We start from the raw sequence: 576,716 nt of genomic DNA, 5'->3' as shown, positions 1-576,716 counted from the left end.
ATTTATGATGTAAGAATGGTAAAATAATATAGTTCTATCAATGAATGCTGAGTTTTTTTTAAATGAAATCCAGTGTCAGTTTCTATTGGAAAAAATATAACTAGAAAATATGAGACTTAAATAACCTTTTCCTAATACGATAAGTAGCATTTAAAACCAAGAATCAGCATCTTGTGTACTGGAGGCCTTTCCAGTAAGATCCGGGGCAAAACAATGATTGTCCAGTGTCACTACTGTTAATATAGTGCTAGAAATGTTAGCTACAGAAATAATACAAGAATAAGAAATAAAGGGAATAAGGATAAACAAAGAGGAAATAAAATGATCCTTTTATGGATTATATGGTTTAATTAGATAATCCTAGAAAGTCAGATACAAATAAATTTGAAAAATTAATAACCTTAACAAAGTGTCACAGTATTAAATAAATCAACATAAACCATTAGCAATCCTCTTTATTATCAACAAAAACCCTGCAGGAAGCAATGAAGTAAGTGACTTCTACTTAAAATACTATAAGATATATAAAATACTTGAGAGTTTATCTATCAGAGTCACTAAGTAACTATGTGAATATAACTATGAAACACTATTTAAAGAAATAAAGACAGACATAAGTAATTGGAGAAATCACTCATGGGTACTACATGGCAATTTCATGAAAATGATAATATTACATTAATTTACTTGTTCAGAGCCCTGTCAATCAAGCTATTAAGGATTACTTATTAGAGGTAGAAAAATAATAATGTAATTAATCTGGAAAAAAAAAATTTCAAAGGAAATTGTTTCAAAGATGGAGGCCTAGTAATGCTACTTCTCAAACTATTCTACAAAAATAATCATCAAAATAATATGCTATTGATTAAGAAATATAGAGGTCAATTAGTGAAACAGTTCTATTATAAAACATACAGAAGCAAATAGACTTAGTGATATTCAATAAACCCTAAAACTCTAGTAAATGGAATTAGATACTTACTATTTGACAAAAAATTATTTGGAAAATTGGGCAGTGATCTAATAGGGGTTAAATTTAGACCAACACTCTACATCATATACCAAGACAGGTACCAAATGCATATATGACTTGAAATTTAAAGGTCACATCATAAATTAGAAGAAAAGGAAGACCTGGGAAGACTTATTTGAACTGATAAAGAATGAAGTTAAGCAGAATCTGGAGAAAAATATATATACTAACAACAGTATAAAGCTGAACAACTTTGAAAGATTTAAGAACTCTGATTAATGAAACAATAAAGCATGACTCCCATATATTGATGGAGCTTTTTATCCACCCCTGACAATGATGTTATAGAATCATGACTCAGAATAAGACATACATTTTTGGACATAATCAATGTGGGAATTTGTTTTTCCTTGACTATACATATTTTTTTACAAACGTTTCATTTTCCTTTTTTTTTTTCCAGTAGAGGAAGGTAGGAGGGAAATAAAATAAATTTTGTTAATTGAAATATTTTTAATTTAAAAATTGAATCTAAAAAAATTTAGGGGACCATTTTGGCACTAAATCCTAGAAATAAGAGTGTTTTTTAATAACATGGCTTTCAAATGTCATGAGTTAGTGAATATATTTCTGGTGAAAATACCTTCTTGAAGAAGCAACCTACTTAACTATGCACAATTACAATAAGAATATATCGTGCTGCTATTCATATCTGAAGCCATTATCTCTCACTGGTCAATAGTGTTCTGCAATATATTTACTACACAACAAGTTTGGTTTCATGCTGTTTTCAGACCACCAGCAAATCAAGAATGACTGAGAAGGAAGTTGATTTACCTTCTGGTGCAATATTTTATTAGAATAGTTTCAGTAGGAGCATTTGCCTTTTTTATTTATTGTTATCATTAAATACTACTGGCAATAAAAATGATAGCAAATAATATTGTTCCCCTAATTTTCCCGTGTGAAGTTCCCAGATCTCCAAAAAAAAACTGTAAAAATATTCTTTGGCCTCAATATGAAGGCCTCCTGGTGCATATTCATAAAATTTTCTCATTTTAAGTGTTTTGTTCATATTGAATATTGCACTGTAATTATCTATAGCATTACTACAGGCTAATTATAAAAATGTCATAATCATAGTATGCCTAGAGATACAGACTGCTCTTTTCTACAAAGAGATATACTGTGGCAAACCATTTTTTATTTATTAGTCATAAGTTATGTTATTCATAAAGTAACTTCAGGATTATATCTCTGCAAATCTTAGAATATACATGCAGTTTGAAAAACCCAGTCTATGATAGTGTTTTCATGGGATAAATCTGAAGAGTAATGCTTTCTGTATCTCTTTCTCAGAAATATAAAGTAAACTCTCCCAATGGGAATTCAATGAAAAGAAAGGGAGGAGCCACTTAATTACCAATCCAGACAAAAGAATTGTCAGGATGGCTGAGCTGGGGTTCTTCCTTAAAATGAAAGTTCCAGGAAGGACTCACCAATAGGAGAAGGAGCCTACAGGATCAGAGTCAGGAGGCAGCTAAGGCATGCTGGCTAAGCACAGAGAACCAGGAATGGCTGGTCTGGAGCTCATGAACAAGATATACAAGGAATCAGTTCATGTTTATATGAATAAGTCATTCTTCAGCTGATGGTTAAAGGATATGAAGAAGAACTTTCTAAAGGAAGATCTCCAAGCTATCAATGACTATATGGGGAGGGGGGAGAAGTTTCAAATTACTAATAATTAGATAAATTCAAATTAAAGAAACTTGAGGTTCTACTTCACCTCTATCAAATTGGCAAAACTGACAAAAAAAATTATAAATATTGGAGTAGCTTTGGGAAATAGACATATTAATGCACTGTTGGTGGAGCTGTGAATTGGTTCAGATGTTCTATAAAACAATTTGGAACTATGCCCCCAAAGTTACTAAACTAAGCATACCTTTTCATCCAGCAATTCCCCTGCTATGCATACACTCCAATCAGATATTTTTTAAAAGAGGGAAACCATAGAAACCCAAAGACCCCAGCTTCTGGGATAAGAACTCACTATTTGACAAAAACTGCTGGGAAAACTGAAAAAAAAGTATGGCAGAAATTAGGCATAGACCAACATCTTGCACCTTATATCAAAATAAAGTCAAAGTGGGTACACAATTTAGACATAAAGACTGATACTATAAGCAAACTGGGAGAGCAACATATAGTTTACCTGTCAGATTTATGAAGAACAGAAGAATTTATGACCAAAAAGAGATAAAGAACATTATGAAATGCAAAATGGATAATTCTGATTACATTAAATTGAAAAGTTTTTGCACAAACAAAGCCAATGCAATTAAGATTAGGAGGGAAGCAGAAAACTGGGAAAGAATTTTTATAACCAATATCTCTGATAAGGGCCTCATTTCTAAACTATATTGAGAACTAAGTCAAATTTATAAGAATATAGGTCATTCTCCAACTGATAAATGATAGAAGGATATGAACAGGCAGTTTTCAGATGAAGAAATTAAAACTGTGTATAGTCATATGAAAAAATGCTCTAAATCACTATTGATTAGAGAAATGCAAATCAAAACAACTCAGGGGTACCACATTTCACCTATAAGATTGACCAACATGACAAAACAGGAAAATGATAAATATTAGAGAAGATGTGGGAAAATTGGAACACTAACGCATTGTTGGTGGAGTTGTGAACTGATCCAACCATTGTGGAGAACAATTTGGACCTATGCCCAAAGGGCTATAAAAATGTGCATACCCTTTGACCCAGCAATAGCACTTCTAGAGCTGTATCCCAAAAGATCATAAAAATGGGGAAAGGACCCAAATGTACAAAAATATAGTATCTCTTTCTGTGGTGGCAAAGAATTAGAAGTTAAGGGGATGCCCATCAATTGGGGAATGGCTGAAGAAGTTGTGGTATATTAATGTAATGGAATACTACTGTGATATAAGAAATGATTAGCAAGTGGACTTTGGAAAAACCTGAAAAGACATGTGTAGACTGATGCTGAGTGAAGTGAGCAGAACCAGGAGAACATTGTACACAATAACAGCCACACTGTGTGATAACTGACTTTGATAGACTTAGCTCTTCTCAGCAATGCAAAGATCCAAGACATCTCCAAAAGTCTTATGATGGAACATGCTATCCACATCCAGAGAAATAACTATGGAGTTTGAATGCAGATTGAAGCATACTATTTGCTCTTTTTTTTCTGTTTGTTTTGTTTTGTTTCTTCTTTCTTGTGGCTCCTCCCCTTAGTTGTAATTCTTCTTTACAGCATGACTAATGTGAAAATATGTTTAATAGGAATGTATATGTAGAACCTATATCAGATTGCAAGCTGTCTTGGGGAGGGAGGATTGGAGGGAGGGGGAGAAAATTTAAAACTAAAAAGCTTATGGAAGTGATCGTTGAAAATTAAAAATAAATTAATATAAAAAAAGAAAAAAGAGGAAAGGGTTCATATTCTACATATACATAAAAATATCTGTAACAGCTTTTGTCTCTGTTGTGTATGTGTTTGTGTGTGTGTGTGATATCAAAGAACTAGAAACTAAGGACACTCCCATTAATTAGGGAATGGCTGAACACATTATGGTATGTGAATGAATGGAATACTGTTTTCTGTCAAGAAATTATAAAAGGGACAGGGGCAGCTAGGTGGCACAGTGGATAGAGCACCAGCCTTGGAGCCAGGAAGACCTGAGTTCAAATGTGGCCTCAGACACACAACACTCTCTACCCGTGTGACTCTGGGCAAGTCACTTAACCCCAATTGCCTCACAAAAAAAAAGAAATCATAAAAGGGACAATTAAAAAGAAATCTTGGAAGACTTTAATGAAGTGGTATGAATTAAAGTGAATGCACCAAAAACAATTCATATACAAACAATACAAAGATGAACAACTTAGAAAGACTTAAGAACCCTGATCCATGCAAATAATCATGACCCCTAGGGACTGACAATAAAACATGCTTTCCACCTGACAGAGAAGTGATAGACTCAAGATGTAGAATGGGACATAGATTTTTTTGGACATGGTCAATGTTGGTATTTGTTTTGCTTGGCTATACATATAAAGGTTTCATTTTTCTCTTTTTTGGGGGGGAGTTGTGATAATAGGGAAAGAAAATAAATGTTTAAGTGTTTATTTTTTTAAAGAGAAAAGAAGTTTCTTAATAAACGAACTCTTGTCTATTTAGATTGCCCTCATGCTGTACTTTGTGGTGGATATGTAAGAGCCAGAATTGTTGGTAAATGCTTTAAGTCAAAATTTCCCTGTTGAACTCTTAGCACAGTGCATCAGGCTCCCTATCTCTCAATCAAGTTGTACAGAGAAATGAATGGGGAAAGATAATATGCAAACACACATGATATATACAGGAAACACTGAAGATAGTCTCAGAAGGAAGACATTACATTAAGAAGGACTAGGAAAGGCTTCAGAAGAATTTTAGCTGAAACTTGAAGGAATCCAGGGAAACCAGGAGCTGAATTTGAGGAGGGAGAGACGTGGGGGACAGCCAGTGAAAATGCAGGGATTTCCTGTGAGAGAACACTGAGGTCAGAGTCACTGGATCACAGAGTATGTGGAGTATATAGAAGGTATACGAAGTCTGGAAGGTAGGCCAGGTTATACAGGGCTTTTAAATTCAGAGGATTCATCTCATAAGCATGTAAAATGCAACGCATATTACAAATCCAAAAAAAAAATATCATTTGTTTTGATGCAACACGCAGGTGTACACTTTTACTTCCTAAATGCACATTCACCTTTAGGGAAATTATTGAGTTAATTCCCCTATAATGAACTTTGGCAAGGGATTTAAATGATTCAGTAGTAGCTTGATAACTTCACTATCATCTTTATCCCAAAAGGAGGGAGCGGGGAAAGGGACAAGCATTTAAGTGCTACTATGTGCCAGGCACTCTGCTGAGAGCCTTATAGATATTATTTTATTTAATCAAAGACTATTCATCTCTCTCATATTAAATTAATATAAAACCTGATTTGCTTTTATAGATGAGGAAGCATCTTTGCTGTATTTTATTGTATATGTATTTATTTTATTTAATTTATATTTTTTTAATTCAGGGGTGGGGAACCTGTGGCCTCAAGGTCACATGTGCCCCTCTTGGTCCTTGAGTACAGCCTTTTGACTGAGTCCCAGTTTTACAGAACAAATCCTTTTATTAAGGGGATTTGTTCTGTGAAGTGTGGATTCAGTCAAAGGGCTGCACTTGAGGACCTAGAGGGCCACATGTGGCCTCCAGGCTGCAGGTTCATATAGTTAGACCTCACACCTGACTTTTACTGAACTATATTGCTACCTATCTTTATTGATGCTATTTTGTTACTCCCACCATTATCTGCCCAAAATTATCTCAATTCACAAATTAAATAATGTATAAAGCCTGAATTTTAAATGAGGGTATTTTTTCCCTCCTTATCTCAACCTTTCCTCTGGTGGAATATTCCAACACCACAGAACTGCCAAATGTGTAGCACCATGACAATCTTGGGAAAGGGAACTGATTTGGATAGAACTCATATTGTAAATAGTGAAGAAAAATAGATTTTGCATTAGACAGCATGCTCATCATTTTTAAGATAATCTATCAAGTTAATTCTTTTGTCTGACAAAGTTTAAAGGAAAGTGAGTATTTTAAGCCCCAGTAAACAAAGAGGTTGCTGAGGCACAGAAGGGTTCAGAGACTTACTGAAGGTCATTTGGGAAGCAGGCAATAATTTGGAATTCACAGGCCTAGACTCCAAAGCATTGGTTACCAAGTTACCCTGTCAGAAGAGTCTCATGGGGAAATCTCTACAGCAGTGTAGAGAAAGTACTTTATGTCTCTTGTTTAAAACAGGTTTATAGTTTCTTTAAAATGTGCTTTAAAACCATGTCCTGGCATGCTTTGGATTTATAATTCAGAGCTCTTAAACAAAAAGTAGTTTGTATTAGATACTTAATGGTGGTGGTGGTGGGAGTGTGTATGTATGTGGAGGAGCAGAGCTTCTCTCCATTACGTGAGAAAATTATCCCTTTCTGCTTGGAAAAACACAATCACAGATAATCATGTAGCCAGAATATTATCATTCCCCTGCCCTCCCATTCTCCGCCCTCAGCACCCCCACCACTCTCCCAACAAGCCTATACCAAGCCACATCTAATGTTAAAGTAGAGATTGTTAGGAAAGGGAGCTAATAGTTACTGGGGATGTAATCAGTGGAGAACCTGATATAGATGAAAACCATTCTAGGTGACATTCAAAACTGCAGAATGATGTCTTTAAGTAAACCTTGAGCTGAGCTATGGACAAGCCCAGGGGGTTTGACCCTGACTCAAGTATGTGACAAGAGAAGATAGAGAAAATAACAAGGCCGTCCCATCAATTATTAAAAATAGATCATCAAATCTGTGCTTGAGATTGTTGGCAAAAGACAATGGGATTTTGATTCCAAACTATCCTGGAGTTATGTCTCAAAGCTTTCAGGAGCCATGTACATGCCCCAGGAGAATTTCATTCTAATTTTAAATGTTCAATTTGAGTTAATTATTTTAAAGCTGGAAATAGCTGGGGTGAGATAAAGCCATCGCTGATCAAAGTTAAAGATTATTGATTGAAGTCCCTCGTTGTATCTGAGTTTTTATATTTCTCAGATGATAGAGTACTAGATCATAGATCAGCTGGAAGGGACGTCTAAGGCCAGCTTTTCTAACCCCTCATTTTACTCAGACCCAAAATCGTTTAGTTACTTGCTTGTAGTCAAAGATAGAAAGTTTTAGAGGCAGGATTTGAACTCAAATGCTCCCAAGTCCATAGCCAGTGTTCCTTCCATTGTACAATGATGCCTCTTATTCAAAATACTAGATTGTGTTCTAATGGATTGTCTTTAATTTTTATGCTCTATGGCTTCAGTAGTCATATTTTTCAGAAAAGAATAAAAGTTTAACTGCATGGGAAAGATGTTACATTCTTGAACTTAGTTAAGTATGCCTATGGACGCTGAGTCATTGGGGTGGGGAGAAGATGAAGGGGCACAGCAAATGAATCATTATCCGCCTGGTGGTAGCTTACATTAATTACAAGTCAAATACCATGAGCCTACTAGTTCTGAAAACCCCAAATATGAAAACCACACAACAATATTGCAAACAGAACAATCTAATAGATGTAACCCAAGCCTGTTGGTATGGAACTCTCTCTCTTCTCATTGGTAGAGATCAATCAATATCCTACACTTGTGTGAAAGGCTAGAGGCAGTTGGTGAGAGTAGCAGAGGGGAGACCTTCAGTCTCCAAGTCCCTGCGAGTTCAGCAATTGCTTCAGCAATTCTGACTTGCAGCTTTGAGAGAGCAGATGGGCAATGCTAATTCCACTCCAGGTTGCTGAAGGAAAAGACTAGGAGAAGAAGGCAACATGAGAGGAGCTGGTGATTTCTTCTCTCACCAACACTACCATACTCTTCATATTGACCTCCAACAATAAGGAAATAATCCCTTACAAATGGACTTTGATGTTGGGGGTATATAGACATTTGAGATTTTATATAAATTTTGTTTGTGGCATCTTGAATTACTGCTTGATGAGAAAACAATTCATTCCTCCCTAATTGTAACTTTTCAGATACCATCATGGAAGAATTCTACACAAGGGCCATTAATTATAAGAAAATTTTCCTTATGTTTTGGGAAAGACATATGTTTTCAGCAAATGTATTCATTGTGAATTTTCTCTTTGCTCCTTTTCCTCATCTATCACTCAAATACCTTCTGCTATTAACTTTTCCTTCATCCGTCTCACATGAAGAAGTAACCTTACTCCTTACCAAAGTTAATCCTTCTACTTGTTCAAGCATATCCATTCCATCCCATCTCTTTCAACAATTTGCCCTTTCTATTATCTCCACTCTATGACTTCTTTTCAATTTCTCCTGGTCTTCTGGCTCATTTCCTACTACCTAAAAGCATGCCCATATCTCCCACATCCTGAAAAAAACCCTCTCATTTGATCCTTCTATCCATGCTGGCTATCTCTTCTACCCTTTGCAGAGAAACTGAAAAGGCAGGCTATAAATTCCTCCACCCTCTCTCCTCTCACTCTTTTTTTAATCCCTTACAATCTGGCTTCTGACTTTAACTTTCTACTGAAACTATTCCTCCAAAATTATTATTAATAATTTAGTTGTGTCAGGGGGACCTGAGTTCAAATCTGACCTCAGACACTTGACATTTACCAGATGTGTGACTCTGGACAAGTCATTTAACCCCAATTGCCTCACAAAAAAATAGTTTAGTTGCCAAATCCAATGGCTTTTTTTCAATCCTCATTCTCCTTGACCTTTCTGCAGCTTTTGACACTGTTAATCAGCCTTTCCTCCTTGATATCTGTTCACTCTAGATTTTTAAGGCAACCCTCTTGCCTTCTGCTTCTCCTCCTACCTCTCTGACCACTCCTTCTAAATCTCCTTTGCTGGATCCTCATCCAGATCATACCCTCTAACCTTAAATGTCCCTTAGAGTTCTGTTTTGGGTCCTCTTCTCTTCTCCTTTTATATGGCTTCACTTCATGATGCCATTTGCTCCCTAATTTTATTATCATTTCTTTGCTAATGATTCTCAAATATTTCTATTCTGCCCCAACCTCTGTGCTGATTTCCAAACTTGCATTTCCCACAGCCTTTAAGACATCTGGACTGAATGTCCAGTAGATCTTAAACTAAATATATCCAAAATAGAACTCATCATCTTTCCCCCTAAATCCTTTCCCCCTTCCCTATTACTATAGAGTTCCTCCCATTTCATCAGGCTCACAACCTAAGAGTTATCCTCAACTTCTCACTGTTTCTCAACCCGGGTTCATTTTGTTACCAAGGCCTGTTGGTTTCATCTTTATAATATCTCTCAAATATGCCCCCTTCTCTTGTCTAACACTGCAAGTTCTCATCACCTCCTGCCTGGATTACTGCAATAGCCTGCTGCTGAGTTTGTCTGCCTCAAATGTCTCCCCACTACAACACATCTTCCATTGAGCCACCAAAGGAATTTTCCTAAAGCTCAGATCTGTCCATGTCACCCCCTACTCAATAAACTTCAGTGGCTCCCTTTTGCCTCCAGGGTTGAATATAAAATCCTCTGTTTGGCATTGAAAGCCCTTCGTAATCTAATCACCTCCTACCTTTCCCATCTTCTTATACCTTACTGCCCATCATGATATCTTTGATCCAGTGGTGTTGACCTCCTACTGTTCTATGAACATGACACTCCACCTCCCTGGCTTTAGCATCATCTCTAGCTGTCTTTCTATTCCAGCAAGGCTCTCCCTCTTCAATTCTGCCTGCTAACTTTCCTGGTTTCCTTTATTTCTTGACTAAAATTCCATCTTTTACAGGAAGCCTTTCCTAACCTTTCTTAATTCTAGCTCCTTCCCTTTGTTAATTTCCTATTCATACTGTAATATAGCTTGTTGTGTATACTTGTTTACATATTGTCTCATGTGAGCTCCTTCAGGGTGGGAACTCTCTTTTGAATCTTTTCGAATGCCCAGAATTTAGTATAGTGCCTAGCACATAGTAGATACTTAATAAATGTTTGTTTTTCTTTGATTGATTAAAGTTCTACAAAGTACTGCTCTATACAAAATCACTTACTATTTAAATCATGTATAACACATTTATGCTTTCTTTGTTCCACTGTACATATGCAGGCCATCTAAATTAACCAGATTAACTAACTTCAACAGGCTAATATACTTATTTCAGGATGATTAAAAGGATTTTATGGTTTCAGATCCCTATTGATATATGGTACATCATCACTATAAATGGACAACAAAAACCATGGAATCATATTAAACACCATTAGCAAATACAGTTTGTGGCTTAAAGATGGGTGTGGCATTACCATGACAAATCCCATATGTAGGTGGTGCATTTTCTTACCTTTTAGGACAGTTTTTACCTTTCACTTCCATACTGAAGCAACAATCATTTTTTGTTTTGAAATAATTAATACTAGGGTTGTGTTTTGAGCTTTGAAGGCAGCAGCACAGAATGCAAAGTTCATTACTAGGTATGAGAAGTTGCAAAAAGTCTATGCCTCTAAGGAGTAAATATCTTAAGATGGGCCACATGGAACAGGACATATCAAAAGAAGAAATGCTAACATTCTTCACGCATGCCTCCAAAGGAGAAAAACCCATAGAGAAATACATTTTATAATGTCTACAAATCCAAGGTTCATTCTTTCCATATAGAAATGTGGGACTTGATCAGTGGAATAATGTGGAAGGAGATTAAACCCAATAAATATTTGTTAAGCTGAATTAAAATTCCCTTTACCTTAATTGGTATGAATATGTTGTTATATTTAGGGCCTTTTTTTTTTTTTGGTTTTGGTCATTGACTTCCTAGGTTATACACCTAATAGTTGGATTATTGAGTCCTCAGGATGTGAAAAGAGTAACAGCTTCTTGCATAACTGAAAGCTTATTTTCCCCCCTAGAATGGTTCAATTCATATAACTTGGTGTACAAGTGACCCTTTCTTCCAAGTCTCTCAACATTTTATAGCTTCTGTTTTTAATATCTTTGTCAATTCTCAAATCTTTGTGTGGAAAAAAGTCTTCGTCAAGGATAAAGTAGTCTTTATGACAGAAATATGAAGATGTTTTGAAAATATATTGATAAAATAGGAATGAGGAGGAAAGGGGAGGAATTTGCTGGAGGGGAGCAGCCTAATGGATGTGAATAATTGAGACTGAGAAAGCTGTATAGGCTCTAATAACACGTTTAGACTAGTTACCAATCCAGACAATATGTGTATTTTCATTTCTGTTCTCTGCAATTTCCTCAGCAGCAAAATAGGGATGATAATATTTACACTACCTACCCCAGAGAGCTGTCATTGGGAAACTATTTTGTAAACAAACCTAAAAGCAATATTTAGATGTAATTTATCATTATTAGTTTTATGTCATCTTAATCAGATATCTCACCTTGGTATGAGGTTCTTGAAGGTCCTTGCCTTCAATTCTTTTTTTTTAAAAAAAAATTGACCAATTTTTTTGGTGAGTCATTTGAGGTTAAGTGACTTGCCCAGAGTCACACAGCTAGTGAACGGTATGTGTCCGAGTCCAGATTTGAACACAGGTCCTCCTGACTCCAGGACCGGTGATCTATCCATTACACCACTTTTGCCTTCAATTCTGTGATCTAGTAGAACCTAATAGGCTAGAAAGCCATCAAATATAGTCATAATGAAAGAATAATAGCTTATAGTAATACTTTATATGATACTTTCAATTTTGTAAACCATTTTACAAACATTTTCTCATTTAATTTTCACAACAAGCCTAGCAGGTAGGTGTTATTATTATTCCCATTTTACAGATATGGAAACTGAGGCAGATAGAGGTTAAGTGACCTGCTTTAGGGTCACACAACTTGTGTCTGAAGCTGGATTTGAACTGAGGTCCTTTTTAATCCAGACCCAGTACTCTATCCATTGTGCCATGTGGTTGCCAGGTGTAATTCCTGATAAGGCATGTACACCCCTTCTCTGAGGATCAGACTAGTTGGGTTCATTAATAAAATCATTAATGGAAGCTGGTAATTAGGCGGCAAATATTTGTAGTTACAATATGAGACTTTCTACTAAGGCATGGAGGGTGGCAGCCTTTGCTGGTAGCAGGAGCACAGAGAGGGATGAAATAATAAATCCTTGATGTATCAAAGCATTGTTCATCCAGCAAATAGTTATTAAGTAAGTGACTGTTATGTGTAAGGCACTGAATTAGGTGCTACGGATGAAATGACCAGAACAAGTGACAGTGGTGGCTACAACACCCACACAGATGAACACACAACCTGTGTTTAAAGATAACCATATATGAGAGGAGAATTATGGAGAAAAGAAGATATCCAGACAAAAGAAACTAGCAAATTTAAGAAGGGGAGAGCCCTTCCAGCTGGCAGGTATCAGTGAAGGTCCAATGACACTGTGGCACCAGGAGGCTTGCATGTTTCATGATCCTAAATGACTAAGACATTTTTTAAAAAGGCTGTCATTTTTACCATTCACACCTAAAGACTGGATTTTATCTGTTTTGAAAATGAACTTCTCTCACTACACAGAAGTAACAATATAATAGTCAGTTTTGTATTTAGAAATGTAATGGTAGCAGGGATGTTTTCATGATTTTCAGAGACTGGACATTCTTCACTGATACTTACTGCTTGAAAATATGCATTTCCAAACTTGGAATATAGGTGTGAACAGTGTGTACCTTTAAATTACCTAAAGCTTCCATTTCATTTCTGTTTTTTAATCAAGGATTTTAGATGTTCATGCATGCCTCCAAAGAAAAAAAGCCTATAGAGAAATACATTTAAGGGGCAGCTACGTGGATAGTGGATAGAGCACCGGCACTGGATTCAGGAGGACCTGAGTTCAAATGCGGCCTCAGACACATAACACTTACTAGCTGTGTGACCATGGGCAAGTCACTTAACCCCACTTAACCCAAGCCAAAAAAAAAATACATTTAAGGCTCCTGAAAGGTGGTGATTAGCAAGGGGCACATCCCTGGCATGGGGAGTGACTTCTTCAAAGTCATAGGGTTGGGAGATAACATTGAATTTAGAGAATAACCAGTAATCCAGAAAGGAAGTAATGTGAAAAGAGGATGGAAAGGTCAGTTAGAACTAGATTCCAGTTCATCTTAAATGCTAAACTAATGTGTTTTTTATCTTAAAGGTGATAAGGATTTTGAGCTAGAGAACTATATGATCTGACCTATCCTTTAAGAAGATTTTGGGTATTCGTATGAAGAATGGATCAGTGGGAGGAGAGACTAGAGAGAAGAGGAATAGTTGAAAGCATAATGGAGACTGGCCAGTGAGGGTACAGTCTCATTGTCCAGTCTCTCCGTTAGAGGAGGTTATTTCCTTTGTCCAGGATGGAGGTGATAAACTAGACTGTGATAGAGTACACTGGGGGCAGCATGAGTGGAGACAAAGGGACAGTTGAGAGACATGATGTATAGGCGTAATCAACAGTACTGGGATGTGGGAGTAAGAACAATAGTCAAAAAAGATTCTTTTTCCACTTCTTTGTGGAACCTCCTCCTCCAAATTAATGCTATCTTTACACTGCATTCATTGAGGCATAGTCCAAAATAAGGGATGTTACATTGTCAGTAATGCTAATGGTTAATATTCCTATAACACTTTAAAGTTCACAAAGTAAACCTTGATAAATTATTACATTTTATCCTTGATTTGCCTGTGAGGTAGGTGATATTATTATCCAGGGCTGAAAGAGAGTATGTGACTTGCCTGGGGTCACCAATCTAGTAAGCATCTGAAGAAGGATTACAAGGTAGGTCTTCCTGACTTGGAGTTCTACTCTCTAACCACCATGCCCCCTAGAAGCTCTGCCCAGACCAGGATATGTCTGGATGATTGTGTTTAGCGTGAGCACTACATTTGAGGATGAACAGACAAGCTACAGTGAATTCATAAAGGGTGACTAGGATAGTGAGAGGACTGGAGAACATGCCATGTGAGGGCTGGTTGAAGGAAATGCAGGTGTTTATCCTAGATAAAAGAAGTTAAAGAGGAGTCAGGGGATGTGGTAGTAATTTTTAAATCCTTCAAGGGTTCCATATGGCATTGTGTTTGGTTTCCATTGTAACTTTAAAGGGAAACTTTTACAATGTCTGGAGCCCTAAATGTCTTGTGATGAAGGAGGATGTCCTCAAATTCCTTGTTACAGGAATCCATTGGGGTGGCACCAACTTGAAGTTGAAAATGGAACAGCATATCTACTAAAAAATAATACAAAATTAAATGTAAATAAATGTGTAACAATAAAATTAATATAATAAAATATATCTAAAATATGTGTTTGTATATGTGTGTGGTGTGTGTGTGTGTGTGTGTGTGTGTGTGTGTGTGTGTATATACTACAGTATAGCTACTAAAAATAATGATGGCATCTGCTGGCATCTTGTGCCATTGTTGTCATTGGGGATCCAGCTAATGTGAGTGTTATTTCAGCTAGAAATATTGGGAGCAGGCTATTTTGAAATTTGCTGCTTCCACTGATGACAAACCTATCAGCTGATGCTTCATACCTGGCACCTTCATTAACTACATCCCAGAAGCTTTTGGGAAGCCATATCTTTTGATGGTCACTGAGTCTAGAGCTGATCACCAGCCTCTAACTGAAGCATTTTATGTTAATCTCCCAACCATTCCACTGTGCAACATAGATATTCCACATCAATATGTGGACTTGCCATTCTATGTAATAATAAAGGAGGTGACTCGGTGGGTCTGATATGGCAGATACTGGCCCCTGAAGTCCTGAGTATGCATTGTACCATCTCCTGGGAAGTTATACACGATCCAGAGAAGATGAAATGGAGGAGCAGGCAGCAGCAGAGAAGGAGTTGTTTCAGGAAGAATGGATTATATTTACTCCAAAATTCACTGTCACTCAGCTGGAGGCAATAGATTGGTCTGAGGAAATACAAGGGCAATCTTTATCCATCCAGTAGTTCTCTACTGAAATTGGAGCACTCATCTATCTACTGAAGACTGGTCTGCAGCAACCATTGTTCAGGCCACTAAACGGGTAGGAACTACAACATGGGGGTTATAAATTTTATCCCAGATGCTATAATAACATTGAAATATGTTGGAGGAAAATGCTACAAAAAGGTCAAGGAGACTGTATCCTGAATAAATATAATAAAATTTAATAATTAAAATGTCATTGAAAGAGCAGTTTCAGTTGAGTGATGGGGTCAGAAACCACAATACAAGAGACTGAGTAATAAGTGGGGAGGAAGTTGAGACACTGTTACTAAGACTTTCTAGGATTTTATCAGTGAAGGGGTAAAGTAAAGTAAGGTCACTAGCTTGGATATTTGGATGAACTGATTATTTTTTTTAAAGATAGAGAAACCAGGGCAAATGTATAGGCATCAGGAAAGGACCCAATGATAGGGAGAAGCTGAATAGTAGAGAGAAAGAAAGAGAGCTGGAAAAGATGGGAATAAGGTCACAAATAGAGGGGTCAACCTTGAAAATAAAAAGAACTAAGTTATTCTCTGAGAATAAAGAGGAAGGAATAGGTGAAAACGCAGAGGGGTCTTAAGATATAGAGGATAGAGATGCAAGAGCTTGTGACAGATGGTCTCAGTCTTCTCAGTGAAATAGCTAAGGTTATTGGCTGAGAAAGTGAGGTGGAGGTAACATTAAATATTTGATGAGAGAAGATAGGGGTTAGAAGAAAAACTTTGGGATGTATGATAGAAACTTCATCAGAGATACATGAAAGGATTGTTAAGCATCAATGAGAGCACAGTTTGAATGTAATAACTGGACTTTTAATTTGGTTTGTGTCATTTTGAATGTACATTTTTCTTTTTAGTATATAAATGTTATTCCATTCTACACACATTTATTAAATATTGATAATATTTTATTATTTATGGTTCCTTTAAATATTTTACATTTCATATTTTCTGTGATTTTCCTTTAATCACACGCAATATTACTGTTTCTTTCCTGAGACAATGACAGTCACCCCTGCTTTTTAAAATTTATTATGCCTCTCAATACAAAATGTATTTTGATTCAGCCTCTTAATTTAACTCTTTGTGAGTCTTTTATTTTCATTTAAATCCTGCTTAGTCATGTATGATTTCTTATATAAATTGTTGTAGCCTGAGGATTTTATTAAAATTTTTTGAAATGATGTCATTAATGTGCACGATCAATAGATTTATTTTTCTTTTTGTGGTGACAAAGAATTGGAAATTGAGGGGATGTCTATCAACTGGAGAATGGCTGAACAAGTTATGGTATATGATTGTGATGGAATACTATTACTACAAGAAATGATGGAACTCGATGATCAGAAAAAAATGAAATAATGAAGAGTGAAATGAGCAGAACCAAGAGAATGCTGTATACAATAATAGCAATACTGTTTTAAGAACAATTTTGAGAGACTAAGTCATTTTGACTATTATCAATGCCCAAATTAACTACAAAAGGCATATGAAGACACTATCCTTATCCACAGAAAGAACTGATAAATAGAAGTATGTATAGAATGATTTTACACACACACACACACACACACACACACACACACACACACACATATTTATATCTAATGGTAGCCATCTTAGGGAAAGGGGAAAAGGAAGAAAAAGAAATTTACATGACAATTTTATTAGATAGTTAAAGGAATAGCAAATTGTACATAATAATTCACAGTTTCATGTGCAATCATCTTTTTTCATTATGCTATATTATAGAAATGCTTGTTTTATTCCACAAATTAAAAATAAAAAATAAACAAATTTATAAAAGAAAAAAAGCACTAAAAATGAATGTTAAAAATTTTTTTTCATGTGTTAAGTGGAAAAAATAAAATGCTATTTAAAAATAGCTTTCATTCAAGCTTCATCCTTTCTTGGCTAAGGTATTAGGACTGTATTTGTTTCCTAAAAGGAATCTTTCAGTTTTTGAGAGTAGTTTGTGTAAAACTGCTATTAATGTTCTTTTGATAGAATTTTTTTGTGACTCCATTGGGACCAGTAGTTTCCCCTCTCCACCTTTTGGGAGTTCCTTTACACTAATTCTATTTCTTTTTCTGAGACTGAATTATGTAAGATCTTCATTTAGTATTCTGTTGGTTTGGACATTTTTATCTTTGAAGGAGTTCCTCTGTCTCTTTTGTGTAATCAATTTGGATGACATACAACTATGTATTGTAGGTTCTGATGATTCTTTTGAGTTCTTTTGGTTTTATTTTGATTTCATCTTGTTCATTTGCTTTTTTTTCTTTCATTTGATTTCTTCTCTGCATTTGGCTGAGGTTTTTAAACAGATTGGTTTGTCAATTTTATTACTTTTCAAAGGACTAACTTTTAGTTTTAGTTATCATCTCCAGTTATTTGGTTTTCAGGTTACTATTTCTATTCTAATTTTAATATCTCATCTTTTGTTCTTATTTTAGGTTTATTGGTTGGATTTCTAATTTTTAAATGTATTTATTTCATTAATACCGTTTTTATTTTATTAATGCATGTTTTAGAGGTTATGATTACCCCCCCACAACTGCTTTAGCTACCTCCCAGAAGTTTTGACATATTTTTTCATGATCATTTTCTTTCATGTAATTATTGTTTTTATGATTTGTTCTTTGATCTACTCATTATTTAGGCTTTCATTGTTAAATCTCCATTTGAGATTTCCGTGAGTCAAGATGGTGGAATAAACACTCACTCTCCCTTATTAACCTCTAAAAACCCAGAAAATAGTGCTTCAGGAAAAATCCTGGAACAGTGGAGCCAACAGAAAGATAGGGTACAGCAGTCTTTTAGCCCAAAAGGCTTGAGGGATTGATGTTATAGGTCTTTCTTGCTCTGATAGAAGGAGAACTCATGTTGGAAGGTGTCCCAGCAAGACCACCTAAGCCAACCAGTGTGAGATCCTGAGCCCTAGGGTGGTGGAGCAGGCAAGCACCAACACCAGGACCCCCTGCATGCCTTGGCACAGCCAAGGGAACCAGCAGACTCCAGCCTGGAGAACCACATGTGCGCCAGTGGGCAGGTGTCTTCCAGCAGCCAAACCCCCCACCTCACCCCAAGATCTTTAGTAGCCCTGGGAAAATGCTGGAGAAAACCCTTGGCCTTAGTACATGTAAGTCACCACCACTAGGACCCCAGCTCAGCACCAGTTAAGCTGCCAGACCCCTACAGCCTCCAGCTGCCAGCACTTGAAGCCCCAGCACACAAAGCCAGTGACCAGGCCCTGGCTTCCAGCACAAGAAGCTTGGGACAGTGTTCCCCGTGCTCCAGCAGAAAAGCTAAACTTCAAAAGCCAGGAAATAGGCAAACACCATGAGCAAAAAGTAGAAATGGACAATGACCATAGATTCCTTCTATGGGTACAGGGAAGATCAAAACACAAATTCAGAAGAGGAAAACCTTGTCAATATACCTACTCCTGAAACCTCAAAAGGGAATATGAACTGGTCTCAAACCAAAAAAAGCCTACTTAAAAGAACTCAAGAAGGATTTTAAAAGCCATATAAGAGAGGTAAAAGAAATATTGTGAAAAGAAATGAGAGGTATGCAAGAGAGAGTCAACAGCTTGGAAAAGGAAAGACGAAAATTGACTGTAAAAAATAATTCCTTAAAAAATACAATTGGCCAAAAAGAATTGGAAATTAAGGGGGTGCCCATCAATTGGGGAATGGCTGAACAAGTTGTGATATATGAACGTGATGGAATACTATTGTGCTATAAGAAATGATGAGCAGGCAGACTTTAGAAAAACCTGGAAAGACTTGTATGGACTGATGCTGAGTGAAGCGAGCAGAACTAATAGAACATTGTACACAGTAACAGTCATATTGTGCAATGACTAACATTGATAGACTTAGCCATTCTCAGCAATGCAAGGGTCTAAGACATCTCCAAAGGTCTCATGATGGAAAATGCCATCCATATCCTAAGAAAGAACTATGGAGTTTGGATGCAGATTGAAGCATATGCTATTTGCTCTTTTTTTTCCTTTGGTTTTGTTTTGGTTCATCTTTCTTGGGGTTCCTTCTATTGGTTCTAATTCCTCCTTACAACATGACTAATGTGAAAATATGTTTAATAGGAATTTATATGTATAGCCTGTATCAGATTGCAGAACATCTTGGAGAGGGAGGGGGAGAAAAATTTAAAACTCAAAAGCTTATGGAAAGGATTGTTGATAAATCAAAATAAATTAATAAAAAAAAATACAATTGGCCAAATGGAAAAAAAAAAGTCAACTGAAGAAAACAACTCCTTAAAAAGTAGAATTGGCCAAATGGAAAAGGAGGCACAAAAGCTAACAATTCATTAAAAATTAGAATTGGGTAAGTGGAAGCTAATGACTTTATGAGACATCACCCATCTTCCATTCTGTTAAAAACTGGTAAATTACAAAGTTGTAGAGGCACTTTTGCCAAACTGCTTTGGGGGAGGTACTTAGTAAAGTGGTTTGTGTAGATGTCTGCTGCTTGGTCTTCCTGCCACATCTCCCCTCTCTAATCCATCTTACACTCAGCTGTCAAAGTGATTTTCCTAGGCTGCAGTACCATGCTACCTGACCATGTTACCACCCTGCTCAATAAGCTCCAGTGGCTCCCTATTTGCTCCAGGATCAAATGTAAAATCCTATGTCAGGCCTTCAAAGTCCTTCATTATCTGTCCCCCTTACCTTTTTGGTCTTCTTAAACTTTACTCCTCCAAAAGTACTGTTCCACTTAGTGATATTGTCCTCCTTGTTCCAGGAATGAGACTGTCTATCTCCTGACTACCGGCATTTTTATTGGATGTCCTTTATTCATGGAATGGAATTCTCTCCCTCCTCATCACTTCCTGACTTCCCTGTCTTTCTTCAAGGCCCAGGTAAAACCTCATTTTCTACAGGAAGTTTTTTCTTGATCCATCTCAATCCAAGGACTTTCCCACAGTTGATTAGTTCCAATTTTTCCTGTACAGAACTTGTTTGTACATAACTGTTTAAACGTTGTCTCCCGGGCAGCTAGGTGAAGACAGTGGATAGAGCTCTGGCCTAGGAGTCAGGAGGACCTGAGTTTAAATCCAGCCTCAGACACATGATACTAGCTGTGTGACCCTGGGCAAGTCACTTAACCCCAATTGACTCATCACAGAATAAAAAAATAAAAAAGACTACATAAACATTGTCTCCCAAATTAGACTACAAGCCCCTTGAGAGCAAGGACTGTTTTGTTGTTGTTACTGTTTCTGCCTTGCTTTGTATCCCCTTGTGCTTAGCATGATGTCTGGCATATAGGAGACATTTAATAAATGTTTATTGATTGATTGATTAGATTTTTTTGGGAAGAGACTGTTGTGTCAAAACAAAATGTATCAAAGGTTTTTTTTTTAAGAAGGAAAGGAAGAAAGGCTAATATATAGACAGAAATAAGCATCTACATAGGGTGATATGGACAGATGGAATGAATCTCAAAGACAGCAAGGTGACAGAGTGATGGATGCAAGGAGCAAATCTGGATGTGACAATGAGGAATAAGCGGGCATCTGGCATTTCCTCTTGGCCAGGGTTGGTGGGGGTGCTATAAGGAAAAGAGCAAGCTATACTGGAGAAGCTGGCCAGGGATCAGGCATTCTTTGTCATCAGAGAGAGCCAGATTTCCAACCGAACAAAAAGTGGGGGAGAACAGGATGTAAAGGGATCTAGGATGCAGGGAAGCTTGTAGTAACTGTAACAAGCACTCCAGTCCTGTAGGAAAAATAATGCTGATAAGCCACTGAACAAAGTTGAACAGATTTTGTACTTAATGAGGGAGAGTTCTTCACAGTGTGGTTTCTTTTTGTTTTTTTTTGGCTAGGCAATGGGGTTAAGTGCCTTGCCCAGAGTCACACAGCTAGTAAGTGTTATGTGTCTGAGGCCGGATTTGAACTCAGGTCCTCCTGACTCCTAGGCCGGAGCTCTATCCACTGTGCCACCTAGCTGCCCCCTCATAGTGTAGTTTCTTGCAAGAAAATTCATATATGATTCTCCACAGTTATTTCACCCCATCCACACTCCAAATAAACAAAAGCATTGGCCTGGGAGTCAAGAAACCTGGATTCTAGGCCCAGCTCTGCTGCTAATTATGTATCTGACTTTAGGGGAAACACTTCCCCTCTGTGTGTCAGGTTCTTTATTTGTAAAGGGAAGGAATAGGACCCTCTGATCTCGAAAGGGCCCATCTAGCTTTCAGGAAGCTGGTTGTGGTTCTCCGATTAATGAGCATTCCTAAAGAAACTTCTGTCTGACACTAGAAGCTCTCTTTTCACTCATTCTTTCTGCAATTGTTTTCTCACACCATAACCCTCCAAAAAAAAGTGTGACAGGAGTGTTGGGGTCTGTACAGCATGATCCAAGGCCACCTGGGAACTTCAATAGAAGTCACCTGAAATCTAGCGCAAGGAATAGCATGAAGGTATTTTCTCTGGGCAGAGGGGCCAACTGTGCTGACAACTACAGAAAACAGACACAGTAGAGGTTTGGGCATGTAGTGAGCCCTTCATAAATGTTTGTTGACTGAGTGATTGATTGACTGAACCACGCTTGAGCAAAGGGAGATTGGAAAGAAGTACCCTTTTGAAGCTGCTGCTTTGTCTCCACATTTGGCTCCCATCATGAAGAAAAGGCCAAAATAAGCTCCCGAGGCTTCCAGATGAATGTAGCCTCAGGCAAGGAGGAACCAATTCTGTCGCCTGATATTGGTTTCCGCACTGGAAATGAAGGTTGCAAAATATTCTGCGAATGATCCTCTGACTAGCTGTGATTCTAGGTGAGCAAAAAACAAAGAAATGGTTGAGACATTTTCAGATTGCCTGAGCTAGAGAGGTGTCAATACAGTGGATGTTTAGGAGACTTCACCACCCAGTAGTAACAATTTTGCTTGACCTTAATTAGTGAGATGGTCTGTGCATTTAGTGTATTGGTGGATGGGGGGAAGAGAGGGGGAATCCTCTCTTTAGAGACAACAGCAGAGACCACACTTAGGTGACTGCAGGAAGAAATGACTAGAAATTTCATGGAGTCTCCCCTACTTCTATGTCCCAAGCTTTCCAATTAACGTAGTGAGGAAACTTAGCTTCCTTTTGTATTGCTTTGCTCATCCTGGTTGGCTTAGGGCCTAGAGGAAGAGAAATAATAAAAGAAAAAAAAATCTAATGAAGTATTTCCATATCCTAATCAGGTCAAATAATCCCTGTCAAGGGATTATAATGTGCTGAAGAGTCAAACATATTTCAAATGATTGGAAACACAGGTGCAGATCTTGCACATAAGTTGTCCCTACATGAGGACAATCATGAATGTCTGGGGTTAGGGTGAGAGGATGGGGGGATAAGGAGGGGGAGAAATCACTGAAGTCAATGTTGTGTAAGCTTCCCTATTGGTAGTGCTCCAACCTCCCTGCACTCCCCTCCTCCCCTGCCAATGTCCTTTGTATCTTGAAATGATATTGCTACCAAAATGGTTTGCTTTGTGTGTATCTGGGACCAAAGAGTCCTATGTAGGAATGAAATCCTTTTACAGAACTTTTCTCATTTAATATTATCTCATTACCGAACAGCAAATTATAATATGGAAATAAATCATTTTTTCTTGTTCTCTCTCTCTCTCTCTCTCTCTCTCTCTCTCTCTCTCTCTCTCTCTCTCTCTCTCTCTCTCTCTCCCTTCTCTACCCAAATCCCTCATCTGCATGCAATTCTACACAAAGTTTAATATTGTTTTCCCTTATATATTTTTCTCCCTTATAAGTTTTCAAATACTTCTATATCTCTTCTTTAAAAGACCCACAAAAACTTTTTTTTAATAAGATCTCAGACTGGAAGAAATCTTCACAATCATGTAGTCTATCATTCTACCTTTAGAAAATATCACTGTGATTCTGAAGTCAGGGGAATCTCTTCTGCTTTTATAACAATTTCTTGGCTAGATTTCAATCCCTTATTTGTTAACCCATTTTATTATCTAAAAACACATGTTCAGGAGGTTGTTCCTTATTTCTAAACCATGCTGTGAATTCTTTCCCTTGTAAAGAGTAAGAAGATCTGGATTTGAGACCCAGATGTATGGCCTAAGTCCATTCACAGAATTAAAGAATTTCAGAAATGGAAGGGACCTCATAGGTGACCTAGTGCAGCCACATGAATGGATAAAAATCTTTTATACAATCTATTCTTTATAACTTAACCTCCTTGTGATTTCCAGTTCCTTTCAATTCTACGTATATAGAACTATATTGCATTGTTATGGTCTACATTTAATAAAGAACAGTTATGGATTTTTTGATGTATCCTATTAACCATTCCTGGTATTATGAACTCTTGGGCATTCAATTCATTTGAATATTTAAAAAATTATCAAATATATGTGTGTGTGCATATATGTGTGTGTATAAAATATGCACATATACATAGATATGTATGTGTGTATATACATATACATGTATATATGTATACACCTACATATACATACAGACACACCCACATATACCCACACTCTCCCCATAGATGCATGTTGTCCAATATACTGTCCAGTGTGTTTGGAACTCAAAATCTTGAGGAAGTGAGTGTTGAAAACTAAAAATAAATAAATTACTGAATCTTAAAAAAAAAAAGATGTAAAACTACTCATAAGCCTTAAAGTACAACATTAAGCTCAGTTTTATAACAACAAAATATAATATAGATAAGCCTAATTCAAAGCAACAGCCACAAAATTTTGGATTTTTAATTAAAAAACAAGAATGAAGGACAATGTGAACGGGAGCTATTATCATACATCGTAATGACTTATGTAAGATAAAATTAAATTTTATTGATTTATATCCCTAGAGCACACAGCAACTACAGATGAAGCAATACCACAACATCCTATTTTGCCTCAGTTTTCTTATCTGCAAAATGAGCTGGAGAAGGAAATGGCAAATCACTCCAGTATCTTTGCCAAGAAAACCCTAAATGGAGTCATGAAGAGTTGGACATGATTGAACAACAATAACAACAACAATGACAATTGTGTGTGTATCTATATATGCAAGGCACTGTGCTAGAAACTGAAAATAAACTAAATAAAACTAAATAAACTAAATAAAAGGTAACTAATACACATTTATGTAGTGATTTAAAATTTTCAGGTAGGTTTATCAAATACTAGGCCATAGTACTCATTTGCTTCTGTATATTATATACCTAATCTGTTTCACTAGTCCTATACTCTCTCACCCAGTACCAAATTGTTTTGATGCTTATAGTATTGTAGTATATTTTGAGATCTGGTGTTTCTAGGCTTATTTCCTTCCCTTACCTGATTATCAGAGGGATATTAAATGGGGTTATGTCTGCTATCATATCTTCTAAGTAATCCTGAATGATCTAGGATTTTGAATGAGATACATTGATTTTATAAATGAGGAAAATGATGTTTTGAGAATTTAAGTGACTTACTTTCTTTGAAAGCTTCTTTTTTGCCAATCTCTTTCAAGAGGTGATTGATAGATTCTTTCCATTTCTATTTTACCCTCAGGTTCTAAAATATCAGGGCAATTCTCCTTGATAATTTCTTGAAAGATGATGTCTAGGCTTTTTTTTTTATCATGGCTTTCAGACAGTCTGATAATTTTTTAATTTTCTCTCCTGGATCTATTTTCCAGGTCAGTTGTTTTTCCAATGACATATTTCACATTTTTTTTATTTTTTCATTCTTTTTGGTTTTGTTTTACAATGTCTTGATTTCTCATAAAGTCACTAGCTTCCATTTGCTCCATTCTAATTTTTATGGAAGTATTTTCTTCAGTGAGCTTTTAGACTTCCTTTTCCATTTGGCCAATTCTGCTTTTTAAGGCATTCTTCTCCTCATTGGCTTTTTGACCTCTTTGCCATTTGGGTTAAGCTATTTTTTAAGGTGTTATTTTCTTCAATATTTTTTTGAGTCTCCTTTAGCAAGCTGTTGACTTGTTTTTCATGATTTTTTTGCATCAGTCTCATTTCTCTTCCCAGTTTTTCCTCTACTTTTCTTAATTGCTTCTCAAAATCCTTTTTGAGCTTTTCCATGTCCTAGGACTGATTCACATTTTTCTTGGAGGCTTTGGATGTAGGAGCTTTGACTTTGTTGTCTTCTTTTGGTTGTACGTTTTAATTTTTTTTTGCCACTAAAGAAAGTTTCTACGGTCTGACTTTTTTTGCACAGTTTGTTCATGATCCCAGACAATTACTTGAGTTATAAACTCTTTGCTAAGGTAGGGGTCTGTTTCCACTGTGGAGAATGTACTGTCCCAAGCTTTGGGGATTTTGTGCAGCTGTTTTCAGAGATACTTCTAGGGATCTGTAAGTCTTTGCCTGTGCGCGTGCTCACGTTGAACTACTTTCCTCTCCCAGCTGGGTGCAATAGACCTTTCTAATCAACCATCCAGGTTGTCTTGGGCTGGAAATGTGTTTCACTCTGTCTTTTTGTGGGTTCTGCTGCTCTAGAATTTGTTTAGAGCCATTTTTTACAGGTATTTGAAGGGATTTGGGGGAGAGCTCAAACAAGTCACTGCTTTCACACCACCATTTTGGCTCTGCCCCCTGTCCTTCATTCTTTTCAAAGTGCTTTTCTTACAATTCTGTTCAGTAATCTATACAATTATCCCTATTTTACAGATAGAGAAATTGCTGTAGAGAAAAGTTAAATGACCAGTAGAGGCACACAGCTAGTAAGGGTTAGAGCTGATATTTGAGTTCAGGTCTTCTGCAAATTTGATCTAAAATCATTTTGAAATAAAACAGAATCACTTTTATATTATGCACAATTTGGAGTTATCTATTTAGCTGCTCTTCTTTTCTATTAGTATGAATAATCAAAAGTTTATTGTGGGTGGCCTTCCTAGTTTTCAAGGGCACTTTTATATCTTCCCCTTTCTTTCTACTCTTTGTTCACTATTAAAATTATATTTTTTTCCCTATCATTTTTCTATATCTCCTAAATAGCCATTTCTGAGACTATCTCTGGCTTTCTCAGTTTCCCATTGTGTTAAATTTATTATACTTATCTTTAAAGAGATTTTCTAGTACATTTTTACATCCACTTCTACATATCATCATAGATTTAGAACTGGAAAGGACCTTAGAAGCCAATGAGTTTAATCTGTTTGGTTTTGTTTTGTTTTTTTTCCAAATGAGGAAACTAAGGCATAGAGCAGTTGAGTAACTTGCCTAGGATCACAAGTGATTAAGTGTCTGAGGCAGGATTTGATCCTAGATCTTCCTGACGCCAGATATTGTGCCTATCTATTAACTCATGCTGCCCACATGACCATCCTCTTTTAAAAAAAAATAAGTAATTTAAAAAAGGTTTCTATCCTAAGAAAACCCACAAAGCAGATTGTATATGAATTGCTTTAGAAAATCTAGAACTGGGAAAGAATTTTTACAACCAATATCTTTGATAAGGGCCTCATTTCTAAAACATATAGAGATGTAAGTCAAATTTATAAGAATACAAATCATTAGGAGAAGCTAGATGGCACAGCAGATAAAGCTCTGGCCTTGGAGTCAAGAGGACCTGAGTTCAAATCCAGCCTCAGACACTTGACACTTACTAGCTGTGTGACCCTGGGTAAGTCATTTAATCCCGATTGCCTCACCAAAAAACAAACAAACAAACAAACAAAAAGAATACAAATCATTCCTCAGTTGATAAATGGTCAAAGCATATGAAGAGGCAGTTTCCAGAGGAAAAAATTAAAGCCATCTATAGTCATATGAAAAAAATGCTCTAAATCACTATTGATTAGAGAAATGCAAATCAAAACAACTCTGAGGTACCACATCACACCTATCAGATTGGCCAACATGACAAAACAGGAAAATGATAAATGCTGGAGAAGATGTGGGAAAATTGGAACACTAAGGCATTATTGGTGGAGTTGTGAAATGATTCAACCATTTTGGAGAGTAATTTGGAATTATGTCCAAAGGGCTATAAAAACATGCATAGCCTTGGCTGTATCCCAAAGAGATCATACAAATGGAAAAAGGACCCACATATACAAAAAAAATTTATAGAAGCTCTTTCTGTGATGGCAAAGAATTGGAAATTGAGAGCGTGCCCATCAATTGCGGAGTTGCTGAACAAGCTGTGGCATATGAATGTAATGGAATACTATTGTGCTATAAGAAATGATGAGCAAGCAGACTTCAGAAAAACCTGGAAAGACTTGTATGGTCTGATGCTCAGTGAAGCGAGCAGAACCAGTAGAACATTATACACAGTAACAGCTACGTTGTGAAAGGTCTAACTTTGATAGCCCTTCTCAGCAATGCAAGGATGTAAGACATTTCCAAAAGTCTCATGATGGAAAAGCTATCCACATCCAGAGAAAGAACTGTGGAGTCTGAATGCAGATCGAAGCATACTATTTGCTCTTTTTTTCTTCTGTTTTGTTTTGTCTTGTGGTTCCTCCTATTGGTTCTAACTTGTCTTTACAACATGACTAATGTGAAAATATGTCAAGCCTATTTCAGATTGCATACCATCTTGTGGAGGAAGGCAGGGAGGGAGAGGGAGAAAAATTTTAAACTCAAAAGTATATGGAAGTGATTGTTGAAAACTAAAAATAAATTAATAAAAAAAGAAAAAGGTTCTATACCTAGAGCGTACAGTATGTGGAGGATATTAAAGTGCAAGATAAATGAAGAACTAGGAAGGGACTATGGGGAAAGACAGAGAATAAACATTTATATAAAGGTTACTATCTATCATGCACTATACTAAGCACCTTTTAAAAATATTATCACATGAATATGAGATCTCTACTGTAAAAATAAAGAAAATCTAGAATCAAAAGGGAAACCTTTTAAAATTAATAAGAAAAATATCTGTCCTATCTAAAGGGAGAAACAATGGAGTAGATTTAGTAGGCAGGAAATTTAGTAAAGCAAGGCGCTGACTACTGGTTAGAAACCACTCCGGTCTTTATCATGGGTAGAGCTCTCACTTTCATCATGTTCACTTTGGGTCTAGATTATTCATTAGATGTCAGGTAGTATAATCTGTGGGCTAGAGTCCCCAAGGCCATATAGTACATTGGAAAGAGTGCTGGATTTGGAATCAGAGGACTTGGGTTCAAATTATAATTCTGTTGCCCATTACTTGCACAGCCTTTGGCAGGATACTTAAAACTCTCTGTGTTTTGGTTTCCACATTTGTAAAATGTAAGGACAGTTACTACAAGAATTTTAAGATGTCTTTCAGCTCTAAATCTATGATTCTATGACCTTGGGATCATGCAGTTCCAACTCTGGGTAGCTGATGCAAAAAAGGGGGATTTCTCTCTTTGGCTTGCCCCTAATTGGAATACTTTAGGAAAAACTCAAAATATATTTGTAGTGTAGCTCATGTCTAAGTTTTCTCAGGTGCAAGTAAAATGATCCCCACTCACACATGGGCACTTAGTAAATGTGGTTTGTATGAATAGTGCTTCCATTTCCTAGGTTTACCATTAAAAAAAAGGATTCCTCATTAATGCTTTGTTCCATTGCACTTTGGAATAGCTTCTAGTGAAACAAAGGTGAAAATGTGTAGGAATCTTTGTGAAACTGCCATACAAGTCCATGTAATCCTAAAAAGCCAGAGGACATAGAGCCATTGAAAAAGAGCATTGCTAAGGGCTGATTTCAATTTAAAGTAAAAAATTCTAATTATTTTTTAGTATTATAGAATGAGCCAATACAGTCATCATTGTAAACCTTTTATATCACTTAATGTAAATGTCAGTTACTATGTCATTCTTTCCATAAATTCCTTCATTTCCACTTGTTGAAATCCTACTGAACCTTAAAATCTGAGCTCAAATGCTACCTTTTCTCTAAATCTTTTTTTTTCTATCCAACTGCAAATGATATATTTTAATGCTTATGTTCAAGTAGAAATTCTTGAAATTCTTCCCATCCAGCCAGGCCCCCAACAAAAATAAAAATCTTAAGATGGGGAAAATGTGCTTAATAAAATTTTCTTGGTCTATAAATTAATTTAGCATCAGTGTTTTCAGAGAGGTGGTGTACTGAAATGACAAAAATCGCTAGAGGTAAAATTAGAGGCCTCAGGTTTGAATCCTGATTTTACCACTTACTACCTGTGTTTGGGGGCAGCTAAGTGGCTCAGTTGACAGAGTGCTGGGACTGGGGTCAGGAAGACCAAAGTTTAACTCTGGTCTTAGACACTTACTAGCTGTGTAACCCTGGAGAAGTCATTTAACATCTGTCTTAATCCACTGGAGAAAAAAATAGCAAATCATTCCAGTATCTTTGCCAAGAAAACCCCATGGACAGTATTGGTGTGCTATGGTCCACAGGGTCACAAAAAGTTGGAAACCACTGAATGACTGAATAACATCACATGTTTTACAGTGTGCAAGTCACAACCTCCATGGACCTTAATTTCCTCATATGAAATATGAGATGTGACCTCTAAATTACTCGAGGTCAAAATTTATAATCCCAAGACCTATCTTCTTAAGTTTTTTTTTTAGTACTTTATGTATTTGACTCCTTTATGCCACTTAATTCTTTGACCTTATCTATGTCACATATCACTAGTAGATTGCAGGCTTCTTAAAGTCAGGGACTCTAACTCCATCTTCATATCCCACACATTGTCAAGCACACAGAGTACTTTGCACAGTAGGTACTTAAGATACTTGTTGAATGAATGAATGGAGATTCCCTGTGAAACTACAATATGATTTATCATATGACCATCTAAAATTTAAGCTAGTTTTGAAAACATCAGAAAACTGTTTTTAAATACTAGCTTTGTGACTTACTAACTTTGTAATCTTGAACAAGTCACTTTAAATTTGTGGGCTTCAGTTTCCTCATCTGCAAAATGATGGAGGAGAGATGGATTATATGGCCCTTCAGGTCCTTTCAACTCCAATCAATTCAATGAGACTGAATGATAAAAGCCCGATGCTCTTACTTGTAAGTTTGATAATGGCTAAAATTTGAAAGACCAAAATATTGCTTTTTCCTTCCAACTCTCTAAACTAATCATTACTCTTGGTACAGACCAGAGGAAGGAAATACAGAAGTACAACGACTAGCAAACTCTACACTTCGAAAATATGACAGGCTGAGGTGATAGTGACTTAAATACAAACACCTTCTTGTGCCATCTTTGGAAACTGAGTGCCAAACTCATGTGGGGCCAAGTGCATGAGTTTAGATCCTGGAGTTCCACTGACATAAATATTGGAATCTTAGGAATATAGGATTAAAGATGGAATAAACTTAAAGATCATTTAGTTCAACTCTCTCATTTATGCCTGAGGAAACTGAGTCCAGAGAGATAAAGAGATTTGCCAAAGGTCACGTGGGAGATTAGAAGCTGAGCTGGGATCTGAGCCCTGGGCTTCTGATCCCAAAGCCATTGTTCTTTCCACTATGCCACTTTTATCTATATCCTACACAGATCATTTCAGATAAAACTCTTTGGATAATATACATGAAAGGAAATATTTAAATCTACATTCTTATAGTGACATAATTCCTTGGGCAAAAAAAAAAGTATTTGAAAGTAAACTTAGACAGCACTTCTATCTAATGTTTTAACAGTCACAAGGCAATAACCTTTCTACTGTACTTATCCCTAGATTGACCTTAATTGGAATACTACATTGGCCTCAGGGGCCTACTGCTCAGGAACTTAGCATTCAGAAGAGTGGGGAATGGGATTTATTTTAAAGACTAAGGACAAGTAGCATTATTAATAAGGTCAAAGGAGTCAGTTTAATTGCAGGTGATAATATAGAAGTTCCAGATCACTTGTTTGAATATTCAGTGGTTATCCTAAGAGAAATCCTGAAAGTGAGAATGTTTTGGGCCCCAGAATGATCCTTAGGAAAATCTTTTAAAAAATAGACATTCAGCTATCTCAAATTATTAAAGTGCCTTTTTGAGGTCACATAGCTTCACTGGACATCGAATGAATACCATATTCCCCTGAAAAGATTTATTTCAGTTGCTGCAATGAGAATTACAATAAACTCCAACATGAAGTAATGGATTATATTTATTTGTAAGAGATTTCAAAAGTCATTATAATCAACAAAAGGTCAATCCAACCAATCAAAAAAGGCATTTATTAAATGACTACTATGTGTAGGACACTGTGTTAGATGCCAGAGATTGGAGATGGATCTGATTTCATTGGTACATGGGGTTCCTGGATAATGATGACATACCAACACAAAGTAACGCCTTCTCTGCTTGTAGTTTTTTGTTTGTTTGTTTGTTTGTTTGCTTATTTTTTTGGTGAAGCAATTGGAGTTAAGTGACTTACCCAAAGTCACACAGCTAGTCAGTATTATGTGTCTGAGGACGGATTTGAACTCAGGTCCTCCTGACTCCAGGGCTGGTACTCTATTCACTGTGCCAACTAGCTGACCCTATAGTTTTTTTTAAATAAATTTTATTGATACTTTTTGTTTTTACATCATCACTTCCTCTTGTATCATTGCCTTCCTCCTCTCAGAGAGGCATCTCCTATAATAAAATTTTTCAAAAAAGACAGAAAAAGAGAAAAAAATGAATAAAACTCATCAACATATAAAAAAAATCTAATGTCATGTGTAACATTACATACACATAGACCCTGATGTCTTACAAGGAAGAAAGCGGAAGTTCCTTCTCCTTTCTCTCATTTGGGGCCAAACTATTTATTATTGTTATTATTAAATGATTTTGCAATGTTCAATTGTAATTGTTTTATAGATATTGTTCTTTCTATTAATATGGCTATAATCATTATGTCCATTCCTGGAGCTGCTTACTTTATTTTGCATCAGTTCACATGAGATTTTCCAAGGTTTTCTGTGATTATTTTTTTGTAGGACACAGTACTGTTTCTATTATATTCATATGCTAAAATCTGTCTAGTCATTCTCCAAATAAAAGAAATCTACTTTGTTTCTAGTTCTTTGCTATCACAAAAAAAGTTTTATCATTAATATTTTGAGGGGTATGGGACTTTCTTTTTGTTAACTATCTCCTTGGAGTATAAGCTTAGCAGTGGAATCTGTGGGTTAAAGGGTATGGATATTTTAGTCATTTTATTTGCATCATTCCAAATTGCTTTCCAGACTTATGGTCCTTATTACAGCTCCTCCAACAACACATTCATGTCTAGTATGTCAGTATTTTTCCACAACCCTTCCAACACGGAATGTTTCCATTTTGGGGTCATCTTTTGTGTTTGTAGTATTATAGAGTAGCTTGAAACACTGAGAGGTCAAGTGTCATTCAAAGATAGTCTGCGTGTTAGAATCAGTTCTTGAACCCAAGTTTTTCAGGATCTGAACTCTCTCTCCATACACTGTACTGCGCCATTTCCTCACTAAGGATACAAAGAGAAAATGAAAAATATTCCCTGTTGATATTGCATTTTCACCACTGGCAGATCAATTTGTATTGATCTTCTATTACACCACTTTCCCCATGAATGGACCTGAGGTACCATGACTTCCTGCATTGTTCTGATTCAGTTTGATGAAACTCCTTCATCTAAAGTCAGGTCAAATATCATTAATTCTTCCTTCAGGGGAGCTCACCCATGTTGTGTCACCCTGTACTCTATCTGCGCTTCTTAGACTACATGCTTGTGACTCTCATGATTATGATTGGTTGGGCTTAAAATTGTTCTGACCTAACTAGTCAGCTGGAATGCTACTGGAACAAACCACTACTCTAGGGGATAAAGCTAACTGCTTATCCTTCATTAGGAGGTCACTATAGTTATTTTTTTTTAAATATAGCATGGATATAGCATGGAGGTGACATTGATTCTTGAACATGGGTCACAGTATAGGATATGTCACACTAAACACTCATAGATTAACATGAGAAAACATCTTGTATACAAAGATGTATTTTTAAAATAAAATTAAGTTTCTTTTATTTACTTGTAGTGATTAAAAAAATTAAAAGTAAACCCTCCCTTCTTTCCCCACACACATTGTGACATTGCAATTTTGAAGGCTGAATTTGGATAAAGTTAGAAAATAAGCAAGAAATCGATACTTTAGCAATATCTTTGCAGGTCGGCCAATAGATAAATTAATACTGATGTTATTCAGTTTGACATCTAAATTATTTTAACGTACAATAAAATGATTATCTATTGTCCATTTGAAAGCTTGAATGGCACTGCTATACTTATATTTCAGATTAAAGATGCATATAGGTGTCAGTAGGAAAACTAGATGAGAGTAAGGAAACTAGTCTTGACTCTGTCACTAACTAGGTATTTGCCCCTGAGCTAGTCACTTCATCTTTTGGGTACCCAGTTGCCTCTTTTGTAACAGAAGACCATTGGACTGGAACTTCTCTCTCTGAGATCTATTTCAGCTTAGATATTCCATGATTTATGATTCTATTGAAAAAAACCTCAGCATTGAGGACAAGGATTAGTCATTGGAATGGGCCCCTTCCTTTATAGTGTCACATTTTATTCTCCAGTCTCCTTCCTTCATTTCTTTTCTTTTCTCTTTTCTTTTCTCTTTTCTTTTCTTTTCTTTTCTTTTCTTTTCTTTTCTTTTCTTTTCTTTTCTTTTCTTTTCTTTTCTTTTCTTTATTTTACAACTTTGATTTACCACAAACCCCTTATAAATAGATCCACATAGGGTCAAAGGAGGCTCTGAACTACTTCAAAATGGATTTTATTTTCATTAATGGTCTTGATTACTAGCACGGAATAAAAAGTTAGTCCTGAAGTATAATTGTGTCATTACAAGTTCGGGTAAAAGCAAGGTGGTGGTTTTCAAGAGGAAGAAGTAATGACGATTTTCAATTTAGTGTGCTTTTTTGGGTGACCAGAACAATTAGTCTATATTCCAATTGTTCTCATCTTTTTTGCTAGGCAAATAATGGCTTTTCTTTCTTTCAAATTTTCAGCAAATATAGAGAATTAGGGGTTTGTGGTATTTGTTACTAGGTTTCTGCTGGTCTATTTGTTTTTCTTTTTTACATTTGGCAAAATGATATGTTTGCTAGGGCTCTTGAAAGAAAATAACCTTGAGACTTGTACCTAAGATGGTGGCAAGTTAGGACTTAGAGGAGCCCCGATTCCCACAAACACCCCAACAAAGCTCTAAAAATGCCCTAGAAGGAGCAATAATGGAAAAAATATGGAAAAAGAAACGCTGGGTATAGATTTCTCCAGCAAGAGCAGGAATACACAAGAAGATTTCTGGAAACCTCTGGAAGGCTCTGAGTGGACATAAACCACAGTGTGGAAATAGCCTTGACTTATAGAAGGAAATAGCACCAGGGCAGCACCCCTGCAGCACAGCCCCAAAGAAGTACATTGCCCAGGTAGCACCACCTAAGTCAGGGTAGAAGATAGAGACTGACTGGCAGCATTCACCCAGGCAGACTATGCTTTATCCAGAGCAAAACTGGCACACACTCAAACAATAGCAAAATACAGAATTGGAACAGTGTCAGAGCCAGCCAGCACTCAGGCAGCATATACATAAGCCACCACAGCAGCAACAGAAGGAAAAGGTGCAGGGAAGCTGCTAGAAAGCAAAGTGCTTGAAGTTTTTAAGAAAATAAATCACTAATGTAATTTATTATATCACATTGATATTTGTCATAGTCACAGCAAATAACAGAATGAACTCCTGGTTTGAGAACTGTGCAGAGAAGAAAACAGAAAAGCAACTGAAGCCAAAACCTACATTGAGTAATGAGGAAACTAAGGCAAAACCTATGAATTCTTATTTTTATAAGAGTTAGGGCTTAGTTTTAGCCACCATATCCAGGACCAAAAGAAGCCTACATTCACCATACAAAATTATAGAAAGGAGGAGTGTCCAACAAAACACGAAGTCCCAATCCAGAAACTGAGTTTAGAAATAGGAGCAAACAGAAGAAAATGCTGAACACAAGCCTTGAGGTTAATCCCCCAAAATTATACAATTCCACATGGTCAAGTGGATCATCAGAAAAAAGAATAGCCTAGCCAAAAGGACTGTGAATTCACCTGGAAAAATTAAGCAAGATATAAATAAAATATAATGTTAAATGGAATGAGAACTATGGAGGAAAGAATGGAAGGAAAATCAGTACCTGAGAGCAGAAAGTAGTAAACTTTACCCAAAAATTTGAGTCCATTATAATTAGAATGATCTAAACAGAAAGCAATGATTCCTTCAGATAAAAATAAAAAAATAAGACAAAATCAAAAGATTGAAAAGAAACCAGAAGAAAGTATAAGGTATATACTACAAAAAATACCTAACTTAGAAAGCAGGTAAAAGAGAAATAAGCTAAAAATCATCAGATTACATGAAAATGATGTTCCCCTCAACACTGCCACCCAAAGTCTGACACCATATTTTAAGAAACGATAAGCAAAAGCTGCTCAGATCTATTGAAACCAGAGAACAAAGTTAAACTATAATTATGTTTCCATCTTGTAAAGGAAACTCCAAAATGAGAAGCCCAAGGAATGTCAGAGCCCAAATCCAGAGCTTCCAGATCAAGATATACATACAAATGTGTGTGTGTGTGTGTGTGTGCGTGTGTGCGTGTGTGTGTGTGTGTGTGTGTGTGTGTGTGCGTGCGTGTGTGTGTGTAGCAGCTAGAAAGAGTTCCAGTGAAAAGGAACCAAAGGAACCATAGTCAGGAACACACTTGACTTGACAGTTACCACCTTAAAGCAGAGAAAATCTTGGAAAGCAATATCCTGAAAGACCAGAGAAGAAAACTGAGTACAGGGATATACTCAGATTATAGGAAGAAAATAATAGACTTTTAATAGAGGACTTCCAGGCATACCTGGTGAAGACTAGAGCTGAGTAGAAGCTTTGAAATAAAAACACAGAAGACAAGGGAAAACCAAAAAGGTAAATACATTTGGATATTTGGAAAGAGCTATACAATGGTTATGTGCTTACATTCTAATAGGGGAAAAAGCAAGTGTCCCCTCAAAACCTTAATATCTTCAAGATCATAGAGATAGTTAAATACAATAAACAAAAGACCTGGGATTTATTTCTTTATGTTTTAATTGTCACAAAAGAAGGGAAAAAAAAGAATTAGAAAAGAATATGCCAGGGAAGCAAGGAAGAAGGATTGATGAGAATTTCCTATTTCACATATTAGGGATGCAAGAGATGAAGTATATAAAAAAAAACCCCCAACAACTTGGAAATAGGCATGGTTGGGAGCTAGTTTCTATCTTATGGTCAGACTTTCTTTGAATGGCTGTAGTATTTTAATGCACTGTTCTGGTCAGGTAATTTGTGATTGTCTAAAAGACTTTTTTATTTGTTGAGGACCTTTGGAAGGAGTTTTTGCTTGAAGTTCTATCTACCTCCTCTTTTGCGTCCTGCAATACATTATACTAGGAATCATCTTACTGTCATGGCTACCTCTTTTATAATTTTTAATCAGTGTCTCGTATCACTGAGTTTGTTATATCTGCCCATTTTTTTAAAACTTTCAGCTCTGTCTCCTCTAGGGATTCAGGACAAAGTCTTAGGGGTACAATAGCTTCTATTTACAGACCTACATATATGCACCAAAGGACATCACACCTAAATATTTAAATAAAAAGTAAATTGAAATATAAGGAGAGCTAGATAATAAAAAAAAATAGTAGGAGTGGACCCTTTTCAGATCTAGACAAAATCTAAACAAAAAATAGACAAAAAAGAAGTTAAGGACAAATGGAATATTAGAAAAGTTAGATATCTTTGAGGATGATATCTTCACTGAGCAGAAATAGAAAGGAGTTTATATATTTCTCAGTTGGTGTGACATATTTACAAAAAATGACCATGTTTTAGGGAATAATTAACTGATAAAAACATTTAGAAGAGCTTCAGGAGTTTTGTGCAGCTGTTTTCAGAGATACTTCTAGGGACCTGTAAATTTTCAGTTCATCCAAGGCGCTATGATCAAGAAGAGCGAGGTGTTTACTCCTTTCCTGGCCTGTGCTCTGTTCTGTGAGTGACCACAAGTACTCTTTTCTGTCTTGGAACTATGAAGAGGATTCTAACTCCACAGCCACTACAAGCTCCACCTCGCCAGTGCTCCTCCTTGCCCCAGGGTCGCCACCCAGAGCTGTGACCCAGATCCAAGCATGGCAATGTAAGAGAATCCTGCTTCAGCATCAGCAAAGAAATCCCTGCAATCCTCCTCTGATCAGACACTGGATTCCCCCTCGGTCTGTGGGCCAGAAGCTCAGGAGGCAGCCGCCACCCCAGGGCCGTGCTCTGGGACTGGAGCTGGGACCCCTCACTTCTCTTTCACCGCGGACACAGACTTTTCCTACTGACCTTCTAAGTTGTTTTTGGCATTCATGGGTTGAGAAGTCTAGAAACTGCCACAGTTGCTCATGATTCAGCCCTTTGAGGACTACTCCAAGTTCACTGTGGCCTGCACACCCATGCTGAACTGAGTTCCTCTGCCAGCCACATGTGATAGACCTTTCTAATCACCCATCCAGGTTGTCTTGGGCTGGAAATTTACTTCACTCTGTCTTTTTGTGGGTTATGCTGCTTTAGAATTTGTTTAGTGCCATTTTGTATAGGTATTTGGAGGGATTTGGGGGAGAGCTCAAGCAAGTCACTACTTTTACTCCGCCATCTTGGCTCTGCCTCAGAAAAAAATTTCAAGAATCAAAATGATAAAAAAAAATACAAGTGAAAAAGAAGGGTTCTTAGAAGTAGATCTCAAAATGCATTACAAAGCAGTAATCAGCAAAAACAAGAAACAAACAAAGAAACCTACCTGACACTTGTTTAAAAATTAAGAGACTTATCAGTCAAATAGAATAGGTACACAATTGCTAAAAAAAAATTACTACCATAGCATAGTATTAAATTAAGTCAAAGATCCCAGTTACTGCAATAAAACTCAATATGTGAGAAAAAAAATTCTAGAAAAACTGGAAAGCATCCTGTCAGAAGTTAAGATTAAAACATCTCACTACATATACCAAGGTGAGCTACAAATGGATATATAACTTAGATATAAAAGGGCCACATAAACAAATTAAAGGAACATGAAAGGAATACCTTTCAAAACCATGGATATGGCAAGAGTTTATTAACAAAGGAGTAGAGAGAATCAAAAATAAAATGGACTATTTTGCCCACATACAATTTTTTAAAAAAAGATTTTGTACAAATTGTGCAGTTAAAATTAGGAGGGAAAGAGTTAACTGGATTTGAAGCAAGTTTCTCTGATAAAACCTTATATTTAAGCTACACAAGGAACAGATTCAAATACATAAGAACACATCAATTCCCAAATGGATAAATTGTCAAATAATCTGAATTTGCCACTTATCAAAGAAAGAGAAAAAAGACACATATGCCCCAAAATATTTACAGCAAGTCTTTTGAGAGCAGCAAAAAACTGGAAACTTAGGGGATGCCCATCACATTGGGGAATGGCTGAGAAAATTATGGTATATGGATTTAATACAATATTTTTTTCATCATAAATGAGGAAAAAGATAGTTTCAGAGAAACCTGGGAAGACTTATATGAACTGATATAAAGTGAAATGACCAGCACCAGGGGGACAATTTATATAACAACTGCCCCATAAAAATGGCTTTGGAAACCATAAGAACTCTGATCAATAAAAAGACTAATCATTATTTCGGAGTGTTAGTAAGGCAGCATATTACCCATCTCCTGACAAAATGGTGATGTACTGAAGATGCTAAATGAAACATATGTTTTTGAATATAGATATCATAGAAAATTGTCTTGCTTGGAAATGCATATTTGTTGTGAGAATTTTCTTACTCTTTCTATTAAAGGTGGAGGGAGACAGGTAGGAAAGAGAGGAAAACTGGTGATAAAACTGTAAAATAATGAAAGGAAGGGAGATGAGAGGAGACGAGATGAGGGGAGGGGAGACGAGGTGAGGGGAGGAGAGGAGAGGAGAGGGATTACTGCAGTATTTTTCAAATGCAAAGAAAAGAACAGAAAAATGGCCAAAAGGAAACACAGAAAAGCAGAATAAGTTTGAAAGTTGCCTGTTGAATTTATTATATCCGTTAAAGGAAAAGGAAAACTCTACATAATAGAGATGTACTATCTTCTTATTCTGTTCTACTTTGTAGGCAGAAATTCTCATTTGATTTGATGGCTCTGAGCTCATTATATACACTATACAAAATAAGAAAAAAGAGAATTATCATTCAAACGATGACTCCCCTCTGGAAAGATTTCAGTTCCTTGATATCTACCTGATTTAATGCATCTCTTATCCCTGTGTCCCACTCCCCCTACAACTCTCCTAAAAGTGCCTGACATTTAATTTTTTTAAAGAAAGCAATATTCTTTCAGAAATTTCAAGTAATTTTGCAATAACTCTTGAAATAATTGGAGAACTCATAATAAATAAATCAAGACAACAACAGATATTAGTTAAGTGGCTATTGTATACAAAAAAAAGGGTTACGTGTTTGAGAAGTATGTCAATAAATTAATTCAAGGGGCAGAGCCAAGATGGCAGAGTGAAAGCAGTGACTTGTTTGAGCTCTCCTCCAAATCCCTCCAAATACTCATAAAAAATGGCTCTAAACAAATTCTGAAGCAGCAGAACCCACAAAAAGACAGAGTGAAACAAATTTCCAGCCCAAGACAACCTGGATGATTGATCAGAAAGGTGTATTACGCTGGGCTGGGAGCGCACCATTGGTGCGCAGGTCGCAGGGAACCTGGAGCAGGCCTCAGAGGACTGAATCGCGGGCAGCTGTGGAGGTTTCCAGACTCCTCAATCCAGGAATGCCAAAGACAACTTAGAAGGTCAGTGGGAAAAGTCTGTTTCTGTCAGCGGTCAGAGAGAAAGTCGGGGTTTCAGCCCCATTCCCCAAGAGCATGCCGCTGGGGGCGGGGGGCAGCTGCTTCTTGAGCTTCTGGCCCACAGACTGAGGGGGAATCCAGTGGCTGATCAGACAGGGACTTCAAGGATCTCTTTGCCAGTGCTGAGGCAGGAATCGCTTGCTTTGCCCGTGTGTGGATCTGGGTCACAGTTCTGGGCAGCAGTGCTGGGGTGAGGAGCAGCACTGGCATGGTGGAGGTTGGAGTGGCTGTGGAGAGGAACTCCTCCTCACAGTTACAGGACAGAAAGGAATACTTGTGGTTACAGGCCAGGAAAGGAGTAAAAACCTCGCCCCTTATCATACCACCTTGTGAGAACCGAAAATTTACAGGTCCCTACAAGTATCTCTGAAAACAGCTACACAAACCCCTGAAGCTTGCGGACAGTACACTTTCCACATTGGAAGCAGACTCTTACCTTAACAAGGAGTTTAAAACTCAAGTAATTGGCCAGGATCATGAGCAAGCAGCGCAAAAAGAGTCAGATTATATTATCTTACTTTGGTGACAAAGAAGATCAAAATATACAACCAGAAGAAGACAACAAAGTCAAAGCTCCTACATCCAAAGCCTCCAAGAAAAATATGAATCAGTCCCAGGCCTTGGAAGAGCTCAAAAGGGATTTTGAGAAGCAAGTAAGGGAAGTAGAGGAAAAACTGGGAAGAGAAATGAGAGTGATGCAAGAAAATCATGAAAAACAAGTCAACAGCTTGCTAAAGGAGACCCAAAAAAATACTGAAGAAAATAACACCTTAAAAAAGCCTAACCCAAATGGCAAAAGAGGTCCAAAAAGCCAATGAGGAGAAAAATGCCCTAAAAAGAAAAATTGGCCAAATGGAAAAGGAAGTCCAAAAGATTACTGAAGAAAATACTTCCTTAAAAATTAGAATAGAGCAATTGGAAGACAGTGACTTTATGAGAAATCAAGACACTGTAAAACAAATCCAAAAGAATGAAAAATTAGAAAACAATGTGAAATATCTCATTGGAAAAACAACTGACCTGGAAAATAGATCCAGGAGAGAGAATTTAAAAATTATTGGACTATCTGAAAGCCATGATCAAAAAAAGAGCCTAGACATCATCTTTCAAGAAATTATCAAGGAAAACTGCCCTGATATATTAGAACCAGAGGGCAAAATAGAAATTGAAAGAATCCACAGATCTCCTCCTGAAAGAGATCCCCAAAGGAAAACTCCTAGGAATATTATAGCCAAATTCCAGAGTTCCCAGGTCAAGGAGAAAATATTACAAGCTGCCAGAAGGAAACAATTCAAGTACTGTGGAAACACAATCAGGATAACACAAGATTTAGCAGCTTCTACATTAAAGGACCGCAGGGCATGGAATATAATATTCCGGAGGGCAAAGGAGATAGGATTACAACCAAGAATCACCTACCCAGCAAAACTGAGTATAATCCTTCAGGGGAAAAAATGGTCATTCAGTGAAATAGAGGACTTTCAAGTATTCTGATGAAAACACCAGAGCCAAACAGAAAATTTGACTTTCAAATACAGGACTCCAGTGGAACATGAAGAGGTAAACAGGAAAGAGAAATCATAAGAGACTTATTAAGATTGAACTGTTTACATTCCTGCATGGAAAGATGATATTTGTAACTCATGAGACCTTTGTCAGTATTAGGGTAGTTGAAGGAAAAAATTGTATGTATGTATATAGATAGATAGAGGGCACAGGGTGAGTTGAAGATTAAGGGGTCATATCTGGAGAATAAAATTAAGGGATGAGAGAGGATGATACTCGGAGAAGAAAGGGAGAGGTAGAATGGGGTAAATTATCTCACAAAAAAAAACAGAAAAGAAAAGTCTCTCACAGTGGAGGGGAAACAGGGGAAGGTGAGAGGGAATGAGGAATCTTATTCTCATAGGATTTGGCTTAAGGAGAGGAATAACATACACATTCAATTGGGTATGGAAATCTGTCTTACCTACAGGAAAATAGGGGGAGAAGGGGACAAGAGAGCAGGGGGGTGATAGAGAGGAGCAGATTGGGAAAGAGGGTAATCAGAAGCAAATACTTCTGAGGAGGGACAGGGTCAAAAGAAAGAATAGAATAAATGGGAGGGCAGGATAGGATTAAGGGAAATAGAGTTAGTTTTTCACAACATGTCTACTAAGGAAGTGTTTTGCATAACTGCACATGTACAACCTATATTGAGTTGCTTGCCTTTTCAATGAGGGTGGGTGGGAGGGAGGAAGAGAGAAAATTTGGAACTCAAAGTTTTAAAAACACATGTTTTTAAAAAAATGTTTTCACATGCAACTGGGAAATAAGAAATACAGGAAATGTGGTACAGAAGTGTATCCTGCCCTACAGGGAAATAGAAGGGGAAGGGGATAAGAGAAGGGAGGGGGGAGTGATAGAAGAGAAGGCAGACGAGGGGAAGGGGTATTCAGAATGCATGCCATCTTGGGGTGGGGGGAGGGGTAAGAAATTTGGAACTCAAAAACTTGTGGAAGTGAATATTGAAAACTAAAAATAAATAAATTCATACTAAAAAATTAAATAAATAAATTGATTAATTCAATTGCTACTTATCAAGCCATATTTATCAAGCACCTACTGTGTGAAAAGCATGATTTTAATCTTGTGAAGCATCTCATCTGTGCAAGATTCTGTCCTAGGCACTGGGGGATACTAAGGTAGATATTACATAGATCTTGATCTTCAAGAATTTCAAATCAAAAGAGTAAAGAAGATATACACAAAAATAACTATGATGCAAGGGGAACAGTGTCAACAAGCGATATAGAGAAAAGTGCATGGAAATGTGGGGAGTGAAGGATCACTTTCAGCCCAGTGAATGCTCAAGTGAATATCTAACCTGAATTCTTCCAATTGGATTTGAGTTTTGTCCTTCAATTCTCTTTGGGAAGAGACTCATCACTTCCTATAGCCAGTGGTCATGGACTTCTCCATGTTTCACATAGCTACAGACATACAAAATATCTGGTTAACTATTTAAACAAAAAATATAATGACTATAACAATATAGATGGAAAGAATAACAATTAAAACAAATGCTATAAATTATAATGATCAAGCTGGCTCCAAATAGGAGATGTGTGAAGGTAGATCAACTGGATTCTTTGAAAAGATAGGGACCCATGGATATTGAATACTGAATATAATGGAATACTTTTTAAAAAATATCTTGTTTGGCTCAAATTCTTAAAATCTAGCCAAAGGCTCAGATTCTTAAGATCTGGCCTGCTTGCATTAGTGATACAAGTGCTTAAATTCCTTAAGAGTCTGCCCAATATGGTTGATCTTTAATAAACCTTGTCTTTGACTGAAAGAAGGCTTGGGTAAAATTCATTCGGGCAGGACCTGCATCTCTTGCCCTTGCTATTTTGGGGTCTCAGCACCCCTAAACCTCTAAACCTTAACATTTTGGTGGCCTATACAGGGAAGCTGCCTAACCCCAAGTTCTTCTCCATCAAAGACTGGAAGGTATGTAAGCCTCAGCAGTTGGGGTCACTCTCCAAGCACATAGCAAGGCTTGGAGGTGCTTTCTGGGCAGTTACCAGGCTGTCTGGCACTTGGCCTGATACTCTCAGGCTTTTGGTCCACTGGTCCATTTCAAGGCCGTGGATCTGGGTACACTTTCTGCAGCATAGAGGACAAGGACAGATGCCCTATATGAAAGTGTATGCCCAATTCTGTCAGTTCTCTCAGTGCTAGGGAATTGGGAAAACTGCAGGTGTTTTTGGTTCCCTGAGGCTTACTTACTCCCTTCCCTCCACACTCCTGAATCCTCCTTCATGGAGGTTACAGGGAAAAGTTAGAACAGCTAAAAACAACTTAGCAGATTCTAGAGGTTTTGTAATCAATCGTTAAGGAGTTTGAAACACCTTCTTGCAATCTTGGTTACTCCCTTCCCCCACTTCCTTCTCTTAAGTCAAGAGGGAATCTGTTAATCCCTCTCATAGGAGAACAGAATTTCCCTCTCCCTCCACAACTTCTGAATTCAACCCCTACTGCATGGGCCCCACTGGCAATGGCTTTGGGCTCTGGAGCAACCTTTGCCTGAAAGCATCACCCAGGCCCAGCACATCCTGCTCAAGGTAAAGAAGCTAGCCTCCGAACTTGAACTACAGACCATTCACCTACAGTTGGTAGCAAACAGCAAGTACCAGCCAATGTTCTGCCATTATCCCCTGGATGCAGCTTGTACTTGGTTCTACTCAACCTCCTCTTTGGGACCCCCTCATAGGCAGGGATAGTTCCATGACCCTTGCCTGTAGGAAGTAGTTTCAGAAGCCAAGACCCTTACCCTTTACCTCAAAATAATTTGTGTCCCATTTGTTTGAGGGGGGAATGATGGGGATGGGATCTGAACCCCTACAAGGAAAAGATTATGTCTTTGGGACGTAAACCCCTAAAAGGAAAAACCTTGGACTTTCCCAAATCCCTGGCATTTGCCTGGGGCTGTAATCCACTCAACTGGCCTTTCACTGTGGCTATGCCCAATCTCCCAATTCTATTCTGCTACCTCCTGATTTCCCCTGGATACTTTACTCTCTTAATCCTATCTAGACTCTATTCTCCCTTGGGCACGTGGTCCAGGTCCTTGGTGTTCTGTTCACTCCAGCTTACTGGCCACTCCCATCCAGCTCCTTTTTAGACCCCTCCTCCAGTCACCCCACACTGTTTGGCCACTCCTGGATCCCTCCCACAGTCTTTTTGTATATAAGATTCATCTTGTCTCCATTAAGGAGCTCAGATCCTTAAAATCAAGCCAAAGGCTCAGATTCTTAAGATCTGGCCCACTTGCATTAGCTATACAAATGCTTAGATTCCTTAAGAGTCTTCTCAGTATGGCTGATCTTTAATAAACCTTGTCTTTGGCTGAAAAAAAAAGAAAGAAAAAAAATCTTCAATTTTGCTGATCCCTGGGGCAGGGATAATTTGGGTAAGTCATGTAAAAATAAGACACGTATATGATTAGCTTCAACTGGGAATCCAAAACTTTTATCTTGAGACTTCTCCTTCTGCAGGACTAAGAGTACTGTATAGGACCCTTGGAGAGCAGTTATATATACATCCTTAGCAGTGCAGGTGATTCTAATGCAGAATTATACAGTCAAGTGACATATCATGAAGAGGTTCATTGAGTTGGTCTTTGTTAAGGGATAACAAGGTTCTTCTATACCTGATGGCAGGTGTGGCTAAATTGTCACAGTGATTTGGGGAAGAGGAGATTATATCCACTGGGACATAGAAAAGTAGGTCAATTGCTAGCAGAGCACAAGAAATAGGATTAGTGAAGGTAGGCTTGGAAAGAAGGAAGAATCCTAGAGTCATATCCAGTCATTCAAAGTGAAAGCCATGGGGAGGTTTTGAGGGAATACAGGGAACTTTATATTACTTCACTTGGCTGTCTCAACAACTCTTTTCTCTCCCTTGGTGAGTGCAGAACCAGTGGGGCAGGGACGCTGTTGGCTGTGGGTACTTACAGGACAGCTTGGTCTCAGTTCCAAGCTAGAGGGGAGAACTGAAGATCATAGCCATGGGAGGATCCTCAGGGAGCAAGAACATTTCCATCATAGTATGCCAGGGGACCTTAGCTGTGGCTCGGAGTGGAAAAGGAGTGCAGAGATTGGGCCCAAGACAAAACTCAAAAAACAACACTAAGAAGGACCTGAAGACAGAGGCACCATCACCCACACTCCAGGATTAGAGGTGATTGTAATAACAAGCTGCTAAAAAAAAAAAATAAGCAGGCAAAGGAGAAAGAACCCAACCATAGACAGCTACTATGGGAATAGATAAGACCAGGGTTCATCTTCACAGGAGGATACTGAAGCAAAAAGAAAGCCTCTCCTACCCCTAAGGAGTAATGTCAAATGGTCATCTGCCCAAAAAGAATTCATAGAACTCAAAAAAAGACTTCAAAAATCAAATAAGAGAGATTGAGGAAATTTTTTAAAAATTAAGAACAATCCAAGAAAAACAAGAAGATTATGAAAAGGAAATCAACTGGAAAAGAAGATTCAAAATCTTCAGGAAGAAAATGACTCTTTGAAAAATCAGAACTGGGCAAGGGGAAGCCAGTGAAATTATAAAAGACCATAAAAATAATAAAACAAAATATAAGGAATTCAAAATAGAAAGGAATGTGAAACATCTTATAAGAAAAAACAGCTGATCTGGAGAACATGTCAGGAAGAAAAACAAGAATAATTGGACTAACTGAAAGCTATGATGAAAAAAAATGTTGATACAATAACACAAGAAATAATTAAGAAAATTGTCCTAAAGTATTAAAACAAGAGGGGAAAGTTGAAATAGAAAAAATACACTGATCACCACATGAAAGAGATCCTAGGCAGAAAACCAACAGGAATAACATAGCCAAATTCTGAAACTCTGAGGTTAAGGAGAAAATGTTATAAGCAACAAGAAAAAAAATATAATTCAAATATGGAAGAGTCACAATTAAAATTACACAAAATCTAGCAGAGCTACACTAAAAGACTGCAGGTCCTAGAACACTATAGATTGGAGAGCAAAAGAATTGGGGTTACAGCCAAAAAATATCATACTCAGTGAAGTTATGTATAATCCTGAATGAAAAAAAATGGACATTCAATGAATTGACAGACTTTTAAGATTTTGTTGCAAAAAGACCGTAAGTTAATAGAAAATTTTGCATACAAGATCCAAAAGAAGTATAAGGTAAACATCAAAAACTAATTACAAGGGACCTAATAAGGACAAATTATTTACTTTTAATACATGGAAACGCAAACTTTACGTTTAAGATTGTCATCAATAATTGGATAGTTCAAAAGAAAAGGTAGGGTCGAACTGAGTATGATGTGATTCTAAAAAATGAAATGATGTAGGAAAAGGTAAAAAAGAGTAATCATCTCACAAATGAGGAGTGAGAGGAAGAACTAATATGGAGGAATTAGATGGAGAAGAAGGACTGGTAGTTCTGGAATCCTACTCTCATGTGGAAGGGGCTAAAAAGGGAATAATACATACATATTTAGAAGGGTATAAAAGTCTTTAAAATTCAGAAAGAAATAAGAGGGTAAGGGGACAGGGAGTAGGGAGAGAATAAGAAAGGGATAGGGAACAGGATAAGGGGATATAGAAGTGTGTTTAGATTAATAGGAATGGGATAAAGAGGGAACATATATATTTATAAGGGTATAAAAATATTCTAAATTCAGAATGAAATAAGAAGCTAAGGGGACAGGGAGGGGGAAGAGAATAAGGGAAGGATTCATGGAGAGGGAGTAGGTTAACAAATAAAAGGGCAAGGTAACAGGTAGAAGTAAAGTAGAGAGTGAGGAGGGATAGGAACAGGGTGAGGATAGGGAAGAAAATAGGAAAAAGGAAAACATATAAGTAATTATAGTTTAGAATGTGAATAGTATGAACTTAGCAATAAAATAGAAACTGATAGATTGAAAATTTGAATTCAACAATATGTTGCTTTCAGGAAATGCTATAAAATTGAGAGAGACACACAAACATAAAATAAAGGTCAGGAGTAGAGTTTATTATATAAAAAGGCAGGGATGGTAATCATGATCTCAGACAAAGTTAAAGCTAAACTAGATATAATCAAAAGAGAAAAATAGGGAAATGATACTATGTGTCAGCCATATTAATCAGTAGTTTTAGACCATATAAAATAACTAGACAGTATAAAAATATTAAAGTATACCTGCCAAAAGAGACACAGGAATTATACAAATATAAACACAAAACACCATTTATATAAACAAAGATCTAAAAAATTGAAGCAATATTTATTGCGCATGGGTAGGTAAAGCTAACATGATAAAAAATGATAATTTTATCTAATTAATCTACTTGTATAATGCCACTCCAATTAAGTTACTAAAAAAAAATCTTACTGAGTCAGAAAAAAATAATAACAGGGTTCATTTAGAAGAGAAAAGGGTCAGGAACTTCAAAGAAACCAGGGCAGGGGGAAAAGATGTGAAGGAACTAGATTAGTAGTATCAGACCTTAAATCACATTAAGGTGAGAATAGTGTTGAAGCATATAATGGATAATTTTGATTATTTCAAATTGAAATTTTCCTGTATAAATAAAACCTATGTAGCCAAGAATAGAGGAAATGCAGAAAATTGGGAAAAAACTCTCATAGATAATCTCTCAGATAGAATGAATTTGGCTCAGAATATTGTTGTGGTGTAGGAAATGATGAGCTGGTGGATTTAGAAAAATATGGAAAGATTTGAACCCATGAAGGGAGATGCTATCCATCTTAAGAGAAACAGATGACTTATGGAAATAAGCTTAATAGGCCTTACATATATATATTTGACTGCATATGTGTATATATATATGTTTATGGATTTCTATGTATATGTGTATACATGTGTACATATGCATGTGTATACAAATATACATACACACACACTGCATTTGTGCTTAATTGTAGCCTTCTTGGAGGGTGAGGAAGGAGAAAAATTAAAGTTAAAAGGGCACAGGAGAGGACAAAAGAAAACCTACAAGGAAGCAAAAATGGACAACTTTGAAAATAATATGTAGTATTTATCATATATGTTCTCATGAAATGTAAATTTATTGCTTTATATTGAATCCTCTCATGTTCTGCTGTGTACATGGCATTGTTTTTTTTCTTTTCTTATTTTACATTTGAGTTTAAAATAAATTTTCAAACTTGAAAAAAAAAACTGCAGTGTAAAAAAAAGCCTGAAGCTTGGAACAGTGACTCTCCACCCCAAGTTGAGCAGAGCCCAACTTTAACATAATGTTCAAAGTCAAGAAATAGGCTAGGAAAAAAATGAGCAAAAAAAAAAAACCCTACCAAGGAATGAGCTTGACTATGAAAAGCTACCAAAGTGACAGGGAAGATCAAGACACAAATTCAGAAGAAGACAATATGAAAATCACTATAATTAAAGCCACAAAGAAAATTACAAATTGGGCAAAATCTCAACAAATGCCCGGAAGAGTTAAAGCAAGAAATAAGAGCAGTAGAGGAAAAAAAAAATGAGAAAAGAAATTAAACTGAGGCAAGAAAATTATGAAAAGTGAATTAACAGCTTGGAATTAGAATTACTGGAGAAAACAATTCTGTAAATATTATATTTGCACAAGGGAAAACTAATGACTCCATGAGACATCAAGAAACAATAAAACAGAGTCAAAAGAATGAAAAAAGAGAAGAAAAGTGAAATATCTCATCAGAAAAACAACTGACCTGGAAAATAGATTAAGGACAGAGAATTTAAGAATTATTGGACTACCTGAAACCAGGATAAAAAAGGAGCCTAAACACCAAATTTTAAGACATTATGCAGGAAAATTGCCCAGACATCTTAGAATGAAGGCACAAAATAGAAATTGAAAGAATTTATGAACCACTTCCTGAAACAGATCCCAAAATGAATACTTACTGGAATACTATAACCAAATTATAGAGCTCCAAGGTCAAGGAGAAATAAATTTAAGGAACGGAAAGAAACCATTCAAATATCATGGAGCCATAGTCAGGATCACATAAGATTTAGCAGATTCCATATTAAAGGAATGGAGGACTTGGAAAATAATGTACAGGAAGGGAAAGGAACTAGTATTACAAACAAGAATAACCTATCCTCCAAAATTGAGTAGAAATCTTTAGGGGGAAAATGGATATTTTATCAAGTGGACTTTCAAGCATTCCTAATGAAAAGATCAGAGCTGAATAGAATATTTGAGATTCAAACACAAGGCTCAAGAGAAGCATAGAAAGGTAAATAGGAAAGAGTAATCATGAGGGACTCAATAAAGTTAAAATGTTTACATTCCCATTTGGGACTATGACACTTGTAACTCCTAAGAACTTTATCATTATTAAGGTATAGACAGAGGGCACATGTGTGAATCAATTATGTTGGAATGATCTCAAAAAAATGAAGTGTGAGAAAAAGATGCACTAGGAGAGGTAGAATTGGGAATTTTTTCTCGCATGAAAGAGGCATTCAAGAATAAGCTTGTACAATGAAGTGGAAAATGAGGAGGATGGCAGGCAATGCTTGAACCTCATTTTTATCTGAATTGATTCAAAAAAGGATGCCCACACAGATGCACACACACACAGTTGTGCATAGAAATATAACTTAACAGGGAAATAGGAGAGGAAGGAGATAAGAGAAAGGTAGAATGGATGATAAAGGGGAAGACCAATTAATGTAATAGATTAGGTACACAAAACACAATAGCAAACGACTATCATAATCTAGTGTTTCAGAAACCCAAAGATCCAAGCTTTTGGGGAGGAATTCATTATTTGACAAAAATTGCTGGGAAAATTGGAAAGGAGTTTGGTAGAAATGAGGCATAGACCAACACCTTATGCCATATACTAATGTAAGACCAAAATGGCTACACATGATTTAGACATTAAGGTTTATATTGTAAGCAAATTAGAGGAGCATGGAAAATGTTACCTGTCAGAGCTATGTATAAGGGACGAGTTTATAACCAAACAAGAAACAGAGAGAGCCACAGGAAATAAAATGGATAGTTTTAATTACATAAAACTAATAAGGTTTTGAACAAACAAAACCAAAGCAGCCAAAATTAGAAAGGAAGCAGGAAACTGGGGGAAGGGGAGAATTTTGAGCACATTCTCTGACAAAGGCCTTATTTCTCAAATAAATAGGGAAGTGAGTCAAATTTAGAAAAATAAGAGCCAGAGGGAGGGGGAGAAAATTTAAAACTCAATATCTTACAGAAGTGAATGTTGAAAACTAAAAATTAATAGTTTAAAAGAAAGAAAAAGAAGAGCCATTCCTTAAATGATAAATGGTCAAATGGTATGAACACACAAGTTTTTTTTAATTATTTATTTTTAGTTTTCAACATTCGCTTTTATAAGATTTTGAGTTCTAAATTTCCCCCCCTGCCTTTACTCCTCTTTCCCCAAAATGGCATGAAATTTGATATAGGATATACATGTAAAACCGTAGTAAATACATTTATACATTAGTCATGCCATAAAGAAGAATTAGAATCAAAGGGCAAAACCATGAGAAAAACAATAAAACAAAAAAAAAAGAGAAAATAATACGCTTCCATCCGCATTCAGACTCCATAATTCTTTCACTGAATGTGGATAGCATTTTCCATCATGAGTCTTTTGGAATTGTCTTATATCCTTGCATTGCTGAGAAGAGCTAAGTCTATCAAAGTTGGTCATCACACAATGTTGCTGTTACTATGTACAATGTTCTCCTGGTTCTGCCCACTTCACTCAGCATCAGTTAATGCAAGTCTTTCTAGGTTTTTCTGAAGTCTGCCTGTTCATCATTTCTTATGAAATGATAATATTCCAACATGTTCATGTACCACAATTTGTTCAGCTAGTCCTCAATTGATGGATATCCTCTCAATTTCCAATTCTTTGCCACCACAAAAAGAGCTGCTATAAATATTTTTGTATATGTGGTTCCTTTTCCCATTTTTATGATCTCTTTGGGATACAGTGGTATTGCTGGGTTAGAGGACATGCACAGTTTTATAGCTCTTTGATCCAGAATGGCTGGATCAGTTCACAACTCCACCAACAATGCATTAGGAAGACATGGTTTTTTTAGAAGAAGAAATGAAAAATATTTGCAATTACATGAAAAAATGCCCTAAATCACTATTGATTAGAGAAATGAACATTAAAACAACTCTAAGATACTACTTCATACCTATCATATTAGCTGAGATGACAGAAAAAGAAAATGACAAATGACAGAAGGGATATGTAAAACTAGAAATACTAATGCATTGTTGGAGTTATCAATTGGTTCAACCATTCTGGAGAACATTTTGGAGCCATACCCAAAGGGCTAAATAACTCTGCATGCCCTATGAGTCAGCAATACTCTTATTAGGTCTATACTGCAAAGAAATAAAAGAAAAAGAAAAAAAATCCATATGTTCAAATTTATTTACAGTAGTTTGTTTTGTGGTGGCAAAGAATTGGAAAATGACGGGATGCCCATAAATTGAGGAATAGCAGAAAAAATTGTGGTATATGATTGTGATGGAATACTATTGAAATGAGAAATGGAATGATTCCATAAAAAGCTGGGATAACTTATATGAATTGATTCAGAGTTAAGTGAGCAGAACCAGATCTTAGTACAGAGTAACATCAGTATTGTAACATTGATCAGCTGTGAAAGACTTAGCTACCCTGGTCAATACAATGATCCAAGACAATTGCAAAAAGACTGCTGATGAAAAATACTATCCACCTCCAGAGAGAGACCTGGCGAATTCTGAATGCAAAATTAAAGTATGTGTGTGTGTGTTTTTTACTTTCCTAATTTTCTTTCTTTCTTTTTTTTTTTTAACATAACTAATGTGGAAATATGTTTCACATGCTTTAACATGTATAATTGATATCATATTGTTTGCTTTCTCATTAGGTGCAGGAAGCACTGGAGGAAGGGAGAAATTTTGTAATTCAAATTTTTTTCAAGTGTCAGAAATAAGTAACATTTTTAAAAAGTAAAAGATGTTCTCTTCCTGTTTCCATGCCTTAGCACATCATTTGTCACTCCCTAGAATGCCTTCCTTCTTCCCTATCCTCCAACAACCAGTCCTCATCTTTCATCAATGAAAGCTTACCCATTGTTCAGGGCCTGGCTCTAATCCCACCTCCTCTATGAAGCTTCTCAGATAGAGTCAGCTGGAGGCTATTCCTCGTTTGTCTCAAAACAAACAGAACATTTTGTTCTTTTTTTGTATTTCTCATCTTTTAATTTGTATTGAGGCTATGCACATCTATCTTTTCTCTTCCATTATATTATAAGCATTTTCAAGGTAAGGATTATGTCTTATCCTTTGGATATCCCATAGCATCTGATACAAGACCTTGCATGAAGAGGACAATTTAAAAATATTGGCTCAGTTGAATGCACCAATGACATATGAAAGAAAGAAATCAAAACTTTTTTGTCAAGTTTCAGAGGAAACAATAGCAGCCTTATTTCAACAAGATGTATATGAACTATTAGTTGTTCAAGAATCAATTGAGGGCAATTAGGAGGCTCAGTGGATAGAGCATTGGCCCTGGAGTCAGGAGAACCTGAGTCTAAATCTGGTCTCAGACATTTGAAACTTACTAGCTATGTGACCCTCTGCAAGTCACTTAACCCCAAATGCCCCACGGAAAGCAACAACAACAACAACAATAACAAGAATCAATTGATAATCGTTTGATTTTAATTAAATGGCAGCCAGGTGACACAGTTGACACAGTTGAGATTGGAGTCAGGAAAATCTAAATTAAAATGTGATTTCAGAAAGTTACTAGCTGTGTGACGCTGGACAAATCACTTAACTTCTGTTTTCCTCTGTGAGAAATGATTATTTCTCTCTGGTATTAATAACCAACTATTGCATTAGGATCAAGGTTTTTCCCCTTCTATATTTCCTCATCCAGAAACTAACCAGTATGGAAAATATCTCTTAAAGATTTGCCCAGGCCAAGATCAGACTGTAAAAGAAATTCTAAGTTTAGGCTAATGAGGACATTCCTGCTCATTGTTTTTACTCAGGCAGGTCTGGGAAAATATGGATCTTCCCTTTTGTCAGACAAGTAATATGGAAATTTTTAAGTTTCTTTAACCAAGGCTTGGGTGATCCAAGTCATGTGTTCCAAGACCCTCATTGTAATTTAGCCCATCTTTTTCCACTGTAATATTCATTTTCTCATTAATTATTAACCAATCAAAGTTGTTTGCCACCCTGAGGAACACTTACTCTTCCAACAGCATATAAACTATGAGTGCATTGCCATGATGGGTCTTTAATCCTAGAAAGAGATGGCCAAATAACCATCCTTTTATTAATAAACATGCTGGCTTTATTAATAAAAAATAATTAAATTACCCAGAAATGATGTCTTTTGAACCCTTTCAAATGTCACATGTTGTTGTTGTTGTCCAGTAATTTTGGTTATGTCCTGTACTTCACAACCCTGTGGATCTTCCATTCTATTCCCTTCCATTAGGTTTTCTTGAAAAAGATACTGGAGTGGTTTGCCATTTCCTTCTTCAGTGGTAAACAGAGGTTAAGTGACTTGCCCAAAGTCACACCGGTAGGAGGTTACCCCATCTGCAAAATGGAGATAATAATAACACCTACCTACTGGGGTTGTAATAATTTTTACAATTGTTCTTTACATGGTATCTGGCATATAGTAAATACTATATAAATTTTTAGCCATTACTATTGATTATTATCATCATTATCATTATTATAAATAACATTTTATTGATAACTTTTATTTTCATATCACCCAAATTTCCTGTTTCCTTCTCTCATTTTCCTCACAGCAATCCATTCCTTATAACAAATAATTTGAAAGGAACAAAATAAAAAATAGAAAAAGAAAAAAGAAAATCAGGAAAATCTTTAAATATATTGAAAAACAATGGGCAATATGCACTATGTTCCATACCTGTAAATGTGCAGTCTCCATGTAGGGGCAGTGGGAAGTTCATTTTTATATCTCTTCTTTGGGACTGATATCATTCTTTGTAATTTTGTACTGTTAGGTTTTCCCCATTTATTTTCTTATTTTTTACCCATTCTTATAGTCAGTCTATATTTTGTTTTCATGTCTCTGCTTATTTTACTTTGTATTGGCTAATGCGGTTCTTTCCATGCTCCACTACCTTCATCATATTTATCATTTTTAAGGCACAGTAATAACCCATTATATTCACATATTACCATTTTGTTCAGCCATCTCCCAACCAATGGGCATTTATTTTGTTTTCAGTTCTTTGATACCACAAAAGGTGTAGCTATAATTTCGTATGTGCACCTTTTAGTTTTGTTGATGCCTCTTTGAAGGCATGTGCCTATTAGTGGAATTTTTGGATCAAAAGGTGTGGATATTTTAGCCACCAAATTTGCATTATTGCACATTGCTTTTCAAAATGTTTGTGGTAGTTCACAGTTCTATGAATAATTCATTAATGTGCCTGTCTTTCCACAACACCTCCAATATTGACTATATTTTGTCTTTTGCCAATTTTCTGAGTGTGAAATGAAACCTTAGGCTTTGTTGTCATATCCATTTCTTTTATTATTAGTGGCTTGCAGCATTCTTTCATGTGGTTGTTGTGTTAGCAATACTTTTTTATTGATAACTATTAATAACCATTTATTACTAAAAGCTAGCATGCATATAATGCTTCAAGATTTTCCAAGCACTTTATATTTTATCTCATTTGCTCTTCAGAATAGTATTATTACTATCCTCATATCACAGGTTGGGAAACTGAGGCTGAGAAGTTAAGTGACCTTTACAGTTAGTGAAAACACATGAGTTCAGATTTGAACTCAAGCTCTTCATTCAAAGATCAATCTACTGTTCCACCTACCTGCCTCCATTAAATCTGTTCTTTGAGCCAGGAACAATGCAAGGTTCTGGGGCTATGAAGACCAAAATGCAATAGTCTCTGACTTCAAGGAGCTTTTTGAAGGCAGATAAGCCAGAAAGAGTTTTGTTGAATGAGGGCATGCCAGGAGGGCAACCTCAGTGATGAAGGCCAGAACTCAGCACAGAATCCTGGAAGATCAAATAAAGAAGCCAGATACATCTTCTGAAAGCAGTATTTTCTAGCAACAGCAGAGTATAACTATCTGCAGTTGTATAGCTATCTGAATTCTCATGTACCCTCTGTGTTCCATTTTTTCTCTTCAGCATATGGGTTGTTATATTTGAAATACAACATTTAACCTACTTACAGGTCCTAAATAGTGGTGACCAGACTACTGAACTAGAAGGAAATAGCAGCCACATATTATGCACCTGGACATTCTAAGAAATACATTTCCTGAAGAGTCCATTCACAAGGAGAGGCATATGTAAGGACCAAAGGCTGCCCTTTTGCTATTATTGAAGCTGTTACAGAATGTTCTCCTGAGTATAATCAGCTAAAGAAGTACTTTTTTTTCCCTGAGGGGAAAGAACCAAAGAACCAGCACATTTAGCCAGATATTTATTTTTTTTCAGGAAAGTTGACAGAAAAGAAAACTTATGATACAAGTGAACATCCCAGATATACATTGAAGTCCCTTCCATCTCTTGGCCCACTATGATCTACTCCTCCCAAGGTAACCCAGAAGTACATCTTTAGAGTCCCTGCTTTTGTGGTACCAGGAGTACAATCACTGTGCATGAGTTAGTCAACGAACATTTAAAATCCTGCTATGTGACAGGAACTGTGCATCTCTGGGTTTCAGCTCTCAAGAGTCTTGCATTCCATATGGAAGACAATGTGGACATAATTGAGTACACACAAAATAAATACAAGAATGACAATAATAACACATTACTAGAGAACTTAGAAAAACAAACTTTAATACCGTCTTTCATTTTTATATTACCTTAATTTCACCCAGCATGACTTCTCTCAAAGACCCATCCTATATAAGAAAAAATTTTAATTAAAAAAAAAACCCAGCAAAAAAAAATAATTACATCAAAAAAATCTGAAAAAAAAAACTATGCCATGTTCCACAGCAGTGGATCCCCCATTTCAACAAAGGAGTAGAGAGAGATATCTTTTTCCCTCCTCTTTGGGAATCAACTTATTCTTTGCCATTTTCCAACATTTGTTTTCAATTGTCTTCTGATGTGTTTTACATTTATATTTTTGTGCTCAATGGTTATCTTGTTGCCCTGGTTCAGCTTCCTTCGCTTTCCATCAGTTCATCTAGGTCTTTTCACATTTCCTTATGTTCATCACATGCATCATTTGTACAGCTCAGACATATCCCACTATACCTATGTACTCCAATTTTGTTTAGTCATGGTAATATACTTTATTTTCACTTCTTTGCCATCACAAAAGTTTTGGCCTTAAGTTTCACTAATGATGTCTTTGTAGTGTATATCTAACATTGGAAATTGTAGGTCAAAGGGTATGAATATTTTAGATACTTTTTTGCATAACTCAAAATTGCTTTCAAAGATGTTTTTATTAAGTCATAGTTTCACATAAGATTAGTATGCCTATCTTTCCAAAACTCCTCCACTTTTGACTATATTTGTCTTTTCTCATCTTTGTAAATTTACTGCATTTTTTTATTATTAGTGACTTGTAGCATTATTTCATATCTTTGTTAGTCTTTTGAGAAGTTTGTCCATATCTTTTGATGACTTCTTTATTGAGGAATGTATTTTTGGCCTTATATTATTTCTGTTAGTTGTTCATGTACTAGAGACATCAACTGCTTATCTAACAATTCCAACAGAAAGTTTTTTCTCCATTCAACCACTTGCCTTTTTATCCTAGATGAAATAACTGCACAGATTTTCAATTTTATTTAATCAATTTTATCTATTTTGTCTTTTGTAAGTATCTATATCACCTGTTTATTTGAAAGTATAACTCCTATCCATAACCGGAAAGTCATATCATCCACATCTAATGATTTTTATGGAATGAGCTTTAATATTCCATTTTGAATTCATTATGCAATACAGTAGATGGTGTTGATTTAAGTCTACTTTTTGCCAGGCTGCTTTCTAGTTTTCTCAAAAGTTCATATCAAGTTGAAAGTTCTTTCCAAAACAATATGTTTCCCAGCTTGTCAAACAGTGGGTTATTGAGTTCCATGATTTCTGATTCTCTTTACTGTAGTATGTTACATTGATCTTTCTCTATATTTTTTGAGCAGTAACAAATGGTTTTTTAGTAATTGCTGCTTTATAATATAGCTTGAGGTCTGGAAGTACTCCTTTGAAATGTGATCTTTTGTTCCTCCAAATGACTGTTGTTACCTTACCAAATTCTGCAAAGTATCTCTTTGATAGTTTGATTCATGTGTCATTGAAACTGCAAAGTAACTTTGGAGTATTATAGGGTTTTTAAAAATTGTTATGGCATTGGCCAGTTATGAGCATTGAATATTCCTACAGCTACTTAAGATATTTTAAAATTTTCTTTAAGAAGCACTTTGCAATTGAATCTATACAAATATTTAAGTCTTTTGGTACATTAGCCCCAAAATATTTTATGTATTTTGTAATTATTTTGAATGGAATTTATTTTTCTATATCTGCCTTATCATTTGTTGTTATTATATAAAGACTGCATTTATACTTAGGGAATTATATTGTAGCTTGAACTTTGTATAGCTAGTAATTGATTTAATAAATATCTTTGCTGATTCTCTAGGATTTTGTAAGTAAATTAAACTATCATAACACCAGCAAATAAAAGTTTTAGCTCCTCTTTACTTATCTTTATACCTTTCAATTCCTTCTATTCTCTTATTGCTGTTGCTAACATTTTGAGGACTATATCAAATAATGCAGAGTAGAATGGATATCCTTACTTATCCTTATATTTATTGGGAAAGCATCTAATGTATCCCCATTACATAAAGCTTGATTTTTATTTTACATACATACCTTTTATATATTTTAAAAGATCCCTCCCTGCTTATTTTTTGTTTGCTTCTTTTTTATTTTTTTTAATTTCTTTTTTTAAAAATTTTAGGCAATTGGGGTTAAGTGACTTGCCAAGGGTCACACAGCTAGTAAATGTCAAGCATTTGGTCTGAGGCTGGATTTTAACTTAGGTCCTCCTGACTTCTTGGCCAGTGCTCTATCCTCTGCACCACCTAGCTGCCCTTGTTTGTTTTCTTTTTTAATCATATGTAAGTGTTATCCTTTGTCAAAGGCTTTTTTTTAATCTATTGAATAATCATTGCTTTTGGATATCTTTATCTTAATATGATAAATTATGTTAATTTTCCTCCTAATTTTAACCTTCTTCTTATCTTTTATATAAATCCAACTTGGTCATAATGAATGATTTCTTAGATAAATGGATGTAGTCTGTTTAACAGAATTTTGTTTAAATTTTTTGATTGATATTTTATGATATTGGCCCTTAGTTCTCCTTTTTCACTTAATCCTTCCCTGGCTTAAGTGCTAAGACTATGTTTGCTTCACAAAGGGAGCTTGGTAAAATGTTTTCCTTCACACTTTTGGAAAACACTGTGTAGTATTGGTATGAATTGTTCTTTTAAAGTTTCATAGAATTTTTCTGTAAATCTTTCAGGACCAGGAGTCCTGCCTTCTCCTCTCCTCACCTCTTCCCTCTACTTCTTGGTATTTTCTTTGCAAGTAGCTCTTTCTACTTTTATGAGATTGGAATATTTGCAATCTCTATTTGGTGTTCTACTAGTTTGAGTACACTATATTTTTTTGAAGCTAATCTATTTCTTTTGTGTTCTTGGTTTTGTTGTCATATAACCACATGTAGTTGGTTCTTATAATTCTTTTTGTTTTGTTGTGACTTTACTTTGTTCATTCGTTATTCGGGTTTTCTTCCATCTTCTTTATTTATTATTTCATTGATTTGATTTTGATTTGTTGTTGTTCATTACAAGAAATTTTTCTTACAATTTGGTGAAGCAGGTAGTCCAAGTATGAGTATACCCATTTTAAGAAAAAAAGATGAGGCACAGAACAGTGAAATAACTTGCCCAGAATCATACAGCTAATAGATGTGAGAGCCAAGATTTGAACTTGGACTTTCCAGATTCCGAGTCTTTGCCACTACTGCTTCTCATGATAGTTTCCTTAATTTATTCAAGGTGATCCTAAAATAAAGTTCTATGGTATATGCCAACTTGGCCAATAGAAAACCCCATATTTTGTTTCAGTCCTAGCCTATTGTAACTGCTTTGCAGGGGATGTAAAGATTTGCACAAAAAGAACAAATCATCCAGAAAATGCTGAAAGCAGTAGCTCCTCATTTTTTGCATTTTAATTTGCATGAGGGAAGACTAGTGGTATGACCTGAGGGATTCAGAAGTGAGAGGAAGTGACAAAGGAACAGGGGGTACAGCTACACCTGGAGCTAATTTTTGGATGACAGTTAAGATAAAGGTATAACCAGATTTCTGGAGAGAGAGGATACATCCAGGTACAGGATTTTGACAATAGGATCTTCAGGCTACCAGGAGTGGAGGAATGAGATTGAGAATCCAGATGATAAAAAGAGGCAGGCCTCTTGGCATAGTGTCCAGGTTTTCTCAGGCACTCATTCTCCAAGATAAGTTTCAGAACACTCAGGAAACTCTACACAGAAGGATCACTATGAAATTCTGAAAATGAACAGAGTTTTTTAGGAAAGGACAGAATCTTGTTTTGACATATACAATTGGTTTCCCATTGCTTGATATCACAAGCAAAGAGTTTCTAATTTACAAGATCAGAGGTTTTCTTTATAGAAAATTCTAGATATGGGGGGTGGAGGTAAGAAGTATCAGAAATTGGACTAGTTGGATACCATGATGTGAGGGGTTGGGTGGGAGGTGATGATGTATATATTATCTGTAGCAGAGATTTTGACTTTTGACTTCACTCCCAGATGGACACATTCTCTGAACTTCTCCACCTCCTTACTAGCCACTTTCCTCTCTGGAGAAACCTCTAGCCGGATGTACAATCTCATGCTTAATGAGTCCTAGCCTAAGTCACCATTTCATGAAGGTCCTCAGAAATGCATGCTTCACTTCTGACTAAACTCACTTTCATGGACTTCTTCAGCAATTCACAATCACCTTACCCCTGGCTGTGTACCTTTCTCCTCCTCCTCTTTTCTAGCTCTGCCTTATGTAGTCTTCCCCCATTAGAACAGGGAATGTCATCTTTCCTTGTATTTGTTTCCTCAGCACTTATCACAGTGTGTTGCAAATGTTCTTTATATTGTCTTACTATCTACCTTTGTTTTTTGAAAGAAAAAAAAAGCTCAACCCTGAAAATCAGGGGCACTTTATGCAGCCACAGGTTGCAAAGTTATAGCTAGAGTGCTCATTTAGCATTCTCAAGATGCTGGGAGAACTTGAGGAAAGTTTTCAGCATGTAGGGTGGATCTCTATGGCAGTGTTGGGAGAATATGGACAAGAGTCTCACAGGATGGGCAGGAATAAATAGGTTTTATCTACATCTTGGGATACAGGACAAAATTTTACAGGATGAACTACAGAAAACAAAGTGACCAGAGAAGTTAAAGGGGGAAAAATCTCTTCAATTAAGAATATTTTATTCTTCCCATATTCGCCATGATATTGCAATCCTGATGACAAAAACGTTGAATTCAGCCGGAGTCTGATAAAGCTTCTGATGACAGCTAAAGGACAGTAATGGTGTTAGGAACTTGAATTTCAATTCTTCTTTCCCAGATCACATTCAACTTCTTTTAACTTCTTCTGGACCCCTGGGCTAGGGAACTGTGCTAATTTAGTGTGGCTGGACTTGGTTTGGGGTTTGTGCAAAATCCATTTATTCCCAGTTTCCTTTTTGTTTATTTCTCTAAGTCTGTTAAACATTTGAAGTTTATTAAAATAATGTGTCACAAAGACACATTATTTGTCTCATAAGCTTCATGTTTCATTAAGGTTTTCTCCCAAGGAATATATTTTATTTGTTTAAAATGAAAATATTTATTATATGTTCATAAAGGATATTTATTTTATTGACCAAACTAAAGATGTTAAAACTAAATTAGATTTTAAATTGACAACTCAACTCTTTTACATGTTGAATTTTTAAATATATTTTAAAATCAAAGCAAGCTATTCAATATAGAGATTCACATTTTTATTTACAAACTTCTTTTCCTGTTCTGTTATGTATATGGAAATCCCCATTTTACTGAATTTATTGTAAGAGGGTTGAGTTCAGAATATTTTTTAAGTTTTAAAAAGCAACTAAATATGACTTTTTAACAAAATCCTTTCCAATATCAATAAAGACTTCCAGTGAGGAGATGGCCTTGCCTTTTGGAGTTCAGTTATTCAAGCATGTAACTGCCTTGATTATCAGAAATTTCTTATCTTTACTGTGGTGATTAGGAGGTGGGAGTGGGTGAGGAGAGGGAGTAAGCACTTCAGCACTTCTTTTAATGGTTTTAACTCTGCTCCCTGACTCTTGAGAAAGTGCAAATTGCCCTAAAGAGTGAAACTCACCTTTTCTCCCTTTCCGCTCCTGTTGCTTTTTTCTTTCTTAAGCTTGTGGAGAGGGTGGAAGTGTTATTAAAGTTAGTGGAAAGATCAAACTCATTATAGATGCTTTAAAAAAGTTTTATTGATATTTATTTTTTACATTATAATCACTTCCCAATATAGATTCTCCACATGGGACCTAGTAACAGTGGAGAGAAACTAGAATTTTTCCTTTGGCCAAAGTCAAGCTCTTTTTGAGCATAGATATGCACAATCAAGACTGGAATGGAGGCTAGGTGGGTAGAGAATACTTACTTTTCTTCAGTCTCCTTTTGAAAGAAAAAGTTGAGCAAAACTTGATGTCATATACAGTATTTCCTATTGACTCCCACCTCTCTGAAACAGGGTAAAAGTTTGTTTCTTCATTAGCAATAGCAGCAGCAGCAGCAGCAATAGTAGTAGCAGCAGCAGAAGCAGCAGTAGTAGTAACAGTAGCAGTAGTAGTAGCAGCAGCATCAACAGCAGTAGCAGCATCAGCAGTGGTGAAGAGAAAGTCACTTATGTAGCCACAGATTGGAGGTGGGAGTACTCACACAGCTTGGACCCTTAGGAGATGGAAGAGTGCTTGGGAGGAACAGGAGTTTGGGATTTCATTTTTATAGGGTTTTGGTGGGGGCAGACTAACTTTTATCCATGCCTCTTTGAGGTTAGTTCATTAACATCTCACAAGTTATCAGCAACATTTGGTGTCTGCTGGTCTTACTGCAGATGTCAGGAGCTTATCTAAAGTTTACAGATTACAGGACCAAAGGCTCAGACGTAGCACATAGTCTCAGGTTATTATTTTTAGTTAACATATGCTATAGCTTGCAAATTGTGTTCCTTTTATCTTTGGGACAGTCTGTGAGTGACTTCTAGGTTCCCCTTTGCAAGCTTACTTCCTGCTACTGCTATTTAATGCTTCTGATTGTTATTGTTACTTTAGGCTATTGATAAACTTATTTACTATACTAACTAGAAAGGAAATGGGTAGTCAGTGGGACCAAAATAAGATAGAATTTTAACATAGCTTTAAATAACAAATAGAAAATTTTCATATTTGATCTTTAAGGTAATAAGAAGCCAATGAAGTTTTTGAATAGGTATGGTCAGATCTGTGCTTTATGAAAATCATTTTAGTAGCTAAATGAAAGATAGCTTTTGAAAAAAAAAGATGAGTTCTGTTTTGCACATGTTGAGTTAGACATGCCTATGGTGCATTCAATATGACAAGTGCAAAAGGCAGTTGGTGATGTGGGATTTGAGTTTAGGAAATTAGGATTGGATATATAGATCTGAGAATCATCTGTATAGCAATGAGAGTTAAACCCATGGGAGCTGATGAGATCACCAGGAAAGACAGCATATAGAGAAAAGGACTGCAAACAAAGCCTTGGGAGACTCCAACAGTTAGTAGAAATGCACTAGATGAAAATCCAGCAAAGGAAACTGAGGACTGGTTAGGAATGGTTCAGACAACCAGGGCAGATACATCTTTGGACAACTGAACTCCTAGAGTTGAGGCCTCTCCCCCACTACAGGTCTTTACAAAGAGGTTATTGCTGTTATAAAAGAGATTTTTTCTGAAGGAGAATCAGGAAAGAATTGTGTCACAAAAACCTAGTCCTGTGTCCAGTGCTAGCACAGGGGTACTCCATAATCTTTTTCTGACCAGTTGCCAGGCCCCCTTACCATTTCTGGCTTGAGGGTTCCTAAAGCTGCTACTGCTTCTTTTGCCACTACCTAGTTCCACTATGGGTATTTCATCTATGTGGTCTCTGTGCCAAGCTTCTCCCCCATGTCACAGGTCTCTCTTTCCAACCTCCTACCTTATCTTGGACTGGAAAAATATCTCCAGATATTTCAAAATACTTAAATATTTTTATATTTTTTATTTTATATCATATAGAGAATATTTTATATTTATTAATGTATTTATGTATTAAATATATTTACATATTACACATAAATATTAATTTATTTAATTTAATTAATTTAACATTTTAAATGTTCTAGAATTTGGTTTGAGGCATTATTTTAATGCTGTTTGGAGGCGAATGTTGGGTGGATTCAGCTGAATGCTAGTTCTACTACACCATCTTGGCTCCATATCTGGTAGCTCCCCTCAAAATAGTCTTAAGAATAAAGAAGAAGGTTATAGAGATATAATAACTTTGCATCAGGAACTCATTCCTGGAATATAAAAAAATCTAAATACACTTAGGGGAACTTCTCTCTTTTTTGTTGTCCCAATGTAGATGATCTTAGAACACAACTATGGAATACCTCCACTTCCTCCCAAATAGTAGTCACCAGTTCTCCTTATAAGCTCATAAACTCACAAGGCTAAAAATACTAACATTGTTATTTACAAGTTAATAGAAACAGATAATTTTTGTACCTTCGCCCATTTAAAGTGACAATGTGTACCATTGTCTCCTTAGAGACTTGTGTAATCTTTGTCTTGTAATGCTGCCCTGGACAGTGATGGGTGAGCAAGATTTGCTTTTTCACATCTGTATTCCTCCCCACTAACCTTTTATTGGTCTATATGGCTTTGTCCATTTCCAGAAGCTTTCACCCCTAGTCTCTCTCAGCAGGTGTCACCAATCCCTCTTCCTCATAATTACTCCCTTTTTCCATCTTCTATAACCCCACTGGACGCAACTCTTCTCACTTCTGCACTTCTGCCTCTCCAGGTGAAATAGCACATAGAATGATAGCTATACTTGGAGTTAGGAAGACTTAAGTTCATTTAAATCCTGTCTCAGATATTTCCTGGCTAGGTGACTGGGCAAATCAAATAACCATTCTCAGCCTCATCTTTTTTCATCTGCAAAATGGGGATAATAATAGCACCTACCTTATGTAATTATTGTGAGGAGCAAATGAGATAACACTTAAAGTGCTTTGCAACCCTTAAAGTGCTATATAACTGCTAGTCATTGTTGTTGTGGTTTTCCTCTACCTCGAGCAGATGGTTGTTCCTCCCTTTTTCAGGGAATCAACTTTCTAACAAATGGTATCTAAAAGAACCGAACAGATAAGAGTTCTCTTCTTCCACTGAACCTTGATTTATTCAACCAGGCCCACTAACAACAACCGTGTAAAATGAAAAATGGATGTGAATAGACAGATAATCCTGGTGAAAACTTACAAAAGAGAAATTATGGCATTTTATATGATTAATTTCATTTATGTGTGTAAACAATTGCAAATGATGCTTAATTTGTCATATAACTACTTGGTATTATTTAAGAAAGAAATAGGAAGAGAACAGTAGCTTCTTCCTCTAAGTACCAACCATGAGCTACGGAAGCATTTCAAGTTCTCAAAGTACAGAGGTGTTTCAATTTTCCATTAGCATCTTCCTCTGACTTATACTTCCTCTTTCTCTCTCAAATTGTCCTGTCTTCCTGATATTTGCATGTACTTCAGTAGGTTCACCAAGACCTGAACATTTCCAATGAGAACTAAAAGCTTTTTCAGATTCTCTTCATCTTCCAAGGCAGCTATCCTTAAAAGGCTGTCCTTTTCTTATCCAATAAATTGTTGGTACTTTTCCTCAGCACCACTGTATTTGCATGGTGTCTAACTGCATTGAATGATTGAATGATTCTAAAGGCCGTTATCTGATAGTAAAGTTAGAAAAAATATTTACATAGGCTTAGACCCTAAAAGAGTAAATGAAATTATAGGGAGTGGCATTGCATTTGCCAAAATATCTCACATCTTCTATGGAGGAGAAATCTCACTTTACAGTAAAAGTGTAAGCTTTTATTTTGGTAGTATGTTTTTTAAGTGAAATAATTAGAAGTTGCATTGTCACATTTCCTGTTGAATTCACTTATGTTTTCATCTATTTTTCTTAAACAAAATAGTCATAAATATATGAGCAATGCTGGAAAGCACCACAATGCCAATCTCTAAAAGAAATGTCTTTCATTGTGGAAGATTTCCATTACTAAAATTCTGTTGTTAATTGTAAGGTCCCTGCATTAGCAACTTTCTGCTGGAACAGATTTCTTAAGGAAGTAAAATATGAAAGCAAGTGCATTCCCCTCTGTTTCACTTCCTCTAACATCAAGGAGAACTAGAAGGGACCTTGGAGATTCTGGGTTACTCTGCCACATTTCATTTTATAAATGAAGATACTTAGGGCAGAGAGGTGAAATGATTTATCCAACTTCTTGGGTTTCCCCTCCTACTTTGGGACATATCTAGTTGGTGTATGCACATTTGCTCATCTCTTAATCATTGATATTGGCTTTTTTTTCTTTGACCCTAAAAAATCAATGCTTAACCTGGGTATGCTATGTGCCTTATCTTAGTAGCCTATCTTATGGTCCTAGATGCAGTTCAGAATTTGTTTCCCAGCCAGACGTGGTCTGCTAGTTGTAATAATAATGATAATTAACTAACAGTATGGCACTTACTATGTGCCAACCATTGTATTTAGTACTTTACAAATAATATCACTTTTGATATTAATATTTCTTTTGCCCAAGGTTTCAGAAGTGCTAAGTGTCTGAGACCAGATTTAAACTCAGGTCTTCCTGGGTCCAAGATGGTACTGCACTACCTAATTTCCTTTTGTAATGAAAGGGAGGACCTTGGATGCCAGAGGGAAGAGTCCAAGAAAAAAGCTGTCCAAGTGAGTGGAAACTAAGCAGATGAGTTTTTTCTAACAAGGACAGCTCAGTTGGTCGAGGGAATTGCCTTTAATGTTGGACAGGGAGCCCTCCTCAAAGTTCCCTAAGCCATACAAAAAATCTGAGAGGAAATGTCATGAGTTGCTTCACAGAGCCATCTTCACCTCAACCCATCACTTTTCTGACCTCTTTTTATGTTCAAACTCAGAGAAATGGGTGTTTTGGTAGAGAATTGGATTATTAATCTAGAGCTCGAAGGGACCTCAGATGGCATCTAATTTAACCCTCTTCACTTCACAGAGGAGAAAGTTGAGGCCTGTGGAGGTTAAGTCACTTACCCTCAAATCATTGCCTTTAGTACTGTGTAATTTGGGGCAAGTCACTTAACCTTCTTGGGATGCAATGGCCAAGGAGAGAGATATGGTCTGGAAAGTCAATAATTTGATGACTAGAACAATGAGTCCATCAATTGCCCTTTCCAGGAGCAATTACAGTCTTGATTTAATTACTTTTCCCAGAGTAGAAATGGTAGAAAAGAAGGGGAGTATAATTTCCCAGTATAGGGTAGAAAATGGCTAGAATGAAGGTGAAGATGCATGGTAGTAGGGAGTTCACTATGTATTGGCCTAGCATTTGGTAGGAAAAGCATGGTCTCTAGTGGTGTCCTAGTCTGGAAGGTAGAAGCTTTCCCCACACCCTTCTCCTTTAAAGATGATAAGAATTTATTATTATTATTATTGTTATTATTTTTACATGCAATCTTCCCCATTAGAATGTAATCTCCTTGAGAGTAGGTGTCATTTCTTGCATTTCTTTGTATCTCTAGCATGTAGTTCAATACCTAGCACATTAGTACATGCTTATCACACTATGTTGATTGACCGACAATAGTAGCTGCAGGGTGGAAAATGACCAGTGTATGTTGTGATTCTGATTTTTGTTGTTGTTTTGTTCTTGTTCTGTTACTTCACATGCTTCTCTCTTTTACTCTGTGTCAATAATAAATGACACCTATGATGATGAGATATGCCAGAATTTGTTCCATTATCGCCAATTTTTGGACACATCCAGGGATATGCTGGTAAACATTTAACAATCAGATCTTGAGGGAGGAGATTGTACACATGAAAAACTTTAAACTTTAATGTGCATTATTAGCATTTTCTCCATCACTTTCTTAAGTCTAGATAATCAGCAAAGTAATCCATCATGCTCTAACTTGCAGTGTTTGCTGATTTACAAGGGGTACATGTTCACTCAGAAAATTTAACAATGACTTTTGTGTTCTGATACAAGTTGGCTCCAGCATACACCTGTGACATCAGTTGTTTTTCACTCTTTCTTATAGCTAAAAGAGCTAATCGATAAGATTACTGAGGCATTGTTAATGATCTTTGAAAGATCATGAAAAAAAGGAAAACCTAAGGCCCTTAATTATCCCCCCAGCAGCTAGTGCCTTCCTCCTAAGCTATAGATACACACACACACACACACACACACACACACACACACACACCACACATATATGTATATACACATATATGTATATGAATGTATGTATGTGTGTGTGTATATATGTATGTATATATGTATGCATGTGTATGTATGTGTATGTATATTTGCATATACATACGTTGTGATACTTTAGCCCTAGTCTTCCTTCCACTGTCTCCTCCCTCTCCCACCCCACCCCCATTCCCACCTAGCAGATAAGATTTACAAAGGTAGGCTGACTACTTTACCCTCCCAAGAGTCTAAGGTATCTCTGAAGAGGTGGGATGATTTTTTTCTCTGATGGTATTGGCCCAAGACCCAATTCCAGCATGTTCTAATCTCTGCTAAGTGCCAGTGATCAGCACCCTTCCCTCAGTTAACTAATCAAAATCAACCACCTTTTCCAAAGGGATATTTGCTAGTCAGATATAGCAAGAACAGAAGTTACAAAATATCCCCTCACCCTCAAGGATGTGCTTGTTCCATTAGACCGTAAGCATCTTGAGAGCAAGAACTCCCTTTTGCCTCTCTTTGTGTCCCCAGCCCTTGCCACCATACATAGGTACATAGAAAGCACTTAATAAAAACTTGTTGATTCACTGACTTCTGCGTACATACAACACCTGAGAGCACAATCTTCCCTATACCACCTTAATACGTGGGTAGAGTGAGCTCAAATCTATTGCAGTTTCTACAGAGCATTTGCCTCACCAAGTTCATTTCCAGTTCTTCATAAGCATAGCTGTAGAGGATGTCCTCAATCTGTGCTGAACCTCTTTGCTACACAATGTCTGGCTTACACCAAATACTGGCTTTCTGGTGGTGCATCACTCTGACCTTTTGTTGCTGATAAGGTTGTAGCCATCTTCAATGCTTTCTCCATCGGCTTTTTAAAGACTATCCATAACAGGTGGGCTTATCAGCAGTGATATGAATAATGGCTCACAATATCTAACACTTATTTAGTGCCTACTATGTGCCAAGCATTGTGCTAAGTGCTTTTAGATATTACCTTAGTTTATCCTCACAACAACCATTAGTAGGTGCCATTATTATCCTCATTTTACAGATGAGAAAACTAAAGCTGCTGTAGTTCAGTCGTGTCTGACTCTTTGTCACCTCATTTGGGCTTTTCTTGACAAAAATTCTGCAATGGCTTGTCATTTACTTCTCCAGCTCCTTTTACAAATGAGGAAACTGAGGCAAACAGGGTTAAGTCTCCCAGCTGGTAAGTGTCTGAGGCCAGATTTGAACTCAGGAAGATGATTCTTCCTGACTCTAGGCCCAGCACTCTATCTACTGCACCAAGTACTTCTAGGAACTTAAAAAAAAAACTGAGGTTAAGTGACTTGCTCAGGGCCACACAGCTAGTAAGCATGTGAGGCTGGATTTGAGCTCAAGTGTTGTTCAGTCCTGGCTCTCTATCCACTGCACCATCTAGCTGCCTGTAAAGTAGGAAGAATAGGCAGAAGAAAGAAACAACAGCAGCACCATGGACTCATTGGTCATATAGTCTTGGCTGAAGAATAAAGGCCTGGGGTCTTCCTGTTCCTTGAAGGCTTAGTCCTTTTCTCCTCACTTCAACATCCCCGTGTAAGAATGAGGATCAGCCTCATTTTGGCCAGGTAGTACCTTTGAATGAACTCTAGTTCTAGATCCACAGACAATCAAAAGGCTTCTTTTCACTAGAGGGTTGCAAACCTGAACCAGTTACAGAATGCTTGCACATGCTGGACTGTGCACGTTCATAAGGACTAGGTATATTGACCATCCCCCATTATATCTACATAAACATGTTTCCCCCAGCTAGACTAGAAGTTCCTTAAAGACAGATTCTCTTTGCTTTTATTTTTGTATTTCTTGCATCTAACAAGGTACTGGACACATAAGAGGCACTTAATAATAAGTGCTTGTTGATTGATAGATACAGGCAGGTTTGAGGAATGTCACGTGTTGAGAAATCTTCCCAACAATTAGAACCATCCAAAGGTGGAAGAGGTGGCTTTCTGAAGGTGCTGGGTTCCACTTCACTGGAGGACCACTTGTCGATGTTTTACCAAGTACTTTTGTTCAGGAATAAGTCAGACTGGATAGTCTCTGAGGTTCTTTTCAACTGTGAGCATTCTAGGTATTTCACTGTCCAGTTCTAAATTCTTGGGAATGACAAGCTCTTGATAAATTCCTAATTTATCTATTGCAAGAGACTCACATTTCACTTTTACTAAAGCATCAGTTGCTTTTCTTTGGACTAAATTGAATCAACTCCCCCTCTCCAACCCCCTTTCTGATATGATTAGTAGGACAGGAGCTTATGTATTTGCTTTTTTTTTTTCAGTTTGAGGTAACAAATATTGCTCTCATTTTCACTAAATGTTTGTTTTTCACAATAGGCCATGGGACTTACTTAAAGGGTAGAAATGTAGTGCCTCAACTAGCAAGACAACAACAGCTTATAAAATAGAGCACCTAGGGCAGAAGATGCAGAATACTACCTCCCCATTTCTCTTAAAAAATAGAAAAAAATACATACTGTGCATTCTGCTAAATAGCTGAATGGGCCTGATAATATAATTGAATACAGAGAGTTCCTATATGCATTTTTACCTTTATTGCTTGAGATCTAAACTGTTCTGATTTCCAAGGTATTCATATTGTATTGAGAATATGTTAGATTCAGCACAGAAGAAAGAAAATTCCCCAGAGCACCCAATGAAAGCCTTGCTGGTTTGGATTTTCTTTTTGCTTTTAACCATATTCTGTTGGTAGCACCATCATAAACAATACCATCATTCTCTGAAATGGGATCTTTTGTACAGCACTTGGACAATCTAACGTACAAAGTAAACATCTTTGGGGCTGATCAATAACAATAGAATACCATTTCATTGTCCAAAACCTTACTTCTTCAGTCTATATGGGAGAGAAAGAAAGAAAAAATAATCTGCGTAATAAACGCAGATTTAGATGCCTTAGGAAAGGGAAAAAAAAAAACCAAGTATGGCTGATGCCAGAAGATAAATTTTGTTATTTTTTTGGTTTAATTTTTTATATTTCTCTGAGGCAATTTTAGCCCTTTCATAATGTCTTTTTTTCCACAAGTGCAGTGTATATCCCGTAGAATATTTCAGATCATCAAGAAAAAAAGGCAATGGATCAAATTGGATCCTCTGTCCTACTTCTGCCTTTCCCTGTTGCCACTCATAAGACCAACCTGAAGGTTGCTGGAAGCAAAACTCTTTGAATGGCTGGCTTTATTTGTATGGGAAAATAAATCATCACTCTTCTTCAAAAGAAGGCTTCATTTGATATTTTCCATTCAACTGCTAGAATAAATTATATTTTAAAAAGTGACACTTTAAAAATATTTATTTATTTTTAACATTCATTTTTTAAAAAAAATGTTGAGTTGTAAATTCTCTCCCACTCCAATCCCTTCCACATCCATTAAGAAGGCAAGAAATGTGATATCAATTGTACTTATGAAATCATGCAAAACATATTTCCATGCAAAACATATTTCCATATTAGCCATGTTGCAAAAAAAGTAAGAAAAATGAAATGGACAAAAAAAACCCAAAACTATGCTTCAATCTGAACTCAGAGTCTATCAATTCTTTCTTTGAAAGTGGACAGCATTTTTCATCATGAGTCCTTCAGAATTGTCTTGGATTGTTGTATTGTTTAGAGTTCATTCGCAGATGATCATCACACAATATTGCTACTAATGTGTACAATGTCCTCCATGTTCTACTTCCTTCACTTTACAAATATGAATCTTCCCAGGTTTTTCTGAAGCCATCTTGATCATCATTTCTTAGAGCACAATATAATCCATCACAATCACATACCACAACTTGTGTAGCCACTGCCCAATTAATGAGAATCCTATCAATTTCCAATTTCTTGTCACCACAAAAAGAGCTGCTATAATTATTTTTGTACATATACATCCTTTCCCTTATTCTCTGATCTATTTGGGCTACACATCTACTAGAGGTATTGATGGGTTAAAGGATATGCAGTTTCATAGCCCTTTGGGTGTACTTCCAAACTGCTCTACAGAAGAACTCCTCCAACAGTGCATTAGTGTTCCCATTTTTTCACATCACCTGCCTCAACATTTTCCATTTTCCTTTTCTAATTTCAAAAGAGTAAGGTGGTACCTCAGAATTGTTTTAATTTGTATTTCTCTAATCAATAGTGATTTAGAAAATTTTTTCCTCTGACTAAAGATAACTTTGATTTTTTTCTTCTGAAAACTGCCTGTTTATATCCTTTGACTATTCTTCATTTGGGAAACAACTTGTATTCTTATAAATTTGACTCAGTTCTCCATATCCTTGAGAAATGACACCTTTATCAGAGAAACTTGCTGTAAACAAAAATTCCCCCCAGTTTCCTGCCTTCCTTGCAATCTTGGCTGCATTGGTTTTGCTTGTGCAAAACCTTTCTAATATAATGCGATCAAAATTATCCATTTGCTTCCTGTGATCCTCTCTAGATCTTGTTTGGTTTTGAACTCTCTCTTATCCATATATCTGATAGGGAAATTGTTCTGTGCTCATCTAATTTGCTTATGATATCACCCTTTATGTCTAAATCATGTACCCATTTTGACCTTATATTGGTGCACCATGTAAGATGTTGGTTCATGCTTAGTTTCTGTCAAATTCCTTTACAATTTCCCCAGCAATATTTGTCAAATGGTGAATTCTTCTCCCAAAATCTTATGTCTTTGGGTTTATTAAACAGCAGATTACTATGGACATTTATTACTGTGTGTTGTGACCTATTCCACTGATTAACCACTCTATTTCTTAGTCATTATCAGATTGTTTTGATGATTATTGCTTTGCAATATAGTGTGAAAGCTGGAAGTGCTAGGTCACCTTCCTTCAATTTTTTTCCCTTGATATTTTTTAACTTTTGTTTTTCAAGATTAATTTTGATATTATTTTTTCTAGCTCTAGAAAATATTTTTGGTAGTTTGGTTGGTATGGCACTGAATAAGTAAATTAACTTAGATAGAATTGCCATTTTTATTATATTGGTTTGATCTCCCCATGATCAATTAATATTTCTTCAATTGTTTAAATCTGTGTTTACTTATGTGAAAAGCGTTTTTTTAATGGTTTGTCTTGGCAAGTAGACTCCCGAGTTATTTCAAATGGAATTTCTCTTCCTATCTCTTCCTACTGGATTTTGTTAGTAGTGTATAGAAATGCTAATAATTTATGTGGGTTTATTTAAATACAGCAACTTTAATAAAATTGTTTCAACTAGTTTTTAAATTGACTCCCTAGGAGTCCCTAAGAATTACCATCATATATATCATCTTCAAAGAGCAATAATTTTGTTTTCTCATTGCCTATTCTAATTCCCTCAATTTCTGTCTCCTCTCTTATTACTATAGCTAACATTACTAGTACAACATTGAATAATAGTGGTAATATTAAGCATCTTTGATTCACCTTTGATTTTATTGGGAAAGCTTCTAGCTTATCCCCATTACAGATAATATTTGCTGATGGTTTTGGATGAACACTACTGATCATTTTTTAAAAAAGCTCCATTTATTCCTATGCTTTATAGTGTTTTTAATAGGAAGGTTGTATTTTGTTAAAAGCTCTTTTTCTGCATCTATTGAGATAATCATGATTTTTTAAAAATACAGTCAATTTTGCTGATAGTTTTTCTAATTTTGAACCAACTCTGGATTCCTGGTATAAATTTTACTTGGTCATAATATATGATCTTTGTGAAATATTGTTGTAATCTCCTTGCTGGAATTTTATTTACAATCTTTGCATCAATATTCATTAGGGAAATTGTTCTATAGTTTTCTTTTTTCTGATATTGCTCTTCCTGGTTTAGGTATCAATGTCATATTTGCATTTTAAAAGGAATTTGGTACGATTCCTTCTTTGCTTATTTTTCCAAATAGTTTATATGGTATTGGGATTAATTGTTCTTTAAATGTTTGGTAGGATTCACTTGTGAATCCATCTGGTCCTAAGGAATTTTTCTTTGGGAGTTCATTGATGGCTTTTTGAATTTCTCTTTCAAAGACAGGATTATTTATTTTATTTCTTCTTCTGTTAATCTGGACAATCAATATTTTTGTAAATATTCATCCATTTCACTTATATTTTCAGGGGGTTTTTTTGGCATATAATTGGGTCAAATAGTTCCTGACAATTATTTTAATTTCATCTTCATTGGTGGTAAATTCACTATTTTAATTTTTTGATACTGGTAATTTGGTTTTCTTGGGTTTTTTTAAAATCAAATTAAACAATGGTTTGTCTATTTTTATTATTTTTCATAAAATGAGATCCCAGTTTTGTTTATTCTTTCATTTTTTTAAACTTTGAATTTTATTAATCTCTTGTTTGATTTTCAGGATTTCCAAGTAGGTGTTTAATTGGAGTTATTAATTTGTCCTTTTTCTTGTTTTTTTTTTTATTGCATATCCAATTCATTGCTCTGCTCTTTTTCTATTTTATTAATGCATTTAGATATGTAAATTTTCCCTAAGTACTGATTTGGCCACATTCCACATTTTTTGGTATGTTGTCTCACTGATGTCATTTTCTTTAATGAACTAACTCATTATTTCTATGATTTGTTCTTTAACTCACTCATTCTTTAGGATCAGATTATTTAGCTTCCAATTAGTTTTTAATCTATGTTTCCATAGCCCTTTATTGAATATACATTTATTTGTATACTAGTCTGAAAAGGATTCATTTAATATTTTTGTTTTTCTGCATTTGTCTGTGAATTTTTTATATCCTAATACCTAGTCATTTTCCTGAAGGTGCCATGTACAGCTAAGAAAAAAAGGCATATTCTTTTCTATTCTAATTCAATTTTCTCCGGAAATCTATCACATCTAACTTTTCTAACGTTCTATCCATCTCAATGACTTTCTTATTTATTTTATGTCTAGATTTATCTAGTTCTAAGAGGAGAAACTTGAGGTTCCCCTACTATTTCCTCCTGCAAACTCATTTTACTTTAAGAATTTGGATGCTCTGTCATTTATTGTGTTTACTATTTGATTATTTGTTTACCTTTTGATTTACTATATATTTACTATTGATATTACATCATTATTTATAGCATCTTTTATTAAACTATGGTTTCCCTGATTATCTCTCCTAATTAGGCTTTGTCAGAAATCATGATTGCCACCTCTGCCTTTTTTTTCATCCTCAGCTGAAGCATAATAGATTCTGCTCCAGCTCCTTATTTTTACTGTGTATGTCTCTCTGTTTCAAGTGTGTTTCTTGTAAACATCATATTTTAGGGTTTTGATTTCTAATCCATTCTGCTCTCTGCTTCCATTTCGTGGGTGAGTTCATTTCATTCACCTTAACAGATGTGATTAGCAACTGTATATATCCTTCTATTCTATTTTTTCCTATTTACCCTTCTCTCTTTTCTCTTTTTACCATGTCCATCCTTAAATGTCTGTTTTGCTTATGACCACTGCCTTCCTTAATTTACTTTCCCTTTTATTACCACCCCTACCCTTACACACACTTCTTATTCTCTCCCCCATCTGTTGTTGTTTGTCCTTCATTCACAAAGAGGATCATGATATCAGGAAGGTGATGCCATGGCATGCAAGTGAATTGAATTTAAGTCAGAGAAGGCTATGCAAAGTCATGAGCCTCACTTTCTCCTCCAGAGCCCTCTGGATCCAGTGACAAGATATGGATCAGGATGACTAGAGATGGCCATGGATACAGTGGGAGACTTTGGTCTTTTTAAGCTAAGGTCTTTTCCAGGTCTCAGTTTGACTGAGGCAATGCCCATTCATTGATTAAAGCTAGCTAAGAAATGAGGCAGAGAATGGCTTCTTATTGTCCAGTTTAAAAAAAAAATCAATCTGGGAGGGGAAAACCCTCAGATTTTCTGGCCAAAAGAGAAACAATTGTTATTTACATTCACTCTGAGCCAATCAGGGACCAATGACCAAGTGGGACTTGGCATGGGGCGTATTGTTGGCCAATCAATGACAGTCAGAGTGATTTAGGGTTAAGGCAAGGTCTTTAAGCAAAAAAAAAAAATCTAGTTCATAAACCCCAAGATATCTTGTGAGGTTTAAGTGATCCTGTTTGGGTAAGACAGACTTCTATACCCAACTGATTATTTATGTTATTCCCTCTGTGAATCAATTCAAATGAGCGTGAGGCTCTAGTGTTGTCTACCACATCATTTTCCCCATCCATCATAAAAGCTCTTCCTTCTGTCTCTTTTATGTAGGATAATTTCCCCCCATTCTTCCTCTCCCTTCTTCCTTCTCCCAGTGCATCTTTCTTTCTCACCCCTTCATCTTTTTGAGATCGTCATATCACAGTCAACTCATACCTGTGCCCTATGTCTATGTATATTACCTTTAACTGCCTTTAATAATGAGAAAGTTCTTAGGAGTTTCAAGTATCATATTCTTATCTAGGAATGTAAACAAGTTTAACCTTATTGAATACCTTATGATTTCTCTTTCATGTTTACCTTTTTATGCTTCTCCTGTGTCTTGTATTTGAAAGTCAAATTTTCTATTCAGCTTTGGTCTTTTCATCAGGAATGTCTGAAAAATCTCTGGTTTGTTTTTACTTCTGAAAGATTACATTCAGTTTTGCTGGGTAGGTCACTCTTGCTTGTAATCCTAGCTCCTTTGACTTTTGGAATATCATATTCTAAGCTTTCCAGTCCTTTTAATGTGGAAGCTGCTAAGTCCTGTGTGATCCTGACTATGGGTCCATGACATTTAAAATCTTTCTGAGTGCTTACAATATTTTCTCCTTGATTTGTGAAGTTCTGGAACTTAGCTATAGCATTCCTGGGAATTTTTATTTGGGGATATCTTTTAGGAGGTGATCATTAGATTCTTTCAATTTCTATTTTACCCTCTAGTTCTAAGGTATCAGGGTAGTTTTCCTTGATAATTAATTGAAATGTGATGTGTACCTCTTTTCTGATCATGATTTTGAGGTAATCCAACAATTCTTAAATTATCTCTCCTCCATCTATTTTCCATATCAATTCTTTTTCCAATGAGATACTTCATTTTTTTCTATTTTTCTTTTCATTTTTTGACTTTATTTTATTATTTCTTGATATCTCATGGAGTCATTAGCTTCCACTTGCTTGGTTCTACTTTTTAAGGAGTTCTTTTCTTCAGTGGATTTTTTATTTTGTATTTAGCTAATTCTTGTTTTTAAGATGATGTTTTCAATGGATTTTTGTGCCTTTTTTACCATTTGGCTAATTCTGTTTTTTTAAGGTGTTATTTTCTTCAGTATTTTTTTTTGTGCTTCTTTTACCTTGCCATTGATTCTCTTTACATAATTTTCTTATATCACCCTTATTTCCTTTCCAAAATTTTCCTCTATCTCTCTTCTTTGATTTTTAAAATCTTTTTGACCATTTGCAGCAATTCTTGTTAGGCTTGTGTTCAATTCACAGATTTTTTTTTCTTTGAGGCATTACCTGTAGTTGTTTTGACTTTGATGTCGTCTCAATTTGTGTCTTGATCTCTCCTACCATATTAGCATTAAATAGGCAGATTCTTTTGTTGTTGCTTGCTTATGTTTCTAGCCTCTTTCTTGACCTTTGACTTTGTTTTAAAGTTGGGCTATGCTCCCAGGGTAGATGGGGCACTGACCTAAGCTTCAGGTTTGGGGGGCTGATGTTTTAAGAGCTAGTTCTGAAGGTCTTTAAATTTTCAGTGTTTCTACAGTGGCATTATGGAAAGAGAGTGTGTTCTGTATTGTGTTATGACTTTTACCCAGGAAGGAACCTTATTTCTCTGCAGCCATAAGTACTAGTATTCCTCTTGTCCAGATCCCCTGCTGTCCTATAGCTGTAAGAGCTAGTGATCCTTTTGGCCTTAGAACTGAGACCAGGGGCCATGCTCTCTTGTGAGTGACTACAAGCACTCTTTTCTACCCTGGAACTTTCACCAGTACCTGTACTTCCCTGAAGCCACATGTGCTAGTACTCTTCTTGGCCCTGGAACTATGACTAGTACCCCTTGTCTTCTGTGGCCACAAGCACTAGCAATCCTTTTTACCTTGGAACTAGGTCCAAGGCCCCTACTCCCTTATGAAATAGCACAAGCACTCCTCTCTTCCCTGGAACTGTGACCAGGGCTTCTGCACCCCTGTAGTGTTGTCATTATTATTATATTGGCAAAAAAAGTGAAAATATTATGCTCTGATCTGCATTCAGACACTATAGTTCTTTCTATGGTTGAGGGTAGGATTTTCTATCATGAGTCCCTTAGAATTGTCTTAGATCATTGCATTGCTGAGAAGAGCTTTCAAAGTAGGTCATCACACAATGTGGCTGTTGCTGTGTATATGATGTCCTCCTGGTTCTGCTCACTTCCCTCAGCATCAGTTCATGTAAGTCTTTCCAGGTTTTTCTGAAATCCATCTGTTCATTTTGCCTTATAGAACAATAGTATTGATGTTCTTTCCTTTACTTTCTTTTAATTTTTTCTTATGATGGCTCTGTTCCCCCTGGCTCTCTTCCCCTTTTTCAAGTATCCTATCTTCTCATTTGTTACCCCTTTTAATTTAATTTCATTTATTTTTTTTATTTTTTGGGTGAGGCAATCGGGGTTAAGTGACTTGCCCAAGGTCACACAGCTAGTACGTGTCAAGTGTTTGGTCTGAGGCTGGATTTGAACTCAGGTCCTCCTGACTTTGGAGCCGGTGCCATATCCACTGCACTGCCTAGCTGCCCCTGTTACTCCTTTTTTAAAAAATTTGTTCATAAATTTTTTCTCTCCTTGCTATTATTAATTATATATTTTCCCACTCTTTTTTCCTCTTAATTTGACAAGTAGATTCCCCCTTCCTTTTCTTATCCTTCGTTTAGTCCTGTTCATTACTTCTTTTTTGCCTTTTGCTGAGGCAGTTGGAGTTAAATGACTTGCCCACGGTCACACAGCTAGTAAGTGACAAGTGTCTGAGGCCACATTTGAACTTAGGTCCTCCTGACTCTAAAGCCAGAGCTCTACCCACTGAGTTACCTAGCTGCTACCTGTTCATTACTTTCTCAAATTTCATTTTTATGCCACTTTCCAAAAAGGATTTAGCTTTCTCTTCATTATCCATCTTCTCTTTCTGTTTATTCTAGACCCTCATTCAATGATGCACAACTCCTATAATTATTTTACTTCTATCTTTTCTTTGCTTTCTTCATGCAATCAAAGCTTCCAAGGTAACCATTCTAGGCTCTCGCCTCCAGGTTCTTTCTGCCACTGCCTCATAAGGCTTGCCCCACAGATTCCTCTTTTCCAGTATGCCTCACTCCCATGGCCAATGCCAATTACTGCAGATGTCAGAGAGGATGCTGGCCCATAGTAGGGTCCCTCCTCATCCATGTCCTTTATTATGCAGCCCAGCATTGATTTATATTTTTCCTATTTACTTATTTTTCCACATTTACCTTAAAATATCTTCCCTGTGTCCGTGCTTTCCCATTCCTCCAAATTCCAGTTGCCCCCAGGGGTTCAACTTCCCCCTCCCAGTAAAGGACAGATAGGCTTTTTCAAACATGTCCCAGACCTCATCCAATGTAAGATTATCATCTCCCTTTACCAATCATATCTTTTCACCCATAGGAGTATTCATCATTGGAATTCCCTCCCACCTCCAAAGTAAGGCCTCCTTCCTTTCCCTACCTTTTTTCAATCTTTCCCTCCTTTACCTTATTCTCCCATAGGATCTTCTCTTTCTGAGACCACAAAGGTCACTTTCCCCTTTTTGCTAGTCCTTGATTTGACCCCAGGGCATCACACACCCCTCCCTTGTCCTTTGCTGTTAACCTCCCTTTCATGTAACCTTCCATGTTGTAATACAGTCCCATAAAAAAGCATTGATTCACTTATGGGCAGAATGTCACTAGATTCTGTTCATAATGCCCTTCACTTGTCTGCACTGTTGCCTCTACTAGATTTCTGTCTCAACCTCCTATCCTTGTGTATTTTTAGAAAGAAGTTTTACTGATCTCTCTGTTGTCAATCTGTTGCCATTGCTGCTCTTGCTTCTGTATTTATTCATTTCTTTATTTCTATTATTTGGATTGTCAAGAAGTAAACAACATCTTCAGTTCTGGTTTTCAGACTCTTCTTATTGTTAGAAAATTTTTTTCCTAAAAACGTTTCAGACTCTTCCTCTTTTGTCCTGTGCAGGTAAGTTCTAACTTGCAGAGTAGATCCTGCTGGGATGCAACCCAAGCTCCAGTGCTCTTCCATTCTTTCCTACATTTTCTAGTGGGTGCAGAATAGTCTTAATTAGGGGCAGCTAGGTGGTGCAGTGGATATAGCCCCAGCCCTGGAGTCAGGAGGACCTGAGTTCAAATCTGGCCTCAGACACATAACACTCACTAGCTGTGTGACCCTGGGCAAATCACTTAACCCCATTGCCTAGCAAAACCAAAAACTAAATAAATAAAAGAATAGTCTTAATTATTCAAATGCCCTCTCCTTTGTATTTGAAACTCCTTCTCCTGAAGGCTTACAGAACTTGATGTTTCAGAATTAAATTGTTAAATTAAACACTTACGAGTCTTGGAATTTGTAGGCTTGGTTTGTTTGTTTATTTGTTTTTCTGAAGGTGATCTGTGAGTTCTTTCCATTGGAATATAATATTCTGTTTAGAAGTTCTTGGAAGATTTCTTCTATTATTTCTTTAATTTTGATATTTTTTTATTTTGAGAATTTTTTGACCTATCATGCTCTTTTGGGAGACCTATGATTCTTAGGTTGTCTGCACATCTGGCGTTTGACTTTGGTATGTTTTGCTTGTGTGGTGAGCATTTTTCATTTTAATGGTATTGTTTATTGCTTCTCTTCTAGATCACCCTTCACCTCTGAATTTACATTCCCACTCTATCGTTCTCTCTCTTTTTTTTTCTTTAGTAAGGCTTGCCATTGCAGATTTAAGGTGTTTTTTTTTTTTCTGCTTTGCTCATTATTTTTACCGGTCAGTCAGCAGTCATCAACATTGAAACAAGACTATCCCACCAGCAAACAACTTGCTGAAGGCTCAGATGATGGTTAGCAGTTTTTAGCAACAACATTTTTTGGTTTGCTTTTAGGAGGCCTACTAAATTTTATTTGTAAAAAAAACCAAAAACAACCCAGCTCAGCAAAACCTACCAACGTGACTGAATCTGAAAGAATAGACAATGTTCTGTTTCTGTAGCCCACAGCCTCTCTTTATCAATGGAGGCAACTATATGCCATTATCTGTTTCCCAGGCTAGGGACAGGATTTTTCCAAAACAGTTCATGACAGCATGGCAATCTTTTGGTATTGTTTTCATTTCCATTCATTTTCATTGTGGCAAATATTCTCCTTACCTCATTCTACATCAGTTCATCAGTGTTTATCTAGATTGCTCAGAAATCTCTGATTATGTCATTTCTTTCTTTCTTTCTTTTATTTTTTTTTTTAGGCAACTGGGGTTAAGTGCCTTGCCCAGGGTCACACAGCTAGTAAGTGTCAAGTGTTTGTTTTGAGGCCAAATCTGAACTCAGGTCCTCCTGACTTCAAGGCTGGTGCTCTATCCACTGTACCACCTAGCTGCCCCATTGATTATGCCATTTCTGGCACTAAGGTGTGCTCTCTGAAGTTACCCATGATGACTTCTGTCCAAATCAAAAGGCTTTCTCTCAGTTCTTAGCTTTCTTGATCTCTCACCAATTTTTGACAGCAGCAATCACCCTGTTCTCTTGGATAGGCTTAACTCTCTAAGTTTTTGTGACGCTGCTCCCACCTGGAGCTTCTCCCCTTTGTTTTGTCAGTCCACCTGAGTCTCCTGTTGTTGGATCTACATACAGGCTGTGCCCTACTCAACATGGGTGGGTGTATCCCTCAATGCTTTCTCCTTTTCCCTCTTAACTCCTCTTTCCACACTATCTTGCTTGGTAATCATAACAGTCCCATGAATTCAGTAAATCCTCAATCCATATAAATTATCTCTTGTCAAACCTTCTTCCACCTACACAAGATATCTCTTTTATATCCCCTTTTCTCTACTCATTCAGTCATCCCACTTCACCTCATCCCCAGTTGATTACAAGAACTTCTCTCTTCCTCATATCTCATGCCACTCCAATCCATTCCTGTTGAGGGCCAGAGCCGAAGAGTCTAATATGGGATAAGGAATTTAGATCAGAGCTTGACTCTTTCCTTTTCCTACCCTTGAGGGCTCACTTATTCAGAATATTTGGTTCACCGATATCCTGTGCCTAGGAGGTGTTAGAACACTCTGACCCATCCTTGAATCTTGATAACAAGCAGGTGTATACAATTAAAGTTGCACATAAGAGCTGGGATTAGTCACAAGACTTGTGGAAACGCCTTGGGGGTGATTGTTAGCTTTCAGTATTTAAACTGGACCCTCAGAATAACAAAAGGCTCAGTCTTTCAGTGACCTGCCTGGCCCATGTTTCTTCATTTCACTCTCCTCCATGAGGTGCATCACTTAGTTGCAGGCAATAAGTGGCACCCAAACAAGGACATGAAAGACGGTACAAGGGGAGTGGCTCTCTTGGGACTCCAGAGAAGAAAAAAGAAAAATAAAGCCTTGGCAAACAAGGTCCTTGGCGGCTTGATGCCATGGAAACAAGGTAAGAGAGTGAAGGTAACAAAACCCAATTTTTTGGCAGTTTTAGGGCTAAAATGACACCAGGCTAAAGTGGGGATATGGGGGAAAGGAAAGGAAAAAGGCTTGGTAATAGGAGCATAAGAAAAGAAAAGAAAAAGGGCTCGAGCATAAGAACAGTATCACTTTGGAACGGCCATGTGCACTTACTTTCGATTTTGGGAGGCACGCTTGAAGTTGAGAGTATGGGTCAAACACAAAGCGGAAGCAAGGGCAAAGAATATTAAACAAAGAGTGAGATGCATCAAAAGATTGTACAATAGTTACAAAAGTTAAAGACTTAACAGTTTTTACTGGGTTTCACAGGGAGAACCACTGCTGTAGAGGTACTGACTAATAAAGTGTAGAAACATTCAGCTGTTCTGTTTCTCACCTATTCATGTTCTAATCCAGCTTTCTTCACTAGTTAGTGATTGTTATATGTAGCATTCTATTGATATTCAACTTTCAGAAGAGGTTTTCAACAGCAAAAGTACTCAGGGTAGATGCGGGGGGCAGGAACTGAGAAAGAAGAAGAGATGAATAGAGTATTTGAGGAAAAGCTTAGAATTCTAGAAGATGTTATCTATGCAAAATCTATCACACCTTCAGCACCATTAAGTCCCCCACCTTCATATAGATCAGGCTCAAATAGAGAAGATAATGAGGAAACAAATAAAAATTTAAAAAGCCATAAAATACATTGTAAAGGGTTATTAGAAGAAGCAATCATAAAAGCAGAGGAAAAAGGAGAGGAGGTACTCATGAAATTAAAATTAGCTGTGCCAAAAAACATGTTATTTACAGTATATGAGGAAGAAGATGTAAATAACCCAGGCACAAACATTAGAGTTCATAGACAGTTTGAATTTAAATTGTTAAAGGAATTAAAACAGGTTTCGGTTAATTATGGACCTAATAGTCCCTATGTACAAACATTGTTGGACTCAGTATCCAATACAGCATTAGCCCCATATGACTGGTATTCTATAGTAAAGACATGTCTTGATCCTGAAGATTATTTCATATGGAAGTCAGAATATTTTGAGCAATGTCAAGAATAAGTAAAATATAACAGCGGAACAGGAGTTCCTATTTCTTTCGAACAATTAACAGGAACAGGGAGATATTCAGAATTACAGGAACAATTGCAATTTCATCTTTAAATTCCTGAGAATAATAATAATAATAGCCAATTCGTGTTAAGGGTTTTCTAACAAGCCTCTAATTCCCTCTCTCTGTGTCATTAATTGTTCGCTATGTCACTATGTATCGTATTTGTCCTGTCAGTTTGTGTGTTGGTGTGTGTCTCTGTATGTAACTGTATTTTAAATGCAGCCAGAGACTTCTGGGGGTGGCAGCTAGGGAAGCAACAAACTGTAAAACTCCTTTCCTTGTGGGTCTAGGCCTGGTCAGCCTGGACTTACAGTGAAAAGTTAGATATAGGTAGAAACATCTTAGCGGATTCTGGAGGTTTTGAGATTAATCATTAAGAAATTGGAAAATTGTTCATTTTGGGACTGTTGGAGAGAAATTCTGAGACTGGGGGCAATTCCAGAAAGCTTTACAGGGAGGCAAACTTAATATGACTAGAGGAGAAATGATCCAGAGATGTCAGGATATAGGAACCACACATTTTCAGGCACAAGTGAGGGCAGAATAACATTTCAAGGACTAACAAATATTAAAATGCTCTAATTGTGGGAAACCAGGTCACATAAAAAGAGAATGTAAGCATGTGGAAGGACCCAAAAAACAATCATTGGTTTGGGCCAGATAGGTTGTTGACCTGGGGAAGAGGGTATGCGTCTGTCTTTCCAAATGGTGCAGAAGGGACAATATGGGTCCCTGAACATAACATCAGGATCTGTGCCTGAAAGGACCCAGAGACTTTGGACACTCGAATTGCAGAGCAAGCGCAGAGACAAAAGAACAAGGAAGGAATCCTCGAGACAATGGAGCAAGACCCTGGAGTTTGATAAAAGCATTGATTCTCATTTTCTTCTGCAACCTTGAGGTGTCGTTTTTCTTCAGTGCCTGTACAATGTACTCTTTCATTTTACAAGGACAAGCTGGTCAAAATTGAGTCTCCTCCTCTCCTCCACCTTCCGATGTGACTTCTTAAGGGAAGAATCAACCCCAGGACATACTGCTAAAGTGACTGACATTGTACAAGAAGAGTCACATTTGCATTGCTTACCACCTTGCAGGGGGATTATACAATTTCAAAGGGAAAGCCAGTATGCTTCCTATGTGTTTCAGGATGGATGTAACTTCTGATTATTGTGTTAAGCTGGAAAATGTTGCCCATTCTGCTCTAGCATCTCCTATGGGGATGGTATGGAATATATCTACGTCTATTGAATCTATTGGAGATGAAGTTAGATCCATGTAATTCTGGTGTTGTTGGATGGAAAATTATTTGGAAGGTGCTCTTGCTTCTGATTTGACATGTTTACTCAACAGCTTCATTGTGTTATTTGGGGTATTGTAGCCTTTGTATCACTCATTGCATAGTGTTTAATTTACTGTATTCTGTTTTGTCTTTTGCTAACAGTCATTTTCCAGGGACTCAACCCTAGAACCTAACTGAAGAAATTTTGGAAAATTGGACGTAACCAATATATTTGAGAATGTACCTGCTTTATTGTTTCATCTGTTTTCATGGGCAGCATTGCTTGTTATATCTTATCATTCCTTGTACTGTGGCAATGGTTAAATCACGATTCAAGTCTTTGGGCATGGATGTTCATCACCTCAAGCTTATGGTAGAAACAAAAAAGGGGAATTGTTGAGGGCCAGAGCTGAAGAGTCTAATATGGGATAAGAATTTAGGTCAGAGCTTGACTCTTTCCTTTTCCTACCCTTAAGGGCTCACTTATTCAGAATATTTGGCTCACCAATATCCCATGCCTGGGAAGTGTTAGAACACTCTGACCAATCTTTGAACCTTGATAACAAACAGGTGTATACAATTGAAGTTGCATAAGGGCTGGGGTTAGTCACAAGACTTGTGGGAATGCCTTGGGGGTTATTGTTAGCTTTTACTATTTAAACTGGACCCTCAGAACAATAAATGACTCAGTCTTTCACTGATCTACCTGGCCCATGTTTCTTCATTTCACACTCCTCCGTGAGGTGCATCACTTAGTTGCAAGCGATACGTTCCACCCTCACCTACCACAGTAATCATAACAAAATATTTTAATTAAGGTATGTACATTTTTTTAGACATAAGACAAATGCACACTTAATAGACTCCAGTATAGTGTAAAAATGACTTAATTTTGTACTGGGAAACCAAAAAATTTGTGTGATTCGCTTCATCATGATGTACATTTTATTGCAGTGGTCTGGAACTGAATCCACAATTATTTCTAAGGCATGCCTGTACTGGTAAAATTCTAGAACATATTATTAAAGGGATTTTTTTTTTGCCATATGAAAATGAAGTAACTAAGACCCACAAATGTTACAGTCACTGGTGTTGTCAGAGGCAGGATTTGAAACCAGGTCATTAGCAGCTTCCTTCCTATCTCTCAACAAGGAGTCGCCCACCTTTGTGATTATCAGGAAATCTGAGGAGCATGATAAGCTGTTTCATTCTCAGAAGATGTCACATGGGAAGACTCTTCTATCTACTAGAGCACTGAAACTACTTAGTGAATCTTCTGCCAGTCTTTTGTAGCATTTTTTATACCTTCCAACCTTCAAGTTGCATAGAAAAAATCCAGGCACACTCATTAATTCCTATTCTTTGATTTCTATTCTCTTGGGAAGTTTTTCATTTATATAAAACATAACCTTTTCCTCCCTCTGATGAAAGATTTATTTTCTCCTTCTTGACAGATAATTTAAAAACAAAAAATGCTAATTTTATTGACTATAAAATAGGGGATAGGCATATTAATCATATTTTATAAGACATTTAAAAGAAGGGGGAAAAACTATGGTGGCATGAGATTGTTATTTGAATTGGATGTGGAACTGGAGAAAAATCACATAATATGAGGAGAACATCTTGTGTTATATTGCTTAAATTGATATTTCTAAATATACATCTCTTACTTTTATTCAAATATAGGTGTACTGATTTTGTCTGGGTCTGGGATTTCATTAATGTATAGGATTTCTGGAGCAGAACTTCCCTCTACAGATGCAGTTTATAGAATCACAGGTCTAGAAGCTTAAAGGTTTTCAAGATCAGTCTTCTTTTGGAGTTCCAGGGAGATTGTGACTAATTCACAATCATATAAGTAAGAAGCATCAGAGATATGATTTGAACCTACATCCTCCAGATCCAGAACTAGGGCTCCCTGTAACACTAACTCGGGCTTAGAGAGCTGCCTAAAGTACTTAGAAGTTAAGTTGCTTCATCTGGGTCCACAGCTAATATGTGTCAGAGGTAGAACTCTTTATACTACACTGCTTCATCTTAGCCATATTACAATTTAGAAGGAAACTTAGCTGTATTCACAAAATGCTTCTCAATTTCCTTCCCTCCTGTCTTAAACTTGGCATGACATTAACGTGAGTGCCACTAATTAGAAATGGACAGTATCTGTAAAGATTGTTGTAACAAACTATTTTGATCATTAAGAACAGGGACACCATCATAATTGGACCATTAAAACACAGTCCTGGATAAATGTTTGTGGAGTGGGTAGAAATGGCCCTGAAGAGAACCATGACTGGGAAAATAGCCAAGTAGGTACAGGGGCAAAACCCAAGCTTAGGGAGATACAAATGTGAGAGCAATGAGGGGTGAATGTGCAAGGTAGCTGAAGTATGATAAGTTTCCAAAGATATAGAAGAAAAACAAACACATAGGCTAGTTTAATTCTCTCTTCCTAAAAAATGAGTCTAGAAAATACTATTTACCAATGCTTCTATGTTTCTACTCTCCTACCTATACAAAATCTATGTAAGTCATTTATACATGGATTAGTATACAATAAGAAAGTTTTCACAAGTCATATTTTAAAATGGACTTAATCTTTTCCATTTTCCATTTGACTAAAAGAAATAGTAAGATATTTTTGGGGTAGAGCAAAACATTACTTTGAAGGCTCTTTTCCAACAAGATGGCCCCATTCACGTATCAAAATCATTAAAGATTTCTTGAAAGTTATAACTGAAATTTATTGTTCAGTCATGTCTGACTTTTTATGACTCCCATGGACCACACAGAACATAGGGTTTTCTTGCAAAGATACTGGAATCATTTCATTTCCTTCTGCAGTAGATTAAGACATACACAGGTTAAGTAACTTGCCCAGGTTCATATAACTAATAAGTATCTGAGGTCAGATTTCAAATCAAGTCTTCCTGATTCCAGGCCCAGCAGTCTATCCATTGAGCATAGCAAGAGGTAACCTCATTCAGTTATCCTCAGATCACAAAAATAAGGTGAGGCATAGAACAAGGAGGAATATGTTCACCAAAAGTGTTTGCTACTATGAAGATTGAGATCTAGCACAGGGTATAGGTTCAAGAGGGGTTCTCTGGGAAAGGTGAACTGCAGATAATCCTATTTGCAGATGACATTATGTTAGTTTGCCTCAAGACACATAATACTGCTCAGTTTCTTTAAAGAAATTTGTAACCATGCAGAAAGATTTGGTCTGATTATCTACACAGGAAAGATCAAGTGGATAAAAAATGTCTGTTTTCCAGATTATGACTTATATGTGAATTAATAGCCTCCAGTGCTTTTCATCAATACATATACATATACATATACATATATATATATAACACACACACACATATATACATACATATGTATATATATGTACATGCACATATAAATATATATAATACACATATATGCATACATATGTGTATATATATGTACATGCATATATATATGTACATGCATATATAAATATATAGATATACACATACATACATGCATATAGGACAGATTGCAACAAGTTGGGTCCAGAATTGACCAAGAGGAGAAGAACAAATTGGAGTGTCTTTTAGAAGTTGCAAAATTTCTTTAGTGGTCCAAAGATTCTCATGGAAACAAAGACTCATATTTTTATTACCAAAATGCTACTAGAATTTGTATATAGCAGCTAGATGTGGTATATAATAGTCTCAGAAGAACTAAAAAATTATTATCACACAGAGGCATATTGTAGATGTGAGCAGATAACTAAATGCAGCATATAACTAAAAAGGAACTTAAAAGGAGAATACTAGAGAAAGGTGTTAAGGAGATGTATGGTAAAAAAAAAAAGACAGGTGAACACCTGAGACAAATCTATGGAAGGTGTTGGACAAGACTCACACAGGTGGCAGGTAGGAATGTATTAAATCTACATTAAGATTATCAATGACAAGCATAGATTTAGTACCTCCTGTGGTCAGATACAAGAAAGAGAATAAGATTTCAGATTCAGAGCTGATGTGGAACAATAATTAATAACAATAATAAACAGCTTTCATTTATATAGGGACCACTTTGTGCTAGGAACATTGCTGAGCACTTCACAAATATTATCTCCTGTGATCCTCACAATAACCCTAAAAGGTAGGTGCTATTATTACCCTCTTTTTTAATTGAGGAAATTGAGGCAGATAAAGGTTAAGTGACTTGTCTATGGTCACATAGCTATTAAATGTCTCAGACTGGATTTAAACTCAAATCCTCCTGACACCAGTCCCAACTCTCCATCCACTGTGGTACCTAGCTTTGTATATTCATCCAGTAAAACATTTTATTTTAAACATCTAAAAAATGATGCCCAGAGAAATTGTGACTTTCCCTAGGGCACGGAGCAGAGTTTGGATTTGAATTTAGGTGTTTAGACTGTAAATCTAGCAATCTTTCCACTGCATCCTGATGATTCTTGGTGGACTGAAGTTTTCCAGTGCATTCTGTTTGGTGCAGGGGGGAAGTATTCCAATTAAATTTTTATTGTGGACTAGATTTTTTTGTTTTTGTTTTGCAAGGCCATGGGATGAAGTGATTTGCCCAGGGCCACACAACTAGTAAGTGTCAAGTGTCTGAGGCCATATTGTAGACTAGATTTTTAAAGTAATGTTTATCTAAACAACTTTGAAAGGATTTCTGCTTCAGTCTTAGCCTGTAGGCAATTGATAAATTGATTTAGAACTATTCTTTAAAGTAGATCCTTTAAGGATTTCTCTTTTTTCCATTAAATTTTATTTTTAGATCTGCATTGTCTCCCACCCACCTGCTCCCATCAACCATTGAGAAAGCAAGAAAAAACAAACAAACAAAAAATCCCACATTACAAACAAATATAGTCAAGCAAAATAAATCCCTATATTAGCCATGTCCAAAAAAAAGTCTCAACATGTACTCTGGGCCCATCATCTCTCTTTCCTCAACTTTAAAATGGGGATAGTAATATAACCTTTATCCCTCAGGGTTGCTGTGAGAATGAAATGAGATATTTGTAAAGCACTTAGCAAAGTGTCTGGTATATAATAGGACCTTATTAAGTCTTTATTTCCTTTTACATGTGAGCCCTTTTCTTCTTTCTTTGATTTCTTTATAGTAGAGGTATTTCTGGGCTAAAAGAATGGCTGGATCAGTTCACAGCTCCACCAAAAGTGTATTAATGCATCTGTTTTCCAATAACCCCTCTAGGATTTGTCTTTTTCCTTTTTTGTCACCTTCACCAATCTGATGGGTGGAAAGTTTTTATTTACATTCTCCAATTACTAGCTATTTAAAGCTTGTTATGGTTATGGATAACTTGGACTTCTTCCTTTGAAAATGGTTTATATTTTTAATAATTTATCAATTGAGGAATGGCTCTTAAACTTATAAATTTAACTCGGTTTCCTATACATAATCTTAGAAATGAGACCTTTGTCATAGAAACTTGCTGCAGAATTTTTTCTCCTTAAGGATTTCTATCAGATAACATGACTAGCTTTTCATAAAAATTAGGGTATTAGACATACTTTAAAGGAAAGACTTAGTCCACACCTTTCACTATTGTAATCTAGTTTTCCTGTTCAATTAGTATGAATTAACTAGACTATACTATGTTAGTAGTTATTCATGTGAATAAGAGAATCTCTTCAGTGGATTGGGTCTTTTTGATTATATAAAGCACAGGGAAAATTTTAATATGATTAGGTCAATCCTTTTTGTATTGTGGCTTCAATTATTTCAGTACATTATTACATTTACTTATCCACTCTATTCAATTTACAAAATATGCCATCTCTCTAATAATTCTCTATTTTAAAAATAAAAAACTGAAGCCTAGCTAATATTAATATTTTTAATACAAATTCAAACATTGCTTTGTACAGTGGTACTCCAAACAGAACATGAATTAAAATGTTCTTGAAGCACAATCCCTCACCCAGTATTTTGTTCCTTGATTAAAGCCTCTAACTCTTGTGCATTTTGATCATTTCTCATGAATATTCTTTCTTATGGGTGGCTCTGGGTTTCATTTATTTTTCTTTGCAAGATTTTTGCCTGGAATTTATGACTGAAATTGCAGTTCCCTTAGGAAGTAAAAACTGTTATTTAGTCCCACAAAATAGTAACTTTGTTCCCTTTTCTCCAAGGAACATATGACATAGTTTCAATTCCTTTCAAATTCCTAAAATGAATCCCAATTGTGTACGTGGAAATGTAACCTCCTTAGCCATTTCCTTCTTGAAATCAATTTTATTTAGTAGCCTATCACAGGTTAGTTGTTAAATTTCACTTGATGCACTGCTATCATCAGTAATGCTGACCTGGGCTTTGAAAAGGCCATGTATTCTACTTGTTAGGTATAAATATGGTGTTCATTGTTAAAACGTGTCTCCTTGTTGCTGTGGGTTCCATTAATTTTTGAGGTGGATGGTTCATGATAGTGTGTTGGCTTTTGGGAGATAAAGAAAACTCTTTAGCCTGTATTTCTGTCATTCAGAGTCATTCAGACCATAGCTTTCCATTTCCTTCTGTGTGAAACTTTGCTATAAAGCCAAGGCTTTCAAGACAGTGTGTCCTTTCAAATAGGGATTTTGCAAAATAGTTGAATGATTATGTTGGAGTTGCTGAATATAAGAGCATCAACTTTAGGCTATTCTAAATGGCCCTGCGTGGGTAGGTTCCTTAACAGATGCCAAGTAACCATTAAGTGACCATTAAAGCAGAGACTTTGTAAGCTCAAGTTCTAATGATGGTGCAGCCATGGACTTCTGGGAAATAAGAGGCACATACAAAGCCACCTGGTAAGAATGGGATGGGGGAAGGTGTCAAGGTGACCCAGAATCTAAGAGGCTGAATCTCAAAGAGCACAGTAAATAAAGAGGGCTACTTTTCCCTCCTGGTTCCCTTCCTTTCAAAGCTATTCTGAAACAAATATGAGTCATGTTTCCTGTAGTTGTATTCATTCTACTCTGCTTTACTCACTCCAGGTGCATCATGTCATACTAGCATTGCTTTCAAATAGCCCAATAACAGAGATGGAAGAAGCATGATCTAGTAGGAAGATTGCTAGATTTGGATTCGGAAGACCTGAGTTCAAAGACAGCCACTATCACTTCCTGCCTGTGTGATCCTGAGCAAATTATTTAACCTCAGTTTCCTCATCTGTAAAACAAAGGGTAGGGTGGGGATGGATGGCTTCTAAGGTCACTTCCTAGCACTTAATCTATTAATCTGTGATCCTAAGCTAAGAATAAATTATTTAATCCATCCAATAAATATTTTTTAAACTAAGTGCCAGGCACTGTGCTAAGTAATGAGGATACAAAAATAGACACAAAAAGCTCCTGCATTTAAGGAACTTACAATCTCACAGAAGAGACAACATATGTACCTGCCATTTTGAAAAGTACTAGTATGCAGTGTTTCAATACAATACATACATATATATATATATATATATATATATATATATATATATATATACACACACACACATATACATATATATACACACACACATATATACATATATATATACACAGTTTGCTTATTGATAATAAATTAGCACATACAGACAGATGTAAAAAATTTTATTATTGTATGTTCAGCTGAGGCAGCATAGTATCTATAAGTTTCATAAGAGTTGCTAATCTGCATTAATGAAGAGAATTTCCACCCTGGGAGTTCTTCACACTGATGAAATCACAGATCTAGGCTAAAAAACAAAACACTAATTAGTGTTAGTGATGTGTCACCACCAGCAGCACCATTACCATCATCATCCTCATTCATATGTACTTTGAATTCTAAAGCAGAAGTGTGTAACTATTTTTTGTATCATGGACCCTTTTGGCAGTTTTTATAGCCCCCTTCTTAGAATCAGTTTTTAAATACATAAGATTAAAAAAATAGGATCATAAATAAATTCCAGTGAGGTATTCAATATAATTCAATAAAATTATATAGAATTAAAATAATTTTTACCCATCCAAGTTCTCATATCCCCTGAAACCTATCCATGCACCCCTTGCTTTGCTTATCATCTTGTGACAGAAGTAGTAATGATAATAATAATAATTATGGCTAACTCTTACACAGCATTTAGTATGTACTGAGTACACACCAGTAACTCTATACTAGTAACCAGGCACTTCACTAAGTGCTTAGCACAGTTCCCGGCACAAAGTGAGCACGATGTAAATAATATTATCATTATTATTATTACTTTTGTCATGGGGTTATAAGGATATCAATTATTATCAACATTTTAAAGAGGAAACTGCAGTTCTCTCCACAGTTTCTCCAGCTGCCTGGACAGACATGTCACCCCTACAGGTTTACTCTTTTATTCCCACATGTGTATCTTCAGTTCTGGAACCACAAGGCCATAATCAAAACAAACTGTTCCTGGAGGGTATGCTTGTCTATTTCTATGTGGCTCACTAACTTTTTAGACTAACATACCCCTCCATGTTGTTTCTCCTAGAGAATAAAAGCTCCTTGAGGGCAAGCACTGTCTTTATTTTTGTATTTGTAGCTTCTGCTCTTAACCCCATTATTGTCACTTTCTTTTTCACTCATTCATTTTTGGGGAACCCACTGTTACTTGAAGTGGCCCATTCTGTTCTGTGATAGAAATAATCATTAGAAAATTTACCTTATGTTAAGCTGAAATTTGATTCTGTTTATTTTCTGTCTTTTATTTTTAGTTCAGTTCTCTGAGTTCAAGCAGAGTAAGACTAGGCTTTCTTCCACATGGCAGCTCTTCAAATAATTGAAAACAGCTACTATGTTCTCATTGTTTTGTCTTTTCCAGGATAATCATTTCTACTTCCTTCAGTAGGCTATCTTTATCCCATGCTCTTATCATCTTGGTCACAGCCTCTGGGTTTTGCTCCAGTGTGACTGTCCTTCCTCAAGTGTGGTCTCAAACCTTCCTGTCTTCCCCAGAAAGTAGTTGTTCTATCAATGACCCCCTCCCATTCTCAATCTTCACTTCTATATGGCTTCTTCTCCTCTTTCTGAAAACATACTCAAATTCTATCTTTAAATCTGCTTTGTTTTTCATCCCCTCCACCCCCACCCCGGCCACCATGCTCAACACAATACCTTATGCATAGGTAGTACACTTATTATTTTTTTTAATTAATCACAGGTGGGCATGATGGCACATGCCTATACTACCAAGCTACCAAGGAGGCTTAGGCAGGTAGATCTTTTGAGCTTAGGAATTCTGCAGTGGGGTAGGTTCATCAATTTTAGCATTATTAGTGGAGTTGAGCTACAGTAGCTTGCCAAAGGAGGCATGAACCAACCATGTTCAGAGACAAAGAAGGTTAAAGTTCCCATGCCAATTAAAAGTGAGATTGAGCCCATGATTAGTTTATGCATGCCAGCTTAAATGATATTGGAAGACCCAGTCAAATTTAATCACAAAAATTTATAGTTGAAATAGATTTCCAAGGCCAATGATTTTAATCTGTACCTGTAGGTACAGGCATTCTGCCCATCCAGTCTACTAAGAAAGGGAAAATTATTACCTTCTAAGGCAGCATACTACTTTAGGATTTTCCATTTTTGAAAGGTTGTAGTTTTGGATTAGGATTAGGGATTAAAAAAATACATCAAGCCCAAATCTGCTTCTGTCTCTTCCACCCATGGCTCCTACTTTAGATTTCTGAGGGCAAGAAGAAGATATCAAATCGTTCTTCTACCTGACTTCTTTATATACTTAAAGACTGCTGTCATATTCCTTTACTTTTCTCCCAAATAAATTCCTAGTTCAGTCAACTGGTCCTCATTGATCATGGCTTCCAATTCCCCTTACCATTCTGTTTACCGACAAGGAAGGTCTTCATACAGTCTGATAGAATTTCTAGAAATAATTTATGAAGAAATTTTTAAATGAATAAAAATGTTACAAGATGAGTGGCTATAAAATGGTCATGTGACCCATTAGTAGAAAGATTACTCATGCCAGTGAAATAATGGATCCACCAAGTATCAGTGTTCCAAGAAGCATCCTGAAATGATTGCTTCAGTGCCTAGAATTTCCAATTATGCCATTGAATTACAGGCAAGTGAAAGGTCCAATGTGATGACTGTTTAATAGTACCTCTCTATATCTTAGATTCCTCATCTGTAAAAGGCTAACAATAGCACCTACATGAATGGCTCTGAGCTGGGGTTTTAAATGAACCACAAACAGGTTAAAACCCAGGTTACAAGATGGCTAAGAATGAAAGAATGGAAGGAAATGGTGGTAATAACTGCACACTATATTTTGTCAAGAAGTTTGTCAGTGATGGGAATGAGAAATCTAGGCTAATAGTTGGGGGGAGTGGAGAGGGATAGTAATAGGATCAAGATAAGGTTTGCTTTGTAGGGTAAGGAAAATAAGTATGTTTATAGGCGAAAGAAGAAATATGTAACAGTGGAGAAGGGGAGACAGAAAAGGGGAGAACTAATGAAGCCAAGTCTTAAAATAAGCGAGAGAGGATGTTGATATTTAAGAGTAAAAACATGTAAGGCTTAGCTATCCAAAAAAGGAAGTTTAGTTCTTCCAAAAGAATTTCCTAGTTCTCACTATCCTTTATAAAACTTACTCCCCAATTACATACTTTAACTGGACCCCATGTAAAGTGGTCCAAGAAACAATGAGGAAACACTGGAAATGTGTCACACAGGGCTAAGCTCCAGGATTCTCAGAGACTCAATAGGAAAACCTGTGGGTACTGTGAAAGCTTTAGGGGGATTTGAGATGCCCATTCCTCAAAGAGGAAGGCTTGGGGTAGAGTACTAAAAACTTCAGATAAGTAAAAGAAAGTTGAAATCAAATCTAGGAACATGGATAGAGAGTTTGAATACATATAAAGTCCAGGATTATGTTTAACTCAATTCACGCTAAAGTTAATGGGGAGAACAGGAATACCTCCAGTGTTCTGAGAAGAAAGGTGCTGGTAGGGGCTGACACAGAGCAGATCCATGCACATACGGAGCATTTGAAAGGCGTCTGGAGGCTAGGGCACAAGAAAAAACAATGAAGGTTGGAGGGATGCCTAAGGAAGCTGAAAGAACACATGAAAAGGCCTTGGGGAACTTAGGACTTCACAGCACTGTTCATAATTTAAAACATTCATAATTTTCTGAGGCAAAAATATTGGGTTTGAGGGCTTCTGACCAGAATAACACATGGTGGGCTGGCATTTTTAATTATTTTTATTTTTAAATAATAGAACATGATAATTTAATTACAATGTGTAAATAGAATCAGAAGCACCACTTTACATGGAGTTCAGTTAAAGTATGTAATTGGGGAGTAACTCTTATTCAGGACAGTGAGAACTAGGAAATTCTTCTTTTGGAAGAACGAAACCTCCTTTTTTGGATAGTTAAGTCCTATATTTTTACTCTTAAATATCATTATTATCATCACTTACAGAGAGCTGACTTTATCAGTTATTCCCTTTTGTCTTTAATCTCCCCCTCTCCACTGGTAAATACTTTTTCCTTTACCCATAAACATATTCGTCTTCCTCATCCTACAAAACAAATTTATCTCAACCTTGTTATTGCTGTTCTCCACCACCACCGCCCCATTATTAGCCTACATGTCTCATTCCCATCACTGATAAACTTCTTTAAAAAATAGTGTACAGTTGTTGCCAAATTTCCTTTCATTACTTTATTCATCACTATCTTGTAACCTTGTTTTTAAAGGCCTCTAATGACCACCATGATTCCCTGTCATATTTTAAAAATGTATTTTTAAAAGAAAAACAAAAGAAAAAATTCAGCAAAATGATTTGTACATTGAAAAATTATAACATATTTATGTTCCACATTCCAAGCCATTCCTCCCACTTCTACATACAAAATATGGGGTGAGGAAATCACTGTTGCTTTAAAAAAAATTAATTGGCAAATTTTAACTTAGAAAGGAAGATTCACATGTTCCAATATATGAGTAAAGACAGTTTAAGCAAAGTCTTAAGCAAGTATACAAGAAACAAAATATCTAACTCCTAAACACAAATCATAGAATGATCAAAAACAAAACAAGAAACCCACCCAGATCAAAAAAGGTGGTAGCTACAACCTTGTGTTAATAACTAAAAAGAGAAATTAAGATTGTAAGATATCTCCCATGCCATCCTGAGCTTTGCTGCTGTTTCCTATCATCTTTTCAGTAGTTATAATCAGTGTTTATTTTGTACTTCTGAATCTTTTTCTAACTTTGCATTACTTTATCTAATTTTTGGTATATTTTATTCATCATTCCTCACAATCCAATAATACTGTATCACAGTCATATCCCACAGCAAATTTAACCATTACCCTGTCATTGGACACATAGTGTTCCCCCCCTCCCCCATGATTTTACCATGCATCATGCTTCCAGAAATATGTCTCTATAAATGGGTTTTTTCTTCTTGTTACTAACCTTTCAGGTAGTACTCTCAGAATGAGATTTATAAGTCATAGGGCAGGAACATTTTTGTAACTTTTAGATATGTTTCTTTTCAAAACAAGTGAATCAACTCACAGCTACACTGACGATGAATTACTACTGTTCCTGTTTCTCCAACAGAATTAGATTGTGTTATCTTTTACTATCTCTGGCCAAGTAGAATATAAACTCCTTGAAGGTGGGGGTTGTTGTAGCTTTATTTTTCTATAAATAATGTACCAAGTAGCTTCATAACTTTGTTGAGTTGAGCTGACTTCAAATGAATTTGATGCCAATAATGCAGTATGAGAGTTTTTTAAAAAAAATCATTCCCTTGATATTATTTGAAATATATATATACATACACATACACATACACATACACATACACATACACATACACATACACATACACATACACATACACACATACACATACACATACACACACATACATATATATGTATATATATATATATATATGTATATATATATATATATATATATATATATATATATATATATATATATATATATATATGTATGTATATGGGGGGGTTTTGTGTGTGCAAGGCAATTGGGGTTAAGTAATTTGCCCAGAGTTACACAGCTAGTAAGTGTTATGTGTCTGAGGACAGATTTGAACTCAGGTTCTCCTGATGACAGGGCCAGTGCTCTATCCACTGTGCCACCTAGCTGCCCCTGTGCTACTTAGCTGCCCCAAAATATTTTTCCCCAATACTTTTTGATAGTTTGACTTCCTTCTATTGAGAAATGACTGTTAATGTCCTTTGACTAGTAATTTGTTGCAGAATGGTACTTATTCTTACACACTTTTTTCAATTATTTATATATTTGGTGTGTTAGGCTTTTATGAGCCATGCTTAATGAATACTTCCCCCCTCCAGCTACATATGTGTGTGTGTGTATGTATGCTTCATATAATAACTATATATATGTGTGTGTGTGTGTGTGTGTGTGTGTATCCATATATGCGTGTGTGTAATACACACACATATATCTATATCGATATAGATATAGATATAGATATAGATATAGATATCGATATCGATATAGATATAGATATAGATATAGATATAGATATAGATAGATATAGATATAGATATAGATATAGATATAGATATAGATATGTATGCATGTATGTGTTTGCTTTTGTCCTATTTAGTCTGGAAACATTTAGGAAGAAGCATGTGAACCTCTGAGAACTGTCCTTGAAGATAAAAAGTCTAATTTCAAGCCTTGCGTCTGACATAAACTAGCTATATAATACCAGGCAAGTCATGAAACTTCTCAGAGCTCTAACAACTGTCTATGTTTGTGAGGTGCATAGAAGTGCCAATCTGCATGTGTAGAAAAAGTTGCCTCATCAAGGAATTCCCTCTATTATCACAGATGTAATCCCTGTTCTGAAATCATTGTTTGTATTTGTACAAACACTTCACATTTTTAGGTAATCAAAATAATCGCTTTTGTCTTTTATCATGTCCTCTATATCTGTATCATGGCTGGTTAAGAATTGTTGCTCTATCCATAGATATGAAAGACAAAACTGTTTATCCTCTGATTATTGTAGTGTGGTATTACTCTAATCTTATTTTCTACAGAACTGCTATCAACTTTTCTTATGTTTTATGAATAGTGTAATACTTATTAATTATATTCTTGAATTTATTTAGCACTAGACTGCTCTATGAATTGACTTTAAATCTTGCTTATTTAATCTATTTCACTGATTTTTTTCCTCTTATTTTTAATTCAGTACCAGGTGGTTTTGTGTAGTGCTTCTCTCGGAAACCAATGGAAATCAGAGGCCTAGGAATTAGGTAGAATTCTACCTAGTGGTTTTCATTTGGAGGTCTTTCAGTTTCTTATGGTTTGGGAAAGTATGCCAAAGTTCTTGCAGAGAAGAAAGACTGACATTCAAGATGGTGGGAAATGAAGGCAACGAAGGATTACCTGGTTGGGGTGCGGGTGGGGAGATGTCCTCAAGGAGTCCCTAGCTGGTATCCTTAATGCTAAACATTTTTAGCATGAGGTCAATCTGCAGGCTAAGCAACCATATTGTCTTTGACCATGGCCAGGTGAATCTTTAGGCTTTTTAATGCAGGAAAAACAAAAACAAAAACAGTCTAGAGACTGCTAAGAACCATGGTACAGGAAAAACAAATATTTATTTGATGAGACTAGCTAGGGATTTTCCTGGAAGAAAACAGAGACTCATCCCTCTTTTTTCTACCTTAATCTCCTTCTTGCTGTTACCTGTCTCAAAAGAGAATAGGACAAGAGGACAAGAACGCCCCTTCCATTAACAAATTGAACACAGTATTAAACCTATTATCCCTTCAAGCAGTATTTTGAGGTTTTCCTATGCATGTAAGACTACGCTAAGGAGAGATAATTAAATCTGTGCCAGACCTATTTAAATTAATGAAAGTGGATAAATTGCAAAGGAGAGTTAACATCCCAGAGAGGAAGAGATCTAATGTTTTCATTGTTTATAGATTCAATTTGAATTTTTCAGTGCAAACTTTCTCAGAGCTCAGAATCACATTTTTAATAGCAATGAAAGTTTATTCAAAAGAAAGAAAGAATGATCAGGACAAGGTGCTCCCGAGCAACCCAAGCCAGTAAAACTCAAAGGTGAGGGAATCTGTATCATCAGGCAGTGATTTTCCTCTTTTTTTTTCCTGGAAGACAGGATGGAAGCTTGATAAGCTTCAAAAGAAAGTTATGCCCACCAGAAGAGAGTGGAAATGAGTTTTGGGAAAAGGAAATCTATGCTCCAGAAGGTGATGAACTTCTAGGGAAGCTCAACACATGATCAGGTTGCATAGTCAAGACTTCAGGCTCAGAGGGGATTGACAGAAAAAATTCATACCTTGTTCGCTGAAATGTTGTTAGAAATGACCACCTAGCAATTACGACTATTCCGAAGTGGAATAATCTGCTGGTTCTCTTATTCAGAATTCTTTAAACAGATATTGGATGATCACTTAACCAGCAGGTTGTAGGGATTTCCTTCATGTCTAAATTTGACTAGGTGACTTCTAAAGTCCTTGTTGTTGTTACTGTTGTTGTTCAGCTGTTTCAGTCATGTCTGACTCTCCATGACCCCATTTGGGGTTTTCTTGGCAAAGATACTGGACTGGTTTGCCATGTCCTTCTCCACATCATTTTACAGATGAGGAAATTGAGGCAAACAAAGTAAAGAGACTTGACCAGGGTCACACAGCTAGTAAGTATCTGAGGCCAGATTTGGACTCAGGAAGATGAGTCCTTAACTCTAGGCCCAGTAGTCTATCCACTGTGCCACCTAGCTGTCCTTCTGAGGTCCTAATTAACTATCAAATGCTGGAATTCTATAATTCATGATTCTATAACATAATTCTGCCTGTCTTGCTCACCAGTGAAAGTTTGGAGTTGGATATATTGAAAATTATTGCTTTATATTTAACTTCTGTTATTATCATTCCCCTTCCACTTTTTTCATTATTTCCATTGATGTTTTTTATTTAGTTCAATCAGCATGTTAAGTACCTATGAAGTACTAAGCACTGTGTAGGGTTCTGAGGATAAAAAAAGCAAAACAACATCATCAAAAACAGCAATAACAGTTTCTGCCCTCAGGAGGGGTTTACTTCTACTGAGCTTTTTATTCTTCTTTATGAAATATTATTATGTTTCCAACTCTATAGAGTAACCCATTGGTATTTTAATTGACAAGGTATTAAATTTGTAGATTAATCTGAATATTATTATGTATGATAATATTGGATAATGAATGATGTTGAATATATTGGAATTTTTCCTATATTAGTAATTGTTTTTCTGTGAGTATTGTGTCTTGGTAGATTAGTTCCCAGAAATTTATTTTGTTATCTGTATTGATATCTCTCTTTCTATCACCTTTTCTTGGTGTAAAGCCTCCTGTGGGAACTACTCTTCAAACTCAGCATTAAAAAATATGCAGGTTAGCTCCCTGAGAGATGGGAGTGCAATGACTTCTCTTGCATTGCTCATACCTCTGATAGTTTGTACTCCTAAAATTATAATTCAAAAGCCACCAATAGTGTGCCTACCAGTAACAGTCAGCCAGTTGATATAAGTAAGTCATACCAAAGTTATTTACTGAGAAGTCTCAGTAAAATGGCAGCTACAAAACATTTCACCAACATACTCAGAGCACACTCCTCCACAAATACAGCGCCCATTAGAAAACTGGGCACAAACATAGTATGATCCACATGTAGGGAACACATGTGGCCAAAGCATCTAATATTTTCAGAACTGCAGGGCTTTGATAATGTTTTTCTCCAGACGGAGTCCTCATGTTGCCTCCCTCTTGATTTCCAAGGTAGTTAGTCCTTCTTCAGATTCATAGTTGGCTCACTTCTGCTGCCAGAGATCACAATCACCGAAATTGCTTCCTCCCTTAAATGATTGTCTATCTGTCTGTTTCTGGCTGGGGATTATGGATATGCTCCCTCAACTAGGCATTGAAATCTCTCAAACTGATGAACTCTCAAACTTATCTGGGATGCTTTCTACTGGACAAGTAGCTTTCCTGCTAGAATAACTTAGCCTCTTCTTTGTCAGTATTTAGGATCATGCATCATAGATTGAGATAGAGAAGGGATCCATGTAGTCATCTAAATGCCCCACTTGACAGATGAGGCAACTGAGATGTCCATTCCTTATAATTCTTTTTTTTCCCTTGTATTGCTATGGCTATATTTCTATAACAATATTAAATAATGTGATAATGGGCATCTTTATTTCTCCTCTGTGGTGAAGTGTTTACAGTTGCTACTTTACAAATAATTCTGGATCTTGGATTCAAATAATTGTTATTTACCATGGTTAAGGAAAAATCATATTCTTGTGATTTTTAGGTTTTTCTTTAAAAAACATTGAATATTACATTTTATCAAAAGCTTTTCTTGCATCTACTCGTATAATCATACATTGTTTTTGTTATTCATGTGCTAGTAGTCTTCCTAATGTTGAAATGCACTTGGATTCTTGGTATAAATCCAATTTAGCTACAATGAACAATTTTTTAAATATATTGCTCTATTTTAATATATTGACTCTAATTTTTAAAAAATGTCAATATTCATTAGTGAAAGCAGCTTAGATTTTCTTGTACTTATCTTTACCTGCTTTGGGTATCAGAACTACATTTGTTTCATAGACAGAATTGTATAGAGCATTTTCCTTCTCTGTTTTTGAAAGCACTTTATATAGCATGGGTAACATTCATTCATTAAATTACTATTAGAATTCACTTATGAACTTGTCTGGTCCTGGTGCTTTATTAAGTGGCATTTCATTTAGAACCTCTTCCATTGTTCTTTCTGAGACTGAGTTACTTACAGTAACTTTTTATGCTTTCTCATTTGTAGTATTTTTATGTTTTTGTAGCTCTTCATTAATTTCACTTAAATTTTCAGTTTTGTGCTACATAACTGTCTAAGATATTTGTTGTTATTTTGTTGTTTGCTTGTTTTTCTTCATTTGTTGTGCTTTTCCCCCTGTCTAATTTTGTTTTAAATTTTGACTGTCTTCATTGTCTTTAAAAGATAAATTGATCAATGCTTTATCAATTTCATTATCTTTTGAAGTTTTTAAAAATAGCTTTTTCATTTAATTTTTTGACATTCAATTCTATTTATCTCATTATTGATTTTAAAATTTCTTATTTATATTTTTTTGATTTGTTAGTTTGCTAATTTTTTAAAGTATGTTGTGTACATTTTTCTTCTTTGGCTAATTTGTGCAACCAGAGATGAAAAAGAAATTGCCTTTGAGAACTATTTTAGTTGAATACCATAAATATTGGTCATTTCTATTTTTATTTTAATTATCTTTAATGTACATTTGTCCCTATTGATTTGTCTAATGAACCATTCATTATTTGGTTCCCATTTAGTTTCATTTCTTTTACTCATATTTCCTTTCTTTCTCTTTGTCATTATTGTGTTATGGTTCATAGAAAAAGTGGTTAAGATTTCCATTTTTTCACATTTGTTTGTGAGTTCTTTTTGTCCTAGAGTATGATCAGTTTTTATAAAGTCCAGGGCGTATCAGTGAAAAAATGAATTACTAAAATCCCATTCCTCTCTCTATTAATTTCTATCAATCCTACTTTTGTCCACATTCTATCCAACCTCACAACTTCCTTCTTATTTACCTTTCTGTTGAATTGTTCTAGTTCTGAAAGATATATCCTACAAATAGTGCCTTGCTGTCTTAATGTTTTTATTTGATTTTCTTAACTTACTATTACTATAATTCTTAGAATTATATAAAATAAAAGCAAGGAAGTTGTGTGGAGGTGCATGTGGGGTGTTTCTTGCTTTGCTTCTATGTTTATTGAGAAAGCTTTTGGTCTTTCTCCATTACATAAAATGTAAGCTTTGCATTATATGTGTGTGCATATATATTTAGTCATTTTAATAAGTCCTGCTATATTTTAAATGATTTTGAGCAAAAATGAGTATTGTACTTTGTCAAAAGCTTTTTCTGCATATACCAACATAATTATGTGGGTTCGCATACTTTTGCTTTTAATATAATTAATCATATCATTTCTAGTTGAAACTCATAGTAAGGAATATTTTGAATATATGTCTATAGTTTTTTGCTGGTATTTTATTTAAAATTTTTAACAAATATTTGTTAATGACATTGGTTGATTGCTTCATTTCTTTATTATATCTTTCTCTTATTTAGGGCCATATTTGTTTCACTAAAGGGATAATATGGAGTGTTTTCACTTTCAATTTCTGTGAACATTTTGGAGTACAGGTATTAAAATTTGATAGAAGCCTCCTCTAAACATATCTGGAATAGGGTTCCCCCCCCCATTCGCCTTACAGCTATTTAATATTTCTGTTTTCTGAAACTGAAATTTTTTGAGTCCCATTTCATGTCCTCTTGGGCTATATATGTATACACATATATATGCATATTAGATAATCCTCTATTTCTTTCAAGTTATTGGTTTTGCTTACACCTAACTGAATATAGTATTTTCTGAAAATTCTTTTAACTTCTGGTTTTGCTGTAATTTCACGTATTTGTTTTACATTTTGTTAATTTGATTTTCAGCCCTTTTCTTTTGAGACTTATCGATTTTGTTAGTTCTTTCCAAGAACTAGCTTATATTTTTATCAATTCCAAAGTCTATTTTCCAATGCAATTCTTTCTTCTCAAATTTTCAGGGGTTCCTATTGTGTGCTTATATTGAACGCACTTATTTTTTTTTAATTTTAAATTGCATATATAGTTCATTAATTCTCTTTTTCAATTTTGTTCATGTAAGTTCTCAGGGATATGGTTTTTGCTCTGAGGTCTGCGTTAGCTGCATTCCAGAAATTTTAGTACATCATCCTCATCTTTTACAGAGTGATTGTTCCTATATTATCTTCTTTGAGCTACTCATATTCAGAATATCCTTATTAAGATTCCTTTTAGTGAGAGATGAGGGCCTCATCTGCATGTCTGGTGCAGACATAAGATTCTTGATTTCCTGCAAACACAGAATCTTAGAATCTTCATATTCAATCATTGTTTTAGATATGTTACCTTGCTGAGGTTGTGCTTAATATTCAGTTTACCTGTCAGAGGAATGCACCAAGTCTGGTCCCCTCAGGAATGTCTGAATGGCCTCCATGGAATTTTTTAGAAATCATTTTTTCGTGAACACATATTCTCATTTTTTCTTGTTAGGCAATTTGGGGGTATAGTCTATATCTCTTGCTTTTAATATTTACATTATGTTTCCTCCTTTCACGTCTTGATCAGAAAGTTAGAAAACAAGCATTTATTAAAAGCTTGTAATGTGCTAAGCACCAGATGAGACTGGCATAAGAAATCCTACATAATTCAAAGTATATATCTATCTATATCTATATCTGTACATATGTATATACACATATACATATATATTCACATATTCATATTATATATGTGACTTTATTCTTCTAACCAATAGTTACCCTCAGTTCCTCGCTTTCTGTCACTCCTCATATGCAAACACTCGAAACCTTCCTTGTCATAAGGCTACCCTCCCACTTAAAGTCCCCCTCACCTCTCAGCTGGCCTACAGAAATGTCCTTCTAATTTTTCTCTGACTCTCTAATTTCCCCTCCTTTCTAATCCAATCTTCACACAATCATTGAACTGACATTCCTAAAATTCAGATCTGACCGTGCTGAAGGAGTTTTATTGGCTTCCTCTTCATAGTAGGGTAAAATAAAAACTTTTCTGTCTGTCATTTAAAGCCTTTTCAATCTGGGTCTGAGCTACATTTTCAGGATTACTGTTGGTTGGTTGCTGTCCTTCATGCTCAGAGGGGACCACAATGACATCACCATGCCAGGGCCAAGGTACAGTGTGTGCCACTGTGGCTGATCAGACCAAGACCAACTTGGAAGGCTCTACCACAGGTCAGGCACAAGTAGTCCAGATGAACATTTGGAGTGGAGACATCTCTAAATTTGTGTATCTCATTTTTTTTTAAACTGCTGCAATTCTGTTTCACTCAGAGCACAACATCTTTGATACAGGCACGCCATGCTGGGCAGTCCCCATATCTCACAATCAATTCCAAAGTTCTTTAGAGAGATCTTGAGAGTGTCCTTGTGTTGCTTCTTCTGACCTCCATGTGAGCCCTTACCTTGTGTGAGTTCTCCATAAAATAGTCTTTTGGGCATATGCATGTTTGGCATTTGAACAATGTGGCCAACCCATTGGAGTTGCACTCTTTACAGAAGAGTTTGAATGCCTGGCAATTCAGCTCAAGAAAAGACCTCAGTGTCCAGTACCTTATCTTACCAGGTGATCTTCAAAATCTTCGTAAGACAATTCAAGTGGAAGAGATTTAGTTTCCTGGCATGGTAGTGATAGACTGTATAGGTATCACAGGCATACAACAGTGAGGTCACCACAATAGCTCTATAGACCTTTAGTTTGGTAGTCAGTCTAATACCTCTCCTCTTCCACACTTCTTCATACCCTCATCATCTATGTGGACATCCCTGGAAAGTATACTGCCAAGATAAATGAACTTATTCACAGCATTCAAAAGTTCTCCATTTGCTATATCCAGTGGTTCCACATATGGATGGTACAGTGTTGGCTGGTGGAGAACCTTTGTTTTTTTATGTTAAATGTCAGGCCAAAATTAGCACAAGTGATAGAGAATTGATCCATACTCTTATGCATCTCAGCCTCAGAGGCCACATTGAGTGTACAATTATCTGTGAACAAAAAGATGTGCACCAACTCTCCCTCCCCTTTAGTCTTGGCTTGTAGCCTTTTCAAGTTAAACACTAGGGTTGCCAGTAAATATTTAACAGCCAGGTTGGGGAGGGAGAGGAACTGTATGCACACACAGTTTTAAGGTTAATCTGCATCATTAACACTTTCTTAAATCTAGAGATCAACAGAATTTCTGAGATGTGTATTTATTCACACTGAAAATTTGACAAATGGTTCTCCAGCAATTAGAGGTGGCTCCTATACTTCCCTGAATGTGAGGCAACAACATCCATATTATCTTCATCTTTGTCTTTCTTGGTTGTTGAAAATAAGACAGAATTCCTGGCCCAGACCACAGAGAAGTATGCATAAGTACAAACTACATAAGGGGCAGCTAGGTGCACAGAGCTCTGGGCCTGGAATCAGAAAGACTCAACTTTCTGAGTCCAAATCTGGCCTCATACATTTATTAGTTATGTGACTCTGGGCAAATCACTTAACCCTGTTTGCCTCAGTTTCCTCATCTGTAAAGTGAGGTGGAGCAGGAAATGGCAAACCCCAAACAGGATCACAAAGAGTCAGACCCAACTGAAACAACTGAACAACACCACAATCTGGTCTGTTGTTTGTATCTATTACATGCCAAGTTATCTTAGTAGCTCAATAACATTAATTTTATCCCTATTGCTTTTTAAGACCAAACTTTTTAGCCTGGCATCTCCTCAGACTCCCTATCCCTCCATACCCACCCCTCCATAATTTATTACACCTGCCTAACATTTTGGCCCTTCCATTGAACTGTTTTTCTTATCCAGGAAATGTATTAAGTCTACTGAAAAGGAAATTAAGAAGGATTTTGAGTCATGGAAGGGGCATGGCCTAAAATATCTGACCATAACAAAGATCTAACATCTAACCATCCTAGGTCTGTTCTCTTGGACTCAAAGCAAGCCCCAGACTGGACAATATTGGCAGATCCACATTTGAGGGTTTTATTTATATGCCTAAGAGAGAAAAGCATCTCAGAGGATGGCCTTTGTATTTGAAGGTTATCTTCAAGAGTAGGAGAATCCCTTTAGTCTTCTTAATGAGTTAATATTGAACTATGGGATAGTCACCAGCACACTGGCTGATTTTTGACATTTCATGATCATCTCATTGATGACTTATTAAGAAGAGCCAGGTCATGAAGATTAGAATTTACCAATAAAGTTGTAGTATTCTTTCCCCAGAAATTCCAATGTGTTACTCAGAAACCATTCATCTTTCTGGAGTTTTTAGTTTGTGATTCTAGAATTTAGATATTCTAGGCACAATTTTTGGAATATGAGAGTCTTTGCTACTATTTGTTTAAAGTCAGGTATTAAGTAGTGACATCATTCCTGTTCTTTACACTCACTCAGCCATTCACCAAGGCACCAGGACCTTCCAAGTATGGGCATCTTGACATCAGCACTACCACAATTCATGAAAGCTCCACCCCTTACCTTTTCCCTCCTCTTTGCCATTTCAGACTATGACACCACAACCCCATATACATTTAACACCTCTTCCTCTGGGAAAAATCACCAACGGAGAGATGACATCATAATGCAATATGGCTCCACTCTCAGTGCCTTTGATTGCCCAGTCCAAAACTGCCTTTGCTGGTCATTAGTCCACTGTATGTGTTGTATCTGTACATTCTTAGAATTTTATTTTTAGTTAAGGAATACCTTTCATTGTGCTGAGGGAAGCATGAGCAAGCAATACTCCTCCCTCCTCTGACTTCTAGCCAGAGACAGAGTCTAAAACTTTTGTGGCTGCTTCTTTTGTTGCTCACAAGATGTTTTGCCTGCAATTAAATAGAGTCTAAATTCAAAACACTTGTTTACTTGGAGTTAGCAGTAAATGAGTTTCCTGATAAGTGTCATACCAGGACACTTTCTGTACACATATGTTTTATTATCTATATGATTTTGATTAGGTGGAAAATATATTGGATTGAGGGATCTGTATATATTTTATATATTCTTTTTTGTTTTTCTTATTTTTTAAAATGTGGTATGGATCAGTGGATCTTTGTTAATTATTGCCATTGAATTTCAGGATTCCACCTTCTCCTCCCCTACAGCTTTGCTCACCTTCTCTTTAATAAGCCCTATAAGTTCATCAAGTATGCACCCAACTAGAGGCTCCCCTTTCATACAGAAACATGTTTTCACGTATCTGAGCCCAAGCACTGCTAAGTTTGGTATCTGGCACATAGATCTTGGACCAGGGGAAAAATACAAGCAACTCACAGTTTATATGAGGAAGCAAGACTTTTTCCTGTATGAGATGGAAGACCAAAGCTCCATAGCCCCACTTTAGACTGGGGCAAACTTTGAGGCTCTAGACACTAACTGCTAATACTTACACCCATGGGATCAACAATGGAGCTGAACATACCCTCACTGGAAGAGCAGGTTGGAGGTGTTTTAAGTACATATATCATTTTATCATTTTTATTCTTTCTTCTAGCTTTATATTAATTTTGTTCTATGTTCTACTAAGGCAGTGAATGTAGTTGTACAGACAGCTAGGTGATTCAGGAATGACTCCAACATAATGAATGGTTCCTTTCTTGTCTGTTAAAATAAAATTCATTTTTTCCCCTCACCTCCTATATTATTCAGTGCTTACCACCTCCAGCACTGTCCATTTCTTTTCCTGAAGACAGTTTTCATGAGATCTTGGTGTAAAGTCAAAATGTGGCTTACAACTCTTTGGCTTGTTATTCATTATTCCTAATCCAAATTTCCCAACACATTTTTGCTACTCTCCTCTGTTCCCACATTTCTATTGAAGTATAAAAATGTATATGATTTATTTGGAGGGTTAGACTTTATTGAGTGATTCATGGGATTTCTCTGCCTCTTTACAACCTTAGCAACCCCTATTTGTTCTCAATGCCTGGTAGAAATTAGGTACTTAATAAAGAAATATTTCTGACTGATAAGCTGAAGTTGTTTTTAGTGATCGTTTAGCAAATACTGATATGTTACAATATGAGTTTAACAAATATCTCACAAAATAATATTTCTTTCTGCTTTTGGATTTCTGCTAAAATTATGCTACTAACTCCTTTCTTTTCCTGTTTGAGGAGTATTTGTGACTATATAATTCCATTTAGCTGCAACTTCTTTATTTATTCTAGTTTCACTTGTGGCAAGAAACTCAAGATTTATATTATTTGGGTCCCCGATTACAGAAGATCTGCCTGTCAATCATTGGACAAGGGACCAGGGATGTGCTGGTAAATGTCTAGCAACTGGCTGTCTCAGGAAAAAATGTACATACAGCATACTTTTCAGTTTAACCTGCATTATTAACATTTTCTCCATTACTTTCTTAAGTTTTTCTTAAGACAACTATTATAAATTAAGCCCTGATTTGTAGCCTTTCCCAATTTCTGAGGTGTAAATGCTGACCCTGAAAATTTAACAATTGCTTTTCATGGGCCATTTTGATTTGGCTCCAGCATACCCCTGCAAGTGCCTCACATTTAAAATATTGACAGTCAAATGCAATTTTTAGGTGTTCTTAAACTGTATTTTTTCCTTTGTTTCACTGATTGCTATAGCCGAGAAAAGCTGGATCACCAAGTGGTTGAACGATTAGTGATGAATTTCTCGGTCCATATTTAAAATCTTTTCAGCCCTCTAGAACTTCTTGGTGCTTGAACAACACTGGCATGCCCTTTGGGAATTCAGGTTCACATCATGCCATTGCTGATCAAAAATTCCAAATTGTGGCACTCACAGGAAAAGGTTTGTCACATTGAGTTCAGCATGAGAGGGGAGGAGATGGAGAACTAAATTTTGAAAGGAGTTAGACATTTTCCAATTTAATGAAGGAGAGTCAGAATTCTGAAATGGATGAACAGGCATGGGTTGAAGTCATGAAGACCTGAATTCAAATCCCACCTGCAACATATAGTACGTGTATGATGCGGAGCAATTAAAAGTCAATCTCTCAGTCCCCAACGTGATGCTAAAAGCTGCTGAGTTACAGATAAGCTACTGGGAAGAGGAAGCAGTGTCACCCAATAGAAAGGGCAGTGGTTCTAGATTCAGAAGACGGGTTCAAATCCAAACTCTAACAGTTGTCATTTGTGTGACCTTGGACAAATCATATAATTTCCTTGAACTTCAGTCTCTTCTTCTAAAACAAAGGCGTTGGACTTCAGCATCACTAAAGTCCTTTCTAGCTTTAGACCTGTAATCTTCATCCATGCAGGGAGCTTTTTCTCCCTAAATTCCCTACACTAATGAAATCCAAGGCCTCATCAAAATTGGCACATCTAGGTATGGAAAAAGGAACATTTGTATATCAAGGAATGTCTGTTTTAAGAAGTAAAAATATAAGATGTTTTCTCTTCACAGTTCTACTCTCAACTTTGACATCCCCCTTAATGAGCTTCCCCTCGTGTTTTTTTTCTTTTCAACGTTCCATGAAATGTGATGATTAACGTGTCCACAATTGACTACTTTATAGTCAATAAAACTACCACCTGACTGTTTTAAAAGACTTCTCTCAAATGAAAAAATAAATCTTTTAGCAGAGAAAAAAGTTACATTTTAATATAAGTAGAAAAGTTCTCAGGAGAGTAGAAGACAATGAATGAGAGCTGGTGAGATTTTTCCTGCCTAACTAGAAAATTGCTAAGTATAAAAATGTTCTATGGAGAAGGCAGAGTTGAAGACTTTATTTTCTAAATATAGTATGTAAAAGGAAAAGGAGGGAACACACATCTGTTAAGCAATTCTTATACACCAGGCACAATGTTAAGTACTTTTACAAATAATATTTCATTTGAGACTCACAACCCCCTGGGAAGTAGGTGCTATTATCCCCATTTTACAGTTGAGGAAGCTGAGGAAAGTAGATATTAAATGACTGGCTGAGGGTCCCACAGCAATAAGTGTAAGTAACTAAGGCTAAGTTTGAACTTATTGAATCTTCTTGACTTTAAGCCCAGTGCTCTATGAACTGAGCCATCCAACAGCCATGAAAGAGTCTTCTCACTGGACACCTTCTGAGGATGATGTAACTTTTTATGCTCCTCATAAAGCTAAGTGGGTATGGGATATTCCATGATGATCACCATGGTAGGCAACTCCTTGCAGAGAGGTAAGGAGGAAACCACAGAAGACTTGAGTTCAAATCCTGTCTCTGGCAATTACTATTCCTGTGACTGTGGCTTCATGTTTAAACATTTGTGTGTCTCTGTTTCCTCATCTTCAAAAAGAAGGTGAACTGGATAGCACTGGACACCCCCATCACCTCTGTGTCTGTGATCCTCTAATTATTCTTCATTGGTTTGAAAGGAACAGTTGGGAGGAATGTCATCTTCTCTGAGTCTTATATTTTTGGGAGAGAGAATCTCCTGATTGGTCAGATGTAAGGATTCCACATGAGGTAACACATATGGAATAAATGATACTGTAACTGGAAAGAACTTTGAGATGAGGGGTTGCTCTCTTCCAAATCTAAATCTATGACCCTAGGAGCTCAGAAAGAAGTCTCGTCCTTCTTTCACATGACAATATTTCAAATGCTTGAAGATAATTCTCCTTTCCCTCTTAAATCTTCTTCGCAGCTGTTAGCATTCTCTCCATCTCCTGAAGTTATTTTGTCTTTTATTGCTGTTCAATCATTTCAGTACAGTCGATACTTCATGATCTCATTTGGAGTTTTCTTGGCAAAAATAGCGAAGTGGTTTTCTACTTCTTATTTTACAGATGAGGAAACTAAGGCAAACAGGGTTAAGTGACTTGCCCAAGGTCACACAGTTAGTAAGTGTCTGAGGCCGGATTTGAACTCAGGTCTTCCTGACTCAAGGCCACAGTGCTCTATCCACTGCACCACCTAGCTGCCCCATTTTTTATTTACTTGGCATATATTTTAGAATCATTGATCTAGGTACATGTTTTTGCCAACAGACTCTAGGTCTTTTAAGGGCATAAACTACTTCATTCTTGTCTTTGTATCCCCGGTACGTTTTCAGTGCTTGACACACAGTAGGTATGTAATAAATGCCTACTGAACTGAATTGAGATTTCTTACATTCTCCTTATATATAAATCATAGAGTTTAAAGCTGGAATGTAGAGGTGGAATTTTCATGTACTGAAAAGAATACTGGCTTCAAATCCCAGCCCTGCCATTTATTACCTGTGTGGCCTTGTGCAAGTCCCTACACTGGTGTCTCTGGGCCCCCTTTCCTCATCTATAAAATAAGGGGTTGGACTAGGTGGCCTCTAAGGTTCCCCAGCACAGCTAGAGTGCTGAGCCTGGAGTCAGGAAAACTCACCTTCCTGAGTTCAAATTTGGCCTCAGACACTTACTAGCACGTTGACCATAGACAACCCATTCCATAAGTTCCCAAAGTGGGCAATACAGCTCCCCTGGGGGGCTCTGGTACAATCCGGGGAGGGGGACAGTATTTTTTTTTTGAAACGACACAAATTTTTTAAAAAAAGCTAAAGGGTTAAAAGAAGGAGATTTCCAGGGGGGCGCCAAGTAATTTTTTTTTTTGAAAAGTGGGCAGTAGCCAAATAAGTTTGGGAACCTCTGACTACCTGCCTCAGTTTCCTCAGCTATAAAATGATGATGATAATAGCAGCTGTCTCACAGAGTTTTAGTGAGGATAAAATGAGATATTTGTTAGAGTACTTTGTAAACTTTAACTTGCTATATGAAAGCTAGTTATTATATATATGCATACATGTATGTATATATAAACATATATATGTATATATATAAATATATACATATATTATGTTTATATATGCATACATGTATGTATATATAAACATATATATGTATATATATAAATATATACATATATTATACATATTATTTATATATATATATATATCTGTATATATCTTCTTTTTGTCATCCTGAAGATTCATTACTAGCCTTAATTCATTCGGATATTACTCCTTACAAGACAGTGATAAAGACCAGAAGAGGATGACAGGATTATAGGAGCATTCATCCTTACTCACTTACCTGACTTTGTTTCCATCTTCTATAGCCATCTTTTGGAAATTTAAAAAAAAATGAATGAGTTTGCTGTTTTGGGATACTCATCTCTTTGGAAAGCTCTCTTTTCAAGGTTTGTGTCTTCAAAGACTGCCAAAGAGCAGAGTCAAGATGGCAGAGCACAGGCAGCCAGCCAGCTGAACTCTCTCAACCTTCCCCTCCAAATAACTTTAAAATAATGCCTTAGATCTAATTTTAAAGCAGCAGAACCACCAAAATGTCAGAGGAAGCATTTTTTTTCTAGGTAAAACAGCTTAGGAGGTTGGCAAGAAAGGTCTTTCCATCTGGGTAGGGGCTGGACCAGAGGCCATGCCGTGACAGTGCATGACAGCACTGATGTCAGGCTTTGGAGGCAGCAGCAATAGCAGCAGTTTCAGGAGCTCTCGGTCGGAAAGAGAATACAGGGGATCCTTTGCTGGTTCTGGGAGCAGCTGGGGCTGATTGGCTATTCTATTGTGCATATACACTTCTAGGTGACAGCTGCAGGGCAGAGAGGAGCACTAACACAGTTCCAGAGTCAAGGAGTGCCTGTGGCTGCAGGAAACCAGGGGCCCTTCCTGAGTAAAGACCAGAGGGTAGATAGGAAAGCAGGGACCATTTCTTTCCTTAGATCACACCATGTTGGAAGCACTAAAAACTTTCAGACCTCCAGAACTAGTTCTAAAAACAGCAGTGTGAAAAAGCCTGAAGCTTGGGACAATCCATCCCCACTCCCAAGGGAGCAGAGCCCAACAGAAAGTTCAAAGTCAAGAAAAAAAAAGTCGGGAAAAATGGGCAAAAACAAACAACAAAAAAAGAACTTAACCATAAAAATCTGCTATGGTGGCAGAATAAAACATAAACTTAGAAGGAGACAATGATGTCAAAACAGCTATAAGCTAAACCTTGAGGAAAAATACTAATTGGATCCAATCCCAGATGAGTGATAGAGGAAAAACCGGGAAAATAAATGAGAGTGATGCAAGAAAATTATGAAAAGAGACCTAAAAGCTTGATAAAAGAGGCACAAAAAGTGAAGAAAACAACTTTAAAAAAACAAACAGAATTGCTTTAATCATAAAAGAGGCACGAAAATTCACTGAGGAAAAGAACTCCTTAGAAAGCAGAATAAGCCAAGTGGAAAAGGAAGTACAAAGATTTACTGAAGAAAAGAACTCCTTAAAAAGTAGAAATGGCCAAATAGAAAAGGAGGTACAAAAGATCCCTGAAGAATAATTTCTTGAAAATTAGAATGGGACAAATGGAAGCTAATAGCTCCATGAGACATCAAGAAACAATAAAATCAAATCAAAAGCATAAAAAAAAGAAGAAAACCTGAACTATATCATTAGAAAAAGAATTTGCTGGAAAATATATTTAGGAGAGATAATTCCAGAATTATTGCACTATCTGAAAGCCATGATCAAAAATAAATAAATACATAAAAGAGCCTAGACATCACATTTCAAGAAATTAGCAAGGAAAATTGCCCTGATATTTTAGAATCAAATTGCAATTTGGTCCATGAAAATGAATGGCAGAAGAAAATCTGAAGTGAATCATGTTGTGCCCTGGGATCAACTTCATTTCTTCTGTTCATCTTTTCTTTTCAAAAAATAATAAGTTTTTAATGATGTCTTTTGTTTTTTACATCACTATAGTTTCCTTCCAGTATCCCTCCCCCTCCTCCCAGAGAGCCATCCTATAAAACAAATAGTGTTTTTTTAAATTTGGCTTCAGAAACTTACTAGCTGTGTGACCCTTGGCAAATCACTTAGACTCTACCTGTCTCAGTTTTCTCATATATAAAGTGGGGATAATATCAGTACCTACCTAGAAAGGTTTTGGTGAGGATAAAATGAGATGTATTTGTAAAAGAGGGCCTGAGGCTCAGTAGCAGGTGGAAAGTGCTTCATTTACTGTGAAAGGTCCTCATCCTTATATTTCATTATATCCATCTTTATTTCTTATGATCCTCAGCTTTGTTGAAGTCTAAAGTGGCACTTCTTTATACAAGTAAGTCACATTTAATCTATATTAACTTGCTCAGGTTATTTCAGGCTCTTGATAGCCACTATTATCCAGGAATAGTCATAATATCTTTGTGTAATCCCTATTCCCATTTAGTATAAAATAGTTTCACTTCAATTTTAGTTTTTTTCAGGGACCCAAACAACATTGCTTGCATGCTGCTTTGGGATACCATTTCTAAATACAATAAAATAAGCTGGTACAAAAGAAAAAAAATATTTCAGTTTAAATGTTTATTCTGACTTTCTACCTATTTTGTCACTTATGTCTCTTTCTATGATATCTTCTAGTGATGGTGAGGTCCTCAAGATTTTCTGGAGTGTAGTTTATATTGTGCTGGTTACATCAAGCCTGAGAACACGGTAGCCCATGCTAAATGAGGTCAATCCATAGTCACTTAAAAGTTCAGCCTAACTATACACCTTGGAACATAGTGGAAGAAATCAATCAATATACATTTATTAAGTACCTTTCACATACCAGACAATATGTCAGGTGCTAGAGGATAAAAGGATAAAAATAAAACAACTGCCTTCGAGGAGCTTGTATTTTATGAGGAAAAACAACAGGTACATCTAGGTCAATACAGAGCACATACAAAGTAAATACAGTTAAATACAAAAATCATTGAAAGCATAGGGGGAAATGTAGTGGGGAGGCTGGAAAGGCCTTATGTAGAAAACGGCCCTTGAATGGAACTTTGAAGGAAGTTAGGACTTCTTCGAGAAGGGGATGAGGAAGGAGTGAATTCCATAGAGAAAAAAGTCTGTAAAAAGACAGAGAGATAAGGGATGGAATATTGTACATGAGTAATAGTGTGTAGGTTCATTGCCTCTGGTTCATGAAGGGGAGGCAGTTTGGAGCCAGAAACAGAGGGCTTTCAACTCTAAGAGCTGTTGGTCTTTTATCCTATGTAGACAACAGGGATCAACTGGAGCTTTGTGTCTGAGGAATGGCATCTTCAATCCTGTGCTTTAGGACAATGATTCTCAAACTTTTTTTATCTCAGCACCATTTTATTTTTTTCCAAAACACTTCATTTATTTTATTGTTTTTTACTTTTCAACATTCACTTTTATAAGATTTGGGTTCCAAATTTTTTTTTCTCCCATCTACCCACTGCTTCCCCTTTCCCAAGATGGCAATCTATGTAGGTTATAAATGTACAATCATGTTAGTCATATTTCCACATTAGTCATATTATGAAAGAAGAATTAGAACAATAGACAAAAACCATGAGAAAGAAAAAAAGAGAAAATAGTATGCTTTGATTGGCATTCAGACTCCATAGTTCTTTCTCTAACTGTGGACAGCATTTTTCAGGACCCTTTTATACTATTAAAAATCATGAAGACTCCAAAGAGCTATTGTTTATCTGGATTATATCTATTGATATTTACCATATTAGAAATTAAAATTGTAACTTCAAAAATATTTTTTGTTAATTTAAAAATGACAGTAGTAAAAACAATGCATATTAATATAAGTAATATCTTTTCTATGAAAAATAATTACATTTTCCAGAAAAAGAAAAATGGTAAGAAGATTGGTATTGTTTTACACATTTTTGCAAATCTCTTTAATGTCTGGCTTAATGGAAGAAGACAGCTGGATTCTCATATCTGTTTCTGCATTCAATCTGTTTCAATATGTTGTTTTTGTTGAAGTATATCAAGAAATCTGGCCTCACACAAATATACAGCTGGAAAAGGGAGAATATTTTAATAGGCAAATAACATCTTAGTTTTATTATGAAAATAATTTTTTTTTCCCTCACAGATGCCTTGAAAGGGTTTCAGGGATCCCCAGGGTTCTCAGACAACACTTTGAGAATATCAAAGTGCTTTAAGAATATCACTCGGGCAGCTATGTGGAGAATCAACGGGGTTGGGAGAGATGAAGCAGGGGGACCAATATGGAGGTCATTGCTACAGTCTAGGTTAGAGGTGATGAAGAAAGCTGTGTGAATAGAAGTGGATAACTATGAGAGAGATTGTCAGCCAAACAGCCAACAAGCATTTATTAAGAGCCAGGCACTGTGCCAAGCCTGGGAATACAAATAAAGGCAAAAGAAAAACATACAAACAAAGACGAAAGAAGGAATCTATTCTCAAAGAGGAAACAATACATAAAAGATGCAAAAGACAGTCCCTGCCCTCAAGGAGCTTACAATCTAATAGTGAAGACAATGTACTAACTACTATGTGCAAATAAGACATATACAGGATAAATTGGAGATAATCACAGAGGGAAGGCTCTAGCATTAGGGGATGAATTGGGAAAAGCTTCTTTCAGAAGGTAGAATTTTAGTTTGGATTTGAATGAAATTAGCATAGTGTCTAGTCCCTAGTAGGAGCTTAATAAATGTTTATTGAATAAATGGATAAATTAACGCACTATTACTCAAATGGTTTGGACTAACTATCCATACAGAGACAACAAAAACAGTAACAATAAAAATAGCAGCAGCATTAATAATGAGGAGATGAAGAATGTCTATTGTCCAACTGCTACACAGTTGGATGGACCATCCATAGGGCTGGTCCATGAGTATATGTATCACTGAAGAATGACTGTGAACTAGATTGACTATGGGAAAAGTAGAGTAGATTGCCTTTGGGAAATTACTCCAAACTTTTAATGACTCCAAGTTCCTCCCTAAAATAAAGGCCCACCTTTATCATATCAATATTCTTCCTGTGGTGCTGTATAACTCCAAGGCATTCAATGCTTCTGTCTACTGAGAATTAAAATTTAAAGTTATCCACAGGACAATGGCAAAGAAGATGAGGGGTAAAAAATAAATTGTCAACATATTTACTAATGAAGACTTATGTGGGAAAAATAGCACTAAGATAATCTAATATGGTAACAAAAACCTAAAATATATCACAGATGTAAAGTACAAAGCATATATTAAATAATATAATAGATAATAATATGTTACTTTTTATTTATTTTAATGCCAAGTACACTTCCCTTTTACAAGAGGATTCTTTTGCCTATGATTGATTATTAAGCTGACACTACTGCCCCTGGGGGAGAAAAATAACAAATAAAAAACCTCCTTTGTTATGTTCAACTTTAAATGCTTACGGAGAGACATTGTAAATGGCCTATAAATCAAAGGAACCAGAAGAGAGACCGACAGACAGTCAGAGAAAGAAAGAGAGAGAAAGAGAGAGAGACAGAGAGACAGAGGTTGCTTGGCTCTGGCAAATTTTTGTTCATAGAGGAATCCGTCATTGGAGCTTTGGAGGAAAGTTCCCAATTAGATAATGGACTGCACAAAAATCCTGAAGCACAGTTCAGTGACTCAGCATCATTAATGATGTCTCCGGAGATCAGTTAAAGAAGGACTGGATTACAAGAATACAATCACCCAAGGGAGGAAGAAAACAAAACCGAGCTCATCATGGACTTGGAACCTTAAAGAACTTGGAAAAAAACATTTCTGTGAGAGCATGTTTTTCTGGAACAATTAGTTGAGTTACAAAAAAAAGCAGAGAAAAGTGAAAAGTCAAAATAATAATCAATTACTTCTAGTAGTTGATCTAAAAATCTAACTTCTAATAGCTTAAAACTGTCAGGACTTTTTGTCCACTCTTTCAGTCTCTCATTTGATAGTCACAACAACCCAGAGAAGCAAATGCTTCAAGTGTTATTATCCCTGTTTTATAGATGAGGAGATTGAGGCTTAGAGACATTAGGTAACTTGTTCATGATCAAAGAGCAAATAAATGCCATCAGCAGGATTTAAACCTAGCTGTCTCCTAATACCATTAGCATGCTTTCCTTTCCATCACCCTGCTGAGAGAGTAGGAAATAATAAGAATGAAAATTAGCATCAGAAGAAATCAAATCAAATAATTTCAAAAAGGGTATTTTCCCAAAAATTTAAGTTTATAATGTTTCTTTTTCTTTTGTTATTGTGTATTGTTTTATATTTAAGTTCAAAATAAATTAATTTTTAAAGATATTTTTCTAATCACATGCAATTTTTCACCTCTGAGAGTCTTTCCTTTTTTTGTCTTTTATTCTATCCCTTACCCTTTTCTAGTTCCCTTATTTCTTTTTTCTCCTGTGCTTTATGATGTCAGAAACCTTAGGATGAGCATCACGTGGTGCCACAGAAAGAACTCCCACTATGTGCCAGGCACTGTGCGAAGCCCTGGAAATATGTAGGTAAAACTAGACAAACAGAAAAGAAAGTATTTGCTCTAGGGGCAGCTAGGTGGTGCAATGGATTGGAGTCTTGGAGGACCCGAGTTCAAATCCAACCTCAGACACTTGATACTAGCTGTGTGACCCTGGGCAAGTCTCAGTCACTTAACCTCGATTGCCTCACCAAAAAAGCAAAAAGAAAAAAAGAAAAAAAGAAAAAAGAAAAAAGTGTTTGTTCTTAAGGAGTTCACAGTCTAATGGAGGGGACGATATACAAAAGACGCAAAAACTGTTCCTACCCTCATGGCCTCCCTGCCCAGGAGGAGCATGCAGTAGCTGTGGGACCCTGAACAAAAATCACTTAACCTCTTGGGTCTCAGTACCTTCAAAAAAGGAAGGAAGGAAGTATTTATTCAGTGCCTGCCAGGTGGTTAATACTATCTGCCAGGCACATTAGTTAATACTATCTGCTGGACCATTATCTCATTGAATCCTCACAACAACTTTGGAGGGTAGGTGCTATTATTATTCCCCTCTTACAGTAGAGCAAACTGAGGTGGGTCCGACATACCCGGGGTCATATAGGTAACAAGTGACTAAGACTGGATTTGATATCAAGGCTTCCTGACTCCAGGTCCAGCCAGCCATCAATCTCCTCTACATCAACATTTGCAAAGTGCTTTCACCTCTATGTTCTCATTTGATCATCACAACCATCCTGGGAGGTAGGCAGAATTAACTCTTTACAGATCCTCATCTCTTTCCAGACATAGGAGCTGAAACTCGGGAAATGCAGGTACCTTGTATAGCTCAAGTTGGTTTTTTGTGACTGCCTGGTTTCCTATTCTCCCATCATATGCATCCTTTGTCCTTATTCTCAAAGCACAATTTACCTTTTTGGTGTACACACAGAAATAATTCAAGTTCTCTCTGACATCTTGGATACAACATTGTATTCTAAAATGCAAAATATTCAGAGAGGTTTCAGAACAAAATTAATGCAAAGGTTCTTATTTTCATCATGCAATCATTTTACTCAAATAGAATAATTTTTTTGGCCACAACTCTTCAATTGATTGTGGATTCTGAAAATCCTGGATTACTATATATAGAGAAATGTAACCCCAAAGAACAACATGCATTTCCTAAATTATGATCTGATTAATTGCTTTGTATGCAAGCCATGCAACCTCTCCTGGATGTATGTTCCTCATGTGTAAAATGAAAGAATGAGGGAACTGAACTCTATGACCTGTATGGTCTCTTCCTGCTCTGTATCTATGATTCTGCATCAATTTGGGATGTTTTTGTGTGTTTCGAACAACTGAATACATTTTGTCAGGTAGGAAGGAAGAAACATGAGATCAGGATCAGGCGGGAGTTCTGATTAGCTGTGTAACCTTTAGCAAATCACTTCATTTCTCTGGGTATTTCCTCATCTAGAAAATGAGGTAGTTGGATTAGATGTACTCCAGGGTACCTTTCACTTTAAAATTCTCTGATAATTTTTTCTTGTATATCCCTTCTTTGTTTGACTTTTAATTTTTTGGGGGGGATTCTTCCCCTGACATGTATGTTTTCTACACCCAGGTCATTAAAAAGGCCATTATTGAGCTTATGAAATTATATCCATACATGTAAAAAAAAAGTTTTTCAAAAATCTGCAGAGATGCTTTCTCAAACATTTTCAATTAATTTGCAGATATATTTTTGGTCCAATAAAGTTTTAAATGTACTTTGCCTCAACATATTTTTTCATTTAATATTTAAACGCAAGTACAATCGATGGAGTCCTTCATACATATGTTTCTGATCATTTGCAGTTAACACATCAAAAAAATCGTGTGAGAATTGAAGTCTTCAGTTTGTTTCCAATCCCTTTAAAAATTTATTTTTAGAAATGGCAGCAATGATTTTCCAGGAATAAATCCCCTCATACCTCAAAATTCAGAAACTTTGTGTGCATGGTGAGGTTTAGGAGGGGGAGGTTGAATGAGTCCACTGTGTTTGTTTTCCTGACACATATTTTTGTTGTTGTTTTTTAATCATTTCAGTCAGGTCTGACTCTTTGTTATCCCATTTGGGGTTTACTTGGCAAAGATACTAGAATGGTTTGCCATTTCCTTCTCTACCTCGTTTTACAGATGAGGAAGCTGAGGCAAACAGTGTGAAGTGACTTGCCCAGAGTCACATATCTAGTAAGTGTCTGAGGCCAAATTTGAACTCAGGTCCTCCTGACTCCAAGCCTGGCACTCTATCCTCTGTGTCACCAACCTGCCCATTTTATTAGGCTGACATTTTTACTTAATGTTTTTGATGAGTCATAAAGATCCTACATGTCAGAGACCCTGAATTTGATTATGAACAAGAGACTTCATATGCATATAATGCAAAGAAAATAAATTCTCAACTTTTTTCTTTTAAAGCACATTCATTTTGAAATCTGCCTGAATATTTTAGTGTTCAAAAAAATTTGAAAAAGAAAGGAGAGATTCATTTAAAACTTGCTTCACAAAACAGTTAATTAAGTATGATGAAAATGAAATAGATTTATCCTTCTAAAAGAACTTAAGAAATCTATGTGATACAGGTTGAGCAGAGGGTGGGCAGAACTGATGGCTAGACCTACCAAACCAAAGTGGAACCGGAATGGTTCCACGTTAGCTTTTCATTGGGGTGAGACGTACAAAGAGGAGTGGGGAGAAAGGGAAGTCTGGGGATTTCTCTGATTGTTACTAGCCCCTTGCTCTATTTTAAATTTCTTTACATTGGGCTCTGCTCAACTAAGGGCTGGTAAGTGGCTCAGTGGATACAGCACCAGGCCTGGGGTCCAGAAGACTCATATTCCAGAGTTAAAATCTGCCCTCAGACACTTCCGACCACATGACCCTGAGCAAGTCAATTGACCCTGGTTACCTCAGTGTAAAATATGCTGTAAAAGGAAATGGCAAACCACTCTAATATATCTGCCAAGGAAACCCCAAATGGGGTGATAGAATGTTAGACATGACTGAAAAATGACTCTACAACAATAATACCTTCTCAACAACAGGATCCTTTTTGCAACTAGACATAGCCTAGAAATATGAGAACTGACATAAGTCTGAACAATCTTGTCTTCTCTGTGTTGAGAATGTGGAACCAAGGGACTTTTTTTAGGAATGTATGAATGCCTCCCAATGCTTCCCAAAGACTAGGGAAATACTTTAAATCATCTGTAATTACTCTTAATAACCTACCATGTATCTACTCTTCAAGAATTGCAATTACTTCTTCACTTATAGGCCCTCTTTAGATCATGAGTTCAACAGATTGGCACTTATCATGGTGAACAAATACCCATAATTATCATTTCTAGTATAAGGGTTCTATATTGTCATTCTTTTTTCCTTCCCAGCAGGACAGGTTGGCATCAAGGCACAGCAATGTAGGGGAAAGAGTAGGAGATTTGTGTCTCTGGGCACCAGTATTCAAATGTAAGCTCCAACATGACCATAGGCAAGTCTCTTACTCAGAGACACAGTCTCTATATCTATAAAATAGGAATTATCATACAGCTTGAAGTTAGGGAAATGTCTATAAACCTTAAAATGCTTGAGTACTGTGAATTGTTATTAGAAAATACATTCCTTACATCCACCATTCCTTTGCCTAATGATTTGAGTCTTAGAGATGACCCTGGTTATTCCTTTTCTGTCAACCTCCTCCAACAAGCAGCCTTTCTTCTCTTTGGCTTGAAATGTAGTTTACAGAAGCTAGAGCCAACTGCTGATTTTTTTCCCCACATATTGTAATAAGTATATGCCTACAAAGCCATCCAGCCTGACAAAACCCTCTAACTGTTCCAATCTCCTCAATACCATGGAAATTAAACACAATCTTAATGATGTTTCATAATTGCATGCAACTTAAGTATTTATCTGAACATAATGTTTCAAGTTTCTCTGGCATAAAACTAAATCTATTTAATTAAGGATTTACATCTTAATTAACTTTTCCCCTTTGACTATCAAGGCTACATTTGCTATTGACAGTGTTTCAAGGCTCATTATAAAGATTTAGAATCAGAATGAGGCAGCAGTGTGAACAGCCAGAAGATAGTAGTTAAGGGGGAAAAATGTCTTTTGATGGTTCATGGAAGAAAGCACAGTCAAAAAGTCTTTAGATATTACAGTAAGGGGAAACACATTTGTTTCCTGACATATTTATCTAACATTAGGTCTGGGTCTGGTACTTTCATAAATTTCAGAAGTGTGGAGGAGGAAGGCATTTGGAAATAAGGCATAGTAGAAAAGAAGACTGGAAAGTACCAAGGAAACTGAATGAGTTGGGAACTTCCAGATATCTGGAGCAAATAGAAAAGGGGCCAAGAAAGGGATAGAGAGTGGTATCTGACACTAATTTTGTTTTCTCTCTAGTATTAGTATCCCAGGCACCAGCACAGACCCCTCCCAAATGCAAAAAGGCAGAATGTTCTAGAAACTGTCAATGATAAGAGGTCAAGCAGCTTTTGTTCATGGTAGTTTTAATGATGAGAATGAAGAAAAGGATGACAGTAGTAGACCAAAAAATAAGACCAAAATAAGATGGGGGGAAAGGGAATAAGCATTTATAGAGAACGTTCTGGGCAACATGCTAAATACTTTACAAATGTTATTTCATTTGATCTTCAAAACAACTTGGGAAAATATTTTGATCCTCACTTTATAGTTAAGGAAACTGAGGCAAACAAAGTGAAGTGACTTGTCTGAAGTCACCCAGCTACCTGAAAAGCAAGAGAAGAAGCTACCGTCATTTAGATATTATACCTTTTTTCCATCTCCCCTTCCCCTCTCTGTCATTCCCTACCCCCTACCCATCCTTCCAGGACTTACTGGGTGGAATCCTAGAAACAACCTTACTATTGTCAAGTCTTTCCATGTGAAAGTTAAATTCTTCATTCTGCAATGTTTAAAGCCTGTTGAAATGAATAGTTTCCCTGCCTCACTTTCTTCCTTTAGCCACTCTCTTCCTTCTTCTTATAGATGATGAGCTCCTTGAGAGCAGAAACTGTTTTCCTGCCTTTCTCTGTATCGCAGGCAGTTCACACCATGCCTAGCCCACAGCCGGCACTTCATAAATACTCATTGATTGACTTATCATTGTCTCAATCATTATCAGACCATTTGTACTATTCTGATTTACAGAGACTAGAGATCTCTGAGTCGGAGGGGAAGTCAGAGATCATCTAATCTAATCTATACCTGAGAAAGAAGTCTCTGCAGCCAGTGGTCTCCAATCTTTGCTTGTACTGAGCAGGGACTTTTTGAGGAAGTCCATTCCTCTTTGGGGTAGCTCTAATTGTTAAAAAGCTTTCCAGTACCTTGGACCTAAATCTGTCTTTCTGCAACTTCTCACCAGTGATCCTGCTTCTGCCCTATAGGATTACACAGAAAAGTCTAATTCCAGTTGCACACAACAGCCCTTCAAATACCGGAAGACTACCAAAATACAGCCTTCTCGCCCCCACCCCCCCCACCGATCTCCTCTTCTCCAGTTTCTTCAACTGACCCTCACATGGCAAGACTGAAAATCCTCCCCATCTTATCATCCTCTTCTGGCCCCGTCCAGTTTCTCGGGGTCCTTTCTGAATGTTGGTACTCAGAACCAAGCACAATATTCTGGATGTGGCCTAAAAGTAGTGTCCAGTGGAGTGATCACTTCCCTCATTCACAGCAGTGTGCCTTCCGGGGCAGCGCAGGATCATATTTGTTTCTTTGACTGCCATGTCAAATTAGAATCATATTGAGATTGCAGCCCATTCAAAGCGCTGGATCTTTTTTTTTTTAATAAATTGCTATTTAGTCATACCTCTACAATCTTATATTTTCGAGGTTATTTTTTGAACTTCAGTAAAAGACCTTATACTCATCCCTATTAAACTTCATCTCATTATTTCTATTATTACATTTGTTAATATTTGCTTTGCAAGTATGTGTGTCTATGTATACATGTAAGTGTATGTGCGTGAATGTATATATATGTATATATACATGTATGCATTACTTATATACATACATATATGTTACTTACATACATATTGTAACACATATCTATTTTCCTCCCTATGTGCTATCCCCATGGAAATCAAAATCTTTTAAGAAGAGAGATTCCTTTCCTAGTTTCTTCATGCCACTTTCAGGGCTTATAGTACACTGCAAACAAAATGGGCTTAATAATCTCTGGGGTGAAGTGGATAGAGCACCAGGCTTGGAGTCAGAAAGACCTGAGTTTAAATTCAGCTTCAGACACTTACTAGGTGTGTGACTCTGGGTAAGTCAATTAACCCCTATTTGCCTCAGTTTTCTCATCCATAAAATGGGGATCATAATAGTATGTATCTCCCAGGCTCAAATGAGCTAATAATTATAAAGTGCTTGGCACAATTCTTGGCACATAATAAGTGCTATATGAATGTTAGCTATTATTGCTATTATTATTATTATTATTATTATTATTATTATTATTATTGCCATACAGGCTGAACAAAAGCAGTGGCAGCCCTTTGGAGCCTTGCTTGGGCTTCTGGAATTTTTGTAAGGTAGTTAAGTGACTTTCCCTAATAAAGTTCTCCATCAGAAGACAATTCAAGTTATTATCACTTATCTCTCTTTGGGACTGTAAAAAGGTTTTGTAACAAATGGGAAGGAAGGAGAAGAAGGTAAAGAAGGGGAAGGAGGAAGGGATGAGTTGAAGGATCCATTTTGTTTGGCCTTAGAGGATAGAATGATGTGAAAGAATGGAAATTTTAGGGAGACAGATTGATATATTGGTTCAATATACAAGAGAACTTTCTATTAATTAGAACCATCTGAAAATGGAATAGGCTTTCTATGAGGTCAAACATTCCTTGTCATAGCAGATCCTCAAATAAAATCTGGGTGGCTACTTGTTGGAAACATTGAAGAAGGGATCGTGTTTCCAGTAGTGGCTAGAGTAGATGATTTCTGAAGTCCTCTACTTCCAAGAGTCTATTATGTAAATTAGATCTGATTTTTTTGCAAAGGACTTTCAGTTTCTTAGAAAAAATGTCACTACATAAATACACAGCATGATTGCCATTTTATAGGCCATCTGGCCAAATTATATTCATAATACATTTTAAATAAATTGCATAAAGGAGTTATTAGTGCCTGAGCATTTCAATGTATCCTGAAAACAAAATCAGCTCCAGTAGTTTTGCATCTACTAAGAAACAGGTGAGCCTACTGAATAGCTGGCAGGGGGGTCCCTTTTCACAGTACCGAAAGGCATGGAAATAAAGCTGTCTAGTTTATTTCTCTTGTTTTAAAGTTCTCTCTCTCCAAGTAGGGGGTGTGTATGAACTGGTTGTTCAGTAAACCCTTCTTCCAAACAATTCTGAGAATCAGAGGTTTGTCAGCCAGTCCAAATCATGCTAACCTTGCTTCTACAAGCCCTGAAGATGTTTCTGAGTACAGGCAAAGGTATCTGGGAGTGATGAAGCCCTTCAAGTGAGATGGCTAAGAGATGAATTCAGGGATGGGGATAAGGGAGGGGAGAGGGAAGAATGTTGCTTTAATAGCCTGGGCCTGAGTATCACAGTGAAGTCAATCACCACTTGGCTAGAGGTGATTTACTACCATAGCAGTGACCATTATTAATTCCTGGAAGTTATGTGAAATGAGGACACTACAGGAAGCAGAATGAGTAAGCCTGTCAGAAATGTATCCACAAGAAGAAAGCACAAGGTAACAACCCCTTCAAGAACGTTTTATCCTTTTGCATATCTTTCTCCCTTTCTAAGGAGGGGCAAAGATAATGGAAGTAAAAGGAAAACTCAGAGGAGAGAAGGTGCCCCTGTAACTTATGGCAGCATCAAATTAAAAAAAAAAAAGGACAACTCACTCTCTGAGATGCTCTGTTATTCTATCTTCCCTCCTCCCTGACCTCAATGCCTTCCATCTATTTTATACACATACAGTTTCAGCACTAGAGCTGTTGAGCTGGCAATTAAATGAAAGCTTAATGTAAATGCCTTGGGTAAACAGTTTGTTCTTGGGTGACAGAGCCATGACATCTCTTTGGCCCCACACTCCATTCCTTTTATAACAACTCTCCCCCCACGGCCCTCATCGACCCTGGTCTTACTGAGAAGAAGGGCTAGTGACAAAAATGGAGAACTTTTCAGTTAATTCATTCTCTTGCCTCGATAGTTTTTTTGTTATTTTTGTTTGAGAATCAAAGTGTTGTTGCAGAGGTTGTAACTGTGCCCATCTGACGGCTAGAAAGCCCCCTCAAAAAGCTGAAATCAGAGTGAAAGAACCAAATGATGGGGTGGGGGAGAGAGTCAGGAGCAGTAGGAGTGCGCTTGTGTATGCTGAGATATTTCAGTGAAAAAAAGCAGATGCTATGGTTTTCAAGATCAGAGGAAAAGGAATAGAATGGCTTCAGGATGGGCAATTTTCCTTATCCAGACCTGCCCTTTTGTTCAATTCCATGAGTGTTGCTAGGTGAGAAGCAGTTAAAGATCCCTGCCAATGTTATACCATCAAATGGAATAACATCATGTTCAGGATACGAAAAGACCCAAATAACACCGAGATAACCCAGACCAGAACTGCAGGGGCATCAGCGGCTGAGTCCAGAATGTCATTGGCTTCAGATGCATGTTATATTCTCTATTAAATGTTGGCCCTTTCCTTTTATTGAAGTGTATGCAAAGGGTAAAGATACTACATACACTTAGGTTTATCTGTCTCACAAGCCAACAGCACAAAAAACCGATCTTCTTGACTTTTTTGGAAAATCAGGACATTGGCATATTAAGGGAGGCTATGGAACCTAATAGAGAGACTGTATGACTCAGAGTCAGTGTGACCTATGCTCAGATACAGGCTTTGACACTTACCAGCTGTGTGACCGTGGGCCAATATTTTTACCTCACTAAGCCTCAGGTTTACTCAGGTAATACTAAATGACATGCCTTTATCACAGTATTGTTGTGAGCCTAAAATAAGATCACTCATGAAAACTCAACGTGGCTGGTTTTTGTTGTTGCTCTTCTCATGGTGGTGCTATCATCCTTCCTATGGAATTTCTTCCATTCTGTAAGATTTGTCAATGTTCACCAATCCTTCTTGAGTGTGATTTGGTATTTCAAGTTGGAGTTTACTTGTGCCCAGTGACCTGAACCAATGAGCATAATTAGGAGTTTTATTACAATCTTTTGATTTTCCTGGAGATTCCATTTCCTGTTAATGATTTCCCTCCTAGTCAGAAGATCAGTGTCCATGGTAGAGAAATAGTTCTTGAGTATTTCAGTGGATCTGTGATTTTATCCATGTGGGCGCTCCTTCCTGTGGTACGGTGCACAGTCCCTTCTTGACTTTTAATCCTCTGTGAACCTCACCCATGTCATTCTGTAAAGCCTTAACGGGGTTCTGGACAATATGCTAGCGATCTTCATCTAGTCTTTTGACCTTTGGTGGGCAGCAATTCAGTCCAATTTAAAATCTTCCTCCTATTTCATTCTGAGACAAGGATCTTATCCATCAGTGGTATTTATCCTATACATACATATATATATATATATATATATATATATATATATATATATATATATATTGATGGAATGGGTATATCATTTATCCACCCAACTGTACTGCATAGTCTATAGAATATTCTTCAAGTGACTCATTTTGCCTGTGTTATTGTAAGGTTGAACTCTTTAAAGCAGAAGTTTTTAACTTAGTGTCTGCAAACTTATTTTTAAAAAATATTTTGATAACTATATTTCAATTATGCCTATTTTCTTTGTAATCCAATGTATTTTATTCTATATACTTAATTTTTTGAATATTTTATTATTTTTATAATTACATGGAAAAACAGTTTTAACGTACTTTTTTTATAATTTTGAGTTCCAAATTCTTATCATCCCTCCTTCCTCTCCCCTCTTCCCTGAGATGGTAAGCAATTTGATATAGGTTCTATATGCACAAACATGTAAAACATATTTACATATTAGTTACCTTGTGAAAGAAAACACAGATTCCCCCCCAAAAATCCACAAAAACAGAAAGCAAAAAATAGTATACTTTGATATGTGTTCAGACCTCATCAGTTTCCCCCACTCTGGAGGTGGATAGCATTTTTCATGAATCCTTTTTAATTGGTTTGAATCATATTGCTAAGAATATCTAAGTCATTCACTGTTGATTATCATACAATATTGCTGTTACTGTGTACAATGTTCTCCTGGTTCTGTTCACTTCACTCAGCAATGGTTTCATGTAAGTCTTTCCAGGTTTTTATGAATTCATCTTGTTCATAATTTCTTATAGCATAATAATATTCCATTACAATCATATGCAACTTGTTCAGCCATTCCCCAGTTGATAGACATCTTCTCAAAGTCCAAATCTTTACCACAAAAAGAGTTGCTATAAATATTTTTGTACAAATAGGTCCTCCCCCCATTGCCTTTTTTTTTTTTTACCTTTTTAGGATACAGATCTAGCAGTAGTATTGCTGGATCAAAGGGTATGAACAGTTTTATTGCCCATGGGGCATAGTTACAAATTGTTCTCCAAATGTTTAGATCATTTCACAGTTCCACCAATAGTGTACTAGTGTTCCAATTTTCCCACATTCTCTCCAATATTGATCATTTTCCTTTTCTGTCCTATTAGCCAATCTGATAGGTATGAGGTGGAACTGCATTTCTCTAATCAGTAATGATTTAAATAATTTTGTCATATGACTATAGATAACTTTGATTTCTTCACCTGAAAACTTCCTGTTCATATCCTTTAACCATTTGTCAATTGGGGAATGACTTGTATTCTTATAAACCTGATTCAGTTCTCTTAATCTATATATTTAAAAACATGATTTGGAGAAGGGCTCCATGGGCTTCACTAGATATCCAGAAGGTCCGCAGCACAAAAAGTGTAGGACCTCTGCTTTAGCCTTACTACAGCCTCTATTTATAAGGCTTGGTAGTTCCAGGACTTGAACAAATTAGCACTGTCACCTGCAACAGCCATATCAGGAGGACTTCACTTTCTCTAGGAAAAACACTCTTCCACTTGATCTCCAACTAGGCAACCTCCATGACAAGGGCAAATAAATAGTTATTAGGAAAATAGCAGCAAAATAAGAGTTCATTAGGTTGTTGAGTTGTTTTGTTTTATTTTGCTTGAGGCAGTTGGGGGCTAAGTGACTTGCCCAGGGTCACATAGCTAGTAAGTATCTGGGGCTGGATTTGAATTCAGGTCCCCCTGACTTTAGGGCTGGTGCTCTACCCACTGTGCAACCTAGCTGACCCCATAATTTTTTCCTTCTCTTTGTCATCTGTTCTTGATATTCTATTCACAATGAGCAGTGGTTCTAAACCTTTCTTTGATCTTCCTCCTTCCCCCTTCCCACAAAAAAATAGATTTTAAAAATGGTGCTGCTACAAGGCACAGTGCTAAGAGTATTGGATCTGGAGTAAGAAAGATCTGAATTTAATTCCTGCTTCCTCCTCACCATGACCTTCAAACCTTCTGCCTCTTAGTTCTTTTTCAGGTCATCATTCCTACCTGGATTGTTGCAAAACTTTCCTAATAGATCATCACACCTCTACTCTTTCTCGCTTCCTTTATACAACTTACAGAAATATTTTCCTTATGCCCAGATTTAACCATTTCACTTCTCAAAAATCTTGAATGATGCACTTACTTGCTTGTGGGAAAAAATTCAAACTCTCTTAACTCCATTCAATTCCCCCTGCTCCCACCATCTGTATCTACTTTTACCTTTATGGTTTTATTTCACATTTCTCTCTTCAGTGTTATTAGGACTCCACTTGCTCATCCATTCTTGGCACTATATTAATTTTCAAATGACACTGATTATCCTCTAGCTGCTTGGAACTGTTACTTCCAATCTAACTTCAGCTACAAAAAAGGGGTCTCGGGATAGTGGGACCCAATGGATCCTGTGGCTGGTTTGAAGAGTTAGCTTTCTGTTGCTAATGATTTATTCCATGAAAAGGGAAAAAAAAACCTTCACTGACTTTGAAAGCAGAAGGTGTGAAATTGTATCCAATCATCAAAGTATAATGGGGAGGAGGCCAAAGAATCTCTAGCAATTAAAAATGTGACTATAAATGATTAGAATGAAAATGCACATAAAGGTATGGAGAGCTTAAATATGCACTAGTCATTTAATACTGCTGCCTCTTCTCTTGGATCCTTTCATGGCAAACAGAAAATCAGAAACCAATGGCCTTCCACTATTTCCCAGCTTTTCCTTAGTGATTATGTGAAAAGTTCAGTTTTACCTAGGACACTGAATAATTTAGTTCCATCCTCTTTGCAGGTATGCTTATATACTTACACAACTTGTTGGTAAGTGTTAAAACAAATTCTTAATTTATAAAAGTCATTTTTGATGAATTTATATGCTTGTACCCTGCTAGATATTTAGCTGAAAGTTTGTGTTCTTGCTGATATCTTTCTCTTCATTTCAGGAAAATATTAGCTCAGACCACCAACCATCCTATTATGCACTGCTTAGAAGATACTGAGCTACTGGGTGGGAAGAGTTAAGGGTCAATTGTACCCCCAAATCCCTTTTCACTTCTCCAAGACATTTTTCTCCAGTCAGACTGGATCATTCTTTGTCCCTTGAACACATCCTGAGACTTCTCAACTTTCTTCCCTCCCTCTCCTTGTCTGCTGAATTCTTTTGTTGTACTAATTAATGTAAGTTTATGGTTCATCTGAACTTTTTATTTTGCGTAGTGTTCTGTAGGTAGTAGGTACATATTTAATTTTGCTGAACTGATTTTTTTGCAACCTCCTACTCACTATGCTTGGTATAGAGTCCTCCCTTTACCTCAAGAGAAAAAGAGATAGTTATAGGAACTGCTTTAAAAAAAAAAAAGCCCTGTTAGAAACATATGCCCTCCAGTTTTCCTAAGGAAGAAACCCAAGTTATCAATGACTATATTCTTAAATGTTCCAAATTGCCAATAATTAGTAAAATGCAAATTAAGGCAACTCAGCTATTTTCCCACCATCGTGAAATTGCCCAAGTCAATGAAAAAGGAAAGTGACAATGTTGCACTAGGGGATCATATCATAGCATCATAGGCTTAAAGCTAGAAGGGACTTCAGAGATCATCTGGTCCATTCAGCTTTGAATCTTAGGAGTCTAACCATTGCTGTCATCCCTGCTAGTCTTGGTTAGATTCTGACAGTAAATTCCACTGCTAAGGAATTAATGGGATAACACCACCCCTGGGAAACCTGTTAGCCAAAGGTCTACTCAGCCATTATGAAGTGAGCTGGTGGGCAAGAAGTGGGAGCTGTTTAAAGAGTCCTAAGCAACCTCTCTTTCCAGTTTGCTGGAATTGAGCCTTTCCAACCTCATCCTTTAAAACTCAGCCTCTTTCTTCTTAATTGTTTGTAACACTTTTATTCCTTTTCCACAGTGGCACAAATAAGTGGGAGACTAGTTAGAGAGGAGGAGCCTTTGACCCCATGCTACATGTCGTTTTGTACTAAGAGGCTCTCAAGTTATCAGTGAGGAGCTGCTAAGGCACTATGCATGGACTTTTCACCCAGCATGTGTTCACATTGCCCTAGGGCTCATCCTTTCATGAGGATTTAGGTGGATTGAGTTGGTAGGAAAGAATCTGAATCCAATCAACAGACTAGGGGGATTCTCAGCAGTTATTCTAACATGGCATTTGGAGCCTGGAAGGGGGAAAAATCAGTAAATTTGGTCAGTTTTTTGTTAGCCCCTCAGTTTTTAAGGATCCAAGCCCCCACAGAGACAATAAACTTGATACAAACTAGGCAAAAAATGATTTTTATGTTGACATTATGTAATTCATATATATAAATGTATATATGCACATATACATATGTGTCCATATGTGTATTTGTGTACATGGATGTGTGTGTACATTTGAAAGACACAGTATGTAGGAGTACAGTTTAAATATGCTTAATGACATAAAATTAATCATATGGTCATAGCTTCTGAATCTTTCTTCTAAAAAGTAGGGGTTTCACTGAACCAAAGAAATCTCACTTTTCAGAACTGAGTTAGGTTTTGTTATTGTTTAAGGATGGGGTCATCTTTAGTGGTCTATTCTCTATTTTATAGAATTTAAATATTCCCTTGAGACTCATTTCCTAGTAAGGTCATTTTATTTTTACTATCTTATTTTTAGTATTTGGAAACAAAGCTACCTTTAGATTATTAAAAGGAATGAAAGAAGCCTGTGACAGATGAGAGGAGATGGTTTATCTTCATGCATTAACATGTTGGTTTTGGAAGCCACGGTGCTTCTGGAAACATTGCAGAGTGAAGGCTTTCCAACAATGAAGTTAATTTATCCACTGATGATTTATCTGCTAACAAAGGTTAACTGTAATGGGAATGTCAGTAGGCACACTTCAGAGTGCTAAAATAAAGCCACTTTAAGTATGTCTGCAAATGGAAATAGATGAGGTATTCTTACTCTGAAGAAGAGCGATACAAGGGAAAGACTAGCAGTTTTGGAGACAGAGAGCCTCAGTTCAAATCCCAGCTCTGCTACTTACAGGAGTACTTCAGACAAGAATTTAAGCCATCTGAGCCTTAGTTTCCTCATCTGTAAAATGGGGGGACTAGATGACCTTTGGGGTCCCTTCCGACTTTAAATCTATTGTCTTAGGACAAGTAAGTTCTAGACAAATGGGAAATGGCTGAACAAATCGCAATACAAGAATGCAATGGAATATTATTGCATTTTAAGAAATTATGAAACAGATGGTTTCGGAGAAGTAATCAGACCCAGGAGAATGATTTATACAAAGACAGTAACATTATAAGGAAAAATAAGAACTCTGATGACCAATGGCTTAAGAGCAATGACCAACCATGTCTCTAGAAGACCTACAATGAAGTATACTATTCTATTCCCGACAGGTCAAAGTCATGAAGCATTTTTTAGCTGTTTAACATGTCATTGTATTAAGTGCTGACAGAGGCAATATACACAATGTGTGGGACAAGGCAAACATTTTTAGACAAGTCCACTGTATGGACTAATTTTGCTCAACCGTACTTATTTATTACAATTTCTTTCTTTCTTTCTCAATTTTTAATTGGGTGAGTAGAAAAGAGAGTTTTAGCAATAGTGATAAAATGCATTTTTTAAAATGCAATTAAAAGAACAGAAAGAGGTTCAAAAGGAAACACATAAACAGAACAGTATGTGTGTATGTGTGTATGTGTGTATCTAAAGCAAGTGGTATGAAATGGAGATTCAGTTTCATACTGAATGTTCTTTTTGTGTTTTCTTGTGTCTATGGAAATGCTCTTTTTAGTGTTAAGGTTAAGAATAAAAAGGAAAAATTAAAAAGGAAAAGTCTGATCATAAGGAATTCTAACAGGCTGAGCCCTAAACCCCACCTTTTACCAAATGCTACTTTAATGCCTCTTACATAAACACAAAAGAGACTTGCAGTTACTCAAGGGCTGGTCCTTGAATTTGGGTTACAGAACTTTGGGGAAATTTTCTAATTTTTAAAATAGCATCTAAATGGAGGCTTATTATCACATGGCATCTCCTAAAAACTTAGTATGAGAGACCTAAATGGTACTTACTCATATAGTACATCTAAATGGACCTTGTGAAACTTTAAAAAGAAAAGCCCATCAAAGTATATGCTTGAGTCCTTCACTGATCCATTTCCAATTACTAATAAAGGGTCATCTCTGTAATGATAGATAATAAAGTTACTTTGCGTCTTTTTTTCTGGGACCAATCTACTATGATTAAATTTATGGAGGAGTCCTCAGATTGCAAGGAAAACAGGCACTTTCTTTTTTATCCTCCATACCTTACAGATTGGAGGAACTCAATGAATACTTCATGGTGGAATAAATAAATAACTGAATGACTGTAAGAGGTTTAGTGATTCATTTGAATGATGTCAATTTAGCTAGGTAGTTAATATGCAATGTAAAAAAAAGGAGGGAGGAGGGATTGTGTGCTGGAGAAAATGTTGCAATTGTTCTTTTTTTTTTCCTTTCCAGAAACAAGAAGATTGCCCAGATTACATTTATCTAGGACTGCGACTACAATGTAGTGAGTGGGGTCACTGCCCTGTTTGTTGATGCCAGGACCCTACTAACGATCCAACCCAACCTCCCATCCCCCAGCAACCACCCTACTACACAAAAGTTATCAAGGGAGATATAAGTCATCACATCCATTGCTGCTGCACTTTCTATGAAGCAAAAAACTCTTTGTACTTCAATAGACAGACCACAACCCGCAGTGAAAACATAAATGATTGTGGAATCAGTGAAACCTGACTTGAATTCTGGCTCTGCTACTTCTTACAGGCTCACGGGTCTAGAGCTGGCATGGACATCAGAGGCCATCTAGTTCAATGCCCTCATTTTACTGAGAAGAAAACTAAGGCCATGAGGGGTTAAGTGATTTGCCCAAAGTCAGACAGATAAGTGTCAGAGGCAAGATTGGACCCCAGGCCCTCAGATTCCCTTCTACCTCTTCTGCTACTCGACCTTGGACAAGTCCTTTCACATCTCTAGATCTCACTTTCCTTATCTGCAATAGTAAGAGAATAGACTAGATATTTCCTCAGGTCTCTTCAAGCTTTAAATCCATGATGCCGTGTCTATTGCCCCAAGCGCTGCATCAGCAGAGGAAAGAGGAGGACCATTCTCCAGCATTCTTTCATCCACTGTCATTTCTTGGTTGAGCTGTCAGTCAGCATTAGGACACGCAGTGACAGGATAATTCTGAAATGTCGTTAGATGCTCTGACTCTGATTGACACATGGGCCAACCAGGAAAATGGGTAGACAGAGGGAATAGTCTTACATGCTGATGAACTCCCTTTACTATTTCTGGGACCCCACTACATATACTTGCATTTATCTAATATACAATACCTATACACTCTATCTTATTTTCCAGCTGATTAGGTTGACAGATGGAGACCCTGAAAAAGCTGAGACATGACAGAACAGGGAAACATCTGGCATAAAATAAAAATGAAGCAGGAGACAAGAGAAAGCAGGATTCTACCCATGTGGCGACAAGTTGTCAAAATGATCATCAGTCATTGTTTTACATAGAAAACTACCAAAGGCTAGATACATAGACAATGGTATAGAATGCAAAAAGAAAAAGCTGGCAGGCGTGATTTCTGGAGGCTCTTGTTCAAGATCATTTCTCTTCCAACCCTAGCTCAGAGTTGTCAAAGAAAATTCTTCTGTACAGCAGCAGGCTAAGAAGAAGGAGGTTAAGGAGGAGCGGAGGAGGAAGAACATAAACGAAGGTATATACCTAGAATGTAAGGCAAGGTATAATCAGGCAACTGGAAGAACGAAGGGGCTCAGGAGGCTGCAGGAGTGGGCATAGTAATCTTCTTGTATGTCAATCACTCATTTGCTGCCTCCCTTCCGTGAAAACCAATTACTTGTCAGGGAATAAAACTGGCAGGAGATGCAAATCTTCATTGGCAATTCTTAGGATCCAAGCTCCTCATTTTGATACCCTGGACAGGGTGTACTGCGTATATTTTGGGCAGTCTTCTTATTTGCTCTGAGTCTGGCAATGGAGTGAGACATTTCCCCTACCTGTCTGAGGTACTTGGGCATCATCTGGGTTTTGTGCTCCTTTGCTGTCCTAAGGTTGTCCAATGATCTGTCTGCCATAAGTATGGAAGTTCAGTCTGTTTGATGACAGCTCTCTTGTAGAGACCTGTCTAAAGTAAAAGGGAAAGAAAACAGACCAGCTGGAACTGAATCAGGTTGTTAAAAGGGTGAGATGATAATTAAAAACCTGACTCCTAAAGAGTGTGCGTCAGAGTTCCTGAGGCCTCCTCTGTAGTGTGAAACATTGCCCTATCTCATAGCTCCCCACTGCAAGTGTTGGAAAGGCAGCATGAGACAGTGAGAGAGAATGCCGGACTGAGATCCAGGCAAGCCTGAGCTCAAAATCTATCGGGGACTTTGCATGGAGAGCAGAGGAAAGCCATGTAACCTGTCACCTTTAATCGTTATCCTCTGTAAGGTGGAGGTGATACTTCCATCAGCTCACCTACCTCACAGACTGTTACATGGGCCAAATGAGATAATGTGTATCAAGAGCTCCATAAACCGTACAGTGCTATATATGAAATGAGCATTCTTACCCTTCGTCTAGGAACACAGTCATATACAGTTTCTCCACAGCATTTGCATAGAATTCTCAAGAGAATTGTGGGAGTTGGAGTGGGGGTGGGAGTGGGTGGGAGGAATAATTACGATCATGTGCAGCAGCTCACCCTTTCCTGATTCTTCTTATGCTATTTCAAGCCCCCTTGAATGGACTTGAAAAATAGACAATTGTGCTACCTCTTTATGGGGAAACCCAATGGCTTATGTTCCTAACCATAGGTAGCTAAGTGCCCAGGGTGCTGGGCTTTGAGTCAGAAAGACTTCAATTTAAATCTAACCTCAGACACATATTAGCTGTGTGACTTTGGTCAAGTCACTGTTTGCCTCAGTTTCCTCAACTATAAAATGGGGACAATAATAGCACTTACCACTCAGGGTTCTTGTGAGTATCGAAAGAGAATACTTGCAAAGTGCTCGGCACATAGTAAGTACTATATGTTGTTGTTGTTAAGTTGTTTTTCAATTGTGTCCAACTCTTCATGACCCCATTTGGGGTTTTCTTGGCAAAGGTGCTGGAGGGGTTTGCCATTTTCTTCTCCAGCTTATTTTACAGATGAGGAAACAGAGGCAAACAGGGTTAAATGACTTGTTCAGGGTCACACAGCTACTAAGTATGTGAGGCTAGATTTGAATTCATTAAGATGGGTCTTTTTGACTGCAGGCCCTCAGCACTCTACCTGTGCCACCTCCTTGTCCCACAAGTAGTATATAAATGCTAGTTATTATTATTACAGAAAATACATATAGGTCAAAAAACAATCTGAAGTGAAGAAGGTAAGATGCAACAGCACTATGATGCTTTGCAGCATCTGCATCTGGTCTGCATATGTAGGTGTGACCAAGACAGCAGGCTATTTCTACAGTCCTCTGAGCCAATTGTGAATTAACCACACGCATCCAAATTCACCTTGACTGGAACTATATCCCCACTATACCTTGACAGGGCACAGCAAAGGCAGCAGCAGCTAGGGATATGGATTTCATGTGAGAAAGAGTTTCTAGTTTTAGGAGAACATATATGATCTATACCTATGTTACAATCGGTGCTTCTGGTTTAATCTTGCTTTATCTACTCTGAATAAAGGGTTTCTAAATTAATGAACTGGGGAAATCAATTAGGCACACAGCCAATGACATAATAAATAGGAGTTGCTAGCGACCAGGGGCAAAGACCTGAGCAATCTGGTGGAGATACAAGCACACACCCCTATATTGTAGGCAAGAAACCCAAGAATCACTATACAGGTGGTGATTATCAACCAGTTCCCTGATATCCTAATAATTTTTTTTTAATGCCTTAAATCCAATCTCATGGATTGGCCAATAATACATCCCAGTACAGACCTCATTTGGTCATTGTTTGGGCCCTGATAGCTCAGAGTGAATGTAAATAGCAATTGTTTCTATTTTGGCCAGAAACCCTGAGGTCTTTCTCTCCCAGATTGATTTTTTTTTAAACTAGGTAAAAGAGGCCATTCTTTGCCTCGTTTCTTATCTAGCCTTAATCACTGAAAGAGTGTTGCCTCAGACAAACTGAGACCAGGGAAAGACCTTAGCACAAAAAGGCCAAGGCCCTCCCACTGCATCCAGGGCCATGCCCAGTCTTTCCAATGTATATTTTGCCACTGGACCTAGATGGCTCTGGAGGAGATAGTGAGGCTGATGACTTTGCCCAGCCCTCTCTCACATAAATCTCATTCACTTGCAAGCCATGACATCACCTTCCTGAAGTTATGGTCTAAGATCTTCTTTTAGAAAAAAAGAGATAGGCAAATTGGCTTATACCACTGGTCTTGGGTGGGTTGCATTTCAAACAGGAGCTTGTCTAGGGAAATATTTTTATAATTGTGAGTTTTTAAATTGTACTTAGTATAGGGTAAAACTATTGTTGACTTTATTTTTTTTTCTTTTTTGAGAAGTATTGACTATTGAAAATTCTGTCCTTCCTTTTTGAAACTTACTTTGGGGTTGCTTGCTTTTTCTATCTTTTTTAAATAAAGTAAATTAAAGTTTTGTTAATTTTGTTAGTGTTTTTCAAAACTCTTAGTTTTGTTTACCATTTCTGAAGGTTTTTTTTCTTTCCAATTTTGCCTGTTTCTAATTTTCAAGATTTCCTCATGTGTGCTTATTTTGGATTTATTGACTTTCAAATTTGTCTAAAATTGCATACTTAGTTCCTTAACCCTATCTTTTTTCTATTTTGTTAATATGTGCATTCAGAGTTGCAACTTTTCTCCTAAGGAGTTCTTTAACTCCATCAAAGAAATATGGCATATGGCCTCATTATCATTCTCAGTCACATAGCTAATAATTGTTTCTCCATTTATTCTCTGACATGCATTATTCAGGATGTAATTGTTAAGTCCACATTTAGCTCCTTATCTTTTGCTTATATTCCATAAATTAATTATTACTTTTATTGTGTTAGTCTATAAAGATGTGTTTAGTGTTCTGCTTTTTTTATGCATAAATTCTCTACGCCCTAGCACATTTCTGAAAATATGTATATTGTCTAATGTTACCATTCAAACTATAAGTTATGTTTTTCCCAACAGTTTGTTCATTTCTAAATTTTCTTCTTTGTTCAACTTTCTGTTAGATTTATCTATCTCTGAGAGAGAATTAATGAATCCTACCATTATTGTATTACTACCTATGACTTTTGGCACTTCAGTTAACTTTTCCTTTATTATTTTATGTGCTAAGCAATTGGATATATATTCAATATTGCTATTTTTCTTTATTTATGATATATTTATATATACTTTATTTCCCTCTCTTTAAAATTGTTTTATTCTTTTTTCTCTATCTTTAAAAAATTGTTTCATTCTGAACTTAACAAGCAGCAAGAAACACATGAGCATTTTCATATGCCAAGTAGAACGCAAAGTCAGGATTCTGTATCACACTGTGAATCTCTTTCCTGCACTGTTTACTTTTTTAAAAGTATATAATAAATTCAACCTGTTATTTTCAAAACCATCTTGCTAGTCAGTACTTCCTTCTGAACTTGTCCTAAACTCCTCTGAGTACTTTTAAACATATTCCAATGGCCCTCCTCTTTTTCATATATTTTTAACATCTTTACTATTCTATCTTGTTCTCTCAACTTTTTCCACAAATTAAAAACAAACAAAAAAAATCTTACAAAAAATAAGCACAAGGAGGCAAAATAGATCTTTTCCCCCCTTGTTCCTTTCTACTACTCGAATCCATCACTTCTCTGTCAGGAAGTAGATAACATGTTTCAGCAAAGATCCTCTGGAAATCTCATTGTTCATTGCTTTTGCAGCAAATGTGTCTCTCTGGACTTAACTATCTCTGAGTTAGGCTGGTTATTGTATTTTTTCCTCAGGGTTCTCGGACACCGGGAAAGATTGGGGTATCCCTACTCTAATGTTATCAGATGAAGTCCACATTAACTGTGTTTTTCAATTGTTAGCACCAGTGATTAGCACCCAAGTTCAATTTAACCACTTAACATTAAATAACTTTGACAAAGGAACATTAACTTTGAAGATGTAGCAATAGTGAAAGCATAAGCATTTCCTCCCAACATCTCTCCTCTCTAGATATATGAAGAGAGTGATCTCAAATTTAATATGGTTTCTACACTCAGATTCAATGTTGATGACTAGATGAGGTTTCATCTAAGATATTGCCTAGCTGGGCCCAAAAGGTCATTCCTTGATCCTTGGGCATAAATGCTGGTCTGGCTACAAAACTCAATATGGACTCTATTCCTGGACTAAGATTCCCAGGTGCCTAGATTCCTGAATGAATCACTCTCATAACACTCACAAGGTTGCAGCCTTTAATTCCTCAACTGAAAGTGAAAACAAATAAACAATGGAACACTGAAAAACTGAGGCCTGCATGTAGAAGGCCACATGTCAGGTGGTGTCAGAAAGAGAGAAGCTAAGGCTTCTCCCGTTGTAGAAGCGTGTCTCAACAGATGCCATCAGTGAGGGAGTCAAACTAAGATCAACTTGGGTTCCACAACTGCAGCCAATCCATAAAGCACCACTATGCATTTAGCAGACCAGAACTAGTTAAAGAACATCCACGTGTGCTACTAAGCTTTCCCAAGGCATTTCCATTGTTCTTTATCATGGATCCCTTTAACAAGTTTTCCAGCTTCCTCCACATAGAGAATTGCATCAGCATGCTCATCAGGATCAGACTCACTGGCCAGTCCTCATTAAACTTTGATCAGAATTCCTAAACATTCTAAATTATTTTTCTTTATAATGTTTTAGTCTTTGTATAAATTCTCTTGTTTCTGCATACTTCAATCAGTATCAGTTCTTACTTCCCAAGATTCTCTGTAGTTGTCTCTTTTATAATTTCTTCAAAAATAATAATATTCCTTTATATTCATGTCCCACAGTTTATCCAGCCATCGTTTGATACACAGTTGAGATTGATACACATTTGAATAATTTGGAGGGGTAGTTCTAAATTACTTTGCAGAATGGATGGACCAATTCACAACTACACCAACAATGCATCAATGCGCCTGTCTTTCCCCAAGCCCTGCAATATTTCTCCTTTTCCTTTTTTTTTTGTCAACTTTGCCAGTCTTATAAGTATGAAGTAGAAATGTTTAAATTTATAGTTCTCTAATTATTAGTGATTTGGGGAATTTTTTCATCTAAGCAGCTTGTATTTCTTCCTTTGAAAATTGCCTATACATATTATTTGATCATTTATTAGTTGATAAATGATTGCATTTTAATTAATTTGAACTAATTCCATATATATTGAAAATGATATCTTTGTCAGGGAAACTTGCCACAATGATTCTTTTCTCAGTTAATTGTTTCCATTCTAACCTTAGCTATATTGAACTTGTTTGCATAAAAATATTTTTTTTAATTTTAAAAACTTTATGTAATCAAAATTGTCCATTTAATCTTCTGGGATCCCCTACATTTACTGTTTAGTCATGAAGTTTTCGCCTATCCATAGATCTGAAAGGTAATTTCTTACTTGCTCCTCTAATTTGCTATTATTTTTGTTAGTATAGTATAATTGGAAGTAGAGTCACAAAGTAGAGATGTTTGATTTGTGGTCAGAGAATTGTGAACATAAATATGCATATTCCCATTTAGAAATCAACAAAAGTCCTTCAGACCTATTTTTCCAACAAGATGTTCACTTCTAGGTATATCTCCTTTCTTAGCTTTCTCTTAAATTCATCCAACTCTAAAGGAAAAATACTGTATCGCCTAAATTGTTGTGATACTACACATACATACATAATTGTGTGTATATATACACATATAAATAAATAAATAAATGTATATATATATATATGTGTGTGTGTGTGTGTGTGTGCATGTGTATGTCTATATTTTGCATTTTTATTTAAAAGCTGGGACAATTAACTGTCTTGCCCTATGTAGTTTCACGTATGATTTCTTGAAATGCAGGACTGGAAAATAAGGCTTTGATTAAAACCCATTGGGATTGAAATGGAGCTACTTGACAATGCCTTAAACCCAAATCTCTCTGGCTGTCACTGATTGGTTCCAGCCCGAAGCTCACTTGGACATTGTTTGGGTTTTGATGGCTCAAAGTGAGTGTAAATAGAAATTGTTTCTGTTCTGGCCAGAAACCCCTGAGGGTCTTCTTCTCCCAGTTTGAATTTTTTTTTCTAGCAGGCAAACTAGGCCATCTTTTCCCTCATTTCTTACCTAACCTTAAATCATTGAATGGGTGTTGCCTCAGACAAACTGAGACCTGAGAAAGACCTTAGCTTAAAAAGGCCAAGGTCTTCCACGGCATCTGGGGTCATCTCCAGGCATTCTGATCTATGTCTTGTCACTGGATTCAGATGACCCCAGAGAAGAGAGTGAGGCTGATGACTTTGCACAGCTCTGCTTCATTTAAATCCAATTCAGTTGCAAGTCTACATGATGAACAAAGGGCAAACAACAACAACATTAGATTCTGTTCCAGCCCTTTATTTTAATTTTCTCTGTGTGTTTCAGTTTCAACTGTGTATCTTGTAAGCAACATATTGTTGGATTTTGGTTTCTAATCCCTTCTGCCATCTTCTCCTATTTTATGGGTGAGCTCATCCTATTCACATTCACAGTTATGGTTATTAACTGTGTAGTTCCCTCCATTCCCATTTTCTTCTGTTTCTTCTTCTTCTCTCTCTTTTTATCTTTTCCCTCCTCAAAAGTCTATTTTGCTTCTGACCACTGCCTTCCTTAACTTACTTCCTCTTTTATCATCCCCTGCCCTTTCTCTTATCCTCTTTCCCTCCTATTTTTTCTTTTTTTAAAAAAAAATCTTATTTAAAATTTTATTTTTTCTGAATTACATGTAAAAATAATTTAACATTCTTTGTTTTTTCAAATTTTGAGTTCCAAATTCTCTCCTCCCTTCCTCTCCCCACCTCATTGAGACATTAGGTTATACATGTGCGATCATGCAAAACACATATCCATGCAAGTCATTCTGTGAAAAAAGACACAGACCAAAGGAAAACCAAGAAAAATAAAGAAAGTAAAGAAAAGGTATCTTTGATCTGCATTCAGGCTCTACCAGTTCTCTCTCTGAAGCTAGACAGCCCCTTTCATCATAAGTCCTTTAGGATTTTCTTGGATCATTGTATTGCTGAGAATAGCTAAATTCATAAATTCATAATACATCATCATGCAATATTGCTATTACTGTGTACAATGTTCTCCTCATTCTGCTTATTTCACTTTGCATCAGTTCATGTAAGTCTTTCCATATTTTTTAGAGAGCATCTTACTCAACATTTTTTAAAAATTTTAATTAATTTTGAATTATCAATAATCACTTCCATAAGTTTTTGAGTTTAAAATTTTTCTCCCTCTCCTTCCACACTTCTCTCCCCAAGACAGCATGCAATCTGATACAGGCCATACATATACATTCCTATTAACCATATTTTCACATTAGTGATGTTCTAGGTAAGAATTAGAACCAATAGAAGGAACCACCAGAAAGAGGAAACAAAACACAACAGAAGAAAAAAAGTAGCTAATAGTATGCTTCGATCTGCATTCAAACTCCATAGTTCTTTCTTTTGATGTGGATAGCATTTTCCAACATGAGGCCTTTGGAGATGTCTTAGATCTTTGTATTGGTGAGAAGGGTTAAATCTATCAATATTAGTCATTGAACAAAATGTCTGTTACTGTGTACAATGTTCTCCTGGTTCTGCTCATTTCACTCAGCATCAGACCCTACAAGTCTTTTCAGGTTTTTCTAAAGTCAGCCTGTTCATCATTTCTTATAGCACAATAGTATTCCATTACATTCATATACCATAGCCATTCCCCAGTTGATGGGCATCCTCTCAGTTTCCAATTCTTTGCCACCACAAAAAGAGATGCTGTAAATATTTTTATACATGTGTTTCCTTTTCCCATTTGTATGATCTCTCTGGGATATAGCCCTAGAAGTGCTATTACTGGGTCAAAGGGTATGCACATTTTCATCGACCTTTGTGCATAGTTCCAAATTGCTCTCCAAAATGGTTGGATCATTTCACAACTTCACCAACAATGTATTAGTGTTCCAATTTTCCCACATCTTTTCCAACATTTATCATTTTCCTGTTTTGTCATGTTGGCCAATCTGATAGGTGGGATGTGGTACCTCAGAGTTGTTTTGATTTGCATTTCTCTAATCAATAATGATTTAGAGCATTTTTTTCATATGACTATAGATGGCTTTAATTTCTTCATCTGAGAACTGCCTATTCATATACTTTCACCATCTATCAGCTGGGGAATTACTCCCCATTTCTTAAAGCACAATAGTACAACATCACAATCATATACAACAACTTGTTCAGAAATTCCCCAATTGATGGGCATCCCCTCAATTTCTAGTTCTTTGCCACCACTAAAAGAGCTGCTATAAATATTTTTGTATACTTAGGTCCTGTTCCTTTTTGGATTTTTTATCTCTCTGGGATACAGACCTAGTAGCGGTATTGCATGGTCAAAGGATATGCATGGTTTTATAGACCTTTGGGCATAGTTCCAAATTGCTCTCCAGAATGGTTGAATCAGTATACAACTTCACCAATAGTACATTAGTGTTTTAATTTTCCCACATCCCCTCTAACATTTGTCATTTTCCTTTTCTGTCATATTAGCCAATCTGACAGGTGTGAGGTAGTAGCTCAGAGTTGCTACAATTTGCATTTCTCTCATCAATAGTGATTTAGAGCATTTTTTCACATGACTATAGATAGCTTTGCTTACATTGCCTAAGAACTGCCTGTTTTATCAATTTATTTATCAATTGAGGCATAGCTCTTATTTCTGTAAATTTGACTCAGTTTTCTATATGTTTGAGAAATGAAGTCTTTCTCAGAGAAATTCACTGTAAAAATTTTTTCATAGTAATGATTACCAACTATGTATTTGCCTCCATTGTATTTTCCCCCCGTTAATCCTACTCTTTATCTCCTTTTATGCTGTCCATTCTCAAAAGTGTTTTGCTTCTGACTTTTACATTCCCCAAACTGCCCTCTGTTTTATTGGCTTCCTCTCCCTTCTCTTATCCCCCTCCTTTCCTACTTTCCTGTATGGTAAGACAGAATTTTACAGCCAACTGAGTGTGTGTTTTATTCCCTCTTTGAGCCAATTCCAATGAGAGTAAGGTTCACGTGCTCCCTTACCTACTTCCCTCATTTTCCCCTCCAATGTAAGATCTTTTTCAGGATTCTTTCATGTCAGATAATTTATCCCATTCTACCTCTATCTTTCCCTTCCTCCCAGTACATTCTTTTTTTTATCTCTTAATTTTATTTTTTTACATAATCATACCATCACATTTAACTCACACGTCTGCTTTCTGTCTATGTACACTTCTAACAGTCCTAATAATGAGAAAGATTTTGAGAGTTTCAAATATCATTTTCCCATGTAGGACTATAAATAGTTTAACTTTATAAAATTCCTTATGATTTCTCTTTCCTGTTTAGCTTTTTGTGCTTCTTTTGGATCTTGTATTTGAAAGCCAAATTTTCTTTTCAGCTCTAGTCTTTTCATCAGTAATTCTTGAAAGTCCTCCTATTCAGTGAATGTCAATTTTTTCCCCTGAAAGCTTATATTCAATTTTGCTGGGTAGGTGCTTCTTGGCTGTAATCCTAGTTTTTTGCCCTCCGGAATAACATATCCCGAGCCCTCCAATCCTTAAATGTAGAAGCTGCTAAATCTTGTGTTATCCTGACTGAGGAGCTTTTGTACCTCCTTTTCCATTTGGCCAATTCTACTTTTAAGGAGTTCTTCTGTTCAGTAAATTTTTGTATATTATTTTCTATTTGGCCAATTCTGCTTGTCATAGCATTCTTCTCTTCATTGGATTTGTATGCTTCTTTCACTATTTGGTCCATTCTGTTTTTTAAGGTGTACTTTTCTTCAGTATTTTTTGCCTCCTTTACCAAGCTGTTGACTCTTTTTTCATTCCTTTATCTCTCTTACTTGACTTTAAAATCCTTTTTGCACTCTTGCATGGCCTGGGACCAATTCATATTTTTCTTTCAGTCTTTGGACACAAGACTTTTGACTTTGTTGTCTCCTGAGTGTGTATTTTGATCTTCTTTGTCACCATAATAACTTTCTTTGGTCAGATTTTTTTTCTGTTGTTTGCTCATTTTCCAGCCTATTTCTTGACTTTTGACTCTATGCTAAAGTGGGGCTCAGTTTTTGAAGTGGAAGGGGCACAGTCCCAAGCTTTAGCTTTTTTGTGCAGCTCTTTTCAGAGGTAATTCTGGGGACCTGTAAGTTTTTGGCTCTTCCCAAGGTGGTATGATCTAGGGAGAGGTGCATTTTTTACTCTTCTGTACTGTGTACTGGTTTGTGAGTGACCACAAGCACTCTTTTCAGTCCTGAAACTGTGACCAAGGTCCTTATTCCACTGTGGCTGCACATTCTGCTGAACTAGAGCTCCTCCTGACAATGGGACTAAGACCCAGGACTGTAACCCAGATCCAAGTATAGGCAACGCAGCAGAATCCTGCTCCTGGTGTCAGCAATGGGACCCCTGTAAATGTACTTCTGACCTGTTGTCTGATCCCCTTACCATCTGTGGGCTGAGAGGTCTGGAAACTACCACTGCTGCCACTGATTGAGTCACTCCAAGGCCTGCTTCTGGTTTTCTAGGGCTTAGTCTGCACTGGTGTGGCCTGCACTGGACTGTGTTCCTCTCTCACCCTGCTGCAACAGACGTTTCCTGCCTGCCTTCTAAGTTGTCTTGGGCTAGAAAATTACATCACTCCATCTTTTTGTGAGTTCTTCCACTCTAGAATTTGTTTAGGTTCATTATTTAAAGGCATTTGAAAGTTTGGGGGAGAGCTCAGGTAAGTCCCTTGCCTTTACTCCATCATCTTGTCTCTGGTCCCCTCCTATTTCTTTATTGGGTAAATTGCATTTCTATACACAACTGAGTGTGTATATATATTCTTCTCTCTTTGAACCAATTCCAATGAAAATCAGATTCAAGCATTGCCTGCTCCCTCCTCTTTTTCCCCTTTATTGAAAAAGCTCCTCCTTGAGCACCTCTTTTAAGTGGGAAGATTTCTCCCATTCCACCTCTCTTTTCCCTTCTCCCAGTTCATCCTCTCTCACCCCTTCTTTTTTCTGAGATCATTCCAATATAATTCATTCATACATATGTCCTCTGTGCATACTCCTTTTAACTAATAATGATAAAGTTCTTATGACTTATGTGTATCAGCTTCCTATATTTGAATCTAAACAGTTTAACTTTATTGAATCCCTTATGATTATTTTTTCATAGCTTTTTATGCTTCTCTTGAGTCTTCTGTTTGAATGTCAGGTTTTCTATGCAGCTCTGATCTTTTAATCAGGAGTGCTTGGAAGTCATCTATTCATTAAATATCCATTTTTTCCCCTGAAGGATTATGTTTATTTCTGCTGAATAGGTTATTCTTGACTACAATCCTAGGTCCTTTGCCTTCTAGAATATCACAGTCCAAACCCTCCATTACTTTAACATGGAAGCTGCTAAATCTTGTGTGATCCTGACTGGAGTTCCATGATATTTGAATTATTTTTTTTTTCTGGCTGCTTGAAGTATTTTCTCTTTGACCTAGAAGCTCTGGAATTTGGCTTTTTAAGGCATTCTTCTCTTTAGTAGATTTTTATGCCTCTTTTACCAAGCTGTTAATTCTCTTTTCATAATTTTCTTGCATCATGTTCATTTCTTTTCCTAATTTTTCCTCTACCACTCTTACCTCTTTCTTTAACTCTTCCAGGAATTTTTGTTGGTTTGGAGTTTTTGAGGCTTTTTCGTAACTGTTTTTAACTTGTTGTCTTATTTTGAGTTAATGTCTTGGTCTTCCCTGCCAACCATAGTCGCTTTTTATACTCAAATTCCTTTTGTTGCTGTTGTTGTTGTTTGCTCATTTTCCAGTTTATTTCTTGTCCTTGAATTTTATGTTAAAGTTGGTCTCTGTTCATCTGGGGTCAGGTTGTTTTCAAAACTAGTTCTGAAGATCTTCAAGTTGTCAGTACTTTTAACGTGGTGTGATTCTGGGAGAGATGTGGCCACTGCTTTCCTGGTCTGCACTCTGGTCTTTACCCAGGAAGAGTCCCTGATCCCCTGCAGCCACAAGTGCTTACACTCCTCTTTGCTTTCAGTTGTGGCCAGGGCCTTTGGTCCCTTGTGACCCACCAGTAATGCTCCTCTGTACCCTGGAATGTTGACCCAGTACATCTCTGGGCTGAGAGCTCCTGAAGCTGCTGCTAGTTGCCACTGCCAAGCGGGTGGCCTTCAGATAAGTGTCTACCCTGGCGTCACTGACTTCTAACAACCTCTTAAATTTTCTTAAGCCAGAAAAATGTCTCACCCCAATCTTTTGTTGTCTCTGCCACTCCAAAATTTGGTTTGAGGTATTATTTTAAAGATTTTTTGGAAGAGAATGTTAGGAAAAATGAGCTGGGTGACTATCCATAATCTTCTCTCTTAGCTCTGCCAGTCAGCTGATTTTTAAACATTTTTTCAGATGATTAGTGATAGTTTGTATTTTCTCTCTCGAAAATTGTTTGTTCAGTCCTACCAAGATGTCAGAATCAAAGAAAATAATTCAGCCCTGCTCTCCCCAACAATTATTCCAACAAAGCTCTAAGAAAATAACCAGAACACAAATTATTGGGAAACAGAGGATATCACACATTGAATCAGTTTTCCAACCAGGGAGAAAGAATGAGAGCCAATTAGCAGCTATGTTTCTGACCTCAGACCTGGGTTGTGAATACAGTGTGGGCTTAAGAAGAGACCTTGGGCTATGTGCACTATGTCCCACCACTGTATTCCAAGGTAAGAAACAGCTAAAGATCCAGGCATGGATTTGAGACCAGGCATGACTGCAGGCCACAGATGCATAGCTCTGACCCCATAGATGAACTACATATGCAGTGTGGACTTTGAAAGTGACCTGGAAATGTTTTACACAATTACATATGTATAACCTGTATCTGGTTGTTTATCATCTCAGAGAGAAGAGAGGGGAGAGAGGGAGGGAGGGATAGAATTTGGAACTCAAAACTTTAAATAAAAGCTTAAAAAAAAGAGAAATGCACAAGCAGGACAATTTGTTAAAAGTTACAAGTTAAATTCATTATAAAATTTCAGGGAAAATCAATCAATACATCACAAAGATTCATAGTTTCACATACAAAAAGATTGAAAGAAGAAAGGAAGGAAAGAAGAAAGGAAGGAAGGAAGGAAGGAAGGAAGGAAGGAAAGAAGGAAGGAAGGAAGGAAGGAAGGAAGGAAGGAAGGAAGGAAGGAAGGAAGGAAGGAAGGAAGGAAGGAAGGAAGGAAGGAAGGAAGGAAGGAGGGAGGGAGGGAGGGAGGGAGGGAGGGAGGGAGGGGGAGGAGGAGGGAGGGAGGAAGGGAGGAAGGAAGGAAGGAAGGAAGGGAGGGAGGGAGGGAGGGAGGGAGGGAGGGAGGGAGGAAGAAAGGAAGGAAGGAAGGAAGGAAGGAAGGAAGGAAGGAAGGAAGGAAGGAAGGAAGGGAGGGAGGGAGGGAGGGAGGGAAGAAGGGAGGAAGGAAGGAGGAAGGAAGGGAGGGAGGAGGAGGAGGAAGGGAGGAAGGAAGGAAGGAAGGGATGGAGGGAGGGAGGGAGGAAGGGAGGGAGGGAGGGAGGGAGGGAGGGAGAAAGGAAGAAAAAGTGACTAGGGTTAGGCATGGAATTTTCCTGCAGTTGTATTCCAGGACAAAGAGTGATCCCAAATCCATGGGAACCTGCTCAGAACTTCCTTAATACTGTCTATTGGGCACAGAACAGCAATAGAAGCCATATGAGTCTGATCCCAGGATCTCAGATTCAAACTGTAGCCCACTTTGAGGCTTGCAAATGAGTGGGTCAAGAAAGGACTTAAGACCAAGGAGAAGGCTGTAGTTTTTTTGTTCTAAACTTGCAGAACTTCTTAATAAGTAATGGGGTTTAAGGCTAGTAGCAGTCTACCAGAACTCTAACCTAGAGCAAAACTACTTTTTTTTTTGTCACCTGGAGGACAGTGATCAGATTTTGCCCTAGATCAGACCACTTAGGGCTATTAGGACTTGAGGTAGCTCCCGAGATCTTTAAAGAAAACAGCATTCAGTACCTAGAGAAAACAGCAGCATTCTCCTAGAGAATACAAAACAGGAACAACAAAGAACTGGAAATTCCCCTTAGAAATACACAGATTACAACTCCAATGCAAAGCCCCAATTAAAGTTCCACATTAAAAAAAAATCACAGAAACAACAAATAATTCCATTAAAGAAAGTGACAGTGAGACAATATAGCAAAACTTGTGAGATTTAGCCATACAAATTCTTAGGGGGAAAGTTATATTTCTAAACATCTGCATCAACAAAGGAAAAAAAGAACAGATCAACAAATTAAGCAAGTAACTAAAAGAAAGTAGAAAATCAACAATTTTAAAATTCCAATGAAACATCAAAATAGAAATCTGAAAATAAGAAACATAAAATTGAAAGTAAAAACAATTGAATAAATAAAATTAAACCTTTTTGTATAAAACAATAAAATAGATAAGCCATTAGCTAATTTAGCTTTTTTTAAAGAACATAAACTTCTTAAAAACAGAGGAAAAACAAATTACCGATCTCAAAAGGGAAAAAAAGGGAAAATCATGACAAATAAAGAAAAATTTAAAAAATCATTAGAAATATTTTTGTCCAATTACATGCAAATAAAATTGAACACTCAATGAAATGAATGAATATTTACAAAAATATAAAAAGACAAGAATAATAGGACAACAAATAAAGAATTTAATAGCCCAATCTCCAAATACAAAGTGAACATGGGTACATAAACTAACTCTCAAAAGAAAAACTCAGGGATTGATTTACAAGAGAATTCTATCAAATGTTCAAAGAACAATTGATTCCAATATGGTACAAATTGTTTGCACAAACAGGAAAAGGGAATCCTACCAAATTCCTTCTGCAATGCAAATATGATTATGATAGCTAAAATGAGGGTAATCAAAACAGTGGAATAAACTCCACAGATAAATATCCCCAATGAATATTGACACAATATTTTTTAATATTAGAAAAGAGGCAATAGTAATGTATCAAAAAGATTTCACACTTGTGAAGGAAGGTGGCCTAGTCATACCAGATCACAAACTGTATTACAAAGCAATAATCATCAAAATTATCTAATATTGGCCAAGAAATAAAATGGTGGATCAGTGGAACAGATTAGGTTGACAATACACAGCAGTAAATGGCCATAGTGATATAGTGTTTGATGAACCCAAAGATCCAGGATTTTGGGAAAAGAATTCACTATTTGACAAAAATTCCTGGGAGAACTGGAAAGTATTTTGGCAGAAAATAGGTATAGAACAAAATCTCACAACATATAGTAAGATAAGGTCTAAATGAGTACATGATTTAGATACAAAGGGTGATATAAGCAAATTAGGAGAATGCTTACTTGTCAGATCTATGGATAAGGGAAGATAATTTCAAATGCATTAAATTAAAAAGTTTTGCACAAACAATGCAGCCAAGATTAGAAGGAAAGGAAGAAACAGGGAGGAAATTTTTACTGCAAGTTTCTCTGATAAGGCCTCATTTCTCAAATATATAGAGATATAACCAAATTTATAAAAATGTGAGTCATTCCCGAATTCATAGATGGTTAAAGGATATGAATAGATAGCTTAAAGAAGAAGAAATGTAGAAGGCAGCTAAGTGACTCGGTGGATAGAGCACTGGCCCTGAAGTCAGGAGGACCTGAGTTCAAATCCAGTCTCAGACCAAACACTTGACACTTACTAGCTGTGTGACCCTGGGCAAGTCACTTAACCCCAATTGCCTAAAAAAAAAAGGAAAAAAAAGAAAATAGTATGGCAGAAACTAGGCACAGAGCAACATCTTATACTGTAAAATAAAATAAAGTCAAAATGGGTTCATGATTTAGATATAAAGGCTGACACTATAAACAAATTGGGAAAGCAAGGAATAGTTTACCTGTCAGATTTATGGAGAACAGAAAAATTTATGACCAAATAAGAGATAGAGAACATTATGAAATGCAAAATGGACAATTTTGATCACATTAAATTGAAAAGTTTGATTCTTTAAATAAAGTTTAAATTTGAAAAAAAAAGCCAATGCAACCAAGATTAGGAGGGAAGCAGAAAACTGGGAAAGAATTTTTACAACCAATGTCTCTGATAAAGGCCTTATTTCTAAAATATATAGAGAACCAAGTCAAATTTATAAGAATACAAGTCATTCCCCAAATGGTAAATGGTCAAAGGATATGTACAGACAGTTTTCAGATGAAATTATCTATAGTCATATGAAAAAATTGCTCTAAATCACTCTTGATTAGAGAAATGCAAATTAAAATGATTTTGAGGTATGACAGCATACCTAACATGACAAAACAGGAAAATGATAAATGCTGGATAAGATATGAAACAATAGGAACATTAATGCATTGTTGGTAGAGTTGTGAACTGATCCAGCTATTCTGGGGAACAATTTGGAACTATGCCCAAAGGGCTATAAAACTGTGCATACTCCTTGACCCAGCAATACCACTTCTTGGTCTGTATCCCAAAAAGATCATAAAAATGGGAAAAGTACCCACCTGCACAAAAATATTTATAGCAGCTCTTTTTGTTGTGGCAAAGAACTGGAAATTTTGGGGGATGTCCATCAGTTGGGGAATGGCTGAACAAGTTGTGGTATATGAATAAAATGGAATACTATTGTGCTATAAGAAATGATGAGCAGGCAGACCTTAGGAAAACCTGGAAAGACTTGTATGGTCCAATGCTGAGTGAAGTGAGCAGAACCAGAACATTATACACAGTAACAGTCACATTGTGTTATGACTAACTTTGATAGACTTATCTCTTCTTAGCAATGCAAGGATCTAAGACAACTCCAAAAGACTCATGATGGAAAATGCTGTCCACATCCAGAAAAAGAACCATGTAGTCTGAATACAGATTGAAACCTATTATTTGCCTTCTCTCTCTTTTTTGTTTGTTCTTTTCTTCTTTCTCATGGTTTCTCCCATAGGTTGTAATTCTTCTTTACAACATGACTAATGTGAAAATATGTTTAATAGGAATGCATATGTAGAGCCTATATCAGATTTCATGCCTTCTTGGGATGGGGAAGGGGAAAGATGGGGAGAATTTGAAACTCAAAATCTTGTGGAAGTGAACATTGAAAACTAAAAATAAAAAAATAAATTTATAAAAACAACAACAATAAAAACATAGGAATAACTCAACCTTTCCTAAATGTAAGCAGTATTTTTCTAAAACCAAGCTAATTTTATATGTAATGGAAAATGGCTAGAGGCTTTTCAAAAGAATTAAGAATATAGCAAAGATGTCCATTATTGCCACTATTATTTATTATGAGCCTTTTAAAATGCTAACTATAGAAATAAGAGAAAAGGGGTTTCAGTGGAAAAGTATAAGCAAAGAAAAACAAAATCATTGCTTTTTGCTAAAGATGCGATAGTTTACTCAAGGAATACTAAATAGACAAATAAAAATTAATTGAAACAATTAAAACTTCAGTAAAGTTTTAGAATGCAAGACAAAGCCATATAAAGCATGAGCATTTCTGTACATAAAAAACAGAAATAAGAGATATAAAAAGTAATTCCATTTTTTAAAAAATATGTATATAAAATACTTGAGTGTTTACCCATAAAAAAATTATATGAATAAAAGTACAAATCTTTTTGTGTGTGGAAACACAGGCCTTAATAATTGGAAGAATTACTAATTACTCATCAGAAAACCTAGGCAATAAAATAAAAATAACAATACTATCTAAGTCAACATATTTATTTGGTGCCATACCAACTACTATCGAAGTAGAATAAATAGTAATGAAGTTTATCCAGAGGAACAAAAGATCAGATTCTCAGGGGAAATGATGACAAAAGTAAGAAGGAAGAGGACCTACCTAGCAGTTCCAGATCTCAAATTATCCTACAAAGCAGTAATCATCAAAATAATTTGGTAGATTGGTTGTTCAGCAGAGTAGGCTAGGTATTCCACACGAAGAAGAAAACAAGCCTAGTAGCTTAGGTCTGATAAACACAGCAATCTCAGCTACTTGGGTAAGGACTCAGTAATGAACAAAAATTGCTGGGAAAACTGTAATATATTTTGGCAAAATTAGGTTTAGACCAAAACACGCTATACCAATACAATAAGGGCATTTATTTCCTATATGCCAGGGATGTTACATTTCAGTACCCTTAAGAGGAAGGGAGTATCTAGTTTCTTTATGCTCAGTTACAGTCCCCACTGATTATATTCCTCTCATTGTAGGGGTCCCTTGCACCTGGTTCCAATCAATCCTCTAATAGTCAGATTACCTTTTACAAAGAAATATTTTCTTCAAGACTATAGTAAAAATAAACATACATCCCTCTAACTCTTGAGGTCAGGAGTCAAGAGTGGGACATAATCTTCCCCATATCCTGTAGGTATCCGGGAAGGGGAAGGATATTAGATTTACGGTTTAATTCAATTCCTTTGTAGCACAGTCCTGCCAAGTTCCAAACCCGAAGTTACACCTTGGGTTTGAGTCTTAAGCACCCTGGCTTCTGACGGCGTCTCTGTTGGGGTTGCGCTAAAACATCCAGCCTCGAATTCTGCCTCCAAAGTTGTCATGGTTTGATTATAGGTCTGGAAATTCCACCACCCATGTCTAGCACTTAAAAGGACAAACAGAAGAGACAAAAAACAATAACAAAAACAAAAACTGAAGCCTATTACTCAGGACCATGGTGCTTAAAGGAGAGGGCATAGGGGATGGAGGGTGGGGCATACTTCTTCTCCCTCACCCAGTCAGGTCATGGCACCAAGATTTTCTGAATGCGTGGGAAAGGGAAAGACTATGTTAGGAAATTTTAAAAATGCAGCCCATTCCAGTTACATAGCCAATGAAAAGGCTTTTCCCACTCACGTGATAGGAGAATGCAAAAGACCATTGATTGGAAATGGTAAATTATTTGTCTAGCTGTATCAGGCATTGCTGTCAGGGACATCGAGTCAATGAGACTGAGTGGAACCAAGGGATAAGTTTTGACACCCACGAATAGAAATTTAGTCTTGTGTGCTTCAACAGAAAAATGTGCGCAAACTGGTGAAATTTTCTGTGCACTGTTTTGTTTGCAACAGTTGGCAAGGTCATGTTAAACTATAATATGACCAGGAAAGAAGGCAGGTGAATCTTGCTGACCAAGTGAAAGGCAACTGCTTTTTAGAATTTGCAACAAGTCTTAATTAGTTGTGCTTTTAAGATCTTGGGAACGTGTTTTGCCTTGTGTTCAACCAGATCTAAAGTAAATAAGAAATCGAAAAAGAAAGACAGGGGGTAGGGAAGGAGAGGATGGCCTGCAAAAAACAAACAAGCAAACAAAAACCCCATTAAGTATCATCCTGGGAATGACCATAAAGCAATTAAGAAACAATACCATAGCTGAAAGAATCTGATGACAGGTAGAAATGCAAAACTCACTGCTAGATCCGAAACAGAACTGAATTTTTATTGAATACTTTCATGTGAATTTAGAAGGCTTTTTCCTCCTTTTATTCCTACAGAGTACAGTTTAAAATAGAAACAGAAGGTCCAGGATATTATTCCAGAAACATATGAGCATTATATTAATAGGACCTCATGAAGATAGCTTACAACAACTCAATAACCTTGTCCATTGAGAAGAAAGACCAAGCAACAGTCACAGTTTGTAAATTCAATAGAGAGGAAATAGTCTGCAGGCTATGGATCAGTATTTGCAGAACACATGGTACCAAGGAAACTGTCACAACTGCCCTGGTGAGTGTAGTCAATGGATTATCGCTGACAATGGAAGCCTTTCCCTCAAGAAGAGAAAATTGAATTATTGTGGTCTGGCAGGTCCTATCTGACTGAATGACTCCCAACCAAACTGCTGGAGCTATTTTTTAAATAGAATCCCCATCAAATGACATTGCAACCTAGCCTAATCGAGATCATCTGGAAATTTGGGAGTTTTATAAAACCAGTTGGAAAGGCAAAGAGACTTAGAAAATGAATCATGAGAATAGGAAGAAATCCCTCAGATTTCACAAGCATACTGTTCAGCTTGGCAGTTGAGTTTAGAGACACTACACATATGCTTACACAAATTGAATTGGCACCAGCCAAGTATTTGACAGAATATGCTAATTAGGTCCCAAGTCCTTGGACTCATTACAATTTCCCTCCAAACTGCTGGTGAAGTCCATATATTTGGAGTCATGAAAAAATAAGGGGCAGTGCAAACCCATTCAAAAATCCAATTACTCTAATTGGTTCGGTGTCTTTTTCCACAAGAGACTACATTATCACTTCTACCAAACCCAACTTATCCAGAAAATCTACTTAAATTAGGAAAAACTAAGTTGGACTTCCACAACGGGTATATTGTTTTCAAAGCTTTTTTTTTAATTTTGCAACTGATATATTTACCGATGATCCACATAATATTAAAAAATTCTCCTAAATTGATTTTTTTTTTAGAGCAAGTATAGTATCTAGAAAGAGGAAGGTGATAGTCCTACTGTATGCTGCCCTGGTCAAGCCATACCTGTAGTCTTATGCTCAGGTCTAAGTCCTACATAGTCATTGCCAAGATGGACTGTGTCCAAAAGAGAGTAGCCAAGAGGGTAAACCATAACCACATTTCCTCTCAGGTGTCTGTATAGGTGGAACCAAACTATATAATATGATCTGAACCCAGTAGAAAGAAACAGATATAAGAGATGTGGTAGTATTGAGTTGACAAGATGTGGCAACTGACCATATATGGTCAGAAAAGGTTACAGTTAGAAAGAGGGAAAACTCTATGGCCACTACAAGGTTGTGAAATTGGAAAGATCTTCAGCAGAAAAGAGAGTGTTTAAAGGAGGGATGTGTTTGGGAATAAATATGAACTCTGTTTTCAACATGGTGAGTTCAAGATGAACATAAGACATCCTAGAGGGTGTGACCAGTAAGCCGCTGGTATTTCAAAGTTCTGTTTTATTTTGTTCAGTGGATGAAATATAATTCATCTCTGACTGATGATTAAATTCATTCAAGGTAGCTAGGTGTTCTTTTTCTTTTCCCTTACGTATCTTGGGTTTCAATTCATTGTTAGTCATGTTTTTCTATTCTTTTGATTACAAATATAATTTTCCTTGGTAGGGAAATAAAAATCTAAATGAGATGAGTATTTATGCTTGTTTTTCCAGCATCTGTTAGTTTTTATCCCATACAAGCTGAGCAGTCGTACTGTCTCTTTTTTATCTTTTTGCCCCCAACATAGGTAAAACAAAATCAAAACTCTTTTTGTTGTTTTTCTTACTACAGGGCTAGCTTTTGGTTACTCTGAGAATTAACACTATTGACATTTTTATAAAAACTCTTTTCTGTATTTATTCTAATCAATACATCCTAGGAGGCACCTAAGTGATGCAGGAGGCAGCTAGGTGGCTAAGTGGATAGAGCACTGGGTTTGGAATCAGGAAGATTCATCTTCATGGGTTCAAATCTGGCCTCAAACACTTACTAGCAGTGTAACCTTGGATAAGTTACTTAACCTTGTTTGCCTCAGTTCCTCATTTGTAAAATGGGCTGGAGAAGGAAATGACAAAACAGTTCAGTACCCTTGCCAAGAGAACCCTAAAAGGGGTCCTGAAGAGATAGACACAACTGAAATGACTCAAGAACAACAAGCTTTGCACAGGGCAGCTCGGTGGCATGGTGGATGGAGTGCTGGGCCTGGAGTCACAAAGACTCATTTTGGGGGGGTTTAAACCTGGCCTTGGCACTTATTAGCTGTGTGACCCTGAGCAAGTCACTTAACCCTGTTTGCCTCAGTTCCTCATCTGTAAAATGAGCTGGAGGAAGAAATAGCAAACCAATTCAGCATCTTTGCCAAGAAAATCCCAAATGGGCCATAAAGAATCAGACACGACTAAACAACAATAATAATACATCTTAGCTTCTATCTTTTACATATCTGTTTTAAATAAATGTTTTATTTATTTTTAAACATAACTTTTCCAATATGAATGTTTTTTAAACATTTTTAAACATCACATCCCAATCTCCTTCCTTCCCAGTACCCTACTGCTAGCCCTCCTTTTTAACGAAGTGGCATAATTAAGCCAAAGAAACTAACATGATAGCTATGTCTGATAAACTATGTCTCGTTGTGCACCTATGGTCTACCACTCCTTTGAGAAGAGAATGGAAGTATGTCTTATCACCAGTCTTCTCTAGACAAGATGGGTCATTACATTGATCAGTAATCTGATGTGGTCAGTGTTGTTTTCCTTTACATTACTGTGGTCATTGTAGAATTTTTTTTCTTGGTTTTGCTTACCTCATTCTGCATCCACTTCATATGGTTTCTCTCCATTTTTTAAATTCATCATTTCTGATAGCACAATAACATTCCATTCCATTCATACACAACAACTTTTTCACTTACTCCCCCATTGATAATGTGAAGATACTTATGTTCTATTTCTGGCTGCCACAAAAAGTGCTTCTATAAATATTTTTTGTTCATAGGCACATTTCTCTCTCTATTTGACCTGAGATGCATGCCTAGTAGTGATAATGTTAGGTTGAAAGGTTGCATGTGTTTCTAAAACTTAGTTGATAAGTTATCCATGTAGACACAACTACCCTTTCTCTTCCTTATCGGAAATCTCTCTGGTATCAGAATTTCATTTCTCAGAGCACCTCATCCATGCTGATATTATGTTTCCTTATAATTAACTAATTAACCAATTCAACAAGAAATTGTTAAATGCCTACTATGTAGTATCATCCTTTCATTCCACAAACAATTATTAAGCAACAACTACGTATATAGTAGGCAGCTCAGTGGCACAGTGGATAGAATGCTGGGCCTGAAATCAGCAAGACCTGACTTCAAATTTGGCCCCAAATAGTTATTAGCTCTTCAGTTTCTTTATATGTAAAGTGAAGATAATAATAGAAATTACCTTCAAGCATTCTTTTGAAGATCAAATGAGACATCTGTAAAGTTCTTAGCACAGTGCCTGGCACATAGTAAGCACTATATAAATGTTATTATTATCACTTTTGTTGTTGTTGTTGTTGGCCAGGTCTTATACTAGGCTCTGGGAATGCAAAGACAATTTCTCAAGGAGTTTGCATTCTTCTTGAGGGAAACAGCACGATATAAATAAATATAAAACAAATAGGAAGTAATTTTAAGAAAAGATGAGAGTACCAATAACTGAGGGAAATTAGGAAAAGTTTTGTGTAGGAGGCAGCATTTAAACGAAGTTTTGAAGACAGCCAGGGATCATAAGAGGTGAAAGCAAGGAAGGAGGAAAGGGGACCAAGCCAGGAAATGGAACGTGATAACCAGGGAACATCAAATGGGCCAATCTGGCTAGAAAACAAAGTGAGACACAATTAGCCTGAAAAGGCCTGTACCAGTCTGTGAAGGGCTTCAAATGGCAAACAGAGGCTTTTGTAATTTGTCCTAGAGGTGATAAAGAGTATCTAGAGCAGAGCTTCTTAACTTCAGGTCCATAACTTTTAAATATATAAACCCTGGAATTATATGATCACAACTATAAAACACTTTTCACACAAATAAAATCAGATCTAAGCAATTGGAAAAATATTAATTGCTCAATGGTAGGCCAACCCAACATAATAAAAATGACAATTCTACTTAAATTAATCTATTTATTCAGTGTCATACCAAACTATCAAAAATTATTTTATAAAGCAGTAAAAAATAATGATGAAATTAATCTGGAAGAACTCAAGGATATCAAGGGAATCAATGAAAAAAATGTGAAAGGTAATGTAGCCATACCAGATCTCAAACTATGTTGTAAAGCAGTAATTATAAAAACAATCTGGTACTGGATAAGAAATAGAGTGGTGGATCAGTGGAACAGATTAGGTACAAACTAGTTCATAGAAAATGACCATAGTAATAGTAAATACATAGTAAGTAGGATAAATAAATAGCAAATATGATAAACCAAAAGTATGATATGAAATGATATGATATGACATGATAAACCCATAGTAAATATGATAAACCCAAAGATCCAAGCTTTTTGGAATAATAACTCATTAGTTGACAGAAACTGCTGGGAAAACTAGAAAGCAGTATGACAGAAACTAGGTATAGACCAACGTCTCACACCATATACCAAGATAAGGTCAAAATGGGTATATATTTTACACATGAAGTGTGATACCATAAACAAATTAAGAAAGCATTGAATAATTTATCTGTCAGATTTATGGATAAGGGAAGAATTTAGAACCAAAGAAGATACAGAGAGCATTACAAAATGTCAAATACATAATTTTAATTATATAAAATAATCTTTTTTGGCACAAAATAACCAATGCAACCAAAATTATAAGGAAAACAGAAAACTGGAGGGTGTGGGGATTTGCAACAAGTATCTCTGATAAAGCCCTCATTTCTCAAATATATAGAGAACTGAGTCAAGTTTATAAAAAATATAAGTCATTCCCCAGGTGATAAATGGTCAAAGGACATGAATAGGCAGTTTTCAGACAAAGAAATCAAAGCTATCTATAGTCATATAAAAATGCTCTAAATCACTATTGATTAGAGAAATGCAGATTAAAACAACTCTGAGGTACCACCCCACATCTATCAGAGTGACTAATACAACAAAAAAGGAAAATGTTGAATGTTGAAGGTGATATGGAAAAACTGTAAACTGATCCAACCATTCTGGAGAGCAATTTGGAACTATGCCCTATAAAACTGGGCATACCCTTTGATCCAGTAATATCACCGCTAATTCTATACCCCAAAGAAATATAAAAAAAGGGGAAAAGACCTATTTGTACAAAAATATTTATAGCAGCTCTTTTTGTAGAGGCTAAGAATTGGAAATCAAAGGGATATCCTTTAGTTAGATAATGGTTAAACATGCTGTGGCATATGATTGTAATGGAATAATATTGTGCTATAAGAAATAACAAGCAGAATGGTTTTAGAAAGACCTGGAAAGAGTTTGGATGAACTGATGCATATTGAAGTGAACAGAACCAGGAGAACATTGTTAATAGCAAGATTGTTTGATGAAGAATTGGGAATGACTTAGCTATTCTCAGCAATACAATCAATGATCTAAGACAATCCCAAAGGACTAATGATGAAGCATACTATCTGCCTCCAGAAAAAGAACTGATATTGATTAATACAGACTGAAGCATCTTATTTTTCATTTTCTTTCATTTTTTATCTTTTATTTTGAGTCTTCTTGTACAAAATGACTAATATGAAAATGTTTTACATAATTGCACATGAATAACCTATATCTGCTCAATATCTCAGAGAGGAGGGAGGGAGGGAGGATAGAATTTGGAACTCAAAACTTTAAACAAAACTGTTAAAAATTGGAGAAAAAAATAAAAGCACAAAAAGGAAGTCGGCACAGATTAAGTTGTAAACTTCCAGCTGTCAAAATATTGATGAAATTATTTTTTGGTGAGTAGCATATCTTTAATACTCCATGCTATTTGAGAGGTTCGTTGCTCCCAGCCCTCTTCCTATGGAACATTATTAGACTCATTAGAAGAACAAATCCAGAGATTCAAAAAACTCATAAAAATGTGAAGAGTATAAGCTGCAGAACTACACATTTTATTTTTATTAGGCAAGTTGACCCTGTCCTGGGGTTACATCATTATAAAACTGTTACATCTCCTTATTGGGGGAAAAAATATGTCACTTCAAAAAACAAAGAGTTGTTTTAGATAGCAAACTGATGACAAGGAATAAGTGGCCTGAATGATATGCATAAAAAACTGAAATTACCTGCTTCTGTTTGGACTACAAACACCTAACAAGAAGGTAAACCTCACCTTCCAGATTACCAGGTCTAATTTAATTGGCTATTGCTGGAGATGACTATCTGCCTGTGTCTTTAAAAAAAAAAGCCTTACATAGGACTTTCAGCTCTTATTTCAATTCAATAAGTATTTATGAAGGGGCAGCTAGGTGGTGAAGTGGATAGAGCACCAGACCTGAGTTCAAATGTGACTTCAGACACTTACTAGCTGTGTGAACCCAGGCAAGTCACCCCAATTGCCTAAAAAATTTTTTTTAAGTATTTATGAAGTGCATACTGTGTTCTAAGCACTCAAATAGTTGTTAAAAATACAGAGACAAAAAAAAGTTAATCCCTGAACCTCAAAGAGCTTCTTTTTTATCAGGGGAAGTAATATATACATGTTGTTTTTGTTCAGTCGTGTCCAACTCTTCATAACCTTATTTGGGTTTTTTTTTGGCAAAGATACTGGAGTGGTTTGCCATTTCCTTCTCCAGCTCATTTTACAGATGAGGAAACTGAAGCAAGAAGGGTTAAATGACTTTCCCAGGTTCATACAACTAGTAAGTAAGTGTCAGAGGCTGGATTTTAACTCAGACAGATGAGCTTCCCTTTAAAGAGCTATATACATAAACATACACATAAGTAAGTATATATAGAAAGTAATTGTGGGTACATATGGAAAGAGCACCACTTACCTTCTGTAAAACATTTTTATATAAGTTACTTCATTTTTATCCTTTCCTTCAACAATTCCAAGAAGGAATACTTAGAGCTAATTGCTGTCTTAGACTTCCTGTTTCCTGTTTCCAGAAAGCCACTGAATGCAGCAATCCACCTTCTTCCTGACTGAGTCTTTGGCCTAGATTGGTTGCCAGAACCCAAAACTCCTATTTTCAATAATGCAAAACCTGTCACACTCAAGTCATTCTTTGCTTTTGTATTATGCTTGGTCCTCTGTAATTTCTCCTGCCTTATGCTTCCCTAGTATCTGTGAAATCAAGGAATTTTAGAGCTGGAAAAGAACTCTGAGGTCAACTCTAATTTCTTTATTTTATAGATGAGGACAATGAAGCTCAGATTTTTTTATTTAAAATTTTTAAATTTTTAAATGTTTATTTTTAAATTTTTTTTGAAATTTTTTTAATTTGCATACAATTGGTAAAAAGTGCAATTCCCTTAAAAATGAGCACTGGCCTAATGTAATTCTACATGAAGAAGATATCAGTGCTCACATAAAATGCATCTTGTCTTCAACAACAACAACACAGATAGAACTCCTAGATTTATGCCTCATTGGGCATCAGAGTTTCACATCTATCAAAATGATTGACGTGTTTCTCGTTATCCATTCTCTCATTGATTATCTTGCCAGCCCTGTGTAGGAGACAGGGTCAATAACATTATCTCTGTTTTGGTGATTGGTAAGAGAGACAGAGAAAGGTTAGGTGAGTTTGCCTAATATCACACCACTGGGAAGCAGATTCCAGACTAGAATTCATGGCTCTTGACTCCTCCCCTAACACTTTAAGCCACAATGCCTTTCCTACTAAAACAAAAAAGTGATCTTAATAATTAAAAGAAAACAGGGACTTCACAGAATGTTTATGTTTAGCTGTTAATGTTCAAAAACTGTCTGATTAAGTAGTATGGGGTGATTAAAAACTAGAACTATTCCCCAAGTTATCTTCCCCATTCAGACTTGAGTTCTTAATGACAGAACTCGGTCGGGGTGGGAAGGAAGAATAAATATAATTTGTGAAAGGACAGTTCCATACTTTCAAATCCCTGCAGTGAATGATAGATAATAAGCTTAACTGACAAAAGACTCTGAGAAATCACAGGATTCAATAAACTGAAGCAAAATCCATCATGCAGCAAGCTAATAAGAGTCATAAGCCAACCCAGTCTCTGACTTGCTTTCAGCATTGGCTACTGTGCAGAAATTTCAGACAGTAGGGGAAAGAATAGGCAGGAGGACAGCGAAGGTACAGCCTCCAGAGGAGGTAAAAAGATAAGAGGGGTTTTTTTTAAGCATTATCTCTTCTTTGTGCACTAAATTGGCCCAGGCAACGTGCAGAAGACAGAGTGCTCATTCTTCTGCAAACATACAGCCTGAACAAGTAACCTCTGGTTGGCCCCCCTCTGCCTGAAGTCTCATCTTCCTCCAATCTATCCTCCACAAAGCTGCCAAAGTGATTTTCTCAAACACAATCCTACACATCACTTTCCTACTCAATAATTTCCAGTAGCTCCTGATGACTCATAGGAGAAATATAAGCTCCCCTGTTTGGCATTTAAAACCCTTTACACTTTGGATCCAACCTACGTTTCCAGCTTGATTACTTATTGCTCCCCTTTGAGCACTCTAACATCCAGCCAAATTGCACTTCTTTTTTCTTATAGAAGACACTTCACTCTCCATGATTTTTACCTCCATCTTTTGAAACCTCATTTCCTTCAAAACTTAGCTAAAGCACCACCTTGTACATCAAGCCTTTTCTGTAGCATCCCACACTACCTACATGGAGATACCAGTGCCCTATTCCACCCCCCTCAATCACCTTGAGTCTGGTTTTGTATATTATACAGGCAGCATGCTATAGCAAGTACATAGTACCCTGAGTCCAAGTAACATCTTGACTCATGCTGGGTGAGTGACCTTAGGTAAGGCACTTAAGCTCTGGGTGGTCTAAGCAACTCTCTGAGACTTGCAGAGAAGGTGCTGACTTGCTTTAGTAGAGTTTCCACACCTAGGTGTTCCCTATAACATCAAGTAACAGGTCTAGTCCTTATCTCTGCATTTGTTTGTAATAATAAAAATCATCCTTGGAACTAGGAGGCTGGGGAGAGTATTCTCCTTTACCTTCTCCACTAAGGGGAGCCTTTCAACTCTGAACTCAGGCACAGGGTTAGTCTGGGGGAGGCTGGACCTTAAATAGAGGAGTAAGACTCTTTCTTGAACTCTCTGGCTCTTTGCACTCCCACCCAGGAACTTCAGGTATAATCACTTAAAACTTAGGTTTGATTCATGTCTATGATCTTCTCAAAAGGATTAAGTAGAAAAATATTCAATATATAATGTAAATCAATTATAGGACAGCTATTTATTTTGCACACTCAAAAAAGAAAAGTTAACCCAGGGAATTCTCAAGCATGCATTAACAAACACTTAAAAAAACAACAGTAATAACTTCTAAGTCCTGTTATATTCTCTTGGCTGATTGATACTTAGAAAACCAAAATCAGAGAGGATTCTGGGAAGCTGGTGGAGTAAGTCAGAAAATTCCAAACTCTCAAGATTTTTCCCCCACAAAAGAGATGAAATAGCACTTCAGGGTGAATATTGAGCAGTAAAAATAAATAAGAGTAAGGGCAGAACAGGCACCCTCCTGGGACAATCTGAGAAGATCTGAAGGAAAGTACCAGGATGAAGTTTAGTTTGGGGAAGAGTAAACACCTCCAGGCTAGGTCCTAGGTTTGCTTAAACAACAAGGGATTAGCCCCGGGGTTGGCTGGGTTGGGAGGCTGCCTCAGCCCCAACTTCAGGAATTTTTACCCCCAGGACAGTGAGGAGCATGGGTGTCTGAGCCACGGAAGATCTAGGGAATCTCTGCTGACCAGGACTCCAGACTCAGCTGTGCTGTAGGGACATGGCCTGGGGCTAGAAGGAGGAAGTGACCAGCACACACCCAGTGAGTTCAGAAGCAATTAGGGCAGGGATGCTGCTGGGTGTGGGCACTTACTGGAGGTTGGAGGTCTTGGTTCCAGTTCCAAGTCAGAGGGGAGAACTGAAGGAGGATCTGAGGCCAGAGGCACTATCCCTTATGCCCTAGGACCAGAGGTGATTATAAAAACTGAGCTACTGCAAATTTTGAAAAAAATAATGCATAGGCAAAGGAGAAAAAAGTCAACCATAAAGAGTTATTATGGGAATAGAAAAGACCAGGGTTTGTCTTCAAAGGAGAATATTGAAGCAAAGAAACCATCTTCTACCCCAAAGAGTAACATCAAATGGTCACCTGTTCAAAAAGAAATCATAGAAGAACTTTAAAAAGACTTTAAAAATCGAATTAGAGAGATTGAGGAAAAAAGAACAATCCAAGAAAACACAAGAAGATTATGAAAAGAAAGCCAATCAATAAGAAAAGGAGATCCAGAATCTTAAGGAAGAAAATGACTCCTTGAAAATTAGAATTGGGCAAAAGGAAGCCAGTGAAGTTATAAGAGATCAAGAAATAATAAAACAAAATATAAAGAATGAAAAAGTAGAGGAGAATGTGAAACATTTCATAAGAAAACCAACTGATCTGAAGAATAGACCAAGAAGAGAAAACATAAGAATAATCAGACTAGCTGAAAGCTATGATAAAAAAAAAAGAATCTTTATACAAGAATAGAAGAAATAATTAAAGAAAATTGTCCTGAAGCATTAGAACAAGAGGGGAAAGTAGAAATAGAAAAAATCCACCAATCACCACCTAAAAGAGATCCTATGAGGAAAACACATAAGAATATTATAGTCAAATTCTGAAACCCTCAACTGAAGGATAAAATATTATGAGCAACAAGAAAAAAACAAATTTAAATAAGGTGGTGCCACAATTAGAATCACACAAAACCTCGCAGCAGTGACACTGAAAGACTGCAGGTCTTAGAACACTGGAACTGGGGTTCCAGCTGAAAACATTTTACCCAGCAAAGCTAAGCATAATCCTGAATGAAAAAAAAAAGGATATTTAATGAACTGTCAGTCTTTCTTTAAAAAAAAAAAAAAAAAGAAAAACCTGAACTTAATAGAAGATTTAACACACAAGAGTCAAGAGAAATATAAGGTACATACTAAAGACTAGTTACAAGGGACTTGATAAGGACAGATTGTTTACCTTTTACATATGTAAAATGTAAAACACATGTCCAAGATTCTTATTCGTGGTTGGGTAGTTCATAAGAAAGATTGGGGTATACCTGAGTATGATATGACTTTAAAAAGCAAAACTGTTTAGGAACAGCTGAAAAGAATCATTATTTTACATAAATGAGGTGCTAGAGGAAGAACCAACACAGAGGAATTAGATGGGGGAGGAGGGCTGATAGTTCTGGAAACCTGCTTTCATTGGAAGTGGGTTAAAGAGGGAACAATACATATATACACATATATATGTATGTATATGTATATGTATATGTATATGTATATGTATGTGTATATGTATATGTATGTATATGTATATGTATATGTATATGTATATGTATATGTATATGTATATGTATATGTATATGTATATGTATATGTATATGTATATGTATATGTATATGTATATGTATATGTGTATGTATATGTGTATGTATATGTGTATGTATGTATGTATAAAAGTCTTCTAAATTCAGAAGGAAATAAAACACTAAGGGGATAGGGAAGGGGTAGAGGATAAGGGAGGGGTCTTTAGAGAGGAGGGGGAGGGAATAGGTCAAAAGGGGGTATAGAAGGGTGTGTAGATTTAGGGGAAAGAGAGAAGGGAGGGATCCTTGGAGAGGGGCTGGATTAAGTAACAGGAGAGCAAGGTAGAGGGTAGAAATAAAGTAGAGGAGTTAGGAGGTATAGGAAATAAAAGATAGGCCTTTAAAATCGCCCTCAAGCTATAGTTTGCAGATCCCTTTGTCTGCTGTCAACTACAGGAGGTACTAAATAAATGTGGCTAGGCAGCTAGGTGGCGCAGTAGAAAGCGTGCCGGCCTAGGAGTCAGGAAGACTCATTTTCATGAGCTCAAATCTGACCTCAGACACTAACTAGGTGTGCTGCTTAACTGTATTTGCCCCAGTTTCCTCATCTATAAAACAAGCTGGAGAAAGAAATGACAAACTACTCCATATCTTTGCCAAGAAAACCCCCAGTGGAGACAGGAAGAGTCAGACACAGCTGAAAACAACTGAAGGACAACAAATGTCAGCTATAGCAATGGCCTCAACAACAGCCCAAAGCTCTGTACCATATGCTTGTCTGGAAAACAAAAGGTTTAGACGAGATAAACTTTCTGATTCCTTCCAACTCTAAACCACTTTCTTTGTCTTTGAAATGACTTTGGATTAGATAAATCCTAAAATCCCTTCTAACTGTACAGCCTGTGATGCTAGAAGTCTTACCTCACCACCCAGCAGGTCTTTACTACACCACCCCTTCATATGGAGCCACTGTCACCTTACCTAGAGGTCTGATAATGATTATAGAGTCATGAATTTAGTGCTGGAAGGGGCTATAAGTTCCTAATCCCTCATTTTGCCATTCTTCATTCGAGGTGAGGAAACTGAGGCCCAGAGAAATTCAACGACTTCCCCACAGTCACAAAGCTAGTGTTTGAGGTAGCATTTGAACTCAGGTCTGACCTTACTCTGAGTCTGGCATCCTATTCACTATTCAATCTAGCTGTCACTTACGATGAAATGCAAAGGATAGCAATAGCTTTTCTGCTAAAACTTAGATGAATCTGACTTGGGTCCTCTGTTTAATAAGACCCACAATTAATATCTTTGAATATCTTTAGCTTTTAATATAGAAAAAAAATCCAAAGGTTTAGGAGATTAATTAGGAAGAGGCAATGAAGAGTAATATTTTGACTCTCCATTTCCTTTTTTATTGTTGTTATTAAAAGAAATATATATACATTTTTCTTCCAATGACAAGTATATATGCACATTACATACATATGCATGTATACATGTGTACACACATACACACACACACACATACACACACACACATAACCTCCAACAAAACCTGGTTAAGGATTATTCCAGTTCATATCAGGGAATGAGAGAAAACTTTCCACTCAACAATTTGTGATGGCCATATGGCCATAGGAGGGAAAATAGGTTAGTCATTTCCTAGAATCTGAGGAAGCAAAGAAAGTGTTTGATCTGAGGGTCAGCTAGAATAGAGAGGACACCCAAGAGTTTATTTACATCAGCAAGCGATCTCCTAACCACCAAATTCCTCGGAGCTGCCCAACTCTCCATTATGCCAGCGCACAGCGTCAACTGTCCTTTCCATTCCTGGAATTTAGAATACTATATTCTATAACAATAGATGAGAATAAAGCATTCAGAATTATGTTCTATATTTGAATAGAATGAAGGAACAGGTAAGATCTTTTAACAGTGAGCCAGAAAGGCCAACATGGTTTATAGTCCTCAGGGTGTTTTCTCTTCCATCTATGTCACCATGTCCTAGAAAGGCAACCAGAAGGGTGTGGCTGCTATTTGCCTTACTTGGCTGTGGCTGTGGCAGCAGGCTACTCCAAGGTCTAGGCATGATTTTGTGCCTCAGGCATGGCAAAAGTTACACGCCTGATCATAATTTCTGAGGCCACTCCTTTTCCTAGGCAGTTAGATGGTGCAGTAGATTCAGTTTTGAACTTGGAGTCATAGAGACCCTAGTTAAAATCTCTCCTCAGACACCAGCTGGGTGACTCTTGGCAAATCATTTAGTCACTCTTAGCCTCAGTTTTCTTATCTGTAAAATAGGGATAATTATGGCATCTACCTCTCAGACTTGTTGTGAGGGCCAAATGAAATAACATTTATATAGTTCTTTGAAAACTTTAAAGTCTTATTTGTTGTTGTTGTTCCTTCAGGATATGTTTAGAAGGACAAAAAACCCTAAAGCTTAAGTCCTGAAACTGCAGCAACTCATGGTTGGAGGTGATTTCAAAAGTCACCCGATCCAAACCATATCTAAACAGGAATCCTCTCCACAACATTTTCGACAAGTTTTTATGTCACTTCTATTGGATGATCTTCAACTGAGGGGAACAGGCATTGTTTACAGAGGCAGCCTATTCCCCTCTTGGACAGCTCTAATTCTTGGGAAGTTTTTCCTTATATCAAGTTTAAATCTGATTTTCTGCCATTTTAATCCACTATTCCCAGTTCTACTTCCTAGGACCAAGTAGAATAAAACAAATCCCTCCTCCACAGGAATGCCCTTGCGAACGACTATGATGCCTCCTGTTCCCAGTCTTTTCTGCTCTGGTCTCCAGCCCTCTCACCATCATTGCCCTTTATCCTCCCACGGACATGCTCTAGTTCATCAATGTCCTTGCTAAAACATGGTGCACTGAGCTAAGCATAATACTCTTAAGTATGATCTAATCACATAAAGTACACAAAAGTTATCAAGACTACAGTCCTGGATAGCATATGGCTCTTAATACATTGTAAGATCACATTAACCTTTTTTGGGGGGTGCGGTGGGGGGGAGTGAGGCAACTGGGATTAAGCGACTTGTGCAGAGTCACACAGCTAGTGAGTGTTATATATCTGAGGCCAAATTTGAACTCGGGTCCTCCTGACTTTGTGGCCGGTGCTCTACCCACTGCTCCACCTAGCTGCCCCAAGATCATATTAACTTTCAACTATCAGGTCACACTGTGGGTTCATATGGAACTTCCAGAGCCCAAAGATATTCAGATCTTTTACACAGAAACTATTCCCTGGCCATCATCTATTTACGAAGTTGGTCTTTTTAACCCACAAGTCACATGCATTTAAAGACAGAGGTATTCTATGAATAGTAGCCACAGAATATCATTTGAAAAATGTTGTCAAAAGCATGGGTTTCTGTTTCAGGAAGAAACTTGAGGTCATTAAAAGCACAGGTTTCCCAAATGTAATCCTGCCATCATCCTAGGCCTACCTTATTATGCATGCACAGGGTCTAATTATACCAATGCTAAGTGCCCACTAATTGACCAACTCTACAGGTTGCACATCCAACTGCATATCACAGAGGCAGAGTGGTACAGGGGCGTGAACACTGGATTTGGAGTCACTGGGCATAGCTTCTAAGCTTGGCTCAGCTCCTCAGTTACTACTGTTACAGCTGCTTATCACTCAGTTACATAGCCAGTAGTTGATCCAGGATGCAAGGTTGGGCACATCATTTAACTTTCTCTGGGCAGGTTTTTTATGTATAAAATGAGGGATTTGGGGGCAGCTAGGTGGTGAAGTAGATAGAGCACCAGCCCTGAAGTCAGGAGGACCTGAGTTCAAATGTGACCTCAGACCAAACACTTGACACTTACTGGCTGTGTGACCCTGGGCAAGTCACTTAACCCCAATTGCCTAAAATAAATGAAATAAAATGAGGGATTTGGACAAGGTGACCTCTAAGATCACTTCCAGCTCAAAAGCTGTAATTCTGTGTGATGTTGTGATAGTTTAGCAATAGGTATTCTTCATACATTTTTTTCTTCCTGCGTGAACAGTTAGGCCAAATTCTTTGAGTAATCATGAATACCTTTCAGGAGGCTTCTTAGTAGGACTTGTCACAACCTATGTAACAATATCTGAAGACAGAAGTATCCAAAAGACAAAAATAGAACCTAAATTCTTCTTTTATTTGAATTCTACACTAGAAATCCTCTAAGATGGTACCTAATTTAAATAAGTCTAATTGAAGTTATCTCATTTTAGTGCAATATCTTATACTTTTTATTGTCCTAGTTTGAAATTGATTTTGATTGTTACTCTAACAAGTTGTTATTCTGACAGGACCCAGACAGCTGATTCAGAAATGATGCCAACCATTGCTTCTCTTGCCTTTTAAAATAGAATTCATCAGTTTTGTTATTATTTCATCAAGTTCTATAAAGTATTCCTTTGGTAATTTGATTAGTATAGCATTAAAAGGGTAAATTAACTTTGGAAGTATTGTCATTTTTGTTATATCAGCATGTGCTAGCCACGAGTGCTGAATATTCTTCCAGCTATTTTTTGTTTTGTTTTGATTTTTTTTTAATTTTCATTAAGAAGTACTTTGTAATTGAATCTATGCAAGTCTTTTGTGTACTTTGGTAGGTCCATTTCTAGACATTTTATGCATTTTGTAGTTATTTGGAATGATATTTCCCTGTTTTTGCTTCTTGCATTTTGTTGTTATTATGGAGAAATTTGGAGGGTTTATTTTGTAGCCTGCAACTTTGTTAATGTTATTCATTGCCTCAGTTAGTGTCTTTGCTGATTCTCTAAGATTTTCCAAGTATAACATTACATCATCAGCCACTAGGGATAGTTTTATCTCCTGTTTACTTATCTTTTTGCTTTTAATATTTTTCTTTTATCTTATTTCCAGAACAATATCGAATAATAACAGAAAGAATAAGCATCCTTGCTTTACTTCTTTCTTTATTGGGAAATGTTCTAGTTTATCCCCATTGAATATGATTCTTGCTTTTGTTTTTAGATAGATGCTTTACATGATTTTTTTTAAAAGGTCCCTCTGTGTCTATACTTCATAGGGTTTTTAAGCATAAAAGAGTGTGGTACTTTGTCAGAGGCTTTTTCTGTATCTGTTAAAGATGTTAAGATGTGAATCTCTACAGCAGATGTGTTAAGGGCTTTGTGTTAGGATTTCTAAATTGCTAGGACCTAAAAATTGACAGTGTCCTGCAGATTTCTACTGTTTACATTTTTGCCTAAGTCACAGAAACAAATTCTGTACATCAAAACACATGCAGAGCATATAACATTATTTCTCTCTGAAGTGGTATTAAATTCATAACATTTTTACATTTTAGCCAGAATAAGCACTATATCCATAACTTCATTATTAGTTTAAAAAATAGGTAAAAATAAAATCAGTGTTCTGTAATGTCTAGATTATGTATTTTTCAACCTGAATTCTAAATAAGTTTTTAAAAGTCTGTATTTTTCTAATGACTTCATCTTACATTATTATATTGTGTTGCATAAAGAGGCAAAGAACTGTATTTAAGTCTGTATGGGTCATACATAGCCATGAAATATGTCAAATTTATTGTATTTACATATTATTGCAGATGAGACTGTTCCTACTTAAAGGAAAACATGGCCAATGTAATATTTTGAAATGATGTTTTTAAGAAATGCATTTATAAACAGATTTTAAATACATTTTGTTCTCAGTTTCTTCATATTTTTATTTGTCATGCGTATAGTTTTTCACAAATGTAACACTGGACCATTAATGTTGAATATTTACCTTAAACTTCCTAAGTTGTTTAGACATTAACACAAAGATGAAACATTTTTAAGTTCTTTTTTTCCTTCAAAAAAATGATGTTCAGTGACTTTATCAATTAAACATGAAATCCAGAAATTTTTTAAAAAGATGTTAAGATGTGGTTTTAGATGGTCTTCTTTTGAATATGATTAATTATATTGTTTTCCTGTGTTAAACCATCCTTGCATCTCTGGTGCAAACCCTACTGGTATAAATCCTACTTGGTCATGATGAATGTTTTCTTGGATAAATCTCTGTAGCCTATTTAACAGGATTTTGTTTAAAACATTTAAGTCACTATTCATTAATGATAGTGGCCTATAGTTTTCTATGTTTTATCTTTCCCTGGTTTAGGTATTGGACTATATTTTTCTCATAAAAGGGTTCTCATAGGGTGCTTTCTTTGTCAATTTTTGAGAATTTGTCAAGTATGGATAGTGACTGCTCTTTAAAAGTTTGATAGCATTCTCGTCTCAATCTATCAAAACTAATAGTTTGGGGCAGCTAGGTGACATAGTAGATACAGCACTTGATGGGATACTTGGGTGCTTGTGTTGGGGTGCTTGTGCTTGGACTGCAATTTCTCCCTAGCCTCAGAAACACTATCTCTGGCAGCTTCTCCCCAGCCCAAAGACACTGTGCCTAGCAATTACTCATGAGCGGGCCCCAGCAAGACCCTTATCTCTTTCCCTGGTGCAGTTACAAACAGCACCTGAAGGAATTATTAGTTTGAACTGGCTTTGCACTGGGTCAAAAAGACATTCTTACCCACTGGACTACTTATACTACCACCCTACTTCATTATCTACATCCTGGACTCCTCATTATCTGTATTCTAGGCTTAAGACATATGTATACTCCCTACATCTATCTTGTCAAACAAGACATTGACTAGTGGCAGACTGGACAACTTCAGTTACCCCTGAACTCTAGTTAACTTAATGACATAGCGGGCCCTTGTGGGCTTTTCCTAGTACACTCTGGGTAAAATGTCTGCTCAGTAGGTACAAGAAGTGCATGTTCCTTTAAGAACTGACCACTCCTTAACCACTCCCTGATCCCACCCTGAATCACCTAGTTAGAATATTTGGCAAACATTTTATTGTATTTTATCCTATATAAACTTTAACTGTACCACTCTAAGGTTGCAGGTTCCTTAAGAATCCTTGCCCTCTGAAAAGCGTAACAGTAAACTTTTTACCAACTTGACTTAAAGAATGCTTGAGTCTGTGAATTCATTCCAGACGACCCCATCGTGTACTTCAGTCTTTGAGGGGTCACAGCCTCTCAGATCACAACACACTGGCCCTGGATTCAGGAGGACCTGAGTTCAAATATGACCTCAGACACAAAACACTAGCTGTGTGACCCTAGGCGAGTCACTTAACCCCATTGCCTAACCAAAACAAACAGACAAACAAACAAACCAAAAAAAAAAAACCCTAGTAGTTTGTTTTTCCCTTTGGTAGTTCCTTTAGAGCTAGATCTATTTTCTTTTCTGAGATTGGAATATTTAGAGCTCTATCTGGTCTTCTGACAGTTTGAGTATTTTATGTTTTTGAAGGTATTCTATTTCTTTTGTGTTCTCGGTTTTGTTAGCATATTACTTTATAACATGCTCTGACTATTCTTTTTATTTTTTCTAATTGTGTTGTTATTTCATCTTGCTGATACATTATTTTATTGATTTGATTTTCTGCTCTCTTCTTTTTAAATCAGATTTCTCAAAGGTTTGTCAATTTTATTAGTATCTTTGCTTTTACTCATCATGTCTATGGGTTTCTTCCCCCAATATTTCTATTTCCCCTTCAATTTTTAATACCTCTTCTTTTTTGCTTATTTTAGGTCTACTTGTTGACTTTCTAGTTTTTTTTAATGCATATTTAGTTCACTAATCTTCTTTTTCTACCTAGTTAATGTTTGTAGAGATGTGATTTTTTTTGATGACTGCATTAGCTGCACCACAGAAATTTTGGTATGTTGTTCCATCATTATCATTTCCTTTGATTTAATTATTGTTTCTGAACTCCTGAGCTCTGAGCAATCCATCAGCCTCAGCCTACCCTGGCAGCAGGGATTACAGTTGTGTGCCACCACACCCAGCTAGTGTTCTCTTTCTAAGTGGAAATATCTGAAATAATAAATACGATTTCCTAGCTATAGCAGAAATGTCCACCAATGCAGTGCATCTCATAAAATAACCATTTAAATATATTTACTTTTTGAGCTACAAAATAAAGGAAACGTACAAGAATTGCAAAACCATCACTCAGGCAGAGGTCCTAGCACTTAGATGAGTCTCTTAGTTCACAGCAAGTGGGCAGACTCTTGGCTTTCTAAGACAACAACAAGGAGGAAATAGCCATGTATCCTCTTCTAGAAACTCAGGATTCAAACTCCCCTCAAACTCCCCCATAAAAATGATCCTTCCCAGCTTTCTGATTGGATCTCTCCTATGTTCCTAAAGCGTTCAACTTTATAATTATTTGTTTTGTATTCATTCATTTCAGTCATGTCTGACTCTTCGGGGTTTTCTTGGCGAAGACACTGGAATGGTTTGTCATTCCTTCTCCAGCTCATTTGACAGATGAGCAAACAAAGGTAAACAGGGTTAAGTGACTTGCCCAGGGTCACACAGCTAGTAAGTATCTGAGGCTAGATTTGAACTCAGATCTTCCCGACTCCGGGACCAGTGCTCTATCCACTGAGCCACCTTTTTGGTACATATGGCATGTTCTCTTTACTAGATTGTTAGTTCTATTTGACTTAAAGTAAGGAGTGTGTCATTTTCATGTTGTTTCCCCATGGCCTACCATGATGCCTTGCACATAGGATTGCAAAATATTCTATTAGATTTCTGAGATATAGAGGTCAAGAGACTTTAAAAAATTATCTGATCTTACCTCTTGTTTCTCTCCAACCTTACTTGGATCTGCTAAGTCAGGTAAATCAATCTCAACTATCAATAGAGAGGCTATAGCTAGAGGCGACATAAGGAAAGAGACATGGAGATAGCAGAACTGCTTGTCACCCTAGGTTATGAACTAGGCTGTCAGATAAAATAAAGTAGGGCATACATAAATGCCAAGCATGACACAGAGGTTCCTAGTAGCAAATATTTTAAGAATCATTTATATGCTACAACCTCCCTAAGAAAAGGCTTATAGCTTGAATGTTTCTGTTTCCCGTGACAGCAGAGTGTGCTGGTAAATACTTAACAACTAACTGTGCAGAAAAAAAACATACACATGACCCACTTTTAAATTTATTTTGAATTATCAACATTTTCTCCATCACTTTGTTAAGTCTAGAAATCAACAAAGTAATAAATTAAAAACTGATTTGTGGCATTTGCTTAATTCTGAGGTGCAAATGCTCACACTGAAAATTTCACAGTCTGTTTCCAAGAACCAGTTTGCATGGGCTCCAGCATGCCCCTGGGTGACAATGGTAAACTTAAATTTACGATATCAAAAGGCAGCCCCTTACGTTATTGAACAGGAAGCCTGTAGGGTTTATTGGATAGAGCATTTACCTCTGTATGAGTAAGAAATAGGTGGTGCAGAGAATAGACCTCTAGGCCTAGAAGCAGGAAGACCTGAGTTCAAATGTGACCTCAAGTACTTACCAGCTACATGACCATGAGCAAGTCACTTAACCTTTGTTTGCCTTACTTTACTCATGTGTAAAATAATAATAGCACTGGGGGGTGGAGCCAAGATGGCAGAGTGAAAGCAGTGACTTGCTTGAGCTCTCCCCCAAACCCCTCCAAATACTCATAAAAAATGGCTCTAAACAAATTTTGAAGCAGCAGAACCCACAAAAAGACAGAGTGAAACAAATTTCCAGCCCAAGACAACCTGGATGATTGATCAGAAAGGTGTATCGTGCCGGGCTGGGAGCACAGCACAGTGCGGTGTGGGCACGCAGGCCACAGCAAACCTGGAGCAGGCCTCAGAGGACTGAATCGCGGGCAGCTGTGGCGGTTTCCAGACTTTTTAATCCATGAATGCCAAAGACAACTTAGAAGGTCAGTGGGAAAAGTCTGTTTCTGTGGTGCTCACAGAGGAAGGCGGGGTTTCAGCTCCATTCCCCAAGAGTGTGGCCCTGGGCAGAGCAGCTGCTTTTCGAGCTTTCGGCCCACTATGATTACTATCAAAGGAGCCAGAGGTATAGGATAATTATAGGACATCTAATGCATTTCCTTATACAGAGGCAACCCATTTGAACCCTGTAGCCAGCACCAATTTGCCAATCTGATAAGATTTTTCATTATGCTTTTTTTTTTTTCAAAATTTAATAACATATATACTTGAAATGGACTTCCAAGTCAATTTGAATGATCTCAAGAAAGTGTGAATAAATGGTCTACAATAATAGGAAAAGAAGTGACCCTTCCATCATCTTTCTATGACACAAATAAAGTTTTGATATCTAAATAAGGAAATAAAGCAGAGAAAGAAAAGTACAGATTAATATCCCTAATAAACATCAACACAAAAATTTAGAATTAAATATTAGCAAATAGGTTACAAAACATATTCAAAAGATTATATTCTATGACTAGATTGGATTTATACCAAGGATTTATACCAAGAAGGCATGGTTAATTCAATATAAGGAGATTATAAATATAATAAATCATGTTGGTAATATAAATAAAAATAAATATTGTTGTACTAACAAATGCTAATGCTAACATATGCATGCTGACAAGTAGAACATTCTCCCAATGTTGAGCCAGTCTATTTGCTTTATGATATCCATTCCAATTACAGTGTTGCTGGGGGTAAAGTGTCCATGAGATCAATATCAGTTAGATGTTTGCTTATTGCAATGTTATTTGGGCAGTCTCCAAAGGGCCCCTATGTGCTGTTTGTTCCAATGCTCACTCCATACTAGCTTTGTACAGCTATCCCAACACCAATAAAGAAATGAATTATTTCTTCCCTATTTCTTTCTGGGCAACTAGATAGTAACATAAATCAACAATTTTGTTATTACTAATTAACAGGATACAGATGCTATCTAAGAAAGGAAAGAAATGTATGTCATACCATCCTTCACTTCAAAGAGAGATCGCTAATTCCTTTGGAGGACTGGCATTAGTGCTCGTTAATCTCTCCCCACACAGAGGATGTAATTCATGTCTCCTCAGATATCAATGTAGGGTAGCACTAAAGGAAATCAACAAGGTACCAACTAGGGCTAAGTGACACAAGCTTGCTTTATCTCAGAAAAGGGAAAGAGGGAAGGAACAAGGGAAATTGGTACCTGGAAAATACAGCCCTAAACAGAAAAACAAAGCTTAATACATGCATTGATCAATATGTATTTATGAACACCTACTATGTGCCAGGCACTGTGCTAAGCACTGGGGATACAAAAAGAGGCCATAGATAATCCCTGCCCTCAAGGAGTTTACAATCTAATGATATACTGCATGTGGAATATTCAGTACAAGTGGAAAGCAAAGGTTGTCAGTACCGCATATTAGCCTTGCCAGCTGTTTCACAGGTCGATAATACAAGTGCTGTCCACAGATACTAAGGTAACTCTTACCTAGGTAATTTTTTTGTCGTTGTTTAATTGTTTTTCAGTCATGACCAACTCTTTGTGATCTTATTTGGGATTTTCTTAGCAGAGATAATGGAGTGGTTTGCCATTTCCTTCTCCAGCTCATTTTACAGATGAGGAAACTGAGGCAAAAACGGTTAAGTGACTTGCCCAGAGTCTCACAGCTAGTAAGTGTCTGAGGCTGGATTTGAACTGAGGAAGAAGAGTCCTCCTAACTCCAAACCCAGCACTTTACCCACTGTGCCACCTAGCTGCATGGCTTGCCCTAATACTACACTTTAAGAGAAGAACACAAGTCCTACAAATGACTACAGTCTCATAGTATAGCAGAAAGAATCCATAGGCCATTATGGTTATTCACCATTATCCTTTAGACAATCTATAAGGTCCCAGGAGGGGACCCTGGGTTTAAATTATGATTCTACCACTTACTCCTGTGAGTCTTTGAGCAAGTTACTTACTCTATTTTGGCCTCTGATGAGATACTTATCTGAAACATGAGGGAGTCAGACTAGGTAACTTCTGGGGTCTCTTCCAGATCTAAATTTATGCTATGATTTAGAAGCCGCATTTGTCATAGTCAGAGGGCTGGGATGATTGTCCAGAGAGCAAGGGTAGGTAATCACTAGGTCTATGCAGAAGAGTTCAAAAGCATCCAGTTAAGAAAGCCAGGGCTTGGTAAACACAACTTGATGGAGCCAGTAAATTGACACTAAGCTTGAAATGCCTAGCAATGGGTCAATTTAATTGGAATACCTGCTTTAGACCTGAGCCACTGGCCTCTGCATCAGCTTTTCCTCATTTGCATTCCTAAGGTATTCTTCATTTCCCATTTGGCTGTATTACTTTGGGACTTCTCTGACTGACTTCTCTGCTGTGCCCCAGGAAGCTTATTACTGGGAAAACCTCATCACTCTGAAAGATCTAGTCAGCCTTGGTACTCACGCTTTATCACAACCATATCTCTCTGACTGGAGGAAGGAGCCAGGAACTCCAAAACCACCATTTAAAGAGGAATATTAGAACAGACATCACTTCTTTCCTACCTGGCTGCGCTATTTTGGGACTTTGAGATCTCCACCATATCCTCACATTGGGTACCTTCCCCCAACCTTTTCGATTTCATTTTGTATGTTGTCTTACCCAATAGATCAGAAACTCCTTAAGAGAAGAATATTCATCCTCAGCACTTAGCACAGATGATCACTTAGGTGCTTAATAAATGTTTATTTACTATTGATCTTAAGTGCTAATGTCATGCAACACTGACTATAACTGTTAGAGTCAGATACACATATACCCATACACAGATACATAAGGGTTGCACATCAGTGAATTAAACCTAAAAAGGTTAAGTGGCAATGCTTCTTAATGCTTGACTTACCGGATTTGCAATGACACTATAATTTGCTTGATGTCCCAGAAACCTTCCTGAACCACCAGGTAGTGAATTCCCATCACCACAAATATGAAAGCCCTTCTCCATCCCCCTTTCACCCCTTCCTTAACTCAGGGCTTCCCTAACTCTATGCATCAGGCTGCTTGATCAAATGAGATGGGAGTCACCAGCCCTAGTGCTGTAAGTTGAAGGACCACCAGGTCTTACTCATCCCTGACCTCAGCACTACCACCAGACCTACTGATCTAACCACAGAAGGGCCCCTGTAACCTTGCTAAATGTCCTACAGCTGAACTTTCTTTCAGGTGTTTTCTCCCCAACTAGAGAGTGAGCTCCTAGAGAGACAAGGCTCTCTCCCCAAGAATCAAGACTGTCTTGATTTTTCTCTTTCTATCCCTAACACTTAGCACAGTGCCACTTAAATGCCTATTCATTCATTCATTCATTCATACAATTAAGTGTGGTGAGCTTATCACCTCACTGGGAGATTATAGAGAATAGGATCCCCCCCAAACAGTGTGAAACTGAGTGATAACCTTGAACAATAGAAACAATATGGCACAAAGTAATGGCAGTTTTTCAGTAAGCTCCCTACTCTCCAATCTCTGAAAGTTTCTTCACCTCTCAGCCTCAGTGCCCTCAGTAAAAAAAAAAAAAGGATAATAATAATTGCCCTACCTAACTCTTAGAGTTGTTGTGAAGAAAGTACTTTGTAAATATTAAAACCCTATATAAATATGAGTTATTGTGATCATCTCCATAGTAATAATTAATGTTAACCATACATGAAAGGAATTGAATATAAATGCTTGAGCATAACTACTCCTGCTTGGCCAGAAAAGCAAATATCTTTGTTACAGGAGCTCTTTAACTATTGTTAGGAAGACTGAAACATCTTAACATTAATAATTGAGTTAGTTGGGATCTCAATATTGCTTATAGAAAAATTGGTTTGACCTTTGTCCAAGTGCTGCTGAGTCAGACCTCTTAATGACTACACACTTACCTCATCTCCGAACATAGTACTACAACCAAGCAAAAATCTTAGCATTTCAAGAAGAATGAAAGAACTAAGGATTATTACAGAAAGAACTTTGAGATTTTTAAAGGGTTTGAAATTCAGTGCTCACCAGAGCATACTAAAAGTTTGTACATTAGGCAATGAACTTCATGACAGCAAGGACTATTTTTTCTGCCTTTCTTTGTATCCCCGATCTGTAGCCCCAGTACTACCTGGCACATAACAGGCATTTAATAAAGACTAGTTGATTGGCTAAATATGCCTGCTTCCTCTAGTTTGGTTGGGATAGTTTGGTCTCTATTCCCATTCCTTGCTCCCTATTCACACAAAACCAAATGGGAATATGGTTATTGTTTCAGGTGAAAGAGAACAGATTTTTATGATGTGTGATAGTATCACAGAGTCTCAGCCTGACAGATGATTGTTAGATTTATCACAGTCATCATACAAAATCTTGGGGGCCATCTTGTCCAATCCACACCTTAACAAGAATCCTACCTACAACATTCCCAGCAAACAGCTATCCTGAACACAAGCAGCTCAGCTTGAAGACCATCCTAACCCTCATAAAACTGCCCATCGAATACCTCAAAAAGCACTAGTTTATTGTCTTTACTTAAACTACAGAGCATTTTACAGAAATTCTTTCACTACATAATTTTTAACAATTGATTTGTATAAATATTTTCTAGATTGTATATCATTATAGTTTGGCTTCATAGAAACACAAAGTTTGGAGCTGGAATGAAATTTTGAGATTGTTGGTCTAACCCTTCTCACTTCAAAGAGTTCTTTATAGTGGACTGGTCTGGCAGCAGACAAGATTCTCCCTGTTATAGCTTTGGCCATGGAATACCAGCATGGCAACATCCTCTTCTGAAGCTTTTGCCCCTGGGCTACTCTCTTTATCAATTCTGGCCTCATAAAAACTTGCCAGGGGATAAGAACTCAAATCACCCTGTCTCAACAGAGTACAAGTCACTATCACTAAGTACAGATATCCGTTAAGTAAAAATCTTCATATGCTTTCTTTCTCTCCAATTTAGGACAGATTCATGCCTTTAAGGATCAGTTTTGTATTGAAAGCCCTTCACAATCTGTCTCTAATCTATCTTTCTAAACTGAGTTTTACATCACCCCTCCTTATGTACTTTACTCGCTATCCACATGGGCTTGTTTTTTGTTCCTTACTACAGGATATTCTATGCCTTTGCATGGGCTATCTACCTCTTGGAATCCTTCAATTCCTTCAAAGCCCAGATGAAATATCTTAACACAATATCACCACTCTGGTTGTTAGTGCCCCCTCACCCATTTCTTAGTAATATATACTTTCTATATATTTTGTATTTACTTACATGTGAATATAATCAAAGGCTCAATCCCAGTTGCACAAAAGTCTATTTGTTATTGAAGATCGATTACTTAATGCTCTGTGCCTGCATAAGAGGCAGAGTTGGTGAGAGCTTAGGAGAACAGATAGATTGGTCTTCTGGTTTCTAGCTTTAAGAGAAAAGATACTCAGTCCCAGAATCTCTTCAGGGAAAAATCCCTGAAGGGAAAGAAAATCTCTGGGAAGAAATCAACATATAGAGCATAAACTTTTTCTACTCACAACCTCTTTTCACCTGAGAAATTTTTACACGACCCCAGGTATATAGGTATATAAAATCGGTATACAAATCAAATATTTACTGGTAATAATTTATAAAGAAATTTATTTTAAAACAATTCTTCGGTATACATATAATTTTACCATTTATTGAAGATGAAAGCAAATTTGCATACTAATGAGATGGACATGCTTGTTTATTTTTACATAAAGAAATAAATATTGGCAGAATATTTGATACTGTAGGACGTAGAGCATCTTCCACATTTTTTAGAGTTAATCAATATTTTGATTTTATAATCGTCAATGCTGAGAACACCTCTTTGCATAAATACATAGCATAAAATGGCAGAGGTATGTTTAGGGCCATTTCAGAAATTGTTGGAAATTGTGTCCTAATCCCAATTTTTGGGAAACTTAAGTTTTAAACCTGTGTTGCTTGATAACTCGGCAAATTATTCTTGAACTCCTAATGGCATACAACTGATGCTTTTTATTTCAATTGAGTATGGTTTATAAACCCAACTTAGTTTTTTACAATCAAAATTTGAAGGGAAGTATTTCTGAAACTATGTCTCCAGGCCCTTCAGATGATTGGTTATAACTCTTACAATTAAATCTTTGGGAAGGTTATTTTCAATTATAAAATCATCTGTAGCTGTAATATTTCTAAAGAACCACTTTCCACTCTGTTCTTCTACATGTTAACTTTTTTAGTAAAACTTCACATTTTATCTTTTAACATAAATATGTTACAATTTTCCCCTTGAAGCTATACGTTTAAATCATTGAGTTTTTTTGAAAATACCTGACAAATAACAGTTTTGAAAGCATAAGTCACTATGAAAAAAATTAACAAAATTGGGTCTCTGCTCAGTCAAAAATATAACAGCTTCATCTTTCAGTTTCAATAATCTGTTTAAACATTGCCCTCTTGAGAACCATCTTACCTCTGCATATAGTAGGCTTTTGTTATCAGAGTCCACGTTTTTCCAAAGGTTTGAAAACAAACCACTGTTAAGGGCACAGCTTTTAATGAAGTTAATGATTTTGATAGTATCACGAAGCGCAACATCTAACTCTAGTGATTTTTTTTGGCTCTGAATACCTCCTGATGGATCATGAAGTGAGTAAAAGTGATGTTAATTGCCACCAGCTTTAACTTTTGCTACAAATCTAACATTCTAGCCCATCATTGCGCCAGCACCATTTGTACAGACTCCAATGCAATTCTTTCCACTGTAAATGTTCATTTGTGAAAAATTCATTGACTTTAAGATATGTATCTTCCCTTCACCCTTCCAAAGAGCAACAAAACAATAATTTCTTATGCATTCTTCCTTCATAAACACATCTCATATAAAATAAAAACTGTACCATATTAGAAATAAACTGAATCACAAACTTTGGGCTGCCCTTGAGCCTGGTAATAAGCTGCTAGAATTGGTCATTACTAATTTCAGAAATTCTTTTGAAAACAGTATCATTCAATAAAGGATTTTTATGAATTTCATCCCCATACTTTTTCCCATGAACTATTTCTGATAGCAGCTGGTAACACAAGATCTACTTCTATCGCATAGGGTTTCTTAGTTTTCAAAATTAAATAAGTTTCATAAGATGCAAGTAAATACTTTTTGTTGACAGTAACAAATTTCTCAAAACATTGTTTTTCTTTATTTGAAGATTTTAAAAGTCATTCAAAATATTCCTTTGATTTATTGCAGTACACTGCATGCTGGGTATTAAGATCATTTTAGTTTGGCTGGTTTCATGCTCTCCACAGTCAAAACTTCACTACAAATTAAGCAAAGAGGTTTTTACACACCATCACTATTATTAGAAGTAAATTCATATTGCAAAAATGATTCAACATATTTTCTTTTTCTTGTCAATTAAGGTATACTACAACCTGGTAGCAAAGACTCTGATGCATTGTCATCAGTATTTTTACCTCTTCTCTCTAAATTTAGCCACTTATTCTTAACCAAAAAACATTTTTGTCCTAAAATATAGATATTGCTAATAATTTCTCAAATAAATACTAGTTTCAATATATGAAATATTTGTTTGTGCTTAATTAAAAAAATGATGTTCACACACACATACAGTGGTGATAGTGGAGAAATATCAAAGGGCTTTTGTCTTTAGTTGCTACAATTAAACACTTTACTTTTTGTAAAAAAAAAGGTGATAACAGCAATTTTAAAAATCAAACATTCTAACACAATACAACCCAAAGATCTAATTTGATACATGCTGAGGAATGATGGTAGGAAAATATTAAAAGTCTTTATTTTCCATAATTAAGCTGTTATATTTCTGTAAGAGCAGAAAACTTTGCATGTACAGTAAAAACACTGAAATTCAAACATACAATAGTCTCCAATCTGAGCTGAGGTGTTTCTGGCAGCATTTGTAGGCATCGTGTGGCATGATGGCATGAGCAGGGCAAAGTGCGCATATTGTATGTTCAGAACCAAGGCTACAGTGAAGTCACATGGTGCAACACAGAAAAGTGATGCCAGAAACACTTTGGGTTCATTACACAGCTGACTTTGAATTAATTTTTGGTCATTGTACATTCAACATTCTTTTACTGTTGCCAAATTTTTCACGACCCCCACATTCAGTTATACAGCACCATATAGGGTCATGACCCACAGTTTAAGAAACAATGATACAGAGTAGCTGGTGCCTTGATTATGTCCTAATTTCAGCTTATCACAGTGGCAATGGTGGTCCAGGAGATAGAGCATTGGGTCTGGAGTTAGGAAGACCTGAATTGAAATCTCACTGTGTGAGCTGGGACTAGTCATTTAAGCACTGATTTCCTCATTTTCCTCAACTGTAAAATGGGGAAAATAACACCTACCTCACAGGTCGTTGTGAGGCTCAAGTGAGATAATATTTATAAAAAATGCTTAGCGTAAGGACTAGCATGTAATGAGTGCTAAATGGAAGCTTTTCTCCTTCTCTTTTCCCTACCATGCCAGAGACTTCAAACAATTTTCCTTTGACAGAGATCTGGAACTCTCTTTTGGTTGAGCTGAGATATCGTGTTTCCAATAGGAGAGCTCATTCATTCTGTGTATTGTCTGATATATTCTCATCTGCATAACTTCTCTGATTTCTGTTTGCTATCAGCTTGGATAAATGGTTTTATTTACTATTCACTATGCGTGGTCTTTGTATAAGTGACATTTTATGGGAGAGGAGTCAAGCCTTGAATATAAAGGTTGACCATTCCTTTCCCATTAAGGGAGAGTGATCAGGAGTATAGCTTGAATCTGAAAACATTTCCCCTAGACCAATGATATCCATGGAGGTAATCTATTCCTTTCTCTGAGGAGAGCCTAATGGTACCAATCTCCTGCTCCCCTCCTGGCTGGAATCAAAGTCACCCTTGAAAGAGAGCAGACAGAGAAGAATGCAGATCTCCATTTCCATTTCTTTATGAGTCACATCTAGATAGACCCATGTAGATACACAAAACCAACATAGGCAACACACATACCCTATATGTATGTCTTGTTTCTATTAGTAGAATATAAATTCCATCAGGGAGAGTTTCATTTCTTTATCTTTGTATCCAAACTGCTTAGTACAGTGTCTGACACATGATTGGTTTTTAATAAATGTTTTTAGTTTGATTTATTTGAAATGTGTTCCCTGCTGAAATAGGTCATCCTGCTGCTGTGGTTCAACCTTTGTACTTGAATAGGACTGATGACATCACGATGTTGGGGTCAAGGTACAGTATGTTTCACTAGTCCAATATGAAGTCGGGAAACACTCCCACTGATTGGGCACAAGTAGTCCATTTGAACATTTGGGATGAAGATATCTCTAGATTTGCACATCTCACATTTCTTTTGTGTTACTATGATTCTGCACGAGGCCTTCTTTGACGTGGGCACACCATGCTGGGTGGTCCTGTGTCGGTGTCTCCCATGTCTCACAGTCATAAGCTTACATTGGTAAAGAAATAACAAAATAATCCCAATTTGTCTCTAACTGAACCATGTAAATCCCAAAGAGTGTTTCTGAGACAAATAGATAACATTATTAAGAATACACCTTGGCTACTACATAGATTTACCTAGGTTAGGGTTGGGGTGGGGGTCAGGGTGAGACTGGGGATGAGAAAAGAGAAATAGTCTCCTAGATTGTCTGGAGTGTGTTGTCTTATCTTGTTCTCTACTTGAATCATCCCTAACTATTTCACAAATTCAGGTTTTGTACTATTCTCCCAATTCTTCCAACCATTATAAAAAAAATCATTTTAAGCTCCTTCAATGTAGTGACAATGCCATTCCCACTGACAATGCCATATCTCTTACATATCTTTCATAATTGAATTTAAAACAAAAATCAGAATCCAGCATTACTGTAAAGAGACTAAATATTGAACTGTAGGCTGAGTGTCAGGTTATGGAAATTTTAGGAAAGTAATACAGTAAAGAGCAAAAAAAAGACTTTATCTCCATTTCAATTCTCCTTTGTGGACAAGCAAACTAAAGCCAAGAGAAATGAAATTACTGTCCAAGGTCCCTAAGCCAGTTTACGGGCCATCCATGGAATTCAAACCCATGTCACCCTAAGTCACATTCAGTGATCTTGATACTGCACCAGTCTAAGCCAGTAGCTATTTTTAAAAAGGAAGACAAAGAAGTATGTTGGGATGGAAAGCAAAAGAACATATCTTGGAGAAGCATATCTCCATTCACTCCTAGAGAAGTATTTCTTTAAAAGTGTTCTTTAGCACAGCTTGTGTTGTGAAAGACAGTATAGCAAAAGTGGGCTCAGAGTCAACCAAAAATAGAATCAGGCTAGGGAAAGACAATGGGCAAAGCCCTGTCTGGAGAAGTCAATGAGGGCAGCTATTTTTGATGTTACTATAATCAGAAAATAAGCCAAGGGGAATCAGATTTCTTGTCTCCACTTCCCTCCTCCTAGTAGAATATTGATTTTTAATGAATTATTAATGTAGAGAATAATGTGTTTAACTAATTGTGCATGTGCTGTAATCATTGATGCACAACTATGCCAAAATTCTGGGTTATTGTGCTCATTAACTTTGCTTCACAGCTGCCTATAAATGACAGCTTAAAAAAAAAGGAAAGATGGAAGGAAATGAGCATTTATTAAGATACAAATACAGCAAAAAGAAAGACAGTCCTTGCCCTCAAGGAGCATACATTCTAATGGGGAAACACAAATTGGGGTGGAAGAGGAAGGTACCTAGTGCCAGAGCATGGTTTTGAAGTTCAGAAAGTCAGAACCTGTCCTGAGACAGGTTCCTGAGAGGCTCTGTAGTCCAATAGTGAATAAACATGCCCTCTACAACATAGCCAGTACCTGATCATCCATCCTTTGCTTGAAAACAGGGGGATCCTATTACTTCCTCAGACAGCCCATTTCACTATTATGTGCTTTTGATTTTTGGGAAACTTTTCCTTATATAACCCATAGCCCAAGGTCCTCCCAAGATCTGAACTTATTCAGAGCAAGCCCAAAGATCTGCCTGGACATTTCCACTAAAAAAGGAATTTGCCATTGGTAGAAGGAGAGAGGAATAGTCCAGAGTGAGTAAGCTGCAGATATGGTAAACTCTTCCAGGGCAAAAACAAATAAACAGTCAAACTGCATTTTGTTTGTATTTTATTTAACGTTAATTAATTTTGTGAACTATATCTTATTTTGAAAGTTTTAGTTATCATACTTACTACCTTTTTATCTCTAGGTTCTCTTCCATCCAATTTTGAGAAGAAAATCAGGAATAATTACATCTGTGTGTGTACATATGCATACATACATACATAATACATACATACATACATACATACATACATATACATACATATATACTCATATATACACATACATACATACATATATATACTCATATATACACATACATACATACATACATATATATATATACATACTATATATATGTATATACACTCTCCTTTTGCTAGGATATAGTGGAGGACAGAAGCTCAGTAAGGACACTAAGAACAATAATTTTCATAGATGAAGGTAAAAGTTTCTGGAAGCTAGGTGGTCCCCTAGGTAGAGCACTGGGCCTGGAGTCAGGAAGATATGAGTTCAAATTCAGCCTCAGACACTTACTAGCTGTGTGACACTGGACAAATTGCTTAACACTGTTTGCTTCAGTTTCCCCGTCTGTAAAATGAGCTGGAGAAGGAACTAGAGAACCATTCCAGTATCTGCCAAGAAAACCCCAAACGGGGTCACCAAGAGTCAGACAGACCGAAAGGACAACAACAACAACAACAATGGTTTCTAGATCTATGGTATCCAACTCAAATAGAAATGGATCACTGCAGGCATCCATTAACATCATCTCTGTTTTATTTTCTTTATGTGTTTTTTTTGTTTTGTTTTGTTTTGTGAGGCAGTCGGGGTTAAGTGACTTGCCCAGGGTCACACAGCTAGTTTGTTTTTTTTGTTAAACATTTCCCAATTACATTTTAATCTGGCTGCAAGGGAAGTGTTGGGGGCCATGTATTCTACCCTCTCAGAGCTGCTTCTTCCCGGATTCCCAATTATTTCCTACTGTCCCAGTGGGAGTTAATAACAAGATACATGGTACTGTTTTGTAGAAGTTGAAGATGATCTTCTCCAGTTCTCACCTCTACCACCACCCCCACCCACCATGCACCCAGCCCAGCAGCCTTCATTTCAAGTCCATTACTCCCACAATAACAGTTTGTTACTGCATCTTAAAGCAAGAAGAGGCTGACATAGCACAAGGAGAGTTAATAAAAGACTGAAGAAATAAGATGGGAGAGCAAAGGCAGATAGTTTGTTTATCACTACTAGGGTGGGCTATTTCACATAATCTATAAGGAGTTGCCTGTCCAGCAGTTCCAAAGTAGGTTTGCCTTCCAGGTGCAGTGCAAAAGCAGGGAAGAACTATGAGTCTGGGGGTGACTTTGCAGAACCCTGTGGGAGAACTAGAGATGTAGCAGAATGTCAGAATGTTGTCTCACAGGCACTCCCACTTTCAGATCTCTGATAATGGAACACCAAGAGAACTTTATGCCTTACTTGAATTTATCTATGAAGTGCTTTGAGTCTTTCAATTTGTTTGCATTTTCTTGAAGGTGAAATTAAAGCTGTCCTCTACCCCATATGCTTTTGCTACCTTGAGTAGTTGTATAAGAGCTAAGGATCCTGTTATCAAGAGTTATGGAAATCTAGGCAAAGTAGATTTGAATATTTCCAAGATAAGCAGGTGCAGCCCCTGAATTTGGACTTACTCTGAATAAGTTCAGATCTTGGAAGGACCTTGGGCTATGGGTTATATAAGGAAAAGTTTCCTAAAAATCAAAAGTGTCTAATAGTGAAATGGGCTCTCTGAGGAATAATTGGATCCCCCTGTTTTCAAGTAAAGGATGGATGATCAGTTGCTGGCTATGTTGTAGAGGGCATGTTTATTCACTATTGGACTACAGGGCCTCTCAGGTCCCTTATAACATTGCAATTCAGTGATTTTGTGATTTACCCAAAGCTAGCAAGCTAGGCAAGTTAAGCATGCAAATCCTTAGGCTCCCAGCATCTTGTACTTTCTTCTAGCCTCACTGCCTCCGGCAGTAAAATAACATCTATCATCATATTTTTTTTTATTTTCAAAATAAATTTTCCTACAACAGACTCACTTTGCTAGTCTAGACAACAAAGATTTAAAACATTATCCTCAGGGAATCTTTAAAAATTCAGTGTTGCAGTAAAGAATAGCGTTCCCAGACATCACCCTATTTTTCCTGCATGCTAAGCTTAAAAAAAATTTTTTTAAGCTACCCAAAGATTGTAAAAAGCTCAAAGATACAATTGGTTCTAGTCCCATATACTAGATGCTGACTACCCCTACCCCCTCCCCAGACTTACTTTCTGAAATACAAATATTATTACTGAAATATAAATTTTACTTCACTATAAAATAAGGTAGACGTCTAGTTTCTATCAGTAAAGGGTAAAATTCTAATTCTATCAACTAAATAACCTGCTCCTGAATCAATTTGTGTTAATCTCAAAAGACAGAATATGTAGGATGGTAGATTTATACAACTCCTTTTTCCAAATAGATAAAAATGCTTTTAATCATCTTTTCAATGAATTATTAAAGGTTAGTATGGGAAACAGATTTTTATCCTTATCTTACAAACTTGATACAATAAGATGTATGGATAGACAGAGAAATGTGATAGATATAGATAATAGACATTGAGATAGATGAAAGAAAGAAAGAAAAAAACAAAGAAAAAAGGAAGGAAGGAAGGAAGGAAGGAAGGAAGGAAGGAAGGAAGGAAGGAAGGAAGGAAGGAAGGAAGGAAGGAAGGAAGGAAAGAAGGAAAAGGAAAGAAGAGAGATAGCAGGAGGGAGAAAAAAGCAAGGAAGGAAGGAAAAAAAGGAAGAAAGAAAGAAAACATTTATTAAACATTTACTCTGTGCCAGACACAGTATTAAGCACTGGAAATACAAATACAAGCAAGCCATATGTGGCCTTGAGGCCCCAGGAGCCCCACCCCTGGTCTCTGCCCTCAAGGACTTTATGTTCTACTTGGGGAAGGCAATGCTGGACGAAGCTGTTGAGGGTTAGGAATCAGGGTGTTGAGATAGCTGGGGATTGGTTCTAGACAAGACAAGGTGAAAGCTTATTTATCAGAACCCAGGGGTGAAGTCTAAGGCTTTGGTAGAAGGAAGTAAGCCAGAAGTAGAGATAGGAATGAAGGTGATGGTTGAAGTGGCATGGCCTGGAGATGGTCAGAAAGCCAAAAAGACATGGACAATTCAGAGCAAATAAAAGCCTGTCAGCAGCAGAGATGACAAATGAATCCAGATCTTCAGGCTCTTAATTAATTCTTTTTATGCAGACAGCATGCTTTAGAGGAAAAACACTGACCAAGGTGACCACTGACCAAGCCTGGCCTAACAACCCTGGATCAGGGATTTCCTGAAAGCACTTTGCTGACATTTCCACAAATATTTCAATGATGGGGATTAAATTTAGGATTAAAATTAAGAAGAATTAAAGTGCTTTCTAGTTAACCTTTCCAGTTATCAATTAATAAACATTTACCAAGCACCTATTATGTTCCAGTCACTGTGCTGAGCACTGTGCTAACCCCTTGACAAAGACAAAAGAGGATTCTGTTTGTTTTTCCCTCTCTGAATGGAATCATAAGGATTTTGTATTTCGGATATGTTATTATTGTGTTTGTAAAACAATACTTATCAGCCACCTCATTTCAATCCCTGAAGACAATACAAGAAGCTGTGAATTTGTGAAGATTTCAGAGGAAAATGAGGTGTGTGACTCGTCCTAAATGTTTCTATAGCCATTTAGATTTGGGAAGGGAAGAAAGGATTCACTTCTATTTTTACTTTTCCAAATATGGTTAAAAACAACAAATGACTTACCAAACACATGGCTGAATTGTTCCCTGAACTATGAGCCATAGGGCTGGAAGAAGCCTCAAAGGTCATTTAGTTCACTCCTCAAGAAAATCCATAAATATTATTTAATGATGTTGATGGCAGAACATTTAAAAGAAGTCAATTTCAATATCCTATTAAAGTAGTTGCTATGTATTACATTATACAAATATGTGTATGCTGAAAGTAAGCAAATTCTTTATAATTATACTTGAAAAAAAACAGTACTTCATACTACCTTCTCTCCCCAAATCAGAACCCTTTAACTATTTTCATATATAACAATACTGGTTCTTCTGACTTGCAACTGTGGGATCATCTATAACTATTCTCTCACCTTGATCCTCTTCATATCCAATCCATAATCCAATCATGTCAATTATGGAATGTTCTTTCATTTTTTTTTGTCACAATGCTTTCTTCTTTATTCATATTTTCATATTATTCTTATTTGGACCTGATTCAGATCAGTCCCCTGGTAGTTTAGGTTCAACATCAGAACAAAATGAGATACTCTTAAGTCATTCTACAGTTAACAAAAGGACATTTACTTAGCCAGAGCAGGAGAAGGATATTCAACAATGATAGGTCTTTGAGAATGCTTTGAGTTTGCATTCATATTTTTAAGGAAAAGCTAGCCTAATCTGCATGGAGGAAAGGGTTAAGTTATTGCTCCAACCACACATGACCTGAGCCTGAGGCTTCATTTTATAACATTTGTACTGCAGCAACAGCCTCCTAAATGGGCTCCTTCCTTTCAATCCCTCCGCACTAAATCTGTTGCATACTCTGATACCAGATTAAAACCTTGATTTCTTTATATTATTTTGCCTAATACCTCCCAGCAGATTCCCATTGCTCAAACAAAAGGGTTTGATGACATAGCTTATACATGCCAAAGATGTGATATGGCACAATTTTCAATGGCAAGTAGGCTAGATCCCTACCCTTTGAATGAGTCAAAGCAGAGTGCCCCCTCATTGCTTGCAGGATGGCTGCTCATTACCACTGCATTATTTGTGAGAGTTACTGTGCATGACTCTTCCTGATCAATGCCACATGTATCATGATCATCAATGAACATCTCTCATCATAACCTATAAGAACAGATGCCAATTGACCATGCCATATTTGAAAAAAATCATCAACTTCTAGCCTTATGGAATAAATTCCAAGTTCTTCAGCTTGCTGGTCATAATATTTCCCAATTTGTTCCTCTCTTACTTATTTCCCACTTACTACATTATTTCCCACTACCCATCTGCATCATACCAACCACACTAGCTTCTAGATTTCCACTGAACTCATCACTTTCACTGCAGAGTTTGTCTTTGCTTTGGCTGTTTTTCTTGGTAAGAATTTTTCTTTTGTTCCACATGAATATCTAATCTCAAACAAACCATCCTTCAAGGTGAATTTCAAATTCCACCTACTCCCATAAGTCCCATGAGATCATTGCTAGAAGTGCCAGCCCATTCAAATATTTTCCTTCTCTCATTTCAACATTGATTCAGTGTGTTATATAGGATCACCCGAATTAGATTTGAGAGGACTTGGCACTTTGGTATGATAAAACAAATCCCAGGTGTCTTGGTCCTCCTCCTACCCTGGATAGAGTCAGTTAAAACTACGTCAGTTGAAAAAGGACAAATTAATTCTGACTCATTCCTTTCTTTAGACCTTCTAGGTAGCATCATATCGCCCTGGGACTTCCCATGAGGGAAGGGGAAAGATAAGTCTTTTCTACTCCTAGAATCCTGTCAGCTACTTCCATGTGGCAATTAGAGCAGGGAGACTCAACTAGATAAGCTCAACCTTAGACCCTTACTGCCTTTTCTGTTTTGAGCTTCCTTTCCTGAATAGGTGACCAAAAACTGATCTATAGGTAAAGGTGCCCAAGCTGGAAGGTAAGTTAATAAGGTTGAGGGGCCCAAAAGTCCTGGATCCATTGCTAACGTGATGTTTTTGTATCAAAGAAGATAATCACTGGTAAGAGGAGGAACCCAAGTCCTGGCTTGGTTGGCCAACAGACATTTTTGTTTTGTTTTCAGTTTTTATGATTTTAATTTTTTCCTTTATGCTGAAATTAATAAGCACCAAATAAAATAAGCATTACCACTTACAAAGTAGAACAGAAGATTGTGAAAAAAAACTGCAAATCTGTATTATGTACAGTTTGCTTTTTTAAGTATATAATAAATTTAGCATGTAACTTTCAAAGCTGACCTACTTGTCTGCATTTCCTTCTAGTCTACCTTCTGTTTTATTTTGTGCACTTTATATTATTTAAAATAAATCGTATTTTGTAATTACATGTGAATCTATTTTCTCTCCATTTCCTTACTAGCTGTGACATCTCTCTCTCTGTATATACATACATGTATGTGTGTGTGTGCGTGTGTGTATATATAATCTATTATGCATGTGTATTTATGTGTAGACATATATATGTATATATGAGATATATATATATATATATATCTCAGATTATCTATCTATCTATCTATCTATCTATCTATCTATCTATCTAGAAATGTCATAGCCAGTAATATATAAATTCAGTGTTAGGATATATCACATATATCTATAGATCTTTATACTTACAGGCATAGCTATCTATCTATACTTATATAGATATATCTAGATCTTTAGATAGATATATCACATATATGATATACATAGGTATATGTATTAGATAATATATTTGTATAGATATATTACAGATAGATATATATCACACATATATGTTTATAGCTAATATAAATATAGGTATATTTGTGTATTGTATTTTATAAAATTTATATCATATTATCCTATGTCAATTATATTGTATCATGTTATGTTTTCATACACACATATATACACTCATTTTATTCTGCACCTCAAATGCATCATCTCACTGTTGAGGTAGGTAGCATGCTTCATCATCAGTCCTCTGGAATCATGGATGGTCAAAGTTAATCAAAGTTCTTAGAGATTTCAAAGTTGTTCAACTTTACATTATTGTTGTACAAATTGCTCTAGTTCTGCTCATTTTGTACATCAGTTTATACAAATTTTCAAAATTCTTTGTTTTCATAATAGTGACATGATAGTATAAATAGTTCTGTTTCTGCTTTCTCCACTCTACATTAGTTCATACAAGTCTTTGCATGTCTCCTAAATAGTTTATTTCCTTTTTTCTTACAGTGTAATAGTATTCCATCACATTAATATATCACAATTTGTTCAGCCATTCCCTAGGTAGGTACTGGGCTTCTTCATTAGTTCTCTGGAATCATGGTTGATCACTGCATTAACCAGAGTTATTAAATCTTTCAAAATTGTTTGTTGTTACAATATTGTTATCATAACATAAATTGTTTGCCTGATCCTGCTTACTTCACTCTGCATCAGGTCATACTACTGTTTCCAGGTTCCTCTGAAACCATCTTCTTCACTATTTTTTATATCACATAATATTCCATTCCATTCATGTACCATAATTTGTTCAGCCATTCTCCAAGTGATGGGCAATACCTCAGATCTGCTATAATATAAATATATTTGTATATATAGAACCTTTCCCTCTTTCTTTCATCTCTTCTGAGTACAGATATAGTAGTGTTATTTACTGGGTCCAAGGGTATACACAGTTTAGCTGCTCTTTTGGATATAGTTCCAAATTGTTTTCCAAAACAATAAGATCAACTCACAGTTCCACAGATAGTGCATCAATGTGCTTGTTCTTTTACCCTTGTGAACTGCCCATTCATAAACTCAGGCCAATGGTTCTTTAACTTTTTGGTTTCAGTAATCTTTTACACTCTTAAAAATTATTGAGGACCCTTAAGAGCTTTTGTTTATAAGGGTCAAGCTTTTGTTTATAAGGGTCATAGTTATTGATGTTTACCATACTAGAAATTAAAACATACATGTTAAATATGTATTTATTCATTTACTTAAAATAACAATAATAAACCTATTGCATGCTAGCATACACGACATTTGCGAAAAATAACTATATTTTCTAAAGAAAAAGAAAATTTAGAGAGAAGAGTGGCATTACTCTATGTATTTTTGCAAAACTGTTTAATGTCCACTTTAATGTAAGATAGCTGGATTCTTATATTTGCTTCTAACAATGTGATAGTTTGGTTGAACTATATGAAGAAAATACAGCCTCACATAGATATGTAATTGGAAAAGAGAAGAATATTTTAATACTTCATTCATATTTAATTTAACATTTAATATTTTAATAAGCAATAACATATTAGTATTATTATGAAAATAGTTTTCACCTTATGGAACCCCTGCAAAAATCTGAGGGACTCCAGAGTCCTTGAACCACACTTTGAGAACCACTGCCTTAGAGTATTTATCAATTGAAGAATTAATCTTGTTCTTGTAAATTTAAATCAGTTCCTCATACATCTTAAAAATGAAAACATCAAAGAAATTTGAACTTTTAACATCCAAATGATCCATTTTATCATCTGTTAACTTCTCTCTTCCTTTTTTAATCATGAATTTTCCCATTGATCTGAGACTCATGAACTAATCCAGAAATCTGAAAGGTAATTTCTTCTTCGTTCCTCTAATTTGTTTGTGAGCTAGTAGAGATTGTTAAAAAATAAATAAATAAATCCTTTATACTGAATTTATAAATAACAAACCATTTCTGCAACATTGCATGGAAGGGAAAATGAAGGCCTGAATTTAGATTACACTGTCTTTCTCCAAAGAGTAAATTTCTCAGAGAGGTTATTTTTTTCTAAAATAAGACTATCAATTAACACAATTAACAATTTGCAGAAGAAAACTAGATGTAACGTAAATTGAAGAAAAGGAACATCACAGAAGAGGTATGTGATGACCTTGCTGATAAGCTATACTTCAAATAAGCAACTTAAACGAAGAATCACTCTGGGTTTAAAATAACATACCCAATTCTTGAAAGATTTCTGTTGTTTTGTTAATATGAGGCTTACTGTTTAATTTTAAAAAAAGCTTTTCTTTACTAATATGAGCTTTGAGGCATAGTGCAAATGTACCAAGGGCTAGTAAGCAGTCCCACAAACTGCTTCATGTTTTGAGGTTCAGGTAGCAAGCTACCAGGGAAGTATAACTATTGTTGTTTTTCAGTCGTTTCAGTCATGTCCAACTCTTCTTGTCCCCTCTTGGGTGTTTTCTTGGCAAAGATACGAGAGGTTTGCCATTTCCTTTTCCGGCTCATTTTACAGATGAGGAAATTGAAGCAAGCAGAGTTAAGTGACTTGCCTAAAGTCATACAACTAGTAAGTGTCTGAATCCAAATTTGAACTCAGATTTTCCTGACTCCAGGCCCAGCATGCTATCCACTGTACCACTAGCTGCCCCTGTATAACTATTAGTTAAACAAATATATATATATACACACATATATATAATTATATTTATGTTATACTTATTTAAGCTACTGAATTAATTTACTGAACCTTGTTTTTAGTCTTTCTGTCAATGTGCATGCAGATGTTTTGTGTTTAGCATTTCTTTTGTGTGTAGGGAATAAGTAACTGTCCCATACCTAATTCATATTGTACTACCTACTTCCTCCTTTGGGGAAACCCTAGACATGAGCCAAAACGTAAGTGTTAAATAATTTTCCTCAAGTTGCCACTCTAGGGGATGTATTGCACCAAATGGAGCCCAATCCTTCTCATTGTAGGCCATGCTTTCCCCAGAACCAAACCTAGATTGCATTTTTGGGTCTAGAGTAGAGGGATCCCTTGATGGAGAAAAGAGTGGGATGAATGCCCAATCCCTTGTGTCCGGTGATGGTTCTTAGTGTTAGACCTAAAACATCTGTTGCTCTCATTATTATTTTAATAACACTAATTAAAATTACTATTTTAACATAAATGTAGCAAAAACTAAATTCTGGAAGTTGTACCTTTTTCTTCATTCTTGTAATATCTTCTTATAAAATTTTTTATTCATTTTAAAATTAAATACAAAAGAAGAAAACAAAAAGAACATTTCCATGTACACAGCAGAACATAAGAGATGATTCAATATAAAACAAAAAAATTTCCATTTCACAAAAACCTATGTAATAAATCTTAGACACTGTTTTCAAACCAACCCAGCTTTTCTGTGCTTGCTTCTAGATTTTCTTTTGTTCTCTGCAATGTACCTTTTATTTTATTTTTTCTACTTCCCTCCCCCCTCCCCCCACCCTAGAGAAGGCTACAATTAAATGCTAACACACACATATGTATGTATATAGATAGATAGATAGATAGATATGTATATATCTATATATATATATGCACACACACATATCTATAAACATATACATATATGTGTACATATATACACATACATTTATATAAGACCATACTGTCCATATTTCTATTTATCAATTCTTTCTCTGGAAGGGGACATTCATGCAATATCTAATTCCATCCCATAACTTATCTTCCTGAGTTCAAATCTGGCCTTAGATATTTAACAGCTGTGAGACCCTGGGCAAGTTACTTAAACCCTGTTTGTCTCAGTTCCTCATCTGTAAAATGAGCTAGAGATGGAAATGGTAAACCACTCCAGTATCTTTGTCAAGAAAACCCTAAATAGAGTTGCAAACAGAGGAACATGATTAGAAATGACTCAACAGCAATTAATAGGGATACCTCAATTAGTACCTTATATGCACACCTTGTCATAGGATGATGGTAATCCTAAGTTTTCAAAAGCTGCATCAATGATTGCAAGCTTTAGCAGATTCTACCAAGTCCTGGTGACAAAGTGTCCCTATGTTTGAAATCCAAGGACCTAGCAGGCTTGGTTCAGGGTCTTCATGTCAGTAAGTTAGTCACCAGGAATTGAACAGTTTTGGCCATATAACTTATTATGGAGGGAAATGTCATTTCCCTTTCAGGAGCAAACGGATCGTGCCAATGAAATTAGTATGCATGGGAAAGTTCCTTGATAATATGTAAATAAAACATGGCAGCATTATGTGGTAGAATGAGCACCACACTGGACTCAGAATCAAGAGATGCGCATTAAGCTCCTAGTGCTGATACTTATAAGCCATCTGACCATGGGAACCTCCCTTAATCTTTTGACTCTCAGTTTCCTCTGGTCTCTCTGTCTCTGTCTCTCTGTCTGTCTGTGTCTGTCTCTATGTGTGTGTGTGTGTCTCTCTGTGTGTCTCTCTCTCCCTCTTACTCTTCACCCTCATTCTCTCTGTCTCTTTTTGTCTGTCTGTCTGTCTCTCTCTCCACCCCCATTTTCTATCTCTGTCTCTCTTTGTCTCTGTCTCTCTCTCAGTTGGAGAACAGATAATACAACATTGGATGAAATCCCAGATCCTATATAAAATTTCTCCTACTTATAATTGTGGCTCCTATGTTTTTGCCCAATAGTCCTAAAATCTATATAGGTACCTATGGTACCTATTTCATAGAACTATGGTAAACCTCAATTAAGATCATATGTAGAAAGTGTTTTTCAAACCTTAAAGTGTTATCTATATGTATAACGGATATCAAACTGCTTACTCTCTCAGGGTGGGGGTGGGGGTTCTGAGGGAGGGAGAGAGAAAATTTGGAACTCAAAAAACATTTAAATAAATGTTAAAATTATCTTTATATGTAACCAGGGGAAAATTTTTAAAAACATTTAAAAAAAAGAAAAAATAGACTAGCACATAGTAAGCACAATAAATACTTACTGAGTTGGAAAAAAGTGTTATCTAAATTTAAACTTTAAGCAATGTAAGATGATGATAATGATGACCATTATCATAATTTTCATTATAATTATTCCCATTTCTGATTCTTACTAACCCCATGATCTTGGACAAATCCCTTACCCCACCCGTGCTTTGATTTCTGAATCCGCAAAATGAGAATAAGACCTGGAGACCTACCTTATAAAGATGCTAAGAGGAAAGTGATGTGCAATCCTTAAAGCCCTACATAAATATAAGCTACTATGATTTCTCTGATAGGCTTTCTCATTTCACATACAATTTTTCCCCACTGTAAGTTTAATACCTGTTCATAAAAACAAAAAATTAAATAAGCATACAAAATGACATGCAAAATCTTTCCTCAATCCCTTAGACTTTAAAGACAAAACCAAACAAATAAATGAATTATGCCCCTGAACTGAGAGGCTGCTGAGTTGCTTGTCAGGTGTGTTGTGGAGAGAATTCTGTTTCAAGTACATGTTTACTCAGATGGTCCCCAAGGTCTGTTTCAGCTCTGAAATTCCTTGACTATAAAAAGCCTTTATTCTCTGTCTCCTTCCAGACGTGATGATTTTTCAGCTGCTTTTTAAAGACATGTGTCTCACCTGGAATTTTAAATTCTGTATACCCGTCTCTTTCCCAGACTTTACTGACTCATCAATCCTTTCTGTGTGGGACTTGCACTATGTTAAAGCTTCTCATAACTTTTCTTCTCTCTGTGTATGTTATCTCCTTTCATTCTTCTACCTGAGGAGGCATCATTGACATAGTGGATAGTGAGCTGACCTTGGAGGGAGGAAGCTATTTTTTAACTTGGCTGCTAGATGGTGCAGTGGATAGAGGGTCCAACAGAGTCAGGAAGAACTGAGTTCAAATCCTGTGGCAAACAATAAGTAACTGTGCAATCCTGGACAACTCCTGAATACTTAATCATCCTCATCCTCAATTTCTTCATCTATAAAATGAGGCTAATAATTTTGTTTTGTTGTTTCAGTCATGTCCAACTCTTCTTTACCATGTTTTGGGATTTTCTTGGCAAACATAATGGAGTGGTTTGCCATTTCCTTCTCCAGTTAATTTTACAGATGAAGAAACTAAGGCAAGAAGGGTTCAGTTACTTGCCCAAGATCACATAGATAGTAAGTGTCTGAGGCCAGATTTGAACTCAGAAAGATGGGTCTTTTTGACTTCAGGCCCGTCACTCTATCCACTGCACCACCTAGCTGCTCTGAAGATGATAATAGCACTTACTTAGTAGGGTTGTTGGCATAGCACATATTCTCAAATAAGATAGAATATATAACAGGCTTTGCAAAACTTAAAAAATATAACATACTTTTATATAACTTTTAGCTGTTATTATCTTAACTCTGATACATATGGGCTGTGAGGCTTGGGGCAAATCACTTAATCCTTCTGTATTTCAGGCTGCTCTCTAATAGTAAAAGTTGTACCATTTCTGGCACATAGAAAATGTTTAATAAATATACTCTCTTCTCTCCTTTCTCCTTCCTTTGTCTCTCCTTGTGTGTCTCTCTGGACTCTCTGTCTCCGTCTCTCTGTCTCTGTCTTTCTGTCTCTCTCTGTGTCTCTGTCTCTCTCTCTTACCTTTCACCCCCATTCTCTCTATCTCTTTTTGTCTGTCTGTCTGTCTCTCTCTCCACCCCCATTTTCTATCTCTGTCTCTCTTTGTCTCTGTCTCTGTTTCTCTCTCAGTTGGAGAACAGACAATACAACATTGGATGAAATCCCAGATCTATATAAAATTTCTCCTACTTATAATTGTGGCTCCTATGTTTTTGCCCAATAGTCCTAAAATCTAGTTGCTCACCGTTAGACCCTGAATCTCAAAACAAACAAACAATTAAAAAAAAAGTAATGGGACTGACTTTAAATGCCATGATATGCATAATGTGAGAGGCATTTATAAGATTGAAGACCCAACGCTATAGAAGTACCACGCAGTCAAGCAGCATTTCTTTTCAGTGATACACTTTTCTTCATTGGGAGGAAATAGACATTTTTAATGCCAAGACTTACATGACTCTATCAGAAGAGTGAAAAGGAGATTATATCACAGAAAGAAATTGTCACTGGGGTTCCACACTGGACTGGGGCATGTTGTATGCTGCTGCACATACAGAGATTCAGTAACTTAATTTACAGTGAATAGTTATACAAAGGCAGCTAGATGGCACAGACTCATCTTCCTGAATTCAAATCCAGTCTCAGACACTTACTAGTTCTGTGACCCTGGGCAAATTGCTCAACCCTGCTTGCCCCCATTTCCTCATTTGTAAAATGAACCGAAGAAAGAAATGGAAAACCACTTCAGTATATTTGCCAAGAAAACCCCAAAAAGCAGTCACGAAGAGTTGGACATGACTGAGATGACTAAAAAGCAGCAAGAGTTATACTTGCCTGGCAGCTTGCTACCTAAATCTCAGAGCATAAAGCAGTTTTGGGGATGGCTTACTAGCTACTGTTACATTTTACCATTGGTACATTTGCACTGTCCCCTCAAAGTCCATATTGGTAAAGAAAAGTTCTTATTCTTAATTAAACAGCAAGCCTTATCTTAACAGAGCAACAGAAGCCTTTCAAGAAACAGGTATGTTATTTTAGACTCAGAATACTTCTTGGTTTTAATTACTTATTTGGAGTATAGCTAACCAGCAAGGTTGTGTACCTCTTTTGTGATGGAGCAGCCAAAGCCGAGCATGATGCTGAGTCCTAGCAGTGACTGAGGAACTTAATGATTCGGTTGCATACTCTTGGAATGAGATACATGTGGTTCCAGGAAAACTATTTTGAACACTTGGAGAGAGAAACCACAGATGTGTGGGGGAAAATGGTTCTTCAAAATGCTTCTGTTTTCTAGCTTTTTTTCCCCCTAGAGCTTGCTAGAATGGGCAACCCTGGGTGAGCTTAGTTTGAACTGAGATATTATCTCATTCTTAGTTGATCACTGACGTATTTTTCTTTCCTTTTAAAAAAAAAACATTTGGGCAGAGCCAAGATGGCGGAGTGAAAGCAGACTTGCTTGAGCTCTCCCCCAAATCCGTCCAAATACTCATAAAAAATGGCTCTAAACAAATTCTGAAGCAGCAGAACCCACAAAAAGACAGAGTGAAACAAATTTCCAGCCCAAGACAACCTGGATGATTGATCAGAAAGGTGTGTCCTGCCGGGCTGGGAGCACAGCACAGCGCGGTGTGGGCACACAGGCCACAGCAAACCTGGAGCAGGCCTCAGAGGACTGAATCGTGAGCAGCTGTGGAGGTTTCCAGACTCCTCAATCCATGAATGCCAAAGACAACTTAGAAGGTCAGTGGGAAAAGTCTGTTTCTATCAGTGGTCAGAGAGGAAGGTGGAGTGTCAGCTCCATTCCCCAAGAGCGTGGCCTGGGGGGGGGGCAGCTGCTCCCTGAGCTTCCGGCCCACAGACTGAGGGGGAATCCAGTGGCTGATCAGAGAGGGATTGCAGGGATCTCTTTGCCAGTGCTGAGGCAGGAATCTCTTGCTTTGCCCGTGTGTGGATTTGGGTCACAGTTCTGGGTGGCAGTGCTGGGGTGAGGAGGAACGCTGGCATGGTGGAGCTTGGAGTGGCTGTGGAGAGGAACCCCTCCTCACAGTTACAGGACAGAAAGGAATACTAGTGGTCACAGGCCAGGAAAGGAGTAAACACCTTGCCCCTTATCATACCACCTTGGTAGAACTGAAAATTTACAGGTCTCTACAAGTATCTCTGGAAACAGCTGTACAAACCCCTGAAGCTTGGGACAGTACACTCTCCACATTGGAAGCAGACTCTTACCTTAACAAAGAGTTTAAAACTCAAGCAATTGGCTGGGATCATGAGCAAGCAGCGCAAAAAGAATCAGACTATATTATCTTACTTTGGTGAAAAAGAAGATCAAAATATACAACCAGAAGAAGGCAACAAAATCAAAGCTCCTACATCCAAAGCCTCCAAGAAAAATATGAATCAGTCCCAGGCCTTGGAAGAGTTCAAAGGGGATTTTGAGAAGCAAGTAAGGGAAGTAGAGGAAAAACTGGGAAGAGAAATGAGAGTGACGCAAGAAAATCATGAAAAACAAGTCAACAGCTTGCTAAAGAACACCCAAAAAAATACTGAAGAAATTAACACCTTAAAAAAAAGCCTAACCCAAATGGCAAAAGAGGTCCAAAAAGCCAATGAGGAGAAAAATGCCCTAAAAGAAAAATTGACCAAATGGAAAAGGAAGTCCAAAAGATTACTGAAGAAAATACTTTCTTAAAAATTAGAATAGAGCAATTGAAAGACAGTGACTTTATGAGAAATCAAGACACTGTAAAACAAATCCAAAAGAATGAACAATTAGAAAACAATGTGAAATATCTCATTGGAAAAACAACTGACCTGGAAAATAGATCCAGGAGAGAGAATTTAAAAATTATTGGACTAGCTGAAAGCCATGATCAAAAAAAGAGCCTAGATGTAGAAATTGAAAGAATCCACAGATCTCCTCCTGAAAGAGATCCCCAAAGGAAAACTCAGGAATATTGTAGCCAAATTCCAGAGTTCCCAGGTCAAGGAGGAAATATTACAAGCTGCCAGAAGGAAACAATTCAAGTACTGTGGAAACACAATCAGGATAACACAAGATTTAGCAGCTTCTACATTAAAGGACCAGGGCATGGAATATAATATTCCGGAGGGCAAAGGAGATAGGCTTACAACAAGAATCACCTACCCAGCAAAACTGAGTATATCCTTCAGGGGAAAAAATGGTCATTCAGTGAAATAGAGGACTTTCAAGCATTCCTGATGAAAAGACCAGAGCTAAAGAAAATTTGACTTTCAAATACAGGACTGAAGTGGAACATGAAGAGGTAAACAGGAAAGAAATCATGAGACTTATTAAGATTGAACTGTTTACATTCCTGCATGGAAAGATGATATTTGTAACTCATGAGAACTTTGTCAGTATGAGGGTAGTTGAAGGAAAAAAAATTGTATGTATGTATAGATAGATAGATAGAGGGCACAGGGTGAGTTGAAGATTAAGGGGTCATATCTGGAGAATAAAATTAAGGGAGAGAGGATGATACTCGAGAAGAAAGGGAGAGGTAGAATGGGGTAAATTATCTCACAAAAAAAAAAGAAAGAAAAGTCTCTCACACTGGAGGGGAAACAGGGGAAGGTGAGAGGCAATGAGGGAATCTTATTCTCATAGGATTAGCTTAAGGAGAGAATAACATGCAATTCATTGGGTATGGAAATCTGTCTTACCTACAGGAAAACGGGCGAGAAGGGGACAGAGAGCAGGGGGTGATAGAGAGCAGGGCAGATTGGGAAAGAGGGTAATCAAAAGCAAATACTTCTGAAGAGGGACAGGGTCAAAAGAAAGAACAGAATAAATGGGAGGGCAGGATAGGATTAAGGGAAATAGAGTTAGTTTTTCACAACACGACTACTATGGAAGTGTTTTGCATAACTGCACATGTATAACCTATATTGAGTTGCTTGCCTTTTCAATGAGGGTGGGTAGGGAGGGAGGAAGAGAGAAAATTTGGAACTCAAAGTTTTAAAAACACATGTTTTTAAAAAAATGTTTTCACATGCAACTGGGAAATAAGAAGTACAGGAAATGGGGTACGGAAGTCTATCCTGCTCTACAGGAAAATAGAAGGGGAAGAGGATAAGAGAAGGGAGGGGGGAGAGACAGAAGAGATGGCAGACCAGGGGAAGGGGTATTCAGATTGCATGCCACCTTGGGGTGGGGGGAGGGGTGAGAAATTTGGAACTCAAAAACTTGTGGAAGTGAATATTGAAAACTAAAAATAAATTTATGTTCAAATAAAAAAATAAATAACAAATTTTAAAAAAAGAAAGAAAAAAGAAAAAAACACATTTATTTATTTTTGCTTTTTAGTGAGGCAATCTAGGGTAAGTGACTTGCCCATGGTCACACAGATAGTAAGTGTTAAGTGTCTGAGGCTGGATTTGCACTCAGGTCCTCCTGATTCCAAGTCTGGACCTCTATCCACTGCGCCACCTAGCTGTCCCTTACTCATGTATTTTCTGACATGTTCTATTCTGCAGAAATTCTCCAATTTCTTTTTTCTATCTTTTGTGGATAAATGGATTTACTCACTACTCACTATTTGTGGTGGTCTTTTGTGTGTCCAGCATTGATGAGAAGGAGTAAGCTATGTACTTCCCTCCCCTTAAGCAGTGATCAGGGATGATGCTTCTTTGTCTTTAAACTTTGTAGCCTAGATCAGAGGTATCTGTGGGGACAATTTGGATATAATCCTAATCTGATACTACTGCCAAATACTGGAGAAAAAGAATGTCCAGCCTTGGCAACATGAGGACTTCCCTACCTTCCCCAACCCCTTCCTCTAGCTAACAGTTAATGAAAGGATTGATTAATTAATAATAATCCTTAATAAAAGGATTTGTTCTGTAAAACTTGGACTCAGTTAAAAGGCTGCACTCAAGGATCTAGAAGGCCACATGTGGCCTCAAGGCAGCAGGTTCCCCACCTCTGAGCTAACCCAATGACAGTACACAACTCTCTTGCTCTCTGTAGAGGTGGGCCAAGTTTCATATCATATCTATCCATGCTGCATATGATCCATGTCTTTACATTTAGTTTGTTTTTTGTTGTTTTTTGTTTGTTTGTTTGTTTGCTTTGCTAGGCAATAGGGTTAAGTGAGTAGCCCAGGATAAACAGCTAGTAAGTATTATGTGTCTGAGGCCAGATTTGAACTCAGGTCCTCCTTAATTCAGGGCCGGTGCTCTATCCACTGCGCCACCTAGCTGCCCCAAGGCACACCAATTTGGACACACTTATTGAACATGGGCCCGAATATCTTAAAAAAACTAATTTTGCATTATGTACTAACATTATGTCCCTAAATGAAAAAAAAACAAATTATTCTCCTTTATTGCATTATTTTTAAGGACAGAAAACAGGACTAGAGCAAAAAGAAAAAGTGGAAGTGATAAGTATGAATCACACTTTAAAATTAAGCTATAAAATAGTAAGGTTTAGGTTTTATTTGGGAGAGCTTTGAATTTTTATATTTCTTTATTTTTAATGATATAACCAATGTCTCTTCTCAATCTGTAATGCATTTACTTAATAAGGGTTAAGTACTTCCATGCAAATTTCAACTTTTTCTAAAATTTCTTTATACCATTTTCCCTCCTTTAATGGCTAATAAGGGAATTGTTTTGTTTTGGGGTTTTTTTGGGAGGGGATTTTTTTCAAGATTATTAGCCATAATTTTACAGGCAAAGGGAACAGCCATGATTCTTCTCTTTCCTGGCATATGAGGCTCTCCACCGTACAATGACACCCTGAAACAAAGCCCTTCCCTTTCTGTTCTTTAGCTTAAGTTTTAAGAAGTATGAATAATACTTCTCATTTTTACTTCTTTTTATTCTACTATTGTTTTCTGTACTTGAAAATAATGCAAACAATATGGGAGTCCAGGAAATTAAAGACAGGTTAGAAAAAACAAAAATTTAATTTAATTACTTGAGAAAATAAGCTTTTTGGGGCAGCTAGGTGGCACAGTAGATAGAGCTCTGGCCTTGGAGTCAGGACGATGTGAGTTCAAATCTGGCCTCAGACGCATAACACTTACTAGCTGTGTGACCCTGGGCAAGTCACTTAACCCCACTGCCTAGCCAAAAAAATAAAATAAAATAAAAAGCAGAATTATTCAAATGGCAAAAGGGGTACAAAAGCTCACTGAAGAAAATAATTCCTAAAAAATTAGAACCAGGCAGGTGAAAACTAATAACTGTATGAGATACCAAGAAACAATAAAATAAAATAAAAAGAATGCAAACAAATAGAAGAAAACATGAAATATCCCATTAGAAAAACAACTGAACTGGAAAGTAGATCCAGGAGAGATAATTTAAGAATTATTGGAATACCTGAGAGCCATGATCAAAAAAGAGTCTAGACATCATCTTTCAAGAAATTATCAAAAAAAAAACCAAACCTAAAACTGCCTTAATATCCTTGAACCAAAGGGTAAAATAGAAATTGAAAGAATCCATTGTTCACTGCCTGAAGGAAATCCCAAAGTGAAAACTCCCAGGAATATCACAGCCAACTTCCAGAACTCCCAGCACAAGCAGCCAGAAAAAAAAAAACATTCAAAAATCATGGCACCACAGTCAGGAACACACAAGATTTAGCAGCTTCCACATTAAGGGATTAAGGGACTTGGAATGTGATAATCTGGAAAGCAAAGGAACTAGGATTACAAGCAAGAATAATTTACCCAGCAAAATTGAGTATAATCTTTCAGGGGCAAAAATGGATACTTAATGAAATAGAGGGCTTTCAAGCATTCTTCTTGAAAAGACCAGTGCTGAACTGAAATTTTAACTTTCAAATACAAGACTTAAGAGAAAAATAAAAAGGTAAACATAAGGGAATCAATGAGGTTAAAATATTTACATTTCTATATGGGAATATGATAATTATGACTCCTAATATCTTTATCATTATTAGGGAAGTTAGAAGGAATGTACATACACAGAGAACACAGGTATGTGATAAATAAAATGGGATGATTTAAAAAAAAATAATTAAAGGATGAAATGGAGGGATATACTGGGAGAAGGGGGAAGGGAGAGTAAGAACAGGGGAAATTATGTCACATAAAATAGGTACACAAGGAAGAGTCTTTGCAGTGGAGAAGATGGCATGAGATGGCAGGAAATGCTTGAATCTTACTCTCATCAGAATTGGCTAAACAAGAGAATAACATGCACGCTCAGATAAGTATAGAAATCTATCTTACCCTACAAGAAAGTAGGAGTGGAAGGGGACAGAAAAAAGGAAGAGGGCCTGATTAGTGGTCAGAAATAAAAAAGACTTTTGAGGGTGGACAAAGTGAAAAAAGAAAGAGAGAGAGAAGGATAAACATGAAAAAGAATAGGATAGAGGAAAACACAAAGTTAATAATCTTAACTGTGAATAGGATAAAGTCATCCATAACATGGAAGCAGACAGCATAATAGATTAAAAACCAGAATCCAACAATATGTTGTTTACAAGAAACATACTTGAAGCAACTATAATACACAGAGTAAAAATAAGAGGCTGGAACAGAAACTGTTATGCTTTAGCTAAAGTAAAAAAATTATATATACAAAAGGAGGAGGTAGTAATTATGATCTCAGATAAAACAAAAAAGTCAGCCTAATTAAAAGAGATAAGCAGATGCCATAGACAATGAAGTAATATCACTGCTAAGCATATATGCACCACATGGCATAGTATCCAAATTCTTAAAGGAAAAGTAAAATACATTACAGGAATTACAGGAGGAAATAGACAATAAAACTATACTACTGGGGGACCTCAACTTTCCCCTTTCAGAACTAGATAAATTTGACCATAAAGTAAACAAGAAGAAAGTAAAGGAGATGAGAATGGTTGGATCAATTTGCAGTTCTACCAACACTGAATTTATAAGCCTGCCTTTATGGACCATTAGTTTTTCAAAACTGACTATTCCCATTATTCATCATCTTTGCCAATTTCCTGGGTATGAAGTGAAATTTCATTTGTTTCAATTTGTGTTTCTTTTATTAGTGATTTGGTGTATACTTTGATATGGTTGTTAATAGTGTATAATCCTTCTTTTTAGAATTGTTTGTTCATATCCTTTCACTATTTATCCATTAAGTAGTCATTTTTCATCTTATATATTTGTATCAGTTTCTTTCATATTGTAAGAGATTATATCCAGTTCCAGTCTCCCCCTGAACTTCAATCTAACATCATTAGACTGTGAGATGTTTCACTCCCAGAGATATCTCAAGCTCAATGTGTCTAAAACTGAACTATCTTTTGCATAAAACACATCTTCCTTCCTTCCCTCCTTCCTTCCTTCCTTTAATCACTCCTTCCTTCCTTTCTTTCTTTTTTTATTTTTATTTTTCCCAATTTCAGGAAGAGAAAATATTTTTCAACTCTCCCAGGTTCATCATGTTGGATTTACCCTTAACTGCTTAATCTCCTTCGCTCCACATATCCAACCAGGCATTAAATTATTGTATTTCTATCTCTATACTATATCTCTAAACTAAACCTCTGTTTTCTACTTATACAGCTAGCACCTCAGTTATCTTCATGGAGAGTCCTTTGCAAATACTTGTCCCAAATACTATAATCCGAGATGGCCACTGTGTCCTTTGAAATGTTTTTTTTGTTTGTTTTCCTTGGACAAATGAGAAAAAAATATTTCCTTTAACTTCTTTAAGGAGAATTTGTAAGCAATTATTTCATTTAGGTGCAAACTTCCCTCCATGAAAATAACTGCATCTTTTATTGTATAGGATGAAGAGATAGAGAGATTTGTGAAAAACTTAATAAAACTATCCAAATAAAATCGTTTTTGTTTGCATTTAAATCAATATATAGTTTAATACATGGAAGCTTAGGAGCAGTATAGACTTTTAAGATAGTAATAAGAAGGGGAAATACATTTTTACAAAAAGCTTGGTAAGAAAACTAACTAATCCATATCACCCTGAGGGTATTTAAGGATCAAACTGATAGGACAAAAAAACGATTAAAAAAAAATATTTTTCAAAATTTCTATAACAAAATCTTTTCTTTATCAGTAATGGCTAAGCCACCACATTTGGAATCTCACACCATTCTCAGAGATGAGGGTACAGAGGATACAGAAATGGTACTGAATGGTACAAATGGCACAAAGATGGGAAAAGCAACTGGGTAGATCAAACATGCACACAGGAGTCCTATGCTGGAGGCAACACAATTCTGAGAGCATTATATATCCAAGATACATAAGTCATGGGAAAAATCTTTGAAATTTTATTGAAAAAAAAAGGCAATGACAAAATCAGCAACTACTTATCCATATGCTTACTTTCCATATGTATATGTAATTAATTTAATATATGATAAAAATCTATATACGTGTTGAGGACATTCTAGATAACAGTTTTAGAAGAAAGCAGGTAGGCTTTTGTAGGAACAATTCTTCAGGAGACCATATCTTTACTTTCCCTGAAATGCTGCACAAGGAAATAGAATTGGTACTAAAGAAAATAAATATGAGATGAGCAGCTGACGCAGACCAAGTACACACAAAGGAGACCAATGCTGGAGACAGCGAGTTTTGAGGGAAATAAAAGAGCAATGGGGAGCAGGTGCAGTAGGAAATAGCAGGCTAGGGCTGAACTTATACCCAGATCCAACAACCAAAGCACTCTGCCAGTAGGGTTGATAACCACCCAGCATCTCTCAGCCATTCTGGAAGAGAGATAGAGGCAGCAGGTACCAGACTGAGACAACCTAGACCTGGCACCATCTTCAACTCCCCTTGACATTATGAAGTTCATTATTCATCTGCCACCCACTGTTACCCCTATGACTAATAATCTTCTACCTCTTGCTTCTTTCTGTATCCTTGTATTAATCAAACACTAACCATGTAAGCATAAGCCATCCCTGACTGCTCACCTCCTATTGTTTTATCCCCATCCTCCCCAACTCTTCCTCAACCATGCCCCACTCCACACCTGCCCACCCATTTTTCTGTGCCCTCTGGTATAGAATTTCTGTTCCAAAATGAACACACTTCCCTTCATCCTGGATCTCTTTTTCTCACGCTCCATCATCAAATACCCCTCATTAAGATCTGTCTCTTTTGATAACATATATCTTCACCCATTCTCCCTAACACTACCTATATCATTTTTCTCTAGTGAGTATTGTCTGACCCTCTATCCCAGAATCAAGGCTACTACGTCTTCCCCTCTGGGATCTAGGATACTAAAGATGTTTGGGAGTGATCTCTTCTACTTCCATTGTCTCAAGATCTCATTGGTTCTGTTTCCCTCATATTTTAGGGACCAGTTATTAGTGACCCAGTTCCATCTAACCATTTAACATTGATGAATCTTTACAAAAATATAGATTCTTCAAAGACATAGCCAGAATAATTATACAAATGTTTTCCTCCAGCAATTTAGTCTCTGAGGGGAGCAGGTTCACATTAGCTCCGTTCCCACATAGCATTGATCCAACCAAGTTCATATGCAGATGTGATCTGACTGCTAGATGAGTTCTCATCTTAGCTTTCATTAACCCAGAAGGTGACTCCTGAAGGCTATTCCTTTCACGTTGACTGGCCCTACATTACACTGACTGAAAATCTAGACACTGGAACACCTAGGATGCAGAGGTACCCTCTGGATCTTTTGAACTAACAAGGACAGAGACTATACTTCCTTCACCTGAAAGAAAAGTACAAATGAGGGACAAAGACTAAGGCATGTTTCCGAGGGCCACACGATGACATGGCATTGCTTCTCACCAATTGCTGTGAATGAAGGAATCACATCACCAGAGCCCAGATAAAGACAATGAGGGAAAGAAATCATGGTGTAAGCTGCTTAAGGACTTTTGGATGTCTCCGCAGTCAATAAAAGAGTCTTTCATTCTAAACAGACCAAAATCAGTGCAGAATGTCTACGTATGCTCCATAGACTCTCCAAGGCAATTCCCTTATATCTTATCATGACTATTCTATAAGCAAGCTGCAAGATTTCTCCTCACAGAAGGACATTTTCCCAAGCCTCTGTGTATCTGTCAGAGCCCTATTCCATTTCATACCCACCAACACACTGGTCTTGGGAGAAGAGTCAGAACACTCATAAATCCCCATTGACACTTCCAGAGTCTCCCTTTACTTCTTCAGGTTTTTAGAAGCTAGAGTATTTAACTAAACCCTGACTTCTGATTAAATCTGATCCCCAGAGCCGAAGCTAGCTACATCCTTCCCCTCCTCTTCCCTCAGGATTTTAAGGATATTTCTGAGTCACAGAAGGCTTTGTTTTCTCTAATGCCATTGGCTTTATAAAGCCCATATTCAGATTGTTTTCCAGAGTGTTAATTGCCAATGATTGGTGCTGCAGTACTATTTAACCAATTGACATCAATCAGCTTTTACAAAGAGATATTTACAAAAACCCAATATTGGAGACAAATGGAAGAAATTAGAAACCTAACTCTCATAACTTCAAATGTGAATGGATTAAACAATCTATAAAAAGGGGGTGGGGAAGAGTGACAGATTGGATAAGAAAACAAAACCCCACAATCTGTTACTTATAAAAAAAACACATTTAAACAAAGACATGTACAGAATAAAAAATGAGGGGCTTGAAAAAAATTTACTATGCATCAAGTGAATAAAAAAAGCAGGAGGTGAAATCATGTTATCAAACAAAACAAAAACATTCAAAATATTAAAAAGGATAAATAAGAAAACTATATTATGCTAAAAAAAAACACAGACAAAAAACAGTATCAATATCGAATGTGTATGTTTCAAATACATAAGCATTCAAATTCATAAAGTAAATGTTACCTGAGCTACAGGAATATAATAGTAGTAACATGATGGTGACAAGAGATGTCAATATTTCTTTCTCATTTTTGGCTAAGTCTATCAGAAAGATAAAAGAGGAAATATAGAACTGACTAAAATGCTGGAAAAATCAGAGGTAAAAGACTTATAGCATCTTCTAAATGGGACTGCAAAAGAATATACATTTATCTCAGCATGATACGGAACTTTTACAAAGATTGATCATTTATTAGGGCAGAGATATTTCACACAAATGTAAAAAGGCAGAAATAACAAATATATCTTTTACAAACCATAATTCCATTAACATGGTAATTGGTTCAGAGACCACAAACAAAAGAAAATGACAAAAGTGGAAAATAAACAATAAAATTTAAGTTACAAGTGGGTCAAAGGATGACATAATTAATTAATTATTAATTAATAATTACATGAAAGAAAGTGACAAAAATGAAAGAGCCTAAGAAAATTCCTGTGATATAGCTAAAACAGTTCTCAAGAGAAATATCTTATCCCTACAAATATGCAGTAACAAAACAGAAAGAGAGATTTAATAAGGAGATATTTTCTGAGAAGATACAGCAAAACCAGAAGTACAAATTATCTTCCCCATCACTGTGCAACTAGTGTGCATCTAAGGCAAGATTTGAACTAAGTTCATCCTGACTCTAAGTCTAGAACTCTATCCATTATACCACCTAGCTGATCAGAGATCTGAAAGATCACAGATCTGTCCAAGTAACAGTATTTTATTAAGGAGACAATTTAGACTCACAGAGTTTCAATGACTTACCTGGGGTCACACAGCTAGTGAGTGTCGGAATCAGGATACAAACTCAGATTTTCTCGATCAATTCCAAAGCTCTTATTATTAAACATACAGAAGACACATTCTGATACAATCATACAGAACTACAGCAAATAGCAAATTCTGAATTCTAAAGAATTGGAGAAATGCCCCCAAACCAGAAATGGGAATACATTATCTTGGTTTTTGCAAAGGAGAAAAAAAAACACAGGTGGTGGTGATTGCTCAAGCTAAATAATTAATCTCTTTGGACTTTATTCCCTCAGCTATAAAATAAAGGGTTTGAATACTTTACACTCTTCCAGAAAGTCCCTTCCAGATCTAAAATTTCATGATTCTGTGATTCTTTTATTGATGCTAACCTTGATAATCCCGAGGGTGGGACAGTGGGGAGGGGGATAAATCAGAACACATTATTAAACAGATGGTCTCAAAGCATTAAAAAATAATTTGGTGATTACTAAGTACAGATTATACCAAACTAATTGCATTTTCTTAATTTCCTTACTGTGCAAGTAGACAAAGGGGATGCTATGACTATGTAGTCAACATAAGCAATTAAGTATCTACTTTGCATCAGGTACTTTTCTAGGTGCTGGGGGTACACAGAAAAGCAGAAAGTAGTCCCTGCTCTGAAAGATCTCACGGTATAATGGGAATGATAACATGCAAACAACTGTGTATAAAAAGATATCTGCAGGATGAATTGGAGATAATAAACAGAGGGCAGGTCCCTAGAATTAGGATGAGGAAAGACTTCTTATAGATGGTAGGATTTTAGCTGAGATTTGAAGAAAGCCAGGAGGAGGTGAAAATAAGAGAGTGGATTACAGACATGAGGTGTGACCAATCAAAATACATGGAGTTGGGAGACTGAATGTTACAGATGAAGAACAACCAAGAGGTCAGTGTCACTGGATCGCAGAGCACACAGAGAGGAGTAAGGTGTGAGAGGCCTAGAAATGTAGAAGGGGACCAGCCTATTAAGGTCTTTTAATGCCAAAAAAAGAGGATTTCCTATTTGATCCTAGAGTTAATAAGAAGCGAATGGAATTTATCAAATAGGGAAAACCTGTACATTAGGAAAATCTTTTTGAATACTCAAGAAAGGATGGATTGGAAAAGGTTTTGCACAAACAAAGCCAATGCAACTAAGATTAGAAGGAAGGTAGAAAATTGGGAAAGAATTTTTACAACCAGTCTCTCTGATAAGGGCCTCATTTCTAAAATATATAGAGAATTAAGACAAATCTATAAGAACACAAGTCATTTCCTAATTGACAAACGGTCAAAGGATATGAACAGACAGTTCTCAGATGAATTAAAGCCATCTATAGTCATGTGAAAAAATGCTCTAAATCATTATTGATTAGAGAAATGCAAATCAAAACAACTCTGAGGCATGACATCACACCCATCAGATTGGCCAACATGACAAAACAGGAAAATGATAAGTGTTGGGGAAGATGTGGGAAAATTGGAACACTAATTCATTGTTGGTGGAGTTGTGAAATGATCCAACCATTTTGGAGAACAATTTGAAACTATGCCCAAAGGGCTATAAAAATGTGCATAACCTTTGATCCACTTCTAGGGCTGTATCCCAAAGAGATCATACAAATGGGAAAAAGACCCACATATACAAAAATATTCATAGCAGCTCTTTTTGTGGTGGCAAAGAATTAGAAATTAAGAGGATGCCCATCAATTGGGGGATAGCTGAGAAAGTTGTGGTATATGAATGTAATGGAATACTATTGTGCTATAAGAAATGATGAACAGGCTGACTTCAGAAAAACCTGGAAAGACTTGTATGGTCCAATGCTGAGTGAAGTGAGCAGAACCAAGAGAACATTGTACACAATAACAGCCACATTGTGTGAAGACTAATATTGATAAACTTAACCCTTCTCAGCAATACAAGAATCTAAGACATCTCTAGAGGCCTCGTGATGGAAAATGCTATCCACGTCCAAAGAAAGAACTATGAAAGTTGAATTGCTATCTTTTTTTCCCTCTTCTGTTGAGTTTTGTTTCCTCTTTCTGATGGTTCCTCCTATTGGTTTTAATTTTTACTTACAACATCACTAATGTGAAAATATGTTTAATAGGAATGTAAATGTATAGCCTATATCAGATTGTGCGTCATCTTGGGGAGGGTGGTGGGGAGGAAGGGGGAGAAAAATTTTAAACTCAAAAGCATATGGAAGTGATTGTTGATAAATCAAAATAAATTAATAAAACAAATTTTAAAAAAAGAAAAGAAAAGAAAGGATGGATTGGAACGGGAAGAGACTTGAAGCAAGGCCATCAACTAGCAGTCTATTGCTGTAGTCCAGGAGCGAGATGATGAGTGCCTGTACCAGGGTGGTAGAAATATCAGCAGAGAGAAAGTGGATTATGTGAGAAATGTTACAAAGGTAAAATCAACATGATTTGGCAACAAATTGGATATGAGAGGTGAGGGAGTGAGGAGCCGAGGATGACATCTCCCTGGCAAGCCTGAGTGACTGGGAAGATGGTGGTGCTCTCTACAGTAATGGGGAAATTTGGAAGGAGGTAGGATTTGATGGGGAAAATAATAAATTCAGTCCAATGGTTGTATTTAATAAACATTTATTAAGTGTCAGGAAATGTGTTTTTTTCCTCAGCTTTTAATATTTTTATAACGACTGCACTATTACTAAGTTGTGGGGATATAATTGATAAAAAGAGTCCCTACTCTTTAGAACAGCAAGTGGTTAATTGTGGGAATTGAATGAACCACACTGACTCCATCTTGTGACTCAATTCTGGAGTTAGCTCAGTGCCCTTTTTATTCAGTCATGGGTCTAGTCCAATTTCTGTCTTGTGAGAAAACTATTCAATTGCGGAAATTGTGAGAAAACCTTATTGCATTGTGTGAACCTGGCCCTGCATGGCTGGAAAGCTGGACCATCTCCACCTGCTGCTTAGAAACCCTTAACTAAGGACCTAGGTTAGGCTGACCAGAAACACAGTCAGAGCCAGAGATTGATGCAAAGAATTTTCTCACAATCATACATCTTAAGCAACCCATATGTCTTATCTGAAAACTGGCTCTATACTGGTCAAACATTCATTGTTTCCAAGTTTCTTTTGATTAAATACAGATAGTTGGGGAGAACAGGACACATCTTTTTCTGATTTCAGGGAATTGCACATGTTCATTTCCCCCCCCCCCCAACTTAGAAAATATCTAATCTTTTCTCCAATTAGAAATCAAATTATCTAATTTTGTATCCTGGTTAATTGTTTTCTGTTAATTAATTAGACTTATTGTTTTTAATGCAAAAAAAAAAAAACCCAGCCAAACCTCTGCCTCCTCTTGTATTTGGGATCCAGTGCCAAGCTGAGGAAGGCCACTGGTCCTGATTTGTTATGCAATTGGCATGCATTGCTTAGTAAATTGATACGCTCAGAAGCTTGAACCTTTGTTTCCTCAGTCATTTTACCTTTCACCTGCCATACTCTCAAAGAGCCCACAGTCTATTATTTATTTATTTTTAGTTTTCAACATTCACTTCCCAAGTCAGTGTGCATTCTGAATACCCCTTCCCCTAATCTGCCCTCCCTTCTGTCACCCCCCTTCTCTTATCTCCTTCCCCTTCTATTTTTCTGTAGGGCAGGATAGGAGCTCACAGTCTAAAGGGGGAGACAACATATAAAAAGAGGCAAGAAAGAGGGTTGGGAGGACATTAGAAGGCATCCAGCCTAGGGGGAATCTTTTTCTATGCAGTTGAAACCAGACAGAATGACAGATGCAAAGTGAAGTGAGCTAAGTCTAGTTTTTGCCCTCTATAAATGAAAGCATTGGGAGGAGTTTGGTATTTCACTCTCCAGCCCTTCAATCAAAGTGGAGAGAAGGCTGAAGGAGGTTGGTATCAGTTGAGGCTTGAGTTAGAAGTGTGGTGGTAAGTTTGGAAGTGATGAGCTTATCCTGGGAGGACATCTTGTTCTGTGGCATTGAAACCAGGCAGCTGATGCAAAGTGAAGTGAAACAGGATTATGGCCATGTTGAGTTTAACTTCTCTATGAGACAAACAGTTCAAGATATACAAGAGGCAGTTGGAGATGTGCTTATGAAGGTTAGAAAAGAGGTCTATGCTGGATAAGTTGATTTGAGAATCATCAGCAAAGAGATGATAATTGATTTAATGGGATTTGAAGAGAACACCAAGTGAAATGGCAGGCCAGGACAGAGCTGTTGGAGGCATCTACCATTATTGAGCATGGGCTGAATAAAATACAGCAAAGGAGACTGAGATGGAGCAGTGATATGGATAGGAGGAGAACAAAAAACAAACAAACAAACAAACAAAAAAGCAATGTCATGAAAACCTAGAGGAAAGAGAATATCAAGGAGAAGAAGGTGATTAACTGTGTCAAAGACTATTGAGAGGTGAAGAAGAATGAGAATTGAGAAAAGACCATTGGATTTGGTAATTAAGAGGTTATTGGTAACTTTAGAGAGAGCAAGTGTTCCTGACTATACTATGTAGTGTTTAAATGCAGTGTTTCCAATACACTATGCTGTCTCAGTAGTTTACTGGCAAGTGCCTCTGGTAAGAGAAATATATCTAGTAAGAGAGCCAAGATATACACAAACAATTACAAAATAGGGATGCAAAGGGGTATGGTAGTACAAAGGAGGAAGACCTTACTCAGGCTAAAGAATCAGGGAGGAGATAAGGTCTGAATTGAGCCTGAAAAAACTGTATAGGATTTAAAAATCCATGAAGAAGAATAGAGAATATCACAATTAATAGATGCTCAGATGACCAAAAACTTGGAATGATAGCTAGCATTATAGATGCCATAAACAAGATCTTGAAATTATCTCAGAGGCCTGGAATATTAGCAGAATCTAAGATTAAATTCAGCCAGGGAAAATGTACATTTCTTTATTTAGATTTTTAAAAAAGCAAATACAAATGAGGCTACAAGGCAGCTTATGTAAAATAGAGGAGTAATATGGCTGCTAAAAATGCTAATATAATCTTGGGCTGCAATAACAGTGATATTGTGTCAATATCATGGAAAATTATAATCACTCCATTCTTTCTAAAAGATCACATTTGGAGTAATATATTGAATATTGGACATCATACTTTCATAGGATCATTAACAAGATGGAAGTTATTCAGAGTGGCTGTTTGGGAGGATGAGGAGATAAAACATTATTGTAACCATTTGATGGTGCTGCCCTGGAAGATCTGGAGATTTGTGGTGGAAAGGGAAAAGGAAAGGAAAATGTACTGACCCTGTCCTGTGGCCCTCACCTTTGAAATGGGATTGTGGAATGTGATTTCCAACCCATATCTTTATCCCCACACTGGGCAGACCTTCTCCTCAGCCTCTGCCTTTGTGGAATGATTTTAATGGAAAGTCATTTGTGTATGCCTGGCCATTTCATTTGACTCTATGCCCTCCAAGAGTTTAAACCAGGAAGTCAATCCATAGCACCAGAGGCCTTCTTTGCTGTCACCCAACATCAGCAGAGTAGCAATGGAGCATTGTGATAGACTACCTGTAATCTCTTGCTCTCACCCTGTGACCAGCCCATCTTCTTTCTGCCATTCATTTCTTCAATGACATTCTTTACTTCTGTTCATCAGAATTCCTTGTCAGTTACCTGTTGAGACCTCCTCACACTTACCATAAACCTTTCTGTTACTCTCATTCATGCCCAGCTTTAGTTTGGGATACAGAGTAGGGAATGTTGTTCCAGAGCTCATTATCATATGGCAACACCAGTAGGTGAAGATAGTAGCTGGCAAGGAAACCAGCTTCCTATAACACAAAGTTTCTAGTCATTAGATTCACATTTTTTAAAAAGGCTATTAGATCCTATCTTTCTTTACTTTTGTCTCTATTCTGTTTTGTGTGTGTGTGTGTGTGTGTGTGTGTGTGTGTGTGAATAACTTTTAAGAACCAACTATGTGCCAGGCATCATACTAAGAGCAGGGGATTCAAAAAGAGCCAAAAGATAGTCCCTACCCTCAAGGACTTCACAATCTAATGGGGGAGAAAACAAGCAAACAAATGTGTATAAATAAGTTATAGAGAAGAAAAACAGGAAATAATTAAGAGAGAAGGCACTAGAATTGAAAGACTGGGAAAGGCTTCTTATACAAATTGGGGCTTTAGTTAGGACTTGAAGTAATCTAAGGAAGCCAATAGGTTGTTACAAACTTTTTTTTCTGTTGACTCCCAGGAATACTGTAGCCAAATTCCAGAGTTCCCAGGTCAAGGAGAAAATATTACAAGCAGCCAGAAAGAAACAATTCAAGTATTGTGGAAACACAATAAGGATAACACAAGATTTAGCAGCTTCTACATTAAAGGACTGCAGGGCATGGAATATAATATTCCAGAGGGCAAAGGAGATAGGATTACAACCAAGAATCACCTACCCAGCAAAACTGAGTATAATCCTTCAGGGGAAAAAATGGTCATTCAGTGAAATAGAGAACTTTCAAGCATTCTTGATGAAAAGAACAGAGCTGAATAGAAAATTTGACTTTCAAATACAAGAATCAAGTGGAACATGAAGAGGTAAATAGGAAAGAAAAATCGTAAGAGACTTATTAAGGTTGAACTGTTTACATTCCTGCATGTAAAGATGATATTTATAACTCATGAGACCTTTGTCAGTATTAGGGTAGTTGGAGGGGAAAAATTATATGTATGTATGTATGTATAGATAGATAGATAGATAGATAGATAGATAGATAGATAGACAGATAGATAGATAGATAGAGGGCACAGGGTGAATTGAAGATGTAGGGGTCATATCTGGAGAATAAAATTGAGGGATGAGAGAGGATTATACTAGGAGAAGGAGAAAGGGAGAGGTAGAATGGGGAAAATTATCTCACAAAAAAAACAGAAAAGAAAAGGCTCTTACAGTGGAGGGGAAATCTAGGAAGGTGAGAGGGAATGAGTAAATCTTATTCTCTTAGGATTTGGCTTAAGGAGGGAATAACATATACATTCAATGGGGTATGGAAATCTGTCTTAACCCACAGGAAAATAGGGGGAGGAAGGGGACAAGAGAGCAGGGGAATGATAAAGAGGAGGGCAGATTGGGAAAGGGGATAATCCAAAGCAAATACTTCCCAGGAGGGACAGGGTCAAAAGAAAGAATAGAATAAATGGGGGGGGGCAGGATAGAATTAAGGAAAATAGAGTTAGTATTTCACAACATGTCTACTATGGAAGTGTTTTGCATAACTGCGCATGTATAACCTATATTGAGTTGCTTGCCTTTTTATGAGGGTGGGTGAGGACAGAGGAAGGGAGAAAATTTGGAACCCAAAGTTTTAAGAACACATGTTCAAAAAAAATGTTTTCACATGCAACTGGGAAATAATAAATACAGGAAATGGAGTACAGAAATCTATCCTGTCCTACAGGAAAATAGAAGGGGAAGGGGATAAGAGAAGTGGGGGAGAGACAGAAGAGAGGGCAGACTAGGGGAAGGGGTATTCAGAATGCATGCCATCTTGGGGTGGGGGTAAGGGTGAGATGGGGTGAAAATTTGGAACTCAAAATCTTGTGGAAGTAAATGTTGAAAACTAAAAATAAATAAATTTATATTTAAAAAAAGACCTGTTGGTGGACTTGACTACTGATTGGTTATAATTTGCATTTTGTGTGTTTTTGGAAAATAATATAATCACTATGACTTTAACTCTGTTACACAACAGATGAAACATATACCAATGATTTTTCAATTTTTTCTTCTCTTCTCTCCTTGTGTTTCTACTACTGCCTCACTTTTATTTAACGCTCTCCAGTTGCACCCAAGGCTGCAACTCCCCTCCACCAGGTCATTCCAGTGCCTCCCAGGGGCAATATTGCTTACTTTGGGAACCTATGAATGGGGCATCTAAGTAGAACTACCTAGCAGGAGGTTGGAGAGCCAGGATGAAATCTCCCTAGAAATTCATCCCATTTCCTTCTCAGCTTATTTAAGTTGCTTTTTTTTAAGCATTGAGAATTATTGCTGTAGCAGCCTTCTTTCATAGCCTGATTCTAAAGTAACTTTCCAAAAATTTTAGCTCCCTTGTCTTTAGATAGCTTCCTCCCGCTTTCAAATGGGAGAAGCCAGGAAAGAAAAGCTACACAGTAGTACAGTTCGGTGGGTCTTCTTGAAATCTCCCCCTAATTATTGATATCTAATCAGAAATATCCCTGGTTGTGTCCTTTTTTGGGGGGGGAAGTGGAAGCCTGAACTAGAACCTGATCCCCACACTCTGCAAATTGCCTCATGATAACTGAAATTCGTTTGAAGTAAAATCTACATTCATTAGCTTCCTCAGTAATCACTGCTCTTGCAATTTCCATTCTGATCTAGGTTACCTGCTTAAATTGCTCAGAGTTATGAAATTTTAATTTAAGCAAACTAAAATTAATTGTTTTCTAAAAATTATTTCTGGCCAAAAATCTCAGTACTCAAGGGGAAAAAAGTTTAAACAGTATTTTGAAAAAAAAAAAGGGTTTTTTTTATAGGAGTTTTCTTTAACTGCAACTTAAATTATTTTCCTGTTTTCTTTTTCTTTCTTTTGGGTGAGGCAATCAGGGTTAAGTGACTTGCACAGGATCGCACAGCTAATGTCAAGTGTCTGAGGCCGGATTTAAACTCAGGTCCTCCTGACTTCATGGCTACTTCTCTATCCACTGTACCACCTAGCTGCCCCTATTTTCCAGTTTTATTAACCATGTTCTTAAGTACGTTCTGTTTAATGCTACTTTTTATGCCCTATTTGCTTCCTGGTGCCCAAGAAACGTTTCCAAAAAGAAAATAATAATAATAATTGAGCAATTAGAAAGAGAATTGAAATTCCCAATTCCCCCCTGTCACCAGAAAAATCTCCTTTCTCCAATCATTATTACTCATTCTAACCCTTAGTCACACTCCTGATAAGTGGGGCAAATAGAAGGGTAAGATCTTTTATTCCTTTTCTTGTCTTATTTTTAGTTTTCTTTTCTTCTGCTTTAGTTTCTTTAGTATTTCCTTTAGTTTTCTTCTCTTTGGCTTCCCCACTTATACTTCATCCCTTCAGTTCAAGAGCTGATGACATACTGAGACAGCTATAGAAGGACTAGCTTAAATATGAGAAGGCTCACTAATAGAAAGTTGGCCCTTAGATGATGATTTTTTTGGCCACGATACTCCAAATGTTTATTAGGTGTCAATGGTAGCAATTATTATGGATTCATGATTTTCATATGAAAAATGACACCAAGATCCAAAAATACATATAATTCAAATGACAATATAACTAAATAAGCAGGGGCAGAACGGCACAAGAAATTTAGAGAGGGAGGGAATCCCTTCGAGGCAAGTTGGGAACAGTGAGTAATTCAGTTTATTTGGAATATAGCATCTGTGAGAAGGGCTAGTATAACAAAAAGAGAAAAGTACATTACAGGCAGATGGCAGAGGATCTTACATATTAGGCCAAGAAGCTTATTATTTAGCAAGCAATAGGGAGCCATTGTAGTTTTTAGAATAGGGGAGTAATATGATCAGTTCAGTGCAATATATCAAGTGAAATCCCCCTTGCCCTTATTTCACCAATATGTTATACCATATCTGTCTTTCTCACCCATAATACACTAAATAAATTAACCATCAAAGTTGACGAGGAAAAAAAATTAATCAATGTGAAGTCATCGCTTTCACTGAAGTCAATACATATCAATGATCATGGGTGACTTATGAAATGGATAAAAATAAAAAAGTGGGGGTTAGTCCAGCTTGTCCTACTTCAGGGACCATATTGGCTAACAGAAAAGAAGGAAAAGAATGCTAAGCACTGCACAGTTTTTAGACTATCTACAAATGATGATTTTATTGGTTGCATATTTGTCCATGGATGGACAAGATAACTCGGACTTAGCTATATTCATACTAGCATTTTCACTGTGAATGAAAATGAAAGGCATGAAAAAGCTGTAGCTAAATGAAATTACATGCTTATCTTCCCCAGAAAGGTGAGTTAAAGAACCAGCAAGACATGTTGTATTATAATGCCCAAAGTAATAAAAATGATCATTTCATGGGACACTTGGATATCTTACAGTGTAGAACTCCTAATGAAGGTAAAAAAAAAAAAGACAGATAAGTGTAGCTTATGCACTAACATCCATTGCAGAGGATAAAGGAGAGAAACAGAAAACAGAAAAAACTTGGACACTCAATGATGTCAATGTGAGAATAAGGAAATATGAGAGATACCATGATAGAAAGGAGGTTTAAGAACAAGAAATGAAAGTAACCAAAGGTTTTAAGTGTCTGTTCATAAGCTTCAACCCTGTGCAATCATAAATATTTTCTTTAAAAAAGAAATGCATGGAGAGTAAAAGAAAAAACCATGAGAAAGAAAAAAATGCAAAAAAGTACATTAGTATGCTTCAATCTGCATTAAGATTCCACAGTTCTTTCTCTGGATGTGGATAGCATTTTCCAACATGAGTGTTTTGAAATCATCTTAGATCCTTCTATTGCTGAAAAGAGCTAAGTTTGTCAAAGATCATCATCACACAATGTTGCTGTTACTCTGTACAATGTTCTCCTCACTCAGCATCAGTTCATGTAAGTCTTTGCTAATTTTTCTGAAATCTGCCAGCTCATCATTTCTTATAGCACAGTAGTATTCCATTATATTCCTATACCACAACTTGTTCAGCCATTCCCCAGTTGATGGGCATTCTCTCAATTTCTAATTCTTTGCCCCCGCTAAAAAAGCTGCTATAAATATTTTTGTACATGTGGGTCCCTTTCCCTTTTTTAATGATCTGTTTGGGATAAAGACCTTGATGTAGTATTTTTGGATCAAAGGGTATGCAGAGTTGAATAGCCCTTTGGGCCTAGTCTCAAATTGCTCTCCAAAATGGTTGCATCATTTCACAACTCCACCAACAATGCATTAATGTTCCAATTTTCCCACATCTTCTCCAACATTTATAATTTTCCTGTTTTGTCATGTTGGCCAATCTGAGAGGCATGATGTGGTACCTCAGAGTTGTTTTAATTTGCATCTCTCCAATCAATAGTGATTTAGAGCATTTTTATATGACTATAAATAGTTTTAATTTCTTTATCTGAAAACTGCCTATTCATATTGAGTTTGACCATTTATCAATTGGGGAATGACTTGTATTCTTATAAATTCAACTCAGTCCCCTATATATTTTAGAAATGAGACCTTTATCAGAAACACTGTCTATAAAAACTGTTTCCCAGCTTTCTGCTTTCCTTCTAATCTTGGATGCATTATTTTTGTTTGTACAAAATCTTTTTAATTTAATGAAAACAAAATATCCATTTTGCATTTCATAATGCTCTCTATCTCATGTTTTGTCATAAATTCTTCCCTTCTCCATAGATCTGACACACAAAATATTCCTTGCTTTCCTAATTTGCTTATCATATCACCCTTTATGTCTAAATCATGTACCCATTTTGGCTTTATCTTGGCAAATGGTGTAAGCTATTGGTCTATACCAAGCTTCTGCCATACTATTTTCCAGTTTTCCCAGCAGTATAGACAATATAAACAGTTATTTTAAATGGAATTTCTTTTTCTATCTCTTTCTGCTGGGCTTTGTTGGTGATATGTAGAAATGCCAATGATTTATGTGGGTTTATTTTATATTCTTACACTTTGCTAAAATTGTTAATTATTTCAAGTAGTTTTTTTAGTTTATTCTCTAAGTATACCATCATATCATCTGCAAAGAATGATAGTTTTTTTGTCTCATTGTCTATTCTAATTCCTTCAATTTCTTTTTCTTCTCATTGCTAAAGTTAACATTTCTAGTACAATATTAAATAACAGTGGTGATAATGGACATCCTTACTTCACCCTTATTGGGTGAAGTATTGGGAAAGCGTCTAGCTTATGCCCATTACATAGGATGCTTGCTGATGGTTTTAGATAGATGTTACTTATCACTTTAAGGAAAATTTAATTTATTCCTATTATCTCTAGTGTTTTTAATAGGAATGGTTGCTGTTTTTTAGTCAAAAGCTTTTTCTGCATCTATTGAGATAATAATACGATTTCTGTTTAGGGTTGTTATTGATATGGTCAATTATATTGATAGTTTTCTTAATATTGAGCCAGCCCTGAATTCCTGGTATAAATCACCCCTGGTCATAGTGTATTATCCTGGTGGTAAATTGCTGTAATCTCTTTGCTAATACCACTAAAATTGTTTGCATCAATATTCATTAGGGAAATTGGTCTATAATTTTCTTTATTTTGGCTCTTCCTGGTTTAGGTATCAGCACCATATTCATATCATAAAAATAATTTGGTAGGGCTCCTTCTTTGTCTATTTTTTCAAATGCTTTATATAGCATTGGAATTAATTGTTCTTTAAATGTTTGATAGAATTCACTTGTAAATCCATCTGGCTCTGGAGATTTTTTTCTTAGGGAGTTCCTTAATGACTTATTTAATTTCTTTTTCTAAAATAGGGTTATTTAAATATTTTATTTCCTCTTCTGTTGATCTCAGCAATTTCTATTTTTTTAAATAATCATCCATTTCACTTAGATTGCTCCATTGCTTTTTGTCCCATATCACTACCTCCCCCTCAGCACTCATTAAGTATCCACTGCCATAATCATAGTGAAGAGATATACAATGCCTGCTCTCAAAGACTGTGCCAAAGAAAAATGTAAAATGCCTATTACTTAGATACTTAAGTTCCTGGGATAACAAAAGGACCTAGGTTGTGTAGTACCCTCCTAAACTGAAAACTCTCGATTTGAATGTGGGTTAACTATTTTGTGAACACTAGGAATCCCTCAGGTAACTGAGTAATGCTAGTGTGGGAGATATTTTTCCAAGTTGTCTGACTTCCAGGAGTTCTCAAACTCTAAGCCACAAGTGACTAAAGCAATTTGAGAAACTTGAATAGGAGAAAATTACTTCTTTGGGAGATGACTCCATAAAAGAATAAAACTGCATTTAATGATTTATACTGTACTGTGACACATAGTGAAACCAATAGAGAAAGCCTCATTTATTTGTTGAGCCTAACTGTGCTAAGAAAGCCTATAAAAATTTTACAACCAGTCTTGTCCTCAAACCAAAAGGTCAGAGAACTCACAAGTCAAACAGCCATACTCCAGTCTGAACAGCAACTTTAAAAGAAACAAATTTCTCTCTCCACTTATCCATGATGTCCCATGGTAAAAATGAGCTTTTTCTAGCCCTCTAGATTTACAGGAAAGATCAGAAGCTAAGGAAAGAGGGTGACAATCTGGAGGGACTTCTCCTCCTACGTCTTTACCTTGGCCCCCAGATTCCTTGCTCTATCACAATAGAACATTTCAAGGTCAATTTCCCATCTTCTCTGGTGAAATATAAACAATGACAATGATAGTAATATTTAAAACTCCATGGACAGTCATGGAAATCAAGTAGACCTAGTACTGATCATTCCACTATGTCATTCTGAGTGGTTTTTAATATACCTTCTCTAAGCTTTCTCATCCACAAAATCCAGATCCTTCTCTGTTGACTTCAGTGAGATAAGGTAATGATTAATGTGGCAAAATAAAAAGAGCTCTGAGCTTCTTGGAAGATGTACAAAGCATGGTCCAGTGCTGCTGTTGTTTGAATTATGTCCAACACTTTGTGTCCTCATTTGGGGTTTTCTTGGCAAAGATACTGGAGTGATTTACCATTTCCTTCTCTAGTTCATTTTACAGATGAGGAAACTGAGACAAACAAGATTGAGCAACTTGTCCAGGCTCACATAACTAGTATATGTCTGAGGCCAGATTTGAACTCAGGAAAGTGAGTCTTCTTGATTTCAAGCCCAGTGCTCTATCCACTGCTACATCTAGCTGCCCTACCGCCCAGTACTTTAGACATCTTTTTTTTTTTAATGTTTAAAATGTTACAGAGAAAAACTCTGTGCCAGCTCCGAACTTCAAAAGCACCTATGTTAGAGTAGATGAGGTACATGGTGTGGCAGGAAGAACACTGAGTACTCTATGGACGACCCTTTTAAAATATCATTGCCTTAATTTGTTTATTTGTAAAACTAGGAGACTGAACCAGTCTCTATGGTACTTTCTAGTTCTAAAATTCTCAAGGAGTGCTGCACTTGGGGTCAGAGGACCAGAGTTTGAAACACAGGTCTTCCACCTGTGTGACTTTGGGCAAGTCTTTTAACCTCTCTATGCCAAAGTTTGCTTCTCTGTAAATTGAAAGGGGATTTGGAGATTTCTCAGGTCTTTTCTGGCTCTGCTATGATTCTGTGATAATTTTGTGTACTCCTCTTTCACCCCTACCACTCTTCCCTCAAATAGGAAAAATCTCAAGCAAAGAAAGAATATCACCTTGAGAGGAATGGATCCTTTTTCCCTTTCTGAGTTTTTCCCACCACAATTTCCTATTTTACAAGTAAAAGGCCTGCCAGCCTTAGGAAACGTATAATCTTTCCTCTCAAATTCGCTATACCTTAGCAAGTATAATGATGATCATGATCATGATGATGATAGCTAGCACTTAAATCAAGATTTACGTTTTACAAAGCACCTTACAAATATTATCTCATTTGATCCTCACAACCACCAGGGGAGGTAAGGGCTATTATTATCCCCATTTTAAAGATGAATATTTTGAGAATAATTGAGGCTAAGTTACTTGTCCAGGGACACATAGGTAGTAGGTGTTTGAGGCAGAGTTCAAACTAAGGTTTCCCTGACTGTAAGTGAAGAGCATAAGCCACTGTATCACCAAGCTGCTTCAAAGAATATTAAAGAGCTGGATAATGCCAAAGTGATTATTTGGTTTTAGAGACAAGGAAAATAAGATCTGGAAAGAGAAATAACTTGTCTAGGGTCACAAAATTTGCACATGGATGGGTCAAGATTGGGACACAGGCATTCAGGCCCCATGTATAGTGTTTTATTTTGGTTTTGGTCCCCATGCTTCCTCCCATAACAGGCTACCAGGCAGATATTCTAGGTAATTATTGGTTTTTAAATAGTATTTTATTTTTCCCTTAGTTACATGTCAAGAAAATTTTTAGCATTCATTTTATAAGATTTTGATTTCCTAATTTTTCTCCCTCTTTCCCTCCCTCCCCTTCCCTCTTTTGAAAACAGTAGGCAGTTTTATTTAGTTTATACATGTGCTATCATGTAAAACTATTTCCAAATTCATTACAGTTATGGAAGAAGAAACAGATCAAAAGGAAAAAAAACACAAGAAAGAATAAACTAAGTGAAAAAATATGATTTCATCTGCATTTTGAGTTTATCAGTTCTTTATCTGTATAGGGATAGCATTTTCCTTCGAGTCCTTTGTACTCGTATTACATCATTGGCAGTTAAGAAGAGCTGAGTCATTCATAGTCGATCATCATACAATGTCACTGATATTGTGTACAGTTTTTCCTGGCTCTGCTCATTTCACTTTGCATCAGTTCATACAGCTCTTTCCAGGTTTTTCCGAAATCTGTCCATTCATCACTTCTTATTGCACTATAGTATTCCATTATATTCATATACCACAACTTGTTCAGGCATTCCCCAATTGATAGGCATCCCTTCAGTTTCCAATGCTTGCCACCACAAAAAGGGCAGCTATAAACACTTTTTCATATGTAGGTCCTTTTCCCTCCTTTATGATATCTTTGGGATACAGACATAGTAGTGGTATTTCTGGATCAAAGAATATGTAGAGTTTTATAACCCTTTGGACATACTTCCAACATTTATCATTTTCTCTTTTTGTCATATTAATCAATCTGATAGGTGTGAAGCAGCACCTTAGAGTTATTTAGTTTACATTTCTCTAATCAAAAATGTTTTGGAGCACTTCTTCATATGCCTATAGATAGCTTTGATTTCTTCCTCTGAAAACTGCCTGCTTATATCCTCTAACCATTTATCAATTGGGGAATGGCTTGTATTCTTGTAAATTTGACTCCATTCTCTATATATTTGAGAAATGATACCTTTATCAGAGACACTTGCTGTAAAGATTATTTCCCAGATTTCTGCTTTCCTTCTAATCTTGGTTGCAATGGTTTTGTTCGGTAAAAACAATGCCTTTTAATTTAACGTATTCAAAATTATCTATTTTACATTTTATATGTTCTCTATCTCTTGTTTTGTCATGAATTCTTCCCCTCCCCATAGATCTGACAGGTAGACTATTCCTTGCTCTTCTAATTTACTTATGGTGTCACCCTTCATGTCTACATCATGACAAAGGTCTGTCATATCTAACTTTTATAATATTCTATCTACTTAATTTCTTTCTCACTTATTTTTTGGTTGGATTTATCAAATTCTGAAAGAGGACAGTTGAGGTCTCCCACTAGTATAGTTTTGCTGTCTATTTCTTCCTGTAACTCACTTAACTTCTTCTTTAAGTATTTGGATGTTATACCACTTGGTGCATATATGATTAGTGATGATGTTGCTTCGTTGTCTATGGTACCTTTTAGCAAGATATAGTTTTCTTCCTTATCTTTTTAAGTTAGGCCTGTTTTTGTTTTTACCTTGTCTGAGATCAGGATTACTAGCCCTGCTTTTTTTACTTCAACTGAAGCATAATAGATTCTGCTCCAGTCCCTTACCTTTAGCTACGTGTGGCTCTCTGCTTCAAATGTGTGTAGGATTCTGTTTTTTGAACCATTCTGCTATTTGCTTCCATTTTCTGAGAGAGTTCATCCCATCCATATTTTATTCTCCTCCATCCTACTTTTTCTCCTGTCTATTCTCTCTCTCCTTTCACCCTTTCCCCTTCACCAGTGTTTTGCTTCTGGCTACCACCTCCCCTGATCTACTCTCCCTTCTGTCAGTCCCCACCACCCCCTTTACTTAATCTCCATCCCTCCTACTTCCCTGTCAGGTAAGATAGATTTCTATATTAAACTAATTGTGTATATCATTCCCTCTTTGAGCCAATACTGATGAAAGTAAGGTTCAAGTGATACTCATCACTCACCTTCCCATCTTTTGTTCCACTATAATAACTCTTTCATGCCTCTTCATGTAAAATAATTTATCCCATTCTACCTCTCCCTTCCTTATGTATCCATTATACTATTGTTTCTCATCCATTTTTTATATCATTTCCTCAAATTCACCTTATACCAGTACCCTCTGTTGAAGTATATTCCTTTTAGCTGTACTATTAGTGATACAATTTTTAAGAATTACAATTATCACTTTCCTGTGTAGGGATGTAATGAAGGCTTTAAATCCTTCTATTTCGTTGAATGAACATTTTTTCCATGATCATATTATGCTTAACCTTGCCGAGTAGATGATTCTTGGTTGTTGTCCTAGATCCTTTGCCTTCTGGAATATCATATTTCATGATCTCCAGTCCTTTAATGTTGCAGTTGCCATGTGAAATCCTGATTGTGAATCCCTGATATCTGAATTGTTTCTTTTTGGACACTTATAGTATTTTTCCCTTGACGTGATAGTTTTGAAATTTGGCTATAATGTTCCTTGGAGTGTTTATTTTGGGATCTCTTTCCTGAGGTGATTGATGGATTCTTTTAATGCCTATTTTTCCCTCTGGTTCCAATATATCAGAGCAGTTTCCCATGATAATTTCTTGAAAGATGCTGTCCAGGTCCTCCTTTTGATTATGGTTTTCAGGTAGTCCAATGATTCTGATATTATCTCTCCTGGATCTATTTTCCAAGTCAGTTGTTTTTCCCATGAAGTATTTTACATTCTTTTGCATTTTTTTCATTATTTTGAATTTGTTTGATTGATGCTTAATGTGTCATAGAGTCATTAGTTTCCACTTGCCCAGTTCTAACTTTTAAGGTGTTGTTTTCCTCAATTAGCTTCTGTACTTTCTTTCCCATTTGGCCAATTGTACTCTTTAAGGACTCATTTTCTTCAGTGGATTTTTCTATCTCCTTTATCGCTTGGCCAATTCTACTTTTTAAGCAGTTTTCTAAGCTGTTGACTTTTTTTCATAATTCTCTTGCATCACTCTCATTTTCCCATTTTTTTCTTCTACTTCTATGTTTTTTAAGCTCCTTTTTGAGCTTTGCAATGAGTTCTTTCTTTGGGATTTTGCCCATAGGTGTTTTGACATTGTTGTCCTCTTCTGAGGTTGTCTGTTCATCTTCTGTGTCATCATAACTTTCTATGGTCAGATTTTTTGTTGTTGGGTTTTTTTGCTCATTTTTTTTCTTGGCCTTTTTCTTTTCTTTTAAATTTGATCTCTGCTTTCAGGATGGAAGGGTCACTGTCTCTGGCTTCTTGTGCCAGTGGCTGCAGGTCCTGGCTGTTTACCTGGTATTGCAGTGATGTTGCCCAGAAACCCATGGGGGTTGCCATGCAACCTTCGTACCTGGTGCTGTGCTGAAAGGGGGGGTGGTGGCTGGTGCTGCTGGAGGCCATAGGGGCCTGGTAGCTTATCTGGAGCTGAGTTGTGGTCCTAGTGGTGGCATCTGGTGTGTCCTGATGCTCAGTGGGGTGTTTCTGCGTTTCCCTGGGGCTACTGAAGTATATGGAGGTCTGGCCTGCTTTCTTGTCAGGCTGGAGGATGCCTGTTTGCCTGAGGTTACACTGAAGCATGTGATGGGAGCTAGAGTCTACCAGTTCCCCCTAAGGCACATGGGGGGTACTAGTGTTGGCCTTTGCCTGCTCCACTACATGAGGGCTCAGGATCTCCTACTAGTTTGCTGAGGTGGGGCTTACTACTGGTTTGCAGGGACACTTCCTGTCCTGGAATGTGTTCCCCTTTTACCCAAATGAGATGGACCTTTATTGCCAATTTTCCAAGTTTCTTGGGCTATAAATATTGTTTTACTCTGTCTTTTTGTTGGTTCTGCTGTTACAGGATTTGTTTTGGGGCACTATTTTATGGTTGCTTGGAGATGAATATGGAAGAGTTATAGTGATTTACTGCTTACTCCTGCATCTCGGCTCCTGGAAGTCTGTTCTCTCTACATTTTCATATGAAGTCAGAAGCCTTATTCAAAATACTCTATTACAGATTCTGACTGAATCAAGCTTCTTCCAAGAAATCCATAGTATTTCTGTTTCTGGTTGGGCACGAGAGCAAAGACTTCTCTGTCGTTTCCCTTTTTCTTTCCTCTCTTTCTTCTGTACTCCTCCTTTGGTTAGAACCTCTATCCCTCTTCTCCATTTCTTCTAAAACTATTCTTTTTCTTCCTTTTGACCTCTAATCCCCTCACTCCTGCCCTGTAAATCCATTGCCTCTACTGTGGTATTGCCTCCTTTTACAGTATTAATTCCATTAATTCACTTGTTCAACTACACATTTCTCTACCTTTGAATTCTACTCACTCTTGGTTCTTCTACCTTTCTGACTGCTCTTTCTCACTTTCCATTTCTGGATCAACACCTGAGTTAATTATATCCAGAGTCTTCTCCTTTTCTTTTACTATACTTGTGCTCTTATTGATCCCAGTTTCCATGGGTTCAATAATCTCTCTAAGCAAATGAAAAAATCTACAAATCTAGCTCTAATCTCTCTCCTGATATCCAGTTCCATATCACCGACTGGCTGCTTGATTATTTCCATGTAGACATCTTATTGACATCCCAAACTTAACATGTCTAAAAATGGGAGTTCATCATCTTCCTACCCTCACTCCTCTAGCAACCCTTCCCTCAAACTTTATTCTTTCTTTTATGGGTCATACCATCCTTCCAATTACCTGCATTTAAAACCTGAGTCATCATTAACTCTCCCCTCCCTCTCGCTCATCCCCTATACCAATCACTTGTCAAGTCCTGTTTATTCTACCTAAAACATTCTTACATCCATCTTCTCTACATTTTCAAAATCACCTTTTATTTGGATTATTTTAGTAGCCTCACAATTGGTCTCTTTGCTTAAAATCTGTCCCTCTCCCATACACTCTCCAAATAGTTACCTATTCTTATGACACAAGTGTGGCCATTGCCAGTAGTTTTGACCTATGTTTTACCCCTGAGCTCCAATGACTCTGGAGGAGACAGAGGTTGATGACTTTGCACAGTTCTGCCTCACTTAAATCCTATTCCCTTGTAAGTCAAGACCCTTCTGATTGCATTGGTCCTCTTCAAGAATGAAGATGAACAACAACAATCTGTGACCATAACAGTCCTATTCAAGAATCTTCAGTGCCTTCCTCTTGCTTCTAGGATAAAATACAAACTTCTCATTTTGGCGTTTAAATCTTCCACAAACTGGCTCCCATCTACCTTTCCTGAATTCTTTGATTTTATTCCTCTTTATATTCTGTATTCTAGTCAAATTGGACTTTCAGCCATTCCATGAAGCTGATACTCTATCTCCCATCTAAGTGCTTTTACAAAAAAAGCTTTCTTGATTCCTTCTCTCATAGCTAGCGTCCTCTCATTCCTCAAATTACCTTGTGTTTTTATCAATGAATATATTGTTTCTGAGTCCCCACCATTTCCCAATAAAATATAACCTCCTTGAGGCACCTAGGTAGCAGAGTGGATAGAGCTCTGGCCTTGAAGTCAGGAGGACCTGAGTTCCAATTCAGTCTCAGACACACAGCACACAACTAGCTGGGTGATCCTGGGCAAGTCACTTAAACCCAATTGCCTAGCAAAAAGAAAAAAAAAAGAATATAACCTTCTTGAAGACAAATAATTTTCCATTTAATCTGTGATTCTCACACATAGCACAGTGTTTTCCTTTTACGTATTGGATGGAACTGAACATGTGGGCCAATTAGTATACTTAAATCAATGCTTATTATCTTTCAGGAATATAAATAATCTCTGTAATCCATGGAAATATATCTTATTGTAATGACGTTCATAGTTGCTTTAATTATTTGTACAAAAGAAGGCCAGAACGATTCAATAGGATGAAACCCTCAAAGATAAAATCAGCACTTAAAGGCAAAAGGAAAAGCCATCAGGGGGAGTTGTCTAGAAATAGACTTAAAAATATTCAGTGGGGGTCAAAGGGACCATTTAACCACAGAACCAGACAAATAAAGTTACCAAACCAGTTATCCTGATTTGGTAAAGAAGGGAAAACCTTGAGTAGTTTGGCAAGTAAAAAATAACACAAACACACACACACACACACACACACACACACACACACACACACACACACACACACACCATTTACCAAAACACCAGTATTCTGTCAGACAATAAAGGTTCTATGACCCTTTAAGAATTTGGTGTCATGCCATTTGGTGCAAATACGTTTAGTATTGATATTACTTCATTATCTATCAAAGTAATATTGTAGTTTCCCAGCTTCTTTTAATTAGGGTTTTTTTTTTGCTTTTGGTTTGTCTAAAATGATTGGTACCTTGCCTTTTTAACTTTAGCTAAAGCATGATAGATTCTGCTCCAGCCCCTTATTTTAACTCTGTGTGTGGATCTCTGTTGCAATTGTGTTTTGGGTTTTTTTTTTTTTTGTAAACAACATATTGTTGGATTCTAGTTTGTAATACATTCTGCTATCCACTTATAGGTTCATCCCATTTACATTCACAATTATGATTACTAATTATTCATTTCCCCCATCCTATTTTCTTCTGTTTATCTTTCTCTTTCTATTTTTATACTGTCCTTCCTCTAAAGTTTATTTTGCTTCTTATCACTACCTTCTTTTATCTGCCCTCCCTTTTTTCACCCCCTGCCTTTCTCTTGTCCCCTTTCCCACCAACTTCCCTGTTGGGCAAAATAGAATTCTATTGGTAATTAAGTATGTATATATTTGTGTGTGTATGTGTATATATATAGATATAAATACAACACAGACACACATATATTCATGTATTTTCTTTCTTTGAACCAATTTAAATGTGAGTACAGTTCAAATATTGCCTATTTTCCCCCAATTTTCTCCTGTACTGTAAAAACGCTTCATTGCATGCCTCTTTTATGTGAGATAATTTTCCCCATTATTTTTTTCCCGTTCCCTTTCTCCCAGGGCATTCTTCTTTCTTGTCTAATAATTTTTCATATCATCCATACATAATCAACTCACTCCTACTCCCTCATTCTATATAGAATCCTTCTAACTGCCCTCATAATGACAAAGTTCTTAAGAGTTACAATTATCATCTTCTCATATAGAAAGATAAACAATTTAAACTTGAGTCCCTTATAATTTCTTTTTTATGTTTACCTTTTTATGCTCCTCTTGAGTCTTATATTGAAATTCACATTTTCTACTCTACTCTGATCTTTTCATCAAGAACACTTAGAAGTCCTTTATTTAATTAAATATCCATTTTTTCCCTTGAAGTATTATACTCAGTTTTGATGGATAGGTTATTCTTGGTTGTAATTCCAGCTCTTTTGTTTTTCATCATATGATGTTTCAAGTCCTCCATTTCTTTAACATGGTGGCTGCTAGATTTTGTGTGATCCTGGCTGTGCCTCCATGGTATTTAAATGGTTTCTTTCTAGCCACTTGAATTATTTTCTCTCTGACCTGGGAGGTCTGGAATTTCACTATAATATTCCTGGGCTGTTTCATTTTGGGATCTCCTTCAGGTGGTAATCAGTGAATTCTTTCAATTTCTGTTTTACCCTCCAGTTTGAGAATATTAAGACAGTTTTCCTTGATAATTTCTTGAAAAATGATATCTAAGTTTTTTCTTTAATCGTGGCTTTCATGTAGTCCCATAATTTTTATATTATCTATCCTAGATCTATTTTTCAGATCAGTTGTTTTTCCAATGAGATATTTCACATTTTCCTCTATTTTTTTCTTTCTTTTGACTTTGTTTTATTGCTTCTTGATGTGTCATGGAGTTATTAGCTTGCACTTGCCCAGTTCTAATTTTTAAGGAATTGTTTTCTTCAGTTAGCTTTTGTACTTCTTTTTCCATTTGGCCACATGTGTTTTTTTAATGTGTTATTTTCTTCAGTATATTTATGTGCATCACCAAACTGCTAATTGTCTTTTCATAATTTTTTTCCTTTGCTTTTTTCTTTTTTTCTTCTGCCACTCTTATTTGATTTTGAAAATCATTTTTAGGGGGCAGCTATGTGGCACAGTGGATAGAGAATCGGCCCTGGAGTCAGGAGCACCTGAATTCAAATCTGGCCTCACACTCTTGATACTTACTAGCTGTGACCCTGGGCAAGTCACTTAACCCCACTGCCTAGTTAAACACAAGTTCATTTTTAGCTCTTCTCGTAATTCTTGTGGGCTTGTGTCCAATTCACATTTTCTTTGAGGCTTTGCTTGTAGCTGTTTTGACCTCATTGTCTTCTTTTGGATTTGTGTCTTGATCTTGCCTGGCATCATTGTAAGTTTTTGTGGTCAGCATTTGTTGTTGTTGTTGTTGTTGCTGTTGTTGTTTGCTCATTTTTCCATCTAATTTCTTGATTTGGAACTTTGTGTTAATGTTGGGCTCTATTCCCAATGTGGGGTTGAAAGGACGCTGTCTCAAGCTTCAGGCTTTTTTGTGCTGCTGTTTTCAGAGCTAGTTGTGGAGGTTTGGAAGTTTTCAGTGCTTCCAAGGTTCTGTGATCTGGAGAGAAATGTGGTTACTGTTCTCCTAGCCTGCACTCTGGTCCCTATCCAGGAAGGGCCTTTGGAAATGCAATTAATACTGCTTCTTAGAGATCCCCTGCTCCCTTGTGGCCAGAAATAATATTGTTCCTCAGGGTCCCTGATCTCTTGTGCCTGGAAGTGATTCTGCCCCTCAGGGCTTCCATTCCCTCTTTACTGAAAGTTCTCCTCTCTGCTCTTGAACTTTGACCCAGAAGTGGGTATAAGCAATGGAGTTGCCAAAAAGTCTCTGTTTCTGCATCCAGTGCTACCATAGGAGTTCACTGTAAACTCCTTTCTGACCAGTTGTTAGGTCCCCTTACTATTTCTGGCTTGATAGCTCACCACATAGTCCCACCCCTGGTGTTTCATCCATTTGGGTTCAGAGCCAGCCTCTTCCCTCATGTCTCTTTTTAACTTCCTATGCTATCCTGAGCTAGAAAAATGTCTCATTCTTATCTTTCTTTTTTGTTCTGCTACTCCAGAATTTGATTTGAGGCATTATTTTAAATTTGTTTGTAGGGGAATGTTCATCAGAGTGCTTTCTCTACTCTGCCATTTTGGCTTTGCCCACGGGAGCGATATATGCTCTTCTTAGCCAAAACCATATGAAGCAATGACAGTGCTTATCTGGTCCCTTCTTTCTGCAAAGTAAACCCACCCAATACTACTCCCTTCTTACTCGCAAGCTCAGGTGTTGGCCTTTCTATCAGTCAGGTTTACAAAATTTTCAAGAAAAAAATGAAATGTGGTGAATTGCGTGAGCAATTCTGGCTATCAGATTATTCATAACAAGACAGAGTCAAGGCTAACAGGGGTACTATTTACTCTGCCCATCAGTCAACATTTATGGGGTTCCCAATCTGTACAGAATACTGTTTTGAATGTCATAGGGAGGAAGATGAAATAAAAAAAAGATGATTATCTTAGCCCTCAATGATCTTCAGCATTCATAGAGGGTCAACTAAGTGGCATATGAAATAAAGTTCTGGATTTGGAATCAGAAAGACCTGAGTTTGATCCTGCTTGAATTTTGCTAGTGGTGTGACCCTGGACAAATCACAACTTCTCTCAACTTCAGTGTTCTCATCTATAAAATGGGGATACATAAGATTGTTGTAAGAATGAAGTCAGATAACATATGTAAAATGCTTTGCAAATCTTAGATCCCTATATCAATACTAGTTATTATTAGTAGTAATAGTAGTATTAGTATTATGCATGCTAGTTTCAAATTCCAGATACCAAGACTTTCACAGTATTTCCTTTCCAAGAAAGAAGTAACAATCAATGGAAGAGAGAATCTTTCTCATACATCCTTACTGTGAGCCACTCACCAATTACTCACAGTAAATTGTGTAATAAATTATATCTAGCAAATAGAAGAAGAAGACTGATTCATCCAAGATGCAGCTTTTACAGGCAAAGGCATCATGGTCAGAACATTAGCAGATGCTACTAAAGTTTAGTATTTATGAGGCTGGAAGAGACCATCACATGAAACTGAAGTTCACTTCTGAGAAGAAAATCATAAATGTTCCCTCTGAAGCTGGATGTATTGTACTCTGAAACCTCTTGAAAGAAATCCAAACTGATCAAAGTGTCATTTATCTAAAAATATTCATTGTTCAACTATTCACAAGGAAGGAAAATTCTAGTAAGGAACCAAACTTGACACAAAATATCTGTCAACATATAGAGCCATGTGTAGACCTGATTGTGTTGCAATTTCTTTTGTCAGGCTGACTTAGAAGGAACCCTACTACCTGATGAAAATACTTAGCTTTGACAGGTTTCTGCCATTTAATATGTGTGTTTGTTTGTGTGTGTGTGTGTGTGTGTGTGTGTGTGTGTGTTATGAGGGTAGATTTTATGTTTCTGCATATGTGTATATTTTTTGTGTTAATCTCCCAACAAGGAATCTTCCAGAAACACTTCCAATTCCGTGCTTCAGTTTGAAGTACATGGTGTCACCAGTTGCCATTTGAAGTCCGAGAAGAAAAAATAAAGCCAGAGGCCAAAAGAGCAGACACTTTTAATTACCTTACTCAGAGACAAAGTTACAGAGGTCTCTAATAAGAGAAAATCTGAAAAAAGGTATTCAGTCCCACATATTACAAAGGGACCATCATTTCTGTAGTTTAGCTTACATTAGGAACAAAGGATAGAAGAGGACAAATAGAGAAGAGAGAGACACAACTTCTATATATTCAGACAAACTTTCCTAGGTTCAGAAAAGCCATTTAGTTTATTTTTATTATTTTTTTTTAGAAATATCACCACTCACACACACATATTAAATGATGGATTCATTGATAGTCACACAAAAGAAATAAACCTTGTCTTGTAACAAATGCCTGATACAGGGACTTCATCCTAATGACAAACTATTCCAGTATCTTCCAGTAACTTTAGCAGCATCTGCTAATGTTTTGACCATGATGCCTTCGCCTATATTACTAGAAGTAATGTTCTAGTTGCCTCGCTCTTTCACTTTCCGGTGAGGTGAAGGAGGTTCATTTCATCATGTATTCTTTAGGACCGTTATTATTTTTTCAGTTATTCAGACTTGGGTTTCCTTTTAGCAACAAGACATTAAGATAGATGAATAGAAATTTTTAAAAACTGGAACAGGAAAGTCTGATGTTACAGTCATGGAGAAGGTGGATGAAAATGGATATATGTTGTTGCACATGTGACATCCTTCAAAGATGAGTGTTATTTCACAGACTCTCTTTAATGGAGAGTTGGTACAGGGTAGCCACACCTATCCCAAATTTTTAATGGAAACACCACAGCTATATCAAGAGTCCTGACATCAACCACTTACTTATATCTCTGCCTATGGCTTACCACTATACTTTTGGGTGACCTAAACTGCTCAGTTTTTCCTTTAGAATTCTCTGATGGACCTATCTTATCTCCAGGTTCTAGTCAGTCCCAGTTTGACCTGTCCTACTCACAGGGGCCAGAAAGAATCCTTGTCACTCCTTTGTTTGGATAATCACTGCTGATTTCTTTCCAATAGGTCAACCAATTATTCAAAGGTACCAACAACTAGGTGGTGCAATGGATAGAATGCTGGGCCTGGAGTGAGGAAGACCTGAGTTCAAATCCAGCCTCAGACAAGGCCCTGGAAAAGTCACTTAACCCTGTTTGTCTCAGTTTCCTCATCCATAAAATGAGTTTGGAGAAGGAAATGGCAAGCTATTCCAGTATCTTTGCCAAGAAAACCTCATGACTGAAACAACTGAACAAAGCAAAAGCTTGAAATTAGAAGATTCTCCATCTCAAAATTGCAGGGTTACCTTAGGACTCAACATCAGGCCCAGTCAGTTTTGGCCATACAGATCTGTTTTTTTTTCTTCTCCAGAGGCTAGGGAGCCATTCTGTTTTAATTTTATTATATCCATCTGTGAAGTTTAGTAATCCCCATCCTACCCAAGGGGCATACCAACTATTGTAAGTGGTAAGGGCAGGGGAGGGTACCTTGGGAAGAGAGGAAGAGGGGAATATTCTCCTCTGATGTATTTCTGGTTTCTAAACAGTTCATTCAAGGATATTAACACTGAAAGACATAACATTACATAATTCAGTAAAGAACATAGATAATTGCAATAAGACAATTGCAATTGTAGTTTCTTTGTCTTCAGGATCACTAAAAATTTCAGAACGCACATTAAATTCCACATATTTAATTCTGGGTCATAGGATCACAGATTCATAGCTCGAAGGGATCAAAGTAGTTCATTGTGTTCAACCCCATCATCTACATGGGAAAACTGAGTCCTATTGGGGTTCAGTGCCCAAAGTGATTCATTGACTCATTGACTCATTTATTCTTTCCTTGATTCACTCATTCACTACCTCTCCCATCTCTGAAATTCGTGTTGTAGAAAGGATTCCTTCAGTAAAGGAGTTGGTCTGGAGAGCCTTTGAGGGCCCTCCCAACATATTGTGATTAGTTTGGCTCTCTTCTTACTCTTAGATTCCTGAGGGTTATACATGACAGGGATTTATATACCTTCCAAATAGTCCAGAAGAGTCAAGTCAAGTATTATACTCAGTATTAAGTATTATCTCTTTCCTCTCTGTTGCCCCATTATTTATTAGTAAATGCCCTCTAATGGATGAATCTACCTGCATATCAGAGATTAAAAAAACAACACTCTATGAGCCAATCTTGTATATATCTTAGCAACATTTATTGAAAGCCTGGCCGGAAATATAATGAAGAAATGAAGCATAAAGATATGAGCACTTCACATTTGTTGAAGGTACTTCTAGAATGGGAAGGAGCTGGAAGCATGTCTTGTTCTGGGCCTGTAGGTCAAGTCTCATGCAGAGGCCAGGATCTTCAGATCAGTTTGTGAGCTATTATAGAGAAAAAGGGACCTCCTAGATTTCTCCTTAAGTCACAGAATAAGTTCCTTCTCGGAATGTGTTGATAATAATTCACCAGTTACTTGACTTGCCAAGGGTTCTAGGACAATGATCAGTGAGGAAAATGTGGTATGATCTGCTGTCTCTGCATCCATCTTTGAAAGGAGAGAAAAAAGAAGGATGAATAGGGTTAGAAGGTAGAGTCAAATTCACTCAGTGATGGACTTTGTTAAAGTCACTGAGGATTTAAGAGAACATTGTAGTATAATTAGCCATGAGGCAAGAGCAAAAAAAATTTGCATTAAAGAGATAGAAAATATAAAAGTGAGCGGGACTTTACACTTCTAACCACAGAGGAAATTCCCCTATAGCACTCCCGATGATGACAATGGATCTTCCCAGAAACCTGGATTTGATCTGGGTGGAAACCACACTAAGCTAGGCCATGGACATACCTTTTATGTGAAATTGAGTCCTTTGTCTGGAAATGAGTCCTGAATGGATCTTGCATCAAAGGTCCCATCCAGTGGTTTAGTATTCTGGTGTTGTACAATACATAAGCACAAAAGAGAGGATTCTAGTACCTGGGTTCAGGCAGAGGTCATTCTATGTCTGAAACCAAAAGAGAACTTTCATTCACTCTGTCTTTACCATAATTAAACTCTTCTGCAAAATTCCTTGTCAGCTACATCTTAACAAATTTATTATTTACTGCATAGAAATGGTGGGTCTGCCCTCATGGCCCTGGCTGGAGTCTGTGAGACAGTCCTTATCTATGCGATCTCAGAGCAGAAGATATCAAAAAGCAACAAAAAGAAGAAAAAAAGATACCATTGTTGATCTAAGGCCCTGAATTTCTTAATTCTTAATTCTTCTGAGCCAATCTCCAAATCTGAAAGCACACTATTTCTATAGGTGAGAGGCTGCCTGATTCAGTGACTTTTGAATCTTGAAAGCTTGAGTTCAAGTTTCATCTCTGTCTCCTTCTGGTTACTGGATGCCCAAAAAATCACTTAATCTCAGTGCTCCAGACAACTCACTAAGACTACGAATTACAGAGTAATTGCTGAGTTCTGTTGGTTTAGGTTCTCACCTAAAGTTCCTTAAATCACCTAAATCAAAGGTCTAGTCCCAAATACAAACTCCAACTTGTAACACTACCCATAAGACTTTTATATATAAGGGTATCACATTTATGATTATGACTGGCAAGCAAATGTAAGAGTATTGGAAAATGCTTCCACTCTACCTGGTAAGCCATCATCTAGCCTTGGGTTAAAGATCACAAGTGAAGGAGAGCCCACTGCCTCCAAAAGAAGTTCATTTCTCCTCTGGTCAGAGCCAGTGGTTGGGAATCTTTTTTATTACATCAAGCCTAAATTTGCCCATCTGAAACTTCCAACTGTTACTTCCAAGTTCTGTCAACTAGGGGGAAAAAAAAAGCCCAATGCTATGACTAATTCCTTCTCTTTTAATTTATTTCCTTCATAATAAGTCACTGATGCCAGATTTCAGTTTTGCTTCAGAAAGGAGATATGAAGCAACTGTAATGGTGGAGGCAAGGGCCATGATTCTCCTCTTTTACGTGTATAGATACTTGAGGTTTCTCACCTGCTACAGTATAACAAAAACTGGCATTTTTAATAATAGGTTTTTTATTTTTTCCAATTACTTACGTTAACAGAATTTTATATTAGTCCAGACAGGACCAATCTCTAACCTGTGAAGAGTCAGAGCCACACAAAACAGGCCACACACAGGAGTGCCAGGAAACAAACAGCAGTTTAATTCATTATTTTTAAAGTGGGGAATGTGGTCTGCAGACCTTTTGAAATCCTTCTGAGGAGAGCTCCACATGCTGGAGTGAAGGCACAGTTTATATACATAAAGCACAAGTGGAAAAAGGTGGGGAAGGTGGATTACAACATAATCATTTCCAGGGCCTGAGTGGTTTCCCCACAAGCACACGAATGTAGGACAACACAAGTGTTCTTGAGTCTTGTGGGAACAGTTCTCAAGTTGATTGTTTCCAGTCTTGGGGGTCATTATGTGGTCGGGCACAGGACCAGCATTCTGTGATAGGAACAGGTTCTACAATCTTTGATTTGCTTCACATAAGGTATATAGGCACAGGAATGCAATGATTGTGAGAGCATTGTCAAAGCTTTGACTGATCATTTCAAGCTACATTGTGAGTTTCTGACCCCCAAGCCAGAAAAGGCAGCTCTGAGAGATCTAAATTATTAGTATATTCATTATACATATCATATCAATTAATATGAAATCATAATTCCATTCACACATATAAAGACAATTTTAATATTCATTTTTAAAATTTTTTGAGTTCTTCCTTCCTTTCTTTCTTTGATCCCACCCTAAAACAGTAAGCAATTTGATATAGATCATATGTGTGTAATCACATAAACATTATTTCCATATTAGTCATGTTGTGAGAGAAGAAACAGAACAAAAGGAAACACACACACACACACACAAAAGTAAAAATAGTATGCTTTAATCTGCATTCAGACTCCATCAGTTCTTTCTCTGGATGTGGATAGCACTTTCCATCATGAGTTCTTTGGAATTGTCTTGGATCATTGTTGCTGAGAAAGCTAAGTCTATCATAGTTGATCATCTCACAATATTGCTGTTGCTCTGTACAATGTTCTGCTCACTTCACTCAGCAGCAGTTCATGTAAGTCTTCCCAGGTTTTTCTGAATCCTCCTGCTCATCATTTCTTATAGCACCATTGTATGCTATTACATTCATATACCACAACTTGTTCAGCCATTCCCCAATTGATGGACAGCCACTCAATTTCCAATTCTTTGCCACCACAAAAAGAGCTACTATAAATATTTTTGTATATGTGGGTTCTTTTCCCTTTTTATGATCTCTTTGGGATACAGACCTAGTAGTGGTATTGCTGGATAGTTTGATTGCCCTTTGGGCATAAAAAACTGGTATTTATTTAAGAACAACATCAGAAACAAATATGATCTTATCAGTGGAAATGACATTGAAGAAGAAGCATTCACATCTGTTTGAATGTTGTACTCTAAGGACCACGGGACTTTTCCATCTCACAAGTGAAATCTTCCATATGTGTTGTCTTTCCCCTTTGGAATGTGAACTCCCTGAACCCAAGGGCTGTCTTACTTTTCTATCTGATCCCCAATAAAGTACTCTGCACATGGTAAGTATTTAATAAATGCTTTATTCATTCATTCATTTACTCATTCATATAGCATCACAAGATTTGCAAGTTGCTTTATATAAAACACCCTATTTAATCTTTACTGTTAAGTATAACAGACATTATTACTGCCCTTTTAAAGAAAAAAAGTGATATGACCAAGAGATAGCTTAACCTTTTAAAAACCTATTTGAATAACAAATAATATTAATAATAATAATGCAAGGCAATTTATAGTGCTTTAAAGTTTTCAGTGTGTATATATAGGTGTATATGTATATATATGTGTGTGTGCATGTGTGTGTGTGTGTGTGTGTGTGTGTAGCAATACTGTGCGATAGAACTTACATGTATTATTACTCCTATTTTACAGACATGGAAACTAAAGCTCAGTTAAATGACTTACCCATGGTCACACATCTTAATCTCTCCTTATTCTAAGTTCAGTATATTTTCCATGACCTCATGTTGCTTAAGTAGCCACTCAAAAAAAAAGTTTCATAGTCTTAGGATATTTTCTTAATAAACAAGGCTTATTTGAAAGGTACATTATAGATAGAATAGTGTAATATTTATCACCAATGTCCTGACATTGTAAAACGGTTCAACATCAAAACCCAGTATCACTTGATCAGTGAAAATGGCATGAAAGAAGAAGCATCACCACCTGTTTTGCACCCATACCCAGAGGACAATAAAGCCCCTCAATCTACTTGAAGCTGATCCTTCTCTAAGTGATATCTCCACCATTAAAATGTGAGCTACTGGAGAGCAAAGATTGTCTTGCTCTTCTGTTTGAAACCTCAACATTTAGCACAGTGCTTTGTATATAGTAAATGCTTGATAAATGCTTTGTTAATTCATTTCTGTAAATTTAGATAATGTTGTAGATTTGGGGGATTAAGGAGGAGAAAGTAAGGCTGGTGATTTTGCATAGGCCTCCCTCACTTAAATCCAATTCATTTGCAAGTCATAGCATCATCTTCCTGAGGTCACGGTTCTCTTTGAAAGGAAGGACAAAAAACAACGTGTGAGCAGTATGAGCTGCCCCAGTGGGGACACAACTGGCCAGTTCCAGTTGGATGAAACAGCTCTTTCCTTCCCCTTTCCCCCTTCTCTTCCCTTCCCTTCCCCTTCTTCCTTCCTCCCCCTCAGTCCACATAGGATATCATATCCTTACCTCTGGGTGCTCTGTCCAAAGGAATGTAAATTTTGATCACTGAAACCTCTCAAGACATCTTGGGGTTTATGGGCTAGATTTCTTTCTTAAGGACCAGGCTCTAAATCCAATTCACTCTGGGTCTCACTGATTGGCCAACAATAGGTCCCAGGCCAAACCTCACTTGGTCATTGTTTGGGCCCTGATAGCTCAGAGTGAATGTAAATAGCAATTGTTTCTGTTTTGGCCAGAAATCCTAAGGGTCTTCCCCTCCCAGATTGATTTTTTTTTTTTGACTAGGTAAAAGAGGCCATTCTTTGCCTCATTTCTTACTTAGTCTTAATCACTGAATGGGCATTGCCTCAGTCAAACTGAGACCTGGGAAAGACTTTAGCTTTAAAAGGCCAAGGTCTCCCACTGTATCAGGGGCATTTCCAGTCATCCTGATCTATATCTGGCCACTGGATCCAGATGGCTCCAGTGGAGAAAGTGAAACTGGTGACTTGCATAGCCCTCTCTCACTTAAATCCAATTCACTTATAAGTCATGGCATCACCTTCCTGATTACAAACCAATATACTCCTTCCTTCCTTCCTTCCTTCCTTCCTTCCTTCCTTCCTTCCTTCCTTCCTTCCCTTCCTTCTCTTTCTTTCTTTCTTCCTTTCTTTCTTCCTTTCCTCCTTTCCTCCTTCCCTCCTTCCTTCCTTCCTTCCTCCCTTTCTTTCTTTCTTCCTTCCTTTCTTCCTTTCTTCCTTTCTTCCTTCCCTCCTTCCCTCCTTCCTTCCTTCCTTCCTTCCTTCCTTCCTTCCTTCCTTCCTTCCTTCCTTCCTTCCTTCCTTCCTTCCTTCCTTCTTTCCTTCCTTCCTTCCTTCTTTCCTTTCTCCTGTGAATTTCTGCTTGGACTTACATAAGCATCCCCAAAGACTTCCATCACTGAATGGTTCCATACAGTGCAATCTTCTTGATGACTAAAGAACATCTTAGCAATTTTTTCTCCTTTGTGGCCTCTATTTTTTTTTCCATTCCACCCCCAGGCAAGTGAATTCAGCATCCATATTCACTTTACTCAGCTTGTGAAATAACTCAAATTTATGCAAAAGCAAAATAGATATTCATCCTAGGCCATCCAGGTTGGTGGTAGTTAGCATATAAATCTTTATTAAAAAATTACTGAATGCTATAATTTTCACTGCTACTCCACAGAGAAGAAGGTCATGAAATTTGTCTCAAACTAACCATTTCGAAACTCTAGCTTACAAGCCAGACAGCTTCGTTTTCATTAGTCTCCTGGCACATGCTATGACACAAAGCTTTGTTCTTTTAATTTGACATAAACATAGACTGCATAACATTGCCCCAAATGATGTTGTTTAGCAATGATATTGTGAATATATTATGCCCAAACCCCATCATAACATTATAAAATCTACCTATAAAATCATTAAGCCCATTGTTTGATGATAAGAAATGTTTTGAGGTCTAGTGCCATTAGATCCTCCTAAACCTCGGTTAATATTGTTTCATTTAGTGTTGCGGGTTTGGTTTTTTGGTTGGTTTTGTTTGTTGGTTGGTTTTGTTTTGTTTTTACAAAATTTTGCAAAAAAATTCTTGTATATGACAGCTGCTAAGCTAGTAAATAAGCTAAATGTAGTCTCCTCCAAATTACTATTTCTACTAGAGTTTTACACTTAATAAAATCTTGGTATCCACATTACCATTATTCATCTTTAAAACCAAAGAAAATATGTTTAGAAGTCAACTTCCTAAGAAAAATCTAACAGGAAGCTTATCAAGAGACAACACAGTATCATGAATAGAGCATTGGACGTGAAATCAGCAAGATCTAGGCTCAAATCCTGACAGACATTTATTTGTGGGTTGATTCTGGGCAAATCATTTGACCACTCTGGGCCTCATTTTCCTCATCTATGTAATGGGGAGGATAACAGAGGGTTGGATTTGTTGACCTCCCTTCCAGCTATATAAATCTATAATCCCATGATCTATTATCTCCTCACCCTTGGATCTCCTGGTCACTCCTCTACTTTGAAGTTGGCTATTAAATGGCTCCAAAACAGAATACAGATCCAAGCAGCAAGATTCTTTTGTCATAGAACTTTGTAATTGAAAACTCTCGGAAACTCTCCCATTGTGAAGACTGCTACAACTCAATTATTTTAACATTGCATTAATAGGCTCTCCAGATATAGTTAATTAAAGTCAATCTATCTGGATAGGCTTTCCTTGCTCACTGACATCATGTACTCAGTTGCTTGCAACAGTTCATCCTCTTGCGTATTTTCATTTATTATATATCTCATTCATTATGTACACTTTTTCCCTTGTTTCCTTTAATTCAATTAAAAGCATTGATTAAGTATCTATTTATGTCAACACTTGGACACATAAAGATTAAAAACTAGACAGTCTCCACCCTCAAGGAGCTTACATTGTCTAATTCTAAAAGTCTCTCCCATTTCAGTTAATTATTATTTACATTTTCACCCCTTTCTCCAATAAATCCATACCAGATGCATTTCAACCTATTGCTAGACATCATGTTTTTATTTTGAAGTCGAAAAATATCACACCTACATCTTACGAAGATAAATTTTTTTTCACATATTGACTAAACCATCATTTATGCCTTTAATAATATATCTGATTATGTGATTATCTAAAATGTTTTTTTGCTTCCAAAAAGCTATTTAGCTTCTGAAGTCTCCAATAAGTAAGTTCATTTTTTCTTAATCATATTCAAGCAACTCAGTTTACAAAAAGAGCTTCTTTGGCAAACTGATTCACTCCATAAAACTTTACTTTTAACTCAGGCAGTTGTAGTATTTTGTCATATGCAATCTCCAAGGGCTGTAAAAAACTCTTCTGTTGTTGCCCTGCTACCATCTCCCCAAGCTACAAGCAGTGCAATCAGAAGCAAAGTATCCATTATTTCTCCTCTTTTCATATTGGCAGAAGCATTACCCTCCTCATTATTAGCTTCTTTGCCAGAATTCTATATGCCAGTAGCATATGTTCTGTTCCTTGGCTGGCAGCCCCTGAGGGCTAGGAGTTCTTTCTTGTGGCAATTAGTCTAGCTGTAGCCTAGCCCAACTTTTACTCCCCACATTCCATTTCATAGTTAATCCTTATAACAGCAACCAATTCTGAGCCAAATTTAGACTGTAATAAAAACTATTTTAACAACAGGCAGTAAAAGTTTTATGTATCAGGTGCAATCTACACATGAGGCAGCAATTATGGGTAGAAAGTGAATTCAAAGTCTAGCTTTCTGTAGCTTTTTGGGATCAAATCTTACAAAATCCTGTTAGCTCTAGATATGTCTGTCCCAAAATCCAAATTCATCCTATTTCCAGTCTTCTTGGATCCCTGGGAGTTATGCAATACTTTAGAGATCTTCCAATTCAATTCCTTCACTTTATAGAGAGCTGAACCCCAGGAAAGTTAAATACCTAAGGTCTTATGGCTAGTTAATGACAGAGGGCTTGAACCTCCTGATTTCTAATTGGCCTTCCCTTCACTCTGTTTCCTCTGTTTTCCATTAATATGTAACCCTTAATCTCACTTGGGAACAGAGCATTAAATTGTTCACATTCGGTTTTTCCAGTTTTTGAGGTCTACAAATACAAATGGACAAAGTTACAGTTATCAAAACTTTGAATATTATTTTTCGTTCATCAGACTCTACAGTTATGATGGAGGACGGAGGAGGGTATTTTCAGAAGATCTAAAAGAGAGACACAGTCTTTGCTGATCCTTTTGTATGAACTCATCACAAGGTACTCTCCAGGGGTACATGGTGTGCTAATGTCTCAGCAAAAAGAGCAGCCCCACTAAAGTACTCATAGGACAAAGGAACCAGAGTCATTTGTAGGCATAATGTGGGGTGAGTATACCAGCACATTCTAAAAGACTTTCCCTTTGACTCTTTCCCTGAAGGAAGGCTACTCATGCCTTCTGCATGCACGCGACCATGGTCCTAACCACAAAAGAGAAAGTCACCCACCCAGGAACAAGAAGCCAGTGCATCTGTGTTACACCATTGTGATATGATCTTTCTTTTCTTCTTTCTGAAGTACTATACGGCTCCATGGACACCAAACTCTGAGGACCAGATTCTACACATCACCAGTAGAAACTCTATTTTACTCTGTTGACTGAAAGCAGAGCCAGAGTGGGAGAAAAATGTGTTCATTCCTCAGAACTGCTGGGTGAAGTTGATACCTTCTAATCCCCATCCACCTTCCCATCATCTCAAAATCAGTCACATTGCCTTTGCTACCATTTTAGCAATTGCATAAATTAGAGCTATGCTAGGTCAGAAAGAGAGGGAAAGAGTAGTTCAGCCAAACAGACATATCAACAAAGTCTGACAACGTATGCAGTATTCCATACTCAGTCCCCCTGTCTCTGTAAAGAAAAGGGAAACATGCATTTTCTTCTATCTTCTTTAGTGCCAACCTTTATCATCCAGAATTTGGTTTGTTGAGGTATTGTTGTTCTTCTGTTTACATTGTGATAGTCATTATATATACTGTTTTCCTGATTCTGCTTACCTTACTTTCCATCAGTCGTATAATTCTTCATATTCATCCTTTCTTATGGTACAGAAGTATATCTATTACATTTCTGTACCACATTAAAAAAACTATTTTACAATTTATGGGCATCTGTTTTAATGTATAATTTTTCAACTAGTGCTACAAGTAACCATACCATGCTTCTACCAACTTGAACACCCCAGGCTGATTTCCCAATTTCTTCCTTCTTATCACATTATGTTTTTGCTGTTGTTCAGTCATTCAGCCATGTCTTATTCTTTGTGGTCCCATGCACCAAAGCACAATAGGCCCTTCTACCCTCCACTATCTCTCAAAGTCTATCCAAGATCACATTACGCTACATGATACTTTACAGGAAAACTCAGCTCAACATATTTTTCCATTATCCACTTGATTAATCAGGTCATAGTATGGAATATTCACACAAAGTAAAGAGCTTTCCTCTTATGAGCTTCATAACATGGTTCTAAGTCATCTTGGTTATTTATTTATGGATTTTCAATGTAATAAGCAACATTTTGTAGACAACCAATATATCTCATCATGCATCTGAATTATCACTTTCATGATTGTTTTAAAGAAGCCTCAAACATCTTTTATGGAAATCAAAGATTTTGATATGGAAGAGACATCAGAAGCCATATATGAGCCTTTCCTTTTACAGATGAGGAAACTGAGGCCCAGAAATTTTAAGTGATTTGCCTAAGACCAAATATGTGGTAAACATCAAAGGCACAAATTGAATGAAGGCAAAGCCAGTGACTCCAGAGTAAGTGCTCTTTTCATTAAACCACAGAGAAAGAACTTAATATACAGGAAATTATACTTAGGAGAGATATCTTATTAATAGCATTTAAATATATAATGCCACTTTCCCCCAAAAAATAGTTTAATTTTAAACTAATAAAAATTCCTTCACTAATATAGATATACATATTTAATGCAATTTTGCTGGTTCTTTCCCAAGTCTGAATGTCTTAAAAGGAGAGAAAATCAGGTAGGCTTATTATTACACTATAAAATGGTACAGATAACTAAGCAGGAAAGAATTGTTACTGAAGTTGTCTGTCCTTCATTTAGGCATTGGCTCTTTTTGTATAATTTTAGCCAATCTTCTGTATTCTCAGATCTTTTGGCAACTTTGTTTGCTTAAGTCAGTTACTTAAACACTTGTAGTGAATATGATAGCCAGAATCAGAGAATGTACTTTATTTTGGTGGCAATTCCCTACGTAATTGGAAATAGCATGCGTTAAGCACTTACATTACTGCTACGAAGAGCTGAGCAGGCAAACAGTGACGACCAGAAGATACCGTGTCCACTCCATTTGCTAAAATGCCCCCCTGACCTAGATCTAAATGTAGAGAAGCTTCAAGGAAACCTTGTGGATGTTTCCTGGGTGTGAAATTTGGACTAGAACAGACTTAAAAATTTCAATCTTCAGCCTCTATGGCAGCCCTGAAACTGAATCAGAAGCTGAACCTAGAATCTAGGGCCTACAGGGCCCTAGAATCCATTTCACTCACCTCTGTTCTCTTAGACTCCATCTGTTACTTTGTAATCACTCTTGTTAGGGTATCTAGGTCAAAGGGCCTCCAGACAGTAGCATCACCAACCCACTAAAGGCATTAGCATTCAAATGGTCTCCTCATTCAATGATTAAGCTAGATTATCCATCAAGTAAGACGTTCTGGGTAAAAGAAAAATAAATTATTTTTATTATGACTCTGTATTTCTGAAAGGCTTAAATACACAGACCAATTCACACGGATTTTTTTCAACTTTTGGTTGCTTATTTCTTTTGCCGGGGGTGGAGGGTATCCAAATAACACAAACAGAGACAAAGATAACCACAGGTGAAGGATGTTACAGTATAGATAGAGATACACCTCATTTTATAGATACTCCTAAGAAATTAGGAAGTAATTTCTTACTTCCTAAGTAAGGAATCTTACTTTCCTATTGTTACTACAAAATTACAATTACCATTGGGATTTTCTGGAAACCAAACGATTACAGCAAATTTGAATGAAGCAAAACCTTTATATTCTTTGAAGGTAATAGCTCAGTCTATCAAGGACCTCTGATTCTGTCAGCTCGTGGAGGGCCCAGTGTGGGAAAATCCTCCATGAAATCCATCTGTAACTTAGTAGTTAAGTCCCAGGGAGTTGCTTAGAGAGGTTAGTAACTTAGGCAACACTGAAAGAAGTGATAGTTTTCTGATAAAATTCCAATCAAACTATTAATACAAAGTTATACAATCTAAATGTGAAGATAATCTGTGTTCTTTATGTTTACATTTCATGTGTTAAAAATAACAGCTTACGTAAACACACACGGTATTGAAGAAGTTATTCTGTTTCTATCCCAAGTTCTTTCTAAGCATTCTACCACAGAAGAACACGCTGTCTTTCATAATTCTCTAAGAAGCTGAAGATTTAAGAAGTAAACCTATGGATCTGAACTAAGAGTAGGAGACAGAAAAACTATAGAGGCAATAATACAGATGTAGATATGATAACAATTCAAAATTAGGAAAGAATCTTTTGATAATAACTTCCAGCTCTAGAATTTTAATTCTTTGATTCCACGGAAGCTCCTTGAAGAGTATGGAGTAAATTTTTTTTTTGCCTTTATAGCCATAACACCTAGCATTGTATGTGGGGCAGCATAGGGCAGTGGAAAGACTATTGGCTGATCCCTGCATTACCTACCCTACCCTGGCATTTTTCCTATCCAAATCCTACCCATTCTTCAGGAACCAACTCAAGAGTCATATCCTTCATGAAATATTCTGAAGTCAGGGCAGCTAGGTGGCGCAATGGATAGAACACCAATCCTGGAGTCAGGAGGACATGAGTTCAAATCCAGTCTCAGACCAGACACTTGGCACTTGCTAGCTGTGTGACCCTGGGCAAGTCACTTAACTCCAACTGCCTTGCCAAAAAAAAAAAAAGAAATATTCTGAGGTCGCCTCAGACCACAATGATCATTTCTTCCCCTTAACTTGTAATATGTATTGTCTATAACCAACATTTGAAAATTAATCACATTGTGCTTCTTGATATGTTAAAATGTCTAAGACCAGTAAAATATAGGGGGGAGGGAATGGAACCTGGGCAAGAATTGGCTTGGTTCCAAAGATGTAAAGTAGAGGGCACTTCAGGGCACTTCCAATAACTTCTCTAGCTTTATTTTAATATATTATTTATGTATATAAGCATAACATATGACTATGTATGTGTATACATATAACAACATATGTGTATGTGTGCATGTGTGTGTGTAAACACACACATATCTAAAAGATACAAAGAGAGACTGGAGGAAAAGAGGAAGAAATAGGAGTCCTTAGTCCTTGGGACTGATACATGAGATTCATTAGACACTAACAGGAAGAAGATGACTACTACAAGAGCACAGGAATACACAAATACAGAACTGGTCAACACAACTAGAGAAAGAAGTGAGGTATTGGTAAGAAGCAACAGCGCTGTTGCCATGACAGCAGAAATAACTTCCAGCTGGAGCTGGGAATGGGTCAGCACAGGACTTTTGAATAGCAACAGAAGCACAGCATCTGACACTGTTGTTTAAGTGATATTTAGGGTAGGAGATAAGGGAACAATGTCTATGAGCACCATGGTGGTGGGAGTAGGGTAAACATGGCTTACTATGCATCAGGTATAGTATCTAGAAGGGGAGCGGGACGTCATCAATGTATGGATGACACATTTGTTTTCTATAGCTTTAGCAAGAACTCTGAGGACTTAATAAAGTGCATAGAAAATGATAGGTTTCCTCTACTTCATTGCACGTTCCCTGCCTGTTACCACAGAGGTGAGAGTCTTGAAGTACATCTTGGCATAGTCAGTTAAGATTCCTGATCAGCACTTGCATTTATTTAATGTTATTGCTTTCAAGGACAGACTTAATCATTCCATAAAGAGAGCCTTGAATGAGTTGTTCAGTGCTCACAAATATTTAAGTACTTTTATTGAAAAGTAGCTTTTTCACTTGTGTGATCCAGGAAGGACCTAGTGGGTAGGTTGGAGGAACTTCCTCCCTCCCTTAATAAGGAGGGGGGCAAAAGAATAATTTTCAAATACATGTAAAGATATTTTCAATATTCATTTTTGTAAAATTTCGAGTTCCAAATTTTTTTCTCTCTCCCCTCCCCAAGACAGTAAGCAATCTGATGTAAGTTATACATGTACAACCATGTTAAACATATTTCCACATTAGTATGCTGAGAAACAAGTATCAAAACAAAAGGGAAAAACCATGAGAAAGAAAAAAAAATTTTTAAAGTAAAACAGCATGCTTCAATCTACATCAGACTCCATAAATTTTCTCTGGATGTGGTTAGCATTTTCCATCATGAGTCTTTTGGAACTGTCTTGTATCACTGTATTGCTGAGAAGAGCTAAGTCTATCATAGCTAATCCTCACATAATGTTGCTGTTGCTGTGTACGTGGTTTTCCTGTTCTGCTCATTTCACTCAGCATTAGTTCATCTAAGTCTTTTCAGGTCTTTCTGAAATGTGCCTGCTCATTGTTTCTCTTAGCACAATAGTATTCCATTACATTCATATACCACAATTTGTTCAGCCATTCCCCAACTGATGAGCATACCCTCAATTTCCAATTCTTTGCCACCACAAAAAGAGCTGCTATAAATATTTTTTTACATGTGGGTCCTTTTACATTTTTTATTCTTTGGGTCCAGATCTAGTAGTGGTATTACTGGATCACAGTTTGGTTGACCTTTTGGAATAGTTCCAATTTCCTCTCCAGAAATGGCTGGATCAGTTCACAACTCCACCAACAATGCATTAGTGTTCAAATTTTCCCAGTTTCTCCAACATTTATCATTTTCCTTTTCTGTCATTTTAGTCAATCAGATAGGTGTGAGGTGGTACCCCACAGTCGTTTCAATTTGTATTTCTCTAATCAACAGTGATTTAGAGCATTTTTTCATATAATTATAGATAGCTATAATTTTTTCCTCTGAAAACTGCTTGTTCATATCCTTTGACCATTTATCAGTTGGGGCATTATTTGTATTCTTATTAATTTGACTCAGTTCTCTCTCTATATTTTTTTCTAAAACCTTGAGCAAGTCACATAACCCTGATTGCCTCATCAAAAAGCCAAAAACAAACAAAAAAATAATAAAAATAAAAAGCATGGGAGCAAGCACACAGCACAGCTTCATTCCTTTGGTGACTGGGAAAGCTCAAGGTCATCGTCCATTATCCAGGTAAGCATGCCATCATGGAACTGGCATACAATGCTGATGAACTCCTGGTAACCAGATTTTGCCTTGATCTTCCACGAGCCTTTGTGACTGACAATATCAAAGGTCTTAGTCAGATCAGTATTGTGTACAGATCTCTGTGCTGCTCCTGGCATTTCTTTTTTTTTATTTATTTTATTAATTTATTTTGATTTATCAATAATCACTTCCATATGCTTTTGAGTTTAAAATTTTTCTCTTTTGAGCTAGATAAACTTATGTGAAAGTCTATTACTGAACAAATCAACAGCCAGATTCAGCCCTTGTCTGAGAAAATAATCTTCATCAGATTAGAACACAGCAAGCTTTTCTATACATTGATTAGTTTCTCAACAAAGGAAGCTTAGGGTGTATTGTAACTATTGATTTTATAGTTGAAAACTCTTACCACTTAGAAATACAGCAAGGATAGATTGACTTTATCTTTCAATTGATTCAGTTCTCAATGTTGGAAAGTCTTGTGAGACACTTCAGGTAGTTCTGAAGAATTATCGACCAAAAACAGAGATATGTATGTGGGGAAAGAAATCAAAGAAATTTTAGCTAGAGAAATCTAAGAAGTTCAAATGAAAAAGAATTCTACCAGGAAAACTACATGACTGAATAAAAACAGGATATAAAGTTCATTTTTATCCTGAGGCTTACATTTACTCTACTGTCATTTCTAAAATGAAACTTAAGTTAAAAACTTGTTGACTGTCTTAATAAATAGCACTTTGTAACATAGTGTTAATGCCCATGATTGATGGTTTAACAAGGAAATCTTTGTTACCCTTTTTTTCAAAAATTAAGAAATGTCTTTAATCTTAAACTCAGTCGAGCATTCTCTAAAATGAAAAACAAGCATTTACAAATCAATATGATTGTGAACACATCACGCAGAAATTGTCCTACCTTGGAGAAGCTTTTGACTTATAAAACCAATAAAAAGCACAGAGCCTCTGGGTTATCAAACTAAGTGCTTTAGTAGATAAAGGATAGAGGATTCCAGGCAGAGTCTTCCAGTAGCCTAGTACATTCATTTATTCATTAGTTCATTCACTTGTTTGCTCACTCATTTGTTCATGCATTTATCAATTCATTCAACCAATAAACATTCCATGTATCTGTAATGTGGAAAGCACTGTGCTAGGAATGAGAATTTTTTAAAAAATGAAAAATTACATAATCCCTGACTTCTACAAGCTTAAAGTCCTTGGGAGAATACAACACATACACAGAAAGATATAATACAATGCAGAACATGAGAAGGACAAAGGTGAGATCCAAGGTACTCAGGAAAGCTTTTAGAGGAAATAATTCAATTATGCTAAAGGAATAAAGGAAAACTTCATCAAGCAAGTAGCATCTCTAGTAAGTCAAGCCTTGAAGAAGAGAAGGATTTCAGCATGCAGAGATGAAGAGGGAATACATCCTAACATGGGTGATGTGTGACAATGCAGAGAGATAGGACAAGCCAAGATAAAATCAGGCAGCTATCAGTAGTTTCAGTTTAGCAGGATATAGAGTGCATGAAAGGAAGTAGCATGAAATAGGACTGGAAAGGTATGCTTGGGGAGCCTTGAATGCCAGGATAAAGGATTTATCTTGGCATGTGAGTAGGGGAGTGCTATTGTTGAACCTACCCTTTGGGAAGATTACTTTGACAGAGAGTCAGTATGGCTAGGTTCAAGTCCTGTCCCTGACATATACTGACTGGGTGACTTCCAACAAACCACTTAACTGCTCGGTGCCTTGGCGACTCTCTAGCTACAAGTTGTAGAGAATGTATTGGTCTGCATTAATAGCGAGAGTCTCCTCACCACAGAGTTCCTTTTACCGTTGAAACCACGGGTCTCATACATCCAAAAATATTTATAGCAGCTCTTTTTCTTTTTCTTTTTCTTTTTGCAAAAACTCCCTGGAAATTAAGGACGTGTTCATCAATTGGGTGAACAAACTGTGCTATGTAAATGTCATAGAATACTATTGTGATACAAGAAATGAGGAAATAGATAATTTAAACACATGGAAAGACTTGTACAAACTGATACAAAGTGAACAGAACCAGGAGAACAATTCATATAATCATAACACTCTAAAAACAAATAACTTTGAAAGCTATCAGATCATTCATGAATCCAAAGGACTGGTGATGAAGCATTCTACCAACTTCCTGACAGAGAAATGTATAGATATATAGACATACATATGTATGTATGTATATGTATACACACACATGTATATAAATGCATGCATATGTAGATAGATAGATAGCTGTAGCATGGCCAAATAATATTTGTTTTGCTTGACTATACATATTTGTTATAGGATATGTGTTTTGAAAATTTATTTCTGTCAATTAAAATAAATTTTAATTAAAGAAATCCCAGATCCACTCCCTATTCTTCTATGTAATATCCGTATAAAGGACACTAATCATAGTGTCTAGAAAACATGGCATCTAGAAAAATAAGTAATACTACAGTCAAGACTCATAAGAAAAGTTTCATCGTGGTATCCATTAAGTGGAATTCTCAGAGGCAAATCTTCCATGGACTGTAGGAATTCCTTGTAACGCCACAAAATGAAACTTATGTAGAGGAATCTAAATGGATTCAGGTCATTCAGGAGAGGGGAAGATCTAATTGTCACAATTGTTATTCCTCCCACCAATTTTGTCTCCAAAGATAAAAAGCATTTATTAAATGTCTAATTAAAAATAGTACTGTAAGGGTAATACAGACTTTGCTCCTGCTTTCTAAGAATTTACAATCTTAGGAAAACTTATACTCAGTAATTAATTAGTTGATTAATCAATTAATTGAAATTTTTAATTTATTTGTTGACTAATCAATAAAGGATTATTAAATATGAGAACACACTGTGATGACATTCTCCATCTAGGGAAACTGAGGATTTTTAGCTTGAAGATGAAAAGACTTAGGAGAGACTTGGAGAAACTCTTCAAGTAGCTGAAAAGCTCTCAAATGGAAAAGGGATTAGATTTGTTCTGATTGGCCCCAGGGGAAGATTTAGGAGCAATAGCTAAAGATTTTGGAAAGATAGATTTAGAATTGATGTCAGGAAAAACTATCTATTTTTTTTGGGGGGGGGATCTAGACCTATGATTTTATCAATGTGTAGAACTCCCTGTGGGTAAACTCCATTTAACAAAGCAGATCTAGAACTCAATGGTAACTGTTTTGTCTTACAGAGTTAACTGGGGCACTAAGAAGTTAGGTGACTGGTCCGTGATCACATAGCTAGAGGCAAAACTGGAATTCAGGTCTTTCTCATTCTAAGGCCAGTGCTCTGTCTGCTACACCATACTATTTCTCATTGATTTTCAGTTGTTTTGAGTCATGGCCAACTCTTTGTGACCCCAAATGGCTATATATTATATACGATATATAAGATATTATATATATATATATATATATATATATATATATATATATATATATATATATATATATATATGTGTGTGTGTGTGTGTGTGTGTGTGTGTGTGTGTATACACACACACACACACACACACATATATTCTCTGAACTAGTTAAACCCTCATTTTCCTATGTGCCAGTTTTACTCCCTCTCAGTCAAGACTGCATAAAATAATAGGAACATACAATTCACTATTAATGGTTATGTAATTTATTGACAGTACTAGATACTATACAAAGCACACGTGGTCACTGAAACAATAGCTCATTTAGCAGGCTGAAACATTATTGCAGGATTGAATTTTCTTTTCTCCAAGTATCCCACTCCTCCCTTCCCAAACCCTTCCCCAACAAACTGGTCTGAAGGGGATATAAAAAAAAAGGGGAGCATGCAGATTTGGGGGTTAAACAGTGAGTGTGAGAAGAAAGAAAAGAAAGAAGCTATGAATTGGAATTCCATTTGCCCTCACAGAAGCCAAAGGAAACATTTAACTATGAAAACAAATGTGTGTAACAGCACAGAACTGCTCCAAGTTTTCACTCCAATGGAGTCTGAGCCTCGTGCTTCCTCTGGCTGCCTCCTCTCTGCCCCGCAGCAAGTTCTCAAATGACGATTCTCGTCTCACTATTGTTGTTTGTCCACTTCCATGAACACTCTATAGAGAGATTTGTCATGCTTTTCACTCTTCAGCTTTTTTTTTGGGGGGGGGGCTCCAATGAACCTACCCCAAATAGCAGGAGAAACCTGGATGAGGATGGGGGAAGGGGAGTTTGCTTCTTCCTCCTGCTCTATCTTGCAACCTACAAAAATCTTGGGTAGAAGGCCTTCTAAGGGCAAAGAAAGCAGAAATCCAATAATTCTGGGAAAGGTATGCTTTCACACACTTTCCATCTTAATCATTCTCCATGATTCCCTTCACCTTAGTCCTCCTAGGTCCTAAGGTATTCATTTTGTGCAGGGTTGGAAGCTTTTGAACAGACCACAAACCTTTGGGATCTTTTATTATTTTTATAACTAAACATATTTAATTAGCAACTATAATGTGCACATATGCTGTTCAGTCTTTCAGTTGCATGCAACTCTTTATGACCCAATGGACCATAGCATATTAATACTGTCCATGGGGTTTCCTGGGCAAAGATACTGGAATGGCTTGCCATTTCCTTCTCAAGTGGATCAGAAGGCAGAGGTTAAGTGACTTGCCCAGTGTCATACAGCTAGTAAGTAATATGAGGCTGGCTCTGAACAGATGTTTCCTGACTCCAGGCCCAGCACTCTATTCACTGAGCCATCTATCTGCATCAATATAACTACACACACACACACATACACAAACATATGTGATTATGTTAATCAGTCAATTAGCATTTATTAAGTCTTTACCATGTACCAATCACTATGCTCAGTACTAAGGATACATTAACAAAAGTGAAACAGTCCCTAGCCTCAAGATGCTTACATTCTATTAGGGGAAATAAAATAACATACAAATTAATATGTATAAAATAAATACAAGATTTTTTTGGAGGAGTTTATTGAGCAGGTTAGTGACATGGTTAGATATGAGGTTTCAGCTATAATACACCAAGAAAGCTATAACTAGAGTAGGATGACTAAAATGATTAGAAGGATTTGGTGTGGGCAAGGAGGAAAAGGGAAGTATGAAGTCACAGAATCACAAAATCTCTGAGTTGGAAGGGACCTCAGAGGCCTTCTGGTACAACCCAAAATTGAATAAGAATCTCTACTACAATCTACCCAACAAGTGGTCATCCAGATTCTGCTCAAACATCCATTGCTCATTCTACTTTGAGGAAACTTTAAGTGTTAGGAAGTTCTGTTTTGCACATAAACTGAAATTTGCCTGTCTGCACCAAAATTACACAATAAGTAACAAACTTATAGAACTTGTTACTCTAAGAAGTAATACTCCCAGAAAATAAACAGACTCCAAAAGGGAGGATGTGTGAGTGACAGTCACAAAAGACTACTCAGTCAAAACCTCAAGATTAACATTAAGAAAGACAACCATGTCTCATGAAGCTGATGTTATCAATAAACTATTAGGATAGATGGTACATGACATTAATCTAGTGCTGTAATTCCTTTTGGTTCTGCGTGCCGCTTTACGCAGTACTATGCTGTGGGAGACGAAGAAGTATAGAACATGACCTGAAGAGGCTGATAATCTACTTGGAAAGGCAACCCGAACACACAAAACCGCAAAGAAAGCAACACTGAAATAAGTGTTAGATGGTGTGATAAGACACTGTGGGTATTTAGAAGGGGCTAATATGAGCTAGATAGAATTCATTGAACTGAGTAGAGTGGGAAGGAGACAAAGAAGGAAAGAAGCATTTATTAAGCACCTACTATGTGTCAGGCACTGCTAAATGCTCTTCGATTATTACCTTTACCCTAGAAGCAGGTGCTATTATTATCTCCATTTTACAGCTGAGGAAAATGAAGCAAACAGAAGTTAAATAATTTGCCCAGAGTCACCCACCTAGGTAGTTTGTGAAGCCAGAGTTGAAGGCAGGTCTTCCTGACTCCAGGCCCAGTGTTTTATCCACTGGGCCACCTAGCTTCCTAGTTTAAAAAGAGGCTTCAAGAGAAGGGAAAGGACTGGTACCAGGCCTTTCAAAACAGATGGCTAGGTTTTTGATAAACCATAGACAAGGGAGGGCATTTCAGACAAGAAGAACATGTGCAAAAGTCACAAAGGCAAGAATGAGCATAAATGTTGCTTGGGCAGAAGGCACAAAGGCAAGAATGAGCATAAATGTTGCTTGGGCAGAGAGATCAGTTTGACTATAGCAAAGGGTTCATATTTGGAAGGATTAGAAAATCAAGCGGGATGAGGAGACTAGGACCAAGTAATAGAGGTTCATGAATGCCTAGAAGTAGAATTTAGAAGAGATAAGTACAACATAGGGAATGAAGGCTTCTGATTAAGGGAGCGGCATGCATTAAACAGATTTTTAAGGAAGATTACTCTGGCAGAGGTATGCCAAATTGTAGGGTGAGATACATTTCTATGTATGGAGCACAGAGAAGAAATATTAAACCAACATAGCTACAAATCACAAGATATTCAAATAAAAGGGTCTCTAACAGGTTACCAATGATATCTTAACTACAAAATCTATTTTTTTTCCTCAGCCCTCATCCTCCTCGCTCTTTATGTAGTTTCTGATACAATTCGCCACCCTCTTTTGGAGAATACTCTCTTTTTTCTTTGCTTTTGTGACACTGCTGTCTTCATAATTACCAGTGAACCCTTAATTGCCAAAATTATGGCAATTATGGCCCTCCTTATTGTTGATTTCTCTGAAACATTTGACTTTGTTGACTCCTAGTTCCTCCTGGTTACTCTATTCTCTCTGAGCTCTCTCTTGGTCTCCTCCTATCTGTTTGACTGTTCCCTCCATTCCTTTGTTGTTACATCATTCAGGCTCTGTCCACTGTGGATGCACCCACAAAACACCTAGGCTTTCTTCTACTAACTTTCTATACTCTCTTCCTCATAGAGAACTTATAAGATCTCATGGGTTTCATTCACTATTATCTAGGTATTCAAATGACTTCTAGAGCTATAAATAGAATCTAATATTTCTCCTAAGCTCCAATTCTTCTGTTCAATGAATACTGCAAACCAAGTAATGTGGAGGCATACTGAACACAGCACATCCAAAACAGAATACATTACCTTTCATCCCAAACCTAACTCTCTTTTATAGCTCCTTATTTCCATCAAGGGTACCACTGTCCTTCTAGTCATTCAGGTTTGTAATCTCAATAGCTTCCTCAATACCTCACTTTCCTTCTTGCCACCTTCATTTATCATATTTTATCATTTCTACTTTCACAGCATCTCTCACATCCAACCCCTTCTGCATTCACACAGCCATCATTCTAGTTCAAGCCCTCATCTGTCTGACCTGGATCATTCCAATAGCCTCCTAATTGCCCTCCTGCCCCATCTCTTCTCAGGACCAGCCACCCACTGCACAGCGGCCAAACTGATTTTTCTAAAGCTCAGGTTTGATGATATCACCTGTCTAACTCAATAAATTCCAGGGGCTGCCCATTATCTCCAGAATCAAGTACAAACTCCTTTTTATTGAAAACTCTTTACCGTCTGGTCCAAATCTACCTTTCCAGACTATCTACAGCCTTTTTTTCTCTTCATGCCCTTCAACCAAACTGACTGTGCTACATGATACTCCATTTTCTGTCCCCATGATTTCAAAGGCAATCCCCATTTCCACAGTTTATTTTCTTCCAGCTTTCACCTATTAGAACTCCTAGTCTCCTTCAGGATATAATGCAAGGATCACCACCTTTGCATGCACCTTTTTTGACCTCCCACAGCATATAGACATACATGCTGTCACTCCTGATAAAATGTAAGCTCCTTGAGGGCAGAGACTATCTCACTTTTATCTTTATCTTTTATCCACAGCACTTAGGACAGTACCTGGCACAGAGTAAGTACTTAACAGATGTTTATTGATCAATTTCTCTTTCTAGGTTCTCTTACCTCTCCCCTAATCACTACATAATTTCTTTTGCAAGATCCTCATTCATCTCCTACCTCCTAAATGCTAATGATCTTCAAGGTTCTATTTTCTAAGGGATTTCTCTCTCTTCACTTTTTTTTCTCAATGATCTCATTTATTTCAAGGCAGATAATAACCAAATCAATAAGCCCAAATGTAATCTCTCCATCTCCCACATCTCCAAATACTTATCAGCTACCTCCACCTAGCATTTATGGCAGCATTTCTAACTCAGGGTGTCCAAAATGAAACTCAGTATCTTCCTCAGTAAACCCACTCTTCCTTCAAAGTCCCAGGAGCTGAGGTTCCCAAGATCAGAAGCATCCTTAAGTGTCTACTCAAAAACTCTACTCTCTTTACCCCAAAATCCAACCATTGTCAAGTCCTGTCGATTTCATTTCTACAATACTTTTCTCATCTTTCTGTTTCTTTCCACTCACATGGCTACCATTCTGGTTTACTCTCTCATAATTTGTGACTTGATAATTATATAAGCCTTTCAATAATAGCTTCACTATTGGACCAAAGTCTCCCTTCTTTTCAATCCATGCTCCAAGTGATTGCAAAAATAAACTTTCTAAGACACAAGGCTGATGATGCCATTCTCTTGCCCTTCAATGTCTCCCTGTTGATTTTTTATGACAGAATTCCTACAAATGCTTCAGACTGGCATTTAAGACCTTCCACAATCTGGCTTAATTTACCTTTCTAGCCTTGTTTTATATTACTCCTTTTCACATACTGTACATTCTTGCCAAACTAGCTGACTAGCTGTTTCCTAAACTTGACATCCCCTCTCATAGCTCTCTGCCTTTGCATAAACTTATGCCCCACATTTAAAATTCACTCTTTCCTTGTCTCTGCCTTTTGGTATCCTTTTCTTCAAGAATCAACTCAGGTTCCATTTCTTCTACAAAGCTGACTCTATCCCCACTCCTAACTGCTTATTACCATGAAAAGGTTCTACTTACAGAAAATATCAATGGATTAAAATATAAATTGATTTTTAAAAGGTTTGTACAGATTTGCAACATCCACAAATAACTCTTAAGAGAAATTAGGAAATACCTAACCACTAATGTTAACATTATAGAATTCAATTGAATCATTTAAGGTGCTTTTCTTCCTTGTCCATGTTCTACTCTCTCTCTCCCTCCTCTTTAAAGGAGACTTTAATCCCCTTGTGGGAATGGACTGCATTATTTTTGTCTGTATCCCCAGTGCTTCAAAAACAGTGTTTTTCATCTAGTAGCCTAGAAAATGGAGTGGCCACCATAAACATATGACCAAAACATTGAGTCATCCTGACAACCTGACATAAACTATGATTGGGAATGACAACATAATGCCATTTGGTAGCAGATTTCCTACTCAGTGCTCAAGGGGGGAAATAAAGTTAGGTAGAAGGAAGTTCAATGATATCATTGTTCATTAGAGCCTAGTGTCTTATAAAGGTCTCTGATAGAGAAAACCTAAGGTTGACAACCTATAAAACATTTCATGAACCTCTGCTGGCTGCTGAGCACGATGTGAGATTATGGCTGCTGAAGTTTGATGGTACTGAACAGAAGAGAGAAATGATTATTTCTCTCTTGTATTAATAACCAATTATTGAATTAGGATTATGGTTTTCTCCCTTTCTATTTCCTCATTCAGAAATCAGTTCCTGTAATTTATTCAGCCAGCCTTTGAAGTTCAAGGCTGATAATAAGATGAAATCTTGGGCAAAACTTACCCAACTGGGAAAACTTAGATCTGCTGAAAGGTAAAGAAATTCTAGTTTAGGTGAATTGTGAATTCTAGCCCATGGTGTTTTAGTCAGACAGATCTGAGTGGAAGTGGATTCCCCTTTTCGTACAGATTGCCCTAGACTAGGGTGATCTGGGAAGAGATAAGTCTCTGTGTACAGGACTGAGTAATCAGATCCATGTCACCCAGCCCCTCACTAGAAGAAGCCTACCTCTCATTAAAATATTCATTCTCTCTTTTAATTGTTAACAAATCAGAGTTGTTTGCTACCTCTTGGGAACACCTACTCTTCCAATGGCATATAAGAATTGAGAGGCTTGTTTTCTGAGAAATGGCCAAATGACCATCCTTTTATTAAATATGGCTATTGAGTATTACTCACTGGCCATAATTAATAAAGTAATTAGTTACCCAGAAATTATGTCTCTTGAACCTTTCATATGTCATACAGGTAAGTCATTTGTAGCCAGCACAACTGGCAAATCTCATTCATAAGTTTTATCTATTAATAGAATAGATGAAAAGGAATAGACAGCAGTTTGGTAGGAAGAATGCTGATCTGGAGTCAAAGAACCTGAGTTTTCAGACTCTGCTTCTTACTACCTATATTATTTTGGGTAGGTTATTCAACCTCTCTTTACCTCTGTTTCCTCATCTGTAAAAATGCGGAGGTCAGACTAGATGATATCTGAAATCCTTTCTAACTCTTGTAACTCTAAATCTGTGGTCTAAGACTCTAAGTTGAGGAGGTTTTCATATTTGATTTGGCATCTTTATTAGTTCCAGTGTGGGAAAATAGAGTCTAGATGAAATTGTATTTTACTTATAAAGAGGGTAAAAAACTTTGATAAATGAGCATTGAATCATCTGGCCCAATCACCCATTACGATACCATTATGCATGAGACACAAAGTTGGTTACTATATAATTTTATTCAAAATTGGATTTTTTTCCAAAGTCAACAATTTAAATATTTCACTGAGTTTGATATAGTACACACATAAATAAATACATATCAGGTTGAAAAATACGGCCCATAAGAGGATTGTGGCTTTCTATGAAAAATTACCAATAAACTTCAGGAGTCCTGAAATGGAGCTGAACTTTTCCAGGGATTGTTATTTCTCTCCTTAAATACCAGGGACTAAAAGTCTATCTGGCTGAAGACTAAGTCTATATCCACTTGAAAAAGTACTGAGAAAGTGAACAAAAATAAAACAAAACTATGTTTCAGCTGTAGGTGCAAGCCAGGTATTCAGGACAGGGGAAGTTTCAAACACATACTTAGACAAATAATTATGTGGAAGGCAGGTCTAAGAAATAGGGATTGGGCCAGGAGTCATTAACAAATCTAACCAGGAAACACCTGGGCAGCAAGATCTGGGAGAAAGAGGCAAAGAATTAGGTGATACAGCTAAGGCAGATGATTGAAAAACTGATTCTTCTAAAGCTGGATAGGAAAATACCGACGTTGGAAAAGAAAGAGCATTGGAATAGGATCAGAATGTTTGGTGTACAGTGCTGGCTCTATTCCTTACTGTCTGTGTGACTGTTCAATCCTCAGTTTCATTAATTTGTAAAAACAGGAATAAATAATGCTTGCTGGATGACCTCACAGGATTATTGGAAGTTTCAAACGAGGATGAAGTATGCAAAGACATTTTGGAAACTCTAAAGAGTTATAGGCATGTAAGAACATGAATTATTGCCTGCTGTGGCACATTCAAGAGATCTTCACAATTGAGGAAGCCTTTGGTTTCCGTTACAGAAAGATTTACATTCTTCCTGCTTAAGCAGAAGCTAATTTCAAAGTGAGGTGGGCTGGGAGGCTTCACAGAAGGCGACAATGAGAACACTTGGGGATATGGGGGAGAGGTGGCTAGCAGATCTTGGCATTTAAAAGATGCAATGAACCTTCCTACTGTCATTAATATTTTCCCACTTCCATTTTTAATATCATGCAACTTTTAAAGTAATCCAGTTAATTCTATTTTTAAAAATAAATTTGCATGGGTAGCTTTTGCTTTTCTGTCTCTTACACTGTCCAATGATCTTTCCCCCTCCCTCTCCAAAAAGCCACTTAGAACAAAAAACAGTGAAAAAAACCCCCAAAACTTCAGCAAAGCTAATCAACACATTTAAAAAGTCTATAATTATATGTTATGTTCCAATGTTTGACTTCCACATCTACAAAGAACCATATCTCTCTCATATCTCTTCTTTGGGGCCAAGCTTAGTCACTATAATTTCTGCAGGATTCAGGATCAATTGTTTCATTGTTGTTCTTTCCATTTACATTAATTTAGTTTCTCTGTATATTGTTTTCCTCGTTCTGTTTTCTTCACTTTGTCAGTGATGAAAAGAAAGATCATTCTTTTTTTTTTTACATTTTCTCCTTCATTCTCCCACCATTACCTCAACCACAGCAATCTCCCCTCACCCAATTTAATTGGAGATAAGAGTCCAACAGCAACACAGATATCTCTTTCTACCACCCCTCACACAAACTATTATTTAATCTGGGAGAAGTCTTAAAAGTTAAAGCTATTAGCAAATTCATTTAAAATTTTTTGGTTTATGATTTATTTATGAAGATTTTTTTTAATGTAAAAAGACCTCTCACTCTATCTCACCTACTTATCTATGTGCAATCAATTGTTAAGACTTCATGATTTATTTGTTCAAAAACTGTAGCTCTGGTCCCTTATTCTCTATTCTAGTACTCTTGGTGCCTTAGTCCAGCCCCTTATCATTTCATGTCTAGACTGCAATAGCCCCCTAATTGATTTCCCAGTATTGAGTCTCTTCCTGTTCCAATCCATCCTTCCACACAGCTGGTTACAAGGTAATGAGGGAATACACAGCAGTTTGGGGGGACTAGTAAAGGATTCATCAATAAGGTGACACAACTACTCAGAAACCAATAATTATGGATTTTTTCTGGCCCCCACTCTCTTCCAGTTTTATAGAGAAGCTAGAGTTTCAGTTATCTCTCTTCATGTAACTGTTCTGTCATTGATTATATTAACAGTGATTATCGTTTTTAAAAAATAAAGCTGGCATAAAGCTGAGTCTTGAAGGAAACCATGAATTCCAAGAGGCAGAGGTGAGGAAGGAGTATGATAGGAGATGGAACAATATGTGTGTATCAGTGAGACTGTAAGAAGACTGAAGACATAGGAAAGATCAGATAGGGAGAGCTTTAAATATTAGAGGAGTTTGTACTGATTCTCAAGGCAGTTGGGAGCCACTGGAATTTATTAAATTGGGAAGGGTGACATAATCCGATCTGCTCTTTAAGAAAACTACTTTGGTAGTTGTATGGAAGATGGAGTAGAGAGGAGAGAGTTGAGTCAGGGAGAATAGTTAGAAAGCTGATTCAATAGTCCAAGGGAGAAGAGATTAGAGCCTTAACTAGGGTGGTGGGTGTATGAGTGGAGAGGAAGGGACTTACAGAAAAGGTGTTTTGGAGATAGAATTGACAAGGATAGGTGCCTAAGTGAATGTGTAGGCTAAGTGTAGGATGAGGATGACCCTGAGATTGTAGGGTGTCAGGAAAGATGGTGAGGTCTTCAACAGTAATAGAGAAATTTGCAAGAATGGAGGGTTGTAGGGGAAGACAATGAGTTCTGTTTTAAAAATGCTGAATTTGAAAATTTTTCTAATAGGAACTTGTTGTTGCAAGACTTCATCCCACACTAGGACAAGGTATATGAATCTGGGACTCATCTTTATGGAGATAATTGAACCCATGGGAGATAAATTCACTAAAAGAGAGCATAGAGAGAATTAGACACCCATGACAGAGCTTTAGTTTATACTCTGTTAGTGTGCATGACATGGAAGCTGAATCAGTAAAAGAGACTGAGAAGGAGCTATCAGAAAGGTAGGAAGAGAACCAGGAGATATTTTTCTGAAAATCTAGAGAGGAGAAAGTAGTCAACAGCATCAAATGCAGCACAAAAATCAAGAGGGATTAGGATTAAGAAGAGGCCATTAGATTTGGTGATGACTTCCCCCATATACTCTCCTGTTTGCTATCTCCCTTCCATGACACATCATCTTTCATCCCTGTGCCTTTGCTTAGGATCTCCTCTATGCTGAGAATGCTCTGCCTCCTCACTTCCACCTGCATTAGCTCACATGCCAGGTTCTTTCTGATCTCTTCCCTTATTATCTCCCCACACCCAGTTGTTATTTGGTTTCTTCCAATCATCATAGGATTTGGGGGGGTTTGGTATATATGTTATATTTATTTGTCTGTGAATATGATGTCTCCCTCTAGTGGAATACAAACTCCTTGAGCGCAGGACTTTTTCATGTTTTCACATTTATCCCCAGTACTTAGTATGGTACTTGGTATATAGTATGCCATTAATTGGGACAGCCAGATGGTTCAGTGGATAGAGTGCCAACCCTGGAGTCAGGAAAACTCATCGTTCTGAATTCAAATCCAGTCTCAGACACTCCCTAGCTGTATGACCCTGGCCAAGTCACTTAACTCTATTTGCCTCAGTTTCCTCAACTGTAAAATGAGCTGGAGAAGGAAATGGCAAGCCACTTGAGCATCTTTGCCAAGAAAACCCCAAATGAGATAACAAAGAGCTGGACGTGACTGAAAACAACTGAACAACAACAGTGCCATTAATAAATGCATGTTTCCTTGTTTCATTCTTGGCAGATAGAAGGCATTGATAAATGCTTGTTTGCTTGATTGGGTTAAACATAAGCTTCTGGTGAGTACAGATTTTTTCATTCTTTGTGTTTGTGTCTGTAGCAGCTAGCATAGTACCTGACATATAACAGACATTTAATAAATACATGTTTGTTGGCTTACTGAATTGTGATAGTAAACATATGATCTACTACAGAATATCACTTCTGAAAGTTTGCTGTTCCTTACCAAGATCTTCATCACTGGTGCCCTCTATGCATATGCAGGTAATTCTCACAAAATGTTTATATAGATGAGAAAGCACGCATAGAGTTCAGTAGTTGTATATTTCCTTGATCATCTTTCCTTTTCTGGCACCAGTGAGATCAAAAATGAAAAAGATGAAAGATGCAAAGAATGTAAGATCCTTCTCTGCTTAATTGTATGTTGCTTACCAAAAAGCACTTAATTCATTAGAACAAAACACTGCCTTAAAAGGCATTCTTGCAACCAAGGTTTCTGCCACCTGCAGATCAAAATTATTTGAGGCACTTTGGAAGACAGAACAAGAGTTAAAAAAAAACTGCTTTAATGACCTTTTGGTCATAAATATCATCAGGAATAAAACAGGGAGATGTATGCTTGGCAGGGACAGCTAGGTGGCACAGGGATAGAGTACGAGGCCTGGAGTGAGGATGATTTATCTTCCAGACTTCAGTTCTGGCCTCAGACACCTAAAAACTGTGTGACACTGAGCAAAGAGCATGACTTACTTATTTCAGTTTCCAGCTTAACAGCCAATCCAAAAATGTTTCTCCTGCCATTTGTTTAGCAGACTTGTGTATTCTCTGAAATGGAGAACAGGGCCCCTCTATTCCACTTCTTCAGGCACCAAACATTCTTGCTCTATTATCTTGGACAAGTCACTAATCCCTTCTTCAGCTATATAAACAAACAAACAAACAAACAAACAAACAAATAAATAAATAAATACATAAATAGATAAATAAGTGAATAAATGAAATGGAAGGGAGTTGGCATTGATGTCATCTGAATTCCTTTTTAGCTCTGTATCTTATTTATTGATGATATCTTCAGACATACTTAGAAGTACTTTGAAAGATAAACAGATATAAGTGTGTTTCAATATCCATCTTTGGAGTAAACATACAAACAGATCACATTTACATTTGAATTTTTGAGAAGGAAACCACTTTAATACAATGGTAGGTATTAGTAGTAGAAACTGCTTGAACTTGAATGTGAAATGAAATAGATGTAAAATTTTAATGAATCTGTAAAAATTCAAACATATTTAGTGATCATTTACTGATGCTCATTAGATTTTAAATGAAAAACTTCACTTAAAATAAATAATCCTTGATATAGAATTGTAAATTTTATAATACTATGTAAATATTAATTAATATAATTATTAGTGGGTAAAGATCTGTGCTTGGAGCCAAGATGATATGGGTTCAAGTCTAATCTCTGTGAGACTGGCTGTATTACCCTGGGCAAGTCCCTTAATCTCTTGGTGCTCTGGTCTAAAACGATGAGTTTCAAAGAAGTTGCTGACCTGCTATGATAGATATTTCCTCATTTGAGAGTTCCATACAACAATGAAATCATAGGTTCAATCCCTATCCCAGAGATGGTAATTAAATCCATGGGAGCTGATGAGATCACCAAGTGAAATAGTATAGAGAGAGGAGAAAAAAGGGCCCAGGACAGACCCCTGAGGGACACCTTTGGTTAGAGTGTGTGATCTGGAAAAGGATCTAGCAAAGGGGACAGAGAAGGAGCAGTCAGATTGAGAAAAAGCAACTGGATATGACAATTGAGAAAGCACTGGTAACTTTGCAGGGAACAGTTTCAGTGCAATAAGGTCTGAAGCCAGATTGTAAGGGGTTAAGAAGAGAGTGAGAGGAAAGTGGAGGTGCCTACTGTAGACGGCCTTTTCGAGTAGTTTAACTACAAAGGACAGAACAGACATAGGATGATAGTTAGCAGAGATAGAAGGATCAACTGAGGACTTTTTCAGGACCTGGGAGAGACATAGGCATGTATGTGGGCAGTAGGGAATGAAGCAATAAACAAGAAGAAACTGAAAATAAGTGATAGAGTGGGGATGATGGAGGAGGATGTCTGTTGAAAGAGACAAGATGGATCACTTGAATGGGTAGAAGAATTAGCCTTGGTAAGGAGTAGAGAGTCTCCTTCTCAAGAAAGATGGAGTAGTGGAAGAATGGACACAAGTGTGATGAGATGATGTAGAGGGAAGAAGATGGAGCTCATAGTGAATGGCCTCAATAACCAAAGTATGCTAGACCTAAAAGGGACATTTTTTGTTGTTGCTCAGTTGTTTCAGTTGTGTCTGACTCTTTGTGATCCCATTTGGGGTTTTCTTGGCAAAGATCCTGGAGTTGTTTGCCATTTCCTTCTCCAGCTCATTTTACAAATGAAGAAACTCAGGCAAACAGGGTTAAATGACTTGCCCAGGGTCACACAGCTAGTGAGTGTCTGAGGCTGGATTTGAATTCAGGAAGAAGAGTCTTCCTGACTCCAGGGCTGGCACTCTATCCACTGTGCCACCTACCTCCCCACAAACGGATATTAGAGATAATTAAATTCAAACCCCTCTTTTTTCAGATACAAAAATTGAAATTCAGAAAAGTTAAGATTCTTTGCAAGGAATCTTAAAACAAGTTAGTGGCAGAGTTGGGATTTGAACTCAGGTCTCCTGACTGCTCTTTGGACCCTCTTTCTACTACTTTAGAGCATATAAATGTTGCAAATTAAATACCAACAGCCCATGCTATAGGTAGAAAGAAACCAGTAGGAGGACCCTTATCTTTCTTTATAACTAAATTTTTTTTTCTTTTAATTGGGATACCAATCTGTGTATAACTCATTTTTAATGCCCATTTTCAAGTATTTCTATGACATTCTTTCAGCAAAGTTTACTGGCATGCTTCATTACAACATGGAAATGACCTAGTTTTTTTTCTAGGATTATGTCATTGAAGCACAAGGTCTCTAATATCATTACAATTTTGAAAGGCTTCAAACATAAGCTCAATAAGGTGATTCAGGATAGTAATATTCAGGAAGGCTCATCTACAGAAAGCTGAGCATAAGGTGATGATTTTTTTTTTTGGCCACTATAACTTCAGCTAAGGCTTGGGAAGGTTTCTAAGTGTATCAGTGGAAGGCGTATCCACATCAAAGAAATCACAGACCTTTTGAAATAATGAAGTTCTATGAAATTATTGTATATAATTTATATTCTTCCTTTATTCAAATATGTAAACTGCTTAGTTTGACAAAGTATATAAGATATGTTTCTATTTAAGATAGTGATGGCATATTCACATGGGTTATCTAAATGCACAGATATGGCTCATGGGTTGCGTAGATATCTCTTTAAAACCTAAACCCTCTCCAAGATAGACTGTGATTTATGCCTTCAGGGAAGTAAGAGAAGGTCCATGACTGGGTATTTGCTCTTTTCATACTGAGAGAAAGAATGGTTTCACCCAGAGTAGGTCTATTCTAGAAGCTTCAATGGCTGCCCAAGTGTTGTGGGTCAAGTATTTCTCTGTGTATGAACTTCCAGCTCTTAAGATCAAGGTAGAGACTTGGAAAGCACACTGCTTTTTGTCTGTCTGTTTGTTTTTTATAATTTATTTTTAGTTTTCAACATTCACTACCACAAGCTTTTGAGTTTTAAATTTTCTCCCCCTCCCTCCCCATCCTCCTCCCCAAGACGGCATGCAATCTAATATAGGATCTACATATACATTCCTATGAAACATACTTTCACATTATTCATGTTGTAAAGAAGAATTAGAACCAAATAGGAGGAACCACAAGAAAGAGGAAACAAAACAAAACAGAAGAAAAAAAAAGAACAAATAGTATGCTTCGATCTGCATTCAAACTCCATAGTTCTTTCTCTGGATATGGATAATGTTTTCCATCATGAGACTTTTGGAGATGTCTTAGATCCTTGCTTTGCTGAGAAGAGCTAAGTCTATCAAAGTTAGTCATCGCACTATGTGGCTGTTACTGTGTACAACATTCTTCTGGTTCTGCTCATTCACTCAGCATCAGTCCATACAAGTCTTTCCAAGTTTTTTCTGAAGTCTGCTTGCTCATAATTTCTTACAGCACAATAGAATTCCATTACATTCATATACCACAACTTGTTCAGCCAATCCCCAATTGATGGGCATCCCCTCAATTTCCAATTCTTTGCCACCACAAAAAGAGCTGCTATAAATATTTTTGTACATGTGGGTCCTTTTCCTATGTTTATGATCTCTTTGGGATACAGTGCTAGAAGTGCTATTGCAGGGTGAAAGGGTATGCACATTTTTATAGCCCTTTGGGCATAGTTCCAAATTGTTCTCCAAAATGGTTAGATCAATTCACAACTCTACCAACAATGTATTAATGTTCCAATTTTCCCATATCTTCTCCAACATTTATCATTTTCCTGTTTTGTCATGTTAGCCAACCTGATAGGTGTGATGTGGTACTTCAAAGTTGTTTTGATTTGCATTTCTCTAATCAATAGTGATTTAAAGCATTTTTCACATGAGTATAGATAGCGGAAAGCACACTGCTTAAAGAAATGTTAGTTTTGGATGGCATTAAGAAATCTAAAATTACACACACCTAACACCCTCAAAAGGACCAACAACCTGAATGTTTCAACCACACACTGATGAAGGTATTAGAGACATTGGGACGATAACAAAAATGTGGCTTTTCTACATCCATGAATACCAAATGTCACCATCACTGACTTTATAGTCTACCTGTTGATGTTCAAATACCTACTCAGGAAACGAAATACAAAGCAGATATAAGCAAGTACTGTCTGGCTTATTCTCTTAGAGCCAAGCTGGTTACATCTCCCTTAATGGTGTTCTAGGGGTACAGTAAGGGGTTTTGAATGTCTCTTCTCTACAACCATTGGCTCAAGTCCTTAATAGTTATGTCCTTCCCTACCTGTGAGAAGCAATCATACCCAGTTCATTTAACTACTTAATGTCAACTAGCTTTTACATAGTGACATCTATTTCAAAAATATAATTGAGGAAAAAAATACTGAAATTCTTCCACCCAACCCCTCAGTGGCACATTCCGCCCTAACTCACCTGGATCTCTGGGGATAATGGGTTTAAACTTAGGTCAATTCCTATAAAACACTGGTTCTACCAAATTCATGTCTAAATCTCAGCTATCAATAGGCTACATCCCCAAAGTCACTCCTTCCTTGGATGGGTAGTAACACTGATATAACTGAAAATCCCAAATTCTAGTACTCTGGGATGGGCAGACACTGGGATACCTAGTAGCCCAGACATGTGCTCTGCTGACTTATCAAAACTCACAAGTTTGGAAACTCTAACTCCTTCACCTAAAACAGAAAAGAACAACCCAAAGGCCAAGCACCAAGACCCATTTTTAGAGCCACACCTTGGCCTCAGAGGGAAGTGCCCAAGCCCTCTCACCTTAAAAGTTACTTCTCACTGGATTTTATCATAAGCAAAGGAGTCAAATCAAGAGCAAGGCAGCCAAGAGAAAGAAAAAAATGGTCAAGCTTCTGACCTTTTGCAAGTGGTCCAAGTTCCATTTCTGTAACGAAAGCCAGTCAAATAGGCTGTCACCCTTCCCTAGGTAAGCAGTGCAGAACCAGAGAAAATGTTTTATACATACTTCAGCACTGCTCCAAGGAATTTTCATCATGTTATTGCAACCCTCCCCGAAGCTGGCTTCTCTCCTTTTTCATGAAGAAACGTGATCAGAAGGGCTCTGTGTATGCACCAATCCCCATCACACAGACAAGACGGACAGGGTCCTATGCTCAAGATGGCCTAGTTGGGAAGTGAAGGCTGGAGTAGAATGAAAGAGCACACCCTTTCCCTCCACAACCCCAGGCCAGTCTACAGACTGAGTATACAATATTTAGCCCATATAGTAGAAGCAAAAATGTCCCATCCAGATGGCTAGCTCTCCTTTGAAAAGCAGAATCACCAGCACCTCTGGATAAGTGGACAATAAAAGCATCACTTCATCAATCCGAAGCTCCCAAAGTTCTGTGCTAGGCTACCACATGGCCAGAAATTGCCACGAAGTTCATCATCTTTTATGTTCCCAAATGCTGAGTCACCATGTCCTTAGGGCCCCCAGGGGTTGCCGGGATAACACCTGTGATATATTCCCTGGCTGCTACAAAATAAATTAGTTTAATTCTTTCTAGGCAGACAACAACCTTGGTACTAAGGATGATTAATATGCCTGCGAATATCTTTGTTTTAAGCAATCTTCTAAAAAAAAGAACTTTTCACCTTGATATTCATAAAAAGTCAACATGTCAATACCATGCCAACGCCTCAAGGGGTCAACAGATATTTCTTACCACACTGCCTGCATATAAACTGGTGCTCTGTTATCCATACTTTTTACTGAAAGGCACTTTTCTCAGCAATCTGGAAAACATTTATTTCAATACACCAGTTTATAGTTTTCTAAAATTAAAAGTTTGGAACTCTTTTTCCCAGGGTGGCTGCAGTCATCATTTAGAATGTACCACTAGCCTGATAACAAACAGAAGTGTTGCTGAAGAGGGGGGCGGAGCCAAGATGGCTGAGTGAAAGCAGTGACAACCCACAAAAAGACAGAGTGAAACAAATTTCCAGCCCAAGACAACATGGATGATTGATCAGAAAGGTGTATTGAGCCAGGCTGGGAGCACAGTGCAGCCCGGCATGGGTGCACAGGCCTCATTGAACCTGAAGCAGGCCTCAGAGGACTGAATTGTGGGCAGCTGTGGAGGTTTCCAGACTCCTCAACCCACAAATGCCAAAGACAACTTAGAAGGTCGGTGGGAAAAGTCTGTTTCTGTTGGTGCTGAGAAAGGAAGGTGGGGTTTCAGCTTCATTCCCCAAGAGCTTGGCCCTGGGCGGGGGGGGAGGGCAGCTGCTTCCTGAGCTTCTGACCCACAGACTGAGGGGGAATCCAGTGGCTGATCAGAGAGGGACTGCAGGGATCTCTTTGCCAGTGCTGAGGCAGGAATCTCTTCCTTTGCCCGTGTGTGGATCTGGGTCACAGTTCTGGGCAGCAGTGCTGGGGTGAGGAGCAGCACTGGCATGGTGGAGCTTGTAGTGGCTGTGGAGAGGAACCCCTCCTCACAGTTATGGGACAGAAAGGAATACTTGTGGTCACAGGCCAGGAAAGGAGTAAACACCTCACCCCTTATCATACCACCTTGGTAGAACTGAAAATTTACAGGTCTCTACAAGTATCTCTGAAAACAGCTGTACAAACCCCTGAAGCTTGGGACAGTACACTCTCCACATTGGAAGCAGACTCTTACCTTAACAAAGAGTTTAATAATCAAGTAATTGGCCAGGATCATGAGCAAGCAGCACAAAAAGAGTCAGACTATATTATCTTACTTTGGTGAAAAAGAAGATCAAAATATACAACCAGAAGAAGACAACAAAGTCAAAGCTCCTACATCCAAAGCCTCCAAGAAAAATATGAATCAGTCCCAGGCCTTGGAAGAGCTCAAAAGGGATTTTGAGAAGCAAGTAAGGGAAGCAGAGGAAAAACTGGAAAGAGAAATGAGAGTGATGCAAGAAAATCATGAAAAACAAGTCAACAGCTTGCTAAAGGAGACCCAAAAAAATACTGAAGAAATTAACACCTTAAAAAATAGCCTAACCCAAATGGCAAAAGAGGTCCAAAAAGCCAATGAGGAGAAAAAATGGCCAAATGGAAAAGGAAGTCCAAAAGACTACTGAAGAAAATACTTCCTTAAAAATTAGAATAGAGCAATTGGAAGATAGTGACTTTATGAGAAATCAAGACACGTAAAACAAATCCAAAAGAATGAACAATTAGAAAACAATGTGAAATATCTCATTGGAAAAACAACTGACCTGGAAAATAGATCCAGGAGAGAGAATTTAAAAATTATTGGACTATTGAAAGCCATGATCAAAAAAAGAGCCTAGACATCATCTTTCAAGAAATTATCAAGGAAAACTGCCCTGATATAGTAGAACCAGAGGGCAAAATAGAAATTGAAAGAATCCACAGATCTCCTCCTGAAAGAGATCCCCAAAGGAAAACTCCTAGGAATATTATAGCCAAATTCCAGAGTTCCCAGGTCAAGGAGAAAATATTACAAGCTGCCAGAAGGAAACAATTCAAGTACTGTGGAAACACAATCAGGATAACACAAGATTTAGCAGCTTCTACATTAAAGGACCGCAGGGCATGGAATATAATATTCTGGAGGGCAAAGGAGATAGGATTACAACCAAGAATCACCTACCCAGCAAAACTGAGTATAATCCTTCAGGGGAAAAAATGGTCATTCAGTGAAATAGAGGACTTTCAAGCATTCCTGATGAAAAGACCAGAGCTGAATAGAAAATTTGACTTTCAAATACAGGACTCAAGTGGAACATGAAGAGGTAAACAGGAAAGAGAAATCATAAGAGACTTATTAAGATTGAACTGTTTACATTCCTGCATGGAAAGATGATATTTATAACTCATGAGACCTTTGTCAGTATTAGGGTAGTTGGAGAAAAAAAATATATTTAGATAGATAGATAGATAGATAGATAGATAGATAGACAGACAGACAGATAGATAGATAGATGGCACAGGGTGAGTTGAAGATTAAGGGGTCATATCTGGAGAATAAAATTAACGGATGAGGGAGGATTGTACTCGGAGAAGAAGAAAGGGAGAGGTAGAATGGGGTAAATTATCTCAAAAAGAAAAAAACAGAGAAGAAAAGTCTCTTACAGTGGAAGGGAAGCAGGGGAAGATGAGAGGGAATGAGTAAATCTTATTCTCATAGGATTTGGCTTAAGGAGGGAATAACATACACATTCAATTGGGTATGGAAATCTGTCTTACCCTACAGGAAAATAAGGGGAGAAGGGGACAAGAGAGCAGGGGGATGATAGAGAGGAGGGCAGATTGGAAAAGGGTGTAATCAGAAGTAAATACTTCTGAGGAGGAACAGGGTCAAAAGAAAGAATAGAATAAATGGGAGGGCAGAATAGGATTAAGGGAAATAGAGTTATTTTTCACAACATGTCTGCTATGGAAGTGTTTTGCATAACTGCACATGTACAATCTATATTGAGTTGCTTGCCCTTTCAGTGAGCGTGGGTGGGGAGGGAGAAAGAGAGAAAATTTGAAACCTAAAGTTTTAAAAACATATGTTTAAAAAAAAAGTTTTCACATGCTATCGGGAAATAAGAAATACAGGAAATGGGGTACAGAAGTCTATCCTGCCCTACAGGAAAATAGAAGGGGAAGGGGATAAGAGAAGGGGGGAGAGAAAGAAAAGAGCACAGACTAGGGGAAGGGATATTCAGAATGCATGCCATCTTGGGGTGGGGGGGAGGGTGAGACAGGTTGAAAATTTGGAACTCAAAAACTTGTGGAAATGAATGTTGAAAACTACAAATAAATTTATATTAAAATAAATAAATAGACAAAAAAATAAAAACAAAGAAAAACAAAGAAAAAATTTAAAAAAACAGAATTGTTGCTGAAGCCATTTCTAGTTCCATATTATGTATGACCTTTTACAATGTGTTTTGGGATGAAGTGTGTGCTGTAGACTTTATGAGATATTTTCCCCGGACTGGTGGTTATGTATAATCTAACATTCTTTCCAAGTTGTCTAACTCTAAAGGAAAAAAAATTCAACATACTAGGATCTATTCAGCTAACTATCTATCAATCTCCCACCCACTTAAGCCTCTGATTGCAAAATTGTAGGTGTGTTGAGACTGTTCCTAGCTCTGAAGAAAAAAAAAAATCTATCTCCTTACAAGGTGCTAACCTGCCAATTTTCAGATTTATCACCCTATTGGATTTTACACCTAAATAAGAACAAAATGATTTGAGTGTGGGGGTGGGCTGGGGGAGGGGATGGTTATGAGGGAAGAAGGTAGTTTTTCTGCACTGAGAAGAAATGAAGAGCACTTAGAAAATATACTAAAACAAACAAACAAAACAAAAAAACTAACAAAAAAAATCAAAACAAGAAGGTTGTTTAGCCCAGGGCCTCATGTGGCCTCAAGGCTGCAGGCTGTAAACCCCTGGTTTGGCCAAATTGCACCCCAGGTTGGTAACAGCTTATAGAAGTATTTTAAAATATTGTATAAATCCAAAGAATAAGTTGACTGTTAAGAGTGTGCATCCTTCCACTCTGGTCACACAGACTAATTTCAGGGAATATTAATAGTTTGCTATATACAAGAGTTTTGGGACACTGAAGAAAAGAGCAAGGGAGTGGGATGGAAGGCAAACCAGTTTTTGTAGAATTTTTGTAATCTTTAAATTCTAAAAATTGAGAGGCAGTTAGGTGCCATGTGAAAAAATGATGGATTAGGAGTCTAAAAGAGATCTGGATTTTCACTCCAAGTACAGCCCTGCTTTGAGCAAGGGGTCCCTTACCCTCTCCGGGACTCAGTTCCCTGATCTGTAAAATGATGTAGTTTGTAGGGAAACTCCAAATTGATTTTTAATGCAATTTTAAATTACTTACAAAATGGATGAAAAGGGATTTTATTCACTCCCTCTATAAAGATAACAGGGTAGCTATAGGGGGAAAAAGTGTAAGACAAAGTGAAACTTTCTTTTACTTTCCCAATTTAAAAACGTATTGTTTTTCTTTTCTTTCGACTTTTAAAAGCTGTTTTGGAGTTTTAACTTCTTTCTCCTCTTTCTAACTTGGAAATATTTTCTGTAACTGACTCCCTCCTCCATTGTCTTCCAAATTCTTCTGCTTCCCTCCTCTCCCCCCAGCATTTTTCTGATGCTTTTATCTATTACCCTTAATTAAGTCAATCCCGAGGACTGCCTCTCACTCACCTGCTGCCCTCTGCGGCATCTGCGCCTGCGCGCCACACCTTTCAGGCTGCCCGGGCCCCAGAGCGAGGGCTGAGCGCACCCCTCCCCTGCGGCCGCCTTGGGCTTGAATCCTCCTCCTCCCCTAGCGACGCGAGGCCCTCGCTAGGAGACGCGCCCTTCGCTCCTGGTTGCCCCTAACAACAAGAGGACGCGGCTGGCTCGGCCAAACAGATCTCCCTAGTCCGCAGGTGTTTGCTGTCCAGGGGAGCGGGCGGAGCCATGTCGGACATAGTGTGCAAGTGGCTAAACCAGGAGGTGAAGCTGTCCCGGACAGTGAGTGAGTATCGGACCAGGGGCCTGGTGGGGGCTGGCGAGGGGAGGGAGAAGCCCATTCACTCCTCCACGGAGTTGACGGATGGAAGGACAACCTGCCCCAGCTTTTTGGTGCAGAAGAAAGCCCAGGTAATGGCCCTAGTTCATAGCATCATAACTCTAGGGCTGGAAGGGACCTTTACTATATTTTCTTTGAGGTTATCTAGTTCAGTCTCCTCAGTTTTACGGGTGAGGAAACTGAGGACCAAGGACTTCCTTGTCCATGGGAACTTCCAACCCCACAGGTGTAAGTATCATAGGTGATCCGACTCTAGAGAGGTTTTTTCACCTTTTTAGAGCGCCATGGATCGATCCCCTTTAGCAGTTTGAAGCCTATTGGACCCTTTCTCAGAATAATGTTATTAATAAGCAAGAGAAAATGCGTAAGTTTACGAAGGAAAACAACTGATATTGAAACATAGTTATCAAACTATTTTTTTTAAAGTTTACAGAACTCAGGTTAAGAACTCTTGCCTAGGGCCTAGGGCTGGCCCCCTTAACTATCTCCCACAGTTGCCCTTGATATCTCAGCCCACCATGGGGCTAACCTTATAACCCCTCTCTTTCCAACCCCCATTCTAATGTACTGCCTTGTTAATATAATTAAGATTTCACAGGATTTCGTGTCATAAGGAATTTCTTTTCTCATTTAAAAAAAAAGAGGTTATGAATATCTTTTTTACTAGCATGGAGAGAGGGAAATGTCAGGCATTAAAAAAAATACTTGAAGAATATCTTACCTCATAGATTTAGAACTAGAAAGGACCTTAGAGGTCATCACATCCAGCCCCTTTGTTTTAAAGTTAAGGAAACCAAGGGCCAGAGAGATGACATTATTTGACTTGCACAAAGTTACATAGGTGGTATCAAAGCAAGAATTCAAACCCAGGTCTTGTTGACTCACATTTAGTCTTTTTGACATTTACCTCTGTCTGTCATAACCTATCACGCTACAAGTCACCAAGATTCATCCTTGCCTTGTGTTGGACACTTTTCCCCAGCAGTACACATATAACTCAGTGCCAATTTCGGGGCTGATCTGGGTACTGATGATGACAATGGTGATGATAATAACAAAGACTCAAATTTATAAAACATTTTAAGGTTTGCAAAGTGCAAACTTTATTACCTAGTTTGATTCTCACAACACCATTGTGAGGTAAGTGCTATTATGATCACTATTTTCCATAAGAACACTAAAGCATAGAAAGGTTGCCTCATTTACCCATTGTTACATAGCTAATAGGTGTTTGATGTACAACATAAGTCCAAGTCTTCCTCAAGTACAAGTCTAACACCCTGTCCACTATGCCACTCTGCTTCTCCTACATCATCATTAGAGATTGCTGTTCAAAATTTGTCCCCAAAGTGTGACAGTAAGGAGTTTTATCACTTAATTTCTCCAGGGCTAAATTTTCCCAACTGTAAAATGAGGACTTTAGACTAGATGGTCCCCAAGGTGCCTTCTAGCTTTTAATTCTGTGATCCAATTGAGGGCAATGGCCTTAAATTGGAATTACCTCTCACCTGCTAGATCCTGCAAACTGATGTTTTAGATCTCCAGTGGGCTGGTACCACAGCAAGAACAGACTGCTATATATTTGTGGTAAAAGATGCGGCTAATTTCTGTGATGATATAATAGCCTTAATGCCCTAATCTCATTACAGAATGAACTTTACCTGCTGGCAGACTCATATGACAACTGTTGTGTTTTCACAGCAATGTGCTTCATCAGTCATAACGGCTTGGTTTGTCCTCATTGTCTTGGCAAAGAATCCATTATGCATTGGTGCCATTTTATCTCAGGACTTTTGTTGAAGAGATCTATCAGTCTGTCCTGGCTGTGATACCAATCTCCTGAAACTTTTAATAGCATTGGTTTCTATGATATAGTAGTTATGGTGCAATTCCATCTTAAGGCCATTTCTCCAAAGTGAATCATGGCCTTAGAGATAATCTAGTCCAACTTTGTGGATGGGGAAGTTGTGCCCAAAAGAAATTAAATGTAACAAATGTTGGCTTTCACACAGTAGTGACAAGTTTTCAGTAACAGTCACTGGGTTTTCAAAAAACAGATTGCATTCTGCAGCAGAAACTTCATACTGTTCCTTTACCAAACTCCTATTTCTTACACTGAGATGTAATAGGCAAAACTGACTACTCGACTCTGTCATGGTCCCACAGTGGATCTTATTGTCTCTCTAAAATATAGTAGTAATAGATGATATTTAGTATCTTTCACTCACTCAAAAACTTCCTTCTCTTTCATTATGCAAGCAAAAATGCAATATTGAATTATTAATTTAGACTTCTATTTAGTAAAATTATTACCAGATTATTTAGCCTAATGTGGCTTATTTACTTGCTCAGCAAAAAAAAAAAATTGCTCAAGGGGCTCCAGGGCTCAATTACAGATTGAAACACTTAAAATAGATATATAAAATTAATAATAATAAAACATAAGCAGAAGAGTAGCACCTAATTGATTCTGGTAATGCCAGCTTGAAAAAAAAAAGAATATTTTTTGAAGTTTAGAAGACCACAACCCTTCAAGAAAAAGTCCTAAAGACATGAGCTATTAGTGGAAAATTCCCAGTTTATGCTTCCCTGCAGTATAACTGTTGCTTGTTAGCAGAAATAGAGTGGCCTATCCTAGGAACCCCATGTACTGTCACTATGTGTTACATATCGTTTCATCTTAACTGCTTGGATAGTATATTGGGAAAGAAACAAAACCCCAGGGAACCAGACTGTATAGTGCTTTTCAGACTAAAGTTATGCCTTGAGTTGTACTTGGAAACAAACAGACATCAGTGGAAAAATATAAATAAATGGTGTAGTCTCTTCCTTGCTGTTAAAACACATATAGGCCATTCTGTGCTGCATACATTAAAACTTTTACATGATTTTAAAGAAAATGGGCAATTGTGTTCAATATAAAGAAACTTGAAGCAAAAAAAAAAATCTAATTTTCCAAATGTAGTAAAGACAGCACTATTGTTTATAAGGTCATGAAGGTTTTTTGCAAGAATTTACTTTTTTTCCCCAGATGTACTTTGTTATATAGTATTTTTTTTTGGTTAATGGTTGAAGAATATCAAGAAATTAACTCTTAGATCATTTCTTTCTTTAAATCTTTTCAGTGATAGTTCATAGGCTACTCTCCTGTAGTATAATCTGGGATTCATGTAGTGATGGATAACTTGTTTTGCTAAATACATTTCCTTGGCCAGAACTACAGGGATTCAGTCATGGAGCAATGCTTTCACTTCAGAAATCACAAAACTGGTTTCCAATTGAAGAGAAAAATGAGAGGTGGATTTTGGTGGTATCTCTTAGGAATATATGCACAATATTCCACTAGCCTGGAAATCAGGTTCCCGATCTGTAAAATGAGACAATTGAACTAGGCAATCTGTTAGTCACCTCTAAATTTTCTAATCCAGTGGTAATCCTAGAGATTTGCTAAATTATAGGAGACAAAATATGAATGGTATGTGTTTTTCTGTTGCCTTGATGACTCTGATTCTGCTTTGATGAATGTTAACTACAGGTGGCAAATAGCTAGAAAGAGCCAAAAGTCAAGTCAGTCATATTTTTCTGCATGTCCAAAGAATCATAGAATTTGAAGGAAAAAAAATCTATTTGGAGAGAAAATGAAATCAAGGCATCCTTAACTGATGATACTCAATACTCTCTTAATCCTTAGTATACTCTGTATTTTCCTCTTAATGACACTGTAAATTTGGCATCTTTATATGCCAGTTAAAACAGTATTACAAATGGGTCCCAATACAGGAAAATCCAAATCCAAATCTATTCAATATTCTGGCATTGACAGCTGAGATGAACTAACTAACTAACATCCATTAAACTAAGAATGTTCAGCAAGTTAAATGTAACAGTAATTCCTTCCAAAAATAATTTGAGATAAATAAGTTAATTAAAATTAACTACTCAAATGTAATAGAACATGAAAGGATAATATTAGCATAAACTTTTTTTTGAGATTTAAGCAATTCTTTCACAATAGGGATAATAATACTGTCAATAAGATTTTGTATAATTCTTGATGCTTTTCTCATTTTTTCCCCAAGAATATGACTTGTTTCTTCTTACTCAAGCAGGAAGTCATTCAGTCAGTTTTGTTGCTGTTCAGTAGTGTCTGAGTCTTCATGAGAATGACTGAGGCCACGTTTGAACTCAGGAAGATGAGTCTCCCTGACTCTAGGCCTGATGATCTATCTGCTGCGTCACCTAACAGCCGTTTAGTCAATAAACATTTGTTAATGCCAGCTGGTACGATGCACAGTACGAGATCCTTGGAAAAATACAAAGTTAAATCAAGCCCTCTGCCCTTAAAGATTTTACGATCTTCTAGGGCTTGGTTTAAAAACCCAAACATTTAGTTGAGGCAAATAGCAGCCCTCTCAATTCCATCCAGCATACAGAGCAACTTAAACATAAAGAATTCCAAAGGACTGTCAAGCTATTTTTTAACTAGGATATGTTGCCTTTAAATAGACTTGTTGTACAGACTTATGATATTCGACGGATGTCAATACTTAGTATCAGAAAATATCATAACATAATACTTTTCATTTCTTATATATCGCAAATGTTAAGCGTTTGTCCAGACTGTCGAAATGATCAAGTACTATTCAAAGGAAAACAATACATAGCAAAGCTTCCAAATAGTTTCCTCCCACCACACCCCTCCCTTGGATGCTCACACAGTGCAGCATAGCATTTCCCCCCCTCTTCTATTAATATTGTTAGACAATCTAAAAGATGTTTAAAATCAGAGAATTTTGGAGATGTCAAGACCCTTTGTTCTAAACCTTTTTTCTTAAACATTTTAGGAAATTGAGGCACCTTAACTGAGGTTAAAGAACTTGCCCAAGGTTAATTAGTGGCAGATCCACATCTAGACCAGAGTCTTCTGACATCTAGTCCAAGGTTTTTGATAGACTGCAACCCTAACTTTTCTAAAATTTCAGACATGATATTCATCAGAAAATTTATTCCTTTTAATATCAACATCACAGTCTGCTTTCAGTATTCTCTGCATAACTTGGCACCATTGTGCTTCATTGCAGTGTGGCTCAGAATGAATAGGAGTTGAGATAGTGAGTCTAATAGTACGTAGGCATTGTGCAAATCAAGATCAGACCTTTCAGATCTTTAGCTTAATAAAACTTCTTTTTTCAAATTTCCAAGAAAAGGAGGGTGGGCAGTCCCATGAAACAAAGCAATAAGGTAGCAGTTGAGATTTAATGCCAGATATTGAGGCTTTTTGTAAACTACATTAAATGCTTGAAAGGAATAGGTTATCAGAGTTGATGGTTTCAATCTCATACCAGAGAAAAAAATGAAAATAGAACTAAATCTGTTTTTCAAGTGGAATTAGACACAGGCTAGCTCTTTACTTGCTGAGCATGGATCTTTTATAAAGCCATCTACATTATATTGTTGGTTGTTCAGTCATTTTCAGTCATATCTGAGTCTTTATGACCCCATCTGGGGTTTTCTTACCCCCTCAGACAGGGTTAACTGACTTGCCCAGTGTCATACAGCTATTGAGTGTCTGAAACCAGAACTGAAATCAGGAAGATGAGTCTTGCTGACTTCAGGCTTGCCACTCTATCCACTGTACCACCTAGTTGCCCCAGCACTTCACAATTATCTCATTTTATCTTCACAACAACTCTTGAGAGGTTGGTGATATTCTTATTTTATAGATTTTATTTTTTACAGATAAGAAAACTGAACCAAACAGAAGTGAAGTGATTTATCTGAAGGTCTGAGATGTAGTTAGAAAATCCTGATATTACCTACTAATATCAATCAGATTGCTGAACTTCATTTGGTCATAATTTTAGGGACTGCTCTTTTAGCAGACTTCCAAGGATTGCCTATATCTAAGGCCCTTCAGGCTTTTCAACTCTGAGCTTCTTTTTGGTTTCCCATGCAAATGAATGGAGAGGAAAAAGAGAAAAAGTCTCAAGGTAGAAAGTCATTTCAAGGTACCATCCTCTCCACTTCAGTTCTCCTTTTCAAAATTTTGACTTTGTTGTATGTATGTGTTTAGCAACAAGTTTTTTAGCCTATTAATGCTTTGTAAACATATAGAAAATTAAGCTAGGATCATTAAAAGCCAGCATGTCTTTACTAGGACATTCTAGGCATGCCAGAATGTCAGAATCACCATAGTTCCTACTGTAATAGGGTAGAACAGGGTAATGCTATAGAGATAGTCTCTCTTGCTGTTTGTGTGGACAAGCTGGGAAGATGTTGATTATAGGGTAATACTGTTAGGTAGATTCAGAACTAGTTGAATGACTGGCCACAAAGAATAGTCATTAGTTGCTCGGATGAAAGTCTTTAATGCAGTGTCCCAAGGATCTACCTTTGCCCCTGTCCATGCTTATAAGTGGAAGATATAGAAGGCATAACTATCAAATTCACAGATGATGTGTTCCTGGGACAGACAGTGGACACATTGGATGACGATGTTGAGATCCTAAAATTGCATAAGATGAAATCGAATAGGGATAAATGCAAAATTATACACTTGGGTTTAAAAAATCCACTTCACAAATATGAGATGAAAATTATACGGCTAGATAGCAGTTTCTGGAAAATTATCTTGGGGTCATAATGAACTGGAAGTTCATCAGTTTGACAAGGGATTCAAGCAAATAATGGCATCCTAAACTGCACAGAGAAACATGGTATTCAGAACTATTCAGAGGAGAATTATTCCCCTTTTATTGTGCCTTGGACCGAGTAGTGGGATATCTGAGCAATGTGTTCAGTTCTGGGCACTGAATTTTAGGAAGCATATTGATAAGCTTGTATTTTGATAAGAGGCAACCAGGATGGTAAGGGAACAGGGGAACCTACCATCTGAGACTTAATTAATGGAAACTGGGATGTTTGGGAAGGAGAAGATAGTGAGAGACTGATAGCTCCAAGCATTTGAAGAGACCATTTTATGGAATAAGGATACTACTTGGACTGCTTGGTCATAGAAGTTAGGATTAGGGGACAACATGTGCAACTTTCAGTAATTCAGATTTCAGCTGTGTACATAGAGAACCTTTTGACACTTAGAGCTGTCCAAAATGGAATGAGCTGTCTCCCTTCACTGCTTTTGAGGTCTTTGAATGGAACTGGGGAACCACTTTTCTATCATGTTGTAGAAGAGTCTTATTAGACAAGATGGACCTCTGAGGTCTCTTTCAATTCTGATATTCTGTGTTAGTGTCTGGTAATATTTTTACATCTTCTTTCCTGCCAGTATGGTCATTTATTTAACCCATGTGCCAGGGTATTGTTATTTGGAATCAGAAATATTATTAGAGAAGAGATTTAGTGGCACATTTTTGATGTATAGCACAGATTCTATGTAGGTCTTTGAATTGCATCAATAGGATCCGCTGCACAACTTTCAAGATGTTTTATCTTTGAACTTACACTAAAATACTAAAAAGGACTTGGAGAAAAATGCAGACAGATGTTGGACCTGTAAGGTATCATTTCATTCCAGTAATGAATGTTGAATTTTACACTGCCCCAGACATGCTAGCAAAAGTTAATGAAATTGTGAGAAATGTATCGTCTGATCCTACAAACCATCAACAGATGTTATGGAAATGATAGAAAAAAGGATATAGGCTGACAAAAGTGCCTCCAGTCTATTGTGTTTGTGATTCAGAAATCATGGTTATTATGAATTCACCTAACGAGTTAAAAGAAGCTGAAGAATATTTTTGGTAAAAAACTATGGAAATAATTTGGGACAGGGCTCCTTTGCCTTTTGATTATTTTTTGCAGAAATTTTAAATTTAAAAATTTTAAGTTTCACAGTAAGTCTGCCACGTTACATATACTAGCCAATAGTCAATAAACATTTATCAAGCACCTACTATGTGCTAGGCACATATACCTACTATTAAGCACATACTATGTGCTAAGCACTGAGAGTACAAATGAGAAAAAGGCAGTCCCTGCCCTCAAGGAGCTCACAATCTAATGGAGAAAGAAAGTACACAAAAGGAATCTGGCAAACAGGAGCCCGAGGGTACCCAGTCCAGGGGCATGATGTTCATGGAGTGAAAACCAAATAGAGCAGCTGATGATAAAGGAGCTCAGCTGGAAAAATCTGAGCCCTCAAAAAGGGAAGCCTTGGGAGGATTTCATTGCACTGCCCTCCAGCCTTCCAATCAGAGAGTACTTGCAGTGCTGAGAATCAGAAACACAGAAAGTAATGTGGTGAGACACTCTTCACTACATTTTAGGAAAGACACAAATGAACGAAAAAGCAGGTTGATATCAATCTTTTTTTTCCAGAAAGCAGTTCCCATGCTATCTCTAGGCATTACTTTCAATTCAGGTCTATAGCCTGTGCACATCTATGAATTGATTCCACAGTTACACTTGAGAATACAGTATAGTAAATTACTGTCACTCCCCTATCCAGTAAACTCCAATGGCTTCCTATTGCCTCCAGGATCAAATCTAACAACCTCTGTTTACCTATTAAAGTCCTTTATAACCTGGTGCCCTCATACCTATTAAATCTTCTTATACCTTATCCCTCTATATAATTCAGTAACTCTGGCCTCCTAATGGCATTCTACAAGATACTCCATTTTGCAATTCTGGACATTTTTATTGGATATCCCCCATGCCTGGAATTCTCTCTTTCTTCAGTTCTACCCTCTGACTTACCTCCTTCAAATGTCATCTGACATCCAACTTTCTGTAAGAAGCCTTTCTCAATATTCCTTAATGTTAGTGCCTTCCCCCTGAAATTATCTCCAGTTTATTCTGTATATGGCTTCTTTTCCTTTTTTTTTTTTTGTATGCTGTCTCCCTTCATTAGATTGGGAGCTCCTTAAAAACAGATACTTATAAATAAGTTGTTTTAAAAAATAAATAAATAGTTGTAATAAATAAATGTATTTATTTTACCTTTTTAGCCTCAGTACTTAGTCAAGTATTTGGCACCTGTAGGTGCTTGATAAATGCTTAACTACTTGACTGATCGCTCCATTTGATGCTAGACAACCAAAATCACATAGTAATATTCTTTAAATATTTTAGTAACCATGCCTTTGTTTTTAACTCTAGCATTATAGTCATAGAATATTAGAAGTGACTCTAGAGAGTCACTAATTCTAATTCAGCTTCTTCATGTTGCAAATGATTAAACTGAGGCAGAGGGAAATGAAATGGTATCTGGTGATTCAGGTGCAGAGCCAAAGCTGTAATTCAGGTCTCCTGAGTGACTATCCAGTGCTGTTTCTCCTGTATAATGTTTTTTAGTTTTATCAACTTCACTACTGTTTTATTTCTGCCTGTGGTTATCTTGGGCAGCTAAGTGACACAGTGGATAGAGTACCAAGCCTGGAGTCTAGAAGATTCATCTTCTTGAGTTCAAAGCTGGCCTCAGCCACTTACTAGCTGCGTGACCCTGGACAAATCACTTAACCCTGTCTGCCTCAGTCTCCTCATCTCTCAAATGAGCTGGAGAAGGCAATGGCAAACTATTCCAGTATCTTTGCCAAGAAAACACCAGATGGGGTCACAAAGAGTCATTCATGACTGAACAACAACAATGCTTATCTTTGTTTTCTTCCAAAAATGCATATGCTATTATGTATAGCTGATTTGTCCTTCTTGTATGATTTCTGAAACTTTATGCTGAACCCAAGGGGGGCCTGTAGGCTGTGTTTGACACTATTCCTGAAGGTGGTGCTCTCAGTTACAAGCTCACGCCAACCCATTCTGCGTACTGCCTAACACTGATTGACACTCTGGGGAACTTCCAATCTCTCTGACTGTCAGCCTAGTTCAGCTTTGACTGCCCTATTTGTGGGTAGTAACATTTACTTTCATAATCCAATTCTCACTTCACATTTCTACTAGGAAAACTTTTACCACCTTGTCTTTCCTTTCCATTTTAGGATAGATAGATAGATAGATAGATAGATAGATAGATAGATAGATAGATAGATAGATAATTTAAAAATTAGAATAAATATTTAACCGAAATAATACAAATCATGATAATAAAATGTTATCAATGAGGCTTAGTATTAACTCCCATTTTCTCACACATAAAGCCACACATTTTGATCTCCCCAATCAAAGCCACCTCATTCCGCCCCCAAAACCCACAAGCATAGTCAGAATCCTTGGAAGAGGAGAATGTACTCCTGGTTTACTTATAATGAGAAGATCAATTCTTGTCTCCTCAGCAGAGCACACAGCTTTGATTTGGACCTTGGAGTCATTTGTCCTCAGGAACTCAGTTTGCTGCAGCCTCCCTAACAAGAGCTCTGATCTCATTGTATCTCTCACTTCTCTTATGTCTGCTCTTGTGCTCCTGTTTCTGCTTCTCTTCCCAGTCAATGACTACACTCAGCTGTAGAGCCTGCTCACGTAACCCGGCCAAGCACGGGTAAAAGAATCCATCCATGCTATGCCCAGATAGCTGCTTCCTGGCGTTCATAAGTTTAGCATCCACCACAGCAAAGTGGAACCAGTCTGATTTGGTTGCCCCTTTTTTTTCAAAGGTCTTCTATTTGCCCACTCCTCACCCACCTACCCCCATGATGACAGATCTATGAGCATGCTCCCTCCTCAGTCCCATCCTTTGCTTTGTTCTCCAGCATACATGGAGGAGGGAGATTGGGAGTAGGCTTGCTCCCAGATGTGCTTGTGCTGTTTCAGGCAGGGTGAGTAGGAGGGTGGCAAGGCAAAGGGAGGAAGAGTCTTGTATTAGAGCACAGTTGTCTTTTAGTTTTCCTTTTTGCCTTTTTGGTCCCTGGAAGATGGGTTATTATTTCTCAAAAACATATTTTTTATAACTAAAGGAGTTAAAGATATTTTGTTTTGTGTGAATTTAAGAGTTTCACGTGTATTATGTTCACTATTTTAAAAACGTTTTAATCTTTTAAAAATTCAGGTCCAAAGGCACTTGAAAAGGATTTTTCTAATGGCTTCCTACTTGGAGAACTTCTACACAAACATGAACTTCAGGATGATTTTCCTCAATTTTCAGAAGGCAGGTAAGGATGCTTATGTGCTGACTGTTCTTACTATTGGAATCTCATGGGGCTGTGGAACCAGAATGGAAAAAGGATGAACAAGTGTGCCCTAGAGGCTGCAAGGGAACGTGCCTTCCTGCAATTCCACCGGGCTACTGAAAAGTTTCAGGAAATAGCCTCTATTGCCATGCTTTTCAATTTGGAGATTGAGAAATTGGCCTGAATGTGAGGAGGGAATGTGAAAGGAAAGCTGATGATTTGTGATGCCAGTAGGATTTCTTGAAAATGCCATTGGGATTGCCAGCAATAGAGTAGTGTGTGTCCTCAGAGGTCCTCTGGTGCTTCTTCACTTGAGGCTTAAAGAACCAGTGACAGATTGCTCAGCCCCCTCTCCTCCCTTGGGGAGAGGGAAAGAACCAGAGGTATCCAGGTGAGGTGATCACATCAGAGAAGTAGAAGTAATACTGATGGGTAGTGATAAGAGGCCCCACAAGCATGGAGTTCTTTGATGTTGGACCATACTCACAGTGAAAACTATACTCACCCTTCTGGGGCCTCTCATCACCAAATCTTGGAATGCTTCCACTTGTCTGCTGTCTCCTTTGTACCCTTTCCCTTAAGGGTAGAAGGGAGTTGAACAGTCAAGCTCAAGGGAATAAGCATTGGTTAACCTGTGGGTTCATGTGGTTTGGGAGTGAGTGGAGAGTGAGAGTACTTTCAGTGATTACATGTGGGAGAGTGAGTGAGCCAGTGCAGACCATGGGGGCTCTGGCTGGATATTTGTGAACTGGTGTGAGAAGAGCTATGTAAAGGGCAGTTAGGACAGTCCCCTGGTTGCTAGTGTTCTTCCCCATGCTGACCTTGTACCTATATTTAAATGTATACCAGCAGAATGAGCTGTGATCAGAAGTCTGTAAAACCATATTCTGTGGCATATGCCGTATTGGAATCATGAGTATGAGCTCTTCCTACCTTGTTTTCAAGAAGTGATTAACCTGGGGCCTTGGGATGATGAAGAGCATCTCAATTCATGGTTGTTCAGTGACGCTTTAGTAATTTAAGAATCTGTGTTGTTATAGATATGAAGACGTCCTTCTCCACCGATGTATGTCACATCTTCCTTATGTGCTGTTTGAGATTTTATCTGGCCAAAAATTCATTAACTTATCAACTGTTAACCAACTAGTGAAGAGCTTCTCTAGTCTCTAGAGGATGCATGGCCTATTACTAGTTCCGTATTTAAAGCGGCAAGGTGAATTAGAAAGTGTGCTGGATTGGAATCAGAGGATGTGAATTCAAATCCTGGTTCTGCAATTCAATATCTCTACAAATAGGGGTAGTCACTCTGGGCCTCTGTTTTCCTTTCTATAAAATGGGAAGTTTGGACTAGGTGTCTTCTAAGAAACTTTACAGCTCTAAATATCTGATGCTGTGATCCATTCCAACTTGGTTGGGCATTGCACAGCATTTCCAGGGGCATTGTAGCATGTGGATGTGTCCTTCAAGAGCCTGAGATCCCCTCCACACCTCCACAAGATGAGGCTTGTTGTTGTTCAGTTGTTTTTCAGTCTTGTCTGACTCTTTGTGACCCCATTTGGAGTGTTTTCTTGGCAAAGACACTGGAGTAGTTTGCCATTTCCTTCTCCATCTCATTTGACAGATGAGGAAACTGAGGCAGACTAGGTTAGGTGACTTGCCCAGGGTCATAAGACCAGTAAGCATCTGAGGCTGCATTTGAACTCAGGCCCTCCTGACTCCAGACCTGGTTCTCTCTCCACTGGGCCACCTAGCTGCCCGTGATGAGGCACTAGAGAAGGCTTTTAGCAGACAATACAGTAACTCTAGAACAGGTATTTATTTCTTTAGTCTTTTAAATGTCTTACCCTCCAAAGTTAACCTTAAAAAACAGTCTTTTCAAAATCTAAGCATCAGAAAGAGAAAAAAAAAAGTTGCTTGCTACTACCTTAGGAAATATTGCCAAGCCATATTCACCTATTTTTTTTTATCACAATCATTCTCAAACTCCATTGTTTCATCTGTTTGGTTGCCTCTCTCCATATCTCTTATGTGGCCCCAGCCTCTCGTGAACTTCTACCTATTTTGGTCAGTTGTCTACCACGTGAAAAAGTTGAACAGGCAAATTGTGTGCTTGGTAACAGGTAGTATTTTGATTTTGAATTTTAATGTATAAGTAAAAGAGATGACTCTAATCAAAATCAATTTTTAAAAAATAGTAACAGCAGGTCCCTAATTATTGAGTCCACTTCACCATTCAAGCTGAGAGGGGCATGCTAAAAGGGAGGATAGCCACGTGGCTTTATTGAGGTAGAAGGAGCAATGGAAAAGCTGCTCTTCTGTACCCACTTAGAGGTCAATACTTCTTTCATTACTTCAATACTTTAATCAACAACAGGAATTTATTAAGTGCCTACTTTGAGGCTGACGCTGTTGGTGGTGCAGGGACACAAGGACGAAAATGAAAGATCCTGAAGGAGTTTATTATAGTTGCCTGCAGGGTATGTATTTTAATTTTTAGAGAGAATAAATACAAAGTAAATTAAGGAGGAAGGGCTCTGGTAGTTGTGAAAATTGTATGCATCATATTCCTTCCTACCTTGGAAAAGTAGTAAGCTAGTGGGAAATCTTGTTGTACCCTATATCCTCGAATCTCTGGCTGGTTTCCAAATTTCTAGCACAAACTATTTAGGTGATCCCCTTCTGCCTATAACCAGTTTTCCTCTCCCACTCCTAACTTTCTCCTTTACCATAATATAACCTGGGAGGGCTGATGCAGAATAAGATCAATCCCAAAGGTTGAAAAATTCTGGGCTATTGGTTCAATTCTTACCTACTCCTCTTTTCTCCTACAACTGTTCTTGATTCCTGGTAAGCTCAGGGATGGTCTTTGAACCCCATTGCTTTTCTGATATATTGTCATAATCTGATGATGATGACTTTGTTGTTAGAATGGTGCTTTTGGGGAGAGTCACTTCTAAACTGAAGGAAATTATTCACACTCCTGCTTCCAATAAGTCTTCATGTTCTATGGTGGCACACACCTATGAGTTCAGCTACTAAGAGGACTAAGGTTGGTGGATGTTTTGATCTGGGGAGTTCTGAGTAGCAGTGGACTAGGTTGATCAGATGTCTGCACTAAGTCCGGTAGAGTTGGGAACACACCAGACTGCATAAGGAGTGAATTGGCCCAGGTCAGAAAGAAAGCAGGTCAAAGCTCTAAGACTGATCAGTATTGAGATCGGGCCCATGAATACCACTGACTTCTGGCCAAGAGAGGGAAACCCAGTCTTTAAAGGAAAAATGAAGGAGAGAGAATAGGATAGAAGAGAGAAGAGAAAACAGAACCTAGGTTTTCCAGAACTTTGGGAACTGGCTCAAGTTCAGGACAGAACGCCTACCTACAGCCCTAAGGGATTTGCAAGTCTGTCTTAACCAAATGTTACAATCTAGGGCCGTTAGATTGTCTCAGGGCTCTTTCTGAAAAGGATCAATTTGATTTCCACCAAGGTGAATCAAATTTTATACTTCTGGATCAGTGCTAGATAACCAGATATTTGGACAACAGAATAAGCATTCATATTCAATCTTTATACATAATCTTCCTCCCCCAGACTATACTTCTTTAGGTGTCATGTAAGTCAGTAAATTTGTGATTGTTTCAGTGCCACACAGCAAGCTTACACTGGAAAAAAGGTTTTTTTTCTTCTCTTACCTTGCCAAAGTCACTTTTATACCAGTTCCCAATTCTATGGTCTATCATCTTTTAAAATCTTATTTAAACTTTTAAAAATATTTTTTAAAAGTCAGAAACATTAGTTTTCTCTCCTTCCCACTTCCTCCCCAAAAGAAAAAAAATAAAATCTATGCTGATTATATCCAAAATTGTCGTTCACTCTGCATATCACATTCATTACTTCTCAGGACGTGGACAGCTTTTCATCATCATTACTCTAGAATCATGGCTGATCATTGTATGGATGAAAGATTTCAAATCTTTCAAAGTTACTCCTTTACATGATATTGTTTTTATTGTATAAATTGTTCTGGTTCAGTTTACTTCACTTTGTATCAGGTCATATTAAGTCTTCCCAAGTTTCTTCAAAATTGTCCCTTTTGTTATTTCTTGTGGCACAGTAATGTTCCATTATATTTATCCGTCATAATTTGTTCAGCCATACTTCTTGGTTGTTTCCAGTTCTGTACCACCACAAAAAAGCTATTATAAGTATTTTTGAGAATATAAGTCTGTTTCTTATTTCTTCTATGTCTTTAATCAAGTAATAGTATCATAGTTTAGCCTCTTTTGGGGCATAGGTACAAATTGTTTACCGTAATGGCTGTACCAATTCATATCTCTGCTAATAGTGAATTGATGTGCCTGTTCTCCCATAGTCCCTCCAATATTTGTCCTTTTCTTTTTTTTTTTTGTCACTTCTGAGTGTGAGGTAGAACTTCAGAGTTATTTACAGGAAACATATTTGAAACAGAGGGACACGCACAGGGTAAAGGTAAAAGGCTGCAATAGAATATATTATGCTTCAGCTGAAGTAAAAAAAAAAGCAGGGGTAAAAGTTATGTAAACAGAGGACAAGTTCCATAGCTTTTGCCTGGCTAGAAATGTGCTTTGAGAATGAGCCCACAAATAAGTGATGTGTTTCTGTCGTTCAAGAACCAAATAGCTCAGTGTGGGGTAGTTCATCACCAAAAGTATGATCGAATTTTAGAGTAATGGAAACATGGATGAATTGAGATCTTTGTTTTCCCTGGGAGAAGTTCCTATTTTGATGAAATCACTGTTCTTTCCAAGTATCAGAATAAGACAACATTATGCCTTATATGGTTTGAAGGCATTTGTCTTGGGAATTGCCCATGCTAGGGGCAATATTTCTCAATCTGAAAGAAGAGTCTGCCTGTGAATACAGTTAGCCCTCCTGTTAAGGGTGAAAAGTGAGGAGGGTATGTACAAAAATGAACATGGATTTCCCTGGGAGGGTGAACTCTACGCACTGTATGAGGAGAGTTATTCCCACAACACGTGGGGCTCCAAGGGAGAGGAGAATGGCCGTCCCATGACAAGAAGGTAGTGTAGAGAGGGAGAATACTTTTCCCAGAATACTTAACTTGCTCCTTAAGAAGTCATCATTTACATCATATCCTGTGTCTCTAGAGCAAAGAAGTCCTTGAGGCTTGCCTTACACGCAAACGACTGTAGCACGGAGCCCATAATGATTATTATGTTGCATTTATTGAACCTAGTTAATGGGCAGGCCATTTCCAATTTATGAATAGATTATATTCTCAAATTTGGGGAATTGTTTGGAACTCAGAAGGCATTTTCCTACTACGAACCACTGTTTTAAAATGGTTACGTTATCAGGTCAAACTGCAAAAATAACCTACTTGATCCATAATACAGCTAAACTGAAATGTGGATGCTCTTTACCCCTAGATCTGAGCTGTTAGAACTGGGAGTCATACTGGTGCAGGAAGACTTTTTTTCTTTTCTGTTTCTGATAGAAGGGTCCGTACAAGGTCAAAGTCAAAGTTAGATAGTTTATCCTTGACATATTCTAACGTTCTTTTCTCAACCCTCTCCCAAATTCTAGGCACCCACTGTGTCCATAATGCTCTAAGGACTTCACAATGGCACCCTACTCCAACCTATCCCAAGATCCAAAGAATTCTGTGCTTGAAAGTTTCCAGCCTCTTTTGCCCTTGATCAAAAACCTCTGTTACCTCCTTACTAGGCATTAGTGCTCTCATTGAACTAATTCATGTCTTAATCCTTCCATAGGCATTGAATTTATAAAGGAAGATGATTGGTGCCACTTTAGGCAATGCCATGAAGAGAAAAGTGAAAAAAAATCAGGTGGTAGGGGAAAAATAATTCTTGTTTATTCTCTTCACTATTCCTGCTCTTCAGTAGCCTTCTCCTTTCCATCTTAGAATCATGGAAACTGGGCTTCCTCCAGAAGAAATTGATTGCATCCCTAGCCACCCTCTCCAGGCCTGGATTACCTTCATTCAAGTCCCTTACACACTTGGCCAAGAAACATATTTCTTGGTTACTTGTTCCTGACCTCCACTTCCACACACTTTCTACTAATATCACTTAGCACCTCTCACTCGCCCTTATAGGTTTGCTCCATTCAGAATTGTTACTGTCTTGGTGCCAGTTGTTTACTGGTTTGAAAGGTCATTTCCCCACATTTCTGAAGGAATCCAGTACCTGGTTCACAGTCTTCTCTTCATCATAAGCCCTTTTATTCAAGGACTTCAAATACTCTTTTTCTAACTTCATTTTCTTCTCATCCCATTATGATTGTGTAGTCAAACAATTCAACTTTAAACTGCCCTTTACCCTTGATTCCCTTGCCCCTTATCCTGTGATCAGTCATTCCTTTCCAGACTTCAACCTTGGATTATTCCCATCTGCTTTTCTTCACTCCTTGTCATAGGAAGTCACAAAACCATAATGACAGGGATCACAAATTTATGTTATACTTTCTCAACTGGACCATCACTGTTGTGTCTCACTATATTTTTATTTTCTGTCCCACTCCCCACAATCTTTGTTCTAAATCTTTTCTTCTTTACTCAGCCTTCTAATTCACTCTCCAACTAAGGTAATGGTTATTTTTTAAGTGTCTATTCTTTTTCTAAGTTTCACTTTTTTACTTAACAGAAATATATTTTCTCTTCTTCCCATTCTCCATTCCATGAAGGGATAAAGAAACAAACAAACAAACAAGCAAACAAGTTCCTTGTAATACATATGCAGTTAAGCAGAGCAAATCTTCTCATTGGCTGTGTTCAAAAAATAACGTCTCATTTCTTTACACTGAATCTACCACCTATCAGAAAGTGGGTATTATCCTTCATCATCAGTCCTCTGGAATCATGGATGGTCCTTGTATTGATTAGGGTTCTTAGAACTTTCAAAGTCTCTTTTTTTCCTCTAGTGTTGTTGTTATTGTACAAATTGTTTTAATGGTTTTCTCATTTAATTCCTCATCAGTTTATAAAAATCTTCAAACTTGTTGGGGGTTTTCATAATATTGATGTTATAAATAGTATAAGTCATCCTTCTGGTTATACTTACTCCATTTTTCATCATTTCATGCACTTCTTGCCATGTCTCTGAAATAATTTATTTCATCATTTCTGATAGCCTAATAATATTCCTTCACAGTTATACATCACACTTTGTTCAGCCATTCCTCAATTTATGAGCATCCTCTTAAGTTTACAGATTTTTTTTTTTACCTCCACAAAAAGAGATTCTATTAACGTTCTTGTACATATAGGAATTTTCCTCTTTCTTTGATCTCTTTTGGGCACAGACTTAGCAGTGATAAAGCTGGTTAAAAGGGCACGTACTGTTTGGTAACTTTTTGTGTATAACTGCAAATTACTTTTCAGAATGGTGATTATACACATTCACTGGTCCACAGACAGTACATTAATGTGCCTGTAATCCTATTGGATTACAAATTTGTAAATTTTCCCTCCAAATTTGTCATTTTCCTTTTTTGTCGTCTTGGTGATCTGAAGAGTGTGAGGTAGAACTTAAAAATTGCTTTAATTTGCATTTTTCTAGTTATTAGTGCTTGGAAGTTCTTTTTGTTTGTTTTTGTTTTTGTTTTTCTCTATGGCTATAGATAACCTGGGTTTCTTCTTTTAAGAACTATTGGTTCATGTTCTTAGATCATTTTCCATTGAGGAAGGGTTCTTCATCTTATAAATTTCAATCAGTTCTCTAAATATTTTGGAAATAAGATTTTTGTCCCTGAAACTTTTTTGCAAAGATTTTCTTCCAATTGTTTCCCTTTCAATCTTAGCTTTATGGGATTTGAGCAAGCAAAAACTTTTCTTTAAATTTTAGATAATGAAAATTATCCATCTTACATTCTATGATCTTTTCCATCCCTTGTTTAATTATGAACTTTCCTTCTATTCATAGATTTTATAGGTGTTTTTCCCATGTTTCTCTAATTTATTTACAAAGTGACATTTTATATGAAAGTTATATGTCTTTTGGGAGCTTAAATTCATATGAGGTATGAAGTGCTGGTCTAAGTTTATTTTTTTCTATACTGATGTCTAATTTCCTTAGCAATGTTTTTTCAAAAATAAATTATTATCCCAGTAGGTAGAATCTCTGTTTGTCAAACAGCAGTCTACTGGGTTTTTTATATATTCTGTATTTGTTATGTACATATATACATATGTACATATACATGTATACTTGTTATATATTCTGTACCTAATTTCTTCCACTGATCAACCTGTTTTTAAACCACTACTAAATATTGTTTTGAGAATTACTGCTTTGTAGTAAAGTTTGAAATTTGGTGCTTGTAATTCCCTTTCATTCTCTTGAGATTGACCGTGGTCCTTATGAATTTTATTATTATTTTTTTCTAGTTCTATAAAGTAATAATTTGGTAGTTTTGTTGATATGGCATGCAGTAAGTACATTAATTTAAATGGAATTGCCATTTTTATTATATTGACTCATCCTATCCACAAGCTATTAATATTTTCTGAATTATTTATGTTGATATTTCTGTAAAATTGGTTTGTAATTGTGTTCATATGTTTTTATGTGTATCTTGATAGGTAGACTTCTAAGTTTTTTAATACATTTTGAAATTATTTTAAACATAATTTTTCTATTTTTCCCACTGTGTTTTTATTGCTGCTTCATTGAAATGGTGATAATTTGTGCATTTATTTTATATGCCTCAATTTTGCTGGCTATTATGTTCCTTTAATCTTAGTTGGCTCTCTAAGGTTCATTCTTTAATTACACCATCCTATTTTCCCCAAAAGTGATCATTTTGTTTCTTCTTTATCTTTGATTACTCTCTCAATTTCTTTTTCTGGTCTTATTGTTACAGTTGACATTTCTAGTACTGTGTCAAATAGAAGCTAGAATTTCTTAATCTGTGTTCTAGACTCCTTTGTCAGTCTGGTGAAACCCTTCTAAGAGTAATATTCTTAAGTAATTGAAGGCAGAGGTAAATTTCAATTAGAGGTTAATGAAAATAAAACGTGTTTTTCCCGTTCAAGTTCAAGAAGCTAAATCTGTTGATGATCCCTTTTGGTGTTCTGTGGACCCCAGGTTAAGAATCCTTGGTCTAAATAGAAGACATCGTATTTCATTGGGAAAAACAATCAGACTGATTACAGAGAGCTTTCTCTGTCCTTAAGTCTGTATTTTGTATAACCTCAAGATTATTCCCCATTCTCTCCTCCTTTGCTCGAGTCTTGGAAGAAAAAAGCTTTCTCCTTGCCAAATCATCTTCACTACTTTTGTCCTTTATCCCACCTTCTTAGATGCCCTTTCGAACTTGTCCTTTTGGTCATCTCTATCTAATTTTAAATCTCTTCTCATCCACTGACTACTTCTCTACAGCTTACAAACATCACCTGATCTCTCCTATCTTTTAAAATCCTTCACTTGATCCTGCCATCCTCTCAGGCATTTATCATGAATCTTTCCTTTCAAAACCAAAATCCCAGAAAAAAACATCATCTGTTCTTATTCTCTCCATTTTCTTATTTCTCACTCATTTCTCAATGTCCATTACAATCTAATTTTCAATGTTATGACTCAAATGAACCTACTTTTCCAAGGTTTCCTATAATCTCTTTTTAAAATAAAATACTTTATTTTTTATTGATGACTTGTTTTTTCATCACACGAATTTTCAAATATATTCCTCTTCCTCTCCTGCCTACTGACTCATTCCTTGTAACACAGATGAAAAAAGAATGAGGGAAAAAGAGCAGTTTAACAAATCTAATCAATACATTGGCCTTGCCTGACAGCATCTGACCCATAAGCTCCCATCTCAGCAATAAAGGGAGTAAGGTGCACATCTTCTCAGATCTTTTTTTGGCATCAAACCTGGTTATTATAATTATGAAACATTGAGTTTAGCCTTTTTGTTCTTTCTGGTTAAATTATATGTACACTATGCTTGGCTCTGTTTACTTTACTTTGTGTAAGTTAGTATACTTTCTATGTTCTTTGGAATTCTTCACATTAATTTCTTATGATGTGGTTATATTTCCTTAATCTCGTGTATCTCAGTATTTTTAGTCATTTACCAGTCAATGGGTAATTATTTTTTCCAGTTCTTTGCTACCACAGGATTGCTTTAGTGAGAATTTTAGTATAATTGGGATCTTTGTATCTTTGACCTCCTTGAAACATATGTCGATAATGGGTATGTATGTATGTGTTTTTTTTTAAAGCATACTTCCAAATTACATTCTGGAATTGCTTGACCAATTCCTGACTCTAGCATCTCTAGTCTGTCTTCTCATGGCCCCACCAGTTTTGACTGTTTCCATCTTTCCAATCTGCTGAGTATGAAGGAAAACCTCCTAACTGTTTAGGTTTGCATTTCTCTTATCAGCTATTTGGAGGAGTATTTCATATGGTTGTTCATAGTTTGGAATTCTTTTGAGAATTGCGTATGTCCTTGGACTACTTATACATTGTAGAATGGCACCAATGTTGTTTTAATGCCCAGTGTGATGACCCCTTCTTAGTCCTCATCGTCCTTGACCTCTTTGTAGCTTCTGTTGATTACCTTCTCCGCCTTAGGTTTTCACTATTTCTCTTTCATAAGATATTATTCTTTCCTTGTTCACCTTGTAACTCACCAGCTGTTTCTTCTCTTCTTTTTCCTTTTTTGCTGGCTTGTCTTTCCTGTCTCACCACTTAGGTGGCAGTTTATCTCAGGGTTCTATTTTCGGCCTTTCTTCTACTAAGCTCTCTTGTTGATCTCATCAACCCTCACTGGTCCTTTTGTCATCTCTCTTCCAATTATTACCATTTTCTTTTTTTTTAATTTTAAAATTATTATTTTTAACACTCTTTTTAAAAAATTTTGAGTTCTATATTCTCTCCCTTCCTCTTGCCTCTCACTCATTGAAAAGGCAAGTAATATGGTATCAGTTATACATGGGAAATCATGCACGACATATTTCTATATTAGCCATGTTACCAAAAAAAGCAAGAAAAATAAATAAATTGAAAAATTATACTTCAATTTGCATTCAGAGTTCATCAGTTCTCTCCTTCTGGAAGTGGATAGCATTTTTCATCGTGAGTCCCTTGGAATTGTCATAGATCATTGTACTGATCAGAGTAACTGTCTTTCACAGGTGATCATTGTTAAAATACTGCTGTTACTGTGTACAAGGATCTCCTCATTCTGCTCACTTCACTCTGTCCCAATTTATGTAGGGCTTCCAAGGGTTTTCTGAAACCACCTGTCTCATCACTTATAGCACAATAGTATTTCATCACAATCCCACACCACAGTTTATTCACTTTTTCTTCCATTGATGGGCAATTCCCTCAATTTTTTGCTTCCACAAAAAGAGCTGTTATAAATATGTTTATATATATATATATGTCTTTTTCCTTTGGGAGAGAGACATAGTAATGGTATTGTTGGGTCAAATGGTGTGCACAACTTTATAGCCTTTTAGGAATAGTTCCAAATTGTTTTCCAGAATATTTGGGCCAGTTTTACAACTCCACCAATAGTACATTACTTTCCCAATTTTTCCACATCCCCTCCAGCATTTGTCATTTTTCTTTTCTGTTATGTTAGCCAATCAGATAGGTGTGAGGTGGCACCTCAGAGTTGTTTGAAAATTGCAACTCTCTAGTCAACAGATATTTGAATATTTTATATGAATCTAGATAGCTTTGATTTCTTCTTCAGAAAACTCCCAGTTTGTATCCTTTGACTACTTATCAATTGGAGAATGACTCTTATTTTTTATAAATTTTATTCAGTTCTCTAAGTCTTCATCAGAGAAACTTGCTGTAAAATTCCCTCCTTCCAATTTCCTACATTCCTTCTAATTTTGTCTGTATTGGTTTTGTTTGTGCAAAAACTTTAATTTCATGTCATAACAATTATCCATTTACTTCCCATGATCCTCTTCATTTCTTATTTGATCACGAACTCTTTCCTTAGCCATAGATCTGACAAGTAAAATTTTCTATTTTCCCCTAATTTGCTTATGATGGTATCCTTTATGTCTAAATCATATGTCCATTTTGACCTTATCTTGGTAAACGATATGAGATATTGGTCTACACCTAGTTTCAAGTATAAATACAGATAGTGATAGTTTTTGCCAGACTGCTTTCTGTTTTTCCTGGCAATTTTTGACAAGTAGTGAATTTTTGCCCCAAAAGCTTAGATCTTGGGGTTTAACAAAAACTAGATTACTATGGTCATTTATTACTATGTATTGCGTACTTAATTTATTCCATTGATCCACCACCCTATTTCTGAGCTAGTACCAGATTGTTTTGATGGTTACTTCTTTGTAATAGTTTGAAATCTGATACTACTAGGTTGCTTTCCTTCACTTTTTTTTTCATTGATTCCCTTGATATTGTTGGCCTTTTGTTCTTCCAGATGAATTTTGTTATTTTTTCTAGCTTTATAAAATTATTTTGGTAGTTTGATAAAAATGATTGCTAATAATATAAGTAAATTAATTAAGGTAGAATCAATATGTTTATTATAGTGGCTTGACCTACCTATAAGCAATGGATATTTCTCCATTTGTTTGGGTCTTTATTTGTGTGAAAAAATATTTTATAATTGTGTTCATATAGTTCCTGGATTAATCTTGGCATGTAGACTCCCAAGTATTTTTACACTGTCTATACCTTTTTAGTCGGGATTTCTCTAACTCTTCCTGATTGGTTTTATTGGAAATATATGAAAAACTAATAATTTGTGTGTTGATTTTATATCTTCCAACTTTCCTAAAGTTGTTAATTGCTTCAGCTATGTTTTTAGTTGGTTCTCTAGGGTTCTCTAAGTATACCATCATTTTATCTGCAAAGTGATAGCTTTGTTTCCTCATTGCTACTCTTATTCCTTCAGTTTCTTTTTATTGTTGTATTGCTAGAGTTAGAATTTTTAGACAATGCTGAATAATAATGTTGGTAAGGAACATCTTGGCTTCAGATCTTATTGGGATAAGCTTCCATTTTATCCCCATTACAGATAATGTTTTTTATTTGCTTTGGATAGATTTTACTTATTATTATAAGAAAAAAACTTTAAGCATATTCTTTATACTATTTTTAATAGAAATGTATGTTGTGTTTTGTCAAAACCTTTTCTGTACCAATTGATATATTCATATGATTTTTATTGTGTTTGTTATTGATATGATCAATTATGCATGTAGTTTTCCTAATATTAAGCCACTCCTGTATTCTTGATATAAATCCCACTTACTTATACATTGCTATATTCTCATTGCTACTATTTCACTTAAAATTTTTTCATCACTATTCGTTAGGGAAACTGGTCTTAGCTTTTCTCTGTCTTTGCTCTCACTGGTTTAGGTATCAAAATCACATTTGTATGGTAGAAGGGATATGGCATATTTTTTCAAATAATATATGATTAGAATTCATTGTTCTTTAAATGTTTGATAGAATTCACTTCTGAATCCATCTGGTCCTGGGGATTTTTTTTTAATATAAATTTATTTATTTTTAGTTTTCAACATTCCCTTGTTTTCTTGGAGGCTTTGGATGTAGGGGCTTTGACTTTGTTGTCTTCTTCTGGTTGTATATTTTGGTCTTCTTTTTCACCAAAGTAAGATAATATAGTCTGACTCTTTTTGCCCTACTTGCTCATGATCCCGGCCAATTACTTGAGTTTTAAACTCTTTGTTAAGGTACGAATCTGCTTCCAATGTGGAGAACGTACTGTCCCAAGCTTCAGGGGTTTGTACAGCTGTTTTCAGAGATACTCGTAGGGACCTGTAAATTTTCAGTTCTTCCAAGGTGGTATGATAAGGGGCAAGGTGTTTACTCCTTTCCTGGGCTGCGACTACAAGTACTCCTTTCTGTCCTGTAACTGTGAGGAGGGGCTTCTCTCCGCAATCACTGCAAGCTCCACCAAGCCAGCACTCCTCCTCACCCCAGCACCGCTGCCCAGAACTGTGGTCCAGATCCACACATGGGCAAAGGAAGAGATTCCTGCAATCCCTCTCTGATCAGCCACTGGATTCCCCCTCAGTCTGTGGGCCAGAAGCTCAGGAAGCAACTGCTCTTCCCCCCCCCCCCCCCGCAGGGCCACGCTCTTGGGGAATGGAGCTGAAACCCCGCCTTCCTCGCTGACCACTGATAGAAACAGACTTTTCCCACTGACCTTCTAATCTGTCTTTGGCATTGGTGAATTGAGGAGTCTGGGAACCTCCACAGCTGCCCCAGATTCAGTCTTCTGAGATCTGCTCCAGGTTTGCTGTGGCCTATGCACCCAGGCTGCACTGCGCTCCCAGCCCGGCAGGACACACCTTTCTGATCAATCATCCACGTTGTCTTGGGCTGGAAATTTGTTTCACTCTGTCTTTTTGTGGGTTCTGCTGCTTCAGAATTTGTTTAGAGCCATTTTTTATGAGTATTTGGAGGGGTTTGGAGGAGAGCTCAAGCAACTCACTGCTTTCACTCCGCCATCTTGGCTCTGCCCTGCTGGGGATTTTTTTTCTCAGAGAGCTCATTCAATTCTTGTTCAATTTTTTTTTCTTGCAAAGATAAGGTTATTTAAACATTTGATTTCCTCTACTGTTAATTTGGACAATTTATATTTATGCAAATATTCATCCATTTCACTTAGGTTGTCAGTTTTAATATAAGTGGGGAAAATAACTCCAAATAATCACTTTAATTTCATCTTCATTGGTGGTACATTCATTAAATTTTTATTTTTTTTTTAGGCAGTTGGGGTTAAGTGACTTGCCCAGGGTCATGCAGGTAGTAAATATCAAGTGTTTGGTCTGAGACCAGATTTGAACTCAGGTCCTCCTGACTTCAGGGCTAGTGCTCTATCCACTGTGCTACCTACCTGCCCCCATTCATTCATTTTTGATACTGGTAATTTGGTTTTTCTTAATTTTTTAAAGTCAAATTAACAAATAGTTTATTTGTTTTATTGATTTTTTTTATAAAACTACCTTCTAGTTTTATTTATTAGTTCAACTTTTTTAACTTTCAGTTTTATTAAGCTCTACTTTGATTTTTCAGGATTTCTATTTTGTTTTTTAATTGGGGATTTTTAATTTATTTTTCCTAGTTTTTTTTTTTTTAGTTCCATGTCCAAGTCATTGATCTGCTTTTTCTCTTTTTTAACTGATGTAAGTGTTTAGAGGTATGAAGTTTCCCCTAAGTACTGCCTTGGCTGAATCCCATTAATTTTGGTATGTTATCTCATGGTCGTCATTCTTTTTAATGAAATTATTGATTCTTTGATTTGTTCTTTGACTCATTCTTTATTATTAGGTTATTTAATTTCCAATTAACTTGAATCTATGCTTCCAAGGTCCTCTATTGAATATCATTATTGCATTAGGGTCCAAAATGGGTACACTTAATAGTTCTGCTTTTCTTCATTTATTAGTGGGGTTTTAATTTTCTATTACATAAGCAGTTTTTGTGAAGGGTAGCACATACAGCTAAGCAAAAGGCATGTTCCTTCTATTCCCTTTTAATTTTCTCCAGAGGTCTATCGTATCTAAATCTTCTAAAAACTCTATTTGTCTCCTTAACATCTTTCTTATTTATTTTATGGTTATACTTATCTAGTTCTAAGAGGGGAATGTTGAAGTCTCCCACTGTCTGTTTCCTCCTGTAACTTTTCCTTTAATAATTTGGGTGCTCTGTAATTTGGTGCATATAAATTTAACATTACTATTACTTGCCTGTGGTACCTTCTAGAAAAATATTGTTTTGCTGATTATCTCTTTTAAGTAGATCTGTTTTTTGCTTTTGATTTATCTCAGATCATGATTGCTATTCCTGCCTTTTTTTAACCTCAGCTAAATTCTGTACCACCCCCTGTTTTTAACTCTGTGTGTTCCTTTTTGTGTTAAGTGCATTTCTGGTAAACATCATATTGTTAGATTATGGTTTCTAATCCATTCTGCTTTCTGCTTCTGTTTTATGGGTGAGGTCATCCCATTCCCAATCACAGTTTTGATTACTGTGTATTTCCCTTCATCCTATTTTCTTCTATTTCTTCTTCTCTCTCTCTTTTTATCCTGTCCCTCCTCAAAAGTCTGTTTTGCTTCTAACCAGTATCTTCCTTAATCTGCCCTCCCTCTTATCACCACTTTCTTTTCTCTCAGTGACTTCCTCTCCTACTTCCCTGTTAGGTAAGATAGATTTCTCCACTAAGTGTATATGTGTATTCTTCCCTCTTTGAGCCACTTCCAATGAGAGTGCTATTCAAAGGTTACCCATGCACCACCCCCTTTCCACTCATGTGTAAAAGCTCTTCCTCATGTGTGCCTTCTTATGTAAGATAATTTTCCACATTCTTCCTCTCCCATCCCCCTTCTCCCTATGCATCCCTCTTTTTCAACCCTTCATTTTTTTCAGAGATCACCCCAACATAATCAACTCAGATCCATACCTTCTATCTATGTAGGTTCCTTCTAACTGCCCCAGTAATAATACAGTTCTGAGGAGTTACAATGATCAACTTCCCACATAGGAATGTTAACAATTTAACCTTTTTATGTCCCTTATGATTTCGCTTTCATGTTTACCTTTTTTATGCTTCTCTTGAGTCTTGTGTTTGAATGTCAGATTTTCTAGTCAGCTCTGGTCTCTTAATCAGAAATGCTTCAAAGCTCTCTGTTTCATTAAATGACCATTTTTCTCTGAGGGATTATACTCAACTTTGCTTGGTAAAGTATTCTTGATTTTAATCCTAGCTCATTTGCCTTCCAGAATACCATATTCCAGGCCCTCTACTCCTTTAACCTGGAAGCTGCTAATGTGTAATCCTGACTGTAATTCTACAGTATTTCATTGGTCTCTTTCTGGGTGCTTGCAGTATTTTCTCCTTGATCTGGTAGTGCTGGAATTTACCTATAATCTTTCTAGGAGTTTGCATTTTGGGTTCTCTTTCTGGTGATGATTGATGTATTCTTTTAACTTCTATTTTACCCTCAGGAACTAAGATACTGATGCAATTTTCCTTTATAATTTCTTGAAATGTGAAGACTAGGCCCTTTAATAATTCTTCAGTTATCTCTCCTTGCTCTGTTTTCCTGGTCAGTTGCTTCTTCCAATAAGATATTTCACATTTTCTTCTTCTTTTTCATTCTTTTGACTTTGTTTTATTGTTTCTTGATGTCTTTAGCTTCCACTTGCTCAATTCTAATTTTTAAGGAATTCAGCTTTTTAAGTTCTTTTGTGAATTTTTGTGCCTCTTTTACTACTGTATGGCCAATTCTGTTTTTTAAGGTACTATTTTCTTCAGTATTTTTGTGCCTCTTTTGTTGTTGTTTAGTCATTTAAGTCATGTCTGCCTCTTCATGACCTCATTTGAGGTTTTCTTGGCTAAGCTACTAGAGTGACTTGTCATTTTCAGTTGAGGAACCAAAGCAAACGGGGTTAAGTAACTTGCCCAAGATTATACAGCTCACAACTGTCTGAGGCCAGATTTGAACTCAGAAAGATGAATCTTCCTGACTTCAGGGCTGCCCAAAGACAGCTGCCTCTTTTACCAAGCTGTTAAATTCTCTTTTTAAAATTTCTTTGCATCACTGTCTTTTTTTTTTTTTTTGGCCAATTTTCCCTTCAGAAAAACCTGGAAGGACTTATGAACTGATGCTGAGTGAAGGGAGCAGAACCAGGAGACAGCCGCATTGTGTGGTGGCTAACTTTGATAGACTTAGCTCTTCTCAGTAATGCACAGATCTAAGACAATTCCAAAAGACTCATGATGGAAAATGCTATCCACATCCAGAGAAAGAACTATGAGTCTGAATGCAGATGGAAGCATACTATTTGCTCTCCTCCTTTTCTCTTGTTGTATTGTTTTATTACTCCATTCTAATTGTTCTTTACATCATGACTAATGGAAAAATATGCTTAACATGAATGTATAAGGAGAGCCTGTATCAGATTGCACAATGTCTTGGGGAGGAGGAAAAGGGAGGGGGAAAATTTAAAACTCAAAATCTTATGGAAGTGAATGTTGAAAACTAAAAATAAATTAATTATTTTTAAAAAATGCTTGTTGATTGACTAACCTGAAGTCATTTTAATTTGCATTTCTCTTACTATTAGTTAATTAGAGCCTGTATTCATGTGGTGACATATAGTTGATAATTCTTTTGAAAACGATTGTTTCTAACATTTGACTACTTATTTATTGGAGAATGGTATTACAAATTTGTCTTGGTTCCCTGAGTATTCTACATATCAGATTTGCAACACTGATTTTTATACAAATATATTTTCCAACTCCAGAGATTCTCTTCTAATTCAATGGTTATTGGTTTTATTCATGTAGAAATCTTTCAGTCTTATGTAGTCAAAACAGCTTTATTTTATTACTCTTCTGTTCATCATTTGATTAGAAATCATCCTTCTAGCCATAGATGAGAAATGTATTTAATCTCATTCTCTTGTAATTTTTAAAAAAATTTATAATGTGACCCTTTTATATTTAGATGATGTGTCTATATTGAGCATATTGTATGTGAACTAGGATGGTATTCTAAACTACATTTCTACCTGCTTTGTAGTTTTTCCAGAAATTCTTATTTGAAAGGGAATCCTAAATCAATAATTTATATTCTTGGATTTATCAAGTGCTGGGTTACTATCTGTATGTGCCTTTTTATGTTGGTAGACAAGTTGATTATACCTCTACATAGGTCTCTTTAGAAAATTCCGCCTTTTCCACATCAAGGTTATTTTTCTTTGAACCTTTAGAATTTCATATTTGAGAGTTTTGCCATCCCTACTGGACTGTCTTCACCTATACAATTATAGTCTATGGCAGGGGAATCTGCAGCCTTCAGGCCACATGTGGCCTTCTAGGTCCTTGGGTGAAGCCTTTTGAGGGAGTCCAGGTTTTATATAACAAAACCTTTAATTAAGGTGATTTGTTCTGTGAAGTTGGGATTTAGTCAAAGGGCTGCTCCACCCAAGGACCTAGAAGGCCATATGTGACCTCCAGGCCACAGGTTCCCCACCCCTGGTCTATGGGATCTTGATTTTATCCTTCCTCTAAATCATTTGAAATTCATTTTCCTAAAAATCTGGAGAGTGTCAAACTAACTCGACTTGACTCTTACTCATTATCATTGATCCTCAGTGAAAATGGTTACTTCCTCTTAAGATTCCCATGATTTCTACCCAGCAACTGTTCTCTTTGTTGGTGGGGTTCAAGACCATAAGAGTAATTTCTTTTGTTAGCTCCTCCACCTTTTGAAGGATGAAATTGTTATTAGGGTAAGCCAAGAAATTATCAGCTGCTCTGCTTTTGGCAGAGAAAGTGAGTTCTGTATTTTTTTTATCACACTCTGCCTCAGTGCTGGGGTTTACATCTGTTTCATAAACTTTTCCTATGCAGGTGGTCAATAGTGTATTTTGCTGGCAATATCACTTATGTTTCTGCCTTCATTGATCTTCACTCAAATACTCTTTGCTACTCTTTGCTCTTCTGGCTGGTGGATTGTCTCACTGAGAATATATTCTAAATTTACAGTGTCACTCCACTACCACACCCTCTATACACACCCTGTTCTTATTGAATAAATTGCACAGTTCTAGAGTCCTACTCTAGTCTTGGGTCCTATCTCACAAAGATTTACTGGTACTTGTGAAGTCAAATTTGCTTCCTTGTGTTCCAATCTCTACTTCACCCTGTCTGTTATACACATTTTGTGTAATAGTATCTGAGCTGTGAGATTTATTTCTGACTCTTTTCTTGGATTCTCTGTGCTGAGAATTTTGAGATATCTCTTGTTGCTGTTCAACTGTCAGACTCTTTGTGACCCTATTTGGGGTTTTCTTGGCAAAGAAAGTGGAGTGGTTTGCCATTTTCTGCAGATAATTTTGCAGATGAGGAAACAAGGTTAAGTGACTTGTCCAGGGTCACACAGCTAGTAAGTGTCTGAGGTCAGATTTGAACTCAGGTCTTCCTGACTCCAACCCTAGCACTCTATCCACTGTCCGTCCCCCCCCAAGCCCCCAGCTGCCCTGAGATAGTGCTGGTTTGTTTTAATTTTTTTTGCACTTGAAATCAGGAAAATGTGAATTTAGATCCTACATTAGATCTGTGATCCAGGAAAAGTTACCTAACATCTCTCAGCCTCAGTGTTGTCATCTATAATATGTAGATGTTACTATCTCACAGGATTGTTGTGATAAATAAATGAAATTACATATGTAAAGCACTTTGCGAACCTTAAGGCACTCTGTAAATACTATTTATTATTATTGTTATTACATTGTACCTTTCTCTATGGTATCTAATAGTTATAGCAGTAATGACTAATTCTGTCATTTACATAACACTTCCAAGTTTGCAAAGTTCTTATGGTGTGAGAGGGAAAAAGGATCAGAATTCACAAATCCAGAGTACCAATCTGATAGAAAAGCTGTATTGTCATTATAACCCATGTCAGCAAGAGATTATTTTATTTGATTGACAGTTTTCTTCCTTCAGCGGGGTGAGCTCCAAACACGAGAAAGTTATACACAGAGAGGTTCACTAAAGTGTAGGAAATGAGCAAACAAAAAATGGAAGGGAGAGCAGTCAGTAGTTTAGTTCTGCAGCTGACCCTGGAGGTAGGGAAGAGGCTTACTAATCTGTCTTTGTTGTGTGGAGAGCTTTGTAAGACAACCGCAAGGGAACTGGAGAAAAGCACAGTGAAATATAGTGGGAGAGAAGTTGTGACTGCTCGTTTTGCCCTGAGAGGCTAGTTTAAAGATGACATCATTCATTCCAGAAGTGGATAGAGTCTCTTTCTTTTGCCCCCAGATGCGTGTTATCTTATCTGAACCCCATAGCAACCCTATAAGGTAGGTACAACAGGTACTATTAACATTTTACAGTTGGAGAAACTGACGTTTGAAAAATTGAATGTCTTGTCCATGTTCACCCAGCTAGTAACTATCAGAATCTGAATTTGAACCTAGATTTCCTGACTCTGAGTTCATTGTTCTATCCCCTGTACCACAGTGCCCCTGTGCCCAGCTTTGTGAATATACACGTGGGTAGATCCCTCCCCAATCCTTCCTTTTCGGTTTAAGGCCCTTTTGAATAGGTTATCACAATTCTGGACAAATATATTTTGCCAACTCTTGTTAGGCACACTCCATTGTTGACCACGCCTCCATCATGCCTGTATTTTAAGCCATGTTCCAGAAATCTAAATTCTGAGACATCAATTTCTTAACCATTATTTTACTTATAAACCAGAAACTTGAATAGGGGTAGTAGAGAGAGTGCCAGGCTTGGAGTCAGGAAAGCCTGGGCTCCAATACCACGTCTGGTACTTACTTACCAGGTGTGTGACTGTGGACAAGTCAGTTATTTAGCTTTCTCAGTTTCAGTCTACTCTTTTTTAAAATAAGTATATTCACCTCATGGGGCTATGAAGTCTCTAGCGAGGTATGTGTAGAACCTTTTTGGCAACCTTGAAGTGCTATATTCATATCAGTAGTCATAATCATATTCCTATCAGTAGTAATAATAATAATTATTATTGCTTTTACCTGTACCTGTGACCCCACTTAGGTAAAGAACTCCAAGTAAGGAAACTCACTTTATTAAAGCAGAGCTGCAATTGCTCCACAAACTCTAGTCTTGGAGAGTTGACTGGGGCATTGTGGTTAAATAAATTTCCCATGGATATGACCCTATGTGTAGAAGTGAGACCTAAAACCAGGTGTTCCTGATACCAAGGCTGTCACTCCACCTACTAATAACACACAATTTCTTTCTGTTCTTTTCTTCCTGTTTGAAAATTATAATAGCAAAAATTCAAGACATCATAAATGAAAATATAAGAATATAAAAAATAAGAAAGTTTTAGATAAGAAATTATAAATTAAAACTGCCCAGATCTCTTAGAACCAGAGAACAGTATAAGAATAGAAAAAATCCAGTGTCTCCTCAAGAAAGAAAACCCCAAAATAAAAACTCTCAGGATCATCATGGCCAAAATCCAGAGCTTCCAGGACAAAGAAAAGGTACTATATGCAGCCAAAAAGAAGGTGTTCAAGTGCCAAAGATACACAATAAAGATTACACAAAACTGCTGCATTGAAGGAGAGGACAGCTTTGAATGCAATATTCGAAAAGGCAAGACATCAAAGGTTTACAATGAAAGAAAACCTATCAAGCAAAATTAAGTATGTAATTCTATAGGGGGGAAATGAACCTTTGATGGAATAAAAGATTTCCAAACGTCCCTGATAAAAAGACCAGAGCTGAGTAAACATTTTGAAATGGCACCAAGAGAAGTAGAAAGGTGTTCCAAAAGTCTTTGTGCAGTTTTAAATATTAATGTGATCTACATATTAATAGGAGGATAAAAAACAAATGTCTTTTCAGAATCCCAGTGCCTTTTAAGATTCACAAAAGAAAGTCTAAATGATGTTTTTATTCAGTTCTAATGGTCTTGGTATTGAGGAGGGGGCAGGGGATGGAAGGGACAGGAGTCTGCATGGGGGAATAAAGGAGAAAGGAGAGGAAAATATCATTATTGTGTAATAGAGGTACATAAGATGAAAAGTATGAAGTCATTGAAGAAGGGATGGGAGACTAGGCCTCCCAAGAAATTCACTTTCATCTAAATTGAATAAAGGAAAATTGAACATAATCACACCCACACTCACACAAGGGATTCCTGTATAGAAATACATGAAACTCAAAGGGGAAGTAGGAACAGATAAGGAGAAGGGAAGGATAGAGAAGGCTCTAAGAGGGGAGGGATAGAAAGGGGATAGTCATAAACAGAACAAATTTGAAAGTAGGACAGAGGAATGGGAAAAGGAATTAAAAGAAAAGGAATAAAAAGAAAAAAAACCCTTAGATCAGCGGTGGAAGAAGGGAAAGAGAACTGCAACACAGGGGAAACAGGCTATTTCACTTATAAGATCAAGTGTCAGGCCAACTTTGTCTTTTCTACCACCATTCTTATTTGTAAAGAAGGGGATAGGAACAGGAGAAAGGAAAAAGTGCAAGGATGGAAGGAAATACATACTTAGCAATAATAATTTTGAATGTGATTGAGCTTATCCTCATCAATAAAATGAAAAAGGAAAGAAGAATGGATTAAAGAGCAAAATCTGACAACATGTTGTTTGTAAGAAGCACACTTGAATCACAAAAATTCATAGAGTTAAAATGAAGAGCTGAGGCGAAATCTGTTATGTAGCAATGGAATTCAAAAAAATCAGGAGTAACAATCATGATTTCAGATAAGGCTACAGTAAAACTATAGACAGAATTTTTTTAAAGAGTAGGAAAATTACCTTATGATTAAAGGTACCGAAGAGAATTAATCAATATCAGTACTTTCCATATTTGCAACTTGTAGTGAAACATCTAAACACTTAAAGGAAAAGTTAATCAAATTGCAGGAAAATTGATATTAAAACTATAACAGTGGAAGACCTTAATGTACTCCTTTTAGACACTGATAAATCCAATCAAATGATAAATTAAAGAAATTAAGGACCTTAATAGAATTTTAGAAAAATTAGAGATTATGGCTCTCTTGTGATTACCAAAAGGAAATTAACCTACTTTCCAGCCATGTGGAACCTTTACCTCAACAAAAATGTAGGAAAGCAAAAATATTAAGCACAACATTTGATCATAGTGCAATAAAAATTATATATAACAAATGGCTTTTAAAATATCAAAAAATAGTTGAAGATTAAGTAACTTAATTCTAAAGAAATGATGAATCAAAGAATACATTCTAAAAACAATAGAAAATGTCATCAAAGAAAATGATAAGGAGACAATGTACCAAAACTTATAGGAAACATCCAAAACAATTCTGAAGGAGAAAATGTTTATCTCTAACTAATAAAAATACTTAGTTATCTGAATTTTTAAAAATTGAAAGGAAAATCAAATTGTTCAAATAAAAATGTAAAAGGATAACTCACCAAATTTAAGGAGAAATAAAAGAAATTATCTGAAATTATTTTGTCCATTATATGCTGACAAAATAGATAACTTAGAGGAAATGATGAATATTTATAAAAAAAATACCCAGAGTGTCAAATATAAATAACTGGATTTTTAAAAAAACAAGCCATAAATAACTCCCAAAGGAATAAAAAACCTTCAGGACCAGATGGATTCACAAATTAATCCTACCAAACACTGAAAAAACAATTCGAATACAACACAAATTGTGACAATACTAAGAAAAGGTACCCTTCTGATCCTTTTTTGTGATATAAATATAGTCTCAGTACTTAAACCAGAGAGAAATATATGCAGGAAAGCAAAGTAACAGGTATTCTTAATAACGTTTGATGCAAACAATTTTAAAGAGAATATTATCAAATAGGCTACAACAACATTTAATTAGAACAATTGGATACTATAATTCCATTGAGTTTATGCAAAGAATGTAAGGTAGGCTCAACTTAAGGAAAGCTATGAATATAACAAATCCTGTTAATAATATAAATAAGATAACATTATTAAATCAATAGATACTAGAAAGACTTTGGAAAAATCCAACATCTGTTTCTATTTTTAAAAAAACTTTCTAAAAACCATAGGAATAAATGGACATTCTTCATAATGCTCTTAAAGAGCATTTATTTAAATCTAAGAGCAAATGTATGTAATGGAGAAAAGTTAGAGGCCTTTTATTGCCTCCCCCCCAAAAAAAGTCCAGTATTTCAGCAAAGTTGCAGGATATAAGATAAATCCGTGTAAGTCATCAAGATTCATATATAACTAATAAAACTCTGAAGGAAGAAATAGAAAATTGCATTCAAAATAAATCCAAAAGGTATAGGATATTTGGGAGTGTATCTATGAGGTTCAACAAAAGACAACATAAATTAACTGTAATATACTTTGTTTTTCAACCGAAAGACCTCCATTACTGAGGGAAGGTCTTACTATTTGACAAAAATTACTGGGAAAACTGGACAGCAATCTGGGAGAAATTATATTTAGACCAACATCTCACACCATACCCCAAAATAAGCTCCAAATATCTAGATGACCAGACATAAAAGATCATGTCATAAACAACTTAGAGGTGCAAGAAATTACCTTTTACATTTGTAGATAGGGGAAGAGTTTATGACAAAACAAAGGATAGATATGATTACTCAAGATAAAATGTATAATTCTAATTATATAGAATATAAAAGGTTTTGCACAGCCAAATTAGAAGGGAAATAGGTAACTGGGGGGAAAAGCCTTTGTTGGCAAACTTCTCTGATGAAGGTCTCATCTCCAAGATAGATATGAAATTGATTCAAATTTATGACTAAAAACCATTCTCCAATAGGTAAATAAAGGATATGAAAATAGTTTTCAAAGAGAGAAATACAAGCTATCAACAATTATGTTTTTTAAATGCTTCAAATCACTTTAATTAGATATATGCAAATTAAGCAGCTCTGAGATTACATTTCACATATCTCACACTGTCAAAGATAACAAAAGAGGAAAATAACAAATATTGAAGGGGCTCCTGGAGGGAAAAAAGGTACCTTAGTGAACTCATAGTAGAGCTGTAACTTTAACCATTCAGGAAACCAATTTTGGAACTGTGCCCACAAAGTTAATAAAATATGCATCCCTTTTGATCCAGCTATACTAGTATGAAGACTATACCCCAGAGAAATTTTTTTTTAAAAAAAAGAGGAAAAGGACTTATGTCCAAAAATATTTTTGTAGCAGCTCTTGGTATCCAACAATTGGAAACTAAAGGAGTGTCCTGTTGGGGATTGATTGGACAGATTATGGTACATAAAATTTAATGGAATGTTATTGATATATAACAAATTATGAATTGGATAGTTTCAAAGGAATCTAACCTCACTGAGCCTCAGTTTCCTTCTTTAAAAAAAGGAAGGATTTAGATTAGATGACCTCTGTGGTCCCTGACGACTCTGATTTGGTCCTAGAGTTTTATGATTACTTTTGGTGGTGGTGGTGTTGAGTTGTATCCAATCCTTCATGGTCCTGTTTGAGGTTTTCTTGGCAAAAAAAAAAAAGTAGGAGTGGTTTGCCATTTCCTTCTCCAGCTCATTTTACAGAAGAGGAAACTGAGGCAAGCAATATTAAGTGACTTGCCCAGGGTCACACAGATAGTAAGTGTCTGAGGCCAGATTTGAACTCAGAATGATGAGACTTCTTGACTCCAGGCCCAGCATTCTATCAACTATGCCACCTAGCTGCCCATTATGACTACTATTAGGTGGCTAATAAGTGGTGGCTCTGATAATATAATCAAGGTCTCCTGACTCTGGGCCTGTGTTCATTGATATATATGTGTGTTTGTATATGTATGTATGTATATGTATACACATGTGTGTACATATACACATACATAGATATGTGTATATAGGAGTGTATAGATATGTCTATACTTATCTATCTATATAGATAGATATATATATACATGTGAGTATGTATATGTAGTTTTATGTGCATAACTTTCTGTAGAAATTCAAAAATTATATTTAAAGTACAGAAGTCTATGCCTTTTTAGTCAAACCTAGCATAAAATTAATCACTCCAGGGGCAGCTAGGTGGTGCAGTCATAGAGCACCAGCCCTGGATTCAGAAGGACCTGAGTTCAAATGCGGCCTCAGACACATAACACTTACTAGCTGTGTGACCCTGGGCAAGTCACTTAACCCCATTGCCTAGCCAAAAAAAAAAATTAATCACTCCAGGGGTATGAAAAAGTTTGAGCTCTAAATGTTATTAAACTTTGAGTGAATACATGGAAAAGTAAAATGTTTAAAATGACATACAATTTGGAATGGCATGTCATGAAAATACTTGGGCTACTTGAAATATTTGCTTGAAAAGAAATATTTCATTGTGATTAATATTTTTATAGCGTATATAGCAGTTGTTGGTTTAGATAGGGTAACATCTAATAATATAAATTATTTTTTTTTATTTTAGGGTTTCCAATGCCAAACTTAATAATTTTTCTCGCTTAGAACCAACATTTCAACTCCTGGGTGTTCAGTTCGATCAAAATGTGGCCCAAAATATTATGACGGAAAAACATGGTTCTGTGACCAAACTTCTTTATCAGTTGTACATTGCACTCCAAAAGAAGAAAAAAAGTGGACTCACTGGAGTTGCAATGGAAACTATGAGACCTTTAGCACCTGCAAAACTACAGAATATGAAAAGTGAGATTTATCGAGAGGTGGGTATGTAAAATAATGCTATAGAGCCTTGTATGTTATACAGTGTAGAGGAATGGTAAGAACTTCATGTAATGCCATGATAAGTCCCATTGGGCTTTTGAACAGTTTATCTTTTTTTGTTTGTTTGTTTCCTTTTGTTGTATTATTTTTGTAGTAATAGTAGTTCAGAAATAAATTATTCCTCTTGAGGCTGGGTAGGGGGCGCAGTGGATAGAGTATGGGACTTAAAGTCAAGAAGACCTGTGTTCAAATCCAGCCTCAAATACTTAATAACTTTGTGACCTTTGGCAAGTCACTTAACATCTACCTGCTTCAGTTTCTGCAAATGTAAAATAGGGATACTAACAACGCTTACCTCCCAGGGTTGTTGCGAAGATCAATGAGGTAATACTTACAAAGTGTTAGGCACAGTGCCTGGAAGATAGTGGACACTTATTAATATTTCTTTTCTTTCCTTCATTCCTTCCTTCTTCATTCCTCATTCCCTCCTTCCCCCTTTCCTTCCTTCTTCATTTCTTCTTTCCTTCCTTCCTTCTTCCCTCCTTCCTTCCCCTTTCTCTTTTTCTCTCCGTCTCTGTCTCTGTCTCTGTCTCTCTCTCTCTCTCTCTCTCTCTCTCTCTCTCTCTCTCTCTGTTTCTCTCTTTCCATCTCTGTATCTCGCATACACATGTAAGACTAAGAATGCCATCGATGACCTAGCTCTCCCTTATCCGTGTATCTGATCAGTTAAGGATCATACAGGATTACAGCTGGAAGGGACGTCACAGATAATCTAGTACATTTCTCCCATTTGACAGATAAGGAAACTGAAGCCAAGAGTTAAAGTGACTTGTCCAAGATCACCCTGCAAGTAAACTGCAGATCCCAGAACTCAAACCGAGGTCCTTTGACTCCCAGCCCTCTGTTCTTTCCATTATAACTACATTTGATTCTTCATCCATAACATGTCTAATGTCTGTCCCTCCCTTGCTGTTGTCACTGCCATTCCCCTCTATCCCTTCATGCCTTCACTCCGGGAGGTTCCTTATTGTTCTTACTGTCTCCTATCCCTCTTCCCTCTAGCCCACCCTGTACGTTGTTGCCTGTAAAATCTCCAATAATATTACTTTGATGATCTCCCATTACTTCAGTCTATCCTACCCCCTAGCTATGGGATCAAATACAAACTCTTTAATGTGGCAGTCACAAGACTCAGTGACTATCATTTAGAGCTAAAGAGACCTTAGAACTCACCTGGTACAGTCCACTAATGATAAAGGTGAAAAAACTGAGGGCCAGGGCTGTTGAATAATTTGCCAAAGGCAGTAAAATAGGACACAACTGAGATTTAAATACAGGTCCTCTGACCCTAAATCCAGCACTCATTATCCTACACTACACTGAAATCAATGCATTTTACAAGCTGGTCTCAACTTACCTTTTGAGTTTTATGTACTAATGTTCCTACCTGAATTTAGCTGCAGCCAGGTTGGTCTTTTCACTTTTCCTAGAATATATTTTATACATCCCTACCCTCTTGGTTTGCTCATGACATTCCCCTACTTGGAATGAGCCACCCTCTTCCCAGTTTCCTTTTTGTCTATTTATACTCCTCCTTCAAGGTTTAGCTGATGCTCTACCTCCTCCATGAAGCTGGCTGACTGGCTGGAAGAGACCACTGCCATACATCCTTAGATAATCTTTCAGATGTACATGTTATATTTCTGTTTGCAAGTCTAGATTGCAAGTCCTAACAGGAGGGAGCATGTACTATATGTGTTTGTATCCCCCTAATTCCTTGCACAGTGCCTTGCATGTGGCAAGTGCATCATTTGTGATGGGATAGGGACTATATCATATGATTTCATTGGCAATTTGTAAAACAAAATAGAAAGTTTGATCTGCCCTAAGAAATTTCCTTAAAATGAACAACATGCATTAAATTATGCAAACCAGTGGAGTCATGTGTAGCATTTTGTTAATACAGTAGTCAAAACAGAAAATACAAGTCATTCAGTCATATGGGAAAATGTAATAGTTACTCAGACCCCTCTTTGAGCATAGGTATTCATTCAACATGGTCCATACCTGAAATCATCATGAGCACAGAAATTCTTCTATTGTCAGGACCATCTTAATGGACCATGATCACAGTGAAGACTCAAAAACCAAGTAGTATGAATAGTTAATGAAAGGAGCAGTCTTTCTTGTCTCATTTAGTATAAAAGATAGAACTATAAAGTAAGGAAATAATTTTTAAACAAATATACCAGAATTTAAATGGCCAAAAGATTCCAAAGTTTACAAAATTAGTCACCGCAGGAAGTTATGTACTTTTTATATTTATCACAATTGCTTAAACCACATTTCTCTTTGGGAATCGCTTTTAAAGATATCATACAAGCAGTATGCCCCTCCAAAAAACAGCCTTCCTTTTTATATAACTAAATGAAACTGTTGAAGTTATTAGTCACATAAGACGGAGTTCTTCATAGTTTGTAGATATTTTAAAAAATCAAATGCCTCTTCGTTATACCCAAACTTAAACACTGATTAAGATCAGTCAATAAACATGGAGTGCCTATCATGTGTCAGATGCTGTCCTAAGTGCTGAGGACGCAAAAAGAAGCAAAAGGCAATTCCTGCTCTCCAGGACCTCACAGTCTAATGGGTGAGATAACAAACAAATATATACAAACAAGCACTATACCATATAAAGAGGAAATGATTAACTAGTGGAAGGCACTGGAGTTAAGAGAGGATGAAAAAGGCTTCCTATAAAACATGGGATGTCCAAACATGATTCCATAACCTTCGAAAACAATTGCCAAAGAGGAAATTCAGAAACATCTTTGCCAAAGAGAGTCTCATTCATTCATTCATTCATTCATTCATTCATTCATTCATTCATTCATTCTTTATTCATTCATTCAACCTATATTTATTAAATGCCTTCTATGTGCAGAGCACTGTATTAGGTACTTGGGTGTGGGGGGGATAAAAATTTTAACTAAGATCCCTGCCTTTTGAGAGCTTGTTGTCCTATTGGAATAAGTGTATAGTCCCAAGAAAGATCTTTTGAAAGGTTTAAATCATGTATTCAGATTTAGACCTTTTGATATAAATGTTAAAAAATATTCAATCAGATTCCTTGGGGAGGTGTCAGTAGAGTATCATGGAAGATGCATTGCATCAGGAGAATCAAGAAGCAAAAATATTGACTCATCTACTTATGAGTCATGTTGTCTTGGCCTCATCAGATATGCTGACCTGGGTGATTTCTAAGCTTTCTTCCAAACCTAAAATATTTTCTTGGTTTCATTGTCATACCATATGCCAGAGAAATTATTTTGCAATGCATATGCTGATAACCTAGTGACCTCAAGGAGCTAATGTATAATCATTTCTTTCCCAGTTAAAAGAGAGTAATTTAATTAAGTTGTAAATTAAGTAAGGGAGAATTTATTATTTTCCATGTTTTTCAGATAATGTTTATCCAAATAAAACTGGATTTAGAAATTATTAAAAAAAAAGTCAAACCCAGGGCAAAGAGCAATAGGTGCAAATGAGAGATTATTTTATGAGAATTCAAGTGTTTTGTTTAGTTTTAGTTCAAGTTTTCTACATTTTCCTTTGACTATATGACTAATATCTTCAAAGATTTTTTTTTTGGTGACTAACACAATAGTTAAACTTATTTCAAAAATGAGTTCAGATTATTTGTTGCATTTTTTAAACTTCTGTTGTAAAATTGTGCTTAAAAAGCCCATTAGTTTCTAACTCCAGTATCTTTGGAAATGCTTTCTTTATTTAGAGACTTAAGAACCTGGTGCCTCGGCAAACTGATTTGAATCTAGAACGAGTGTCAGAAAAGTTTCAAACAAAGTTTAAAGAGATGGAAGAAAAAACTAATCGTGTGCATTTTGAAAATATCCAAAAAATTCAAAAGTTAAAGGAAGAACAAAGACTACAGGATCTTGAAAAGGTTCCATAAAACAGTAATTTTTTTTTAGAATAATTTTGATGCAGTAGGCCAGAGATATCCCATATGTTGCCAATTGTAATCTCCTGCCTATAGCGTACTTGATATGAGCACTGACGTACAAAGCTAAGTTCCCCCAATGCCTGTCATAAATGATCTCAGTGCTTCTGGAGATCATTTCTAGATGCTGTTGTTTTCTGGAGGTGTAAGTAGAATTCCTCCTGCACATCTTAACAGAGCATGCCACTGATATCTTGAGAGTTGCCACCATTCACAGAAGAGTGGCATCATTGCCAAGATAGGCATTACCTGCCATCATTACCAAGATAGGCTGATGAGAACTGTCACTGAGAGAGAAAGTAAACGTGGCAAGGGCTGTTGGGATCTGCTCCTGTTAGGGCACCTCCTCACTGTCTTGTGCTTTCTTTCTTGTAACAGTAGTAGCTTTGCTAGCTTTTTCCTCCTCCTCCCCACCTCACTACTCCCATGGTTTATTCCTCTAGATCCCCTTAGAAACTGCCTCAGCTGCCTCTTGCAATCCTTTACCACTTTGCTTTGACCACCCACTTGCCAGACCTAAAATTTCTTTAAATGATTTTTAATGAATTCATGTAATTTTTTTAGAATTGAATAGGAAAATGGTATGTGAAATCACTGAAGACCTTTTAGGGAATTTCACAATGCTGGATACATGGGAGATATATACTATAGGCATCAAATTAGAGTTCCCATTCCTATTGTACTATAAATCCATTTTTCTTTTTTTATTCTTGTGCTTATAATGCTAAGAAACTAACACCTATCCTATGAATGTGGTTCAACTAATTAACAGATATCTGGATAAGGAATGATTCATTGCCCATCCTCAAAGGAAAATTTTAAAAAGACAAATAAAACTAGAAAATTTTGTGAATTCAGATAGTACAAAGAGAGCAGAGGATTCAGCATACTATTTCAGCAGCTGCTTCTGTTTTGAGAAGAAGCACTGAGTATTTTGTCAGAGTATTGCTTGCATTGCAGTGAGGGTACAGTTCTCCACTTAGATACTAAATAATAGAATTAAAAGAGACCATCAATGGAACAGTTTAGTACCAAATTTAAAACCAAAAATCCCCAGGAAAAAGCAGGGGAGTGAAGAGGGGAGAGAGACAATAGGAGAGTGGGAAGGGGGAAAAAGAGGGAGGGAGGGAGGTAGAGAGAGAGGAAACACCAAGTAATTTTTAAGCCATTTTTTTGGTAAGACAAAGCAAATGTAACAAAATAAGGCTTATGTTTTCTCCTCCTCTGAGGAAAAGCATATTGTTTTATAAAACAAAAGCTTATAGTGATACACACACATATATACATATATACAAATACTCATCTCTTAATGCTCATTTTTCTCAAGAAGACATGAATTTTCATGGTTCATTTCAGATATTATAAATCTACTAAATGCAAAAAAAGGAAAGGTATATAGAAAGGAAATGGCAGAAAAATAAGCTTTTATAATTATTGGTGTAGCAAATGGATTACTACCTTTTTAGATGACCCTTAGAAAGAGTTGTATATATACTCACTGTCTCTGTTTCCTCACTTCTCACTCCATTTTTTGCCATCTAGCTTCCCACCTTACCGTTACTGAAACTGCCATCTTTAAGATTACAAAGGACCTTTACATTGTTAAGTCCAGTCACCTTTTCTTTTTCGTCATCCTTCCTCCTTGAATTCTCTATAGCTTTGGATTCTGTGAGCTACTTCCTATTCTGGAATATTCTGTTTTCCCCCCCCTTCGGCTTCCATGACACTTCTCTCCATTGGTTTTCTTCCTGTCTGTCTAATCTTTCTGTATCACCTTTGCTAGATTATCATCTACTTCTCACCCATTTAATGTAGATGTGTCATTAGGACTCTGTCCCATTTCCTGTCTCCCTTTCTATTTTATCCTTCCTCTTCTGCTTTCATTGAGGTATCATCTCTACCAAGGTGACTCACACATCTACATATTCAGTCCACATCTCTTTCTCTCTTTTTTTTTTTTGTTTGTTTTGGTTTTTGGGTTTGTTTGTTTTTTTTTTTTAGGCAATTGGGGTTAAATGACTTGCCCAGAGTCACATAGCTAGTAAATGTCAAGTGTTTGGTCTGAAGCCAGATTTGAACTCAGGTCCCTGACTTCAGGGCCAGTGCTCTATTCACTGCACCACCTAGCTGCCCCTCACATCTCTCTTGAACCTGAGTCTGCCATTGTCACCAGCCCGTTGGATCTCTCCTAGAAGACCAGTAGCATCTCAAACTCAACCTGTTCGTAACAGTACTAATTTTTCTTTCCCCCAAACAACACCATTCCCCAAGCTTGCCCATTTCTATTGAACTGAATTTTAATGTTAGTTAAAATCTCAACATTTTGCCTGATAAGTTGATATTATTTATCTGAAGACAATAATAACTTGAGTCATAGTTTGTTTTAGATTAATTTTAATGAATTTGGGGCATTCTACTAAGATAACTACATGATTATTATCAGAAGAGTGCCTAATTCACAGTTAGAAAAACTTTTCATGTTAAAATTTTTAAAAGCGTGTTTTTTCTTCTTTACCATGCCCTACTAATTCTATTTTTCACAGATTATTTCTTGTATATAAGAAATGATGGCCACTAATAATTCAGAATTTGGAATAAACTCTGGAATTCATTGTTTAAATTCATTGTTTAAATTGTTATTGAATTGTTGGGAGGCTTATTAATTGACCTGGATTTAGTAGGAATCTTCCAGAATCTTCAGATAAACTCCTATCTCTCTGATAGATTTATTTTTCTGCCAGTATTCCACAAGGATGACAGTATGTAATCACTTCACCATCATACGATGGACCTGGAACAACATCTTTCCTATCCTTCATGGGGTTGTCAGGACAACCCAACCACCACTTTCACAAAATATCACAGAGAGGACACTAGATTGGCGAGCCTAATTTCCTTGTTGCTAGCATATTGCTTTTTGGAAAGATCATACAAGTTAAAAGTTTTACAGTATTCGTTATATGTATAAAGAATATCAATGCCTTTGATCTGTGCTACAAAATTTTCTGTGGATGAATTTTAAATAGAATGTTGTGGATCCTTCTGAAGAACTGACAATTAATTTTTTATGTAAATACACAGCAACGCTTGGGCAGAAGACGGCAACATGAAATGATGGCTAGAATTCAAGCAGCCATTTTACAGATTCCCAAAGTATTACCAAACCGTACTTTGAAAGCTATTGAAAGACAAAAAATGTTGATGAAGAAAAAAGAGGCAGAGGTTAGTGATCATCTTTATTTTTTATAATTTCCTATCACATTGCCTAAATGTAGAGTTTTTAAAAGATAAAGCAATTTAATGTATAGTGATTTAAATTACTGTAAATATTACAAATCCCTCAATTTTTTTTCTTCCTACCATGCCTTTTTTTATCTGTGCCAACAATTGTTAGTGACACTCACATCTGTTTATTCACATTTAACCTATTTTATTCAGATATTCTTATTAAACCAAGGAATCATAAAGCTTAAAGGGACTAAATAGTGTATTTTACCCAAACCACATACTTTATAGTTGAGGAAACTGAGGCTTATAAAAGTGACATGACGTGCCCATCTCTGCCTCTGTTATGAGCTTCAGTTTCTATTTCTGAGCTTTAGTTTCTTTCCCTGAGAAAATAAGGGCAATGCAATGTGTACAACTTCCCTCAGTAGGATTGTGGTCAAGATGAGCTGAGCTCATGGATTTGAAATATTTTGTAACTCTTTTCTTTTGAGTCATTTCAGTTGTCTCCTACTCTCTGTTACCCCATTTGGGGTTTTCTTGGCAAAGATGCTGGAGTGGTTTGCCATTTTCTTCAGCTCATTTTACAGATGAGGAAACTGAGGCAAACAGGGTTAAGTGACTTGCCCAGGGTCACTCAGCTAGTTAAGTGTCTGAGGTGAGGTCACATTTGAACTCAGGTCTTCCTGACTCCAGGCCATGGACTCTGCTCTGCCCCCTAGCTGACCTTTGAACTCTGCTGACCTATTAAAGTTATGATTTTCTTGTCTAAGACCTTAGACAAAAGAAAACACACACACACACAGCCAGAACAGATTTAGGTTTGGAGGGAACAGAGAATGGTTTTCCAAATAGGTTCCCCTAAACCTATCAGTCATTCCACTAGATGAGCATAATCTAATTGCATTTGGTTTAGAGGAATTCAACCTACTTTTGATACAGTTTACTGGCCTTCAAATACCACATGGGACAGCTAGGTGGCTCAGTGGACAGAATGACTGGGTTTGGGGTCAGGAAGACCTGAGTTCATATCCAGCCTGTGTGACCATGGGCAAATCACTTCGTCAGTTTGCCTCAGTTTCTTCAGTTGTAAAATGGGGGTAATAACAATATATCCAGGTGGTTGTGAGGATCAAATGAGGCAGTATTTTTAAAGCACTTTGCACAGTGCCTAGGATATAGTGGGTGCTATATAAATATTGCTATTGTTACTATTATTACAGACAATTTTATAGACTGTGATGTGCATGTTCTTATTGCATAACTCTGTAATACACTAAGACAGACTCTCTTTCATAAGAATTTCTCTTTGAATTTTGTAATATTAAAAAATATCATCCAAACTTAGGAAGGGACTTTTTTTTTCAGATTTCATTTCAATACAAAGCTCAGTTTCTTTTTTTTTCCTGTTTGTGGTAAAAACTTATTACAAGGACACAGTACAAATGAGACTTCAGAAGAATGTTTAAAATATTTAAGAGGGAAAGAAAAGAAAGTATGTATTTCTATTAAACTGGTATTATGCCTCAGAAACATTCATTATCATAATTACTTCAGGTCCTAGAAGGACTTGTCCTGTGATAAAAATGTCACCCATGTCTTTATCATACACAGAACTTTGATCTAGATGGCATATAGGTGAGATTAAATATGACTATTATCCTGACCTCTTAGGCAACATTTAGATTACTAAAATATTCCTTTATTTAAAAAATTCTGTAATTCAATCTTTTCACTAATTCAAATCGGCCTTGAACCTAATTAACTCAAATTAATGAAGTCTAACTATAACCTAATATGCATATTACTTTATAAATTCTAACATGGTAATTGAGTGCCTTTGTTTTATTAGACAGGTAGTAACTGACAGTATATGTTTTCTTTAGGATGTGGTCAATGAAATTAAGTCATTTGAATTGCTAATAAAAAAGGAGATGGAGGCCAAATCCAGGTAAGGTTTGAATTAGCTTAATAATGATGAAATTGTGTTCTGCTGTAAAAACTTGAATATCTAATGGAAGCTGATGTTCTAATAGAGGAATAAACAGGGACATGCTGAAGCCAGCTCATACCATCTCTCAGGAACCGATTATTAAATTCTGAGTCTGAGCATTTATATTTGGAAATCAGCAAATGCTACAAATCAGGGCTTGATTTATTGTTTTGTTGTTTGTCTAGACTTAGGAAAGTGATGGAGAAAATGTTAACAATGCAAATTGAACTCTAAAATGTGTTATATATAAAATTTTCCCCCGGAGATCCAATTGCTCAACAATTACCAGCACATCCTTAGGAGTATGTCACATACATTATAATACATAATATTGCATAATAAGTGCAGTGGAATGGTGTAAAACAGATTGCCTTGTGAGATTAAAAGGGGAAAAGACTGATGCCACTGGGGGTTGGACATTGATTAAGACTATGAAAATGGTATTTGAATTGAACTTTGAAGGATGGTAGTAGCTCAACAGATGAAGGAAGATAATTGGGATATCATAGGCTTTGGGAACAGTATGTGAGCAAAGGCACATAGAATAAAAAGTGCAGATTGTGTTTGAATACCAGAATAGTTAGTTGACATCTCCAGTGAGTGGAGAGTAGTATAGTGAAATAAGGCTAAAAAACCAGGATGATGCTAGTTTGTGGAGGGCTTTCAAGGCCATATGAGAGTTTGCATTCTACTCTATAGGAGGCAAGGAACTTTACTTAAGGATTGGAGCAGAGGACCAAAATATAAAGGTTGGTATGACTAGCAATATGGAGGAGACTTTGGGAGAAAGAGAGAAGTCCTTTTAGAATACAGGCAGTTCACGGTTTCAAAGTCCTAGAGGATTGAAGAACACATTATAGAAACAATAGAAAATTTGATCAAAGCAGATGACAATAATGAAATGACAATAATGAAATGTACCAAAACTTAGAGGATGCAACTACAGTTGTTCTGAGGTAAAAATTTATATCCCTAAATTATTTCTTGAGCAAAAGAGAGAAAGAAGAAATCAATGAAATTGGCATGCAATTTAAAAAAAATCTTGAGCAACAAAAATGGGAAGAAACCTAACTAACAAAGTAGAAATTATGGTAATTAAAGAAGAAATTAATTCAATTGAAATAAAAAAAGATTACTGGATTTATAAATAAAATTAGGAGCTGATTTTTAAAAAAACTAATTAAATAAACACTTAGATATTCTTATTTCAAAAGAGAAAACCAAATTGATCATATCAAAAAGAAAGCAATATCGTGAAAAGGAAATTAAAGAAATTATTAGAAACTATTTTGCCAAATTATGTGCTAATAGAATTGGTAACTTACAGAGATGCATAGAGAAATATAAAATATTCAGTAACAAAAGCAGAAACTAAATAACATTGAAATAATAGAGGGAGGGAGGTCATGCAGTGAAAAGAGGCCTGGAAATCAGGAACTTGAACCTGAGTCCAAATTCTACCTCAAACACCTGCTAGCTATGTTACCCTGAGTAAGTCACTTATCTTCTGCCTCAGTTTCTTCAACTAAATAAACATTAACTAAATAAATAAACATTGGTGCATGTGAGAGAAAAAGTTAACTATTTTTTTTAAGGTACCTCTGGATTTATCATGAAAAGCATTCTTTTTTTTTTCTACTTGTTTTCTGTTATGGGTTATTATGAAGATCAAATGACTCTTCTGGCTCTATGATAAGACCCTCTCCATTAGTGCCATTAGATAACATAAACTCGTTGAAGGCACAGTGTCTTGCGTATGTGATGACGTTTCCATTTTCAGTCATGTCTGACCCTTCATGACTGCTTTTGGGATTCTTGGCAGAGATACTGGAGTGGTTTGCCCTTTCCTTCTCCAGCTCATTTTACAGATGAGGAAACTGAGGCAAACAAGGTGAAGGGACTTGGCCAGGATCACTCAGATAGTCAGTGTCTGAGGTCAGATTTGAATTGGAGGAGGGGTGAGTCTTCCTGACCTCAGGCATGGCACTCTCTCCAATGTGCTGCCTAGCTGCCCTGCCTGACATATGGAAAATACTTAATAGATGCTCACTGGGGGAGGGGGCCTTCAGTTATTCAGAAGGTATTGTAAGAATTGAGATTGTTTTTTTCTGTTATACCACAGGCCAATTTATCTTTGCCTGTTTGCATAAAGTAGGAAATTCTGTTCCAAACCTCCATATGACCTGCTGCAAGTTAAGTATTTGTACCTGTACCTGCTTCTTCCTATAAGATGTAGGCCAACGAACTGAGAATGCTTCATTTTGTTTCAGAAAACCTTGGGAAGAGATTAAACTGAGCCTATTCTGGGAGTTGGTGGCATGCTACATAGGGCTTATTTTGTAGTATGGATCTTTGAGATATCAAGAAACAATTATACTATTACAGAAGCTAGTCTCTATAATTGTCATGAAGTTATACATTGTAAAGTGGGCAAAGAATAGTAGTATACTCTCTCCCCGATTCCAACAGGCAATATTTATATATCATTTTGAGGTTTTCACAGCCCTTACGTATATCATTTCATTCAATTCTCACAATAAACCTGTGAGGTGAGTGCTGTTATTATCCCCATTTTACAGATGAAGAAACTGAGACTGGCAGAGATTAAGTGACTTGCCCAAGGTCATACTGCTAATAAGTATGTGAGATAGAATTTGAGGTCCGGTACTCTAATCTAGTATACCATCTAGCTGCCTTCTAGACCCAAACCACATCTAGTAGTTGAAATCATGAAAATTTGCTGGATTTACTTTTGTAGAGTCAGTACATCCCTATGTCCCGAGTTGTAAGTAGTCTGAATACTGCTGCTCCAATAATGGGACAAGGAGCTGATCCAGAGGCCTGGAAGGAGGGGAAGAATGGGGGAGATCAAACAGCAACAAAACAGAAACAGTGAGAGTGAGTAATGAGAGAGGAGAGAAAGAAGTTGTAGTAGGTTAGACAGTGTTGTAGTGGCAGAGTCAAAAAGAAGGAAGGTCCGGAAAGAAAGGTCAGAGCTAAGATATGAAGATAGTGATATCATGTACTCACGACACTGAGCTTCTGCTATTTAATTGAATGTCTGTGTTCCAAAGTTAATTACTACCCACCCCAAATTCTATTAAATTATTATAGCATTCCCCCATATGTAGGAATATACAAATTATGGTGGTATCTCTTTTGTAAAAATTATTTTTCCTAGTGAATCAAAAGCTCCTGCAGCAGCCCAGACAACTGCTCTCTTGTTAAGCACTTATTCAGATGAGGAGTACATGAAAAAAATTCAAAAACGTCTAGAGGAAGATACCTTAGCCCGGGAACAGAGGGAGAAAAGAAGAAGGAAATTGTTAATGCATCAGTTAATAGCCCATGAAGCACAAGAGGTAAGATTATGTAAGCTTAGATTCCATAATAACATAAAATTGCAAAGCCTGTTTTTTTAATCTTTAAAGTACTTTACTTTTATTTACTTTAGAAATTTGAAATCTGTTTTTTACTGCTCTTAATATTCTGAAGTAGTTTATAATCTGAAAATAGCAGCAAATCTCTTTGGATAAAAGAAAAGCTATGCAAACTGCTTATAAGGGTTTTTTCTTAAATCTATACAATTCACTTATTATAAAGGTAGATAGGAAGAGTCTCTTTCCAAACAATATAGAAAAACTGTTTAATTTCCTAAATTGTTAGTAAAATTAATATGTATGTTTAAAACTTGAAGATAAATTTTATTTTTTAAATTATTATGTCTTCTAATTACCTAGTCGATCTGAATTCACATACTATCAAAATTGACCATATTATCGATCACCATTGTTTAGTTAAAAGGTGGATCTTTTTGTAAGAATTACAGTCTTTTCTTAGTAGACGTGGTGCTATTTTTTAAAATGTTAGCTCCTAAGGCTATAAAATCAACAATAATAATTTTAAAGCAAATCTTCATTTAAAATTTTATCAACTATTAAAACAACAATCTCTTGACTATTATTGTAGGCATTTCAGAACATGACCTAGATTACAACCTTTCCACACCATATGGAGCAGCTCATTGCCATGTACTGCTGTGGACAATAATGTTCATTGCCCACTGGCCATCTTTCTGATAACATGTCTCTCCATACTTACCTTTGGTGGTCTTGACCAGGTTTGGGAAGGAAGCTCTTCTGGCTTTTTGTAGGACTCTCTAGAACTTGTCTCCACTAGCATATTCTTTAGGAAGGTGATCTTGAAGGTATAGTGTAACATCAGAATATCACTTTTAGTGTACGTTCATTTTCCATACTTTTATCTCTTTCTAATTATATATGGATATATAATTATATATAAGTGTATGTTTAATTCTATATGGACATATATGTATGCATTGTGCATGTGTATCCAGACTCCATCTCTTATTCTTCCTTATGACATGGAGGTTAAATCTATGATTACATGGTCTTCCCTGCATTTTTGTTTTTGTAAATTATCATCATGAACACAGAGTGTTGACCATAGAGATGTCTCTAGTCTTCTAAGGATAGAATAGAAAATTTTCAAGCTCTGGCAACTTCTCCCATGCTGGAAAATCTCCACATATTGTTCTGGGAAAAGAATACGTCTGACTCTTGAGACCAGACCAACCGAATATGAAGAAGCAATTCACCCCTTGGACTGGCCACTTGATGAAGAATTTTTTTGGCCATAGCAACCCATGAAACAAAGAATGGTCTTCAGTCTCGTGTGCCACCCCTCACCACACTCCCCACCCACTTGCCCACCCTTGCATTTCTATAGCGATCATCATAGGCTAGCAGAAAAGAGAACAGAGGGCATTAAAGTCACATAGTCTCCTGACCATCACTAAACATTAACTTACCTGTTAGTACTATAGACATGAAAGATTATTGCCCATGGCCAGTCAGTGGACATAGAATGAGAAGAACTAAATCAAATCAACCTTGATATCATCATGAGAAAAGAAAGCTAAGGGCAAAAGGAGTCTGATGCTAAATGGAAGAAGGACTTCTGGGTTCTTGCAGAAGCAAATACAGGAGCAGCGGGATTTGGTTTCATCGTCTGCACAGAGGCAACAAGTGCCATCATTTCAGTGACACGTCTGTGGTCAGTTCTTTGCAAATCTTTGCAAAAAGGTTGCAAGGAACATCGTGGGATCACAAGTGGAGATCATCTAGTCCAGTTCCCTTCATTTTAAAGACAAAGAAATGAAGACCCAAATAAGGGACTTGCTTCACTACTATTTATTTCTGTTACGCAGATAATAAGTGACAGAGTCAGTATTTTAACCAAGGTCTTCCAATTTGAGGTAGTGTTCTTTCTAGGGTCAACTGGGTGACCCAGTGGATAGAGCACTGGCACTGGAATCAGGAAGACCTGAGTTCAAATCTGGAATTATACACTTCCTAGCTGTGTGACCCTGGGAAAGTCTCTTTACTTCTGTTTGCCTCAGTTTCCTTAACTGTAAAGTAGAAATAATAATTGTACCTACCTCTAATAAGTGTCTGAAGCCAGATTTGTGTCCAGCAATTGTTTCTGTTTTGGCCAGAAACTCTGAGAGTCTTCCCCTCCTGGATTGAATTTTTTTTTTGTTGGACTAGGTAAAAGAGACCATTCTCTTCCTCATTTCTTACCTAGCCTTAATCACTGACTGGGTGTTGCCTCAGTCAAACTAAAGGCCAAGGTCTCCCACTGCATGCAGGGACTTCTCCAATCATCCCGATCTATATCTTGCTACTGGACCCAGATGGCTCCAGAGGACAGAGTGAGGCTGGTGACTTTGCACAGCCCTCCCTCACTTAAATCCAGTTAAGTTGCACGTCATGGCATCACTGTCCTGATGTCATGGTCCTCTTCGAGAACGAAGGACGAACAACAATAACAATTATGAAAAGAGAACAGACAGGCTTTCAAAGTAACTTTCCACAGAAAAACATATCTCTGTCGGGACATCAGTAACTATGTATTCTACTGTGCTTATTTGTTATTAACTATAAAGCATTCAATTCAATAATCTAAACATTCCCTTAATGGTTTTTAACTAACAAAATTTTCTCCATGTTTATGTTAAAAAGCATGCAGAATTCATTGAACTATATAGAAATAGATAACTTTCTTTGACAGGCCTTTGGTTAGTACTTATTAAGTGAGACATAAAGCAGACAGTCATTTGTTTACCGGGGGTGTTTGCCATTGTCATAAAGGATGTCAGGCATAGAATCCAAATAAAAGACGAATTCTTCAGGTAGTCCTGTTGGTGGAAAATATTGTGCAGATTGAGTTAAATACCAGAGACTCTTAATTTAGATCATAATCTCTCAAAAGAATTAGACCTAATTATCTATTCTAGAAAAGCCAAGGTGAAAAATGACAGTTGCCTGTCAATTTGGTCCATCAGTAACTGTCTCCTGGACAAATACTGCAACTCAATAGGATTGAACAAGAGGAGGAGGAGGAAGAGAGTAGGCTCCTGTGTATTTGAGAAGTTGTGCCATCCTTTTAATGACTTCAAGCTTCTCTCACAAACGAAGGCCTGCCTTTTTAACATCAGTATTCTTCCACTGATATTATAGAGTCAGGAACCCTAGGATACCATAGTCTCTAAATGATTAACAAAAGTGAGAGTAGTCTGCAAGTGAAGAGCTGTTCAAGAGAAACCACATAGAGTATATCATCTGCCTTACATATGGCTGGAAAAGGTGGTGGTCTGATTGGGTGGCAAGAGCAAGGAAATAAGTGGATGACAGGCTAGATGCTCCATTGATATCCTCACAATATCAACAGATCTAGAAGACCCCCCAGCATACTGGAGGTGCCTTCTATATGGGAGGAAATGGGCAGGAGCTTCACAGAATGAGGAGGGGGCTGGGGTTGAAGATTGTCTCACTGAAGTGACTACCGCCTATCAAAAGGACCACATTATTCACATCTTAGTTTTTTGGGTTTTTTTTTTTACATCAAAGGTTTTAATATCTCATCTGTATTTTTCCATTTTTCTAATTTTAAAAGAACTTTTTATGATTAAACAGGGACTGTTTTGTTTTCATTCTCATATTCCCAACATTTGGCACAGAGCCTTGCAAATAGTAAGCACTAAATGTTTGTTGAATTTCTTTTTTGTTTGTTTCATAAATATGAATATATTTACATATGTGTGAATGTATGTATTGCTTTTGAAATACAGTATATTTTACAGCTATGTTATATTTTATGCTATCATTTGAGAATATAGTGTATATATAATATTACTATTAAGTATGTTTTTAGAAAAAGCAAAAACCTAACCACCGTGATAATTGTATAATTTTTTGAGATAGAGGGATCTTTGTCAATCAACTTGTCTATACTCTCTTCATTTTTTAAAATGGAAACAGTCTGAGAGTTTTGAAACATTCCACATTTAGTGGAAGAACTGGGATAAGAACCCAGCTCTCCTGAGGTGGTTGTTTTTTTTTTTTAATTAGAGCTCTTTCTTCTGAGTTAATTGAAGGAGACTGTGTAGCAGAGATTAAAAATCAAATTTTGGAACCTGAAATCTGTGTGGCCACAAGCGATCTGGAAACTTACCTCGCTTTTTCTGAACTTTATTCCTTTTCTGAGGATACCCTCCGCATCGATATATGTGTGCTGACATTTTCCTTGTCTTTGTTGTCGTCATCGTCGTCATTGACATCACTGTCATCAATATTTTAATAGATTTACAAAATCATCCATTACAACAACTGTCCAGAGGTGAGGGGAAGCAATGGTAGTGCAAATATTTTCATCCCCATTTCATGGATGAGGAGCCAGACGCAGAGAACTTAAGTGATTCCATCCTGGGGGGGCTACATAGCTAATAAAACTGAAGCTTAAACTGAGACCACCTGATTTTTTCTCCTATGACATTGTACCCCTACATCCGAGAATAAGCGGTACTGCATATATATCTTCCTGTCCCCACAGATAGAGCATATATTCTCCCTGTCACAAACACACCCCTGCTCCTGCTTAATGAAGTCCATCTATTGATAAGATTCAGAAACAGAAGGGACCATAAATATCTTCTAGCCCAATTCTTTTATCTTAAAGACAAGTAGAACTAAATAAAGAAACTTCCCAAAGCTATCAGGTCATGCAACAAGTATTTGAACCAGGTTTTCTGACTCCAAATGAAGTGGTATTTCATCTTCCCCTTCCTACTTCCTCCCTCTTCTCATACCCATATAATACTTGCTTGTCCAAAGACTCCTTTTGCACAAATCCAGAGTACCTCTCTACATGTCTCTATGTAGACACAGCTTGAAGAAGCTAGAGAAAAAGAAAAACTCAAATGAGAATCCTCCATTAATGGCAACACCTCTTCCGTGTAGCCTTTTTTTTCTTTGTTGTCTCTACCACACATCTCTACCCCTTCTATTGTCATCTTTTTGGAAAGTGTGTGTGTGTGTGTGTGTGTGTGTGTGTGTACATACATGTATATATATATGTAATTTTTAAAAGGATGACAATATATATATAGACATAGACACATATGAGTATATATACATATACACCTGCCTATAATACACGCATGTGTATACACATATACACATAGAGTATGTGTTATATGCATACATATACACATATGTACGTGTGCGTGCATATATACACAATGATCTACATATACATACATATATGCATACATGTATACACATGTAATGTGTATCACATGTGGCACCTAGACAGATGTACATATATACATACATACATATAGTCCTTTGGTATTTGTGGAACAGGTCTGGCTCAGCTATAAAGACACAAAGACATCTAACTAATAAAAAGTTGTGCTGTGAGGGGCAGCTAGGTGGCACAGTGGATAGAGCACCAGCCCAGGAGTCAGGAGGACCTGAGTTCAAATCTGGATTCAGACACATAAGACTTACTAGGTATGTGAGTCCAGGCAAGTCATTTTACCCCAATTGCCTCACCAAAAAAAAAAGAAAGAAAGAAAGTTGTGCTGTGGCTCAGTGGCTCCAAATCTGGCCTCAGGGTGAGGAGACCTGGCTTTAAGTCCTGTGTCAGACACATATTGGCTGTGTGACTCTGAGAAAATCATTTAACCTCTCAGTGTCCCAGGCAGCTTTCAAGACCGTAAACATCAGGGCACATGCCAGTTTGCATTGGTAGAGGGAGTGTTTCCCTGGAAGTTCTCTACTCCAATCAAATTGTGGGTCCAGTAAAATAGAAAATATTTTATAATTTATAATTGCTTTAGAATTTTCAAATCACTTTCATGTACTTTCTCTTGTTTGAGTCACTTCTTCCATATAACATGATATTCTGTTTTGTAAATATGATAGTGCCTACCTCTCAGGGTTATTGTAAGGAAAATGTGATAAAATTTGTGAATTACTCTGCAAACCTTAAAGTTATTTTTATTTTACACTCTGAGACCAAACTCTGGAAGGTCTTTCTAGATCTTTAACAATCTACCTTCTGTTTGTTAGGATGTATAGCCAGGACCATGCTGTTAACATTTTTGATGATGTATTCTCTGAATGTAATTACATGAGTAAGTTCCGTTAAACTATTATGAACCACTACTGAATTTTAGATTTTAACTTTTGTTTAGAGCATGGCATTTTTCTGTAAACGTCTGCCTGTTGGTTGAAAATGGGATAGCCTAATTTTCATGATTCATTTTATATTCCTGCTGCTAGATAATAAGCTTCCAATATAACATAGTTCATTTATTGCTTGCTAGCTGGTATCAAAAAATAAAATAAAATAAAAATCAACGGGTTTTTTCCCATTGAATTTGGTTGGCTTGAAGGGTTGAATTGCCTCCACCAAGCGTTAGAAAGAAATACTGTAATCCCAAAGAATCTGGCGTTATTTTCACCTAGTTGCCCACTTGGGGAATGTGAATAGTATCTGCAGTAACCTTGCTCCTTGTCACCCTTTTATGAAACACCAGTAATGGTGCTGCTGTGAGAGCAATCAGGCGACATTTTACTGAGCCTCAGCACTGGAACAAGAAACAGCAGTCAATGACAAGCATGAATTAAGCCCTCCTCTGTGTCAGGCACAGTGCTTGTTGTGGGGGATATAAAGATGGATGTAAGGCAATCCTTACCTTCAGGGTACTTACATTTTAATGTTGAAATCAAAACACTTATATATAGCTATGTATATTATGAAATGCAAAGTCCATAACCTTAGGCAGAGCTGGAAGAGAAGAAGCCACAAACATCTAGGCAGGATGAAAAAGGCCTCCCACAGAACACAGCTCTGGAGCCGAGTCTTCAGGGAAACTGAAGATTCCAGAAGACAGAGGGGGGGAGGAGCAGCACTGTGGGCATGGACAGCAGCCAGTGCCTGGGGAACTCAGATGGAAGCTGGACTTCCCCCTTGTCACCAGCAGAGCAGAACATGGTCCCAAGCGGAGGGATAGCCATAGTGGAAAGTGTGGGGGGAGGTAGATTAATTGCCTGAGTAGACAATGACTTTGAGATAGAAAGATTGAAGTTGCAAGAGAGAGAGAAAACAAACCAGGATGATGCATGAAAAGGTTTTTTTGAAGTATAGGTAAATACCTATTATTTCTTACACTATCAAATCCTATAAATGGTTTAGCAAGAACAAGGCCATCTCTAACTAATAATAATAATAAGCAAAAGAAATTAAATAACTTATAACTCATAAAATACAGAAGTATTTAAATAAAAACAATAGTCCAAGAAAAACATTCCCATTTCAAAGTATGTGTCTGCATTCATCTTTCTTCAATGCCTCCAAATTAACCAACTGGAATCTTTTTTAGAAAGTGTTTTATTTGGCTGTTTTAAAATGAAGCAATTATGTTTAGTGTGAGATCAATGTTTCATTGGAAAGATGCAAAACAACATCTTTGGTGTAGTTACTTTCCATAAATGCATATTTCCTGTTGGTTTATATGTTGTTTCCTATTGAGTTAAACATAATCCAGGAATTTTATTTGAGTCTTAATTGAAACTAGAGCCTTGCCTTTGTTTTACTAAAAGGCTATAAAAAATGCAGTCTTCACTTTCAGTACATTGTTATGACTTGCCTCCATTGTGTAGTTGATGAGAGATCATGGTGATTTTATCATGTGGATAAGTAATTAGCAAAAATTATTTATTAAGTGCTTATGAAAAATGTGAGACCAAGGATAATTATTAATCCATTAAACTAATTTATGCTCGTTCCTGAATAAGTACTCTTTTGAAAATAGTATATCTAGAAGTAAAAGATAATCTGTCTCAAGAAAAGAGAAATATAATTGCTGACTACAGCAGTTAACCAATTGTTCCAATTGTTATGCAATACGCTAACTTCCTAGAGAATGCATATAAAATATTCACCAAAGCAATATTAGAATATTCCAAAATTTGTAGGAGTGATCTTGCTTTAATCATGCTTTTGATCCTGCCACAGGCAGACAACCTATACTGGGCATTTATATGATACAAGGATATAAAGCAGAGTTTCCAGGAATGGAAAGCCATTTCTGGTTCTTGTCTGTCACAGAGAAATGCCCAACATGCAGATCATCCAACAGGTCACTGGAAAAATGCCTGCTTGCCCCAAGAGAGACAGCCATGTCAGTGCAGGTCTTGAGAAAAGTACCTGAGTAGGAATTACTGCTACTTTTCCTTATCCTATGCTACATTGGCAAAGGGAAAGGAATCTCATAATCATCTTTCCCCAAGATTTGACATGATCTTAAGCTATTACTACTGTGGATTAAAAGTCACAAGATGAATAAATGAATGAATGAACGAATGAATGAATGTCACAAGACCACTGCCTATGTAGCTAATTGACCTCGGATAAGTCACATAACTTCCCTTGCCTTCTGTTCATCTCTAAGATGAAGGTGACAATATTTGCCCGTCAATCACTGTGTAAACTTTGAAATACTTTACCAGTGGAAGGGCTTACAAAATTAAATTAAAGACTCAAAACAATAAATAAACCAGCAAACAAGGATTTGAGTGTTTTCAATGTATTCTTTCTAAATTTTGTATGAGAACATCCTAATTCTAAATTCTAAATGTTATGGAACTAGAACTTAGCCAGTAAAACAGAGTGTGTAGCAATTTTGTCCCCAATAGAGGCATTCCAGTTCTTGCTCCCTCAGATTTCTCCTATCCATCTATACTGTTGCATCATGAAAGTACTTATATTTCACAATTGTGCCTTCTTAATCCATCCATTTGTCAGTTCTTCAATTCTGTTGGTTCCTTAGATCCCACAAGGATAAAAACTTTTGGCCTGATCAGTGCAGTATTGCCATCTAGTGGCAATAGAGAGTAACTCTGGGCTTATTATACAAAGGGTACATTATGCATGTGGGGAATATGTGTATATGTAGTTGTTGTCACAGTTTTTCAATTCAGTTTAACAAATATTAAATATCCACTGGGCATAAGGACCTATTCCAGATATTGGAATTCACTGAAAATGAGAAAGGGGAACTAGGTGCTTCTTATGTTAAGGTCTTATATAGAGGTATTTTATAATAAGTTTGTAAGTAGAGCTAGGTGGCACAGTAGATAGTGTTGAATGTGGAGTCAGTAAAACCTGAGTTCAAATCCTGCCTTAGGCACTTACTAGTTATGTGACTCTGGGTCAGCTACTAACTTTATCAGACTCAGATTCCCCATCTGTAAAATGGAAATAATTACAGCACCTAACTCACTGGCTTATTGTAAGGATTAAATAATATGGTGTATATAATATACTTTATAAACCTAAAGTATGATACAAATACTAGCTATCATTATATACCAAGCACCAATTAACTATAATTCTTTTCTCGGGGTACAGTAGCAAATTGCTAAATAAACAGAAATCATACAGGAATGATTGAGTTTGGTCTTTAAGATAACCAAAATATGGAGATCTCATCACATATTGACAACCCAGCCATCTGAATACATCCTAAATCTTTTAACATTTATTTGAAACAAACACACCAAAAGAGTGTTATGCAGGATTTAAAATTAACCTCCATTGTGAAACAGAACAAATCAAATTCAGAAGTCATAGGCTCATTGCATTTTAAAACTGGAAGGGACAAATATTGACAAATTTAACGATTTTTCTTGTCCCTGTTGAGAACATATTAATATAGGGGGAGGGGGACACACTGAGTTTTCAACTGAACTTTTTGCATACTCCAGGACTATTTGATCTTACAAAAGTACAATTTGAGTTCTCAGTTCTCAAACTATCATCTTATCTCTTTCTTCCCCCTCTTCACTGTCAGACTTCTATAAAGGAGTCTACCCTCTATGCTTCTACTTCCTTCTTCCTTACATTTTGCAGCATGATTTCTATCCTCACCACCAAACCGAAATTGCTCTAAGATCATCTGTAAACTCCAGCCAATCCACAAGGCTTTGGTTTTTTTTTTTAATCAGTCTTCACCTTCCCTTACTACTCTGCATTTAGATGGATAGGTACATAGATAGCACATTTATTAAGTATTTGCTGTGTATGAGGTGTGAGGCAAAACACTGGGGATACACATAAAAACAAGCAAAACAGCCCCTGCCCTCAAGGAACATATATTCCGTTGGAGAAAGAAAACCCATAAATAGGGAGCTAGAAAAGGAAGGAATACATGTGAGGTAGCGTGACTGGAGATGTCCTGGAAGTGAGATAGAGGCCCAGAACCAAGAAGGAGCAGGCCAAAGCTGGCCCATTACAGCCCAGGATATCTCTAGTGGCTGATTCCCATTCAAGTGAGGAGGGGATATCATAGCCAGAGTGTAGTTGAGTTATAGACAACGTTTCCTAAAATATTCCTGATGCTACCTGACCAGAGCAGAGAATAGCAAAATGCCCCCTTATTCTGGAGACAACACTAATCAAGATAGCATTTGACACTCTTGACCATCCTCTTCTTAATGAGCATGATGATTCCTTGGCTTCCATGATCTGCACTCTTAATGTGTTCCTTCTGTTACTTAAACTATTTCTTATCTTCTTCACTGGTCCCTCTTTCCTTTTCCTGCTGTGCATCTTCTGTCTTTGTGCTATCTCCTTTGACTACTTCATCTACTCCTGACTTCTAATTATCACCTCTGTGTAGATGACTCCCCAACAAGAGCAGTAATCTCTCCCCAGTTCTGTGTAGTGCTGTATGTCCAACACTTGCCGTACGTTCAACTATTTCATATAGTTGTTTTACGGGAATTGCCCTGTAAACCTTGATGTGATACATACATGAAAATTCATAGAATCATAGATTTAAAAGGGAAGGGACCTTTGAGAGCAGTTAGTCCAATTTCCTCAGCTAGTAACTATCAGAGACAGGATCTGAACCCAGGTCTTCCTGACTCTTAGGACCAGCAGTCTGTCCATGCTGCCTCACTCCCTGAGCTGTTGTTCCCACTGCTCTTATTCATCTGGATAAGCTAATAGCGTAGAATTAGAGGATCACGGATTGAGGGCTGGAAGGGACTCCAGAGGAAGCCATCTAGTCCAATCCTCTTTATTTTGCAGATGAGGAGACTCTGACCAGGTAAGTTATATGACTTGCCCAGAGTTGAGCAGGCAGTAAAAACCAAAGGAAGTACTGGAACTCAGATCCTCCAACTCTACAGTGATGGCTCTTTCCACTGAACCATGCTGAAAAAATGAACTTAACATCCTTCCCTCCAAAATCAGCTTTTCCCAACTTCTGTTCGTAGCACCAGAAATCATCAAGTTAGCTAAACTTGAAAGCCCCGTCATCCCTTTGTACCTGTTTTCTTCATTCCCCAAATTTAGTAAATCCCAAATCCTGTTGATTTTCTGATATCCTTTTGATGTTAGTACTTCCTGAAAATGGGATGGATCATAAACTGTCCATACAATCATGATCATGTATGACTCTTATTCATTCCCTTCCCTCAAATCACCCATAAGGATTTACCCAGTATGCTAGTGGTCTTCCTAGAGGCATCATGATACAATAGAAAGAATGCTGGATATGGAATCAGAGGTCCTAGGTACAAATTCTCACTTTGCTACTTTCTGTCTATACAATTTAAGACAAGCTTCTCGATTTCTATGGACCACAGTTTCTATTTCTAGGTCTCTGAGAGGTAGGTCCCACATCTCTTCCAGCTCTAGGATGAACCTTGCTTTTATGTGGGTATCAATGGAGCACAAAAGTTGTCCACCCTTCACTCTTGCTACAAGAGAAATCCCCTGTCTTTTCTGGACATCTGTCTCATGATTACCTTTAATGCCACTTACTGATTCTAGCCCTACAAATATCTCTCCTGTCCTCTTCCTCCTTTCTAATTCCATTATAGCCTCTGTCATCTAGGACCTCATCACCTCTTTCCTTAACCGTTGTAACAAATATCCAACTTTTTTCAATTCTTTTCCAGTTAATTCTTCATACAGCTGCCTATGTGATTTTTTTTCCTACTTCACCATTGTGACCACCTTATTCCCTTGGCCTGAAAACTTTTAGTATTTTGCCATTGTCAGCCAAGTAAAATACAGATTTCTTAGTCTAACTTGAAAAACCTTTCACATTCTGGCCCCAAAGATTATGAGGAATGCACTTTGTAATCCATAAAACAATATAAGTACAACCTATCTTTCTAGACTTACTTCATAGTAATACTACTCTCTATTACTGATTTTTGTTTTGCCTTCTCCTATTTTTTTGCCTCCCTTATACCATACCATGCCTTGAGTGGTCTCACCCCATCTCCACCTGATAAAATGCTTCCCTTCCTTTATGCTCCAGCTAAGGTCCTGCCTTTGCTATGAAGCACTGACTGATTTACACTTCACACACACCCTCACCCCACCAACCTTTCTCAAGCTGGAAGTGATCTTCTACTCTAAATCTCTCATGACATTTTATATAGGCTTGTCTTTTGCATTTATTTTTTAATTTATTTTATCAGTCAATTAACAAACATTTATTAAGTACCAGTGTGTTAGGCTGTGGGGATATAGAAACAAAAACAAAGCAGATATTGCCCTTTTTTAAATAATTAATTAATTAATTTTTTAGTTTTTAACATTCACTTCAATAAGATTTTGAGTTTTAAATTTTCTCCCCCTCCCACTTATTCCCCCCTCAAGACAGTATATAATCTGATATAGGCTTTATATATACATTCACGTTAAACATATTTTCCCATTCATCATGATGTAAAGAGTAATTGGAACTAATGGGAGGAACCATGTGAATGAAGCAATAAAACAAAACAACAAAGGAAAAGGAGAGTAAAGAGCTTCCGTGCATCTACATTCAGACTCCATAGTTCTTTCTCTGGGTATGGATAGCATTTACCATCATGAGTCTTTTGGAGACATCTTAGATCCTTGCATTGCTGAGAAGAGCTAAGTCTATCAAAGTCAGCCATCGCACAGTGTGGCTGTTAATGTGTACAGTGTTCTCCTGGTCTGCTCATTTCACTGTACGTCAGTTCATGTAAGTCTTTCCAGGTTTTTCTGAAGTCTGCCTGTACTACTATAGCACAGTAGTATTCTGTTACATTCATATACCACAACTTGTTCAGCCATTCCCCAATTGATGGGCATCCCCTCAATTTCCAAATCTTTGCTACCTCAAAAAGAGCTGCCATTGTTATTTGTGCAATATCTTCTTAACATCCTTCTCCTTACTAGACTATAAGCTCTTTGAAGACAAAGAACTATGCTTGATTTCATCTTTGTAGCTCTAGCACCTAGAATCATGCCTTTTATGTAGTAGATGTTTATTGTTTATTGAATTGAACTGAATAAAATAGACAAAGTCCCCCATGTTATTTCAATCTTGATTTTCATGGAGATGAACTTCTACTCTATCTTCCTAAGATCTAAAAACCACTGAAACATGAAACTTTACACTTAAAAAAGCCCTTTTTTTGGCAATTGGGGTTAAGTGACTTGCCTAGGGTCACACAGCTAGTAAGTGTCAAGTGTTTGGTCTCAGGCCAGATTTTGAACTCAGGTCCTCCTGACTTCAGGGCTGGTGCTCTATCCACTGTGCCACCTAGCTGTTCCCAAAGCTTCATTTTTTAAAAATTAAATAATATATTGGAACGTTTTAGATTTTCTATCTTATCCCTTCCCCTACTGATCCTATGACTAGCTACCTTCCCCCTCCATGAGGCTAAAAGGGGCCCTATGATAATGTAGTCCAACTCTCATTTTTCAGATGACAAAATCAAGTCCCCAGAAAAATTAAATTATGTACTTAAGTTCACATAGCTAACAAATGACAGAGATAGGACTAGAACTCAGGTCTTGGGTTTCCCAGTCTAATACTCTTTCCATGGTACTGTTCTTGATTCTAGGCTTCCACCCTCTGGAGCAATGAAGAATAAATAAACCTAATCTCCCTAGATAGATATGATCTCACACACACACACACACACACACACATACACACACACACACATACACACACAACCATTCCTTCATCTCTTCAGGCTAAATATCCCCATTTCCCTTAATAGTTCTTCATGCTGATATTTCAGTCTTCCTGTTGGGAGCTAATCATGTTCCCTTTGTATTCAATTTAGCGTCTTTAGCTAAAGGCTGTTTGCATTATTTTCTGAAGAGTATAACATAACAGTATGGCACATACAGTAAAATTCCCTATACCACAGAACATCTCTAATAAAGTAAAAATCTTGTATCTTAGTGGTGACATTTTTCATAGAGTAAGATTATTTATGAGGTGGAGCCAAGATGGCAGAGAAAAGGCAGTGATTCACCTGAGCTCTCCCCAAAACCTCTCTGAACACCTTTAAATAATGCCAATAAAATAATTCCTGGAGCAGCAGAATCCACAAAAAGATAGGGTGAAATAGTTTTCCAGCCAAAGACAACTTAGAAAGTCAGCAGGAAAGGTCTGTTGCACCTTGGTGAGAGTGGAGCACAGTCCAGTGCAAGCTATGCCAGCACAGACCAGGCCCCAGCAAACCAGGAGCAGGCTTGGGAGTCACTGAATCAGCAGCAGCAGCATCTGCCTCCAGAGCTCTCAGCCCACAGATGGTCAGAAGGAGATTACAGGGGTCTCTTTATTTGCACTGGAGGTAGGACTCTGTTGCTTTGCCCATACTCAGATCAGGGTCACAGTCCTGGGTGACAGTCCCAGGGCAAGGAGGAGCACTAGCACACCAGAGCTTGTGGCTGCAGTGGGTCAGGGACCCTTGTTGCAGTTCCAGGGAAGAAAAGAGTGCTTTGTGGTCACTCACAGACCAGAGCACAGACCAGGAGAATGATAAATGTACCTCTCCTTAGGTCATACCATCTTGGAAGAATTGAAAACTAGATGTATCTCTGAAAACAGCTACACAAAACCCCTGAAGCTTGGGGTGGAGGGAAGCCCTCCACCCTGAAACCAGAGCCCTACTTTAACAAAGAGTTGAAAGTCAAGAAATAGAGTGGAAAAATGAGCAAAAAACAGAACAAAATTCTGACCTTAGAAAGTTACTGTGGTGACAAGAAAGATCAAAACACACTCAGAAGAAGATGACAAAGTCAAAGCTCCAACATCCAAAGACTCCAAGAAAAATATTAATTGATCTCAGGCCATGGAAGAGCTGAAAAAGGATTTTAAAAACCAAGTAAGAGAGGTAGAAAAAAAATTGAGAAGAGAAATGAAAGTGATGCAAGAAAATCATGAAAAACAAGTCAACAGCTTGGTAAAGGAGACACACACACACACACACACACACACACACACACACACACACACAAAATACTGAAGAAAATAAAACCTTGAAAAACAGAATAGGCCAAATGGTAAAAAGAGGTACAAAAAGCCAATGAGGAAAAGAATGCTTTGAAAAGCAGAATTGGGAAAAGAGGCAAAGGGGGCAGCTAGATGGCACAGTGGATAGAGCGCCGGCCCTGGATTCAGGAGGACCTGAGTTCAAATCTGGCTTCAGACACATAACACTTACTAGCTGTGTGACCCTGGGCAAGTCACTTAACCCCATTGCCTAGCAAAAAATTTAAAAAGGCACAAAAAGTCACTGAAGAAAAAAACTTGTTAAAAACTAGAATTGGCCGAATGGAAAAGGAGTACAAAAGCTCACTGAAGAAAATAATTCCTTAAAAAAATTAGAATTGAACAAATGGAAGCTAATGACTATAAGAAATCAAGAAACAATAAAAACAAAACCAAAAGAATAGAAAAAAATAGATGAGGATGTGAAATATCTCATTAGAAAAACAACTGACCTGGAAAATAGATCCAGGGGAGATAATTTAAAAACTATTGGACTACCTGAAAGCCATGATCAGAAAAAGAGCTTATACATCACATTTCAAGAAATTATCAAGGAAATTTGCCCTGATATTCTAGAAGCAGAGAATAAAATAGACATTGAAAAATCCGCCAGTCACTTCCTGAATAAAACTCCCAACATAATTATAGCAAAATTCCAGAGCTTCCAGGTCAAGGAGAGAATATTACAAGCAGCCAGAAAGAAACAATTCAAGTATTGTGTAGTTTTAGCAGCTTCTATCTTAAAGGATCAGAAGACTTAGAATATGATACTCCAGAGGGCAAAGAGTTAGGATTACAACCAAGAATCACCTACCCAGCAAAACTGAGTGTAATTCTTCGGGGGGAAATGGATATTCAAAGAAATAGAGGACATTCTTAATGAAAAGATCAGTGCTGAAAAAAAAAAATTGACTTTCAAACACAAGACTCAAGCATAAAAAGGTAAACAGGAAAGGGAAATCATAAAGGACTTAACAAGGTTAAACTGTTGACATTCCTACATAGTTTTTCTCATTGTTAGGGCAGTTAGGAATATATATAGACAGAGGGCACAGGTATGAGTTGAATGTGAAGGGATGATAGCTAAAAAGGGGTGAAAAAGAGCACTGGGACAAAGGGAAAGGGAGAAATAGAACAGGATAAATTATCTCACATAAAAGAGGCAAGAAAAAGTTTTTACAATGGAGGGAAAGAGGGGAGATGAGAAGGGGGCCAAGTGAGTGTACCTTACTCTGATCAGAATTGACTCAAAGAGGGAATAAAATCAATTGGATATAGAAATCTATCTTACCCTGCAGGAAAGTACTAGGGGAATGGGCTAAGACAAGGGTCAGAGGAGATAATACAAGGAAGGGTAGTTTGGGGGAGGTGGTAGTCAGAAGCAAAACACTTTTGAGGAGGTAAAGATGAAAAGAAAGAATAGAATAAATGGGAATAGGATGGAGGGAAATGCATTTAGCAGTCATAACTGTGAAAAAGCATTTGAAGCAAGTCTCTGATAAAGGCCTCATTTCTCAAAAATATAGAGAACTGAGTCAGTATAAAAACAGGAGCCAGTTGATAAATGATCAAGAGATATGAACAGTTTTCATATAATCAAGGTGCTCTAAATCACTATTGATTGAAGGAATGTAAATTGAAACAATTCTGAGATACTACCTCATACCTATTAGACTGGCTAATAGGACAGAAAAGGAAAATGACAGATGTTGGAGGGGATGTGGGGGAAATGAGACATTAATGCACTGTTAGTGGAGTTATGAACTGATTCAACCACTTTTCACAGCAATTTGGAGCTATGACCAAATGGCTATAAAACTGTGCATACCTTTTGACCTAGCAGTGCCACTACTAGGTCTATATCCAATTTAAAAAAAACAAACAAACAAAGGGGAAAAGGACCTATATGTATGAAAATATTTGTAGCAGCTCTTTTCTGGTGGCAGAGAGTTGGAAATTGGGGGGATGCCCACCAATTGGGGAATGGTTGAACAAGTTGTAATATATGAATGTAATGGAATCCTATTGTGCTCTAAGAAATGATAAGCAGGATGCTCTCATAAAACTGAAAAGACTTACATGAGCAGATGCAAAGTGCAATATACTGTGTACAAAGCAACAGCAATATTGTAAGATGATCAGCTGTGGTTGACTTAGCTATTCTCAGCAATACAGTGGCCCAAGACAATTTTGAAGGACTGGGGATGAAAAATGCTATCCGTTATCAGACAAAGAACTGATGGTGTCTGAATACAGATTGAAGCCTACTCTTTTATTTTTTTTACTTTCTCTTTTTTTTTTCCTTGAGGGTTTTGGGTTGTTTTTTTTTTTGGTGTGTGTTTTCTTTTATAACATGACTATTATGGAAATATGTTTTGTATGACTCTGCATATATAATCTATATCAAATTGCTTGCCTTCTCAATGAAGGGGGTGGGGTTGCTGTTGATGCTGCTGTTTGTTCTTTGTTCTCCAAGAGGACCATGACATCAGGGAGGTGATACCATGGAGAGCTGTGCAAAGGCACCAGCCTCACTTTCTCCTCCAGAGCCATCTGTGCCCAATGGCCAGATATGGATCAAGACCACTGGAGATGGCCCAGGATGTAGTAGGGGACCTTGGCCCTTTCAAGCTGAGGTCTTCAACAGGTCTCAGGTTGCCCGAGGCAGTGCCCATTCAGTGATTAAGGCTTAATAAAAGAATGGCCTCTTTTAAAAAAATTAATCTGGGTGAGGAAGACTTTCAGCATTTCTGACAAAACAGTAACAGTTGTTATTTACGTTCATTCTGAGCCAATCAGGGCCCAAACAGTGATCATGTAGGGCTTGGTCTGGGTTCAGGGTGATTTGCAGTTAAGGCTGGTCTTTAAGAGAAAAGAACTAAAACAAAACAAAATAATAAAATTCAGAAATTCACACTCCCTTTGGGCAGAGCAGCCGCAGGTAGTGGTGTGATACCCTATGTGGAGAGAGAAGAAAGAAGGAAGGAAGAAGAAAGAGGGAGGGAGGGAGGGAGGGAGGAAGGAAGGAAGGAAGGAAGGAAGGAAGGAAGGAAGGAAGGAAGGAAGGAAGGAAGGAAGGAAGGGAGTGTGTTACCAAACTGGAAGTTTGGTCCCTTGTGGGCGCCTCCTTCTCTGGTCACAAAGGTTGCTGTTTGTCCTTTGTTCTCAAAGAGGACCATGACAAAAAAGGATCAAGAGTGGATACACATGCTAAGCTATCTTGAAATAGAGGAGGCCATGCCCTGGGGTGCTCCCTGACAAAGGTGCCGGTCTCTGGTGTAAAATAGACCCAAGCCTAGAACATGACAGTAAGAAGGAGCCTCACTAACAGCAGACTCCAATCCTTTCATTTAACAGATGAAGACAGGATGCCCATCAAGGGGAAGAAATAGAGACAAAGGGAGGCCACATCTATCCACATTCCAATGTCCCTCTTAAGAAAAATTCCCTCCAAAACACTCCTGCTATGATGCTCTTGTCGGGCTCTTGAAGACCATGCCAGGGACACATGAGCCTCGGCTAGAGAGGCTTCCAGTATGGCACTGGCTGAGGACCAGACTGACTCTCTTGGGAAAGGCCCAACCTACCCTGGCAGGCTGTCTAGGAGTGGATGAATTAATGACTATTATACTGCACCCAATGGGGCAGGAGGATAGGAGAGAATTTGGAATTCAAAGTTTTAAAAATGAATGTTTTAAAAAATTTACATGTAATTGGGGAAAAATAAAATACCAAGAATTCAAAAAAATTTTAAAACATTATTTATGATCAGATTTCAGAGGAAGTAATATTATTGCATTTTGTATATGTTAGGGTATATATAATGATTTTAAAGTATCCAGACACTTCACCTTGTTATTTGCAAAACTTATGTGATGTTTTGCACTCTGCTCTTTTAGAACTGGGGAAGTTATGTGGTACAGTAGACACAGCGTCATGCCTGGAGTCAGGGAAACCTGAGTCCAAATCTAGCCTTAGACCCTTGCTAGCTGTGTGACCTTAATCCTGTTTGCCTCAGTTTCCTTCTCTGGAAAATGATCTGGAAAAAGAAACAGCAAACCACTCCAGCATCTTTGCCAAGAAAACTTCAAATGGGGTCATGGAGAGGACAACAGCAACTAATAGAATTAAAATGGACTTTTAAAGTTAAATGTTTTAACATTAAATTAAATTTAATTTAAAATTTAAAATTTAATTTAGAATTTAAAAATATCACACATTGTTTAAAGAAACATACAGCTTAAATTATTTGCTTATAAGCACGACACATTTTGGAATCTTACTAAGTTTTTTTTTCAAATAACTGAATCTTACAATGTTGCATTTCCAGGAGGCTTACCGAGAAGAACAACTCATTAACCGTCTAATGAGACAGTCTCAGCAGGAGCGTCGCATTGCTGTGCAGCTCATGCATGTTCGGCATGAAAAGGAAGTTTTATGGCAAAACAGAGTTTTCAGAGAAAAGCAATATGAAGAAAGACGCCTAAAAGATTTCCAGGATGCTCTTGACAGAGAAGCAGTAAAATATCTCTTCCTTAAAATTTTTTGTGTTTCATTTTGATCCATTTTCCTAAGCCACATATAAATGAATGGTATCGTGCCTCTAGAATTTAATACATTGCTTAGACATGTTTTTTGTTTGTTTGTTTGTTTTTGTTTTGTTTTATTTTTTTTGCAAGGTCCCAGTAACAGTCCAGGGGAAAACAAGAGCAAGACACAAATAGGAAATGGCGAGTAGTCGAGTTAAAACAAAAACTTATCATGCTTGTGTTTCACTTCTCTAGCCTCTTACATGTAGCCTATGAAAACAGATTGGCATCCAAAGAAATTAAATTACAGATTTTATTTTTGGATTGTCTTCCATTCTAAATCTTCACCTGTATACTGAAATGTGTGAATAGTTAGGCTTTGGAAGAGGCATAATATACAAGATAGATGAGAATGGAGTTTGAAGGAGCTACCCATCCTCTGCTGATAGAGGCTACTTATACTCAGGAGTAGTAAAACTGAGATGTTTGTTGTTGTTGTTTGTTTTCATGGTAACTATTTCTATATGAATTCAATCCCAAACCATAATAAATAGAACTACTTACAGACCTGGAAAACTTAGTCAATATTTTCTGTCTGTTAACTAAAACTTGTAAATTCTCCTAAATTCCTGCAGCAATGAAACTTACCAGCTCTCATTTACATCTGCTCGGAAAGTTATTGTGAGGTAAGGGAGGTTCTAGATTGCAAACATCAGAGAAGGCACTGGCATTACCTAAACATATGGAAAGAATATGGTTCTGAGGGCTAGGTATGTGAATAGGTAGAGGATATGCATGCCTAGCTACTAGTTATCATCTTATCAAGACTAGCCATGAAGATCATGGGTTCTTTTCCTGGGAAAAGAGGTGGAAGAGACCCACAAAAGAGAAGATAATGGTCAGGAACAAATGTGGAGCCAGAGAAGATACCTGGGGATGCATTTCAAGGACTCCATTCTTACTTGTTTTAGGCAAAAAGCAAGTATTTACACTAGCTTCTCATAATCTTCAGTGCAGGTGTATCATCATTTTTTTTTTGGGGGGGGCAAGGTTCAAAATGCATTGTATGGAAGATTGAGGAAATAAATAGGTCCAGGTCTTGACAGCTTATTACAGTAGCTTAGAAATGATGGTCTAGGTTCTCTTTCCTATCTCCACATTATTATTTTGGTTACTGCTATTTATTGTACTGCCAGGGGATATAGTCAGAGTCTCATCTGGCTTAGTTATTTTGCCTGAAGAATCTTGTGTGCACCATGGTCAGTCGCATTGCCACTCCAGAGCCAAGACACAGAGTATACCTAAGAAAGTCTGAGTGGGCACTGCTTGCTTATTTAGGCTAAGTACAATATGACTGAATCTCCACAATGAAATTCAATCCAAATGAGAAGCTTGTCTTGCACTGGCCATCTTTATAGTCAATAACCAATCTGGTTTTTGTAGGTTCAGATATATTAAGCTAGAGTACCTAAAAACAAAAGTAATATCTGGAGCATTTTAAGAAAGGACAATTTTGTTTCTAGAAAGCTTCAGTGGTACCCACTGAATGGAATGACCACACTTTTACCTTTATTAAGATGAAATCAGTCTGGTATTAGGGGAATCAGAATGGTGATTTTATTCTTAATCTTTTCCCATTCAAAGAAAAAACTTTTGTAATATAAACTCAAAGTAATGTGAGTAATACAGTACCTTGGTTCATTTTGACCAGGAGTGCTCTTTCTTCCCTATAATCTAAATTATCTAGGTAATTGTGTCGTCCTTCTCCCTTGCCTTTTTAGATACATGTGTCTGAGTTTCACTGTTTTTCTGCTTTTTCCAATGAAGTTTGATGAGTTATCATTTTTTTTCTGGTTAAATTAAACAGTTATTTACAAAGTTACTCATTTTGTGTCTTAGGCTCTCGCAAGACAAGCCAAGCTTGAATATGAAGAACAAGCCCAAAAAGAAATAGAAATTCATGAAAGAATAACAGCAGAAAGAGCTCAAGCTCGTTATAAAAAGCATTATTCAATGTGCGCAGAAATCTTGGACCACATCATTGACTTCTCAACTAAAGTAGCAGAATATCGAGAGTTAACTCAGAAGTAAGTATGTGCTTTTAATAAGCAGTGCAAGGGAAAACAAATAAGCAGAGGAAAAAAAAGAAAGGATTGGTTAAGCCTTCAGCCTTAGTAGAATGAATTCAGGTTCTTTGACAAAAGTACTAGATTGGCCTCTTCAGACTTTTATTGTTGTTTTAACTCAGAAGGTGATAAGATGCAGAAATTTGGACAATCACTGTATTTCTATCTGTACCTCAGGTTTTCTCTTGATAATGATAGCTCTATATAACCAACATACAAAAGAGAATAAGATGTTTTGACCTTTCTAGAAGACTAAAAGTATTCAGGAATTTAAAGTATTATCATTATAGGTATAAGCATATCCAAAATTATGCCATTATGATATCTGAATAATAAAAATTTTATCCAGTTCTTTTGTGAACTTCAAGGGATTCATATGTTAACCAGAGTAGTGGTAATAGTAGTAGTAGTAGTAATTGGCATTTATATAGTTCTTTACGGTTTGTGAATCACTTTCCATGTATTTTCTGATTTTAGGCTTACAATATCCCTGTGAATTAAATGTTGCAAATATTATTCCTATTTTATCTATAAGAAAACTGAAACTCAGAGATTTTTTTAATGACCTATGTATTCCCCAGAGATTCTGGCAATTTCCTAGATAATATAGCATAAAATGTTTATGAAGATATTCATGAAAAAAGATATAAGATCAATTATATATATATGAACATATATATATATATATATATATATACGTGTGTATGTGTGTGTGTATATATGTATGTGTATATATATGTATGTATATATATATATATATATATATATATATATATATATATATATATATTCAATCATAGAATTCCCTTCCTTAATTCAGATAAAGGGTGGGGAAAGTTTTCCAAAGGTTATGTTTCATTTCTGCTGTCACACCAGGGCCCACTCAGACATAGATGTTAGATACTGGCTGAGGAGCGACTTAAACCAGAAACTGAAACAAAGTCTAAGTGATCAGGAGTATATTAGGGATGAGAACAAGGCCTGGGAATCGGGGTGAGATAAAGAAACTTTCATTCTGACTTCCTGACCCTTCCCTGTTCTTCATGCAGTAGGTCAAAAGTCAGACAGACAAGACTCAGGATAACAGATATCAGAGGGCAAAGTCAATAAGGAGGTTCATAGTCCAAGAAAAATAAAAGTCAGATCATCAGAAACTAATGGAGCAAGATAAAATAAAGCCAAAACAAACAAACAAACAAACAAAAACAGATGCAAGGGCCAGGCAACAGAGAAGATTTGAATGAGGAAAAGATAACAATTCCTTTAGAGGGTCCTTAGCGAAGCCTTTTAACAAAGGCCAAACTGAGAAATTCGTCTCTTATCCTCGAGGTTTGTGAGCAGGCAGGTGACCTAATTGTGTTGTGACTATGAAGGTCATAGAGGAACAATATGGAGGGGATGGATGGAAGAAGGAAGAACCTGATAGTAGAGCAACCAATAAGGAGGATCTTACAGAAAGAAGTAGGACTTTCTATCACCTTAGAATGTTGTATTCATGATGGACGTTTGTCATAAGACCCTACATTGAAGCTTAGGCACCATCATCTGTTGTAGAGGATGGAGACGTAGAAGAATTCCATGAAGAGCCTGATAAGACCTTCCAACATGATTCATCATATACTTTAAAATTTGGTGACTTCAGTGCAAAGGAAGAAGTAGGTGAAGATGAGAAATGATAGGTTGGGAAATATGGCTCAGAGATAAGAGATAGAAGAGGCCAAAGGTTTGGAGATTACACCAGAATCTTAAGCCAATAGATCATGAATACTTTCTTCAAAAGAGTTGAGGCGCTTTTTGATATGTCAAGCATCAAATACACACACACACACACACACAACACACACACACACAAAAGTGATAAAAATAGGAAAAAAAGCTGATCCATAGGAGCCATTTTGAATTAGTTTGACAGTGTACTGTCAGATTATTGATTTGTTAGAGCGAAGATAGAAATTGATACAAAGTCAGAGAAAGAATAAAAATGGGGAAAAAATGTCTTGTAATTAAAATAACTCCTGTCATGCCAAAAAAAAGTAAAATAAATAAAAGAACGGTCATTGACACTGACTATCACTGTTTCTTAAGGGACTTTAACGAATGTAAATAATCCAACAACTGAAAGACTAAGTTACCCTGGAAGCTGCTTTGTCGAGTAAACGCTTGATCTCTTTGTAAAGCAGAGACATATGGCAATCAAAGGAAACACTTGTTTCGTTTAATGTCGTTACCGTTGATAACAACAGCGCAGACTTAGGGTTAATTTAATATTTAATAGTAAGTGTTTTATAAACCTCACAACAGTCCTTTTAGGTAAGTTACTGTTATGTTCATTAAGAGGTTAAAGGACTTTGAAACAACTACTATGAAACACTATTCCAACCAGTTTCTAAATAAAGCTAGGTTTAAAATACAAATCCATCTGTAAAATCATGAAAAGGATGATGGTGGAATATTAGGAGCAGTATCTAATCATAAAAATATCTTTAAATGGTAGAGAAAAAACAAAGTTTGTGAAGTTATTGACTTGAAACCTAATTATTTCACATCATCCAAAGAGCATTTACGAAATTAGGACAACATATGTGAAAAAAGGGGAATTACAAAACAAACTATCCTCTCCTTGGTGACAGCTGAATGAAAGTATTTGAACTCTTAAAATCACAGTTTCCAATTACTGCATGAGGAAGTAGAAATAGCTATAGAGAAAATAAAGGAGAAAAGGTGAACTGAACCAAATATACATAAAGGAAATGGACTTGATGAAATATGAAGTCATTGTGGAATTGAATCTCAAGATATGTGAAAAAAAAAGGATACCAATAGTTAGGGGGAATATTTGGGTATTCTTTGTAGCAAAATAAAATGATTTAAAAAGCACCAATAATTACCAACTAATATAAATAATATCCCTTTTATACAAAAGCTTTGTAAGAACAATTTGTTTGTTAAGGAAATTCTTGATGAAAAGAGACCAGGGAGACTTTTGCAAACTATTTTATAGTAGATAATATTTTCAGTCATATCATTGGAAGAAATATTCAGAGAATGCAAAATCCAGCTGTGTTTGTTATTTGTTGGATTAAAAAGCAACAGAACACCATTTGATTCACTAGAAGAATATATATATTATATATATATATATATATATATATGTGAAATATATATTGCTTCCTTTAAGATCATCCTCCAATAAGATGTCTCCTATGCTTTTATTGAAGTCAAACATTCCTCATTGAGACAAGTAACAAAAGAGGCAGCTCTGCTTGACCCTCTAATCATACATATTCAATGAAGAATGAAGTAGGTACTCATATGCTTGCAAAAACAATGCCACCATCATGGCCAATGCCCAACACAATCCAAATTGCAGAGACTTTGTAAAGTCTCCCATCTGTAGGAGAGGTTGTGCTGATTCATCAAGCCTTGAACCATGGTACAGTTTTCTAAGCATGATCCACAATCAATTAAATTACTTCAGCCAAACTATTTGCGCAAGGAAAACCAAGTGGACAACGAATATTTTTTGAGATAGACTCATGCCCTGTGGAGGGTGTCCACAGTACATCGATCTTGGACTGACCATACAGATGAATACAACAGTCTGGGTCTAGAATGGACTAGGAGGAGACAAATGGACTGCGTTACATTTGCAGTATTGTACATCACTTTTAATGAACCTCTAACCACAAGCTTCTCTCTGAAACAAAGACCCATTTGTAAATGCCAACAGTCCTCCAGTAATGTGAAGCATGAAATAACTGTGATCTCCAAGGAACTACAATTGCAAGCCAGCCAAATCTTGATGGAAAGGCACATGATGCATGGATATGAAAAGGCTAAAGGATAGTAACACGGTGTATAAAGATATGATTAAAGAGGTATGTGATCCAAAGGAAGTGACCTTGCCATGTAATAGGAGGAAGAGATGACATATAAACAGGCCGTGTGATGTCAAGAGATAAAGAAGACATTTCTAATCACATTGATTAGACCCCCTGAGGATGTTTTATGGGAGGATGCAGAAATGCATCTAAGAATGAGAACAACAGCAAAAGAATGAGAACACGTTGGTCAGGAGCAAGGTAGACCACTGGAGGGCATACTTTCATGGAGACAATCACAAAGCCATCAAAGTATTGAAGCAAATACAGGACTGATCTGAGAGAAAAGTGGCTTGGAGTGGGGAGCCCAAGTACTAGGCTACTACAGTAACCCAGGAAAGAAGTGTGAATAAGGGTGATGACTGAGCATATGGCAAGGAGACAAACTTTACCAAAATTGACCAGCTAATTGCATATCGGGCAGGAGAAGAACGAGCCAAAAAATGATTCACGAGTTGACAAAATTAGGTTACAGATTGTCCTCAAAAGAAATAGAGAAGTTTGGAGGCCTCCTTTTTTTTAAGCAGGAGGGTAGGGGGAACATGGTGATAATCACTTCCTTTTGGGGCTTATTAGTTTTGAGATATATGTTAGTCTGATTGATTGTGTGCTTTGGGTTTTAATTGCATGGTGCCATAACTAACACGCATAAGTGACTTATAAGATGTTAGTGACATGTATTGAAAGATACATAAGATGAGGTGGAAATCAGCAGCCCCCTCCCCAGTCTATTTACACTAGCCATGAAGTAGCAGGCCTTTTGGCACAACTGGCCCCAGACCTCAATGTACTATACACTGTGGTCTCCAATAAACAAAGGTGTGTGCCAGTAAGCAGGTCATTGCCCCAGTACAGAGACAGCCATATATTCTCCTTAGCAGGAGGCAGATCTTATAAATCTTTCTGGAAGCCTGAGTGCAAAAGTCCTAACTTTGTCCTAATGACGTCTTCTGGTACGTTGTTATGCAAGGCATTTCATGAGAAGGTAGGGAGTTGGGGGAACTTAATACGTAAGGGATGAATCACCTTATCTCTGAGAAAGGGCTGCAAGAACAGAGAGAATTGAATTCCTGGGAAACAAATCTTAAGCAGAAAAGCAAAATACAAGGTGTGTACATGATGTTCATATAGAGATACAATGCAGTAAGTAACAACTAATTTCCTCCATTGTCCATCTTTCGAAAGCACATGCTTATACCTTAGAAACATAAATAGTGAGGGAGATATAGATAGGCAAGCTTATATTTTCTGTTGATGGTGGCAATGCCATAAATAAGATATAAAAAGGCCAGAGTCAAGGACAGTGACTTCTATGAAGGTCCGAAGTGTTAACCATACTGATTCATCAGCATGCCCACCAAATCAATAATGCTTTCTAACACCAATTTGCTCTTTTAATTTACTAAAGTCTACTAAAATAGAGGTATTCAATCCAGTGTTTGAAACCAGGATCAATTTAAGATTACAAGTAAATGTTAAGAACTATCACACCAATGGATCCCACTCAGCTCAATGAGTTCTACCATTTATAACTGTTGCATATCAAACTAACTGCACAAATATTATGCAGCCAGTGTATTTTCTTCTCCATATCAATGTCAGAAAATATCTAATGGTTTTGTGGTTTCGGTATGGTGTCCAGCCATCAGTGGACCATCTCTGTTCTCTGTTCCTATTGAACTTTTGATATCTTGTCAAAGTTTTCCTCTCTCTCTCTCTCTCTCTCTCTCTCTCTCTCTCTCTCTCTCTCTCTCTCTCTCTCTCTCTGTCTCTCTCTCTCCACACACACACACACACACACACACACACACACACACACACACTTATATAATTACATAATCATCGTGGTACAGGGGTGGGGACCCTGTGGCTTCAAGGCCACATGTGACCTTCTGAGTCCTCAAGTGCAGGCCTTTGACTGAATCCAAACTTCACAGAACAAATCCCCTTAATAAAAGGATTTGTCCTGTAAAACTTGGACTCAGAACCTGGAAAGACTTGTATGGTCTGATGCTGAGTGAAGTGAGCAAAACCAAGAGAACTTTGTACACAATAATAGCCACGTTGTGTGATGACTAATATTGATAAACTTAACCCTTCTCAGCAATACAGGGATCTAAGACATCCCCAGAGGCCTTGTGATGGAAAATGCTATCCATATCCAAAGAAAGAACTATGGAAGTTGAATTGCTATCATTTTTTTTCTCTTCTGTTGAGTTTTGTTTCCTCTTTCTAATGGTTCCTCCTATTGGTTTTAATTTTTACTTACAACTTCACTAATGTGAAAATATGTTTAATAGGAATGTAAATGCATAGCCTATATGAGATTATGCGCCGTCTTGGGGAGGATGGTGGGGAGGAAGGGGGAGAAAAATTTTAGACTGAAAAGCATATGGAAGTGATTGTTGATAAATCAAAATAAATTAATAAAACTAAAAAAACTTGGACTCAGTCAAAAGGCAGCACCCAAGGACCTAAAAGGCCACATGTGATCTTGAGGCAGCAGGTTCCCACCCCTGTCCTAATACAATCCAAATTAAAGCAGAAATCATAGAAACAATTTAATAGCCACATAAAGCAAAACAATGACATTATAAAATACACAGATACTGAGGGGCTTAAAATATATTTAAATTGTTAAAGCTATCAAGACCCAGCTCCATAAACATATATTTATGTATTTATATGTATGTGTGTACGTACACACACATGTTGTTGTTTATTAGTTTCAGTTGTATATGACTTTTTGTGACTCCATTTGAGATTTTCTTGGCTAAGATAGTGGAATGGTTTGCCATTTCCTTCTCCAGCTCATTTTACATGTGAGGAACTTAGGCAAACAGGGTTAAGTGACTTGCCTCCAGTCACATAGCTAGTAACTGTCTAATGCTGGATTTGAACTCAGGTCTTCCTTGCTCCAGGGCTGGCACTCTATCCATCATACTACCTAGCTGCCTATATATCTATAGACAGATATTGATAAATGTAGATGTAAATATATACACATATATACTACGTGTGTCTGTGTGTGTGTGTGCGTATAATTTCAGTCCTCACATAATTTAACTCAAAGGTCATCAGCTGTGGAACAGCTAGATTACCATGCACCTTGCTCTTTTTCTAATTCACTCTTCTAATATGAATGGAGAGTCTTACTTAAGTATGGTACTAGCCTTTTCTTCTCTATATGTCGTTATGACTATTTTGTTTTTCCACTCTTTTCTAATTTCTGCCTTTGCTGGCTAAATTTGTATTGCAGTACTCGCAAATATGTTTAAGTCATTCAGACTCACACTCGCTTCATCAACTACTCTACATGAAGCGTCAGAATTAATTCTGTGATACTTCAGCATTACATTGTAGGCTTTTTCTTTTATTTCCCCATTGTGAAATTCTTAAGGCTAAAACTACTAACTTGACTGGAATCATAGCAACATGTTCTTTTAGGCTCTGCATTTAGAACTCCTTTTTTAAAGAACAAAAATCAATGTAAAATGATACTGTTCAGCCAGAGACAAGAGTAGGAACCTTGTGGCTCGGAGTCTTGCATTTTTTTTTTTTGTGTGGATCCACCTTTGTAGTTGATTTCCTAAGGGCACTTGGACTTTTCTTTAGGTCTGGAGTTTTAAGTCCAATGAGTCCCAAATTCCTTTTCCAGAGTAGTTCCTGGAGCTAAGCTCCAATAGTTTAAACTTATGGAAATCAATAGATTCAACATTGGAGGTGTTAGAGGAAGAAGAGGGATATCTCAAGAGAACAAAATTCTAATTCTTTTAGTCTGCTAATCATAGAAACCAGTAGTGGTAGTACATGGTAGTAGCAGCAGCTGTAGCAGCAACAGCAGCAGCAACAGCAGTAGTAGCAGCAGCAGCAGCAACAGCAGTAATAGTACTACTACTAGTACTAGTAACTACTACTACTAGTAGTGACAGGAGCAATGATAGCTGACATTTATATAGTGCTTACTATGTGCCAGGCACTATGCTAAGAACTTTACAAATATTATCTCATCTGATCTCAACCCTGGGGAGTAGGTGCTCTATAGCCAAAAAAAAAAAAAAAGCTTTTTAATGTAGAACATCATTAACCAGTTGGAAAACTTTCTTTACAATTAAAATCTACATGCCTGTTATTTAATAGTCAATATATAAAATGTTTTTCCCCCTAGATGAGCAGTCTAGTTCTCCAGGACAGTAACCTTATTGCAAATAACATTTAAAAATGTCTATCTTTAATTCACATGTGAAAAAAAAAGTGATGGCAGTCAACCAGGAATGAGGAGGGGTACGTTCAGAAACTGCCCTGGCATTTACTCTGTTGTTTCTCCTCTCAGCAGCTGCTCTTTCATTGCATGGGTATGGGATTTTTTTTTTACATTCCAAATATATAGCCCATAGTGAATCCTTTTTATCAGATTGAAGGCCCTAAAAACTTAGAGTGGTGAAGGTATTAATTAGTCTACCATGTTGTTTTATTGTCCTTGTTTCATGGATTCCAGGACCCCCTTTTTACTGTTTTATTTTAAAGAAGAATAATTCACGTTTCCTCTTGGACAAGGGATTATTCCTTCCCATTAGCATCCATTTACAACTATCACTTGCAAACTTGGATATAATTTTCTGAATTATTCAGAAGGAAACTTTATGCTTCTTTTTTTCTCTTTTTAATTTTAATACTTTTATTCTGAACTTAAACTCCAGAATAAGAAAGCATTTCCATGAGCCCAGCAGAACACAAAAGGAGATTTTATATAAGCTGAGTCTCCATTTTATAAAACTTGCTTTAACAACAACAAAAAATTTACAAAAATTTCTACAAGTTACTTTCAGAACTATTGCTTATCTGTGCTTCCTTCTCTTTTTTTTTTCCAGGACATCATCAATAGATTCCTCTTCTCTTCACTTTGCACTCTCATTCTAATAGATTAGGCTGTTTTCACTTACACTTTCTTGAAATAGAGTATCTAGGCTTTTGTGTTTTTCTTTTTAATTGTGGTTTTCAGGGACCCCAAGGATTATTAAATTCTATCTCCTTAACCTGTTTTCTAGATCATTTTTTTTCATATCAGATATATTACATTTTCCTCTTTTTTCAGTCTTTTTTTTTTTTGGTGAAGCAATTGGGGTTAAGTGACTTGTCCAGAGTCACACAGCTAATGAGTGTTATGTGTCTGAGGCAGGATTTGAACTCAGGTCCTCCTGACTCCAGGGCTAGTGCTTTATCTACTGCTCCACCTATCTGCCCCTGATTTGAGAAGCTAGTTTCTTCCTTTCTTCCTTCCTTCCTCCCTTCTGCTTTTTGGTGAGGCAGTCAGAGTTAAGTGACTTGCCCAGGGTCACGTAGCTAGTTAAGAGTCAAGTGTCTGAACTCAGGTCCTCCTAACTCCAAGGTTGGCACTGTATCCACTGTGCCACCTAGCTGCCCTTGCTTTTGTTTTAATATTTCTTGCTATCTTTTGGAGTCATTGATTCCTGTTTGCTTTATTCTAGTTTTCAGAGCATTCACTACTTCTGTAAAGTTTTATTCTCTGTGTTCTAATCTGTTTATTCTCCTTTCAGTCATTTCCTCTGGAGCTTTTGTTTCATTTTTAATGTAACAATAGTAATAATAATAATAGCTAATGTTTATACAGCACCTACTATGTGCCTAAGTGTGCTAAGTGCTTTACAAATATTATCTCATTTGATCTTTACAACAGCCCTGCTATTATCTGCATTTTACAAATGAGAAAAATGAGGCAATCAGGTTAAGTGGCTTGCCCAGAATCACACAACTAGAAAGTTCTGAGACCATATTTGAGCTTAGGTCTTCCATACTCCAGGTCCAGTGCTCTATCCTCTGTGGTACCTAGCTGCCTTCTTGCTTCACTTCTAGATACTTCTATAATCCTTATGAAAATCCCATTTTTCTCCTTATAGTCCCTTCTTGCAGTTGTTAGGGAGTTTACTCTTTGTTTCTATGTTGTATTTTTTGGCATCTCTAGAGCTATAATAAGTTTTTAGACTGGTTGATGTGTTCTCTGGCTTCTCTCTAGTTTTTGATGTAGCGGTTAAAAGACTGTTGATAAACTTGAAATCAATAATTTCGGTAGAATGGTGATATCAGAAACTTTTTAAGAGGTTGAGAAGTAAATGGGTAGTAAGAAGGTGGAGAGGACAAGCATAGATGACCTCCAGGAGAGTGGAAGTGGAAGGAAAGAGAGCTTCGGGATGGTAGCTTAAGGACATGGTAGGGTCAAGTAAAGGAGGGCATCTGGCCATATGTGTAGGGAATTAACTCATGAACAAGGACACTGCCTTTCCTAATCTCTCCCATTCCCAACATTGAGCCCTTCTTTACAAGGGGAGAAAAACTTGGTTAAGCAAAGTGACTCTGTATGATAGAATATGTGAGTGTGTGACACTATGCTTTGCAGGCCCATACCTTCTTGCCAAGAGAAGTTGTTTTTTTGGTGGGATTTCTATTTGGGGGGACCAAGTAGCCATCACAATTAATATGAGTTTGATTGGTTTTTGGTGTTGTTTTCACTTACATCGGTGTAATCTCTGAATTTGGCTCCCTTGGTTTTGCTTATTTTATTCTATATCAGCTCACGTAAGTCTTTCTGTATTTCATTGAGTATCTCATATTCATCATTACTTATGACACAGCAGTATTCTCTTGATTTTTTTATAGCACAGTTTGTTCAGCTGTTTTCCAAATATTTCTAGATATTTTCCTTTTTCTTCCCATTTTTTGCTACCATGAAAGTACAACTATTAATATTTTGGTATATATGACCTATATATACATATATAGATGTATATATATGTATATATATAGTATTTGTGTGTATATGTATGTGTGTGTTGTATTGCTGAGTCACTGGATATGAACAGTTTAATGGCATTCTAGCATAATTCTAAATTATTTTCCGCAATGATTGAGCCAAGTTACAATTCAACCAAAATTCTTAGTCTCCACAAAATTCCGCCCCTCATTGACTGTTTCCCTATTTTTTGATCTGGGACCGATTTATGAATTTGAGATCTTGTCACATAATCATCAGGGTTGTTTTCACTTTCATTTCTCTCTATTATTTCTGATAGAGAGCTTTTTCATATGGTTATTGAAATGATATGGTTGTTGATATATGGTGATCATGCAGTCATTAATAATTTTGTCTTTCTTCAATTAAAAACTGTTCATTTTCTTCAGCCACTTATTTGTTGTGAAATAGTTTTTATATATTGAGTCAGTTACCTATATGTCTACTCCACAACCAATTCATTAGTGTACCTATTTTTTCCTTATCCCCTCCAACATTTTGTCATTTCTGATAGGTGTGAGGTGGTACCTCAGAGTTGCTTGAATTTGCCTTTCTCTAATAAATAGTGATTTAGAACATTTTTTAATATGATTATAAATAGCTCTGTTTTCTTCTGAAAGCTGCCTGTTTATATCCTTTGACCATTTATCAACTGGGAAATGACTATTATTTTATAAATTTGACTCTATCCTAAACTCAGTATATATTTGAGAAATGAGGTCTTTATCAAAGAAACTAGCTGTAATTTTTTTTACATTTCTTCATTGTGTATGGTACCATTTAGCAAAATGCAGTTCACCTGATTATCCCTTTTAATTAGTTCTATTTTGCTTTTACTTTGAGATCATGATTGCTATCCTTGCCTTTTTTAGTACTACTGAAACGTATTAGATTCTACTCCAGCCCTTTATTTTAACTCTGTGTATCTTTCTGTGTCAAGTGTGGCTCTTATAAACAACATATGGTTGGATTCTGCTTTTTACTTTCTTTTCATAAGTGAGCTCATCCCTTTTACATTCATAGTTACATTACTAACTCTGTATTTCCCTCCATGTCAATTTCTTCTGTTTATTCTTCTCTCTCTCTTTTTATCCTGTCTCTCCTCTAAAGTCCATTTTGTGTCTAACCACTGCCTCCCTTAATCTGTTCTCCCTTTATCATCCCCCTTTCTCTCTTACCCCCTTCTGCTCTACTGGGTAAGTTATATTTTTTATACAAAATTGAGTGTGTATATATATTCTTCCCTCTTTGAACCGATTGAGTAAGAGTGAGGTTCAAACATTGTTCACCATCCCCACTGTTTTCCCCTTCGCTCTTCATTAAGGTCTGCCTTAAGCACCTCTTTTATGTGAAAAAAATTATCCCCATTCTACCTTTACCTTGCCTCTACTCCCTATGCATCGTTCTTTCTCACCTTTTCTTTTTTTTTTTTGGAGATCATTCCAACAAAATTGACTCACCTCCATGCCCTCTGTCTATGTAGGTTCCTTCTAAATGCCCCAGTAATAAAATTTTTAGGAGTTACATGTCTCATCTTCCCATATAGGAATGTAAACAGTTTAATTTTTGAGACCATTATAATTACTCTTTTATCTTTACCTTTTTATGCTTCTCTTTAGTTTTCTGTTTGAATGTCAAATTTTCAATCGGCTCTGGTCTTTTTATCAAGAATACTTGAAAGTCCTCTATTTCATTAAATATCCATTTTCCCCTGGAAGGATTATGCTCAGTTTTACTGGCTAAGTTATTCTTAGTTGTAATCCTAATTCCTTTGCCTTCAGGAATATCATATTCCAAGCCCTCTGCTCCTTTAATGTGAAAGCCACTAAGTCTTGTGCTATCTTGACTGTGGCACCACAATATTTGAATTGTTTCTTTCTGACTGCTTGAAATATTTCCTCTTTAACCTTGGAGCTCTGGAATTTGTCTGTAATATTCCTGGGAGTTTTCATTTTGAATCTCTTTCAGGAGGTGCTTGGCAGACTGTTTCAATTTCTCTTCATCCCCAGGATATAAGAAATTGGGCAGTTTTCCTTGGTAGTTTTTTTTTTAATATGATGTCTAGGTCCTTTTATTTATTTTATTTATTTTATCATTGTCTTCAGGTAGACAATCTTCAATTGTCTCTCTCTGATTTATTTTCCAGATCAGTTGTTTTTTCTGATGATATCCCACATTTATTCTATTTTTTTATTCTTTTGAGTTGGATTGTTTCTTGATGTCTCATGGAGTCATTAGCTTCTACTTGCCGAATTCTAGGTTTGAAGAAATTATTTTCTTCAGTGAGATTTTGTACCTCTTTTTCCATTTGGCCAGTTCGGTCTTTTAAGAAAATTTTTGTAACTCCTTTTCCATTTGGCCTATTCTAGTTTTTAAGGAAGTATTTTCTTCAGTGAAATTTTTGTTTTGCCTCTTTTAGCATTAGACCAGTTCTGTTGTTTAAGTTGTTACCAAGATGTTAATTCTCTTTTCTTAGTTTTCTTGCATCACTCTCATTCTCTCCCCCCCCTCCATTTTTTTCCTTTATTACTCTTATCTCTCTTTAACTCTTCCAGAAATTCTTATTGGGCTTGGGTCCAATTAGCATTTTTCTTTGAGGCATTGCTTGTAGATGTTTTCACATTGTTGTCCTCTTCTGAATTTGTCTTGGTTTTCCCTGCCACCATAGTAGCATTTTATGGTCAAATTCTGTTTTTGTTGCTGTTTGTTCATTTTTCCAGCCTATTTATAGACTTTAAACTTTATGTGAAAGTTGGGCTCAGCTCAGTTGGGGGTGAGGAAGCACTGTCCCATGCTTCAGGCTTTTTGTGCTTCTGTTTTCAGAGCTAGCTCTGGGGTTCTGCAAGTTTTTTGTGTTTCCGATATGCTGTGATACTTGGAGAGGTATGGTCACTGCTCCCTGGTCTGCACTCTGGTCCTTACCCAGGAAGGGGCCTGGTCCTCTGCAGCCACAAGCCCTGGCATCTCTTTGCCTTGGAACTGTGACCAAGACCCCTGCTCCCTTGTCAGCAACCCTTAGCACTCCTCTCCACTTTGGACCTGCAACCCTAAACTGTGTATGGGCATTAGCGTTGCCAATCAGTGGCAGCCGTACCCAGTGTCAGCAAAGGAGCTCCTGTAATCTCTTTCTGACTAGTTGTCCAAACCCCTTACCATCTCTTGGCTGAGAGCTCCTGAAGCTGCTGTGGCTATGACCACACAGCATGTGTGGCCTCCATACAAGCTTCCACCCCAGTTGTACAAACTTCTCCTGGAAACCTTTTAAATGTTCTTAGGCTGGAAGAATGTCTCTCTCTGGCCTCGTTGTCTCTGCCACTCCAAAATTTTATTTGAGGCGTTATTTTAAAGTTGTTTGGAGAGGAATGTGGAAAGCGTTCAGCTGGGTTGCCTCAAATTTCCCTCTTGGCTCTCCTCTGCAACTTAGAGTCTTTGAGGGCTCACATGATTAGGGACTTGTTTGTCTACTAGTGGGACTTCACCCTAAATTGGCTTCACTACAGAGCTAGCCTAGAAGCTACTACATGCTACCTCTCATTGATTATAATTACTTGCATTGTTATGATTTTTATAAGTTATTTTAGTCCTAATTTTGTCATGCATTTTCTGGACATCTTTACCTGAATGTATGATAAACACCTCAAATTCATTGGATTCAAAATGAAATTTATTGTCTTTCTTTTAAAGCTGCCCTTCCTCCAAACTTCCTTTTTTTTTTTATTTTCAGATTACTATCATCCTTCCAGTCACAAATGTTTTCAACCTCAGAGTAAACCTCAACTTTTCTCTTTCCTTTATCAGCCCTCCCCCACATCCAGTCAGTAACCAAGTCTTGACTTCTCTCTCCATAACATCTCTCACATCGATTCCCCTTCTATCACCTTACCTGGCTATTACCTTAGGTCAAGCCCTTATCACCTCATGCCTTTACTATTGCTATAGACTCCTCTTTGATCAAAAGGGTGGCTCTTGAACATCTAGGGAAAAAAAAAAGAAATAATCACTAAAATGTATCCTTTTCTAGACAATCCCTTGACCGTATCTTCTATAATTTTAAGTAAAATCTTAGCAAAGAAACTACAGAAATGTATCCCAAACATTATTCAGTAGAACCAAGGTAGATTTAGACCAGAGGCACTCTATGATTCTCACTATTACTTCCATTGCTCTAACTCAGCAATCTGGCTTCCATTAAGTCTTGCAGGCACCCTGGCTTCCCAGAACAGTGACAAATAGCCCTTAACACCGTACTTCATCACTTCACCTTAGCCATCCTCTTGATTTCTCTGCTACCAGTCTCTCCCTTTCATCTGTCTTCTACCCATCTGCCCAAGTAATCTTCCCCAAAGCACAGATCTGACTACATATTTCTTATGGTTAAGGATTTTGAATGCCTTCTAAGATAAAACATCAATTCCTCAGCTTAGCATTTAAAGTCCTTCATAATCTGCATCCATTCTACCTTTTCAGACTCATTTCAAGTGATTTTGCCTTCATGTACTCCCCACTCCAGACCTGCCTTTTGAACTCAGCAGTATTATCTCCTATCTCTGTAAAACTTTGTGATTCTGTTGGTAAAAGAACTGCATGACTGCAAAGGTATCGATATGATAGCAGGCAATTGAAATGTAGTTGTTATATATACAAGTTGAGATTATATCAGCGTACAGATAAGCAAGAAACTCATCTCGGGTCTTCTGTGTATTTTATTGTGAAGATATGATCTACATAGATATTTTTCTTTGCTTTGTAACAATAGTGATATGTGTATGTGTGTATATGTCACATCATAATCCCAAACTGACTTTAGTGAAGAAGCAAATATAATCATCAAATAACTGAAAAGGAAGGCAGTGACTAGAAGTATTAAGTAATACTTTGACAGTGTATAAATTGTCATCTTTTGTAGAAGCCAATGACAGTTTTAAAACTTCATTATGAAAGATGCAATGAGAATATATGTATTAAATTTAAAATTCATTACTTTTTAAGCTTGACATGAAATAGCATTCATTAAATACATATTTTATGCAGAGAAATGTGCCAAAAGTTGAAAGAGATGCCAAAAAAAATAAGATACAGTTCCTGGCATTATGGAACAGACAGTTGAATAGAGAAATGTAACACATACAAAGATAACATATACAAAAGAAGACATGACTATTGTGTTTAAAAGGAACAAAGCAAGGGCTGTAAGAAGTTGGAGGAATGAGGTAGGTAAGAATTTTACAGACTGTTGAATGAAAGAAGACTTCACAGTCAAGTTTATATTTGATCCAGGCCTGAACACATGAATATAACAAGCAAAGATAACAGAGAGGACAATACAGAAATAGGAAGCAGCACCATGTGGGGGGAGCATGCACAGGGACTGACTGAGCATCAATGTTGGCTTCAGTGTCAGATATTGGGGGACTGAAGGAGGAGAATAGTTTGGGATGATACCAAATTATGGGAAGTCTTGAATGCCAGGCTTAGGAGTCTGATCTTTCTTTAATAAACAATAGAGAGCCAACATTGCTCAAAAAGCATCCGATCTAATGTGGCTAATATCTTGCTGTCATGATGAGAAAAAAAAGTATATTAGAATTGACATATTTAATTAAAATGTTATTTTCAATCTGCAAATTGTAAAAAAAAAACTTTGATAAAAGTATTTATTTCTTGAAATAACATTACTGACTGTGTGCCTTTAAGTGTTTTTTTAACCTATCTAATACAGTACACACATGCACACACATACACATCTATACACACACACACACATATACATATATATATTTCCTATATCCTCTGATACATCATAAGCTTTATAAGTATGGTACAGCATCTGTGCATATTCCTTTCTCCTCCAGTCTCCTATAATAGGGCTTTGTACTTTTAGAGGCTTAACAAATTTTGTTCAGTTGAATTGGCTCCATTATATAGGCATTGCTACTCTTGTCATGTCTTAAACCATGTATAACACACCGAAATCTAAGAGGTGGTGTTATTTTCCATCTTTTATAGATATTTTTGGTCACTTTCTATTTATACTCTTTGAAGTAAAATGAATGACATTAGCATGATAACAAAAAGACTTTATTCCGAGTGAATAGTTAAGTTGTCACTAATTTATTTCTTTTTTTTTCTTTCTGTAGTCTTATTCCAGTTAAAATTATGCGTGATTGGAAGGAACTGTTTTTTAGCGGGAAACCAATTTATGAACAAGCCTCCATTGACCCTCTGCCGACTCACTTTACTTCAGATCAACTAGTAGAATTATCCAAGAGGACTTTACTAGATGACAATGATTATGAGGAGTATAAGGTACCTACCTAATGCAGGACAAGTAAAGGAGATATACTTGAATAAACAACTTCTTTTTAATATTTAATATTCTGCCATGATGTAGTCACTTGATTTTAGTGCTATTCTTTTTTTTTTTTTTATAGGAGTCATTATAGTACCACTGGCTCCCATGCCTTCTCATTTACTTTTATTTTTTAATTGCAGTGGTAATTAAGTGAAACTTTGTGTCAGCACCATTTTGAAATTTATTTAATAATCACAGAAGTGTTGTGGTCTCAAAATATTCCATATAGAGGAGGAAAAAATCATAAATCTTGGTGGCTAGATTTCAGAGTTTTAACACTGTTATAAAACTATCCTTTTTCATTTTTCTGTAATTTTTTTCCATTGTTTCAGGTGGCCCTATTAAAAACTGTTTAGTAGTAATCTTGAAAAGACAAGTTGGTAGTTTCCATAGAGAGTTTTGGAGAGACACACCAGGATATAATTATTAGCATATTTAAATTGGTAAGAAGATAAGGGAAACAGTAGGAAATAGGCAACAATTATAGACAGAATGAGGGGATAAAGGAACTCAGATTGGGAAATGTAGGTTGAACAAGAGACATGGAACACTGAGTCCAGTGTGAAATATAAGGGAAGGAATTTGAGAAGAGAAGTAACATGACTTGAACAAAGAAAAATGAAGATGATTTGGACCTTAACTAGGTAGTGGGTAAAGCATCAGCATGGTGTTGAGCCTTAGAGAAAGAAGTTACCAACAGTGGGGGGAAGAGAAAATGAAACAAATCTTTCAAAAATGCTATAGAGCTAACTTTTCATCATATTTCAAGTTGAATTAATCTGAATTTCTAGAATTATATGAACATATTCTACCTGCGTATTTTGGTGAAGCTGTAGGATTTACTAGACCAAATATATCCGTCAAAAGTTTGATGACTAATGACGGAATGTCCCAGACTGAATACAGTTTATAAAAACCTTTCTCTTTTCTACAAGATAGTTAAATGTTAAATATTAAGCTGAAGTTTAACATGTTATGCTTATTGATAAGTGTAAATTAATTTTATGCTTTTGCTTAAACAGCAAAATATTAACATTCTGCTTTCTTCTTATTTTAATAGGAAGTCAAGGCACTTAACACAGGCTTCAGTTTAGCAAAGTTTTCTCTATCTTTGTGTGTGTGTGTGTGTGTGTGTGTGTGTGTGTGTGTGTGTGTGTGTAAAAATGCTTACCACAGTAATGTGCTTTTTTTACCCACATCCTAAACCAACAGGTATGCTTGCTTTTGCAGAAAATTATCAGCTTTTGTTAGGAGTAAGTAGATGTCTGACAGCACTACCTTTGCTGTTTTTCCAAAAATGAAAGTTGTCTTCAGAAGCCCTACTTTATGCATATATGCTAACAGGTCAAATTGTAAAATAACTTTCCTTTGAAAGTAAATAAAATAAAGTAAGTAATGTGCACATTTGTATTTGTTTATGTTATATTTTAAAGTTTGTTTTGAGGAAACTGTCAATTAAGTCAAACTCCCATGATTTTAGAATTTAAACTCCTTGGAGATCAAATCTTATCTGAGCATACAAGTAAAAATGAAGCTGATAGAGTCTTAGGCCCTATATTTCTACCTTGTAAAATATGTGATGTGGCTAATTTGCAGTTTATTTGAAGAGTCCTGGGTAAGCTGTCGGGTTGTTATAAGCAAAACACTGTGGGTTAGCTAGTAAAAGCAGTCAATCACTTTCACTCTTGCTAAATTCATTTATTTTTTAAAATACATCAAGTGATTGTATATCTTGTAGTTCACCCAGTTAGGGCAGTGTATAATGGATGAGCATGAGAAAGATTTCTAATAAATGAGAAAGCTCAACCTTCACTACTTTCCTATGTTGATGTTTCATTATGTTGTTGCATCCCTAGGCTTTTAAAGGGCTAGCCCAATAGAACAAAAGTTCTGGCCAGTTAGACAAAGCCAGAAAGTCTTTGAGTAAGGACCCAGTGATGGACTCCATACATGGCATCTGAAAATCAGCCTTAGTCAAAGATCCTCATCACCAGCCTGACATTGAGTAAGGAAGGCTTGGGCCGTGGCAGCTCTAGAAAGTCAGTTGCTAAAGGCCAATAGGACCTTATGCTACACCAAGAGGCAGAGTGCTTGGTGAAAGGGAAGGTAATGATCCTGCTGGGCATTGCCCTGGTTGTACCACATCTGGAAGGCCATCACTCAGCGGGAGGGCGTTTTGGATGGTCAAGGGTCTATAGGTCGTATGAGGATGAGTGGAGGAATTAGGAATGTGCAGCCTGGAGAATAATGACTGCCTTCAAGTATTTGTAGGCCTGTCATATGTACAGGGGGTTACACTTGCCCTATCTGGCCTCTGAAGGACAAAGCTGAGAGCTATAGGCGGAAATTTAATAAGGCTCATCTAGGCTTGATATAAGGGGGAGAAAAATTCCTAGTAATAGAGCTATCCAAACTTAGAATGGGCTGCCTTGGGAAATAACAGACTCTTCCTCATGTGGGGTCTTTAGGCAAAGGCTGGCTGACCAGTCATTAAGCATGCTATATAAGAGATTTTTGCTGAGATACAATTTAGATGAGATGGCCTCTTAGGTCCCTTCCAGCTCTGAGATACTGCAGTATGGGTGGAGCAAATCCCTACACCAAAATACATAATTAAAAACAAATCACAGATCCTTAAATATTGAAGAAAGAAAAATCTGATATCAGTAACAGTTTTATAATGCTCACAACTTTACTGTTTCTTTTTTTTGGTTCCTTTTTTTTTTTTTTTGGCTAGGCAGTGGGGTTAAGTGACTTGCCCAGGGTCACACAACTAGTGAGTGTTACCTGTCCAAGGTCGGATTTGAACTCAGGTCCTCCTGACTCCAGGGCCAATACTCTATCCACTGAGCCACCTAGCTGCCCCTAACTTCACTGTCTCTAAAGGACGTTTTATCTTGTTCTGCTTAGCACAGTGTAAGTGCTTAATACATGTTTATTGACTATTGACTATTGACTGATTGACTAATTCTCCTGCCAAATAAAGCATCAGCCAGGCTTGAGAGTTAAAAATCTGAATTATTTTTTCCCCAATAAATCATAAATAACATTAAAGAAGATTTCTGAATATTATTTTATAATGGTTGATTCTTAAATCAAGTTCTTGCATCACAATCAAATAATAAGTACAAGAGTAAGCTTTCCAGAGCAGCTAGGTGGTGCAGTAGATAGAGCACCAGCCCTGGAGTCAGGAGGACCTGGTTTCAAATCCGGCCTCAGACACATAACACTCACTAGCTGTGTGACTCTGGGTAAGTCACTTTAACCCCAGTTGCCTCACCAAAAAAAAAAAAAAAAGAGTAAGCTTTTCTAATTTAAGAGCCATCAGAAGTTGACTTACAAATGAAACAATTCAAAACAACAGTTAAACTGGAACTACCTCTCAGAGAGTCGTCGTTGCTCTCCAGTCATTTCAGTTCTCTCCTTCTCTTTGTGACTCCATTTGGCATTTTCTTGGCAAAGGTACTGGAGTGTTTGTCATTTCCTTCTCCAGCTCATTTTATAGATGAGGAAATTGAGACACACAGGGTTAAGTGACTTGCCCAGGGTCACCCAGCTAGGGAGTGTCTGAGGCCAGATTGGAACTCAGGAAGAGGAGTCTGCCTGACTCTGGGCCCAGCACACTGTCAGTCACTGCATTGTCCACTATCTACTATCCACTAGTTTCCAAATGTTATCCTAGAAAAGTCATATAAGCTCTCTAAACATCAATTTCCTCATTTGAAAAAATACAAGGAGGTGGGAAGGATTGGCCTTAAAGTCTGAACACTGCTAGAATGACACTGCCTCCTGTTGCTTCGTCATCCTGGCCTGTATGTTTTCCAGCTTATTCCCATCTGACACAAAATTGTGTAGATCCCCAGCAGAGGATTTTTGGAAGAATGCAGACAATAATTGCACAGAATAAACAGACATGCATAGGTTATAATCTGTATCTATGAAAAAAGTACCCATATTGGGGAAAGCATGGGAATCCAAAGTGTCAAAACATATAAATATTAAATTCAACGTATTATTCTAGCCTATCAAAAACTTTTAGGATTCCAAATCTGTCATCCAAGATGTTTACCAGTCTTCCCAGCATCGAAATGTGTTAAACATTCCATCTATCACTGGCTGACCACTTCAGGTCTTTTTCAGATCTAAATGGATGTAGCACTTTTGTTGAGATGTGTTGAGCAAAGTAGGGCCAAGAACAAAGAGCTATGGATTTTTACTAGAAGCCTCACTTCTACCTGTCATGAGTCTATTAACCATTACTCATTAGCTTTAGCCATTTAATTACTTCTGAATCTAGCTATCTGTACTATTATCCTATCCACATCTCTCCATATTATCCTGGAGATATTATAAGATTTTTTTTTTTACAAATGCTTTGCTGAAATCCAGTTGTTCTATGTCTGTGGTCATTATTGTTTAAGTCCTATTCCTCACCCTTACCTCCATTATTCTTTTATTCTCATCTTCTTTAAACTGCCCCCTTCCCCAGCCTCCATCTAAAGCTACCCAGCCTTTCCACTCTGCTCTCTACAATATCTACTCCATAGGGAACAAAGTAGATTTCATTTTAAACCTCTTCCTTTCATGCTCCCCCTATCTTCTTGCACTTGCTGAGACCTGGCTTGCTGCTAGTGGCATAGTTTTTCCTCGTTATTGTTTCTAACACTGGTTTTACTTTCACTCATACCCCTCAACTCACTGATTGTGGTGGAGGAACTGAATTACTCTTTGTTGCTTACTTAGCAGCCTGAGTGAGAACTTTGAGGTTCACTCAGTCCATATCTACCACTCAATCAAAATTCTAATAACCATTGTCTAACAACCTCAAGGACACTCTCCTTCCTTCCTCAGAATTCAGTGCTTTGCTAATGGATTTTCTTTACTCTTCAGTTCCTACTTTCATACTAGTAGACTTCGTAGTACATATTGTTCATCCCTTAAAGTTCTTCAATTTGCTGATTTCCCACTCCTTCACCCTACCACAGTTGGACACAGAGATGGCCACACTCTTGATCTTGTCATAAGTTATACGCGTCCCACATCTATTTTCATGAACTCTGAAATTTCCAAACTGTTATTCATCCTCACCATGACTTACAGCGATTCCATACAACAATTCTTTCCCATGCCATCCCTCCTTTGCTGGTTATACTCTTTTCCCTTACTGATCTTGACCACTTGGTAAAACAGTCCAAGTATACACTATCATCTTTTCATAAGTCTCTTGCCCCTTTATCCCATCAAAGATCTTGCTCTGTCATCTCGGCCTTGGATTATTTCCATGATTCACTGCCTTCATTCCTAATCTTATGCTTCTGAATGGAGCTAGAGAAAATTATGAAACCATACTCACTAGGTCTACCTCATCAAGGTCCTCACCGTGCCAAAGCAATAATTTTATACCCCCCTAATTGATTAACTGTCTCAAATGATCCAATAGAAGCTTTGTGGTATAGGTTCATGAAAAAATTAGTTGTTCTTACTTAATGAACCAATCTACCACCCACCACCCAAATGACCATAGTATGGGGGAAGGCCAAAAACGAAATCTTAAGATACACTCTCTTGTGGCCTTTGGCATCGATCACTTGAGGAACCTTTTGCATAACCTTAGTTCAGACACAGGTGTCACATTGGTAATGGGCCACTAGAATGTCTGCTGATTGATTATTGTATCTCAAGGGACCCTTATTGTCCCTCTGTGGCTTCTTTATATCATAGCTACAGATTTTGCAGCTAAATTGAACCAGGAAGAATACATGTCATACCTTTATGTGTCCTAGTAGACCTAAAGATCAGTTTCTTACCTGGTTCCTTTGTGAAATATTTGCTGCCAACATATCACATCCAACTCCTGTAACAGGGCTTTTTTATGCTTATCTGAAAATATCAACATTGTGAGTGCTTCCAAAGAAGCTGACAAATGTCAGGAGCAATGGAAGTATTGTATCTTCCAGCAGATTCTTCTCCCCATTGCAAGAAAAATAAATCTGTCTTGCCATCCTGAGTGCTAAGGTGAGATGTTACCAAAAAAAGTTAAATAATAAAATGAATAGAATCCACTCATTCCAGTTGGGATGGTGGCACTTTTAGTGGGGTGGGGAGAAGAAAGGGGAAGGAGGATTTTTTTTTAATTCTAGCAGCCCATGAAATTTTATAGTATGGGTTGCTTGCTCTCAAATGGGTGCCAATACTCCTGCAAGGTAGCACTATCCCAAATAATGTTCACTTCCTATCCCAAATTCTATCACATAGGCATCAGTTATCAAAAGGATTAGAAAATAAGTTCTAGAGCCAATTTTGGGTTCCTTGATGCCCGCAGAAGAAAACAGTTTTGTAATTCAAATGCTCTAAACCAAGGACTAACAAGGAAGACTACCTTCAATAAAAATAAAACAAAACCATTTAAACATTTGCTCTATGTAAGCTATGTTGACAGGTGCTAAGGAAGGTCCCAAAATAAATAAGACATGGTCCCCTAGCCTCAGGGGAGAGGGAAAGGGGAATAGATGTGTATGCAAATAGCTATAATAAAAAGTTCACTTGATAAGTTCATAGGAGAGAGATAAAGTATGATCAAAGTTTAGAGGAAAGAGCACTTCTGGCTGAGAATATCAATGGCAAATGAGCTAATAGAAGCCCACCAAAACCAGGTGCCATTTTTTAAAACAAGACTATGAAAACTATTACAAGGAGAAAATTCATGTCTAAAAGTTGGTGAACTTAAGAAATTACTGAACCCCTACCCCATGCTTTGGTTGGTGACATTTAATCAGTTATCCATAGAAAAGGATTTCTAAAATTTCAGGTTTCCTTCTTCAAATTATACATCATTCTAGGTGAACGTATAGCTAGTGACCTTGGATCTACTCCAGAACAGCCTGTTTTCAGGGATTATTTGCATTGTGGGAGCAATGGTGCACATCAACTGAGTGAAAGATGATATAAACTATGTAAAAGTGATGAAAAGGTCAGTATGTCATCAAGATTTGTGACTAGAAACCAGCCCAAGTGTTTGGTATCATAGAAACATGGTAGAAAATTCTAGTGCTCTCATAATCCAATAAAGTATTCAAAGAGCCCAAATGCTGACTTTCAAAATTCCGCTTTCTACTTGTTACCCTTATGCATTCAGACTTGATTTGTACGGTCTTCAGAAGTATGCTATGGTTAACTGTTGGCTGACTTGCAGATATCTGAAGAGCTCTGGAAGAAGGAGAAATGAGTGTTCATGAACTGATTGAATGGCCTTATGATCAATGCAAGGACATAGTCCTTCATTTTCATTTTTACAATACATTTTTATAATACAATACAATATATAATGTAAAATATAAAGACAATATTCTTCTTTCTTACAAAAAAAATGAGATATTCAGATGAACCTACTTTTTTTGAGGGGGTGGGAGATAGTTTAGGAAGCCTCTGATTCAAACCCTAATAAAGGTAAATTTGGATAATATTGCACAAAAACCTCTGAGATTGTGTTTCAAAGTCTGAGAGGCAATCACGCCAATATGTCAGGACTATTTCAGCAACTTGTTTTAAAAAAGGATTTTCCTGGAAATGTTTTTACATAGAAGACTCTTTGACTTGTTGTTTGGGGTTACCCATATTTCTTTTTGTCCTACCATGAAGATAACTCCAATGTGTCAGATGGATTGGGTACTTTTTCTATGTAGACTTTCTATCATAAAGCAAGAGAAGAGATAGGCTATAGGATTGATGAAGGGAAGTAGTCTCCTATCTCCAAGGATTATGGAAATATGAAGACATAGCCAAGGAACTACAGGGTTCTTGGGAAATGTAGAGTCTAATTTATCTGTATATAGATTGTATCTATCATGTTTAAAGAGAATACTAAACAGGAGAGAAACCACATTACGGATAATAATTCCAGAGATTTTTAAGCTACTTCTGTCCCCAGGTAGAGGATTAGATTGTATATGGTCCTTCAAAAAGACAGCATAATAAATATGATGCTAGCTAATACTATACATATATGCATATACACACATATATACATATATGTATGTATAGTTCTTGCTGGATTTCTATATTATATGTAATATATGAGAGAGAGAGAGAAAAAACAGAGAAAGCACTTTAAGGTTTGTAGGGCACTTTACAAATATTACCTCATTTTATCTTTACAGAAATTCTGGGAGACAGATGCCATTGTCATTCCTTTTTTTTTTTTTTTGGCTAGACAGTGGAGTTAAGTGACTTGCCCAGGGTCACACAGCTAGTGAGTGTTCTTTGTCTGAGGCTGGATTTGAACTTGGGTCCTCCTGAGTCCAGGACCAGTGCTCTATCCACTGTGCCACCTAGCTGCCCCTCATTCCATTTTACAGATGAAGAAACTGTACAGAGGAAATAGAAGTTAAATGACTTGCCCCAAATCACACAGCTACTAAGTGTCTGAGGCTAGATTTGAGCTCAGGACTTCTTGACTACAAGTCCAGTACTTTGTCTACCCATACCACCTATCTACTTCACGAAGTACCAGAATTTTTCAAGTTTGTAATGAATAAAATATTTCCTATATTCACTTGAACTTAAAGATGGGAGGAGGAAGGAATCCTGGTGCCAGCTTCTACCATTCTCTAGGAGGGAAATAACTTGCCCTGGGTCCTGGGAAATAGGAATCAGATGGTATAGGGTCTTACAGAGTGCCCCTGCTGAACACAGCATAAACATGTACCATGTATAGAATTGCACAGATTCTGAGGATGAGCCCTAACATTACCTAAGTCTTTTCCAGAGCATTAGTTGTACTCCCAACCCATGCTTCTAATTATAGAGGATCCATTAGGACCTTTCTCCTTTCCAAAGGGTGTTTGGTCAATGGGAGTCTACCAGAGATCAAGAAAGCCCTTTAGTTCTGAGTTCAGTGGCTAAAGCAAGCTCATCCTCAGTGACTGAGTCGATTCCCTGCCTAAAATGAAAGTATCTGGACAATTCACTTCCACTTGTTATTAGCATGATCAGCAGATCTTTGTGACTTATGGGTACTTGAAGAGGTCCCCCTTCCACAAATTCAGGAGTACAACCTGAGCCAAATGAACTCCATCTCTCTCAACAGCGGCATAGGTGAGGGAGTCAATGACTAAGCCGTTTGGTCCAAAACCAGAAAATTCCCCTCCAGGAGTTAGGAAATCTTACGAAGAGGTGCCTTTACGCCAAGGCCAGAGGCGTAGGAATAAGGAGTGGGTAGGGTAAAGCTGACAACACTGATTACTAGAAAATATTATTATTCACCTTTATAAGCCATTTTAAAGTTTGCAGGGCTCTTCCTCCACAATCCTGTAAGGTAGGTGTAACATATTATTCCATTTTATAAATGAGGAAACAGAAACTTGAAAAGTCTAAGAGTTTTGCTCATGTTTACTACGGAGCATTGGAGCCAAGATGCAAACCCCAGTCTCCAGTGCTCTTTATGTTCTATCCTGCTGAATCTCTAAGGAGCAGTGTAGCTCCTGTGGCTCCTTATCATTTAGCAGTTGTGAAGTGGTGCAACTGGGCAAATTCTGGGCAGTGAGGACACCTGGAGCATGTACATCTTAGCCCGCAGGTCTGCATACTCATTCTGAGTATATACTGCCTCTGTGGGTTTCTGATACTTCTAGGTGGGGGCCAAGGGAGCAGGCTTGGAAACTGTCAAATCAGACCATGGTGGCAATTGGCAGACAAGAAAAGAACTGGTGATCTAGATAAGTAGGAAGAGTTTGGCAAATATCACAGTTGCAGGGAGGTTACATACCTGCCAGAGGATCAGTTCACATATACAGGTGCAAATCAGTCCCAAAGGTGGCAAAGATTTTATGGTCTGGGATGTTTACTGAAATAGGGAGGAGCATATCCAAGAAGGTAACCAACAAAGTATGAGAAGGTCAACAAGGAGTATGAATAGGGTCCATAGGAGTGCTGTTAGTGAGAACGGTTGTGACCTCAGTCTCGTATGGAATCTATATTCTTTACTCTGTTTATATTTCCTGCTGTGTACATAGGGATGAAAGGGTTGGGAGAGAGGATGTGGAAGATTCACAAGCGTTTGTTTCTGTGTAGGTGAGTCAAAGTATCAGTAGGAAGTATCATTACAGCAGTGGCATGGGATTTGTTCTTCTGGAAGATTGTTGCAGGTGGTACCTATGCAGTCAAAATGAAGCAAAAGATGATCAATAATTAGTCTTCTGAGTGTATACTGTAAAGACAACCAGATCAGATATACTATAAGCTAAATAGTACCTTTAGGGGCCTAATTTTCAGCCTAGCTTGAATTCAATGCCCATTTACCAGGTTTCTACCTCTGTGTTTTGTTCAGGCTTAACAATAATCTATCGTTTATGAATAACAATTTTTTTGTTGCCATGTGTTTGGTTTGTGGCCTAGCCTTTGACTGACAACTATTAATCAAATGAACAACACAAAGTTTAAAGCATAAAAATTATAAAATATTAAATCAGAAGCTGATAAACATTTTGATGCATGTAGATCCATTTTGTGTCTAATTACAAATAATTCAGATAATGAGTATAGAGCAGGGGAAAATTTTACAACGAAAAGCATTGAAGCTAAAGTAAAAGAACTTGGGATGATAAGTAACAGCATGCCGCAGAAAGAGTATTTCACTGGGAGTCAGGGAGCCTAGATTTTAATCCTATCTCTGCTACAAACTAACTGTATGTCAGTGAACTAGCTCCTCACCTTTCCAGACCTTGGTTTTCAAATCTGCAAATGAAGGTTCAGACTAGACTATTTCTGAGGGCCTTCCTAACTTTAAAATTGTTTCCCTCATTAGATTGCATGTTATTATTAAGCCAGTAAAACATTTATATTAAAATAATAAAAACAAATTGTTTTTCAGCATTTTAAAAGAAAAGACTCATTTCCTTAATAAATATTTTTTAGGTCAGGTTACAAAAACTATTTCTAGATCTCCAGTGATGTCATGTCAAAGATATTGGCACAAAAATATATGCACAGCTATTCACAAAGTTTTTAATTTATGACATAGTTCTCCTTTGCTAAAGCAAGAGTTTTGTATGACAGATATTGAGACACTGAGGTTAAGACGGGCATTCTAGTAAAAATGAAGACAAGGAATAGGCAGGTTTTAATATCTCATACGTTACTAATACATGAATATAAGAACTGGTGGTTGTCAGATAAGTATGTTGAACATAATAAAATAAAGATTGTATAGGATTGATCCTAACCACTGAATACATATTTGGGAAAATTGGCACATTACTTCTATGAAATAGCTAATATAACTATCCCTTACACATTAGCCAAACAGAGAAATAACCAGGGATTGAAAAATACAACTTAGAAACTTTGATTTGTAGCTTAATATGGGATCAAAATGTGTTGTCTTCTAATGACAAATCACTGGTCTCAGTGAACCTGAAATTCCCTTCCATCTCTGAATCCTGTAATATTAAGATCTGATGAACTGTCCTGTTTTTATTGGTCAAATTACAATTTTTAACCAATAATCTAAAGTTGATATAATTGTTAAATAATTCTGCTCAATGAAGTCTCATTCAGAAAATGATTGGGAGGGGCAGCTAGGTGGCACAGTGGATAGAGCACCAGCCCTGGATTCAGGAGGACCTGAGTTCAAATCTGACCTCAGACATATAACACTTACTAGCTGTGTGACCCTGGCAAGTCACTTAACCCCATTGCCTAACCAAAAAAAAGAAAAGAAAAGAAAAGAAAGTGATTGGGAAATGTTGTTTAAGACTACATCCAATATGGAGGATGAGTACTGGAGAACATAAATACTAAAAGAAGTCAGAATGGAGCTAAAGGCATTTAAGTCAATTAGAACTGAGAGTAGTTTTAAAATAATTTTATTGTACTCTTTTTTCCTATGCTTATTTTTTATTGTTTTGATTTTCATGGGAATTCATATTGGTGAGGGAACTCTAAGTTTATTTGCTGTGAACAAATGCTTGTACTCTTTAAGCTTATTGATGGGGTGAGGGGGAATAAAAACCTCAAAGCTGCAATTATCTTAGAAAGATAAGAATAACATTAGTAAAAGTCACTAGGTTAATGTATATTTGGTTACCTAAAGTGGATTTGAATGTTGGAGGTGTGAAGAAAGGGCATAATGTGGACAGAGAAGAGATCATATCTGTGCTGTTCTTTTTTTGTTTTGTTTTTGGTTTTTGTTTTTTGGGTGTTTTTTGGCAAGGCAATTGGGGTTAAGTGACTTGCCCAGAGTCACACAGCTCGTGAGCATCAAGTATGTGAGTCAGGATTTGAACTCAGATCTCCTGACTCCAAGATTGTATTGTTTGATGTGATTTGTCTTCTTTGTTGGATTTTCCACAGAAATTATACAGTAGGATAAAACTACTTCAGCAGTGCAATAAATAGTTGATTTATGTGTGCTAAAAATAAAAACAAATACTCTGAAAAATAGACTCAGAATGGTTCATGTTTCTATTGTCAGATAGCTATGTGAAGGTCAGTTGTCAATGTGCTTTGAAACTGACACAATTCACAGTTGCTAACTTTATTCCGTACAATCTGAGGAGAGTTTTGAAGGTTTTCAAATGAAAAAAAAAATGTTTCTCTGACATTATCCCTATATTTCCTCCTGGGTATTTTTGTGAAAATCACAGGCTTTTTTAATGGGAAGTGTGATTATAAATTATACTAATTTTGGTCTATTTTGTATTTATTAGTCACCAAAGGTTTCAAATTAATTTGTTGATAACATGAAATACTTGAATAATTGTACTTATATATTCTCCCAAGTATTTCTATGCAAATAAAAAGGTACTTTATAGAAAGTATGATCATAAATATTACCTTTTGACCTCTTCTAAATTTTTTAATTTTAATTACTTCAGATTAATTTTGCTTATATGTAAGATATTAGATGAATTGCTATTCCTTGGTTCTTACCTAAGCAGCTTTTCTCCTATCTAGTGACTGTCACAATCCATTTTGATTGACTTCTCTATCATATCCATGCCTAAAAGTAGTATAATTCAATTAATCACTTTATATGAGGTTATGGTCGTTCTAGTTTCTGTCTGGTCTTTATATAATACGCTCATGTTTTTCCTTTTCCAAATGAGACTATTGTTTACTCATGAAAATTACTGTGAAGGACTTATGAATTTTTATATAGGTAATTTAGAACAGTAAAAATATAAATTGCTTATATAGTATATAATATTTTTCTATATTATATACTACATAAGATATATTACCTATTGGTTATATCATATATTATCTATCATAGATTACATATTATATAATACTTATATGCTATATATATATTATATATTACTTAAGTATTATACAAGTCATTAAAATTTAAACACGTTTCCCATTTACATTTGTTGTAGACCTTTACCGGAGAGTGGACCCTCCCAGAAGAAATGTCTGAGTCTGCCCTACCTCCCAATAATAATATATTGGGTCATGTGCTTCGTGTAGTTCATGAAAAAGTTCAGCCTCCAAGGGCACCAATTCTTACGCCTCAGATTCCTTCCTTTTCAATTAAAGGATGCATGCTGGGAAAGACTTGTAGTGGAAAAACCAGCTGCCTGAAGATTTTAGAAGAAGGTAGAATTTTTTTAATCTCTAATTGCTGCCAAACTAACTGTCCAATATGACTTTAAGTGTTCTGGTCACATAAGAGAGAATATACTATAATCTTGGCGCACAGTCTGCTTAAATGAAAAAAAAAAGTAGTAGATCTTATAATTCTTATAAAAACAGTTCTAGGTTGTCTTCAGTTATTGCTTCTCATGGTTCTGCTTAATTCACTTTTCAACAATTTATACAAGTATTTCCCACATTTCTCTTTAATTCCTCATATCTGTTATTTCCCACGTCACACTGTTTTCAATTCCCTCATAAACTACAAATTTTCAGCCATTCACCAATCAAACATACTTGCTTTGTTTCTCATTCTTTTGCTGCCACAAGACGTTGTACTACAAATATTCTGGTTTATATGGTGCCTTCCTATATACTTTTCACTTCTTTGGGATATATGACCAATAGTGGGATGAATGGATTAGTCATTTTTCTAGCGCAATTCAAATTTGTTTTCCAGAGTGATTGGTCTTCCAGTTGACAGGCTACCAACACTGTCTTCCAAAAGCTCAAACAAAATTGATTAGTCCCATCTCACATCACTTTGTATAATTTGAATGTGAGGTTTTACTCAGAAATGTTTTCATTTGCTTTTATCTGACTATTAAAATTTTGGAGATTTTTTTCAAGTAGTTGTTGATGGTTTGTGATTCTTCTTTTGAAAACTATTCATAATATTATACCACTCTTTATTAGTCAATTGTTCTTTTTTTTTTAATTTTTAGGCAATTGGGGTTAGGTGACTTGCCCAGGGTCACACAGTTAGTAAGTGTCAAGTGTTTGGTCTGAGGCTGGATTTGAACTCAGGTCCTCCTGACTTCAGGGCCAGTGCTCTATCCACCGCACCACCTAGCTGCCCCAGTCAATGATTCTTGGACTAAAATATGTCCTTTCTTATATATTTGGGACTTCAGAATTTTGTGTGGTTTAACACTAACAGAAATCAAAGATATTTGATGCAATTTATTTGTCATACTTTACAATTTCTCTTTTCATTTTTGCAGCATTAATTTTGTTTTTCTGTCTGTGTAAAAGTTTTCTTTGATTTTTTTTATAATTGAAATTTTCTCTTATCTTTTATGATTGCCTCTGCACTTTAGTTTTACGTTTTCCCTTAACCACAAGTGTCAAAGACAATTCTTTTCAATCTGTATGGGTTTTTTTGGGTTTTTTTTACAAGACAGTTACCTTTTATATTTAGGTCTTTTTCTATTTGATTATCATGTGGCATAAGGTGAAAGATCTTGATTTATGCCTGAGTTTTGCCAAACAGCTTTCCCTTTTTCCAAGTAGTTCTTGGTGAATTAAGTATTGTCCCCTGATAGTTTCTGCTCTTGGTTAGCCAAAGCTTTATGTGCTGGAAACTTACTCTTCGCAATAGAGTAGGTTTTTGCTATAATACCAGTCAGTCTCATTTATGATAAAGAGGGATTTTACTTAGAAGACAATACTGGGGCATAGACCCCAAAGACCCAAAATACAGTGTTATTAAAACCTAAACGAAGAACTACATGTCTTGCATATAATTGGCACTCAATAAACATTTTTAATTTATTTAATCAGACTAACTCAAAATATTCCACTGTATCCTAGCTTTCCATATTGAGATACTTTCTATTGACAAGCTGGTTCAAGAAGCCATTCAGGCTTTCCTTATGAATGAAACAGTAGCTGAAGTTCCGGTGGATATGCAAGAACAAGAAGAGACTGAAAAAGAAATTCCGGCAAGTATAATCCTAACTTTCTTTGTTCATATCTAGAACTATTGAGTTTTAGTGTTGGAAGAGAAATTTCACATTATTTGGCTATCCTTACATGTTATAGTTATGGAAACACAAGTCCAAAAGTTGAGTCACTTGCTCAAGGTTTCACTGCTGCTTAATAACAGCACCAGAACCAAAAATCAGGGCTCCTGCTTGTAAAGCCCATACTCTTTCCAGGACACCATCTTGCTTCAAATTAAGTATATTATCTAGGAGTTCTTATAGTCTATTCAAAGATAAACTCTAGAAGGTCTTCCTACATGGAAAGACTTGGAGTATAGACTTTGGTAAGAGATAGCAGCTGGTCTGAAGACCAACCTCATTCAATTTTAGTAGACCATCACCGAAAATCTGGACAGGAGGTGATGAATTTTTTTCCCATAGATAGTCATGATGACTATTTCCTGAGGCCTAGAGAGGTGGAACTCTGCCTCGTGCTATTAGTACCTACATCGATGAAATTATGGATGCTTTGAAGTATTGAAGGAAACTCAGGTCTTCTGTGTAAATGAGAATTCTGCTATTGAAAGAGAGAAAAGAAGAAAAATAGAGGGGGGAGAGACAGAGAGAGGGGAAGAAAGGGGAGAGGGAGAAGAAAGGAAGAGTGAGAGAGAAGAGAGGAAGAAAGAGAGAGGAAGAAAGGGAGAGAGAGAGGTTTTTTAGTTCTTTGATCATGCTATGATAACCATTTATTATTCATATCAAATATTCACAACAAGCATGTCCATCTTTCCTTGTTTTCCTAATGACTGCCAAACAGCGACAATCTTTGCGCTGTTTGATCAAGGGATGTTTGTGATATGTTAGGCTTTTAAAAATATTGTCTGTTCTTCAGTCCTAGGCTCCCATATATATTGCTTATAATAAAGTATAACCAAAATCTCTGAATCTCCTTTAATGTCACTAATTTTAGGGATATAATTATATGCATTCTGTCACTCAAGCTTTAATTTACAGAAAATTGAAATCATTAATCTTATTAAAATTTAAGTAATTTTTTTTAAAAGGAAATGGCGGCAACTTCAATAACAACAATTCATACCAAAAAAGATTCAAGTGTAGAAGGTAAAACTCTATTGAATCCATAGAGTGGTTAATGAATGAATGATTAACTGAATGAATAAATGAATGAATTAAACCTTTATTAAGCACTTACTATGTTCTAGGCACTGTGTGAAGTACTGAAGGTACAAATATAAAAAAAAAAGACAATCCTTAACTTTAAGTAGATGATATTCTAATAAATAGACTGCAGATACAGAGGAATGGTAGGTAGGGAGGGGTGTTTTGGTCTGAGGAGTTATTGTGGAGAATTGCTACATAGGACAGTTAATTTCCATGCCCATTCTAGAAGCAATACTATTTATTTGATTACTGTGCAAGGAGAATGAGGTAAAAAGTGTGTGTGGGGGTGAGTTGTGTGAAGGGGAGCATGTGTGTATATTGGCAGGCAAATAGCAAAATGCCCTGAGTGGATGATTGGCAGGTTGAATGAAATATGAAGGCAAAGCATGATCTGGAACGTGGGCCAGTTGTTTGGGACCTAGGAAGAAAGTTCCAAAGATGAGTAAAAATTAACTTCCCTATGCACTCAGGGTATGGATTCTGGGTGTTCAAGGTAGAGAGTGCTGGTCCATGTGGGAAGATGAGTATGTAATGTTATTATTGAGAGCAATAATGAATTGGGAGGATTGGCTGGGGAGAGGTGGATGCTCATAGACAAGGAGAAAGTTTCTTATGTCCTCTTTATTCCACTGGGAGATAAAACATAGAAACACCATTAGGATTTTTTCACCTTCATTTTTCTTTAAATTGTTATATATAATTTGTTGAAAAGAAACTTGGGATTTTGGCATCCTAAACTCTAAAGTTTTAGAGAGAGGTCTTGTGATTTGATCTTCTGTTACCCCTCTGGAACCAGTATAGTAATAGGGCTACTGATTACCATTTCCTTATTCATATTATACAGGCAGAAAATAAAATCCTATTACTTGAAGCTATGTGAGTAATAGATAACTTTCTTTAGAAAAAGAAAATTCAGTTCTTATTTCAGACAAAATAAATTTAGTCTAGCTAGACCAAAATTGAATGTTTACTCTAGTTGGGATGTGCTTCTTAGTCATGCAGTCCCTTTGTAGAGTATCTTAGGGAAACTCAACATTAAAATACAAAGTAACTTTGGTATATTAAACAGATTTGTAATTTTCTACCATGCTGTGCAGATTTCAATCATCCCATCATCAGCATCATCAGATGGAACAGAAAGCGCTTATTATATGCCAACTATCGTGCTAAGCACTTGAGTATACAAGTAGAAAAGCAAGAAGCGCATTGCCTCACTAAAGGAGACAACACTCACATACATGTGTCTGTGTATATATGTTTGTATATGTGCATGTGAGTTCAGCTACAGGTCGGATGGCAAAGTACAGGTGTCTAGAAGGCACAACAGCAAAGCAGATGGTAAAGACAAGTGTACTACCGTATTATCAAAAGGATTGTATTTGACGACTCATTATTCACTATCATTATCAGCACAGAATTAAATATTAAGTTTAGTCTTGGGTACCGTTCCCGAAGTGGCTTGGTCTTTGCATCTTTCTTTGGGGCCGTCTTGTGTTATTTTTTCCCCATTGCATTGGTACTTAAAATCTAGCTCTAATATTAAAAATTTGAAAACTGTAACTTTTTACTTGGACAGAATTGTATTTACCTCAAATCCTACAAACATCTTTCCTAAAATCAATCATAAAGAAAAACCTGCATGACTAATTCTTCATAAGTTCCAAAGTGGTTTGTGTATATGTTCATTGCCCATAGACTTGTAGGATGAGTGAATCCTTCAGGTTTTTTTTTTCTTCCAAACACTTGGGTCAAAATCCAAAAAATTCAAAAACTGAAAATAAGCAAATAGATAATAAGCATTAAATTAACAACAACAACAACAACAAAGGTCAGAATAACATGAGAAGGGTTGCCACTATAATGAGTGGTTTTACTATTTCAGTTTCATGAGCAATTGAAGTAATAAATATTTCAAATATACAGAATGGCTTCCTCCATAGGGTGGCAAATGCATATATTTAGTTGTTATAAATGTTACAGAAAAACTGTTCTGACCATTTCTCCTGTCCCTAGATGATGACCTTGGTAAATCATTTTCCATCCAGGTTGTGAAAGCAAGCAGTATAGCACGAGTAAGTAATGCAATCTGATTTTGACCTTGAAAGTCCCCAAGGAAATCATCAAGCAGAGTACTCTTCTCTCATTATCTTTCCTTTTAAATAGAATGAAAGTTTGCCAGCCAGTAAAGATGCTTTATCAAACCTCCCATTACCTATTAGTATACAGGTAACAAAATAAATATAATTACTATTATTTATAATTCAGTAAAATCATTATTGAATCTTATCAAAATGGGTATGAAGATATTTGGAATATATTGTTGAGTGGTAAAAATTATATATTTTCTCCCTTTTTTCTCTTTCATATTCTGACTATGATCATGTTTGCCTTCCACATCTTTATTTTTCCAACTGACAGAATTTATTCTTAAATAACTCTAACTAGAGAAAATTGTATTTATATTGTAATAATTTTCTATAATTATTTTCTTTTTAGTCATTTTACTAAAGCTGCCTAAGTGTTACGGACCTGCCACATATATACCTATTTTAAGGAAGTTTAGTCATACTTTTCCTCTACCTTAGTACTTTTATTCTCCACCATAAGACAAACTTTCTAAGTGTTCTGGATTTCAAAACTTCTTCAAGGGAGTTTTGAGAGGCAACCTGGTGGAGAAACAGAATTGGCTTCAAAGTCTGTCTCTGACATAAATTGACTGTGTGACATTGGGCAAATCACTTAATGCCTCGGGGCTCTAGTCTCCAGGCAACTCTCTAAAACTCTAAGTTCAGAGAAAGTGCCAACCTCCATTGGAAGAGGAGGTTCCCTCTATTTCCCTATGCCAGTGAAGTCACAGGCTCACACTTATCCAAATCCTGTCCCTAAAGCCTCTCACCTTTATTTGTTCAAATGATCTGTTCTCCAAGTAGATTTTCACACTAAAATATGTTTTCCAAAGCTAAAGACTCCTTACTTTAGAAATATCACAAATATATGTTCTTGGAAATACTGCTACTACTACTACTACTATGACTACTACTACTATGACTACTACTACTACTACTACTACTGCTACTGCTACCACTTCTACTACTACTACTACTACTAATTATTATTATTATTATTATTATTATTATTGGTGATGATTAGCTATTATTGAATGGCAATTATTATTATTACAGGATTTATAATGTTTTAAGGTTCACAAAGCATATTACAAATATTATCTCATTGTATTTCCAAAACAATGCTTGCAGGTAGGTGCTATAATAGAATTGAGCATCTTAATGACTTAGTGCAAATATATCCCACCTGGCAGAAAAAATCTCAAAATTCATAGCCTGTTGATAGAAGGTCAGTAAAATCATCATTATTTATATAGAAAACTAAGTTTACTCCCCTGGCTTTGAAGGCATTAGCTCTCTCAATTGTTCATTACCTCATAAATGTATAAACTCCCCCCCCAATCTGTTTTGAATCACATCTTATTTTTTGGACTGAAACTAAGCTTATATTTTATCCCATAATTTGCTTTTTTGTTAATTTTAAATAATATGAATAAATTAATAAAGAGCAGTTGTTATTATAAGCCTTTGGGATGGTAGCCTTTCATATAATAGTTACAACTGTCACCTTATTCATCTACCTACTTATAAGTAAAAGTTAATTATGTAACTTTAGGGAGTTAATTTATCGAAATGTTGATTTTAAAAATATGTTCCATTTTGTGTTATTGGTGTGACTGCTAGGCATGTATTCATCAGTTCTTGTAGGAGTCTTTTATACAGCTCAGAGAACACAGATTATAGATGACTCCTCGACATAGCACTGTAAGACCAAGGATCCTTATTAGTGTTAGAAGCTTCTGGAGAACAGGAATGATATCTTTCATGTCTTTGTATCCCTTATATCCTTGCAGATAGCAGGCACCCAGTCGATCTTTATTGAATGAATGAGTTTCTCACAAGTGAATTTGAAGTTCTAAAATTCTTATTTGAGACTTGTTCTTCCCATTGTTAGCTAGTTCTCCTGAAATACCTGCAGAGTAAAGGTTTCATCAGGTGGAACCAAGATGCCCTGGAATGATTAGGGCATTTTCATGCTAATCCATCCTCTTCACTAGCGTTCCTAGCCTACATTTCAATTAATTGGAACTAATTAACAACTTAAAGTAAAAATCAGTACTTACTCAAAGAAAATTATAGTAGAAGTGTTAATGCAGAAATTATACCAAATGAACACATGATTCTGGGTCATTGAATAAGCCCAACTGGACTGGGAAGATAATGAGCTCTCAGAACAGTTTTCCCCTAAAATCTTGCTTTGGCTAAACACAGCCCAGTTCAGTAGTAGACTGGATTAAAAAAAAAAAAAACAACTTATGATCCCCAATGTAGTCTTTGAGCCATGGAATTCCTATCATTTTTCATGATCTCTTTTATGAATCCTTCAAAAAATTTACTTTCTAGAAACTAAGCCTGACCATGGGTAAATTTCTTATAATTACCAAATTATATTCTTATAATTACTAAATATCTTTTAGATTTTATAGCTACTTCTTAATGAGATATAATCATTTCAACCATTGCAATATTGTTGCACCAAACTTTGGACATGTATTTTTGGTTATATGTACTATATGTCTTAATTGCTTATTTCCACAGCTTAGTAACCGTGCGCAACTTGGCGCAAGATGTGAAAGGTTGCTGAAGAAAGGAAGAAGTATCCCCGATCTACTGCTAATTCAAATCATGGTGGATGCCATTAAGTATGAATTATCTTCTTTTGTACTATTTTTAATACATTTATAAGCTTATTTAATTATGGATAGTTCAAGTACCGTCTACTAGAGTCCTCCTCTGATGACTGGCACAGTTTAGCATATGGGGACCCATGAGCTCAGGCATATACTGCCACACTGAACTTTAAGCATACATTTCATAATAGTTTAGCTAAAAAAAAAAAAAGGATGGCTTGCTCATGAGTAGTGAGAGATAAGTCTGGAAAGGTAAGAAAAAGACACATTTTAGAAGGTCTTAAATTCAAAGCTAAAGAATTTGGACTTGACCATGAAGTAGCCACTGAAGATTTTTTTAACACAATAGTGATGTGATAGCAACAGTGTTTTAGGAAGATTAATCTGGTTTGCTATAAAATTGAAATATGTCATGAGATTTTCATAGCTTTTTATTACACTGTATTATTCTAATTGCACCCGATTTAACCCCCAAAAGATAACAATCAGCCCTTTTAGTATTATGGTCATGATTAGTTTTATTTTTTCCTAAATATTAGCAATTTCATGTTCTTCCAAACTTTAGTCAAGTACCAATAGAAAAAGGATGGATCTTGGATGGTTTTCCAATGACAGTAACTCAAGCAAAACTTCTTGAGGAAGCCCTTACAGGGTTCAACCCTGATCAACAAGATCACGAGGGAAAGAGTTACAAAAAATCAACACTGGTATATGATCCGACAGCTCCTAAAGACCCCCCTCCTCCTCCACCTGCACTTGATTTTGCTATGTTGCTGGATATAACTGATACGATGGTGTTGAATCGTGTGATGGGTAAGTTGAACAGCTCATGAAAGAAATTTTATAGAGCTTTGTAGCATTTATGCATTGAAAAGCTGAATGAAGTATGACAATTTATTTCATGAAATAAATTTTGATTTTTTTTTTAAATCTTGAGCCACCTACCTCTAACTCTTCTCCCATGACTATTACTGTTCAGCCCTATAGCCCTAGACTCCGTAAATTTCATTGATGACATCTATCATGAGAAGCTGGTAGTGAAAATCCCTGCTAACTACAACCTCTTATGTGAACCCCTCCAAAAATAACTTGCTTAAAAGATGCTCTCTTGATATTATTTATGTAATTATAAAAATAGTATATGTTTGCCTAGCACTTTAGGCTTACAGAGCACTTTATGTAAATTGTATCATTTGATTCTCACAACAACCTGCACCTTCTGACTCCTAATCAGAAGTCTTCCCAGTACACTGAGCTGTTTCAATTTAGATGAGTATCGCTACTGAGACACTTTCATATCATGCCAGCACATTTCTGTGGTGTCACCCAGACTAAAGTCATGGACTGTCTTATTGATATAAGCAAGATGTCACCCACTGTTTCTTCTGGCTACTGTATTTTTATATTAGCTCTGTGAAATCATTTTCAAATTAGCTAAGGTTCCGACTCAACCTTCTGTCACAGATGAGACTATTGGGAACATCCACATGGCAGTGCTTAGCTACAGCAAACCATCCATCGATTTTCTCTTGCCCTTGATACATGATCAACCCATCCTCCCTTCCAGCCGTGTTTCTTTTCTCCTGCTTCTTGTGCATAATTCTCCAGTACTCACTCTCAGGATACAATCTTTTGCTGGCCCACAAATTAGATTCTTGGGGACTCTGATATTTCATGAATTATAACTATTCAATATAATCATCAGAATATTGATATTAAAAAGATGGGCTTTTGTTTCAGAAATAAGTAATATCCCCAAGACAATTTTATTCTAAAGAAATCTCTCTTTTGAGTGTTTGGATGCAGGAACATGAGGGAAGGAAGTATAACAATTTGTGTCAGTGTGCATACTTGTACATAGGCATGTATTAATAATTAAGTGAATTCTCTTGGTGAAAATAATAGTAAAACTCCATGGAAGGTAACCTCTATGTGTAATATACATTTTATATATATATACATATATATAATATATACATATATATATATATACATATATATATTATATACATATATATATATACATATATATATATATACATGTATATATATATACATATATATATGTATATATATATACATATATATATGTATATATACGTATATATATGTATATATATATACGTATATATAAAAATACATATATCCATATAGGTATATATCTATATAGATATAGATATATGTATGTGTGTGTATATATATATATAATTATATTATATATATATGTTATATATGTATATATATGTAATATACAGGTATATATGGAAGGTGATGCCAGATCGTAGGTATAAATAGGAAGCTAATGATGATGGCAGCTGAAGGGTTCACCCACCAGTAATTTCTGGGAGTGGGCATTTAGGGTTAAGGTTAAGGTGAAACTGTCCCTGCCCTCAAAGTTGTGTGTAGTTTGTCCTTTGACCATGACCTCAGGGAGATGATGACATGACTTGCAGTTGGCTTTATTTGAGTGAGGGAGGGCTGTGCTTGGACTGTGCAGACTCATCTTCCTGGATCAAATCTGGCCTCAGACACTTACTGGCTATATGACCCTGGGTAAGTCATTTAATGCTGTTTGCCTCAGTTCCTCATCTATAAAATTAGCCAGAGAAAGATGGCAAACTACTGTAGAATCTTGCCAAGAAAACCCAAATGAATCACGTTGAGTCATATATGACTGAAACAACTCAATAATAACAACAATATATCCACAGTGCTTACTTAGCATAGTGTCTGACACATAGTAAGTGCTTAAGAAATGCTTATTGACTAACTGATCCTTGTTTTCCAGTGTGTCTGAAGGAAAGCTATCTAGGCAGGAGAAGTGGATAGGAAGATCCTTCTCCATCACGTAGTGGCATTGCACAGACAGGCAAATACAAACTCTCTGTCCTATTTAGAAGCTTGGCCCAAATCTGAGAGAGTCTAAGGAGCTTTCTGGGTCCTCCGCTATGCAAGAACTTCCTTAAATAGTTCTGAAAATTACTTACCCGTTTGTTAGTTAGTGGTTGTAAAGGTAAGAGATCAGTCTTGGGCTTGCACTAAATAGAAGTCTAGGTTTGGAGGAAAATTTGGGAACAGTACAATTATTTAGTTCTTTAAGGTGTAGATGGAAGCCTTGCTCCCAAAATAAAATATTACTTTATTTTCTGGAGTTGAAAGAGAAGAATCAAAGTGGCTCTGATTTGCTGGAAACTTTGCCAGCCTCACTTACTTCTCTAGGACCATCTGGGTTCAGTGGCCATGTATGTATCAGGACAGCAGGAGATGGCCCAGGATACAGAGACAGATATTTGGAGCTATGATAGCAATATTATTCTTTCTAGTATCTTGGCAGTGATACTTTTATCTGAGTGACAATATCGTTTCTTCACTTTCCAAAGAAGTCTAATGCAGTAAGATATAGGATGGAAGGGGTTTTGACAAGTCTTTTAGTTCATTGACTACCTTCTTTCTAGACAGGATTCCCCTATAACATCCCAAGTAGGTGACAATCCGTGCTTCTTAAAGGCCTGTAGAGAAGAAGCTTTCATAATCTTCCTCACCACCCATTTGAATGTAATAACCCTAATGTGCAGAAGATAGCCTTCATTGCAAACATCCTAGATGCATCATGCTGTAGTTTGGACCCATTTCCTCTTGTCATTTCCTCAGTGGAGTTAGAAATAGAAAATAGCTGACCATTGTGGTCTATTATGGGACGTTTACATCTATCATACTGCTGAAACTGTCTAAATACCGTGTTTCCCTCATTAGAATGTGAGCTCCTTGAGAGTGGGGACTGTCTTATTTTCCTCTTTGTAGCCTCAGTGTTTAGCCCAGTGCTTCATACATAGAAAATACTAAAGAAATGCTTTTATTCATTCATTCAAAGAGTTCTTTATCTACTTGAATGTTATTATTTTATCATCATTCAGCCCTTTCTTCAACATGCTAAATATTTATAATCCTTTTAACCACTCCTCAAGTTTTTCCAACTTAAGTCTCTCCTCAGAACTCTAGGTTCCTTACATTTTATGTGTTCATTAGTTCAGAGGGATTACACTCAACCTGTCATGTTCTGTTTTAACTGCCATTATAATCCATTATCATACTTCTTCTCTAAAGTATAGAGTTGATTTTTTTCTGACCATTAATCAGCCTTTTCTTCACTAGGATCCTATATTATTTTTCAGCTTTACATTCCTTTTCTGAATTTATGTAGTTTTTTTTTAATTTTTCCTTTTTAGTGAGTTGTACTATCCTGTATCTAAATTTAATCTTGTTTGGTTTTGACCAGTTTTCACCTTTACCCAAGGAAATTTCAAATTGTGATTCTTTTGTCCAATGTGCAAACTGAATTGACAAGTTCTATTCTGCCTGCTTAGTTATTGATAAAAACGTTGTCTAGTTCTGGGCAAGGACTAACTGGTATCTGATAATCATTTTAGACAGCTATTTGTTTTGGCAGGTAGTAGGAATGCTAGGCTTTTATGTTAAGCTTTTTAAACATTTTTACAATGAAAGAATTTTCATGCAGGAGGGGAAAAAGGTACCCCTGAACCAACTTTTGGAAAGGACGGTAAAAGTCCAGAATCAGTTTCTGAAGATCAAAAAAAGACTGAGCTCTTGAGGGATCAGATACAACACAGGTCAGTTTAACACTTATTTTCCTTCTTTTATTTATTATTGATCCAGCACTTAGATAAATGAAATTGCAGCTGTTTTGGAATTACCAAAACTTGAGAGAAAATACATTGACATAAATATTTACTTTTTTTATTCTAAAACAAAAATGGGGTATTACCTGAGGAAATTCACCAATTCAAAGGACAAGTTTCCTCCAGGAAATGACTATTCCTAGTTCAAAGTAGTCTCTGGATCCATAGCCCTTAAAACCCTAACTTATGAGCTCCTACTAATGTGTTTACTTTTTATTTAGTCAGTCAGAAGACACATAATTAGATCATAATAAAGGCATTTAATGAAATGATATAATTTTTTAGAAGTACCAACAGTGTTTCTTCTTTAAACCTGGGGGGCACACTTCCTTTACACACAGCAACAGTGGGAAAAGTGTAGGCATGTGGAGAGCTGCACACACAAGAAACACATATGGGTAAGGCACAGATATTGGGGGGGAGTACATTAGGAAACATGGGGCATTCCTTGAAGGAGAACTCATGCCTCTTACATGACAGGACAGAAGATAACTTCTCCTAATGTCATCGTGCTGTTCCCCTGCTATTTGTGTTCTCTGCAGGATGCTGCTTTGGGGACCACATAGTGTCCACCAGATGCAGCTGAGATGGTCACTGCTTCCTAGGACATGTAGGCATTACTAGCTATTGAATGGCCAACTGCTATTCCTCCTCTGGCTCAGATTGGTCCCTGGCTATCTGTTTCTCAAGGAAAAAGCTAGACCATAGGCTTTGTCTCCTTTAGAAAAGCAGACATCTGTCCCAAGAGCCAGCAAAAAACCTCTCCTGTCTTTTTCTTTTAGGCTGTTGGCTGCTGAGTTCCATTCATCTGCCAGCAAAAGCTTCTCAGCCCTGGGCACTAAAGTCTTTAGAATAAACACTCAGGACTTCCCAGTTAGCAAATGTTCTTGGATTTAGTTTTTTTTTTCCTTTTCCTTGGGACTCCTCTTCCTTCTTGCAGAACCATGAGCACCTCTGCCTCACCCTTGATTACAGAGAATATGTTATGTAATATCCAATTTTCAATCTATGAAGAATAGGCTACATCGGTACTTGCTAATAATTACCAAATAGCTATGGGGTTCAGAGTTCTCCAGTTTTCAAACCCTAAATCTCTCCCATTCTCTAATATGCATTATCTCATGTATATAAGGGATGGAGAAAGTCAGAGAGACAAAGCCAAAATTGAAGTCTTTGCTGTCTTTGCTTAAACATACTCCTGGTCTTTTTGTATACAAACATGGCCAACAAAAGCTTAAAAGATATTTTGCCCCACAACCTTACAACAGTAACTTTTATAAATAACTGATAAATCCTATGCTAAATTTTATATGTAAGGATTATATCTCTGAATTTAAAAATAAGTAAAAATTAAGTAACATTAAATTTGTTCAATTCATGGTTTGGTAGATGGGGTTCTTGCTGAGGAGTAAGAATTTACATGGAAAATAATTGAACGTTCATCACACCAAACTTTGAAATTTCTTACATTTAGGATAATTTTCATTACATGAAATTAAAGAGGTTTTGCACAAACAAAATCAGTGCTGCCAAAAATTAGAAAGAAGAAAAAAAACAGCAAAGGGAGGAGATTTACAGTGAGTTTCTGTAATAAAAGCCTCATTTCTCAAACATATAGGGAACTCAGTCAAACTTATAAAAATAAGAGGTAAATGTTGATAAGTGGTCAAAGGATATAAATAGGTACTTTTGAGACAAAGAAATAAAGCTATAGCCATTCAAAAATATTCTAAATCCCTATTAATTAGAGAAATGCAAATTAAAACAGTTCTGAGGTACCATCTCATACCTCTCAGATTGGCTAACATGACAGAAAAGGAAAACAAATAGTGGAGGGGATGTGGAAAAGCAAGGCATTATTGGTAAAGTTGTGAAACCTTCCAACCATTCTGGAGAACAGTTTGGAACTATGCCCAAAGAGCTATAAAACTATGCATACTCTTTGACTCAGCAGTACCACTGCTAGGTCTATATCCCAAAGAGATCAAAGAAAAAGGAAAAGGGCCTATTGGTACAAAAATATTTATAGGAGTTCTTTTTGTAGTGGCAAAAAAATAAAAATTGAGAGGCTACTCGTAATTGGGGAATGGTTAAATAGGTTGTGGTATATGATTATGATAGAATACTATTAGGTTATAAGAAATGATGAGCAAGATGGCTTTAGAAAGATCTGGTAAGACATACATGAACTGATGCTAAATGAAGTGAGCAGAACTAGGAGAATGTTGTGCACTCTAATAGCAATGTTGTAACAATAATCAACTGTGAAAGACTTAGCTGCTCTGATTAATACAGTGATCCAATACAGTTCCAAAGGAGTCATGATGAAAAATTTTATCCACCTCCACAAAGAGAAGTGGCAAACTCTGAATATAGATTGAAGCATACTTTTTTCACTTTATTTTTCTTGCTTTTAAATTTTTTTTTTGCAACATGGCTAATATGGGAATATATTTTGCATGACTTCCTACGTATAATTGACATCATGTTGCTTGCTTTTTCAATGGGTGGAGGATAAGCTGGAGGAAGGGTAAGACTTTAGAACTAGAAAAACTTTCTAAATGAATTATTTTTTAAATAGAAATGTCTCACATTTAATTAACATAATAATTTGAAGTATTTAAATATGGTATTATTTTTATTTAATTGGGACTTTTTGTTTCCCAGTCATTTGAACTACATTCAGACTGTCCATTCTCATGAAAACAAAATAGTTCCCAGAATTGTTACAGGCCCTCAGTTTTAGGTGAGCTGAGTTCATCTACACAATAGCCCAACCAAAGTATCTGCTACTTCCCAGGTCTCTATTTACAACAAAACATTATATGCAGCACCATGTAATAGAGAGCTGAACTGCTTTGATAAGTCTGATGGTGTTGCTCAGAGTAGTTCTTAGAAGATTTTTGCCCATGTGTATAGACAAAGTCTATGCCACTTCCTTGGATTTTTACTTAGCTATGAATAAAATGATCAAACCGTGTTTGAAATGGTGGAAAAATTCTAATTGCATCTTATTCCATGTAAATATTTCTCAAAGTATGAAAAAGAAATATATCACAAGAATACTGGCCTTGATCATTTAATGCATTGTTTCTAATAGTGTTGATCATGTATAGGTATATAGATATGAATATGTATATGTATATTGCTTTGATGTGAGCATTTCTTTTAGCTTCCTATAATTGACTTTTTAGATTGTTTTTTTCAGGTTAAACAATTTTATTAGTGCTCATTTCACCTTACTCATTTTTTTTAAAAAAGCTGCAAAATGTAGCTTAAAGGTTATTCAACAAATTGATAACACTGATCTTTTGATGTTGCAGAATTTTAGGTTTCTTGGACAACTGGCCAGAATTGGAGAAATGGTTTTCAGAAAAACAAGACATTCTAATCAAAGTCAATGCAGAAGTAGATAAAAGAACTTTAGCCACAAAAATACAAGAGTATTTTATTGCTGAATTAAGGAAAAAAGAGGCTAAAGGTAATTGTCACATTTTAGGACATTACATTAGACACCAGATGTCTTACCAGGGCAAGGAAAGCACAATGAGACCATCCCCTTATTATTTCTGGAAACTATGTGTCTCGTAATGGAGTCCAAGATGGCATTCGCTTTTTTATACTGCCCTGTATCATGCCCTGACACCCATGTCCATCTTGACAGATGTCCAAGAAAGAGCTGACCTTGGCTTTGTCCCAACAAAGGAGTCACCTTGAAAAGGTGGAATCAATATCTCCTTGTGTATTGTAAGCCCGTAGAGTGGGATGCTCGTTCTTCCTGGCTGATTTGCCAGTCTTCTTTGTCACAGTCCCCAGTCACCTAGATACAGAAAGATCAGTTAGAAGCCATTGATCACCTGCATCCCTCAGCAGGGATCCAGAGCACAAATATCTCTCCACAGAGCCAAAGGCTTCGTATCCAATGCTGCTGGAAGTGCCACAATCTAGTAGATTAGTGGATTCTCTGGTTCACCCTGACATGTATGTTTATAATTGTTCTAGTTTGAATAATGTCAGCCTGTACCACGTAATAAAAACATTTTCTGGTTTTTTTTTCAAGCTAAAAAGAGACTAGAAGAACAGGAAGCTGAGAGGAAAAAGAAAGAAGAAGCCCCCTCACCCAAACCTCCACCTCCACCTCCCTCTGAACCAGAGGAAGAAAAGGAACAGTCTCCAAAGGGGGCAAAAAGGAAAGGTGGAAAAGGGAAAGCTGCAGGTGACTGATGGAATGACTTATAATCCTGATTTTTCATATCTCATATTAGGTTTGGAGATAAAATCTAAATTACAGTAGTAGCCCACTAACCAAAGCCATGCTTCTGACAGCCTCAGCCATCTGGGACACAGCCACAAACCCAAAGTGGCAAAGCCCAGGCACTCTTATTCAGTTCAGCAGTCGTGGCAATGCCACCTTGCTGACATAGGACAATGTGTAAAATTGGACAGCCAACTAGAAACAGCAGTGCAGACAGCACAACCAGTCCAAGAAGAGGGAGGAGACAAAGAGATTATAAGAAGTAGGCAGAAAAATTCTGACAGTCTGATCACTTGGGGATATTTAATGAAAAGGGAAGCAGTGCTTCACAACTTACTAAGGGCATCCATGTGTTGTAGCCCAGTCCAACAACTGATGTTTGTAATGACCCTTAGTTATCAAAAAAGAGTTAGATGGTGTTAAATCTGATGTTTGATAAGGTAAGGGAGTGATATATATTAGAAAGCTTTCTACCAAAATGGTCTTTAAAATTATTTTTGATGCTTAAATTTTGCAGTAAACTTGAAAATTTGCTTTTATTCATCCATTAACCAATCACTTATTATGAATAGATTCCTAATGTGTTTAAAGAGTCATCATGGCAGAGTAAACTGAGTGCTGTACTGCATCAGAAAGACCTGGGTTCAATTCCCACCTCTGACACTTATTAGATGTGTGACCATGGGCCAGTTACATAAGTTCTCTGAACCTCCAAGTACATTTCAAGACTTATTGACTGAGTTAGGATCTACTTTGGGAGAGAGAGTCTTCACAAATGTGAAACCACAGATCCTGGACAAAATGGCATAATTTAAAAGAACTGTGATAAGCACTGGGCAGGTACAAAAATAATTAATGTATCATACCTGCCTATATGGAATCTATAGTCTTATGTAGAATACTCTTTTTTCACTGAAGTCAGATAAATGAGGTATAGATAATAAATAGATAAAATGTAGGTCAGGGAAGGAAGCAGTTCCATCCTGAGTCACAATTATGGAAAGTCTCATTTGTTTTCCAAGTCATAAATGTCTTTTCATAACAAGAAAGAACAATATTCTGGTCTGTTTTTCTAGTTCAGAATTGAGGATGTTGTTTTGAATTAGAGCAGTCCACAAAAGTCAAGTGCATTCCATATTTTTCCTATAGGTTTGCTATTTACCATAGAGACACAAACAAAACTCTTTCTAGGTCAGGTTCTTAGAAAGTCTAGTTTAAGAGAGTTGGCTTCTGAAAGTCCAGGCCCTAGTTGCAGAAAGTAAGGATCCCATAATTCAGCTCTTGTAAAAATGCAGCCACCTGGTGATCCCTTTATGAATTCCAAACTAGTATCTTGAGTGAATTAGTAAGAAAATGGTGCTCTGACCAAAAAACAGTTGTCTGCATCCTGGATGACCCTCAAATTGAAAGACTTTAGTAGAAGAGTTCCAGTGGGGGGGGTCGTGGTCAGTGTAAGTGGCTCCAGGGAGCAGTCAGTCAGTCTTAAGGAAGGGCCCAGCTCCCAGTGAGATGTGTAGGGGGAGGGAATAGGAGAAGGGGAGGCTATGAGAAGCCCTTTGGAGCTGCCCAACAGAGTGGTGGGACTTTTTGTGGCATCTCCTTCTTTAGCTCTGTGTGTCTTCCTGGGAGCTGGATCCCTCCATAATCTTGCTCCTCCTTGGAGCCACTCGAACACACATCCTCTGGGTCTTTTCCACCCTCTTTTAAGGGTTACTCAGGCTGCAGGCAATCATTGCTTGGCCAATGGCATCGTCCCCTTTCTAATTCAGTGAAGGGACTTGTCTGGATTCCATAAAGGGATCACCAGGGGAAGTCTCATTTTTACAATTAGTTTAACACCTTGTAATGAGGTCACTTACTTTCTGTGACTGGGTCCTGAGTTTTCAGAGGCCAATTCCTTCACACTTGGAACTTCTTGGAATACTGAACTCAATTTAGAAATCATTTCCTCTCTGACATGCTTGTGTTAGGACCAGCTATTGATAGATCACACTTACCCATGGATTTAAATGAATAGGTTATTCCACTTGACAGGTTGTAGGCATATTTGACCTTATGCTTTCCTCAACATAAAGAACACTTCCTGACTTTTTTTTCTTTTTCAAATTTGTTAAGGCTATTCAAAGATAATTCTGGATTTTTTAAAATAATGACTTCTAAGTTCTGTATTACACATAGTTATTTTTCATTTTTGTGATTTATATATGAGGTAAAATAATTTTCCACAATAGTTATGCAATTTCAAATAAAATACTGTAATATAGTAATACTGAAATACTCTCTTTATTTTAGATGAGATAGTAAAAGTTTTAACAATATACTTTGAAAGACAAATGAAAACGACCTAGATCTGTACTAGTCCAAAAGAAGTGTACTCTTGAATGACATCCTTGAAAAACTTCAAATAAGCAGTGACACTTTGGGAAAAATTACTCTCCAAATCTGCCTCAGAATCAGCAGCAACAAAACATACCAGTCTTTGAAGTCCAGACATTAGTTAGTCAAAATCACATTGATTCTTTTCTTTCGACTCCAAAATATATAGCTATTAATTCATTCTGTTGTGTCTAACTCTCTGAGACCCCATGGACCATAGCCTGCCAGGTCCTTCTATCCTCTGGCCTCTCCCAAGGTCTGTCTAAGCTCATGCTTGTTGTTTCCATGACATTATTTCTCCTTCTCAATCAGTTGTTCCATCTTCGGTACTGACTGTTGCTTCTTGGCCTGCATTCAGGTTCCTCAGGAAACAAGTAGGATGATCTGGTACTTCACCTCTTTGAGGACTTGCCAGATTTTGTTGTGATCCACACAGTTAAAGGCTTTAGTGTAGTCATTGAAGTAGATTTTTTTGGTTTTTTTTTTTTCTGGAACTCCCTTGCTTTCTCAGTAATCCAGCAAATGTTGGCAATTTGGTCTCTAGTTCCTCTGCCTCTTCTGCTATTTCTCAGTTTACTTATTGCTGAAGACTAGTTTGCAGAATCTCAAGGATAATATCCTTGCTGGCATGTGAAATGAGCACAATTAATTGTTTAGTAATTTGAATATTTTTTGGCACTGCCCTTCTTTAGGTGTGGGACATAAACTGATCTTTTCCTATCCAGTGGCCACAGTGAGTTTTTGAAATTTGTTAGCATATTGAGTATAGCACTTTAACAGTTTCATCTTTTTGGAATTTAAATAGTTCAGCTGGAATTCTGTCACCTCCACTAGCCTTATTGTTAGCAATGCTTCGTAAGGTCTACTTGACCTCATTCTCCAGGATGTTTGGCTCTAGATTAGTAACCACACCATTGTGGTTATCAGTGTGAAGATCTTTCTTGCATAGTTCTTCTGTATATTCTTGCCACCTCTTCTTAACCTCTTCTACTTTTGTTAAGTCCTTACCATTTTGTCTTTTATAATGCCCATTTTTTCATGAAACATTCACTCGATATCTCTACTTTTCTTGAAGAGATCTCTTGTCTTTCTCATTCTATTGTTTTCTTCTATTTCTTTGCATTGCTTATTTAGAAACCTTATTTCCCCTTGCTATTCTCTGGAATTCTGCATTTAATTGGGTATATCTTTCCCTTGCTCTTTTCCCTTTCACTTTTCTTCTTTCCTCAGCTATTTGTAAAGCCTCATCAGACAGCCATTTTGCTTTCTTGCTCTTCTTTTTCTTTGAGATATTTTTTGTTTCTGCCTCCTGTACAATATTGTGAATCTCTGTCCATAGTTCTTCAGGTACTCTACCAAATCTAATCCTTTGAATCTATTCATAAGGGATGGGTTATGCCTATATGGTCTGATGGTTTTCTCTACTTTCTTTAATTTAAGTCTGAATTTCAAAAAAAGAAGCTCATGATTCAGCCATAGTCTGCTTTAGATCTTCTTTTAACTACCTGGCTGCAAAGTATATAATAAATCTGATTTTGATATTGACCATTTGGTGACATCCATGTGTAGAGTCACCTTTTGGGTTGTTGAAAAAGAGTGTTTGCTATGATCAGCAAATTATCTTGACAATACTCTATTAGTCTCTGCCCTGCTTCATTTTGTATTCTAAGGCCAAACTTGCCTATTGTTCTAATTATCTTTTGATTTTCTACTTTAGCTTCCAATTCCCTATGATGAGTGTTACATTTTTTTGGTGTTATTTCCAGAAGATGTAGGTCTTCATAGAACTAAGTAATATTGGCCTTTCCAGCATCCATTGGAGCATAGATTTGTATAACTGTGATGTTGAATGGTTTGCCTTGGATTTAAATAGAAATCATGCTGTCCTTTTCTGAGACCTTACCCCAGTAATGCTTTTCTCACCCTTTTATTGACTATAAGGGCTATTCCATTTCTTCTAAGGGATTCCTGCCCACAATAGTATGTATAATGATCACCTGAATTAAATTCACCCATTCCTATCAATTTAAGTTCATTGACACTCAAGATGTTAATATTTAATCTTTCCCTCTCCTGTTTGACCACATTCAGCTTACCTTGGTTCATAGACCTTACATTCCCAGGTTCCTATACAATATTTATCTTTATGGCGCTGGACTTTGTTTTTGTCACTATACACATTTGCAGCTGAGGTTTCTTTTGGCTTTATCCCATACACTTCATTCTTTGTAGAGCTACTTGTAGTTATGAAATCTAAAAAACTCTAAACCTTCTGAGGGGCTCATCTTTTGGTATTATATCTTTTATCATTTTAATACTATTCATGGGGTTTTCTTGGCAAAGATACTAGAATAGTTTGCCAATTCCTTCTCCAGTGGATCACCTTTTGTCAGAACTCTACACTGTGACCTGTCCATCTTGGATAATGCCATATGGCATAGTTCATAGCTTCATTATACCACAAAAAGGCAGTAACCCAGGAGGGGCCATAAAATATAGTAATATATTATTTTTGGAGCTATGCCTTTGCACATTAAAGCACTAAATAATTGTACTATTCCCAAATTTTCTTTCCCATCTGGACTTTTGATTTAGTGCAAGCCCAAGACTGATCTCTTACCTGAAGTCAATGGCCTTTATAACAACTAGCTGAGCAATTTTCAGAGCTATTTCAGAAAGTTCTTACATAGCTGATACCAGAAAAACTCTTCAAATTCTCTCAGATTTTGACCAGGCTTCTAAATAAGAAAGAGAGTTTATATTTGCATGCCATTATGCAATGCCACTATGTGATGGGGAAGGATCTTCCTATCCCACTTCTCCTGCCATATAGGAACTGTAGAGGATTTCTTTCAGACACACTGGAAAATAAGGATCAGTCAACACTCATATATTAAGTACTTACTGTGGGCCAGACACTGTGCTAAGTAAGCACTGTGAATATGCTGTTGCTGTTATGCTTGTGTCATTTCAGTCATGTCCAACTCTTCATGATCCCATTTGGGTTTTGTTGACAAAGATACTAAACTGGCTTGCCATATCCTTTTCCAGCTCATTTGACAGATGAGAAACTGAAGCAAACAGGGATAAGTGATTTGCTCAGGGTCATATAGTTAGTAAGTGTCTGAGGGAAGATTTGGACTCAGGAAGATGAGTCTCTCTGACTTCAAGGCCAGCACTCTGTGAACTATGGCACCACCTAGCTGTACCTGTGGATTAAATAAAGGCAAAAATATAATACTTGTCATCACTCAGTTCACATCCCAAAGAGAGATAAATGTTAAGATTTTGGTTTCTAGGTCATTGACTCAAAAAAGAAATGAAAATATATAGATGTTGTTGTATCTATCTATCTAGACATAGGAAGATAGATAGATAGATAGATAGATAGATAGATAGATAGATAGATAGATAGATAGATAGATGAAAACATCCATAGCATTCACTAAAGTCCACATCTAAAATTAACACTGGCCATTTTCAGCTCAGAAACAGTTTTAGGGCTAAAAAATTGCTTAAAAAACCCAAAAACTTCCTAAATAAGATGCTGGCAACTCAGACCCTCCAAAAAAGCAAACTCCAACCCACATATGTCTATTCCTAAGTGCAGATTTCCTCTGAAATCTTAGGCATGGTGACCTGGTGTTCACTGAAATAATGTCAGGTGAGCACAATGACTTGGTAATATTTTGAAGTGCTAAACTGTTGAAATGCATGGTATTTAAAGTAGTTTCAGTGTTTGTACATGTGTCACAAAACCTATCTTTAGTTCTCAGTTTCAGCTTGAATGGTTGCGCACTACAGAGTATAGAAATCCCTGAACGTGTGTCAAGATGATGTTCATGATCCCATGATCCCCATACAAATGTCCTGGAATCATGAATACATATATGTGCACATATATATACTACACACATGCATATATTCTTTTACTACCATATCTTTTTGATGGATTTAAGCACTGCACAATTGTTGGTAAAATACAGAATGATTTTTCCCCACAGTAAAGTAAGGTTGTTTGTATTGGAATAAAATCAATGTCAACAAAACCTTAAAAATTAGCTTGGGTTGCACAGATGTTAGAAGTCATAGGCATGACCCCAACATCTCTCTTCCCAACTGCCATCTACTACTACCTCAGTAGGAATTAAGGAACGTTGTAGACGTAGAGATTAAGAGAACAATCAGAATTGTTCAAAGGCTGCCTGGAATTGGGAGGTAAGCAATGTGTTTAGAGTAGCCGTAACTAAGCAGGAGGCTACTTTCTTCAGACTTATGGCTCAGGCTACAGCCACCATACCACCCCCACAGCTTTGCCCACAGACAGCAGTACCTACACATTTGTCTAAGCCAACCAGGAACGAAATGGTAGTTCTTACTCTTTATGACACAGTTCAATCTTAAAACTTTAAAAGTTTGTTTACAACCTTTAAAAAATGTACTTTTGAATTCTCTACATTGCAGGAACAATAAATCTGTATTGCTTCAAAGAGTGAGTGTACCTGTCTTTTTCTTTCTCCCTAAGGATAGTACTAGTGCCAAATGCTTAAAAAAAAAAAAAGTATGGAAGTGTTCAGCTCCAAAGGCATCATTGTGACTTGGGGCAATCAATCTTTCATTCGAGGAAAGGAAAAATAATGTATGTTGGCATTAGAGATGTTTTCTTAACAGCACAACTAGATGGAGTATCCTAACAATAAATGCAGGGCAGCTCTTCTGAAATGAGTTCTTGATGAAGGCTTCTAACCTTTCTTGACCCACTTTCATGTAAATAATGAAAAACCTTCTTAAAGAAACAGCAGCTGTAACTTAAAACCAAAGATCACCTGTGGCTACCAAGCATGCTTCTCTCTGACATCTAGACTCAGCTTATTAAGGAATAAAGAAATAAAAGGAATAAAAGATGAGATAAAAAGGCAAATTTTTAAGTCACTAAAGTGGAAAAAAAGCAACCTAATCATTGTAGAGACAAAGGAGAGAGTGGAGGTGGAGGGGGCAGTTGGGAAAAGAAAGAGAGGTGCTGAGCACCCAAAGGAAGTGATCCCCATTAGGAAGCAGGTTTAAGCCGCCCTCCCTAGCGCTTTCAGCCTTGACTTCCTAAAGGTCTCTGTGTTTGTGCTCCTCTTCCTCCTCCTGCCTCCTTTGGTTCTTCATGTAGTTCTCAAAGCTTTCCTTGTGTGGGCATTCAAAGTTATTGACCCAAAGCTGGCTGCTACAGAAGTATTTCACCTAAAAGGTGGTCTAGACTACCTGATTATTTTAGGGTAGAGAGATAGAGATAGAAACATACATACCTACATACATATCAACACAGACATAGCTATAGCTACAGATATCAAGAGATAGAGATGATAGAGATATGTATGTATGTGTATGTATATGTGAAGAGCCACTGGTACACACATTTTAATTAGAAGTGTGGAGGGGGCATGTGTAAAAACATTTTCATGCATTTCCAGAAATAAGCAATAATTCTTTGGGTGAACTGGTCTAAATCCTTATTCAGTGCCCCTACATCTTTGTAATCTGGTCATTAAGTGTTTAAGTGATTGCGTGTTGTTGCCTAATCACTTATATGATTTCTATTTTCACCTACCCATTCTACTTGCTAAGAATTTTGCAGCAGTACTCAATATCAGTCAGTTGTTTTGTTTTCTAATTAAAGTACACATTAAAGTTCAGGGGTTATTGGGGAATTGGTCAAATTCTTAATTAGTAGAGATGGAGGATTTTGTAAAAAAAAATGGAAACTAATTATCTAGGGCTCTCTAAGAGTATCAGATAACAAATTTCAGTTTATTCTTTCCTTTTTATTGTTTGTTGGTTTTTCCTACTGAACTACATCCGAGAATTTGATATCATTACAAGGTTATTTAGATAATCAAAACAAACTGGAAAAATAGGTGCCATTTGACAAATGACACCTCTGTATGTGGGTTATATTTGCTCAAATGACTTAGTTATCATTCATGCTACAGATCCAGCTATCATGATAGCTTAGGGTTCTTTCAACTAGAAATGGATTCAAGGGAACCTAGAAATTAATTTGAAAGAAGTAGTATTCCATTGGCTGGTGTAATCACACCCACCAAAGGTCTAGGTTTACAAACCAGACACACCACAAAAGTTCAGTGTTCGACTTGAAATCAAATGTTTTTGCATAGCAAACTACTGTGGCAACATATTGTGTGAACTAAAATTCAACCCATAGCCTTTTTCTTCTGATTTTCAATGCCATCTATGATAGTTTTGTAACAGGCTCACTATGATAAGTGACATTTAAATGTTTGATAATTTCACAGGATATTTTTAGACTCATCAGTGTTATCTATGTGTTAAATTTAATTTAGAAGGTGGTAAAGTACAATCTCCTCCTAAAGAAGGAAAAGGAAAGAAAGATGAAACTTTTCCCAAAGGCAAAGGTAGAGCAGTTAAACTTAGTTAAATTAGTTCTGCATTTTATTGATTGTGTCAGTGAATAGACTAACATAGAATACTACATCTGCTAATAATAGAATAGTATTAGTGTACATTGTATGTATTTCTTGTGAAGTTATTAATAATAGGCAGATTTAAGAAGAAGTTTTAGCCTACATCAGGTTTAGCTTTCCCCAACCCACCCTCAGATCTACATTAACATTTTTTTCTATTAACAATCACTTATTTTCTCTCCTGCTTTTGTACCATTGAGGAGGGGGGAAAAACTCTTGCAACAAATATTCATAGTCAAAAGAAATATATTCTCAAAAGGGCCAGCCTTATTTTGCAAAGCAAAATTTAAGATGTGTAATATTTTCTACACTTGTATTGAAGTTACTGTCACAACAACTTTGAAGTACGGTCATATCTCCACAAAATCATTTTACTAGTGTATTCTGAAATGCTGATGCATGTTTGATTCCCCTTTTACCAGAAAGTGCTATGTTATGAATATAAACCTTATCTGGGAATGTCTTTGACTTTTTTGTATCATGAGACCCTTTTGGCAGCTTCGTGAAGCTTATAGAACCCTTCTAAGAATTGTGTTTATAAAGTTGGAAAATATAAAGCTATAGTTAAACGAAAGAAATCATATTGAAATAGCTATCAAAAATTTAAAATAGGGGCACCTAGGTAGCACAGTGGATAGAGCACTGGCCTGAAATCAGGAGGACCTGAGTTCAAATCTGGCCTTAGACCAAATACTTGACACTCACTAGCTGTGTGATCCTGGACAAGTCACTTAACCCCAATTGCCTAAAAAAAAATTTAAATAGAATATAAATTTAAAACGTTTAGTTCTAATAACATCTTTGCCATACTGCTAGCCAATTTTTCCCAACAACTTTATTAAATAAATATTTTGAATCTCTTGTGTTTTGTTACCTTGGATTTATCAAATACTAGAAAGGGATTCATTTATCAAGAGGCTAGGGGAGAGAAGCATCGTCATAACTTACAATTTTGCTATGAATTCTACATGTAATCTGTGGCTACAAAGTATTGAGACTGATTTCCATAAATCCTGCAAGGGAATTGGTCCCTAAGTAAGTAAGCAAGTAAGGATTCAGATTCGAACTCAGGCTTCTGGGACTCCAGGAGTCTGTGAGATAATACACCAGGTTGCATGATGTATTCAGGAGATCATATCATGTACCCTATTTCTCTGCAATTATAAAGAAGCCTCATTTCAAATTTGTAATAATTTAGATAGGATCTGTGTTGCTGTTTACCTTTTTTGCATTGTCTCTGGAAAAGGGATTTAGTAATCAAATGATATAAAGCAAGATTGAAAGGTAAGTGTTTACTAAAGAGTAGGGAAAAAAATAGGTTTCTTTAAAGTACTTACTTGGAATGACCAATCTCAGTCCCAGAGAAACTGATGGTCAGGTACAATTCCTTCTTTTTAGTAAAGAAGCGAGGAATTATAGATGTGGATATGAAAAACAAGTCAACAAAGGTATATGTGCATGTATATACACATATGTGTATGTCTCTATCTACACATACATACAAAGATGTACACATATGTGCATGTGTGTACATATACACATACATCCCTTTGTTGATTTGTTGTTGTCTTTTCCCCTGTGTGCGCTCCAACACAGATTTCATTTGAATACTTTTGGGTCATGATGAGGAAACCCCATAGTGCTTTGAGTCTTGATACTCAACAGCTGTGTCATTTGGACAACCTCCTTACCACCATAGAGAGTCCCTCCTCAATTTAGACTTTTGGGCATGTCTCTAATGAACACCATTAGTGTGCATATGTTTCACCATTTAGGTCTCCCTTGATATTGATAAACAGAGAACCATTGAACCAAGTTATCTCTGTATTTTCAATTATCCAGGAATCTTATATAACCTTAGCATTGGTGTAAAACATGGATTTTTAAAACTATTTTGCTTTATTGAGCCAAATGTTTTTTTTTAATAATTGTATTAATTCATCTTTTCTCATTGCAATAGATAGCATTTTTCAGACTCTAAAAACAAATATGAGATTAAGCTGTCTGTTCATATTAAGAAATGTTCTTCTGTTATCACAATAAATATATTATCACATATTATTACCATAATAAACATTAAAATATGCTAAAATATTGTAATGTTAATGTATTATAAATATTATTATATTAATATGTTATAACATTGATATATTTTTATTTCATTAAATATTTCCCAATTACATATAAAAATTTTAACATTTATTTTATAAAAATTTGGATTCCAAATTGTTTTTCTCCCTCCTGCCATTCCAACCTCCTTGAGAAGGCAAGCAAATTGATACTGATTACACATGTCAAGTCATACAAAACATATTTCCATATTAGTGATGTTGCAAAAGAAAGTACAGTTAAAAAAGGTAGGGAAAGAAATTTTAAAAGTATGCTTCAATCGGCAAAGTTCATCAAGTCTCTCTTTCATCAAGGATGTTTTAGAATTTTCTTGGATTGTTATCTTGATCAGAGTAGCTGTCTTTCATAGTTGATCATCATTACAATATTCGTCTTACTGTATACAATGTTCTCCTGGTTGTGTTCACTTCACTCTAATTTTTTTTCAAATAAGTCCTCCCAGGTTTTTCTGACACAATACAACTCATCATTTTTAGAACACGATAATATTCTGTAGCAATCATATACCAAAACTTGTTCAACCATTTCCCAAATGATGGTCATTCCCTCAATTTCCAATTTTTGCCACCACAAAAAGAGCTGCTATAAATATTTTTTTGTACAAAAAGGTACTTTTCCCATTTCTTTGATCTCTTTGGGATACAAACCTAGTAATGGTATTGCTGCGTCAAAGAGTATGTGCACAGCTTTATCATTCTTTGGGTATAATTCCAAATTGTTCTCCAGAATGATTAGGCTAGTTCACAGCTCCACCAATAGTGCATCAGTTACCAATTTTTCCACATTCCTTTCATCATGTGTCGTCTTCCTTTTCTGTCATGTTAGCCAATTTGATATGTGTGAGATGTAATCTAGGTTGCTTTAATGTGCATTTCTCTTATCAGTAGTGATTAAGATCATTTTTTCATTAGCTATTGATAGCTTTGATTTCCTCTAAAAACTGCATGTTCATGTCCTTTGACCATTTATCAACTAGGGAATGGCTCTTATTGTTTATAAATTTTGGTCAATTCCTTATATATTTAATACATGAGACCTTTATCCGCCCCCCCAAAAAAAAACCTTGCTGTAAAGATTTTTCCCCAGTTTCCTGTTTTCCTTATAATTTTGGCTGCACTAGTTATGTTTGTGCAAAAGCTTTTAAAATTCACATAATCAAAATTATCTATTTTACTTTTGATCTTCTCTCTTTTTTTGGTCATAAACTCTTCTTTTATCTTTAGATCTGACAAGTACCTTTTTCCATGTTCCCTTAATTTATTTATGATACCACCCTTTAGGTATAAATACTTTATCCGTTTTGACCCAATGCTGGTATTCAGTTGGAGAGTTGGTCTGTACCTAGTATCTGCCAACCTGTTTTCTAGTTTTCCCAGCAATTTTTGTCAAATGATAACTTCTTGATCAGAAAGCTTGAATCTTTGGGTTTTCCAAACACTAGATTACTATGGTCATTTACTGTAGTATATTGTGTTCCTAATCTATTTCACTGATCCACTGTTCTATTTCTTAGCCAGTACCAGATTGTTTTGATGATTGTCACATTAATACAGTTTATAATCTGGTACTGCTAGGCCACCTTCCTTGACACTTTTTTTTTCTTTTTTTTTTCATTGATTCTCTTGATGTTCTTGATCTTTTGTTCTTCTGGATGAATTTTGTTATTATTTTTTCTAGCTCTATAAAATAATTTTTGGTAGTATGATTGGCATGACACTGAATAAGTAAATTAGATAGAATTGTTCTTTTTATTATATTGGCTCAGTCTACCCATGAGTAATTATTATTTAGATTTGTCTTTTTGTGGGTGTGAATCATTTTGTAATTATGTTCAAATAGTCCTGGGTTTGTCCTGGCAGATAGACTCCCAAGTATTTTATGCCTGCATCTATTTTAAATGGAATTTCTCTTTCTATCTCTTACTAATGGGTTTTGTTAGTATTATATATAAATGTTGATCATTTGTATGAGTTTATTTTAAATCTTGTAACTTTGCTAAAATTGTTAATTGTTTTAACTAGTTTTTTAGTTGATTCTATAGAATTCTCTAAATAATTTTGTTTCATCATTGCCTATTTTTATTCCTTCAATTTCTTTTTCTTGTCTTTTTGCTATAACTAGCATTTCTAGTACAATATCAAATAATAGTGGTGATAATAACCTTGCTTCACCCCTGATCTTATCAGGAAGGTTTCAAGTTTATCCCTATTACAAATAATGCTTGCCAATGGATTTAGATAGATACTACTTGTCATTTTAAGAAAGGCTTCACTTATTGCTAGGCTTTTAGAGTTTTTTAATAGTAATGAGTATTATATTTTGTTGAAAGCTTTGTCTACATCTGTTGATATAATCACATGATTTTTGTTGTTTTTGTTATAATATGGTAAATTATGCTGATAATTTTCCTAATATTGAACTGATCCTGCATTCCTGGTAAGAATCCTACCTGATCATAGTGTATAATCTTTGTGATATATTGCTGTAATCTCCTTGCTAGTATTTCATTTGATTTTTTTGCAGAGATATTCATTAAGGAAACTGAAATATAGTTTTCTTTCTCTGTTTTTGCTCTCTGTGTTTTAAGTATCAAAACCATATTTGTGTCATAAAAGGAAATTGGTAAGACTCCTTTAACATTTTTTCTAATAGTTTATGTAGTATTGGGATTAATTGTTCCTTAATTTGGTAATTTGGTAGAATTCACTTCTAAATCCATTTGGTCTTGGATTGGTTTGTTTGGTTTTGTTTGTTTGTTTTGCTTTTTTCCCCCAAGGAAGGTATATGTGGCTTGTTCAATTTCTTTTTTTAAGATAGGGTTATGTAAGTATTCTATTTCCTTTTGTGTTCATCTGGGCAGTTTATAATTTTGTGGATATTAGTCCATCTCACTTAGATTGTCAGTTTTACTGTCATATAATGAGTAAAATAACTCCTTGTAATTGCTTTAGTTTCATCTTCATTGGTGGTGCACTCACCCTTTTCGTTTTTGATACAAGTAATTTGGTTTTCTTCTTCTTCTTCTTCTTCTTCTTCTTCTTCTTCTTCTTCTTCTGGCTGGGCAATGGGGTTAACTGACTTGCCCAGGATCACACAGCTAGTAAGTGTCAAGTATCTGAGGCTGGATTTGAACTCAGGTTCTCCTGACTTCAGGGCCAGTGCTTTATCCACTGTACCACCTAGCTGCCCCTTCTTTCTTTTTACAAATGTTTATTTTATTGGGTTTTTAATAAACTCCTTTTTTTATTTATTAATTTAATTTTTTCTCATTTTCAATTTTATTAGTCTCTTCTCTGATTTTCAGGATTTCCATTTTCATTTTTAATTGGACACTTTTAATTTGTTCTTTTTCTAGTTTTTTTTAATTGCATACTCAATTCATAGATCTGCTCTTTCTTTCTTTTATTAATGTATACATCAAGAAATAACAAATTTTCCCCTAAATACTGATTTGGCACATCCCAGAAATTTTGGAATGTTGACTCATTATTGTCCTTCTCTTTAATGAAATTATTGTTTCTGTGATTTGTTCTTTGACTCACTCATTCTTTAGGATTAGATGATTTAGTTTCTAATTAATTTTTAATCTATCCTTCCATGGCCCTTTATTGAATATAAGTTTATTACATTATGGTCTGAAAAGGGCGCACTTAATATTTCTTCTTTTCTGTATTTGGTTGTGAGGTTTTTAATGCCCTAATACATCATCAGTTTTTGTAAAGGTGTCATGTGCAGCTGAGAAAAAAGGTATACTGCCTTCTATTCTCATTCAGTTTTTTTTTTCCAAAGGTCTGTTGTATCTAACTTTTCTAAGATTCTATTCATCTCCTTAACTTCTTTCTTATTTATTTTATGGTTAGATTTATCAAGCTCTGAGAGGGGAAGGTTGAGGTCTCTCAGTAGTATAGTTTTACTCTCTTTTTCCTCCTGTAATTCATTGAAATTTTCCTTTAAAATTTGTATGCTATGCCATTTCATGCACATATGTTTAGTAATCCTATTGCTTCATTTTGTATGATGCCTTTTTATCAAAATGTAGTTTCCCTGCTTATCCCTTTTAATTAGGTCTATTTTTGCTTTTGCTTTGTCTGAGATTATGACTGCTGCCCTTGCCGTTTTTTTTTTAACTTTAGCTGAAGCATAATATATTCTGCTCCAGCCACTTATTTTAACCCACTTTGTGACTTTCTTTCAAGTATGTTTCTTATAAACAACATATTGTTGGATTCTGGTTTCTAATCCATTTTGATATCTGCAATCATTTGACATTTTCTTCTTTTTCTTATTCTTTTGACTTCATTTAATTGTTTCTTGATCTCATGGAGTCATTAGCTTTCTCTTGGTCTAATTTTTAAGGAACTGTTTTCTTCAGTGAGATTTTGTACCTCTTTTTCTATTTGGCCAATTCTGGTTTTTAAGGTGTTTTTTTTCCCAATAGTTTTTCTGACTCTTTTACCAAAATGTTAGTTATCTTTTCATAATTTTCTTTCTTTGCTTTCATTTCTTTACCTAATTTTTCTACCAATCTTATTTGATTTTGAAAATTATTTTTTGCTCTTCTAGGAATTCTTGTTGGACTTGTGTGCAATTCACATTTTTTTCCTTCGAGATTTTGCTTGGAGCTATTTTGACTTCAGTGTCTTCTGAGTTTGTGTCTTGATCTGCCACCGCAGTAGCTTTTTGTGGTCAGATTCTTGTTGTTTGCTCATTTTTCTACCACCCTATTTCTTGATTTAACTTCACGTTAAAGTTGGTCCTCTGTTCCCTTTATGCAGTGACAGACCTTTTTGAATTAATGTTTTCAGAACTAGTTGAGGAGGTGGGGGATCTATAAGTTTTCGATTCTTCTGAGGTGGTATGATCTAAGGATAGAAGTGTTTGCTACTCTCCTGGCCTGTGCTGTGATCTGTGGGCAACCACAAGTACTCTTCTCCACCATGGACCCATGACCAGAGTCCCTGCTCCCTTGTGGCCACAAGCTCTGTTGTGCTAGTGCTACTCTTTGTCCTGGGCCTACAACCCAGTACTGCTATCCAGAACTGAGTATGGGCAATGCAACGGAGTCCTGCACCCTGTGCCAGCAAAAGGACCTTTGTAATCTCCTGCTGACCAATTCCCCAACTCCCTTACCATCTGTCGGCTGAGAGCTGCAAAGCCGTTGCTAAAGTTGCTGTTTCATTAGCCCTCAAGGCCTGCTGCTGGTACACTCTGTGCTGGACTGGGCTCCGCTCTCACTCCTGTGGGACAGATCTTGCCTGTTGACCCTCTAAGTTGTCTTTGGCTGGAAAATTGTTTCACTCTGTCCTTTTGTGGAGTCTGCTACTCCAGAATTCATCTTGAGGCATTATTTAAAGTGGTTTGGAAAGGAATTTGGAAGAGCTGAGGGGAGTCTCTGCCTTTTCTCTGCCATCTTTCCTCTGCCCCCAAAAATCCTTAATAGTTTTTTTCTTCACCCTTCATTTCTTCCTTCTTTTTAATATTGCTAATTAAATTTAATTTCTCTTTTTAGTTGGTTGTTATTGCCTTTTGCATTTTATTTTAATTTTATATAACTTTTATCTTGTATATTCTTTTCTATCATGATATAATTATAATTTTTCCTCCATACAAAATTGTAAAAGAACCAACCTTTTGTTCTTTAGTTGTTTGGTTTTTAATGTTGTGAGTTTTTATGTCTTTTATCCATTTAGAATTTGCCATGCTGTCAGATCTATTTTGATGATCTAAATCTATTTTTTAGACTTTCCATTTTTCCCCAGTAAGGGAAATTAAGAGTAGGAATTACATCATTCTTTTTATTTATATCCCCAGGAACTAGTGTAGTAGGCACTTAATAAATGGTTATTGATAGGTTAATCAATCAATTAGGGAATCCGTTCCTCAGTAGTTTATATCCTTGGGTTTATTTAACATTAGACTATTATGGTCATGTAATTCTAACTTAGAGTTAGAGAATCTTTGGAAGAATCTTTAGTTTTTAGAGTTAAAGAATCTTTAATTATACTAAAGTAACCATTGTCATCTGTCTAAATGCCTACTCATATGAATTCACTTATGTCCAGAAGTCAGTGAGTGCAATTTCTGATTTTATAGTTAGATGATTTTTTAAACTCTAATTTTAAATATATAAATGACTGATATGTGTTTTTTATAAACAACATATAATTGAATTTTGATTTTTTGCTTTTTTGGGAAGGTTGTTTGTTTGTTTTGGGGGAGTGACCTGACACATAGTAAGTATTTAATAAATGCCTTTTTATTCATTCATCTTTAAAAATGTTTTCTTTTTATTAAGGATTGAATCCATTAACATTCTAAGTTATGCTTGTTAAATTTGTTTCCTCTTTTGCAGTGTTATTTGTTTTGTCAGTAAAAACTACAGTCTACCACATTTTCCCTAGACATTGTTCAATCCTAGTCTGATATATATGTATATATGTATGTGTATGTGTGTGTGTGTGTGTGTGTATATATACATACATACATATATGTGTGTATGTATACATGCATGTGTATACACACATATATAGATATAGATGGGTATATAGAGATAGATGATAGATAGATAGATAGATAGATAGATAGATAGATAGATAGATAGATGGATGGATGGATAGATACTGCCTCATGCCAGTACCTAGAATAGTAAAAACAGTTCCACTCATTTTCTCAGATCAGACACAGACATTTTCATCCTCCTTCTCCCCCAACCAGCTTCTTAGTAAACACAGTTCCTAAGTTACTTGTTTTATCTCTTTAAACTTTTTGATATATTCACCTTCCCTTCCTTCCCCATCTTTCGTAGATCTGATTGCCACTTTGGGATTATTTTTCTCCCCTCTGCTTTGCAATAATTTATTCATTATTTTGACATCCATAATCAGAGTTCCTGTCCTCTATCCTTACACTTTTCTTCCCTTATTTACTTTCTTATGTATCAAATATATCAATATTATTTATGAGTATATCCTCCCCAAGCCTATTTGTGACCTTAAGTTGTCATTCAAAATAACCTTGCTGCTGAGAGTTTGTTAATCAGTTGGAAGACTTTTTGTTTTGATCTTCCCCTATGACAGTGCCAATGGGGAAAGCATACCAGCACTTCTGTCTTTCTGATGCCCCACCACAGTCTGTCTCTTACCCCTTGAAACAATTACAGAACACAAAAACTCCCTGTTTTCTTGCTAGGCCTATGTAGCATCTACGTTAAATCCCTTTCCCAATTCTGTCCCCTAGACACCTTGAGACAATTTTAAATATTAACATCCCCACTGCTTTGTTTTTTGCCATCCCTCTATACGCTTTTTTTGAATTCCCCTTTAGTGATTCAGAGATGTTATTATCACTCAGGCTTACCTAGGGTTTTTGTGAAAGTCACCACTAATTTCACATAGGTTGATCTAATTTAGAGAATATTCATAGAATTTCTCTGCTTCTTTATTCTCTGCCATAGATTTTGAAGCATAAGCTTCTATTAGCTTCATAGTAGCCCTATGCCTTATATTCATTTTGAGGCCTATAAGGCGAGATGACAAAGTAGAACTAGATAGTTTTTTTACCCCTATGTGCATGATAAAACTAATTCCATTTATGGCTTTGTATGCGTCTCTAAAGAAAACCTATGAGCAATTCTCCCATTTAGCTCCAGCTTCTCTATGGCTTCTGATTTCATTTAGAGCAAGAATGTCATAGAAACATAAAATTTTAGATTTGAAAGGAACCTGGGTAGCTATCTAGTGCCACTCATACCTGAAAAGGAATGTTAATATCAACTGTACCACTCCTACCAACTATAACATCCCCTCCCCTAAGGTGGAACTTATTATTATGTTCTGAGGCGACATATCCCACTTTATGAAAGGACTAAATGTTGGAAAGTTTGTTCCGATGGCAAACCCAAATTTGATTCACTGCTTCATCTACCCATTGGATGTAATTCTGACCTCTAGGGCCAAGCAAATCAAGCCTAATATCTCTTCTACATGACAGCCCTTTAAATCCTTCATCATAGCTAAAATGCACTATTCTCCAGATATGTTCTCTTAATAAAAGCTAGCATGTATGTAACACTTATTATGTGCCAGGTGCTGTGCTAAGTGCTATATAATTGTTATCTCATTTGATCCTCACAGCTACCCTGGGAGTTTGGTGTTTTTTTATTATCTCCATTTTATAGATGGGGATTCAGTGACTTGCTCAGGGTCACACAGCCAGTAGGTGTCTAAGGACAGATTAGAACCCAGGTCTTTCTGACGCTAGGCCTGCTGCTATGTCTACTATGTCACCTAGATGCTCTTCTCTCCTCTTGACTAAATACTCCCAGTGTCTTCAACCAATTTTCACATGTCATGGATTGAGAACCTTTCACTATTCTGGTTGGTATGCTCTCCAACTTATCCTTGTCCCTCCTAAGCCATGGTACACCTAACTGAACACAATACTTCACACGTGCTGTGACCATTTATTCATGGAAGGTACTCTCTTTCAAGGTAGCCCAATATCACATGAGGCCAATGGGCTGATATTGAATCTGGCATCCACTAAAAGCCCCACATCATTTTTTGCCCTGCTGTCTAACCATGTCTCTTCCATGTTATTCTGCAAAGTTGCCTTCTTAAACTCAAGTGTAAGATTTTATTTATGTCTATCGAATTCCATCTTATAAGATCCAACATAAGGCTCCAGCCAATCATGATCCCCTTGGGGATCTTGATTCTAACATCTTATGTGTTAACTATCTCTTCTAGCTTTTTGTCATCTGAAAATTTGATAATCATTCCATCCAAAGTATAAGACCAAGAATTCTCCCACATATTTCCTTCCAAGATGACATTGAATCATTAATGACTCCACTAAGTCTGGTGATTAGATCATTTTAAATCCATCATAAGAATAGCTGAATTCTTGGTAAAATATATAGCATTCCTCTGATATTCTAATTTAGTAACCCGACCCAAAAAAAGGGAAAAAATGTTAATTTAGCATGATGTATTCTTAATGGGACCATGTTGGAGCTTTGTAATTATCACTGCCTTTTTTAGATTTTCACTGTTGTTCAGTCATGTCTGACTCTTTGTGATTCCATGGACCATAGCTGTGCGTGGGGGTTTCCTTGGCAAAGATACTTCAGTGAGTTTTCATTTCCTTCTCCAGTGGATTCATTGGTCCTTTTGTCAGGCAGACAGAAGTTAAGTGACTTGCCCAGGGTCACACAGCTAGGAAGTGTCTGAGGCTGAATTTGAATTTAAGTCTTCCTGATTCCAGGCTCAGTGCTCTATCCACTGAGCTACCAGCTTCCTCTAGATGTTTACTAGTCAACCCTTAAATAATCTGTCCTAAATTTCCCCAGAAATCAAAGTCAAGCCTGCTGGATAATCGTTTGTAGACTCTGTTCTCTACCCATTTTTTTTTAAATCAGTACAGGTTTTACCCATCCATCATATAATGGCACCTGTCTCATTTTTCAAGATCTTTCAAATATCTCTGACTATGGCTCAGTAAAAACATCTTCCAGTTTTTTCAATACCCAAAAATGAAATTCACCCGGGCCAAGGGACTGAATTCACGAAGGAAAGATAATTGCCTTCTTACTATTCTCCTACTCTTCTTGGGTATCAATCCAATGACAAAATTGCTTTTGGCTTCCATGTGCTAATCTTTTTGTGTCTCCAGCACTAAGCCCAGTGCCTGGCACACAGTAGATGCTTGTTAAATGTTTACTGATTGACTGAATGATTGAAATCTAAATCCCATTCTTAGTCTGCTGCTAACTTCCCAAATCCGTTGTTCTTATCATTCCTTGTTTTGAATCAGCAGAAGTAAGGAAAACACAACCTGTGCCCTTAGGTCTTCAGCTTCTTACCCAAAGCTTATTTGGGGATGATATCTGTTTCTTCTGGTGGCATTCTTTATGAATCCCCGGAAGCAGATCCTCTGTTTTGACAAGACTTGAAAAGTTCTCCATTAAGTCTTGGATACATGATGAGAAATACATAAGGCTTCTCTTTTCTTATTAGGCCAACAAATTGATAGAACTCTCTATTCGTACATCTATGCAAGGAGTCAACAATCACTATTACTCTTCTCTTCATCTTCTGATTATCACTAAAAAATCTCATACCTGATAGCTTCTGTAGCTCTAACTTATCATTCCTCATTCCTGGGAGGATAAGGAGCTGCTTCTTTCTCAGGAAGATTCCCAAATTTGATTGGTTTTATGAGATCCAAGAAGACAATTTTCCTTTTAATTCTCTTCATATTCTGTGTATCATTCTTCTACTTTCCAAATTCCTGGGAAGCTGATACCTGTCTTCCTCTTCTCAATCTGTTTTCTTCCTATATTAAAGTCCCATTCTTGCTTTTTGTTTTAAATGGAACGTGATTTTCTTGCTTTATGTAAGTATGGAGAAACATTGTTTGAGTCCCTTCCTCTCTTCTAGGAGAGAAACCAACCTACATGTGGACCATAAAAAGCATTAAATTGGCTGTGGTAAAAAATAAATTTCACACCAGTTAATGGAAGTCATTTCAAGTTTCTCCTTCCTCTCCTAGTATCTAATGGAGACACCCAGTTTGGGCTGTGGCTCATGAGAGAATTTGTTTTGCTTAACTAAGCATATTTGTTAGAAGTTGGTTTTGTTTGTTTTATTCCAGTGGGAGGGAGAGATAGGTATAAAGGAAAGAAAATGTATAGTTAATTGAAAAATTGCATATACATCTATAAATTTGGATATTTATACATTTTTCAATACATGCACATGTATATGTGTGTGTGTGTGTATAATTATATATAATTTTTAAAAGAAGACTTTTACAAACTTTTATTTTTTTTTTATTTTTTGGTACTGGGTCTCCCTTTCTTACCTAGGCTGGAAGTTAAGGAGTGACTTACAGGTTTAACCCACTATTGCTTGGCATAGAAACTTTATTTAACCTGTTCCTTTCCCTGACTTGGGTCAGTTTGCTCCTCCCTCTGCAACCTGGTATTGCTCTGCTCCCAGGGGCTAATCATATTTGTGCCAGATTCAGTGTGGACCCCCAAGTTGGCTTTAGTCCTGCTATAGCCCAAAACGATGAAACTCAAGTGGTCTACCAAGTTTTGCTTCCCCTAGTAGCGGGGATTATATGTGCTGCCACCACCATCCCCAGTCTATTGCCTCTTAACAGTTTCATCTTTTCTTACCTTGCCAGTGATCTTATCTTCCTTCACCTTGATGTCTTTAGGTCCTTATTCTTTAAGAATGCTCCTTCTCCTTCATCCTTCCTTCATAAAAACTAGAAGTAGAACCTGTACCTGGAGATTGTTCCTCTTCAGATTTTTTTCAATATCTCACAAGTTGCTCCTACTCAACTTCATTCTCTGACATTCTCCTCAAGTCTCCATCCTTCCAAGTTACCTTAATAATTCCCTTCACCTTCTTATTCAGCACAAGGCTTTACCTTTTCACTTATTCCTTCTTCTAGACCCTGCTTTCACAGAAGGTAGAGGTTTACAAGTCAACTTAGATAGTTACTGAACAGCAATCTCAGTTTTCAAGTACCAACAGTGCCATTGTTTGTAAGGCATTTAAAATGCTTTTGATGTTTCCCATTTTTGTCATACTGTCACATTTTGTGGAAACTGAAGGGGTCACATGGAGCCTATGGCCATTTCTAAATTTTTTATGTCTTGAGTTACCATGTCTAAAGAATTCTTCTCCTATTGGCCATCCTGTTGGTGATGATGATACTCAGTACCTGACTGAACTGGTTGAAAGACATAGTGTATGACTGGAACTATGTTCAAAGCCTTTTTACAACTTCCCAGAGTTCTATATAATGCTATAATGGTATAACCTTCAAGACTCCAGAATCATTTCCATGCCACAGTGAGGTATAAGAATATATGACTCTGTCCAGGAGCATTTTACTTAATTTGCTGATACTCCCGTCTGATACAGTTTGCTATCATTTAGAAGTGATACTTGCATGAGCACATCTTCATTACCTTTGACAAGTGCCCTAGCTGTTGTTCATCACACCCCTCCCTCATGCTATACTCTTGTTGCTTAAGCTTGAGGCTTGCTCATATCCTTTAATATATTATTTCACCAGGCTTTCATTTAGCACAAACAGTAAAAATATATTCTAAAACTATTCTTTTATTTTTCTTTTCATATTTTCTCCCCATCTTTACCTGTTCTAGCCTAGTTAGTGATGTCTTATCCAAGTATTTCACTCTATGGCATTCAAATTACTTAACTTTACCAAAAGACTATTATGTTAGATGTGTATAATATACTAAAAATGATATCTGTCATGCCTTTCATTCTGTGTCTATTCCATATTTGTTTCTACTCACAATACTTAAAAGAACTTTGACAGAGTTCACATACTAATCAAATAAAATAACTGTATGCAAATATGGCTACTTGTTCAAAAATTAACTAAACCAAAGATCATGCAGCTGTCACCTTACACAAAAGTGCAAGTGTGTGTGTGTGTGTGTGTGTGTGTGTGTGTGAAGTCTTCATTTCTAATTATTGGATAAAAAGCATGACAACTATTTACATTTTGGGTACAAAAAGATCGTCCACAAAAGTGCCTTCAGCCTCTAGGCTCAAGTATTTGTCTTTCCATATATGAAAGATTGAATTTGCTTTGGTCTCTTGACTTTCACTATTCTCCCTTCTAAATATTGAGTTACAGTTTAAGAAAACAAAATTAAAGCCCAAAATACTCAAAATATTCATATGGAATTCGATAATTGTTTTCTGACTTGTTCAATCCTTCATTCAACACTCATGTTACACACTAAAATAATTTTAAACCTACCATAAAATATTTATAGTTCAAGTAGGAATTAATAAGGATTTAAAAAGCAGAGGAGAAATTCCAAGTGAAACAATAACAACTTAAAAGGGAAAATGTCCCAACAATTTTAATTAACCAAGTGAGGCACAAAAAATTACAATTTCTCTTTCTCTCAGAACAAAGATTTGAATGATTTTCTTGCTGCATTTTAACTCCATTGCTCTTTTAAGACCAATATATTAGGAGTGGTTTGAGGTCCAAACCTACACATAAGAAATGGTTAGCAATTTCTTTTTCCCTTGGCAGTCCACATATTTCTGTCAGCCATAATAAGATAATGCATATTTATCTCTCTAGTACATCAAATATTGTTTGCACAGGGAGTGTAGAATGGGACATGTCTTTCATATGATCTTCATGGTAACTTACGTATAATAAATGGTTAAAGAAAAGTAATATACAGTCCATCTTAAGGCAAGTAGAGTCCAGAGATCCACGTTATTTTGATAATTTTGCAAATATAGTATCTCAAGTCTGTTCACATTAATTTTCTACTAAATAGAACTAATGTGCATGGAGAAGTGTATGAATTTTTTCAGGCTATAGGGAGTCTTGTGTCTCCTCTTGATGCCCTACAGAATGGTGCTAGCTTTGTATCATTGGAGGGAATTGGGGATGACAAAGAATAGGAAAGAAGATCTCCTCCCCACCCTGGATCTAAGGATAATGCCCTGGCAAAGCTAGATTTATGCCATTACATCATCTAAAGTTGTATTTTCACACCATACCCACATTTCAGTGCTCTTTAAACCACTCCATGACAGCTAGGGTATTATTCATCTAAGGAGGCTACCCTAATAAATATCCTTAAAAAACCATGCTCTTCAGCAGATGAATCCAAGTTTTCTATCAAGCATTAGTCTCTCTTTGGAGCTCCAGTCCCACACCTGCAACTACCTATTGGACAAGCTGGACTAAGTGTCCCAAAGACATCTTAAATTCAACATGTCCAAAACAAAACTCATTATTTTTTCATCCAAAATAACACCTCTTTTGAATTCCCGTATTACTGCTGAGGGTCCCACCACCCTCCCAGTTATCCAAGTTAACAATGTTCTTAAGTGTTCACTCACCAAGCATGCCCAATCATTTGCCAAGACTTTTCAATTTTACCCTCAAAAACTCTCTAGTATACCTTCCTTTCTTACCAATCATTGAACCTTGTTCACTTTTCACCTACTGACATATCATTGCCTCAATTCTCTCTCCACTACAATCTATCTTCCACAAAGCTAACAAAATTATTTTTCTGATGCATAAGTTTGAGCTCAAATAAAATGCAGTGACACCATTAATAACTTCAATTAGGTGGCACAATGGATAAGCAACAACCATTTCTCCATTGCACTCACCATGCCTGCCTTTCCAATTAAAAGCGATGTTCACCCCCCTCCTCAAACTTCACACCTTACCAAAAGGTCTCTAAAGCAAATTTCATAAGATCTTAGATTTTAAGTTGGCAGGGACCTTTATAGATGAGGAAACTGAATTCCAGTGAAATTAAGCGAATTAGCCAAGTTAGTACAAGTAAAAACCAGTAGGGCCAAGATTGACACCAAGGTCCTCTGACTCCAAACTGCAGATGTTTTCTACTACATCATGAATTCTGGGCCTAACACCTCTCTTTTCCTCCTATGGAAGAGAGAAAATTGAATTCGGTAAGTTATTGTGACATTGTATTGGAACCAGTGTTTTTCTCTAGGTTTGAAAAAGAGTTGTGCCTATTGTCATACATGAATAATAATTTACGTCCCAAAGTAGGAAATCAAAATTATCATCTGTCTTTTTATCTAGTGGGATTAGGGCAGGTAGGTTGGTTTAAAAAAAAGTGTGATGAATAATTTGGAGGTGGTATTTATTTGCAAGGCCACTCAGGTAGCGAGAAGAGTTAATGTACCCTCTGGAATATGTGATTTATTCAGCTTCAGAAACTAACCTTGTGTATAGTTTCTCTATAAACCAATCTAATTTAAGTTTCACCTCAAGGAAAGGGATCAGACAAGAAATTATCGGGAAAGAAATCACCTGTTGAAGATACAACACCTCCTCCTGTACCTCCAGGACCACCACCAATCAAACCAGGGTCAGAAGAATGGATCTATGTGGACGAACCACTTCCTCTGGTATGGTAGTTCAGAAAAAAAAAGTATGGTAGATAACTTCTTCCTTATTCAAAGGAAGAATTATGTCACTGTTTTACCCCACCCCAAATTTTTTTCATCGGCCCAAATGAATTCTCATCAGAACATCTGAGAGATTGTTTTTACACTCATTGGGCCATAATCTTCTCCTTTCCAAGTCACTGAAACTTCTATGAGTCATACTTGGGAACTGCTATTAAGTATTTACATGGGGGAACAAATTAGTTCTTTGAGGCTCAGCCTTCTCCTCAGAAGACCACCCGTGAAGCTCCTTTCCTGGAAAAGAGTCACCTCTCTAGAACACGTGGCCATCAAATGATATTTCTTTTCTCTCTGTGCTCCCATGGCTACATGATAATACCCTTCAAATCGAGTTTAATCTCTGCCTTTCCAGATGACTAAAAGTTAAGTAATCGAAATAAGATGAGAATAGGCAGTCATCAAGCCTAGATGGCTTAGAACAGTGCTCAGGAACCTGCCACCAGGAGGCCACAACCCAGATTTGTTCTGTGAAGTTTGGATTCAGTCAAAGGGCTGACTTGAGGACCTAGAGGGCCCCAGGTTCCCCACCCCGGTCTAGAAAGTTACCTACTTATACCAAAGATTGGACCAAAGGAACTCTTGGGTGCTTACAAATCCTTATATGATTGCAATACTATTGATCCCTATGTTATAATAACAAAAGCATTAATAATACATAGCTAGCACTTATATAGTACCTACTGTGTGCCAGACACTGTGCTAAGTGGTGTTTGCTTGTTTTTTATAAGCATTATCTCATTTGATCCTCACAACAACCCTTTTGGAAAGACCATTGACAAGTTGAAGATTCTGCAGAAGAGAGTCTAGAGAAGAGCTTAGTCTAGAGAAGAAAGGACCAAAAGAGCACATGATAGCTACTTCCAGTTACTAGAGATTTTTCACATAGTTTAGTAATTAAGTATAGATTACTTGATCTCGGAAGGCATAACAAGGACCAACAGATTGAAGTTACTGAGAGAAATTTTGGCTCTAGAAGATGGAAAACAAAAGGTCACTGATTCCTAACAATTAGAGCTGTCCAAAAGTAGAATTAATTGCTTCAGGATGTGGTAAATTCTTCATCTCTGGATGCCATAGGATATGGGATTCCCAAGGCCATCTACTAAAACTCCTTCATTTTATAGACAAAAAATGGAGGTCTTGAAGCACAGGTCAGATGAACAAACACCTACTGAGTATGTGTTAGAGGAGATTCTCATTCCAGGGGCCAGATGATCTATGATATCTTCCAGTTCTGGGATTCTATGACTCATAGATTGGCACAATTCATATAAAAAGGTCTGGAATTTTTTGCAGACCACAAGTTACTATGAACAGTGTTATTTGGCTGCTCCAAAATGTTAGACTGCATTAATCGAAGTAAAATACGGATCAAGGGAAGTAATAGTCACACTGTTCTCTTTGTTATTTGGATCACATCTTGGAATACCTTTAATCTGATGATTCACCCTTTAAGTGGGGCATTAACATACTGCATAATATCTATAAGGCTTCTTAACCTTTTTTGAGTCACATACACATCTGGAAGTCTGGTGAAGCCAATGGGACTCCTCAGAATAATATTCTTAAGTGCATAAAAGTAAAATATATAAGATTGTAAAAGAAACAATTTTATTGAAATAGTTATAAAAAATATTTTTAGGCAATCAGGGTTAAGTGACTTGCCCAGGGTCACACAACTAGTAAGGGTCTGAGGCCAAATTTGAACTCAAGTTCTCCTGACTCCAGTGCCAGTACCCTGTTCACTGTACCCCTCAGATGCCTCAGAATATTTTTTAAGTTCTTGGACCTCAGGTTAAGAACCTCTGATCTAGAGGGAGAAAATTAGGGTAGTGTGGGGTCTGGAAATATTGTCAAGTGCAACATGCATAATAATTTAAGGGACCAAGGTATGTAGCCAAGAGAAAAAAGGATTTTCCCTGTAGCAAATAATTTATGGCCCTAATAATCAGCAGAGTATGCTAAAACTCAGGCTTCCTGATTCCTAATTTAGTATAATTTCCATAAATGATAGTTTGGTTGGTAGGTTTTTAAAAAGGCATCACATATAAAAGTACATTGAATTTGTCCTATTTTCCTTCAAAAAATGAGCTAGGACCAAAGGGTAAAAATTATATGCAGGCAGATTTGGGCTCAGTATGAAAAATGACATTATAAGATCTCAGCATAAGGAACAGCAGGTCAACACTGGCATTCCTCCCTTTAAAAACGATGTGATCTCGCTTAATTCAGTTCAAATTGGCAAGTGTGTCTTAGGCCTCTCTTCTCTACCGGGATCAGTGCTAGACACTTGGAATGCAAGTCTGAAATTGAGGCAAACATTGCATTCACAGAGTTTTCATTCCACTGCATGGGAGAGGTGGGTTGGGAACAGAAGAGAAGAGGAACATTGATCAAATAGTGTAAATACAAAATGAGTACCCAGTAATGGAATGGTATTAATTGGAGAAATCAGGAAAGGTATGATGTAGGAGACAGCACTTAACCTAAAGGCCTAAGGGAAGCTAGGATGTCCAAATAGCATAAGTGAGGGGAGAGAGTATTCCAGGAAACAGAAAGAAGGCTGGATTAACAAGAGTATGGTGCAGATGAAGAAGAAAGTAGATCTCTGTTACAGAAATGATGCCTTCCTTAGGAGAGGTATTAGACTAGACAAACTGAAGGTCACTTCAGCTAAGATTACATGATTCTATGAATAAATAAATGAAGAAAGCAACCATGGGCAGTAATATACCTATGACTGAAATTCTTTCAGTTTACATTATTAAGCACTATATAAAAGAAAGCTTTGATTATATCATGCATAATGCTCTTCTCTTCTTTTTGTATGGAATCCTAGGGTATACCATCCAGGATAAAATATTAGGACTGCCTGGCAAAATCTCCCTTCCAGAGTATTGGCCTTATTTTCACTTTAGGAATAATGCTGTTAATGTTAAGAGGCTCCTTCAACAAAGGGAATTGCTTCAAGTAGCCTTGCTTTTTTCTCTCAGGATATGCCATTTAAAGAGATATTATGAAATGGGAGGTTCCCTAGAGCTTTCTTCTATCCCTGTCCCAGCCATCTTCTTACCACTTGCCCCCTGTAAGGAAGGAACAGTTCTCACCACCTCCTTGTAGAGCATATGAGAATATGACGGAGTTGCCGGTTGTCCTTAGGACACTCACTACTCTTGCCCACCAGGGTTGAAAATCTCCTTGTTGTTCTTTAGTTGGTGTGGTTCTATTTAGTCAAGTTATCCAGAAGAATTTCAAACATGAAATGTGGATTTGTGTGTTTTACTATTTAATAGGAAATACCTCAATATTTATTGCCTTATTGGGAAACAATAGAAAATTCATACATAAACACGATCAAAGCAATACTCAGGCAGATAAGAGATGAGCGACACAGCATGCTTTATTATCTCCATGACGTCAGGTGGGTAAAAGTTAATTATATGAAGAATTTCAAATTCTATTGAGGGAAGGGGAATGAAACATATCTATTTTATGTTGAAATTCTGCTAATGTGCCACAGACTAAATTATCAGGAATACCTGCAACGGCCAGACCACAAGCAAGAGTTTGTATCTCAATGGCAGGCTGATTTTAACAACCTTCCTGAAGACTTGTGGGATGATGAAGAGACAAAAGCTGAACTACACCAAAGAGTCCACGTAAGTCCATATTTGACATGTCAGGCTGGCACTTGGGCAGTGCTTAGAGAGTTCAGTCTGCTTCTAATTGAGATAGTATTTACAAAGGCTAATTTAACACAGTGCCTGGCATATAGTAGGTGTGTAGTAAATGCTTATTTCCTTCCTCTTTCCCTTCTTTCTTTCCTCCCTTATTCCATCCCTGGGATATTGATAGGCTTGATTGAACTAGGAATATTTTGCCTGAATAAGATAATGCTTAGTGTACCCCTGACTTGGGGGGGGGGGGTCACAGTAGCTGTCTTCCAGTTTCTGAAGAGCTATTATATGGAAGAAGGTTTTGAAGAAGGAAAATAATTCTTTGTTTCTGTCTGACCATTCATGACAGAAAAGAATTATTTTCTAGTGCTACTCAGATAAAAATCTATGTACCGTCTGTCATCTTATAAAATAGCTTACTACTGAAGGCTGTGAAAAATTTTAGTAACCTTGGGCCTATAGTATCTTATATTTGTATGGCATTCAACACTTAAGAGAATTCACCAATTCTCATTGATTCTGATAACCATGTGTGACTAGTACCTATAGAGCAGTTCTGCTTCCTATTTGCAAGTGAGAAAATTGAATTACCAAGAAATTAAATGGGTATCCCAAAATCATGTAGGGAGCCAGTGAGCCCAAAAACACCCACATCTCTATGGCTTTAGTTGTCATCTCTGTGTAGATGACTTCCAGATCTATGTAGACCAGTTTAATCTCTTTAATGAGCTTGAGTACTCCGACCAACTATCTGTCTCAAAATGGATGTCCCATAGGCATCTCAAACTCAACATGTAGCTAATTCCCTTCCTCTTAAATCCTTCCTTTCCCTAAACTTACTATTTATGTTGAGTACACAATGACCCTGCTAATTACATGGGTTTGAAATCTTATTTTCAAACTTGACTGCTCATCTTAAACTACATATCAAATCTGTTGCCTCATTTTGTCTTTTCTACCTCCACTTCTCTCCATTCAAACAGCCGTCACTTTAACCCAGGCTCTCATCACCTCTTACCTAGAGTATTAAAACGGCTTCCTAAATTGTGCCTTTGCCGCAATTCTCTCCCTGTTCCATACCATCCTACACCCCAACTGCCGAAGTATCTTTCCTAAAGTGCAGGTCTGACCATGTCATTCCCTACTGAATGAAAACCAGTGGATCTCTGTTACTTGTGAGATAATACATCAGTTCCTGTGCTTGGCATTTACTCATCTTTACAACCTGGCCCCAGCCTATGTTTTCAGCCTTATTACACACCACTCCCTTTCACTCTATAGGCTGGCTATATTTGCCTTCCTACTGTTCTTCACACACAATGCTCCATCTCTCATCCTCATGCCTTTATGCAGGATACCCCATCCACCCCTCCATGGCTGGGATACATTCCCTCCTCACTTTCTAGAATCTACTCTTTCCTTTAAGACTTGGCTAAAAAGCCATCTTTGGTATCAATCCTTTCCTGATCTCCCAACTGTAAATGTCTTCACTCCAGAAAATTGATTTGTATTTATTTGTATGTGTGATATATGTTATATGTGTGTGTGTTGTGTATATATGTAAATAAATATATATTATATGTATATATACGTGTGTGTGTGTGTGTGTGTGTGTGTGTGTATCTCCATATGTATACATGTGGTCTCCCCTTACCACATTGTGTGGCTCATGGAAGATACTTAATAAATGACTATTCCTTGATTAATTGAAGATAGATTTTGAAAATTCAGGGGTTGGACTAAATGGCCTCTTGGGTCGCTAATAGCCATGGATCTCTCCTCCCATAAGTACCTCATTGACAATTCACCCAATGATTGGAGGCCTTCTTGATATGTAAAAGATACCAGTTGAGCAGCCAGGCTTTCCATTGATATTGTTAGACCACACAACCAACCTATCTCTCCCCGCCACACCCCAACATCCTTTACCGTGGTCCTTTTTATTTTCCTTTTCCTTTTTTGGAGGCAATCAGAGTTAAGCGACTTGTCCAGGGTCACACAGCTAATAAATGTCTGAGCTAGGATTTGAACTCAGGTCCTCCATGACTTTAGGGCTGGTATGCTATCCACTGTGCCACCTAGCTGTCTTACCTCACTCCCCCATCCTGGTCCTTTTTCAAAATTCCTTATTTGCATTGGGATAATTTAGGTTGTGCATCTGAAAAGTGAAATCCTTCTTTCTTCTATTTAGGATTTAAGAGACCGCCTATGGGATATATGTGATACTCGAAAGGAAGAGGCAGAACAAGAACGTGCTGATATCATTGACAATTCCTGGTTACAAGATCATCTTGGAATTCTCATGAACCATTTCTTTTCTTTGATGCAGGTATGACTGGTCAGGTCCTTGCAACATAGTTATCACATGCCATTCTTCCTTCTGCCATTATTGTCCTTGTAAAACAGCTAATTTTAATATCAATCCAGCAATATTTATTAAGCACCTACTGTGTGCTGGACACTAAGCTGAACACAAGGGCACAAAAAGACACAAAACACAGTGCCTGCCCTCAAGGAGCTCACAATCTAGTCTTCTAAGAGCTAATACTGCTAGCACTGTTTCTCTTTAACATTCACTCCAACTTACTGAAAAAAGTAACCTCCATTTAGTGATTATGATTGGCAATAACAATATAAACATTTCAAATATGTTCCCAAATAACTACTTACAGCCTCACATTACTTGGACACCTGGGGAAAAATAGCAAAATAGGTATCCGAGACTGTGTGGCATGATACTCTCTTATGCACCAGCCTTTCCCGTCACAACCCCAACCTAGACATTAGCCTGTATACCAGTGGTATGAACATAGGTTCCATGGAGATGAGGTGTGGTAGACCCCTGTCCTCAAGAGTCTTTTGGAACCCTCAAGGGAGTTGAAGGTGACTAGTCTCTGCCATTAGCCTAAGCCACCATTGATTGTGTTCTCTCAATTTTAAGGGGTCCCCAGCACCCTAATTCCATTTAACCATTTAATGGTCAGATTAGATTTTTGCAAAGGAATATTTACTTCAAAGATATAGCAAGAACAAACATATGAACATTCCCTCCCTTCTGGGCTGATAGCAACACCCTGGCTGGAATTCTGAATTCATGGTTGCCATCCATGGCTCAAGTTCCTGGGACTGGGGATTCCACTACCTTGCACCTGAAACTAAAAAGGACAAATGAAACAGACCGAAACTGCAAGCCCATTTCTGAGGCCCTAGAGCCTGGGAAAAGAAGGTGGTACATCCCCTACCCAGCTTAGGGCATGGTGCCAGTGCCATGAGCAAGACCTTCAGTCCTAGATGCAACCAAAGAGAGTAGCTCTGCCTCTGCTGGGTAGATGTACAGACACAGACTTCCTGCTGGTCAGGCACTGGAAAGAGCTTGCACCCACTTACATGTCCTCTCCTAGAAGCAAGTCCTTGGAATCACTTGGGTGCCTCCTTCACATGGGTGCCTCCCTCATAAGTGATCTAGGATTGCACAAAGTCCCTTTATGCTTATTTATACATATGTTGTCTCCTCTATAGGAACTATTTCATTTTCTTATTTGTACGCCCAGGGTATAGTATAGTATATAGCAAATTTCAGGCACTTAATACATACCTATTGATCAATTGATTTCTTTCAACCAATCTTCATATGGCATCATCCCTAAGTCCTTCCCTAGTCATTTGCCCTATACTGCATATTCTACAGTTTATCGTTCTCCTTCCTAAAATGTGGAACTCAAAAATTAAGCACAGTATTCAAGATGTAGGCTGACCAGGACCAAGTACATTATCACCTCCCTAGGATTACCTATGGTTACTATGACTCTAATTTTTAATATTTCTATTAATAGCTATTAATTATTAATCATTGTTAATTAACAGTAGTTATCGTTAATGTTTCAGTATTTCTATTAATAATTTCTATAAAATTTCTATTAACTTTATCCAGTCATTGATTTTTTTAATGTTAAATAGTACAAGGACAAGCTAAGGACAATGTTAGTCAAGCCATCAATCAATATGCATCTATTAAATGCTGGCCCTGTTTCAGGAACTATGCTAAGTACTGAAAAATGAGGGAAACTGTTCTTTCCCCCAAGGCACTTATATTCCCAAGGATTCATTTATTCTCAAGGATGGGAGAGACTTTTTAGTCAGCAAGGAAAGAACAAGTAGATGGGAAAAGATTGCTGATTAGAGAGAAGCACGGAATGGAATGACTCTAGTAGTAGATTCTAGATTCACTAGAAAAGACAAGATAGGCTGGAGTCATAACTACATGTAGAGGGGCTGCCTATATCAAGAAGGACTATTTCTCATGACAAAACAGGAAAATGATAAATGTTGGAGAGGATGTGGGAAAATTGGAACACTAATACATTGTTGGTGGAGTTGTGAAATGATCCAACCATTTTGGAGAACAATTTGGAACTATGCCCAAAGGGCTACAAAAATGTGCATATATGTTGACCCAGCAATAGCTTCTAGGGCTATATCCCAAAGAGATCATACAAATGGGAAAAGGACCCACATGGACAAAAATATACATAGCAGCTCTTTTTGTGGTGGCAAAGAATTGGAAATTGAGAGGATGCCCATCAATTGGGGAATGGCTGAGCAAGTTGTGGTATATGAATGTAATGGAATACTATTGTGTATAAGAAATGATGAACAGGCTGACTTCAGAAAAACCTGGGAAGACTTATATGCTCTGATGCTGAGTGAAGTGAGCAGAACCAAGAGGACTTTGTACACAATAACAGCCACGTTATACTAAGATTGTTAAACTGAACCCTTTTCAGCATTACGACGATCTAAGACATCTCCAGAGGCCTCGGGATGGAAAATGCTGTCCAAATCCAAAGAAAGAACTATGGAAGTCGAATCGCTATCACTTATTTTTACCTTCTGTTGAGTTTTGTTTCATCTTTCTGATGGTTCCTCCTATTGGTTTTAATTTTTACTTACAACTTCACTAATGTGAAAATATGTTTAATGGGTATGTAAATGTAAAGCCTATGTCAGATTATGAGCCGTCTTGGGGAGGTTGGGGGGGAGGAAAAGGGAGAAAATTTTTCAACTCAAAAGCACATGGAAAAAAATAAAAATAAATAAATAAATAAATAAATAAAAAGGACTATTTCTTCCTCAAAGACTGGAATAGAAGAGGCAATAGTGCGAGATGATGTGAAGCGGTTGTAAGATGAGGAGGAAGGATTTAGAAAAGGGGGCTAATAGCAAACGACCTCAGTTTTCTTGGTAAAGTATGAATTGATGTCTTCACCTTAGGGAGATGATAGAGAAAGTCTTATAGGAGGCTTGAGGAAAGGATTTTCAAACAACTGTTGTAGTAGGTGAGATGGAGAATCAATGAGGAAAGAGTACAAGGATTACTTTGCTTCATAGAGGGCCTGATTGAGTCTAAATAACTAATTTGTAGTGCAATAGTCTGCATGATTGCATTCCTTCCTTCCTATAGCTCCATTTAAGTAGTGTGTGAGTAAAAACAGAGAAGTCAGAAGTAAATAATCCAGGATAGGATTTGGAAAAGTATGACCAGTGATAGAACAAGGAAAAAGAGAATTGAGAATAGAGAGAGAATAAGAGATTAAGATTAGGAAAAGAGGATGGTATAACCAGAATGGAAGTCATGACCTGGGGAAGTACTGAATACTGCAAGTATTGGAAATAATGATCAGGATGAAGAAAAGAAGGAATGATTGGATGAAGGGTTGGATGGTTGGGTAGACGGATGGATGGATGGATGGATGGATGGATGGATGGATGGATGGATGAGCATTTATTAAGTGTTTACTGTAGGTAAAGGTCATGTGATAAGTACTAGGGATACAACAATAGGATGACAATCTCTTCTCTCAAACAGTTCATATTCTAATAGACAAAACACCAAATATAAGAGATTTAGAAGGAGTAAAGCATAGGGGAGCATGAATGATAGATAATTATTAGATAAAGGAATTTCTGAGTTCTTGATCATGGTAGTAGAACATTTTTGAAACTGAGTTGGAGTAGAGGTCAAAGGAATTGAGTAGAGAGAAGAATGGGACGTATCTGAGGGAACATCAAAATGTACCTTGAAGCCCCCTAATGTGAAAGCAGGAAATTAGGAAGAGCAAGGCTTCATGCCAGGAACTTCATGCCAGGAATGTTTTGGGGATTGGCACATAATAACTTCCATTAACTGAATTGGGTATTAATTTGGATAGAGTAAACTTCAAAGGAGTTCTTTCAGTACCCTAATATGTAGTTCATCTGAGCCTATAGAGTTGAACTCATCAGGAAGCTTAATGCTATCTTGACTCTCTCCTTACTTATCTTAGACATCAGGTCTATATTAGCCATTATTATTTTGTCTGAGGAGGTAGGCTTTAGCTCAACACAAGGAGAACTTTCTAAAAGCTCTCTTGAACAAAAGAGCAAAATGCTAACCAGGTAGTGAGCTCTCTGACAATGAAATTGCCCAGGCAGAAATTGGATAAACATTTGTAAGGGATGTGGTTGAAAGGATTCCTGCACTGGGTGAAAATTTGGACTTCTAAGATTCTTCTTGTAATAGAGATTGAGATATATCACAAGTATTCCTGAAATATAGCTGCAGTGACAGGGAGAAAAAAATTTGATGTAACAATATTATTTCCTTTGTAATAAGGGGGAAATGATATAACAAGGTTACCCTTCTAAGATAGGAAGTAGATTTATCACCCAACACCAGTATTATAAAAAGATTTCACTATGTTCTTTGGGTCATTAGCAAGCAGGGTCAAAAATAAATAAGTGAATGAATGAATGAATGAATGAATGAATGAATGAACGAACAAATAAATAAATAACAAAAAAATAGAAAAAAAGTTCTAATTTCTAAAATACTTGCCCTAAATAGTATAATATCATTTAGCATGTTCTGGAGATTTTATAACCTCCAAATGATTTCTTCTATCCTGAAAAGTATCACTTTTGGTTACTTGTCAATAACTGATTTGTCCCAGATACTTTTTACAGAAAACGATTTTCATCTGGGTTATTGTGAATGTGGTTTTTTGCATGTTCCCAGGAGGGTACAGTTTTGTCAGTTGGAGACCCAGTTTCTGTTGGTCTAATAAATCAAAGCATGACAGGTGCAAATGTTTGTTGCTAAACTTTGAGATTAGTAGGCATAGGAAAACCTTAAAAAAAAAAAACCTGTACTGACTTTCTGTGAAAGGAAATGGAAAAATGCTCAATCTCACTCTTCCCGATCATTTTGCAAATGTTATTTTCAAGTAGAAGAAGTGAGGTTTATGATTTAAATCCAAAGAAGCCACCTGAAATACCTTCTAATATTAAAATAAACATGTGAATGGTCACTTTAATTTGAATCCACATTATCCCACCTCTGATAATTATTACTATCTTCATGACTTTGTGTGAATCACTTAACCTCCCTGGGCCTCAGTTTCTCTATCTGCAAAATGAGGGAATTAGACTAAATGACCAACAGGGTCCCTTCCAACACTCAATCTATGTGCCTATAAACCTATAAGCATAAAGCAACTAAATTTATTTCATCCTTGATTTATGTCATGTTTCTACAAAAGCTCTGATTATGGGGGGTCTAAGTTGAAACTTTTTAAATATCTTCCAAGAAAAGATCATACAACATGATCTTTTCTATGTCACAAAAACTTTAGTAGAATTTTCATGTCTCTTTTCACCGTGATATAATAGATTATAGATTTGCTAATTCTGAAAATGTACCTCTTTTAGTAAAAGAGTAGACATTTAGATGTCCTTTGGTTCACTTCAACTAAGTTTCAATGAAGATGTGATTGTTTTTGTCCTTTAGAAAACTTGTCATCATTTGTAACAATACATACTGATTCTTAGTAGTTGACTATAAATTGTAGGATTTTATTGGAATAATTTCATGTATTGTGTTTTCCTGAAGATAATTTCAATAGGGGTGGTAGGTTCAATTTTTTTAGAATTGAAGTAATAAATTTAAGCACCAAGGAAGTGTGTTTGGAAAGATCTTTGAACTGGGAGTCAGGAGATCTGCATTCTAATCCTCATGTGATCTTAGACAAATCATCTTACCCCTTGTTGCTTTAGTTTCTTTATTTATAAAATGATGATCCCTTTAGCTCTAAAATTTCATAAGGAAATAGAATAAATCCTGTGTATTTTATATATAAAAAAGCAAATATTCAAAATCTTATCCACCATGATTTGTAGTTTCAGGACTAGTGTAGAGATACATTGGAAATGTGCCTAGTGGTCAAAAGGATTCTGCCTCACTTCCCACTGAAGTTACAGGGTTATGTAGTACCAATGTGTCCTTGCAATTCTGTACTTCATTAAGACTCAGGCAGCCTAGGGAGAACTCAGCAGCTAAACTGGTAGCTGATTCTGTAGTGATTCTACTCCACATGCCATCAACTTCTCTTATCTCTCCAGACATATATGCCAATGTCTCTTTCTGAGTAATCCTCAGTAAGAGTGTGGTGCCAGCGGTGAGGGTATCATTTTGCCTTTCTTACAGTACCGCTTAAGCTCAAGGGGAGTATGTGGAACGACAAACTTTTAGTTATCTTTTTTCTGTGTACGTCCTCTCTCTCCAACAAGAATGCATGCTCCTTGAGGGCACTACCAAAGTACATTTATCTACTTACTTATCTATCAATCTATCCATTTATCTACTTATCCATCTTTAGATCTATATAGAGGGGGAGGGAGGGAAAGAAGGAGAGAGACAGAGAGAGATGATATAGCTATAGATCTAGAATAGATATAGACATACTTCATTAGATCCCCCAAAGTACCTTCTAGGTCTAACTATTTCTCCATTCTACTTGAACTTGTTCTCTACACAATCAATGAGATTTCTGACTCCAGCATTAGTCTATGAACCGAGACTCTTCATAGATATGCTAATTGGCCAGTGACTGTAGCAGACACCAAAGACCAGAAATTCCTAAAACACATAGAAAGAATGAGTCTTCTTCCCTAAGGAACATGGGAGACAGTTTTGTCTTTTTTTTTCTTTTCTTTTCTTTTTTTAATATAAATTTATTTATTTTTAATTTTCAATATTCACTTCCATAAGTTTTTGAGTTCCTAAGATGGCGTGCATTCTGAATATCCCCTCCCCTAGTCTGTCCTCTCTTCTGTCCCTCCCCCCTTCTCTTATCCTCTTCCCCTTCTATTTTCCTGCAGGGCAGGATAGACTTCTGTACCCCATTTCCTGTATTTCTTATTTCCCAGTAGCATGTGAAAACATTTTTTAAACATATGTTTTTAAAACTTTAGGTTTCAGATTTTCTGTCTTCCTCCCTCCCCACCCACCCTCATTGAAAAGGCAAGGCAACTCAATATAGGTTATATATGTGCAGTTATGCAAAACACTTCCATAGCAGACATGTTGTGAAAAACTAACTCTATTTCCCTTAATCCTATCCTGCCCTCCCATTTATTCTATTCTTTCTTTTGACCCTGTCCCTCCTCAGAAGTATTTATTTCTGATTACCCCCTTTCCCAATCTGCCCTCCTCTCTATCATCCCCCTGCTCTCTTGTCCCCTTCTCCCCCTATTTTCCTGTAGGGTAAGACAGATTTCCATACCCAATTGAATGTGTATGTTATTCCCTCCTTAAGCCAAATCCTATGAGAATAAGATTCACTCATTCCCTCTCACCTTCCCCTGTTTCCCCTCCACTGTAAGAGACTTTTCTTTTCTGTTTTATTTTTGTGAGATAATTTACCACATTCTACCTCTCCCTTTTTTCTCTGAGTATCATCCTCTCTCATCCCTTAATTTTATTCTCCAGATATGACTCCTTAATCTTCAACTCACCCTGTGCCCTCTATCTATCTATCTATCTATCTATCTATCTATCTATCTATCTATCTATCTATATATATATACATACATATTTTTTTCCTTCAACTACCCTAATACTGACAAAGGTCTCATGAGTTATAAATATCATCTTTCCATGCAGGAATGTAAACAGTTCAATCTTAATAAGTCTCTTACGATTTCTCCTTCCTGTTTACCTCTTCATGTTCCACTTCAGTCCTGTATTTGAAAGTCAAATTTTCTATTCAGCTCTGGTCTTTTCATCAGGAATGCTTGAAAGTCCTCTATTTCACTGAATGACCATTTTTTCCCCTGAAGGATTATACTCAGTTTTGCTGGGTAGGTGATTCTTGGTTGTAATCCTATCTCCTTTGCCCTCCGGAATATTATATTCCATGCCCTGGTCCTTTAATGTAGAAAGCTGCTAAATCTTGTGTTATCCTGATTGTGTTTCCACAGTACTTGAATTGTTTCCTTCTGGCAGCTTGTAATATTTTCTCCTTGACCTGGGAACTCTGGAATTTGGCTACAATATTCCTAGGAGTTTTCCTTTGGGGATCTCTTTCAGGAGGAGATCTGTGGATTCTTTCCATTTCTATTTTGCCCTCTGGTTCTATATCAGGGCAGTTTTCCTTGATAATTTCTTGAAAGATGTCTAGGCTCTTTTTTTGATCATGGCTTTCAGATAGTCCAATAATTTTTAAATTCTCTCTCCTGGATCTATTTTCCAGGTCAGTTTTTTCAATGAGATATTCACATTGTTTTCTAATTTTTCATTCTTTTGGATTTGTTTTACAGTGTCTTGATTTCTCATAAAGTCACAAGGAAGTATTTTCTTCAGTAATCTTTTGGACTTCCTTTTCCATTTGCCAGTTTTTCCTTTTAGGGCATTTTTCTCCTCATTGGCTTTTTGGACCTCTTTTGCCATTTGGGTTAGGCTATTTTTTAAGGTGTTATTTTCTTCAGTATTTTTTTGGTCTCCTTTAGCAAGCTGTTGACTTGTTTTTCATGATTTTCTTGCACCACTCTCATTTCTCTTTCCAGTTTTTCCTCTACTTCCCTTACTTGCTTCTCAAAATCCCTTTTAAGCTCTTCCAAGGCCTGGGACTGAGTCATATTTTTCTTGTAGGCTTTGGATGTAGGAGCTTTGACTTTGTTGTCTTCTGGTTGTATATTTTGGTCTTCTTTTTCACCAAAGTAAGATAATATAGTCTGACTCTTTTTGCGCTGCTTGCTCACGATCCCGGCCAATTACTTGAGTATTAAACTCTTTGTTAAGGTAAGAGTCTGCTTCCAATATGGAGAATGTACTGTCCCAAGCTTCAGGGGTTTGTATAGCTGTTTTCAGAGATACTTGTAGGGACCTGTAAATTTTCAGTTCTTCCAAGGTGGTATGATAAGGGGCAAGGTGTTTACTCCTTTCCTGGCCTGTGACCACAAGTACTCCTTTCTGTCCTGTAACTGTGAGGAGGGGTTTCTCTCCACAGCTATTACAAGCTCCACCACACCAGTGCTCCTCCTCACCCCAGCACTGCCACCCAGAACTGTGACCCAGATCCAAACATGGGCAAAGCAAGAGATTACTGCCTCAGCACTGGCAAAGAGATCCCTGCAATCCCTCTCTGATCAGCCACTGGATTCCCCCTCAGTCTGTGGGGTGGAAGCTTGGGAAGCAGCTGCCCCCTCCCCCCAGGGCCATGCTCTTGGGGAAGAGCTGAAACCCTGCCTTCCTCTCTGAGCACCACAGAAACAGACTTTTCCCACTGTCCTTCTAAGTTGTCTTTGGCATTCATGGGTTGAGAGGTCTGGAAACCGCCACAGTTGCCTGCGATTCAGTCCTTTGAGGCCTGCTCCAGGTTCACTGTGGCCTGTGTGCCCACACGGCGCTGTGCTACGCTCCCAGCCTGGCGCGATACACCTTTCTGATCAATCATCAAGGTTGTCTTGGGCTGGAAATTTGTTTCACTCTGTCTTTTTGTGGGTTCTGCTGCCTCAGAATTTGTTTAGAGCCATTTTTTATGAGTATTTGGAGGGGTTTGGGGGAGAGCTCAAGCAAGTCACTGCTTTCACTCCGCCATCTTGGCTCTGCCCTCAAGGCAGTTTTGTCTTAAACTAATAAAGTCATCTACATCACTGACATTCATATTATACAACACTTTATACTCGTTACCATGGACAAAGAACATAAATCTCAAGTCACCCACAAATGCAAGTAGTCACAGTGTCTTTTAGTTCATGAGGTCCTGCCCAACAGTTCCATCTCAGGTATGGTCTGTATTCAGTACTGGTGCTGGTTATTCATGAAGACAATAACCAATATTCCATCTCTGGCTCTTAAACTATGTGCTATAATGGGCAGGTGCTGCTTCATGAAGCTTTGCTCATGAAGGAAACTACCTAGCCAGTGGCCCCATATCCTGGCTTCTCATGAACAATATTTAGGGATGTGTGAATCAGTGCCTAGTACAGTATTCAATAAATGTTGATTGAATACTTGATTGAGGGACCTAGGAATACCCCAAAATGTTAGAAATGATCCAGACAACTCCACATAGTTCAAATGCTTCACTTTTATTCAACTTCAAAAACTTAGCAGAAATGTTCATTTTTTGTGAGGAAATATGTTGCATCAGGGCCAGAGATTACAAAGTTGGTTGCTTACTTTATACCCTAAAAGTTAGAAGCACATTGTTTCCTGACTTCTAGAAGACTTGTCACAATTTATATGGTGATGGGGAAAAAAAGAATGTAGCTGTCTCATTCTTTCTTAATATGTTAACCTTCATCTTTGCTTTTGAAGGTGGAAATTAACCGTTTCCAAGACACAAAGAGACTTCTTCAAGATTACTATAGGGGAATAGAAGGCAAAATCCCCTTGGAAATTACTAGACGTGGAAGCACTCGAGTCCCACTGATAAATCTTGAAGGTGACGATATTCCTGAAGTCTATTCCAAGTAAGATTATGGGATTTTAATGTAGTTTTTTAAAGTGGGTATTTTTATATTACACATATATATAATATTACTTTTATATATTCCTTTATGACAAATTCCAGTCCTTTTATAAATTACTATCTATATGAGCTCTACATTTTAGTGAAAACAATAGGCATTATTATCCTGATTTTATAGGTAAGGAAACAGAATTAGAAATACTAAGTGTGTTGTGTATGAATTTAGTCTGAACAGGTAAGAGGCTATTGGATGGGTTCTATTAGGCCTCTAACAGCCTTCCTAGATCTAGTAAGCAAATGATATATATATGGAGAGGGAACGATATTTAAAGCTAAAAAATATCAAAGAGCTTGTAAATACTTGACTTTTATAGACCAACCTACTTCACTTCCCCAAAGACATGAAAAGACTCCAAAACACTGAGGAAAAAAATAAAATGATTATGAAAGAAAATTCAAGAGGCAACAAGTATATAGAGCACAGGACTCAGCAGTCAGGAAAATCTAGGTTCAAATCCTGCCTCAAATGCTAATAAACTGGTTCTACTTCTGGGAACCAAGATATATCCCAAAGAGAGCAAGAATCAGTCAAACGGAAACAAAAGAATGAAAAAAAAATAGAAGAAAACATAAAATACCTCATTGGTAAAACAACCGACCTGGAAAACAGATCCAGAAGAGCCAATTTAAAAATTATTGGTCTACATGAAAACCATGATGAAAAAAACAGCCTGGACAGCATCCTTCAGAAAATCATTAAAGAAAACTGCCCTGAGGTCCTAGAACCAGAGGATAAATTAGTCATGAAGAGAATCTACCAATCACCTCCTGAAAGAGATTCAACTTGAAAATGCCAAGGAATATTGCAGCTATATTCCAAAATTACCAGATCAAAGAGAAAATACTGCAAGCAAAAAACACTGCTTTCTGCAGCTGGAAAAAAACAATTTAAATATCATGGAACCTCAATCAGGATAATGCAGGACCTTGCAGCTTCCACATTAAAAGACTGGAAGGTGTAGAGTACAATATTCCATAAGGCAAAGGGGCTTGGAATATGATTAAGGATCAACCACCCGATGAAACTGAGCATAATCTTTCAAGAAGGAGATGGACATGCAACAAAATAGGGGACTTCCAAAGCTTCTTGATGAAAAAACCAGAGCTTAACAGAAAATTTGACCTTCAAATACAAGACTTAAGAGAGACATAAAAGGTAAGCAGGAAAGAAAAAAACCCAACATGTTATTAATAAGGGCAAACTGTTTATATCCCTACAAGGGAAGATGATACTTGTAACTCTTGAGAACTGCAATGTTATTATGACATTTAAAAGGGGTATACTTAGAGGGCATGAGTATAAGTCAACTTTGATGTGATGGTAAAAAATCTAATTAAGTGGTGAAAAAGGATTGTACTGGGAGAAGAAGAAAGGAAGAGGCAGAAAAGGGTAAATTATATCACATGAAAAGTCAGAAAAACCTAATACAGTAGAGGGGAAAAAAGTGAGAGAGAGATGAGCATTGTTTGAACCTTACTCTCATCAGGTTTGGTTCAAAGAAAGAATAACATAATTGGTTGGGGATATAAATCTAACTTACCCTATAGGAAGTAGGAGAGGAAAGGGAAAAGAAAAGGGAGGGGTGAATATAAGGGAGGGAAGAAGTAGAAAGGGTGAAGGGGAAGAAAAGGGAGAGGGCCAATAGAAGGGAGGGCAGAATGAGGGAGGCAGTGGTCAAAAGCAAAACTCTACTGAGAAGGGAAAGGGAGAAAGGAGAGAAAAAAGTGTAAATGAAGGGGGGAAATAGGATGGAGAGAAAGACACAGATAGTAATCATAACTGTGAATGTGAATGGGATGAACTCTCCCATAAAATGGAAATGTATAGCAGAGTGGATTAAGAACCATAATCCTACAATATAGTTGTTTACAAGAAGCACATTTTAAGTGGAGGGATACACACAGAGTAAAGGTAAAAGGCTGGAGCAGAATATATTATGCTTCAGCTGAAGTAAAAAAAAGCAGGAGTAGCAATCCTGATCTCAGACAAAGCAAAAGCAAAAATAGATCTAATTAAAATAGGTAAGGAAGGAAACTACATCCTGCTAAAAGGTACCATAGACAATCATTACTAAACATATATGCACCATGTGGTATAGGATCCAGATTCTTAAAGGGAGATACAGGAAGAAATAGACAACAAAACTATATTAGTGGGGGACCTCAACCTTCCCCTCTCTAAACTAGATGAATCTAACCATAAAATAAATAAGAAAGAAGTTAAGGAGATGAATAAAATTTTAGAAAAGTTAAATGTGGTTGACCTCTGGAGAAAACCTTTTTTCTTGGCAGTACATGGCACCTACATAAAAATTAATCATATACCAGGGCATAAAAACCTCACAATCAAATGCAGAAAGGCAGAAACATTAAATTCATCCTTTTCAGATTATGTTATAATAAAAATTACATGTAATTATTTGGAAACTAAGTAATCTAATCCTAAAGAATGAGTGGGTCAAACAACAAATCATAGAAACAATAACTTCATCCAAGAGAATGACAGTAATGAGACAATATACCAAAACTTATGGGATGAAGTGAAAGCAGTCCTTAGGGGAAGTTTTATATTGCTAAATGCTTATGTGAATAAAATAGAGAAAGAAGAGATCAAAGAATTGGGCATGCAACTAAAAAAGCTTAAAAAAGAACAAATTAAAAATCCCTAATTAAATACCAAATTAGAAATTCTGAAAACCAAAGGAAACATTAAGAAAACTGAAATTAAGAAAACTATTGAACTAATTAATAAATCTAAGAGCAGCTTTTATGTAAAAAACAGTAAGATAGATAAACTTTTGGTTAATTTGATTAAAAAAAAAAACGAACTACCAGCATCAAAAATGAAAAAAGTGAATTCACCACCAATAAAGAGGAAATCAGAACATTAATTAGGAGCTCTCTTGCCCAGCTGTATGCCAATGAATTTGACAATCTTAGTGAAATGGATGAATATTTACAAAAATATAAATTGCCCAGATTAACAGAAGAGGAAATAAAATACTTAAACAACCTCATTTCAGAAAAAGAAATTGAACAAGCCGTCAATGAACTCCCTAAGAAAAAATCTCCAGGGTCAGATGGATTTACAAGTGACTTCTATGAAACATTTAAAGAACAACTAATTCTAATATTATATAAACTATGTGGGAAAATAGGTGAAGAAGGAGTCCTACCAAATTATTTTTATGATACAAATGTGATACTGATACCTAAACTGGGAAGAGCCAAAATAGAAAAAAAAATTATAGACCAATCTCCCTAATGAATATGGATGCAAAAATTTTAAATAAAATATTAGTAAAGAGATTGCAACAACTTATCTGGAGGATAATGCACTATGACCAAGTAGGATTTATACCAGGAATATAGGGCTGGTTCAATATTAGGTAAACTATCAGTATAATTGCCATATCAACAATAAAACTAATAGAAATCATGTGATTATCTCAATAGATGCAGAAAAAGCATTTGACAAAATACTATACCCACTCCTATTAAAAACACGAGAGAGCATAGGAATAAATGGAATCTTCGTTAAAATGATAGCATCTATCAAAAACCATCAGCAAGCATTATATGTAATGGGGATAAGCTGGAAGCTCTTCCAGTAACATTGGAGATGAAACAAGGATGCCACTATTTCCACCGTTATTCAGTATTATGCTGGTAATGTTAGCTGTAGCAATCAGAAAAGAAAAGGAAATTGAAGGAATTAGAATAGGCAAAGAAGAAACAAAGTTATTTTGCTGATGATATGATGATATAGAGAATCCTAGGGAACCAAGTAAAAAAATGCTTGAAATAATAAACAAATTTAGCAAAGTTGCAGGATATAAAATAAACTCACAAAAATCATCAGCATTTCTATATATTACTAACAAAGTCCAACAGCAACAGATAGAAAGAGAAATTCCATTTAAAATTACTGTAGACATTATAAAATATTTGGGAAGCTACCTTCCAAAACAAAACCAGGAATTATATGAACACAATTATAAAATACTTTTCACGCAAATAAAGTCAGATCTAAAAAATTGAAAAAATATCAGTTGCTCATGGTAGGCCGAGCTAATATAATAAAAATAACAATTCTACCTAAATTAATTTACTTATTCAGTGCCATGCTAATCTAAACTACCAAAAAATTATTTTATAGAGCTAGAAAAAACAATAAAAAAATTCATCTGAAAGAACAAAAGGTCCAGAATATTAAGGGGAAAAAAATGCAAAGGAAGGTGGCCTAGCTGTACCAGATCTTAGGTTGTATTATAAAGCAGCAATCATCAAAACCACTTGGTACTGGCTAAGAAATAGAGTGGTGGATTAGTGGAATAAGTTAGGTATGCAAGATACAACAGTCAATGATTATACTAATCTACCATTTGATAAATCCAAAGATTCCACCTTCTGGGATAAGAAATCACTATTTAACAAAAAGTGCTGGGAAAACAGTGTGGCAGAAACTGGGGGTAGACCAACATCTTACACCCTATACCAAGATAAAGTCAAAATAGGTACAGGATTTAGATATAAAGACTGAGACGATAAGCAAACTAGAAGAGCAAGAAATAGTTTACCCTTCAGATCTATAGAGAAGGGGAGAATTTATGACCAAATAAGAGATAGAGAATACTATGAAATGCAAAATGGATCATTTTGATTACATTAAATTGAAAAGTTTTTGCACAAACAAAGCCTATACATCCAAGATTAGGAGGGAAGCAGAAAACTGGGAAAGAATTTTTACAACCAGTATCTCTGATGAAGACCTCATTTCTAAAATATATAGAGAACTGAGTCCAATTTGTAAGAATACAAATCATTCCCCAATTGATAAATGGTCAAAGGATGTGAACAGGCAGTTTTCAGATGAAGAAATCAAAGCTATCTATAGTCATATGAAAAAATGTTCTAAATCACTATTGATGAGAGAAATGCAAATCAAAACAACTCTGAGGTACCACATCACACCTATGAGATTCGCTAACATGACAAAACAGGACAATGATTAATATTGGAGAAGATGTGGGAAAATTGGAACACTAATGCACTGTGAGTGGAGTTATGAAATGATCCAACCATTTTGGAGAGCAATTTGGAACTGTGCCCGAAGAGCTATGAAAATGTGCATACCCTTTGACCCAGCAATACCACTTCTAGGTCTGTATCCCAAAGAGATCGTAAAAATGGGGAAACGACCAACTTGCACAAAAATATTTATAGCAGCTCTTTTTGTAGTGGCAAAGAATTGGAAACTGAGGGAATGTCCATTAATTGGGGAATGGCTGAACAAGTTGTGGTATGTGAATATAATGTAGTACTATTGTGTTGTAAGAAATGATGAGTAGGCAGACTTCAGAAAAACCTGGAAAGACTTATATGAACTGATGAAAAGTGAAATGAGTAGAACCAGGAGAACATTGTACACAGTAACAGCCACCCTGTGATGACTTTGATAGACTTGGCTCTTCACAGCAATGAAAGAATCTAAGACATCTCCAAAAGCCTCATGATGGAAAATGCTACTCACATCTAGAGAAAGAACTATGGAGTCTGAATGCAGACGGAAGCATATCATTTGCTCTCCTTTTCCTTTGTGGTTTTGTTTTATTGCTACATTTTCTTGGTTCCTCCCATTAGCTCTAATTGTTCTTTACATTATGACTAATGGGAAAATATGCTTAATATGAGTGTACAAGTAGAGCCTATATCAGATTGTGCACCATCTTAGGGGCAGGGGGAGGGAAAAGGAGGAGAAAATTTAAAACTCAAAGTGAATGTTGAAAACTAAAAATAAATTAATTATTAAAAAAAACAAAAAGAAAAAATGCTAATAAGCCAAGTGATCAAGGGGCAAATCATCTAACATCTCTTGGCCTCAGTTTCCCTATTGTAACGGGGGGAGAATAATATCACTTATTTCACAGGGTTGGTTCTAATGAGATAATTTATGTAAAATTCTTCAAAAGTCATTAAATTGCCATATAAATACCATAGAATTATATTAGCATTATTATATAACAGATCATATTGGTGTTATTATACAATATATTAATTCTATTATACATGTGTATTCTATTAATTATTATTTATAAATGACAGATTGAAAAGTGAAAACCATTAAATTGATCAAGAGAAAATATTAAACTATGGAAATTAAGTAAAAGAAAAGGAGGGTATTAAATGGCATTCAAAGGTATTATATTAACATTGGGTATTAATTTTTAATCTATCAAAGGATAACCTCAGAATTTTATATAATATAATTCCCATGATTTAGAGGAGGAAAAGGACCAAGAGAAACACAAAATGTCCTGCCTCGTGTCTCTTTTTTCAGAGTTCCTCAGCTAGAGGAAGAGGAAGAAGGGGATATAATACTACACCAAAAGTAATCATTGATGAGCTTACATTGCTATAGAGGCAATAGTTAGCCTACAAGTGCTCACTCTGTGTCAGGAACTGTGCTGAGTGCTTAGGATACAAAGAAAAGCAAAAGCAGTCACTGCCTTCAAGTAGCTTATATTCTAATGGGGAGAGACAGCATGCAGACAATCATGTACACATAAGATATATATAGTATAAATGGAAGGTTATCTCTGAGGGAAGGCACTAGCAACAGCAGGGACCAGAGGAGGCCTTTTGCAGAAGGTGAGGCTTAAGCTGCAGCTCAGAGGAAGCCTGGAAAGCCAGGAGGCAGAGCGGTCCAGGCAGGGCAAAGGCAGGCTGATGGGAAATGGAGTGAGGAACAGTGAGAAAGCCTGTGTACATGGCATAGATTTGTCTAGATTTTTTCTGAGTAGAGATACTTTTTAGTTCAGCTTCATCTCTGAACAGTTGTAGAGACCCAAACAGTTATTTCCCTTTTAAGGAAGATTTGAACCACCAAGCTCATCCAGAGGCCAGCTTTGAGACACTCATGTATCAGTATAAAAAAAGTGACACAATCCATTATCATTTCTGACTAGAAAGTTAGGCAGAATGAGAATGCTGGAGAGTTCTTCCACCTTCCCTTTAGTCAGACCTTTCAATGATGGCTTCATGATTTGGTTTGATATGTTATTACTTCTCAAGGTAACAAATAGACCTATATGAAAGAATGAATGAAAAGACATTTACTATGTATCAACCTCATAATCACAAAATGGCAGGGTTAGAAGGGAATTTATATATCATTTTCCCTGATCCTCTTGTTTTACAGTTGAAGAAATTGTGACCCAAAAAGGTAAAGTCATTTGCATATGGCCTCATAACTAGTTGGTACCAGAATCAGTCTTGAACCTATTGCTCCCAATTTCTAGTACAGAAATCTTCTCCACTAGGCAAATCTAAGTATAAAAACATCTTTGAAAGCCAAATTGTTGGCTTTATTATATGTTATTTCAATTAATCTTAATTTACTAGCATTACCACTCCCCTCCATCACCACAGAAATTATTCAATAATTATATGTTGAATTGAACCAATAGTCAACAGTTGACTCAACATCTTTTCTTTGGCCTTCACTGAATTAACCCTCTGGATTGTAACCATAGTGGACAAATTGAACATTATCCAAAACTTACATTTTACTTTTCTTAATTTGCTTTCTTTCCATGAGTTGATTTATACCCAATTCTTTTCTTTGTACATTGCCTTCCATACCCAAAGCCTCTCTATTTCTCAGCTCCTTGGTTTCCTCCTCTCTGATAGTGTCCCAAGTACATTCAGTGATACATTGACCCAGCTTCTAAACAAGATTGTCTCCTATCTGTCTACACTGATAAAATTTCCAAAATGCATGAAGTTTTTCCTCACAGAAACCATTACTTCATAAAAACTCCTACTGCTTCTTTGAAATATTGATTAGGTTAATTTTGTTTACTGGCATTAATGTGATTAGCCTAGAAAATATGTCTTTGGCCTTTTGTGAACATCTTGCCACTTAAAGAATTCTCCCAAGATTTTTTTTTAATTGAGGTTAAAACATAAGCCTTTAGTCTCTGCTGCCAAACAAGCTGAGACTGGAGCATCCCCTGAGTTTAGGCATTCTAAGCTACGTCAGGAATAAAGCCAGTCAATTAGGTGTCCACACTTAGTCCGGCTTCTAATACAGCAAACCCTCAGAGTGGAGAACCAGCAGGCAACCTAAGGAGGGGTGAACCAGCCCAAGTAAGAAAAATGAAGCATATCAAAACTGATCAGTATTGGAGTCAACCTGTGAGTAGCATCTGTATTTTCAGTCTAGGTGAGATAGGGAGACAAGGACTCTAAAAAGAAAAAAGTTAAAGTATGCTAGCTAAAGTCACAAAAACATCTAGTCATGAAAATGGAAGTTGAGAATCCAAGCTAAGCAGTCTTCTTTTCTATTGACCAAGAATCCCTGTAGTTCCCCGGAGAGTTCCCTCTCCTGATGGAATAATAAACAAGGCCAAAAGTAAAGTATCCCTGAAAAGAGGCAGGACTGATTACTGCGTAGAGGCCGCCGAACTCAAGTTTGAAGCAGACGAGAAGACGGTCCTGAACGTGTGGCAGAGTGCAAATTCATCAGTAAACCACATGGTAAGTTCTGTGGCCTTTGCTTTTGTCAATATTCACTTAGAGCACATGTTTGAAGTAGAAAAGGTTTCTTAAGGCTCTTGCCCTCCGAGAACTAGCTTTCCCAAAGTAAAATAGGGAAAGCAAGGAAGGAGCGACAAATATGGGGTGGAGTAAGGGAGAGGTGGGCATCTGTCACTCCCGATTAAGAAACACTAGTTTCTCCTCAACTGAAGTTCCCTCTTCCTAGAAAAGAACCCCCAGGAATCTCTTTGTATTGTTCCATAGGTGGGATGAGAATTAGAGAGGAGATCTTCAATATCTCCATTCTGCCTACAAGATAAGGTCCAAATCTCTTAACCTGGCAATCAACACCTTCCACTTCAGGCCCTCGTCACCTGTCTCATGGAGAAGATGGCCTCCTAACTGGTCTCCTACCTTCAATCTTTCTGTTTTCTAATCCTGGTACATACTACAGCCAGAATAATAACAGCAGCTAAGATATATGTGTGTGTATGTGTATGTATATGTATGTGTGTATGTGTATATACGTATATATACATACATATATGCACAGATGCACATATAGGTAATATACATATATACACATATATGTATATGCATTGTGTGAGTGTGTCTATGTGCACACATATATTGTTTGTGGATGTATGTGTGTATATGTGTATATTTTTACATGTGTGTGTGTGTTTGTGTGGAGGGAGGGGGAGAGAGAGAGAGAAAGAGAGAGACAGAGACAGAGAGTGTTTGGAAAACACCTGATTAGTTTATTCTCAAAACAATCTGCCTAATAGGTGCTATTATTTCCATTTCACAGATGAGGAAACTGAGATTAAGAAAGATTAAATGATTTATCCAGGGTCACACAGCTTATACATACCTAAGACAGATTTTGGACTCAGGTCTTCATGATTATAAGGCCTCGTTATCCATGACTGTTCCAATCTTGATACACATCACTCCCCTTGAAGATTCAAGGTCTTCAGCAATCTAGCCTTTAACTCCTTCATCCTTAGCCCCTACTGCTTTCATACCCAAATCTGCAGCTCTTGCTGAACAAAAAAAAAAATTATTGCTCCCCAAACTTGTCAAGCACATTACCACCCAAGTCCTTCTGTCTATCACAGCTCTCCCATCTGGGAATCAATTGCCTCCTCTCAGGTCATCTAAATCCTACCCTCCCTTCAGACATAGCCCAAGTTCTGTTTCTTCCAGAAATCTGCTCCAACCACCTAGGCCTCCATGACTTCTTCCTCCTCTGGATGTTGTTGTCATATATTCACTCTGACATTCACTTGGCACTTAGCTATTTTGTAGTGTTTTCTAGCTTTATATGTGTATGATCTCCCTCCCCAATTAGACTGTAAATCCCTGAAGGTCTGAGACTATATCTTGCACCTTATTGTCTTCCCAACACTTAAACCCACTGAGGTGTCATCCAACCAATATTTGATGACATTAAGGATAAGGACAGCAAAGAGCAGAGAGTGAGAGACCTTCCTTTCCTTTATCATTCCTCTTTTTTATATGCCTTGTAATGCAGAGGTTCTTGGCTAATTTCATGAATTATTTCTCATAGAGTCAAATAAATCATAAGGATATATCCATTGAATTCTATTAGTCATATTAAATCTCTCTCAGGGGAAAAAACTTGTGAAACTAACACAGGTTGAAAACTGTTCATTTAAAGTGATTACAAAAAATTTCCCATGATTTTTTGTTATTACTATCCTCATCATAATCACCATTAGAATCATGCTAGGGATGACAGAAGGGAATGTCCAATGACAAGGTCATCATATGCTGTAGGTGGAAAAAAACACTGGGGTTTTAGACAGAAGACCTGGGTTTGTGTACTAGCTATAAGACTTGTGGGAAGTCACTTTACCAGCTCATTTGATCTTAAAGGAGAGCCAGTGGAAGCATTGAACACTGGAGATAGTAAAAGAGACACTTCCTGCTCCAAAAGAGACTAACTTAATTTTAGTTAATTGCCACAGGGAAAACAGGACCTTTTAGAATCTGTGCTGTTCATTCAAGTCATGATAATTCAACACTTGGGGAGGTGGAGCCAAGATGGCAGAGAGAAGGCAGGAAATTACCTGAGCTCTCTCCCCAGTTTCCCTCCAAACAACTTTAAATCATGCCTCAAAATGAATTTTGGAGTGACAGAACCCACAAAAGGACAGGGTGAAACAATTTTCCAGCCCAAGATAACTTAGGACTGCAGGAAAGGTCTGTCTGATTTGGGTAAAAAGGGAACACAGCGCAGATGTCTAATGACCATACCCCTCCTCTCCCTACCCCACCACCACCCCCAAGCCCCCTGCCACCTTCCCTTCTCCTCAGCCCCTGACACCTCCCCTCTCCCCCAGCCTCCTGCCACCTCCTTCTTCCCCTTAGCCTCTGCCCCTGCCACCTCCCCCTTCCCCCTGCCTGCTGCTCCTTCTGCCTTCACCCCTCCTGGCCCAGCCACTTCCCCCTTCTCCAGCTCTCTGTCACGTCCCCCTTCCCACTAGCCCCTGCCACCTTCCCCTTCCTCCCAGCCCCTTACCACCTCCCCTTTCACCCCACCCCTTCCACCTCCCTTTCCCTCCACCCCTGCCACTTCCCCTTCCTCCTCAGCCCCCTGCTACCTCCTCATTACCCTGCTGCACCCTGCCACTTCCCCTTTCTCCCCCTCCTCCAGTCCCCTGCCACCTTCCTCTTCCCCCACCCCTACCACCTCTCCCTTCTCCCCCCCAGCCCCCTGCCACTTCCCTATGCCCCCTTGCCACCTTCCTCCTTCTCCCCCCCCCACCTCAGGAAGCTTGGGACAGTACCACCTATATCCCAGGAGCAGAGCTCAACTTTAAAATGAGAAAAAAAAAAAAAAAGAGCCCTAATGGCAGAAAGCTGCTATGGTGACAGAAGATCAAAACAAACCCAGAAGAGAACAACAATGACAACTCAACACATGGTGTTTTCTTTACAACAGTTTCAGCCAGTAGCTGCCCATTTTGTGTGGTGTTTTAATTTTAGCAAAACATTCTTCTAATTAGCCAGTACAAAATGATTTCAAGGAAACAAATTAGATTTAACTGACACACAACAAAATACCTTTTTACAAAGTCCTTACCCATCTTATTAGGTAACGAAAGATATTGCCTTTCCATTTTAATTTCGAAAGGGACCCAGAGACCTTGAGGCAAACAGCCCAGGAAAATGAAGATGATAATAGTCATTATTATCATCATCATCACAGGGATATTGACAAAGAAGAAATATCAGATTTAGGACAAAATTACCAGCTTGCCATGCTTTTCAATAGCAAGCTGGAAAATGGATTGCCCGCCTTTTTTCGGAGGAATACTAATCACCTTCAGTTTACCAAGAGTTATAAAGTACAATTTTGAAGTTGAAATACATTTATAACAAAAATGTTACTAAAGTAGGGTTCTTAACCTTGCATCTGTGAACTTATTTAATATATATATATATACATATATATATGTATATACATATATGACTGTATTTCAATATAATTTGTTTTCTTTGCAAAGCTATGTATTTTATTTTATGCATTTAAATCATTATTCTGAGAGGGGATCCATAGGCTTTATTAGGTTGCCCAAAGGGTCCAATGAAAAGGGATCTGGAAAATTCATTCAGGAAAATTCATTCAGTTCCTTGCTGTACTGAGAACAGGCACCAAATGAATACTGCACAACACAAAGAATCCATTTATCAGCATGGATTTATTGAGCACCTATTCCAAGCATTTGATATCAGAGCTTCTGATCTCAGGGAACTTAATTAGAGAATGATTAAGTGCCAGACTGTGTGGTACTAACTATAAATATGATAGGAGTCCAGAGAAGGAAGAGTTTAATCTAAGCCGATCTCTCCTTTTTTTTTCTAGAATTAAAATTGAAATTAGTTTTCACATGGAAGTATTATAGAAGGTGGTTGGGTCCTATTAGCAATATGGTTTCACTACAGTCATCAAGAACAGCATTTTTCAAATTATATCCTATGCAAACAGTTCTCAAAAGAAGAACTGTAACCTATTAATAGCCATTTAAAATGCTATAAATCACAAATGATCATAAAAAATGTAAAGTAAAACAACTTTGAGGTTTCACTTCCCAGCAAATTGGAAAAGATTACAGAAGATGGAAATAGTCAATTTTGGCTAGACTATAGGAAGATGGTCATTGTAATGCATTGATGGAGCTATAAATTAGTCCAACCATTCAGGAAAGTAATTTGAAACTATGCTTAAAAACGTCTAAAATGTCAACCTCCTTTGACTCAGAGATGTCACTTCTAATCATATATCCTAAGGAAGCCAAAGATACAAAGCAACACTTTTTGTAGTACTTAAGAACTGGGGGAGAAGGAGGGGGGAATGAGATTCCCTTGACTGAGATATAGCCTACCAAACTGTGGTGCATGAATGTGATGGAATATCACTGCACTGTAAAAAGTGATGAATATGAAAAATACAGGAAAATGAAGGTGATATTTAAAAAAAATATATGTAGGAGAGAGACAGAGAAATGTATGCATTTGCATGCATTTTTACTTGAAAATAACCAGTAGCTTGAGTCATTGTTTAGCGTCCTTTCTGAAAGAATCTTGTGCACTTTCTACTGCCTCCACATAATTATGGACAATCTACAGTTTGGAAAATTTTGTTGCAAGAAGTCAGTCTCACCTATATATTAGCAAGGTTTACATGCCTCTCCTGCTTAAAAACACTGACCACAGGCACTCTGCCCCAGCAAGGTAGCATCTCTGGGACAGAGGCTGATAACTGCTCTTTTCCGTCCTCATCCATCAGTTTAACAAAAAATCAGAGAACCTTCTGACCACTGAACCCAAACAGAAAGTATATTTCACAAAAATTTGGTTACAATAAAATACTGTCATTTCTAGGTAAATGCTGAAATACATTTGAAAAAATTAGAAGAGGAAAAAGAAGACATGCCAGATGAAGCTAAAGAAAAATCTCCTCAGCAAGGGGGTAAAGGTGGCAAATTTGCAAAGAAGCCGGAGAAGAAGAAGAAAGGTATTTGGTATTCCAGAAAATAATCTCTCTTCTTTAGTCTTTTCCTGGTAGAAAACATACACTTATAAGAAAACTTGGGAAATAGGTTCTGGTCATAGAAATAAAATAAGGAATAAGAATTAGAGCCAAGTGATAAACTGGTACCCATGTGTTATAAAACACCCAAGGAAAGTCTGCTATAGTACATTGAGTGGTCAGGATTTATGGGAGGCAATGAGTAAGAGTTGCATGGGGTGAAAAGGCCTGCATGCATTGTAATCTGTACCATCATAAGAGTATCCATACTGATGAAATCCCAGCTTAAAGGATGTATAGAATAAGTCACTTTTATTTAGCATTTTGAAATTTATAAAGTACTTTCTTCACAGCATTCTAGAAAACAGAACAAGCATTCAGATGAGAAAAGTGAACTGAAATGAATTAAGCATAGTCACATAGCTTTTAAGGATAGTTGAGAGCCCAATGTTAATCAATCAGTAATCTATCTTCAGTCACCAAATAACAGACTCTCAGAGCTTAAAGGACCTCTGAGGCTATGTAGCCCAACCTATACCTAGGAAATTACCTCAATGACATGCCTGATGAGTGATCATTGAGCCTTTTTTTAAAGTCTTCATCCAGTCCACTTTTGGATAACTCCAATTGTCAATGTGTCTTTTTATCAAGTGCAAATCTGTCTTGGCAGCTTTTGCTTATGACTTTTAGTACTACCAAATTAAGCCAAGCAGTAAGAGACCAACCCCTGTTCCATATGATTAACCTGAAGATAGCTATCATGTTAACTCCCAAGTCTTGTTAGCTAGGCTAACATTCCTAAAATGTGATGACCAGAATTAAAAATAATACTTCGGTGGAAGAGTATGTAACATGATCATATGTACTGGACATGATGCCTCACCTAATGCATCTTAAGATTGCATTAGTCTTTTGGCTACCATGTCACATGGTTGGCTCATTTCTTTCAGAATGCAAGAATATAGTTCATCTGGGTCACGTGACCTGAATTCAACTAGAGTAAACACATGCTTTCTTCCCATCTCCTGGCTTCTTTTTGAGCATTAACTTCCTGTTAGTTTTGTTATCACTTCAAATGTGAAAATCATTCTCCTTTGCAGAGAAAAAAAATCATATTTATCTATCTGAATTGAACAGAAAAGGTCATATTCTTCTTTGATCCTCCTTTTTCTCCACAATGTAGCTTTTAAAAAGATCTTTTGTGTTGGCCTTACCTTCTCTTGCCAGCCTCAGCCCATTCTAAGTTTCAGCATTCTTCACACTATTTTTACAAAAACGTTCCATGCTCTTATATTCAGTTCTCTGTTCCCCAGCCTTGCTTACTTCTTTAGTACGTTTCTTTAAAAAAAATCTAAGTTGGTTGATGCAGTCCCTGTATTGGTCTCTTCAGACAAATCCCATTTCCCCTCCTCATTGGAATTATTTCCTCTTCTGACTTCAGAATTTCATTCGTGTACTTCTCTTATCCCCATTGCTCTGATTTCTAACAAGGGATTTTACTCCATGGAATTCTCCCTATTTTTCTTTTGAACTCTTTGAAATCTGTTTTCTCAAAATCTGCAATGCACGTCAGACCTGCCCTAATTTCCTCTTCTTCTCTTTCACAAACTCTAGGATGTCATGGTCACTTACTCCCAAGATTCCCATCATTTACACTCCATCAACCAGTTTCTCCCTGTCAGAGTGAATCAGACCCATAATGTAACTTTTTCTTGTGGATTCCACCTCTTTTGAAGGATGGCATCTTCCCCAAAGCATGTCAATTAGTGATCTACTTTTGGCAGAGAGCTCCAGCAGATATCTGGATAATTGAAGTTCCCCATCATTCCTATATCATGCTTCCACAAATGCTGGATTTGTGATCTGTCATCTATTCTTTCTGTTCAAGTGGTCTGTAATATTCCACAGTAACAAAATCATTTCTATTTTCCCCTCCTTTGACCTTTACTCAAATACCGTCCATCATGCTTCCCCTCTGGTTCCTGAATTTCCTCACATGAATATAGAACTTTACCCCCTTCCTCCCCTTTTATCCATTCTGTTTCTTTTGAATAAGGTATACCCCAGTAGAGTCACAGCTGTCATGGGAGTTATACTACCGTGTCTCAATGATACCTGTGAAATCTCATTTCCCCCTTGTTTTGGGACCCCTAGTAGCTCTTATTTTTTGCCTAAACTTTGGGCATTTGTGTTTAGACTCTCGAGGCCATGGATTTTACCACTGGCTCCTCATCTTCTGTAAATTTGCAGGTGTCCTAGTTGCTCCTCTTCCTTCTTAGTGTCTGCTCTCAATAGTACCTTATTTCAGGTTACACATAGGCAATCTCTTCCTTCTCCCATCCATTCTAATTTAAAGCACTCTTGACTAGATTTACAAGAACTCTGGCAAATACGTTCTTACCAGATTTTGTTAGGTATACTTGACCTTATAAATGCAACCTTTTGTTTTGTTTGTTTTTAAGAGATATTTTTCCTTTATTCTAGTAAATTATTGTAAATGAAATACAAAATGCTGGACCAGCCTAGCAACGGTGCAATCTGCTAGCATGACAGCTGTTTGACATGCTGGATTCAATGTTGCCATCTTCTTTCTTAGATGAGTATCTCCCCCATGATTCTTGGGATGTGGCATCCACCCCAAATGTCAACAGTGAGCCCCAAATACTGGCAATCTCAGAGGCTTACAGGACATCTTTCACATATCCTTCATATGCTCTCTGCCTTAAGAAAAAAAATCACTCAGCTCTTGTTCTGATAATCATAAAACCCCACTAACAGTACAGTTTCTGTTACAAAATTAACAAGGTCATAAATTAGTAAACATTTTTCAGACAAAATCAACTCACTAGAGCAAATGAAATATGGCTAGGGAAAATAGAAAGAATGCCTCATGAAATTTAGTTTCAAAAGGATTAAAAGTCAGTATCAGAAGATAATTTCTTTGCTGACTTTACCTTTTAAAGATAATCTGTCAGCCCTATACTGTAAGCCATGATCCAGAAATCCAAATCTCATTCTCAGGCAGTACCTCCTTAGTCATCTGTTTACTACCCAAATTAATTTTTCTTTTCAATATCTCTTGATTTAAATTTTCTAGTGAGGAAAGCAGAGTCTGTGCCTCTATGGACTTCAGTTTCATGCCCAAGATTTCCAAATGGTTGACAATATTTTTAGGCTCCTTCTAGAGGTATCATATGTGGCTATGTGATTCACCAGAAGAAGATAGTTGTCATCTGCTTTGATAAATCTTGGAATTTTCTTAGATTCAATCCTCAGAAAAACAAAAGGCATCTCTATTGTAATCATGTTGGCAGACAGATGCTTTGGTGCCCCTGAGCAGGGAATCGGCTTTTCCTTTTCCTTCTTCCTCTGCCCATTACTGGGTGATCTTTCAATTGAGATCTTCTGTGTCTGTACTATATTATTCTTAGGATGAGAGGCTTCTTCATCTTTTGATCATCCAGCTCTACCATCTTTTTAGGAAGCGCCTCCAATCTGTTTCTAAGCTCTAATTGTACAGGTGCCCTTTTCTTTCTCTTTCTCTTTTATAACACTTCTGTTTGCTATCATCATGACAAAGGTCAAGTCTTGCTTTGTCTACCTCAGAAGCTCTTTTGTGCATTTGTGAAGTTTTGTTTCTGTTTTCTTCATGAATGTTTCATCCTGTCTAACAATTTGGAGTGCAGAGAGGCATTGTTCTAGTTTCCTCAACTTACACTGGATGCAAGTCACTGTGGGTATTTACAATTCAGACCTATGCATGTGGTTAAAACTTTTTTTAGTCAATTTTTTTATTTTTAAAAAGTAATTTTTTAACAACCAATTTGCCCCTGCCTAGCACTCCACTCTGCCAATTCACTTAGTGTTCTGTTTGTTCTGCCTGCTTTTTCTTATTTTCCCTGCCTTGCCTTGTTTTACCAATTTCCTTCTCCTTAGCTTTTTTTTTTGGGGGGGGGTTAGGCAATTGAGGTTAAGTGACTTGCCCAGAGTCATACAGCTAGTGTCAAAGTGTTTGGTCTGAGGCCGGATTTGAATTCAGGTCGTCCTGACTTCGGGGCCAGTCTTCTATCCACTGAGCCACCTAGCTGCCTTTCTCCTTAGCTTTCTTGAGCCTACTTCTTCAAGTTCCACTTGAAGGATTAATACTCCTCAATTTTCCTATGTCTTCTTTAGTTGTCCTTCATCTTGTTTCTGTTACTACCCAGAAATAGAAGCTAGGCCAATAACTGAGAGTTTCCTCTTTCATTTTTTTCAGTTTATCTAACATTTTGCCAAATTTCTTCTCCCCAGATTCAAGTTCTGACCTCCTTTGGTAGTCAGATTCCTACAAGTCACTTACACTATTTCCTTCTTCTCATTTTTCAGTTCAAGTCCTTCTCTCTTCTATTCTTCATCCCACAACCTTCTTCCATAGAAGCCTCTTCTCTATTTTTGAAAATGAGGTCATTTACCCTTTTTCCATCCTGTGACATTTACCACAACCTTTCAGTAACTGCTGTGTGTAAGCAGTCACATACAAGTTATTTTAGTACTTTGGGATATGGTTCCTCTATGCCTGCGGACTTGAATTTAGTAAAAAGCCTTTAGTCAATTTCTCTCTCATTTGAGGATCAGATAGAGAATAGAAGTTCCACTCAGGAACTGGTTATCCACTTTTAAGGTTACAATAAAACATCATTAGAGCAAGTTGAAAAAACAAAGTATTAACTGTTTTGACTTTGGAAGGAAGCAAGCATTTGTTAAATGCATATCATGTGCCAGGCATATGGCAAGTGTTTGTGAAATATTATCTCATTTGATCCTCACAATAACCCTGTGAGTTAGGTGCTATGAGTACATCCCAATTTTACAAATGAGGAAACTAAGGTTATGTGAATTGCCCGGAGTCAGATAGCTTATAAATATCTGAGGCTGGATTTGAACAGAGATCGTCCTGACCCCAGACCCGAGTCCTATCCATTGGCAGAGAGAGAGAGAGAGAGAGAGAGAGAGAGAGAGAGAGAGAGAGAGAGAGAGAGAGAGAGAGAGAGAGAGAGAGAGAGATGGGGAGAGAGAGAGACAGAGAGAGAGATTGTATGTGTGTGTGTTTGTTGTGTTCCAGCTATGGAACTGGTTATCATCACTAATCATTACTATATAATGTCTACACACCTAGCTCATGATTAAATTCTTCATCCCTTTCCTCTCTCTCTTAGGTAGTCTGTATTATTTTGATGATATCAAAGCTTCTGTTTCTGCCTGTTGATTTTCATCCAAATGTTTTCTAGCATGATTCTACCCTACCCCACTCCAAACAGAACAACAACAACAATAACAACAACAACAACAAAAAAAACAATTCCGGGGTCTGAGATTTTTTTTCTCATGTCTTCTTAATTCATAATATTCCTCTTCTTTCCTTTCCCCCTGAACCTTGTGCCTATTTGATTTATTTTTAATAAGGCATACCCTCCTTTCAGAGTCATATTACTATCATGAGTCACATCTGAAAAAGTCTGTACGATAGTCAAGATGTCAAATTTTCCTCCAGTTCTCCATTATTTCCCAAAGATTAAAGTCAATAGATAAAACAGTCACATCCATAAGTACCTTTAAGTACCCTTCATGTAATCTGACTGGGCCTTGAGAGAGACAGAAATTCACTTAAAGTGGCTCAGTGTCCATACTATCTCTCACCTACCTTGGGCTTGTATTCCCTCCTAGTGATGTTAATTCTATCCTTTCCAATTTTAGAATAATAATAATGATGATGATGATAGCTAACATTTACATAATGCTGTTTTGAGCACCATATCTCGTTTGATCCTCACAACAACTCTGGGAAGTAGGTACTGTTATTTTCCCCATTTTACAGATGAGGAAACTGAGGCAAACAGGAAGTAAGTGACTTGCCCAGGGTCACACAGCTAGTTTTTTTTCCTCAGCTCTTGTTGATACCACCCTAGTTCAAGTCCTTATCACCTCTCACTTATTGTAAAAGCCTCCTAATTTCTTTCTTCAGCTCTAATTCATCTTCCAGAGGTACAATTGGCTAAATAATCTTCCTAAAGCAGATGTTTCACCATTTCAGTCTTCTGCTCAGAAATCTTCAGTGGCTCTCCATTACCTCTAGGATAAAATATAACCTCAGACTAACAGACTGTTTAGGTTTGAATCCTAGGTTGTGATAAATAACTTACATGAGAGTCATGCATTTAGTGGTCAGGTTTATTGAAATCATACACAGGAATAAGTGTTATTCAGCGCCTCTACCCCAGAAGTAGCCTCAGCAAGCTCTAATTCTATGACCTAACCCACTGCACCATGAGCAGAGGAGCCCAGTCAATGGACAGCCCTGAATGAGATGTGGTCATCGGCATCTCTGTGTCAACCCTGGAGTGATCCAAGGTATTTTGGGGCAGAAGAGCTTTTATGCTCTTCAGAGCCTAGGTAGAAAAGTAGAGTGCAGCTGAATCTCTTCCAATGAGATCTCATGACAGGAAAGTTCCCTTGCAATGGAAAAATAAAGCTCCGTAACTCGGTGGAAGACTTACCTCAAGGCAACATCCTTGCTTACTGGCCTTACACCAAGAATAATTAATGGAAGATGTCAGGAGCTCGGGGCAAGCAGGATGCATGCTCCTTCTTTCCAGGGGAGTGGACAGCCAGATGTGGAAAGAAGTTCATTCCTTTAGCAGAAAAGCAAAATTCACATTGAGCTAGTTCTTGGAAAATGGAAACCAGAATCAGACAAACAAAATTATTCCCTGTGGTCAACTGAATCAATAAGATTTACCTAATAACTTAACTGAGTTCCTTCAAATTTTGCATCAAAGGTCTCTTGCATTCTGGCTCCTGTCTACCTTCCCTGTCTTATTTCATACCATTTCCCTCCCTGAACTCTACCATCCAGTCCGACTGGATTAGTAGCTCTTACACAAACTCAACTTACCATCTCCTACCTGTGGGCATTCACACAGGTTCTCCTCTGTAAACTCCATTCTCATCTGTCCTTCTCAGAAGCCTTGTCTTCCAGTGACGATTCATTCAGATCCCAAATCCTCTATGAAGTCTTTCCTGATTCCTAAGTAGAGGCAGCTAAGTAATGCAATGGGGCAGCTAGGTGAATTTAATTGTTTAAAAACTATATACACATATGACACATGTAGATATAAATATATGTGTAGGTATTCAGAAAATCTGAAATTTACTCAAAACATTTTGCTTCTTCTATAGCTCCATCACCAGAAGTCCCTCCCGTGACTCTAACACCAGAGGAACTGGAGGAGCTAGAAAGGAAGAAAGAATTGAAAACAAAAATAAAGGATGAACATCTTGCAGCCCTGCAATGTGAAGGTATATAACAACAACATCGTTTTCACAGAAAGACATTTAAATACTCACTAACCTGATGGGAATCCTAAAGAGGGTCAGTTAGCCTCTGCCAACACTACAACAGAACAAATAGATTGCAAAGTGAACAATTCAATGCCACGCTTGTTCTGTCTATACAGGCCAAACCTTTCGTGGTTAAAAAGTAAAAAAGAATTCTTAGCAGCTTACTTATATGGAAAAAAATGACAAAGGTTATTTTTTTAAGGATGAGAAGTGTAAAATGTGATAGATTTTTAAATTTATTGACAGTATCAGTACTAGCAGTGACATTTGTTGGCCATTCCATTGGCATTTGTTCTTTCCAAGTGACAGTTCAGGCCCAGTTGTCATTTTGACTTGGTTGATGTTTTCCCTAAATTGAATTTTGAATTGAATTTAGTGTCACAGTCTTACAATAGGTTCAGAAGAAAATAGAGAGGTGTTAGAAAGGGGAAACAGCAGCTAGGAGGGTCAGAGAAGCTGTGCAATAGGTGTAACAAGGGAAAAGTCTGGACATTGCTGAGATTCACCAGCCAGAGAAGGAGGCTAAAAGGAGGCTTAAAGAAATGGGGTGAATTACTATGGGAATTATTTAGATGGAAAAAAGTCCTGATGGAGGGTTCTTAGATACTGAAATTTAGTTCTTAGGAGTAAAATGTGCAAAATTCCCCTCTGTAAAGATCAGTAAGGTAGGAAAATGGCCACTGGGGCAGGGCTGGGGGAAAATTGTTAGGTCCTTTCCTTCCTATAGCTGGTTAACAGGTTGCCTCTTTCAGTTCTATAATCTTGAAATTCTGGGAACCAAATGAAAAAGAAGGACTTCAGAGAGATCAAAAAATAGAGCCAAAATAGAGCCATTGGAATAGAGACTAAAGTCACCAAAGTACAGGATTAGGGGGTAAGGGAGGGGGTGAGTAGTGACCCAGCTGGTACTGTTGACACTTCCTGGCTTCTTCCCAATGGCTACCACAAAGGTTCGAAGTAGGGGCACAAAGTCACAAGAACTTACCCAGTTGCCTCCCTGTGGTTTTAAAATAGTGAAATAATTAGGACCATTCTTATTTCTTCGTTACAATTAGAGGAGATGTCTCCTGCCCACTTTTTGAAATTTAAAGTCACCCACTCGTGGTATTTCCATCTTTGCCCTCTCATTTCAGAACTGATCACAGAGGCTGATCTTGTCATGTAATCCAGCCCAAAGAATGAAAACCAACTCTAGTTTTAATATAAATATCTTTCTATATTTAAATAAACCAAATGGAATCATAATAATAAACCTCAATTAAATAAACCAACAAGGTTCAGAAGTTAGGAGGGCTGCTTCTTGTTTATGGGAACATATGGGTATACATTCAAATCTTCAAGCCATCACTGTTGGACTGGGAGTTCTTTGTTTCGAATGACTTTGATTCATTTGAAAATGTATATACATATTATTGAAAACCACCACTCCCTGACGTCACTTTTTAAATACAGCACAAGCAACACAATTCCGACTCGAGCTGATCAAGACAAAGGCCCTCGCTCACATGGAAGAACTTCTAGGAAGGGCGGTCAATGTTTACAAACTGATGGACAAGTGGCTCGGGGCCCGGTACTTGGCAGAAATGGCAAGGTGAGTAATGCACGGATAAAAAACAAGAAAGAATTCTTAGCAACTCACTTGAATGGAAAAAATGACAGATTTTGGGGGGCAGCTAGGTGGTGCAGTGGATAGAGTACCGGCCCTGAAGTCAGGAGGACCTGAGTTCAAATCTGGCCTCAGACCAAACACTTGATACTTACTAGCTGTGTGACCCTGGGTAGGTCACTTAACCCCAATTGCCTAAAAACAAAACCAAAAAAAAGACATTATTTTTTAAGGATGATAAGTATAAAAGGTGATAGGTTTTTAAATCTATTGATAATGTCAGTACTTGCAGTAACATTTGTTGGCCATTCCATTGGCGTCTGATCTTTCCCAGTGGCAACTCATGCACTGACTGTCATTTTTCAAACATGAAGTTTTACAGGGTGCTAATGAATATGGCCTTCTCATTACTTGATGAGAATTTGGAGTGGAATGTCAGACAAGTAATTTCCTGAATTTCTGAATCTTTTATATCATTATAAATACCAGATTATGTATCATAGCGTTTTAATGCTTGAAAGGATCTTAGAGATCACCTGGCTAAGCTCCCATGTTTTGCAAATAAGAAAATTAAGACCCAAAGCTGAAGGCTATCCAGTGTGAAGTTAAGGAGGCACGTACAGAAATCTAACCAATTAAACTGGTTGACTTGTTGAGATAATCCCCACTGCTAATTTATAGACAGTTTCATCCTATCAATTATCTGAGGAAATTATAGAGACCTGGTATATTAGGAGTAAGAGACTTGAGTCCTAGTTTCAACTATGCTATTAATTAGCTAGATGACCTTGAGTTCATATTTTCCAGGCCTCAATTGCCTCATTTGTGAAATGAAGATTTAGGGTTCCTCCTAGCACTATAGTTCTATTGAGCCTTTAAAATGCAATTTTTCACAATATCCATATGTGACATTTCAGTTCTGAAATTCTGGAAATTTTCATATACATGGGATCCAACCAAATGAATGGGGTTTTCAAATTCAGTTTCCATCACCCACAAATCAGTCAGTTTGTTATTTTTCTTTTCTTTACTAGTTACCACTTGCTGAAATTTCCACCCTAAACTCTTCAGGATACATTTTCAGAACTATAGACTCCAAAGCAAATGGAACATATCACTTTTCAGTCTATTGGCTATACCACAGCTCTAATTGAAAATGAATAACTCATTAGCCTGAAGTCTAAATGAAGACTAAATGGACCTTCACTGTCCATAAATGGTAATTGGTTTCAGTGTGCTACATGCCACTTTCAGAAGATGGAGTATCTTTCGTTGTGATGTGAAAAATTCTTTTCCACATTGTCATTCATCCAACAAATATTTATTGAGTTGGTGGCTACCAGGTGCTAGTTGCTGGAAGAGATGAATTTTAGATAAAACCCAGTTTTCTCCTTTTTGCACTCACATTCTGTAGACAATAAGAGATTTAAACACAGATCTTCAGTCATATAAAATGTGGTATGAAAAGCACATTAGAAAGGTACACATAGAGTGCTGTCTGAGGTCCAAAGAGGAAGGTCATTACTGATAGAGGGTCAGGAAGCTTCCTAGAGAAAGTGACATTTGAGATGGACTTTAAAGGCCTGATAGATGATGCAGTGCATAGTGCCAAGCCTGGAGTCAGAAAGACTCGTCTGGCCTCAGACGCTCACTAGCTGGGTGACCCTGGGCAAGTCACTTAACCCTGTAGGCTCAGTTTCCTCATCTGTACAATGAGCTGGAGAAGGAAATGTCAAACTACTCTAGTATCTTTGCCAAGAAAACCCCAAATGGGGTCATGAAGAGTCAGATGTTACTGACTGACAATAGCTACAACTAAGAAATTCAGCTGGGGGGCAGCTAGGTGGCTCAGTGGATAGAGCTCTGGCCTTGGAGTCAGGAGGACCTGAGTTCAAATCCAGTCAGACACTAGACACTTACTAGCTGTGTGACCTTAGGCAAGTCACTTAACCCCGATTGCCTGGAAGGAAAGAAAGAAAGAAAGAAAGAAAGAAAGAAAGAAAGAAAGAAAGAAAGAAAGAAAGAAAGAAAGAAAGAAAGAAAGAAAGAAAGAAAGAAAGAAAGAAAGAAAAAGAAATTCAGCTGGAAGGTAAGCACTTCTGAAATGGTTGTAAATACCATGAGCAAAGGCACAGACAAGAGACAGCACATAAGGAATGGTCAGGGGAAGGAGAGAATGATGGCATTGTGGATTTAGAACTAGAAGGGACCTTAGAGGTCATCTCATTTAATGCCTTCTTTTGAAAATGAGTAAACTGAGGCTCAGAGAAGGGAAATGATTTGACCAAGCCACACAGATAGTATGTAGCAGTGCCAGAATTAGAACCTAAGTCTTGACTCCCAATAACATCCAAGGCCTGGTCCTGGCGAGGCAACAAGGTGATGATGCAAGTGGATAGAGAATTGGGCCTGGTGTCAGAAAGACCTGAGTTCAAATCCAGCCTCAGTCTGCATGACTTTGGACTAGTTACTTAACCACTATCTTGTCAGTTTCTTCAACCGTAAAATGGTGATAATAATATCACCTACCTTGTAGGTTTGTTGTGGGGATCAAATGAAATATTTGTGAAATGCTTAGCACAGTTCCTGGCACAAAGTAGGGGCCATATAAATGCCAGCTATCATCATCATTATTATATTGTTTTATTAATATAATTATGTATATGTGAAATATAATGCCATAAAAGTATATAATAATCATCATCATTTCACTTTGGTTGTAATATTGAGGGGAGATTTAATATGAGACTAAAGGTTGGAGCAAAGCCAGACATTGAAAGCTAAGAAAGAGTTTCAACTTTACTTGGAGACCACTGAAACTTTTTGTGTAAAGGGGTGAAATGCAAATGCTAGACTCTTATTTAAACATTCTATGTAGATCATACATTTATTTTTTGTCCTCCCTCCTCATTTGAAGATACAAAATATATTCCACTGTAGATGAAAAAAGCTGCTTGTCTTCCGGCACTGAGAGTGTACAGTCAAGCATGAAGCATGCCGAAAGTGGAGTCTCACTTTTAAATGCAGTTTAGGGCACACTGACCAATCTTTTTGACCTGCATCCTCTAGTGAAAGTTACTGAGGCTCACATTCTTTGAGTTTTCTCCTCACTGAAAGAAACCTCGTTGCTTAATCATATACAAGTCATTAGCTAGCTTCCCACTAGATGGTGCTCGCCTTTTCGGTTCCCTGATTGCTTTGAATTTGACACATCAGTTAACTTTAAAAGGTCCCCATGCCTCATCTTCTAAGTGAATTCAGTACCACTATCATTCTCTCGAAGCAGAAACCAGTGAAGTCATACATCATGTCTGAGAGATTTGTCAAGACACAGTGATTTTGACCTTCTTGAGATTGTTGCTTCATTTTAAAAATTAGAATAATAATAATGAGTCTTAACTCCCTCACAGGTTTATTGTAAGTCTTACAACTGCTTTTTATAACACAGTTTTTAACAGCTGCCACCAAGTCAAATGTCTTAAGTTTAATTTGCCATATTATTATTCTCTCCATCTCTTTCTTAAGTCTAAAAATCAACCAAATAATAAATCAAACCCTGATTTGTAGCATTGGCCATAAATACTAAAGTTAAGCATTTAACAGTTGGCTCTCAAGAGCTGGTTTGAACTGGCTTTTAGTCTATCTCTGGGCTTAAATGAAATCATGTGTTTAAAGAGTTTTGCAAACCTTAAAGTGGTATAGAAATATCAGATACTGTTATCATTTCAGAAAAAGAAGATAATTTTCCTTTGTAGTTAATGAATGTATTTATGTGCCTATGTAATATAATACCTGTAATATACACATCTGCATATATGCCTACATATACATGAAATATGTCTGTTTTACTATGTACTGAGATTTGCTTACATTCTGAAGTCTCGCTGTCTGGCTGGCTTCTCAAAACTCAACATCTCAGACTCAGCACAGCAGCAACTTCTCTTACCCCACACTGGCCAGCTACCACCCTGATGCCCCAACAAATATGTTGAAGGTACCTTTAGTTGGCATTGATCTTGGTATCACTTATTTCTGTGTGATCATCTTCCAACATGGGAAAATAGAAATCAGTACTAATGAGTAAACAGGACCACCCCAAGTTACATCGTCTTCAGTGACACAGAATATTTCATCAGTGATGCTAAATAGAATCAGGTTGCAATGAACCCCATCAACATAGACTTTGATGCTAACATTTCATTGGTTGCAGAGATATTGATGCAGTTGTACAGTCAAGCATGAAGCATTGGCCTTTCACAACAGTGAATGATGTAGGCAGGCCTAAAATCCTAGGGGAGTATAAAGGGAAGGCCAAAAGTTTCTGTCTAGAAGTATCTCCTTTGGTATTGACCAAGATGGAAGAAATTACTGAAGCTTATCTTGGGAAGACTATTACAAATGCTTTCATCACAGTACCAGCCTACTTCAATGATTCCTAGTATCAAGCCACCAAAGATACTAGAATTATTGCTGATCTCAATTGGCTCCAAATCATCAATATCATAAATGAGCCAACTTGTGCTGCCATTTATTATGGCTTGGGTAAAAAGTTTGGTTCATCTCCACTCCTCATCTACTGCTCTATCTGATTTCAACTCCATAGAACAATATATATCTCCCAGATTAATCTCATCACCTCTAACCTCATCACCATCCTGCTTTAGGATAGACTGACACCACCTCCCTCTGCCTCCTCTCCCCTTTGATTAGAAAGCTTTGGAGGGGGTGCCAAGCTCCTCCCAATGCCTTCCTGTATGGAGGGCAGAAACTGGACTTTTCGGCTCACTCTACTCTGCCTGGTTTTAATTCCATGGAACAAGATGCTCCCATGCCAGATAACCTCTGATCTCACCCCACACACACTTTTCTGTTTCTTTTTGCATTGTCTGTTGTGTTGTCTCCCCCCCCATTAGATTGTGAGCTCTTTGAAGACAGAGACTGTTTTTCTTTTTATTAAGTGTATCTTCAGGGGCTTAGCACAGTGCCTGGCACATCCTAAGTACATAATAAATGTTTATTGGATTAGATTGGTGCCAAGAAAAATTAGCTGTTCTTTGACCTTGGAGGTGCCACTTTTGATCCCTCCATTCTTGCCATTGAAGATGGTATCTTTGACGTCAAGTCCACAGCTGGAGAAATCCACTTGTGTGGAGAGAACTTTGAGAACCACATGGGCAAGCCTTTAATTGCTGAGTTCGAGTGAAAGCCTAAGGAGGACATCAGTGAGAACAAGAAGGCTGTCCGCTGATGGAGCACCACCTGGGAACATACACAGCATGCCCTTTCTTCCCATACCCAAAACAGTAGTAAGACTGACTCCCTCTAAGGAAGTACGAGCTTCTCTACATCTATCACAAGTACCCATATTGAAGAACTGATCCTCTTACCTAACAAACTGAGCCCTGTGGAAAAGGCCCTAAGGGGGATGCCAAACCAGATAAAACCCCAGATTCAGGACATTGTCTTGGTAGGTGCTTCCACAAGCATCCTTCAAATCCAGAAATTTCTGTAGGACTTCTTCAATGGGAAGGAGCCCAATAAGAGTATCAACCCTAATGAGACTGTTGCCTATGGTACAGCCATCCTGGATGCCATCTTGTCTGGAGATAAATCTGAGAAGGTTCAGGACTTGCTGCTTTTGGACATCATTCCTCTTTTTCTTGGTTTTGAAACTGCTGGTGAAATTATGACAGTTCTAATCAAATGTAATACCACCATCCCTACCAAGCAGATACAGACATTTATCCCATACTCAGACACCCAGCCAGGTGTGCTTATTTATATTTACAAAGATGAGAGAGAGCAGTGACAGAAGATGACAACTTGTTTGGCAAGTTTGAGCTCACAGCAGTCTCCCCTGTCCCCAGGGGTATTTTCAGATTGAAGTAACATTTAACATTGATGCAAATGACATCCTCAGAGTTTCTGCTGGGGATGAGAACACAGTCAAGGAGAATAAGATCATCATTACTAATGACAAATGTAGTCTGGGCCAAGAAGACATCGATCATATGGTCCAGGAAGCTGAGAAATACAAGACTGATTATGAAAGCAGAGAGACAGTGTGCCCTCCAAGACCTCACTTGGCTCTTATGATTTTAACATGATGGCTACAGTAGAAGATGAGAAATTCTAAGGCAAAATTGGTGATGAAGATAAACATAAGATCTTTGATAAATGTAGCAAAATAATCAGACTGCTGAGAAAAAAAGAATTTGAGCACTAGTGGAATGAATCGGAGGTCTGCAACCACATCATTACTAAGCTGTACCAGAGTGCAGGGGCCATGCCAGAAGGCATGCCTGATGGGTTCCCAGGGGGTGGAGCAGCCCCATCCAGAGGTGCACTTTTCTGGACCATCAATTAAGGAGATTGACTAAAAACACCAGAAGAAAGAGCATTCCAAACAGCTTTCCAAAAGCTGAAGGACTCAAATTTGTAGTCAAGGCAATGGTAGTTTGAAAATAACATTTAAGCTACTGTGTCAATCTGGGCATTCTGAATACTTGAATAGGTGCAGAGGGAGAGAAGTGGACAACATAGAACTTTATTGGTACTGTGGACAAGTGGAAATGCGATTCTTGTTCCAAAGAAGAAAAAACTATTTAAAATTGACATCATAAAAAAAATCTCTGAAGTAAAATTTGTCTCCTCAAATAGTTTTGTTTATTGCCCAAATTTGGTATTTGTGCATAGATATTTTAGGCCAAGGGTTTTGCTCTTGGTTTCTATTTTGATTTTTTTTATCTATGACTTTCTGGGTGTCCCAAGAGCTGTTCTTCCCACATTGTAGCTTTTCCCTAATGTTCCTGAGCTACATTGACTCTGTATGTGTGTTTCTCATTCCCCCATCCTTTTTCAGCTTCAAGTTCTTTTAATTTAGATTTTCAAGACACTAGACAAATATGTTCTAATCAACTTTTGTTCAGTATATCCAGTCCCTAACTATAAGCCTATCATTCCTATATTTAAGCTAGAGTCTAAAAATCCATATTCAAATGGATTTCTGACACCAAATTCTTAATCAGATGTTTAGCTCCCATACCAGCTTTCCCCCCCTCCATCCCTTGCTTTCAACAAGCAACACTGGTGAAAACACTACCTTTGGTTCCATAACATTTTCTTTTCTTTTCTTTTTTTAAGGCAGTTGGGGTTATGTGACTTGCCCAGGGTCACACATATAGTAAGTGTCAAGTGTTTGGTCTGAGGCCAGATTTGAACTCAGGTACTCCTGACTTCAGGGCCAGTGCTCTATCCACTGCGCCACCTAGCAGGCCCCATAACCTTTTCTTTGTAGTACTTGTCTAATATAATAATAATATTGCTGTGCCAAAGGGTACATACAGTTTAGTGACTTTTATAGTATACTTGTAAATTCTTAACCAATTCACAGTTCTACCATCAGTGTGCCTGTCCTCCCACATGCCCTCCACCAATTCACATTTTCCTCTATCACCAGCAGCTAGGTGGAACAGTGGATAGAGCACAGGGCCCAGAGTCAGGAAAACCTGAGCTTAAATCCAGCCTCAGACACCTAACAGCGGTGTGAACGTGGGCAAGTTACTTCACCTGTTTGCCTCAGTTTCCTCATCTATCAAATAGAGATAATAATAGCACCTTCTTCACAGGGCTGTTTTGAGGACCAAATGAGATAATATTGTAAAGCACCTAGCACAGTGCTTGCCACGCAGTAGGTACTTTAAAATTTTTAACTATTATTGTTATCATTGCTGTTGTTGCTATTATCTTTGCCAGTCTGGTAAGTGTAAGGTAGAACTTTAGAGTTATTTTAATGTGCATTGCCCTTATTAGTGATTTGGAAAATTTTTTCATATAACTCTTGATAGTTTGCATTTCTTCATTTGAGAATTCCTTATTTGTATTCTTTGACAACTTGTCTGTTAGTGATTGTCTTATTCTTATGTATTTGTGTATATGTGTACATGTTTTATATATATATATATATATACACGTATGTTTGTATATACACACACATACACGTACACACTTGAATATTAGTCTTTAAATATTTTCCTCAAATTTATCACTTTTTGCAGACGACAGGATGGATAGTTTTCCTAAGAAATCCTAGCTATATTTATTTATCCTCTTGATTTCTTTTTCTTGTTTTATTGCTTCGTATAGCCCTTTCAAAAACACTCTCACATCCATTTTATTAAAGGATATTGACAAACCTGTGAGGTAGGCAGAGAAGATCTCATTACTCCAGTTTTACAGGAAAAGAAACTGAGGACCAGAGAAGTTGAGTGACTTGAACAAGGTGATATGACAGAGCTAGGACTGTGCTGGAGGTCTCCCGACTCCTGGTCTAGTGTTATTTCCACCATACTACACTGGCTCATAAAGATAAGGAGCAAGGAAGACAGATACAGCGAATTTCCATTTAGAAAGCAATTTCTTCACAACCTAGCTGACTTATATAAATGTAGATGACTTGCTCACATAACTAATTAAAAATGATATTTATAGAGAGCCTATTAAGGTTCACAAAATACTTTACACAAATTACCTCATTAAAAAAAAAAAAAAGAAGCTTGGGAGGTAGATACTAGAGCTGTTATTATCCAGATTTTACAGATAAAGAAATTGAGGCTCAGAGCATTTAAGTGATTTGACCACAATTAGTAAGTGATACGTTCAGTTGTTTTTCAGTCATGTCTGACTCTTCATGACCCCATTTGGGGTTTTCTTGGCAAAGATTCTGTAGTGTTTTCCACTTCCTTCTCCAGCTCATTTTACTGATGAGGAAACTGAGGCAAATGGGGTTAAGTGACTTGCCCAGGGTCACTCAGCTAGTAAATGTCTGAGGCCAGGAAGATGAGTCTTCATGACTCCAGGCCTGGCATTCCATCCACTTCCAAGTAAGTGAGATAGGTGAGATTCAAAGTAAGGACTTTCTGACCCCACATCCAGCACTTTTATCAATTACACCATTTTTTTAGATGAGGAAACTGGTTCAAAAATGTTTGACGACTTATCTAAAGTCATAAATCTCTCTGTTGTTGGTCAGTTGTGTCTGACCCTGTGTGACCCCATTTGGGGTTTTCTTGGCAAAGGTACCAAAGTACTTTGCCATTTCCTTCTCCAGCTCATTTTACAGATGAGGCAACTGAGGTAAATAAAGTTAAGTGACTTGCCCAGGGTCACACAGCTAGTAAGTGGCTGAGGCCATATTTGAACTCAGCAAGTGAGTTGTCCTGCTTCCAGGCCTGGCATTTTATCTACTGTGCCATCTAGATGCCCATTAATCTCTAGCAAGTGCCATACCTGAAGCATGAATCTAGACCTAGTGGCTCTGAATCCAGTTCTCTTTCCACTAAAAACCATTCTGTCTGCTCAGTCTGAGAACCACATGATTTGATTGCAGCCCTGATGATTATGGAGCTCTTTGGCTTTCTTCACAATTGTCATCCATTTTGAAAACTGTACCTTAGGCGGAGAAGCAATATGCTGGAGTAGATGGAAAGTAGGCTCCAGAGCTAGGAAGGCCTGGATTCAAGTCCTGCCTCTGACACACACTGGTTGTGAGACCCTATGCAAGTCACTTAACTTCTCAGTACCCTGAGCAGTACTTGAAGACAAAAGTTTCAGAGAGCAGGTGCTAATTTGTATTAGTAGAAGGGGTTTCCTCACTAGGAGTTTCCTAGAACCAAGGCACTCAAAACTCTGATTACAAAACAAAAACAGAAAAACTGTAGACAACAGTGATATGCAATTACAAAAATTTACATTAGACATAGCTCTTCTTGACATCCTATGAAACTTTACCGTGTTTCTGTTTGTAATCTTTACTGAATTTATCCTATAATTTGATATGATTTATTACTTAAAAAAAATTCTTAGTATGCTGTTCATATTTGACCAGTCTCTCTGGATATGAGATCAACTCATACACACCTTATTATTTAATAAATTGTGTTTAGTATAAAAAGAGAGGCATACTGCATAATGGTTAGAGAGCCATAAAGGTTCTAGTCTTGTCTATGACACATATCAGCTGTGTGACCATGCATTATACTTTGCCTCTCAATGCACCCCCAGCCACAATCAAAGCTTGTGTGTTACAGAAACTTTACTAATCTGCATTTCCATATCAGTGGTTTCTTAAACTGATGCAATCACAGGTCTCTTTTAAAGACACTATAAAAATGTATTATCCTTTTGTAAAGTGCATAAATTATAAAATTCATTATCCCCGTCATATGTATTTTAGTGTGCCCATCAAAGTATCTTTCTTAGCTAGAAGATGCACTCTGATTTGCAGCATGTGTCTGTTGTATAAACACCTGATATTATTCTAGCATTTTTAAATTGAGAATTACATCATCTGTATATTGTTTTCCTTCCGGGCAGTGTGGAAAAATTAACCCAAGTGGCTCACTACCACATTGAAACGTCAACAAGGATTCAGTATGAACTTATTTTGAATGATGAAGACTTCTTCATTAATGGTGATGTGAAAGTCTTTCCAGATCCCCTTCCTCCTATCCGGCCTCCACCCGTGGAGAAAGAAATAAATACTTACCTCACTATCAAACAACTCAACACCCTTCGAAAAGAGTTTTTGGAGATGGCACCAAAAGGTAGGGGGAAAAATTATTGATCCAGGCATCTCTGAGGAAAATTAAAATTAACCACCACAATAAGATAATTGTCACTTCTTTGAAGAGGCAGGTAAAGTTTGCTCTGTGGGACTGGTTATTATGAAGCCAAGAAAATAGGACTCAGTTCTCCTTTGTTTCAAAGGGACACTTGTACTGAACTTGTCCTTCAAGATTGGGGAAATCAAGTTCAGTTATACCTTATGTACCATATAGTGTGGGTCTATGTAGGTGTGTGCTGGGGCTCAAGAGAGTTGATAATTAGATGCTCAGTGCAAGCATTTATGCCTCAGAAATCAGCACACACTACAAATTGGGTCTTGATTTATAGTTGTTGTTTTTATTTATCAATACTTAAGAAAGTGATGGGGAAAAAAAACGTGAATAATGCAAACTAAACTTAAAAGTTCGTCCTGCATTCATTTTCTCCCCCAGAAAGCTGGTTGTGAAACCCTCACCAGCATACAGCCTAGGTATGTGTATATGCAAATATGAACACAATCCATCCTAAGGGTGTTGCAACATCTGCTTGCATCTTTGTAGTTTCAGGTGTAACTTTTGCATCAAAACACTATTGATCAAATGCGTCAATTGCCTCAGTTCAAATATGTAGGTATACAGATCAGGCATGTGATGGATAATAGGAAATAGAAAATAAAAGGCAGCAAGAAGCTAGGCTTCTATATCGTGGAACTTGTCTGTGCTAACTCCTAGCCAGGCTGCTCCGATTACCTTGACCTCCTTCACCCTTGTTTCCTTTTAAGATTCAGAAATAATCTCCGTAGAAAACTATAGCTCTCTCCCAGTTTGGCCAGCTAGCTAGCACATTTCACATCTAATATATCCATAGAAAGAGTACTATTTTTCCTTTTTCTTAGATTCCTATGTAAGCCAGAGAGATGAAAGCAAAGGGAATAACCATTTTATACAGCACCTACTATGTTCCAGGCACTGTGCTAAGCTCTTTACAAATAACAGCTCACTTGATGAGATACTTTCTTAAAGGGACCCTCATTCCTCTGTGAGTTCTTCCACAGTTAATCCCTAGGAGCATCCATACCACTGGTCACCAATGTGGTTATGCATACAGGTAATGAGAATCCGAACATGCTTTCCTATGTGTGCTTAAGCTGTGATGGAAAGAGGGGAGATGGGAGGGGTTCGCTGGTAAACATTTAACAGCTGGTTCTCAGGGGCAAAATTATTAACATTTTTAACATTTTCTGCATTATTAGCATTTTCTCTATCACTTTCTTAAGTCTAGACAAGCAACAAAACAATAAATCAAGCCATGGGTTTTAGCATGTACAGATTTCAGAAGTATAAATGCTCTCATTGAAAATTGTATAATCAATTCTCATGAGCCCATTTGAACTGGTCCCAGCACACCACTGGGAATACGTCTTCCCTGGTGATAGTGGCTCTTCCCACAGACTGTTGCACTTTCCCAGGTAGGTTCTGGGATGGAACTTACCAGAGAAGGGGATGAGGGAGAAAAACAATGGGGGTAGGCCCCTGGTTGGGGCAGCCCTTCCCACCTCTGGATATCCAAGATTTAAAAGTATCCATGAGAGTAGCTCATGGTCATTTAGCACTTTATAATTCACAATGACCATGACCATGTGAGTTAGGCCATGCAAATATTAGTCTCCCTGTTTTACAAATAAGGAAATGGAGGTCCAGTGGGGTTAAGTGGTCGCAGAGCTTTAAGGTCTTGGACTTAAACCTGGATGTTCTGACTCCAAGTCTAACATTCTTTATGCTATAATAAGATGTAACTAATTTTCTGCTTTCAGAAAAATTTATAATTTAATTGGGAAAAAAAGGCAAATAAATGCAGAAGTAAGCACCAGAGAAGATGAGCAACTTTAAGAAGATGGATTGCAAACTACACACAAGGGGTTAGGAAAACAAAACTAACTAGTGATCAGTGTGGTGGGGAGGTTGGACAGGGAAAATTTCTTAGGGGATTTGCTGTATATTTACTACATTTTTTTTTTTGCTTTTTGGTGAGGCAGTCAGGGTTGAGTGACTTGCCCAGGGTCACACAGCTAGTGTCAAGTGTCTGAGGTCGGATTTGAACTCAGATCCTCCTGACTCCGGAGCCAGAGCTCTATCCACTGCGCCACCTAGCTGCCCCAAAGCTAATGCGGATGCCCCGTGTGAGGATCGAACTCATGACCTTCAGATTATGAGACTGACACACTAGATTTGCCATATATTTAAAGGAAATAAAAGATGTGGACTGTCAGAGAGGCAGCTGAGGGTATCCAAAGTAGGAAAACAGAATAGCCAAGGAAGCAGTGAAAATAACAACCATGTAAGGCACAGGGAATGATGAGGGACTGGCTTTGTATTGCTACTGCCCCGGCTACAGAAACTGTAGACCAAAGGCAGGAGGGAAGAAGTGGCCCCCAGGAAAGAAGAGAGACTGAGTTATAGGAGCAGTACTGTCCTACTGTGCTCAGCTCTCATGTTAGTAAAAACAGCAGAACTGGGGGCCGCTAGGGGGCACAGTGGATAGAGCACGGGTCCTGGAGTCAGGAAGACCTGAGGTCAAATCCAGCCCCAGATACTTGACACTTACTAGCTGTGTGATCCTGGGCAAGCCACCTTACCCCACTGCCTAGCCAAAAAACAAACAAACAAACCAAAAAACCCAACAGAACTGAAAAGGACCATCTCAAGGGCAACCATAGTTAGGAAATCACCTGGCCCTCTGCAGTTTCTGGGAACTGATAAGCCATGATGAAACTGAAGAGATCCATTCTTTTTCACAGCTTGATTATTACATGTTTTGGGAAATGTGAATCACATGTTTTGGAGGGTTTGTTTTAAAAATACAGAGGAATAAAAAGAGTGAAGGTCACTTGACCCTCAATCCAAGGTCCTGCCTGGGAGTTCTCTGTCTGCTGGCTGACTTCAACATTCAGGGCTCAGAAGGATATCCAGAGCTCTGCTTTTGCCTCTCCAAAGCCCAAGTCATGATCTCCGGGGAGTGCCTGGTTTGAGTGTCTTCCTCAATGCCAGAGCAGGTGGAAACCCCAAGCAGTCTCATTGGCTTTCATGATAACTAACATGAATTCATTTTTTAAGTCAAGTTCTTACTATAACTGTTTTCTTCCTATAATATAATTTCCTAGAAAAAGGAAAAAGGAAATAGTTCTGTAATTTCAAAAAGCCATATTAAATGAAGTGATGTTCATTGTGAAAGAGGAAACATAGAATGCTAGTTTAAAACTGGTAAATTTCTTAATTCTTGCAAAATATTTTAAAATACAGCTATGGGGAAATAAGCATTTTAGTATTTCTTCATAGAGTCTCCTATATGCATCATAATACATTAACGGAATCTCTTTGGTTTTCTGGAAATATAATGAAATATACTCCTCTTAAAAATGACAGATTTATTATTACTCACATACTGTACCCTCAACCAGGCTTTTAAAGTCACATTTACAAGGAATGTTAATATAACTAAACTACTTGACATTTGTGTTCCTTTAGCACTGAATTACCCATATGCAGTTTCTCAAGAAAAGGGATATTATTTGGTTAAAGTAAGTAAATGCCTAAGAATGTTTACACGAGATGGTAGGTAGCTAATGCTTTAGTTACTGAAGAAATTGCTTCTGCATGTGTTAACCCATTTGAGTACCAAAATTAGTTTTTATTTGAAGACTTCATTTATGATAATGTTAAATAAAAGTTCATAGAGTCATAAATTCAGAGCTAAAATAGACCTCAGAGGTCATTAAGACCTATTCTCTTCCCCTCATTTTTCAGCTGAAAAGAATAAGTCGGAAAGGTTAAGTGACTTGCTGCATGAAGTAGTATTTAAACCCAGGTCCTCTGAGTTATTCCAAACTCCTTTTAGTGGTTTTAAAAAAACAAACACTTGTCAATCTATTATTCCAAAAGGACTTTTAAAAATGATTAGATAGTAGGGTCATAGATCTAGACTTCAAAGTCCATCTAGCCCAACCCTTTTATTTTACAAATAAGGAAACTGAGGCATAGAGGGGCCAAGCGATTTCTCCAAAGTGACAAAAGTGGTAAATGAGTGGCAGAGCCAGGATTCAAACCCAGGTCAGCTGAGTGTAAATACAGCATCCTTCCCGCTCCATCACACTGCCTTTCTCATTTTCATCATTCAGTTGTTTTGGTCATGTCCAACTCTTCGTGACCTCATTTGGGTTTTCTTGGCAAAGATATTGGAATGCTTTATCATTTCCTTCTCCAGCTCATTTTACAGATAAGGAAACTGAGGCAAGACTTGCCCAGGGTAACACACAAGTAGTAAGTGTCTGAGGCTGGGTTTGAACTCAGGAAGATGAATCTTCCAGTGCTCTATACTCTATGGCGCCACCTAGCTGTCCTTGTGCTCCCTCAGATGTATAACTAGAACCATAGGTAAGACAATAATGTAGCAAAAGCAAAAGGTAACTGGTAGAATCTTTGCACACCAGTCCGTAGAGCTGGCAAAGGCCTCCTACACACTGTGTGGATCTTCCGTGAAAGATGTACAGACCACAGACAAGAAGCACACAGGATGTACCTCTTCCCACCGTCGTATGCTATGGCGTATGAGTACCTGTGATGAATCGTGGAATCTTATTATAATTATATAATTCTCAACACCTAAGAAAGTCTCCAAAATTTAGAAATTTGAGAACTTCTCAATCAGTTCAGTTCCTCCAGTAACTCCCCCACAAGCTATCACCCCGTCCCTCTTTCCTAGACCCCTTTTCATGCCCTTTCAGGAATTTAGGAGGGAAATAATATGACACTCATTCTTGCTCCAGATATCCCCTAACTAAACCATCCTTCTGCTTTTTTCTTTGCTCCTCAAATGTTATTGTGAAACTTCTCATTATGTTTCATTTTAATTTTTATCCCATAAAAATGAATGTAGGGTGTCAGAGTGACAAATGTAGTATGTCTAAAACAATGCTCTCCCTTGGATTATATCAAAGGAGATAGAAATTTATTTCTGCATTTTTAAATTTTATCTCAGGGTTAATTCCTTGGAATTTGGTAGAGTTGCTATTTCAGGGCCTTCTATTGTCACCAACCAATACCACTGCTACCTAGTGAAAGATAAAATTGGGATGATGTCATTTTGTTCTCCTGGTGCTCTCTGTTCCTGCCTGCCAGACACTGACTCTCCCACAAACATTTTTACCCTGATCACCACCACCTTTTAGTCAGGGCTCAAGCAATTTAACTCAGTTTAAAGGCTCACAGAGAAAATTGTAAGCTGAAAAAAAATTTAATAACTCTAGCAGCTCTTGGAGTGAGGCCCATTGTGAGCTAAGTAGAACCAAATCAATTTTAATTCCCAGAAACTTAATCTCTCAGGTGTCCAAAAAATGATACCAAAAGAGAAGACAGACCAGTGCCATAAAAGTACATCTCAAAACTTGTGATCCAATTATATCATGCAACCTAGACAAAGCAGCTCTTTGGGAAAAGTCCCACAGTTCACGGCAAAGAGCATTACAATGGGATGCTTTGAGAGCCTAATGTGCCAAGCATACAAGCATTGAACGACTACCATAAGGATCACCAGAATGCATCCTGAGTGCAGCAACGCCTCATATCTGGACATCGAGCACTCAGTATACCTTGTAGGCTGAATATGATAGAATAAAAGTGTCACCTGAAAAAGCCAGAACACTGTGATCTGTTCTTTTGCTCAAATGAAAATTCTCCCCAACTTATTGAGGTTTGTATGGTTTCCATATGGAGTTTATTCAGGAGGAATCCCGGATCTTTTGGGAAAAGGACATAACTTTTCAACCTCTGGTATCCGAGCCCATGAGACATCTCAAGCAATGCGCATTCCCTGATCACCTCCAGGATCTGAAAACCACTGTCCCAGGCCAAGAAAACATGGAAGAGAAAAGGGCTCAGATGTTGTCAAGGCGGTAGCCATGACTGACCTTGTGGCCTGGAGTCACTGATTTATTCTGTGTCTGATAACTCAAGCAGCTTGTACAACACATCCCTAGAATCTTTGTCAGTTAGCATAGTCCTAGAACTACATCTTAACCAGTCTCTTGTCTCAGTTATTCTATTAGCAAGTACATGTTGGAAGAACAAGTTTTATTGTTGCAACTAATATCTGTCTATGGGTTGACCATTAGGTTTTCAGTTTCAGTTGACACTGAGATGTCACACTCAGTTGTGAAAAATATAGCTTTAAGAAAAAGTTCTTTGGATGCCTCGGAGAGTTTTGAAATAATAAGGATACTCTGAGAGGTTAGAGCCTGTCTGGGGCCTATATATCCAGGGGAAGCTGATAAGAGACAAAATGGGCATCAATCTGAGTCTAGTAAATATGAGATTTGTTCAGTATTTAGATATGTATAGTATTTTCAGATCTGTTTGGTTATTGTTTAGACCAAAGGCATCAGAACACAATAGTCTCAAGCCACTTCAACCAAATTAAAATGTAATGGAGAAATATTCAATAAAATAAATAAAAATATAATAGGACATAGATAATGTTAACATGGTTTTCTAAGTCAGTATGCAACCCACAGGGATCCTTACATATGGTTTAGTGGTCCATTTTTATTGATGACAACATTGGTTTAAGACTATGTGTTAAGACCAGAATTAGAGCTTACTCTTTTACTGTGACCAACACTTTTTCCTGATAAGGAATATTACTCCCTTCCCAAACCATATTGATAAATCATGTTTTCAAAATCACTCTGGAATGACCTCCCCCAAAATACAATAGTATCATTCCCTCAATACTTCATTGGTTGTTTTAGGAGTAGTTATGACTCTGTGAACTCTTCCACCTTTAATCCTTGGGAACAACCACACGATTGGTCACCAATCTGGCAACAACAACAACAACAACAATAATAATGATAATAATAACAATAACATGGATAATCACCTTTTGAGAAATGGGGCAACTTACTGATGCCCATTATCTACACCAAACATGCATTACCAATTATGTATCTCTTCCCTTTCCATTTAGGGAAACAAATGATGTGAGGAAATTATGTTGGGAAGAATAATGAAAACTAGGAAAAGGATCTTTTTAAATAAATCTCTCAGAATCACAAAATTTTATAGATAAAAAAGACCTAAGGGATCATTTTGTCTAGCCTCCTCATTTAACAGAGGAGGAAACAGAGGCACAGAGAAGTTAAGCAGACTATCTCCATGGCCACAGTGTCAATGAATGGTCAAGGCCAGGAGAAGTCAAGGGTCTTGAATCATAAACAACTGTTCTTTCCACTACAGCCGGCTGCTTTTCCTTTAGGATCAGTCACTTCTCATATGATTTCATATGTGCATGTATATGTAATATTAAAATGTTCATACTATGACTTCTTTCATTCACTCTATATATGAGCAAGCACTTATGTAGACATTGGCTTTGAACAGTCCATATTTTCTCCAAACATCATGCAACTAAAGAGAAGCAAGAAGAAGTAGCAGAGATGGCTCCCAAAGGGGGAACTGGGAGGTTCCATTGCCTTCTCTCACCTGAATATTTCTTGAGCTCTGGGTTCTGGCATCTTTAAAAGAGAAAGTGACAAGAGAGTGGCAATAATACACATCTGTAGGAAATGATTCAGTTCGACAAATGTATTCAATATCTACTTGGAACAAGATACCCTGCTAAGTACCGGGGATACAGAGATTAAGACAGCAGCAGCTATTTAAGCAAAATCTATGTGCTTATTAAGGATCTTACATACTACTTAAGTGCTACCAAATATTCGCAAAAGTAAGTGTGCTACAAGGTGGGCCATGATGGGAGCAAGGAAGACAAAGTATTCTAAGAAAATGTGAGAAGGAAGAACACACTAGGATTCAGTGGAAATGGTGGATTTGGAGTCAGAAGACCAGGAGCTGAGTACCAGCTCTGCTGCTTAACTCTCAGTTTGACATGAGGCAGCACATTTAACCCCTCAGGTCCTCAATTTCCTTATCTATAAAATGAAAGGCTTAGATGCCCTAACCTCTAAATTTTCTTTGAGTTCTACATATTAAGCACCATACCTTTGCTTTCATAGTTACTTCAGTTACACTATCTGAAGCTTGCAGAAATCAACAGGGAAAAAAAAAAAAGAGGAGTAGAATGGAAGGGAGCAATTCCCTTCTTCTCCGTAGTATTATGTCACGTATCTACATTGAAGTTAAAAAAAAAACAACCATTTAAAATGTGTTAAGGAATAGCTAGGTGGCACAGTGGATAGAACACTGACCCTGAAGCCGGGAGGACCTGAGTTCAAATCGTATCTCAGGTACTTATTAGCTGTGTAACCTTGGGCAAGTCACTTAACCCCAATTGCTTCCAAATAATAAAATTAAATTAAATTAAAATAAAATAAAATGTATTAAGTGCTTACTATATATTTAGCATTCTACAAAGCTAAATGAGAAAGAATTCAGTATAAGACAAGGTACCTAGTAATTAGAACTTTTAAACCTAGTTGGGGAGAACATGACATATATTGAAGAAACATCTTCAGTATTTCAAGGTTCTAGTGTGATTCTTCCCTCAAATTTCAAGCCTTCTCAGCCTCTTAACTGATGATTTTCATGAGTTCCACTGGCCAAAATGTTCATTATCCTTCGGTCTTCATTATCCTTCAGAAATCCTTCAGAATTATCCTTCACTATCCTTCAGAAATTCTTCATTGCTGGCTAAATCTCTGGGGTCTAGGGACAAAAACATGCATGACATGCATGATGAAGCATCCTACAGAGGAGGACCTTTGTGGAGGGTGGCATATGTATCAGCATTATACATGTGGATGTGTGTTGTATTGATATATAATAAGGTAATGAGCCATACAGTGCAATTATAAAATTAGATATAATATATTCAGTAGAGATAATTGTCCTGATTGTGTAGGAAAGGGATCTGTAGTCATAAGGATAAGCTTTATGGAGACTGCAATACTTGTGCTAGGCCTTGAATTATGCATTACCTTTGAATACATAAGGAAAAGGGCAAAGAACATTCCTGGCAGACAGGAACATTATGGTCAAACGGACAGAGGTAGGAATAATTATGGTGCATGTTAAGGGGAGAGCCAGAGGAGGATACAAACAATGACTCAAATAATTTTAAAAAATAAAGAGAAATAAAAATCTATATTTCCCTGGTAAGATATGTACAACCACAACAAAATCAAACATGACTGAAAAATCTCTTGTCTGTTTGTTTCTCCTGCTTCTACACATCAGCCTCTTAATTACAGGGCCCTTGAATTATCTGCCCTAGTTATTCAGGAGCCTGTCTTCATGTGTAAATTGGTCCAAATGAGACATTTGGTCAGGTTTTTTTTTTCTTTTCTCTAGCAAGGTAGGGAAGTTTCATGGAAGTCTCCTTATCTTTAATAGGCTAAGTCTACACACAAACTAGTGGGGAGAATTGAGACAGAATCCAAATAATTCAAATATCCTCCGTCACTGACAAGGGCTGTCAATATTGATCAAATTCACAGATTGCTCATTTCAAGGGTTCACTTCATCCATGAAGACCCAAAGCGGTATGGGGATTTTAGTGAGATGCTACATTTACAGTAGCGTGATAGTCTATGGGAAAGTGTACCTTACATGAAACATTAGTGCATTAAATAGTTCATTTATAAGTTTGTGAGGCACATTTCAATATTAATGTAGCAACTCATAATCTCCTCCACAAAATTGTCTCCCTTCCATCAAAAGTAATAATACCATCCTAGTCACCTAGTCCTGGAATCTTGTCATCTTTGACTCTACTACGTACCTTAGCCTCTACATACAGTCACCAGCTTTGTTGCCTTTTCTTTCATAATGTTGGTCGCATCCATCCCTTCCTTTCCATTCCTATCATTGCCACTCTAGTTCAGTCTCTGATGTTCCCCCCGCCTCCATTTTCTGCCCTCCCCTTTCCGTCCTGGACGTCTCAATCAAATTGGTCATGTTCCCTTGTTCAGAAACTTCAGTGGTTCCTATGAGAGCAATTCCAAATTCTTTAGCGTGGCATTCAAGGCATTCCATGGCCTGGCACTAGCCTATTTTTCAACCACCTCCAACAACTTGACTACGCAAACCCACCTTTAGCCAAATCGGTCTCTTCGGTCTTTTCAGAACATGGCTTGTACTTTCCTACCTTCAAGCAGTTGTTTGTGTTCCCCCCACCCAGAATGCCTTCTCCAATCCTTTCCACTTATCCACAATGTATCCATCCTTCAAGGCTCAGCTTAAACCCCACATCAACCCTAAACATTTTACCAAGAAGCAATCTTTCTTGGCTCTAAATTCCTGTAGCACAGGTATATAGATCTTCTTAGAGTCTTTGGAACTGGGAGGGACTGACTGACTCATGGGGAATTCTCAATTTAAAGAAAAGGTAAATATTAAAGTGAGGGGAGAAATGTAAAGTAAAAGGTTTAAGAACTAAATTATCAGGGCAGCTAGGTGGTGCAGTGGATAGAGCACCAGCCCTGAAGACAGGAGGACCTGAGTTCAAATGCGGCCTCAAACCAAACACTTAATACTTACTAGCTGTGTGACCCTGGGCAAGTCACTTAACCCCAATTGCCTTAAAAAAAAACAATTTTTGAAAAAAGAACTAAATTATCTTGTAACATCATTGTAGACAAAGTATCATGGAAGTGGAGATTATATGTGCTTTATTGTTAATTTTTTGAAACTGTAGCCAAAACACCGTGGAAGTATTTTAAAAAAGGAGGCTCTTCAGCTGATACTAGAAGATATGCTGAGGAAAAGAAAAGGCTGAGAAATCTTGACTATTACCTACCTAAGCGGAACAACCAATTTTTGAAAATTTGGCTAAAAAGGTACCCCTGGCTGGTGTATGATGATAGATCCGACCTAATGTTCTGTGGCTCGTGTCGCAAACACGGGGTGAGCTCAGGAGGAAACCAAGTTAGCTTTTTTTATGGCACCAACAACTTTAGGGCTGAATTTCTCCAGGCACACGACAACAGTGAGGCTCATGCCAAGGCTTCTCTAGTGGAAGCAACAGGTGTTTCCACCCTGGCGGATGCTGCCAAGGAGCGGCTGATGAAGAATAGGAACAAAGTAATCCTGGGAAGAATAGAAAACCTCTTTAGGTCATGTCATGCTATTGCCAAGACTGGGCGTCCCCTCAAAGACTTTGTCTGGATGTGCAAACTGGATGACATGAAAGGTGTAGATGTTGGCCCGGCATTCAGAACTGCCAAGTCAGCCAGGACTTTTGTGTACTTCATTGCTGAAGTTGAACGCAGGTCACTGAAAGAGAAACTAGAAAAATGTAAATTCTTTTCACTTATCAGTGATGGCGGCACGGACAGCTTCCTAGAGGACACCAAAGTTGTTTATGTACAGTTTGCATACGAGGGCAAAGTCCACTGTCAGGTTGTTGGAGTACAGACTGTGGACAAGATGGATCCTGTAGCAATAAAAAGTGCCATCGAGAAAACACTTGAGATAAATCTTCAACTAAATCTGTCTAGCAAAGACTGGTCCAAAAAACTAGTCGGTTTTGGGAGCAATGGCACCGCTGTCATGGTAGGAGAGAACAATGGTGTGGCCAGCCTTCTGAAAGAAATCCAACCGTGTGTGCAAACAGTCCACTGCTTTGCACACCGGCTTGAACTAGCTTACCAAGAAGCATTGCAGAGCATCCAGCTGTACAATACTGTGAATGATCTTCTCCAGAATGTGTATTATTTCTACCATGATTCCCCCTCAAATAAAAATGCTCTAATAGCCACCTTTGGAGACCTTAAAATCCATCCTGTGATGCCTTCTCGAGTTGGCAGCAACCGATGGCTCCCACGTTTACAAACAGCTCTCCGAGTCTTTCTCAAGGGATATTCTGCAATTGTCAAGCAACTGAGAACAGTAAGTACTTTTCAGATCTGTTACTTAACTTTCTTTCAAACAAACTAACATACACACACCCCCAACCATTTTCATTAAGCGTTTTGATATCATTTTGGAGGAAATACATTCTCATTTTATTTCCTGGCTGTGCTTTAGATACCTGAAGGCAGAAATACCTCAGATCATCAGAAAGCTACAGAGCTCCTACAATTCCTCCTCCAAGCTGAGGTCGTCCAATTTGCTCACTTCCTGCTAGATGTAATCAATGTCCTCAGCATTTTGTCCCGAGTCAATCAGGATAGAAATTCATCAATAGGAGATGTATTTGCAACCTTACAATCGACACTAGGAACACTCAGCATGTATAAAAAAAGGTAGGACGTCTTGGATGATTACTGAGCTAGAGCACTTCCAGCAAGTTTGCTTTAGAAAATTATTCACCCCTTATTTTATTTTGTAACATGTTTCAGACCAGGTCCAAAGGAACGTCTGGCCGAGTCTGCCACACACTTTCATGGTAACCAACTTACAGGAAATGGAAACATCTCTGAAGTACGAAACATAGTCTTAACACTCCTCATGAAGCACCTTCATGATTGTTTCAGTGATGCCAGCCATGATGTGGTGAGGGCAACCACTATTGGAAGTTTCAAATTATGGCCAGGAAAGATAGATCAAGGTAAAATATATTGCACTGGTCCAGTATCCAGCATGGACTCGTTGGTCTGCGTGTTCTGAAATCTTTGTGGATAATTTCTTTTTCTCCTATATAACTTCCTCTTATGTCCACCTATAGAATTTGGTGAGAAAGAGATATCAATTCTTACAAAGCATTATGAACCTGTGTTGGAAAGTGCAAATGTGAAAATTGATGAAGTAGAAACAGAATGGAGCATGATGAAATTAGAGATTTATAATGGGTAAGAAGGAAAGCTGAGAAAGCTCAGTTTGGTAAACTAATGTTGATGCTTTTGAAGTGTTAATTGTTCTTTGTATATACACATAACTGGAATCCACTAATTCTTGACACTTTTAATTGTCTCTTATAGATTTCAGAACATCCGAAAATTAACATGGGATTTTGTGAATTCCATCTACTCAATCAAGTATCCCAACATATTGACCCTGGTAGATCTGGTGTTGACACTCCCTGCAAGTTCAGCTGAGGCAGAACGCGGGTTCAGTCAGATGAAACTAACCAAATCACAAATGCATTTTAAAATAAAGCCCGAGAGCATGACAGACCTTTTAATAATTCAGCTGAATTCTCCAGACATCAACAAGTTTGACCCCAAGAAAGCAATCCATCTGTGGAACACCTCTTGGCAGAGAAGTACACCCCCACCAACTGACCACATGATCACTAAATCAGATTGCTCCTCAAGCTCAGATAGCCTTTATGAAAGTGATTAACATTGTGAGAGGGGGGAAAAAAAACTGGGCTTCATATTTTTTCACATATAGAGATCTTCTGACAACTATTATAAAATGTCTCCATCCTGGAATTTAAAAGCAAGTGATCAACTAAATTTCAACTAGAAGAAATGGTGTCCAGATCTGCTGAAGTACCTTCCAACGGCGAAGGGAATGTCTCTGAAGATGCTTTTTGCCAAAATCTCCTGGTTTTGTTGGACTGGGAGTCAGGCTCTCTGAGTTTGAATTCTGCTCTAGACACTTGCCAGCTCTGTTGCCAGAACCTCCGTTTCCTCATCTGTAAGAAGGAGATAATAGTATGTGTATTACCTACCTGACAGAGGTGTAAGGAAAGTGCTTTTGTAAACCTTGAAACTCAGTATACACATGGGTTTTTATAATAATGCTATGGAAGTCCCAGCATCTCGGCGATGGAATGGCTATGTTGTAGTACAGGGGAAAGAGTGCTATACATGGAGAAAAATAAAGATCTGGGTTCAAATCCTTTCTCTGTTACCTATTACCTGTGTAACCATAGGCAAACCACTAAACCTCTCTGAACTTCAAAACCCTGCTGGGCATTATTTTCCTCTTCTGTAAAATAAGTGAGTTGTTGAACCAGATGATCTCTATGGGCATTTCCAGCACCAAATCTTCTAATGCTTCTCTTCAAGAGCTATGGCAGCCAAGGAGCAGCGCAGACAGGACTAAGCTTCTCATTCACAAAGATACTACAGAGTCACAGCAAAGTTTGCATTAAGGAAAAATTCTAAACAAATGTGAATTAAGTACTTACCTCCCAGGGCCTGATTGTCAGAGAGTTTCTATTGCAACCTTGCATCAAATTCACAAGTACATCTCTTTGAGTTTCCATTACATTCATGGAAATCTTGTCATTGTATGCTACATGACATGAATTGTCCTTTTTGAGCTCCCTGGAGGGAAAAACATATATATAAATTTAAATATGATTTTAATGTAATGTTTGTACAACAGCCAAAGAGGTAAACTTAAAATGTGTGAGTTAAACACTTAAAATGTTAAATACTTTTAAACTCTAATTTGCCCTTAAATTTCTTATAATCTTCACAGTGATAACAGCTTTTCTGCCTCCCTTTTCATTTATTTTGATTAATCTTAATGAGTTGATGAGTTGTATCTTTCTAAATCATTTGAGTTCTAATGCAGTATTACTTAATTCATTTAGCAGGGGTTCTTAACTTGAAGTCTGTGAACTTTTAAAAATGTATATATATTGATAACCTAATTTCAATACATTTGGTTTCCTTTGTAATATTGAGTATTTTGGTTTATGCATTTAAAAACACTCTTCTGAGATAGAATCCATGGTTCTATACCCAACGGCCAAAGGAAACATTGGCTTACTCACGACATGTCTGTGTAGAGATGATGGTTAACACCTTTGTATGGCTCACTAACCTGAACTGTTCAAAAGATAATTCACTTCTGAATGGTTTCCTGAGTAGCCACTTCACATCAGAGGAAGAGAGGATCATCTTTTTCCACCCAAGAAATTATCCACCATATTTCAAATTGAACATGTAGTTAAACTCCTAAAATTTAAAAGCTTTATTTCATTTTCTCAAAAAGTAGCAGGAAGTAACAAAGCTCATGCAGGATTTAAGACACTGAAACAACTTGATTGTTTAAAAAAATTCAAGATAAAGCATCTCTGTTTCATTTTTTTCATTTCTAAACCAAGAACAACTATGTGCTTTGGGCCTAAAAAGACCCCTGAACATCCATAGGATCCCCTGCTGGCTACTGAAGGTATTCTGCAGTGTAACATCAGCTATTTTCTGTTGGAATAGATTCAACTCTTATTTTTATTTATTTTTTAATGCATGTGCATGAAATTTAAAACAAGAATCAGTTCTTAAGGATAGTGATTTCAGGTGGGGGTGGGCGTAGTGGTAAATCAAGTCAATATACACAATTTCAAGATGGTTAAAAAAATGGACATTTCATGAGGTACTTGGAAACGTTTAGCCAATTAATTTCTAAATTAAGTATATCCTTTCATTCTAATAATTTAATGATGAGATCAGTTCTCTCATCTTTGGAAAGCAGGCACATTCTGGTTCATGGGGTTGGGTGAGGCCTAAGTGTCTAATTAGAACATGGTGGTCATTTACATGCATTTAAGACACTCTTACCCCATGCCTACCAAAAACAGCTGAAATCAAGTACCTTTCCAACAATGGAAAAATCTAAGAGGGCATGTTGAACATGACAGTGGATTATTAATACGTAAAAAAATAGGATGTGAATGAATTCTTATTTTATAAAATATAGGAATTTTTCACTCTAAGAGAGCAATTGCAGAGGCAATCAGTTATCTCTTGTTTCAAAGAGATTACATATTTCAAACATACATTAATCATCCATATAAGTAGCTCTTACTCCTTGTTTCTTTCATTCCAGGGGGGAAAAAAAAACCAGATCCATGCAATACAATAAAATGTTTCTATTCCTTCACTAGGTTATTTGGGAAATAAGCATTTTACTGACATTTTGTATGACTTGGTGACTTTGAACCTCGGAACAAACCATCTTCCTGAGGCGTGGCTACACCTCACTCTGCCTGAAGTAGGTTTCAGTTGTGTTTGATATGTTGTCATTCTCTGGGTTTGAGAACGTTAGGTCTCTGTCTTCTTTTGTAAGTGAACTACTACTTCTCAAGTAGGTAGTCTGGGACTAAAAGTCCATACATTCCTGAAATAATAACTCTTTTACTCTACAAGGAGCTCTGAAAGACTGCCTGGTATATAGTGAATTCAGTGCAGGACTGAGAGTGAGGAAGAGCTAGCATCCAGTCTAGCCTCTGACTGTCACTAGCAGTGTGACGAGGAGCAAGTTGCTTAGCCCTCTGTGAGGCTCAGCCTCTTCACTGATAAAATGCAGATAATATCTATAAATATACACCTCAACAGGTTGTTGTGAGGCCCAACCGACATAATGTACTTGGAGGGCGTGGCAAATTTAGAGTCTATACATGGGATGGGGAACCTGCCACCTCAAGGCCACATGTGGCCCTCTAGGTCCTCAAGTGTAGCCCTCTGACTGAATCCAAACTTCACAGAATAAATTCCCTTAATAAAAGGATTTGTCCTGTAAAACTTGGACTCGGTCAAAAGGCTGCACTTAAGGACCTAGAAGCCCACATATGGCCTTGAGGCCACCCCTGGCCTATACACATGTCAGTTATCTTCCATCGTTCTGTACTAAATCCTAGTGCAGACTGACTAGCGCCTGCCTTGACTCCCAAGGACACACAGGGAGTCCAGCTTGGGATGCAAACAACACATTATGTCAGCTCAGTGGGGGGCTTCGTCCTTGTCCCATTCAGCGCCTCCTGTACTCTGTGGGTCCAGTGTTTCTGGAAAATATGGCAACTCAAAAAGACAAGTTCAAGGGACCCCTTAACATTTCTCAACATTGTATAGGACCTTCCACCACCAGGCTCCATGCTTTGAACAGGCTTCCCATGCATTGGATGAGGTAGCAGGGTCTAATTAGAACATAGTCATTTACATGCACATCCTTGTGTCCATGTCTTGGCCTTTCTAGCTCCCTTCCAAGGTTAGCTCAGGGCCTTCCTCCTGCTCCAGGTCTTTCCTCTTCACCTCTCCTCCATTTTTTCATTCCCATAAAAAAAATTACTTTGTACACACTTTGTACATTACTGTGCACATGGAGTATCTCCCTCCCTTCCCCACCTCCATTAGACTATGAGTTCTTTTAGGGCCAGAATTGTTCATTTCTGTTTTTGTATTTCCAGTGCCCACACAGTACCTTGCCTATAGTTGAATTAAATCAAAGAAAGAAAGAGAGACACCTCTTCTCCTGAGACAGGAAAGAAATACTACCCAGATTTTGAATGGTGGAGAGACAGCTGAGCAAATTCACATTGGGTAGCCTACCTCTCCTCAGTAAAGTAGACAATGGGGGCAGCACAGTTGGATTTGAGAACTTGAGAAGGAAAATAATTAGAATAATTTCTCTAAGAAATAGGTAACTAAGTGGCTCAGTGGATAAAGCACTGATTCTAGAGTCAGAAAGACCTGAATTCAGACACTTAATAATTCTGTGACCCTGGGCAAGTCACGTAACCTCTATCTGCCTCAGTTTCCTGAACTGTAAAATGGAGATAATACTAGCACCTTCCTCACAGGCTTAGTGTGAGGATCAAATGAGATAATCATTGTGAAGTGCTTAGCATAGAGCACATAGTAGGTATAAGTAAATGCTTATTCCTTCCCTCCCCTAGGACAATCAATAGGGGGAAAATTAAATATTTATAAAAGGATTGCTGAGTAGCCATCAAGGGGCCAGCTGAAATTAAATAGCAATTTTCCACTCCTGGAAAAGAGAATGATAAGAATGAATAGTGTGGTTGGTTATTAGAAAAGTGGAAAGAATGTAAGAAGTTCAGGTAAAAAGGAGGGTAAAGTATATTAAGATATACTAATGTGAAAAAATCGAGAAATTGAAAGAGGATTATATAGCAGATAGCTTTTTATGGAAGACCAACAGAGGCTGAAATTAATAATAACAAATGCTCTTACATAGCACTTTAAGGTTTGCAAAGGCTTCATTTACATTCTTTCATTTGATTCCCACAATGATTTTAATTTTAGAAAAATTTTTACAAGCCTGTCCATCATATCTAAAGGTATATTTAACACTGTTTAAGGACATGTACAGTTTCACACAGTGGACCTCTGGGTCTTGAGTCAAAGGACCAGTGTTTAAGTCTTAACTCTGCTACTTCTGTGACATTGTGCAATTAATTTAACCTTTATCTCAATTTCTTTATTTGGGAAATTTGGAGGTAGGACCAGATGACCTGTCAGTTCTAAATATGTGATCCCTTGAATTTTTATATTTGACCATTTATAATTCTCTAGGAATGAGCCCTGACTCATAAGGGCTGTATAGTTTGCAAGTCAACATTTAATTGAACAAATTTTAAAAATAGAGATAAGCTGAGCTTAAGCTCAGACGTCCTGGGAATCCAGTCATTGTCATTACTATAGAACTGAACTATTAGTGCAGTGCCACATAACTAGACACTTTTCCAATGATAGTTGAGGATATAAGCCATTCTCACTTTTCATGTTATGAATTCTTCCCCTCTGCCCCCTCCCTCCAAAAAATGGAGAACAAAATAGCCAGAGATGGTTCCTTTCCCCCAGATACTGCCCTGTCTGTAGAACCTGCAGCTACTCTCTTGCCACTCTTGCAATGGAAAGGCAAAATGGTGAATGAATTTGCATGGAAGACCTGCAAAGTAATGAATGAATCAAAGTTACAAAAAACAAAACATCAGTGCTTTGCAGACTCCATCAGATGGACAGAGCAATGACATCATGCAATTTAGGGCTCTCTATCATAAAAACCTGAGGTTCTTTATTGGAAATTCTTGGCATGAAAAATAATGTAACAAGCATTTCAAGAAATCATCCTGCTGATGGACTATTATAATATAGCCCATATTAATATAAAATAAAAATAAATTAATATAAAATATAAAGATATTTTCTCTTTTTTCTTACAGTTACAAGAGCTAACAGCTTTGTTAGTCGTGAATTCAGAGTTCATTGACTGGCGCAAATTTTTATTAGTCGTTTCACAACCTTGGCCATTCCCATCCGAGGAAGAGCTTCTTGAAACACTGCAAAGATTTAAGGCAATTGATGAAGCTGGAAAGGGCACGGTTACCCTGGAGCAGTATGAACAGGTTCCTTATGCTCTCTTTATAGATTTAGATATACACATATGTATATGTACATATATACATATATTTTTTTCATTGAGAGACAGCTTGGCATAGTGGATAGAGAACTAGACTTAAAGTCAGACAGATTTGGGTTCAAATCCTGCCTCTAACATATATCAGTTGTATGATCCCAGGCAAATCATTTAACCACTCAGTTTCTTGGTCAAGTGAACAAGCATTTATTAAGGGGAAGCTAGATGGTAAAATGGATAGAGCACCAACCCTGGAGTAAGGAGGAACTGAGTTCAAATGTGGCTTCAGCTATGTGACTCTGGGCAAGTCATTTAACCTCAATTGCCCCACCACAAAAAAAAATGTGTATTAAGCCCTTACTATATGGAGGCAGCTACGTGACTTAGTGGGTAGAGTGCTGAACTCAGAGTCAGGGAGACCTGAGTTCAAATAGCCACTGACACTCACTAGCTGTCTGACCCCAGGCAAGTCACTTAACCCATTTGTCTTAATCCACTGCAGAAGGAAATGGCCAAAAAAAAAAAAATCACAGTCAATGTTGGTGTGCTATGGTCCACAGGGTCACAGAGTCAGACACAACTGAATGACTGAACAACAACGTGACAGGCCCTGTGCTAAGCCCTGAGAATACAAAAAAAGGCCACAAACAGTCCCAGCTCTCCAGGACCTCGCAGTCTAACAGGGGAAATGATGTGCAGACAGCCATGTACAAATAAGATATGTATGGAATAAATTGGAGAGAAGTCATTAGCTTTCAGGGAGCTCAAGAAAGGCTTCTCGTAGAAGATGGGATTGTAGCTGAGGCTTGAAGAAAGCCAGGGAAGCCAAGAAATAGAGATGAGAAGGGAGAGAATTCAGGCATGAGGGAAATCCATTGGAAATGCATGGAGGGAGGAGATGATGTATCTTATTCAAGGAAAAGGAAAGAGGCCAATGTAACCATATCACAGAGCAGGGGATGAGGGAAGTAAATACTGGAAAGGTAGGAGAGGGCCAAGTTATAAATGGCTTTGAAAGCCAAACAGAAGATTTTATATTTGATACTGAAGGTAATACTGGAACCACTGGAGTTTATTGAAGGTAGAAGAGGGAAAGAAAGGAGTGATAAAGTCAGACTTGTATGTTAAGAAAATCAATCTGCTCTACCTGCCTAGTCTGATTTTCTTCATCTGGGCTTTCTCTTTGCCAGTGAAATCCCAGGTCTAGCCTCTATCTCTATTTTTTTTCTTTATTACAAAGTTGCTACAAGATTCTGTGTCTACCAGTATCATGCCTTTCTCATACCTGCTTAAAATCTAATAACAGTGTGGGTAGTATCAGTCAAGCATAAGAATCTGTCAACCATCTTCTAATAAGTACTTGTCAAATGAATGAATGGGTCATTTTCTTGTGTGCTCTGAACTCTACTAGGTATTAAATAAAGTAGCAGGTGGCATAAGAAATATATGATTAAACATTCATGTTTATTTTTCTTTTGCAAACTGTAATTTTTCTGGAAACTGTTTTCCTTCTTCTACAACATGACTAATATGGATATAGATTTTACATGATGGCATATATATAACCTATATTAAATTACTTACTATCTGAGGGAGGGGGGAGAAAAATTCAGAATTCAAAATTTTATAAAAAATGAATGTTAGAAATTGTCTTTACATGTAAAATACACTTTTAAAGAAATCTTGCCAGAGTCCTCTTTAATAGACTGGTCCTTCACCTGGAAAATAGTCATCTATCTGAGAGCCAGTGTGGCTTCAGAAAGGTCTTAGGAATGATTGATTGGTTGATATGGTATTTGCTGCCCAACAACTCCAGAGAAATTCCAGGAGCAAAACCGAGGTTTGTATACAATGTTCCTCGATCTGACCAAGGCCTTTGGTACTGTCATTTGTGAGGGCTTGTGGAAGATCATGGCAAAATTTGGTTGCCCAGAGTTCATCGCTGTTATATACCAGCTTCGCAATGGCAAGCTTTCACGGGTTCTGAATAATGGGTAATGATCTCATGGTTTCCCAGTCACCAGTGGAGTTAAGTAGGGCTATGTGCTTGCTCCCATTTAGCATGATGTTTTCAGCAATGTTGTTGGATGCCTTCAATGAGGATAAAAAGGGCATCAAGATCAAATAACATGCTGACAGTAAATTTTTTAACTTGAAAAGTTTACAAGCCAAGACTGAAGTGGTGGGAGAGTTGGTGCATGACTTTCTGTTCACAGTTGATAGTGCAGCCTCTGAGGCTGAGGTGCAACAGAGTATGGGTCAGTTCTCAGCCAGTTGTGCTAGTTTTGGCCTGACAATTAACACCAAGAAAACAGAGGTTCTCCACCAGCTAGCACTGCACCACCCATACATGGAACCATCAGTTTACAGCAAATGGAGAAATTTTGAATGTTGTGGATAAGTTCACTTATCGTGGCAGTATAATTTTCAGGGATGTACACATAGATGATGAGGTTGACATACACATTTTCAGAGCTACCTCAGGGTTTGGGAGGCTCCAAAGGAAAGTGTGGGAGAGAAGAAGCTACCTACCAAGCTGAAGATCTACAGAGCCGTTGTGCTGACCTCATTGTTGTATGCCTGCAAAACCTGGACAGCATATCAGCACCATGCCAAGAAAATGAATCACTTCTATTTGAATTGTGTTAGGATGATTCTGAAGATCACTTGGCAAGAAGGTAGCAGACAGTGAGGTCATTTCTCAAGAATTCAAACTCTACTGCAGAGAGTGCAACTCCAATGGGTTGTTCAAATGCCAAGCATACTTTTGCCTAAAAGACTATTTTATGGAGAACTCACACAAGGCAAGCACTCACATGAAGGTCAGAAGAAGTGATGCAAGAACATTCTCAAGGTCTCTCTGAAAAACTTTGGAATCAGTTGTGAAACATGAGAGACACTGGCACAGGACCACCCAGCATGGTGTGCTCAGCATGCCATGCCTGCATCAAAGAAAGCTCTATGTTCTAGGAGCAAAGCAGAATTGCCATAGCTGAAGAGAAACATGAGCTGTGCAAATTTAGAGATCACTCCACTCTAAATGTTCATAAGGACTGTCTATGCCTAACCAATAGTAGAGCCGTCTGAGCTCGTATTGATCAGCCACAGTCAGATACACTGTATCTTGACTGACATAGTTATGTCATTTTGGTCCTCTTCAAGCACAAAGAATAATAACCATTTTCCTGCAGTGTAGAGCCGGATCACAGAGCTGCATGGAATTCTCCACAGCAATAGTATGGCATTAGAAGTGGGCGAATCCTCCACAAGATCCACTTTCACTGCCCCATGACCCTATCACATTGGAGAACTACTTTGACTAAACTTTGCCTCGTGACAGGTTATAATTAAGAGTCTATAAAAATGCTTTTACTGCAAGGGACCGGTCCTAGAAAAGAGGCCCATGGAAATTGCTGTTACCTTCTGCAGTCTATTATGGAATTGCTGTAAGAAAGTTTACAGAGCTGCTGTGCTATCAACAAAACTGCTGAGATCCAGTCCTGCACTGAGCTCATTAGTATAAAAAGTGATCTCTGCATTGGGCAAAAAGGGTTGGACTAGGTTACCTGAATATTCTCTTCTAGAGATATGTGAATGAATGAGTAAAGCATTTCATCAGATACAGCTTGCCATCTTTAACCGGGACTTTGACTGGCTAGATATACCAATTGCTTGACTGTTGGGTGTTTTTTTTTTTAATCCTATTTTATTTGTTGTTGCCTAACTGCATATTCACCACAATAGCAACTTAATGACTCTCACTTCAAGGATATGATAAAATGCCAAACTTTTGAAATCAGATGAAGGCACTTGTGTATGTAGGCCTCGCAATCAAGAAATATTACAAGAAAACGTAGCTTCAAATTTGCCTGGAGCTAGGCTTCATCTTTCACATGCTGCCCTTGGTAACAAGTTGTGGTTTTACTCCCAGAGAATTTTTGGTTGTAAAATCAATGACTCATATTTTGTCAGTCAGCATTTTTATAGAGTTAATGAGTCAGAAGTTCCAGGCTGCATTTGTTCTATGCAGAAAAGTAGGGCTTTAAGACAGTCTGGCCATATTTTAGAGACAGAAGGTAAGATATTTCCATATTTAAAGAGTAATCATGTAATAATCAAGTGAAACAGGATGTGGTTGACTTAGACTCCCTTATCAATTTGAACCTTAACTACTTAGTTCTGCAAAGGCTAAGATTTTTATGCAGCTACAATTGACACTCATTTTTTTTTTGCCTAATACTGTTTATTTTTCAGGCCTTTACCTCCCCTCTTGCCCATAATTTTGGAAACAGCCTCCTAAATGCTGTCCTGGCCTAGAGTTTCTCCCCTTTCTAATCCATCCTTCAAATAACTGCCAAAGTAACATTCCTAAAGCACCAACCTGGCTGATGATAGGTCACTCCCCTCTTCGATAAATTCTAATGGATCCTTATTTCCTCTAGAGTCAAATACAGACTCATCTGTTTTGTTTCTAAAGCTCTTCACAACCTAATTCCAAATTACTTTTCCTGGCTCATTATACAGCATTCTCTTTCAGGCAGGCCACAGTCCAGCCAAACCTCCCTGCTTACTGTTCCTGACATACAAAACTCCATCTCTTTTCTCCATGCCATGGACGTTCCCCATCACTGGAATGCATCCCCTCCTAACTTCAGCCTCTTAGGAAGCCTCGCTTCCTTCAAAGCTTGTCTCAAATGTCATAACCTTACATAAGACCTCTCCTAATCCCCTTGCTGCTAGTGCAGCCCACCAAAAAAAGTCGCTTTATATTTATTTTTTACATATTCATAAATATTTACATTTCTTTTTTTACGTATTTCACAGAAATGCATGTGTCTCTACCAATAAAATCTAAGCTACTTAGGAGCAAGGACTATTTCTTTTTGTGTGTGTGTTTCTTCAGCACTTAGCAAGAACAGTGCCTGATACGTAGTAGGTACTTAAGAAATATTTGCTGTTTGGTTGATTTTTCTAACTAGGATCAAATTACAATTATTTTCTAATAAGGCTTTCTTATCTGTGAAATATTTTGATAGCCATCTGTATAGTCGAAGACTCGATTTGTACTTTTCATAACTAAGAAAAATGCAAGAATATTACAGAATTTGAGAATTTGAGTGATAGATTAGAAGGTAATATATGACAGACCTTCGTGTCTAGGGCAGCTAGGTAGTGTAATGGAAAGAATACCAGGCCTGAAGTCAGGAAGATCTGAATTCACATGTGGACTTAGATACTCACTAGCTATGTGACACTGGGCAAGTCACTTAACTTCTGTTTGCTTCAGTGTTCTCACCTGTAAAATGAGATAATAATAGTACTTACCTCTTCGGGTTGTTCTGAGGATCAAATGAAATAATAATTGACTCAAAGTAAGAACTACGTAATTGCTTGCTTTTATCATTAGGGCCTATACTAAGGCACTATGAGATTGTGATCAATCCCTCAGGCTTCTTGCCCTAAACTCATGAAGAAGTTTCTTGAAGCTGGATTTTCCTTCAAGGAATATTGCAGCCAGTTCTAATCTAAGACCTGAGTTCCTCTATAACTTTTCTGCCTTATACCCAGAACCAAAAATAGCCATTCTTTACTCAACGCTACATAACTCTGTGTTGACAGGTAAAACCCGCACCAACTCTGGCCAGAGACTTTGACCAGCTACCTTGACGCCATTCCCCCTTAGGTTCAGTTGATTCTCAATAAAAGCAACCATCTTCACCAACTGAGCATTAAATGCAAGAGACATCTTGGTATAATGGGAAAGGAGAGAGTAGGGGCCAGACTAGACCTACCCTTGCTTGTGAGGACAGGACAAACTGCATTCTGATAAGCATCAATAACCAGGAGCCAATCAACAAATATTTATTGAGTGCCTACTATGAGATAAGATATGTCATCAACACAGCAAAAGATCTGTAGTTTTACTGGTATGAAATCCTCCTAACAATGCAAGTTGCAACCCTAAATTTATAGGCTTCAAAGTAGCAAAAGAATCATTACCCCTGTTTGAACTCATGTAGTGGTACTTAGAACCAAGCCAGACACAGTCCGGTTCATCATTGGCTGCATCTGCTAAGTCTTTTCAACTTTCCAGAACCTACCAAAGTTTATATTCTACTGGCCTGGCCTTCAAGACTCAAGGTTCATGTGTGCTGAGCAATGAGGCAGCAGATTAGAATATTCATAAGAATACCTGTGCTTAAAAGATGTTATATGATAAATAGCTAATGAGTGTTGTTGATTCTAAGTTACATTGGAATTCAGAGATAAGAGAAGTCTTTTGGGGGGGCCATGAGAGCCAGGGAAGTCTTCACAGAAAAGCTTGGTACTTTTCACATCTGCTCCAAACATTCTACTGTCCTCAAGCCACTGACTATGTCTTCCACCTCACTTCCATACTCCTCAATTCTCTTCCTCTATTCCTCTGATTCTCACTCCTTCCCTCTAGTCTCAGAGGAAGATGTGACCCTTCTGTATGCTAAAACCAACCTTTTACTTAAGGTATACCTTTGTTCCTATCCCCTTCTCACACCTGTTATCTTGTTCCATCTCAATCATGCCCTGTCTCTTGCATCTTTAATCTCTTTGTCTCTCTGCTTACCTCTCCTCCCCTTTCCTCACCCTCTTCTTCTTTATCTCTCCCTCTTATCATGCTGACTATCTCTGTCTATCCCTGTTTCTGTCTTTCTGTGTCAGTTTTTGTGTCTGTCTCCTGTGTTGTCCTCTGTCTCTCTGTCTTTGTCTCTGTTTCTTCAGCTTTGTCTCTGTCCCTGTTTCTCTTTCTCTCTCTCCCTCCTTCCCTTCTTCCCTCCCTGTCTTTCTCTCTCTCTCTCTCTCTCTCACACACACACACATACACACACACACACAAACACACACACGTACACACACACTGCATTCCTTTTTCTTCTTCTTATTAGTCTATATAAGTGCTCTTCATCTTAAACAACAACACTTTCTCTTGACCCGGATGGCACCTCAGATCATTGTCCTTTCTCTTCCCTCCACCTTCGTTGTCAAACTCTTAGAAGTTTACAAAAAGGCAAGGGAAGAGAAAGGATCAAGAAGAAATGGATAGACTAGCATGTCCAGTGCTACAGAGACGGTCAAGGAAGAGAAAGAGACAGAGAATGGTCATTGAATTTGGCATCAAGGTCTCACTTTGGAGAGAGCTTGATCGATAAAGTTCTAAGAATGGAAGCTATGTTGACAGTGGTTAAAGTGTGAGAAGGTGGTGGGGAAGTAAAAGCACCAAGTGTAAAATAATCTTTCCAGATGCCTGATAATGAACACTTCTCATCCTTTTTCCACCCTTGAAATATTGGCTGTCTCTAAGGTTCTGTCTTATCTCTTCTTCTGTGTGTGTGTGTGTGTGTGTGTGTGTGTGTGTGTGTGTGCCCTCTCCCTTGATCATCTCTTCTACTTCCAAGGTTTCAGTCATCTCTATGCAAATGATTTTCAGATCTATGCCCCTATTCACAATCTTTGCCCAGAAAATGTTGTGCATTCCCAACTAGCTGTTGGATAATTGTGTCCTGAGTGTCATCAGTCCCCTGAACTCAACATCTATCAATACGGTGTAGTGTATATGTGTGTCAGACATGAAGCTGAGGAACCACATGTTGCCCACAACATTCTCTAATGTGGTCAAACTGGATTAAAATGTAATTGGAGGGGCAGCTAGGTGGCGCAGCAGATAGAGTACCAGCCCTGGAGTGAGGAGGACCTGAGTTCAAATCTGGCCTGAGACACATGATACTTATTAGCTGTGTGACTCTGGGCAAGTCACTTAACCCCAATTGCCTAAAAAAAATGTAATTGGAAAACATTTTACAAAATTGATTAAAATATATATATATATATATATATATATATATATATATATATATAAAAGAACATAAATAACGATACATTTTAAAACTAAGTTAACGTGTAGAACACAAAGATCCTTTTATATAGTTTGGTGGTCCCATTTGTATTTGAGTTTGATACCACTAAGGTAGAAAGGTCTGGATTTAAATCTTTTCTCTGTCACTTACTGCCTGTGAGACTTGACCAAGGCGTTTAATCTCAGGAAGACTCAGGTTGCTCAGCTTCTATGGCCTCCTATAATTTTAAAACCTGTGTCTCAAACTCAACTCATTTGTTCATATATTCAACATATATTTATTAAGACTTTATCCTGTGCAGAGCCAAGATAGTGGAGTAAAGGCAGGGACTCACCTGAGCTCTCCCCTAAACCCCTCCAAATACCTTTAAAAAGTGACCCTAAGCAAATTCTAGAGCAGCAGAACCCACAAAAAAAAAAAACAGAGTGAAACAAATTTCCAGCCCAAGACAACTTGGAAGGTTGGCAGGAAAAGGTCTGTTGCACCAGGATGAGAGAAGAGTCCAGCCCAAGAGAGGCCACATCAGGCAGACCAGGCCCCAGCAAACCCAGAGCATGCCTCAGGGAGCTGAATCACTGGAAGGAGTAGCAGTTTCCAGACCTCTCAGCCCACAGACATCAAAGACAACTTGGAAGGTCAGCAGGAAAGGCCTGTCACACCTGGGTAAGAGTGGAGTGCGGTCCAGCACAGGCCATGCCAGCGCAGCCTGGGCCACAGCAAACCAAGAGAAGGGCTGAGGAGTAACTGAATCAGCAGTGGCACAAGCAGCAGCTGCTTCTGGATCTCTCAGCCCATAGATGGTAAAGGGGTTGAACAACTGGTCAGAAGGTGATTGCAGGGGTCTTTTTGCCAGCACTGAGGCAGGCCTCTGTTGCTTTGCCCATACTTGGATCTGGGTGGCAGTCCTAGGGGAAGGAGGAGCGCTAGTATAACAGAGCTTGTGGCAGCAATGGAGGGAGAACTCTCCTCACAATTCCAGGGAAGAAAAGAATGCTCGTGGTCACTCACAGACCAGAGCACAGGCCAGGAGAGGAGTAAACACTTCTACTTAGATCATACAAACTTGGAAGAACTGAAAACTTACAGGTCCCTAGAAGTACCTCTGAAAATAGCTGCACAAGACCCCTGAAGCTTGAGACAGTGTGTCCTCCACCCTGGAAGCAGAGCCCCATCTTAACACAGATTTACAAAGTTAAGTAATGGGCTGGGAAAATGAGCAAACACTGGAAAAAACTCTGACTATAGAAAGTTATTATGGTGACAAGGGAAGATCAAAACACACACTCAGAAGAAGATAGCAAAGTCAAAGCTCCTACATCTAAAGCCACCAAGAAAAATATGAATTGGTCTCAGGCCATGGAAGAGCTCAGAAAAGATTCTGAAAATCAAGTAAGAGAAGTAGAGGAAAAAATTAGGCAAAGAAATGATGCAAGAAAAACATGAAAAAATGAGTCAACACTTTGCTAAAGAAGACACACACACACATACACACACACACACACACACACACACACACACACACAACATTGAAGAAAATAACACCTTAAAAAACAGACTAGGCCAAATGGTAAAAGAGGTCTAAAAAGCCAATGAGGAGAAGAATGCCTTAAAAAGCAGAATTGGCCAAATGGAAAAGGAGGTCCAGAAGCTCACTGAAGAAAATAATTCCTTAAAAATTAGAATGGAGCAAATGAAAGCTAATGAATTTATGAGAAATGAAGAAGCAACAAAACAAAACAAAACAGAATGAAAAAAATAGAAGACAATGTGAAATATCTCATTGGGAAAACAACTCACCTGGAAAATAGATCCAGGAAAAATACCTTAAAAATTATTGAACTTCCTGAAAGCCATGATCAAAAAAAGAGCCTAGACATCATCTTCCAAGAAATTATCAAGGAAAACTGCCCTGATATTCTAGAACCAGAAGGTAAAATAGAAATTGAAAGAATCTACCAATCTCCTCCTGAAAGAGATCCCCAAATGAAAACTGCCAGGAATATTGTAGCCAAATTCCAGAATTCCCAGGTCAAGAAGAAAATATTCTAAGCAGCCTGAAAGAAACAATTCAAGTATTGTGGAGCCACAGTCAGGATAACACAAGATTTAACAGCTTCTACATTAAAGGATTAGAGGGCTTGGAATATGATATTCTAGAAGGCAAAGGAGCTAAGATTACAACCAAGAATCACCTACCCAGCAAAATTGAGTATAATCCTTCAGGGGGGGAAATGGCTATTCAACGAGATAGAGGACTTTCAAGCATTCTTGATGAAAAGACCAGAGCTGCATAGAAAATCTGATTTTCAAATACAAGATTCAAGAGAAGCATGAAAAGGTAAACAGGAAAGAGAAATCGTAAGAGACTTATCGAAGTTAAACTGTACATTTCTATGTGGAAAGTTGATATTTGTAACTCATAAGACCTTTCTCATTATTAGGGTCACTAGAAGGAGTATATATATAGACAGAGGGCACAGGTATGAATTAAATATGAAGGTATGATATCTAAAAAAATACAATTAAGGGTTGAGAGAGGAATGTACTGGGAGAAAGAGAAAAGTAGAGGTAGAATGGGGTAAATTAACTCACGTAAAAGAGACAAGAAAAAGCTTTTATAGTGGAGGAGAAGAGGGGGGAGGTGAGGGAGAGTGAGGGAACAATAACATGCATACTCAATTGGATATAGAAATTTATCTTACCCTACAGGAAAGTAGGAAGGAAGGGGATAAGACAAGGGGGAAGGGGTGATAGAAGGGAGGGCAGATTAGGGGAGGGGATAGTCAGAAGCAAAACACTTTTAATGAGGGACAGGATTAAAGGAGAGAGAGAATAGAATAAACAGGAAGGGGAATAGGATGGAAAATTTGAAGCAGGTTTCTCTGATAAAGGCCTCATTTCTTAAACATATAGAGAACTGAATCAAATTTATAAAAATTAGAGCCATTCCCCAATTGATAAATGATCAAAAGATGTAATCAGCTTTCAGACAAAGTAATCAAATCTGTCTATAGCCATATGAAAAAATACTGTAACTATTCATTGGAAAAATCAAAATTAAGACAATTCTGAGATACTACCTCACACTTATTAGATTGTTTAATAGAATGGAAAAGGTAAATGACAAATAATCGAAGGTCTGTAGGAAAAATGAGACTTTAATGCACTGTTGGTAGAGTTGTGAACTGATTCAATCGTTCTGTAGAGCAATTTGGAACTATGCCCAAAAGGCTATAAAACCAGGCATACCTTTTGACCTAGCAGTGTCACTACATCTTAAAAAACAGACTAGGCCAAAGGGTAAAAGAGGTTGAAAAAGCCAATGAGGAGAAGAATGCCTTAAAAAGCAGAATTGCCCAAATGGAAAAGGAGGTCCAGAAGCTCACTGAAGAAAATAATTCCTTAAAAATTAGAATGGAGCAAATAAAAGCTAATGAATTCCAAAATATCCAAAATATCCCAAAAAAGATAAAAAACAAAGGGAAAAAGGACCTATATATATGTGAAAATATTTATAGCTGCTCTTTTTTGGTGGCAGAGAGTTGGAAATTGGGAGGATGCCCATTAGTTGGGGAAATGGTGAATAAATTGTGTTATGTGGTTGTGATGGAATGATGTAATAAATGATGAGCAGAATGCTCTCATAAAACCTAGAAAGACTTGCATGGGCTGATGCAAAGTGAATTGTACTGTGTACAAAGTAACAGCAGTATTGTAAAACGATCAGCTATGAATGACTTAGCTATTCTCAGCAATACAAGGATGCAAGTCAATTCTGAAGGACTTATGATGAAAAATGAGAGAAAAATTGATGGTATCTGAATATAGATTGAAGCATACTTTTGTTTACTTTGTTTATTTTTCTTGAATTTTTTTGTCTGTGTTTTCTTTCACAATATGACTATTACGGATATGTTTTGCAAGACTACACATGTATAACCTATATTGAATTCCTTGCCTTCTCAATGGCGGTGGGGATGGGGATGGAGGAAGGGAAAGAACCTGGAACTCAAGGTTTTAAAAACAAATGTTAAAAATTGTTTACATGTAACTAGAGGAAAATAAGATACTAAATAAATAAATAAAACCAACTCAATCCTAAGCATGGCACTATGCTTGATACTAGGGTATATACAGCATTTAAATAAGACCTTGTCTCCAGACTTAGGAATCTTAAAGACTAGTAGGGTGATGAGACAAAAACAGATAACTATAAATAGTGGCCTATGATAATTGACAGTTGAAAAATTTCAAGAAAACAAAAGTATTATGATCATATTAGGAAAGCAGAGTTTTAGATTGCCCTAGTGCTGCTGTTCAGGGAGAGCTTGAAAGCAAATAAATTCATTTGGAATCTATAGCACTCTCCCAGGGGTAAGGAATAAAGGTATAAAATAGGGTGGTGCCAGTAAGAATAGAAAAGAAGGAATGAATATAATAGGCATTTTGAAGGCAAAAATGGGAAGACTTGTTGATTAATTGACTAAGTAGGGTGAAGGAGAAAAAGTCAAAGATGATTCTAGATCTTGAGCCAGGGTGACAGGGTGGGGAGTCAATATTAGAAATAAGGAGGTCAGAAAGGAGAAGTGGTCATTGGTGGAATGGGGTGGGGGGGGAAGATAAGTTTGGCTTGAGTTTGGTTGAGTTTTAGGTAACAATAATAAAATGTAAATAAAAGAAGTCAAGATGTGATAGCAAGATAGGACTGGAGCCCAGAAGTTATTAGGGCTGGAGATGTAGACTTAGGATTCACCTTGCATTTGGAGGTGAGGGCTAAAATGGTGGAAATGGATGAGATTGCCAAGAGAGATCAGCTATAGAAAGAAAGGAGTCTGGTGGACTAAGGACTTCACCTCAGATAGCACCAATCTTTCTCAGAGGACAAAAACAAGCCTGTGAAGGATTTAGAGAAGGAGCAGTCAAGGAGGAAGACATCCAAAAGAGTGTCTTGTCCCAGAACCTTGAGTAGGAAAAATTTTCAAGGAGAAAGCGGTAAACAATGCCAAAAACAATAATGAGGACTAAAAAGAAAATATTGAATTTAGAAATTCTAAATTCTAAATTCACTGATGACCTAAGAATATTAGTAGACTTGTGGATAAGAATAAAAAGGGCAAAGAAAAGTAAGGGAAGAACACAAGTAGTAATTAAGACAGGAAATGTTGGCCACTGATTCCAGAAGTCTGAAAGCAAGGAAGTAAATAAGACTATTCAGTGATAATAGGAGTACCACTTGGCAAAATGCACCCAAAGCATAATTATAATTATAGACTGAGAGCTGGAAGATCATCTTAAGATCATCTATTCCAAACCCCACTCCCCTTTTTTTATAGTTACTCTAACTGAGACACAGAGAGGTTAAGTAACTTGCCCAATGGCACCCAGGTGTTAAGTGGCATAGCTAGAATGATAACAATAATTATATAGTGCTTCCTATGTGCCAGGCACTGTGCTAAGTGCTTTACAAATATTATCTCATTTGATCCTCACAACAACCCTGGGAGGTAGGTGCTATTATTATTCCCATTTTATAAATGAGGAAAGTCAGGCAGGCAGAGATTAAATGACTTGCCTTGGGTCACACAGTTAATAAGTATCCAAGGTCAGATTTGAGCTCAAATCTTCCTACCTCCAGGCTCAGTACTCTATTCACTATGCCACCTAGGTAAATCTAGGTTCTCTGACTGCAAGTCCATAACTCTTCTCATTGTACAAAACTATATATGCTACAGTTATTTAGATGTGATATTACTTTTAAACAAAAACATCAAAAAAGAACTATCATGCAAGATATATGTAACAATTCCAAATATAGAGATAAATGATATTGGCTCACTTAGAAAAAAAAAATTTTACTAAATGAAAGATAAATAAAATAATTAAACTTCTTTTTTTATGATATAGGTTGGTTTGTGGTTTACAGGTGATATATATATCAAAATTCCAGAAGACCCATATGAACCTTTGCCGTATAATAGGCCAGAGCATCTTATAGAGGTAATTATTGAAATCTTTAAAGAACTGACTGTCATAATCCTCTTGAAAAATAGCTTTGGTTTTTATTACAAGTATATGAGGTATTTTGCAGTTTCCACAACATATTCCCTTAATTACAGCCTGAGCTATAATTTGAGAGACACAGCTTTTAGCTCAAGTTCGAACAACCACTTAGTCATGTGAACTTGGACAAATAAGTTATTAACTGTGTGCCTTAGTTTCCTTATCTGTAAAATGAGGGGATTAAGCAAAATAGTAAAAATGACATGTCAATGTTGGTCACATGAAAGGCCCCAATACACAACAAAACATTTATAGTAGTACCTTTAGTGATAGACAAAAACAAAAACAGAAACAAGCAAAAAAAAAAAAACAACCTGGAAACAAAATGGGAGCCCATCAATGAATAAACAAAAAATGGTACATACAATTAAATAATATTATATTAGAAATTCAGAAAAAAATGAGAGAGTTGATACAAAATTATGTAGAATACAGTAAGCAGAACCAGGAAAATAATATATGTAGTGACTAGGGGAAAAAATGTAACTGAAAAGAATGCTACAATGAAATCTACTTCTATAGAATTATAATGAGGGAATTTGGTCCCAGAGAAGAAATGAAGAATTGTCTGTCCCTCCTTTCCTTAGAGAGATATGGTAGGGAGGAGTTAGGGGAGTTAAGGAGTTAATTACAGTGTTGCTATCAATTCTCTTTGCTTAACCATTCTTTCCTTATTATAAGTGAAACCTCATTGAGTGGGAGTAGGTCAAAATATACCTAGACTGTGTGTGTGTATACATATATATAGTCATCAATAAAACTTTTAAAAAATAAAATCTAGAAGTTTGAAGAAAAGCTTTTGCTCCATTCTACTATAATGATATCAGTGTCCTGCAATTTAAAAACATAGTGGATTTTACATATCTTTCATGATTAATAAGATTTAATATATTCAATATTCTTAATAGCCATGGCACTCTTGAGCCTTGGTGCACAAAATAAAATGGAAAACAACATTATAAAAGCTTTTTCTTGTCTCTTTTACGTGAGTTAATTTACCCCATTCTACCTCTACTTTTCTCTTTCTCCCAGTACATTCCTCTCTCAACCCTTAATTGTATTTTTTTAGATATCATACCTTCATATTTAATTCATACCTGTGCCCTCTGTCTATATATATACTCCTTCTAGTGACCCTAATAATGAGAAAGGTCTTATGAGTTACAAATATCAACTTTCCACATAGAAATGTACAGTTTAACTTCGATAAGTCTCTTACGATTTCTCTTTCCTGTTTACCTTTTCATGCTTCTCTTGAATCTTGTATTTGAAAATCAGATTTTCTATGCAGCTCTGGTCTTTTCATCAAGAATGCTTGAAAGTCCTCTATCTCGTTGAATAGCCATTTCCCCCCCTGAAGGATTATACTCAATTTTGCTGGGTAGGTGATTCTTGGTTGTAATCTTAGCTCCTTTGCCTTCTAGAATATCATATTCCAAGCCCTCTAATCCTTTAATGTAGAAGCTGTTAAATCTTGTGTTATCCTGACTGTGGCTCCACAATACTTGAATTGTTTCTTTCAGGCTGCTTAGAATATTTTCTTCTTGACCTGGGAATTCTGGAATTTGGCTACAATATTCCTGGCAGTTTTCATTTGGGGATCTCTTTCAGGAGGAGATTGGTAGATTCTTTCAATTTCTATTTTACCTTCTGGTTCTAGAATATCAGGGCAGTTTTCCTTGATAATTTCTTGGAAGATGATGTCTAGGCTCTTTTTTTGATCATGGCTTTCAGGAAGTTCAATAATTTTTAAGGTATTTTTCCTGGATCTATTTTCCAGGTGAGTTGTTTTCCCAATGAGATATTTCACATTGTCTTCTATTTTTTTCATTCTGTTTTGTTTTGTTTTGTTGCTTCTTCATTTCTCATAAATTCATTAGCTTTCATTTGCTCCATTCTAATTTTTAAGGAATTATTTTCTTCAGTGAGCTTCTGGACCTCCTTTTCCATTTGGCCAATTCTGCTTTTTAAGGCATTCTTCTCCTCATTGGCTTTTTAGACCTCTTTTACCATTTGGCCTAGTCTGTTTTTTAAGGTGTTATTTTCTTCAATGTTGTGTGTGTGTGTGTGTGTGTGTGTGTGTGTGTGTGTGTGTATATGTGTGTGTATGTGTGTGTGTGTCTTCTTTAGCAAAGTGTTGACTCATTTTTTCATGTTTTTCTTGCATCATTTCCTTGCCTAATTTTTTCCTCTACTTCTCTTACTTGATTTTCAGAATCCTTTCTGAGCTCTTCCATGGCCTAAGACCAAGTCATATTTTTCTTGGTGGCTTTAGATGTAGGAGCTTTGACTTTGTTTTCTTCTTTTGAGTTTTTGAGTGTGTGTTTTCATCTTCCTTGTCATGAAAATAAGCTTCTCTATTCAGAGTTTTTCCCCATTGTCTGCTCATTTCCCAGCCAATTACTTAACTTCTTAAGTCTTTGTTAAGATAGGACTCTGCTTCCAGAGTGGAGGGTGAACTCTCCCAGGCTTCAGGAGTTTTGTGCAGTTGTTTTCACAGATACTACTAGGGACCTGTAAGTTTTCAGTTCTTCCAAGGTGGTATGATCTAAGGAGAGGTTTTTACTTTTCTCCTGGCCTGTGCTGTGGTCTGTGAGTGGCCACAAGCACTCGTTTCTGCCCTGGAACTGTGAGAAAGGTTCCTCCTCCACTGTTTCCACAAGCTCTGCTGTGCTAATGCTCCTTGCCCTGGGACTGCCACCCAGAACTGCCACCCAGATCCAAGTATGGGCAAAGCAACCTCCTGTGCCAGCAAAGAGGCCCCTGTACTTTCGTTCTGACCAGTTGTTCAACCCTCTTAATGTCTGTAGGCTGAGACCTCTGGAAGCAGCCACTGTTGCTACTGATTCAATCACTCCCATGGCCTGCTTCTGGTTTCCCGAGGTCATTGCTGTGCTAGTGCAGCCCACACTGGACTGCACTCCTCTCTTACCCAGATCCAACGCACCTTTCCTCCTGACCTTCTAAGTAGTCTTTGGTATCTATGGGCTGAGAAGTCTGGAAACCGCCACTGCTGCCAATGATTCAGTAGCCACGAGTTTGCTGGGAACAGGTCTGTGCTGTCACAGCCTGCACTAGACTGAACCCCTCTCCCAGCCCAGTGCAACAGACCTTCCTGTCAGCACTCCAGGCTGTCTTTGGCTGGAAATTTGTTTCACTTTGTCTTTTTGTGGGTTCTGCTGTTCTAGAACTTGTTTAGAATCATTTTTAGTGGTATTTGGAGGAGTTTGGAGGAGAGCTCAGGCAAGTCCCTTCCTTTACTCTGCCATCTTGGCTCCAACCCAATATGTCCCTTTCTAAGCTGTGAATGACAAGCTATCAAATTAGCCATGTGGGAGGGCATAAAAATTTTATGAACAAATGCAGAAAAATAGAGATATTAAACACATCTATTACTGACCACACTGTAATAAACATGTAGCTAGTAAATATTCTTTGAAGAAAGATCTAAATGTGTATGGATACTAAATAATTTAATTTTAAAAATTGTTCCTCAAAGAACATAGAAACGAGATCATGGACAACAAAATGAGGACTAAAAATTTTAGGGTGTAGTTAAAGTGACCTTTAGGGAAAAATGTATATCACTAAACACTTTTATCTAAGAAAGAGAGAAAGAAGAGACCATGAAATTGACCATGCAACTAAGAAAATAGAAAAGCAACACATCAAAAATCCCCAATTAGCTACAAAAAATAGATTCTGAAAATTAACAAAACTGAAAGAAAAAATACGCAGTGAATAAATGACACAAGCTATTTTTAAAAAGCTTATAAAATAGATAAACCATAAGTTATTCTGATTTTTAAATGGAAAAAATAAAATTACTAATATCAAGAATGAAAAAGAATTCCCTACGAATTATACAGAAATAAAGAAAATTTTTAGAAACTATTTCACCCAAGTGAAAAGTGTAAGTATATAAAGTATAAGCCAACAAAATTGATAACTTAAATAAAATGGATTAATAATTACAAAAATGTAGGATAGACCACAAAACAAAAAATGGAGAAAAAAATGAATATCAGAAAAAAATTGAGCAAGTACTAAATGAACTCCCAAAGGAAAAAATGCTTCCAGGGATTCTATCAAACATTAAAACTACAAGGAATTGTAACATTACATAAATTATTTGTAAAGATAAAAAAAGGATGTTTCTTATTGATTCCTTCTTAAAAATAAACATAGTCTTGATACCTAATCTAAGAAGAGGAAAGTAGAGAGAGAAAACTATTGACAATGTCCCTAAAAAATATTGATGAATAAAGATTGAATGAAATATTAGCAAAGAAGCTATCACAACATATTAAAAAATATTGTACATTATGGCTATTTTGAATTTATACTAAGGAAGGAAGATTGGTTCAATATTAGGAAAACTATACAGATAATAAATACACTAATAGCAAAAACAACAAAAATAATATGATTACATCAATAGATAAAAAAACCTTTTGATAAAACATAGCATTTATCTTTTTTAAGAACATTTAAAAATAGTAATGAATGAATCTTTTCCTTAACGTGATAAATAGTATCAATCTAAAACTAAGAGTCAGCATTATATGTAATAGAAACATGCTAGAGAGTATCCTTTCCAATAAGATCAGGGAAAGGCAAGGATAATCATGGTCATCACTATTAGTTGTGAGGCAGATAGGTGGCACAGTGGATAGAGTTTTGGCCTGGAGTCAAGAAGACTTGAGTTCAAATTCAGCCTCAAACACTCACTAGTTGTGTGGCCCTTAGCAAGTCACTTAACTTCTGCTTGCTTCAGTTTTCTCCACTGTAAAATGAGGATAATAATAATAGTACCTACCTCCCAGGATTGTTGTGAGTATCCAATGAGATAATATTTGGAAAGCATTTAACAGAATGCTTGGCACATAATAGGTGCTTAAGAAGCACTTGTTTCCTTCCTTTCCTTTTAATAGTTGTATAAATGTCAACTATATCTATAAAATAAGAAAAAAATGTAAGAAATAAAAGCATTCAAAGAGGGGAAAAATTATTTTTGCAGGTGATAGGATGATTTACTTAGAGAAACCTAGAGATTCAATAAAAACTTTAATTGAAACAATAACTTCAGTAAAATAACAAGTTATAAAATAAACCCACACAAATCATCAGCTTTTTTGTATATCAAGAAAATTCTGTAGGAAGAGTTAGAAATTCCATTTAAAATTGATACAGAATGTATAAAATATTTGATATTCCATCATGCAAGGCATACTTGAGAATTATATGAATATAATTTCAAATACCCTTTATGGAAATAAATATAAATAATTAGAGAGAAATTAATCGCTCTACTTGAACCATGACAATATAAGAAAAATAACAATACTAACTAGATTAATTTGCCATTATAGTGTTATCACAATAAAACCACTAAAATGTTATTTCATAAAGCTAGGAAAAATAATCATCAAAACTGTTTGACTAAAAAAATTAGAAAAGTTGATCAGTGGATCAGATGAAGGACACAAAATCCAGAAGCAAATGAAGACAGCAGGATAATGTTCGATAAGCCCAAAGATCCCCAAAACTAGGGTCAGGACTTACTATTTAATATGCGTTTTCATACACAGTCAATGTATGATTTTCTTTGCTTAATTATGCTTATGTGTTACAAGAGGAATTTTGTTAGAGAATTAAGTAGATGAAGATAGCAGAGGGGGAAAGCATCAATGAAACATTTTTTAAAATGTACAGGAGGATATTCAGACCAAGTGGGATACCTTTGGAATTAATGTGCTGAGTTTTTTTATGTACATGAAAAAATAAGTTGCACATAATAAAGATTAACTAAAGGTTGAACATACAATCTTCTTTCTCTTCTTTGTATAAGTAACCCAAGGTTCAAGCCTGGGTGGATTGGCCTATAAAAATCTTCATGCTTCTTTGGTCTTTGTCAAGGTCCAAACAACAAAAAATTTAAAATTTCCCCCCCAAAAATGTTGTTCTCATATTGTGAACAGATCAGCTAACATCCTAAATAAAATTATTCATTTGATAGAAAGAAACTATTTCAACGATGAGTACAATGCCCACATAAAACCTTCATGCAATAGGATTTTTCTTTCAGTTGTAGATGGCAACACATTCAAAGACCTGGCAGTACTGCTCATAGCTGGAGGAAAGGGAAACCAAGAGCCTTGTGTACGAAAGAGGCTTGAGTAACTGGAGAGAACTGGGAAGAAGAGGGTGAAAGAGTGGACCCCAAGACAGGGACAGGGTCAATATCTCTATTTCTGTCCCAGAAAGCCTTTCTATCAATGAGTAGAAAATGTGCCACACACATTCCCCCTCTGATTCATTTGCTTTGGTGGCCCCTGGGCATGGGCCAAGATTGCTTTCCCAGATGATTTCAGAGCCTCAGGCTTAAGTCACCAGCTGAATCATCCAGTCACCATCCTTGTTTTCACATCCTCTTCCCCTGACAGCTACAACTCATTTCCCTATATTCCAGTTTCAACATACAACTCTACTGCCTTCTCCCTCCTCCTCATATGTCTTTTTCTCTAGCTCCTCAGTATTCTGTTTTGTGGCCTAAAGGTCCCATTCAACTTCACTAGTTTTGCTGGTAATGACCCCAGACAATAACAACAACAAAATTCATACTCATATCATGCTTAATAGTCTTCAAAGTACCAGTTGCAATGGGTAGAAGTTGCAGAGGCAAGTTTAAGCCTGAGGTGAGGAAGAACTGGCTAACAATTAGAGCTATCCAAAAGTGGAATGGGTAGCCCCTCACTAAAGGTCTTCAATCAATAGCTAGATGACAGCTCATCAGACAGGTTGCAGGTTAGATTCCTGTTAGTGAATTAGATGGCCACTAAGGAACCTTCCAACTAAGAGTTTGAAATTTTGTGATCTGTACATTGGCAACATTCTATTCCATAAGTCGTATCCCCAGTTTTCTTCTATTTAATTCATACCTACTAGGTAGCTACATGGGACAATGAATAGAACACTGAACCAGAAGTCAGAGAGACTTGAGGTCATATCTGATCTCAGACACTTCCTAGCTGTGTGACCCTGAGCAAGTCACTTAATCACTGTCTGCCTCAGTTTCTTCAATTGTAAAATGGGGATAATAATAGCACCTGCCTCACAGGGTTCATATGAGTGCTGGTACATGGTAGGCACTTAATAAACACTTATTTCTTTGTTACTATCTCCTTATGTCTTGTTCCTAGCTCCATCCATGTACAAAGTACTATGCTAAATGTTGGAAGTAAAAAGACAAAAGTGAAAGGTAATCTGTGCCCTTAAGGAGATTATATTTGACTAGAGAGACACAATATTTTTAAATATAGCATAATTTGAGAAAGGGGACAGCACAAACAATTTGAAGGGGTGAGAACAGGATTCCTTTAAATGATAGGATCTGAGTTGAACCTTGAAGGAAAGTAAATATTCTATGAGTGTAGATGTGGATGAAGTGGATTCTTGGCATAGTAACCAAGCTATACAATGGCACAAGAGTAAGAATTACCTTGCTGAGCTCAGTTTCAGCAAGAAGACCAGATAAACTGAAATTGTGTGTGAGGCATGTTCTAAAATGAGGCTGCAAATGGAATAGTCCAGGTTTCAAAACAGAAGAGTTTGTATTTCATCATAGAGGCAACACTGAGGTACTGAAGATTCTCAAGCAAAGGAATAACATAGTTGGATTTATTTTTGGGAAAATTATTTTGACACCTATGTGGGGAGAAGATTTAGAGAGGGGGATGTGGAGAATAGTTAGAAGGTTATTGTAAAACAGTCCAAACAAGAAGTGATGAAGACCTGAGCTAAAGTAATGGCCACATGACTGGCAAGAAGGGGTCGGAGGTGGAAGAAGCTGTGGATGCACAATTTATCAGTGAACAATTGATTGAACATAGGGAGTAAAAGAGAAGAAGAAATCAATGACTCTGAAGATGAGGGACTAGAAGGATGGGAATACCCTTGATGATTATAAGTTGAGAGGACATATAAGTAGGGGTGGAGTTCAATTTTAAACTTGTTGAGATGCCTACAAGACTTCCGGATAGAGATATCCAGAGGTAAATTAATGATGCTGAAATGAAGTTCAAGATTGTATATATGTATATAGATAGATTTGGGAGTCATTTGCAAAGAAATAATCATTAAATCCTTTGGATCTAATAAGATGATTATAAGAAATGATATAGAAAAGAAAGCAAAGAAGGGCCAGCCTTGGGTGATACCCTCAATTAGGGGCAGAAAAGAACAATGCCATGGCAGCTTGAGATGAAGAGGAGGGGATCATTCAACAGAGTAATAAGTCACAAAGAGATCAAGAAGGATGAGAACTGAAGAAAAAAAGTCATCAAATATTGCCCTTAAAAGATCCAGCCTTGAAGAAAACAGTTTCAGTAAATAGATACTGTCAGAAGCAAGACTGCAAAGGGCTGAGAAGTAGTAAGCCATGAAAAAAGCAGAGTCAAAGAAGGTCAATGGCTTTTTTTCTAGAGGTTTGACTCTGAAAAGAAGAGCTATGGTATGCAAGTCAAGTGAGGATTTTTTTAAGAATAGAGAAAGAAGAGTTAGAAAAGGAGAGACTGATGAGGAGGAGGAGTCATAGTAGTTAACTGCCAAAGGAATTAGGAATGGATGGGATCAAGGGCACAAGTAGAGGAATAGTCTTGACAAGGAGGAAAGTCACTTCCTCTTCAGAGACTAGCACAAATAACACCTTCTCTCTAAAATAACACCATATCTCTGACTACTTAATGTTTATTAAGCACATGGTGCAAAATTTTATACAGACTGTACAAAAGATAGTTTTCTGTCCCTTTGAGGACAGAAATTAATTTATTGAAATAAGGAAAAGATTCCTATTACTGTCATGGAAGAGATATCACTCTTTCCTTTTTAAAGTTTTATTATCTGTGTGTGCCTTTTTCTATCACATTATGAATGGTATTAGGTGACCAAGTCACTTCTCTAAGATTTGTGCCATCTGGCTAGGTTGTTGTGAGGACTAAATGTATAATTGATGTAAAGCACTTTATAACCATAAAGTATTATACAACTGGATCATGATTGTTGTTATTAATAAATGATTGAAATCTTAAATAACAATAATATATTTAATCATGAGAAACAGCAGTGCAATTTAAATACACAACCAACTCTCTTGTTTTCATGGGGAGGTATGAGAGATTGAAATCTACAGATAATCCCCCAAATCTCATTTTTTTCTGGAAATTCCACCCCCCCAACCTCCTATGAATGAATCTAGTTTTGACCTCCTTCTCTCTCTACTTCTGCTGATAGGCTTAGAAATAGCCAAAAGACTGGTGCCAATATGGTGGAGAAGGGGGGGGCGACTAAATAATCTACAAACTCTATAATCTGTTCCTCAAGAATGAAAAGATAGATGACATAACATAGAAAAATGATCTTCCAATATCTCAGCCTGGGACAGATGATACTTTGTCCATAACAAATACTCCAGAAATATTTTATTGAATTGAGTTTGAAAGTACATCCATATTTCTCTGATAAAGCATTCTTCTTTATACTATATATATATATATATATATATATATATGTGTGTGTGTGTGTGTGTGTGTGTGTGTGTGTGTATATATATACATATATACATATATATATATACATATATACATATAAAAATTTTTTCCTGAAAGATTTTAAAAACTATTCTATGTTTTGCTTTGTTTTCTCAGGGGAAAAAAATAAAAGCGTCAACAGCTTACTTTAAGGATGTATAATTAAACCTAACTAGTACCTTGTGTTATTTATACTTGGATATCTTTCAGATGGATTAATTAAACTTATTTTCCTTTGACAGTTTTTCTTTGACTTGTTTGCCGACTTCCAGAAAGACCCACCAGAACTGGACTATTTTCAGATGCTTCTTTATTTTGCATGTCACCCAAATGCCATGGAAGGGGTCTACAGAGCCCTGAGTCTGGCTATTGGAACCCATGTCTTTCGAAAAGTTGAAACACTACTTGGGGCAGAAAACAATGTGATGGTAATGGCATCCTGGGAATAAGCTAGCAACATTTTCTTATAGAGGAAATAACTAAACCCTGATGACCCTCAGCCAAACAAGTGTTTCTTCTTCAAACTAAGAGATAGCATTGTTCAGTATAGGAACACTGGCTTTGGATTCTAAGGACTTGGATTCAGATTTTGGTTCGGCTATTGATTAGCGCTGTGACCTTGAATAAGTCCAATTGCTTTCTGGGCCTCAGTCTCCTTATCTGTAAAATTAGGGGGCTGGATTAAATAACCTCTAAAATCCCTTCCATCTCCAAATTCTATGACCCTAAAGCTTGCATGGTGATATAGCTACATGCTTTTCTATTGCCACTCTCTAGCCTTTTGTAGGAAAAATAGTAGTTGTGAAAATAGGCCCTCTCCATGGAATGCTGGTCTCTGTTCTTCCTTTATGGACACAGAGGGAAGAATTAAGTTGTGTTAATTAAGAATTAAGTACTATTTAGTAGTATCCCTTTCAGATGTGCCCATGGCTGTCTTAAGGAGTGCTATGTTACTTGATGCATTAAACTTTCTTAGATGCAGAAAGATTTGATATCCAAGAGCCTGAGTCTGTTGCAAACTATCATTGTGATTTTGGCCAAGTTGGTTAATCTTTCTGGGCCTTATTTTTCCTCAAATGTAAAATAAGTAATTTAACACAATAATTTCTAAGGGTCTTCTGGTTCTAAATATTATTATCCCAACTTCTCCCTCTCAATGAAATAAATATTAAATGAATGAATGAATGAATGAATGAAATAAAGGAAGCCTCCTATGCTATACCCTACTGTGCTGGAAGTAGTTCTTCCCCTCTCTATGCCAGGGCACACATCATTCTATGATTTATTGTCTAGCTAGGATAAGACATTTATGTCTTCTGGGAAGGCTGTGAAAATTGAACTCTCTTGAATATTAAAACTGTACATCCTTCCACACGTGTTTTTTTGCCCACTAGATGCTTTGAGCGTTCACTGGAATATATGTAGATTGACTTGGTCACAAAACAACTATCTACATATGGTGGAGACATATGGGAGTGAGGGGGAAGAAAAGACTGAGTCAGGAAAGAGCATCAGCCATGGCCTTCAGATGGAAGTATCTGAGCACTCATCCCCATTCTGTCAGGTCCATACTGTTCTGCTTAAATTTACAGAGTCAAACCACAAGAACATTTTACTCCTCTTTCCCTCTCCTGTGCCACATAACTGATTAAATACAAATTGCCACCTTTCCGGTTAGTTGACAAGCATTGAGTTAGCTCTTGATGTCCCTAAGTACATTCAAGAAGAAGAAAACACGTCCCTAAACCCTAAGAAGTTTTCAGTCTCATTTGTGATGATGAGAGAATAGAATCAAATGTATTCTAATATAATACAAAAGGTATACCAAGCATGGAGGGAACATGAACTTGAGAATGAATTGAGTTAGGGAAGGCTTGGTGGAGAAGTGAATCTTGAGCCTGGGCTCGACAGAAGCATAGTTCATCAGACAAGAGGTAAGAGATTGTTCCAGGCAATGGCAACAGCAGGAACAAAATCAAGGAGGCAAACATGTAGAAATTGAGACTGGAAAAGTTCCTGCCCTCAGAGAGTTAAGATTGTCACCGCAGCAACATGAAGGGAGGGAATTGATGACATCGAGAGGGGAAGGGCTGCACTGAAGACAGCTCTGTACCCTTTCCAAGTGTGAAATATAATGCTTGTAATTTTTCCAAATGATTGACATTTTTAATTAGATGACACTTTTGTTTTTGATGATGAGCACACTGCATGTCATATATATCCGCTAGCGAGAACAAGGGAGGTGACATCATAGGATGTATGTGTGCTACTGCAAGGCTCACCCTCACTTGCCTCCCCCTCCTCGTTTTGCCCAGGAGTTCTGAAACACAATAAAATGCTATATCTTCAGCCCCATCCTTCATAACTCCAGCCCTTGCAACAAAAGCCACCCTGAATTTGTGCATTTTGACAGTTTGTTTTTTCTAGATATGAGATCTCCATAAGACTGCTCAGAAACTTAAAACCCTGCAGTTTTCATTTAATTTCTAAGACAACAATTCAGGTTTTTTCAATTGCCAATATAAATCACCAAATGTGTCATTTGGACTTCTCTTTCTTATTCTTTATGCTGCTCATGCTGATTTTACTTAGTGTAAGAATTGACTTGAATCCATGACTTCTAGGATAATTGTAAGGAAAGAAAAGACGTATTACATATATCAGTAGCTGGGCAGTCTGGGAAGCCCTTCGTTTATATGGCACTTGAAAAATGTGTCCATTTATAGGCAAATTCTGTGTCTGACACTATAGAATATACACTGTTAAGAACAGTGTTAACACCACGGAGGGAAAATGGAAGAGAAGCAACTTAGTAATATGGAAAGAATACTGAATGTTGAGGACTAATACTGAGAAAATACGTGACCCCAGGACCTGACATCCAATGCCAGCCCTGCCACTTACTACTTATGTGACCTTGGGCAAATCAACTTCAGTTTTTCCATGTGTTAAAAAATGAAGAAGTAGGGGCAGCTAGGTTGCGCAGTGGATAGAGCTCCAGCCTTGGAGTCAGGAGGACCTGAGTTCAAATTTAGCCTCAGACACTTGACACTTACTAGCTGTGTGACCCTGGGCAAGTCACTTAACCCCAACTGCCTCACCAAAAAGCAAAAAGAAGAAGAAGAAGAAGAAGAAAATAATGACAAGATGACCTGTAAAGTCCTTTGTAGCTCTTTGAGAGTATTACAGGGTCATAGAGTCTGTGTTTTAGGCTTACAAAATCAACATAATTGGATGGCATGGGTTCCTAGAGCTTTAAGGGCACAAATCACCACTCATTTTTGTATTATGACACTTTTACCCATACAACCCCTCATGCCTGAGCTTCTGTGGCTTAGAATGACAATCACTGGACTGATTGGATGATAAAAAAAAAAATGAATTACAGTTTATCACTATCAATAAGACTGATTGTTTAAGGACAGTGTTTTAACAGATTTTCACAACTCCTTGAAGACTAATTAAAGCTAGTCCAGATTGGCCCCATTTCTACCTTTCTGCCATCTGTTCAGCTGTTTGTACAATTGTTTTTGTTGTTTGCCATTCCTTTCAACAGCTCCTTTTACAGATAAGGAAATTGAAGCAAACAAGGTTAAGTGACTTGCCCAGGGTCACACAGCTAGCAAGTGTCTGAAGCTGGATTTGAGCTATTGAAGATCAGTCTTCCTGATCCCAAGCCCAGTGCTCAATCAACTGTGCCACCTAACTGCCTTTCAATGTTTTGATACTGAACTAATTACTACTTACTTTGTCAAAGAATCATTAGTTTGTCTTCAAATTCTTGTTCGCTAACTTTATTTGTATAAGAACTCTCAAAATCTCTATTCTTTGAACACCTACCTTAGAAAGAGATAAACCCTTTCTGCCACACACCTCCAGTGCCTTTCTGAGCTAAGCTGCCTTTGTTCATGAGCAATCTCTGTCCTCTCACACAGCCAGAAGTCTGCTGCTTCCTGAACTTACTTAGATATCTCTAAAGGTGATAGAATTGAAGCTAATTGAAGAATAGAATTGAAGGGGTTTTTTTCTATAAAACTTTAGAGGTTTAAATGATTGCTTTTCAGATGAAAATTGCCACCTTTAAAAATCTTCACCCATGTTGACATCATAATCATGACTAGATGGTAGAAACAGCAGAGAAAAGTGATTGTCCCATCTTGGACACATGGCCAGTAATCAATCATTCAATGAGCATTAGGCTCTGGGGATACTAGAATAAAAACAAAGCAGTCTTATCAATCAAGGATATTATATCCTATTGGGGCAAACACCAGGTACATGTATTAGTAGATACAGAGATATCTACGTGAGTGCACATTGTATGTATATGCAAGTATATACAAAGTGTCCCCAAAATCTTTGTACAGTTTTAAGCTTTAACATGTGTATATGTGTGCATATATATGTGTGTGTAGATGTATGGATGTATGTGTATGTATAGTTGTACACATACATCTATACATCCACATGCATTAGTGAACACAAGATAAATCATTGCATATTCATCTGACTACCATTTTGGTAGTCAGCATACATTCATGGCCTGCTTTTTGTTTTCTGCAATCCATGTACTAAACTTCAAATGGAAATTCATTCATATTTGCATTCTTAATTCACTTTTTCACTTATTCAACAAACACTATATTGAGATCCTTTTTGCTCTGTGAAATTATGACAATGTGATGCCTACCGGAGATTCCTACAATAAGTCAAATGAGGCACAGTTTCTCATTATCTTTCCCATGGAGCGGTGCACCTTCATTAGGAGGGAAAAGAGCCCTAGCAGGTGGAGCGGAAGATGCTTAAGAGCTCACTATAAACTAAACTCAGAATGTTAAAATTATGAATATTCATAATAGTCTGATTCTTGTGCCAAAATGATTTATAAAAATGCCCAGGCCCAGTCTAATCTGGTCAGCTTCAATCAAATTTTCAATTTCCCCTTAAGGATGTTCAGAAAGGTTAGTTCATATCTATGATATTTAGTGTTTAGAATTTATATATTCTATTGTAGTTGACATACTTAATTCTGTAGCCTAATGGTTTTTCCAAACTGTGATAGACACCTTAATTTCCATTCCATAAGGATGGAAGATGTGCATCCTAAGTAAATTTTTTTGTCTGATGTGTATATTCCAGATTAAATTCAGTCCTACTTTCTCCTGAGTCACTCTTCCATTCATCTTTTCCAGAGTCCCTCCTACACTGACACAGCAACAACTGGGGAACTTCCTGAAGTAGAAGAAATAAAAGAAGAAAAAGAGAAAATAATAATTCCGGAATTTCTGAATAAGGAGACCATTTCCATTCCAACACTACTTAAAGTGTTCCAGAGAATAAAAGAGGCACAGGATAACCACCGGTTTTGGGGGGATGAAAAGATGGAGAACACTTTTTCTGAGGTTGGCTATGCCATTCCATTTGTTTCATCTCTTTTCATTGTATCCCATATTCAGGGGAATGTGTTGTGAATACATTCTCATCATATGCCTTTAAAAACTTATTGTGGCACAGAAATTAAAAGAGGTTCATTTCCTAAGACTCAGGAGTTCTATCATCTGTAGTTTCTTGGAATTTTATCTCAGTGCTCCCTGTACAGTGTAAACTTAATTTGTTAATTAATCAATTCATTCAATTTCATTTTTTCTCCTTTCAAAGGTTTTCAAAAAAGTATACCAGGATATAGGTAGCAATAATTTGGAGCCAGTTGAACTTGCTACTCTTCTGAAGCACCCTTTCGTTCAAGACTTACTTTTAACTTATAAGGAATACAAACTTCCAGTGAGTATTTTAAGAAAGTTACTTTCATTGTTATCACCCTCTCTTAGCATTCTAACAGGATGGAATTACTCTGTAAATTGTCTGTCAAATGCATCTTGTGCTATATAAGATTAGCTGAGTTTTAAGTGAAAAGCATTTCCCCTTTGTAGAAAAGAAAAATCAAAGTTTTATGATTTTAAAAAAGTTTTCCATTGTGGCTTTATCAGAAATTGTACCTGTGGTTCTACAATGAAACAAGGCTGCATCTATGTTTTTAAAAATCATTCTGTATGAGAACAGTTTTAGTCTTCCACCTTAGTTATTAAGTCTATTGTTTTCACAAATGTCATTATTTGATTTGGTACAAAATTTGTCTACATCATGCTAACAGCAGATTGCCTGATAAGTTGCATCCAATAATATAAGGTTTGGTTGGTTTTTTTTATTTTAACAAGTCAAGGTAACAAGTATTACTAAGCATCTACTATGTATCCAGTCCTTTGCTGGGTTCTGTGGAAGTTATAAAGAAGACACAGCCCTCTCCCTCAAGGAGCTTGCAATCTTATTTGGAAGACAACTTGCCATTCATTGAATATTTAAGTAATATAAGGCTATCTATAAACAAGTGCTAAATCCTGTGGTTCAGGTGCTCAAAATACGAAGAGCTTTTGGTGAGGTGAAATAGTGAGGGAAGGCTAGAAACAGGATATGGGAGTTGAGCTGGACCTTTCAGGATACCTAGGATTTGGAGAGGTATAGTGAAGATTTATGCAGGTGGACAGAATAGCAAAAACATGGATACTGAAGCAGACATTGTTGGTATGGAGAACAGTGACTAGCAGAGGTTTATGATGAGGAATAATGGGAGAGGATACATAGGTAAGAAGGAGCTAGAGTGTAGAAGGCTTCTTAGGCAAAAGAATATCTTGATATAAAATATATCCATTCCTACAGATTTTGACCTCTGACTATCTCATTATGTTTCCCTGTCTAAGAAGACTCATTTTTATTTTATTCAACATTTCCCACATTTCTCAATTTCAGTAGCTATGAATGAAATCTCTTAAATTTGCTTAATTTTCCTTTTGTTGTCAGTATCAATATCATAACCAGTCCCATTTGGTAATTTTGCAGAAGGAAAAGAAGGAAAAAAGAAAGGAAAGAAAGAGAAAAAGAGAGAAAGAGAAATAATAGCAAAAAAAAATTCCCTGAGCTCTAAATACTTTGACTGGCATTCATCCTTTCATCTTTCTCTCCTGTCACATCCCCTCTGACTCCCTGCCTACCCAAAACATCTAATAAGACATTAGTGGAGCAAATAGAAAAACAATGACTGGTGAGCATGTTTAACAATCAAAGTTGAATGATATAGCCTATGGTCAACTCTAACAGTTTTTTATTTCAAATAATCAATCAACTCTAACATTTTTTACTTTGAGTAATTCAATCTTCATAAAGTACTCCATGTTTTCTTATAATTGGTGAAAACAATAAAGCAATTCCCTAACAGACTTAAGGAACAACACAACGTAATTCCAACATTATTTTTTTCCTCCAAATATTCAGTCAGTGAATAAAGCACTTGTCATATGTCAGGCACTGTGCTAAGTGCTGAAGATACAAAGAAAGGGGGGAAAACACAGTTTCTTGTTTCAATGAACTCGGAGGAGGTGGCACGCAAACAACTATGGACAAACAAGATAGATACAGGATAAGTTGAGGATAGTCTCAGAGGGAAGGCACAAAGATTAAGGACTGGGAAAGATTCCTTGCAGAAGATGAAACTTTATCTGAGACATAAAGGAAGCCAAGAAAGCCAAGAGATGAGGATGAGGATGAGTAAGAAAGTTCCAAGCATAGGAGACAGATAGTGAAAATGTTCCCCATTAGGAGATGGAGTGACCTGTGAGAGGAACAGCAATGAGGTGAGTGGCACTGGATCATAGACTAGGGGGATGAAAGAGTAAGGTATACGAAGACTAGAAAGGTAGGAAGGGGCCATCTGTATCCTTACACTCATTTTTTTAAAATGTCATTACAGATGAACTTTAACCACAGTGATGTTATTTGGAGATTTTTTGTAGATAAGTGGAGCAAAAGATAGAGTGTGGTTTTTAAGGCAAAAAATGTTGTTTGCTGTTATAAACAGTAAGAAATGCAACATGTTGCTTAACAGCTTTAAATTTATGTTAGTCGTAACTAGAATCTGCAGCATTTTCAGATTATGCCTAGGAGAAGAGACAATTCTAGTTAGTTTTCCACTAATGTGAAATTATTTTGTCATTGCACCTCAAGTTCGATTCCTGTGTTATGCCACCCTTGTGTGGACTTGAAATATTCTCGTATCACCTTCTGAGTATTTATTCTTTTGAAGGAAGAGATTCCTATTCAGGGCTGTTTCTACAGTACTAAAATGAAGTCAAGAAGCATTTATTAAGCACCTGCTAAGTGCCAACCATTGTGCTAAGTGCTTGGGAATTAAAAAAAAATGCAAATGTAGTCACTGCCCTCAAGGAGCTCCCAATCTAATGAGGGAGACAAAATGCAAATAACCATATGCAAATGAGATATAGATAGAATAAATTAGAGATTTATAGAGGCAGCTATGCTTGGCATAGAGGACCTGGAGTCTGGAAGACTTGAGTACAAATTCATGCTCAGATATTAGCTGTGTGACCCTGGGCAAAATCTGGGCACTTAACCTCTGTCTATTTTTGTTTCCTCATCTGTAAAATGGGGGTAATAATAGCCCTTACTTCCTAGGGTTGTTGTAAGAATAAAATGAGATATTATTTGTAAAGTGCTTGGCAAACCTTAAAGTATTGTATAAATGTTAGCTATTATTGTTGTCATCATTGTTACTATTGGAGATAATGTAAGAGAGAAAGCACTAACATTAAGGGAACTAAAAAAGACTTCTTGTAGAAGGTTGGAGTTTAGCTGACACTTGAAGGAGGCTGAGAAAGCCAGGAGGCAGAGGGGAGGAGGGAGTGAATTCTAGTCTCGCACTTCCCACATAAGCTGCCACCCCCATGGCATTTGAACATGCTTAGAAATCTTCAAGAAATGAAATGTATGTGATAGAAAGCTAAAGTATAACTGAATTTAAAAAAAAAAACATAAATAAAAAACTGGTAAGTCTGTAAGTAGAACAAAAAATATGTATATTAGAATCTTTAAAGGGATGTAGATTTTTACCAGAAAAAATAAACTAGATATAGTTTGAAACTCTATCTTAATGTCTAGGTAATTTATGTTTAAGTCAAAGAAATGCTATTACCATTTGAACACAGAAGTTTATGAAACAGGAGAATTTCCACAAACAGAATTATAACTGATTTGACTACTGATTGATAAAACAGTCTTCTGTGAAGAGGGGTGAGGGATGTATTATTGCTCTTTAATTCTTGCCATAAATTGTGTAAGAATTAATACTAAATCATTTGCTCATTTAAGTGTTTATAACTTCCCTTTGGACATTTTTCTCTTAGAATATTAAAGGAATTCTTCAACGAGTTGACCAACTGCAAGTCCTCAGTGAGGGGGACCAGAAAATGATTGAGGAAAAGAAATAAAGAAAAGAAGAGCCTGATCGTATAGAGAGAGACAGCGACCCTTCTGGAGAGCCTGAGTGGAAATGTTTGCTGTTGTGAATATGTTTTCATTGCAGAAGCAACCACCAATCAAGCTTTGTGGAGAGCTGAAGACAAGGTCTCCTTTAAATTTCAAATCTTTTGGAAATTCATCGTGAAGTGTGATAGCAAAACTAGAAATTAAAAGGAAGTACTTATTTAAATAGAAAGAGAATTAAGCAGAACTACCTGTTGTTGCAGGAATAAAGTGCAGTGATTCAATCTGAAAGAGCCCTAAAAGACAGTATCACCATTAGGAGAATTTAGTGCAGAATTTCCTAGGAATTCACGTGGTCTTTTTGGTGTCTACACTAGTGCTCCAATTCAATGCACAATTTTGGACCAAAGATAAAATTATCTGCCTGTACACTTCTAAGAGAAAGCACTGCAATGTGAAAGTTTTGTTTATAGACATCCCCAAGACCCTTTTCATAACCCTTTCATAGTCCTTTTATAACTGACCATCTGTTGCCTTTATCTATAACATAGGTGTGCATGTACATCTTTATGCAATTTTATCTAGTAAATAAAATAATGGATTAAATTATATTGCTATTTGTCTCACTTAAGGAAGTGTTTAAAAAAATAAAGAAAAATAGAGGCAATGTGGTGTGGTGAAAAAACAGAGAATGGGGGAACTCTAGTTCTAATTCTATCTCTAACCACCTGCACAAACCTAGGGAAAGGACCTCTCCTCTCTGGGTCTCAGTTTCCTCACCTATAAAATAGGGAGTTTGGATTAGGTGATCTCTATTGTCCTTCACAACCCTGGCAATCTGAGGGTACGATATTGCTCATTGACACTTGTGGTGGCACACCTCTTTGTTAGAAGTGACTCAGAATGGCTAACCTGTCATTTGACTGGGTTCTTGGATGGCCTGGAACATCCTGACTCTCATCTCTCTCTCTCTTTCAACCATTATGTATTCCAATCATACTAAAATAGCAGTTTTTGTGCCTAATCTGTAAGGGTCATTGTAGGTACTCAAAATTTTCAACGACCCTGCACAAATCACCTTAAGAAAAGTATCATTATTTGATAATGAAATCAACCATACAACTCCCTAGAATAATATAAAAAGGAAAGATGTGTCCTTTTTTGGAGGGCTCTGTGTCTTACAGGGGGTGTGAAAGGTGCAAAAAGCAGCAATGACATTGAACAAGCAGTCAGGAAGTGGACCAATAAACAACAAGAGAGTGGTACAATTTGTGGATAATCAAAAACAGTAAATGCCACTAACATTTCTACTCATTTGAAGAACCACATGTTTTGGGACCACAATTTACCTTCTTAAGAATGCCTTATAAAATCATGAAGTCTTAGAATTAAGGGGAACCTTGGATGGAGATGATCTAGGTCAACCTCTCATCCATTGCAACAACCTCCTCTACAACTAAGAGGTCGTCCAGCTTTTACTTAAATAGCTCCTATACTGGGGAACTCACTATATCAAGGCACCTGCTCTTTTTTTTGTTGGGTTTTATCAAAGCATTCTGTTTTATACAACCCTTTTGTAGTATATTCTTCACTCCCAGCACAAACCCTCCCAAAGAGGACAAAGAACAATCATTAGTCAAAACTAACACAGCAACCTTATATGATTACACATGTGTTGTTATTTACCCAAAGTCCTCCACCTTTCCACCAAGAAAAGGGAAATGATTTTCCTCATCAGTTCCCCCAGAACAAGATTGGTGATTGCATTTAATCAAAGTTCGTCTGCCTTTCAGAATTATTTTCATTCATATTTTTGCAGTCATTCTGTAAATTGTTCTAATTCTGATGTCTTCATGCTCATACAAGTCTGCCCACATTTCTCTGAAATCCTCGTCTTTTACAGCACAACAATATTCCATCACATTTATATACCACAGTTTATTCAGTTATTCTCCAATCAATTAGCCTTTTCTTAAGTTTTAGAAAGTTCTCCTACAATCTGCCTCCCTGTAAAACCTAGTCCATAGTCAAAGATTTTCTTTCTATCCCTTTGCTGTTCAGTAGTTTCAGTTGTGTCTGACACTTTGTGACCCTGTTTGGGATTTTGTTGACAAAGGTATTGGAGTGGTTTGCCTTTTCTTCTCTAGCTCATTTAAAGATGAGGAAACTGAGGCAAACAGGGTTAAGTGACTTATCCAGGGTCACATAGCTAGTAAGTGTCTGAAGCCACATTTGAACTCAGGAAGATAAGTCTTCCTGACTCCAGGCTATCCTCCACTCTATCCTCTGTGCCACCTAGCTGCCCTATCCCTCTGGTAGGTTACCATTAAAATGAGTTTGCATTGCCTGAGGGATAGGGAATGGGAACCCAAAAGCACATAGTGAAACCAGAATAGAATAACCAAAAAACAATTACTATAGAGAATGTATATAAGCACAAAAATTGACTATTTGTTTTAGATTAAAGAACAATGAAGGGTGACCTTTGGTCCTAGACCTAGAATCAAGAGGACCTGGGTTCTAAATTTTGCCTCTGATACTTTTTTGAATACTTACCGCCAGTAGTAGAGAACTCACTATACCAAGACAGTACAGTCACTCTAATTTTTTGTTTTGTTGAAGCATTTTGTTTTATACAAAACAAAAATTGTATGTAATCATGGAAAAATCATTTAACCTCTCTGAGCCTTGGTTTCTTCATCTGTAAAATGAGAGGACTGTGCTAAATTGCCTTTAACATCCCTTCCAGATCTAAATATGTGATCTTATCATTCTATGAACTAGTGCAAGGCATCCCAAAAGTTTTAATGCAGATTTAAGATACTAAAACTTGCCGCTATTTTAAGCTACTAAAGTTCAAAACTGAGCTAAGACTTTTAGGCCACCCTATATTTGCATACTGTATCTCATATGATCTTCACAATCCAAAGTAAGTAATGCAGGTGTTATAGAGGCTTACTGAGCAGGAGCTTGAACCCAAGATATATGAGGCCAAATTCAATTTTCTGTTCACCACAGCATGATGATGGTACCTAAGGGCAATTAAAGTAACAATTATCTTACATTGCAACAAGAATAATACTGTCTTCTTCACACTAAGAATTTTTTAATGTAGAATTTAATTATCCTAGGGAAATTGTACAATATCCTTCCTCAGAAATCTTAGGGAAAAAAATCATACATCTATTACTACCCAATCTCAGATCCTTCCAACAATTTGGAGGTCTACCAGTCTATCTTAATTGTCAAATGAGGTGATGTGTGTGGGAAAAAAAAATTGGCGGTGGCTAGATGACGTCATGGATAGAGTGCCACATCTAGAGTCAGGAAGACTCATCTTCCTGAGTTCAAATCTAGCCTCAGATACTTCCTGGTTATGTGACCTTGGGCAAATCACTGAACCCCCATTTGCTTCAGTTTCCTCAACTGTAAAATGATCTGGAGAAGGAAATGACAAACCACTCCAGTATCTTTGCCAAGAAAACCCCAAATGGGGTCATGAAGAGTTGGACATGACCAAAAATGACTGAACAACAAAAATGAAAAAATACTTAAGCCTTACAGCACTACATAAATGTCAGCCTTTGTTATTGATATGAAGAGCCTTCTATGAATTATTAGAAATAATACCTAAAATCTGACTGCCAAATAAATTATCTCTCCACCCCATTTCTACCCTCTTCCTCTCTTTTCCCCCTTCCCCCAATTTAAAGTAAGCAATAAATCCTTCCAGTCTTTTCCCAGGTAAAAGGCTGGCTGACGTTCGCCATGTTAGAGCAACTGAATGCAGTATTCCTGTTCCACTGGGGCGCCATTTTCCCATGAGAACAAAGAATGAACCGGAGGGTGAGGTCTGGTATCTTTTCCAGTGCTATGATTCTATGAAATGTTAGACTCCATTCCAAGCATTGTCAATGCTCCACAACTACTACTGTTTCCTATTTCTGTATATTCTATGCAACCTTTTGAAATCTTAATGTAGGTGAATTCTCATTTTAAGTGTTTCAGGACCAGTGAGTAAGGTCACTATTTGACTGATTTTTGAGGAGAAAAAATTGTCAGTCAACAAGCCTTTATTAAGTATCTAGTGTATGTTAGGTACAGAAGATACAAAAGGGGGAAAAATGAAGCAGCCCCTGCTTGTGTTTCTATGATGTTCAACCATTACCAGTCATAATAGACTAGAATACCAAAGCTGTGAAATCTTAATGGAAAAAGCTTTGAGGAACAGAAAATATCATAGTCTCATGGTTTTATTTTGGGGTTTTTTTATGGAATGGCATTGATTAGATGGCATATTGTGATTTCATTCAGTCCTAGGAGTCCATGATTTTAACCTCAAATGGCCAAGAATTTAAAAAAAAATAGAGGCTGACCATAAGATGCTAAAATTGGAAGGAACTTTAGAGATTATCCAGTTCAACTCCCTCATTTAACAGATGAGAGAACTGGAGCCCAGCTTGCTATTCTAATGCAATGAGTTCATTTCCTGTCAATAGTAAGTTCTGATGTAAAAATAAATGCATTTATCTCATTAAGGTCACATGCTAATTAAATACAAAGAAGCCATGGAATGTTGCAGTGGAAAGTTTACCAGATTTGGAGTCAGAGTCTCTGGTTTTTGATCCAGATTTAATTAATTTAATTTAATTAATGTCACCTAAGTGTCCTTGATACTATCTAGACATTTACTCTCCTTGGGATTGTTTCTCCCTTTCTAAAATTAGGATGTTGGTTATAAATGTAAGTTATTGTTATTATAAGTCACGGGCAGCATCTATGGGGTGCTTCATAAATGGTATTGCATGGTAATCATGATTATTTCTGTAAAAAATGTGGCCCCCTTTCTATTCCATATTCTACCCTACACTAGGGGACTTCAATCTGCATGTTATTTAATGATCTGTTAAACACCCCAGCCTTCCAGTTCTTCAATTTCCTCAACTCTTATGATTTATACATTGATACCACCTTTCCATCACCCACAAGAGATTTGAAACATAACATTATTTCCATGATCACAAATTCTGAAATTCCTGTGACTGACTGTAACCTTCTATCATTCCATCTCCCTGTGTCTCACTCTTCCTACACCAATGCTTTATTCTCACTATGACCTCCAGCCCCTCCCGCCTTCAATGATGTACCAGGGACTGCTCTGGCTTCACTCCCATACTTAGAGCTGAAAGAGACCTTAAAAGCCATCTAGTCTAGTCTAACCCCTCCTTTTACATGTGGGGAAACTGAGGCAGAGAGACATTTAGTGACTTGCCCAAGGTCATACAAGTGCCTAATCTTGACTCTCTCATCAACTATTTCAGCTTTCCATTGCCCCTCGGCTACCTGGGCCATCACCACTCATGCATCTCTAGATCCCAAACCTGGATTGCCTTCATTATCTACCTCTTTCACTCCTATTCAGGTGCTGCTCAATAGTAGCAGATGATGTCATAAAACTGTTATTTTTAAGCCAGGCCCAATTTAGCCCCATCTAGTGACACAGACTTGATATTAGAATACAATAAGCTTCCCCTAAAACAACTTTACTTAAGATTTAAGCGGATATAATTCAGATAACACACAACTACCCTTTCACCTCCATATTTATTCACCATGGCAACCAGCTGCACTAAATCCAAAAGTCATTATGCCAGGCAATGGGCATCCCACTAAAGCCTTCAACTACTTCCCTACAGACTGGGCTATTTATGTCTCCAGCAGCAAGGAAGCCAAAACAGCGATGATCTGGAGAACACCTTCAAAGCCTCCTTAAAAGAATACCAGCCTAACCTATCTGTAATGGGAGCCACATGTACCACAGCTGTGCTGACTGGGTCCACTATAAATTTGTTAACTATTCTCAATTGCTACAAGGAAATCATTTGGACCTTATTAGTAATAAGGTTCTTTCCAACTCTTAATGAAATGTTTATTCTTTTGTTTTTTCATAGCAAATAAATTATACTTTGTTAATTATTTATCTTTGTTCTGGAAATTTAGGGTATTTCCTTGCAAAAAGGAAAATGTTCCCAGATTTCAACAGGCCTGCTGAAGAAGTACAAACACTGGGAAACATTCTATTCCACCAATCTGAAATGTCAGTTGTGACATAGTTTCCAGTATCCAAAAGCTTCCAATAGCTGGATAGTTCTTCTTTTTGGAGTCCCTGGTATATGTCATAGCCATCCACATCATGTTAGGTACCTTTTGAGCCAAGTTGGAAGTCAATTCACATATATCAATAAAGAAATATTGCACTCACAAAACCATAGTATCCTAGAGCTGGGGAAGGCCTCAAAGGCCATACTGTCCAGCTCAGATCTGAAGAAGACTCATTTCTATAACATGGCAATCATTCAGGTTTTTTTTTTCCTTTAAAGCTTCTACTGATGAATCCAGTATCTCCAGATATTCTTCTACTCTGATGAAGGGAGTTTTCGTTAGGAAATTTTTCCTTTCTTCTTGCCTGAATCTGTCTTTCACAACTTTTACCCATTGCTCTGAATTCTCCTATGTATAGCCAAGAATGAGTCTAATTTTTCTTCTGCACACTAGTTCCTTCCTCAAATACTTAAAACACAGTTATCATGGTCTCCCTTCTTCCCAATCTTCTCTTCCCCAAGCTAAACATTTCCAGCTCCTTCAATTTTTGCCCATATGGCATAATAATGGCTCTTCACTATCCCAGCTGCCCTTCTCTGTACACTCTCTCCCATTTCTATAGTATTCCTCCATAGCACTAATGTTGATTATGAAAATAGTATAAGATTACTTGTGAATTATCTGAACATAAATGAATGATGTTAACTAGCAAAGAAAGTCTTCATAACTGGTTCAAGTATTTATAAGACTCTCTACTAGTTCTAGAAGGGGCCTTTGCAATCACCTGGTCCAACCCATTCACTTTACAGCTAAGGAAAATGAAACCCAAAGACTTCTGAATCTTGTTCAACGTGACATCACTAATCAGTGGTAGATCCAGGTCTAAAACCTAGAGCTCTGTATATAGGTTAATCTAACAGGTCCCCAGCCCTTGAAGCATGCATTTAACAGGTTCCTCCCACCCTTGCTTTGAAAAGCATATGCAAATATTCCCTACTCATCTTCAAGAGAGCTTATAAAGAATATGAGTATGCCCAGATGTGCCTACTTATGCCTATATATGACTGAATCACTGGGTTGAGTTCATATTGGTTGATGAAGCTAGAAAAGATGATGGTGCAGGGTGCCATTTTTATAAAAAAAAATAATAAAGGCAGCTTCTGGCTGTTGAGAGTCTTGTGAGTAGCTTTCAAGAAGACAAAATGGAAGGAGGAAAGTGGAGGAAGGAAGGGTACTTCCCTGCTGTAAAACAGTGTCAGATCAGAGCCCCCAGTCCCAACATGGACTATGGATTCAGCTAGCAGGATTTATACCAGAAGACCCTGGCTGCCTTGCCTCTCTTTTTGACTTCCCTTGTCTCTAGCATTGAGCTTGTGAACACAGAAATATCTTCTAGTGACAGTGATGAAAGTGGTGTCTTCCAGAGTAGTTTCAGCTGCAGAATCAGTAGCAGGATTGGACTTGTGCTGAGGAAACTGTTGACATCCAAGTGGTTAACTCTCTCCCCTCCCCACCCCTGCCAAGATCCTCATTGGTATCTGATCAGACTGTGCCAGTGGAAATAAAATAAAAAGTGGCTAGTTATCAGACTTGCAAAAATATGCTTGTATCTCAACAAAGCTTGAATATTAGCCTCCCAATTGATTGTGCTAGAATTGCCAAGTTACTCAGTTCTGTTCTAATCACTCTGTGATTCTTTGCTGCTTAGCAGTCTCTTTTCTAGATGGAAATAGTCCTCCAGTTCTATAGCTAATTTGTGTTTGCACATTGGATACTTTTTTTTAACTTTCTCCTTTGCTGGGGAGAACCCTTATCCTTTGAGCCTATAATTAGCAAAGCTCTAAGTAACAATTTTCTGTGGAGCAGCTGTGGTGAGGGTAAAGAGCCAATGAATGTGAGAATTCTTCTTCTCCCGAGGGCCTGATGCAGGGCCCACCTCTTGTACCAGGCCATACACTGGTGGATAAGATCCAGGGTACCTGACAGACTCTGGACCATCACTCACACCACAAACTGGAGGTCATTCCCCACCACCTGCTTCAGTGAATTTCCATCCTAGATTCCCAGCCCCAGACTGCCTTCTAGGGACAAGATCTCTTCCATATCCTGTCTTCCAAGGACTTTTCCAGAACAAGCAAGGTACTCTCAACTTCTCCCCATGCTTCCATACTAGCTCCTTCCTACTGAGGCTAGCCTGCTAGGCTCTCACCAGACACAACAACCACCTGTCAGGAAAGTGAACATAAAGAAATTACTATCAGCAATCTAATCTAGTGTCTCACATCCCTCAACAGACCTCTCTCCAGCTACTGATACTCTGCCTGGAATCACTGTTAAGTGTTTAGCATGCTTCCATCATCTTACACTCAACCCATCCCAGTGATTCTGAATGCTTTACTACTCAGATACAAATCCCATTCTCCATCCTCAACTCATTTGTCCCTTACATATCCATCTAAATCCTACCCCCTTACTGTTCCATTCCTATCTGCTGCCATCTACTGTGACTTCTAGCTTACCTCTTCCATAATTAACCAACCTCCTTTATTCTTAAACCTTTTCCTCTTTGTCACTCTTTTAGGCTTCCCTGAGACATGGCTCCCTTAAGATGATACCACTTCCCTTGACAATCTTTCCAGTACTGGCTACATATACCCTTGTATTCCACCAACTCCTTAGTTGTAGAAGAATGGGAGAGTCACAATACTCCTTGCTCCCCATTGCCACTTCCATACTCCCTCTACCACCTTTCCTAAACAATATCTCTTCCTTGGAAGTTCATGCTATATACATTCATCAACCAATCTAGAACCTGGATTGTAGTTGCTATCTATCAATACCCAGGAAATTTGCCTTTCTTCAACAATGAATTCACTTCCTACATCACAGCTTTTCACTTCTCTCCATATCCTACCCTCATAAGGATTTTGACATATATATTGATACTCCCTCAAATACCCCAATTTCCCAATTCTTCAATCTACTCTATTCCATCAGTTACTCCTCCAAACCACATCAGTTATACACAGAAATGATCATACCTTTGATCTTACAATCATCCACAGCTATTCCATTTTCTTACTTACAAACCCTGAAACTCCTTTGTCTTATAATCTTTTATCATTTCATATTTTCCTTAACCCTATACTTCATTCTGTAACCTCCATTCCTTTCATGCCTCATTTTCCTCATCAACTGGCTACATTGTCTGCCCTTCCCTATATTGAACTATATTACCCTATATTCCCCATAGTGAACCAGTCCAAATGTACACTAACCCTCCAGTCCATTGTTATTACTGTCCTATTTCCAATTTTGCCTTACCAAACCTCTGCCTTGAATTACTCCAAAGATCTGCTTCGTTGCTCTTATTCATGTACTACTAAATAGACCTGGAGGAAATTATGAAACTGCTGACTATTCACTATAGATTTATGTTATTTAATCTCAACTGAGCTCACACTGCAGGAAAACAAATATGAATCCTTTCTTCCTAATTAACTCTCCAACTCTCCACAGTGGCTGCTTTAAATATCATTTTCAAACCTATGGTACCCCCTCTCTGCATCCTGTAAACCAATAATTTCACCTTGTTCTCCACTGAAAACATTGAGACCACTTAGCAAAAATTCTCCCTTCTCCATACTTCATTTCACATCATTCAGGCATTTTCCCCTACTATCTCCTCTTTCACTCAGGTTAACATAAGATATAGCCCTTCTTGCCACAGCCAGCCCCACTAAAAGTACCATTGATTGCATGTCCTCCTTCAGCAGATTGACCCCATTATACACCATAGTCTCTTTTATTTTCAATCTCTACTTATTCCTTCTCTGCTGCCTACAATCATGCCCATGTCTTCTCCATCTATAAAAGAGCTTTCCCATCATCTCCACCATCCTATAATTCTCCCCCCTTCTTATTTAAACTACTTGAGAAAGCTATCTGTATTTGTTGCCTCCACTTCGTCTGCTCTTACTCTGCAGTCTGACTTCTAACTTCATCATTCAATAAAATTACTCTCTTAAAAATTGCCCAAGTTCTCTCTCTTGCCAAATCTAATGGCCTTTTCTCGGTCCTCATCCTTTATTGCTTCTTTGCAGCATGTGGCACTGTTGGTCACTTTCTCCTTCTAGCTACTCTCTCCTCTCTGGGTTTCCATGATCTTGTTCTCTCCGAGTTCTCTTGTCTGTTGATCTACTCCTTCTCAGTCCCCTCTGATTATTCTCTATCCAGGCCATGTCTGCTAACTATGATTGTTCCCCAAGACTCTGTCCTGGTCCCTCTTGTCTTCTCCCTCGATTTATTATCTTGCTTGATGAAATCATTAGCTCTCATGGATTCAACTATCATCATTGGAGATTCCCAAATCTGCATATCTACATAAGGGCTTAAACTCTCTCCTGAGGGCCAGTCCCACATCACCAGCTTCCTCTTGGACATCTTGAACTGGATCTCCCTTAGATCTTAAATTCAACATGTCCAAAATGGAACTTATCTTTTCCCTCAAACCTTCCCCTTTCCAAACTTGCCTAATACTGTCAAGCGTACCACCAAATTTACAGTCAACTTAAGCTTATAACTTCAGCATTATCCTCAATTTCTCACTCTCATCCCACATTTGCAGTCTATTGTCAAATTTTGTCATTTCTATCTTCACAATATATCTTGTATACATCCCCTTCTCTCTGCTCATATTGTTATGACCCACGTTCCTGCCCATATCATCACTTGCCTGGGATTATTCTAAAGTCTAAGTATGTGTCCCTGACTCAAGTCTTTCCTGCCCCGCCCCCCCCCTCCAACTCATCTTCCACTCAGCTAACAGCTATTTTTTTTTAAGCAGAAGTCTGACCATACCACCCTTCTGCTCAATGAGTCTCACCAGAATTAAGTATCAACTCTGTTTGGTTTTAATGCTCTCTATAAATTTGCCTCTTCCTACCTTTCCAGACTTCTTACATTTTATTCCTCTCCATGCATCTTGTGATCCAGTCACACAAGCCTACCTCCACTTCCTCTAACAGGACACGACATCTCCCATCTCTGTGCCTTTGCCCTGACTGTCACCCATGCCTGGAACACTGTGACTCATCACTATTGCCTCTTGCTTTCCCAGGCTTCCTTCAAAATACAGCTCCAATCCCACGTGCTACAAGAGGCTTTCCCCAGTCCCTCCAAATATTAGTGCCTTCATCTCTCAGGTTGCTTTTGCTCTACTCTGAATAGAGCTTGTATATAATTAGATATTTACATGTCTCCCCCATTAGAATGGGAGTTCTGTGAAGGGAGGGACTACTTTTACCTCTCTTCACATCCTCAATACTTAACATAGTACCTGGCTCATTGTAAGTACTTAATTAAATGTTTGTTGACTGTTGGCTGTTTAAGATGAGGGACCTACTTCTCCATTCCCAGTCAAGTCATGCAGACATTATTTACCAGGGAGGGTAACAACTTAAATCCAGGTCTTTCTGACACCAAGGTTGGCTCTCTATCAATCATGTATGTTTGTTAATTGATAAACTCACTCACAAAAAAATTGAATTAGAATCAAAGTCACCCAGAATTTATAAGATTCTTATATCTTGCAGAAAATCTGTTGCATTGTGATCAAATTCCCCTAAATTCTTAGTCTTCTACAAGATGCTGTTTCTATCTCCTTACCTTGAAAAATTGAGCTTTCTCCTCTTCCTCCCCAAAGTTACCCTGTTTCTTGAAATATTCTCCCATGGAGTACATTCCTTCTCCTACTCTTTCCAATTCAGAGGATGAAAAGACATCAGTAATCTCCCCTGGTTGTCCCTACCTCCAGTTAGAATCTTGCATTTGGAAAGGAAATTCTGACAAGTTATCTAGTGCACTTTTCCATTTAGTGTGAGACTTCCTTCTTTAATAAATACCTGACAGGTCTTCTTTAACACTCTAGCATTTAACATTTTTTGGTAACAGGGAACTCACTATCATACAAGGCAGCCATTCCATTTTTAATAGTTCTTATTTTTAAAGAATTCTGCCTTTTCTTAGCTGCACCCCTTATCTATATATGTGTACATGTGTGTACATGTGTGTATACACACATATATGTATGTATGTGTTTGTTTATGTACATATATACTTGTGTGTGTGCATGTGTGTACGTACACATGTATCATACATGTGTGTATATCTTGAATTTACTTGCCTCTGAATATGCTATTTAACACATTGGTAGTGGATAGAGCTAGGGCAGCTAGGTGGTGCAGTGGATAGAGCACCGGGCCTGGAGTCAGGAACATCTGGGTTCATATCCAGCCTCACACAGCCTTACTAGCTGTGTGACCCTGGACAAGTCACTTAAGCTTTATTTGCCTCAGCTCCCCATCTGTAAAATGGGGACACACTAGAGAAGGAAATGCCAAACTACTCCAGTATCTGTGCCAAGAAAACCCCATGGACAATGTTGATAGGGTCATGTAGAGTCAGACACAACTGAACGACTGACTGAACAATAACAAAAACACATTAATAAAGCACTGGACCTGGAGTCAGGAAGACCTGAGTTCAAATCTGGCTTCAGCCACTTAGTAGCTATGTGAAATAATATTTGTAAAGCACTTTGTAAACTTTAGAGTGCTATGTAAGGGATAGCTGTTATTCCCCATATAAAATTTAAAGTCCTTGAGCACAAGGACTGGTCTCCCTTTGGTCTTTGTAGCACAATGCCTACTACATGGTTTGCACTTAGCAAGTGCTTACTGGCTAATTAGATGATATACAGACGACTCTGGAATCTAAGTCTCCAACCCAAACCCCTTTCCTAATTTCCAGTCCTGGATCTCCAGTGTTTCTTACTACCAATTCTGGACTTTTCCATCTAGATACCTTGCTGACATGTTTGAAACCAAAGCGTGAGCTTCCCCTTCAAACTAGCTCCTCATTAAGACTTCCATATTTCTGTTAGGCACGATTTCTCTAGTCATCCAAGCTCTAAAGCCCAGGAACCATAAAATTATAGAATTTAGAGCTTAGAGGAAGAGACCTCAAAGCTCATCTAGTCCAGATCCATTATTTTACAGATGAGAAAGCTGAGGACCAGAGAAGTGAAATCACTCGGACACAGACACAGAATCATAGAATTTCCATTGAAGGGAGCTCAGAGGCCATCTTATGCAAACCATAATGAAGCAACACTCTTTCTACTCCACACCATCCAAATAGTTATTCAGCATCAAATAATAATCAAGTGAGAGGGACCTCAATAATATTGGAGGTAGGCCGTTGCACTTTGGCAATGACTCTAAATTCCACGAATGTTTCCTGACATCAAGTCTAAATCAGTATCTTTAATGTTCCCATACATTTGCTCTCAGTTCTAGCCCTGGTGGCCAACTGGAAACAGTTTCATCCATTTTTCATGGGACAGGCCTTCAAACACTGGAAGACACTGATGATGTCTCTCTTTGGTCTCTTTTCTATCTACTCACCAAGTAAATACCTTCTTCCCCGTCACCCTCTCCTCTAATGATGAATTCTTGACCTGGACCTCCATTTCATTAGGTGCCCAGTCATCCATGTTTACTTGACTCCTGGCTCCACTCTTCACCTTTCTGCCTTTTCCCTAGCTGATGCCTTTCTCCCCTCCCTCCTCCTGCTTTCTACTTCCCTTTATTTTATTTTTTGGGTGGCTAGGCAATGGGGTTAAGTGACTTGCCCAGGGTTACAAAGCTAGTAAGTGTTATGTGTCTGAGGCTTGATTTGAACTCAGGTCCTCCTGAATCAAGGGCCAGTGCTCTATCCACTGAGCCACCTAGCTGCCCCTCTACCTCCTTTTAATGTGTTGTCTTCCCCCCACCCAGTAAACTGTAAGCTATTTGAGAGTAGGGACTAACTTCTCTGCTTATGTTTGTATCTCCAGCATTTAGCGCAGTGCCTAACACATAGTAAGCACTTAAGACATGCTCTGTTTCCACCCACTTCACCCCCACATACATTACACACACAATAAACCACAGTGGCCCCCTGTTGCCTTCCGAATCAAATACAAAATATTCTGCTTGTCATTTAAAGCCCTTCACCACGATCTAGGACCTACCTACCTTTCCAGTCGTCTCCCATTGCCATGTACGCTTTGATTCAATAGCACTGGCTCCTGGCTGTTCCACAGACAAGACATTCCATCTCTCAATTCCAGGCATTTTCTCTAGCTGTCCCACTTATCTGAAACGCTCTCCCTCTTCATCTTCACCTACTGGCTTCCCTGGCTTCCTTCAAGTCCCAATTGACTCTCATCTTCTACAGGAAGCCTTTGCCAATCCCATCTAACTTTAGTGCCTTCCTTTTTAATTGTTTCCTATTTATTCTGTACAGGTATGTCTTGTTTTATTGTGCTTTACTTTATTGTGCTTCACAGATATCGTGGGGGTTTTTTACAAACTGAAGATTTGTGGTAGCCCTATATCAAGCAATCTATCAGCACCAATTTTTCCAATGGCATGTGCTCACATCACATTTCTGTTTCACATTTTGGTAATTCTTGTAATATTTCAAACTTTTTCATTATTGTTATATCTGTTATGGCAATTTGTGATCAGTGATCTTTGATGTTATTATTGTAATTGTTTTGGGCACTATGAACTGTGCCCATATAAGATGGCAAACTTAATCAATAAATGTTGGGTGTTCTGATTGTTCCATTGACTGGCTGTCTCCATTTCTCTCTCCCTCTCCTCAGGCTTACTTTTCCCTGGGATGCAACAATAAGCCAATTAACAACCCTACAATGGCCTCTAAGTGTTCAAGAGAAAGGAAGAGTCAATCAATGCGCAAACCTCATTGTTGCCTTATTTTAAGAAATTGCCACAGCCACCTCAACCTTCAAAAACCGCCACCTTGATCAGTCAGCAGCCATTAACCTCAAGACAAGACCTTCCAACAGCAAAAAAGATTGTGACTCACTAAAGGCTCAGATGATGGTTAGCATTTTTTAGCAATAAGGTATTTTTAATTAAGACATGTACATTTTTTAAAACATAATACTATTGCACATTTAATAGGCTACAGTATAGCATAAACATAACTTTTATGTGCATTGGGAAACCAAAAGATTTGTGTGACTCACTTTATTGCAATGTTCTCTTTATTGTGGTAGTCTGGAACCAAACCTATGATATCTCCAAGGTATGTGTGTAATATAGCTTGATGGTACCTGTTTGTTTCTTTGTCTCCCCCAGTAGAGAGTGAATGTCTTGAGGTAAGGGAATGTCTTTTACCTCTTTTTGTATCCTTGAGGTAAGGGAATGTCTTTTACCTCTTTTTGTATCCTTAGTGCTAAGCATAGCACCTGGCATTTGGTTGGTAGGCACTTAATACATATTTATTCAAATCTATCTTTCTATTTATCTATCTATGTTACCCCAACTAAATATCTTTAGTGCCTTCCAGACTTTCTCTTCCTCAACTTCCCCCAATATTCAATCAGTCATCAAAATTTTCTTCATTCCTAATTCAGGCCTTTTGCACCTCTTGCCTAGACAATTGTGCTAGTCTCTATGATGGTCTGCTCCGTATTATCTTGTCCCTCTGATCCCTCCTGAAAACTCTTGCCAGATTAGTCTTCTCAAAGCACACCTTGGAGCACAATAACAGCTGCAATTTGGATAATGCTCTAAGATTTAAACAGACTAATCTGCTTTCTAGTAACATTTATTTAAGATAAAAGACAAACAACCCCCCCCATGCCCAAGACAAAAGCAACCAAACAAAAAACCCAAGCACTTATTAAACAACTATATGTGCTAAGCACCGTACTAAACTCTTTACAAACATTATCTCGTTTGATCTTCACAACAACCCTGGGAGATGGGAGCTATTTTTATCCCCATTTTACAGATGGAGAAACTGGGGCAGGCAGAGATTAAGTGACTTGCTCAGAGTTATACAACTAGTAAGTATCTGAGACCAGACTTGAAATCAGGTCTTCCTGACTCCAAGTCCAGCACTCTATCCATCCATGTCCTGGTGATGAATTACTTGACAAATAAAATGAACAAAAACAATACAATATGACCCTGACTCCTGTGTGACCTTCCCTTTCTCTAAAAATGGTGTCAAGGTAACAGAAAAAGGGATACAGAAAGATAAAGTCCCAGATTTTCAACCATCTATAGACATCAACTTGATCACTGGCTTTCTAAATGAGCTTCCTATGTGTTCATATGAGTAGAAAAAATGAATTATGTAAATTTTTATGTTCTCTCTATAAATAAAATCAGAAGAAAAAAGGGAGTTGCAGCTAAACGGAAAGATTGCTTCTAGATTCTCTTTATAAAGGCAAAAAAAAATAATGGGTGGAATTAGTTTTGTGATATGTTAAAAAGCAAAAGGAAACATGATTCCATGGGATGTTGAGTTATCTTGTGTTGCAGTGGTCATGGCAAACATTTTTTAAATACCATCATAACAATAATTGCAACTTATATACCAATATCCATTGAAAAAGATAAGAAGTTAGAGAAATTCTACAAAGGAGTAGATTAGACATTTCATGCTTTGATACTTGACTTTAATACAGGTAGGCATAGTGGGAATGATGAAAAATATCTTGGAAAATATATTTCAGGAATAAGAAATGAAAAGCTTGCAAATTATACAGAGTTTTTCCCACCTACATAACAGGAATACTTTTTTCCAGAAAAGAATCAGGAAGCATTGGACATGGCAATGTATAGAACACTGGAACAGGAGTCAGGAAAACCTGAATTCAAATCCTGTCGCAGCCTCTAACTTTCCTAACTGTGTGACCCAGGGCAAATCACTTAATCTGTTTTACTCAGTTCCTTTATCTATAAAATAGGGATAATAATAGCACCTACCTTCCCAGAGTTGTTGCCTGGCTCACAGTAAGCACTATATAAACGTAAGCTCCTTGTTATTTGTTTAATCTCAGAAGAAATTAAGTTGCTTGGGAAACAACTGCAATATTGGATTTGTATCCAAATCAGCTGTCTATAAACAGCCAGACCAATTGATTGTTAGAATAAAGATCCAAATTAATGCCGAATTAGAAGAATAAAAAAACAAAGAAGATGGCATGTTATTGGGGCAACCAAATCCTGATCTATTTAAATAAGCTAGTACTGACAAATGGAAATAGATAAAAGAACTAACATCACCCTAGAATAATAGTATTTCCTAAGAAAGTTTAACATCAGTCAATAGCCACAACAAGGGGACCAAGACAGCCTAGAAATCACCTCAGTCAATGAACACTTGTGCTCTTTGCCAAGCAGAGCTATGGTGGCCAAGGGCAACCAAGGTTCAAGATATAAACTCATTTGTAAAATCTTACAATGGAGAGTGGCTGAAAGATTCCAATATTACCTCATAAAACAACAACAAGAATCAGTGAAGGGAAAAAACAAATTTACTAAAAGTTTAGCAAGAGACTTGATTAAACTAGATTGTCCATTAACACTGAAACTAGGGGCAGCTAGGTGGCACAATGGACAGAGCACCAGCCCTGGAGTCAGGAGGACCTGAGTTCAAATCCAGCCTCAGACACTTGACACTCACTAGATGTGTAAGTCTGGGCAAGTCACTTAACACCAATTGCCTCACCAAAAAAAAAAAAAACCCTGAAACTAGAAGAATAACAAGTAATTAAAGGAAGATTTCTATAACTATTATCCCACTAAAGGACAGAGGCATCCCCACATTTGGATTCTGTCAGTCTTCAACATGAAGGAGGCAGTGTAATGCAGTAATGGAAAGAAAATTAGATTTGGAGTCTGAGAGCCTAGGTTCAAATTCTACCTCTGAAGCTGGGCAAATCATTTGACTTTTCTAGGCCTCAGTGTCTTCAGTAGTAAACCTTTATGACCCCTCTTAGGGGCTTTACACTTACACTTACACTTATGATTGCTAAGGTCACTTACAACTCTGAATCTTAAGTAGAAATTACACTTGAATAACGAAGATGGGAAGGGCAGCTGGAGTAGACCAACCATTCAGAAAGGTAGTCCATGCTGGAGGTGACAGGATTCTGAAAGATCAGTTCTCCTGATATCTAATAGGGAAGCATAAAAAATCATTGGTGGGAGGAGGAGGGGAATCATAGACATGTTTACCCCAGAAGTTGACTAAGAAGATAGCAATAACCACCGGCCGACATGCCTCCTTTTCTACTACTGCAAACTTTTATGTGAATAATTGACATGGGTATCAAGCATATCCTTGATAAAGCTGTGAGAAAGGAAGAGGCCAGCTTTCACACATGATAATCTACAGCAGATAGCATCTTTCCATTCACACAGTTGACTGAAATATACAGAGAATAGAAGGTTCCGCTGTGTTTATTGTTCAACTATGAAAAGTACATCATTTGCATTTGGGAAAGAAGAGCACCTTTTCAAAGGCTCTCCTCCCAAAAGGTATTTCTTATGCTTATATTAAAGTGACACAAGATTTATTGAAAAGCATAAGAACAGAAATAAATTTATTCAATGATCCCTAAGTTCTTCTTAATCAATCAAGGAATAAAATAGGGGGAGGTATGCTCTCCATACGTCTTTGCCTCTGTCATGGAGAACTATCCAATATAAAGTCAAATCAAAATGGAAATCTCTTTCGATAGTGAGTTCCTCCAGATGTTCCTGTTTTCAGATTGCATCATGGTGTTTGTGTCATGGAGAAGTACGGGAAAACCTATGAACTGATACAAAACGAGGTTAAGAGGATTAGGGAAACAATGTGCATGCACTGACTACAACCGTATAAATGGAAAAAAGCAAAACAAAAAAGTCTAAACTGATGACAATAAAATTACAATGACCAAGTTTATCCCCAAAGAAGGGATAGGACAAAGCCCTCTGCCCTCGCTACTTTGCAAAGATTGGGCACTATGGGTATAGAACACTGCATATAATGTTAGAATTTTTAATATGCTGACTAGTTTTGCTGATTTTTTTATTTCTTATTTACAAGATATGGTGTTCTTGGAAAGGGAGAGGGAAGAGGAAAGATATATTGAGACATTTAAGCGATGTTTTAAAAAGATATCCATAAAGATTTTTTAAAAAATATATCTAAAGAAAGAACCTCAGTATTTTGGTGTACCCCCTGTGAAGGATTTATAGGAGGTTATATACAATAGTTAAAAGAAAGATGTGGGAATGGTGTGGGTGTGAATGGGTTGGAAATGGGATGGGAAGGTGCGAATAAGTTGTTTTTTGCACCATTTTAAAATTAATTAATTTATTCATTTTTAGCATTCTTTTCTTTTTAAATTTTAAGTTCTAAATTCTCTCCCTCCATCTCAATCTCTCCCTCCCCCACTGAGAAGGCAAGCAATATGGTATCAACTGTACATGTGAAATCATGCAAAGCATTTCCATATTAACTATTTTGCAAAATATGAGCAAAAAAAAAATTGAGAAAATTATAATTCAATTTGCCCAGCTTATCAGTTCTCTCAGAGATAGATAGCATTTTTTCATCATCAGTCCTTTGGAATTATCTATATTATTGTAGTAAATAGAGAAGCCAGGTCTTTCACAATGATCTCCCAGTTTTTCTCACTTTACTTTGCATCAGTTCAAATAGGTCTTGCTATGTTTTTCAAAACTACCTTCTTCTTTTTTTTTTAGGCAGTTGGGTTTAAGTGACTTGCCCAGGGTCACACAGCTAGTAAGTGTTAAGTGATTGGTCTGAGGCCAGATTTGAACTCAGGTACTCCTGACTTCAGGGCTGGTGCTCTATCCACTGCACCACCTAGCTGCCCCAACCCCTCATCGTTTCTTATAGCTCAATACTACTCCATAATAATCATACGGCATAACCTGTTCAGCCCTTCACCAAATGATGAACATCCCCTTGATTTCCAATTCTTTGCCATCACAAAAGAACTGCAATAAATATTTTTGTACCAATACATCCTTTTCTTTTTCCATTGATCTATTTGGGATACAGACCTAATAGTGGTATTTTTGAGTCAAAGCATGGTTTTATAGCCCTTTGGGCATAGTTCCAAATTGTTCTCCAGAGTGGTTAGATGAGTTCATTAATTCCACCAGCAATTCATTAATGTACCTATTGTACCTCACCCATTCTAGCATTTGTCATTTGTGAAGAGGTACTACCTCAGAGTTGTTTTAATTTGCATTTCTCTAATCACTAGTGATTATTTTTTCATATGACTATAAATAGGTTTAATTTCTTCATCTGCTTATTTCCATCTATCAATTGAGGAATGGCTCTTATTTTTATAAATTTGACTCCATTCTGTGCTCAGTATATATTTGAGAAACAAGGACTTTATCAGAGAAACTTGGTGCAAAATTTTTTATATTACTTCCTTGTCTATGGTACACCATTTAGCAAAATGTAGTTTCCCTGATTATCTCTTTTAATTAGGTCTATTTTTTTTTACTTTCGCTTTATCTGAGATCATGATTGCTATCACTGCCTTTTTTACTTCATTTAAAGCATATTAGATTCTGCTCCAACTTTTTATTTTAACTCTGTGTGTGTCCTGTTTCAAGTATGTCTCTTGTAAACAACATATTATTGGATTCTGATTTCTGATCCATTCTGTTATTTGCTTCTATTTTATGAGTGAGCTCATCCCATTCAAATTCACAATTACGATTACTGACTATATACTTCCCTTCATCCCATTATCTTCCATTTCTTTCTCATTCTCTCTTTTTTATCTTGTCCCTCCTCAAAAGTCTATTTTGCTTCAAACTATCTTAATCTTCCCTCCCCTTTATTATCCCTCTCCCTTTCCCTTACACCCTTCCCCTTCTATTTCTCTAATGGGTAAGTTGCATTCGTATTTACGCAAGTGTGTGTATACATGCATACATTCATATACATATGTGTGTGTGTATATTCTTCTCTCTTTGAACCAATTCTGATGTGAGTGAGGTTTAATCATTGCCTGCCATCCCCCTCATTTTCCCCTCCATTGTAAAAACTATTCTGTGTGTGCCTCTTCTATGAGAAAATTTTCCTCATTCTATTTCTCCCTTCCCCCTTCTCCCAGTGCATACCTCTTTCTCACCCCTTTATTTATTTTTTTTGAGATAATTCCAATATAATAGACTTTTCCAATACAATTGGCATTTCAGTATGATTGACAATTCCAATATAATATAATTCTCTTTTCCTAATTTTTTTTTTGCATCACTCTCATTTCTTTTATCAATTTTTCCTGTACCACTCTTATCTCTTTAATTCTTCTGGGAATTCTTGTTGGCCTTGGGTACAATTACCATTTTTCTTTAAGGCTTTTTTTTTGGATAACTGTTTTTACATTTACATTGTTCTCTTCTTTTGAGTTTTGAGTTGACCTTCCCTTGTAGCTTTTTATGGCCAAATTCCTTTTTTTGTTGTTTTCTCATTTTTCCAGCCCAGTTCTTGACTTTGAACTTTATGTTAAAATTCAGCTCTGCTCACTTGGGAGTGGGGAGGCCCTGTTCCAAGTTTTAGTCTTTTTTTATACTATTGTTTTCAGAGCTAGTTCTGAGGTTTTACAAGGTTTTGGTGCTTCCAAGGTAGTGTGGTCCTGGCAGAGTCATGGTCTCTGGTCTTTATCAAGGAAGGGTCCCTCAGCCCCTGCAACTGCACATGCTAGCATTCCTCTTTGCTTTGGAAGTATAACCAAGGCCCTTGCTCCCTTGTGACTGACTACCATAGCTTCACTCCTCCCTGGAACTGCAACCCAGAACTAAGTATGGACAAGAGAGTTTCCAATCACTACCAGCTATACCCAGAGTCAGCAAAGAGCTCCCTGTACTCTCTTTCTGACCAGTTGTCTGACCCCCTTTCCATCTCTGAGCTGAGAGTTCCTGAAGCTGCTACTGCCTCTATTGCCACCATATCATGTGTAGTCCTGTCTACCTTGTGAGTTTCCTTGGGCCAGAAAAATGTCTTACCCCAGCCTTTTGTTGGCCCTGCCACTCCAAAATTTTATTTTAAGTCATTCCTTTAGAGTTTTTGGAGGGGAATGTTGGGGGAAGGGAAAGGAAGAGAGAAAGAAAGAGGGAAAAAAGGGGGAAGGGAAGGAAGGATTAGATTAAATGATTTTCAGGCATCAATAAACAGATGGGGAGATGTCTTTTGAGACAGAAGTGACCTTGAAGTTAGACTAGTTAGAGGTCACAGTAGGTTTACACTGTACCTCATATCCTGAAATTAATCTGAAAATCTGATTTAGTCCTCTTAAAGGAAAGTGAGGAAGGAAAAGGGCACAGAAATAGTCACAGGTCTCTCTCCCACCTACAACCTCAGATCATCCCCGGAGCTCTAAGAAGAACAATTCCTGGAGTAGGGATATGGGAGATTCTGTATCTTCCTCACTGGTTATTTCAGCTCCTGGTTCCTCCCCAAGTGACCCTCAATGACCTACCTTCCAGTAGACCCTCTCCTTCCAAATCCTGCTCTCTTGGACCTGACTGTAAGCTGAGCCTCTTCCTCACCTAGCACTTTCCCAGGACTCTCAGATAAATTTTGTTTCCTGGCATGTTTGAGTAAGATTTCAGGATAATATTTGCACTGCAGTTCCTCTTGTCCAAGACTCTGGAGCTCAGCCCCTTGCCTTCTGTGTTGTCACTGCCTCCAGAGAGGAAAGTCCTAACAAAGGAATATGTCTTGTTTGTTGGTCTTTTGCATATTCTCTGTATCTCATAGAGATACAGGATCATAAACCTATGCTGTAAGGGTCTATTCAGAGGCCATTCAGTCCACCCACCCCCTCCCACTGCCACTGCTACCATTTTATAGACAAGCAAACTGAGGCCAAGGGAGTTGAGTGACTTGCCGAAGGTCACATAGTTTCAGAGAGGGGATCTTCTGCTTCCAGCACCAAGGCCCATCCCACCGTATCATTTATTGTTATTGATGCTGCCAAGGCCTCTGTAGATAACTGCTTACGCCTCTCTTCTTTTCATTTAAAACGCCCTGTTTATGTGCAACATTTCCACCCCAAGGGCAAAAGCCACATTTCGTTTCATTTTGTTTTGAGCTTATTTCAAACCAAACTAGAAAGACATGCTGGAGCCTGGCTGGCATAGCTGAAATTCAGAGCCCTGCTCTGCGACACCTCCCTCCTCTCACCCCAGCCCTGGAGCCCTGGGACTGGGGGCAGAAGTTGGTGTGTCTCTTTACCCTCCTGCTAACCACAAGGAACAGGAGCAGCTAAGCAAGCACTGTGTCAGAAAGAGCCTAACCTCGCCGTCCTCCCACAAACCAGGCTGAAGCCACAACATCCTTCTCACACTGAAGGAAACTTGACAATGGCCACAAAGTGAGAGGACTCCCATCAGCACTTTATCTCCTACCACAGGTCTCTCAATCAAAACTTCGCGTCCCTCCCAGGGGCCGCTGAGAGCCAGACTTGACTTCTCAGCCACCTTTGTCTTCCTCTAAGGAAAGGGGAAGAATGCCCTCCTGCAGCCAGGGGCCTGAGTTTCCTACCTTCCTGCTAGCCCAAGTTCCCTTTCTCACGTTACCCTAGCTTAAGCCGCACGAGATAAAATTCACATGTTGTTTCACTGTTGTGAATAACACACTGAGACTCCACTTGTAAAAATGAGTTAATGCCATTTCTCCAGGGAGGATCATTTCTCCAGGGCAAGGGTTTTCATTCTCAGGCCCATCAACCTGTTTTATTTTGCTTTATTTTCTAATTATTGTTTTTTAGCATAGTTTGTTCCCGTTGTAATCATATATATATATATATATATATATATATATATATATATATATATATATATATATAGTTCTATGTATTTAAAACATTATTCTGAGAGGGCATCCCATAGGCTTTACCGGACTGCCAAAGGATCCGTGACACAAGGTTTAGAATCCCTACTTGAGTTTAAACTAATGTCCAGCAAACTTGTCAAGACCCAGGTTGGTTGATTGTCCTTCATTTTCTTTTTTTTTTTTCACAAAGATTTTTTTTAATATAAATTTGTTTATTTTTAGTTTCAACATTCACTTCCACAAGTTTTTGAGTTCCAAATTTTCACCCCATCTCTCCCCTCCCCCCACCCCAAGATGTCATGCATTCTGAATATCCCTTCCCCTAGTCTGTCCTCTCTTCTATCTCTCTCTCCCCTTCTCTTATCCCCTTCCCCTTCTGTTTTCCTCTAGGGCAGGACAGACTTCTGTACCCCATTTCCTATATTTCTTATTTCCCAGTAGCATGTGAAAACTTTTTTTCTAAAACATATGTTTTTAAAACTTTAGGTTTCAAATTTTCTGTCTTCCTCCCTCCCCACCCACCCTCATTGAAAAGGCAAGCAACTCAATATAGGTTGTACATGTGCAGTTATGCAAAACACTTCCATAGTAGACATGTTGTGAAAAACTAACTCTATTTCCCTTAATCCTATCCTGCCCTCCCATTTATTCTATTCTTTCTTTTGACCCTGTCCCTCCTCAGAAGTATTTACTTCTGATTACCCCCTTTCCCAATCTGCCCTCCTCTCTATCATCCCCCTGCTCTCTTGTCCCCTTCTCCCCCTATTTTCCTGTAGGGTAAGACAGATTTCCATACCCAATTGAATGTGTATGTTATTCCCTCCTTAAGCCAAATCCTATGAGAATAAGATTCACTCATTCCCTCTCACCTTCCCCTTTCCCCTCCACTGTAAGAGACTTTTCTTTTCTGTTTTTTTTTGTGAGATAATTTACCCCATTCTACCTCTCCCTTCTTCCAAGTATCATCCTCTCTCATCCCTTAATTTTATTCTCCAGATATGACCCTTAATCTTCAACTCACCCTGTGCCCTCTATCTATCTATCTATATATACATACATATAATTTTTTCCTCCAACTACCCTAATACTGACAAAGGTCTCATGAGTTATAAATATCATCTTTCCATGCAGGAATGTAAACAGTTCAATCTTAATAAGTCTCTTATGATTTCTCTTTCCTGTTTACCTCTTCATGTTCCACTTGAGTCTGTATTTGAAAGTCAAATTTTCTATTCAGCTCTGGTCTTTTCATCAGAATGCTTGAAAGTCCTCTATTTCACTGAATGACCATTTTTTCCCCTGAAGGATTATACTCAGTTTTGCTGGGTAGGTGATTCTTGGTTGTAATCCTATCTCCTTTGCCCTCCGGAATATTATATTCCATGCCCTGGTCCTTTAATGTAGAAGCTGCTAAATCTTGTGTTATCCTGATTGTGTTTCCACAGTACTTGAATTGTTTCCTTCTGGCAGCTTGTAATATTTTCTCCTTGACCTGGGAACTCTGGAATTTGGCTACAATATTCCTAGGAGTTTTCCTTTGGGGATCTCTTTCAGGAGGAGATCTGTGGATTCTTTCATTTCTATTTTGCCCTCTGGTTCTACTATATCAGGGCAGTTTTCCTTGATAATTTCTTGAAAGATGATGTCTAGGCTTTTTTTTGATCATGGCTTTCAGATAGTCCAATAATTTTTAAATTCTCTCTCCTGGATCTATTTTCCAGGTCAGTTGTTTTTCCAATGAGATATTTCACATTGTTTTCTAATTTTTCATTCTTTTGGATTTGTTCTTACTGTGTCTTGATTTCTCATAAAGTCACTATCTTCCAATTGCTCTATTCTAATTTTTAAGGAAGTATTTTCTTCAGTAATCTTTTGGACTTCCTTTTCCATTTGGCCAATTTTTCTTTTTAGGGCATTTTTCTCCTCATTGGCTTTTTGGACCTCTTTTGCCATTTGGGTTAGGCTATTTTTTAAGGTGTTATTTTCTTCAGTATTTTTTTGGGTCTCCTTTAGCAAGCTGTTGACTTGTTTTTCATGATTTTCTTGCATCACTCTCATTTCTCTTCCCAGTTTTTCCTCTACTTCCCTTACTTGCTTCTCAAAATCCCTTTTGAGCTCTTCCAAGGCCTGGGACTGATTCATATTTTTCTTGGAGGCTTTGGATGTAGGAGCTTTGACTTTGTTGTCTTCTTCTGGTTGTATATTTTGATCTTCTTTTTCACCAAAGTAAGATAATATAGTCTGACTCTTTTTGCGCTGCTTGCTCATGATCCCGGCCAATTACTTGAGTATTAAACTCTTTGTTAAGGTACGAATCTGCTTCCAATGTGGAGAATGTACTATCCCAAGTTTCAGGGGTTTTGTACAGCTGTTTTCAGAGATACTTGTAGGGCCCTGTAAATTTTCAGTTCTTCCAAGGTGGTATGATAAGGGGCGAGGTGATTACTCCTTTCCTGGGCTGTGACACAAGTACTCCTTTCTGTCCTGTAACTGTGAGGAGGGGTTCCTCTCCACAATCACTACAAGTTCCACCATGCCAGCACTCCTCCTCACCCCAGCACTGCCACCCAGAACTGTGAGCCAGATCCAAACATGGGCAAAGCAAGAGATTCCTGCCTCAGCACTGGCAAAGAGATCCCTGCAATCTCTCTCTGATCAGCCACTGGATTCCCCCTCAGTCTGTGGGGTGGAAGCTCAGGAAGCAGCTGCACACCCCCCCAGGGCCATGCTCTTGGGGAATGGAGCTGAAACCCCACCTTCTTTTCTCAGCACCTACAGAAACAGACTTTTCCCACTGACCTTCTAAATTGTCTTTGGCATTGGTGGATTGAGGAGTCTGGAAACCTCCACAGCTGCCTGTGATTCATCCTCTGAGGCCTGCTCCAGGTTTGCAGCGGCCTGCGTGCCCACGCCGCGCTGCGCTGCGCTCCCAGCCCGGCACGATACACCTTTCTGATCAATCATGCATGTTGTCTTGGGCTGGAAATTTGCTTCACTCTGTCTTTTTGTGGGTTCTGCTGCTTCAGAATTTGTTTGGAGTCATTTTTTATGAGTATTTGGAGGGGTTTGGAGGAGAGCTCAAGCAAGTCACTGCTTTCACTCAGCCATCTTGTCTCTGCCTCCGGTTGTCCTTCATTTTCAAAGAGGATCAGTGACATCGAAGTTGATGTCTTGACTTGCACATGAATTGGATTTAAGTGAGGTAGAACTGCACAGTCATCAGCCTCACTCTCAATTCCAACGTCACTGAAGTCCAGTGTCAGAACAAAAGTCAAGATGACTGGTGATGACCCTAGGATGCAGTGCATGACCTTGGCATCTTGCATGCCTGACTAAGCTCTAAGCTCTCCACAGCAACTGCTTCAGCCACCTTCATGGCCATCAGAACAAATTGCTCTCATCTGCCCATCCAGCCAGGGTTTGAGGCGTGTCAGCTACCCTCAACCTGGTATAGCCCATCTGTCTTAACAGTTTTACCAAGTGTGGCCACTATGCACGTTACATTTTCTTGAGTCACAGGTGAGAGTTCGGTGATAAGTGGATACCAATGGTGGACGAAAAACGGCTCAGCAAACCCTCACACCTCTGAACACCCCATACACAGATGCTGAGAAGAAACAGGAAAGCTAGGCATCTAGAGCCTGCGAAGGAGATAAGCCCATGGGTGAACAGGCATTTAAAGCTCCAGATCCTGTCCACTTAGCTTGGGACCAGCTGCTTTGACCTGCTCTGTGCTTCTGGGTGGCTGGGCAACATGCCCTATGATCCAACTCTGACCGTTGGTGATTCTGGACTAAACTTATAAGACAATGTAGTGGGAAGAGTATCAGACTGGAATTAAGAGACTTTCTATTGATTACTTCCTCACAAAAATAGTAGCTGTCCAACTCATTCATTTTGCAGGTGAGAAAATGAGGAGAGGTGGGAGGGTGGATCAAGTGATTTCCCTAAGGTCACATACAAAGAATATTTTCTATTTGGTTTCTTTTCCCCTCCCTGAGGTTTCCCAGGGTACCCCCATTCATGGCTGATGTCTTCAGTCCTTGATGATTCCAAATCTGTTTCCTGATTGGTGACAGATTACTGATGACTCATTGAAGCCTAGCTTGTGTATGACTCCTGCCACAGGCTCCAAGAGATTAAGTGAGGAGCAAGCAAAAAAAAAGACCCTCCTCCCTATGTCACAAGTACATCTTCCTAGCCATGATCATAACTGAATCTTGACCAAATGAATAGTTTAAATCACAGCATGTTTCTACAGGAAAACCAAAGGGAAAAATGTCAAGAAGGAGTGGATGATCAATAGAGTTGAAATAGAATGCCGAGAAAAACAAGGAGGACAAAAGAAAAAAGGCCACTTCATTTGACAATTAGAAAATCATCTATGATCTTTGAGGGAAGAGTTTCTATAAAGAGTTGGAAGTGTAAGGCATGCTGCAAATATTTGAGTAAGCGGTGAGGAAATGCCTTTTGCTGTTGTCCAACTCTTCATGACCTCATTTGGGATTTTCTTGGCAAAGATACTGGAATGAGTTGCCATTTCCTTCTCCAGCTCATTTTACAGTTGAGGAAACTGAGGCAAATGGTTAAGTGACTTGCCCAGGGTCACATAGCCAGGAAGTATCTGAGACCAGATTTGAACTCAAGAAGATGAGTCTTCCTAACTCCAGGCACAGCACTCTATCCACCATGCCACCCAACTGCCCTCATGATATAAAATACTTTTTCAAAAATGTTGATCATGGCAGGGAATGAAGAGATAGGATACATAGCTTGAGAGGCAGCAGGATGGACAAAAGATTTTTTTTGGATCATAGGCAGAAAACACTTGGAATCTGCCCCTGAGTCCCTGCACTCTGATAGGACAGATTTCACCAGACCTCACCTGGAACTGTGCCTCTATATGACTTCCCAGCCAAACCATGTCACTTGTCTCCCACCTGTCTTTATGTGTTTTCTTCCTCCTTTAGAATATAAGCTTCTCGAAGGAAGGAATCATCCTGTTTTATTGCATGCGTACCCACCATAGCAGTGTCTGACACATAGTAAGTGCTCAATGAATGCTTTATCATTCCTTCATTCACACATTCATAGAGGAAATAGTCAGTGGAAGAGAGATTGAAAATAGAAAATAGAGGGGGAATGATTGATGGAATAAAGTCCCTGGGTTACACGGGACAAGATGAAATCAAGAGAACAGGTTCAGAGCCTAGCCTGAATGCTATCAAATTAGGAAGACAGACCGTCCCTGCGAAGAGATTGTATTGCCTTTTTGCTAACAGGTAATGCTTGTGTGGTTTCTGTCATGTGGTAAGCTATACAGCTTGTCACTTAAATTATTTTTTTTAAGCATATTGGGTTCGTAGGAAAGACTTTTTAAAATTAATTAAGCAAATGGTTCCAGAGCCCAGGAGCGAGTGTGAACATAGCATTGGCCTTTAGTTAGCTTGGGAAAGAATCAGCTTTGATTATCGTAAGGCCACCTCTTGAACATTGAATATTCTTAGATGTCCTTGTGCCTCTAGCTTTGAGTCTTCCTTCAATCATTAAGCGTTTCGTTTACTAAGCACCTACTAGGAGCCGAAGTCTGTACTTGACGTTGTGAAAGATACAAGAGAAATCTCAGTATAAATGATCGCATCTTTCATGCTAGCCTGGCTGACCTCGGGGAAGTACTTCACTGCCATAGGCCCCTCAGTTTCCTCATCTGTAAAATGATAGAATTGGACCAGATGACTTCTGAGATCCCCTCCAGACATGGCCCCTGACTTCAAGGAGTCTACAGTTCAATTCAATAATTCAACAAGTGGGGTGTAGCATAAGGAATAATACTGGAGTTGAGTCAGAGTTACTAGGCTCAAGCCCTGTCTATTCTATTTACTGTCTGTGTAACTTTGGGCAAATTACTCCAGCTCTCAGGGGTCTCAATTTCCCCATCTGTAAAATAAGGAAGTTGGACTAGATGGCTAGCCTTTAAGGTCTCTTCTAAGATCTGTGATTCCACAAATTCAGAAAAATGTTTGTTATTGTTAATTTAGTTAACGATTAATAATTTAGTTAACAATTAATACAATTGTTTATTATTGTTAACTAGTGCCATTTATATGATGCTTTAAAGTTTGCAAAATTCTTAAGACCCATTATCTATCCGTACCCTCATGAAGTGTGCACTTCAGGTATTCCCATTCCCATTTTTACACATGTGGAAATGGAGGTTCAGAGAGGTTAAGTAACTTGCCCAGAATCACACAGCTACCAAGAGCTAGAAGTAAGATTTGAACCCAAATGTTCCCAACACCAAGGCCAATATTTCATCTGCAGTGCCATAGGGCTAGGTACTATACATGCAAATGACTGAGGGGCTCAGGAAAGGCTTTGCTCATCTGGGCCTTGAAGGAAATTACGGATTGATTCTGAGAGAATGAGTCAAAAAGGTTTGGTTTGGTTTTTCTCCAACAAATGACGCCACAACTGCATTTTCATAGCTGATTTCTTCAGGTTGCTCTGTGGTATAAATACCGGTACTCACAACAATAGAAGCACCATTACTGTCATATGTGTATGACATGGTGAAAACTGACATATAGTGAAAAGAGTACTGGCCTCAGTGTAAGGAGGCCTGAGCTCAATTTCTGACTCAGAAACTTACCAACCTTACCATGAGTAAGTCACTCTGCACATCTGGTTTCTCATCTGTAAAATGAGAAGAAGAATATGCTTCCAACTTTATACACAGGGTAGTCATAAAAGGTGTTGCATAAACCTTAAGGTGCTATATAATCCAAGTTATTTTTTAATGACCGTGAGCTCCAGCCAACCCCATCAGCTTCTACCATTGGTGATATCAATGTGTCGTTAGAGATCAGTCTTTGAAATCTCATGTCTACCCCCTTCCCCAGATGAGTCCTCATCTAACTTATATAGAAATATATGCCCCTTTGGGCATTCTGAGCCCCTTGGAGAAAAAAGATTTGGGCATCTTTTTTTCCATGATTCCAAATAGGGATCCTTCCAGAGGAGCATTTTTACTCAAGCCTCTTTAGAAGCCACAGCCAATCCTAGGTCAGGATTTCCCCTGGTACAGACCCCATCCTGGAATGTCTTACTAGGACACATTCCCATCAGCTGTGCTTCCCCTACATTATCTAACTTCATCAGCTATGACATCTGTTTTTCTGCAAAATAAATAATGGGAAATAGTTTTGTTCTCAAGCCAGTCTCTCCATGATTATTCCTTATAGAGGAAGTGCAGGGCCTGACCAAGCCTTCAGATGACTCATGTCTAGGCTCTCAGATGTCAAAAGCACAGATCTCGAGAGTCAAAGGTTAAGGGCAAGTTGTGAAAATGAGACTAGTGTTACTTCTTAGAATGCGTGACAGTCAGTTTCCACAACCACTGAGAACCAGAGGCTCCTGGTTTACAAATGTACTGGGCTTTATGGATCCTCAGGTGGAGAAAAGGGTTAATAATCCCTGACATTCTTTCATCATTAAAGGTATACTAGAAGTGCTGACATTTTTGCACATAGTAGGCTCTTAACAAATGTTGGTTCTTTCATCTAATCATTCATTTACCTCCATTATAGCTAATAACTATACTACTTAGCTCAGAGTATTATTTTAGTATAAGATCATATGAGGTCATATATTCATAACAGCTCTCTGATAGACCATCACAGGGATATGGAGGTATTACAAAGCCTTCATAAAGACTTCAAGTTTAGGTCCTCACTAAGTATGGTAGAGTTTTTAGCTTGGGCTCATCTCACTAGCCCATATGAAGGGGACTGAATAAACAGGGTCCCACATGAAGAAAACAGAGAGGGTTGGTATGGAAGCCTGGAACCAGGCCTCTGGGGCTGAAGCAGTCAATATGAAGCAATAGTTGCCCACTTCCCTGTCTGCAGGGGAAATGAAAGCAACATGAGGGAGATGAAAGGGATGGCCAGAATGATGGAGGCTGCTCTCACTGGTGATGACCAGTCACTGCAACTGAATCATTCTTAGTCCCCTCCCCTTCACCTGAGACCAACTACAATCCATTTCTAATTATGTTCCTCTATTCTTTAATTAGTTGGGTTTTACTGAACTAATTTTACTTCTCCTAAACATTTGTGGTTGACCCAGACATGTATTAACTGCATTAATTGATTTTGTGGTTAAAGGACAGCCTCTGAGAACAACAAAGAATAGTAAATATTTTGTCATTGTTCAGTCATTTTTAGTTGTGTCCGATTCTTCATGACCCCATTTGAGGTTTTCTTGACAAAGGTACTAGAGTGGTTTGCCATTTCCTTCTCCAGCTCATTTTACAGATGAGGAAACTGAGGCAAATAGAGTTAAGTGATTTTCCCAGGGTCATACAGCTAGTAAGTGTCCAAAAGCCAGATTTAACTCTGGGCCCTGTGCTCTATCCATGCTTCATGATGGAAAATGCCATCCATGTCCAAAGAAAGAACTATGGAGTTTGAATGCAGATCAAAGCATACTATTTGCTATTTTTTTTTCTTCTGTTGTGTTTTGTTTCTTCTTTCTGATGGTTCGTTCTATTGGTTCTAATTCTTACTTACAGCATCACTAATGTGAAAATAGGTTTAATAAGAATGTACATGTATAGCCTGTATCAGATTTTGCACCATCTTGGGGAGGGAGGTGGGAAGGGAGGGGGAGAAAAATTTTAAATGCAAAAGCTTATGGAAGTGATTATTGATAAATCAAAATAAATTAATTTTAAAAAATGATGAGCAGGCAGACTTCAGAAAAACCTGGAAAGACTTGTATGGACTGATGCTGAGTGAAGTGAGCAGAACCAGGAAAACGTACACAGTAACAGCCACATTGTGCGATGACTAAAGTTGAGACTTAGCCCTTCTCAGGCTATCAGATTGTGGGATATCTTGGAGAGGGAGGGGGAGAAAAATTTAAAACTCAGAAGCTTGAAAGAAAAAAAAGAAAACAGACTGTGCAAATTTGGCTCTTTTAGGACAGTAACTTCATTTATAATCTGCACTCAGTTTAAGGAGTTATTTAATCTCCTCGTCATTAAAAGAGAATAGTTTTGATGAAGCTAGGTGGTGCAGTGGATAGAGCACCCGCCCTGAAGTCAGGAGGACCTGAGTTCCAATCCGGCCTCAGTCCAAACACTTGACACTTATTAGCTGTGTGACCCTGGGCAGGTCACTTCAACCCAATTGCCTCACTAAAAAAAAAAGAGAGAGAGAGAGAGAGAGAGAGAGAGAGAGAGAGAGAGAGAGAGAGAGAGAGAGAGAGAGAGAGAGAGAGAGAATAGTTTCTATGGCAACATCAAAAAAAAAATGACCTGAGCAATAGCCCCTTAACTGGAAGGGGAAGACCCTCAGGGTTTCTGGCCAAAAGAGAAACATTTACTATTTACATTTCCTCTGAGCAAGGAAGGCCCAAAAAATAACCATTAAGTGGTGCTTGGGCAGGGACCTATTGTTGTCCAATCCATGAGATCCAGAGTGAATCAGGTTTAAGGCTTTAAGAAAGAAGTGTAGCCAATAAACCCCAAGATATTGAGGTAGGTTTCAGCCATCAAAATTTACCTTACTTTCCGCAGAAAACCCTCTATCCCATGAAGGGAGGAAAGGGGTGGGGTGGGGTGGGAAGGGGAGGGGAGAAAGCTGGTGACTTTGCACAGCCCTCCCTCACTTAAATTTAATGCATTTGCAAGTCATGGAATCATCTTCCTGATGTCCTGGTCCTCTTTGAGAATGAAGGACAGGGTACCAGCCCTCGAGTCAGGAGGACCTGACTTCAAATCCAGCCTCAGAGACCAAACACTTGACACTTACTAGCTGTGTTGACCCTGGGCAAGTCACTTAACCCCAATTGCCTAAAAAGAGAGAGAGAGAGAGAGAGAGAGAGAGAGAGAGAGAGAGAGAGAGAGAATGAAGGACAAACCAGGACACAACAATATACTATAACCAAAACTAGGGACTCTTTTTGGCACAGGGCTGGCATCCCATCCTTCATGCCTCCCTCCCCCCACCCTACTTCTCTCTACCTGAGAGTTACAGGGGTGAGAGGAGAGGACGACATCACAAGCCATTCTCTTTTCATGACTAAACTCCCAAGAGCAAAATTCAGACAAACCTGAAGCTTTCCTGACCTTCCCCTCATACCACAAACCTAACCTTTTTTTTTCCTTTTAATTACCATATGACCCTAGTGTCTGGCTCACTAGGAGCAGGGGAGCTAGATCCTTTGCTGTTTTCCTGATTCCAGGAAAAAAAGGGAAAGGAAAGAAAGGAAGGAGGAGGGAGAGGAGGAAGAAGAGGACAAGGAGAGGGGAAGAGAAAGAGAAGGGACTAGAAGAAAGTCCTGCCTCTGAGCTGGTCCTAGCAAGAGTGGTCTGCGAGGTCTTTGGGACCACCCTCATTCTGATCAGGAGAGTCAAGTGAGGAGAGCACAGACCTTTTGGGGTTCCATAGCAAAACTTAACATTACATATGTCAAACCACTTAGTACCTGAAAGTTCTCTATAAATGCTAGCAATTTTTATAAATTTCTTGAGGGTAGTGAGTGAATAAATGAATGAAAAGCATTTATTAGGGACTATGTTTTTTTTCCTTCTATTCCCAAGGCTTAGCACAGGGTCTACCATATAGTTAAGTGTTCAATAAATATTTGTTATTAAATTGTAACAAGGTTTAAAAGAATCTGAAAACACAAGCCCGATAAAGCTTGTTGACATTAAATTTATTAATATTTGCTCAACTAGATTTTGGCTTTCTAGTCTTCCCTTAGGAACTGTAAATAAATAAATCTCTAGCATTTAATGAAAAGGTTTTTTTTAAATAATCTTTACTTCCTTGGACAAGGACTGTGCCTTTTTCATCTTTTTATCTTCCCTGGCATCTAGCATAATTTTCTGAAGTAAGGAAGCACATGATAAGTGTTGGGCTGAATTGAATTAGAAAGAACATTGAGATTGAAGGGTTTGAAGGTGAGAGTTAAGATGACTTTCACAAAATCACAGAATCTTTTAGTTGGAAGGTACCTCAGAGGCTACCTAATTCAACCTCTATCTGAACAAGAATTCCCTCTAATTCACAGGGTTCAGAAGTGATCATCCTGCTTGGCGATCTACAAAGGAAATAGTGTATCCTGGCAAATGCTTCACAACCAGCTCTCTGAGGGGAAAAAAATGTATACATGACACACTTTTAAGTTTCCTGTGCATTATTAACATGTTGTCCATCACTTTCTTAGACAGTCAACAAAATAATAAATCAAGTTCTGACTGATGGCATTTATCAATTTGTGTGGTTTAAAAGTTCACACTGAAAATTTAACAATTAACTCTTGCTAGCTGGTTGAAGCTGGCTCCAACACACCCCTGAGAGGGACCCAAAGCCCCTTAAGATAGTGTGTTCTGCTTTTGCCTAGCTCCAGTTGTTAGACTGTTTTTCTTTTGTTTTGTTTTGTTAGCAGAAATCTACCTCACTGTAGCTTCCACCAAGTGCCCCTAGTCCTCAGGCCTTTGGGAGAGATTAGCCCCATTCTCCTGGTGAGAGACATCAACTCTACAACCAAAGGCTATTATGTGGAGTGGGTCCAGAGATGAAGACTGCCTTGGGCAGAGAGGAACGAGAGTTTTACAAGTACTAGAAAGTGATTTAACCTGACAATACTGGGATGGCATTAAAGAATTACCTCTCAAGTGTCTGTAGTTTTCAGAGAAGGGGTTACTCAGCTGATCGTTATTGAATCACCAAATGTATAACAGTATAAAAGTGCCCAAGAATTAGGGAAGGAAGAAAGACAGAGGTGACAGCATTGTTAGAATACCCACATTTTTGAGACCACAGATACATTTGCAATCTTAAGTACATTTGAAGAACCAATTCTTCACAAAACTTTAAAAAATTGTTTTGAGTTAAATAAGGTTAAAATGACAAAGCTTGGTGTTCATAATTGATGTCACAGGATCAAAAAATATTATACCTACAAGGGACCTTAGTAGCTCCCTAGTATAAATCATATTACAACAAATCCCCACTATACCATACCCAATGAGTGGTCATCCATCCTTTGCTTGAAGACCTTCAAAGAGATAAAACTCTCCACTTCTTGAGATAGCCAATGTCATTTCTGGATAGATCTAGTTGTTAGGAAGCTTTTCCTGACATTCTGTAACCTGATGTATTACTCCTTGTTCTTTCTGTGTTCTGGATTTGGTGTCAGAGGACCTGGATTTGAATCCTATTTCTGTTACTACCTGCATGACCTTGGCCAACCACCTTTCCAGTCTTCTTATGCATTATTTCATGATGGCCTATTTGCTCTTCCATCTTCTACCTTTATCCTGCCTTTATGCTGGCTCTTCCCCATGCCCGGACCATACTCCTTCCTCATTCCACCTCTTGGAGCCCCTGGTTTCCTTAAAGGCTCAGCTCAAGCATCACCATCTTCAGGGGGCTTTTCCTGGTAATCTCCCCCTACTCCAACCCCAGTTCCTTGTATCTGCTCTATACACGTATTGTATTTGCCTGTAGATGTACATGTTGTCTCCCACATTAGAAGGCAAATCTCTGTAGGGCAAGGACTGTTTTGCTTTTGTATCCAGAGTGCCTAGAATAGTACCTCACACACAGTAAGTGCTTAATAAATGTTTGATTTATTGAACAAGTGACGTGGTGCCTGCCTTCAAGTCAATGAATACTCACCATGTAGAGACTTCATGGATTTATAAAATTTCAACACTGAATTTATATATTTCAACAAATCATCTAATCTAGCAGAGAATTAATTATTCTTTGTTTTGTTTTGTTTTGTATTTTTTAGGCAATTGGGGTTAAGTGACTTGCCCGGAGTCACACAGCTAGTAAGGTCAAGTGTTTGTTCTGAGGCCAGATTTGAACTCAGTTCAGGGCCGGTGCTCTATCCACTATGCTCTCTAGCTGCCCCTTAACTATTCTTTGTTGCACCAGACAGCAGAACCAGGAAAAGTGTGAGGATGTTAACAGGAAGGTAGACTATAGCTTATGAGATAGAAGGATTTCCAAACCAATACAACTGCCCAAAAGTGCAGAAAGTAATCAAGTCAATGATCCTGGGTAGACACTTTTCAGAGATGCTAGAATGGGGATTTCTAAAACAAGGGAGAAATTAGATCAGAAATGACTGGTAAAGTCTCTTCAAACACTAGGATTCTATGACTACTATAATTCAAATCTCTTTAGGAAACACTTTTATTCTCCAGTCTTGAAAAAAAGAGAAGTGATCTCATCCTACTAATTCAAGTAAAAGTCAGCCAGGTGTCCAGTAGGTCCCATTCCTATGTCCAGCCAAGAAGGCAGAACAGTTTGGGACAAAGACCAACCTCCATCCATGTGAACATATTCAGAACAGATCAAGAGCTACCCTCTAAGAGAGGCGTCTTCTTGTTCCCCACTTTCATTTTACATGGCAAAGTGAAATCTGAAAGTGACTGACATAAACCCACTTCCTGCCTTTAATTTCTTTGTTAGTAAAAGTCAAGCTGAAAAAAAAAAAGTCAAAGTGTACACAAAATCATTACCATTAAGCCTTTAATTTGTGTGTGATAAAGGAGGGGAGGAGGACAGAAGAGTGGGGCAAAAAGAAAAATCTGAAACCATAGGAGAATTAAACAATGTTCTCTGAAACTGTTGAAAAGTACCCAGCTCTACTCATTGTAGGAACAAAAGGGGCCTGTGGCAAAGCATATTAATTCTAAGAAAGCTGTTTTGTCCCTCAGAGCTGCAGCCTCATATCTTTCTAAAGCTGTGATTCGAACTCCTCCAGGGAAGGTGGTCACGGAGCCTAAAAAGTCCTGTGGCCCACAGGAGAGAAGTGAGACCCATGATGGCCCATGATAGCAATAGGAAAGTTCTGACTTTGAACCCTGAGCACAACACTGCCTTTAAGGCTTAGGATAGTTTCTCAACTCCTTTACTTCAGTTTTTCCATCTCAAGAGTTGGCAAAGCAATGCTTTCCCAACCAGAAGATGTTAAATGGCCCCCTGGAAGAGAAGAGCCCCTATCTTCTACCAGCTGTTGAGTCTGTTGCACACTTGAATCAATTAAGGTGTCGGGAATCCTGAGATCATTTCAACCTTAGTCACAGTGTGGCTTCAGAGCTGAGCACTACAAAATAATTATGTAATTTTGAACTTAAAGAGAAAAAGGTATTTAATGGGGATCATCAACATGTAGACCAAAAGGGAATTCTTAGCTTAACAATAAACAAACCAATCTATAGAAAATCAGTTGCTGTTCAATCATTTTTCAATCATGTCCTACTCTTTGTGATCCCATTTGGGATTTTCTTAGCAAAGATACTAGAGTGGTTTGCCATTTTCTTCTCCAGTTTATTTTACAGATGAGGGATTGAGTCAAATAGGGTTAAGTGACTAAGCTAGTAAGTGTCTGAGGCCGGATTTGAATTCACAAAAATGAGTCTTCCTGACTTCAGGCTTGGCATTCTATCCACTGTGTTACCTAGCTGCCCCTATCAAAAATCACTCCTATATAAATAAAATAGAATCCTTAGCAATAATACTAAATAAAATATATAATACACACAAACATGTATACATATACATAATTAAAATAAAATCCTTAGCAATAATACCAAATTATATATATATATATATATATACATAACATACACACACATATATAGATATACATGTATAAAATACAATTATTCCTGTAAACAGTATTACAATGGATTGCCTTCCTAGGCCTAATGGTGTATACCTAGAAATGAGGACATATGAACTTCCCAACAAGAGACCGAAGATGGAAGGAGGAAAGAGGGAGAAAGAGGGAGAGAGAGCACAGATTTTTTATCACTTCTCTGCTCACCAAAAGAGCAGTCTTATGTCCCACTCTTTCTTTAAAGACATTGGAAGATACGTCTTCTGGATTCCCTCCTTTTCCTTCATGCTTTGACAAAGGAGAAATCCAGAAGAGAGTAAAAGATCAGACCTCTCAGCCCCATGTCAGAACAATGCCTAGAACATGAGTTCTTGAGACCCTTTTGGAAATCTGATGGAGACTATGAACTCTTTAGAAAAAGTTTCTAAATGAATTAAATAAAAAGCATAAGACTGCAAGGGGAAAAATACACTTATCAAACTATTGAAATAACAAATTCATGGACTCCAGGCTAAGAAACCTTGTCCCAGAAGCCAAAAGGAAGAGAGAGGAAGACAGGAAAAGAGATCAAGATCTAGACTTTAGAGAGACTACTCCAGATGGCTAAACAGAAGGAAATAATAGGCCTGAGCTCTCCCCCACAACTACTTCACAAATACAAGCCAAAATGCACAAACAAAAAAAAATAGTCATTTTTTTCTAGTCAAGGTCAGCTTAGTCTGAAGCATGCAGAAGAATAACCAAGGCAAAAATATCAGACCTAAACAGAGCCTGCAGTTCTGTCCCTCTTAAGCTATCGTTTTCTGTCTAGTTAACAGTGGCTAAGTCTAGCTACAGTCTACTGGAGCTCCAAACAGGGATAAGCCCAAAGTTGTGTTGCTCAGACCCAGACCCAGATCATAAACTTGCAAAGCTAAAACAAAGACATCAGTGTTCAGACTTCACCCCAAATCAAATTCCTTTAGAAAGCTTGAAAACTTAGCAATCCCCAGCATGAGTTTTCCCTGAGATCGTGGAAAAATGAAATACTTAATACCCTGAGAAAGCAGCAATAGGACCCCAGAAGATACACAACAGCACCAAGCATTAGCCAGTCATTGCCTCCAAAAGTACAGGGCCTGGTGCTGACGCAAACTCCAAAGTTAGGAAATAAGGCAGGAAGAATTGAGAAAACAAAAAAAAATTCCATGATGAAAAATGATTGTGGTGATAAGGATACCGCTCAAGACACAAACTCAAAAGAAAATTACTTTAATACATCCACAAACAAAGTCTCAAATTAAAAACAGTTTGTTCACAATGTCAAAGAGAATTCTGGATATAGATGAAGAAAGATTTCTATAAAAAAGCTAAACAAAAAAATTTAGACGAGCACAAGAAAAAACAATCGAAAAAGAAATGAGAGATATGGAAGAGACAATTGGAAAAAGAATTAACAACATGGTACAAAAAGTACCAAACTTTACTCAAGCAACAGATTTAAAAATTAGAAAGAACCATTATAAGTAAAAAAAATTCCTTGAGAGAAAAAGAAATATTAACAGTATAGTTGAAAACATAAAAGAAAGCATAATGTATCCCATAACAAAATACTACTTGGAAAACAGATTGAGAAGAGAGAATCTAAGAATCATTGAATTACCTGAAAGCTATGCCTTCAAAAACAGAGCATAGATATTATATTTCATGGAAGAAAACTGCCCAGATCTCTTAGAATCTTTTAGAAGACAAAATGAAAATAGAATCTACTACTCATCTTGTGCTAGAAACAGCAAAAAGAAAAACTCCAGAATCAACATATCCAAAATCTAGAGCTTCCAGATCAAAGGAAAATATTGCAAATAGGCAAAAAGAAAGAATTTGAGTGCAGAGTAGCTACAGTCAAGATCATACAAGATTTAGCAGCTACCACTATAAAGAAGTAGGGAGATTGGAATATATTTAAAAAGACAAAATAATATAAATGTGCAACCAAGTCAAATCAAATGAATGAGTATTGACTAAGGATTTGTTTATGCTATGCATTGTGCTAAGTGCTGAGAATATAAATACTAGCAGAAAGAAAGACAATAGCTGACCTCAAGGAGCTTACATTCTAATAGGGAAAACAACAACTAAAAGGGAGCTGAAAAGGGATTTTTAAGGAAGTAAAGGACTTCTAAGCATTCCTGATGAAAAGACAAGAGCTGAGTAGAAACATTGAAATGTAAAAACAGGAGTCTAGAGGAACATAAAAAGGTAAATATGAGTGAGTAATCATAAGGGATTTACCAAGGATGAACTGTTTACATTCTAATATGAGGAGATGATACACGTTTCCCCTCAGAACCATAGAGTCATCATGGATCATAGAGGGATCTAATAAGACAAAGGGCCTAGGACTATTTTTTTAAATGTTTTGATGATATTAAAAGAAAAAAAAAATAAATAGGGGGGAAGGAATATGCTGGGGAAGAAAGGATAGGTGGTAATTATCTCACATAATTCTAGTGCACCAGTAGAAAACCATATATATAAACAAGGAGGAAGGAATGAGAGGAGTGAACAGCACTTGAGCATCCAATTGGGTGCTCAATAGAAAAACAGGAGGGAAAAGAGAGAACGGAGGTGGAGGGAGGGGACAAACTGGAGGGTAGATTAAGAGAAGGATTAGTCCTAAACAAAATAAAGCCTAACCTTGAAGGGTAGATTGATTGCAAAGTGATATTTAAAAGGGAAAAAAGAAGGATAAAAATCCTCTGAGAAAAGTAAAAGGAAAGGGAGCAGAAGCAGATTGTATCAAACCTAGAGCATTAGTGCTGAGTACACTTCTCTCTTACCACTCCTTTCTTCTTTATAAAGAGGGGATGAAAAACTGATCAGTGCAGTTAACAATCAGGATTCCAAAGGACCCCTGAGGAAATATTCACCTACATCCTGTCAGAGAAGAGAAGGACTCAAGGTGCAGAGTGAAATATTTTATTTTGGAGGTGACCCATAGAGGAATTTATTTTACTTGACTAAGCCTATGTGTTTAAAAGGGGTTTGTTTTTATTTCTTTTTCCAATGGGAAGATGTAGGGAAAGAGGGTAGATTTTCATTAATTGAAAAAGACAAAATTAGGTGAAGAAAAAAAGAAGCAAACTTTGAAAGCTTTGTCTACTCTTTCCAATTAAATCAGGTCACATGCCTTCAGGGATATTTGCTGCTTAGAACCTAAGGCTATACCTCAGTTTCATCTCTTTCACCAGAGCAACTTCCTACTGTAAACTCTATCAAAAATAACCATTTATTAATTTGAAGGGAGTTGATGTTAAAAATGCTTCAATCCAGTGCATACAACTCACTGGACACCACATCTCTGGATGAAGGGGCTCCTACCCTATGAGGTCCTCAACCCTGTAACCCATCTGGGAAGTATTTCTGTAGAGGCAAGTTGAGTGGAGGAGAAGGCTCACTCACAACTAGAGAGTGTCAAATGCTAAGTATAATATTTCCAGGGATACAGGGCTGGAGTTATTGCCATAAAGCCTAAGATATTAACTGTGACATATGAGACAGTTGTATGTGATTGTGATGAAATACTACTTTGCTATGAGAAATGATGAGCTCACTGATTTTAGGAAAACATGAGATTTGCATGAAATAATGAAGAGTGAATAGAGCAGAACTAAGAGAACATTGTATAGAGTAGCAGTAATATTGTTTTAAGAACAATTTTGAGCAAATAAGTCATTTTGACTATTATAAACACCTAAATTAATAACAAAGGGCATATGAAGGAAGACCCTATCTACATCCAAAGAAAGAACTGATAAACAGAAGTATATATAGAATGGTTGTATATCCATATACATATTTGTGTCTAATGGTAGCCATCTTGGGGAAGTGGAGAAAAAATGGGGAAAAAATAAATTTACATAATTTTATTATATATATTTGTTTAAATAGCAAGTTATACATAATAGATTTGCAGTTTCATATGCAATCATCTTTTTTATTGTACTATGGAAATTATTTTCACTATGGAAATTTATTGTATTATGGAAATGCTTAGTTTATTCCGTAAATGAACAAGAAAGAAACATCTTGAGATGGTAAAGACATTAAAGGCTACATCTTGAATTCTGGTTGAGCATTCCTGCCTTTCAGACCACTGACCATTGTACCAGTGGCTGGCAATTAATAAGATGGAGGGAAATACATAGTAATCATAACAGTGAAAAAAAACTTTCAGCAAATTTCTCTGATAAAGATTTTGTTTCTGAAATATATAGAGAACTGAGTCAAATTTATAGAAATGAGAGCCATTCCTCAATTGATAAATGGTCAAAGAATAAGAACAAACAGTTTTTAGACAAAGTAATCAAAGCTATCTATAGTCATGTGAAGAAATTTTCTTAATCACTATTGATTAGAGAAATACACATTAAAACAACTCTGAGCTACCACGTCATGCCTATCAAATTAGCTAATGGGAGAGAAAAGGAAAATGAGGAAGGGATGTGGGAAAATTGAGACACTAATGCACTGTAGGTGAAGTTGTATACAGATTCAACCATTCTGGAGATCAATTTGAAACTATGCCCAAAAACTACGAAGCCATGCATACCCTTTGACCAAGCAATATGACTCCTAGCTCTATATCCCAAAGAGAAGAAAACAGAAGGGAAAAGGGCCTATATGTAAAATTTTATAGAAGTTCTTTTAGTGGTGACAATGAATTAGAAATTGAGGGGATGTCCATCATTTGGGGAATGGCTGAACAAGTTATATATGTTTGTGATGGAATGTTATTGTGCTATAAGAAATGATTTGCAAGATGCTCTCAGAAAAACCTGGAAAGGCTTACCTGAACTGATACAAAGTGAAATGAGCAGAACCAGGAGAACATTGTATATAGTAACAGGAATATTGTATGATGATCAACCATGAACAGCTTAGCTATTCTTAGCAGTACAATGATCCAAGACAATTCTGAGGGACTCATGATGAAAAAAATTGATGTCCAGACTCTAGATGTCCTCTGCCAACCAGAGCCCCATTACCGAGTTGTCTCAGATGATAGAGTGGATCCTTACCTTACCACATTGTGCCACTCCCATACAACCTTTTATGTCTTTTGGCAACAAAGTGGTATTTGATCTGGGACTTGAATGATAGGGAAGATTTCAGGAAAATGAGGTGGTGCAGAAAGAGATTCCTTAATAACCCTGAATCTTTCCTTCATGAAAGAAGCTAAGAGCTAGAGATGGCATGAGACAAAATATAGTGATGGGAGAGAGCAGAAAATATTCAGAGGAAAGTATCTCAGTCAAGCAGAAGCATACGACATGCAGAATAGAGCAAAATATTATAGGAAGAATAGGGTAGCTCCTGATTGCACAGGGCCTTATGAAGCAGGCTAAGGATTTTAGACTTTATGTGATAGACAGTGAAAAACTATTGAAGGGCTCTGAGCAGAGAAGTGACAGAATCCCAAGGTATCTAGCACCCAGAGGGGAAGATAAATCAAAATTCTATTGTATTGGTCCAGGTAGAGGTAATCAATCCACAGATCTGGATAACCAGACAATAATTCTTCTTGTGGGTCTTTGAAAGGTTTTTCTGGATTCCTCTGCCAACAACTCAGACATTTACCATTGACCAGTAATATCTTCCTCAATAGTTTTTTTTTCTCCCTCAAAGATAAACCTGTAACAAGAATGGTTTGTGTCAGATCATGAAGCTAAATTTGGGAGAGGAGGATGCTGTATAGATTGAAGTACTTAATCTTCAGGTTTAAGAAAAAATCGTGGGTTCAAATCTTGACTGGGAAATTCATTTAATCTCTCTCAGCCTTGGTTTCCTCATCTACAAAATGAGTTTAATAACAGCAATGACCTCCGAGGACTATCATGAGGATCAAATTAAATCAGATAATCGATGAGCTTTAGAATTCTTAAAGTGCCAAGTAAGTGTCAGTGATTAT

At 37.1% G+C, this 576,716-nt stretch overlaps 3 protein-coding genes, 1 long non-coding RNA gene and 1 pseudogene across 6 annotated transcripts; 4 read left to right on the top strand and 1 right to left on the bottom strand.

Annotated features, from left to right (window-relative positions):
* The first annotated feature begins 14,717 nt into the window (after window positions 1–14,717).
* Window positions 14,718–15,668, top strand: LOC110216010 (small ribosomal subunit protein uS2 pseudogene; annotated as a pseudogene).
* Window positions 15,669–244,288: 228,620 nt separating this feature from the next.
* Window positions 244,289–284,158, bottom strand: LOC110214704 (uncharacterized). Of its 2 annotated transcripts, XR_002326348.2 has the most exons (5): window positions 284,008–284,158; window positions 273,855–274,023; window positions 254,918–255,081; window positions 244,908–245,064; window positions 244,289–244,607 (listed from the first exon to the last, which is right to left on the bottom strand). It is a non-coding gene; the product is annotated as an uncharacterized LOC110214704 (long non-coding RNA). The 2 variants fall into 2 exon arrangements; XR_002326353.2 differs by lacking the exon at window positions 254,918–255,081 and having other exon boundaries at window positions 284,008–284,143.
* Window positions 284,159–284,187: 29 nt separating this feature from the next.
* Window positions 284,188–389,874, top strand: LOC110214653 (sperm flagellar protein 2). Of its 2 annotated transcripts, XM_078153221.1 has the most exons (12): window positions 284,188–284,323; window positions 295,338–295,440; window positions 322,446–322,698; window positions 326,493–326,663; window positions 329,802–329,942; window positions 331,832–331,896; window positions 335,120–335,300; window positions 354,987–355,175; window positions 357,085–357,272; window positions 374,138–374,306; window positions 387,729–387,948; window positions 389,578–389,874. In XM_078153221.1, exons 1-12 carry the CDS (start codon window positions 284,266–284,268, stop codon window positions 389,742–389,744), a joined length of 1,905 nt encoding a protein of 634 aa, XP_078009347.1. In that variant the 5' UTR covers window positions 284,188–284,265; the 3' UTR covers window positions 389,745–389,874. The 2 variants fall into 2 exon arrangements, with proteins under 2 accessions (XP_078009347.1, XP_078009348.1); XM_078153222.1 differs by lacking the exons at window positions 387,729–387,948; window positions 389,578–389,874 and having other exon boundaries at window positions 374,138–374,373.
* Window positions 389,875–390,757: 883 nt separating this feature from the next.
* Window positions 390,758–532,878, top strand: LOC144454094 (sperm flagellar protein 2-like). Its single transcript, XM_078151756.1, has 24 exons — window positions 390,758–390,812; window positions 392,871–392,944; window positions 395,537–395,640; window positions 396,194–396,441; window positions 400,145–400,256; window positions 403,649–403,806; window positions 404,386–404,541; window positions 430,416–430,552; window positions 433,906–434,033; window positions 434,133–434,271; window positions 436,481–436,618; window positions 446,927–447,081; window positions 455,498–455,681; window positions 460,596–460,728; window positions 467,959–468,078; window positions 469,573–469,711; window positions 480,101–480,330; window positions 496,130–496,236; window positions 499,208–499,390; window positions 513,195–513,287; window positions 523,180–523,365; window positions 528,130–528,339; window positions 528,596–528,718; window positions 532,189–532,878. The coding sequence occupies exons 1-24, from the start codon at window positions 390,758–390,760 to the stop codon at window positions 532,270–532,272; spliced, it is 3,396 nt and encodes a 1,131-aa protein (XP_078007882.1). The 3' UTR covers window positions 532,273–532,878.
* On the top strand, window positions 491,218–496,130 carry LOC144454145 (zinc finger protein 862-like). The gene is made up of 5 exons (XM_078153223.1): window positions 491,218–492,231; window positions 492,370–492,587; window positions 492,684–492,892; window positions 493,010–493,133; window positions 493,263–496,130. The coding sequence occupies exons 1-5, from the start codon at window positions 491,218–491,220 to the stop codon at window positions 493,624–493,626; spliced, it is 1,929 nt and encodes a 642-aa protein (XP_078009349.1). The 3' UTR covers window positions 493,627–496,130.
* Window positions 532,879–576,716: the final 43,838 nt, after the last annotated feature.

The sequence above is a fragment of the Phascolarctos cinereus genome, unplaced genomic scaffold, assembly GCF_003287225.1.
Source record: "Phascolarctos cinereus isolate Bilbo 61053 unplaced genomic scaffold, phaCin_HiC Scaffold_4;HRSCAF=312, whole genome shotgun sequence".
Taxonomy (NCBI): Eukaryota; Metazoa; Chordata; class Mammalia; order Diprotodontia; family Phascolarctidae; genus Phascolarctos; species Phascolarctos cinereus.
The sequence above is the reverse complement of the archived record's forward strand: the minus strand, read 5'-3'. Positions and strand labels throughout refer to the sequence as shown.

What these genes read in the sequence shown, in the direction of transcription:
- LOC110214653 (XM_078153221.1), top strand. Translation starts at nt 284,266, where the DNA reads ATGTCGGACATAGTGTGCAAGTGGCTAAACCAGGAGGTGAAGCTGTCC. An exon ending in AAAGTGAGATTTATCGAGAG is followed by an intron (nt 322,699 to 326,492) that starts GTGGGTATGTAA and finishes TTCTTTATTTAG; the next exon opens with AGACTTAAGAACCTGGTGCC. An exon ending in ATGCTCTTGACAGAGAAGCA is followed by an intron (nt 355,176 to 357,084) that starts GTAAAATATCTC and finishes TTTGTGTCTTAG; the next exon opens with GCTCTCGCAAGACAAGCCAA.
- LOC144454094 (XM_078151756.1), top strand. Translation starts at nt 390,758, where the DNA reads ATGGCGGCAACTTCAATAACAACAATTCATACCAAAAAAGATTCAAGT. An exon ending in AACTACACCAAAGAGTCCAC is followed by an intron (nt 434,272 to 436,480) that starts GTAAGTCCATAT and finishes TCTTCTATTTAG; the next exon opens with GATTTAAGAGACCGCCTATG. An exon ending in ATTTCTTTTCTTTGATGCAG is followed by an intron (nt 436,619 to 446,926) that starts GTATGACTGGTC and finishes TTGCTTTTGAAG; the next exon opens with GTGGAAATTAACCGTTTCCA.
- LOC144454145 (XM_078153223.1), top strand. Translation starts at nt 491,218, where the DNA reads ATGTTCTGTGGCTCGTGTCGCAAACACGGGGTGAGCTCAGGAGGAAAC. An exon ending in TTGTCAAGCAACTGAGAACA is followed by an intron (nt 492,232 to 492,369) that starts GTAAGTACTTTT and finishes GCTGTGCTTTAG; the next exon opens with ATACCTGAAGGCAGAAATAC. An exon ending in AAATTAGAGATTTATAATGG is followed by an intron (nt 493,134 to 493,262) that starts GTAAGAAGGAAA and finishes TGTCTCTTATAG; the next exon opens with ATTTCAGAACATCCGAAAAT.